The following is a 546,981-nucleotide window of genomic DNA, read 5'->3' as shown; positions in this document are numbered from 1 at the left end:
CCAACTTTGCATCTGGGGGCGGGGTGGGGCAAGACACCAGGCCACCAACGGCTCCCCCTCAACCCCTAAGCCCCATAATACTCAGCCCATGAAGTGCCCAGAATGTTTTCTATGCTGAAGTTATTATAAAATTTATGATGATTTGTTACTTCTTTCTGCAAAATAGTTCCTGTAATTTGGAAGTCCATGATCTTGTTTTCATTTCTGGTCAAAAATAAAGCAGTGTAAGTTGCATGATATATTGTTTTCTTTATCTTTTCATGGGATGTGGGTGTTGGTAGCAAGGCCAGCATGTGTTGCCCATTCCTAATTGCCCATAAACTGGTTGGCTTGCTGGGCCATTTTAGAGAGCTGTTAAGAGTCAACCACATTGCTGTGGGCCTGAAGTCACATGTAGACCAGACCAGGTAAGGACAGCTGATTTCCTCCCCTGAAGGACATTAGTGAACCAGATGGGTTTTTATGACAATCAATGATAGTGTCATGGTCACTATTACTGAGACTAGTTTTATATTCCAGTTTATTAACTGAATTCAAATTCTACCAGCTGCCATGGTGGGATTTGAACTCATGCCCCCAGAGCATTAGTCTGAGTCTCTGGATTACAAGCCCAGGGACATTACCACTATGCCACCAACTCCTTTCTTCCAAAGAGTTAAGTTGAAAATTTGCAGCAGTTAAAATCACAAGGTGGTTACGATCAAGGAGCATGATCAAATCCTCTCATCATGTGCTTTGTTTCTGTCATGTTCTAAATTTTTTTAAAATTTATGAACACTTAAGCACCTAATTCTGCCTCCATTGCTATTTTACATATGGCAGGGGAAGAGGAGGCAAGGCAGGTAATCCGGCAGCTTGCACTTTGCGGGTTGCTGTCAAGCAGAAAGGTGGGGGGGTGGTCTCCTGTGCCCATTGGAAGCATCCCCTTAAGATTATACCCCCTTTTAACCCTTCCCACTGGCCTCTGAAACCCGGTCCTCCATCCCCCCCATCCCTCCATTGCTGGAGTTTGCCAACTATTCCCGTCCAAATTCCCAGATTTACCTTTAAGTCCGGGATTCATCAGTCTTCTTCCTCAGGGGCTGACGTAGTCCCAGCAGTGGCCACCATCAATCCTGGCGCTGCTGGGACTACAGAGCTGCCAGCCAATCAGATTTACTCTGAAACAATTGCGGCTGACCCCAGTGCAATATTGCTGCAGGACAGCTGGGTTTCAGGTTGGCTGGTTGATATGGTGTCCCATAAAATCCAGCCCAATGTTGTTATTTTTCAACAAAATATTGAAAATGGCACCAAATTACCAAGTACCTCAAAGTTTTCTTCTAGTCACTTTCCAACAACAAATGAAAGTGTTGCTAGTTGGAAATGCCAGAAAACATTTTTTAAGAAACGCATGATGGCTGATAGTTGATTTGAAATTACTTTCGTTCAAACTATTATAATGAGAATGCCAAGTATAACAGATAACATTGAATCAAAAAATGTGATACATCATTCTTGGCAATTCTGTGATCTGAATTAGGCAAGTTTGATCTTTAGACTGTGAGGGATAACATGGGGACCTTCCTTGAGGTTGTGGAGTTGTTGATCATAAAATAAATAAATTCCATGACTCCAACACTTATGGGAGGCACAAGGATATATGTGACTGTAATAATGTGCGGGAAACCCAGAGAGCCCAGAGACGTCAAGGTCCTGCCAAATTTCATGGCAGGCTCACTAGCATTTTTTCTTCCATTTTGCACTCAGCAGCTGGCTTAACTGATAGTCTGGCTGACAACCAGTTGGGAAAACCAGAGGGAGGATGCCCTTGTGGACAGCCCTTAGTAATCAGGGCATGAGGACTTGCTGGTTAGGGAGGAAAGACAGCAACAATCGAGAAAGAGTAATCAGAATTGGAGGAGGATTTTGTTGACCAGAGTAGGGAAGAAAAGGAGGCTGTAGTTGGCAGAGGGGGAGGCCAATGGCTTCTTTAAAAGTCCTTGGTGGGCACTCATGCTTCTTCCAGGCCGTAAGCAGTGCTGTAAAAGGCAGTTACTTTCCGAAGACTGCGGCACCCACCTTCATTTTGCTTCTGGATTTCCCGGGTCCTGGAAAACCTGGTTGGCAACAATTTAAATATGTTAATGAAGTGTTCCACCTCTCCACAGGAGAACACTCATACAACTCACCCCCATCCTCACTGATGGCAGAGCCCAGCATGTCAGTGCAAAAGACAAAGCTAAATCATTTGCAGCTATCCTCAGTCAGATGTGTTGAGTTGGTGATCCGCCTTGGCCTCCTCCTGAGGTCCCCAGCATCACAGGTGCCAGTCTTCAGCCAATTTGATTCTGTGATATCAAGGAAAGACTGAAGGCACTGGATACAGTGAAAGGTAGGAGCCCTGACAATTTCCAGCCTATAGTGCTACAGACTTATGCTCCAGTACTTGCTGCACCCCTAGCCAAGTTGCTCCAGTACAGCTACAATAATGGCATCTGCCCAGCAAAGTGGAAAATTGCCCAGATATGTCCTGTCCACAAATAGAAGGACAAATCTGATCCAATCAATTACCACCCTATTAGTCTCCTCCCAATCGTCAGCAAAGTGATGCAATGTTTAATTGACAATACTATCAAACAGCACTTGCTCAACAGTAGCCAGCTCACTGAAGCTCAGTTTTGGTTCCAGGATCACTTACTCCAGACTGAATTTCAGGCAGAAGTGACTGTCCTTGATTTCAAGGCAGCATTTGACTGAATGTGGCATCAAGGACCCTTGGTGAAAGTAACGTCAGTAGGAGGTAAAGGAGAAGTTGTTCAGTGTTCATTCTCTTCATGTCTCCATCCTCCCACCAGGACAGTATGAGGGCTCTCCAATTCTTCCTTGAACGGAGGCTCAACTAGTCTCTATTCACCACCACCCTCCTCTGCTTGACTGAACTTGTTCTCACATTGAACAATTTTGCCCTTTACTGCTCACTTCTTCCAAATGAAAGGTGTTGCTATGGACACCTGCATGGGTTATACCTGCCTTTCTGTGGGAAATGTGGGATATTCCTTGTTCCAGTCCTATTCAGGGTCCTACCTCCCTTTTTTTTCTGTAACATTGGGCCGTAACTTCCGAACTCCCCAGCGCTGCACTGGAGGGTACCCCAAAGATGCATTGGGGAATCCCCTTCGGAAGTTCCCAGGTAAGGGTTTGCACAGCAAATGCCCAGAATCACAAACTTCTTCTGAGCAATTGCCCTTCACAGGAACAATCCGAAAACATGATTTAAGTTGCAACTTCGGATGGTTCCAACTCTGTTGCATCAGTAGTTACCCAGAAAAAAATTGAAGAATTGAAACCTCTTTAACTTCTGGGTAACTATTGTAAAAACCCAGACAGACCCATGAGAACCCCTCCAACACCCTGACTCCCCAGGGGACTCACCCCAGCCCCCATGAGGTTCACCCCACCCACACAGAAGTCCTCCTCCTTCATGGGCCTAACTCACAACCCCAAGCCCTCACAAGGCCTGAACACCACCCGCACCACAGGCCAGACCCAACCCGACCCACCTCTTGATCTGACCCTGCTGACACGACCTGACCCACACTGACATGACCCAACCATCCCCAACCCAAACCCAAGCCGCTCTCTTGACCCGAACCCCCCCCCCATCTGACCCAACCTCCCAACATGATCAGATCCAAACTGCCCCCCACCCCCGATCTGACCCAATCCCCCGACCTGACCCTCACAAGACCCAAACCCACATCAACCCAGCCCAATAGTCCCGATCCAACCCAACTTGCCCAACCCAACCCAACCCTCCTCCCCACCCAACCCAAATCCCCTGATCTGACCCAACCCACCCCTGATATGACCCCCCCCCCACCAAACCAACCGAACCCTCCTCCCAACTCAACTCGAATCCCCTGATCTGATCCAACCCCCCAATAACCCGATCCACCCCCTCCCCCCCACCCTGATCCAACCCGACCACCCCACCGTCCAGAGATTAGACCTCCCCTCTGAGGTACGATCCCCAACAACATCCCCCGAGGCCCTACCACCCCAAACCCCCAAGGTCCGACACACCCCCTACCAAGGCTCAACTGCCCTCCCCGAGACCTGAACCCAACCCCCACCCACATCTGACCCCCAACCCACCTACTCCCCCTCAAAGCCTGACCTGCCACCCCCACACCCACCCCTCTAATTTCACCCCCCCAACACTGATACCCCTTACCCCCCCAAATCCTTTCCATTTACCTTAGACATTTACCTTCTTCCTGGCCTGTCAAGGACCTTTAAATTTCGTGGGACCTTTAACTTACCTGTTTTACGGCAGCTAGTGCCATAAAAAAGGGGGCGCGTCCTCCTTCACTTTGACGGAGCTGGACTTCGATACTAGGGCTCGGGGACGAGCTGCACTGCTTGAATCTCACCTGGCTTGAGTCGGAAGTTCAGGCGAGACAGGATTGGAAGAAAGGTTGTGTAAATAATTGGGCACGGAGTGCCAACCTGATGCCAATTGCCACTCCAAGGAAGTTACAGCTCATTATGACTATACGGGCGACATTTCCCGTCCACATCCTGAATTGGAAAATTTTACAAGGAATATTCCACATACCCCATAAAGAGACAGGCATAATTGGGGCCCATGCCTCACTCTTTTCAAATGAAGCAGCATTTCACTTGCACTTCCCTCAATTTAGTCTACTGCACTTGCTGCTACCAATGCGGTTTCCTCAACATTGGAGAGACGAAACTCAGACTGGGTGACCGCTTTGTGGAACACCTTCGGTCTGTCCGCAAGCATGACCCAGACCTCCCTGTCTCTTGCCATTTCAACACTTCACCCTGCTCTCATGCCCACACGTCCGTCCTTGGCCTGCTGCATTGTTCCAGTGAAGCTCAACGCAAACTGGAGGGACAGCACCTCATCTTCCGACTAGGCACTTTACAACATTCTGGACTGAATATTGAGTTCAACAATTTTAGATCATGAACTCTCTCTTCCATCCCCACCCCCTTTCCCATCCCTATTTTTCCAATAATTTATATACATTTTTCTTTTCCCACCTATTTCCATTATTTTTGAATGTATTTCCATCCATTGTTTTATCTCTACCTTTTAGCCTATTTTGATTCCTTCACCCCACCCCACCCCCACTAGGGCTATCTGTACCTTGCTCATCCTGCTTTCTACCCTTAATTAGCACATTCCTTAGATAATTTCACCACCTTCAACACCTCTTTGTCCTTTTATCTATGACTTATGGCTCTCTCCACCTATCACTGGCCCTCTATCCAGCTCTACATGTCTCACCGCCCCCTCTTAAACCAGCTTATATTTCACCTCTTTTCTATTTTTCCTTAGTTCTGTTGAAGAATCATACAGACTTGAAACATTAACTGTGCTCCTCTCCGCAGATGCTGTCAGACCTGCTGAGTTTTTCCAGGTATTTTTATTTTTGTTTTGGATTTCCAGCATCCACAGTTTTTTGCTTTTCTCTCATCTTTACATTGACCATCTTCAACTCTCCCTTCCTTCCCTCCACTTCTCTGTTGCCATTTCTTGGGATAGGCTATCAATAAATATTCACTGCAGGTCCATGGTCTCCCACAGCATGCTTTGCTTCCTGTAAGGACCTTATTTCATTCTTCCAGATTCTCCATCTCCATTGCATCTGCTCTGTTGATGTAACTTTCCATACCAGCACTTTTGATGTGTCTTCCCTTTTCTTCAACCAAGGATCCCCCTCCCCCCATTGTGGTTGACAGGGTGCTCAACCATTTCCAACCCATGTCCTCCACCTCTGCTCTCACCCCTTCCTCTCCCTCCCAGAACCATAATAGGTCACCTTTCACCACACCAACATCTATATTCAACAGATTATCCTCTGCCAGCTCTGCCATCACCAGCATAATGCCACCATCAAGCATATCTTCCCCTCCCCTCACCTGTTAGCATTTTGAAGAGACCATTCCCTTCGTGACACCCTGGTCCACTCCTCTATCACCCCCAGTACCTTCTCCTCTTCTCATAGCACCTTTCCATGCAAGTGCTGGAAATGCAACATCTCTCCTCACAGTCCAAGTCCCCAGACACTGTTTCGAGCTAAAAATCAATTTATGTGTACCGCTTCCTATTTAATATACTGTGCTGGCTGCTCACAACGTGATCAGCTCTACACTGGGGAGGTCAAACATAGAATGGTTGACCTCTTCGTGGAACACTTCCATTCAGTCTCCCAATCATGACCCTGAGCTGTCTGCCATTTTATTTCTCCACCTTGATCTCACTCTGACTTCTCTGTCCTCAGCCTCTAGCATGTTCCAACGAAGCTCGACGTAAGCTGAAGGAACAATACCTCATCTTTTAATTAGACACTTCACAGCCCTCTGTACAAAACATTGAGTCCAAATTCAGGCCACAACCTCTGCACCCATTTTGTTTTTGTTTTGATTTTAATTCATTTTTCTCTTGTTTCTGCTTTTGGATGACAACTGCTCATCTTTTTGCCATTCATACCTCTCTAGACAGATCTCTTGTTTCTTTACTTGACCTATTACCATTTGCTTTGACCTTGCACCAACAACACTTTTGTCATTTAATCTTCCCTGTCCTCCATCCTGTTACAGATCTTCCCTTTTGTTTTTTTCTCCACCTTCTCCCCTTCACTTGCTTAAAACCTATTATATTTCTAATTTCCCCTGGTTCTGATGAAAGATCAATGAACTGAAACATTAATGCGGTTTCCCCCTCCACAGTTGCTGCCTGACCTGCTTAGTATTTCCTTTCTGTTTCTTTGAGGACTCATCGGCCCTCCCACTCCAGCTCCTCCATTACCCTTGAAGGCCCTGTGAGAATTGAAAGCCATGAGTTGGAACTGACTTGGGAAAAGAATTCGAAGTTTACATTATCAAAAATTGACATTTCAGGTAGTGATTACATCAATTCAACATGAGTTATTATGTGCCAAAGGCAAATGTGATATCTAATTCTGTCACTAGGTATTTGGGGGACACTCACCTCTCCATCCTCAATGCCCACAAACTCTACCATCCTCTTGATCTCCAATGCCCTGCCATCATTCACTTGGGAACCATCACTGGTTCTTGGTCTTTCCCTGCTGTTGTGTGCTATCTTCTCCTGCAAAAAGAGCAATCAGAGAAGTGGAGTGTATGGAGAAGGTGGAATGAGAACACTCATGCAGGGTGGCTGCGGGGATGAGTGCAAGATGGCACTAAGTGAGGATGAGTGTGAGTTGTTGGTTGTTCAGATAATGTTGTAAAGAGGTGCCCCTGGAGGGAGGAATGAGTATAGCTGCAAGGGATGCTGTCCTGAGGACCACTATAAAGGAGTATGCTATGGAAATCTGAGGGACAGGGTTGGCATGTAAAAGTGGTATGCCAGTCACCTTTCCTGCCCTTATGAGATTATTGAACCTCTCGCAGCATTAAATCCAGTTGTGAGAGACATCAGGCCTGCTGCTGACTGTTTCTGCCACTCTCAGCTACGCCTGTTTAGTTTGTGCAGCTGGCCTCTTCCTCACATCCACAGGAAATAATACTGCTCTTTGAGCCCTCACCAGCTGTACTATCACCTCCAATGGAGAATCAAAGTTTTCCCATGTCTCTTTGCAATTGCTTTGTTTCCAAAACCGTCCAATGCAGGATGAAGCAATTCTAATCACTGCCATAGTCCCTTTAAATAGAGATCCTCCCATTGACAGATAAGGGTCACTATCAAGCCCACACTTATGAATGCTCGGGAAACCTGGAAGTGTTAAACAGCCAAAGTCCAAATAAAAACAAAAAAACTGCAGATGCTGGAAATCCAAAACAAAAACAGAATTACCTGGAAAAACTCAGCAGGTCTGGCAGCATCGGCGGAGAAGAAAAGAGTTGACGTTTCGAGTCCTCATGACCCTTCGACAGAACTAGTTCTGTCGAAGGGTCATGAGGACTCGAAACGTCAACTCTTTTCTTCTCTGCTGATGCTGCCAGACCTGCTGAGTGAAGACAAAGTCCACTTCAGCAACGGTCAGGATCCTGACCCACTGTCAGACCCCAAGTTGTGAGTGGGTGTGTTCTGTGAAGATTCTGTCACAGATAACGACCATGCCTGATTAAAGTATTAACATAGATAAGCATAACTTTGACTTTTCTTTCAAGTTCTTTGAAGAAAATAGTGTTCAAGGTCTTTTTTTTGAAATGTTCTTGGCAATACTCTGCTTCTGTTCTTTGGTAAAACAGGACCTTGGCTTTCAATCAACACAGGAGCAATTTATTACTTCATACACAGGGGATAACTGAAAGGAATCACTGAATTTAATATGCATCAGGCAAGCCATAACTGGTTTACTTTTCACTCAAAGTGTGAAACTGGATCATATAGTTGATGTATACCATACTTACTAGAATACATACTTTTGCATTCAACAATGTTCAGTATAAATGCTTATTTATGGCTACACCACTTGATCCACCTTTCAGGCAGGTGACCATTTTTTGTTGTACAAAAGATGAACCATCAATTGCTTTCACCAACTGCAAACTATAATAAACAAACCACTTCTAGCTTAATAACATGTTTCATATACAAGAATTACCTTTGTATAAGAGTTTGGAGCATTACTTGCTCCACAGGAGCTGGTGATTATTGTCTAATGGGCAGGAAGGTGTTAATTTAAACAGCACTAATTTCTCCTCTCACCACTCATCCATAAACAGGAAGGTGTTTTAGTTTGTTTCCCTCTTTATGAACTGTGGAGGATTTCCCAACCCCTCGGTTTTGGGGAGATCGAATTTTCTATTAATAACCCTCATAGCAAACTCGAGATAGGATGAACTCAAAGGGTTAGTTTACTTGCACACACTCAAAATGCGAAAAGAGAGGGTTCACAAAGTCCTCCTCACCTCCAGATAGTAAAGGGAGGAATAGAGAAAAGAAAGACCTACAGTGACGCAACCACAGAAGAAAGAAATATTGTTTCACAGAATCAAAGTCCAATGAGGTATTCCTTCACAGAGATTGGTGGTCTGAAAACCGGTGTTATAGAATTCACTTTTCTGATGGTGTTGACTTCACATGATAAGATACGCACGCAGAGATGAATCAGTCTGGTAGGCGATGGCATATAACTTGCAACACAAGCAGGTTATATGGGGCCATTTGTCCTACGGTGTGGCCTGCTAGTCAGATGTTAAACAGCAGACTGAGCTATGCCGTTCAGCAGGGCAATATTACTTGCTCCAGTAACCTGAGACCCATGTCACATGACTCCCACATCTCCACCAACTTTGAAAGGATGGATCCATTGTCTGGATTCCAAAGTGTCTTAGCCATTAGGAATTAGAAGGAAGGTTTCAGGGTCTTTGTTTTAGCAGACAATCCATCTCCTTCTGGCCAGCCTGGGTTATTAAATGCAGATGACTTTTGTAGAGCTCTCTTTGAAGTTGGACTCTATAGTCCTCAGGGGTCATTAGTGGTTCTTCAGAGGTAACAAGGTGTGAGTTTTCCTAAAACTGCCAAGTGGCTTCTTTTGTTCAGGGGTCACAGACAGACACAGGTTCAACCATTTTAAAGGGCTTCAGTTTTTAAAAATTTAGAAATAGCAATGAACATATCCGTACACACACACATATATATATATATATATATATATCATATAAAAAATATACAGTATGAGGTCTTAGGCCCTCACAATTGACAGAAATACATCACATAGCAAGGCTACTTAAACTAGTTTCTGCTCTTTTCTGCAAGAATTTGAGTTCCTTTTTCCAGGATTAACTTCACCTTGCTTACATAGCACTAAGTTGTTGTATCAGAAAGTTAAAAAGGTGGGTCTGGATATTTCACTGGGTGATTGTCCTCCTGCCCGTTTTGCCTCCATCAGGAATAAACTTGTAATGTTTGGCATTTAGAATATAGTTCAACTTGAGATTAGATTGCAGATGAAAGAAAATCACTCTTATCATTGCCATTCAATTTATTACATATTTAAAGGCTTCACCTACACAGCTGGAATACAGATATTAGTGGGATAGAAATTCAGCTCCAATTTTCTATGACAATTTGGCCATCAATCCATTTTATAGTTTTTATATTTGGCCTGCATTTAGCCACTAGACCAATATTAATTCCCTCCCCATTTACACAGGGATTCCGTTGTTACAGTGGGAAGAATTTCTGCCCGTTGGGTGGGCCGATAGGGAGCGGGCACAGGCTGGCACAGAACCGATTGCTGCCTGCAATCAGCTTTGCCTCACCATTTTACGTGGGAAGGCCAATTAAGGCCCGCCCAGTGTGAAACGCAGCTCCTGAGGACAGCGAGAGTGGGCGGGCAGTGGCAGGACTGCAATGACCGCCGGGTCCAATGGTGACCCGGCGGCCTGATTAAAGAGTACTCCTGCAGCCTTGCAAAGGCTGTGAACCATGGCCAGCAGAAGGGTTCCCAGAGCGTTGCTGGTGAGCAGGCCAGGCAGGAGGGCAGGTCAGCGGGGCACTGTGCCCCTCATTTTTCTGATGAGTGCCTTGCTGCCCTCCGTGGGGAGATGGCAGCACAGCATGAGGTCCTTGTACCCCAGGATGGGAAGAGGAGGCCCTTCCACATGACCAAATGTGCCTGGGAGGAGGCAGCAGAGATAGTGAGTTCCCACGACGTGGAGCGACGCACCTGAGTGTCACAAGCACTTCAACGGCCTCTTGCACTCGGGAAGGGTAAGTACCATGCTGGCATTGGTCACTTAACCCAGCAGATAGGCTTTCCCCCATCCCCCCTACCCCTGGCAACTCTGAGTGTGGTTATTGCATTGAATCATTCATGGCATATGTCCCTCGCTTGTGGGCCAGCAGATATTGCCGATGCCTAGTTCACCCTGAGAGGTTTGTTCTGGGCTGGGTTTTGCACCTGCTGCATGCGGTAGACTGATACCCACAGTACTGTTTTGGGGACTACCTCAAGGATCTGCACCTAGGTGCAGTGCTGCAACTCCAAAACATGTCAAAGTCAGGCTGCTGACATGCTGGAAGAGGAACTTCCAGTTGGCAGGGCACCCATCTATCTGCTGCCCTTGATGTTCCACATGCTTGTACATCCTTTTACTTTACAAGGTGAAACTGTGTGGGTGGCAAATGTGATGGAGGCAGCATGTGGGCAAGGGCTGCCTGCTTGGTGTGAGTGTGCGGCAGCTGCAGGGTCACGATTCACTGGAGCCCTGCAATGTTTCACTCAGGTTGGGATGGCAGGGATGCAATGGCAATCCAAGTACAGGGTGGACTAATCAATGCTCCTCTTTCCTTTCAAGGAGAAGACCACAAACAACAGCGCAGAGTGGATGCAGACTGGGGGAGGCCAGGCCCAGTTGGCCATAATAACCAGATATGAGCAGGAGGCGATGGAGCTGGAGAGGTGCCATGCGCCCAGGTCCACCAGTGGCAGTAGGGCTTGGGTGCCAGAGGGAGGTAAGAACGCCATGTACTGAGGTCACCATGTCTGTCCCAGCAGACATTCCACTGTTGAGTGATTTAAGCTTCCAACATGGGTTGACCATTGATTATGGAAGGAGGAGCGCACACTGATCCAGGGGCCAGGCATGCCTATTGACATTATCTCGACTTGAACTACCAAATTTCCTTGTTCTTCCTTTCAACATCACTGGAGCAGGGCTGGGAGGAGGAAGCAGAGGGGCCACCTCTAACACCTGAGGGCCCAGATGAATTAGAAGTACCAGCATCACACCATCTCTGCCAGGCAGGCACCAGCACAGATACCAGCACCTCAGTGGGAATTAGATCGTCAGCTAATGTCTCGGGGCACAGCAGTGAGAGCACTTCACACTCGCTTGAGGTGCAGGCAGAGACAGAGAGTGCCCATGGCGCCAGCAGTCAGAGGACTGCTGGGGACCAGAAACATGCTCAGTCAGTGACTGATAAGTGCATCTGGAGTCATCCCTGAGGCAGCAGATGCTGGAAGTCCAGCAGGGTGTGCGGAGAGGGTTTGGCGGAGATACATGAGGGAATGCATGGCATGGTCTCTGTGCTGGAGGAGTCCATGTGGACCATTAGCAATGCAATGACCCTCATGGCTGAGCGCCATGCTTCCTCCATGGAGAAAGTGGCAACTCTCATGGAGAAGCTCCTCCAGGAGAACAATCAGGGTCTCACGGGGTTGCGCTCGGACCTGCAAGCCCTCACAGCGGCATTGACCTCAGCTGGTCAGTGCCAGTGTGGGAGATGGATTGGCACCAAATATTCCAGCTAGGTCAGTGCACTGTCAACTCTGCGGGCTCCTCTCAGGGCGCAATGAATGAGGGTAGCAGCTCCTCCACCCCTCTGCCAGTGACCATAGGATCCAATGAGGCTGTGGCAACTGGGGAGATGCAAGCTGTGGAACTGGCCACTCCCTCCCAGGCGGGGCCATCAAAGGCTCCACCGGCTAGAGGACACCCACCAAGGTCATCAAGGCCACAGGACAGCACAGTGAGCAGACTGCTTTGAATACCAGTGCCAGCTAAGGGTAGCACCTAGACGTAGCACCCAAAAACATAAACTTAAGGCACATTAGGCACACCACGGGCTTCTCACTGGTGGTTTTATGTTCCCCCGCTATCAGTTGATTATTATTTGGTGTGATGCTGAACACGTTTGAATTAAGTTTCTTTTCTGTTTTATTTTGTGAATTCATTAAATGCTTCATATGTGAACATGGCTCAGGGTGATTCCTTACTTCTGCAGGTGGATGGGAACCCATGATGTTATGAGAGACTTGTTTGTCATTGAGCTTTATTGACAAGACACATAGTTAATGTTCCTAAACAGGCAAATGTTGCTTTCAGGAATCGAATATGGAGCCTGCAGCCCTGGCGTGTGTTGGAGGTTCATCTGTGGTGGGCTAGCTGAAGGAGCATTGCATCAAAGCCTCTCGGGTGTCCCTGCCTCCCTGGAGGATGCCTGGTCAGCGTCTATCCCCTCAATGTTCTCCTGTGTGTGCTCATCCTCAGACTCACTACTGGACTCATTGTGTGTAGCTGCAGCCACTGCGTCTACATCTTCTTCCTCCACTGCTTCCCTCTTTTCCAGCACCAGATTGTGGAGAGCGCAGCATGCAACCACTATCAGTGACACACGATCTGGGGGATACTGGAGTGCGCCCCTGAACGGTCCAGGCATCGGAAGTGCATCTTGAGAAGACTGATGGTTCTCTCCACCACAGCCCTTGTGGAGATGTGGCTCCTATTGTACCACTGCTCGGCCTTTGTTCTTGGATGATGGAGAGGCGTCATGAGCCACCTTTTGAGGGGACAGCCCTTGTCACCCAGCAGCCACCCATCCAGTCGGGCTGGAGCACTGAAGAGCCCTGGCACTTGGGAGTGTCTCAGGATGTAAGTCATGGGAGCTGCCTGGGTACCTTGCACAGACTTGTAGAATCTGCATTCTATGGTCATACACTATCTGCACGTTCAAGGAGTGGAAGCCCTACCTGTTGACAAAGGCACCAGGCTCACCCGCTGGTGTCTTGATGGCCACGTGTGCAGTCGATTACACCCTGGATGTGGGGGAATCCAGCGATGGTAGTGAAGCCTCTGGCTCGCTCTGTCTGGCTGGCCTCGTCCCAGCAGTAGTGGATGGAAGTCAATGCACACCTGAACAGAGCATCTGTCACCTGCTTGACAAAAGTGTGGACAGCTGATTGGGAGACTCTGCAAAGATCATCCACCGACCCCTGGAAAGAGCTGGAGGCACAGAGATTAAGGGCAGCCATCACCTTCAGTGCCACTGGCATGGGGTGTCCACCCACACAGTTTGCACAGATCTCAGGGCCAATCATCTGACAGATGGAGGCCATTGTCTCCCTTGAGAGATGGAGCCTCCTTCGGCACTGCACCTCAGACATATTGAGGTAGCTTCTTCATTGCCTGTATAGTCCGGCAGAATGATAGTGGCGTCTTCTGCTGCCCCTTCCGCCTTGGACTACCGCTTGGCCCTGCGCCCCTTGTGCCTACACCTGTCCTCTCAAAGGTAGCTCTCCTGGAGGCTGAATAGGGACTCCTGGTCTCCTCCCCCTTCTGGCCCTCCCTTCCTCAGAGGAGGAGGTGCTTCCAGTGGAGAGCACAACTCCTATTCCGAAGGTAAGGGAAGGCTTTCTGAAACCAGCAAGGCCCCAAAAATGATGTTTACTCCAAAGCCCTGACTTGAAGCCTGTTATTCCTGTCCAAGCAGCTGTGCAAAGAGTTGAAGTATTCCTGCTCACACTGGCAAGTAGCAGTAAGTTTAAACATCAAATGTCTGCCAAAGATCACTTGTGACTCCAGTCAGCCCTCTTATCCTGCCCGTGGATGAGGTTTATAAAAATGTGGCCTACCCGCCTGTCCATTGTGCCCGTGCGACGATCTGAAGATCGCAAGACCCCCAAGAAATCAGCATCAGTTACTGGTTCAAGGTTCTTAACTGGCCCATTAATTAATGGCGGGCACGCATCGGAGATCATCGCGCACCCGCCTGGCGCAAAATGACGTCGGGACGTATGCCTGATGTCGCCGCCTGTCATTTTATGTGTTGCCATGTGGGGCCCGCCCCCACACGCCGACGAGAAAATTCTGCCCAGTGAAAACAGAAAGAAGCTGGAAATGTACTGCTAAAGATCACTTGCAAACCAGTCACCCCTCTTATCCCATCGTGGATGAGGTTTATAAAAATGTGGCCTGTCCGCCTGCCCATTGCACCCATGCGACGATCTGAAGATCACACGAGCCCCAAAAAAATCAGTATCAATTACTGGCTCAAGGGCCTTAACTGACCCGTTAATTAGTGGTGGGTGCACGTCGGAGATCATCGTGCGCCCACCCACCGGAATATTGCAATGGCGCACAGTGACATTGGGACACACACCCAGCTTCACTGCGTGGCATTTTACGCATCCGCATGTTGGGCCCACCCCTGCACGCCAACGAGAACATTCTCCCTAGTGAAAACAAAAAGAAGCTGGAAATATACTGTCAATATCTAAAAGTGATGAGGAGGTTAATGCTTTGAGTATGACCCTTCATTGCAGTCTTGTCCAAACCATTAAGCTTTCCTTCATTTTTAGATGTTAATCGATGTGTTGTGCATTTCCGCCATTTCTACTGGAAGTTTCCTTTGGAAGTCCCATTCACGCATATAACTGTGGATTTCTGCCAATCTTCTGCTGAAGTTACAGAGGTGATCCCTCTGGGGGAATTCCAGCATTCTTTCATTTCTTATTTCTTTGAATCTCAATCTTATGATCTTAACTTTGAAGTTCTGTACTGGGAGTATAAGGTTTCAAGTTAGCAATCATGCTATCTGATCAAACATAGAATCACACAGCAGGGAAGACCATTCAACCTATTGTGCTTTTGTCAGCTCTTTGAAGATTCAATTAGCCCCACTTCCCCGTTCTTTACACATAACACTACATTTTATTTATTTTCAACTATATACCCAATTCTATTTTGGAGGTAATTGTTTATTCTGTTTCCACCACATCTTTAGGCAGTGCATTCTAGATCACACGAACTCAATGCATAAAATAAATTCTCCTCATTTCTGCTCTGGTTCTTTTGTCAATTACCTTAATATGATATTTTTTGACTCCTGGCTCTCCTGCCAAGAGAAACCGTTTCTTGTAATTCAGTCTATCAGAGGCTCTCATGTGAACATATGAATTAGGAGCAGGGTTAGGCCATTTGGCCACTCAAGCCTGCTCTGCCATTCAATAAGATCATGGCTGATCTGATTGTGGCCTCAACTCCACATACTGCCTATTCCCTATAACCTTTGATTCCCTTGTTAGTCAAGAATCTATCTACATCTGCCTCAAAAATATCCATTGACCCTGCCTCCACCGCTCTCTGGGGAAGAGAGTTCCAAAGATTCACGACCCCCTGAGAGAAAGAAATTCCTCTCCACTCCATCTTAAATGGGAGACCTCTTATTTTTAAACTGTGCCCCCTAATTCTAATCTCTCTCACAAGAGGAAACAGCATTCACCCTGTCAAGTCCCCTCAGGTTTTAATGTTTCAACAAGATCACCTCTCATTCTTCTAAGCTCCAGTGGATACAGGTCCAGCTCATCCAAACTGCCCTTGTAAGATAACCCCCCCCATCCCAAGTATCAGTTGAGTGAACTTTCTCTGAACAGCTCCTAATGCTTTTAAATCCTTCCTTAAATAAGGAGACCAAAAACTGTACACAGTACTCTAGATGAGGTATCACCAATGCCCTGTACAACTATCGGAAAACATCCCTACTTTTATAATCCATTCCCCTTGCAATAAATGAAAACATTCCATTTGTCTTTCTAATCACTTGCTGTACCTGCATACTAACTTTTCCTGATTCACATAACAGGACACCCAGATCCCTCTGTACCTCAAGACTTCTGCAATCCCTCTCCATTTAAATAATATGCTCCTTTTCTATTCTTCCTGCCAAAGTGGACAAGATCACATTTTTCCACACTATATTCCATCTGCCAAATTTTTGCCCACTCACTTAACCTATCTATGTCGTTTTGCAAACTCTTTATGTCCCCTTCACAACTCACTTTCCTAACTATCTTTGTGTCATCAGCAAATTTAGCAATCATACATTTACTCCCTTCATCCAAGTCACTGTTTAAAAATAAGGGGTCACCCATTTAAAACAGAGATGAGACAAAAAAAAATTCACCCAGAGAGTCGTGAGCCTTTGGAACTCTTTTCCTGAAAAGGTGGTGGAAGCAGAGTCTTTGAATATTTTTAAGGCAGAGGTGGATAGATTCTTGGTAAGCAAGGGGTTGATAGGTTATCGGGGGTAGGTGAGATGCAAGTTTCAGGTTACTATCAGATCAGCCATGATCTTATTAAATGGCAGGGCAGGCTCGAGGGGCTGAATGGCCTACTCCTGCTCCTTGTTCGTATACTTGTATAAATTATACATAGTTGAGGCCCTCACAATGATCCCTGTGGCATTCCACTCATCACATCTTGCCGACTCGAAAAAGACCTATTTATTCCTACTCTCTGTTTCCTGTTAGCTAACCAATCCACTATCCATCCTAATATATTACCCACTACACCATGAACTCTTATTTTGTATAGTACAAATCTAAGTACAGCACATTCACATGTTCTCCTTTATCTACATTGTTTGTTCCTTCTTCAAAGAACTCCACATATTAGTCAAACGTGATTTCACTTTCACAAAACCATGTTGACTCTTCTTGATTGCACTGAGATTTGCCAAGTGTCCTACTATAGCCTCCTTAATAACACATTCCAGCAGTGTTCTACAATAGATGTTAAGCTAACTGGCCTATAGCTTCCTGCTTTTGTCTCCATCCCTTCTTCCTTTCTTCCTTTCGTATCTAAGTAACTCAAAAGATGTTCGCTTCTCAAAGGGAATGGTCAACAGCATCATTACTACAAAAATATTGCAGTGATAGCTTTGCAGAACATAATGACAGAAAATATTTGAGAAAAAATGCATTCAAGACTGTCAAAAATTGTTTTTTGTTAACAAATGCAGCATGATTTCTAGGCTACCTTACAAAAGAATTATTATGCTTCTGGTGAAAATCAATTTCTTTCTGTTGAATTTTTAAAGCTCACCAACTTCATGTGGATGGAGCTCCAACACTAAATGTAATCATGAGTGTTGTGGTTTCAGCGTTTTTGATCAGACTTAAATGCTGGAAGTCTAGTCATACTTCCTTCAATGGCCCAGTGGATAATGACACTGCTCAGTCCAGCAATTAGACAAATTCAAAATGTTGTGTATTTGATTCCTGTCCTGAGGCAGCTGATCTTAACTCTGTCACCAGCAGATTCATCACAGTTGTCCTTATTGCCCACAAGCTAGAGGGAATTTTAAAAATCTTCATTCTTGAGCCTAGTGAATTCTGTTGGAGAATATGTGTAGGTACACAGAAAATGGACAGGCGTAGACGTCAGAAGAGTACAATGGGCAGAATCATCCCAGGTGGCGGGTTTTCACGCAGTATCATCCCAAACCCACCACATTATTTATACATTCCTGGGAAACATGCCATTTCCATGGCAGGTGGACTCTCATTCACCACCCGCTATTACCTCACTGCTTCATCACGCCTGGCACCATATTTAAAGCACAGTGCTTCCAGGCCACGACTGCTGCAGGGAAGGGGTCCATGAATGGCAAGAAGGCTGCAGTCCCCAAGTTTAGCGACACATCACTGGAACGCGTTTTGGATGCCGCAGTGGCCTACCGCATTGGCCTCTGCCCCTGCTCTGGCTGCAAGATGGGCAGCAGCGTGACCAACCAGGCTTGGGAGCAGTGGCAGCCGTGTCAGCACCAATGCCCTTTAAAAGAGGACGGCCACCCACCCAGTGCTGCAAGAGGATGAATGGTCTCCTCCATTGTGCCAGGGTAAGTCACTTTTCTCACACTGCCAACTCAAACACTCACAAACCCATCACACATCCACAGCAAATCTCATTCACTGTTCAAGGGACATCACCATTCACTCTCTCACACACACTTTCATTGTCCTCATCTTAGAACAGATAAGGCTGAGGGAGGACCTGATTGAGGTGTACAAAATGATGAGGGGCATAGATTGGGTAGATAGGAAGAAGCTTTTCCCCTTAGTGAGGGATCAATAACCAGGGAACATGGATTTAAGTGAAGGGGCAAAAGGTTTAGAAGGGATTTGAGGAAAGATTTTTTCACCCAGAGGGTGGGACATATCTGGAACTCACTGCCTGAAAAGATGGTAGAGGCAGAAAACCTCACAACATTTTAGAAGTATTTAGATGAATACTTGAAATGTCATAGCATACAAGGTTTTGGGCCAAGTGCTGGAAAATGGGACTACAGTAGATTGGGGCTTGATGACCAGCACAGATTGAGACCAAAGGGCCTCTTTCCATACTGTAAAACCCTATGACTCTATCCTGTCCATGGGACCACTCACCACCCACACATGCCAGGCATACTTATCATCTGGCCTGACAGGCATCCTGCTTCCACTCTGTCCATCGCTATTCATGCAGGACAAGCTGGCACACAACAAGAGGGAGAAGTCATAGACCAGAGGAGGAATGCCTGAAATCTCGGACTTTGAAAGCAGAGCCATCCAGCTGGCCAGCGACAATCTGGATGGTCCTGTGCTGATGCTGAGGTTGGCGCTGCTCTACCAAGTGAGGATCCAGCAATGCAATATCCATCAGGCGACCATGTTGTGAGTGATGTGTCCAGTTTCACAGGCCACTGCCATGCACTAATCACCTCTCCTTGCTTTGGCAGGCACATCTGGGAAACAGCTGATGGAGCCCATGACCCAGGGCCTCAATTCACACCCTGAAGAAATCTCTGAAGAGGAATCTGAAGACACGCTCCATGAAGTCCCATCAGAACATCACCCACACCCTCCACCAGCGCAGACACACACCTCGGTGGGACCTAGCTTTAGAGTAGCCTCAGGATCACAATCTGGTGGGCACATCACACTCTCTGATCCACAGCAGGTGGAGGCAGGGACTTCCCAGGTTTCTGGCACTCGGAGGACTGCTGGAGGCCAGAAATCTGCTAGGTCTGAGTCAGATGGTGAGCCTCTGGACTAGGTCATGTCAAAACTGCTGGACCTGCAAAGGCAAGCTCAGGAACATTAGGAAGGGATGTCTCCTGCACTCCTCAGATTGCAAGGCACGATGGACGAGTCTGTCCATCTTCAGGTTGAGCTGAAAGTGCCAGCATGCCAATACACTGAGGTTAACACTGGCAGGATGGCAGCCGCCTTGGAGACCTTGGTCCAGGATGTGGCTCCTGCACTGCTGCATGGGCTCAACTACATCGCTGATGCCATAGTTGGCCTCCAACATTGTGTACATGAGAGGGATGCAGGGCAGCTCGTTCTCACTGCAACTACCCCTTCCACTCAGGGAGTCAGCCAGGGGCCTTGGGCAGCCAAAGGAAGGAGGATCAGCAGGTGTCCTTCCCCTGGAGCCATCCACCCAGGTGGCTCCGGGAGTGCCTGGCCCATCCAAATCCCCTCTGCCTGTGACCACAGCAGCTGCAGCTCTACAGGCCGAGGAGGGTGCCACTGCCACACAGCAGGACCCCAAAAGCAGGCTGGGGCCTTCCAAATCTTAGCCCTCCGGAGGGCATCTGTCAAGATCATCACAGACAGGGTGTAGCAGTCAGCAGGCTGCCTCCACTTCCGCTGTAGATGTCCGGGAAGCACCAAGGCATAGCAGCAGGGTTAGAAAAGTTAAGATGTAGTTGCACAGCCTGGGCACGGGTGTTAATCATTTGTTAATCACATACTGTTCACTATTGTCAATAAACTTCCAAGAATGTTTCCCTGTTTATGGTTCCTTGTTCTGATGAGCAGTATTCATATCACTCACATGTGAAACCTTTCTACGCAAGATAAAGGCAGGTATCTCAGTCCAGAGTCTCTTTCCTGTGCTTTGTGCAGCCTGCAGACCAAAGTAATGTTCCGGCCTCATGCTCATTGGGCACATTAGTGATGCCTATACCTCAATAGTGTTTGTCATTGCATGATAGAATGCCGTGGGCAGGAGTCACAGAGTTCCGCCAATCTCTGTGTTCTCTCAGCACCTTTAAGGTGGGGTCAGCTCCCATCTCATCAGCATCTGTGATCAGTGATGCTGTGCTCCTGAAGGGGTCACTGCTGTAGACAGCCAAAGGATCAGATGCTTTTAGAGTTTCATGGCTGTGTCTCTATGATATGATCCTGATCACAGAGCGCAAGTCAGCGGGTATGTGAAGATCTATGGAGTGCCCTCACTACATGTCATGTCATCATCATCCTCCTGCAATTGAGCAGCTATTAGGGCCTCCACTGCATTTCCATGACAGGAGCCTTCTCACAGAGGGTATGTGCACTGCCATAAGCCAGACTGGAGTCAAATGTTCACAAATGCAATGTGAGGATCTATGGGGTCACCCCACTGCATGTCATCATCATCCTCCACAAATCTAACAGCTATGATGACCTCCTGAGTGTGTCTGCCTCATCTGGCCAGTGCAACGGCCTCATCCCTGTCATCGCTGCCTTCGAGGAACCTCCTCACCCTCCTCCCTGTTGGTGTCCTTATCATTGGAGGAGACCTCCAGCTCCTCCTCAGCCAGCTCCTTTCCCCGTTGCAGCACCAGGTTGAAAAGGGCATAGCAGATGAAGACGATGCATTGCACCCTCTGTGGACTGTTTTGCAGGACTCCACCAGACCGGTCCAGGCACCAGAACCTCATTTTCAGCATCCCAATGGTCTGCTCCACCAAGGTGCGAGTTACAGCATGAGCCTCATTATACCTTCGCTCTGCTGCAGTCTGAGGCCGCCGCACAGGTGTCATCAGCCACATCCTCTGCGGGTAGACCTTGTCCCTGAGGAACCAATCCTGCAGCCTCTGTGGACCCTGGAAGACATCGGGGATCTATGACCGACTGAGAACATAGGAGTCATGCACACTCCCTGAAAACCATGCACAGACCTGCAGGATGCATTTGTGGTGGTTGCACACAAGCTGCACATTCAGCGAGTGGGATCCCTTGCAGTTGATGTAGTTGACCGTGTATTGTGACTGAGACCTGAGCGCCACGTGAGTGCAGTCGATGACATCCTGCACCTGTGGGAAACCTGAGATCTGGGAAAATCCTAGCTTTTGCATCCTGGCTGTCCCGGAAATGCATAAAGTTGTGTGGCCCTTGTGAAGATGACATCCGTGACCTCATGGATGCATTTGTGGGTGAAGGCTTGTGATATCCCACAGAAATCACCTTTGAAGCCCTGAAAGGAACCACTAACATAGAAATTGAGCGCATGGTCACTTTCACGGCCACTGGCAGTGAATGCCCTCCACGTTCCTGGGGTGCCAAATCCTGCAGCAGGTGGCATATGTGACTGACCAGTTCTCTAGACATGCACAGTCTTCAGCGACACTGGTTCTCGGTCATCTGCAGGAATGAAAGGCGGCATCTATAGACCGTGGGTGTCGCTAAGCCCGACCAGTAGTGGCTCACTGTAGCTGTTCGGCAGCATGTGCGGGAGCCCCAGCCGCCCCTTCTCCCTAAGGATGCTGCTCCGCCCTCTGAGCAACCAGGCACCTCAGTCACTCTCTTCTCCATCATCTTCTTTCTTTGTAAGCCACAAGGCATACAGCTAGGTCACCAGGCTCCATAATCCTGATATACTCCTCCTGCAGGATGAAAGAGAGAGACACGTGGATTAGCATGTGCATCTAAGAACTCATTCTGGTTAAGTGTGAAGACCTCTTAACACTTCCCGGAGAGTGCTGGCCACCACTTGGATGGCCAGAGTTTGGTGCGCTGCATGATTGCCCAAAACCCCACCCACCTCCGCCACACCCCCCCTGATCGATTGGCAGCAGCTTTGCCCACTGGACTGCATGCTGTCCTCTCAGCTCAGGCGCAGGCATTCTCCTAACCCACAGTGCAAGACTCTTCCTAACACGTTCATCCTTTCTCAGCATTAAATTTGCATCATTATACCTCTGTGTGTGTGGCTGTTTTTCTACGGTAAAGGCACTATATAAATATAAGTTGTCACTGTTGTTAAAAATGACCTGTTGTGATTTTTTAAATGTTTTATACAAAATGTTTAAATAATATGTAACACTGGAGTTCAACAAAATCATAAAAGAATCTTAGAATGGTTACAATATAGAAGAAGGCCATTTGGCCCATTAAGTACATACCAGCTCTCTGCAAGAGCAATATATCTAGTCCTACTTCCCTGCCCTTTCCCCGTTGCCCTGCAAATTTCTTGCTCTTCAGGTGCCTTTCCAATTCCCTTTTGAAGGGCATGGTTAAATCTGTCTCTAATCTCGCTTCAGGCATATCACAGTATATCACAGGTCCTAACCACTCGCTGCATAAAAATGTTGTACCGTTGAGTCTTCTGCCAATCACTTTAGATCTGTATCTTCTGGCTCTTCACCCTTCTGCCAATGCAAACAGTTTCTCTCTATCTATTCTGCCCACATCCCTCATAACCTTGAACACCTTTATCAAATCTCCACTCAACTTCCCCTTCTCTATGAATGACAACCCCAGCTTCTTCAATTTATCCATTTAGCTGAAGTCCCTCATTCCTGTAACCACCCTCGTAAATCTTTTCTGCACCTTCCTAAAGTGTATGGCCCAGAATTGAACATAATGGTCCAGTTGAGGTCAAACCAATGTTTTATAAAGATTCATCATAAATGCCCTTGCTATTGTACTGCATGTCTCTACTTATAAAGCAGAGAATCCCATTTGCCTTTTAACCGCTCTCTCACTGCCATGCTACCTTCAACAATGCATATGTACCCCAAGGTTTCTCTGTTCCTGCACCCCCTTTAGAATTGCATCCTTTATTTTGTATTGCTTCTCCTCATTCTTCCTACCAAAATGTATCACTTGACACTTCTCTGCATTAAATTTCATCTGCCATGCGTCCACATATTCCAGCAGCAATACTATGCCCTCTTGAAATCTATCACTATACTTTGCATGGAGCACAATGCTTCCAAGGGTTGTGTCATCTTCAAATTTTGAAATTGTGCCCTGTACACCCAAGCCTAGGCCATTAATATAGATCAAGAAAAGCTGCACAGTTAACATAGAGTTACAGCACACAAGAAGGTTATGTGGCCCAACATGACTCTTTGAGAGAGTTATTCAATTATTGCTGCTCCCCTCTGGTCCTTTTGCCAATTATCTTAACTTTGTGTCCTCTAGTTAACTATCAGCCTGCGAGTGGAAACAGTCTCTCCATATTTAGTGTATCAAAAGCTTTAGGAATTTCAGAGGGAATTTTAGAACTGAAAAGCGTAATCATTTTTTTGAACTTCTCCAGCTTATGCTTTTTTTTCTGAAATCAAATGCCATCTTGCTATTTTTGTCAGAAGCAATTGTTCTGAAGAGAAAGAATTGTACTTCTATGGCACCCTTGATGACCACCAGACATCTCAAAGCACTTTAAAATCAATGAAGTACTTTTGAAGTGTAGTTACTATTGTGATGGAGGAAACACAGCAGCCAGCTTGTGCAGAGCAAACTCCCGCACACTGCAGTGTGATAATGACCAGTTCAGATCATCTGTTTTTGTGATGTTGGTTGAAGGATAAATATTACCCAGGACACCAAGAATAACTTTCCTGCTCACCTTCATAATAGCATCGCAGAATCTTTTACACCCACCTGAGAGGGCAGACTGGGCCTTTTGTTTAACATTTCATCTGAAAGATAGCAACTTCAAAAATGTAGCACAACCCCACTGCTGAAGTCGTCCGTCTTTATTTGTGTGCCCAAAGGGGATTTAAACCTTCTGAGACAGAGGGAAGATTGCTATGAACAGGACCACAGCTGACACACCAAGTTAAAAGAACCTACCCGGTCGTTGTTGAGTAGACTGCACATGGAGTTGGAGAGATGCATGTTAAAGGCAGGTTGTTACCTCCCTCTATTCACCAAATCATACCTTCATGGCATTTATCCTCTTGTGCATGTTGCAACTTTAAATAATGGCACTTCCTTATGTGTACTATTCGGATGCTCAGAAAGAGAAAGTGCACTCAGCACTGCCTGCAATTTATCCTTATCTTCTTATCTTAACAAGCAAAATGAAGTCAGTTTGTTTTTAATAATTGGATTGTCACTAGAAATAGAGAAAAGCATGGCATGACAGTATCACAGTATCTTTATAGTGCAGAAAGAGGTTATTCGGCCCATCGAGACTGCACTGGCTCTCTGAAGGAGCACACCACCTCGTCTCACTCCCCTGCTTTATTCCTGTTACCTTGCACATTCTCTCTTTTCAGGTAGCAAGCCAATTCCCTTTTGAATATCTCAATCAAACCTGCTTCCACCACCCTCTCAGGAAGTTTGTTCCAGACACCAACCACCTGCTGGGTGAAAAATGTATTCCTCATATCACTTTTACTCCTTTTTGGCAATTATTTCAAATCTGTGTCCTCTAGTTCTTGAAGTTCTCTTCCAAGGGAGCAGTTTCTCACTATTTACCCTGTCTGTACCCCTCCAGATTTTGAATACCTCTATCAAGTCTCCTCTTGGACTTCTTTTCTCCAAGGAAAACAGTCTCAACCTCTCGAATCTATCCTCACAGGTACAGTTCTTCATCTCGGGAAGCGTTCTTGTGAATCTCCTCTGTACTCTCTCCAAAGCCTTCACATCCATCCTCAAGTATGGCAGCCAGAACTGGACGCCATACTCCAGCTGAGGCCTAACTAGTGTCTTGCACAAGTTCAACATGACCTCCTTACTCTTGTACTCAATGCCCCTATTAATGAAGTCTAATATACTATATACTTTATAAACTGCTCTCTCACCATGCCTTGCCATCTTCAATGACCTAAGTATACGCCTCTGCTCCTGCCCCTCCTTTAGGGGCTCTACCTTTATTTTATACTGTCTCACCATAACTTTCCTGCCAAAATGAATCACCTCACACTTCTCTGCATTGAACTTCATCTGCCACTTGTCTGCCTGTTGAAGTTTAATACTATGTCCATCATAGTTGACAATATTTCCAATCATCATATCATCTGCAAATTTTGAAATCATGACCTGCACACAACAGTCTAGGTCATTAATATATATCAGGAAGAGCAAGGGTCCCAACACTGACTCCTGGGAAACTTTATTACAAACCTTCCTCCAATCTGAAAAACACTACTCTCTGTTTCCTGTCACTCAGCCAATTTTTATCCAAGTGCCGACTTTCACTTTTATTCCACGACCTAGAATTTTGCTCACAAGTCTGTTGTATGGCACTGTATCAAATGCCTTTTGAAAATACATCACATCAACAGCTTTTCCTTTATCGACCTTCTCTGTAACCTCCTAAAAAACTCCAACAAGTTAGTTGAATGTGATTTTCCCTCGATGAACCCATGCTGGTTTTACTTAATTATCCTACACTTACCTCAGTGATTATTGATCTTATCCCTTACTATAGTTTCCAGATGTTTCTCTACCGTTGAGGTCAAAATGACTGGCCTGTAGTTGCCAGCTTTATCCTTGCACCCCTTTTTGAACAAGGGCGTAACATTCACAATTCTCCAATCCTCTGGCACCTCCCCTGTGGTAATCCGGTATATTGGGAGAAAGAATTAGATGCACTTAAAGTGGATATAATCTTTGGTTGGATGTGATAATAATTGCCTTTTGTGGTGCAAAATCTCTTGAAACAAATTTAAAATGATTGTGTCTTCAATTTCTAGGTTCCGACTGGATGAACGATCCATTGGTGCTGGAGGGTGCCTGGCAGTCATAGAATCATACCTCAGCAAGAAGACAAGGGAAAAACATTAAGACGATAAATGGTTCTTATTCCTACTTCCACTGCGAGAGGTTTGGTGCTTGTGTAAACCGCGGTGTTTTTAATATGATGCAGCTGTTCTTTGGCACTTTATCAAACACTTTTGTAAGCCCATATTCACCACATAAACTGCATGCTTCTAAGCTGAAGAAAGGGTTATGAAGGTGAAAGCCCATTCTGCCACTAAAGGTATAAGACATGGTCAAATCACCTGGCTATACAAGAACCATTTTATTCTATTCATTTCTTATTTTCTATGTCTTGATCCATTCTTCATTTCTAACTTTTTGTGATTTTGTTTTATTCAGAATGTAATTCTGGGACTGACTCTATGGTTTCCAAAATTTCCTACATTCTTTTTGTTTTGATTCAAACTCAGGAAATTCGAAGGTGGGTTTTGAAATTCAACAGTTTCACTTGAAGTTATTAAAAGCAAAGAGTTTTTCCAGGTATTTCTGCTTCTGTTTTCACTTGAAGTTATTGTTTGGTCTTATTAAAGAAGTGACACAAACCCAGATAGGAACCAGGTCCAATTCCACACCTTATTGAATTACCTGACCTCGGCTAAGGCAGTAGCAGTACCATTATAATTGTCCTCAGTGCCTTTATTGCTTTTGAAGGGGAAATTAGTCAGGAATTCTTGCTCCTCTGTGGTGTACGCTGCCCCCTGCTGGAAAGTGGGCATTTTTGGTTGTTAGCTGTGGGGTGAGTTAGCTTCTGCTGTGATTTTCCCTCCAATAAAAGCAGTCAGTTATGCCAGATGCAGGAGGGCAATCAGTACCCATTGAACTTTATCCTAATAAGGCATGCCTTTGAGGGGGGAGGAGAGGGAAAACATTGGCAGAAAAAGAGCAAGAAAAGATTTAACAAAAGAGAGAGAGCTACGCATTTACGAAAGTCACTTTTATTGGAAAAAGCTGTTTTTGAGCCAGCTCAGTGGTTTGGAACATGCTAGACATGCATACTTTGTTTCGCTATAATTTTATTGCTTTGATTTTCTTAAACTTTAAAAATATGGTTTGTTCACTTCAATATTGCATTGTTGATTAAAACTGTACATTTAATTTAAAAGTATGTGTAAATTTGTGTGTATGCGAATGTGTGTGTGTCTGTATGTATCTGCATGTGCACACACAACCTGGCAGATAGCCTGCAACATTGCTCACTGTATGTCAGGTGATGTACTGTTTTATGAAAGCAGAAGCATTATATCTTGTAATGTATTATTTATTATTCCATTACTAAGGCATCATACTGTTTAACTTGAGATATTCCATTAAGGCCACAATGTCCAATTGTGCAAATATTCTTAGTTCAGTTATCAGCTAATTGCTGTTGATCAGGGAGGTTTAAATATTGGTAACTGTTAGTAAACTTCAGACTGAGTCTGAAAAAACCATCATAAGTTGTTTGTCTTTCTCTTCTTTATACTTTTGAAGTGTGGCAAATGCACAACAGACACAGCGGCCAGAATTTTCAGGGAGACAGAAGAGCTACGCACCTTAGCCAAGATGGCGCTGGAGCCCTGAATCCTGAAGACCTGTCTCTGTATCCAGCACCGATCATTTTTGTCAGGGGCAATGGGGAAAGGACACGTCCATATCACACATTTCACGCATCCATAGTTCATGGAGGCAGCAGCACATTTAAAAGTGCATCTACCTTCACTCAGAAGCAATTATTGCCATCCAAGTTTCTGAAACATGATATTTATTTATTTATTTTTTAATATTTATTCACGGATATGGGCTTCACAGGCTGGGCCAGCATTTATTGTCCATCCGTAGTTGCCCTTGAAAAGGTGGTGGTGAGCTGCCTTCTTGAACTGCTGCAGTCCATGTGGTGTAGGTACACCCACAGTGCTGTTAGGAACAGAGTTCCAGGATTTTGACCCAGCGACAGTGAAGGAATGGCGATATATTTCCAAGTCAGGATGGTGATTAACTTGGAGGGGAACCTCTAGGTGGTGGTAATCCCATCTATCTGCTGCCCTTGTCCTTCTAGATGGTAGTGGTCGTGAGTTTGGAAGGTGCTATCTACAGAGCCTTGGTGAATTCCTGCAGTGCATCTTGTAGATGGTACACACTGCTGCTACTATGCGTCAGTGGTGGAGGGAATAAATGTTTGTGGATGGCGTGCCAATCAAGTGGACTGCTTTGTCCTCGATGGTGTCAAGCTTCTTGAGTGTTGTGGGAGCTGCATTCATCCAGGCAAGTGGGGAATATTCCATAACACTCCTGACTTGTGCCTTGTAAATGGTGGACAGGCTTTAGGGAGTCAGGAGGTGAGTTACTCATCGCATGATTCCTAGCCTCTGACCTGCTCTTGGAGCACTATAGTAAAAAAACAGCTCTCATTGATAAAAGTCCATTCAATATATTTAATATATTTAAGCTTTTCAAATACTTAATCCCTTAAAACAACAAACATTTGTATTCATAGCCCCACATTAAAGACAGCGAATCCCTTTATAAACACTTGGAGCTGTGAGTTCTGTTGAATGGTCATGAGGACTCAAAACATCAACTGTGCTCTTCTCCACTGATGCTGCCAGACCTGCTGAGTTTTTCCAGGTATTTCTGTTTTGTTTTTGTTGTGAATTCACAGGCCCTCACTGTGATGACTATAGGTTGTAAAAGCAATCAACCAGTGCTAGTACTATAATGATACCCCTCAGGCATATGTCAACAAAAATCTATTGAAATTGCAAGCACCATTATTTTTTTCAACTGAGAGACACAGAAGACTTTCTTTTTTAAAATTTAGAGGACAGGAAATTTAGTTCACTTGGCAGTTTGACAGTTCAGCAGACCGTATCCACCTTTTATGCGCATTCATGCCTATGCTTCACAATCCAAAAAGGGTACCTGACTGCTCCAAAAGGATACTTCGCCTCTACAAAAGGATACCAGGCCTCTCCAGAGGGTACCTCACCTCTCCAAAGAACTCCTGTAGGTTTAGACCTTCCCTCAAATTCATAAAGCCCAAGTGGTATTGTCGCTGGATGAGTAATCCAGAGACCTAGGATAATGCTCTGGGGACCACGGTTCAAATCCACCATGGCAGATGGTGAAATTTGAATTTAGGTCTCAGAATGAAACCTTAGTTTCCATCCATTTCCATCAGGAGCTGATTTGCAATACCCTTCCAATGACATGTAGAAGATACTAAAGCTATTTTGAGGTACTAAATGTCATCACGCACACCCTGCTCTTTGGAACCAGGCATTGGCGTTCCTTAAAGGGATCTTTGACGGCCCCTCAGGCACAGATAAATACTTGGGATTTTTGTGTGGCAGCTGCTGCTGACTCATCCACAATATGCTGCACAATAGGAAGTTAGTAGCCCTTCACCATCTGCTGCTACTTGACATTCCTGCTAACAAGCTTGATATGCCAAAGGCCAACATGCCCAGAATGATAGAATAATATGGAAATAGCCTCCTATTTTTCAGCAAGGGATCAGCTCATTTGTATGCAAGTGGCACTACTACATAAAGATCAGCTACCCCAACACCCTTCCCCATGTTTGGCATTAGTATCAGCATCACACTCAGGCACCATAATCATGCAAATCTTTGTATCAGGTTATATTGGATCGGATGAAATGTCATATTTACAAAACAGTGGGAAAAACATCATTCAATAAATTGCAATCAGAAAAAAATACAGTCAGCAATTTCCAAAAAGAAATCAATGTAAAATGAGCAGTCAGCAAACAGCAATCAAAATCAAGGTGGCAAAGAAGAATTAGCTAACATCGTGAAGGTCTTTTCTGCTGCAATTTTGTTTCTTCACCCAGATGATTAATTAGGAATTTAAAAATGTATTTTATAATATAATAAACTTATGGAACCTTGAATTATTTAAATATTGCAACCTGTCCATGAAATTGTCCAACACCGCTTGATAATGTTACCATTACGTGTTGTGCCCTGAAACAGAAACTCTGTGGGTTGCCAACTCTGATTGGAGGCATTCTTGACCATATGTAATAGCTGTTCATGTGACATCAGATCACATGACACCTGCAAATGTCACTGACCTTTACCTTATGATGGTTGAGTCCTCTGTGGTTGAGTATTTTTGCTCGTAGCAAGCAACTGTTTTGTGAAAATTCTGAGAACCCGTAGACCCGTGCCCCGCCACCCACACCACCACCCCCCCCCCCACCCCAGCCAAGAACAGGTAACGAGAATATTTATCCTTAACCAGCATCTAAAAATATGCATACCCAATAATGGGTACGCACATAAAAACAGATTACCTGGTCATTATCTCACTGTTGTTTGTGGGATCTCATTGTGTGCAAATTGGCTGCTGCATTTCCTTTAAAGGTACTTCATTGACTGTAAAGTGCTTCCATGTGTCCTGATGTCATAATGGATGCTGGGCTGATGCAAGCCCTTCATTCCTTTAAAACTCAGATTCCCCTTATGATCAACAATAATTTAATAACGGCATGTAACGTCTTAGAGGCCCTGAGGGAGAAGGAGAGGGTGGATCCTGTGGGATGGTTCCCCAAGCAGACTATCAAAGTCATTTGGCAGAATGCCTCATCGCCAGGACTTTCCAACAAGCACCAAGATGTAGCTTGGCTGGTGGTGAGAAAGACCCTCCCCGTCAGATCCTTCCTACACGCCAGGAGTCTCACCCCCTCGGCACGTTGCCCTCAAGGTGGCTGTGGTGGGGACGAGACAGTTGTTCACCTCCTTGTGGATTGTGCCTTTGCAAAGAAGGTCTAGAGAGAGATGCAGTAGTGTCTGTCAAAGTTCATCCCGAGCAGTTCTGTGACACAGGACTCTGTGCTCTACGGGCTGTTCCCAGGGACACACACCAAGACAAACATCAACTGCAGCTGGAGGATCATCAACTCGGTGAAAGACGCTCTTTGGTCTGCCTGAAACCTGTTGGTCTTCCAGTGTAAAGAGTTGTCCCCGACCAAGTGTTGCAGACTGGCACAATCCAAAGTCCAGGACTACGCGCTGAGGGACGCACTAAAGCTTGGGGCAGCTGCCGCAAAGGCGCAATGGGGAAAAGCCGCCGCCTAAGACCTTTCTACCACAGTGCACCGAGGGGCTGGGAAATGTTTAGAGTCCCTCGGGCTGTACAGCTCAAAATGAATGTCTGCAAATGATTGTAATATTCACTTATTGTATTGATGCATTTCGTAATGCATGTTGTAAAAGTTGAACCTGATTGTACTTTTATGATGGTGATTTTGAAATGGTTTGGTATGTTCTTCCAGATATTTTATGAATAAAGTATATTTTTCCAAAAAAAAATCAACAATAATTTAATAACTCACTCTATATGCAACTGGTAGTAATAGATTCATATGCCTCATTATCCTACTTGTAACTTGTAGTAATTCACTGATAATTCATATTGAAATGCTGCCAGAATGTAGCTGTGCTGCACAAGGCCTGGTCAGCCCACAGGGTTCACTCACTACTGTCCATCATAGCACATTGCTGCTGCTCCTGGCTCTGCAGAAAGCCTTGATTCCTGCATCCAGACCAATCTCCGATCTCCAACCTCCCCCCCACCCCCACACTATTCCCATTCAGCTCCTCTAAACTCTCAGTTCCCACTTGCCCTCCCTTCCTCTCCACCACCACCATTCCTCAACACCCAGTCTTCCTCTGCTGGAATCCCAAATCCTGAGTTCCCCCACACTCCCAAGGCCCCTAATTCCTGACACCCAATTCCTGGAACAAATATAACCCAATGCACTGCATTTCGTGAGCAAAAAAATCATCATGCAGCACCTTTTATCAGAGTAATTGTCACATTACAAGCAGAAAATGTAAATTTAATTTGAAACCCTGGCAAATGATACCCTGAAAATGACCTGCTACATGGGGCTGTGGTTTACTCTCAGCAGCATACTCTTGCACTTGCCCATTGACTTTATCTGGGCTTTTGCACTGGAAATCCCTGTCAGCCAAACACTCAAATAGCATTGCACCCTCTACAGAGCATTTGGGATTTGTGTGAACAGGGTAAGCAACTCTGTGGGCAGGATCTTCCAGTCAGCAAGCGGGGGCGGGGCCTGCTCGCCAACGCATAAAATGATGTGGGACAATGTCGGGCAGAACTCCCGACGTCCCCCCGCGTCATTGCAATTTTCAGGTTGGCGAGGACACAGCCGAGTCAGCTGTGCACCCGCCAACCTGTCAACGGCCTATTGAGGCCATTGAAAAATTAATTAAAGTCATTAATGGACCTGCCCGTCCAACCTTAAGGTTGGTGAGCAGGCCGGGAGCCCTGGCGGGCATTGGGAAAAGCATGAAACTTCATCCGTGGGCGTGATGAGGTTTCATGAGGGTATTTAAATTTTTATTAAAGGTTTCAATAAAAGTTTTGGACATGTCCCAACTCACGTGACAGTGTCACTTGAGGGGCATGTCAGGGAAATTTTTTTATCGTTTGCATTACAAATTTCAATTCCGAGCCAATCTCCCTGAGGCAGCGCTTGGCCTCAGGGAGATTTATGCTCTCTTTCATTTGCATGCGCAAAAGAGCGCATTCCTGGCTAAGGGAATCACTCCCCACCCGCTCAGAGAGCGCATAGCACTTACAGGTGGACGTCACGCTGGGTGGGCCTTAATTGGCCCACCCAAGTAAAATGGCGGCGTGGCCCTGGCTGGGGGCGCCGATCGGAGACACGCCTGCCAGCGCCTGCTCCCGCACATCCCCCCCCCCACCCCCCCACAACGAGGGGGAAATTTTTCCCTGTGTCTCTTTAATCAATCAGATTGATTAATCAATAATGAGCAGCACAGAGCCTGAACTAGGAAGTGGCAGTTACGATCATGAGTTCAATGTCAAAATCAGGTACAGAAAGAGAAATAAAGAGAGCCAATAATAATAATGTGAAGGAGCCTGCTGTTCAGGCCCAATCTATTGCAATCAGCTGCTTCAACAATGACCTTCCCTCCATCATAGGTCAGAAGTGGGGATGTTCACTGATAATTGCACAATGTTCAGCACCTTTCATGACTCCTCAAATACTGAAGCTGTCCATGTCCCCAAACAGCAAAACTCAGGCTGGGTTGTTAAGTGGCAGCTAACATTCGTGCCACACAAAAGCCAGACAATGACCACCTACAACATGAGAGAATCTAATAATCTTCCCTTGATGATCAACAGCATTACCACTACAGAACCCCACACCATTAGCAGCCTAGGTTACCATTTGCCAGAGACTTAACTGGACCAGACTTCAAGAGCAGGTCAGAGGCTGGGAATTCTGTGGTGAATACCTTACCCCTGAGTCCCCAAAGCCCATTCACCATTGACAAGGCACAAGTCAGGAGTGTGATGGAATACTCTCCACCTGCCTAGATGAGTACAGATCCAACAACACGCAAGAATCTCAATAGCATCCAAGACAAAGCAGCCCGCTTGATCAGCACCCTAACCATGACCTTAATCATTCACTTCCTTCACCATCAGTGTATAGTGGCAGCAGTGTGTTCTACAAGATTAACTGTAGCAATTCACCAAGCCTCCTTCAACAGTACCTTTCAAACTGTAACCTCGACCACCTCAAAGGACAAGGGCAGCAGATGCTCGGGAACACCACCACCTCCAAGTTCCCTCCAAGCCACACAACAACCTGACTTGGAACTATGGATGGGATTTTCCAGTCCCGTGATGATACCCACCACTAGAGAGACAGGAAAACCCTGGCCTATGTCATCGGTCCTTCACTATCACTGCGTTAAAAACCCAGAACTCCCTTCCTAACAAAACAATGGGTGTACCTACACCAGTTAGACAGCAGCAGTTCAAGAAGGTGACTCACCACCATCTTCTCAAGGACATTGCAGGCTGGGCCAATAAATGCTGGCCCAGCCTGCAAAGCCCACATCCCATGAATAAGTTAAAAAATTACAAAACACCCAGGCGCCAATTGATCCATCAGTCTTACATAATTGGTAGATAAAAAAATAGGATTGAATTTTAATAGTAAATTTGATGATTCCCTGTATCATAAGAGTCTAGTAAACAGCAGAACAATGGTAAAATGCAGTGAGAAGAGGAAGATCTTGCCTAACCATCCTTTTTGACGTTTTTTGAGAAAGTGATGTCACAAGAGGGTTAGGGAAAGCCAAATGCCGTGTAATATCTTGACATTCAAAGCTACACATCATAAAACAATTGGATATTGAGTAAAAGATGGGAATGAATTGTCTGAAGGGTAGGAAGCTTTAGGTATTTGTTACAGGAATTATGTCAAACAGAAGAAAAGCTAAGGGGCTGACCCACTGATAAAAACAAAAAACTGCGGATGCTGGAAATCCAAAACAAAAACTGAATTACCTGGAAAAACTCAGCAGGTCTGGCAGCATCGGCAGAGAAGAAAAGAGTTCATATTTTGAGGGTCAAGAGGACTCGAAATGTCAACGCATTTCTTCTCCGCCAATGCTGCCAGACCTGCTGAGTTTTTCCAGGTAATTCTGTTTTTGTTTTGGGCTGACCCACTGATTGACTTTCGGGCTCTTACTGATTTTAATTTACATGAATGGCTTAGATTCCAAAAGTCATCGAAGACTATCAAATATGTAGACTACACCAAATGAGAGTGTTCCAAATCCAAGTCTGCCATAGATACCGTCTCGGGTTTGTTGGCATCTGTTGCTCCTGTAAGTGGATGCCATGTGCTTTATGTTCCAAGGTAAACTTACACTACCAAATATCCATGTATATGATAGAACGATACAAAGGATGTAACAATGCACTCCTCTTGGTACACATTGGATATTGTGAATTTTGCCGATGACTATTCAGTGAGGCATGGCCAGAATGAAATATTGAGCAATTTTCTTTCACAGACATGCAGACCAACAGTTATAATCAGAGATAAAAACAAAAAACTGCAGATGCTGGAAATCCAAAACAAAAACAGAATTACCTGGAAAAACTCAGCAGGTCTGGCAGCATCGACGGAGAAGAAAAGAGTTAACGTTTCGAGTCCTCATGACCCTTCAATAGAACTGATCTTTCTTTACAAGGAGAGGGAAATATAAAACAAAAACAAAATTACCTGGAAAAGCTCAGCAGGTCTGGCAGCATCGGTGGAGAAGAAAAGAGTTGACGTTTCGAGTCCTCATGACCCTTCGACAGAACTACAAGTTCTGTCGAAGGGTCATGAGGACTCGAAACGTCAACTCTTTTCTTCTCCGCCGATGCTGCCAGACCTGCTGAGTTTTTCCAGGTAATTCTGTTTTTGTTTTGGATTTCCAGCATCCGCAGTTTTTTTGTTTTTATCTCTGAGGGAAATATAAGATGGTTTAAGGTGGAGGGGGGGGAGAAGTGGAGGGGGGGCTGTTAGGATCGGAGCAGATCATCAAAAGATGTCACAAACAAAAGAACAAAAGAACACAGAGGTGTTGAAGTTGGTGATATTATCTAAACGAATGTGCTAATTAAGAATGGATAGTACGGCACTCAAGGTATAGCTCTAGTGAGGGTGGGGGAGCATAAAAGATTTAAAAATAATGGAAATAGGTGCGAAAAGAAAAATCTATATAAATTATTGGGAAAAAAAACAAAAGGAAGGGGAAAGAAACAGAAAGGGGGTGGGGATGGAGGAAGGAGCTCAAGATCTAAAGTTGTTGAATTCAATATTCAATCCGGAAGGCTGTAAAGTGCCTAGTCGGAAGATGAGGTGCTGTTCCTCCAGTTTGCGTTGGGCTTCACTGCAACAATGCAGCAAGCCAAGGACAGACATGTGGGCAAGAGAGCAAGGTGGAGTGTTAAAATGGTAAGCGACAGGGAGGTTTGGGTCATTCTTGTGGACAGACCGCAGGTGTTCTGCAAAGCAGTTGCCCAGTTTATGTTTGGTCTCTCCAATGTAGAAGAGACAGCATTGGGAGCAACGAATACAGTAGACTAAGTTGGGGGAAATGCAAGTGAAATGCTGCTTCACTTGAAAGGAGTGTTTGGGCCCTTAGACAGTGAGGAGAGAGGAAGTGAAGGGGCAGGTGTTACATCTTTTGCGTGGGCATGGGGAGGTGCCATAGGTAGGGGTTGAGGAGTAGGGGGTGATGGAGGAGTGGACCAGGGTGTCCTGGAGGGAATGATCCCTACGGAATGCCGACAGGGGGAGTGAAGGGAAGATGTGCTTGGTGGTGGCATCATGCTGGACTTGGCAGAAATGGCGGAGGATGATCCTTTGAATGTGGAGGCTGGTGGGGTGATAAGTGAGGACAAGGGGGACCCTATCATGTTTCTGGGAGGGAGGAGAAGGCATGAGGGCAGATGAGCGGGAGATGGGCTGGACACGGTTGAGGGCCCTGTCAACGACCGTGGGTGGAAAACCTCGGTTAAGGAAGAAGGAGGATATGTCAGAGGAACTGGTTTTGAAGGTAGCATCATCGGAACAGATGCGACGGAGGCGAAGGAACTGAGAGAATGGGATGGAGTCCTTACAGGAAGTGGGGTGTGAGGAGCTGTAGTCAAGGTAGCTGTGGGAGTCAGTAGGCTTGTAATGGATATTGGTGGACAGTCTATCACCAGAGATTGAGACAGAGAGGTCAAGGAAGGAAAGGGAAGTTTCAGAGAAGGACCACATGAAAATGATGGAGCGGTGGAGATTGGAAGCAAAATTAATACATTTTTCCAAGTCCCGACAAGAGCATGAAGCAGCACCGAAGTAATCATCGATGTACCGGAGAAAGAGTTGTGGAAGGGGGCTGGAGTAGGACTGGAACAAGGAATGTTCCACATACCCCATAAAGAGACAGGCATAGCTGGGGCCCATGCGGGTACCCATAGCCACACCTTTTATTTGAAGGAAGTGAGAGGAGTTGAAGGAGAAATTGTTCAGTGTGAGAACAAGATCAGCCAGACGGAGGAGAGTAGTGGTGGAAAGGGATTGTTCGGTCCTCTGTTCGAGGAAGAAGCTAAGGGCCCTCAGACCATCCTGGTGGGGGATGGAGGTGTAGAGGGATTGGACATCCATGGTGAAGAGGAAGCGGTTGGGGCCAGGGAACTGGAAATTATTGATGTGAGGTAAGGTGTCAGAGGAATCACGGATGTAGGTGGGAAGGGATTGGACAAGGGGAGAGAGAAGGGAGTCAAGATAACGAGAAATGAGTTCTGTGGGGCAGGAGCAAGCTGACACGATCGGTCTACCAGGACAGTCCTGTTTGTGGATTTTGGGTAGGTGGTAGAAGCGGGCCGTCCGAGGTTGGGCGACTATCGGGTTGGAAGCTGTGGGAGGAAGATCCCCAGAGGAGATGAGGTCAGTGACAGTCCTGGAAACAATGGCTTGATGTTCAGTAGTGGGGTCATGGTCCAGGGAGAGGTAGGAGGAAGTGTCTGCGAGTTGACGCTCAGCCTCCGCGATGTAGAGGTCAGTGCGCCAGACAACAACAGCACCACCCTTGTCAGTGGGTTTGATGACAATGTCAGGGTTGGACCTGAGAGAACGGAGTGCAGTAAGCTCAGAGAGAGAGAGATTAGAATGGGTGAGAGGAGCAGAGAAATTGAGACGACTAATGTCGCGCCGACAGTTCTCAATGAAAAGATCAAGAGAAGGTAAGAATCCGAGGGAGGGGTCCAGGTGGAGGAAGAATATTGGAGGTGGGTAAAAGGATCTGTTGAACAGGGAGAGGACTCCTGCCCAAAGAAGTGAGCCCGGAGACGAAGACGGCGGAAGAAGAGTTCAGCATCGTGCCGAGCCCGAAATTCATTGAGACGAGGACGTAAGTGTATGAAACCAAGTCCTTTGCTAAGCACTGAACGTTCAGCGTCGGAGAGGGGAAGGTCAGGGGGTATAGTGAATACACGGCTGGGGCTGGGATTGGAAGACGGGGTGGGGACGGAGGGACAGGCAGGGGTTGAGTTATAATCAGGCTTAATTCAATTCATAGAGCTTGACTTTGCAATACTACAAAATAATACATAGCTATGTTCCCCAGATCAGTGCATAATCTTTTTTGACCAACAAAATAATTTCTAAGTAGCATCCTGTATCCTAACTTTGCTTTTGTTATGTATCTCAAACTTTCCAATCTAGGAACAGCCTGTTCTAATTCCTTGCTGTTTGAAAGCCAAACTGTTGATTTGTTTTTCTGTCTCTATTTTATCTGCTTGTTCAGAATCAAAAGGAAAGGCTTATTCCAGACAACCTTTCCGGAGTGCCCAGCATCAGCGACTTGCTGACACAATGGTTGTGAGGCATTTATCAAATTACTGGGACAGGTTAATGAGTTGTTTATTGCTTTCAGTTTTCACACTAACACTTAGCACATTCTCAGGACAATACTTGATCTGTTATTCCAGCACAGTTGCAAGCCCACTTAAACTGTGTTAAAGTAGCAAAAAGGAAAGTGTTATGCAAAAGGGTGAAATGTATACCTGCTGAAATTGTCAACAATAACTTGTAGGCTACAAGGAACATATCATCACTGGTTCCCTGTATCAATGTAAGGATAAGCATAAAATCAGGTACTCGTAAAACCAGTTTAGAGTTTTATAATAATTAATCAACATTCAGTAGTATTGGACCAGGCCCAGATTTTCACTCCCAGCTCAGGTGCACTCAGAGAGGAGAAGTTCCAGCTCCACAAAACCGACCGTTAAAAACTGGCTGCCCAGATGTCCGAAATTTGGTCCAGCGGGGCTGGGGGTGGGGGAAGGGCTAGATTAGAAGTCGGGGCAGATGTCTCGGGAAGAACTGATGGAGATGCTGGATGCTGAGGAGGGCTGGATGGAAGGGCTGCTTCAGGGAGCCAGTACTGTGTCCAAAGTTTAAAAATAAAAATGAAAACATGAAACAGCCCTCCAAAGCTCACACCCCCAAACCCAACATACACCCCATGCTCTATCCATGTCAACACCTGCCCCCCACCTACCCCCATAACCGCTCATACTCTTCATGCCAAAACATGCCCTTCCACCTACCCCTCAAAGATACGTACATTTGAACATGCAAACATACAAATTAGGAGCAGGAATAGGCACCCAACCACTCGAGCCTGCTCCGCCATTCAATAAGATCATGGCTGATATGAATGTAACCTCAATCCCATATTCCTGCCTCCCCCCGATAACCTTTTACCCCCTAGTGAACCAAGAATCTATTTAACTCTGCCTTAAAAGCATTCGAAGAATCTTTTTCTCAAAAGGCTGTGGAAGCAGAGTTCCAAAGACTCACAACCCTCAGAGAAAAAAATTCTTCTCATTGCTGCCTTAAATCGGTGGCCCCTCATTTTTATAGAGTGACCTCTAGTTCTAGATTCTCCCACAAGAGGAAACATCCTCTCCACATTCACCCTGTCAAGACCCCTCAAGAACTTAAAGGTTTCAATCAAGTCACCTCTTACTCTTCTAAACTCCAGTGGATACAACCTGTCCAACTTTTCCTCATAAGACAACCCTCCCATTCCTGGTATTGTTCCAGTAAACCTTCTCTGAACTGCTTCCAACGTATTTATATCATTCCTTAAATAAGGAGACCAGTACTGTACACAATACTCCAGATGTAGTCTCACAAGCATCCTGTACAACTGAAGCATAATTTCCATACATTTGTGATCAATTCCCCTCACAATAAATGATAACATTCTGTTAGCTGTTCTAATTGCTTCCATAATAACCCTTTTTGATTCATGCACTAGGACACCCAGATCCTTCTGAATCTCAGAGCTCTGTAATCTCTCACCATTTAGATAATAAGCTTCTTTTTTATTCTTCCTGCCAAAATGAACAATTTCACATTTGCCCACATTATACTCCATTTGCCAGATCTTTGCCCACTCAATTAACCTATCTATGTCTTTTTGTAGTCTCCGTATGTCCTCTTAAAAATTTACTTTCCTATCTATCTTTGTGTAATCAGCAAATTTAGCAACCATACTTTCGGTTCCTTTGTCCAAGTCATTTAGATAAACTGTGAACAGTTGATACCCCAGAACTGATCCCTGTGGCACACCACTTGTCACACCCTGCCAAACAGTAAAAGACCCATTTATGCCAACTCTCTGCTTCCTGTTAGCTAGCAATTTTTTATCCATGCTAATATGTCACCTCCTACACCATAAGCTTTTATTTTCTGCAATAACCTTTGATGTGGCACCTTACCAAATGCCTTTTGAAAACGTAAGTACAGTACATTCACCTTTATCCACAGCACATGTGACTCCTCCAAAGAACTCCAATACATTTATTAAACATTCCCTTTCACAAAACCATGTTGACTCTGCCTGATTGCCTTGAATTTTTCTAAGTGCCCTGCTATAACCTCTTTAATAGTAGCTTCTAACATTTCCCCTACGACAGATATTAGGCTAATTTGCCTGTAGTTTCCTATTTTCTATCTCCCTCTGTTTTTGAATAAAGGAGTTACATTTGCTATTTTCTATCCTAATGGAACCTTCCCCGAATCTAGGGAATTTTGGAAAATTAAAACCAATGCATCAACTGTCTCACGAGCCACTTCTTTCAAGACCTTAGGGTGAAGTCCATCCGGATCTGAGGATTTGTCAGCCCGCAGCCCCAACAATTTGCTCAATACCACTTTGCTGGTGATCATAACTTTCTGAGTTCCTCCCTCCCTTCCATTTTCTGATTTACAGCCATTTCCAAGATGCTACTTGTGCCCTTTATAGTAAAGACTGAAGCAAAATACTCGATTAATTCATCCATCATCTCCTTATTTTCCATAATCAATTCCCCAGACGCACTTCCTATAGGACCAACACTCACTTGGTTAACTATTTTTTTAAAATTTAAATATCTATGATATGTCTTTATATTACTAGCTGGCTTTCTCTTGTACTCTAATTTTTCCCTCCTTATTAATCTTTTTGTCATCCTTTGCTGTTCTTTATATTTTCAATCTTCTGACCTGCCACCTGTCTTTGCGTAGCTATATGCTTTTTCTTTAAGTGTGATACTGTCTTTAACTTTTTTAGTTAACCACGGATGGTTAACCACGGATGGGCCCTCCCCTTGGAATTTTTCTTTCTCATTGGAATGTATATATTCTGTGTATTCTGAAATGTCCCTTTAAATGTCTGCCATTGAACATATATTAACCTAATTTGCCAGTTCACTTTAGCTACTTCTGCTTTCATGCCCTCATAATTGCCCTTATTTAAGTTAGTCTTGGTTAGTTATATTAGTCTTGGACGCAGTAATTTCTCCCTCAAAATGAATGTAAAATTCAATCATATTATTATCACTGCTACCTAGGGTTGCCTTCATTATGAAGTTAACAATTAATCCTATCTCATTGCACAATACCAGGTCTAGTATAGCCTGCTGTCTGGGAGCTCCAGAACTTGCTGTTCTAAGAAACTATCCCGAAAACGTCCTATGAACTCCCCATCTACAATACCTTTGCCCACCTGATTTTTCCAGTCTATATGCAGATTCAAATCCCCTAGAATTATTGCTGTACCTTTCTGACAAGGTCCCATTATCTCTTCTTTTATGTTCTGTCCTACCATGTAGTTACAATTATGGAGCCTGTACATCACTCCCACAAGTGACTTCTTGCCTTTATCTTTTCTCATCTCAACCCAAACGCTTCTACATCCTGGTTTTCTGAACTTAGGTCATCCCTTTCTAATATGCCAATACCATCATTAATTAACAAAGCCACTCCTCCACCTTTTTCTGACTTCCTCGCCTTCCTAAATATCATGTACCTCTCACCATTCAGGTCCCAATCTATGTCATCCTGTAGCCAAGTCTCTGTATTGGCTATCAGATTAAACCTGTTTATTTCTATTTACGCTATCAGTTCATCTGTTTTGTTTTGAATTCTATGTGTGTTTAGATACAAAACCTTTAGTTTTGTCCTTTCATTATTTTCGTAATGTCTAGCCTTACCTGCTGATTCACTCTTAACTTTGTACTCTTTGTCCCTTCCTGTTGCAGTCTGTTTATCATTTCCCATATTAATATCTATCTCTCTTGCCTTGTCTATAGTTTTGGTTTACCACATCTTCCCAAATTTGACCCCTTGCCCTTACTATTCAGTTTAAAACCCTCTCTACTTCCCTAGTTAGGCGGCTCGCGAGGACACCAGCCCCAGCACGGTTCAGTTGTAGACTGTCCCAACTGTACAGATCCCACTTCCCCCAATAGTGGTGCCAGTACCCCACAAACCTGAACCCACAAACCTGAACCCACTTCTCCCAGACCAGTCTTTGACCCACGCATTCATTTCTCTAATCTTATTTGTCCTGTGCCAATTTGCACGTGGCTCAGGTAATAATGCAGAAATTATTATCTTTGAGGCTCTGCTTCTTAATTGGATGCCTAGCCTCCTCCCTCATCCTGCCTATGTCATTGGTATCTACATGGACTACAACTACTGGACCTTTCCCCTCCCTTTGCAAGTTCTTTTCTAGTCCTGAGCAGATGTCCTAAATTCTGGCACTGGGCAGGCAACACAGCTGCCTGGACTCTCGCTCTTTGCTACAGAGAACAATGTCAATCCCCCTCACTATACTGTCCCCTACTAAGAAACATAGAAACAAATAAAATAGAAGCAGCAGTAGGTCATTCAGGCCTTCGAGCTTGTTTCGCCATTCAATATGATCATGACTGATCCTTTATCTCAACGCCATACTCCCATTCTCTCCTCGTGCCACTGTTCCTCTTTGCTCCCCCAACTTGAATGGCTTCCTGTACTACAGTGCCATGGGCAGTTTGCTCTCCATCCTGTAGCCCCTACTCTCATCCAAACAAGCTGAGAGAACCTTAAAGCTGTTGGACAATTGCAAAAGCTCACACTCCTGCACTCCTGCCCTCTGGGTGCCCTTACCTGCCTCACTCGCAGTCATACCCTCCTGTCCCTGACCATTGAACAAATCAGTAGACTAAGTGGCGTCACTGCCTCCTGGTATAAAGCATCCAGGTAACTTGCCCCCTCCCTGATGTGTCGCAGAGACTGCGGCTCAACCTCCAGCTCACTGACTGAGCTGAAATTCCTCAAGCTACAAACATGTACTGCAGACGTGTTTGCCCTGGATCACAATGTTATCCAGGAGCTCCTGTATGCCGCAGCCTTGACACATCACCTGTTCTGCCATCCTTAATGTGTTTTAAATAATTACTTAATTATATTATCCACTTATTTATGTTGTTTTCTTATATATTTTATTAACTTTATCACCAATTTGTGTATTATTTTAAACCTTAGGGATAGAATAGAACTTACCAACTTACCAGATACTCACCAAACAACTAGCTGCTTTCCCTGTAGGAGAGCAATAACCATTTCCTATGGGTTGAGAAAGATAGAAAAAGGAAACAAACACCTCCTTCCCCGAACTCCCCTCTCACCAAACTCCAAGGGCAGAATATTCCGCTTGTCGGGCGGGCGGGCCTGACCCAACCTCCAGCGGGCAGGGAGGCGATCCCCACCAGCGAAGCGGGCCGCATCGCCATTTTACGTCGGCAGGCCAATTAAGGCCCGGCCCAGTGTGATGTCCGGCAAGAAGCACTATGCGCTTCCTGTGCGGGCGGGGGGGATTCACTAAAAGCTAAGTGCAGCCTCAGGGAGATCGCTTCCACTTTGAAAAATATAAAAATAGAAAAAAAAATTCCTTAACATGTCCCCCTCGTGACAATGTCACATGAGATGGAACATGTTCATAATTTACATTTTAACTTTGTTAAAACTTTTGCAACCCTGCATGAAACCTCATCCCGCCAGTGGATGAGGTTTCATGTTTTTCTCTGTTTGCCACCAGGGCTCCTGGCCTGCCCGCCAACCTTAAGGTTGGACGGGCAGGTCCATTAATTATTTAAATGATCCTGTCAATGGCCTCAATTGGCCATTGACAAGTCTGCGGGCCCATAGCTGATTTTGCTGCGCCCCCGCCTTCCTGAAAATTTAAGTGGGGAGGGATGATGTTGGGGGTTCCACCCGACATCATCCCGTGTCATTTTATGCATCGGCGAGCGGGCCCCACCTCCTCCTTGCCGACAGCAAGTCTTCACTCAGTCAGTTGCATTCCATTTGCCTTGGCTGCACTAAAGAGCCCTGAATTTATAGTAAACTGAACTAGGGCTACAGTAACTAGTTTCAATCAGTTAGCTTATTAACTACTCAGCTCCTACAGCTGAGAGTGTGTATACCCTGCCTAATCTGCAAGAGCAAAAGAACTTAGCCTGCTTACATAGTACTTGCCAGTTACTGCTAATTTCAGACTAGATGCGATTTTAGGAGCAAAATTTAAGAACAAAATTAAACACTTAAAACTCCCCCTAGTCTTCACTCAGTTAGCTCAGCCATATGGTTGTGAAATCAATCATGCAGCACTAATCCAGTAATGGAAGCCCTTAGGCTAATGTCAACAGGCAGAGTGAAATAGCAAGCACTAATTTTTTTAACACTCCAGACATCTTTTCTAATTTAAAGGGCAGGACTTTTAAATTCCTTGATATCTCAACAGCTGCCTTTTACATGTCCCTTTGATAGGTACTTCTAACAGTTTTGATAGCTCCTTTTTACAGCTTCCTTTCAGGGAATTAAGGGATACGGGCAGCAGGCTGGATTGTGTTGAATGGCGGGCAGCTTCGATGTGCCATACTGCTGGTCCTATTTTTTATGTTCTTATGTTCACTGACAGGTGCTTTGACAAGTGTTTCTGACAGTTTTGACAGGTTCCTTTGCCAGCTCCTTTGCCAGTTGCTTTGACAGGTACTTCTGACAGTTGATTTTGACAGGCCTGTTGACAGTTCCAATGAGTTTGACAATACTAAGTTTATGCACTCTTTATGTACATATATGTCTAATTTTAGCAATTTTAAACAATTCCTGACCTCCACCAAAGGGACCCTTACCTCCCCAAGGTGTCCTTGGACCAGATCCATGCCTATCCAAACTAATCCACAAAGTTCAAACATGGTCTAATCTGCACACTTCAGTTTTCACACTCTGGGCCTACCAAAATCCCACTTCAGTGAAGGCAGCTGATGATTTAAATGACCAGCTACCTCCATAAGCTGTGCATACACAAAAGACGCCCTGCCCCCAATCGCGTCCCCACGATTATGGGAAGTGCCTTGTTCATGGGCAAAACTTAGGATTTTTGGGCATTTCCGCTATTTTCGCCACGATGGAGAGGCTCTCTGTGCTGGTGAAAATCTGGGCCTAGATTTTGCTGTATGAATGGCAGTGAGGTTAGTGGTGCTGTTGTTATTTATGAGTAAATATACTGCAGCTTCAAGCAAGGTGCAGGTGCATGGTTAAATGTCAATACCCAGAACCTGCTGTTCGAGTTGCACAATTAGTTTGTGAAGACAACATTTCACTACCTGGCCCATCATGCCATGAAGCTATTGTAGTTGCATGTTAGATACAAACTTAACTCAGCACTGAGTCTTGTATGTTTTTTATTTATTCTTTCACAGGATGTGGGCATCACTGGCAAGGCCAACATTTGTTGCCCATCCCTAACTGCCCTTGAATGGAGTGGCTTACTAGGACATTTCAGAGGGCAGTTAAGAGTCAACCACATGTGGATCTGAGTCACATGATGGCCAGACCAGGTAAAGGTGGGTATGGGAAAGAGTATTAGTAAACCAGATAGGTTTTTGTGACTATTGATGATAGTTTCATGGCCACTGTTGTTAAGACCAGCTTTATATTCCAGACTTAATGAATTGAATTTAAATTCCACCAGCTGCCATAGTGGGGTTTGAACCTGTGTCCCCAGAGCATTAGTCTAGGCCTCTGGATTACTAGTTCAGTGACATTACCAGTATGCCACCATCTCCCCATTTTAAACATTTCACTTTAACAGTGTTAAAATTGTTAATTATTGATAACCAATCTCTCTGGAACTGAAAATTAACTATCACAAGTGTGGAATTCATTTCTTCAGCTATTAACTGTAGTAAGGGATTTTTTTAATGTCAGATTTAAACTTTTCCTTTCAGCCTCTCTTTATCTCTTGCTCATTTTAATCTTTCTTTTCTTCCTTTATTTTTCTTCTGTATCTGATTTGACATTGAATTTGTTATTTTAAATGACACTTCCTGGTTCTGACTCTGCACTGATCATTCTTCAATTTGATTGGTTAAGGAGACCCAAGTTGCTTGCCCTGTAGGGGCTACTTTGCTTTTTGGCTCTGTAATTTATAGAAAATCCAAGTGCAAAACCCAATAAAATGTTAATGAGCAAGTGTAAATGCCACAAACAGTTGAAGCCATTTGTTTGATGCTGACCCAACATGTCATCTTGTATACTTCTGGCATAGTTTGGATGCAGTAGACTGTACACGACATTGAGAGAACTGACGCTAATTTTACATTGGAAATTACACCAGGAAATCAAGCGGTCGTGAATTGAATTTCTCCCCCATTGGGAAGTTGCAATTTGGAGGCACCAGGAAGGCCCAAGGTCTATGTTGGTAAATCATCTCAGCTAGGTTTTTGACATGGGCCAGCTGAAATGGCCTGGGTGTTTCCTGATGTGAGAAGGTTAAATAGCCTGATGAGTTTTACTTTTAGGATCACACATTAAAAATGGTCACTTTTATGAGCATGCTCCAACATAAACAACTGCCCATCAGAAAAGGAAGGGAAAAAGATTTGAAAAATGAATTCTATATCTGCTTGGAAGACTTCAATGATTATGCTATATTAATCATTTGAAGAGAGTGTACCTTATGTTGTGTAGTAGCAATTTTAACCCAACTAATATTTCCTGGATATAATATTTTCTACTTGCGCCTCCCCCATTGTCATATAAACATTTATCCCATGATTCAATAAAAATTTACAATCCAATGTGGAGTATTTAGATGAGAAACATCATTACATAATAAAATATTCGCTGCTTGTTAATTTACATCCAGAGGTTCAGCAAGAAAAATGAAAATTGAAGGCATGGCACAAGATGGTTTTGGTTTTCTGATTTCTAATCACCTAGCAGAAAAAACAAGCACATATGCATGAAAGGAAGTATTAGATTTTCAGTGATATGCTTGATTTTGCGGTTATGCTAGTAAAGTGACAGAAAACCACAAGATGGAGCCACAGTTTGTTCCTGAGACGTCTGACAGTTTCTGATGAATTATGCCGTTTTGGCTGCAACCAAAAAAAAAACACTGCATCATTGCAGTGCTGACCAGCCGACAGAGTCAGGCACAATTTTGTGCGTCAGTAAGAACAGGCCTTCATCAGTTTAGCCAAGGGAATCAGAGCCAGATTTTTAGTCACATGTTTTTTAAACTTCTGTTCATAATTAAATGTGAGTAGTTATGATGAGCGATTGTTTTGATCTGGACTGAACCAGCAGTACATTATACTGATACACCACTTTTCATCAGTTGAAAATCAGTAATGAAGACACATCAGTCAGAGATAATATTCAGCCTAAAATAAAAATAAAATACTGCAGATGCTGGAGACCTGAACTAAAACACAGAAAGTGCTGGAAGAACTCAGCAGGTCTGACAGCATCTGTGAAGAGAGAAACAGAATTGATGGCTATAAATTGAGAGAGGGGAATGTGCAACGAGACCTTGGTGTCCTTGTACACCAGTCACTGAAGGTAAGCATACAGGTGCAGCAGGCGGTAAAGAAGGCAAATGGTATGTTGGCCTTCATAGCCAGAGGATTCGAGTACAGGAGCAGGCTTGACTTGCTGCAATTATACAAGACCTTGGTGAGACCACAGCTGGAATATTGTGTGCAGTTTTGGCCTCCTTATCTGAGGAAGGATGTTCTTGTGATAGAGGGAGTGCAGCGAAGGTTTACCAGACTGATTCCTGGGATGGTAGGAGACTGACATGTGAGGAGAGATTGAGTCAGTTAGGATTATATTCGCTGGAGTTCAGAAGAATGAGGGGAAAATCTCGCAGAAACCTAGTTATACCAGTTTACATTTTCCAGTGTTTATCCACAGTTAATCATTTTGCTGCCATTGAAATATTAATTCAACTATGTTTTTCTTTTGGCAGGAGACAATGGAACCAATTAACAATAGCAATGTTGCAAATTCTGAAAAGCTGTGTGATACATGCAACAGCCAGTACTGATGAGAAATGGATAAGACCAGGGCAAAGGCTTGAATTTCCATCCCCTTTGGTATCTGAAGCATTGCATCATTAAATCTATCATATGTTTAAGTAAATTATAACAACAAGGAGGTGGAATTGGACGATAGGACACAAAGGAGTCAGTATTGCATCAATTTCCTGTTTTACATCCCATCTGAAATCAGTTTTGTTGGTTTCAATACAACTGGATATGAGGTGTGAATTCAATGAGTGGCAGATCCAATTCAGCCTGTTTAGTGTTTCGTACATGTGCAACTTAGCCATCAAAATTTTAGAAGGTAATTTGTCTCTTCCTGAGCTCCATTTTGTGCTTTCTTTTGTCATTTATGTCACATTTATTTGCATTTGTTAGCTTTGTTAGATATGTGGGAGAATGTATGAATTGCATACTTAAAATCTAGGTGTGAATAATGTGATAAACATCACCTAACTTCTGATTTATTTTTCAATTTTATTGTTTTATTGTCCCACCCGCTATTACTGAGGAAAGATTTTCTCTGTGCACTAAATGTGGCCAAAACACAAATGTGTGATTACACATAATGCACAGTGGAATACTTTCCCTATCATGAGCCTAAATGGTCAGCATATTTATCAATCATTACACATTAACTATATGAGTTGGTTTAATTTGACACTACTTTAGGACTACTTAAACTTAAGATGCTGTTTAATTAGAATTTGCAGTCTTCTTACTTGGTAGCAAGTGAATAGATTTTTCACCTTGTAAGTACCTGTAATTTAAATATCACTCCTATATTTTTCTGATCCCAATAATAATCTCAAATTGTTAGCATAAAATCAATCTTACTTTGCTAAAATGCTTTTTATTTCATTTAAATGGTGGTCAGATCTCAAAAGCTCCTTATTAGTTGAATCAAGATGATTATAATATACTGGGCACTTTGCATGGTAGTGCACACATGAAGGAAATACCAAGTGCTGTCCTCAGATGAAGTGAGGTTAGAGGACAGGAGATAAGAATAAGGAACAGAAGTAGGCCTCACAATCCATCAAGCCTCCTCCACCATTCAATAAGATGATCATGAATGATTTTCTATCTCATGGCCATTTTCCTACCCATTCCCTGGAATAATTGATTCCCTTACTATTCAAAAATCAACCAGTCTCAGTCTTGAATATACTTGGCAACCGAGCATCCAAAGCAATCTAGAGTAATGAATTCCAAAGAGTTACAATCCTGAGTGAAGAAATTTCTCCAAATCTCAGTCCAAAACAGTCAAACGCTTATCATAAGACGATGATCCCTTCTTCTAGACTCTCCAGCAGAGAAGCAGCCTCTCAGTACCTACCATGTCAATCCTTCTAAGGCTTTTACATGTTTCAATGCGATCACCTCTCATTCTTCCATACTTCAGGAAGCGTAGGCGAATTCTGTTCAATCTCTCCCTCACAGGCAGCGCTCTGATCCCAGGAATCAATGTATTACTCTCGGTTACTTCCCTCACTTACTTGGATCAGGACACACATATAATTACGTCAACATTTTAAAAGCGCTATGTGCTCCCTGTGTGGGCAGGGGGTGGGATTCCCTGAGCCGAAAATGTGCACTTTCACGCATGCATGCGAAAGACCTCACTCACCTCCCTGAGGCTAAGTGTAGCCTCAAGGAGATCGGCTTCACATTAAAAAAATCTTAAAACAGAGAACAAAAAAATCCCTGACATGTCCCCTCACTGTCACATGAGTTGGAACATGTCCATTAATTTTAAATACACTTTTATTACATTTTAAAAAACCTACATGAAACCTTATCCGTCCATGGATGAGGTTTCATGCTTTTCCCAATGCCCGCCAGGGCTCCCAGCCTGCCCACCAACCAAAAAGTGAGACGGGCATGTCCACTAATTACTTTAATGACTTTCTCAATGGTGCACAGCTGATTCCACTGAGTCCCTGTCGAACTGAAAATTGAAATGACGCGGGGTGACATTGGGAATTCCGCCCGACGTCATCCTGCGTCATTTTATGCGTCAGTGAGCGGGCCCATCCCCGCTCGCCAACCGGGAAACCCTGGCCCAGAAGTTCCTGTCAGCTTCACAGAGTATGGCAGCAAACACTGTCATTACAACTGCAAGTCTGGGCCATTACTTTGATTTTATCTTATGACCTATAAAGAAAGAAAACTTGCATTTCTATAGTGCCTTTCACAATCATAAGGTTTCCCAATACACTTTACAGCCATTGAAGTACTTTTAATATGAAGTCACTGTTGTAATGTAGGAAATGCATCAGCAAATTTACCCACAACAAGGCCACAAACAGCAATGTGATAAATGACCAGATCATATGTATTGGTGTTGTTGGCTGAGGAATAAATATTGGCTGACCAGAACATTAGGGAGAAGCCCCTGCTCTTCTTTGAAATAGTGCAGTGAGATCTTTTCTATTCACCTGAGGAGGCAGATATGGTCTCTGTCTATTATCTCATCTGAAGAATGTATTTTTTTTAGTAGAAGGATGTATAGCAATTTGGAACAGCATAAAGTTTCTCAGTGCTATAGACTGAGGAGATACAAAAGAGAAGCATCTGGGATCATCATTAGTTGGAGGGTATAATTACAGCATGACAACTTTACATAGGCAATTTCTATTATAAATCTGAATATAGGAATCTATAATGGAAAGTGCTGACAGGAGTTGCATGACAACGTAAGACTTCATGGCCTCTAAATTCCGAGCTTCCAGGAGACCTAACTGTGGGGTACCTCAAGATGCACTGGGGAACACCCTCCAGAAGTTCCCTGGTAAGGATTGCCTGACAATTGTCCAGGAAATAAAACGCCCATTGGCAACTGCCCTGCAATCAGAGCCATCCAAAAGTATGATTTAAGTCACAAACTTCAGATGATTCCGACTGTCTCACAGTAATAGTTACTCAGGAAAAGTTAGAAATAAAACCATCTCTAACTCCTGGGTAACTATAGTGCTGACCCCCCACAGGACTACCCCCAACTTCCTGACCTCCCACTGGATCCCCCTGAGCCCTTGACCGACCCCCCCCCCCACAGACCACTCCCCCTACTGACCACCTCCCCACCAGCCACCAGACCCCCCCAACTGACCATCTGACACCCCCGACCACCCAACACTCCCAGTGACCACTCAAATCCCCCCCTCACTGACCATCTTATCCCCGATACCCATGACTAACCACCCCCACCAACTGAGCCCCCCCCAATCAAATGAGCCCCCACGGCCAACCCCACCAACCGGCCTCCTGCTACTGACCACCCAACCTCCACCCCCCACTGAATACCTGACACCCCCACCCCTCCGCTCAACTGACAATTCCTCCTGACCAACACATCCCCCCAACCGACCCCCTTCCTTCCCACTTAACATACCACCCCTCCCCTCCATCCTACCCACTTACCTTACAAGCCTACTTTCTTCCTGGCTTCTGAAAGCGGCTAGACCTTTAAACTTACTTGCTTTATGACATCTAGTGCCATAAAAAGTGGGCGTGTCTTCCTTCCCTCCGACTCTCTAGCCCTTGACTGAAGGGCTCTGCCCTATAAAGTTCTCGCCCAGCCTGAGTCGGCAGGTTGGACGAGAAAGGTGTGGCTGGATTTCCAGGCAAGTAACTAGGAGCGGAGCAGCACTCCAACTCTGATTACAACTCCGCATAAGTTCTGGCCCAATATTTCAACCCTTCCTGGGATTCACCTAGTTCTGTCGAAGGGTCATGAGGACTCGCAACGTCAACTCTTTTCTTCTCCGCCGATGCTGCTAGACCTGCTGAGTTTTTCCAGGTAATTCTGTTTTTGTTTTGGATTTCCAGCATCCGCAGTTTTTTGTTTTTACCAATATTTTATAGACGGTTATGCTTTATGTAGAATTCTTTTGTAATTCAATGGAAAATGACCAGCTAACTGCAACATGTTCTTGCCATCCGGTAAACCTTATGAAAGCTCTGCAACTTCCCTGAAACGTATGGAAAACAGGGAAAATTCCACCAAAAAAGTACATAATGTGAGTGAAAGCTTGGTAAATATGTTTGTGAAGGTTTCCTCTGTTCAATATTTCTAACTGTAAACCTTTTGAATGTGTTGATGATTCCAGCAGAAATTTCACACAGAGAAAATCTTCACAAACTTGGTGGATATCTTACCACAGAATGAGCTAAAAACTATAATCAACTCTTCAGGTCTTGGACACATTTCATAAACTGCTTAACCTTGACTCTTAGCTTATGTCACCATTTGACCTCCAATGTTACAGTCCCATTGTTAATCATTTTGCTAATATTTTATATGTTTTATTATATTTAGAACCCTGATACATAACCACCAAAAGTTAATTTTATTCTTCTATTGTGAGATGTGCTAATAAGATTTCCTCTGTGTATGAGCTGTGGCAAAATTGTGTCTCATTACACCGAATGCATAGGGGAAGTCTTTCCCTATAATGAGCATCGACTCTCAGTATATTTACCTGTTATTTCAGATTAACCAAATGAATAAGTTTAATTTTCCATTATTTTATCAATACTTAAGCTTGGTTATTTTAAACCTGTAATGCAATATCCGTTTTGTGTCCTAGAATTTAGAGGCTGAACACAGGAAACATTATTCTGAAATGAACAACTGGGACATGCAGAAAGAAATGTCCTACTTATTCACCTCATGAGTTCAGTAATAAGACGGATAGAGATAAATCATTGCGTCACCCGTGACCACTCAGGAGTGACCTTCACTTCTTGGATTGCCGATGCTGCTTCAGCTGGGAGTTGCAACTACAATTAAAAAAGTCACTTTGGGAAAGGATTTTTTTTCTGGAATAAAGCAGGCAAAAGATCACTACCTTGTGTTACAATGTTTACTTTAAAAGAATTAATTCTAGTACAATCTCTGAAGTATTTATTCAATAGTTCTCAGGTCTCTGTGTGTAACTTCCTCCCTGTCTAGCATCTACAGCAAGATGAGCAATATTTTGCTATTTAAATGCATGCCTGCTCTTCAGTAATATTCTGCAGATTTTTGATTCTCTCCATTGATGAGCTAGTATCTTCAACCAACTTTGCTGCATGCATTAAGAGACCATGGCCTTCTCTGAGGGAAACAATAAGGCACCAGAAGGCAAAGAACCCAGCACCTGTGAATGGTCTGCAGCCCATTTAGGGAACAAAGCAAGTCCACATTCTGCTGCCAAACTGAATCCCCATCATTTGATGCTAAATATTCCATGTAGCATGCACAATAGTACCTTATACGTTCACATTGACAAACTAAAGACACATATGTCACATGAGATAAATGCCAACATTCTGACTCCCTCCTTCTAAAATTGCAGTGTTTTGCAGAGCAGAGTTGATGCCAGTCTGGCTACACTCAATTGCAAACTGAAATATTTTGCCTGCATAGCATTTAACAATTGAGCTTGGGCAGTCAATTTGCTTATCATATTCATGCATGGCCAGTAACTCTTCTGTAAATCATGCAGAGCATATAAGAAGAATTTCCATGAAGGGCACCTATGGCCGAGATGCCCCATTTTCCAAAACACAATCTTCTTAAAGATGGGTCTTCACAATGACTGACAGTCATTATTCTTTTTTAAGTCAAAAATTAAAATGAAAAGTAATGTTCTGGCTTAAAAAGTCAACCATGGCTCAGTTGGTGACTCTATTGCCTTTGCATCATAAGATTGTGTGTCCAAATCCTATTCCAGGGGCTTGACAAAAGCCTAGGCTGACACTCCAGTCCATTATTGAGGCAGTACTGCACTGTGGGAGGTCCTGTCTATTAGATGAAATGCTAAATGAAGACCCTGGCTGTTCTCTTAGATGGATGCATGGCACAATTTTGAAGAAGATTTGGGGGGAGGGGGGTGGGGGTGATTCATTGTTGATGTTTATATTTATTCATCCTTGGGATGTGAGCATCACTGGGAAAGTCAGCATTTATTGCTGAATGCCCTTGAGTCAGTGGTGGTCAACTGAATGGCTTACTATATGGATTCAGTTAAGAATGAATCACATTGGTATGTGTGTGGTGTCACATGTAGGCCAGACCAAGTATGGACAGCTGTTTTCCTTCACTAAAGGGCATTAGTGAACCAGACAACAAACACCCAATAGTTCCATGATCATTATTAATGTGACTAGCATTTTATTCCAAACACACTAATGTATTGAATTTAAATTCATCCAGGTGCCATAGTGAGACTTGAACTCACATCTCCAGAGAACGAACCCCGGGCTCTGAATTACTAGCCCAGTAACTTTACCATCCTGGCCAACATTTATCCTGCAATCAACATCACTAAAAAAAACAGATTATCTGCTCATTATTATATGGCAGTTTGTGGGAGCTTTCTATCTGTAAATTGGCCACATTTCCTACATTGTAATAGTGACTATGCTTCAAAAGTACTTCATTGGTTGTAAAGTGCTTTGGGGTGTACTGAGGCATGGAAGGTGCAATATAAATGTGTGTCTTTCTTTTTTATTTCTTTAATTATGCAAATGTATTATATAAAAATATTAATGTTTGATTAAAAGTTTGGATTAAAAATTCATTATAGCCCATTTTCAGGCATGGGGATCACAGTTTGCAATCTGCCCACACCAGTTACCACTGAGGCAGGCAGCACACAAACTTGGTACTGTCTCTACATTTACCTGCTGGTCTGAGAGGGGGCTCTATGCTGCTGGCTGCCTCATTGCTCACAGGAGCACCATGCACTGATGTCCTGTGGTAAAACCAACTTACTTGTTTTAAAGATAGTCTGCCTAACCTCAAGGTGAGCTGCACTCAGTGAGAGTGAGCTGCTGCTGTTGGCTGCATTGGACTGGCATTGGTTGCATAGAAGAGCTGCAGAATGGAGCAACAGGGAAGAGAAAGAGATCCTAGCGTCATGGAGGCTTTAGTAATGGAGCTGGATAGTGCAGGGATCACTTTCCCACAGGAGGCCAGGTGGCTCTCAAGGACCAGAGTCCAAAGGAAATAGGATCAAGCGGCCAGGGATGTCAATGCAAGGAGTCCAGCTCCAAGGATCTGGCAGCATATGAACATGTGAACAAGGAGCAGGAGTAAGCCATTTGCCCCCTTGAGCCTGCTCCGCCATTTAATAAGATCATGGCTGATCTGATAGTATCCCACCAACCCCCGATAACCTATCACCCCCTTGCTTACCAAGAATCTATCCACCTCTGCCTTAAAAACATACAAAGACTCTGCTTCCACCACATTTCCAGGAAGAGAATTCCAAAGACTCCTGACCCTCTGAGAGAAAAAATTTTGCCTCATCTCTGTTTTAAATGGGCAGCCCCTTATTTTTAAACAATGGCCCCTAGTTCTAGATTCTCTCACAAGCGGAAACATGCTCTCCACATCCGCCCTGTCAAGAGCCCTCAGGATCTTTAAGGTTTTAATCAAGTGCCACAAGAATTTCCATGAACTCACCAGGGTGGTCAAGGTCAGTGAATGCATCTTCAAAGGACTTCATATGCACCCCACCACCAATCTCTCATGCTCAACCCACCACACCCTCATCACTCATCCAGCAGTACTCCAGTCTAGCATCCAGATACTCCACCTCAACCATACATATCTACCAATGCTGCCAGCCTCACACACAGACCCCACTTCTTTCACAAATCCAGCTATGGCAAGCATATCATCCAAACACAGTAAGACGCAATCACTGACATCTTTGTTGCAAGGCAAAGTCACCCATAATCACCCAAAGCAGAGCAGAACAAATTGGGGACAAGAGCACCTGTAACTCTTGAGTGCTATGGAGGAGATGGTTCATTGCATCATGGGGCCAGCTGTGATAGAGAGCAACTGCACAGCACTGATCTGACCCTCTCAGCACCAGCTCAGTTACTGGCACTGCATAAACCTTAGGAGGTAGAATAAAGATGGAAACAGCAAAGTGATGAGTCACCAACATGACTGGGCTGCAGGCAGGTCAGGGGAAAGGACAGTTTGTGTACGAGCTCGCCAGAGGATGAGGTCATAGTTGAGTTCTGCTCAGTGTCCTGTCCAGGAGACAGGAGGTAAAGAAAACACACATATATATATAATATATATATGGTTTCTGGAAGATTCTAAACTGTCCCAATGGACAAAGTTTACTTTGTCATCCTGGAATGTGACTTGTATTGTATAAACATTCCAGCCAAGCCAGACAAATGATTCATAGATGATAAGTCTGCACCAGCCAGTTATGGACAACGGTAGACCTATTTGTGATGACTAATCTCCAATGTTGTGCTGTTAACCCCACTGTTACCTGTTCCAGAACATAATGGGCTTCAACTAGGCACCTCATTAGCTGAATAGCTCGACCTGAAACCACCCTGTCACATGACCAAGACTTGAGCTGTTTAAATTCCTTGAATTATACAGCTCTTGAATTTTATCTTCAGTCCCTGTTTGACGTCAGAAGAGAAGCAGGACTCCAGGCAAGCCGCCTGCCTCTGTCTGCCATTTTACCATCCAGCAGGTAACAGCAGAAAGATCTCTGCCAATGGCCTGGCCCTTCTCTACATTGTGAACTATTGGAACCTTGGAATGTCTGTATCTGTGCCTTCAAGATTAATTCAAGACTATGTCCCTTTTTCCATTATGGAAGTCCTCACTTCTGGAAAGTCAGAACACCCTGCAACTGTTTCAGCCTGTTGACCTCTGGCAGAAAATGCCACTGGATTTCTGATCCTGGACTCTGGACTCATATGAACTCAGAATTATTATTTTTATCATGGTCTTGCCCTGTATCCCTTTCTTTCCCTTATCCCTCTTTTATTGCATGAGCGCTAAAAGGGGTGGACGTTGCAAAGCCCCTTTCCCGCATTTTGTGTGTGTATAAATAAACCAACTGTAATAAACTCAGTGTACCGGACAGGTTTCTTACTTGAAACAGTTAGTTTTATTTACAGAGCTCATGAAGAAGCTACATGCTTGAAGTAGGTCCACAACTAGAAAGCTTCATCTCTAAGATTACACATGCTTAGGCTGATTTGTTAGTACAATCACATGACTCCTCAAACAATAGGAACAGTTTTACCCACAATCACTATATTCCACCATCTTTAATTTTTTTTTACATTTCTTATTTACAAGAATATCTTAACCCACAACATATACATATATTCACAGGTCATGTGATTATAGATTAAGTTCCTGAGGTGGTTTTCTAATTCAGTTAAAGCGATGTAGCTCTACAACTTGAGATTCTCCCATTAGATCAACATGATCAGGAACTGCAGCATCAGGGACATCCTTAGACAATGGCAGTTCAGAGTTATTTAATTCAACAGAGACATCAGATTTGTCTATTCTAGGTCGATCTGGCACCTCAGGGATTAAAGATTTGAAATCAATTACAGGTGGAATAACTGGTTGTTTGAATGGCTCTCTACTCCTTACATGATCCACATGTTTTCGAATAATCCAGTCTTCCACTTCCACTTGGAAAGACAAGGATCCAGTTTGAGACAATTATACCAGGAACTCAATTAGGCCCATTTTCAAAATTCCACACAAAAACTGTCTTTCCCACAGTAAATCTTTGAGCTTTGCTATGAATATCATGATTCATTTTCTGACCACTCTGGTTCATCTCTATTTCCCCTTTAAGCTTGGGAACATTAGGCTTAACCTTTACGAAGGCGGCATTTCATCAGTAATTCAGACGATGTTGAACCCGTAGTTGCATGAGGAGTCACATGATAATTGAGAAGTAAACGTGAAATTCGAGTTTCTAACATTTCTTTGGATAACATCTTCATTCCTGATTTGAAAGTTTGCACTGCTCTTTCTGCTAACTCATTGGATAAGGGATGATATGATGCTGTTTTAATACGTTCAACTCCATTCAAACTCATGAATCTCTGGAATTGAGTATGAGCAAAGACTATACCATTATCCAAAACAATGACTTCTAGTAGTTCATGTATACTAAAACATTGGTGCAGCTTTTCAATAGTTGCACACAGTGTCGGTGATCTAACTTCATACATATCCATCCACTTAGAATGCACATAGATAATCAATAAATGGCACCTAAAACTGACATACATAGACTATACAAAAACAAAAATAGCTGGAAAAACTCAGCAGGCCTGACAGCATCTGCGGAGAGGAATATTTTGCTTTTATATTATACATAGTCTATATGTAGTCTAACCTAGGGTCGACCAGACCACTCCCACGGATGCAGTGGAGCTGAAACAGGCAACTTCTGCTGTTGCTGACACTGAGGACTATTTTTTCTATATCACTGTCTATACCTGGCCACCAGGCATAGCTTTGTGCAATAATCTTCATCTTCAAAATGCTTGGATGCACAGTGTGAAGCACTGTCAAAAGCAGTTCACAATTCTTGGGTCAACAATTCTTGATCCCCACAAGATTCCATCTTGACAACTTAACTCAGTTTTACGGGCATAGAATGGTCTTATCTCTTCAGAGACTGGTGCATTCGACCATCCTTGCAATACCTGGTCTCAGACTTTTGACAATATTGGGTCCCAGTTTGTCCAATTCCTTATTTGCTTCGCACAGACCAGTGAAGAGTCCAGGAAATTCAACACAAATATTACTTCTTGAGGCACTGGGGCATGTACAATGCTATCTGGTAACTGAAGATGACTAAGGGCATCTGCAATTGCCATATGCACACCCGGACAGTGCATAAAGTTGAACTCATATGCTGACAAAATCAAAGCCCATTGTTGAATTCTGGCAGAGGCTATTAGCGGAATTGCTTTATCTTCACTAAATAAACTCATTGGTGGCTTACGGTCTGACACTATGGTGAAATGTTGACCATGCAGATATTGATGGAATTTCTTTACTCCAAATATTACTGATAATCCTTCTTTTTAAAGTTGTGAGGAACTCTTCTCGTCTGCAGAGAGGGTTCTGGAGACACAGCCTATTGGCCTTTCAGAACAATCTTCCACCCTGTGTTATATACCGCTCCCACACTGTAGGGAGATGCATCACAGGTTAATACTAATTCTTTTGATGGGTCATAATATATGAGTAGACATGAGGAGTGTAATAGCTTCTTGACTTTAAGAAGGCTTCTTCCTGTTGAGCCTTCTATGAATATCAATGGTTCTTTTTCAATAATAAGTGTAAAGGGGCTAACACTGTTGACAAGTTTGGCAAGAAGCAACTATAATAATTTATCATGCCCAAAAAAGACTTAAGTTCAGTGATACTGGCTGGCAGAGGGCATCTCCTTGATTGCCCTGACTTGCTCCTCTACTGGATGCCACCCCTGGGCATCCACTTGATAACCCAAGTAAGTGACTTCAGTCACATGGAAAGTACACCTCTTTCTTCAATCATACACCAGCTTCCAAAAATCTCCTTAAAACCTCTTTTAGGTTGGCCAAATGTTCAGCTTTCATTGGTCCTGTGATCAGGACCTCATCCAAGTACACTACTACTCAGGGATGTCCTTTCAATAGGCTTTCCATGGTCCTTTGGAAGATTGCACAGGCAGCTGGTACACCAAAATGTAGGTGTGTATATTGGTACAGGATCTTGTGTGCGTTGATGGTTACATACCCTCTGGATGTGCTGTTCAGCTCTACCTGTTGGTATGCATGGCTCATGTCCAGTTTTGTGTGGAATTTTCCTCCAGTAATATATAATTACCAATGGCTTTGGCTGAAAATGTGTTTTCACGAGGACTACCAGCTCATTAAAAGCGTACAAATCTTCAATCTTCGGGAGAGGATATTTATCTAATTTAGCAGCCTTGTTCACAATTAATTTGTAATCTCCGCAGATGCGAATAGTTTGACCTGGTTCCATCACAGGGACAATGGACGTTGCCCATTCTGAAAATTGGACTAGTTGGATTATGCTCAGCTTCTCTAAGTGGCACGATTCAGCTTCCACCTTCTCCTTTAGGACGTAAGGCACAGGTCTGGCCTTAAAGAGCCAGGGTGTTGCCTCTGAGTCTACATATATTTTTGCTTGTAGGCCTTTTATCTTTTCCAATTTGTCACAAAATATGCTGTCATACTTGCTTTTCAGCTCAAGAATTCCTCCTGTTCTAACTTGAAAAATTTCTGACTAGTTGAGCTTAATGTTTTGTAACCAATCTTGGCCCAGAGGACTAGACTCTTCACCTGTTACAATGATCACTAGACGCTGGGCTGTCTGTTGCCTGTAGGACACAGGTACTGTGGCGATGTCCTTTACCTGTATTGACTCTCCAGTGTACGTCTTCAGCTGAGTTGTGGTTTGTTCCAGATTCAGTGGCTGAGTACCGTCGCTTAGGTCTTTAAATGTGTGTTCTCCCACCACTGTGGTCGATGATCCCGCATCCACCTCTATGACGAGCATCTTCCCAATTCACTTGAAGGGTGAAGGTTTACTGGGTCAGTTTTTACTGCTTTGACATTCCATAGGGAATAGATATCAGTATCAGCAGCTTCTGGTTCAGCTATTTTGTGCATTTCAATCATCTTAGTCTGCTATCTGATTGGCTGTCTCGATTTCACCCTGCACTGATTTATTACTGTCCTTTTTTGTGGCAGTAGTTGCATTCTGCCTCCTTAAATCTGCAGGTGCTCACATCTGTAACAGGTTAATTTCTGAATCATTGGTGAGATGCTTCCAGTGTACCTTTTTATTTCTCGATGCTTCGCGGCTGTCTCTCTGGTTTTTGACCCATGCCCGGCGGTGGGTTCCTGCCCCAACTGCAGAACGGCGCCATGTTTCACACTCTGCAAAGTCCCTCTCAGCACTCTCCATTGCTAGCGCTATCTCCATGGCAGACTTCAGATCAAAGTAAATTCTGCAAGTAAACAGTTCTGAAAGGCATTGTTGTGTATGCCACAAACTAAATGATCTCACAACGTCATTGAGAGTATCTCCTAAGTTACAGTGCTCAGTCAACTGTTTCAACTTCCCTTTATAAGTTGTGTTTGACTCACCCGGGGCCCTTATTCTAGAGATGAACTTAAATCTCTACATAATTACCAATGGTTTTGGCTGAAAATGTGTCTTCACGAGGACTACCAGCTCATTAAAAGATTTAGAATTGGGCGCGTTTGGGGCCATCAGACTGTGGATGAGATTATATACCTTGCTCCCACAGACACTTAAAAGAATTGCTTCCTGCTTCTCCTCCATTGTTATTTCATTCACTACCAAATAAAAAAACCTAGATGCTCCTTGTACTGGCTCCATTCTTCCATGGACAAGTCATAAGGGTCGATTCTGCCAAAGAGCAACATGATTGATGGGTATACTTTTCTTTCTTTCCTTAATAATTGATGCACAAACATTCACAAGACAAGGTGCAGCATCAGAGCTATTTATCTTCTTGGTCAATTGTATTAAACTTTGTGTGCCAGACAGGTTTCTTACTTGAAACAGTTAACTTTATTTACAGAGCTCATGTAGAAGCTACATGCTTGAAGTAGGTCCACGACTAGAAAGCTTCATCTCTAAGATTATACATGCTTAGGGCTGATTCATCAATACAATCACATGACCCCTAAAACAGTAGGAAAGGTTTTACCCACAATCACTTTACCAACCCTCTTATTTTACCTTACCTCAAATTTGCTGTGGTATTATTAATAGAGGATTGGATAACTCCAAAACTGAAAGGTTAGGGGAAATACGCCACCATTTATAAAGGGGGAAATCAAAAATCAAAAACTCCTTTCTGTTTACGGAGGGGTAGTGAGACAAGAAATCAAGGCTGTTTAAATTAAACCTCCCCCTCCAGACTGTAACATCAGATTAGGTCCTCTATGGTGTAGTATACAGGAGAACACTGGCAGTGATGCACACCAAGATGCTTGGTACTTTGCCTGGCCTACCAAATAGCCTCCTGGCTCTGTAAAGGAGCATGGAGGAGTCTGACTCCAACTTGGCAGAGGGTATCACGTATGACTTCCCAACTCCACAACCACTGCTCCAGCTCTCTGTCGTGATGTACACCCCGAATCATTGCAACTGCTGCTCCCTGTACCTCGATAACCTCCTCCAGCTCTGCAACTCTCCGAGACATCTGAACTCCTCCACGGCCACTTCCTCAACCATGGTTTTAACCGCTTCACCATTGGTGGCTGTGCCTTTAGGTGCAAAGGCCTTAAGCTCTGGAATTCCTTCCCTGATCCTCTCATCTTCTCTTTCCTTCTTTAAGACATCCGATCTCTTTGCCCAAACTTTTGGTCATCTGCCTGAATGACTCCTCAGGTGGTTCAGTGTCCAATTGTATTTGATATTATTCCTGTTGAGCAGCTTGGGATATTTTATTACATCAAAGGCACTATATAAATCTGAGCTGTGTTCTTGTGCTCAATAATATGTTCCTTGTTCATCTGTATTGATCCATGATACTCAATAGATTTTAATGTAGCAGGACCTCTCATTTTCAGTACCTCGTTCTATATGAGAAATTATTATTCATCAAAGTAACCATTTACCATCATGGGCAAGGCAAGGTCCAAGGGTGACTTATAAATCCTCTACGTACTTGAGTAGCAGTTGCAGCACTAATAAGCTTAATTGCAACCATGCATTCATTAAACCAACAATTGGCTTCATTGCTATTTTTAGTCCACTGGTGCACAATAAAAAAAATACAAATGACGTTAGGCAGATGTTGCAAATTGGCTTTACTACCACACAAATGCAATTTTGTGCTTGGCCAGCCATTATCCATATGGTGTTAAGTAGGTATAAAAATTTATGGCGGGCAGATTTTCTCTTGTTTTATAGAGGAAGATATATTCTGCATTCTGCACCTTGTGCAAACCTAGAAATGTTTGTAGTTCACACATTGCCTGTGCCAGTTAAGGTCAATGCAAGCAGAATGCAAGAATTGTGCTGTGTGCTAGTTATAATTATCCATGTGTGCAACCATGCTATTCACTGGCTGTCTACTTATTGGCACAGGAGTTGAGGGGATGACATTGTGCATCCATGATGCTACTTAAAGGCAGCCAACACCCTCTAAAAAGAAGGCAAGTTCTGGCTGGAGACACCAGAGAACAGCTTCAGAAACTAATAGCCAAAGGAGGGAATGAGCAGACACCAAGGTTCACTGGTGTCACACAAAAGACCTTGATGTGGAGAGGAGCAGAGGGAATCATTTTTCTGTCCCTGAGGGCAAGAGGCTCTTCAAGCACTAACTGAGGAGTGTTAGAGCCAGGTGAGGAGGAGTCAAAAGGCTCCCCCTTTATTCCCTCTCCTCATTTGACTGCAATAGATTTTTTGCTTTGGAAAAGAATATAATTGCCAATTTAGTGTGTACTTGCTGTTTACGTGCTGTGATAATAGAGTAATCAATTGGACATGTTTTCTTGAGTTTAGCAAAGAAAGAGGTTAATGTTATTACACTTAAATTGATCTGGGCAAAATGATAAAATAAACTCTGACTTCCGCACATGCTCACGTGCCGCCACACATCCAAAGGCCACATACATGATTACAGAGTAAAGGAGGATAGATTGGCCATAAGAAAGAGAAGGTCACGGTTTGTAGCTTCGAGATTCTACTGGCTGCAGACAGAATCTGCTAGACTTGATTTCAATGTTGAGACAGTTTGAAGCTATAGCTGAACTTTCTGTACTTCTGGAGATGCTGCTGTGGAACTGAATTCTTTCTTTAAAAAAAAACTGTCTACTTCAGAATGGAGATAAAGTCCAATTAGTAGACATGGTCCAAGCTTGTTAGTTGCATGGAGAGAGAGTATAGCTCAAATCCAATTCTTCTGAGATACCCATGTGTTTAAACTGTAAAAAAGAATTGGGCTGGTCAAGTGATCTCTCTCTAACTGCCAGTAATCCAAACATTCCAATATATTGCAATTATAACTCAATTAACTCTCTGAAGAGGTATCTTGAAAATCAAGGACTTTTGGTCAAAGCAATTGACCTTTGAATGGTTTATCTTCGGTATTTGAATAGGTAGGTGGCTTCCATAGATGTCTTGTTGATGGGGCAGGAAGGAAGGTGGTTCACAAGCCCCAGGGGATGCCATTGTCTGCAATGCGTTTCACAGACTTTGCTCTCTCCTTTCTACAGAGCTAGAATGTGGAATATTTGGTAATGTGAATTAGTGTCATCCATCTTGATGTAGGTTGAAATCACTTTAGCTTGTGTCAAAAATTCTGTCTTTTTAAATGTCTAATTCCTATTTCTATCTGATGAATTACAAATTAATATTCAACATAAGTGCAGTTGATGTGGTTTATATGGATTTCAGCAAAGCCTTTGACAAGGACCCACATGGGAGACTTATAAAGAAGGCAAAGGCACATGAGATACAGGGTAATTTGATAAGGTGGCTTCAAAATTGGCTTAGCTTAGGAGGCAGAGGGTGATGACAGAAGGATGCTTTAGTGACTGGAAGTCAGTGTCCAGTGGCATATCACAGGGAACTGTGCTGCATCCCCTTTTATTTGTCATTTATATAAACAGAATAGACGACTATTTGGGGGGTAGGATTAGTAAATTTGCGGATGAATTGGTAGGATTAGTAAATTGGCCGCGTGGTTAACAGTGAGGTTGAGTGTCTTGGGCTACAGGAAGATAGAGATGGGATGGTCAAATGGGCATATGGCTGATGGAATTTAACCCTGTAAAGTATGAGGTGATACACTTTTAAAGGAGTAATTTGACAAGGAAGTTTTCAATAAATGGCATGACACTAGGAAGTTTTGTGGAACAAAGGGACCTTGGCGTGCATATCCATAGATCTCTGAAGACGAAGGGATATGTTAGTGGGGTGGTGAAAAAGGCATATGGGACACTTGCCTTTATTAATCGAGGCATAGATTACAAAAGTAGGGAGGTCATGTTGGAGTTGTATAGAACCTTAGTGAGGCCACAGCTGGAGTACTGTGTGCAGTTCTGGTCGCCACATTATAGGAAGGATGTGATTGCACTGGAGGGGTTGCAGAGAAGATTTACCAGGATGCTGTCTGGGATGAAATATTTAAGTTATGAAGAGAGGTTAGATAAACTTGGGTTGTTTTTGTTAGAGCAGAGAACTTTGAGGGGCGACCTGATCGAGGTGTACAAGATTATGAGGGGCATGGACAGGGTGGATAGGGAGCAGCTGTTCCCCTTAGTTGAAGGGTCAGTCACAAGGGGGCATAAGTTCAAGGTGAGGGGCAGGAGGTTTAGGGGGAATGTGAAAAGGGTGGTGATGGTCTGTAATGCACTGCTGGGAGGGTAGTGGAGGTGGGTTGCCTCACATCCTTTAAAAAGTACCTGGATGAGCACTTGGCATGTCATAACATTCAAGGCTATGGGCCAAGTGCTGGTAAATGGGATTAGGTAAGTAGGTCAGGTGTTTCTCATGTGTCTGTGCAGTCTCGATGGGCTGAAGGGCCTCTTCTGCACTGTGATTCTGATTCTGTGATAAGCATACCTTCATGACAGTGGAAAGGGATTGCTGATGTCAATGCTGGGAAAACATCCATGATCTAACCAGGGTTGGTAGATAAGAAGACTTCTCATATATTTTCTGATTACAGGCTCCAACATTTACAACACAACATATTCCCACTAACCTTCATTCTTCCAAAATCACTGGACTATATTTCACTAAACCATTACTCTTCATGCTCATACACTCTCCACTATCACAATTTACACTTCACAACTTCACACCTGACTATCAGCTATGCCACCATTATAGCTATTTCTCCCTACATCCCTGGCAAAGTCCCTTATTGCAGGAAATGGTTGCACAGAACAGAAAGCAACAGGTTGCCACCCAAAGAGCTTGCCTGCACACCCTCTCCCAACCTCCTCTCCCACCCTACCACTGGAAAAGGCAGAGTATAAACCCAATGGCATTGCTGATGGAGTTGTCATACACAGTTTCTTTATACCAAACCTTTTTTGTCTCTTCTGACTTCCCCCACTTCACATCCCTTGCATGACAAGCTGTAGATGCTTTCAAAACCCACTTCCTTTTTTCTCCTGTTCTTCACGCCAGTAACTAACCCTTCTACCTCGCAATGATTTCAGCTGCTAAGAAGGTCAATCACCCTCAGCCAATGGAAGAAGAGGGGCCCAATATTCCTCAAGATGCACATAACTTGATGTGATAATCATAAGCACCAACGCAGATATTGGCACCTTTAGAGACTTGGATAAAGAAGGTGCTGACACACCAGGAACACTTGTGAAGTAGCTAGGGCAAGGGGATTGGACAGCACAGAATCTTGACAGAGTGTGTAGTGCATCCTATTTTGGCTGCAGAGGATTTGTATGTTGACTTTGTGAGACCAGGCAACCAAAGAGGGGTCAGAGGCGTACACTGGGAAATATTTGGTGTATTGGACAGAGCGCCAGATATCTAGCATATAATAGTGCAAAGCATGGAGGAGTCTACCTCCAATTTATTACAAGGATTTGCGCATGGCATTGAGACTATGCTGTCCACCATGAACTGATTGGTGAGCTTCATCAACACCACAATGGAAACCACTATGTTGGAGCATCGTAGGACAAACTGCCGCCTTGGAAGGTCACAGAGCTGCTACTAAAGCAGCTCCCACTGTTGGCATGGTAGCTCAGCTAGCTGCCTCAAGTAGACAGGTTGGACAGGGCAACAAGATGGGGGTGGAGGAGGGGAAATGCAGGGGAAGGGAAATACCTTGGGGGAGGGCCTCCGATTGGCACATGGAGTCCAAAAAGAAGGCACCTCCACTTTGCCCAGCCACTAGTCTGCCAGGTTTCACAGGGAAGACTGGACATTAGGCACCAGCCTCCCCTGATGCATAAAATCGCACGTACAGCAGGAGGACACCATTATCTGGCTATTGATTGGCCATTTATGGGCCTTAATTGGCCCATGGGTGAGTCAGCCTCCCAAAACTTCCTTTGTGCTGGTAAAATTGCAGTGGGGATGTGTGGGCGGGTAGGTTCCGAGGACAGTGCGCTGGCATAGCACCTTATTTTATGCCCCACCTCCCCCCCCCTCCACCCCCCCACTCCACGTCTCACCAACTTATACCTGTGTGGGCCATAAAATTCAGTCCATGACCTCTTTCCTGGCCTTAACTTCTTGACACTGTCTCCAGGCCAGTATCACTAAATCACCACTGAGTTAGCAAAAATACATGAGTATGAGCACTTCCCCCAGGTGTACCATAGCCTGTCCTTAAATGGCAAAGAACCATTATCCAGCAGCCTGCTGTGTGCATTGCTGCAACCTCCTGTTTATGGGGAAAGTATCTTTAAAAAGTACATGGCTTCTTCCCAAACCACTTGGCTCCCCACTTAGGATACCTGGGCAGAAATGAGGGAAGTAGGTGAACTTTATGCCTCAGCAAACTTGTTTCCAACAGGCAGCAAATCATGACACCACCTCCACCAACACCCGCCCGCCCACACCCCCACCCACCCCACCACAGCCCTCCCAAGAAATGGAGTGAATAAATTTTGTGCCCTCACAGCTTAAACACAATTTCCCTTTCATAAATGTGTTGATTCTGTCCAATCGTATTATGATTTTCTGAGTGCTACCATGAACACATAATATATTAATATCTGTTACTCAGACTAAGGACTTGCACAAGGGTCATTAGTTACTTTATTTTCACAGCTTATATGGCTTGTTTGGTAAATTTGTTCTTTTTTTCTGGATTTGGTGTTAGTATTTGCTTTGAAGCGAACTGACAGAAAAATGCCATAAGTCTAGAATGAAGGAAGGCAATTCCTTCCAAAGGGATCTGTGCTCGGTCCCCTATTATTCATCATTTATATAAATGACATAGATGACTATGTGGGGGGTAGGATTAGTAAGTTTGCAGATGACACAAAGATTGGCCGGGTGGTTAATAGTGAGGTTGAGTGTCCTGGGCTACAGGAAGATATAAACGGGATGATCAAATGGGCAGATAAGTGGCAGATGGATTTAACCCTGAAAAGTTGAGGTGATACACTTTGGAAGGAGTAATTTGATAAGGAAGTATTCGATGAACGGCATGACACTAGGAAGCTCTGAGGAACAAAGGGACCTTGGCGTCTGTGCCCATGGATCTCTGAAGACGGTGGGGCATGTTAATGGGATGGTGAAAAAGGCATATGGAACACTTGCCTTTATTAATCGAGGCATAGATTACAAAAGTAGGGAGGTCATGTTGGAGTTGGATAGAACCTTGGTGAGGCCACAGCTGGAGTACTGTGTGCAGTTCTGGTCGCCACATTATAGGAAGGATGTGATTGCACTGGAGGGGGTGCAGAGGAGATTTACCAGGATCTTGCCTGGGAGAGACATTTAAGTTATGAAGCGAGGTTTTCGTTGGAGCAGAGAAGACTGGGGGGCGACCTGATCGAGGTGTACAAGATTATGAGGGGCATGGACAGGGTGGATAGGGAGTAGCTGTTCCCCTTAGTTGAAGGGTCAGTCACAAGTTAAAGGTGAGGGGCAGGAAGTTTTGGGGGGATGTGAGGAAAAACATTTTTACCCAGAGGGTGGTGACGGTCTGGAATGCGCTGCCTGGGAGGGTGGTGGAGGCGGGTTGCCTCATATCCTTTAAAAAGTACTTGGATGAACACTTGGTATGTCATAACTTTCAAGTGCTGGTAAATGGGATTAAGTAGGTAGGTCAGATGTTTCTCGTGTGTCGATGCAGACTCGATGGACCGAAGGGCCTCTTCTGCACTGTGTGATTCTGTGATTCTGTGAATTCAATATAAAGGCAAAATACTGCGGATGCTGGAAATCTGAAACAAAAACAAAAATGCTGGAAAAACTCAGCAGGTCTCACAGCATCTGTGGAGAGAAAGACAAAGTTAATGTTTTGAGTCCGTATGACTCTTCTTCAGGCAATTCAATGGTGGTTACAGAAAAATGCTAAGGATTGTGGGACATTGGGAATAGGAGGGCTGATTTAGATGAAGCAGTCACTTGTCTCTGAGAGTTCTGGCAGATAGAAGTTCTGGTGATTGCTGTCTCTCATCTTCCTCTTCGTTCACTACCTCTTCCTCCATCTCTTCCTCTCCCTACTCCACCTTCTGTATTTTTGTTGCCTAGCTGGAGGGAATGGCTGGCCCCACAGGATGGCAAAGTTGTGCAACATAGTGATAAATCTAGATACCCATTCAGGGATATACTGCAAAACTTTGTCAGAAATGATGCAAACAATGGAAGCATTGCTTGAGCAAGCCAATTATTTTCTTGATGGTATTCTTTGTGGTAGCACAGCTTCCATTGTAGGGCAGCTCTGCAGACTTATGAAGGATCCTGATGGAGCTTTGGGCCATGACTGGATGGGATATCCCTTGTCACCCAATGGGAAGCCTATAACTTGGTGGCCTGATTGGAATAAAGGTGACACAGGGGACTGGCACAGGATGAATGAATCAAGACTGTTTCCAGGATAGCAGGCACAGACGTGCATGATGCACTATGTGTGGTCATTTATGGAGGGAGTGGAATCCTTTCAGATTAATAAAGGCGACACTCTGCTGTTAGGGAACATGCACGGATGAATTTTCGACACTGAGGAGGGAAGCAGGAGCCAGGCCTGTTTATGGGTCTGAAACCCATCTCCGGTGGAAAACTGAATAAAGTTCAGATTTTCATATGGGTGAACCCTTAATGGTTTCCTGTCCACTTAGAACCTATCCCAATGCAGCTTTCACTGAGGTTGGTAGTTGTCTGAGAGAGGGATATGCAGTTTTTTTCCAAAGCCGTCCACTGCACCTGAGGGAAGCTAGGTATCACAGGGGAGCCGGAGGTCTGACATTCAAAGCATGGTGGACTCTAGCTTCATCTGTACTGACCTAGGCCTAATGCTGCAGATCATGAGGGAGAGGAGGGAGGTCCTTTCCCTGGAGTAGAGGGGGTGGCTACAGGAGGCCAGCAGGGGAAGCTATCTGTTCAGCCTCATCTCCTCAGCCTCCAGTTCTCCTCCTCTCTTACCTTCTGCCCCTTAATGAGCTTCTCCTTGTAGGGCCTCACCATCCTCCAGGTTTACACCTCTCTGAAGGACCATGTTATAGAGAGCATAACAGATCCCCACAATGACTGAGATCCTTGCAGGAAGGTACTGCAGGACACCACCCAGCCAATCCAGGCACTAGAATCGCTGAGCAAGTGGCATTGCTTGAACCACATTTGTGCCTCTGCCTGGGCTTCCCATAGAGTGGGTCAGTAACCACCTCTTCAAGGGATATCCCTTGTCTTCTAGGATTCATCCATGCACTTTGGAGGCTGAAGTGAAAATCTGAAGCAGCCTGGACTGGCAGCTACCAAGTGAGTGAGTGCACATGAGGTCTTGTTATGTTTGTAGACCAGGAGCAATTTGAGGAATTGGAAACTTTATCTTTGTTGGTAGATCCTGTGTTACATTCCTGTCCTTCCTGATGCCCAGTGTTCTGCCCTTCCTGCAAAAGATGTTGCTCATCATCACCACTGGGCTCAAAATCTGACATTTGTGTCCCATTGCCAGCTGCAGCCTTCCTTCTAGGAAGGTGACCACCCCCTTGGCAATCTTACCTCTGGCACTCTGCTGCCTCAATGCCAGATCTTGACGACCCTGTTCAAAGACTGGGCATTGTGTGTCTACTCTCCCTGTCACCTGTGCAGCACCAAGAGGACCTCCTTACCGAGAGCCCATTACACTTTTGTCCCACTGACCCTTTTATGGGACCAGTGTGATTCCTTGAGGCAGCCATGACTGGCTTCCCACAGTGTGCCTCCACCACCAACACCACCAACCACCCCCCACCCACCCCCACCCCCCACCATACCCCCCACCCCTGCCCTCAGCTGGCCAGAATCTGACAGCTTGTAAAACCTGTCCACTCGTTTAAGTATCCCACTGCCACTTTCAAGAAGCTCCAAACGAGCTTTTTAACAGTATGATAAAAGCAAAATACTGCGGATGCTGGAAACCTGAATCAAAAATAGAAAATGCTGGAAAAACTCAGCAGGTCTAACAGCATCTGTGGAGAGTTAAACAGAGTTAACATTCTGAGTCTGTATGAAGAAGAGTCACCTGGACTCGAAACGTTAACTCTGTTTTTCTCTCCACAGATGCTGTTAGACCTGCTGAGCTTTTTAACATTCTTAATTGGCCTCACCATGGAGGAGACCGGGACATTTGTCCTACCCAGCCCCCAACCTGGCAATGGGATCTATGCCTTGGAATTGACATGCCGATTGAGTGCTTCCGAAAATCCAGCCCAATGTGTGTGCAGTCAATGGCATCTTGCATCTTCGAGAACATCCCAAGTATGCAAAACTTAATGCTCGCTTATTCAGCTTTACTTGGGCACTAGGGCAGGAGATGTAGGTATTTCTCCTGACGTAGAGAGCTTCAATAACATTCATGATACATTTGGGTATTGCAGACTGTGAGATTTTGCTGATGTTACCTGTTGCTGCCTGAAAGGCACCCATAGCTTAATACTTGAGGGTGATAGAGGCTGAGAGCACCACAAGACAGTGCTGTCCATGCTCTGATATCAGGCTCGAGTTGTGTCTGCCACAGGTGTCATACCTCACTGGCACCTGCCTGTGACACAAAGGTGCCTCTTAGGTTTCTCCTCAGAAAAGTTGATGTTGGAGAAGTGCTCCCTGACCACCCTCTGTGGATGTGACCACCTGTTCAGTTCCCTCTTCCTCTTCTTCACTCTTGTGGCAGCTTCTTCTGCTCTATAGGTCTTCCATGCTGCTCCTCCTAGTTCTCTAGTCCCAAAATCAGCACTATGAGATTGCCCCTGACTAAGACAAAGAACAGTGCAGGACCAGCCATAATTTCTCTGTGCAAGCACACGAACTTTCCAGAATAAAACATCATGACAGAGAACACCTGGCAACAAGAAATGGCTACTACCCTCTATGTTCAGCATGGTGCCTTTAAATAGTGCTGGTGTAGATGGAAACCTTCATGCTGGTCAGCACCGTGTTACATTGTTGAGATCAGTATATGGTGAGTTAAATGCTGTGACCCCAGCAGCTCCAGCTCCACAGGTCGAAGAGGGTGCCACTGTCACACAGCAGGACACCAAAAGCAGGCCAGGGCCCTCCAGGTCTCAGCCCTCCAGAGGACGCCCGCCAAGGTCATCATAGGCAGCGCGTAGCAAACAGCAGGCTGCCTCCACCTCTGCTGTGGAGGTCTGGGAGAACAAAGATGTAACTCTTTCGAGTACAAACATGTTTTTATCTGTTTATACAGATGAGGTTATATTGTTTCATAGTTTTGCCATTGTGAGATTTGAACTCTTGATCTTGGGGTTACAAACCCAGTACCATAACCACTTGGCTATTCAGGCCAAGCCAGCACCAAGCTGTAACTCTTTTGAGTACAAACCCATTTCCATCTGTTTCAGATGAAGTTACATTGTTTCATGGTTTGCCATTGTGAGATTTTAACTCTTGATCATCTTGAAATTCATCCTTTCAGCAGAGTCAAGACACAATTAACTTTGTGCCCAGACTAAAGCTTCAGGTACAGTGAAGAGCCGTGAGCCTGACGTGATTTGAACATGCAACCTTATGACCTGGAGTCAGACGCGCTGCCGTTGCACCACAAGCCCAACTAAAGTGGAGTACCACAAGGAGCAGTGCTGGAGTTACATTGTTTCATAGTTTGCCATTGTGAGATTTGAACTCTTGATCTTGGGGTTACAAACCCAGTACCATAACCACTTGGCTATTTAGGCCAAGCTTTCATAGTTTTGCTATTGTGAGATTTGAACTCTTGATCTGGGGGTTACAAACCCAGTACCATAACCACTTGGCTATTTAGGCCAAGCCAGCACCAAGATGTAACTCTTTTGAGTAAACATGTTTGTTTATGGCACTGGGCTTGTAACCCCAAGATCAAGAGTTCAAATCTCACAATGGCAAACTATGAAACAATGTAACTTCATCTGAAAAAACAGATGGAAATGTGTTTGTACTCAAAAGAGTTACAGACTTTCAGCCACCAGTTAGTGGGGCTTGGCCTAAATAGCCAAGTGGTTATGGTACTGGGTTTGTAAACCCAAGATCAAGAGTTCAAATCTCACAATGGCAAACTATGAAACATTGTCCCTAACATCAAAGGCTTGGCCTAAATAGCCAAGTGGTTATGGTACTGGGTTTATAACCCCAAGATCAAGAGTTCAAGTCTCACAATGGCAAACTATGGAACAATGTAACTTCATCTGAAATGGATGGAAACGGGTTTGTACTCAAAAGAGTTACATCATTTCATAGTTTGTCATTGTGAGATTTGAACTCTTGATCTTGGGTTTACAAGCCCAGTACCATAACCACTTGGCTAATTAGGCCAAGCCAGCGCCAAGATGTAGTGGCACGACCTGGGCCCGGGTGTTAATCACTTGTACATACTGTTCACTATTGTCAATAAACTTTCAACAATGTCTTCCTGACTATGGCTCCTTGTTCTGATGAGCAGTGTTCTTGTCATTCAGTTATGAAACTTTGCTGCACAAAATAAAGGCAGGCGTCTCAGTCCAGGGCCTCTTCCCTGTGCTTTGTGCAGACTTCAGACCAAAGTGATAGTCCAGCCTCAGACTCCCTGGAAACATTACTGATGCCTGCACCTCGATCGTGCTTGTCATTGTTGTCAGAATGTTGTGGGCAGACATCATAGAGTTCCATCATTCTCTCTGTGTGCTCTCAGCACCTTTAAGGTGGGGCTGGTTCCCATCTCTTCAGCTTCGGTGACCAGTGACGCTGTGCTCCTGAAGGAGTCAGATGCTTAAGGTGGACACATGATCAGATGTTTTTAAAGTTTCATGGATGCGTCTCTATGATATGACGCTGATCACAGAGCACAAGCAAACTTCCCTCGACCAGACAGGAGTCAGACATTCTCAGAGGCTATGTGAAGATCAATGGACTGTCCTCATCGCATGTCGTCATCATCATCCTCCTGCAATCAAGTGACTATTGGGCCTCCACTGCATCTCCATGACAGGAACATTATCACAGAGGGTATGTGCGCTGCTGTAAACCAGACTGGAGTCAAACATTCGTAGATGCAATGTGAGGATCTATGGTGTCTCCTCACTGCATCTCATCATCATCCTCCACAAATCTAGCAACAATGAGGGCCTCCCGAGTGTGCCTGCCTCATCTGGCCAGTGCAAGGGCCTCATCGTCATCATTGTCGCCTTCTAGAACCTCCGCGCCCTCATTACTGTCGACGTGCTCCCCATTGGAGGAGGCCTCCAGCTCCTCCATGTCCTCCTAGCCAGCTCCTCTCCCCATTGCAGCACCAGATTTTAAAGGGCGCAGCAGGCAACAACGATGCATGACACCCTCTGTGGACTATATTGCAGGGCTCCACCAGACCGGTCCAAGCACTGGAACCACATTTTCAGCATCCCAATTGTTTGCTCCACCAAGGTGCAAGTTGCAGCATCAGCATGAGCCGCATTATACCTTCGCTCTGCTGCAGTCTGAGGCCACTGCACGAGTGTCATCAGCCACGTCCTCTGCAGGTAGCCCTTGCCCCCTGGGAGTCATCCCTGCAGCTTCTGTGGACCCTGGAAGATGTCAGGGATCTATGACTATCTGTGAGCGTTGGAGTTGTGGCCACTTTCTGGAAATGGTGCGCAGACCTGCAGGATGTGTTTGTGGTGGTCGCACAGCAGCTGCACATTCAGCGAATGGCATCCCTTGCGGTTGACATAGTTGACCACCTGTTGTGATGGAGATCTGAGTGCTTTGTGAGTGCAGTCGATGGCACCCTGCACCTGCGGGAAATCCGAGATCTGGGCAAATCCAATTGCTCTTCCATCCTGGCCCTCCTGGATCTGGGTGAAATACACAAAGTTGTATGCCATCGCAAAATGGCATCCATGACCTCATATTTGCATTTGTGGGTGGAGGCTTGTGATATCCCACAGAGGTCACCTGTGGAGCCCTGAAAGGAGCCACTGACATAAAAATTGAGCACCGCAGTCACTTGCACAGCCACTGGCAGTGGATGCTCCCCATGTCCCCGTGGCGCCAAATCCTGCAGCAGATGGCAGATGTGACCGACAAATTCTCTAGACATGCGTAGTCTGCAGCAACACTGGTTGTCAGTCATCTGCAGGAACGAAGGGCGGCATCTATAAACCCTGAGTCTAGTTAGGCGCTGACCAGCAACAGCTTGCGGTGGCTGTTTGACAGATTGTGCAGGAGCCCCAGCAGCCCCTTCTTCCAGAGGGTGCTGCTCCTCCCTCTGTGCAGCCAGGCACCTCTGTCACTCTCTTCTCCGTCATCTTCTTTCTCTGTACACCACGAGGCATACAGCTAGGTCACCAGGCTCCATGATCCTGATGTACTCCTCCTGCAGGATGAAAGAGAGAGATACGTGGGTTAGCATGGGTGTATCAAGAAACTCTCTTGATTAAGTCTGAAGGCCCCTTAATACATCCTGGGGAGTGCTGGCCACCAGTTGGATGGCCAGAGTTTAGTGTGCTGCATGGCTGCCCAAAACCCCACCCACCTCCACCCCACTCCACTTGCTGACTGGTGGCAGCTTTGCCCATTGCACTGCATTCTGTGCTCTCAGCTCAGGTACAGGCATTCTCCTAACCCACACTGCAAGGCTGCACTGTTAGCTTGAACCATGGGTGTGACTGGTTCAAACCGGGATGATGACATTGCAAGGGGCTGTGAGCACCTCCACCAGTGACTGCTCCAAGACCAGCTTTAGCAAGGAGATTGTACAATGCTCCCAGTCACCCAACTGCTATGCAGGCCACTGAAATGCTCATTCTTTTGCAGTCTGTGTTCAAGGGGTGAAAAGCTCTGGAGCACTTGGTGGCACTTTCATGCCTCTGTATTGCTTGGGTGGGCAGATTGGCGTAGCAATCTGATGTGTAAATACCTCTAAGACAAGTGTAGTAATGTAAAATCACATGATCTTGATACCCAATAGCAGAGTAGCACATCTGTCGAGTAGTCTTGAGTTAGAGTCCGAAGAGAAAAGACAGAGTTTTGAGTTGTAAGCACACAATTGTAGCTGCTGAGTTCCTTCTGTAAATAAACAGAATGTGTTTCTTCTAAGAACAGTCTACTGGTCTTCTCTGTCTTGGTACATACTCGGTCACTACAAAACAAGTGTACAAACCAGATCCTTTAGCCCCAACAAACCAGGGCTCTGGATTCAACAATCAGCTAGGGACCCAACTCCAAGCATGTCAATGTGGCTGCACCTGAATTCTTTTGGCTGCAGAGGAATGGTCACTTTATACAAGGTTTCCCTCATGCATGGCCACTTCTCTCTCCCCCACCCCACACATGCTTGTGCACTACCTTCGACCGCAGGACAACTCCCCCCCAAGTTGCCTCAAACATAAGGCATCCCTTGCCCCCCGACCCCCAATATCACCTCAACCTTGAAGTCCAACAACCTTCTCGAGCACTGCAAAACGTAATTGTGCTCTCATCTCCGAGTTCCCCTCAAAGTGCAGGCCACCAAGTGAACGTCTTTTATATGCTGTTGTGAAACATATCCACGTGTTTTCCTACTGACGTGGTGGGCGATCCATTGGGGCGGGATGATTCTGGCCTTAAAATGATATGCAGATGTATTACAATGAGGCTCCTGACTTCCGATGGCAGGCAACACAGCCCGCCATCAACAGTCTGAGCGGACGATTCAGCTCACGCCACCTGATGCCAACGGGCTTGGAAAATTCTGCCCAGAATATTATCAAAATGCTATTAGGAATTACATTTGTGGTGTTATGCTAGTAGTTTAAAGCTAAATTGTATCATAGTGCCCTACTAAATAAAACCTGTAAAAAGGTTACACGAGTTCAACAGGAATACAAGGCACAATGCTCCAGTTGGTTGCTCTGCTTAGAATATTTTTATTGTGCTATAATAAAACTGTGCCATTTGAATTTAAATTTTCTTTCTAAGCAGCAGGCTTGCAGTATTTATTTTATTAACAGGACAACAGTTTATATTTCAATTGACAAAGAGATATGTTCTATGCTTTTTTCTTAAAATTATGATAAATCAGTCATGGAAATGACTCAAGACCTTGAAAGGTAAACATGAACAGATGCAAGCTGCAGATTTGTTAGAGTAATGTGATATTCCTTTATGTCTGTAGCTTAGTGATTTTTTTATTCTTCCACAAGATTTATATAGAAAAAGAAAAGAAATGTTAAGGGCCATTCAGGTCTAGGAAATACTACTTGCTAAGTAGCCTGAGGCAAATTACTTTCTGTCTTGATTAAATTCAAAAATAGCTTTTGAGTAGGGTTAGGGTTAAGATTAAGATCACATCAGTGTGCTTCCTTCTCCAACTCAAATCCTTTCTTTCCCTTGCAGTCATTAGAACAATTCAACATTGAACCAAATGTAGCTGCGAATTTAACATATATTAATGCAATATTTTCTATCAGTCCCAAAGTGATAATCTCACTGGCAATAAATTAAGCCAGCCAATCAAAGTAAATCTAAAATCATGCAAATGCATCAAATTAATTTCTTGTTAATGCATCACTTTCTCTTGTCAATGAGTGTGACATTATTTCCAATAGTAGAAAAGACATTAAAGGCAAAAGAAACAGAGCAGGGTACAAGTCATTCATCAGAAGCACAGAAGTGGAAATTTTTGGTAAAGAGGTCGGTAAAAGACATCAAGCAATCCAGATTTTGGAAAAATGCCCCACACCTGTACAGCACATGCTGCTTGAACAGAAATAGCCTAGAAAATGAATGCAGTCCCCTAAATGGGAAGGGACAAGAAAACTGCAGCAAATGCCTTAATAATGCAGAAAGGACTGTCAGGGAGTGTTATCCTATAACAAGTAAGTAGGACAACGTGTACGTAAAAGAAAAATCATCCAATTTATTGGTGCTGTCCAAAGCTGAGAACAGTGCGATTGAGCTCTCAAACATGGAACAAGAGCAGGGGAACTGTTGCAGTAACCTAAATGATTCTCTACATTTCTCAATTTAAAGGTATATTTCTCAGCTTTAAGTTGGTCAACAACGAATGCATTTGAAAACATATAATTTGTCCAATATGACAAGAAAGACTTGTTTAAGTAGAATGAAACAAATGAACATTCAAATTAACAGTAGGAGTAGGCCCACTCGGCATCTCAGGCCTGCTCTGCCATTCAATAAGATCATGGCTGACCTGACTGTAACCTCCCACCTACCCCCAATAATCTTTCACCCACTTGTTTATCAAGAATCTATCTACCTCTGCCTTTAAAATATTCAAAGGCTCTGCTTCCACTGCCTTTTGAGGAAGAGAGTTCCAAAGACTCTCAACCCTCTGAGAGAAAAAAAAATTCTCCTCATCTCTGTCTTAAATGGGCAACCCCTTATTGTTAAACAGTGACCCCTAGTTTTAGATTCTCCCACAAGGGGAAACATCCTCTACACATGCATTCTGTCAAGACCCCTCAGGATCTTAAAGGTTTCAATCAAGTCACCTCTCACTCTTCTAAACTCCAGTGGATACAAGTCTAACCTGTCCAACCTTTCCTCCTAAGACAATTTGCCCATTCCTGAAATTAGTCCAGCAAACCTTCTCTGAAATGGTTACAACCTCCCTTAAATAAGGAGACCAATACTGTACACAGTGCTCCAGGTGTGGTCTCACAAGCGTCCTGTACAGCCGAGCATAACCTCCTTACTTTTATATTTAATTACCCTCACAACAAATGATAACATTCTATTAGCTTTCCTAATTACTTGCTGTACTTGCATACTTGCCTTTTGTGATTCATGCACTAGGACACCCAGATCCCTCTGAATCTCAGAGCTCTGAAATCTCTCACCAGTGAGATGATATGCTTCTTTTTTATTCTTCCTGCCAAAAATGGAAAAGCTCACATTTGCCTACATTATACTCCATTTGCCAGATCTTTGCCCACTCACTTAATCTATCTATGTCCCTTTGTAGCCTCCTTAGATCCTCTTCACAACGTATTTTCCTGCCTACCTTTGTGTTATCAGCAAATTTAGCAACCATACCTTTAGTTCTTTCATCCAACTCATTTATATAAATCATAAAAAGTTGCAGCCCCAGCATTGATCCTTGTGGCACACCACTCATCATATCCTGCCAACCAGAAAAAGATCCATTTATGCCTGCTCTCTGCTTTCTGTTAACCAGCCGATCACCTATCCATGCCAATATGTTACCCCCTACACCATGAGCTTTTATTTTCATTAATAACCTTTGATGTGGCACTTTATCAAATGTTTTCTGGAAATCTAAGCACAGTACATCCACCAGTACCCCTTTATTCACAGCACATTTGACTCCTTTAAAGAACTCCAATAAATTGGTTAAACGTGATTCGCTATTCACAAAACCATGTTGACTCTGCCTGGTTGTTTTGAATTTTTCTAAGTGCCCTGCTATAACATCTTTAATAATAGCTTCTAACATTCTTGCTATGACAGGTGTTAAGCTAACTGGTCTGTAGTTTCCTGCTTTCTGTCTCTCTCCGTTTTTGAATAAAGGAGTTACATTTTCTATTTTCAAATCTAATAGAACCTCCCCCATATCTAGGGAATTTTGAAAAATTAAAACCAATGCATGAGCTATCTCATTAGCTACTTCTTTTAAGACCCTAGGATGAAGTCCAGCCGGACCCAAGGATTTGTCAGCCCACAGCTCCAACAATTTACTCAACACCACTTCTCTGGTGATTGTAATTTTGAGTTCCTCCGTCCCTTCCAATTCCTGATTTACAGCTATTTCTGGGATATTACTCGTATCCTCTATCATGAAGACCAATGCAAAATATCTTCAATTCATCTGCCATCTCCATATTCTCCATTATTAGCTCCCCAGGCTCACTTTCTATAGGAGCAACACTCATTTTGTTAGCTCTTTTCTTATTTAAGTATCTATAGAAACTCTTACTATCTGTTTTTATATTTCTAGCTATCTTTCTCTCATACTCTAATTTTCCCCTTCTTATTAAACTTGTAGTCTATCTTTGTTGTTCTTTACTTTCTGTCCAGTTTCCTGACCTGCCACCCATCCTTGCGCAATTATATGCTTTTTCTTTAAGTTTGAAACATGAAATGAGTAATTTCAGTCAGATGGAGAATAGGCCCCTGATGTTTTCATAGATTCATGGAATAATAGAATGGTTGCACAGAAGGAGGCCATTCAGCCATTTGTGCCCATGCTGGCTTTCTGCAAGAGCAACTTAGCTGAATTTAATGCTCCCATGGTCAAGATGCGAGCTGATATACTGTAAGAACTCATATTACCATTTACCTCTTGGTGAGGTACGAGAAGATAACCATGGTAAAGTACCAATCAAGGCATTAATAAATGCCTTTCTTGCAAACTGCCCTCACAAGGAGCCCTGCCAAATATTTCCAATTGAGCTTCTATCCAGCTCACAGGATGAAATGTCTGGTTTCCTCTGCATGGCATAGTATGAATGGCACAGTACGATCAGACAAAGTCAGCGTGGTTTTATGAAAGGAAATTTGTGTTTGACAAATTTTTTAGAATTTTTGAGGATGTAACTCATCGGTTATACAAAGGGGAACCAATAGATGTAGTGTACTTTGATTTCCAAAAGGAATTCAATAAGGTGTCACATAAAAGGGTAATACTCAAGATGAGTCTTGTGTTAGCATAGATAGAGGATTGGCTAATGGACAGGAAGCAAAACTTTGGGATAAATGGGGCATTTTCAAGTTGGCAGGCTGTAACTAATGGAGTGCCACAGGGAACAGTAAATAGCCTTAGCTGTTTACAATCTACATTATTTTTAAAATTCATTCTTTCACAGGACGTGGGCATCATTGGCTAGGTCAGCATTTGTTGCCCATTCTTAACTGCCCTTAAGGAGGTGGTGATGAACTGCCTTCGTGAACTGCAGTCCATGTGGTATAGGCACACCCACCATGCTGTTAGGAAGGGAGCTCCAGGATTTTAACCTGGGAGTGACAGGGAGGGAACAGTGATATATTTGCAAATCAGGATGATGTATAGTTTGGACCAGAACTTGTAGGTGATGGTTTTTCCATGCATCTTCTACCCTTGACCTTCTGGATGGTGGAGGTTGTGGGTTTGGTAGGTACTGTCAAAGGAGACGTGGCGAGTAGTGCATTTTGTAGATGGCACACACTGCTGCCAATGTGCATTAGTCAGGGTGGGGAAAGAGTTATTTAAAATTAAGATATAATTGTAGGGGAAACATTTTATCAACATCTACTAACAGATATATTAAAAGTCAATCAAGAATGCTGCTTTGTCCTGTATGGTTACAAGATTACTGAGTGTTGTTGGAGCTGCACTCATCCAGGCAAGTGGAGGATATTTCACCATACTCCTGACTTGTGACTTGTGGATGGTGAACAGGCTTTTGGAAGTTAGGAGGTGAGGTTGCTCGCCACAGAATTCCCAGCCTCTGACCTGATCCTGTAGCCACAGTATTTATATGGCTGGTCCAATTTAGTTCCTGGTCAATGTTAATGCTCCAGGGTGTTGATAGTGCAGGATTCAGCGATGGTAATGCATTGAATGCCAAGGGAAGATTGTTAGATTCTCTCATGTTGGTCATTACCCCCCTGGCACCTGTGGAGCGTGAATATCACTTGCCACTAATTAGTCCAAGTCTGAATATTATCCAGGTTTTGTTGCATATGGGCATGGACTGTTTCAACATCTGAGAAGTCGAGAACGGTGCTGAACATTGGGCAATCACCAGTGAACATCCCCAATTCTGACCTTTTGATGGACAGCAAGTCATTGATGAAGCAGCTGAAGATGGTTGGGCTAGGACGCTACCCTGAGAAGCTCCTGTGCAATGTTCTCAGACTGAGATGATTGAGCTCCAACAATTACAACCATCTTCCTTCGTGCTAGATATGACTCCAACTGGTGGAAAGATTTCCCCCTGATTCACATTGAATCCAGTTTTCCTAGGACTACTTGATACCACTCTTAGTCAAATGCCTCCTAGATGTCAAGGGCAGTCTCCCTCATCTCACTTGTCAATTTCAGCTCTTTTGCTAATGTTTGAACCAGCCTGAAATGAGGTTGGGAGCCGAGTGGTCCTGGGGGAACCCAAAATGAGCATCAGTGAGCTGTGTAAGCAACACCTTCCATCACTTTGTTGAAGATGAGAGTATACTGATGGGATGGTAATTGGTCGGATTGGAGTTGTCCTGCTTTTTGTGGACAGGACATACCTGAGCTATTTTCCGCATTGTTGGGTAGATGTTGTAGCTATACTGGAACAACTTGGCCAGGGGGACAGCTATTTCTGTAGCGTAAGTCTTCAGTACTATTGCCGGAATGTTGTCAGGGCCCATAGCCTTTGCAGTATCCAATGCCTTCAGCCGTTTCTTGATATGACGTGGAGCGAATAGAACTGGCTAAAGACTGGCATCTATGATACTGGGGTCCTCAGTAGGAGGCCAAGATGGTTCATTCAATCAGCACTTCTGGCTTAAAATGGTTGCAAATGCTTCAGCTTTGTTTGTTATGCACTGATTTGCTGGGCTCCTCCATCATTGAAGATGGGAATATCTGTGGAGCCTCTGCCTCTGCTTAGTTGTTAAATTATCTACCATCATTCATGACTGGATATGGCAGGATTTCTGAGCTTAGATCTGATCCATTGGATTTTTGATCGTTTCGCTCTGCTTATCGCATGCAGCTTCTTCTTTTTGGCATGTAAGTAATCCTCTGTTGTTGACACTTCATTATTACGTATGCCTGGTATTGATCCTGGCTTGCCCTCCTGCACTCTTCATTGAACCAGGGTTGAACCCTGGCTTGGTGGTAATGATAGAATTGGAGACATGCTGGGCCATGAAGTTACAGATGGTGGTTCAATGCAATTCTGCTGCTGCCGATGGCCTACTGTGCCTCATCAATGCCCAGTTTTGAGTTACTAGGTCTGTTCAAAATCTATCCCATTTCGCACAGAGGTAGTGCCACATAACGCAATGGAAAGTACCCTCAATGTGAAGAGGGAGCTTTATCTCCACAAGGACTGTGCAGTGGTCACTCCTACCAATACTGTCATAGACAGATATATCTGGGACAGGTAGATAGATGAGGATGACATCATGTACATTATTTTCTCTTGTTTGTTCACTCACCACCTGCCACAGACCCAGTCTAGTAGCTATGCCCTTCAGGACTCAGCCAGCTCAGTCAGTAGTGGTGCTACCGAGCTACTCTTGGTGCTGAACAGTGAAGTGCCCCTTCCAGAGTATATTCTGTGCCCTTGCCACCCTCAGTGCTTCTTCCAAATGGTGTTCATCATGGAGGAATACTGATTCAGTTGAGGGAGTGAGTTAGGGGTGGTAAGTGGTGATCAACAGGAGGTTTCCTTACCCATGTTTGACTTGATGCAATTAGACCTAATGGGATCCAGAGTCAATGTTGAGGATTCTAAGGGCAAATCCCTCCTGACTGTAAACCACTGTGTCACCATCTCTGGTGGGTCTATCCTGTCAATTGGACAGGATGTAGACTAGGCTTGTGATGGTGGTGTCTGGGACATTGGCTGTAAGTGTGGTAAGTTTTCCATCCTAATCATCGAAGCAGTCCCCTCACAGAATGCCGCAATATGAAAGAATTTTATCCTTTCGATCCAGCTACAGACGATTGGTCTCATTTTTTTGAATGCCTCACATTCTTTTTCCAAGTGAACAACATTGCAGTGGAAGAGAAGAGGCGAGCGATTCTCTTATCGACATGTGGGAGTAGAGCCTATAGATTGATTCAAAGTCCCGATCCTTAAACACTACCAAAGTGTTCAAATTTGTGGAGATTACAAATTGACAGTTAATAAAATGGCTAAGTTGAACAGACATCCTAAACCAAAAATTGAAGACCTACATGCTAAGCTGGCAGGTGGAACCATTTACATAATTCTTGACATGAATCATACTTATCAACAATTAGAGTTAGAGAAGGCCTCCTGGAAATTTATCTCAATTAATGCACACAAAGGGTTGTACCAATATACCCTTTTGCCTTTCAGAGTCTCCTCAGCTTGTGCCATATTCCAGAGAACAATGAAAAGTTTTCTGCAGGGACACCCCCATACTGTAGTTAATTTAGATGATGTCCTAGTGACAAGACTCACTGAAAAGGAGCATTTGGCAAACTTATAAGAAGTCTTAAAACATTTCCTACAGGCTGGAGTGCATTTAAAAAAAGAAAAGTACACATTCCAAGCAAGGGAAGTAATCTATTTGGATCACTAGGTAAATTCACAGGGCCTCCACCCAGTTGAGGAAAAAGTGAGAGCCATAAGAGAGACACCTGTGTCAAAGAACACCTCCAAGCTCAAATCATTCTTTGGAATGATCAATTATTATGGGTATTTCTTACCCAATTTGTCTACAGAACGGGCACCCCTGTATTATCTACTCAAGAAGAACCAATATTGGCCTTGGGAGACACCATAGAAGGAAGCTTTCATAAAGGTAAAAACATTGTTGCACTCGCCCAACCTTTTGGTACATTATGACCAGAGGAAAGAACTGGTGTTGACATGTGATGCATCTCTCTATGGAGTGGGAGCAGTGCTCTCCCATCGAATGGACGATGGCAGGGAACGGCCTATAGGATATGTTTCAAGAATGCTCAACACAGCAGAAAAGGGATACTCACAGATTGGAAAAAGGCCTGTCAATCAACATTGGTGTCAAGAAATTTCACCAGTACGTACACGGCCTTCATTTTATTATCATTTCAGGCCACAAGCCATTGCTATGATTATTCAGTGAGGACAAGGCTATACCACCCATAGCCTCAGCAAGAATACAATGATGGGCATTGACCCTGGCAGCCTACGAGTGTACTTTCATTCATAGGCTTGGAAATCAAATTTCAAACGTTGATTCACTGAGTTGTTTGCCCTTACAAGAAAATGATGAGAATGTTCCACTTCCACAAAAACTAATTTTGTTGTCGAATTTCTTAGATTCACCTCCAGTATGTGCTAGACAGATCAGAGACTGGACAAGTCGAGACCCAGTCTTATCCAAAGTACGAGAACAAGTGCTTCATCGTTGGCCACAAGAGCATGTGTCTGATGAAATTAAATCATACCTTAACAGAAGACATGAAATAAACAGCCAGGGTGGCATCATATTGTGGGGAGCACCAAGTGATTGTTCCGCCAAAGGGAAGAAAGCCATTGCTAACTGAACTGCAGTGCACATCCAGGAATTTCCCGAATGAAGACCATAGCACGCAGCTATCTATGGTAGCCTGGGATGGATGGAGAAATTGAAAACTTAGTGAAGAATTGTGTGCAGTGTCAGCAATTGCAAAAGTTACCTTCAACAGCTCCATTACACCCTTAGGATTGGCCAGGAAGACAATGGATACAATTATACATTGATTATGTGGAACCTTTCACAGGAACAATGTTTCTGCTCATTGTTAAAGCCTGCTGAAAATGGATGGACATATGAGGTGAAATCACCAACGCCTTCTGCTACAATTGAGAAGCAGTCAAAGTTTTGCCACTCGTGGACTACCAGAAGCGGTCGTACCTGATACAGCATGGCATTTACGAGTGCTGAGTTTCAATGGTTTATCGGCTTCAACGGCATCAGTCATGTAAAAACTTCACCGTACCACCCTTCCTCAAATGAACTGACTGAAAGTTCGGTTCAAACATTCAAGGCTGACATGAAGGAATTACCTGGAGATTCCATAGCAACCAAGCTAGCACGCTTTCTTTTCCATTATAGGACTACCCCTCACACATCAACTGGTGTCACACCTGCAGAATTATTGATGAAATGCCATCTCAGGGTGGGATTGAGCTTAATAATGCTGAATTTAGGGGGGAAGGTGGAAGGGAGTCAAGGAAGTCAGAAAACTAGACACAACTGGCATAGTCGTGACAGGAAATTTACCATAGGAGAGACGGTATCCATGAAGAACTTTGGAGAATGACCAAAGTGGTTACCGGGTGAAATAAGTGCAGTGACTGGGCCTCTATCTTACCATGTGAAGGTGGAAGGCCGAGTCATATGGAGACATGTGGATCATCTAAGGAAGAAAGAAACAAATTTCCAAGAAATGATTCCACCATTGTTCACGACCAAGTTACTGTTCCATGCTGAGAGAACTCAACCTAGTACAGATGTGTCAGATGTGTCTGTTGAACCTGCAAGAGTTGAGGAATCAAACTTGCAGGTACCCACTGAAGGATTTGTACCTGTACAAGGAAAGTAGAAAGCATGAAGGTACAGCATGCAATTAGGAAGTCAAATGTCATGTTGGCCTTTATTGCAAGAGGATTGGAGTATAAGAATAGAGAAGACTTGATACAATTGAACAGAGCTTTGATGAAGCCACAGCTGGAGTACAGTGTGCAGCTTTGCTCTCCATATTTAATGATAGTTACACTTGTATTAGAAAGTACAGCAAAGGTCCACTTTTTTGGTCCCTGGGATAAGAGGCATGTCTTGTAATGAAAGGCTGAGTAAATTGGGTTTTTATTCTCTGGAGTTCAGAAGAATGAGAGGTAGTCTCATTGAAACATATTAAATCCTGAAGGGATCTCACAAGGTAGACATTGAGAGGCTGTTTCCCCTGGCTGGAGAATCTAAAATGGGGACAGGGTTTCAGGATAAGGAGCCAATCATTTAGAACTGAGATGAGGAGAAATTCCTGCACTCAAACGATTGTGAATCTTGGGAATTCTCTACCCTAGAGGGTTGTAGTTGTGCCAACGTTGAATATATTTATGGCTAAGATAGACAAATTTTTGGTTTCTCAGGGAATGGCGGGATATGGGGAGAAAGTGCTAAAGTTAAGTTGAAGCTGAAGATCAGCCATGAATATATGGAATGATGGAGCAGGCTCAAAGAGCTGTGTGGTCTGCTTGGGTTCCTATTTCTTATGTTCTTATGTTCAATGGGCAGAATTTTCCTGGCCCCATGGAGACAAGGTTGGAGGCAGAGGAAGCTTGGGAAATAGTAGGGAACCGTGACACAACAACTCCCCGATGTGCTCCCATCATCAGGGAAGCTCCCGAAGGGTGAGCCAGGACACAGGTCGGCTGCCTGATTCATGAATTGCAGGCAGTCAATTTAAGGCTGTAATTAGGGGCAATTTTTCAGGCTCAGTGGTGGTTTGAAGCAGCGGAGCAGACCCCTACCCAGCATGTGGAGGCCAATAGCTCAATGGAGGCTGCAGGCTGGGGAAGGGACAACAGAGCTGGAGTCTCCATGCCCCATTGATAGGGCTGCAGGAAGGAAATGTCATCCCTGTGGACCCAAAAATCCCACCAAGGGTTTTCTCCTCCATTCTGTGGGACCTTCCGCCTTCCCTGCTCTGCATTATTAATTTAGTTTTATACCTCTGAGGCAGCATTGAGAGTGAAGGATAGCAGATGTTGAGGCAGCAATTCAGATGCCAACTCCAGGATTACTGTAATGCCAGACCTGTCTCCAGCAAGTGTGTGCACAGGACACCCATCTGGTCTTGAAGTTGAGGTCCTGAAGCCTGTGGGAAAATTCTGCCCAATGTTTCTCAACCACAGTGGAGCTGAAATAATTACCTCAGGCATTTTAAGCCTGAAACTGCACCCAGTACTCCAAGAAACCATATATTGGTGCACCAAATACCTCAGCATTGTGTCATTATGAGCACTTTAATTTGGATTCTCAACTATTCACAATAGGGGTGAATCATTGGATAAGCAATCCCAGCATGGAATGGAACATCAGGGACTGCAGACTAGAAAATTGTAAGTGCACAGTCCCTGATTTTCTAACTCCAATTTTCTAATTTAAAAGATAGAAAATTAGCTGGTGTTTGCCCATCTTTTCCACAACCCCATGTATGAATCTTTCTAACAAGGTCCATGCCCTTAAAGTATCGTGCCACAGTCGATGGTAAAGGCTGAGTTGCTCAAATCCCACAGCGAAACTTGAAACAACTGTCATAACTCATTCTTGCAACTTGTATGTTTTGAGATGCAGGTTTTGAATTCAGTAGTAATAAGATCACTGATTCTCAAGAGGTTTCTTATAAAAATAAATGAAACATTTATTAATACAAGAAAAATTGTAAGCACATACATACATCTACAAAATTACTACCATAATAACTACAAAAATCCCCTAATTAACCTGACTCTCAGTTACACCCCCATTAAGGCAATAAAAATCATGGATTTAAAGAGAGACCTGGCAGAGCACACCCTGGACAGTCACATTCAAAATGAGTTTCTTTCAGCTCTGGGTCCTTGGAGGCTTCTCACACTTGATGGATCTTAAAGCGCCCTTGCCTTACACACAATCTCCTTTCTCCTTTATACATATCTTTCTCTTTGAATGTAAATTTTATCTTTTATTACTAGGTTTTTAATTTTACCTCTTCTAACAATAACATCCTTTTATTCCATCAATTTTATTAATAAGCTAAAAAAACCCACATTGCTTGGCACCTTCCAGCTAGGTGCAAGATTTCACTAATTCCTTTGAATGGTTTATTTAAAAATGCAAATTTCTCTCTTGATAAACCCATGTCTATCTAATTATCATTTCAAACCTACTTCTTTCTATATATCAAAGCCTCAAGACCAACTGGCTTTAATCCAGTTAAGACACACACAGACGCACACATAGACACAGATCCCACTAGAACTCTATTTAAGAATAATAATTTCCAATAACATTATGGACATTAATTTCTTCATGACAAATGCCACAGCACTGAAGTATCCCTAATAAAAGACACCAATTACATCCTCTTTGACTGACTGTGGTGCACTACCCCTTCTTGTCTCTCTGCACTTCCCTACAGTCTTTGACGTGGTGACCACATCACACTACTTGCCTCTTCTATGTTGTGCAGATCTGTGCGACATCCCTCTCTTGATTTTACTCTTAACTGTACAGTTGTAGCTAAGCCATCTTTGGGACTATCCACTGTGTTCTCTGATTGCATGTCAAACATTGAGTCCTTGATGAGCTGCAATTTCCTCCAGTTATGGGTATTTGCTCAGACTGTTGAAAGCAGGAAGTGATGTTTCACTGAGATGGGTACTGGGACCATTGTTGTTCACTAATTACAGAAACAGATTGCATGCAGGAATTGGAAGCACAATTTCATAATTTGCATATGACACCAAATTAGGGTATAGTTATTACTGATGAAGACTGTGGAAAAATACAAAAAGATGTTAACAAACTTGCAGCATAATGTAAATGGCCAATTAATTTCAATATAAATAAGTGCAAGGTGCTGCATTTTGGTAGGAGGAATAAGGAGGCCACAAACTCCTTGGAGAATAAGAGTCTAAGTGGGGTAGAGGAGGAAAGTAATCTAAGAGTACAGGTTCACAAATCTTTGAAAGTAGTGCCACACATTAATAAGGTCATAAAGAATGCAAACAAAGCACTGAAGTTTATTTCTGGAGGTTTCGAATTCAAAATCAGAGAAGCTATCTTAAATTTATACAGAATCTTGCTTAGACCACATGCAGTGTACTGTGCACAGTTCTGGTCTTCATACCTACTAACAGGATATAGAGGCACTGGAGATATATATGGATAATACCAGAACTGAGAGGTTTTAATGGGCTTTACCCTCAAGTAAAGAAAAGGCTGAGAGATTATCTGATGGAAGTGTTTAAAATTATGAAGGGGTTGAACTGGAAAGAAGCAGAGAAGATTTTTTCCACTTCTGGAGAGTCATTAATAAATTCAGGAGAAATTTATTTTCTTAGAAAGCAGTTAGAATATGAAACTTGCTACCACATGCAGTTTTTGAGGTAAATAACACAGATGCATTTAAAGGGAAGTTAGATAAGGCTATGAGGGGAAAAGAAATAGAAGGTTATTCCAAAATAAAAGCAAAATGCTGCAGATGCTAGAGATCTGAAATAAAAACAAAATACTGGAAAAACTCAGCAGGTCTGGCAGCATCTGCAAAGAGTGAAACAGGGTTAACGTTTTGAGTCCAACATGACTTTTCTTTGGAACTGAAGAGATGTATCTAATCCTCGATAGAAGGATATACCGATGGGATTAGATACAGTGGAGTGGGAGGAGGCTCGCACGCAGCATAAACACCAACTTGGAACTGTTGAGCTGAATGGCCTGCTTCTGTGTGTATCTGTTATAAAAGATTAATGTATACATATTACAATCGGGCATCCATACACATCACCACTCATGAACACACCATCACTCACCACTACTCCACTTAACATCACCACATAACTTCCAATTGTAATAATATAATAACTATGCCATCATTGACAATCATTCCACACAACCTCTCAAACACAATTCAAAACAAAACTTCTGTTCCATCACATGTGCAGTTAAACCAAAAATTGTTGGTGTACTATCAACAGTACAATCTCCCACAATGGCCAACACTTTCCTTTAAGATGAAACATCTCCATTACATTGTGTAATATTGTTAAAAACGCCTAAAGGTACACTTTAATGAACCTTTTTTAACAGCGTACTTATGTAAACAACTCTAAAACTCTACACCTTATATAACAATTTTTTCTACACTTATGAATCTTAAATTCTTCCATTACTGATAAAATGTTAATATTTCTATATATAATAAAAAAGCTTGTTCATTATAATTAACACATACAATAAGAGTATTATCAAAAAGCATGTATCAATGTTATTTTAGCAGATTATTAATCTGTCAGCATGTCACATCATTGTTCTCATTTCCTCATGCCTAGCAGTGAATTCTAATCAGCATGAATCATCTACCAGGCCTAGCATAGAAGTGAAGTCTAATAACTCTGCACTCCAGCTCAAAAGCTTAGAAGTTTAGCAGTAATTCATTGATTTCATGTTTTAATGCTTCACAGTGCTTATAATTCATGTTAAATTAATTTTTAAGTAAAAAACTTTTTAAAACTTTAAAACTTTATAATGCCTTAAAACTTGAAAAATTCTTCAAAACTTCTAACTACTTATAGAAACTTCAAAAAATCTTTTAAAATTTTTAAATGCTTTTATCAGTAGCAGTGATATGAAGTGAAAGTTAATCTAGCTATTGGTGTGTTGCAGAGAATCAACTGACATGAAACTGACATGTCCATGAGCTTCATGGCACTGTATACCCATTCATCATTAGGCCCTCTGTGGATCGCTACCTTTGCATGGTGGAGAGGCTTGTGTGCTCCAAATATCCCTTCAGTGGTGCTGTCAGGAGCTTTTGGCTCCAGGTAGGGCCAATGTTGCCAGCAAGTTTGGGGAGAGGTGCCAGACAACATGTGGTCTAAAAAGTTCTCAGCGGCCCCCCAGGTGAAGGAAGACTATACATCTCACCAGCTGCAAAGGCAGAAGAAGGCTACTGGGCAAAGTGGCCTTGGTCATTGTGGTCTGATACATCACCAAAATCTGACAGCCAAAACATTAAGATCATGTGAACAATGAAGGTGCTCCAAAATCCCCATGTTAAACAAAATCATTTGCAGGCTTCTGCCAGGGTCCATTTGTCAAGTCTGGTGGCGATGGACAATTGGCAATGGGGACTGGGTTTGAAGCTGGGAGTCCCTAGTCAAGAATCTGCAAACAAGTGACAGATGGATGAAGGTTGTTGGATACCTGTATTGGGACAAAGGTGTCTTTGCCAGCAGCATCTGTGACTGAGCAGCCCCTTCAGGATACCCTCTGCTCACCCAAAATGAGGAGGGACCTAGGAAAGGTGCCCTTAAAATAGCCTATCCCACTTTCTCCTGGCTGAGAAACCACACCGTGCAGAATCACCATCTTTGTGGTCAAAGAATGAAAACTTTAAATGTTGCAATTTGGAATGTTATAACACTCTTGGATAACCTCAAGAGTGACTGTCCGGAAAAAAGAACTATAATCATATTATGGTGAACTATCAAGACTCCAAACTGACATCACTGCCCTCAGTGAGACCCACATTTCTGGGTAAGGACAGCTCAAGGAACAAGCTGGGGACACACCTTCAAATGAAAAAGCTGACAGCAACCCTCATGTCCTCAAAATTGGTTTTGCCATTCAGAACAGGATCCTGGATGCGCTGCCAGAATTCCCCAGTTGTGTAAATGAAAGTCCCATGACACTTCACCAATAGCGCAGCTGTAAACAATGTGCCACAGTCATCAGCACTTATACCACAGCCCTTGACTCTGATGAAGATATGAAGGAAAAGTTCTATCCTGACCTTGATGAAATCCTTACTACCATCCCAAAAGAAGAAAAGACCATTGTTCTGGGGAACTCTAATGCCAGGGTTGGCTGTGATTCCAATGTCTGGACCAAAACCACTGGAAAAAAATGGGGTGAGAAAAGTCAATGCAAATGGTATCCTCCTGCTGACAAAGTATGCTCAGCATGGCCACATTATAACAAACACCCTCTTCTGCCAGTGTGGAGGCATCCTAGATCAAAGCATTGGTACCTCTTGGATTATGACATTGCTCCGGTCAAAGATCTAAATGATGTCTGTATCACTTGATCCATGCTGGAGCTGATGCCTGCTAGACAGGTCATAGACTTGTTCAATCAGTGATGAATGGAAAAACAACCATTGATAGGAGAGCTGTAACTAGCAATCAACAGATGAAAAACAACAAAGCCTTTGGCCCCAATGGTATTCTAGCCGATTATTTCAAAACTGGTGGATTTTTGCTTAATCAAGACTCCATGCACAATTCCTATGGATTTGGGAGGAAAGAGAACTGACCTCACCCCCATCCTTCGACTTCAGGAATGTGACAATTGTTAACTATCTACAAGAAGGGAGCTAAATGATGCTGTGGAAACTATCGAGGTATTTCCTCTTGTTGAAAGCAGGGAAAATCCTAACATGCAATTTCCCGAATTGTCTACTTCCTGTAGCTGAGGAAATCCTCCCAGAGAAACGGTGTGGCTTGCGACCTCCCAGAGGAACCTCCGACATGGTCTTTGTTGCCAGACAAATCCAAGAAAATTTTGAGAACAACACCAGGAACACTTTGTTGCATTCATCATTCTGATCTGGAAATCAGTGTTTCTTTACACAAAGGGCTAGGTTGCTGTCACATGATGTTCCTTCACAAACTAGCCAGTTGCCAAGCATAGTCACAACATTACAGGTCTATTGTTTAAAGTGCTTAGATTAAAATGGTGGGTGGGGTTCTCTTCTCAGCTGGAGTCCATTGCCCAAAGTGTTTCAGTTTAAGGACTCATTCCTCACCTTTTTCAGTGGTTCAGCATTAGCAATTCACACTCATTCAATCTTATTGTCCTTGCTGGGTTACATCCAGACAGCCCGACTCCAGATTGGTTTGTAAATTGCAAGGTATAGTTATATAGATGCTCGGCCATTTTGAGACCTGCTATTTAGGTCACTAGATGTGTTCTTAAAACTTTTCCTGTGGCTTCAGCCCACTCAATAAACAAAGTCATTTTTTGCTATAAAACAGCAGGATTTTATAACAGCACAGAGAGGAGTGTTTTCAATTCCTTGAATTTGGTGATTTCTATTGTAATTCTTTAAACATGTCCCATGGGCTTCATATAGTTGGATGGCCCATGAAAATAAAATGATTGTACACAGATGATGCAAAAAACTTGTTTTAAAATAATGTTTGGGAAACATCATCCTAGCAGTATTTATTTACAGAATTACCTTCCCCTCAAAGCAGAGATCTTTGGCAAAGAGGATGCAAGCTCAGCCTCCAGAGATCACATTGTGCTATTTAGTAATTTCATACTGAAGTGTGAAACTAGAGCTGGTGAACTGCAGTTGCAGATATGAAAAACCAAGTATTAAATGTAGGTCAGTCCCTGAGCATTGATCTCTCCCCTCATAATTCACAAAGCCTTGAACCTTTGTTGATACTCACACAATAGAGAGAAGCAAGGGCTTAACCAGCAATTTATTTTCAATTTTGAATCAACCCCTTTCAGTTTTCTACTTCAAATGAAATTATTAAACAGACCAGTTTAATTTGATAGCTGTTTTAAAGCATAGTGTTCACATAAACATTCTATGAATTTTGTGGTGACTCGCTTGTTGAATTTTGAACACAATTCTTTTGTAAGTTCATTATTTTACAGTTTTAACTGGAAAATGGGTATAATTATGGATACGGTTCCCAAAACACTGATCTAAATCCTGGAATCCCAAGTAATTATAAAAGAATTTGCCATCTTCCATCACCATCAATCAGTGACTCAAAGTATAAATAGATGGAATAGTGAAATTATATTCCCAAATCGTCAGCAAAAAATTCCAGAATCTCAAGACATTAAAATGAAGCTATTCAGTCACTATATTTGGCCCTGATAATTTGTGTTGTGACCTTGGAGATATGCTTTCAGTTTACCTATAGGCTGCTGATGTCTGTAGTCCCAAATTTAATAGGCTTTGACATAGAGCGAGGCCACAGATGGGGTTGAGGCAAGCCAGGAGTGCCCCACAATATTGGTGTGGAGTCAGGAGAGGCACAGTGTCACCAGTGTTATTATGGGTTCTCAGGTATGTACTCAGTTATCTATCACCACCCCTTTTCTGATTGCAAAGTTGTAAAGCACACACACACTACCACATGGTGCATCTTGCATGCTAACCTAAGTACTGAAACATTGCTTTGAGCATCCCAGTGGCTCATTCAAATTTTTTTCTTCATATCTATATCATTGTGTTACTACTTTGCAGCACTACTGGTCCTTTAATGAGGCATCAGGAGTCCTGGCAGTAATGAGTTTTCCTGATCACACCATTATCTTGGTCCTTGACCACCCCACCGCCCCCCCATCCCCAATCCCCTTCCACCCGTACTGAAGTAGAACTGAGACACTGAACCGATGATACATAAATATAATATACATCTCAGCGTCTCATGAATTCATGTGCAAGAAGCTGTATTTGTCAGTATGAGGAAGGTGTGGAACAAGAATGTCTGCAGTTCATATAACTATGGATCTATATTGGGTCACACAATGTTTACATGTGTGCAATGTAAAGCCCAAACAGCTATGGAGAATCCCGCAATTCTAAACAAAAATGGGTGACCTTCTCAGTCATATGTTTGGGAGCACTGTCACACCTTGTTCAAATTAAGATTACCTGGCAAAGAGGGCTTTGGTGGCTTGCCTATTTAGGGGAGTGCACAACAAATCAGCTAATGTGCCAAAAAAATTCCTGTGGCTATCTGGGGTGAACCTAAGGCACAGAAGTGAAGAGCCATGGTCATTTTTTGTGCCATCGTGAGAGCTGTCTTTACCATACACCTTGGTTGAAGATCTGGCTATAGCTGTGAACAGAAGTTCTTCAAAGATTCATGATGAAGCACAGTCTCCTGTGACAGAGCTCCTGGAAAAAGTCTCAGAAACTGTGCTACTGTGTGTAGATCCAATGGATGGGAGGTGCTGGGATGGTCTGGCTTACCTCTGGTACGCCTGATTAATGTGGTTTCCATTACAGCCTCCTGCTGCTCCTCTTCCTCCAGCATATACATCATGTAAAGTGGGATTCCTACTGGAAAATCCATTGTGCAACTCTTTAGATCCTTTCTCTGTAATTATCCTTAAATATAATACTTTGCATGGTTAATGCAGAATGTAAGTTAACGCTTCCTGACATCTCAAATTATGGAATCTAAGAGTTCCCACAGCACAGGTTAGACTAACTGCCCTAATACTTCCATTTTCCAATAGCTGCAGTATGACCTTTAGTCTACACAACTACTTTAGTGAATAGTGTTCTTTCAATTATATATTTTTGCCTTGATGAATTGGTCATTGCAAACTGGGTCTTTTAAACAGTGGCTGGCATACATTCTCAAGGGCAAATGAGCAGGTAGAAGACTCAGAATTAGGAAGTGATGTCATTATGTCCTATTTCCATCTGCATGTGGCTGTCACTGGGATGATTGGTGATTCTTGAACCTACCCTGAAACTGAGTAAGATATCTGTGGGGTACATTTCCAATGGAACTCCAGCATAAGTTGGCCCTGTCAGAAATTCTTGGCCCAACAAACGTGCAAATCCTGATTTATGCCCTGCCTAATGCAGGAATTTCAAGAACCACGTATCCAAGGTTAGATAACATAGATCTTTTAGTACTATGGTCAAGCCATTTTTCTCCAATGACATTTTATCAAATCCCTTCCAAAAGTCCATGTACACCACACCATCTGTATGCCCTTTATCTATTCAATCAATCCCTTCTTTAAAAACGCAAATAAAGTTGTCAAACATAATGTTGCCTTTAACAATTCGGTGCTTGCTGTCCTTTGTTAACCTACGCATTTCGAAATACTTTATCATTTTTATCTCAGACTATGGAATGCAAAACTGCACAGCAAAGATTAGACTAACATGTCTATTGTGGCCTTTTTTTTATTCTTCTGTCCTTTATTGAACTATCATGTTACATTGACCATGTCCAGTCCCACGTAAAATTTGCATATTTAAGGTGGATTTTAAAAATGATAGCCAGACCCTCTGCTATCTTCTCTTTGACTTGGGTGCATGTTGTTAGAAAGCAATGATTTGCACACCTTCAGTTCTGCAATGTCTTTTAAAGTCAGTTTTGTTTCTACAGCTAATTGTTTCATATTCGCTTCTCATGTACACTTACACCAGCACTTGTAAAAACCAATGAAAAATATTTGCTTAATATTTACATTCTTCATTCTACTCTCCATGTGACCGTTCTTTTATTTTCTATATGCTTATAAAAGCCCTTTAATACACTTTTATCTGTTAGCACTTTTAGTATTTTATTTTAACCCATCTAATCCATTTTCCTTCCCCCAAGACATTTTCTGTTATTTATGATATTCTTTAGCAGTGTTAGCATTAATTTTATTAAATACCACCCTTTTAAGTTTTAAATTAGTATTAATCTATTAATTTATCCATAGAACTTGATGCTTTGATGCACCCTTTTGTCCTTTATAGCAAAATATGTCTATTTTTACTCTGTTCCATTTCATATGTGATGATCTCTCACTATTGATCCATTCTCCTGTTCGCTAATTGCCCTTTGAAGTTAATTTGGTCAAATTCTTTCTTTTCTCAAAAACAACAACTTTATTTATATACCACCTTTAACATAGTGAAACAGCTGAAGGTGCCTCAGAGGGGCATTGTGAAAAGAAATGTGCCACTGACCCACAAAGGAGATATTAAGACAGCTGAAGAAAAGCTAGGCCCAAGTTTTAAGGAGTACCTTAAAGGAGGACAAAGCATTACAGATGAGTACAATTTTAGGGAGGGAATTCTCAGAGCTCAGACCCTCAGCAGATGAAATGCATGGTTGCCAATGGTAAAGTGATTAAAATCAGGGACACGCAATCCATCAGGAGAGTGGAGGGCTGGCAGAGGTTACAGGGAGACAGGAAGGCTGAGGCCACGGGCAGATTTGAAAATAAGATTAAGAATTTTAAAAGTGAGGCACTGCAAAATCAGGAGTAGGTCAGTGAGCACAAGGGTGCTGAGTGAATGGGGCTTGGTGCAAGTTAGAACAAAGACAGCAGAGCTTTGGATGTGCTCAAGTTAACAAAGGGTGCAAGATGGGAGGCTGACTAGTCAACTAGCCTTGAATAGTCAAGTCTGCAAGTAACAAAAGCATGGATAAGTGTTTCAGCAGCAGATGAGCTAAGGTGAAAGGGTGGGAGATGGGTGATGATACAGAGGTAAAGCAAGGTGGTCTCGGTCATGGAGTGAATATGGGGTCAGATGTTTATCTCAGGGTCATTTAGGACATTAAGGTTATGAATAATCTGGTTCAGCTTCAGCCAAAGGCCAAGGAGAGGGATGGAGTTGTTGACAAGGGAATAGTTTTTTGGGGGCAGACCAAAGAGGGTGGCTATGATTTTCCCAATATTTTGTTAGAGGAAATTTCTGCTCATCCAATAGTGGATGTTGGACAAGAAATTCAGAGGCAGTCGAGGGGTACAGAGAGATGGTGCTGAGGTAAAGCTGAGTGTTGATAGCATACATTTGAATCCTAATTATGTGTTTTCAAATGATATCACTAATAGACAGTGCATATGTGGGAAATAGATGGGAACCAATTATAGATTCCTGGGGGACTCAAGAAGTAATGATGCCTGAGCTGGAAGAGATCTCACTGAACTCTTAGGCATAATTTTAAACTGGTGGTCCCTGATTAAACAGTGCAACCAGTAGTGGGTCAGGAACCTATCGGAATTTCCACCAGCCTTTGCTGTGGCTCTTTAATTGAACCACACCATTGGTATCCCATGTCCGAGTTCCCTGATGAAACAGGTAGGGTAGGCAGAATGACAAACTGGCTGGAATTTTCTGGCCCTGTTGACATTGGGCATCATGACATGTCGGGGGTGGGGGGGAACCAATGTGGTGAGAAGGCAAAAAATTAGTTTCACACCATTATGAAGCCATGTTGTGATCACCCACTCCACCCATCAATGGCGGGCTGTGTTTCCCACTGCCAAACGTCGGGAACATCATTTTAATACACTTCTATCTCATTATAAGCCCTGCTCGCCAGAATCATAGCCCCCACATCAAATTTATCGCTCTCGTCGACTTCAGAATGGCGTGCTTCACAACTGCCTTTAAAAGGCATACATCTAGCGACCTCAACTTCAAGGGGAACTCGGAGCTAAGTGCACACAACCTTGTGCACCACTGCCTGTAAGACATCAAGGAGGAGGCGCCATTCATTTGGGAAGGAGCCTGGTACAGCACAGGCAAGTCGCTTTTTCTTGGCTGCCTTTCAGTGTGGTGCTGAGGCAAGGGCTCCAGTGCAAGTCAGACTGGGAGGGTGGGGGGAGCGGGGGGTTGCGGGATTGTTGGGAGGCAAGACAGCACAGACTGAAGGAAAGACTCAAGCACGTGCCAGAGGGTTGGGGGGATTGGGATTGGGGAAATCGGCCATGCACTTGGAACAGCTTCTCAAAGGGGAGCATTATTTCACAACTGAGACCGTTCAGCAGCAGCTCCATTGACATGCTTGGATTCGGGCCTCTGAAGCTTTTCTGTCCACTCAAGCAACGCAAAAGCATGAAAGTGCCATCAAATGCTCCAGAACTTTTCACCCCTTGGGCGCAAACTGCAAATTAATGTGCATTTTAGGGGGCAGTAGAATAATTAGATGACTGGGGAAGTTGTGCAATCTCCTTGTGAAACGAGGCCATAGTGCAGTGACTGGTGGAGGTGCCCACAGCCCCTTGCAATGTCTTTATTAAGATGTGGACCAGTATCCATTATGGTTCAAGCTAACAGCGCAGCCTTGCAGTGCGGGTTAGGAGAAGGCCTGCACCTGAGCTGACAGCACAGCATGCAGTGCAATGGACAAAGCTGCCGCCAATCAGTCAAGTGGAGTGGGTGGAGGTGAATGGGGCTTTGGACAGCCAATGAGTGCACTATACACTGGCCATTCAAGTGGTGGCCAACGCTCTCCTGCATGCATGAAGGGGCCTTCAGACTTAACCAAGAGACGTTCTTAGGATACATATGCTAACTCATGCATCTGTCTCTTTGATCCTGCAGGAGGAGAACATCTGGATCATGGAGGCTGGTGATTTAGCGGTATGCCCCATGGCTCACAGAGTCCAGAGAAGAAGAAGAGAGTAGCAAAGGGAAAATCACCTCCTTCAGGTGAGGGGGCGGCAGCCCCTGCTGCACACACGGCTGAATATCCACAGACTGCCAACGCTCGTAAGCACCTCTCTAGACCCAGGGTCTATAGACAACACTTGTCAGTCCTGCAGGTGACCGAGAACCAATGTCACTGAAGACTGCACATGTCTAGGGAACTGGTCAGTCACATATGTCATCTGCTGCAGGATTTGGTGCCACGGGGACATGGAGGGCATCCTCTGCCAGTGGCCGTGAAAGTGTCTGCGGCACTCAATTTTTATGTCAGCAGTTTCTTCCTGGGCTCCACAGGGGACCTCTATGGGATTTTACAAGCCTTCATGCACAACTGCATCCAGGAGGCCACCGACACCATCTTCGCGAAGGCATAGAACTTTGTGCATTTGGATTGGTATCAGGAAAGACACAATGCAAGAGCACTGGAATTTGCGCAGATCTCAGGTTTCCCACAGGTGCGGGGTGCCAACAACTGCACTCATGTGGCACTTGGATCTCCATGGCAACAAGCAGTCAACTATGTCAACCACAAGGGCTCCCACTTGCTGAATGTCCAGCGACCAACACAAACACCTCTTGCAGTTCTGAGCATGATTCCCGGGAAGTGTCCACAAATCCTACATCGTTAGCAGATCTCAGGTCGCTGACATCTTCCAGGGTCCAGAGAGGTTGCAGGTCAGTTCCTTGGGGACAAGGGCTACCCACAGAGGACATGGCTGATGATGCCCACGTGGCTGCCTCAGACTGCAGTAAAGCAACGGTACAACATGGCTCATGCTACGATCTGGACTTTGGTGGATCAAACTGTAAGCATTTTAAATATGAAGTTCTGGTGCCTCAACAGGTCTGGTGGAGCACTGCAATATAGTCCCCAGAGGGTGTTGCATATCATCATCACTTGTTGTGCACTCCACAACCTGGCGCTGCAACAGGGGAAAGACCTGGCTGAGAAGGAGATGGAAGTGGTGCACATATCCACCAATGCAGAAGACATCAAAGGGGATGACGGTGATGAGGTCCTCGAAGGCGGTGACATTCTTGGGAGTTTATTGGCAAAATTGAACATTATGTACAAGTGATTAACACCCATGCCCAGGCTGTGCAACTGCATCTTCTTGACCTTCCTAACCCTGTGTTGGAACTCCCCCAAAATCCACAGTGGAGGTGGAGGCAGCCTGCTGTCTGCTATGCCCTACCTATGATGACCTTGACGGGCGTCTTCTGGAGGGCCGAGACATGGAGGGCCTCAGCCTGCTTTCAGGGTCTTGCTATGTGGCCATGGCACCCTCCTTGGCCTGTGGAGCTGGAGCTGCTGAGGTCACAGGAAGAGGGGATTCAGATGAGCTGGACATTCTTGCAGTCACCTGGTTGGATTGCTCCAAGGTGTGCACCTGCTGATTCTCCTCCTTTTGGGTGCCCAAAGGCCCATGGCTGATTCCTCGAGGAGAAGGGGAAGTTGGAATGAGATCAAGCTGCCGCGCACTCCTCCCATGTTGGCACTGTTGGAGGCCAACTATGGTATCAGCGATGGAGTTCTGCCCACACAGCAGTGCAGAAGCGACGTCCTGGACCAAGGTCTCCATGGTAGCTGCCATCCTACCAGTGTTGACCTCAGTGCATTGGCATGCCAACGCTATCACCTCAGACTGAAGGCAGATGGACTCCTCCATCGTGCCTTGTAATCTGAGGAGTGCGGCAGACATCTCTTCCTCATTTTCCCGAGTTTGCCTTTGCAGCTCCAACAACTGAGGTGTGACCGAGACCAAAGGCTCCTCATCTGACTCAGACTGAGCAAATTTCTGGCCTCCAGCAATCCCCCAAGTACCGGGAAGTCTCAGCTGCCGCCTGCTGTGGATCAGACAGTGCAATGTGCTCACCAGATTGTGATTCAGAGGTTACTCTAGAATGAGGTCCCACCGAGGTGTGTGTCTGTGCACTGGTGGAGGCTGTGGGTGAGCGCTGTGACGTGTCTTCAATTAGGGTGTCATCAGCTTCTTCTTCTAAGGCGCCTTCAGGGCTAAAGTTAAGGACCTGGCTCGTGGACCCCTTCGGCTGCTTCCCAGATGTGCCTGTAAAAGCAAGGAGAGATAATTAGTGCATGGCAGGGGACTGCAGAACAGGGGAACTCACTCACAGCATGGTTGTCTGATGGATGTTGCGCTGCTGGATTCTCACTTGGTTGTGCACCGCCAATCTCACCATCAGGTCAGGAATGATCCAGATTGTCATCGGCCAGCTGGATGATTCTATTTTCAAATTCTGTGAGGACCCTGATGTCCAGCATTCCTCCACCAATCTGAGCATGATTCCCAGGGAGTGTCCACAAATCCTATATCGTTAGCGGCTCTCAGATCACTGGCATTTTCCAGGGTCCAGAGAGGTTGGAGATCGGTTCCTTGGGGACAAGGGCTACCCAGAGAGGACATGGCTGATGATGCCCATGCGGCAGCCTCAGACTGCAGTAGAGCAATGGTACAACATGGCTCATGCTACGACCCGGGCTTTGGTGGAGCAAACTATAAGCATTTTGAAAATGAGGTTCTGTAGCCTCAACAGGTCTGGTGGAGCACTGCAATACAATCCCAGAGGCCGTCACATATCATCATCGCTTGTTGCTCTTTCCACAACGTGCTGCTGCAACAGCGGGAGGACCTGGCTCAGGAGGAGATGGAAGAGGTGCACGTTTCCTCCAATCAGGAAAATGTTGAAGGGGATGACGGTGATGAGGTCATCGAAGGCGTTGTGTACCAGCTTTTCCTGCATGAATGCATAAAGCCTAAGCAGGACGCCTGCCAGGCCAGATGATAAGGATACCTGGCATGTGTGGGTGGTAAGTGGTGCCATGGACAGGATGAAGACATGATCCACAGGGCAGATGAAGGTATATCTAAGAGAGTGAATGTGGTGTCCCTTGAACTCGCAGTCAGTGAGATCCCCATGGATGTGTGATGAGTTTGTGCATGTGGCAGAACAGAGATCATTCATCCTCTTTTGGCACTGATTAGCTGTCCTCTTTTGCAGGTCATTGGTGCTGACAACCACTGCCACTGCCTCCCATGCTGGATTGGTGACCTTGCTTGCTGGTCTTCGCCCAGAGCAGGGGTAGAGGACTCCACAGCATCCAGTAGGTGCCTGGGGGAGGCGTCACGAAATTTGGGGGCAGTATGTTTCCTCCCTTTGCAGCAGCTTCCGATGCCTTAGAGAATGCTAGCTCTGTGTAGGGGCACTCATTAAACATGGCGCCTGGATTACTGATGACCCGAGGGTGACAGCAGGACAGGTGAGTCAGAGGCCACGCTGCCAGTGAGCTGGCATGTTTCCCAGGAATGCATTATTAATGAGGCAGTACACACTGGGAATAGGACAATACAGTGCGAAAAGCCGCCATTGCAGCCGGTGGGTAAAACGTTTTTCTCACCCACCACTGCACTTTGTGTAAATCTGGGATGATTCCACCCTCTGGATTAGTCAAAGGAAGGATTTCGAACATGCTGGGACCCCAGCATGAATCACAAGGGCTCAAATGCATATGGATTTTTGAGACCAAAAGAGCCACAGGAATGGAGAGGAAACCTAAGAAGACTGCATTGCACCTCAGGACCCCAGGAAAGGTTTTTTTTAATTTGTTCATGGGATGTGGGCATCGCTGGCCAAGCCAGCATTTATTGACCATCCCTAATTGCCCTTGAAGAGGTGGTGATGAGTTCCCCTCTTGAACAACTGCAGTCAGTGTTGTAGAGTTCTGCCGGGGCCACTCAGCTCCTGCTCTCATTACAGCCTTTGTTCAAACATGGACAAAAGAGCTGAACTCCCAAGGTGAGAGGGACTGTACTTGACTGCATCAAAGCTGCATTTGACCAAGTGTGGCGTCAAGGAGCCCTGGCAAAAGTGGAGTCAGTGGGAATTGGAGGAAACTCTCTGCTGGTTGGAGTCATACCTTGCAGAAAGGAAGATGGTTGTGGTTGTTGGAGGTCAGTTATCTCAGTGCTAGGACATCACTGCAGAGGTTCCTCAGGATAGTGTCCTCAGTGGTGGAGGCAGTGAATGTTGAAGGTAATGGACGGGGTGCCAATCAAGCGGGCTGCTTTGTCTTGGATGGTGTCCAGCTTATTGACTGTTGAAGCTGCACTCATTCAGACAAGTTGGGAGTATTCCATCACACTGCTGACTTGTGCCTTGTAGATGGTGGGCCGGCTTTGGGGAGATAGGGGGTGAGTTATTCGCCACAGGATTCCTAGCTTCTAGCCTGCTCTTGTAGCCACAGTATTTATCTGGCTAATCCAGTTCAGGTTCTGATCAATGGTAACTCCTAGGGTGTTGGTAATGGGGGATTCACCGAAGATAATGCCATTGAATGTCAAGGGAAGATGGTTAGATTCTCTCCTGTTGGAGATGGTCATTGCCTGGCACTTGTGAGGCATGAATATTACTTGCCACTTATCAGCCCAAGCCTGAATATTGTCCAGATCTTGCTGCACATGAACACAGACTGCTTCAGTAGCTGAGGAGCCATGAATGGTGCCGAACATTGTGCAATCATCAGCATATATCTCCACTTCTGAGCTTCTGATGGAGGCCAGGTCTTTGATAAAGCAGCTGAAGATGGTTGGGTCTAGGAAACTACCCTGAAGCATTCCTGCAGCAATGTCCCAGCCATAGATGATTGACTTCCAATAACACAGCGATCTTTCTTTGTGCTTGGTATGATTCCAACCAGTGGAGGGTTTTCCCCCTGATTCTCATTGACTTCAGTTTTACTCAGGCCCTTTGATGTCACACTCAGTCAAATGCGGCCTCAATGTCAAGGGCAGTCACTCTCACCTAACCTCTTAAGTTCAGCTCTTTTGTCAATGTTTGGACCTAGGCTGTAATGAGGTCTGTAGCTGAGTGGCCCTGGTGGAATCAGTAGTGGAGTATTTTGGAGATAGTGACAATAACTCAGTTAAATTTAGGAGTGTTATGGAAAAGGAAAAGGTTGGACCAGGAATAAAAGTTCCAAACTGGGGAAAAGTTCATTTTACTAAGATGAGAAACAATTTGGCCCAGGTGGACTGGGAGCAGCTATTTACAGATAAAGCTGTGTCAGAGCAATGGGCGGAATTCAAGGAGGTAATAGCGAGGGTACAGGGCAAATAGTTCCCGTAAAGACAAAATGGGGGACCAAGTCTGGAGATCTCTGGATATCAAAGGATATGAAGGTTAGGATTAAGGAAAAAAGAGAAGCTTATGGCAGATACTGAGGGCTCAATACGGCAGGGTCTATAGAGGAGTATAAAAAGTGCAGGGGGAAACTTAAGAAGGAAATTAGGAAAGCTAAGAGAGTGCATGAGAAAGCACTGGTGGGTTTTTTAAAATATATAAAGAGCAAGAAAATAACTAGGGAAAGAGTAGGGCCAGTTAGGGACCATAGAGGTAATCTGTGTGTGGACCCAGAAGACACGGGTACAGTCCTCAATCGCAGCCTTAAAAGTGGGTAAATCCATAGGCCCGGATGAGATGTATCCCATGCTGTTGAGGAAGACAAGGGAAGAGATATCAGGAGCCCTTGGCAGTAATTTTCAAATCCTCTTTGGCCACAGGTGAGCTGCCAGAGGACTGCTAACATTGTCCCAAAAAAGGAAGGAAGGGATAGGCCAGGAAATTACAGGCCAGTCAGTCTAGCCTCAGTGGTGGGGAAGTTACTAGAAAGAATTCTGAGGGACAAAATATATCTGCACTTGGAGAGACACGGATTAATCAGGGATAGTCAACATGGATTTGTTAAGGGAAGGTCGTGTTTGACAAATTTGATCGAATTTTTTGAGGAGGTTAGCAGGAGTGTTGATGAGGGTAATGCATTTTGATGTGGTCTACATGGACTTTAGCAAGGCTTTTGATCAGGTCCTTCATGGCAGACTGGTCAAGAAAGTAAGAGCCCATGGGATCCAAGGCAAAGTGGCACATTGTCCAAAATTGGCTGAGAGGCAGGAAGCAGAGGGTGTTGGTAGTAGGATGTTTCTGTCAATGGAAGTCTGTTTCCAGTGGGATTCTGCAGGGCTCGGTGCTGGGGCCCTTGCTGTTTGTGTTGTACATAAATGATTTGGACTTAAATGTAGAGGGTATGATCAAGAAGTTTGCGGATGACACAAAAATTGGTAGGGTGGTCAATAGTGAGGAGGATAGCCATAAACTGCAGGAGGATATCAATGGACTGGTCAGGTGGGCACAGCAGTGGCAAATGGAATTCAACCCAGAAAAATGTGAGGTAATGCACTTGGGGAGGGCTAACAAGGCAAAGGATTACACTATGAATGGTAGGACCCTGGAAAGTACTGAAGATCAGAGGGACCTTAGTGTGCATATCCATAGATCCCTGAGGGTAGCAGGGCAGGTAGATATGGTGGTTAAGAAGGCATATGAGATACTTGCCTTTATTAGCTGAGGCATATAATACAAGAGCAGGGAGGTTATGCTGGAACTGTATAAAACGCTGGTTAGACCACAACTGGAGTACTGCATGCAGTTCTGGTCGTCACATTATAGGAAGGATGTGATTGTACTGGAGAGGGTGCAGAGGAGAGTTACCAGGATGCTGCCTGGGCTGGAGGGCTTGAGCTATGAGAAAAAATTGGATAGGCTAGGGCTATTTTCCTTGGAGTAACGAAGGTTGAGAGGGGACCTGATAGAGGTGTATAAGATTATGAGGGGCATAGATAGGGTGGAGAGGAAGGCACTTTTTCCATTAGTAGAGGGCTCAATAACGAAGGGTATAGATTTAAGGTAAGAGGTAGAAGGCTAAGAGAGGAGTTGAGGAGAAATGTTTTCACCCACAGGGTGGTGGGAGTCTGGAACTCATTGTTTGAAAGGGTGGTTGAGTCAGAAACTCTTGTAACATTTAAGAAGCATTTAGATATTCACTTGCGTTGCCATAACCTCCAGGGCTATTTATGGGCCAAGTGCTGGAAAATGGGTCTAGTGTTGTCAGATCTTTGTTGACTGGTATGGACACAATGGGCCGAGTGCCCTCCTTCTGTGCTGTAAATGTCTATGAGTCTATGAGAACTCAAACTGAGTGACAGTGAGCAGGTTAATGCTGAATAAGTGCTGCCTGATAGCACTGTCAACAACATCTTCCATCACTTTGCTGCGGATCATGAGTAGACAGATGGGGTGGTAATTGGCTGGGTTGAATTTGTCCTGCTTTTTGTTTACATTACCTACCTGGGCAATTTTCCACATTGCTGGGTAGATGCCAGTGTTGTTGCTACACTGGAACAGTTTGGTTAAGAACATGGCTAGTTTTGGAGAACAAGCCTATTGCCAGAATGTTGTCAGGGTCCATAGCCTTTGCAGTATCCAGGCTTGAAGTCATTTTTTGATATCATGTGGAGTGAATTGAATTGGCTGAAGACTGGCATTTGTGATGCTGGGGACTTTCGGAGGAGGCCGAGATGGACCATTCACCCAGCAATTCTGGCTGAAGGTGGTTGCAAATGCCTTGTCCTTTGCAATGATGTGCTGGGCTCTCCCATCATTGAGAATGTGGATATTTGTGGAACCTCCTCCTTCTCTTAGTTGTTTCATTGTCCATCATCATTCATGACTCGAAATGGCAGGACTGCAGAGCTTAGATCTTGATCCGTTGGTGGTGGGATCACTTAGCTCTGTCTCTTGCATGCTGCTTCCACTGTTTGGCACACATTTTGAAATGAGTGGCGCAACACTTTCAGATGCCAAGCCCTCGATTCTGATATTCCCAGGATTTCTCCTGCGCAGCACTTCGCAGAACAACACACCTTGCAGCACCACTCATTTCTCTCAATCCAGGTACCACCTCACATCCCCATCCAAGCAACCAACGCTCACATACACTTTCATCCTATTGTACTCTTGTATCCATGCCTCACAATCACCCTCTGCAAATGTTGCCCTTCCCTGCTCTGCACACAGGTCATTAAGAACATCATAAATCTCTGTTTTCTCTCCTGGCAGGAGAAGAGAGATCACAACTTTGGAGAGTGGCCTTCCAAAGACAGGCAACTTGACAACCACTGGCAATATGAGCCAGGTTTTGGCCAGGTGGGAAGGTCTTGTTGTTCCAGGAGGCTGCAGTTGTTAGCAACTATTAATAGTATATTAATTGTGTTTAATTGTATGCAGGTAGTGGGCATTAACTGGAGATCTATTTGTGTTCCTAGAAATAAACACAGACTTTTTATCTCTGAAACAGGAGTTGTTGAGGCTAGGAGGCAAATGTTTGTAATATGTACTTCTATAAATAAACAAATATATCAGTGCTTAAAGGCTTGGTCGAGTTCTATCCTTTACCACCTGGATTTCCGAAATAGAACATGGTAAGAGAGGATAGTTGCCCAAAGGTGAAGGTTGAAAACTGGAAAAAACTTTTCAGACAAAAAAATTTAAGTCCAAGTGACCAAAGTGGAAAATGGCAGAAAGCAAGTGTAAGTTGTCCTCCAATGTTCTTGGAGTCTGAACCATGTGACCAATGGAAGCATGAAGTAGAACACGGATTACATCTCTACCAAAGAGAAAACAGGGTATGCCCTTGGCATTGTGACTTCCTACAAGAAGTAAACACTGAAGTAAAGTATTTTGTGAGATGAATGCTCATCAGTTAGATAATGATGAAAAGTTTGAATCTTCTATTAGAGTTCTTGGATGAAATCTACAAGAAAAATGATCTGTTAAATGCCTATGAACCATAGCCAGAATTTGATAGATTTTGGAAAACAAATGATCATTCCATAGAAGGATATATCATGGACTTTAACAGATTGTAAAAAGGATTGACAGAATTCAATTTGTGTCCCGGGATCAGTACTAGCATTGTGCTAAGGTGTCTCATAGAATCAGGCAATTAGTTCTAATTGGTTTTCAGTTCTCGGAGGAGACTCTGTTGGATCAGATGTCTGTTGCATTAAAAAAAAACTTGGGAAACAATCATTTCTTTTGTTCCTCATGGAACAAATCAGATATTCAGTGGTGACACCAGCAATAGAAGACTCCATGATTTCCATATTTTGAAATAGTCCAAATACCAAACACAGACATCAATAAAGTGGAAAGATTGAAGTCAGGCAGAATAAGGATGAAAGTGCCTTTAGGAGAAGATAAATTTGAAACAAAAATAATAGGTGAATGAATCCCAGCAATATCCAGGGAGCAGTTAATAGGTGCTTCAGGTGTGATTCAAATATCATTATGTGACAAATTGTCCGAAGCAAAGAGGCAGGGTCCTTGAAATGACACTTAACAAAAAAAAATTCTGAGGGACAGGGTGAAGATAATGATGAATCCAAACAAATTAAACTGATCACAAGGAGTTTTAGTTTTGTGATCCATGTTAGTCACAAACTCCTTTAACTGTGCAGCAACTCACCAATATTTTTTCAACAACACCTTCCAAACTCTCAACCTCCACTGAGAAGGACAAGGGCAGCAGACACATGGGAGCACTGTTAATTGTATTAAATTAAAGTTAAGGGCAGGATTTTTCACTGAGCAGGCGGGCGAGCGCCTGACCCGCTCGAGCATAAAACGATGCACGATATTTCGGTTGGCAGGAGTGCATGGGAGTCGGCAGCGCGCCCACCAACAATTAAAAGGCCTAGTAAGGCCATTAAAAGATTTAATTAAATGTTATATTTTGCTGCCCGTCCAACCTCATGGTTGGCAGGTAGGTGAAAAGGCCAAGCGGCCTTTGCACTTTTTAGGAAACTTCATTCACAGGCAGAATGAGGTTTCCAACAGCAATTAAAAATAAAATAAAGATTTTAACATTCCATTAAGGAAATGTCCAAGCTCATGTGACAGAGTCAAGTGAGGGGACATGTTTTTTAACACCTTAAAATTCTTTATTTTTAATTTTCAAAACTGCTCATCTCCCTGAGGCTGCACTGTGCCTCAGGGAGCTTTTCCAGTGCACACCTGCCCACGTGCACTAAATTCCCCACTCGCCCTCCTCCCCCCCACACACACAGGCAGTGACAAACATGGCAGCACACGTTTCACGCGGCGTAGGTGTTAATTGGCTCACTAGCGTGAAATCGGGGTCCAGCCCCGATCGCAAGCAACAGTCAACTTCCCGACCGCTCCCACCTGCCCCCACCAAGCCTGCCCAATGATGGAAAAATCCTGGCATTAAGTGTCTACGGGTGGAGGGGGGAAGAGGGGTGGGGGCACTGGTTGGATAATTACTTTGTGCACATAAACCAAACCAGCGACCATGGCATTGGGAATGGTATGGAAATGAATTTGGCTTCATCATCAGCATTTGTTAATTACAGCACTGTACATGTTAGAGTCATGGGAAAGGATCATTTTCAACTCCCTATTGATATCTATTGTTGGGATGGTTGTATACATTGGGTATGTGTTTATGCCTCAGCATATTATGGCAATATAAAGAGACATTAAGTGTCAGCCATGTCTCAGTTGCTAGCACTCTTGCCTCTAAGTCACTCTAAGTCACAAAGTTGCAGGTTTAAGTCCCACTCCAGTGCAGTGTTGAGAGGATGCTGCAATAGAAAAGAGGCATTCATATGACCAGGAGGCACTGCAGAGGCTAAAGTTTATTATCTCACCACAAAATAAAATTTTAATTTAAATTTGCTAAGTTTCCTTTAATGTTTAATTTTTGTTACAGTTCCTGTCTAAGGGGCAGTTCGTTAGTTACAGCTACAGCTCCTCACACCCTACTTCCTGTAAGGACTCCATCCCATTCTCTCAGTTCCTTCGCCTCCGTCACATCTGTTCTGATGATGCCACTTTCAAAAACAGTTCATCTGACAAGTCTTCCTTCTTCCTTAACCGAGGTTTTCCACCCACATTGGTTGACAGGGCCCTCAACCATGTCCGGCCCATCTCCCGTGCATCTGCCCTCGCACCTTCCTCTCCCTCCCAGAACCATGACAGGGTCCCCCTTGTCCTCACTTATCACCCCATCAGCTTCCACCATTTCCGCCAACTCCAGCATGATGCCATCACCAAACATGTTCCCTTCACCCCCCCCCGGCGGCATTCCACAGGGATCATTCCCTCTGGGACACCCTGGTCCATTCCTCCATCACCCCCTACACCTCAATCCTCTCCCATAGCACCTTCCCTTGCAACCGCAGATGGTGCAACACCTGGCCTTTTACTTCCCCCCTCCTCACTGTCCAAAGGCCCAAACACTCCTTTCAAGTGAAGCAGCATTTGACTTGCACTTCCCTCAATTTGGTCTGCTGCACTCGCTGCTCCCAATGCGGTTTCCTCAACATTAAAGAGACCAAACGCAGACTACACTGGGTGACTGCTTTGCGGAACACCTTTAGTCTGTCTGCAAGCATGACCCACACCTCCCTGTCGCTTGCCATTTCAACACACCACCCTGCTCTCATGTCCGTCCTTGGCCTACTGCAATGTTCCAGTGAAGCTCAATGCAAACTGGAGGAACAGGACTTCATCTTCTGACTAGGTACTTTACAGCCTTCCAGACTGAATATTGAGTTCAACAACTTTAGACCATGAACTCTCTCCTCCATCCCCACCCCCTTTCCGAGCTCTCTTTTTCCAATAATTTATATAGATTTTTCTTTTCCCACCTATTTCCATTATTTTTAAATGTATTTCCATCCATTGTTTTATCTCTACCTTTTAGCCTATTTTGATTCCTTCACCCCACCCCACCCCTACTATGGCTATCTGTCGCTTGCTCATCCTGCTTTCTACCCTTAATGTCACCATTAGCACATTTCTTAGATAATATCACCACCTTCAACACCTCTTTGTCCTTTTGCCTATGAAATCTTTTGGCTATCTCCACCTATCACTGGCCCTCTATCCAGCTCTACCTGTCTCACCCCCATTTAAACCTGCTTATATTTCACCCCTCGTCTATATTTTCTTAGTTCTGGTGAAGAGTCATATGGACTCGAAACGTTAACTGTATTCCTCTCCGCAGATACTATCAGGCCTGCTGAGTTTTTCCAGGTATTTTTGTTTTTGTTTTGGATTTCCAGCATCCACAGTTTTTTTGCTTTTATCATTAGTTAACTAGTTTATTTATTTATTTGTTTTCTACTCAAAAGAGTATAAGGAGACTTTTATTGACACTGGTGGTGGGTTGTTGCCATTTGTAATTTCTCACTTTGTGAATAAATCTGAAAGTAAGTAAAAATTGACTTCTCGGCTCCTCCTTTACCAATTGGCTATCAGAAGTTTAAAATGGTAGCAGAGTATGGTTGCCTTAAGGTGAAGATTGTAAAATAAGAAAAACAATTTTAAGGAAGAAGATTACAATTTGAGTAGCTTTTGTGAAGAATGGCTGAAAGCAAATATCAATTGTCAGGGTATGATTACCTGTTGATATTCGCAGAGTCTGAACCTTATGACCAGTGGAAGAATGAAATGGATATGTGGGCACGGGTTATGTTCTTACCAAAGAGGAAACAAGATATGGCCTTGTCACTATCTAACAAAAGTAAAATCAGAAGCAAAATATTTTGTGAGCTGGAAGTCCATCAGTTCGATACTGAGGAATGTTTGACTCTTCTCTTAGGTTTCATAAATGAAATATAGCAACAACATAATCTATTGGATGCCTACGAGGCATGGTCATTCCATATAGAAATATATCACGGACTTTAGCAGAGTGAATAAAAGATTACAGAAGTTCAATTTGGAGATTCCTTGTTTAGTTCTCACATTTAAATTAGTGGATTACCCTAAGGTGTCACATATGGATTGGCTTGTGGTCTTAACTGGGGTTCAGTTCTTGGAGCGGATATCTGCTGCCTTGAAAAAGTTCCTGGGGAAGCAATCATTTCCAGCAGCCTTGATGACAAAAATGGGACATTCCACAGTGCCTCAAAAGATGGAAAACTCAATAATTGAGATATTTTGAGATCTGGACACAGGTGCCAGTACAAAGGAAGGGCTTGTGACAGAAGGAATAAGCATGAAGTACTTTTAGCAGATTTGGATACCAAAGCAGGATTGAAGCAGCAATAGTAGTTGAATGAATCTCAGGAATGCCCAGGGAACAGATACCAAACATTTCAGGTGTGATTCAAAATATCATTCTGCAATGAACTGCCCAAAACCGAACAGTAGGGTTCTTGATGTGATGTATGACACTGAGAGTTTGGACGCTGAACATGATGCAAATGATCAGTCAGAGGAAAGTATGTTAGTCACAAGAAGCTTTAGTCCAGTGAGGAGTATATTAGTCACAGATTTATTTAACTCTGTGGTATTAGGTAATGTGTAGAACAAAGTGGCTAAAATGTTAGTTAGGTTCACTCAGTAGTGAGGATCACTGTAAGGTCAGGGAGTACGATAGTTCTTGTTTTAGGATCAGGAATGACAATACATTGAGGTCACTAAAAAAAAGTGGTGATTCCAAATTAAACAGCTGGTTTGAGCCATTGTATTAGTACTGATGTAGTACCTAATGGGATATCTTTGCTGTTAAAAAGGCTTTCTATAAAAAAAGGCACAAACGAACTAGATATGGAGCATGAAAAAGCAATTGTTTTTGGAAAATCAATGGATCTGTAGCTTACCCAATCCAGATATTATTATATCGCTTTCCAAAAATGATATTTTTAATCAGAATGTTAGAGAAGTATTATTAGCTTCAGGTGATAAGAAACAGAGGATAAGAAAGTAAGTTGTCTTAAAGCTGCCTAGACAATTTAGTCATCTTCTTGACAAAGATTAAAATTCCTGCTAAAGAATGCAGATTAGTGCAAAATGTGAAATATGTAAGAAGTAACAGAGGACATCACCACGTCCTACTGTGCTCCTTCCATTGGTATGTGACTTGAATGCAGTAATTGCCATTGATCCAAAGGTATGGGACAAAGATAGAAATGTTTACTATTTTTTTTCATTCATGGGATGTGGGCATTGTTTGCTGTGCCAGCATTTATTGCCCATCCCTAGTTCCCCTTGAGAAGGAGGTGGTGAGCTGCCTTCTTGAACCACTGCAGTCCATTTGGTGTAGGTACACCCACAGTGCTGTTAGGAAGGGAGTTCCAGGATTTTGACTCAGCGACAGTGAAGGATCAGTGATATATTTCCAAGTCAAGATGGTGAGTTACTTGGAGGTGAACTTCCAGATGGTGGTGTTCCCATCTGTCTGCTGCCCATGTCCTTCTAGATGATAGTGGTTGTGGATTTGGAAGGTACTGTCTAAGAAACCTTGATGAATTCCTGCAGTGCATCTTGTAGATAGTACACACTGCTACTAGTGTGCGTTGGTTGCGGAGGGAGTGAATGTTTGTGGATGCGGTGCCAATCAAGTGGGCTGCTTTGTCCTGGATGGTGTCAAGCTTCTTGAGTGTTGTGGGAGCTGTACTCATCCAGGCACCTGGATAGCATTCCATCATACTCCTGACTTGTGCCTTGTGTATGGTGGAATTGAGTCAGGATTTGAGTTACTTTCCACAGTATCCCTAGCCTCTGACGTGCTCTTGTAGCCACAGTATTTATATGGCTAGTCCAGTTCAGTTTCTGGTCAATGGTAACCCACAGTATGTTGATAGTGGGGGACTCAATGATGGTAATTCCATTCAACATGAAGGGGCGATGGTTAGATTCTCTCTTGTTGAAGATGGTCATTGTGTGGTGCGAATGTTACTTGCCACTTGTCAGCCCAAGTCTGGATATTTTCCAGGTCTTGCTGCACTTGGACATGGATGGCTTCAGTATCTGAGGAGTAGCGAATGGTGTTGAACATTAAAGGGACAAGGATGGGCCAAAAATCAGAGTTCTAAATTGGGAGAAGGACGATTTTAATAAGGTCAAATATGATTTGGCCAGAGTGCACTGGGAGCAGCTACTTTTAGGTAAATTTGTGTCACAGCAGTAGGACCCATTCAAGAAGGAAATAGGGAAAGTACAGGGCCAACATATTCCAGTAAAGATATAGGGTGGGACAAACAAACCCAGGGAACCCTGGATATCGAGGGATATACAGGATTGGATAAAGAAAAAAGGGGAGGCTTATGGCAGATACCGAGGCCTCAAAACAGAGAAGCAGGAGTTTAGAATGTGTAGGGGGGAACTTAAAAAAGGAAATTAGGAGAGCAAAAAGGGGACATGAACAAACATTGGCAGGTAAAATAAAGGAAAATCCAAAGTTATTTTACGAGTACACTAAGAGTAAGTGAATAACTACAGAAAGAGTAGGGCCCATTAAAGACCATAGTGGTAATTTGGAGCCGGAAGACTAGGTAGGGTTCTAAATGAATACTTTGTGTCAGTGTTCACAAGTGAGAGGGACAATGTGGGTATGGAAATCAGGCAGAAGGACTGCGATATAATTAAATAAATTAGCATAGAAAGGGAGGAGATTCTAAGTGGTCTGGCAGGCTTAAAAGTAGGTAAATCTCCAGGCACGAATGAAATGTATCCCAGGCTGTTGAGTGAGGCAAGGGAGGAGATAGCAGGGGCACTGGCAATAATTTTCAATATCTCTCTGATCACAGGAGAGGTGCCAGAGGACTGGAGAACAGCCAATGTGGTAGTGTTATTCAAGAAGGGAGAAAGGGATAAACCAGGGAACTAAAGGCCAGTCAGTCTAACGTCAGTGGTGGGGAAACTATTGGAAGCAATTCTGAGGGACAGAATTAATTTACACTTTGAGAGGCAGGGATTAATCAAGGACAGTCAGCATGGTTTTAAGAAGGGGAGGTCATATCTGACTAATTTGACTGAATTTTTCGAAGAGGTGACCAGGTGTATAGATGAGAGCAATGCATTTGACGTAGTCTACTTGGACCTCAGCAAGGCTTTTGATAAGGTCCTGCGTGGGAGACTGATAACAATGCTAAGAGCCCATGGGATCCAAGACAATTAGGCCATCTGGATCCAGAGTTGGGTGAGTGGCAGGAAGCAGAGGGTAATGGTCGAGGGATGTTTTTGTGACTGGATGCATGTGTCCACTGGGGTTCCACAGGGATCGGGTGTTGGGTCCCTTGCTGTTTGTGGTGTTATATAAACAATTTAGGCTTGAATGTAGGAGGGTTGATCAGTAAGTTCACGGATGACACGGAAATTGGTGGGATGGTAAATAGTGAGGAGGATAGCCTTAGATTACAGGATGATATAGACGGACTGGTCAGATGGGCTGATCAGTGGCAAATGGGATTTAATCCGGATAAATGTGAGGTGATGCACTTGGGCAGGACAAACAAGGCATGGGAATACATGATGAATAGTAGGACCCTGGGAAGTACCAAGGATCAGAGGGACCTTGGTGTACATGTCCACCTGTCCCTTAAGATAGTGGGACAGGTAGATAAGGTGGTTAAGAAGGCATATGGGATACTTGCCTTTATTAGCCGAGTCATAGAATATAAAGGCAAGGAGGTTATGTTGGAACTGTATAAAAGGCTGATTAGGCCACAGCTAGAGTATTGAGCGCAGTTCTGGAATCCGCATTATAGGAAGGATGTGTTTGCCCTAGAGAGAGTGCAGAGGAGATTTACCAGGATGTTGCCTGGGCTGGAGAGTTTTAGTTATGAGGAGAGATTAGATAGACTGGGGTTATTTTCCCTGGAGCAGAGGAGATTGAGGAGGGACATGACTGAGGTATATAAAATTATGAAGGGCATAGATAGGGTAGACAGGAAGGAACTTTTCGCCTTGGTGGAGGGATCAATAACCGGGGGCATAGATTTAACGTAAGGGGCAGGAGGTTTAGAGGGGATGGGAAGAAGACATTTTTCATCCAGAGCGTGGTGGGAATCTCCAATTCACTGCCTGAAAGGGTGGTAGAGGCAGAAACCCACATAACACTTAAGAAGTATTTGGATGGATATGCACTTGCAATGCCATGGCATACAAGGCTATGGGCCTAGTGCTGGAAAATTGAATTAGAATATTTAGATATTTGTTTGACTGGTTTAGACTCAATGGGTTGAAGGGCCTTTTTCTGTGCTGTGGACCTCTGTGACTCTATGACTCTATTGCGCAATCATTTGCAAACATCCCCACTTCTGACCTTATGATGGTAGGTAGGTCATTGATATAGCAACTGAAGATGGTTGGGCCGAGGACACTACCCTGAGGAATTCCTGCAGTGATGTCCTGGAGCTGAGATGACTAAACTCCAACAACCACAACCATCTTCCTTTGTGCTAGGTATGACTCCAACCGGTGGAGAGCTTTCCCCCTGATTCTCATTGAATTTAATTTTGCTAAGGCTCCTTGATGCCACACTCGGTCAAATGCTGCCTTGATGTCAAGGGCATCACTCTCACCTCACCACCTGGAGTTCAGCTCTTTTGTCCATGTTTGAACCAAGGCTGTAATGAGGTCAGGAGCTGATTGGCCCTGGCGGAACCCATTTTATACTTTTTTGACATAACAACCTGTTATGTTCATTCTGTTGAGTCGCTTTGCTCGTGAGTATAGTTGCACACCTACCTACCGGTGGGTGAGCTGGCAAACAATATACTGCAGACACAAAGACCAATAAAAGATGAAGCACATGCTGTTTATTCACACAAGTAACAGAGCACTAACACAATGTCTGCTTCCAACCAGACCCTACTCTAAACTACTGATTAACATTGCAGCCCACGCTACACAGCCATTGGGTAACAGTCAGGTGGTCAATCTGCTCACATTCTCTTAAAGGTGCATTGAACCTCAGATTACCACATCCCTCCCCCTTTACTCAAAAGTACAATTTACAATCTTTACAATTGTAAAGAACATAGCTTTTTTATTTGTCTCTTTCTTTCAGGTGCTAAGGAAAGCAAGCTCCAACAACTCATTGATACCAATGCTCATCCAGGACCCTCCACCCCTTCCCATCCTTCTGACCCCATCCCGTCTTCTAATCCCAGACCTTGCTGTGTATTCACCATACCCCCGACCTTCTCTTCTCTGATGCTGAACATCCAGTACTCAGCAAAGGTCTCAGCTTCATACCCTTATATCCTCACCTCAATGAATTCTGGGCTCAGCACAAGACTGAGCTCTTCTTCCAGTGCTTCTGACACGTCTTCCTTCTTCTTTAACCAAGGTTTCCTATCCACTGTGGTTGACAGGGCCCTCAGCCGTGTTCAACCCATCTCCCGCGCCTCTGCCCTCACACCTTCCTCTCCTTCCCAGTACCATGATAGGGTCCCCCTTGTCCTCACTTTTCACTCCGCCAGTCTCTGCATTCAAAGGACAAAGAACAAAGAGAAGTACAGCACAGGAACAGGCCCTTCGACCCTCCAAGCCTGAGCCGATCATATTGCCTGTCAACTAAAACATGCGCTTCTCAGGTCCATATCCCTCTATTCCCATTCTATTCATGTATTTGTCAAGCTGTCTCTTAAACACCACTATCGAACCTGCTTCCACCACCTCCTCTGGCAGCGAATTCCACACACTCACTACCCTCTCCGTAAAAAACTTGCCCCACACATCTCCTCTATAGTTTTCTCCTCTCACTTTAAATCTATGTCCCCTAGTAATTGACTCTTCCACCCCGGGAAAAAGCTTCTGACTATCTACTCTGTCCATGCCACTCATAATTTTGTAAACTTCTATCAAGTCGCACCTCAATCTCCATCGCTCTAGGGAGAACAATCCGAGTTTCTCCAACCTCTCCTCATAGCTAATAACCTCCAGACCAGGCAGCATCCTGGTAAACCTCCTCTGCACCCTCTCCAATGCCTCCATATCCTTCTGGTAATGTGGCGACCAGAATTGCACGCAATATTCCAAGTGTGGCCTAACCAAGGTTCTATACAGCAGCAGCATTACTTCCCAGCTTTTATACTCAATACCCCTGCCAATGAAGGCAAGCATGCCATATGCCTTCCTGACTACCTTATCCACCTGCATTGCCACTCTCAGTGACCTGTGGACCTGTACACCCAGATCCCTCTGCCCGTCAATGCACTTAAGGGTTCTGCCGTTTACTGTATAATTCCTGACTGTATTAGACCTTCCAAAATGCATTACCTCGCATTTGTCCAGAGTAAACTCCATCTGCCATTTCTCCGCCCAAGTCTCCAACCGATCTATATCCCGTTGTATCCTTTGACAGTCCTCTTCACTATCTGCAATTCCTCCAACCTTAGTGTCGTCTGCAAACTTACTAATTAGCCCAGTTACATTTTCCTCCAAATCATTTACGTATACTACAAACAGCAAAGGTCCCAGCACTGATCCCTGTGGAACTCCACTAGTCACAGCTCTCCATTCAGAAAAGCACCCTTGCACTGCTACCCTCTGTCTTCTATGACCAAGCCAATTCTGTATACATCTTGCCAGCTCACCTCTGATCCCGTGTGACTTTACCTTCTGTACCAGTCTGCCATGAGGGACCTTGTCAAAGGCCTTACTGAAATTCATGTATATACCATCCACTGCCCTTCCATCGTCGATCATCTTTGTCACTTCCTCGAAAAACTCGATCAAGTTAGTAAGACACGACCTCCCCTTCACAAAACCATGCTGTCTCTCACTAATACGCCCATTTGCTTCCAAATGGTAGTAAATCCTGACATGAAGAATTTTCTCCAATAATTTCCCTACCACTGACGTAAGGCTCACCGGCCTGTAATTTCCTGGATTATCCCTGTTACCCTTGTTAAACAGTGGAACAACATTGGCCATTCTCCAGTCCTCTGGGACCTCACCCGTAGCCAGTGAGGATACGAAAATTTCTGTCAAGGCCCTAGCAATCTCCTCCCTTGCCTCCCTCAGTACTCTGGGGTAGATCCCATCTGGCCCTGGGGACTTATCCACCTTAATATTCTTCAAGACACCTAACACCTCTTTTTTTATCTCAATATAATCCAGGCTATCTACACACTCTTCCCTAGACAAATCGACCGCTAAGGCCGCTAAGGCCTTCTCTTTGGTAAATACTGATCAGAAGTATTCATTTAGTATCTCTCCCATTTCTTCTGGCTCCACACACAGATTCCCACCTCTGTCTCTTTCCCTGGCCACCTCTTGCTTTTTACATATGCATAAAAGGCATTGGGATTTTCCTTAATCCTGGTTGCCAGTGACGTTTCATGACCCCTTTTAGCCCTCCTGACTCCTTGCTTAAACTTCCTCCTACTTTCTTTATATTCTCCACAGGCTTCATCTGTTCCCAGCCTTCTAGCCCTTACGAATGCTTCCCTTTTCTTTTTGACTAATCTCACAATATCCTTCGTTATCCAAGGTTCCTGAAACTTGCCACGCTTATCCTTCATCCTCGCAGGAACATGCCAGTCCTGAATTCTTATCAATTGATGTTTGAAAGCCCCCCACATGTGAGTTGTTGATTCGCCCTCAAACATCCGCCTCCAGTCTAGATTCCTCAGTTCCTGCCTAATATTGTTATAATTAGCCTTCCCCCAATTAAGCACCTTAACCCGAGGACTCCTGTTTTCCTTATCCACCAGTACTTTGAAACTTACTGAATTATGGTCACTTTTCCCGAAATACTCCCCTACTGAAACTTCAACCACCTGGCTGGGTTCATTCCCTAATACCAGGTCCAGTATTGCCCCTTCCCTAGTTGGACTATCTACATATTGTTTCAGGAAGCTCTCCTGGATGCACCTTACAAATTGTACACCATCCAAACCCCTAGCACTAAGTGATTCCCAGTTAATATAGGGAAAGTTGAAATCACCCACCACAACAACCCCACTGTTTTTACATCTTTCCAAAATCTGCCTACATAACTGTTCCTCAATCTCCCGCCGGCAATTGGGAGGCCTATAGTAAACCCTCAACATTGTGACTACACCCTTCCTATTCTGAAGCTCAACCCATATTGCCTCGCTGCATGAGACCAACGAGGTGTCCTCCTGACATACAGCTGTGATATTCCCCTTAACCAGCAGTGCAACTCCCCCATCTCTTCTATATCCCTCTATTTCCTGCCTGAAACGTCTAAATCCTGGCATGTTTATCTGCCAATCCTGTCCATCCTTCAACCAAGTCTCTGTTATAGCAATAACATCATAGTGCCAAGTACTAATCCAAGCTCTAAGCTCATCTGCCTTGCCTGTTATACTTCTCGCATTGAAACAAATGCATTTCAGACCCCGGTCCCCCTATGTTCAGTAATTTCTCCCTGCCTGCCCTTCCTCTTAGTCCTTCTGGCCATATTCACTGGTTCCCAGTCATTTATTTCATCTGCTGACCTATTGCTCTAGTTCCGACCCCCCTGCCATACTAGTTTAAACCCCCCTGAGTGACACTAGCAAACCTCGGAGCCAGGATACTGATGCCCCTCCGGTTTAGATGTAACCCATCCTTCTTGTACAGGTCCCACCTGCCCCAGAAGAGATCCCAATGATCCAGATATTGGAAACCCTCCCTCCTACACCATCTATTCAGCCACATGTTTAGCTGCACTATCTCCCTATTTCTAGCCTCACTGGCAGGTGGCAGAGAGAGTAATCCTGAGATTACAACCCTAGAGGTCCTGTTTTTTAACTTTCTGCCTAATTTCCTGAACTCCTGCTGCAGGACCTCATCACTCTTCCTGCCTATGTCGTTAGTACCAATGTGTACCACAACCTCTGGCTGTTCTCCCTCCCCCTTCAGAATATCCTGTACCCGATCAGAGACATCCTGGACCCTGGCACCAGGGAGGCAACATACCATCCTGGTGTCTCTTTCATGACCACATAAGCACCTATCTGAGCCCCTGAACCATAGAGTCCTCTATGACAATTGCTGTTCTGTGCTTTGATCCCCCCCCGCTAAACAACAGAGACAGCCGTGGTGCCACTGCTCTGGCTACTGCTGTTGTTTTCCCCTGATAGGTCATCCCCCCCCAATAGTATCCAAAATGGTATACCTGTTAGAGAGGGGGACAGCCACAGGGCATTTCTGTACTGACTGCCTGCCCCTTCTAGCAGTCACCCCTCTATCTGTCTGTACTTGGGTGTGACCACGTCTCCAAAACTCCTGTCAATGACGCTTTCCGCCACCTGAATGCTCCTAAGTGCATCCAACTACTGCTCCAACCGATCCATGCGGTCTGTGAGGAGCTTCAATTGGGTACACTTCCTGCAGATGTAGTTGTCCGGGACACTTGAAGCATCACAGATTTCCCACATCCCACAGGTGAAGCACTTCACCCCAGCAACTGCCATTTCTAGAATTATTTCATAAATTAATTTAAATCTAATAACTACTTATTGACTGCTTATTAACTATATGTCCCTAGGGCTAGATTTCTACTATAAATGCTAAATTCTAAGAACAGTAATCTCCTGATTCTGGCCTAGATACCCTCTACTTATTAATTAAGTGATTAATTTATTTGGTTTAATTAGTTTAACAATGCTTTAGTTTCAAATTCAGTGTAGATTCTCTACCAGCCAATCAGGTCACAAATTTACCATGACGCCACTTTTAATTTTTTTTTAAGACCCGAGGTCCGCGAATCCCTGAGGTAAGGTTTTTATACTTACCTCTCTGGAACTCCGCCCTCCGACTCTACTCCCTGGAACTCTCCTCGCACTCTTTTATCCTGTGTCTCCGCCGCTCTCCTCGCGCTCTTTTATCCTCCACCATTTTGGCCAACTCCAGCATGATGCCACCACCAAACACATCTTCCCTTCACCACCCCTCTAGCCGGCATTCCACAGGGATTGTTCCCTCCGGGACACCCTGGTCCACTCTTCCATCACCCCCAACACCTCACCACCCTCCCACGGCACCGTCCCATGCTATCGCAGAAGGCACAACACCTGCCCTTTTACTTCCTCCCTCCTTGCCATCCAAGGGCCCAAACGCTCGTTTCAAGTGAAGCAGCATTTCACTTGCACTTCCCTCAATTTTACTGCTCCCAAAGCAGTCTCCTCTACATTGGAGAGACCAAACGCAGACTGGATGAACGCTTTGTGGAACACCTTCGGTCTGTCCGCAAGCATGACCCAGTCCTTCCTGTCACTTGCCATTTCAACACACCATCCTGCTCTCATGTCCACATGTCTGTCCTTAGCCTGCTGCAATGATCCAGTGAAGCTCAACACAAACTGGAGGAACAGCACTTCATCTTCCGACTAGGCACTTTACAGCCTTCTGGACTTAACATTGAGTTCAACAACATCAGATCATGAACTCTTTCCTCCATTCCCACCCCTTTTTGATCCCCCCCTTTTTTATATTCATTTTTATTTTTAAATTTTTATTTATTTTTCCACTTATTATCATTATTATTATTTTTTAAATTTATTTCCTTTTTTATTCATTGTTTTATCCTCACCTTTTAGCCTATTTTCAATCTTTTTTCCCACCACCGTCCCCTCCCCTGAGACTACCCCCACTAGGGCCATCTGTCTCCTTCCAGAGTGCTTACTCTGGTCATTATCACATTCTGCTTTCCACTCTTAAGGCTACCATTATTACTTCCTTTAGCCAATACCACCAATATTAACAACCCTTTGACCTTTGTTTATGACATCTTTTGCAATCTCTCCTTTGCCTCCAACTATAGCTGGCCTTCTATCCAGCTTCTCCTGTTCCACCCCCCTTAAACAGTTCACCACATTTCTACTTCCCTTTAGCTCTGAAGAAGAATCATATGGACTCGAAATGTTAACTCTGTCATTCTCTCCACAGGTGCCACCTGTCCCTCGTGGAAAAATTTATGCAGAAAAACACCTTTAAACACAAGTCCATCAGGCAGTGGTCAGCTCTTAACGTCTTAGAGGCCCTGAGGGAAAAGGAGAGGGTGGATCCTGTCGGATGGTTCCCCGAGCAGACTGTCAAAGTTATTTGGCAGAATGCCTCATCGCCAGAACTTTCCAACAAGCACCAAGATGTAGCTTGGCTGGTGGTGAGAAAGACCCTCCCGTCAAATCCTTCCAACATGCCAGGAGTCTCACCCCCTCTGCACGTTGCCCTCGAGTTGGCTGTGGTGTGGATGTTGTTCACCTCCTTGTGGATTGTGCCTTTGCAAAGAAGGTCCGGAGAGAGTTGCAGTGTTTTTTGTCGAGGTTCATCCCGAGCAGTTCTGTGACACAGGACACTGTGCTCTACGGGCTGTTCCCAGGGACACACACTGAGACAAACATCAACTGCAGCTGGAGGATCATCAACTTAGTGAAAGACGCTTTTTGGTCTGCTCGAAACTTGTTGGTCTTCCAGTGCAAAGAGTTGTCCCCAACTGAGTGTTGCAGACTGGCACATTCCAAGGTCCAGGACTACGTGCTGAGGGACAGCCGCCGCAAAGGCACAATGGGGAAAGTTCACTGTCTAAGATCTTTCTGCCATAGTGCACCAAGGGGCTGAGAATTGTCTAGACACCTCGAGCTATACAGCTCACAATGAATGTATGCATTGAATACTAATTGTATTATAATTGTATTGAAGTACCTCAGAGTGCAACATGATGTATGTTGATAACTCCAATACCATTGCACTGTCTGACTGTAATGACCACATTGAAATGATTCATGGATTGCACCTCGTGGTCCATGTGTAAAAGTTGCATCTGATTGCACTTCTTGTGATGGCGATTTAGAAATGTTTTGTAATGTTCTTCCAGATATTTTATGAATAAAGTATATTTTTCGAAAAGAAAACTCTGTCGTTCTCTCCACAGGTGCTGTCAGACCTGCTGAGTTTTTCCAGCACTTTTTGTTTTTGTTTCAGGTTTCCAGCATCCACAGTACTTTGCCTTTACCTTTTTTATTTCTGTTGGACTGTGGATTGAAGTTACAATGGCTGCAGTTTGAAGGGTATGTCTACTGGAACAGTGTGAGGGATATATACAATGTTGCTGTCCTGGAACAGAGCATGCCATGAAATACAGGATGGTGCCAAGGAGGAGTCTGGTCTAATGGGGAACTGCCTGGCAACAACATTTTAATTGGCTCCTAACCAGGTGACCAGCGTTTCTGTGAGTCTAGTGCAACAGAATAGCTCCTAAACTGAAAGGAAAAAGACCTAAAACCTCTCTCTCCTGTGCGTGTAAAATTCCAGTAATTCTACAATAATAGCCAGCTGGCTTTTTCACCTCATCTCTATAACCAGCTCTCTCTCTGAAAATCCCTTTCAAGAGGCAAAGGGGAAAATCACTGTTAGAGACATTGAAAGGCAAGTGCTGAACCAATGAACTAAAGACTGAAAATGCTGGAAGACCACTTCATGTCATCAACAAAGAACTGAAAGGAATTTGGAAGACATTGATCAAAATCAACCGATCAAATTCTGTACTCCAAATTGGTGCTATTGAACTATTTTATCCCACCCTTAAAATCCATGTTTTTGCATGTCTTATGTGTCTTGTATGTGTGTGTATAGGGATTTAAGAAGAGGTAGAGTTTTGGTTATAGAGTTAGAAATTAGCAGTTCGCATTTCTTTCTTTTGCCACTGGTTAAAGACAATTTGTTCAATAAATAGTTATTTACTTGTAGGTCAGAATTTTCACATCAGCATCCAGGGGCAGGCCCTCACACCAATGTATAACATAATGCGCGGTGATGTTGGGCGTGCGTCCCAATGTCACTGTGCATCATTCTGATCTTTCGTTCGGCAGGCACACACCCAAGGCAGCTGCGCACCCACCCAACTGTCAAAGGCCTGTTAAGGCCATTAGGAGACTAATTGAGACAATTGACAGGGCTGCCCATCCAACCTTAAGGTTGGTGGGCAGGCAAAGAGCCCAAGCAGCCTTCACGTTTTTACACATTTCATAAGCATATCCCAGCTCAAGTGACACTGTCACATGAGGGGACAAGTCTGAATAACTTTAATCTTTCTTTATTTTAAACTTTATTTTTCAACTTAATCCCCATGAGGCAACTCCGTGCCTCAGGGAGATTTTTGCGATCTTTCACTCGCATTCACAAAAGAGCGAAGGCCCTGACTCTCCCTCCTCCCACCACTCACACAGGTAGCGAGCGCTAATTGGCCTAACATTAATTGGCCCGTCCACGTACAATGGCGGCGCACAGCCAATCACAGGCAGCAATTGGCTCTGCGCCTGCCCGCACCCACTCCCGACCGGCCCGCCCGACCGGCAGAAGATTCTGCCCATAAAGTTTACAAACCTGGTGCTTGTATTCTGCTAACTTAAATTAAACAGTTAGGTGGGTTGATCAAACTTTTTCACATTTGCCATGGCTGGGGGAGCAGTGGGGCTTGATATTGCAGTGCACTATCCCCAGTGAGTCATGACACAATATATTAACTATTTACATAAATAATACCTGGCTAAAGGAGGGATAAAACTGGCAGCTTATTATCCCTGGTTATAGAGTCTTCAGACACAATAGAGTAGGAGACAAAAAGGAGGGGGGGGGGTAGCATTAATGGTTAAAATATCAATTCCAGTTGTGAGGAGGGATGATTTACTAAATGGATAAACAAATGAGGCTTTATGGATTGAGCTTAGAAATAAAAAAGGGGCAGTCACACTACTGGGAGTATACTACAGACGCCCAAATAGTGAAAGAGAAATAGAAGAACAAATATGTAGGCAAATTTCTGCTTGTCTGAACAAGAGGGCAATAATAGTCAGAGACTTCAACATTCCTAATATCAACTGGGATTCAAACAATATAAGGGGCACTGAGAGAGAAAAATTCATGCAGTGTGTCCAGGAAAAGTTTTTCAACCAATTATTGACAAACCCAATGAGAGGAGATGCAATTCTAGACCTTGTCTTGGGAAACGAAGAAGGGCAAGTGGGTGAAGTGACAGTTGGCAACGATATCAGGGACAGTGATCACAATTCAGTTAGATTTAGCATTATCATGGAAAAGGACAGAGATAAGGCAGGAGTAAAAGTCTTAAACTCGGGGAAGGAACATTTTGCAGAAATGAGAAGGGATTTGGCTGAGATGGACTGGACAGCACTGCTGGAGGATAAAACAGTGGAAAACCAGTGGGAAGCACTAAAAAGCGAGATCCTAATTGTACAAAGTAGACATGTCCCCTGCAAAAATAAGAGTGGTACAGACAAACCTAGACCCCGCTGGTTGTCAAGAGGAATACAGGGGAAGATCAAACAGAAAAAGAAAGTGTACGATAGGCACAAAGAACTAAGCACTGCAGATAGCCTAGATGAATATATGAAGTGCAAAGACGAAGTAAAAAAGGAAATAAGGAAATCAAAGAGAGGGCATGATAAAAGGTTAGCAAGTAAAGTTAAAGATAACCCAAAGATGTTTTACCAATACATTGATGTTAAAAGGTTAGTTAAGGAAAAAGTGGGACTCATCAGAGATGAAGATAGAAACTTGTGTGTAGATTCAGAGGCTGTGGGAAGGGTTTTGAATTAATATTTTGTCTCTGTGTTTCCAAAGGAAAGGGAGGAACGCTGCGAGACATTGGGTGGGATAGTCATAAAGAGAGAGGAAGTACTCGAAGGGCTGAAATCCTTGAAAGTTGATAAGTCACCAGGACCAGATGTATTGTTTCCAATGCTGCTGAAGGAAGTCAGGGAGGAGATAGCAGATGCTCTGAGGATGATTTTCCAATCTTCACTAGATACAGGGGAGGTACCGGAGGACTGGAGAAATGCAAATGTAGTTCCATTGCTCAAAAAGGGATCAAAGGAAATGCCAAATAATTATAGGTCAGTTAGTCTTACATCGGTGGTGAGCAAATTACTAGAATCAATCCTGAGAGATAGGATTAACTGTCATGTGGAAAGGCATGGACTAGTCAGGGATGGTCAGCACGGATTTGTTAAAGGAAGGTCTTGCCTCACAAATTTGATTGAATTCTTTGAGGAAGTGACAAGAAGGGTTGATGAAGGTAGCGCAGTGGATGTTGTGTACGTGGATTTTAGCAAGGCATTTGACAAGGTCCAACATGGCAGATTGGTCAGGAAAGTAAAAACCCATGGGATTCAGGGTAATGTGGCAAACTGGATAAAAGGTTGGCTTTGTAACAGGAAATAAAGGCTAATGGTCGATGGATGCCCTTGCGAATGGAAAGTTGTCTCAAGTGGTGTTCCACAGGGCTCAGTGTTGGGACCCTTGCTGTTTGTGTTATGTATTAACGATTTGGACGTGAACGTGGGGGGCACGATTGGGGCATTTGCAGATGACACAAAGATTGGCCGAGTAGTGGACAGTGTAGAGGATAGCCATAATCTCCAAAACGATATAGATGGGTTGGTGGAGTGGGCGGTAAAGTGGAAGATGGATTTTAATAAAGAGAAGTGTGAGGTCATACATTTAGGGAGGTCAAACAGTTACAGGGATTGCACAATAAATGGCAATATACTAAAAAGGGGTAAATGAAGTGAGAGATCTTGGCATACAAGTACACAGGTCCCTGAAGGCAGCAGTTCAAGTAGACAAGGTTGTAAAGAAGGCATATGGAATGCTCTCCTTCATTGGCAGAGGTATAGAATATAAAAGTAAGGATATAATGTTGGAATTATATAAAATACTGGTAAGGCCACAACTGGAGTATTGTGTGCAGTTCTGGTCACCACATTACAGGAAGGACGTAATAGCTCTGGAGAGAGTGCAGAGGAGGTTTACAAAAATGTTGCCAGGGTTAGAAAAGTATAGCTACGAGGAGAGATTGGTTAGGTTGGGGTTATTTTCCTTAGAACAAAGAAGACTGAGGTGACTTGATTGAAGTGTACAAAATTATGAGGGGAATAGATAGAGTGGACAGGATAAATTTGTTTCCCTTGATGGAGAATTCTAGAACCAGGGGACATAGATTCAAGATAAGTGGCAGAAGGGGGGACATGAAGGAGAACTTTTTTACGCAGAGGGTAGGGGGCGTCTGGAATTCACTGCCCAAGTTGGTGGTAGAGGCAGAAACTCTAAACTCTTTTAAAAAGTACCTGGATCTGCACCTTAAGTGCTGTAAACTGCAGGGCTATGGGCCAGTTGCAGGAAGGTGGGATTAGGAAGGGCACCTGGGTGTCCTCAGGCTGGCATGGACAAGATGGGCCAAATGACCTCCTTCTGTGCTGTAACCTTTCTATGGTTCTATAAACTATTTACAAACTCAGTCTCTCTGGGGTCTTCTTCAAATGTGTTGAACATGGTAGTTCTATGACTTTGGATGGTTTATCCGAGGCCTCCATCTCAGGAGTCATCTGTCCACTAGGCTCTCCAGTGGGAACCTGTAAGTTTGCCTCTTCGATTCTCTCAAGTTCAACGGATCCTGCAGGTACTTTCAAACCAAGGGGAGTTCCATCTACATGTGGTGTAGATTCCAACGGGAATGCTTGTACCCGCTTTCGGGCCCAATCGCATGCACTCCTGCTGCCCCTCCCTTCTAGTTCAACAATATGAATGTCAACTTCCAGGAAGATTCTCAAAATCACGATGTTGGGCACGGCTAAATTCAACACAGTATGATCAGCTTCTTGTGTAAAAATGGAAAAAAAAATTTGGGGCCTCTTTTTAATTCTGCTTTTTCTTGCTACTTGTCTTCTTTTGATGGGTTTTCTTCTTGGCAGTGCTGACTTTAATCTTGGCCTTCCTTTCAATTATCCTATTGGCTGGACTAGGCTCAGGTATGAGCTCAACTTGAGTGAACTCAGTGGTTGAGTCTTCCAGCATTTCCTCATCTGTCAGCTCCTTTGAAAACTCAGGGATCTCTATTTTTAAAATTTCTTGGCTTTCACGTAGCTGATTCTTCAGTTCTTCCATTTCTATTTTATATTTGTTCATTGTTTCCTGGAAAATTAAGTATTGCTGTGTTTTCTTGACTAATTTATTCTTCATCTCGGCAAGAGATACGCTGAATTCTTTCTGTTCTTCCTCACATCCTTTTAGTGGTACAAATGGGATCTGAGAGAATCTTCCAATCTGCGAAAGCCCTTCAGCAGATTTTCTTTTTGTTCTTGGAGATTACTGACTTCAATTCAAACTCTATCCTGAAGCAGCAGCTCTACAAGTTCCTTTTGTTGAGTCTTTATATGCTCCTTTTTCCAAACAGCAACATTTCCTGCTTCTGATTGAGATCTCAGTAATCTCACAAGATTGATCTCTCTTAACCAGTTTCTTCTGAGGAGAACAAAAACAGAATTAACTGGAAAAACTCAGCAGGTCTGGCAGCATCAGCAGAGAAGAAAAGAGTTGACGTTTCGAGTCCTCATGACCCTTCGACAGAACTAGGTAAATCACAGGAAGGGGTGAAATATAAGCTGGTTTAAGGTGGTGGGGGGGGTGGGGGGAGGTTGGGTTGGGGGAGAGAAGTGGAGGGGGGTGGTGTGGTTGTAGGCAAAAGCAGTGATAGAAGCAGATCATCAAAAGATGTCACAGACAGCAGAACAAAAGAACACATAGGTGTCGAAGTTGGTGATATTATCTAAATGAAGGTGCTAATTAAGAATGGATGGTAGGGCACTCAAGGTATAGCTCTAGTGGGGGTGGGGGGAGCATAAAAGATTTAAAAATATTTAAAAATAATGGAAATAGGTGGGAAAAAGAAAAATCTATATAATTTATTGGAAAAAAAACAAAAGTAAAGGGGAAGAAACAGAAAGGGGGTGGGGATGGAGGAGGGAGGTCAAGACCTAAAGTTGTTGAATTCAATATTCAGTGCGGAAGGCTGTAAAGTGCCTAGTCGGAAGATGAGGTGTTGTTCCTCCAGTTTGCGTTGGGCTTCACTGGAACAATGCAGCAAGCCAAGGACAGACATGTGGGCAAGAGAGTAGGTTGGAGTGTTGAAATGGCAAGCGACAGGGAGGTTTGGGTCATTCTTACAGATAGACCGCAGGTGTTCTGCAAAGCGGTCTCCCAGTTTGCGTTTGGTCTCTCCAATGTAGAGGAGAACGCATTGGGAAAGCGGGTTTTAGTAAACACCTGTCAAGCACCAGCAGAGAAATGGAAAGCAATGAAGGTGAACAAGGCAAAAGAGAGATACGGAAATCTTGTCGCAGAGACGAACAGAACTTCTTCAAGGAGGTAGGCATTTCTTGAAGAGTAGTGGCAGTCAATTAAACACAGAGATAAAAACAAAGAACTGCGGAAGCTCGAAATCAAAACCAAAACAGAATTACCTGGAAAAACTCAGCAGGTCTGGCAGCATGGGCGGAGAAGAAAAGAGTTGACGTTTCGAGTCCTCATGACTCTTCGACAGAACTAGGTAAATCCCAGGAAGGGATCTTGCCCACATGTCTGTCCTTGGTTTGCTGCATTGTTCCAGTGAAGCCCAACGCACACTGGAGGAACAACACCTCATCTTTCGACTAGGCACTTTACAGCCTTCCGCACTGAATATTGAATTCAACAACTTTAGGTCTTGACCTCCCTCCTCCATCCCCACCCCCTTTCTGGTTCTTCCCCTGTCCTTTTGTTTTTTTTCCAATAAATTATATAGATTTTTCTTTTTCCCACCTATTTCCATTATTTTTAAATATTTTTAAATCTTTTATGCTCCCCCCCACCCCCACTAGAGCTATACCTTGTGTGCCCTCCCATCCATTCTTAATTAGCACAATCGTTTAGATAATATCACCAACTTCGACACCTATGTGTTCTTTTGTTCTGCTGTCTGTGACATCTTTTGATGATCTGCTTCTATCACTGCTTTTGCCTACAACCACACCGCCCCCCTCCACTTCTCTACCCCCCATCCAACTGGCCCCCCCCCCCCCACCCCCCCCACCACCTTAAACCAGCTTATATTTCACCCCTTCCTGGGATTTACCTAGTTCTGTCGAAGGGTCATGAGGACTCGAAACGTCAACTCATTTCTTCTCCGCCGATGCTGCCAGACCTGCTGAGTTTTTCCAGGTTATTCTGTTTTTGTTTTGGATATCCAGCATCCGCAGTTTTTTGTTTTTATTTTTTTTCTGCTGAGGAGACTCGGTTCTCTGCCAGCTATCACCATTAGGGGTAGATTAACAGACTGATTTTCAAACTGTGCTGGAACCTTGTATATGCTTCTTACTCGTATGTCTTTGCCAGTATACGTAACTGAATTTTCCAGATTTAATGAGTGGTCTCCTCCATTCCAACATTTGAACATTTATTCCCCTATAACTATCATGGATGCCATTGTATCCACATTCATTCAGATGGATTTTCCGTTGACTTCCACTGTCACATAGATTGGCTCTGTTTTACCCATTTTTAAGTTATGTAGTGAGTAACTATCTGACTGTTGCTTCTGTTTCCTCTATTATGTGGATTTCATGATTTCTACCTTTTTTGTTTAAAATTTTGTCTCAATCTGTCTTTACAATATCGCATTATGTGCCCATTACGATGGCAGTAGAAAACACTCAGTTCTTTTAAATTGTCCTTCATTTCCAGGTTGTCTGATACCATTTCTACCATAACTAATGCGGGTTTTCTCTGTTAACCCATTGCTTTTTGCTGGTCTGTTAATGAAGGTTGTTTCCCACTTTTCCACAGAGCCCAGTGTTCTCATACAATTTCTAACCTCTGGTTCCCTCCTGACACAAAGGACGGCACCATTTTGTGCTCCCTTGATTGCTTCTGAGTCCCCGACTGTGCTCCCCAGTGCGAGCACCAGCTCCAGCGCCTTGCTGAAGTCTAAATTAGTTTCTGATAACAACCTTTTTTGAATGGCGTCTTCATTAATCTCACATGAGATAAAGCAAATATGAGATGAAGCACATGCTGTTGATCTACACAAATAACAGAGCACTAACACAATGTCTGCTTCCAACCAGATCCTACTCTAAACTACTGATTAACATTGCAGCCCACGCTACACAGCCATTGGGTAAAACAATTACGTGGTCAAACTGGTCACATTCTTTTAAAGGTGTATTGCACCTCAGGTCACCACACAAGGCCAAAAGGGTGATTTTAGATAAAGTCATGGATGACTGTATAGATAATGGACTTGGGGCACTGGCTACATTCCTGACCGATAATAGAGTGGAATTGCTTGTGATAAGTTTAGAGACATGAGTGAAAACATGAACATTGTGGTTCTGAATACTGCAGCTGAAATCCCTTTCAGCAATGGACTCTGTGAATGGAGTCAAGTGGTAATAGATGAAATCTTAGCAGATCAACCAAACTGCAAGTGGACAACTGCACTAGCATGGGTGGTCCATTCAAGGAATTTGCTTCAGATCGTTAGAGAGTATAGTACCTATCAATTGGTCTATGGGAGAGAACCCAAATTACTTTCTATGCTGGATGTTGGTTCCCCTGCCCTAGAGGAGATTTCAATTAGTTCCTTTTTTTCTACACATTTGAATGATTTACATGCAAGAAGAAGGGTTTTCATCAAGGCTGAGGTCTTGGAGAAAATTGGGAGAGTGCTAAAAAATTGTATAAGACCATGTAAGATAAACTTTAACTCTGGAGATATGGTGTATTACAAAAGAGAAGGCCATAAGGAATGGGAAGGTCCTTATAAGATAATAAGTTATGGTGGTAAGACAGTGGTTATCCAACATGGTAATCAAACTATTCAGCTTCACTCCTCATGATTAATCAGGATTGATTACAAACTGTCAGAATTTGAGAAGTGAATAGAAGGTGACGAAGTACCCTGTATCTCAAATACTCGTGTTTTGCGATGACAGTCCCAAGGAACAGAATGCACAGATCAGAGGCTGAATGTAGAGGCTAAGTGTTAGAAAGCCATGCGTTTTTATTAAAAATGACTTTATTTATTTATTGGGCTGAAACGACTTGTTGAATTTCTAAAAAAACTGATTGGCAGCATTTTTTTTTTAAATTGACAAACAGGAGCTTGGCCAAATATTTGCATAATTGTACTCTACAAATTCCAAAGCCATTAAAATGGAGTCAGGCTGTCTTGAAGAACCCATCAGAGACAATCACAATTGAGGAATGTGAATACCCTTCTCCTGACCCATTCACAAAACATCCAGACAGTGCATGTGTGTTCAGCTGGGTGTGGGACAAATCATTAGACGCAATCACTTTGGACAATGAACCCTGGCTGGGAAGAGAGGTCTTCCAGCCATAATATAATCATGCCTAAACCATGGACCTGGAATCAACTTGCAGTGACCATGATTGCATAACTAAGTCAGTTGGTGAGAGGGGATCATGTGATGAGCCCTCTTTGTGTTTTTAGGAAACTGCTTTTCTTCAGGCCAATGGGAACAGAAGAAGAAAATACATAGAAGAAGGACCTGAATGTACTCTCTCTCTCTCTTGCTCACTCTCTCTATCCATCTTGCAAGCTGGAGCGCTGCCTGTCATTTGACCAGCCATACAATGCAGGCAGCATCCAAAAGTATACCCAGCAGCTGCTGACTCCAGGAGAACAGATAGAAATCGTCCATCAACATCTTTAAATCGTCTGGATACAGGATTTGGAAACTCCATTAAGCCCAGTCTGAAACCATCCAAGTCATCAATCCACTGGAACTGTTGGTGGAGTTGTCCCAGATTTGCAGGGAGTTTGGTAGCTGGTGGGAAAAAGTAATTTTATCCACCAGCTGCAAAGGTAGGTTTTCACACCATATCATCCCATTCCCAGCAAGTCCTGCATCATTAATAAGGCATTCACGGGAAACATGCTGGATCGCTAGCAGGCAGGCATGGATTTGCCTGCCCCGCCATCACCTCAGCGCTTCCTCACTCTGGGCTCCATATTTAAAGTGCACCAGAGCTCATGCCTACTTCATGTCTACAGATCAGGACTGCTCCAGGCGACAGATAGTCCTGAAAGCAAAGGAGGCAAGAGCCCCCAAATTTAGCAAAACCTCTCTGGGATGCCTGCTGGATGCAGTGGAAGGCTGTCACAATGTTCTCTATCCCTGCTTTGGTGCAGGAGGTCCACCAGAGTCACCAATCCAACTTGGAAGATGATGGCAGCAGCAGTCAGCGCCACTGGAACACAGAGGCAGTCAGCCATGAATTGCAGGATGAGGATGAATGTTCCCATCCATTCCACCAGGGTAAGTCAACCACCACATCACTCTTAACTCACACACTCACAAACCCAATACACATCCACAGGGATCTCACACCTCAAGGGGCAACATCACTAACTCTCACACACACCCTCACATCTCCATCGCCTCATATCCACTGGAGCTTCCATCGTCATCCTGTCCACAACTCCACTTACCACACAAACATTCCATGCAGTGCCATGTGTCCTGCTCACACTCTCTCTATCTGTTTTCATGCAGGAGAAGCTGGCTCACATCAGCAGGAAAAGGTCCCAGGTGGAGTGGCCCACATTAGATCTCTCATTCACTTTGAGGAGCATGCCATCGTGTTGATTGATGAGAATGTGGACCGTGTCTGCGGCAACAGTGAAATCAGCAGCGAACACTCACGTGAGGATCCTGCACCACATCATCCCTCTCTCAACACAACTGTGAATGCTCTCTCTCCTGATTTTGACTCTGCTGCCATGCACTAATTATCTCTACTTTAGTTCACAGGGAGCTCTGCCAAACGACTCAGCCAGCCAGTCCCTCAGCTCCATTCAGGTCATCACATCCAGCCAAGAGGACACCTGCTCCATTGAAGAGCTGGAAATAAGCAGCACTTACCCACACCCTGCACCAGCGCAGAGACAAGCATCTCAGTGGGACCTGGATCTAGAGCAGGCTCGGGTTCACAATTTGGTGGTCACTGCACCAACACGTGTCCACAGCAGCAGGAGGCAGTTTCAACCTAGTTCCCCGGCACTCGGAGGGCTGCCAGGGAAGAAGCATCTGTGAGGTCCGAGTCAGATGATGAGAATCTGGATTCAGCCTTCCAACTCATCGTGGAGAGTCAGCAGAAGGTGTGGGAACATCACACAGAGCTGTTGGAAGTCCTCAACAGAGTGGCACACGAGTAGGAGGAGTGCATCCACCTGCTCTTTGATAAAGTGGTGCCCACATGTGCACTTATGGAGGTCTCCATTGTAAGGATGGCAGACACCATGGAGACCCTGGTCCAGCAGAATGAGGAGATGTGCGCAGACCTGCACTCCATCACAGTAAACATGGGCAAATTCCTGCAGTGGCAACGCAAGAGGGAAATTGGGCACCTCGACATCCCTCCAGGGGTTGCTTCCTCTCAAGGAGTCAGCCCGGGAACCTCTGGCACCCAAAGGGAGAAGGAATGGCAGCTGGACATCCTGAATCATCCGCTCTGGAATCTCAGATGCTGTCCACTCCCTCCGAGTCCCCTTTGCCTGCAACCCCCTCAACCTCGACCTCTGTCACCATAGAGGAAGCAGCTGGCCCACAAGAGGACAGCCAAAGCAAGCCGGGTCCCTCAAGGCCTCAGCTGCCCAGATATGCACACTGAAGTCATCAGAGGCAACAGGGCCAACCATTGCACAGGCTGTCTCCAGACCTCCTGCAGATGTCAGGCAGCACCTAGAAGAAGTGGTTGGCCTAGAAAAGTTAAGAAATTCTGATAAGAAGTGGCTACATGGGTGAACACATTTTGTCACTTTACATTCTGAAAATATATTCACTTTCACTGAATAACGTGTAATGGTGTCTTTCAGCTTCATTGACAGGTTTTGCGAATCCTCACACTACATCACCCTTGCCCCAACCAACTAGCAGTTCATCTGCATGCAGCCAAGACAAAGAGTGATTCTGGAGGGCAAGTGTTTTGCAGGGCCTTTCAGGGCCTCATGCAAGTATTCTCCCACACATGCAGAGCATCACATTCATCTCACAGTCCTGAGCATTTTCAATACTGCCTGCTGGGGTTCTCTTTCAGTTGTCTATCTGATCTGACCTGCAACTCTACCCACCCATTGCACTTCCATGCAGCACCTGTGCCTATCCAACACAAGGCTCCGCCCACTTTTGATTTTGACAACGATGGTCACAGTAAGATTTTTGCTCAACTTCCTGTCCTTTTCCCTCCCCAAGTCACCCATGTCCTTTCCCCCATCACTGTCAATCCTCCTGTCCCCATCATCACCCACCAACCCAAACTCTTGTCTTCCCAGGATGCCCAGTTGTTTTATTTGTTCATGGGATGTCGGCTGGCTAGGCCAGCATTTATTGCCCTGTTCAGAGAGCATTTTGAAGAGTCAACCACATTGCTGTGGGTCTGGAGTCACATGTAGACCAGACCAGCAGATTTCCTTCCCTAAAGGACATTAGCAAACCAGATGGGTTTTTACAACAATTGACAATGGTTTCACAGCTATCATTAGACTTTTAATTCCAGATTTTAATTGAATTCAAATTCTACCATCTGTCGTGGTGGGATTCGAACCTGGGTCCCCAGCACATTACCCTGGGTCTCTGGATTGCCAGTTCAGTGACAATAGCACTATACCACTGCCTCCCCCAGTTGAACGTACACGTCCCTTACCTCCCTGAGACATTTTGTCACTTTACATTCTGAAAATATATTCACTTTCACTGAATAACGTGTAATGGTGTCTTTCATATTGACCTCCCCGACCTCTCCTTCTCACCCCCAGGGACGGTGCCTGCCACCATGTCCTCACCAACCACCCTCACTGTCCTTTCTACTGCTACCGATGTGCCCTCACCCTCCCAATCTTCTGAATCCCTCTGCCCCCTCTCATACTCAGCATTCCCTCCTACCATGCACACCCAGTTCGCTCCCCAGGAGTTAGTCATTGACTCCACAGACTCCTGCCTTGCACGTTCCACTGGATATCCTCACCCTTACTCCCTCCTCCAGCCTTACTCCTTCCTCCAGCCTTACTCCCTCCTCCGACCTTATTCTCTTCTCCAACCTTATTCCCTCCTGTCCCTGGACACCTTCCTCCCCCAGGACTCCTTCCCCCCTCTGAACTCCTTCCTTCCTCTGAACTCCCTTACCCCTCCTAACTCCTTCCCTTACACCTTCCTCCCCCCTTACATCTACCTACCTCCCCACTTGTTGCATTTTCCCTGTTACACCCTCCACCCACATACTCCTTCCTACCCCCATCCAACTTCACCCACCCCACCCCGACACCTTCAGCCCCTACTCCCAACCTCACCACCCCCACCCCCAACCCCACTACCCCAGTACATTTTCCCCTCCCAGTCAAACCTAGACCTTTCTCTCCCATTCTCTGGTACGCCTACCTCTCCTACTCACAGCTGGACATTCCTCTACCCATCGCCCTTCACCAATCATCTGTAGCAGTCCTTGGCCAAGGATGTGACATTCCGAAGCAGACCCAAGACAACAATGGCGACCTCACCCCTTACGAGAGATGCTTCATGGCAGAGCTCTGTCCATCAGAATCCACCCAGCATGCAATGCACGTGTTCCTCCAGGGTCCAGTAGCTGTAGGACTCCAGCATCTTCTGCTCCTCGGATGTGCACAATGTGAGCAAGGCCCTAATGGTAAGTCTTGACTTCTGCACGTCACACTTGTCCAGACATGTTCTGAACCAGCGTGTTTTCCTACTGGCGTAACGGTAAATCTGATGTGGGGGTAGCGATTCTGGTCAGGCCTGACTTTGCAACCCAGTAGTGGAATAAAGCAAGTTCACACCAGCCTCCACCTGGATTGGTGGGCACCATCAGATGATCCTGTTGTGCTTGAACGCTGGCGTGAAACTAATTTTTGGGCTTCTTGCCATTATCCTCCCCTCACCCACTGTTTGCACTGATACCTGATGCCAGCGAGACCGGAAAATTGTGGCCTGGACTGCCAGAATGGGACTTCTGTTGGACTCAAACTATTTAACCTACCCTCCCAATTTATAAGTTATTTGTGTATACACGCGTGAACTCTTGAATGCACGTGTGCGTGTGAGAATTGGAGTGTTTTATCATTTCTATTGAGATCAGGTGTTAAGTAGAATAAACACTATTGTCTTTTCTTTTTAAAAACTTATTAGAAAGCTTGTCTGTTTGTGTCTTTTACAGTCACAGCACTTAAACAGTTAAGCACTCGCTGAATTGGCAAGCGCATTCTTTTTTTAAAAAAAAACCTGTTGCAATGAACAAGGTGTGTAAAGAAAGGGGAGCCAGTCTAGAATTTGTCACCTGACCTAACACTGAGTGATCATGACGTGCAAGTAAGGCTATCACACCCAAAGGCCAATTTCCAAGCTGGGTACTCAGCTGACATATGTTCCAGAAGGGTCAGGTGAATGGAGTTATGCAATTATTGCGGGATGTACAGGAAGAGTTACTGACAAGGTTAAATATTGATTGAATGTTCAAGATGAGGTCCATGGACCGCCACAATGGGGTAAAAGAAAGAAAAGCAATAAAGTGTGTTACGAGTTCCAATAGTGGGCCTGAGAGTGGCTGTTGCGTTCGGAAATGATCACATTCTGGAAAATGATCACATTCCGGAAGAAGAGTATCCAACCATGCGAGAGAGAGATATCAGAGCAGTAGTCCCGAAAGAAATCAAAATTCAAGTTGAGGCTGCAGCTTGAATAGATTACACAATGAAAGGAAGGATACAGAACAGTCTTGAGATAGGACTAGAATCAGAAGTCATCATGACTGTGAAGTTTTGGTAGCTGCCAATAAACTAAAGAGTAAACTAATAGGAGGCAAAAAGAAAGGCATTTGATAGTTGGAAGGAATCTGGAATTCATTCCAAAGTGCCAGATAGGACACAGCCAGCCTTGTTACATAGGTGGATTTGTACAGCAAAATTTCTTGCAGGTGGAAGTCATAAGGCTAAAATGAGGCTAGTTGCTCTGGGTTTTGAAGAGTGACTAGGAGATGCAGATGTTGGAGTGGATTTTCCAACAGCAGAAAAAGTAACACTGAAAGTCTTTTAGCTCTTTTGGCCACATATTCGTAGGAGTGTAGATCAGTTGATATAAAAATCTGCATTTCTATACTGTAAAAAATTTCAGAGAAGTGTTCCAGAAACCGCTTAAAAGAGACAAGCAATGCAGAAGGGAAACTATGATAACTAAACAAATGCATTTATGGCCTGAATGATACCTCAAGGGTGTAGTATTTTTCAGTGAGACCTATTTTGCTGAAAGTGGGCTGGGTTCAACTAAAAGCAGGTGCTCCAATGTTTTATTGGTATTAAAAAGGCATCTTCACTGGTAAGTTCATATAGGGTGGTGCTGTGCAATTTGAGAAGTGTGTTGTTAATAAGATTAAAGGACAATGTAAGATTGGAAGTCAGGCTTCAAAGGCTTTTAAGTATATTGGTTTAGATATTAAACGGAATTGTTCTGGAGTAACTTTGAATCAACAATCCTCTAACTGGGATAGAAGTAATACTCTCTAATCATGTTAGGTCAACACGGAAAGATGATGTCACGTCTAAAGAAGAAAAAGAGCAGTTGCAAAGTTTGGTCATTTGAAATGGTTATGCATATAGACAAGACTGGATGCTAGTTTTAAAGATTTGCACTCAAGTACTATATTGATGCACACTAAGGTTGAGGATATTTTAAGGACAAATAAAGCATTAAAATTAAATATGGAGGCATGTGTACTTAAGTTTCCATTCTTGGGTGACTCAAGGAACATGAAATTAATTATTCTTGGTGTTGCTCCTCATACTAGTCTTCCTGATAGGTATTCAAGTGCAACAGGTTTCATGATATTTTTGGTTGTGAAAAATGGAAAATGTTACCCTTTAGCCTGGGAAGTTAAGAAAATTAGAAGTATTTTAGGTATAGAAACACTGCCTCTTATATGAGCAATAGACATGGAATTTTATTTGTCAAATGTTTTAGGGGAAATTCTAGAAAAGAGGGGTCCTGAAAACAGATCATTTCATGTTCCATGTGCAATAATGTTCATTCAACAAAAAGTGTAAGTGAAAAATGATTTAGGATTAACATTGCTAGCGTAAAACGAATGCTAGTTTAAAAAAGGGAAATCTCCAAGATGAAATGAGCTGATGCAAGTCATCAATTATCTGATTGTTCCATGAGAAGGAGTGCTTGTACCAAAAGAGTACTGAGGGTCCTGTAAGAAGGGCATTTTATAGAGAATAAGGAAAATCCTTTGTTTTCTTCTTTGATTTGTTTTCAAATTTTGTTTGTAAATATTATTTGTTAACTTTAATTTAAAGAAAGAGAAAAAAGGGAATCTGTTAATTCTATAAAGTAATGCAAAGTGTCTATAGGTAAGGGGCATACATTGGATAGTTACCTGTTCACATGTAAAGAAACACTCACACCATGCCATTCCATCCTGCTGTCCAGAGGTGGTGGGGGCCCCCAGTGGAAGGCTTTTTCCATTGGAGTCGTCCCCTTTTCCATTGGGAATTTGGTGTGGAGGGTGTTGCATGCAGCAGTCACATGAAATAGAAGACTAAGCTGGTTCATGGACTCCCAGGCTGCTTATATTTTCTATGGCCTTGGAGAGTCCATGTTTCACATATATATAGTCTGCTGAAGGTTGTAGACATCACTTGGTTATCTGAATAAGGTTCTCAAGTTTGTTTGCACTTCAGCTCTGTGCTCCTGATCTTTGGCCTCCAGATGTGGGGGTATGCCAGAAAGGTGGAGGATCTTCTTGTTAGCCTGCTGTGGGCCTACAAACTAGCCATTAACAGGTCCAGGTAGCAGGTAGTTGAGGGGGGTCATTCGCTCTGATTATTTGCCCCTCTTCTGCAGCTATGTTCATGTTCAGGTGTCCCTGGAGAGAGAGCATGCAGTGTTTGCCAGTATGCTTGAGGCCTTCCACAACTGGTGAGTGCCGCAGGGGCTGGAGTGCATCGTCAGCCTCAGGAACATTATTTTAATTTGTTTTGATAAAGTTTCCATTGAAGTTTTGTTTTTGTACAGTGCCTCTTTAAGGGGTGGTTCTTTAGTTTTCCTCAGTTAATTAGTTATTTAGTTTCATTTCTCAAAGAGTATAAAGAAACACTTGCCCCTCTTTGATTATGAGAGGGGCTGCTCCTCAATCTTTGGCTGCTGTTCAGCCCCACACTCCTGGGGCAGAATTTTCCTCCCACTGGGGGAGAAGTTTAGGAGCAGGCACGTGGAAGTGCACCTCGGATCGGTGCCCCCAATCGCGGGTGCGCCGCTATTTTACGTGGATGGGCCAATTAAGGCCTGTCCAGCATGATGTCCACAAGGAAGTGCTGCCTCAGGGAGATCGGCTCCTATCTGAAAAAATTTTAAGAACAGAAGAAATAAATTTCCCTGACATGTCTTCTCATGTGACACTGTCCATCAGTTTCATTGGCAATTTTATTAAAAACATTAAAACCTACATGAAACCTCATCCCGCCTGTGGATGAGGTTTCATGCTTTTTCTGAAGCCCACCAGGCTCCCGGCCTGCCCGCCAATCTTAAGGTTGGACGGGCAGGTCCATTAATTAATTTAATGACTATGTCAATGGCCTCAATTGGCCGTTGTAGGTTGGCAGGCCCACAGCTGATTCTGCTGAGTCTCCACCGACTTGAAAATTGAAATGAGGCGGGGTGGTGTTGAGAGTTCTGCCTGGTCATCTATCATCATTTTACGCGTCAGCGAGCAGGCCCCGCCCTCCCTCCCTCCCCCCCCCACCCCCGATCGCCAACTGGGAAATCCTGGCCCTGATCTTTGGCCAACCAGTGTGGAGAGGGGCAGGCATTTAGGAAGACCTCATGTTGCAGAACACGGACTCCTCAAGACTGCAGAAAATATAAGCAGCTTGGGAGTCCATAAAACAGCTTAGCCTTTGATTTCATGTGACTGCTGCGTGCAACACCCTCCAATAACAAGTCCAAGCAGCGGGCAGTTGACAGGGTCATTCAACCTGTCTTTCTCCCTCTTTTTCATGATTACATCTGTGCCCTGGAGAGGGAGCATGCAGTGTCCACGGGTACGCTTGAGACCTTCCACAATTTTGCACATTGTAATGCGTCGGCATATCATTGTACTGCCAGCCCGCAGGACTCATTTCCCCCTTCGCCACCACAGCCCCCACCCCACTGGACCGTCTGCCCACATTGGGTTTCCAAGCGGGGAGGGGGGAAGGGGTACAGATTTGGGGGGGTGGCGGGGGGGATGTCCAGGTGAACGTGCAAGGGAGGGGTCTGATGTGTCCATGACTGCCTCCTGGGGAGTGAACTGAAGGTGGGCATGGTATGAAGGAATGGTGAGAATGACCGAGGACAGAGTGAGGCTGTAGGGTGGGATGATGAGGGCTCGACAGGAGAGGTAGAAGGGATGGCAAGGGCGGTTAGCGGGAACTCGGATGCAGACACTGACCCTGGTGGGAAGGAGGGGGTCGTGGAAGTGAATACGGATGGGGGTGGGATTTTCAGGAAGGAAAGGACCACCCGGAGATCCCCGGAGGGAAAGGGCTGTGGCTGGTAGGTCATGGAAGGGAGGCGGAAGGTGATCCCTGGGGAGTCAACTGTGATGGGGAATAGGAAATGGGTGAATGGGGGAAGGGAAAAAGATGGGGCAGCTTACAAAAAAGCAAATCAAGACCAGACTGTCTAAATCGAAATTGAAATGAGTCATGGTGGGTGAGATCAGGTGCTGCATGGGAGTATGATCATTGGGTGTGTGGAGATGCAGCTCAGCTCAGAGGGACAACTAAAAGTGAACCCCAGCAGGCAGCATTCAAAATGCTCAGGACATTGAGGTGAGTGTGAGATGGGAAGGATCCGCGTGTTGGGAGAATGTTTGCACAAGGCTCCGAAAGGCCCTGCCACACGCACACTTCTCCCTCCAGAATCACTCGTTGGCCAGCTACTCCCTCTGTGCTGACAGAGGATGAGGCTGAGGGGCTCACAGGCAAAGGGGACTTGGAGGGAGAGGACAGCCTCTGAGATTCCTGAGTGGATGATCCAGAGGTGAACAGCTCCTGTTCCTACTCCCTTCAGGTGCCTGTGGCTCCCAGCCTGACTCCTTGAGGGGAAGGAGCACCTGGAGGGATGTCGATGTGCCCCTTTCCCTCTTGCTTTGCCACTGCAGGAACTAACCCAGGGTTCCCGCGATGGAGTGGAGGTCTGCATGAGTCTCCATGTTCTGCTGGACCAGTGACTCCATGGCACCTGCCATCCTCCCCATGGAGACCTCCATACACATACATGTGGGCACCATTTCATCAGAGAGCAGGTGAACACACTCCTCCGACTCATGTGCCACTCTGCTGAGGGCTTCCAACAGCTCTGCACGATGTTCCCAAGCCTCCTCCAAGATGAGTTGAAAGGCCAAATCTAGAGGCTCATTATCTGACTCAGACCTCACAGATGCCTGAACCCCAGCAGTCCTCCGGATGCCAGGGAGCTTGGCTGAACCTGCCTCCTCCTGCTGTGTACATGTGTCCATGCAGTGATCATCAGATTGTGAACCTGAGCCTGCTCTAGATCCAGGTCCCACTGAGATGTGTGTCTCTGCAATGGTGAAGGGTTTGGTAAGTGCTGTGATGGGTCCTCCAGGCTGCTTATTTCCAGCTCTTCAATGGAGGAGGTGTCCCCTTGGTTGGAGGTGAGGACATGGATGGAGCTGAGGGACTGGTTGGCTGAGGGTGTCAGTTGCTTGGCAGAGCTCCCTGTGAACCAAAGTAGAGATAATTAGTGCATGGCAGCAGGGTCAAAAAAAGGAGAGAGCGTACTCACAGTTCTGTTGAGAGAGGGAAGATGTGGTGCAGGATCCTCACATGGTGTTTGCCACCAACCTCAACATCACCGCAGACATGGTCCATGTCCTCACCAGTCAGCGTGATGGCACACTCCTCAAAGTGAGCGAGTGGCCTAATGTGGGCCACTCCCTGTCTGGGACCTCTCCCTGAATGTTAGCAGGTTTCTCCTGCATGGAAACAGATGGAGAGAGTGTGAGCAGGACACATGGCACTGCATGGAATGCTTGTGTGGTGAGTGGAGCCATGGACAGGATGGGGACCCAAGCTCCAGAGGATATGAGCCTGATGGAGATGTGAGGGTGTGTGTGAGAGTTAGCGGTGTTGTCCCTTGAGGTGTGAGATACCTGTGGATGTGTGATGGGTTTGTGAGTGTGTGAATTGAGAGAGATGAGAAGAGTGAGTTACCCTGGCGGAACGGATGAGACCATTCATCCTGTAGGTGGCTGTCCTCTTTTGCAGGGCATTGGCGCTGACCATCGCTGCCACTGCCTCCCATGCTGGATTAGTAAGGCCGCTGTCCCTCCTGTGGCCAAAGCAGGGGTTGAGGACATCCTGGTAGGCCTCCATGGTGGCCAAAAGGTGCTTGAGGGGTGCACCACTAAACTTGGGGGGCTGCAGTCTTTTTGGCTTTTGGGACATCCTGTCTTCCATGCAGCAGTGGTGAGCTGGAAGCACTGAGAGGTGTGTGGCTGGACTTTAAATATGGCACCCGGTGTGATGAATCAAATGAGAGCCCTTCCATAATAGAACCAGCATGTTTACTGGGAATTCATAATCAATGCAATGGGTCTGGGACGATACTGTGTAAAAAGCCGCCATTGTGGCCAGCGGATAAAACGTTGTGAGAAAAAGTTTCATTGTAAAACGCCAAAGGAAGTGCTACAGGGACAAGTAAAGAAACAAAAGATGTGACTAGAGGAGGTGTGAATGTCAGGATAGCAGCCATCCAAACACAAAGTAAAGAAATGACAAAAGAATCAAGAGAAAACACAAAACCTGCAAAAAAAGACACAAAACAAAATGGGGCAGAGGTACTTTAAACTTATTGAGCTCAGTGTTGAGTCCAGAAGGCTGTAAAATGCCCATTCAAACGGTGAGTTTCTGTTCCTTAAACTTGCATTGAGCTTCATTGGAACACTGCAGCAGGGCAAGGCCAGAAACTTCCGAATGGGAGCAAGGGAGAGAACTAAGATGACAGATGACTGGGAGCTCGGGGTCATGCTTGCAGAGTGAACGGAGATGTTTGACAAAGCGATTAGTGTCTCCAGTGCAGAGGTGACCACATTGTGAGCAATGAGTACATTATATTAAATTGAAAGAAGTACATATAAATCTTTCACTTGCAAGAAGTGTTTGGGGCCTTTGACAATGAAAAAGGAGATAAAAAAGCAGGGGTTGGATCTCCTGCGCTTGCCTGGAAAAGTGCATTGAAAAAGGAAGCGGTGTTGAGAGTGCCTGAGAAGCAGACCAAAGTATTGCAGAGGGAATGCTTCAGAATGCAGATTCTGCAATGTTTTATTAATGTCTGAAAGAAAAACATGCATGCATCATTATGTTGCCTGGGTGGTACTACAAAGTTTGAGAAATGTGTTATTAATAAGATTAGAGTAGAATTTAAAATAGTGAGTCAGGCTTGTGGGGATTTTTAAAATATATTGATTTAGATATTAGGTAATGTAGGCCTGGATTAATTTTAAATCAACAATCCTGTTTAGAGAGTTTTACTCCCACCCCAATTAATCATACTAGATCATCACAGAAAGATGATGTTGTATCTAGAGAAGAAATAGAACAATTGCAAAGTTTGATTGGTTAGTTAAACAGCTTGTACACTCAAACTAGATCAGGTGCTAGTTTTGATGTACTACAATTAAGTACTACTATGAAACACCCGAAAGTGAAGAATGTTTCCAGGGAAAGTAAAACATTAAGAGAGTTAAATCTGGATAAATGCATACTTAAGTTCCCATTCTTAGTAATCCAGAAATATGAAGCTTGTCATTTTTAATGATGTTTCACATGTTAATCTTCCTGATGGGTATTTTACTGCAGCTAGTTCCACAACGTTTCTGATGGGTGAGAATGGGAAATGCTGTGCTTTAGTTTAGGAAGCTAAGAAAATAAAAAGGCTTGTTAAAAATATTCTGGCTGCTAAAACACTGGCATGGGTATAGGCAGTAGATAAGGGATTCTATCTGTCAAAAATGTTATACAATTGTATAATGGCAAATTGAACAAAGTATACCCATTGAATGCTATGTAGATGGTCATTCATTGTGGGGTAATGGGCATGCTATGAAAAGTATGAGTGAGAAAAAGTTACCGTTTGTTCTTGTTGACTTAAAAATTATACAGGTGAGAATAAAATCTCTAAGATTAAATGGGTGGGTGTTAGTCATCAATTGTTGGATTGTTTCACAAAAAAATTGTGTAAAAACTTTTTAGAGGCCTGAGAAGAGAGGCATCTTGCAATGTAATGCTTTGTGCAGAATATGGAAGTCTTTGAATTTGTTTTTGAAATTTTGGTTGTACATATAAGCCTGGATTTTCATCCTTGAGGTGGGTAGAGGGAATTGGGAAAATTCATGATTTTGCCTGCCTGCCTCAGGAGAAATGCCCAATGTTTAGTACTCTAATGGATGTCTGGGCTCTCAGCTAAGAATACATAATGAGGCTTGGCTGACAGCACAGAAATACATTAGCCTGCTGAAACACTCAAGCCCCAAAAAAGGCATTGCTTGATTTACAGCTCTGGCTCTCTGATCACGCCCAAAGTCACCCCGCTTCATTTTATGCCTCGGTGATCGGGCCCCACCCCGCTCACCGAGCCAAAGATTCAGCCCTATGAGTTATTTGCTCAATTTCATTTTACAGATATTTCACAGCAAGTCAAGCGAAGTTTGATGTTGCTTCTTCAATGCAAAAGTCCAAACCATAGAACAGTCCCAGCAGAATGGAGGGTGGCAAGTGTAATCCCAGCACTTAAAAAAGGAGGGAGATAGAAAACAGGAAATTACAGACCAGTTAGCCCAACATCAGTTGAAGGGAAAATGCTAGAGTCTATTATACAGGATGTGATAACAGGATACTTAGAAAATATCAACAGGATCGTCAGAAAACTTTTGATAAAGTCCTGCATAAGAGGTTAATGTGCAAATTTAAAGCAAATGAGATTGGGGGTAATATATTGGCATGGATTGAGAATTGGTTAGCAGACAAGAAACAGAGAGTAGGAATAAATGGGTCTTTTTTGAAGTGTTAGGTAGTGACCAGTGGGGTACTGCAGGGATCAGTGCTTGGGTCCCAGCTATTCACAATATAGCAATGATTTGGATGAGGGAACTAAATGTAATTTTTCCAAGTTTGCTGACAACACCAAACTTAGTGGGAATGTGAATGGTGAGAGGGAAATGTTAAGAGGCTTCAAGACGACTTAGATAAGTTGAATGAATGGGCAAATACATCGCAGATGCAGTATAATGTGGATAAGTGTGAAATTATCCACTTTGGTAGGAAAAACGGAAAGGCAGAGTATTGTTTAAATGGTGATAGATTGGGAAAAGTTGGTGTACAAAGGGACCTGGGTGTCCTTGTACACCAGTCACTGAAAGTAAGCATACACGTGCAGCAAGCAGTTTAGAAGGCAGATGGCACATTGGTGAGACCACACCTGGAGTGCTGTGTGCAGTTTTGGTCTCCTTACCTAAGAAAGGATATACTTTCCATAAAGGGAGTGCAGTAAAGGTTTACCAGACTGATTCCTGGCATGACAAGATTGTCATATGACTAGAGATTGGGTTGACTAGGCCTATATTCACTGGAGTTTAGAAGAATGGGAGAAGATCTTATTGAAATGTATAAAATTCTGACATGGCTGGACAGACTAGATGCAGGGATGATGTTTCCTCTGGCTGGGTGGATCTAGAACAAGGGGTCACAGTCTCAAGATATGGGTTAGGCCATTTAGGACTGAGATGAGGAGAAACTTCTCCACTCAGAGGGTGGTGAACCTGTGGAATTCTCTACCATAGATAGATTCCTAGACTCTAATGGTGTCAAAGAGTATGGGAGAGAACAGGAGTATGGCATTGAGATAGAGGGTCAGCCATGATCATATTGAATGGCGGAGCAAGCTCAAAGGGCCAAATGACCTACTCCTGCTCCTATTTTCTATGTTTCAATGCATCTATCATATAGGAACTCCCAACACAAACCTACATGGAGCAACACTCAAAACATCTGTCCATATTGATAAAACCTTACTTTATCACATCCTCTTGGTTTTCTAACCCCAACCATCTCTCTACCTATGTGGTCACATTTACCTTAATTCTGTGTGCTATTATTTTTGCCATACATGCAACTTGACAAATGTCCTTTGAAAATCCATATTAAGTGCAGATTTCACGCTAATTCTTATGTGAAATCTCCCAGGAAAAATCCTTTCCCTTCACATCCATTACAACATTGGTCTAAGATTCCAACGCTTCACACCTTTCATAGGTTCAACAACTAGAGACCCAGCTCAGGGTTAAATAAATTCCCATTGATAGATGAACTTGAAAAAAGAACAGCAATTTTATGATGGAAAACAATTGTTGTGCCCAACGTGTTTTTGTATGACTACACTGCATCTTAAAGACGTTCTAACATATATATGTGTACAAAGTTTAGAAGTTATTACATTGAACAAATAACTTTAAAATTAAAACTACCCTTTATAAACAAAAGGGTTGAAATTGATCTTGAGCAGCAGCATAAAATGGACAATAGTGAATCAGTACCCTGTTTTACACCATGCCTAATTTCCTTTTCCATCAAGTTCTAGTGAAAGGAACAATTAAGAAATCATTTGAATGCTCGTTTCCTTATAAAAGTTACCAAGCTATCAAGCTTCCTAATTATTATCAATGAAATTGTTAAACGTTCAAGGGAAACTGAATTAATTAAGTGGAAAGATATTGAATTCTGATCATTATAACACTATGTTTTTGGAATTCAGGCAGAGCAGAAAAATCCGGCAGATGGTACAGCCTCTGCACTTGATTTCCTGATAGACCCTCCTGTTGAGCCAAGCACTGCTCCAGAAGCTCTTAGAGTAAAATCTATATTGTTGAGGCTCTTGAAATGCATCCTACCCTGTACTGGGATGTATCCTGATGGCATTGACTATAAGTCAAAACAGGTTCTTTTAAACTTTACACAAATCATCACTCGCATTTGTAATTATGGGCACCATGGCGTCCTAATAGCAAGGGGATATCAGAGGGTTATAGAAAGTTCAGACATGGGTGACAAAAAAAGCTCTGAGACTTAGGTCCTGATTTGAACTAACACCCAATGAGAATGGGGCATATGGAGAGTGAAATGCCTGCAACAGCCTACTCACCTGACCCACGCTGACCTTGTTCTGTACATCATTGTAACAGGTGTGTTTTGGCCAGTCATTAAGGCCCACATACCAGGCACGCAAGGGCCTCATCAAAATTCTAAAGTAAGGTTCTGATTACATAATTCCGATTCCAACAGTATCTTAACCCCTGGCATTTGCATTCAACACCCAGTATCAGCCTCACCAGGAATACCAGATGCAAAGGAGCAGCTCACCCTTCCCACCCCTCCACTGGTTTATGGATACTTGAACCAAACTCCAATGTAAAGCATTTAATGCAACATTGCTTAACAACTTTAAAACAGCTGGATGAATATCTGATTCAGAATGTGATTCAGGGTAGTAAGGATAGAGATCAATTTATTATTATTATTATTATATAGTTTATTTTTATGAAGTAGATTACACTATGTTATGATGTAACAGTAGGTTATCTTTTGAAGCAAATGTGATAGGCAGTTTGGGAATAGCAAGATCAAAAACAACAGCTGAATGTTTTTCCAGATAATTACCTTGATTTTCCAATAGTATCGTCGACTAGAACCCATGAATTGTAAATGGGGGCATTTTAATATTACAATCAGAAAACCTAGACCAATCTGTTCTTGGTAATTTTGTTTCAGGGAAGAATGTTATCTAGGACATAAGGTGAATTCCTAACATTCTTTGAACAGTGCTATGTTTTGTTTTCTATGCACTTGAGCAGTATTTACTTTAATACCAAATCTGAAATACTGTACCACAGGCAGTGCGGAGTTTGTGAAAACTGCACTGAAGAGTCAACCTAGGTTATGTGGTTTAATTGTTGAAGTGGGGTATGAAGCCTCAGCTATAAAAGACCTTTATGCAGTTTCTCAAGGGGTTCTACAGATCTTTTGCTGAAGTGACGGCAGGAGATTGAGCCATTATGTCAAAGCAAGGTTTAGGATGTATAATATTGTAGAGATTGCAGCTAGACATTCTGGTGTTTGTGTTGAGAGGGCAGCATCTAAAATTACAGATTATTTTCCTCACGTGGTTAAAAAAGTTGGATAGAATCCATAATAGGTGGTGGAAGGAATGACAAGATGGATCAAATGACTTGCTCTTGTTTATCATTACTTATGATTTGCAACTTTAAACATGGTAACATTTGCATTATTTTTATATTCCTTTCAGAGGTTGGCCACTAATCATTGAATCCCTAAGGCACTGCCTTTTAGCCTTTCAGTTTTCCTGTCTTCACTATCATCAGCAAAATCCAATCTTTTTAATCTGCAGCTCTTGCTCCATGAATTATTTCAATTGTTTGCACCTCTATAAAATTATTTTTCTTGTGCTCTGGTGATTTAAACTTCAATCTGGACGTATATGCACGTGGTCTTTGTGATAAAAGAAATGTGGGACATGGAAGCACAGTCTGAGTTTAAATAGGATTCTGAAGTTGCAAACAATCATCTTCAATGTCAGACAGTGGTAGGGAAGAGGGATAGGGTCAATTATAAGGTTTAGAACTTTGTGGCAGGTGCTAAAGACAATGGCTTTGATCTTCTCAATGTTTGCAGGGGGAAATTGCAGCTCATCCAAGAACAGGTGTAGGAAAATCAAACTGACAATACAGGAACATTCGAAAGAGAATGGTGGAGCAATTGAGCTGAGAGACATCACATTATATGTGTAAAATGTTCCATGTCTTTGGATGATGTCAACAAGATAAGGAATAGATGGAGACAGGGGATAGATCCTTGGGAATCTCCAGAGATAAATATATGGGTGCAGGAGAAGAAGCCATTGCTGGAGATGCTCTGCCTGTGATTAGTGAGTATGATTGCAGGCACATGAGTGTCACGTTGCTCAGCTGGACAACAGGGGATACATGGGAACAGAATAATGGAATAGACTGCTAGAAATATCACAGAGAGGTTGAGAAGGAGGAGGAATGGTTCAGTATTGGTGGGATGAGGGGTGGGGGTAGGTGGGGAGGGGTGGAATCATAGTCACTTAAGTTGTAATTTATGACTTCGATTATCAGTTTCAGTGCTCTGTCAGGGATTGAAGATTGATTGGACAGAAACAAACAGGAGGTGTAAGGAAAATTAGGCATGGGTTTGGGACATGACAAGTTATCATATTCAAGGACATTGAAGGAAAGGGAAGGCAGAAATGGGATTGTAGTGCTTTAAGGATAGAGGGATCAAGTGTGTTTTTGAGAATGAGAGAAAGTTGCAGGTTTAGAGTTAGGCCGGTGCACCAATGGGACAGAGTAATCTGGGAAAAGTAGGATGTGGCAGAGGATGTTGATCAAACAGTCTCAATCTTCATGAGTTCCTCACACTTAGAGGAGACGGTTGAGGAGCAGGTTAGTGTCATTTAAGAAGTAGATATTGGAGATGAGAAGCCAAGGGTTATCTTTACACTCCAAGATGGTCCTGAAGTAAATTATTTTGGCGGTATGTTTTTCCTTTCATTCATATTTTGAATCCCAATAGTCACTGAAGATAACAATGCCATTGGAGGCTACCTTTTCACATTAATGCATTTTTCTTGTAGAGAAGTTAGCACACAATGCTAGACATCTGCACATTAATCCAGAAGCAGTGACTACATTGGTGAGTAACTCTTCCCAAGCAGTAAGGGTGAGAAAACTTGGAAGTCCTGTGCCTACTGTTGGTGCATGGTTAACAAGTGCATATCTTTATACACTATTTTTATTATCATGACTCACTGGGGACAGTGCACCATAATATCAAGCCCCACTGTTCCCCGAGCCACAACAAATGTGAAAAGTTTAATCAAACCACCAGATTGCCCCAATTCTAACTAACTGTTTAATCTAGATTAACAGAATACATGCACAAGGTTTGTAAACTTAATAAGTAAATAACTGTTTATTAAACACATTGGGCTGAAATTTTGCCCTGTCGAGGGCGAAGTTGAAGGGTGGGCGTGCACAGGCTCGCTTCCAATCGGTGCCCCCAATTGGGGGCGTGGTGCCATTTTACGTGAGTGGCCATTTAAGGCCCACCCAGCATGACGTCCGCACAGAAGCGCTATGCGCTCCCTGTGTGGGCAGGGGGGGGAACCCCAAAATCAAGAGTGCGCTCTTTCGTGCATGCACACGAAAGAGCGCACTCATCTCCCTGAGGCTAAGTGCAGCCTGAGGGAGATCAGCTCAAAATGTAAAAAACCTAAAAATAGAAAAGTAAAATTTCCCTAACATGTCCCCTCAAATGACAATGTCACATGAGTTGGGACACGTCCATAATTTTCACAAGAACTTTATTAAAGTTTTTAAAAACCTACATGAAACCTCATCCAGCCCATGGGTGAGGCTTCCTGCTTTTTCTAATTTGTGCCAGGGCTCCTGGCCTGCCTGCCAACCTTAAGGTTGGACGGGCAGGTCCTTTAATTACTTAATTGACTCTGTCAATGGCCTTAAATGGCCATTGACAGGTCGGCAGGCGTGCAGCTGATTTCACTGCGCCCCCGCCTACCTGAAAATTTAAATGGGGCGTGGTGATGTCGGGAGTTCCCCCTGATGTCACCGCGCGTCATTTTATGTGATGGCGAGCGGGCCCGCTCGCCAATGCATAAAATCCTGCCCATTGTCTTTAACTAGTGGCAAAAGAAAAAAATATGAACTGCTAACTTCTAACTCTATTATTTAAACTCTACCGCTTATTAAACCCCTACACATAAACACACACACACACACACACACACACACACACACACACAAACACACAAACATAAGACACACAAAACATGGAATTTAAGGGTGAGATAAAACAGTTCAATAGCACCAATCTGGAGTACAGGATTAGATGGGTTGATATTGACTGACATCTTCCAAATTCCTTGCAGTTTGTTGTTGATGACACAAGGTGGTCTCCCTTTCAATCTGTGGATCACTGGTTGAAAAACTTGCTTTTCAATGTCTCTACTGGTTACTTTTCCTCTTGACAGGGGTTTTCAGAGAAAGCAGGTTACAGAGATGTGAGGAATAGCCAGCTAGCTAGCTATGGCAGAATTACTGGAATCTCACGAGGAGAAAGAGGTTTTAGGTCTTCCCTCTTTGCAGGCTAGGAGCAGTACTGTCTGCTCTGTCACTACACAAAACCCAGGTCACCTGGTCAGTAGCCAATTAAAATGCTGTCATCAGGCAGCTCCCCCTTTGTCCAGGACTCCTTTCTGGTACCATCCTGTTCTTTTATGACACGATCTGTTCCAGAGCTGCAACATTATATATATCTCTTTCATCCTGTTCCAGTGAACATGTCCTTTAAACTATAGCCATTGTAATTTTAATCCACAGTATAACAGAAAATAAAAAGATATGTTCTTTACAACATTCCAACAGAAATAAACAGATAGGTTTCTTACATTATGGAACCAGACAGAGCAAAAAAAAAACATTTGTCTGAAACTTCAAATTAAGATGATGATGGCAATCTAATTTAGTAACAGCAGACCTCAATAATCCACGTCTACCTTTGTAACCTCGAAAGCAGCAAGCAAAGAGGAATCACAGAATGCAGAATGCAGCTGAAGCTGAGATATCGGGCACTGGTTAAGAAGAGCTACCTACACTGTCACTTTGTCTCTCTCTCTCTCTCTCTCGCTCTTTTCAACACTTTGATTCATCATTTGAAACAGGGCAGCAATGTATGAATGTAAAACTATGAAAGCATCATAGCCCTCACCAACATCCTTTATAGCAATATGAAAGAACCGCTGCCTAAAATTAAACAAAAGCTGAATACTGAGGGAGTGAAATCTCTTTCTAGCAACAAAATGAAGAAGATTGTTAGTTGAGGAAGATAAAGCTTACGCATTCAGTCAATTATGGCAGAAGCCCAGGGAAAACTTGCAACTCTAGAAATTGACAACATAGTCATCTGTGCACCTTTAGGCAAACTTGATAAAGTGTGCATTCCCAGCAAGTGCATAATGATTTGCTTCATACTGGTACGAACTGAAAATCTGGCAAAAGTTACCAGTTGCACATTGGAATATGCCAGTCTTTAAAAAAATTAAGCATTGAATTCATTTTCTATGGAAAATTAGCATGACCCTCATTCTGTATCCAATATAGGTCGGAGAATGAGATGAGCTACTCTAGAGCTTCTCAACTGAAGCCTCATATAATATGACTCCCAAGAGAGATTTAAGAAGGGGTACGCACCTAAGTCCATATATCCTGTTAGTAGGCTTCTTCCTTGATGCTGCCTCATTACACATGTTTGACCTGCAGCCAAATCCTCCATCCCCTCTTCCACCTCTATGTATTATAGATAAGATAAAGAAATCACAATTGCAAACTACATTTTACAGGTTCCATGGCTTTCATCCTCTCTACGAGGAATTGAATTTGAAGCTGAAGGATTCACAGAAGCAGAACAAACAAGTACTTGAAAGATATGCAGGTAAGATGAAGTTATTGCCAAATATATTTTCCAACAGAAAAAAAGTTCTGCAATCTATGATTGGCTCTAAAGCACTATAGGAAATCCTGAGGTTTTAAGAAGTGCTGTATATAAATGCAATATTTTTCCTTCAGGATTACACTTCTGTCTTTGTCAGTGCTTCCTGATAAGCTTGTTTGCTTTGAAAGAAGAGTGGAGTTCATGGTTTAAAAAAAATGGATTTCATGATGGGTGATGTCATCCCACTCTAATTTGATCAGTTGTATGATTGCACTTTATAGAATGAACACATCTTTCTCCCAATCTGACTTCTCGTGGAACTTGGGATCCATTATAAATGGGGTGGAAAGCCAATGAATTTGGATTCTACTCCAAATTCTTGCCCCATAAAGCAGCATCAACTCACGATTTGTGGAATTTGAGTCCCGCAGTGTTCAAGGGGAAATCAGGATTGCCACCTTCGTATTAACATTACAAATATACACAAGTTACCAATTTGACATCAACACCTACTTTTAAGGCAGTGTGAGCGGACAGTAGAGTTATGCTTCCTTCTTCACATTGCTCACTCTGCAAATTTAGAAAAAAACTGTGTGTATTTAAACGCATATGCAGAGTTTTGCTCAGCTGCCTTTGACTTGACTGCCTGAACATTTCTAATGTTAGAAAGGAATCAACAGCACAGTTGGACCTATTCCAGCGATAGTGATTTAAAGATGGTTCACCAAGTAGCCCCTGAGCTCATGCTAATTCTAAACTTTAAATATTAAAAGTTGAATTTGTGTTTATTGTATTGATAATGCAACAAGGAAAAAACCCAAACAGTTGGAGACTATATCCTCCAGGTAGTCTCACACCCAACATTTAGTGTCAACTTGACAACAGTTGGATTGCAGTTAAATAGCAGCATCACAGCAATACAAGATGTGCAATGTAAGAAGAGAGCTCAAGAGAGTTGAGATTTCTGAAAAGCTGTTGCATTGCTTAATAGGAGGTATATTTTTCAGCTTGCAAGAGACTGAACATTGTAAATAGGTGATTTAGAGAGCTGCTTGATGGCTGCAGACCTCAGTTCAAGGTGCCTGAAGAGGTAAGGCAAGAAATTGATCTGCACCATTTTTTGGTCACCATGGAGAAAGGCTGCATGCAAAATTTGTGCTGCCTTCTCATGTATCTGATTGTAACTTTGGTCTGAGAGGGCACCCATGGTGCTGGCTGCCTGCACATTCAGCAGGGAGAGAAGCTGCATTCACTGACATGTGCTGCAGTCAGTCTTCTCTTCTCTAAGGCAGCCTGTTTACTCCTACCGTCCTTGAAATGAAACCAGGAGGCTGCTGCTGAATACTGCTGCAATTGTGAAGTAGCAGAAAGAGGCCTCCTAGGTTTACGATATAGAGCTGAAGCCTTAATCATGGAGGTGGACAAAAGGAAAGATGTCATGGTTCCATGGCGAACCAGTAGCCCTCAAGAAGGTATTGGGAGCAGATGGCCAGAGAAGTAAATTCCCAAAGTCTGGCCCTATGACCTGGCAGCAGTGCCACAAAAAGTTTAATGACCTCAAAAGGGTGGACAAGGTCAGTGAATGCATCTTCACATGACATGTCCGATCCACCACACCACCGAACTCTCATGCTGCTCAATCCACTACATCCCTATCACTCACCCATTAGCAGCCCCTGGCATTCAGGCCTCACACTTCACATCCAGAGACTTCACCTCACACTCTCATGTATTCCAATGCATTCACACTCAGCTCCTACATATCTTCAGTTGTGGTACATCATCCAAACACAGCGTAACACCACCACTGACATTTTGCCCTCTCACTTGCAGGGCAAGTTGGAACACAATGGAAGGGAGCAGAGCAAAACCAATGGGTGACAAGGACACCTGTATCTCTTAAGCCCTAAGAAGAAGATTGTTCTCCACATCATGGCGCCAGCAATGACAGAGCCAGTGGCATCTGGCATCACTGAGAGTATTGAGGATAATGGTATGTTTGTGCATTATGCGCCTTTTCATCTTCCAGGTCACCCTTGTCCTGCTATCTGGCACGATGATGGTGATGGTGTGACCATGGACCTCTTACTTGTCATCCCAACCTCTCTCCCCTCACACTAACCTTACCTTTTCTCATTGACTGCTTTCAGATACTCAAGAATTGCTGCCTTCCCAGGCACAGCAGCTCTAGGAGGTGAAGAGTGCGCATACCACAACATTATCAAGTGGCCTTGTCACTTAATCTGACACTCGGAGCCACCAGCACAGATACCAACGCTCCACGTACGTTGGAGGCAAGTATAGAGTTGGGTTCTGCATGTGATGAGTCACCAAGCGTGAGGGTGCTGCCGTCAGGCCAGGGGAAAAGGGTAGTGTATGTGTCAAGTGAGCAGAGGGGACTCCGCTGAGGGCTTCAATTATGGGGCAAACAGGAAAACGCTGATGTGCAGGCACATCAAGATGCTGGCTGCATTGGCTGGCCTTCCAGACAGCCTCCTGCCATTGTCATAAAGTGTGGAGGAATCTGACTCCAACTTGGCAGAGGGAATTATACAGAGCTTGCCCTCTCTGCGTGCCAGGGAAACATGCAAATTACTCATAGATACATTTCTTCTAAGCCTTCCTTAAATTCTCACATAAATGGCTCAGTCTTCTCCTGTAGCGTTAGTAACCTTTCCTTAAAACCCTTACCATCTCAGTGGGTCCATCATGACATTAAGCTAAGGCATACATTGACCATTACCCTCAAGCAGTGCAGACCTTTTCATGACTTCCTTCTCAATAGCTCACCAGCTGGTAACGGCCCACTAGTGCAGAAATGAGCATTTGACACATTATCAAAGACAAAACCTTTCATTTGATACACTAATCCAAATTTTAAACATTCCACAACAAACTATCACCCAGTGAGATCCAAGAGCAATTAGATGGATTTAGATGAGGAGATCTATAACATTTTTGGTCTCGGTGTGCTAACAAAATATTTACAGAGTCTGCTGAGGTAAGGGAAACATTGGCCAGAATTTTCTGGCTGACGTACGGATGGCGTGGCCCACACGTCAGTGAGTAAAATGGTGCGCACTGACATCAGCGTGCACCATCACGATATTTCGGTGGGCGGGCACGATCAGCTCACCCACCATTAATTGAAAGGCTCATTAAGCCCCTTAACTAGCCAATTTTGTACGATTTTGAGGGGCCTGTGTGAACTTCGGGTTGGCGAAAACTTTTGCAATGTCGGGATATGTGGACACAGAGGGGTTGTTCATGTTTTTGACGAAGTTATAATTGATGACAGGGCTTAAAAGTTGCCTGTGTGATTATTGCAGTTCTTATCGATTTCCAAGAGCTTCTTGTGTACTTTGAAACCAGTCTGCAGACAGTAGTCTTTTTCGGGCCTGCAGCTTTCTGGAGGCCTCCATTTAGTCTGGGGATATGGGTTCTGACCTCTCGACTGGAGGCAGCTCCCCTGAGGTGGAAGGGGGGGCTAGAATAAGGAGGAGGCCAGGAGTGGACAATCAGCCTCCAGGGGAGCCACCTTTGGGAGGCCAGGCGCAGGCACAAGGGGCGCAGAGCCAAGAGGTTGTCCAAGGTGGAAGAGGCTGCAGAAGACGCCACTAGCCTGCTGCCAGGATATACAGGCAGCGAAGCAGCTACCTCAATATGACTGAGGTGCAGTGCCGAAGGACGATCCAACTCTCAAGGGAGACAGTCACCTATATCTGTCGGATGATTGGCCCTGATATCTCCCCTAACTGTGTGGGTGGACACCCCATGCCAGCGACTCTGAAGCTCACAGTTGCCCTCCACTTCTATGCCTCTGGCTCCTTCCAGGGCTCGGTGGGTGATCTTTGCAGTGTCTCCCAATCAGCTGCCACACTTGTGTCAAGCAGGTTACAGATGTTCTGTATTGACCTTCATCCACTTCCACTGCGACCAGGCAAGTCAGACACAGCGAGCCAGAGGCTTCGCGGCCATTGCTGGCTTCCCCCGCGTCCAGGATGCTATAGACTGCACACATGTGGCCATCAAGGCGCCAGCAGGTGAGCCCGGTGCCTTCGGCAACAGGAAGGGCTTCCACTCCATGAACATGCAGATAGCGTGTGATCACAGGATGCTGATTCTACAAGTTTGTGCAAGGTAGCCAGGCAGCTCCCACGATGCCTACATCATCAGACACTCCCAGGTGCCAGGGCTCTTCAATGCTCCAGCTCAGCTGGATGGTTGGCTGCTGGGTGACGAGGGCTATCCCTCAGAAGGTGGCTCATGATGCCTCTCCGCCATCCAAGAACAGAAGCTGAGGAGCGCTACAATAGGAGCTAGAGAACCACAAGGGTTGTGGTGGCAAGAGCCATCGGTCTTCTCAAGATGCGCTTCCATTGCCTGGACCTCTCAGGGGGCGCACTCCAGTACCCTCCAGATCGCGTCTCTCTGATAGTGGTAGCATGCTGCGCTCTGCACAATCTTGCGCTGGAAAGGGGGGATGCAGTTGACGGTGAAGACCTTGACGCCCTGGATGAGGCTGCACATGATGAATCCAGCAGTGCCTCAGAGGATGAGGAAGCACAGGGCGATGATGAGGGGCAGTGCGATCACCCGCATTTGCACCAAAGAGGCATGGACAGCCGCGACAATTTAATCCAAAGAACCTTCAGCTAACTCTACACACATGGATCAGCAGGAACAGCATTGCCTGGAACTTCCACACGTGGCACTTTAGGTGCTACATCTTTCACCTGTTCAGCTGCAAATAAGGGCTTATTACAGAAACATCAATGTCCACTCAAACACTCATGATAAATATGTGAAAAAGAAAAATGCACCACAAACAAAAGACCCTCAGCCATGATTACAAAGGTGGACTTTATTTTGTCCAAAACAAAAACACACAGCACTTGTTAGCAATCACAAAAATATGGGTCCCTATTCTAAGGCCAACACAAAATCATCAGTGACATACCCATGGAATGCCTAAGGTGTCTTATACTTACGTTTTCAAGTGCTATGTCTAGGTGCCGCCCCATCATTCAGAGTGGCTTGAGAGACAGCCTGCTGACTCTGCTGTCCTGTTGGGCTCGATGACCTTGGCGAGTGTCCTCTGGCCCGTGGAGCCTGTGATAGCACCACTTGGGAGGAAGTGGCCAGTTCCAGAACTGGCACCTCCCCAGTTGTCACAGCCTCAATGGAAGAAATGTTGACTGGCAGAGGGATAGAGGAACAGCTACCCTCATCCGGAGCGCCCTGAGAGGAGTTCGCAGACGACAGGCAGCTGCTGCGCCGACGTGAGGTCCAAATCTACCTCCCTGCTCACCACAGACGCATAGGCACTGAGTGCCAGCGCTTGGTGTCCACAACATCTCCCACAATAGAAAACACCACCGGTGGCCAGAACCGCTGTGAAGGCTTGCAAGTCAGAGTGTAACACAATCATATTTTGATCCATTTGGTGGAAGCCCCTCTCCATGAGAGTTGCCAATCTCTCATTGAAGGAATCCTGATGGTGCGCACTCTGCCTTGACTCCTCCGTCGCAGAGAGCAACTGCACCACTCCCTCATGCAACCCTGCCAGATGCAAACGCACTTCCCGCCACCTTTCCTGCAGCTGGTGCAATGGGGACAACTCCAGAGGCACATCATCAGTGCCGGACTCAGCATGTGCCTCGTCACCTGCAGCCCTTTGGCTGCTGGAGCCATCGGCACTCTCTGCCCCTACCATCTCCTCCAGCGATCGTGATGTGCCATCTCCACTGTGACCCGGGACACTAGCCGATAGTAAAGTCCCCACCGAAGTGTGTGTGTCTGCGCTGGTGCCTGGCTGGCTGAAATGATGTGCCGCAAGTTGCACATGTTGGCCCTCAGGTGTGGAGGGGGGGCTGCGGGGTCGAGGTGTGGGTCGCTCTGGTGGTGATGCTGAAATTAACAACAAGGACAGTGCATCAGTCAGCGTACATTCAGTTCAACCTTTCATCCCTTTCCCCCCCAGCCTCATAAGTCGCTCACCCTTCAAGACCCTCAGGAGACGAACATTGGTGAGGTGAAAAAGAGTCAAGGCGAGCCCCAAACATTAAACGCACAGGCAGACAGGCTGGTCAGATGGCCTCAGGAATGCCACATGGCATGTTATGAACCATAGGAGTGGGGAGAGTGCAGAGGTACCTGACCTGGATGCATTGTGGCCTGGATAGTTGCGAGGCTGAGGAAACATCGCAAACAGTAGCGACATTTGCCATTGATCACAGGAGATTGAAAGGTCACATTATTGGCCTTCATTCCGTAAGGAGGGGCATAGATCAGGTGGGCAGAAGGCTACATTTCCCCTTGGCGCAGGGATGAGTAACGTGGTGGCATTCATCTAGGTTGAGTGCCATGATGTTGGCAGGTGAGGTGCTGAGGACCTTTTGGACAGAGTAATGTGGGGCGCACTGGCTGAAAGGGTGCAGGAGATCCCAAACCCCTGAAAATGGAATAAGTCTTTGGCTGTGCAGCAGCGATCCAATGGCATGTTAGGCCATGGTGATAGTGGTCACAAACGGGATAAGGTGACTTTGGAAGGTGGTGGAGACGCGATTCCTCAAGGGGACGAGGGTCCTTTCTGTTTGACCCACACGTCAGAGTGTATCAATCTGTGAATGAGCAGTGTTGCAGCATTAACGATTGCAGCAACCATCAGTGGTTTGGATGGTGGGCACACAGAGTGGATGGGACTGTGGATCTCAAATACTTGCCCGCTGGACCCCAGCCTCACCGCCCCTGGCCTCCATGGCCTCCTGCCTCCTGCCCAGCTCCATGGCCTGCTCTTCAAAAGACGTGAGGCGCTGCAGGAGGGCACACCCACCTCCAGTCCTCTGGCGCTCCTGGGCATTGTGGTGAGTTTTTGCCTACAAAACAGAGAAGAGGATTTATTGGGGTTGATTGCTCATGTACTCTGCACGTGCATGCTGCACCCCAACCACAGTGGCCCATTTGAGGCTTCCAGTGGCTCCTGTCCACACTACTGGTGATCAGTCCCCAGAAGATAGTACGGCTGCTCCCAACCCCCTCCTCCAACGGCCACCTTGGACACATTCGGCGTCCATCACTTTGAATATCACATGGCTCTTAGCGCCCATGGCTAGGAGGCGCAACTAGGTGTGGCGCCGATGCCAGCAGATGGGACTTGCCCAAAACACCTTGAGGCACCCCTTGCACCATCCCATTACCACCAATATGACATGTGTTGGAGTTCTGAGTATGTGTCGTACGGCCTCCCCTGCAGGTTGCCCCCAGACTACTCAAATGCCACAAAGATCAACATATGCTGCGGGGAGAACCCTTCTTCTCCTCAACCACTAAGGCTGGTGTAAACATGGTCAGTACCCATTTGCCCACTCAGCGTGCGACAGATGCCCTATGCAGTAATTACAGGAAAACATGGTTTGGGGGGGGGAGGGCGCGGGGAGTCAAAGGCTAAGGCTGCCTTCTGGGTCAAATGGCCAAGACAGACATGGTACTCACCCTTCCAGAGTGCAGCAAATCATTGAATCGTTTCCTGCACTCTGTGCCAGTGCACCGCACATCATCATAGGTGCTTACAGTGTCACCCACCTCCTCCCATGCCTGGCTGGTGACATGGGGGGGCCCTTCTCCTCCCATCCTCCGGATACAGAAGGTGCCGACAGATGCCCACCTCTTGCAGGAGGACAGCAAGGCATACATCGGAAAATCTGGGGGCACAGTGGCCCCCCACTGGCCTCTCCTGCAGCCTGCCCCCCTCCTCTTGCTCATGCTGCTTTCCACTCGGACCTCCCTCCCTCTCTCCCCGAGTGGCCACAGCGCACTGCCTCATGCAGGCTGCCTGGCCACTCTTTATATAGGCTGCCGGCTCCCCATTGGAGCCAGCAGTCTGAACACGCCCGCGTCCGTGACTATTTTCCCATTCTCCACGGGAGTCGCAAAGCCATGGTGCGGGCCTTATTGGCCTACCCATGGAAAATGGCGGTGCGGCCTGTTTCTTCGTGGCAATCGGCCGCCCGCCCGACTGACGAACGTAAAATTCTGCCCAGTGACTTTATTGAGAAACAACTTACTGTGGTTTCCTTGACATAAGGTACATAAGAGAGAGCAGGACAATGAGACATTGCATCATCTTCCTGTATACCATATCTCATTAGCATATCACAGTTTACAACTTCTAGATGCTCTGACATTGGGCTCTTTTGGTTCATGCAGCTGAAATGGAAGCAGGCTGCTGGCTTTTCTCCTCCTGTGCCATGGATGACCACAGTGTACATCCTCTGGGTGCCTAAGGCCCAGAGAGCCCCACTACATGAAGGGGCCACTGGCATTTGTGCAGAAGCCGCCTCTGTCATTCATCAAGCATTTGTCTTTTTTTATTTGTTCGTGGTATGTGGGCATCGCTGGCTAGGCCAGCTTTTATTGCCTATCCCTAATTGCCCTTGTTCAGAGGGCACTTAGGAATCAGCCATATTGCTGTGGGTCTGGAGTCACATGTAGGCCAGACCAGTAAGAATGGCAGATTTCTTCCCCTAAAGGACATTAGCGAACCAGATGGGTTTTTACGACAATCAGCAATGGCCTCTTGGTCATCATTAGACTTTTAATTCCAGATTTTTATTGCATTCAAACCTCACCATTTGGTGAGCATTACTTTGAGTCTCTGGAATACCAGCCCAGTGACAATATCACTATGCCACTGCCTCCCTGTGCCATCAAAGGAATCGAGAAACCGTAGTCTACACCAGGAGCAAGCTGCTTCTCCACCCTTTCAAAGGCCCACTTGTCCTTCCCTGCACTCCTGGTGGGCTTGAGCCTTTGTTAAGGGATTCAGGCCTCTCAGGTCCATCTCGCCCACACAGCACTCCACAGAGCTCACGGATGAAGCACTAGTGTCCAGGTCAGTGCATACCTACTGCATCCACTGAGTGGAAAGCTGAATGTAGCTCCCCATGAGAGTTGCATTCTCTCAATGGAGGAAGCCATGCCTTCACACGTCAGACATGGCACCACTCATGGCATGGATGGACTCTCCCATGTTGGAAATCTGATCAAAGTCCACACATTTTATGCTGCTGCTCCAGCATTTGCCACTTTGCTGATGACTCCCAAGGCTTGCCATCTGCATGAAGCTGAGCATCACTGAGCCCTTCCTCTGTCCTCCAATTGGGAGTGGCCACAGCTGTCACTGCCTCCGTTAGCTGCTTGCACACTTCTGTGCTGTGCTCACCAGCTGGTGGCATCTTTTTTAACCATGCATCACCAACATGAGAGTATCTGCGGTGGTGGTGGATATGCTAGAATGGTGTGATGTTGTCTCTTCAGACAGGGGCTTCATCTCTGATGTCTCATCTGCTACTTGACTTGTGGGAGAGACAAGAGTGGTATTAAGTGCAGCCACTTTCCACCACCTTCTTCTGGCTGTCCTTCATCTGGAGCTCCTTGTGTTCATCATTGGCCACAGGTGCACCATAGTTAGTGCTCATCCAAAGGTTTCATGGCCGCTTTCATAAAATTATTCACTCTTTATGGGCTCCACATCTGCCTCAGTATCAGTGACAGGCTACCCTGCTGCAATTCCTCCAAGTTCCATTGCTTCCTCCTCTATCAGCAATGGAGCAAACAGTGGCAGTCTGCCTCTAGCTCACTTCTCCAAAAACACAGACATTCACAGTGCCTTTGCTCTCTCATAGCCCAGCTTTGCTCATCAGTTTCAATGTCCAGCACTGCACCACTGGAAAGCCTGCTGCATGCAGTCATTCAGTGTTGGCAATACTATGATCAACTTTGTCTGATCGTTGATGCCTGGTATGCCTGATGCATGGGTTGCCAATCTCTTCTCACATTTCCTTGGCACCTTTTTGTCCAGGGCTGTGAGCTTACTATCATGTATTTCACTTGCCTTGCCAGATCACACCAGGTCATTGAATTGTTTGTGGCATAGCAACCATCTTCCATCCCACAGCTACTGACTTCCTAAGCCACCTCCAGCCTTGCCTTCTTGGTGAGGCTTGCTGGCCTCCTCCTTTAATTGACAGGGAGGAGCAACTCTTTCTGTGCCCTCACCACCTGCAGGAAGATATGCAGTGAGGTATCAGTAACCTTGGTGCAAGCCTTCCTCTAATTCTGGCCATTCCTTCACAACCACCCTTGCATAACCTCCCTTCAAGTTGCTTCTATGTGTGATGCCTTTGTTACAAGTGCTGTCTTCCCTTTAGATATGGCACCTGTGCTTCAGCTGCCAGCCCTATCTCTCATCCTCCACTTGGTAATAGCCAGCTCCCAAGCTTGTTGGACACTAATTAGTGGCAATATTCACTATTATGTCCCACTACCCAGCTATGTGGCCATGCAATCCGAACTGGACCCCTATGTTGGGACTTCCATCCTTTCCTTAAAATTCAGCCTGTAATTTCTGTAAGAATGGGATCACTCCTAATGGGTACAAACTAGTTGTACAAAACGCTCCACAGATGGGATCATGGTAGTGGGGCTAAAATTCCAGGGAGATTCCATTGGCCTCCCATTGTATCTCCAGCTTAAGGCCAGTAAAAGCCCTGCAGAATTTCAGCCCCTGTAGAGATCATAACTTGGAAACACCTTGGTCACACAACCATAATAACAATACAAGCTTTGGGATTTCTTTGTTAAACATATGCAATATATGATCAATCTATGTGTTGTTTGCAGATCTTTGCAGTTCCTGAGGTTGTGAATCCCAGCTCCTCTTGTTGTATTGCTGTGTTATATTTGTTAGATTTCATTTTGACCATTGCCTCTTTGAATTATAGGAGGTTTGTAAACAGGTGTCTTCCCATTGTGGACAGTGGTTTATTTCTTATGCAAGGCTTATGTAAAATATTGATGTTATGTTCCCCATGAGGGGTAGAATTTTGCCGTTGTTGGGCGGGCTCGGTGGGGGTGGTCAGGAAGCTGACCGCCACCCGCAATCGGGGCCGGACCGCTGACTGTGCAGGCATGGGAGGAGGGCGAGCGCGAACTTCACGCATGCATGCACAGAGCTGTCTCAGCGAGATAAAGAGTTTTCAAAAAACATAATAAAGATTTTACAAATGTTATAAAACATGTCCCCTCATGTGACTCTATCACAAGAGCAGGGACACGTTATAAATGAAATGTAAGATGTTTTATCTTATTTTTATTTGCTGTTGGAAACCTCATCCCACCTGTGGATGAGGTTTCCTAAAAAGGCCTCATGGCCTTTTTGCCTGCCCGCCAATCGTAAGGTTGGACGAGCAGTGAAAAATTTAAGTCAGTTATCTTTTTAATGGCCTTGATAGGCCTTTTAATTGTCAGCAGGTGCACTGCCGATTCCGAGGTGCACCCGCCGGCTGAAATATCACGTGACTGTGCATTGATGTCGGGACGCTCACCCCACGTCAACGCGCATCATTTTACACTTGAGTGGGTCGGGTGTGCGCCCGCCCGCCAAGGTAAAAATTCTGCCCATGAGGATGAACATATGAATTAGGAGGAGGAGTCGGCCATTTGGCCCTTCGAGTCTGCTCCACCATGGCTAATTTGATTGTGGCCCCAACTCCACATTCCCACCTACCCCCGATAACCTTTGACTCCCTTGTTAGCCAAGAATCTAACCTTAAAACGTTCAATGACCCTGACTCCAGCGCTTACCGGAGGAGAGAGTTCCAAAGATTCACGACCCTCTGAAAGAAAAAAGTGTCTCCTCATCTCGATCTTAAATGGGAGACCCCATATTTTGAAAGTGTGTCCCTTAGTTCTAGCTTGTCCCACAAGGGGAAACATCCTTTCAGCATCCACCCTGTCAAGTCCCCTCAGGATCTTATATGCTTCAACAAGATCACCTCTCATTCTCTTTTAAACTCCAATGGAGACAGGTCCAGCCTGTCCAAGATTTTCTCATAAGATAACGCTCCTATTCCAGGTATTAGTTGAGTGAGCCTTCTCTGAACTGCTTCTAATACATTTAAATAAGGAGACCAAAACTGTACACAGTACTTCAGATGTGAACTACACACAGTACTCCAGAAATGTGCTTTTATAGGAATAAATTATTTGCTGTCACTTTTGAACAATATGAACGTAAGTGAGCTATACTTTTGACAACATTATTTTTTCTTTAAAAATCTCTACAGTAACTAATTTAAATTGTGTTTACTTTTATGTTAAATTGGGGAAAGCTCCCTTCTATGGATTAACCAAAACGTTCTAGATGATGTCATGCAAAGTTGCCTAAATTCAATGAAAAGTTAAGAAAAAAAACAGAAAAGGTTTTATAAAGAATTTTACAAGTCACCCAAAGAGTCAGTTGGTTAAGGCATTGAGTAGCTGCGAGAATGAAAAGGTCCTAGGTTTGATCAAAACCTTAAGCAATTTCAGTCAGGGTAACATTAGTCACATTACAATTGGAAAACCATCAATGTTTTCTGGTCCTCTTTGGTATCCCATCACCACTTTTAGAAGTGCTTGATTAAGGATGAGGAGTGCTAACAGGATTGGTTTTACAGTTGTCACACTCCTGCAGTCAAACTGTGTGCCAACACTCATGGTCTTGGCTCCGGCATGAAAATTGACAACTTGAGTGAGAAACCTGAGGCCTACCTGCACCAACAGAACTTTATCCCACCAATTGCATAATAATTTCAGGAGATACAATCGTGGGATGTGAATGCTAAAGAAAGAAATACTTTACAATAAACTGATCATGTCTCAGGTGAGTGGTTCATAAAAAATTCTCTTTTGATCTCTGCATCTCTCCTCTTAAACTTTGATGACGATGATTTGAAAGCTAAGTATCAAAAGTAAAGCAATGAACATAAATCATTGAACGACACATTACATAAGTTGTATACATAAAGCTATCATCCAATCAACTATGTTTGCAATGTTTTATCTGCTCTCACGCAGGGGACAGTGATTCATTTTATTACAGAATTAAATAGAATACCCAAATAAATACTGCTTTAGGAGAACAACATATAAAATCAACACAAAAACAAAACTACCTGGAAAAACTCAGCAGGTCTGAGAGCATTTGTGGAGAAGAATACAGTTCACGTTTCGAGTCCAAATGACTCTTCATCAGAACTAAGAAAAAATAGAAAAGAGGTGAAATATAAGCTGGTTTAAGGCTGGGGGTGGGGGGGGGGGGACAGGTAGAGCTGGATAGAGGGCCAGTGATAGGTGGAGATTGCCAAAAGATGTCATAGACAAAGGGACAAAGAGTTAAAAACAAAAAAACTGCGGATGCTGGAAATCCAAAACAAAAACAGAATTACCTGGAAAAACTCAGCACGTCTGGCAGCATCGGCGGAGAAGAAAAGAGTTGACGTTTCGAGTCCTCATGACCCTTCGACAGAACTTGAGTTCGAGTCCAAGAAAGAGTTGAAATATAAGCTGGTTTAAGGTGTGTGTGTGGGGGGCGGAGAGATAGAGAGACAGAGAGGTGGAGGGGGGGGCGGTGTGGTTGTAGGGACAAACAAGCAGTGATAGAAGCAGATCATCAAAAGATGTCAACGACAATAGTACAATAGAACACATAGGTGTTAAAGTTAAAGTTGGTGATATTATCTAAACGAATGTGCTAATTAAGAATGGATGGTAGGGCACTCAAGGTATAGCTCTAATGGGTTTTTTTTTTAATATTGGAAATAGGTGGGAAAAGGAAAATCTTTATAATTTATTGGAAAAAAAAGGAAGGGGGAAACAGAAAGGGGGTGGGGATGGGGGAGGGAGCTCACGACCTAGAGTTGTTGAATTCAATATTCAGTCCGGAAGGCTGTAAAGTCCCTAGTCGGAAGATGAGGTGTTGTTCCTCCAGTTTGCGTTGGGCTTCACTGGAACAATGCAGCAAGCCAAGGACAGACATGTGGGCAAGAGAGCAGGGTGGAGTGTTAAAATGGCAAGCGACAGGGAGGTTTGGGTCATTCTTGCGGACAGACCGCAGGTGTTCTGCAAAGCGGTCGCCCAGTTTACGTTTGGTCTCTCCAATGTAGAAGAGACCACATTGGGAGCAACGAATGCAGTAGAGTAAGTTGGGGGAAATGCAAGTGAAATGCTGCTTCACTTGAAAGGAGTGTTTGGGTCCTTGGACGGTGAGGAGAGAGGAAGTGAAGGGGCAGGTGTTGCATCTTTTGCGTGGGCAAGGGGTGGTGCCATAGGAGGGGGTTGAGGAGTAGGGGGTGATGGAGGAGTGGACCAGGGTGTCCCGGAGGGAGCGATCCCTACGGAATGCTGATAAGGGGGGTGAAGGGAAGATGTGTTTGGTGGTGGCATCATGCTGGAGTTGGCGGAAATGGCGGAGGATGATCCTTTGAATGCGGAGGCTGGTGGGGTGATAAGTGAGGACAAGGGGGACCCTATCATATTTCTGGGAGGGAGGAGAAGGCGTGAGGGCGGATGCGCGGGAGACGGGCCGGACACGGTTGAGGGCCCTGTCAACGACCGTGGGTGGAAAACCTCGGTTAAGGAAGAAGGAGGACATGTCAGAGGAACTGTTTTTGAATGTAGCATCATCGGAACAGATGCGACGGAGGCGAAGGAACTGAGAGAATGGGATGGAGTCTTTACAGGAAGCGGGGTGTGAGGAGCTGTAGTCGAGATAGCTGTGGGAGTCGGTGGGTTTGTAATGGATATTGGTGGACAGTCTATCACCAGAGATTGAGACAGAGAGGTCAAGGAAGGGAAGGGAAGTGTCAGAGATGGACCACGTGAAAATGATGGAGGGGTGGAGATTGGAAGCAAAATTAATAAATTTTTCCAAGTCCCGACGAGAGCATGAAGCGGCACCGAAGTAATCATCGATGTACCGGCGAAAGAATTGTGGAAGGGAGCCGGAGTAGGACTGCAACAAGGAATGTTCCACATACCCCATAAAGACAAAGAGTTGTTGACTGTGGTGATATTAGCTAAGATATGTGCTAATGGTGACATTAAGGGTAGAAAGCAGGACAAGCAAGGTACAGATAGCCCTAGTGGGGGTGGGGTGGGAGGAAGGAATCAAAATAGGCTAAAAGGTAGACATAAAACAATAGATGGAAATACATTTAAAAATAATGGAAATAGGTGGGAAAAGAAAAATATATATAAATTATTGGAAAAAGGGGGATCAGAAAGGGGGTGGGAATGGAGGAGAGAGTTCATGATCTAAGGTTGTTGAACTCAATATTCAGTCCGGAAGGCTGTAAAGTGCCTAGTCGGAAGATGAGGTGCTGTTCCTCCAGTTTGTGTGGAGCTTCACTGGAACAATGCAGCATGCCAAGGATGGACATGTGGGCATGAGAGCAGGGTGTTGAAATGGCAAGCATCAGGGAGGTCTGGGTCATGCTTGCGGACAGACCGAAGGTGTTCTGCAAAGCGGTCACCCAGTCTGCGTTTGGTCTCTCCGATGTAGAGGAAACCGCATTGGGAGCAGCACATGCAGTAGACTAAATTGAGGGAAGTGCAAGTGAAATGCTGCTTAGGTCCTTGGATAGTGAGGAAGGGGAAAGTAAAGGGGCAGGTGTTGCACCTTCTGCGTTTGCATGGGAAGGTGCCATGGGAGGGGGTTGAGGTGTAGGGGGTGATGGAAGAGTGGACCAGGGTGTCCCGGAGGGAACGATCCCTGTGGAATGCCGCTGGGGGGATGAAGGGAAGATGTGTTTGGTGCTGGCATCATGCTGGAGTTGGCAGAAATGGCAGAGGATGATCCTTTGAATGCGGAGGCTGGTGGGGTGATAAATGAGGACAAGCGGGACCCTATCATGGTTCTGGGAGGGAGAGGAAGGTGTGAGGGCAGGTGCACGGGAGATGGGCCGGACATGGTTGAGGGCCCTGTCAACCACTGTGGGTGCAAAACCTCAGTTAAGGAAGAAGGAAGACATATCAGAGGAACTGTTTTTGAAAGTGGCATCATCAGAACAGATGCGACGAAGGCGAAGAAACTGAGAGAATGGGATGGACCTCTTACAGGAAGCAGGGCGTGAGGAGCTGTAGTCGAGGTAGCTGTGGGAGTCGGTAGGCTTGTAATGAATATTGGCGTATAGTCTATCACCAGAATTTGAGACAGAGAGATCAAGGAAGGGAAGGGAAGGGTCAGAGATGGACCATGTGAAAATCATGGAGGGGTGGAAATTAGAAGCAAAATTAATAAATTTTTCCAGGTCCAGACGAAAGCATGAAGCAGCACCGAAGTAATCATTGATGTACCGGAGAAAGAGTTGTGGGAGGGGGCCGGAGTAGGACTGGAACAAGGAATGTTCCACATACCCCATAAAGAGACAGACATAACTGGGGCCCATGCGGGTACCCATAGCAACACATTTTATTTGGAGGAAGTGAGAGGAGTTTAAGGAGAAATTGTTCAGTGTGAGAACAAGTTCAGCCAGACGGAGGAGAGGAGTGGTGGATGGGGATTGTTCGTGCCTCTGTTCAAGGAATAAGCGGAGAGCCATCAGACCATCCTGGTGGGGGATGGAGGTGTAGAGGGATTGGACATCCATGGTGAAGAGGAAGCAGTAAGGGCCAGGGAACTGAAAATTATTAATATGATGTAGGGTGTCGGAGGGATCGCGGATGTGGGTGGGAAGAGACTATAGGATCAACAAACACCAACTGTAGCACATTATTTTAACAGAGGGCTCAGCACATACAAGGAAAGTGATTGATCAGCTTGCAGGCACATCAAGCATTGAGGAAATTTCACACTAGGCACCAGGATCCATAAATTAGAAAATAAACCAGTTTTTGGCTGCTGTGGTGGCAAACCATGTGATGCCAGTGGTAAGATGTGGAATTTGACCATGATCAACCAGGTCAGTTTGTGACAACAACAATGCTATTTGTTGGAGGCGCTGACCAAAATGATAGCACATTCTTGACAAAGAAAGATTCCCAGTTTGCTGAGTAGTACCAAACAGAGTTGCCTATAGGAGCGAGTCAGGGGGCAGAGGAAAGTATGGTAGCCATTACCAAGAAAAAGGTGCTAGGAAAACTGAAATGTCTGAAGGTGGATAAATCACCTGGACCAGATGGATTACATCCCAGAGTTCTGAAGGAGATAGTGAAGGCATTAGTGGTGATCTTTCAGGAATCAGTTGAGTCAGGAAGGGTCCCAGAGGTTTGGAAAATTGCTAATGTAACCTCCCTGTTTAAGAAGGGAGTGAGGCAAGAGATGGGAAATTACAGGCCGATTAGCCTGACCTCGGTTGTTGGTAAGATTTTATTAAGGATGAGATTTCAGAATACTTGGAAGTGCATGGTAAAATAGGGCAAAGTCAGCATGGTTTCATCAAGGGGAGGTCATGCCTGACAAACCTGTTAGAATTCTTTGAGGAGGTAATGAGTAGGTTAGACAAAGGAGAGCCAATGGATGTTATCTACTTGGACTTCCAGAAGGCCTTTGACAAGGTGCCACACAGGAGGCTGCTCAGTAAGATGAGCCCATGGTGTTAGAGGCAAGGTACTAGCATGGATAGAAGATTGGCTGTCTGGCAGGAGGCAGAGAGTGGGGATAAGGGGATCCTTCTCAGGATGGCGGCCGGTGACTTATGGAGTTCCACAGGGGTCAATGTTGGGACCACAACTTTTCACTTTATACATTAATGATCTAGATGAAGGAACTGAGGGCATCCTGGCTAAGTTTGCAGATGATATGAAGATAGGTGGAGGGACAGGTAGTATTGAGGAGGCAGCAAGGCTGCAGAAGGATTTGGATAGGTTAGGAGAATGGGCAAAGAAGTGGCAGATGGAATACAACATGGGGAAGTGTGAGGTCATGCACTTTGGTAGGAAGAATAGAGGCATAGACTATTTTCTAAATGGAGAGAGAATTCATAAATTTGGAGTGCAAAGGGACTTGGGAGTCCTAGTCCAGGATTCTCTTAAGGTTAACTTGCAGGTTGAGTTGGTAGCTAGGAAGGCAAATGCAATGTTGGCATTTATTTCGAGAGGACTAGAATATAAAAGCTGGGATGTGCTGCTGAGGCTTTATAAGGCTCTGGTCAGACCACATTTAGAATATTGTGAGCAATTTTGGGCGCCGTATCTCAGGAAGGATGTTCTGGCCCTGGAGAGGGTCCAGAGGAGGTTCACGAGAATTATCCCAGGAATGAAAGGCTTAACATATGAGGAACGTTTGTGGACTCTGGGTCTATACTTGATGGAGTTTAGAAGGATGAGGGGGGATCTGAGTGAAACTTACAGAATACTGAAAGGCCTGGATAGAGTGGACGTGGGGAAGATGTTTCCACTAGTAGGAGAGACTCGGACCTGAGGGCACAGCCTCAGATTAAAGGGAAGACATTTTAGAACAGAGATGAAGAGAAACTTCTTTAGCCAGAGAGTGGTGAATCTATGGAATTCATTGCCTCGGAGGGCTGTGGAGGCCAGGTCATAGATTGTATTTAAGACCGAGATAGATAGGTTCTTGATTGGTAAGGGGATCAAAGGTTATGGGGAGAAGGTGGGAGAACGGGGTTGAGAAACTTATCAGCCATGGGCCGAATGGCCTAACTTCTGCTCCTATGTCTTATGGTCATTTGCTTTTCTGTTCTCCTGATATGGGAATAAAATTGAAAAGGTGAAGAGATGAAGCAAAAATAAAATAATTGTTATAACTAAAGGAAGAGGATCCAAATTGGACAAAATTATGGTATCTGGCTTATTCCCCTTTAACCTGATATAATTTATAAACTTCTTTCTGTTTAAAAAAAACTGCTTCAGATTCCATCATTAGAATATTTTTCATTTTATTTAACATAATTGGTGCTCAGCCAAAATCAGCATTAATGGCTGACATGGTCATCAGTGTCACAGCCGGAATTGATCAAACCTGGGAACTCTGTTCTCTATAGCTCACCTACTCACTGTTTTAACTGTCAGACTTGCTTTGGTCTGCCAGAATTCAAATATTATAAAACACAATGGTGTTGCTCACAGCAAATTTAAGGATGTGCAGTTTGATAGTGACATTATCAGGAATAGTTGAACTACTGTGATATCACACATTGTGATAAGAAACCAAGGCCGGGATTTTCCAACCCCGTTCTGGGGGGGACCCGCTGCGAACAGGACCTACCGCGGGTGAGGCGGCGCCCCAGCCTGAAGTCCATTGACTTGTGGCGGGGCTGGAAGAATGTAGCGGCGGGCAGGTGCGGAAAATCCCGCACTAAATATCGTCTTCAGGGAAAGTAGGGTTAAGGCAGAGAACAAATTGACCACAGAGTATAATTGGAATCATTAGCCATTTTAAAATGATATGCTTTGTCTTCATTTTCATATTTCCAGTTAAAAATTATGGACACATTTATAATATAAATAACCTATGTAAATTTGTCACAATGTATTCACACCTTCTTGCAAGTGGAGGAACTGTTGGGGGGGGGTTGTGATTACAACATGGCAAGATAACAGAGGTAATTTTCATTATAAATTATACATAAGAATTTATAATGGAAAGTTGACAGGAACAGTGCATTAATGTAAGATTACTTAATATATACTTAATGTATAGACCCTTCATGGTGTTGCTTACAGTGCTGAAGATTACATTTTACCTTACTTATTTCCTTGTTTCTGTTTATCTCTTTTTCTCTACTGATTTTCTCTTGCTGCTTCTCTCATCTTGTCTCTCTTTCATCCCTCTTGTACCAGTCTCTTTCTCACCTATTATTTCTCCATCCCTTTTCTGCTTTTCTGTTTTGCTTTTATTTCTCTTGTGTCCTTTAGGGATGGGGAGTCACTGGGGGCCTCAGGCCACATTTTCTACAGCAGATTTAGAGTGCATGAAACATCGTTGTTAAGTGTCACTTTTTTCAGTGGAGAGTAAGAGAGGTTCCAGATGGGGGTAGGCATTACACAATGTGGCAGGTCAATTTTGGGGTGCTGGATCAAAAATTGGTTTTTGGGCCACGTAAGTTGGGAGAGGTAAGGAATATTCCCACGGTTGCAGGCAGGATTTGGATTGTGAATGGGGAAAGGATTGAGACAGGGCTGCAGCCTGGTTTTGAACCAACAGGTTGCAGGACTAGAGTATCAGCGGAAAGCACTACCGCTCCCCCTTGTCCTACATCTGCTATCACATGCCAAAAGACATTTCCTTCCCTTCCCCCATCATCTTGTGTTCCCCTTCTCTCTCAATGCTTCATCCCTATCACTTTCTACTCCCTTATACATTTCTCCTCAGAGCTTGGTCCTGCTGAAGAGAAAGAGGATTGGTCATAGGGAAGTTGAGGCTCAAAACTGGCCAAGCAGGATGGGTTTGGATGAGCAAACCCTGATGGACAAAGAAGGAAAGGTGACAGTGATGTGGATACAAATGAGTGTGCAGGGTATGAGAACCAGGTTAGGGTAAGCTGAGAATGGTTGGAGCTGAGTAGAAAATGAACGGAGCTGGTTAGATTTGTAAAGCAGGTGACTGTGTAATGTAGTACCATATGCCACCCAGTTTTGGGAGGACTGAAAGATAAGCATGATATGTAAGCATGTCTTAGATACACAGCTTAAAACTAGCTTACAGGCCTTGTGAAAATAGCACAGGAAGTTTGTGTTTTTTTCATTATTGCAACATTTTCTTCTCCTTTCCTCTCCTGAGGGCTGTAATCCATGTGATTCCACAGGTGCCAATCTTTCAATCTTTCCAGTATCTGACCCATTCTTAACAAGTGGCATGTACAGTGACTTTTGACAGATTATTTGACTTAGGAAATATCACAATCAAACTTTCTATTCCCCTCACATGATGTGTACAGATAACACATTTTTTGGTGGGAACACTAACTGAAATTTTCTCTCTCTGGTCCAGGGATACAGATACTAATTTTAGTATTTCCAAAGACATGTTGGTTGGGATCAGTTAATTCAAGGTAGATCGAAGACAAAGAGCTTCCTGAGTCTATATGGCTTATTTCCATACTTGGTAGTGAATTTACCAATGAAGCAATCAAGGGAAAAACTCAGTTTAAAAAAGTCAAAGCTAGTTTTAACCTCTGCATTCTGCTCGGATACCTATGGAACAACTAACCATAATATTCCCTGGAATGCTGTCCTTTTCTTTTCATTTCACCAAAAATATCATTTTAATTTTGTTGTCAGTATGTTAAAGTGGATAGATATTTGTGATGTTTTAAATTTTAAAACCATTTGGATATATATTATAAGCTGATGGTGGACACTGTTACTTAGTACAGTTAGCACAGTGATTCATGTTGATCAAAGATAAAGAACCAGGGCAAATTCCACAAAAACTTGAGGCACCCAGGTATTACAAGGCTGTTGCCAAGTGCATGTCCATTATACTGTTTTTTATTATTGACCTTGCTGCAGCATTTTGGCTGCCTAACCATGCAATAAATAACGGTGGAACCTATTGCTCTGTGTACTTCATTATTGGACTGTCGCTAAGCGTTGGTTTTCTGACAGGTTCAGCAAGTGAGAAATTCTAAGCACTGTTGGACTGATGTTGCATATTTTATAAGGAGGCTATAGTTATACTAGACCTTTTGGGGAGTGTAAAAAGGCTCATACAAATTCTGGCCTGATACACATATTCGGGACAAATAACAGAAATTTGAAATCTTGATTCATATTATTGGATGCCATGGTGGAGGATTTATTGTCAACTACTGGAAATGAAACCAGATACAGGAACAAAGATAAAGTGGTAGATTAACAAAATTTACAATTAATTTACAATTTGATGTTTATGGTTGCTAAATTATGTTGCTAGAATCTCATCCTTACAGATTGCTGGTAACTTCCCCCTGTTTATGCACCTTTATTACACAAAGTCCAATTATGTATTCCTTTGCATTACTCTTACAAAACCTTAGTAATTTGACATATTTTCATAGAAAATGATGGCTTGGATAATCCACAGAACGACAATCATTGACGGAATGCTGCTCCACTCCTATTTTTGTCTGCCCTGATGATGCTCCGCATTTCTGTACTGGTCTTCCGAGCCTGGCTTCTTCAGAAATGTGGAGCACAGCTTCCATCCAAGAACTCTGCCGGAGTGCTGCGCCTTTGGAGGAACACAAACCATGCCCCCATTTTACAGCACCAGCTGCCGTAAGTTTAAATGTCAAGTGTGAATGTTAGTGAATGAGTGAATGGATGTATGTAAATGAATGGGTGAGAGGATGAATTAGTGAATGGGTAGGCTGGGCAGGTAGGTGAGGTGAGTGGGTAGAGTGGCAGGTGGGTAGGTGGTGAGGGAGGTAGGGTCTAACATCCCTGGGTAACTATCCAGGTAAATATGCGGAACTACCCAGAGTCTCCAACACTAATTGAGAATGACTTTTGCAGAGGGCACTGGGGAGCAGGGAAATTATCCGTCGGAAGTTCAAACTTCCCAGGTAATTCCCACAGACTTCTGCAGTGTCCCATTGTGCATCTTGAGTTGTACATCCGGTATCCAGTGATCCAGAGACTGGAAGATCTGGGGAAATTTATTTTGCGCAGCTTTTAAATACTTTAACGGCAGAGTTTTTACCTCATCGGGCAGGTGCAGCAGGCGGGCCCAGGAGCGGCCACGCAACAGATCGCCATCTGCGATTGGGCCCCGACCACGATTTCTCGCTGGCTGGCTGTTAATTCTGGAATATGGATAACCTCAGCGCTGCCGGGGTGGGAGGATTGTGAGCCCTGAAGTTTGCTCAGTGAAAGATTTCTAACTTTAAAAATAAGGAGTTTAAAAATAAGCAAAACATGTACCCTCATGTGACTCTGTCACATGGGCAAGGCCATGTTAAAAATTAGTTTTAAGGTTTAGCAAAAATGCAAAGGTCGCTTGATCTATTCACCTGCCCGCCAACAGGCAGGGATAATCTCACTTTAATTAATTAACTCATTAATCGGCTTAAGAGCCCTCTTAATTGGTGGCGGGCACACAACTGACACCCGCACATGCCTGCAGACCAAAATATTGCGTGAGTTCACAATGACGTCAAGATGTTCACCTGACATCATCGTGTGCTATTTCATGCTCATGCGTGTCAGGCATGCACTCGCATGCCAAGTTAAAGATCCTGGCGTAAGTGTATTGTGTCTTTTTTTTGCTCATTTAAATTATAGTCATAAAATTACAGTATGCTAGATCTTCAGATGTCATTGTTTCAGCAAGCACTTGGCTGCTTTTTCCTAAGAACAATTGCTTTTCAATCTATTGATTATTTATATCAAAATTAACAACAATCTATTTAAATGGAAATGAGTTTTTACAACCATTTACAATTCATGTTGGCTGCGTTTCAGTTGGAAACACTCTCAGCTGTGAATTAGAAGGTTGTGGGTTCATAATCCTACACCAGAGACTTGAGCACAAAATCTAAGATGATGGTCCAGAGCAGTACTGAGCAAACGCTAAACTGTCAGAGGTGCGGTGTTCTGAATAAAGCAACAAAGAAGGCTCTATCTTCACTCTCAGGCGGATGTAAAAGATTCTATCGTACTATTTCAAAACAGCAGGGAATTCTCCATGGTATCGAATGAAACAGGTTATCTGATCATTGTCGCTTTTTTGTTTGTAGGGCCATGCAATGTGCAAATTGGCTGCTAAATTTCCTACATTACTATACCACAAAGTATGTAAAGCGCATTGCAATATCCTGGAAATCTATATAAACACAAGCTTTTCTTTCTTATGTAGTTCTTTTCACATTATAAAAGTCTCAAGGGATTTTACAAAAGTGATTTATATTGAACAGAAGTGGGAGATGACTAAAGCCTTATTCAAAGAGGTAGGCTTTCGGCAGGCTTTTCAAGAAGGTGATAAAGGTAGCAAGTCACATCTAACCTTAGTAAAGACCTTTCCCCAGTTGAAAACTTTTACTCTTAGTCTACCTTTATCCTTTACTATAACTACTTTAAATCTAACTGAATTCTGATCATTACTACTAAATGCTCTCCTGATGATACATCTTCCACCTGGTCCAGATTCATTCTTTAAAACAAAACCTGCAACTGCCCTTTTTCTAGTTGGGCTTGCTAAGTACTAGCTGACAAAGTTCTCCTGAAAACATTTTAGAAATTCAGCACCCTTGATATCTTTTATACTTGAAATCCCATATTTTACCCTTTTGTTTCTGCACTTGTCAGCAATTTGCCTACATATTTGCTCCTCCACCTTCCTCTAATTGTTTGGGGGTCTATTGTATTCTTGCAGCAGTGTGCTTCTTCCATTTTTGTTCTTCAGCTCAACCTATGTGGCTTTATTTGACGATCCTTCTAGCATATCATCTCTCCTCACAGCTGTAATTGTTTCTTTAATAAATATTGCACCATCCCCTCCTTTTTATCCCCCTCTCTATCCTATATGAAAACCCTATAAACAGGAATGTGGAGCTGCTATTCATGCCCTTTGTGAAGCCACGTTTCAGTAATAGCAAGAGCATCCTACTTCCCATCTATGCCCTCAGCTCACCTGCCTTTCTCATTAGACACTCTGCATTGAAATGTATACAATGAATCAATGAACAACTTCTTTGTTTCCAAGACCTTCCCTACTCACTTACTGATTTTTTTGCCTTCTTTCCAGTTTGCTTCTCTCTTTTCTAAATCTACGCTCAGGTTCCCTTTCCTTTGCCAAGCTAGTTTAAACCCTCCTCAACAGCACTACCAAACCTCCCTGCCAAGATATTGGTCCTCACCTAGTTGAGCTGGAAGCTTTGAACAAGCTTGTAGTCCCTACTTCTTCCATTCCTTTTGCACAGAGTTATTTTGAAAAAATAAGTTTGGTTGACACATTATGGAGCTAAATGTCAGTTTTTAGCCATATGAAAAGAAAAAAAGTCTAAAGACCGACATGATCATCCTACAAACAGGAGGGTGGAAACTAAAAGCTCTGAAGAAGGGTCATACAGACTCGAAATGTTAGCTCTGTTTCTCTCTCCACAGATGCTGCTAGACCTGCTGAGTTTTTCCAGCATTTTTCGTTTTTGTGTTGTGAATATTGGCAACTTCCATGTGAAGACAAGTAAACTTAGCTGTGTATGCTAGGGGTTAAAATGGAGACATGACCCCAGGTTAGTCACGTTGGTCCTCTAGAGAGTGACAGTGGGAAGTTAATAGTAGATAATAAGGAAAGGGCGGAAGAAATGAACAAATATTTTGCTTCTGTGTTCACTATAGAGGATACAAAAACATTCCAGTAACAGCTGCAAATCAGGAGGTGAAGGGGAGAAAGGAACTTGGTGAAATTGAAATCACTCAGAAATGGTACTGGGCAAATTGGTGGAGCTGTGGACTGGCAAGTCTCCGGGTCCCAATGAATTACATCATAGGGTCTTAAAAGAGGTGGCTAATTAGGTAGTCGATGCGCTGCTGTTAATTTTCCAAAATTCACTAGCTTCTGGAAAGGTTGTATCAGATTGGAAAGTAGCAAATACAACCCCTCTATTCAATAAGGGAGCGAGGCAGAAAATGGGAAACTATCGGCCAGTTAGCTTGACGTCTGTCATGGGGAAGTTATTCGAATCTATCATTAAAGAAGTTACAGCTGGGCACTTAGAAGAGCTCAAGGCAATCGGGAAGAGTCAGCACGATTTTATGAAAGGAAATTCATGTTTAACCAATGTTTTGGAGTTTTTTGAAAGAGTAACATGCGTAGTGGATAAAGGGGAGCCAGTAGATGTACTGTACTTGAATTTCCAGGAGGCCTTTGAAAAGGAGCCACATAAAAGATTATTACAGAAAATAAAAACGCATGGTGTAGGGAGTAACACATTAGCATGAATAGAAGATTAGCTGGCTGGCAGGAAGCAGAGAGTATGCATAAATGTGTCTTTTTCTGATTAGCGGGATGTGAAGAGTGGAGTCCCACAGGGGTCTATACTGGGGCCTCAACTTTTTACGATTTACATCAATGACTTAGATGAGGGGAATGAAGACATGGTAGCTAAATTTGCAGATGGCACAAGGAGAGGTAGGAAAGTGTGTCATGAGGAGTACATAAGGAGGTTGCAGATGGATATAGATAGGTTGGGTGAGTGGCCAAAGATCTGGCAAATGGAGTTTAATGTGGGAAAATATGAAGTTGTTCACTTTGGCAGGAAGATCAAAAAAGCAGAGTATTACTTAAATGGAGAATGACTGCATAATTCTGAGGTGCAGAGGGATCTAGTTGTTCTAGTACATGAGAAACAAAAAGTTAGTATGCAGGTACAGCAAGTAATTAAGAAGGCTAATGGAATACTATCCTTTAATCCAAGAGGAATTGAACATAAAAGTAAGGATGTTAAGCTTCAGTTATACAGGTCATTGTTGAGACCGCACCTCGAATACTGTGTGCTGTTTTGGTCTCCTTATTTAAGGAAGGGTGTGAGTGCATTGCAGGTGGTTCAAAGGAGGTTTACAAGATTGATACCTGGAATGAGTGGAATGTCTTACGAGGAAAGGTTGGACAGACTAGGCTTGTTTCCACTGGAGTTTAGAAGAGTGAGGGGTGATTTAATTGAAGCATACAAGATCCTAACTGGCCTTGACAAGATAGATATTGAAAGGATGTTTCATCTTGTGGGTGAGTCCACAACTAGGAGGCAATGTTTTAAAATTAGGGGTCGTCATTTTAGGACAGAGATGAGGAGAATTTTTTTCTCTCAGAGGGTTGTGCAACTTTGGAATTCTCTGCCTCAGAAAGTGGCAGAGGCAGGGTCATTGAATATTTTTAAGGCAGAGGTAGATAGACTCTTGTTAGGCAAGGGAATCAAAGATTATCAGGGTTAGATGGGAATGTGGAAATCGAAACACAAGAAGATCAGCCATGATCTTATTGAATGGTGGAGCAGACTCGAGGGGCTGAATGGTCTACTCCTGTTTCTATTTCTTATGTTCTTTTGTTCTGAGTACACAATAAATTGCTAGAATAAAGGCAAATGATTGAGATACAACTTTTAAAAATGGACTTACCACAAAGGAATATAGCTTTCATTTTTCTAAGTTCTGAGAGGAGAGGACCAAATTCATATCATGACCTGATTTTAGTAAGTTAATTTAGAATTTTATTTTACTCACTGTATATAGGAAATATGTGTGATGTCAGGAAACTCAATATGGATAGCAAATCACATTTTCAAGTATTCTTTTACATGCTTCTAATATTCATAATTATTTCATATTGGCATTCTGCAAATTTCAATACTGATATAAATGGTTAATTCAAGATAGTCTTTAATAACATTAGCTACTTAGAAGATGATCACGTAATGGTTTCCATAATCTTATCTGCTCCAAAAACATGCAACTTCTAATTATGTGTCTTTTGTAGAACTTTGTCTAACAAAGACCTTTCAATTTTGTCTTGATTACTTGGGATGCCACATTTGGGAAATTCTCTATGTTTCTGAGAACACAGCCTTCAGAAAGACATCAACAACTTGCAGAGGGTCCAAAGAACTGGAATGAGTATTCTGGGACTTTGACTCTGAAGTTTGAGGAGAGAGGGATAAAGCTGAACTTTTTTCACCGAAGAATGGAAAAATGAGGAGAGACATGATCTAATATTTTGTTTAAACACTGAGAGACGGCCACACTGGAGTGCTGTTTTGGGCTCCATTAGAGCGCTTCATTTGTAGTTTGGTGAGAAAGGGACTATCAAGGGTTAATTTCTACCTAAAGTCTAATCTTTCTTTAATTTAGCAACTAACTAGAAGTTGCTCTTTGGGTTGGGAGAAGGTGAGTTTTAGTCCAGTTTTAGAACAGGGGTTATACAGGCTCTGCTTGCAGCTGCAGCTAGTTAATTAGTTAACTGGCTTAACAGGTTTTCAGAAGCTAGATTCAGACAGCATAAAAGCAAGCCATCTACAGTGCTGCTTTTGTCTGCACTGGAGTGATGCTTTGGGCTGCATTAGAGTACTTAAGTTGGCGTTTGGTGAGAGAGGGAGTTTGTTGAAGAGGGAAGGAATTGATCCTTTCATTTTCAACCTTTCCTCAGTAAGAAGAGCAGCAGCTTTGGTAAGTAGGGCCTGGTAAGTATTTCTTCTGTCCTTAATATTCTTTAAACTAGAGGAATTAAAAGTAAAGGGAGTAACTTAAAGGTAAGTCATGGCAGGGCACCTCAGCCTAGTGGAATGCTCCCCTTCGATGGGCCGATTGGCCTACTTCTGCTCCTACGTCTTATGGTCCTATGGTCCTCTGCGATGTGGGAAGCAAGGGACTCTTCCAGTGTCTAGGTAGACCATGTGTGCAGGAAGTGTTTCCAGTTGCAGCTACTTGAAATCCACGTTTTGGAGCTGCAGCTGCGGCTGGAGTCACTCTAGAGCATCCGCAAGGATGAGATCTTCATGGATAGCACATACAGTGCGGTGGGCACACCGCAGGTAATGAGCACATAGGCAGAATGGGAATGGGTGACCACCACACAGAGTAAAAGCACTAGGCAAGTGGTGCAGGAGTCCCCTCAGTCCATCTCCCTCTCCAATAGATTTTCCATTTTGTATACTGCTGGGGGAAAAGGTTTCAGAGGGGAAGGCAGCAAGAGCCAAGTCCATGACACCATGAGTGGCTCAGCTGCACGGGGGGGGGGGGTGGATGGAGGATGAGTGGGAGAGCAATAGTGATAGAGGATTCTGTGGTAAGGGGAACAAATAGATGTTTCTGCAGCCGAAGATATGACACCAGGATGGTATGTTGCCTCCCTGGTGCCAGGTGCAAGGATGTCACTGTGCAGCTGCAGGACATTCTGAAGGGAAAGGGTGAACAGCCAGAGGTTGTGGTCCATACCAGTACCAATGAGATTGGTGAAAGGAGGCGTGAAGTCCTGAAAGCAGAGTATAGGGAGCTAGGAAATAAATGAAAAAGCAGGACCTCAAAAGTATTAATCTCAGGATTACTCCCAGTGTCACATGCTAGCAAGATCAGGAATAGGAAAATAGACCAGATGAACGCGTGGCTGGAGAGATGGTGGAGGAGGGAGGGATTTATATTCTTGAGGCATTGGAACTGATTCTGGGGATGATGGGACCTGCACAAGTTGGACAGGTTGCACCCCAGCAGGACTAGGATTAATATCCTCATAGGGGTATTTGCTAATAATGTGGGGGAGGGTTTAAACTAGATTTGGGGTGGGGTGGGGGGGGGGGCTGAAAGGGGAGATGCAAGAGAGGGAAACAAAGATAGGAATGAAAGACGGAAAAGTAGAAAGCAAAAGTGGAAGGCAGAGGAAACAAGGACTAACAGCAAATAGGGTCAGAGTACAAAAAAGTTGTGTAAAAAAAGTTAAAGACAAATCTAAAGCCACTATCTGAATGGATGGAACATTCACAATAAGAACTAACAGCACAAATAGATGTAAAAGGGTACAATATGATTGTGATTACGTAGACATGGCTGCAGGGTGACCAAGGCTGGGAACGGAATATCCAAGGGCACTTGATATTTAGGAGGGACAGGCAAAAAGGAAAAGGAGGTGGCGTAGCGTTGTTAGTTAAGGATGAAATCAATATGATAGTGAGAGTGGATATTGGCTCAGGAAATCTAGATGTAGAATCAGTCTGGGTGGAGCTAAGAAGCAACATGGGGCAGAAAACATTAGTGGGAGCTGTCTATAAGCCTCCAAACAGTAGTGATAAGTTAGGGGATGGCATTAAACTGGAAATTAGAGATGCATGTACAAGTCTGCTACAGTAATTATGGGTGACTTTAATTTCCATAGAGACTGGGCAAAACAAATTAAGAATAATGCAGTGGTGGATGAATTCCTAGAGCGTGTATGAGATTTTTTTTAGACCAGTATGTTGAGGAACTGACTAGGGAACAGGCTATCCTACATTTAGTATTGTGCAATGAGAAGGGGTTAATCTTGTTGTGCGGGGTCCTTTAGGGAACAGTGACCATAATATGATAGAACTCTTCATTTGGATGGAAAGTGAAGTAGTCCAGTCTGAAACTAGTGTCCTAAATCTAAACAAAGGAAACTACGAAAGTATGAGGCCTGAGTTGGTGAAGATAGATTGGGAAACTTCATTAAAAGGCATGGTGGTGGATAGGCAGTGAATAACATTTAAGGAATGGATATATGCATTGCAATAGTTATACATTCCTTTCTGGTGCAAAAACACAACAGGAAAAGTGGCCCAGCCATAGCTAACAGAAGAAATTAAGAATAGTATTAGATCCAAAGAGGCATTATATAAAGTTGCTAGAAAAAGTAGCAAACCTGAGGATTGGGAGCAGTTTAGAATTCAGCAAAGGAGGACCAAAAAATTGATTAAGAGGAGAAACATTGAGTATGTGGGTAAGTTTGCAAGGAACATAAAAGCGGACTGTAAAAGCTTCTATAAGTATAAAAAAAGAAAAAGATTAGTGAAAACAAATATGGGTCCATTACAGTCTGAAACGGGAGAATTTATAATAGAAAACAAGGAAATAGCAGAGCAATTAAGCAACTACTTTAGTTCTGTCTTCACGGAGGAAGACACAAATAACTTCCCAAGGGTCTAGTGAGAAAGAAATTGAAGGAAATTAGTATTACTAAAACAGTAGTGCTGGAGAAATTAATGGAACTGAAAGCCGATAAATGCCCAGGGCCCGATAATCTACATGCCAGGGTACTAAAGGAGGTGGCCATGGAAATAGTAGATGCGTGTTTGTCATCTTCCCAAATTCTGTAGATTCTGAAACAGTCCCGTAGATTGGAGGGTGGTAAATGTAACCCCACTATTTAAAAAAGGGAGGGAGAAAACAGCAAATTACAGACCGGCTAGCCTAACAGCAATTGTAAGGAAAATGCTAGAGTTAATTATAAAGGATCTCATCTCAGGACACTTAAAAAATATCAATGGGATTAGACAAAGTCAACATGGCTCAGAATTTTATGTCCCAAGGGCGGGCATGTGCCCGACCTGAACGGGCATGAAATCGCACGAGGTGACGAAGGGCGACTATCTCGATGTCATTGCGCATTCGCATGATATTTCGCTCGGCAGGCACGCTCGAAAGTCAAAGCGCCCGTCGACAATTGAGAGGGCAAGTAAGCCCATTAATGTCCCAATTGTCAGCGATTTTTCGTGGCTGGTACAACCTAACAGTTGGCAGACAGGCCAAATGTCCAGGCGGGCTTCACATTTTTGATGAAACCTCATCCAAGGGCAGGATGAAATCTCCGCTAGGATTTAAAATAAAAGTATCTGGAGACTTTTTTTTATGAGGTCTGTTTTCAGCTGCTTGATTGTGCTGCATGGACATTTTTTGCAGCATATTGGGCTTTCTTTTATTATTGGGAGCTCTGCAGCTCCCTGAGGCAGCTGTCTGCTTTTAGGGAACTTACTGGAAGCACTCAACAGCACCCATGGTGACGTCAGCGCCTGCCCTCTTCCCGCCCACCAGTGGCAGTGCTGAGCCTTTCTCCGGGTGTGTTTCACGCAGGCTGGCCGTTAATTGGCCAGCCAACGTAAGATCACGGTCGGGGGCCAATCGCAGGCGGCAATGCATTTCGTGTCTGCTTCCAGGCCCGTCCAATTAGGGATAAAGGGAAATCATTTTTGACAAAGCTACTGATGTGTTTTGAGGATGTAATCAGCAAAATAAATAAGGGAGAACCAGTGGAATAATTAGTGAGGGTAGGAATAAATGGGTCTTTTTCAGAGTGTTAGGTGGTGACAAGTTGGGTACCGCAGGGATCAGTGCTTGGGTTTCAGCTATCCACAGTATATCAATAATTTGGATGAGGGAACCAAATGTAATATTTCCAAGTTTGCTGACGACACAAAACGTGGTGGGAATGTGAGCAGCGAGGGGAATGTAAAGAGGCTTCATGGCAATTTAGACAAGTTGAGTGTTAAGTTATCCACTTTGGTAGGAAAAACAGAATGGCAGAGTATCATTTAAATGGTGATAGACTGGAAATGTTGATGTAAAAAGGTCCTGGGTTGTCCTTGTACACCAATCACTGAAAGCAAGCATGCAGGTGCAGCAATCAGTTAAGAAGGGAAATGGTATGCTGACCTCCATAGTGAGAAGACCAGAGTATAGGAGCAAGAATGTCTTTCTGCAGCTGTACAGGGCCTTGGTGAGACCTCACCTGGAGTAGTGTGTGCAGTTTTTGTCTCCTTACCTAAGTAAGGATACACTTGCCACTGAGGGAGGGCAGCAAAGGTTTACCAGACTGATTCCTGGGAAGGCAGGATTGTCATATGAGGAGAGATTGGGCTGATTAGGCCTGTATTTACTGGAGTTTAAAAGAATGAGAGGAGATCTCATTGAAACATAACATTCTAACAGGGATGAACAGACTGGATGAAGGGACGATATTTCCTCTGGCTGGAGGTCTAGAACAAGGGGTCACAGTCTCAGGATATGGGGTAGACCATTTAGGATTGAGGTGAGGAGAAACTTCTTCACTCAGAGGGTGGTGAACCTGTGTAATTCTCTACCACACAAGGCTGCCGTGGCCACGTCACTGAATATATTTAAGAAAGAAATAGATTTCTGGTAAAAGCAAAATACTGTGGATACTGGAAATTTGAAATAGGTTTCTGGGCTGTAAAGGTGTCAAGGGGTATGGGGAGAGAGCGGGAGTGTGGCGTTGAGATAGAGCACCAGCCATGATCATATTGAATGGTGAAGCAGGCTCGAAGGGCTGAATGATCTACTTCTGCTTCTATTTTCTATGTTTCTATGACATATTGATATAAACATGATGTTTGCACGTAGATTGTAAGTCACAATTAGAGTCTTTAAATGCATTGAGAAATCAGGTTTTAGAACAAACCTTTTTACTACTTGAGAGTGTATATGTAGGTCAAACTTTCAACAAAAACAGTTGAGGCTAAGATAATTAACTTGTATAAAGAGGAGTTGGTTAAATATATGATTAGGGATGATGATTACAGTAGTAGATACAGAGTGCAGTGATGAAATAATCCCCAGAAAACAATAGTTCTTATGTTGCTTGGGTGAAGGATGCTGTCAGGAACACATCATGTTCTGCAGCATGTTCATTTTAACTACATGTTTAAGGCCTATATGCAGGACTTTATTGGGTTGTCAGTTTTTGGAAGGTTGAATGGTGAAGATATCAAGATGGATGACCAGTATATCACACATGGTATTAGGAGAACTTGATGTAATGAGTGTTTCTTGTTTCATGCTTTTTCATTTACTTATGATTTTTCCAACAGTACCAGCACTGCCTATCTTATTTATTTTAAACTTTGTTTGAATGTACATTGTTGGAATCATACACTCCCTTAGCAAGGCAGAGCTTCTTGTATTTTCTTTTAAATCTGGACTGTGCTTTATCACAGGACATGATGCCCCTTTGTTTCCTTTGTTATACATGCTAACCTAGAAAACCCATAAACTCAAATGACAAGCTACAAAAAAACTGACGCTGCCTTCCACAAAACTGACAAGCCAAAAACAGCCCCGAACATAGGCCTGAGTATGCAGTTACACTGAAAGTGTAGCGGAGCACAAATTAATCACAAATGAATTGCAGGTATGTCTCATATTCTATTATTTGTATAATGGAAGATTATGCAAGATGGTTCCTTATCTGGTTAAAAAAGATGTGGACAATTGTGTATATGTATTGGTACTCAGTTGCAATATCTGTTAGATTGTTTTAAGACTTTGGGCTAGAATTTACTGCAGGCTTTGAGTCCCTGATGTTGCAACTGAGTGGGAGTTGCAAACCCATGTTTGCCAAGGCCAATGGTGCAATATTTCCAGAGATGGCCTCCAAAATAATCAGAGGGCTGGAAGTTCTGAAGCCTTGAAAGCCCCACAGGGAGAGGTGGGCACTGTTGAGTCTATTCAAAGACCTCAAAGTAGAGGCATCCTTGAAGGCGCAATTTGAAATTTAAAATTATGATGGGCAAAGCTGTTAAGCCCCTTGAACCAGAGGGAAAACCCTTGTGGGTGAATTTTTCAGGCCGCCTTTCCTGCCCTCTATTAAGCTGGCAGCCTTTGCACAGGATGGGTATGGGGGTGGGTGGGCACTCCACTGGTGGAAAAACGCTGGTGAGGCTGCAAAGTTGCACTTAATTTGGGCCTTAAGCATCTCTATGGAGCGGGTAGTTGATCCTACTCCCAGCCCATTCCTGGGAAAGTTCCTTGACAACAGGAAGGCTACTACCCCCCCAGCTCTCCCTCCACTGCCTTCAAGCCTGTTACCATGTGGCCAGAAAAATGCAGCCCTCTGTTTGTACAGTTGTCACAGTGACATGCAGATACTTTCCTCCCTTCCCCTCTACTCCTCAGACCCCCCCACCCCCCAAGGCATGGAGACACTCTTTTTCACCCTCCTCTCACTTTGTGATGGCAGTCTTGTTCTTACCTCTTCGTTCTGGTACTCTTTTTTTTGAAGTAATGTTCTCTACTGCTCTTGACTCCTACTTAATGTTCCCAATGCATTGCTCCACTCAGTGAACTCCATTCCATGCCTTGGATGGGCATACTTGACCTTCCAAAACTACCATAACATCAGGTATCCCCATCATACTGAACAGCAGTTTGATCTCTGAAGCAAAGCAGAACATCATCACTCCAGCTAGAAGCTACTAACGCTTAGGAGCAACAAGGCGTGGTGTGACACCACACATTACAACCAAGTAATTTTAAAGAGTTAGTTGGGAAACACAACAGCAAATTTGTGCAGTCAAGGCCTATAAACAACAATCAGATAATCTGTTTTGATGACATCGTTGAGAGATTGATATTGGCCAGGACACTGGGAGAACTGACCTAATCTCCTTTGACGTAGCATTATTTAATCATTTACCTGATGGGGTAGACAGGGCCTTGGTATAACATCTCTTCTGAGAGATGCACCTCTGACAGTGCAGCATTTCCTCAGTGCTACTCTGGACCATCACCATAGATTTTGAACTCAAGTCTTTGGAGTGGGACTTGAACCTTTTGACTCCGATGCATTTGTGCTACCACACATGCGACCCACCTGACACCAGAGTGTTATCTCCAAGGTACATGGAAGGTTTGAAGCACCAGTTTTTGATATCTTCAAAAGTAAACAAATAGATTTGATTTGCAGAACATTGGCTGACAGCATAAAACATCCAGCATGTATAATTAGTAACCTAATTTCCTTCCATATTGGCAACCATCTACATGACTTTTGATACCATTTGCTTACATGTTGTGAAACAACATTCTCCTGTGAACTATTAATACCGATTGAACTATTAAAAAAGCATGTTACCTGTCCAGCCTGGTCCCCGCTGTAAAATACTAGCAATTGGTTCTGGCTGCTGCATTAAAAGGCCCAAGACTGCGGCAGCGGTGACCAATAACAGCGATGGAGCAGGCGTTAATTCGAGGGAACTGGGAGAGGGACCCAGTTTATTGCCCAGTGTGGACACACGCTGGTTTACAGTCCCTCAAACTGGCGGCTGCTCAACGAGGGGCGAATGAGAGCTGCCCAGCCGGGTGGCGCTGAACAAACACAATCTGGGCTCGGCTCTGATCTCAGGTCAGCGGGCAAAGTTTCTCCTTGGCAAGAGGAAGCTGCATTGAAAAATATGAGCAGCAATAAATACAACATTATTTTCATGTGCCAGTACCAACCCATCAAAAAAAAGCTAAAATAATAGATTGATTGAGCAATTAATGAACAGACGAGCAAAGAAAGGCTTTCTGTGCCCAGCAGTCCTTCATTAGCCCGCTCATAATCCATCTCTGCGACACGAGGCTGCAAACCAGCTCAATATTTACCTCACTAAAATAAATGAAAGTTTTCGCATTAATAAACTAAGGGTATCGCTTTAACATTTCGAATTAAAGGCTGCAGTTTTAACAGAACTTTCGGCATCGCCTTCAAGCGACGTTTCTTTAATTCATGAGTATTTGTCTTTTGAAATGTAAAATCCAAGTTTTCCCCGGCTTGCCACTTGACGTCAGCCTTTCCCCTCCCCCAGCCCCAGCCAGTAGTAATCCGCTCTGGCTGTTTTTGTAAAATATATCGCGAGATGTTGAGAGAGTCCGGAGCTGGGTTTTTATTTTCTCATTTCCCTGTAGTGGTAGGGCTGAGGAGGGTTCAGCAAGCGGGCGAGAGACTGATGTTTCCTATCTTGAGGAGATAGAGAGGGAGTGGAGAGGTCAGGGAGGAGAAACTGACTATCAGACTGGCTGACTGACAGACTGAGTGTAGGCTGCACCACGATGTTATGAGGAGAAAGAGGGAGTGTTAGTTTAAAGTGACACGGACTCCCGGGAAGCTGCTGCAGGTTTTAGTGACACACATAGGCAGGAGCGTGCAGTCACTCTGACTGGGTCCCACACACATTGTCGTGCACACATCCACACAGCCCCTCCGACACCCGCCCCGGGACCAGGAGAAGCAGCAGCTCGAACCCCGCCTTCTGCTTACCCCCACCCTCCTCGGGTTAGGGAGCAGACGGGCGGCTCTGAGGTGCGCACCTTGAGTCAGCCAGCCAGCCAGGTTTTGTCCCAGCCAGGTTGCGGTCCATCGAAGGGGGAAATCGGCGAGCAGCCTGAAACACCGGAGACAACAAGCTACAGTCGCCCGCCCTCACCATGGCTTCGACTACAACGTGTACCAGGTTCACGGACGAATACCAGCTCTTCGAGGAACTTGGAAAGTACGGTGGCAAATCTTGTCATCCGACTGATGTTTTTTTAAAAAAAATTGACATAGTTGTATTTCCAACGTATTTTCTTTACTTGCGATATGCATTAGTATTCTGGCGGAGGTTCGCGTTAATGTTTTTTATGGAGCGCAGTCTTATCGTGCATGGTTACGTTTTCTTAAATGTAAATGCCCAGGCATGCTATAAGGATACTGCCCGACTCGAGGCATAAAATTCAGCAAAATATGTGGTGTCGTTTTCTGGAGGAAAGTGTCTCATGCCCGGATTCTGCACCGATTATCCTGACATGTTTTCTTATTTATGTTGTGTTGGCAAAACCACACGATGTGTTTTGGAAAACACAAATTTCAGTGCATTTCGATACTTCGGTGCGCTTAATTTGTTTTGCTATTTTTGTTCATTTAATGCGGAGTTTGCGCGCCACTGATTTGAGACAGTGTTGTAATGTGGTGAGGGTTAAGTTGTCTACCTGTACCATTTTTGTTTGAACGATATATATCTGTATATATGTGATCGATTGTTTTCAGGGGAGCATTCTCGGTGGTGAGGCGATGCATGAAAATCTCGACAGGACAGGAATACGCTGCCAAAATCATCAACACCAAAAAATTATCTGCCAGGGGTAGGTGTATGAAAAGAAATTCGCATCTTATTATTAATAATCTGGATGCATTGCAGGAATAATCAGCATGCACACGTCTGAATGTCTATCTCGTGGAATGAATAGATAGAACGGGTTTTAAAACGTTATAATCCTTGAAAAATTCCATCATTTCACTTAAGATCTTATCATGGATGATGCAGAAATCGTGAAGTACTATTTTCTACAGATTTAGTTGTGAAAAGCAGAGTGGGTTGAAATCGTCTAAGCGGAGGACACTGATTAAATTAACATTGGCTTCACAAAATTCGCGAACAGCAAATCCAGTTGACAGGTTAGATCGAGTCTATACTTGAATATTTATATTTATTGTACAGTATTTGGTGGAGGGAAGCATTCCAATCAATTTGTAAACGCCCTTTTTCGAAGATATCTATAAAACCACGGAACAGAATTTTCTTATGCATGTAGCTGCAAGCTTCAGTGGCATCAGTCACTGCGAAACATTTGATTTATGTCAACAATGTACGATTTAATAAATTTCCAAGCATATTTTATATTTAAAGTGTTCTGAAAGTTTGCGCCTGTAAGGCATCCTGATGGCCTTTAATACTAGTGAAAGGATGAATCATGGATGTCTGTGGTCAGTTATCTTTTTGTGGACGTTTCCTTATCTGCTGCTTCCGCTAACCTCTAGCTTTCCAAGAGATGAAAACAAAAAATTGCGGATGCTGGAAATCCAAAACCAAAACAGAATTACCTGGAAAAACTCAGCAGGTCTGGCAGCATCGGCGGAGAAGAAGAGTTGACGTTTCGAGTCCTCATGACCCTTCAACAAAACCGAGTTCTGTTCACCAGTTCTTTTGAAGGGTCATGAGGACTCGAAACGTCAACTCTTTTCTTCTCCGCCGATGCTGCCAGACCTGCTGAGTTTTTCCAGGTAATTCTGTTTTTGTTCTAGCTTTCCAATGTTGCTTTCCCTCTCGACTTAGTTGGCTCTGTGATTGGCTGACGGCAGTCGTCGTTCTGCAGGTCCTGTCAGTTCCAGTAACCAAGAAAGTGCTTGCGAACCTTCGTGCACATGAGTTCGATCTTTGAACCCTTTTAGAGTAATTAGGTTTTATAGCCATAGAAGGAGCCCACACCCTGTCAGATTGTGAATCCTTAAACTAGTTAATACTTTCCAAGGGAAATTGTATGAAGAGAACAACAAGCTATGAGGCTCACCTCTGAATTACTGTGCTTGAACTTCATACAGTGGTTATAGCACAGGAGACCATTTGTACCGTCATGTTTGTGCTGGCCCTTCATAGGAACAATTCATCTTGTGTTATTCTCCTGCCTTTTCCTTGTTTGCCCTGCATATTTTTCTTTATTGATAATGCAATTTCCTTTTGAATGCCGCCGTTGAACCTGCCTCCACCATACTGTCAGGCAGTACATCCCCAATTCTAACCACTCGCTGTGTAAGAATGTTTTCCTTCATGTCACCATTGCTGTTTTTGCATTAAATCTTTGCCCTCTTGTTCTTAATCATTCCAACAGTGGGAACAGTTACTTGCTATCTACTTTGTCCAGACCCCTTATGATTTTGAATACTTTTATCAACTCCCTTCTCCACCTTCACTTATCTAAGTAGAAGAGTTCCAGCTTCTCCAGTCAGTCTGCTTAACTGAAATTCCTCATTCCTGGAGCTATTCTCATGAATCATTTCTGCATCTTTATAATGTCTTCAAATCTTTCCTAAAGTGTGGTTCCAAGAACTGGATACCAAACTCCAGTTGAGGCCAGATCAGTGTTTTATCCAAGTTTAACATAACTTCCTTGCTTTGTATTTTACGCATCTACTGATAAATCCCAGGATGCTGTATACTTTATTGACTGCTCTCTCAACTTGTCCTGCCACCTTCAATGATTTGTGCATATGTAAACTCGGGTCCCTCTGCTCCTGCTTCCCCTTTAGAATTGTACCCTTTCTACCAAAGTGAATTATTTCACATGCCCTTGCCTTAAATTTTATCTGCCTCTTTCTGCCTATTCCACCAACCTGTCTATTTCCTTTTGAAGTTCTACACTATCTTCCTCACATTTCAAAATACTCCAAAGTTTCGTGCCATCTTCAGATTTTGAAAATATGCACTTTACATCAGGGTCGTTAAAATATATCAGGAAGAACAAGGGTCCTAACACTGACCCCTGGGGAACCCCACTAAAAGCTTCTTCCAGTCTGAAAAACAACCTTTTACCACTATGCTGTTTCCTGTTACTCAGCCAATTTTGTATCCATATTCAACCAATTTACAGGAAAATGCAAAGTTAAGACTGTTTCTGTCAAGTTGTGAATAAGATATATGCCTACATTTAATTAAAAGATCTCTTCAAGTGAGTTAGCTGGCTTCCTGCTTCTGTCATCTTTGACATCGCTGAAGATAGTGTGCAGAATCATAACGCTAAGTCATTAAGACCAAGTTCCAAGAACCTGCTGATGTAGAAGTGCACAGTGGGGTGTGACAGCATCATTGGCAAAATGTCATGTGTCAATTTCCTTGAAGCCTTGAAGATGTGTCTCCATCTGAACTTTGAAGTTGGAACTTTGTCAGTGTTAAATGTGGGATGTATTTTGCAAACATATGCAAATTCAATTGTCTGGCAAATTAACTTTGTGCATTAGTATGAATGTATCATTGGCATTTTTAAATTATTGAATCCCATAAATCATGAATACTTGGATGTTTAAGTAGGGTAGACATAATCCTCTGCATGAAAGAAGAAACAACCCATTGTCTATTGATTTGGCTTATTTTAACTATATTCTGGAAGAAACCTTAATGCTAAAGCTCAGAAATGTGATAACTATTAGCAACTAAGATATTTATATTACAAGTCCACAGAGAGCATTGGAGGCAGGGTCATTGAAAATTTTTAAAACTACATTAGATAAATTCTTGATTGACAAGGAAGTCAAAAGCAGACAGGAAAGTAGTGTTGAAAGTAAAGGTCACAGTAAGATCAGCTATGATCAGAGGCCAAATGCCCTACTTCTGCTCCAGATGTGTATGTTCATTTAATGTATTGCTTTCCCTTTTATCTAATGTCTAAACTAATTAGGAAGATCCTTTCAAACTAGAGAAAGGGCAGTAAGAATATAATGTTATTAATCTATGATATATGCAATCAATAATGTGTATCACAAGAGAGGAACATTTTAATAGGTGTTCATTGTATGCTTCAGCTTATTTAATTTTTTAGCTTAAAGGCACAGTATTTTACTGCATTGTGTAATGGAGAGGTAGAAGGTAGTTGTTCCTTCCTTGCAGTCTAGTCCTTGAACATCTCCCCACATGAACATACAGTGAGGAGTTAGTTGGTTTAAAAGTATTAAGTCTCAAAGTGCATTAGTTACATTGTATTAACAAATAGGTTGGGATGGCTTTGATGCTGAAGACTCTTGAGTTTTGTAAAAAGTGGATGTCTACAATGCTCTGTATTTTGCAGATGTAAGTTACAATACTAAATTGAACTTTTATTACGCTTTGAAAAATAAGAATGATAACATAGTATTTGCTCATGAATTTTGAAAATAAAAGCTGTTATCTGATAAATTGTTTCAATATTTAGTAATTCCAGTATTTATCTTACCATCATACACATTCTTTTTGAGCCAGTTGGATAACTGATTCAGTTCAAAATTGGAGTTCTATATTCCTGAACTAGATATTCAAGTGGCTTCTGTTGAAACTGCAATTAAAAATTCATAACCTGCTTTGGGCATATTTATTCAACCAAAGTGGTTGTTTTGTAAATATTATGTAGCATTGTTTTTAAATTGCTCTCAGTAAAGAACGGTTAAAGCAGTATATTGTTTCAGTGATTCGCAGTAACTTGCTTTTGAGATACCGAACATTCATTATTGGAGGTACCTACAGTAAAATAATACGATTGTCATTGTAAAAAGAGATACTCCAATTCACCTATTGCAACTGTATAGTTTCAGCATTGAATTCCATTGCTGGACCCCAGTTTTTATATTTCAGTGCCCTCTCCATTGTTGAATTATAGCTTTTTCATGCTTTTTTTGGGGTTCCCACTGGGAAGTCCCATTTTGGTTATCTAGACAGTGTGTCTCCTGATATGAAGGCAAGATAGGAAAATTAGCTGAATTAGTCTATAGAGACTTATATATTCTTGTGTTGGCAATCCCTTTTGAGAACAAACATACGCAAGTTGTTTAGACAATATTCATAGCCCAGTCTTTCTAAGCAGAGTTTCTAAGCAAGAAATGCTAGAATCGTTGCACTGTAATTAGTTAACACTGGCATTTTTTGGCACCATGTCATGTCCTCAGATCACAGTACCAACTGACAACAGTTTCAGAAGTAATGTAGGCAGATGTAGCAGATAATTTGCATACAGCAAGGCCCAATTTAAAAAAAAATCACTTATGAGATTTGGGCATCATTAGCTATTATTTGCCCATCCCTAATTCCCCTTGTTCAAACTGCAAGTCAATCACATTGCTGTGTGTCTGGAGTCACATGTAGACCAGACCAGGAAAGGAAAGCAGTTTTCCTTCCCTAAAGGACATTAATAAACCAGATGGGTTTTTATGACAATCGGCAATGGTTTCATGATGATCATTAGATTTTTAATTCCAGATTTTTATTGGATTCAAGTTCTACCATCTGCCATGGGGGGACTTGATCCTGGGTCTTTGGATTACTAGTTCAGCGACAATACCACTACACCATCGCCTTACCCAGCAATTAAAGGTGCATGAATGAGAAAGTATTTTCTTTTGGTGGACTTTGACCTGGGTACCTGGAGAAATCACTGCTCTTCTTTGAATGGTGCCATGAAAACATTAGCATTCACCTGAGAAGGGTCTTTGGTGTAATATCTTGTTTGTGAGATGGCACCTCTCGCACTTCAGTGTCATCCTGTCACCCTAGATCATGTGCTTAGTTCCATTTGTGGGGCTTGAGCCTACAGCATTTTGATTTTGATACAATAAGTACTCAGTAAAGAAAGAAAGACTTGCATTTAATAAGCACCTTTCATGACCACTTGAATTCTCGAAGCCCTTAGAAAATACTTTTTAAGTGTAGTTGCTGTTGCAATGTAGGAAACATGGCAGCCAATTTTGCACACAGCAAGCTCCCACAAACTGCAATGTGACAACAACCAGATAATCTGTTTTTGTAAGTTTGATTGAGGAATAAATATTGGCCAGGACACTGGGGATAACCCCCATGCTCTTTTAAATAGTGCTATGGGGTCTTTTTATGCCCATTGAGAGGGCAATTGGGAGTCTCAGTTTAACATTTCATCTGACGGAGTCACCTCTGTACAGCACTGGAGTGTCAACCTTCATTTTTATGCTGAAGTCCTGGAGTGATCTAAAACCCGTAAACTTCTTATTCCGGTGAGAATGCTACCAACTTACTCATAGCTGATACCTGCTACTCACGATTTCTTACCTGTTCCTTTGAAAGAGTTTGTTTGCAGTACTTGTGCTCAGAGGTTACTTTACACATTTTGGAGGTGTCACCTTTAGTCTGGGGGTGTTATCTGAGTTTTTTGATCTGATCTATCAGAGTTGTGCAAGTTTTACTTGTGTTTGGAGCTGAGATAAGACCATAAGACATAGGAGCAGAAGTAGGCCATTCAGTCCATCGAGTCTGCTCTGCCATTCAATGAGATCATGGCTGATCTGATAATTCTCAACCCAGCTTTCCTGCCTTTTCCCCATAACCCTTGATTCTCTTATTGATTAAAAATCTGGCTATCTCAATCTTGAATATACTTAACTACCCGGCCTCTTAAGCCCTCTGTGGTAAAGGATTCCACAGATTGACTACCCTCTGAGAGAAGAAATTTCTCCTCATCTCTGTTTAAGTGGGCGCCCCCTTACTCTGAGATTATGCCCTTTGGTCCTAGACTCTCCCACAAGGGGAAACAACCTCTCAGCATCTACTCTATCAACCCCCTTAAGAATCTTATATGTTTCAATAAGGTTGCCTCTCATTCTTCTAAACTCCATTGAGTACAGGCCCAACCTACTCAATCTTTCCTCATAAGAAAATCCCACCATCCCCAGGATCAACCTAGCGAACCTTCTCTGGACTGCTTCCAATGCCTGTGTATCTTTCTTTAGATAATAGGACCAAAACTGTTCACAGTATTCTAGGTGTGGTCTAATTAAAATTGTGTAGTTTACCAAGACTTCCCTATTTTTGTACTCCATATGCTTTGAAATAAAGGCCAACATGCCATTTGCCTTCCCTATTACCTGTTGAACTTGTATGTTAGCTTCTTGGGATTCATGCACGAGGACCCCCAAATCCCTCTGTGCTGCAGCTTTCTTCAGTCTTTCTCCATTTACGTAATATTCAGTTCCTCTATTCTTCCTGCCAAAGTGTATAACCTCAAACTTTCCCACATTCTATCTGCCACGTTTTTGCCCACTCACTTAACCTGTCTGTATCCCTCTGTAAACTCTTTATGTCATCCTCACCACTTGCCTTCCCATCTATTTTTGTCATCTGCAAACTTGGCGATAGTACATTCATTTCTCTCATCCAAGTCATTAATATATATTGTAAATAATTGTAGCCCCAGCATTGATCCCTGTGGCACTTCGCTTGTTATAAGTTGCCATCCTGAAAATGCCTCCCCCTTTGCCCCCCCCCATACCTCAACTCTGTCTGCTATTAGTTAGCCAGTCCCCTATCCATGCTAATATATTACTCCCAGCACCATGGGCTCTTATCTTATTTAGTAGCTTTATGTGTGGTACCTTATCGAACGCCTTTTGGAAATCCAAATATGTTATATCTACTGGTTCCCATTTATCTTACTTGTTACCCCAAAGAATTCTAGTAAATTAGTCAGGCATGATTTCCCCTTCATGAAGCCATGTTGACTCTGCTTGGTTATATTATGCACTTCTAAATACTCTGCTATTATATCCTATATAATAGACTCTAACATTTTCCCAATGATGGATGTTACGATAACTGGCCTATAGTTAACTTTTTTTTTTCAACTTCCTTTTTGTATAAGCGTGTTACATTGGCAGTTTTCCAGTCCTTTGGGACTTTGCCAGAATTTAAGGATTCTTGGTAGATTACCAGTGCATCCACTATCTCTGCAGCTATTTCCTTTAATATCCTAGGATGCAACCCATCAAGTTCTGGTGACTTATCGGCCTTTAGCCCCATTAATTTCCCTAGTACTTTTTCTCTAGTGATAGTTATTGTATTTATTTCCTCCCCCCATGCCACACCTCTCCTCCACCACCACCACCACCACCACCACACACACACACACACACACACACACACACACACACCCCCCCCCCGGCTTTCCTTTTGGCCCAAGATTATTTCGTATTTTTTGGAATGCTATCAGTATCTTCCACCATGAAGACTGATGCAAAGTATTTATTCAACTCCTCTGCCATTTCCTGGTTCCTCATTATTATTTCCCCAGCCTTATCCTCCAAGGGGCCTATGTTGTTTTTGTCCTCTCTCTTTTTATATATTTAAAGAAGCTCTTACTCTCCATTTTTATATTACTTGTTAGTTTACCCTCAAAGTTTATTTTCTCCATCTTTATTGAAATGAGATCCAAGATGTGCAGCAGCAGCCTAGAAAGCAGCGTCTGAACCAGAGTCCCAGATCTGCAGCTCCTCAGGAGAGAGGGGATTTTCAGAGAATTGCAAATCACAGATGACCATACCCAGCACACTGTTGAAAGATAAGTTTCCTCAACATGTTGGAACACCAGTGACTGAAGAAGCTCATGATGTTGCACAAGTTGGTGGCAGCTTGCTGGTGTAGGCCTGCTGCCAGTTGGACCTGGTGGTCACTCTTTACCAGTGGCTGTCAAAGTCACCACCTTCCAGAGTTCTACATTAGACATTTGCAGAATCTTACAGTTGGGCTGACAGATGCATAAGACAAGTGACTGCAGGGCTGGCAATTATGTCAACTTCTGTAATGCCAGTTAGAATGAGTAGGTGCTCAGATTTGGCTGACTTCTCACAGGAGCAGGATATAATCAACTAAACACATGTTGGAATTAAGGCAGCTGTAGATTGCCCAGTAGTGTTTGTCAACTGCAAGGCTGATGTGACATCAGCCAAATCACCGGCATGCTGGAGATGTGCATCAGGTACCTGGAGGTACCCTTTAGTCACAGCAGGCAGTAAGTCCATAGTGCTCATGGAGTACTGTGTTCTGCCCAACATTGTGCAGCAGCGAGGTTTGGAGCTACAGGTGGAACAGGGTGTAGAGCACAGAGTGTCTTTGGATGATTGCAAGGGCAAAGATAAGGAGAAGGAGGTGGTGAATGCTGATGTGGACAGTACAATATGCTACCTGGGATGACCTCATTATTGCAGAGTTGACTTAGATGGGTGCATTGGTGGAACCTGACCCATGTTAAAAAGCCACTTTTACAGCCCTCTTCCCCTCCCTTGCCCATGTCACAAACACAAAATATTCCTGCAAATAACCAAGCCTAGTATTTTTACAGGTCTCCCTGACTAACCCTCCCCGATTCATCCATTGCTTGGTGTCAATTGAATCCTTCCCATTCATCATTATTAAACTGAAAAGGCCACTATTCAACCAGCAACTAACAAAGGGCAAGATGAGAAAATGGTGCAAAAGAATAATACCTATGTGGCTCCAAATGTCAAACTGAAGTTCAGATTGGTATGCACAAGGCTGTGATATGCACTGTCCATCTATGAACCTTTACTTTTCCTTTACCTAGAACTTTTATATGGTGCAACTCCTACCAGAGTTGGAGGTAGGCTGCTCAGATCCCTGCTTGTTGCTGAAATGTTGCTAGCCAACATGCTCTGAGTTTTGGAGCTCCTGAAGGCTCTGGTGGAGACTGCCCCACCTGCAACTATGCAGAAGCAGACTCATTCATCATGATACGAGGTATCATGTTGGGCGCTGAGTGGGGTGGGTGGGTGGTGGTGGGCAGCGGTGGGTGATAAGTGGAAATGCTTTGAGGTGAGTCTCCACTTTCATGTTCCCTTTATTCTTCATGTGGCCCAACTACACTTAATACTAGCAGGTAATGTGCTGGAGAGCACTTGGCTGCAGATCAGTGGGGTGATAAATGGCCAAGGCTAGGGTATCATTCATCTAGTTGAGATGGCATTCATACTGTGTAAGCCATAAGTGAAGACCTACATGCAGTCGTGTGATTTCTAGTTTGCTGTTCGATGCAGAAGGCCATGGTTGGGCACATAATTGCAAACACCTGTGACGTTGTGCCACTCATTCTTGAGACAGACTCGTCCAATCTCTATGCAATAGTGCAAGGTTCAGCTGGAACACTTGCCAGTACATCAGCTATCATCTGCTACTGAAGAAGATCCTGTTCTTTGATGGCTCCTGAAGCACAGCATCTGTGTCCAGCTGAGCAGAGCCCTGCATCCTCCAATGCAGACTCTCCACTGCCATCCCTGTCTCCACCATCTGCTATTATTCACTCATGATCGGTGAGTCACCATGTGAAAAGCAACTATCTCTCTAGCTAGTCCCACCAAAGTATCTGAGCTGGTGCATGGTCTGCATGACTCCTGTGACGTTGAACCCTCAGAGTGGGTGACCTCCTCCTCTGTGGAGTCATCAGTGGCAGTGACCTGGACCTCCTGTGAGTAATGAGACATGACTGAGTACTGTCAAGCTAAACATGTTTGAAGTTTTCATTTTGTACATGATCATATTTTGCTTGCTGACATCAAGTCAGTATGACTGAGTGTTCTATATGGTGTGGCTATCTGATAGCTAATTCTGTTACCAAGTAGCTGGAGGCCCTATTCTCTGGCCAGGCTTGCTGAAACTCTGCTCATCTCCACTGCCACTTCCTCTGCAGCTGTCAGTGACAAGATGACTGGAGGGCCACTTCTTGTTTTCCCTTGAGTTCTGTGCTCTCTACTGCAAGGAAGGAAAGAAGAGACCACTGAAGTGAGAATAATGGCATGTGTTGAACAGATGGATCAAGAGCATTTGTTGAGGGTGATGGTGAAGGACAGGTGCAACATGGCATTAGGTTCAGTGTTGGTGGTGGATGGTCAGATGGGGATGTAAGGAAGTGCATAAACAAAAAGAGATGAATGTTTCTGCAGGGTAAGTTGGTGTGAGCATTCATGTGCTGGGGTAGGCTTGAGGAGGCAGAGTTAGGGGTAATGGTGATTTATACATTACGATGTAGATGAATGTGACACTAATCCCCTTTTCTGCCCAGCTTAAGTCATTACATTTCTCTTTGTGCTGAATTCAGAAGCTTAGCACCACAATCCTGCTGAGACTTCCTGTCACCTCCAACCATGCCTTCTTGGTGTTCCCAACTAGCATTATTATGGAACAGTGTATCCTTTTCAGGAGTGCACCCCCCCCCGCCGCCGCCCAAAACAACACACAATCACTCACACACACACACACACACACACACACACACACACACTGGCATTGCTAAAGCAGGGCAAAGCCTTTGACCTCCTACCCTCCATAGCAACTTTTCTTTCCTCTCCCCACCTCCAACTGTTTCATTGTGTGCATTTGGAGTGTCCCATTAACATTAGGTCGGTTGTCACCACACCTGCTGATAATAATTGGCCAAGAAACACAGAAATCTTATGTTAATGTAGCTGTTGCATTGTGTGTCCATCAGTGGCTTTTTAATGTACTTCTGGTTTTCCAACATATTCTTGGGCCCCTCTATGTCACTATTGTCAGCACATTAATGCTGTCTGAGTTAAACTCCAGGCCATAGCTTCACTGATTAAATAATTATCACAAATCAATGGCTCTGATTTATATTATTCATAATGTCATGAATTATCTGATTCTTACTCTCCATGAGAAATTTTACAGTGTTCTTGAAAGGTTACATCAAGTACACATTTCCTGTCTGTTACACTTCAAAGAGCAGAATAAAGAGACAATGTAGGAATATACAAAACTGGAGCTAGGATATCTGCAACCTTTTAATTGACATCTGTATGAACTTGCTGTGTTTATTTAATAATAGAATTTTGTATACCTTCACTTAAGTATTTTACATAGTGTATCGATCCTCTACTTGTAAACCCTGACTTGCCATGAACAGTGCCTTGGGAGTGTCTTGCTATTAATGTTATGAAAGATTTATGTTTGCATGCACTTCCTCTTCACCTTAGGATATTACACCATGTATAATGCAGATTTTCGTATCGTGCTTTTCTTAAAATTATAGGTTAAAAGCAATGTCGAGATTAATTCTGTCAGAATAGGAAGTGCAAGGGACCATATGCATGTGCTTTTAAAGATAATCTATGAATAAGGTCCCAAATTTGATCTCCCAGCAATTAACATTTGAATTCATCCAGAGTTTACTTAACAGCATTGTAATCCTAAAGAAACACATCTACGTCTTTACCAGTGGAGTGTTTTATATGTTCTTGTCTTTATAAAATAATATCGCCTGACTTACGGTAGATAACATCTTGAGGGATCTTAATATGTTTAAGATGAACATGTTATTTTGTACACAAGAAATGAGAGAATGTCTAACAAAATCCACCCCACTCACCAATATGTTGAACTGTTGTGTGTATGGAATATTAAACATGTACCTAATAAATACGCTTTTACATAAAATTGCTTCAAAAGCATATGAAAGACTTGGTTTTATTTTGCTGTTTGAAATGAATGCTGAATTCTAATGACACCAATTTGAATTAGAAAGAAACCTTTTCACTGAACAAAGGTTGAACAGATGAATTGAAAGTCTTTTCTTTCCAATTTTTTCTCTCTTCTTGGGAGACTGTTGCAGAGATACTAGCTAACCCCCACTGCCTTATGCAGCTCACCATTGTTAGTGTATTCTCAAACCAGGAGTCAAAATGTGAACCTTTCTGCTCTGTATTCTGAAATGAACATAATTGTGTTCAGCAACAAGTTTGAAAAATGGGAACTAACATCTGCAACATAGCCTTCATAAAGAGTGCACTGAATTCATTTATGGTTACTATGTCTGGTGTGAATTTGGAGAAGTCTTATTCTATATTATTCTATAGATATTTGGGAAACTTGTGAAGTATTATCTCACTGTGATCCTACTGAGTTCTAAGTCCTTTTGTGATCTTATCACTTGTTTATTTCAGAACTGGGTGTTGTGTACTTGGGTTTGGTATAATTCTCAGAAATGGGGGGAAAAAAAAGTTTGATGTACATTTGGCCAGCTGCCTGTTTTCCTAGGGTCAAGCATCTCCAGATATTTCTCTAATTTGGCACTGGTTCTGCCACTCCTTCAATCATTGGAGTGTGCAGCATCATTTGACTGATCTAACAGAGTAAAAACCCAACATCATTTTCAAGTTAATCGGCAGGATTTTCCGCACCCGCCCACCGCCGCCGCGATCTTCTGGACCCACCACAAGTCAGTGGACTTCTGGCTGGAGCACCGCCTCGCCCGCGGCGCGTCCCACCCGCGACAGTGCCAGAAAATCCTGGCCAATATTAGAAACCAATTTGGTTATCGTGGAAACGTATTTTGATATGTTTTTCAAAAAAAAAATCATGTCATTGTATTCTGGTATAGTAGATATAGTTTATATAGTATATAGTTTACCTTGTAATTCACAGAAAACACCAGATGCTGTGAAGGCCGTTTCTACTCTGTTCCATGCATTCTGCAGCTATGCCCAAGAGGCATCTATGTATGAGATTCTCACATATCTTATACTGCTGTTGATTCAGCCCCAAATGTGTGCTGCCTTGATCTAGTGAAAGCTTTCTCTTTCGCTTTCCCACCCATCTCACTACCCTTTCCAGCCAATGTATTTCAGAGTGGCACCGTGTGTGTAAAGTCACATCCCACCATCCATTGTGCTTCCCATTAAAATGTCCTTGTGATGAATTATTTTAGAAATTATTTTGGAATTGTTACACACAAAAGCTTATTCTCAGATTTAATTGTGATGTCTTTGGTTTTAAGGCCAAATAAGTGTTCAAGTTGTTTGAAAAAAATTGGTTTGAATTTTGTGGTTCCCTGAATCAGTTTCTCCAGGTGGGCTATGTCTCCGTGATAGGATGGAAGTAACCTAAATGGCTCATTACACTGCACTTGTGTTCAATGTACAGTTTTCAAATTTCCTATCATGTAACTGAGAATGAATGTTTGGTCAGCTGACTCTGAAATATCCAGGAATATGATGATTATTTTGCAGCTGACTTATTTTAATATATTTTCTTAAATAAATGCATAATATGCAAAATATCTGTTTAGTGTGTGCAATTTATTTTGCACTAGATAATCTGGTCTCAGTTGATTTTAGTTCAACATCTTATTTAGTGCAGTTTCCTATATATTATTAAATGAAGATTGGTTTGTTGCCAATGTACTTCTTTTATACCATAATAGTGGTATTGGCCCATGTTGATTAATACTTCGAGAAGTTTATTAGATCACTCACAGACTAAGCTTGCAAACTTTCAGGATTTCTATAGTGATTTGTTGTAGTAAGCAAATTCAGTTAGATTTGTCAGGAAGAAAGGTCAATTGTGCTCTTTTTTACCCCACTTGCTTTAAGGGTGTTTTACTTGATATTTTTATTAATGGTGCTGTTTGCTATGATCTCTGCAAAAACAAAAATAGATAAAAGGTGCAGTTGGAATCTAGTTCTGTTTCGAGCAATATCTGAAAGTCAGTACATGGTAATCCTGTTCTGTAATTGCTATAGAGCATGGGTTTCTGTGTTTCTTTCTGTACACAAATATCTATTTTGGAACTTGACTTTATTTTTAGCTAGTATAGCACGATAACTTTGAGTCTATGATTTCTTGATTGAGAATAGACCCAAATGTATTTTGGCTTCTCAGATGCCATTGGGATTCAAACTCAAGATCTTCTCAAAATGTGAAATTTGCAGCAGTGACTATGTGGTAAAATTGTGCACACTTTATGTAGAAAGATATGCTTTGTTTCCGTATGATTCAAAATGGAATACAATGTTACGGGGACCGGGAGAAACAAAATAGCCTTTTCATCAGCTTTGCATGCCAGTCATGACATTTCACCAGATTCCAGTAGATAAATTGCTTATCTAAAAACCAGACAGCAGTGATGTAAATTTTGAATAAAGTTAGACCAAAATGCATCTCACAATGATCTCAATAGTTCACAAAATTAACTTGAATTGCCACATTTAGAGTTCCTCCTGTGTTAGCCAGTTGTTGTTCCCCACAGTCTTGATGATATGTTCAGGAATGTTTGTCTTATTTTTAAGCAGATTTTGAAGCCAAAGTGCTTGGAGCAAAATGAAACTTCCCATATGAAATTAGAAGCTGCTTTTATACTGGGCCTTTTTAAAATCAGATTCTGGGATACTGGTGTTGATGAACCCAGATGAACTGGCTAATATTATGGCAACAAAATTGTAGACCTACAAAAAACTAGGTCTACAACTTGGAGCAAAAGATTTAGGCATGTAAATAATGGGAGATGATTCACAGATATTAATCTTTAGAATCTGACACAGGAAACACTTTTTTATACTGGCAGTTGTTTGAGGCTGCTGCCTTAGAAATAGCTTTTGTTGAGTTTGAATTTGCAAACAATATTTAATAAACTTTGAAGAATCATGCTTTTGAAAATTTCCATCTCCTCATGTCTGTACAAGAATATGGAAATTTTATTGCTATGAAAATTACATTTAAGTCTGCATTAAGTATAGCCAACACTTGAATATCTTTCATATCTTCAGAATATTTGATTCATCTTTCATCTCATGGAATAATTGAAGTTTGAAATTACAGTTCTGTATAAACCCAAAGCTTTTAAACTTGTTATGCACCTAATTTCACCTTTAAAAAGGAGCTAGAAATTTAAGTTTTATAGGAGCATTTTTTTCTCAGTCTGAAATACGCCCTAGTATTAATTGTTAATAACGGGAGTATGCTACTTAAATTGCTTTCCACACATGCTTCTTCCTCTCATACTCAGCAACAAAGGCTGACTAAAGTCTGCTGGTACCAGTAGCTCAATAATGTCACATGCAAGAGGCTGTTATTTATGGAGATTCAACTTTATCATTGGGCTGTTCAATCATTGGGGGTGGGACAATTCCAGCTGACCCTAGTTGTAATGATCACACATGGACGCAGGAGTCACTGGATTTCGATCATGAACTCTGTCTGACTATTTTCTCTTCCTGTTTTTTGAGGTGTTGGTGCCCACTGTGCATTTCCCATTCCACCATCTCCAATCCTAGGGTATAAAGCCTCTAGATTTACTTCCTCACCCAGTGGATTACTAACTAGGGAGCGATACAGTGTGTGGTTGCAAATGTCAAGAAGCTAAATATCTTTAATAAATAAGTTTCAGTTATGGGTTCACTATTAACTGCTTCATTTTGTGTTAAGGAATGGTCATGGTAGTGGTGGCTTTTACTTCATTTTTTATTCAATGTTGCATCAGTGTTTGTGCTTTGAAACCAATGAAAATTTAACAAATGACTTCTAACGGTAATTTCTGAAATGGTGCAGGTTTTGGAGAAATATGGGGAACAATAGGCATTGCTAATATAAAATAAAGTGGCAATACTCAGCAGATCTGGCAGCATCTGTGGAGGGAGAAACCAAGCTAACATTTCAAATCTGTGACCTTTCATCAGTTCACAGGCCTGAAATACAAACACTATTCCTCTCCCCAGAAATGCATTTTCTGCTTTTGTTTCAGATTTCCATCATTGCAATATTTTGCTTTTGTATTGTGTACTCATGAATCCTTGGACAGGCTTTTATGAGGTGCTGCATTATATCATTGATAAATTTACAGAATAAGTTGAAGTCCATGTAAGGATACTGTTTATCAAATTTGTGTTTTAAGCAACTTCACAGCCTTCTTCTGAAGTGAAAAATTGACGGATTGTGATTCGGTAATGTGATTTCAGGGTAAATACAGGTTCAAATGCACCTGTAGAAAAAGAGGTCCACGGCTCTTTTTATCTTAGACGACTGAACGTATTTCCTGTTGAAATATTCAGTATAGTCATTTCCAATAAAACTGTTTCTTCCTCTTGCCTACAAAGATTATTTCACTGTAGAACATAGTGCTCTTGTGTGACATGAATTTGCATCACAGCAGCATTAGAGGTAAAACAGAATGGCAAATGTTCAAATTGCCAGTGGCATTCATGTCACACAAGTGTCATGCAAAGACTGTCTCCACCAACAGAATCTAAAGATCTCTTCATGATGTTCAAAGGCATTATGTTCACTGAATCCCCCACCATCAATATCCCAGGGTTACCACTGACCAGAAACTGAACTGGACCAGCCATATAAATACTGCAACTGAAAGAGCAGTTCAGGGCTGGGAATTATGCATAAGTTACCCACCTCCTCACTCCCCGATGTATCTCCTTTAAAATTGATAAGGAGGAAGAATTGGATGGACTGTTGGTACTTAAAGTTGACGAGGCACTGGGACCGGATGAGATGCATCCAAGGATATTGAAGGAGGTGAGAGTAGAAATTGCAGGGGCACTAGCCATAATCTTTCAGTCTTCCCTAGACTCTGGTGGTGCATTGGACTGGAGTATTGCAAACATTATGCCCTTGTTCATAAAAGGTTGTAAGGATAAGCTCAGCAGTTGCAGACCGGTCAGTTTAACTTCAGTGGTGGGCAAGATTCTAGAAACAATTATTTGAGATAGAATTAGTAGTCACATGGAAAAATATGGGTTGATAAGGAAGAGCCAATATGATTTTCTGAAGAGAAAATTGTGTCTAGCTAACTTGCTGGAGTTTTTTAAAGAGGTAACGGCAAAGGTCAGTGAGGGTAATACTGTTGATGTGGTGTACATGGACTGTAAAAGGCATTTGACACAGTGCCACACAACCAACTTGAGTAACGTTATTGTTCATGGAATAAAAGGGACAGTAGCAACATGGATACAAAATTGGCTGAAAAATATGATGCAGAGAGTAATAGTCAATGGATATTTTTTCGGGGCTGGAGGAAAGTTTGTAGTGGAGTTCCCCATGGGTAGGTATTGGGATCCTTGCTTTTCCTGATATATATTAACGATCTAGATTTTGGTGTACAGGGGACAATTTCAAAGTTTGCGGATAATATGAAGCTTGCGAGTGTTGTGAACTGTGAGGAGGTTGGTGTGGAACTTCAAGAGGACATAGACAAGTTGGTGGAGTGGGCAAATAGATGGCAGATGAAGTTCAATGTGGAGAAGTGTGAGGCTGATGCATTTTGGTGGGAAGAGCATGGACAGACAACATAAAATAAGGGGTGAAATTTTGAAGGAGGTGCAGGAGCAGAAAGACTTGGGTGTATAGATCATTGAAGGTGGCAGGTCAGATGGAGAGAGCAGTTAATAAAGCATTTTGTATCCTGGGCTTTATTAATAGGGGCATGGAGTACAAGAGCAGGGGGAGGTTATGCTGAATTTATAAAAGACACTTGTTAGACCTCAGCTGGAATATTGTGTACAGTTTTGGGCCCCATATTATAGGAAGGATGTGAACACATTGGAGAGAGTGCAGAAGAGGCTTACAAGATTGGTTCCAGGGATGAGAAACTTGAGCTGTGAGGATAGATTGGAAAGGTTGGGACTGTACTCCTCGGAGAGGGGAAAGCTGAGAGAAGATTTGACTGAGTTGTTCAAAATATGAGGGGCTGGACAGAATAGATAGGGAGAAGCTGTTCCCACTGGTAAAAAGATCAAGAATGGGAGGGCACAGGTTTAAAGTGATTTGCAAAAGAAGCAAGCGTGATGTGAGAAAAACTTTTTCATGCAATGAGTGGTTCGGGTCTGGAATGCACTGCCTGGAAGTGTGGTGGAGGCAGGTTCAATTGAGGCATTCAAAAGGACATTAAATGATTATTTGAATAGAAACAACATGCAAAGGCATGGGGAAAAGGCAGGGCAATAGCACTAGGTCATAATGCTCTTTTGGAGAGCTGTTGCAGATACAATGGGCCAAATGGCCTCCTGTGCTGTTAAGATTCTGTGATCTCCAAGGCACAAGTCAGGAGTGTGATGGCATACACTCCACAGCATTTAGGACAAGAAACCCCTTGACTGGCAACCATCCACCACCTTCACTCACTCCACCATGGCGCACAGTGACAGCAATCTGTACATCTTCAAGATGCACTGCAGCAGCTCACCACGACCCCTTCAACAGCACCTTCCAAGCCTATGACCTCCACCACCTAGAAGAACAAGGGCAGCAGATGCGTGGGAACTCCACCACATGCACGCCTTCCTCCACAGCATCCTGACTTGAACTATATTGCTGTTCGTTCACTGTCCCTGAGTCAAAAACCTGGAACCCCCTTCCTAACAGCACTGTGGCGTTACCTACACCACATGGTTTGCAGTGGTTCAAGAAGATGGCTGACCACCACCTTCTCAAGGGCAAATTAGGAGTAAGCAATAAATGTTGGCCTTGCCAATGTTGTTCACATCCCATGAAGGAATAAAACAGTTTGCATTTCCCTGAGGTGCTGATTCATTTGATTTTGTATGATTTAAAATCCCCTTAACTAAGTTACAACTCAGTATCCTGCTTTTGTTTGATTTTTAAAAAATTCTCTACCGTGTATATATTTTTCAGTAAGCATCATCTTCCTGTTTCATAGTTAACTTTTCAACTCTTGTAAGACTCCTGTTACATGAGCAAATTAATGCTTCAAAACAAGTTGCGTTGAAGAAAATCTGCATTATGAATGAGCTATCTGGGCTGAAAGCGTAACTACTAAGGAGTTATATGTAGGACTGAAATTTCCTTCGTCTTGTGTAGGTATCTATTATGTTGAAGAACATCATGGAATTCCAAAGACAGCAAGGAAATTGTTTGAATAAAAACAGAAAATGCTGGAAAAACTCAGCAGGAGTTAGGAGTTTAGAAGAGTCCTGTTGGACTTGAAAGGTTAACTCTGTTTCTCTCTCCTCAGGTACTGCCAAACCAGCTGAATATTTCTAACATTTTCTGTTTTATTTTAGATTTATAGCATCCGCAGTATTATGCTTTTACTTTAAGGAAATTGTTCGTCCTATCACAGCATATTTTGACACTAATTGATCAAATTTCTCATTGTGATCCTAGCCCTATATATTATCCCATATGTAGCACAGTTGCGGTCATCTATATTTCTCATATTGAGATGGGTTATTATGCCAGATTACTTATTCCCAACAGTCTGTTCTACATGGATCTATAAATTGATCCCGTTACATGGATAAATTTCTGTTAATTACTTTTATTTTGGAGGGCAAGTGAGGCTAAAGTTTTAATTTGGAGGAGCAAAAAGACATCTGAAATCTCATAGCTTCAATTTGAAGAAATGTTCCTTCTTGAATTCAACCAGAAAAGTAGGTTTTAATGTAGTTCTGAAACACTGTTGTCCAAAATGTAAGCTGATAACAGGATTTGGTTAATGGGAATCCAGATATGGCTAATTGCATTTTTGGTCAATTACTAGATACTGTCATCAAGCAATCAAGCATGCAATGTCAATACTCGTATTCTGTTAAAGTATGCGGTGTACTTCAACCTTTTGATGCATTAGTTGGTAAGATGTGAAAATATAGGACAGAATGTGTGCCAAGCTTTATTAGATTCTTGTGTGTGCGTTACTTCTTTGGTTACTGCTTATTGGTCATGTGCAAAAATGGCAGTTAATGGAGGAAAATGGTGAACTTCATTATGGAAGCACTAGCAACGTTGTATGGAGCAGGGAGCTATCAAGGTCAGTTCGAGCAATAACTGCTGCAGACCGATACAACTGAGCAGCTTTGAAAGGGCACACTACGTGAAGAGCAAGTAGTGTACAGTAACATTCTGATCAGGTGGCAGGGGCAGTTCTCATTGTGCGATTCAATCTTCTCAGCAATCACTCTGAAATCACGGCCTGAATTTTCGGCTCAGCGAGCAGTTGAAGGGCATACTCCCCGAGGTGTAAAATGACGCGCGGTGACATCCCGGCGTTACCGCGCATCATTTAGATCTTCAGTTTGGTGGGTGCGCAGCGAACTCGGCTGCATGCCCGCCAAACTGTCAAAGGCCTATTAGGGCCACTTAAATATTAATTAAACTAATAAACTGAGCAGTCCGTCCAACCTTAAGGTTGGAGAGCAGGTGCAGAGCCCATGCGGCCTTTGCATTTTTCATGGAACCTCATCCACGGGCGGGCTGAGGTTTCATGAAGGGTTTATAAATTAAATAAATGTTTTCATTACTGTTCATTGGCATGTCCCAGCTCGGAACATGTCTTAAAATTTTTTCTTTAGTTTAAGTTCCCAAAATTTTAATAATCTCCCTGAGGAAAATTCTCCCCCACATGTATCACTTGCTGTTGCTGGATAAGAGCTGAGAAGAGGTGTGCTGTCTGATAAATTCATGCAACTCTTTCAAATTTTAGTGCAAGAAGAAGACTAAAATTTTACACTGTATGGTGGTAGAAGTTCATTACGTAACTTTACACTAAAAGTACATTTATCTGTAATGTGTGTAAAACATCTTCTAGTAATATTAGTGCACTTGTTGCTGCATGTCTAGTGTTTGCTATTTGACAACACTGTTTTGAATAATTTGTGCTGGGTTTTAATTTTTTGACAAAGAATAAACCAGTAGTTTAGATTTCTTCTCATTCTCTTCCTTCCCACCCTTCCACTCCCCCAACACCAACAAAAAACACTAATGGGGGATGTCACCTTTTACATAGATCCAAGTTTTGGAGTAATCCTGCAATATAATCTAGCACTCATGTTCTATGATGAACAGATATTTGCTAAAGCTTCTTTGGTTGCTCCAGATTGTGGATTACTGCGGGGGTTTGCCTCTTTGTCTGGTGAGTTGGAACATCAATCTGAACGGATGGTTTGATGTAGCTTTGACTTATCCCATCTTAACCTCAGTTTGACTTTTTCCATCATGTATGTCAGCCATAATGACCTACCTCTGATGCTGTTAAATTAGCATTGAAGTTTGGTTAGCTTTACATTGTGGGACAGCATCCACTAAAAATGGTACTGAGATGGACCATAAATATTTCATTAAACTCCTATAGGTGGTTAATAGTGAGACTCCTGATCATTAATTCTGAGTTGCGTTCACATGCAGTTCAATGTTAAACCACTGCCTTACCTTGCCTCTTAACACCAAGTGTGAAAAGCCCATAGGTTGCTTCTGAAGGATTGAAGTCAACTGTGCAGTTGCCTCAGGTGCCACATCTCAACTTAACCATGCAGCCCCCCTCTCCAGTCTGCAAATTCATCTTTTTTTCGTGCAACTCTTGCTTCCTTGATCTCAACCTCGCATGACCACTCAACCTCCTTTCCTGCCACTAGTGTCTGCCAACATAGTCTGCTGAAACATTGTCCCTCTTCCTTTAAAACCAATATTGTCATTCACTCCTCAAAATGCCAACTTCGACCAGTCTGTCCCTTCCAACTCTGCCAGCGTCTGAGCTTCTCCTCCTGCCTTTCCAAGAGTATCCAGTGCACTTCAGGCAAAGACTTCTCTGGTTTATTCAAGGCCACCTCCTGAGTTCCTCCAGGATCCATCTTTTTGCACACCTACATGCTGTCGCAATGTCTGTAGACACAGGGTGGTATTTAATCCTGACAAGAAGTGTCTTGTCAGAGAGCCCCATGTTGCCTCCTTTGGGGAAGGCCTGCTGTATTATGTGCCACTCAGGCACTTAAGTGGCCAGTGGTGAGTTTTTCCAAGGATCAAAGACCCAAAGGTGGAAATCCTGCCCACTGAGAGCTGCCGGTCAACCAGAGACCAGTGGCTCTTCATTGCAGGCAGCTCCACTCAGGGAATGGTGAAAGCTGCCAGCAACGCACCCACCAGTGGCCCAGAATCAGCGAGGGACCCAGGCCACAGGTGAGTGAGGACAGGGTGTGCCTTGTAGGAGAAGGGCAGTGGAGGGGTTGGAGGCTCTCAAAGCTCCTCCTCCTTCCCAATGCTGGGGCACTCGATCAGGCGCTGAGTGCCTGACAATAAAGGGCACCACCCTCCCTCTCTCTGCAAACGAACCTAAGGGCCTCAATTGGAGGAGGGGTGGGAAAGCCATCTACAAGCCTTCTTGCCTTGGTCTTGACTGGGACAAATGCAGGAAGGTGGCAGGGTCCCACCTAATGAAATACTCCACCGAACTCCAAACCTGCCTCAGGGAAGGGCATTAAATTCTATCCAAATGCTGATGGCACCCAACTTGACCATACCATGTTGTGAGACATTCTTACAATTGGAAGTTTGGGATGCCCTAATCAATTTTTCTGTTTGACTCAGAGCTGAGCTTCAAACTTAATATCCATTCTGTTATATCCAGTTTCACCAATGACCTTGCCCATCTTTGTCACAATTAGACACTGACAGCTCCTTCCTGATCTGCACTCTCCATAATCTTCATATTGTCCAGAACTCCTCATTCCATCCGGCAGTAAGCCGGTCTGACTTCCAGCCTCATTTTAGCTAAGCTAAATTGGCTCCCTATCCCCATGGCTTAAATTTGAAATCCTTACTTTTGCAGATCCACAGTCCTGCAAGCTTACACCACCTTCTGCAACGTCTGCTCCATTCCTCTAGTGTCCAGTGTGTGTCTCCCCTCCATGCTGCCTTCAGTAACAAAGCTTTCATCTATATTCTCTGCATTCCGCTTCCCGAACCTTCCACTTCTCTATATCCTTCCACACTTTAACTGGATGCACTTTGAGAAGGCTTTTTAATCAGCTTCCTAGTGCTCCCACAATGAGATGACCCTTGATCCCTTTCTCCTCTATGGGATACAATAGCATTATGGTTATGTTGTTGGAGTAGTAATCCAGAGGCCTGATCTAATAATTCAGAGACCCAAGTTCAAATTACATCATAGGTGTTGGGAAATTTAAAATTCAGTTAAGTAAATAAATATGGAATGTACAGATAATACCAATCGTGATAACTAAGAAACTACTGTTAGAAAAATCCATCTGGTTCACTCATTTCCTTTTAAGGAAGGCAACCTGCTGCCTGTATGTGGCCTGGCCTATCTGTGATTCAAGACCCACAGCAATATGGATAGCTTTTAACTGACCCCTGAAATGGCCTAACAAGCACTCAGTTGTCATCACCACCTTCTGAAGAGCAATTAGAGGTGGGTGATAAATGTTGATCTTTCCTACAATGTCCACGTGTTGTGAATGAATAGAGAAGCAAGCAGCCTGGAATGTTGATCTACACTAAAGGCACTCTAAATGCAAGTTTTCATGTAATCAAATTCCTTTGGGGAACCATTGTTTGCAGAATTCAATGTGGTTGTTACTGAATTTGAAGAATACTGTTCAGTCCCCTGTAGCATTGTATTGAAGTATTCAAGATCCATTGTAGTCTTGAGTTGAAGTGAAGGATATGAGATAAGTAGACAGCGTACAGTCAAAGTTTTACCCCTTTTGGAGTTGTATTCTGTCATTTTAAAAATGTATTTCCTTTTATAAATGTGGACATAGGCAGTTTGCATTACAAATTCAAATGTAAACTTGTTATTCTGTAATTACACACTTCTGCTAGTGATGGTGTTGACGGGAGTGTGTGGTTACAATGTTCAACAGTCAGTTTCCATTTTAATGTGACAACAAGAATTTACAATGTAATTGTTGACAAGTGTGTGTAGATATATGTATTATATATGTGTACAAACAAGTATGTATGACTGGTACAGAAACTAAGTGACCATTGTTTTGAAGGTTTGGCTTGTATTCTGAATTTTTAAAATATTGACTTTTTTCTTTCTAAAATTAGTGTGTTGTGACTTCTATAATAATATGTTTGAGTTTTGAAGTGAAAATTCAGTTTGATTGCAAACAGAAGTAGAAGCTTGATCCCTGCATTTTGTTGGTATCTGTCTTCAATTTTGATTGATTGTATTTTTGACAAATTAAACAGCATCTGAAAGAATTAATTTAATGTAGAGCGGGTGTGTGCTATAATTTTAAATAGTTGACTATGCAGTTTGTCCAGGCACAAAAAACACTGTGAATTTGTTCAGAAGTGGCTATTTGTGAGCATGAAGTGGGAAAACAAAAAAAAAAATCAAAAACTTGCCAGTTAAATTGGGTACCATCTGTTCCTAAGGAATTGGTGTATAGTTCAGCAAGAGCTGGAGTAACTTTTCTGATACAAAGAGCCTTAACCCGACCAATTACCAGGGAGAGCATGGAATGTTGAAATCTAATTCCAACAAGCCTGCTATCAAGGTTGAACTCCTGTGCAGAAAGATGAACAAAATTTCATTTGTATGCATTAGCAAGCATGTGTTATACACTTTTAACGTAGTAAAACATCCCAAGGCACTTCATAGGAGTGATTATTAAACAAAATTTGACACCAAGCCACATAAGGAGACAAAATGCAGATGACCAAAAGCTTGGTCATCAGGTAGGTTTGGAGTGTTTTAAAGGAAGAAAGAGAGGTGGAGAAGTTTAGTGAGGGAATCCCAGAGCTTAGGGCTTCAGCAGCTGATGGTGTGGTCACCAGTGGTGCAGCAATTAAAGTTAGGGTATCACAAAAGACCAGAATAGGTGGATCGTGGATACCTCTGAGGGCTGTAGGGCTGGATGAGATTACAGAACTAGGGAGGAGGGAAGGCCATGGAGGTATTTGAAAACAAGGATAAGAATTTTGAAACTGAGGTATTACTTAACTCGAGCCAATATAGGTCAGTGAACATAGGGATGATGGATGAATGGGACAGGGCACAAGTTAGGAATGGGCAGCAGAGCTTTGGATTACCTCAAAGTTGTGGAGGGTAGAAGATGGGATTCCATTCACCAGTGCTTTAGAATAATCAAGTCCACAGATAACAAGGCATGGATGAGAGTTTCAGCAGAAGGTACACTGAGGCAAGGAGGGGCTTGGGCGATGTTATGGAAGTGAAAATAGGTGGCCTTTGAGATGGCACCAATATGAGATTGAAAACTCTTCTTTGGGACAGATTTAATGCCAAAGTTGTAAACCGTTTCTTTCAGCTCAGACAGTTGCCAGGGAGTGGCATAGAGTTGGAGGCTAGGGGACAGCATTTGTGGTGGGGGCCTGAAACAATGGCTTTGGTCCTTTTCGTATTCAGCTGTATAAAATTTCTGCTCATTCAGTACTGGATGTAAGACAAACAGACAATTTAGGGATGGTGAGAGTAGAGTTGGGGGAGGGTGTCAAGAGAGATGGCGGTGAGGGAGAGCTGGGTTTCATCACCATACAAGTAGAAAGTGGCATTGTGTTTTTGAATGATGGTGCCAAGGAGCAGCATGCAGATGAGAAATAGGAGGAGGCCAAAGATGTAACAATGCAGGAGTGGGAATAGAAGCCATTGCAGGCGACTCTGTCTATAATAAGGATAAGAATGGCATCAGGTGAAAGCAGTCATACCTATCTGGATGACTTCGGAGAGGCTTTGGAGAAGGATGGTGTGGTCAATCATATCAAAGACCACAGACGGGGAGGAGAAGGAGTACTTACACTGTCACAGTCTCAAAGGATGTCATTTGTGAAATTGATGCAATAATAACATTTGGAATGTATCATGGCATGAGAAAATAAATAATTTTTATGCTCAATAAAGAAGGTGAAGGAAATGGATTATCGAGTTGGTGAAATTTATTTTGATTACTGTTATATTTAATGGATTATCCTTGCCACTTTGTGGATAAATGTTTTCATTTGCTTAACCTCCCACAGCACTATTTCTTTATCCTAGGTTGGTTGAACATTGCATCTGACCCCTAGAGCAGAATTTTCTGCTGGGTGGGCGGGCCGGACCCAATCTCTGGAGGGCGGGAAGACGATCCCTACTGGAGAACCGGCCCCGCCACCATTTTACGAGGGTGGGCCAATTAAGGCTCGCCCAGCATGATGTCCGGCAGGAAGCGCTATGTACTTCCTGTGCGGGCGGGGCGGTGATTCCCCAAAAGCGAGAATGCTCTCTTTTGCACATGCGCACGTCTCCCTGAGGCTAAGTGCAGCCTCAGGGAGATCGCTGACACTTTTAAAAATAGAAAAAAAAATTCCCTAACATGTCCCCCTCGTGACAATGTCACATGAGATTGTACACCCGGTGGTTGAGGTTTCATGTTTTCTCTATTTGCCACTGGGGCTCCTGGATTGCCCGCCAACCTTAAGGTTGGACGGGCAGGTCCTTTAAATTATTTGAATGATCCTGTCAATGGCCTCAATTCGCCATTGACAGGTCGGCGGGCCTGCAGGTGATTTTGCTGCGCCCCCGCCTTCCTGAAAATTTAAACGGGGCGGATGACATCGGGGGTTCCGCACGACATCATCCCGCGTTATCTTACGCGTCGGTGAGCGGGCCCTGCCCCCTGCTTGCTGACGGCAGAATTCTGCCCCTCGTTTTTAATTGTCCAAATGAATGAATAAAAGAAAATTCATTCCTGGGATGTAGTTGCCCCTGCCAAGGCCAGCATTTATAGCCTCTTTCTAACAGCCCTTGAGAAGATGGTGGTGAGTTGCTTTCATGAATCGCTGCAGTCTATATGGTGAAGATACACCCATTGTGTTGTTAGGTAGGGAGTTCTTTGGCCCAGTGCAGGTAAAGGAATGGTGATTATAGCTCCAGGTCGAGATGAATCGTGGATTGGAGGGAACTTGCAAATCACGGTGTCCCATGTGCCTGCTGCCCTTGTTCAGGGAGAAAGAGGTTGTAGTTTGGTGGGCACTGTTGAAGAAGCCTTTGCAGTTGCATCTTCTAGATTATTAGTTGTTTTGTGCTACAATCCATTCCATTTTAAGAATTTGGAACTTGAGTCCTCTTTCAAGTTTTGGAAGATTCCTCTGAAACGATGAGTTGGACAATTCTAGTCAAAGCAATATTTGACAGTCTGAGAGAAGAAGCCTGAGCATTGGACTGTGTTTGGCTTCTCCGAAATTGAGAGCTTAGAAGACTATATTTTCAGAGTTTGTAATAATCACATCTGTACTTGTACATATATTTTAGCTGCCTTTTAAATAGTTTATTAAATGTAGACAGAGGGGGTCGCAAATATGTGGTTGGATTCTGTGAATATAATGGGCAGAATTTTATACTCTGCTGCTGGTGGTTTGTAGGCAGGGGGGTGAGTGTAAAATTCCTCAGTTGGGCTTCCCATCTACCCTAACTTCTCAGCAGGTGGGGTGGTGTGGGGTGGTGGGTGCTGGGGTGGGGGGTGATGGGGGTTGCACCTCCATCACCTGCCCCATTTTAACTTTGGGCATGCCTCCTTAAGGTCCATTGATTGCAGGACCTCCCTGCCCACCCACCCCGGCTTCTCTGCTGACACCCCATCCTCCCCCAACAGGCCTCCCCTACCCACCTGCCCTGAGTCCCCCAAAACTTACATCTTCCCAGAATCCTAGGACTTTAGGTTCCAGGGACTGCATGCAGTCCCAGTTCAGTCCACTGCAGTTGCTGGCCAATCAGGTTGTCTGGCAGCTCCCTGAGGTGGGGCTTCCTCCCAAATGAGGGGCAGAAGTCCCAGCTCCAGCCAATTAACCACAGAGATAAAAACTAAAAACAGCGGATGCTGAAAATCCAAAACAAAAACAGAATTTCCGCCATTTCCGCCAACTCCAGCATGATGCCACCACCAAACACATCTTCCCTTCACCCTCCCTGTCGGCATTCTGTAGGGATCGTTCCCTCCGGGACACCCTGTTCCACTCCTCCATCCTCAACCCCCACCTATGGCACCTCCCCATGCCCACTCAAAAGATGTAACACCTGCCCCTTCACTTCCTCTCTCCTCACCGTCCAAGGGCCCAAACACTCCTTTCAAGTGAAGCAGCATTTCACTTGCATTTCCCCCAACTTAGTCTACTGTATTCATTGCTCCCAATGCGGTCTCCTCTACATTGGAGAGACCAAACGTAAACTGGGCGACCGCTTTGCAGAACATCTGAGTCTGTCCGCAAGAATGACCCAAACCTCCCTGTCGCTTGCCATTTTAACACTCCACCCTGCTCTGTTGCCCACATGTCTGTCCTTGGCCTGCTGCATTGTTCCAGTGAAGCCCAACGCAAACTGGAGGAAGAGCACCTCATCTTCCGACTAGGCACTTTACAGCCTTCCAGACTGAATATTGAGTTCAACAACTTTAGGTCTTGAGCTCCCTCCCCCATCCCCACCCCCTTTCTGTTTCTTCCCCCTTCCTTTTTTTTTCCAATAATTTATATAGATTTTTCTCTTCCCACCTATTTCCATTATTTTAAAATCTTTTATGCCCCCCCACCCCCACTAGAGCTATACCTTGAGTGCCCTACCATCCATTCTCAATTAGCACATTCGTTTAGATAATATCACCAACTTCAACACCTCTGTGTTCTTTTGTTCCTTTGCCTGTGACGCCTTTTGATGATCCGCTCCTATTACTGCTTGCTTGTCCCTACAACAACACCCCCCTCCACTTCTCTCTCTCTCTCTCTCTCTCTCTCTCTCTCTCTCTCTCTCTCTCTCTCTCTCTCTCTCTCCCCCCCCCCCCCCCCACCACCTTAAACCAGCTTATATTTCACCCCTCTCATTGTAAAGAAAAATCAGTTCTATTGAAGGGTCATGAGGACTCGAAATGTCAACTCTTTTCTTCTCCGCCGATGCTGCCAGACCTGCTGAGTTTTTCCAGGTAATTCTGTTTTTGTTCCAGCCAATTAACGCTTGTTGGGAGCGTGAAATCGCTGCGGTTCAGACAGTGTTGGCGGGGATGTATTCTCCGCTGGCTCTTCGGATGGCGGGAAGGGAAACCCTACCACCCAAAAAATTCTGGGCAGAGTTGTTGCTTCAAGCTTGTTTGACTGAGGTACAGTGGGTAATAAGTGGAGTATTATGTTTATTTGTCAGTATATGTGATTTTTGTCCTAGTTAAATAATTGATCAATGTAGCTTCTGTCTTTCAAATGGATACAACTGACACAATCTTACACTGTATATTAAATCTAACTAGCATAAAATGTTTTTAAAACCTTGTGCTTACAGTTAAATTGTAGAGGGAGCACTCGGTAAATTCATACTTAGCAAGCAACTTACCCATTGTTATGAACTTCTCTAAGTATTGCATCATGTAAAGGATAACAAAGCCGTGTAAGTGGTCGTATTATTTGAAACAAAATCAGAATATGTTGGGAATCACTCAACAGTCAAGCAGTATCTGCATTAGAGTGAAACAGTTGATGTTTCAGGTCAGTGACCTTTCACCAGAAGTAAAATTATTTGTTATCAATATGAACTGTTCAAAATATTTCAATAGCAAAGTGTTAACAAAAGTTAGAATTTAATATGACGAAATCATGTAACAAAGTGTGAACAGATGGCTATTTATGACAGCATGGAATACAGGTTTAAGTGAAGGCAATGGAAGCGTGAAAGTTATAATTTGTTACGGGTGTGAAAAGGTATTCTTCAGCATGGTGTAAAGACCAAGGTTCCTCAGTGAGTGTTGCGTGTACTAAATTTAGCTTTTCTGAACATTGTTTAAATTTAGTTTGGCTTACAATTATCAAAATACACTGTATGTCCCCCTTGATCTAGATTCATGCAGGTAAGATACATTTACGGTTTTCAAACATTCCCCTTTTTAAATTGAGATGACAACACATGTAAACTGCCAGAATTTAGAAAATTTTAATTTAAATGCTGGGAGTTGGCTCATGGATACTGGGTTCCCAAATTTCAAATGAAAATAATTTAAAAGTGGCTATGGCTTTGAAGTTGTTTATATTTTATATTAATGATGGTGAGACCGTGTTAGCCTGGCTCAGTGGTAGCAAGTTTGGCTCTGAGTCAGAAGGTTGTGGGTTCAGAACCTCACTTCAGAGACTTGAGCAGCTGGCACTTCTCTGTAGTATGGACAGAGTGCTAGTTTTTCAGAGGTGCCATTTTTTAATGAGACATGGATCAACATCCCACTTGTCGACGTAAATAATTCCATGGCATTTTTTTTTCAAAGAAGGGAAGAGCTGTCTCTGTGACTTGGTCAATTTCTTCACTGATAAATTAACTGGTCATTTTCTTGTTTGTGGGATTTTGCTGTGACCAAATTGACTGCTCTATTCACCTACAAACTGGCAGTGATTACACTTCAAACCTAATTAATTGTGCAGTTTTTTGGCATGTCTGCTGAAGGTGAAAGGGACCAGATGAGTACCAGTGTTTTTATCTTAATAAAAGTATAAATTTTGAATATTGAACATCATCATATTACACAAGTATGTTACATAAAATCTACAGCACAAAAACAGGCTATGCTATCCAACCTGTTTATTCCAGTGCTTACATTCCACAAACACCATTTGCACCCTACCTCCTTTTCTACTATTCCCATCTTCAAGAATACATCATGTCTTCCCTAAAATGTGTCAATGCTGTCTGTTTGAACCGTACAATGTTCTGCATCATCACCATTCTATGTAAATTTATTCATCCTAAATGCTTGATCTTTTGGTGACTACTTTATATTTATGCCCCCATCCCCCTACCTCACTGGATTCATCCTCAAGAGGAATCAATTTCTCCGTATACAACCTATTGAACCCTTTCAAAATTGCAGAGAGCTTTTTTTAGATCTCCTGCTTAGATTTTACTTTTCCAGATAAATGAGCTCAAGCCTGCTTAATCTTTCTAGCAGGTTGCATCTTCTCAATATCCTTTTTACAGACCAGAACTGCAAATAGTGCTCTGAGTCTGTTCTAACCAATATTCTAAATACATTTATCATCATCTTTCTATTTTTGTATTCTATATCTCTATAAATGAGCCACACAATTTTATGTTTATGCATTTTTCTGGCCATATGAATTTGTGTTACCATATTTAATGATATATGTATTTGAATTCCAAGACCCCCCCCCCCCCACCCACCAATCCCATTTAGTTTCTTATCTTCCAAGGAATAAGTGACTTCCTATTCTTCAAAATATGAATCACCTTATAACACTATATTGAATTTCATTTGTCCATTGTGCAAGCTGTTTGTCTTCCTATAATTGGGGCTGTCTTCTACACTATTAGCTATACGCTTCAACCATGATTTTTTTCCCCAAAAATGTATAGTTATGTTGCTGTTATATATACTACAAATAAAAAGGAAATCAAAAATTAGTTCTCTTTACTGTAGCATTTTAGCTACAAAATAGCTTTTGGTTTTCTAATACACCTCGGCATCTTTCTAAAAGGATTTTTTTTTGGGTTTGTTTAAGAACTGCCATCTATGCATGTCCCAAATTGCAAACATATTTCTCCAATGATCAGTGCAGGTCTTCACACTCTTGAGGGCACTGTGGATATGATCAGATGTTTGAATGTTATATTAGATCTACAGATCAGTTTTTTAAAAATATAAAAACAAAATCATGGAATATGGCGATGCTGCAAAATACATCCGATGGATAAAGTGGGAATTATACTGGCTGCTAGTCAGAATTGTGGTACAGTCTAATACAAGATCAAGGGATTTATCTGTATTCGATAAGATTCTTATTAAGCACTGTGTGCCCTTTCCTTTCCTGCCTGTTGTGGAGGATATTTATAGAAGTGATGGCTTGAGCGAGTATTGCTTTGGGGCTGGCATTATCTCAATGGTGCTATTTAAAGGTTCAGAATATATTATGATTTCAGGCTTTTAGACTACCTGTTACAAAAAGCCTATCAGTTACAAGGGACCAAACTCTCTCGGTGCACTAAATTAATTGGGTTTAATGGGCCGGTTGAATCTCATTAATTTCCAAGGCTTGAATAAGCAATACATCACTCCATTCTTTTAAATCCTTTGTGTGCTGAATGCTCTTTGCAGATTTTGGAAATGTGTTCTTTGTAGTTTGTGGTACCAATTTGTTTGAGCTTTCAGCTGAATAGGTACTGATGTTTTGGCCATGAATTGGACAGTGCCAACTTAATATAACTTTGCTTTTGCCTCAAAGAAGACAAGTACTTGGTGACTAAAATTGGATATTTTTGTCAACTTTTGATTTGAGAAATGTTCTTTTTAAATCCAGTCACTGAACATCGTCAATTTTAAGAAAAAAATGTTCTTCTGATTCCTGTACCAAATTTTGCCAGGCTGGTGTGAAATAATTTAAACTTAAAACAGACTGTGCAATTTGTTCAGTTTGTATATAATGCTTTCTTTTTTAAAATCAAAGTGGTAAAACATGCAAGAACCAGGAGATCCCAGAATCGATATAAAAGAAAAGGACTATTCTGTTCAAATCAAAGTGCATGTTTTGAGTCCATTTGAAAAAGACAATTATCCTGAAAATTTTGAGATAAAAATCTGTTTATATATCCACCAAACCACTTAAATTAATTTGATTTCCTCCATGATGAGAAATTCAAAAGCAAAAGATATTTAAAAGTTTAGTTTTTCTTTTTTGGGTACAAATAGTTTATTTTTGATTGCACATTTCTTATTCTTCAGTTTAAATAATTATTCGGTTACCTTTAGCTGTTATGCAACTAACTCTGGCTCCGGGCTGAACTTTAGTTTTTGGTTTGTGACCCCAACATCAGGAGTATTTCCAGGTCTCAGCCCTGCATTTTGTTGGCGTCTGATACAATTTTCAAGAAGGTGGCCAATTAGTGGCCGGATGGTGCGTTCAGCAATCAATCAAGAATGGAACATGGGCTGCTGAGGCTGGAAGGAGGCCTTCTGGTACTGAACAATTGGAAGCCCCACTATTAGAGTTGGTGGTTGCTAATGTAGGAGAAGAAGGAGAGGGTGCCTCATGACTGAGGTGCCCTTTGATGAGTTTTCAAACTTTAAAAATACAAAGAGGCCACAACTGCCAAGCTATCATTGTTGAGGGGGAGGAAGCCTCTCCAAAGGACGGCTTATGTGGCCCTATGGCAAGTGTGGCTTCAGAGTTTTGGGGAGTGTGGATTGCATGATGGAGCACTGGCGCCCCGGTCTGCCGGTGGGAGGCTGCTTCCATCCATAGGGGTTTGTCCTGCGCAAAAGCTCCGCATTCCAATTGGAAAATTCCAGTTGGTGTCAGCAGAGTGGCCTAATTGTGTGGGTGGGTAGACATCATCCCTGCCTCCCCCCACCTTGCACCAACCGCTAACAGGATGGCTCCAAGGCAGGAACATTTTGGCAAACTGGCATGCCATTCTCCAATGCCAAAAGCCTGTCTCCCATTTAAGATTGGGATGAGAATTTTTTTCTGAGGATTGTTAGTCTTGGAATTCTCTTCTCCAATGAGCAGTGGAGGCAGTTCACTCTTAAGGCTGAGTGAGATTTTTGATTGACAAGGGACTCAAAAGTTATAGTGGGGGTAGACAGGAAAGTAGGGTCAAGGCCACAATCAGATCAGCCATGATCTTATCAAATGGTGGAGTAAGCTCGAGGGACTGAATGGCCTTCTCCTGCTCTTAAAATATATGTTCATCAGCCCAAAGAAAATACAACCCTAATTCTTCTTTTAAAAAATTAAAAACAAGATTTCAAACATAAAAATTATTACTTAGTTTTAGTTTATAGTGTTTGAGCTCTATGAATCCCACTGAAGCTATTACTTTACCCTTTTAGCCTTTTTAAGTATTCTTATCCTGAAGTATCCTGCTCTTGTACTTTAATTTACTCACTTGAACTGTCTTACCTGCTTATATCTTTTAAAGAGATCTAGTGAACCTTCAGTTGGATAGGCTGAAATGTTTAAGGAGGGAAATCTGGAGCTTCAGGGCTGGGTGACTGCAGGAACAGATGCCAATGATGGACAAAGGGTAGGGGGCTGCGGGGGAGTTTGAGGCCAGAATTAGGTAATGCAGAATTCTCAGTGGTTGAAAAGCTGAAGTAGGCTACAGAGATGGGGAAGGGCGAGGCACAGCAGGTTTCGAACATAGGATGTTAATTTTAAAAATGAGGGTATTGATGGACCTGCAGTCAACATAGGCCAGTGAGAACAGGGATGTTGGTGAGTGAGACTTAATGCCAGTTAGCATATGGTCAGCCAAATGTTGGATGTGCTCAAGTTTCAGAGAGTGGAAAATGACAGTGCAGCCAGGAGAGCTTTCTTCTGGAGTCAGCAAAAACATGGTTGAGGGTTTTGCATAATCAGCTGAGGCAGGGTGGTGACGGGCAATGTTAAGGACATGGGAGCAAGTCTTTATGATAGACTGTGGGTCAGAAGCTCATTTGGGGTCAAATAGGATGCCGAGCTTGAAAACCTTTGGGTTCACCTTGAGACCATGGCTAGGAAGGGGGATGGAATCAGTTGCGAGGGAATGGGGTTTGTGGCGGGATCCAAAGATAATTACTTTGGTTCCCTCATTGTTTAACTGGAGGAAATTGCAGCTCATCCAGAACTGGATGTTGAATAATAAATAGACTGAAAATGCAGAGGCACTGGAGAGGGTCAGGGGATTAATGGTGAGGTGGAACTGGCGTTGTCATCTTCCATTTGCCTAAAAACTCTGCTAAGCCAGTTCAATTCAACAGGCCAACTGAAGAGAATGGCATGGTTAAAACGTCAAAGACAGCAGAGAAATTGGAGATGTTTAAACATGGAATTGTGGGAAAGAGGAGCATGGGGTTTTAGAAGTGACAGCACCTGCAAGGAATTTGCAGACAATCTTTCACCTAACTGCTCAAGAGAGCAATTATCTTAAAAACCAATCACAACTAGAAGAACTAAGCAAACATTTTGTTAGTACCTTTTAAATACTGTGGTTCTTTTCCTTAAATTCCTTTACATTGTGGGCATTGATTTGCTGGAAGTCCAAACCAGTTTTTCTGTCTCAGGAGTTTCAAACTGGTTGGCTATTTTCAAAATACCTCCCACACAGTCCCCAGATTAAATAGAGCTTTCTCTTCTGTCGCCTGGCAATGTGACACATGGACTTGCTGAAATTTGCGTATCCCATCACTTGGATTTGAAAAGGAACTGTCAGTTCTATATAAACTGAACCAATGGTCTCAATTTGAAGTTATTTGTCTCTCTGTAGCATGTAATGATGCAATTTGCAATATCCTGTTAAGATTATTTCAGTATAGCAATTTAAACTGCAGTCACTTTGTTTATTCAACTGCTTATGTTTGATGATTGGATTTAACAGATAATAAACCAAAATTAGACAAAATATTGTATTCTTGTCACATCCAGTTTATATTTTAGAACTTCCAATTCTGTACCAGAAAACCAGTATCATTATGCCAAATTCGCCCTGTTTTCCACTGTGATCAGATTTAGCAACAGCATAATAAGTGCACATATGTTAGGTGTACATTTACTATCAAATTGCCTTCACAGCTTATTCCATGCCTTTCCTATTATAGAAAATGGCACTACTAGCCCATGGCCAGAATATTATTGTGGACTTAATGGCAAGGGCTAGAATGACAGTCATTTAGGCTCTGCCACCAACAGCAGTGTATTCTTAAGGTGAGCATTGAATCCATCTCTTGAACTGGCTCTTGTCACTTGTGAGAATGTAATGATGTCTCTGAACAATAAACATGTAGGCATTTGAGAGATGAAAGTAGGAAATGCACAAAGTTGAGTCAGGAATGGCTCTAAATGTAAAGGGTAAACAATGCATAACAGAGTGTGAATGATTGTTGATGCCTATGTTCAGATGACAAGGCTGAAGAGTTCCTAGTGGGGTGATGGATGAGCAAACAAGGGCATTATCAGCAGTCCATCTGGAAAGCTAGGAGGGGAAAGATTAATTTATATTATATCTGTAATGCTAATTTCCTAAATTCCAGAAGGTAATCTGATAGTAGAACAGAGGGTGAGGACACGGGATGCAATCATTGTAAATGAGGAGGAGTGACAAATGGGACAAATATAATGAAGGGCTTAACCCATGTCTGAGGGAAAAATCTTCATGTTGGACAGAGGGCTTTCCAAAAGCCTTGGTGTAGAAATTGATGTGATTAGAGTAGATTTGAAAGAGAAATGTAGAAAGATGAACCTTATAATCTAAGCAACTGTGGACGACTTGGGCTTATCATTGATATAATTACATCCAAGGTCAAGCAGTCTTTTAGGTGATTTTTCACACTTTACCACATTCTTGGTTGGAATCTATTTCCCTCCAATATGAAATGATAATTCATTAATAAGGGTTGAGGCTGATTTAGATTGTCTCTGAAAATAGGTACAAGCATAATGATGTTTGATTAACCTGCGCCCATTGATTGCAATGCAGGCAATATGGCAACTTTGTTAACTACATTTGTTATTAGGTGGACTCATCAGCAAGGACCTAAATCATGAATGGCTAGCACCACTTAAATCTAGTCTGCACCTCTTAAAGGGAAGGTACAGTGAGAGGTGAGCAGCTGCGGGGAGAGTACAGACTCTAATATTTTCAAATGCAGCACTAGAAGTCTTGGAGACAGAGGTGGAAAGGAGATGTTTCGCACTGAGGGGTCAGAGGCCCTCCAGGCATATGGTCAAAAGGCAGTGGAAGTAGATATTCTTTAGAGGTCAATGATGGGAGTCAAGTCCTGAGGATCTGGATGGAGTGCTGCAAGAAGCTCAGTGATCTCACGATTAGTGAATATATCTTCCAATCCCAAAACCTACCAAATACACAGGTAACCTCTGATACTGCTGAAATCACCACACCCCCATCACTCAACCACCAGCAATCTCAATCAGTCAGGACTCATACCTAACATTTAATCCACTTTTGTGTGTTTAGGACAGATGCAGTACTCACACTCACACCTCACAGGTTGCATACAATGCAAGCTATTCAACCATGACATTTACATTAACCAAACCAATTGCACAGCACTTGCTGATGCATTTCTCCCTCACTTGCACTTTCAGACACAACAGGAACTAACCAGAGGGTAACTAGTGTACCTGGATGAGACTGTGCTGGCCATTGTTGTAACACCAATTGCAGAGACGTGGCCAATGATGGGACTGAAACACCAAAGATGACAGTGGGCAGCATTTTCCCCCCGTCATGGGGGATGTTTAAGAGCGGGTACATGGAGGCGCGTCTCCAATCGGCGCCCCTGTTTCATGTAGCTGGGCCCTGTGCGGGCAGGGGGGCTCCCTGAGCCCAGAGTGCACTTTTTCATGCATGTGCACGAAGGAGCGCATTCATCTCCCTGAGGCTCTACAGTAAAAAAAAATCTGAGAAATAGGAAAAAAAATTTCCCTGACATGTCCCTTCATGTGACACTGTCACATGAGTTGGGACATGTCCATCACTTTTAAATACAGTTTAATTTCATTTTTAAAAACCTACATGAAACCTCATCCTGCGTGTGGATGAGGTTTTATGCTTTTTTAATGCCTGCCAGGGCTCCCGGCCTGCCCACCAACCTTAAGGTTGGACGGGCAGGTCCATTAATTACCTTAATGGCTCTGTCAACGGCCTCAATTGGCCATTAACAGGTTGGCGGGCGCACAGCTAATTCTGCTGAGCCCCGCTGACCTGAAAATTTAAATGGAGCGGGGCGACATCCGGAGTTCTGCCCGATGTCATCCCACGTCATTTTACACGTCAGTGAGCGGGCCCCGCCCCCCGCTCGCCGAACAGGAAATCCTGGCCAGTACCCTTATATATATATATATATATATATATCAATCCTTTTCACATGCCATTTCTTCCTGATGCCTCAGTCTCTTCTGATTTACAAGCTGCAGATGAAGACACAGCAGCGTCGCTTGAGTTCACACTCAGCCACCAGCTTAGGCACTGATACTGCGCATATCTCAGAGGATAGATCAGAGGTCGGATCTGCATGTGGTAAGACACTGGGCATGAGTGACTTGCAGGCAAAATGGGACAAGGATAGTGTGGGTGCCACTTTGCCAGAGAGGGATTGCACATGGGTTCAGCTGCAGGGTCTCAGATGAGGAGGTTGACGGGGAAACCTTCAGAAGAAAGCTGATGGGCAATGCACAACAAAATGTTTGATGCATTTGCTAGCCTGCCAGAAAGCCTATGATAAATTTTGAGCATGGAAGAGCTCAGCACACAGCTTCATGCAAAGCTTGGAACTCATCCCTTCCTGCATGGAAGTGGCAGCGAACTCCACTCATGCTGTGAACACAACTGTGATGTAGTGCTGATGGTTGATGTTTCAGTTTCCATTGTAGCATGAGCAGCAGTTACCTGATGCCTGAAAGCTCAGATTGTTGCCATCATGGTTGTGGATTGAATTGCACAAAGGGGGCTTCCAGGCTTTTTGAGAGTCCAGAAATCTGTCCACCCAACAGATTACTAGGATTGCTGAGACACCGTTTCAATGACGTTGCAGTGACTCCATGGAGCACATACTTGCTGCTGTCTTTCAGGATGATAGCACTAGTGCCTTTGCTGTTTGCCAGCTTGCCAGCCCAGATTGCTGCTGCTCATGCCATGGTGGTGCAGTCCACAGCGAAGTCTTCTAGGCACAGAATAACTCGAGGTTGTCCCCTAAGCCATCTGCAGTCAGCAGCCTTCTAGTAGCCATGCTGCAGCCACTGCATAGGAGCACATAGAGGAGAGGCACTCAGGGAATACACAAGGATGATTAGTTGACCTTTGTGTGCAATGAGGCATAATTTCATTTATAAATTTGGTTTGGAGTGTTTATTTTATGTTGGCTTTTATTTTAGCATTGTGATAAAGTAGATGCTGTGATGATTGGTGACAGAGGGAAGGAAAAATGTGCGACTCTTGGTGAATTGTGAACTGGGATTACGGCTACTGGTATTTCATTCAAGTAAGTTTTCCACAGAAAGCCTAGGCAGAACAGTACTATCTTGGTTACCTCCTCCCTTCGTGCTCCTGCTCCTCTGCAGTGGTGGGAAAATAATTGGAAATCATTCTGAAGGGCAAGATGAATCCTCATTTAGAAAGACAGGTTAATCAAAGCACGGATTTGTTAAGAGATCATGTCTGACTAACATTGAATTTTTTAAGCAGGTTACAAGTAGGGTTGATGAGGATAGTGCATTTGATGTAGCCTGTATGGATTTAAGCAAGGCCCTTGATAAGCTTCTATATGGCAGACTGGCCACAAAAGTAAAAACTCATGGGATCCCAAGGAAAGTGGTAAGTTGGGTCCAAATTGGCTCAATGAAAGGAAGCAAAGAGTAATGTGTTTTTGTGATTAGAAGGCTATTTCCTGTGGGGGTTGGCAGGGCTCAGTGCTAGGTCCCTGCTTTTTGTACTGCCTGTCAGTGATTTAGTCGTTAGTGTATGGGGTATAATCAAGAAGCTTGCAAATGATACGGAAATTTTCTGTGTAGGTAACAATGAAGAAGAAAGCTGTAAACTGCAGGAAGCTCTCAATGGACTGGTAAAATGGAAACCTATTGGCATGTACAAGTCTAACAAATGGCTGCTGCTGTTAATAGCAAAATGCAGCCCCATATGCTCTTGTTGCATTCTTCAGCCTGGCGCTTTCCTGTAAATACAGGGTATGAAATTGGATTCCCTGGTGTCCATTTTTGGGCACTACCAATACCCTTAGAGCTCCAAAATGGCATTCATGGCACATGGACACGCGAGATAAATTGAGCTGAATGCTATATTATCCTAGGGGTGAGTGACTGTTCAATAAGAATCCACCGGAGGTATGACAAGAGAGAGGCAAATTTTGATGCCACTCACTTGCAGTGCTGATTTGACAACGGTGGTACTATTTTGGAGTTCAGTGCTTCAGCAAGCACATTCTATTAACTTCATACAACTGGACAGTGGGTAGCTGACCTTGAGGGTAATTAGGGATGGGCAGTAAATGTTGGCCTAGCCAGCGATGCCCACACCCTGTAAATGAATAAAAATGAATAAAAAAGTAATGTGACCGCAGCAGCCAATTGCCTCTCCTCCCACTCCCCCGCCACAAAACATCTCTATTTAAAGGAATTATCAAATATTTCCAGATTAGTTACTGGTTTGAGTTTTTTTTTTCTGGCTTTTCCTTGGAATTTATGTGTTTGGTGCTTTCTATAATTTCAAGTAGCAAAGCTTTTACAGCTTGGTCTGGCAAATGCTGAAGGACTTTTTATTGATTTCAAAGCTTCTGCATAAACAGTTGCTCCAAGATGTAGATGCGCTAGTAGGTATTCCACTTGGAATACAGCACTAATTCACAAATTGGTGACGGTACTCTGATCTTGCTTGGCAGCAGCCTGAGCTTTCACTGCAGCACCCACGACACTGGTTGGCTGTGGCTTGTTCTGCAATGGAAAACGCAAAATCAGCCATTAGATTGGATCCACAAGTGAGTGAAAGCAGTTGGCCACCCAGTTCCATGCTGGACAGAATGGGCTGCAACCTCTGCATGAAGTCTTGTACCAAGTTATTGCTGGTCTGCTCCATGCTCCTTGATATTGACTGCTAGCTTTCTGGCAGGCTTCTTTGTGCATGCCTATTAGTGTTTTTATAAGCAGCCCATAACTTCATATTTCTCTGCATTAAATTTAATCTGCCATATTTTTGATCATTCCACCAGCCTGCCTGTTCTTTTGAAGTTTATCACTATCCTTTAAGTTCACGATACTTCCAAGTTTTGTGTCATCTGTAAATTTTCAAATTGTGCCCTGCATGCCCAAGTCTAGGCCATCAAGATATATCAAGGAAAAGCAGTGCTGACAAGTCTTTGCCAAACACCTTTCAGAAGTCCATATACACCACATCAACTACAGTAAACCATTTCTACCAATTCACCAAAAAGCTCAATCAAGTTATTGATTGCTCTAGAAGCTGTTGTTTCCAGACTTGAGTGTTAAAAGAGCTGACAGAGTGACTTGCATCAGTTCTTTTCTGCTCTTCAAAACTTTAAAAACTTGAGGTTTGCTGTTTGCACATAACTTTTCTGAAACTGATCGATGCCAGCCTGCTGAGGCCAGAAGGAATTACAAAATGTACTTTTTTTTTACAAATTGCAATAGGTTGTCAGGGTGGAATTCTCCTGAAAATGTAATTTAGGTACTGCTAAAATTGCAATATATGTGTTTACTCTTAACATTTCAGTCTGTTTTAAAGAATTACAGATGGAATCTAAAACATACTGAAATATAAATGTACGCTTTGTAACCTTTCTACACTATCTGATCGATCTTTTTGACTGCTGACAATTGCTTATACATAATGTAGGTGTACAGCTTGTACTCTTGTGAAGTAAAGTACATTCTGTAAGTAATTATAATCAATTGATGACAGTCCAATTTATTTGTGCACAACTGAGGTCATAATTACAGCGCGTTCCTATTGGGAATAATTAAAATTCCAGGTTGGGTTAATGATAGATTGTGAAAGTGGAACAAAGTAGTTGAGCATTTTGGTGGTACAGCAGTTACTGCCATTTGACAAACACTTAGAAGTTGAGTTTTTTGTGGAGCTGTTTGGTGAGTTATTGACCAAGTTAACTTCTAAATCCTGGAATAAGAGCTGCTCATATGGCACTAATGTGACATGAATGAATAATTGATGTTCTTTGTTGAATATGGTCTTTTTAAGCAGCTTTTGACGCACAGTTGAAATTTTATATACAATATCTTTCTATTTAGTGAAAGAATGCTACTGGTAATTTATTGTAGAGCGAGATGACATATTTGTATCCTGATTGATATGCAGAATGTGGCCTTTTCCTCTTGCTGTTGATGTGCAATTAACTGAAATTACGCAGGAGTTTGAATCATTTTGAAGTGAGGTTATTGCTTGAAAAATTGGAACATATATTTAACATGTTTGTTTATGAATGTAGAATTGTAACACCCTACAAGTCAACTGCACAAATCTATTGTGATTTACTAATCCCTGTTGTATTAGCAAATTTTAAAATAACTGCAGAACATTTTAACTTCATTTATGAAGCTAAAAATAAAAAAAAGTGATGCACTTTATGGGTGCTGGATCTACTGTTTGGTCACATTTCAGTTAGATTTTGTAAAGTTGGCATGGAATAAATTGTGAGAGTTTTAATTTTATATTATCCTTGGCACTGATTTTATGTAGTGAAATGTTTTTTATTAATGAAAGTAGTGGTGGTCCTCAAGTGCAAGTTGTGTTTTGCCCACATTTTTTGGTAGAGATTATAAATAGATTGCCATGCGTTATTTAGCTATGAACTCGATTTTATGTCCTGGCCCTTTTTTTCGAAAAAGAAAGGGATGCAAATGAACATGTTAGGAAGGAGATTCTAGTTGGCAGTTTCTAGATGGCAGTAGGGTATGTGGTAGTATTACCAGGGCAGGTTGTGTGCTTTTGTAATGTGGATTAAGTGGCTTGTGCATGCAGGCGGAGTGGAAGGTATACGACTGAGGAAAAATGAAGGAAACTATAGAACTTGGAAGTATTGGGACTGATATTTTCGAAGTTTGACAGTGGTGCAAGGCTATAGGCCCTGTGGCTGGGGTATAGAAAATCGGGGATTTGTGTGTCAGTATCTGGAAGCACCAGGAGGTTGGTAGTTAGGTTTGGGATCAGTACCTTTGGAAGTGAGTGGCTGGCTACGTGAGACTACTGGGATGAGATGCTACTGTCCCGACTCATTGCTGGGGGCATCATGAGATGTGAGAAGTGATGGCTGTGTGTTGCCAAAATACAGGGGAGCGTTTGTGAGGTTCTGGAATGATTGGGGATATACAATATGGTTTTGAGGCTCCGGGCGGATTGAGTCTGAAATTATCGGATGCAGGAATGAGAATTGATATTTTTAAGGGAGCAGTGAAGCAAAAGGCTGCAAGCCTTACTGAATTACTCCCGGCCCAGAAATCTACCAAGATGCTTTCCTAGCATTAAGTGGGGATGTTTGTTTGACTAAGTTTCTTTGGTCAGTGGTGAACTAGCATGAGGCTATGCACAAAGTTTTCACAGGTTTTAGAGCAGTGACTTACTCTCATAGGATACCTATTTCAGCATTGCATCCTCTGCAGGAATATATGTTTTCTTTTGACTACTTGAGGTAATGAGGTTCTTCAAACAATCAGATCGAAGAATCTTCATTAAGACACAAGTCCAAATTAGAAATATAAAGCAGGAAGTATAAATTAAATTTAAATTACATAAAGAAAGTGAAATTAAGACTGGGAGCTACAAATTGTTTTGTCTTTGTCCCTTAAACCTGATGGAAAAAAATGCAAAGAATTTTTTTAAAATCTCCAAACTAATTTTCTTCTGAGTTAATGAGACTCTATACTTGGAAAATAAAAATTTCAGGGCCAGAGGGGTTGTTCAACAATTGTTATTACTGATCACACTGCTTAAAAATTCCCTTGTTTCTGAATGCATGAGTCACAACTACTTAACCATTTTTAATGTAGAACTAGTAGACAAGTACACCAAGTTTGTGTCATTGGATTGATTTTGTTGCCAAGTCCATCTGTGAGGGCTGCAATACCACTTACTATAGTAGCATGATATTACTGACAGGAAATTCTGGGTTTGGGCATTTAACTGTGCATGTACGTACTCCAGAAGCTGCTGTCAGATTTACCTGTTACAAGGGTGAGCACTAATAGCCTTACTGTTACTTTTATCACAAAATACAGTCCAATGCTATTGCAAGTATTTGGTGCTTTTACATATAATTGATTGTTTATTCATTCATTTTAACCTGATTAAGACCCTTGTTAAGATAGCAAAATATTTTCAGATTAATGTGTTTGGTGTTCCTTTTGTTTTCCTGTAACATTTGGGTAAGAAAGCAGCAGACAAATTAAGAGATGCTGCTTACAAGGAAAATAAATTGCAATGAGAGATCAACCAATTTATTGTGAAACCTGGAATGATTTGGCACTGAACGAAGAAATAACTTTGAGTTATGTTAATCTTTGACATTATATTTTATTCCCTACATTTAATGTTCTGGGGTCATCTTGTGGGAAGGGACAAAGGATCAGGGGGGAGAGAGTTCAAGGAAGTGGAGGTCAGTCTGGGCGAGTTGCTCATTTGCTTATCTGAAGCGCCCATTAAAGCGTAATGGGGTGGGAGAGATCTAGGTATGTTTTTGGTGGGCATTTAACTGCCCGACCACTGACCATGTAGGGTTAAAATACCACCACCCTCCCACCTGCTGCAACAGATTTAAGAAAACTATTTATTTGTATTGACAACCGTTTTGTTTTGTATTCATGATGCTCACTTCCACAAACCCACCAAAAAGACAGTGGTGATGGTACAAATTATCATTGGCAGATGGAAACTGAATATTGATTCCATTTGGCTTCAGCTTGCTTCTGTGAGCTGGGTGTTAAATACGTTCTAAATTCTAAGTATAAAAAGATTTGGGCCTCAGTGTTAAACTCCCACTTCTCACTTCAAAGAGCAGGAAAGAGTTGGGCAAGGAGTAAAATCTTGAAATTCAAAATTCTGCCTGATTTCAGCCCTGAATTTTAAAAAGGGGTGTCTCCTAGGGCTAAATTTTTCACCCCGTGGGCGGGAGTGCACCCCACCCGAATGGGAGTAAAATACTGCGTGTTGATGTCGGGCGAGCATCCCCACGTGAGAGTTGGCAGCGTGCCCACCAACAATTAAGAGGGCTCTTAAACCCATTAATCAGTTAATTGAAGTGAATTGTTTTCCCTGCCTGGCCAACCTTACAGTTGGTGGGCGAGCGAATAAGCCAAGCGGCCTTTGGATTTTTGAGGAAACCTCATCCACGGGTGGGAAGAAGTTTCTGATTGTTAATTTAAAAAAAAAAGGTTTGTGCAGCATTTTTGTTATCCACTTGATAGGGTGATTGCGTCCGCTGTGTGGACATTTTTTTCAGGATTTTTAAAAACTCTATTGATTGATTTAAAATATTTCAGCCCCCTGAGGCAGCCCTGTACCTTCAGGGAGCTTTCACTGAGCATACCAGCGGGCATGCACACACTTCAACGCTCACACTCCTCCAGTCTCCACCATGGTAGTGCTGAGGCTCTCAGCGCAGGTTTCACCCTGGCGGTCTTAATTTGGCCAACCAGCGTGAAATCGTGGTCGGAGCCCGATCACGGGCGGCAGCCGGTTGTGTGGCCACTCCCAGGCCTGTTCGCCTGACAAGGTAAAAATTCTGCCCCTAAGACCATAAGATGTAGGGGCAGAAGTAGACCATTCGGCCCATTAAGCCTGCTCTGCCATTCAGTGAGATCATGGCTGACCTGATAATCCTCAACTTCAAAGTGTTCATTATTATTGTAGATACAGATTTATCTGAGTTTTAACATTGGTTGAACTGCAGGTCTCCTTTTCTAGTCTCCTTAATGTGTGGAATTGGTTTGGTGCATCTGACCAAACTCTCCCAAGTTAGCTAATCATGTTTCCAACTTGATAAAAGCAAAATACTGCTGATGTTGGAAATCTCAAATAAAAACAGAAAATGCTGGGAAAAACTCAGCAGGGCTGACAGCATCTGTGGAGACAGAAACAGAGTTAACGTTTCGAATCTATATGTCTGAAGAAGGGTCATACAGACTGAGTTTTTCCAGCATTTTCTGTTTTTTTTCATGTTTCCAACTTGTCTGCTCCTGTTTTTAAAACCCTTCTTGGCTTAATGTCTTTGTGCTATTGGAAGCATTTTCTTCTTTGCAAGTGTGTAGGCTACAGCTTTGTGGTGTAGGCCTGAATTTTCATGGAGTTTGGGGAGACTCCATGGAGTGATAAAAATGGCAGCTGGGACCCAACTCTGGGATTCACGACCCAGTTCCTGAGGATTACAAGTTTCACCAGGGTCTTTTAAGGGTTCGGGCTGGTTTGGATCATGAGCCTGCACCCGCACTCCTGATCTGGCAGTTCCATAGCGGGGATTGGCATGTCCTAGTCCTCTGCAATTTTCATGGAGTTGGGCCAGCTAGCGACCTCCTCAAAAATAAAATCAACTAGATCAGTGAGCCATTTTTTGATCACTTTATACTTGCCCAAGCACTCAATCCCGTACCTTTAATTATAGATTCCAGTAACTTTTCCAGAATTGATGTTAAACTGCCATTTCTCTAGTTGCATGGCCCCAACGCCCTCTCAGAAAGTTTGCTGCAGACCCTAACCACCCTCTGGGTGAAAAAACGTTTCCTCACATCACTTTTACTCCTTTTGCCAATTATTTCAAATCTGTGCCCTCCAGTTCTTGATGCGCTCTTGAGTGGGAACAGGTTTCTCACTATTTACCCTGTCCATACCCCTCAGGATCCTCAGTACCTCTATCAAGTCTCCTCTCAGCCTTCTTTTCTCCAAGGCAAACAGACCCAGCCTCTCCAATCTATCCTCGTAGAGTTCTTTATCCCTGGGATCATTCTTGTGAATCTCCTCTGTACTCTCTCCAATGCCTTCATATCATTCCTCAAGTATGGTGCCCAGAACTGGATGCAGTACTCCAGATGAGGTCTAACTAGTATTTTCTACAAGTTCAACATGATTTCCTTGCTAATAAAAACAAAAAACTGCGGATGCTGGAAATCCAAAACAAAAACAGGATTACCTGGAAAAACTCAGCAGGTCTGGCAGCATCGGCGGAGAAGAAAAGAGTTGACGTTTCGAGTCCTCATGACCCTTCAACAGAACAGATTTCCTTGCTTTTGTACTCAATGCCCCTATTAGCAAAGCCTCAGATACGATAAGCTTTATTAACTGCACTCTCAACCTGCAATGACTTATTTGTATATACACCGAGGCCCCTCTGTTCCTGCACCTCCTTTAGAGTTTCTCCCTTTATTTTATATTGTGTCTCCATATTGTTCCTGCCAGAATGAATCAACTCACACTTCTCTGCATTGAACTTCATCTACCATTTGTCTGCCCAATCCACCAACATGTCTGTGTCCTTTTGAAGTTCGAGATTGCTTATCATAGTTGACAATGTTAGTTTTTCCAAGTATTTTTATTTTTGTTTTGGATTTCCAGCATCCGCAGTTTTTTGCTTTTATCTTAGTTAAGCATGAGTTTCCCTTCTTAATGTGTCCACGCCGGCTTTCCTTAATTATCTCGCACTTGTCGAAATGACTATTGATTTTGTCCGGAGCTATAGTTTCCAGAAGTTTCCCTACCACTGAAGTCAAACTGACTGGTTTGTAGTTGTCAGTTTTATTCTTGCTCCCCTTTTTGAACAGGAATGTAACATTCACAATTCTCCAGTCCTCTGGCACTGCCCCTGTGCCTCAGGAATACTGGAAGATTATCACTAGTGCCTCTGCAATTTCCACTCTCACCTCCCTCAGTATCCTTGAATACATCTCATCCGGTCCTGGTACCTTATCAATTTTAAGTAAAAATAGTTTTTCTAACACCTCCTTCTCAATTGTGATTTCTTCTAGTGTACTAATTACCCATCCACAAACATTCACTTACTTGACCACCAACACACAGTAGCAGCAGTGTGTGCCATCTACAAGCTGCATTGCAGAAACTCACCAAGGCTCCTTAGGCAGCACCTTCGAAACCCATGACCACTACCATATAGCAGGACAAGGGCAGCAGATATATGGGAACCCCACCACCTGGCAGTCCCTCTCCAAGCCACTCACCATCCTGAGTTGGAATTATATCATCGTTCCTTCACAGTTGCTGGGTCAAAATCCTTGAACTCCCTCGATAACAGCACTGTGGGTATGCCTACACCACATGGAGTGCAGCGGTTAAGAAGGCAGCTCACCACCACCTTTTCAAGGGTAATTAGGGATAGGCAATAAATGCTGGCCTAGCCAGCAACACCCAAATCCCAGGAATGAGTAAATAAAAACCTCCTCTCTCACCTCAGCTAGGGTAACAACTTCTTCCTTTGTACAGACAGATGCTTGCCTAAAGTACTTGCCTAATACCACTGCTTTTTCTCCTGTCTCCACGTGCAAGTTCCTTTTTTTAACCCTAATTGGCCCTACTTTTTCTTTTACCACCCCTTGATTATTTGTATGCTTATTGAAGACCTTGGGATTCCCTTTTATATTTGATGGCAGTTTATTTTCATGTTCACTCCATGCTTCTCTTAATAGTTTTTTTACTTCCCCTCTGGTCCTTCTATATTCAGCCCGATTCTCCATTGTATTTTCTATCTGATGTCTTTCGTACGCACACTTCTCCTGTTTCATCTTTACCTCTATCTCTCTCATCATCCAGGGCACTCTGGATTTATTTGTCCTACCTTTGCCCTTCGTGGGAATATACCTTGACATTGTCTGCAATACTTTTTCTTTGTTCATTGTTTGGCCCATTGTTCAGCTACCGTCTTTCCTGCCAACGTTTGTTTCCAACTCGCTCGACTCGGATGCGTTGTCATCCCATCGAAGCTGGCTTTTCCCAAATTAATTCTACCTGCTCTGGATTGTTCCATGTCCTTTCCCATGGCCAACCTAAACCTTATGATACATTGGTCACTGTCCCCTAAATGCTCTCCCACAGATATTTGGTCCACTTGGACCAACTCATTCCCCAGAACCAGGTCCAACAGTGCCTGATTCCTCTTTGAACCGGAAACATCCTGTTGCAGAAAATTAGCTTGAACACAGTCCAGGAACTTTTGCCCCTCTTGTCCCTTTGAGTTATTCCTATCCCAATCTATGTTTGGATAATTGAAGTCCCCCCATGTATAGTTCTTGCACCTCTCTGTAATTTCTTTGCAAATTTGTTTCTCTACATGCCTTCCACTAGTTGGTGGTCTGCATACGATACCAATCAATGTTATTACACCTTTTTCATTCCTTACCTCTAGCCAGAGAGATCCCGTCTTTGACCCCTGTGGAATATCCTCTCTCTCCAGCACTGTAATGCCATCTTCAATCAATACTGCCACTCCCCACCCCCGCAATCCCATTCTTTTCTTAAACAAAAATAAAAATACCTGGAAAAACTCAGCAGGTCTGGCAGCATCTGCAGAGAGGAACACAGTTAATGTTTCGAGTCCATATGACTCTTCAACAGAACTAAGTAAAAATAGAAAAGAGGTGAAATATAAACTGGTTTAAGGGGGTGTGGACATGTAGATCTGGATAGAGGGCCAGTGATAGGTGGAGATAGCCAAAAGGTGTCATAGACAAAAGGACGAAGAGGTGTTGAAGGTGGTATTATCTAAAGAATATGCTAATTAAGGGTAGAAAGCAGGACGAGCAAGGTACATATAGCTCTAGTGGGGGTGGGTAGGGGTGAAGGGATCGAAATAGGCTAAAAGGTAGAGATAAAACAATGGCTGGAAATACATTTAAAAATAATGGAAATAGGTGGGAAAAGAAAATTCTATATAAATTATTGGGGAAAAAAAGGGGATCGGAAAGGGGTTGGGGATGGAGGAGAGAGTTCATGATCTAAAATTATTGAACTCAATGTTCATTTCTTTTCTTCCTTTCCTGTCCCTCATAAACATCTTGTAACCAGGAATATTAAACGTCCCATTCTGCCATTCCTTGAGTCAGGCCTCTGTTATAGCAATAATATCATGGCCAGGATATTGAGGTCGGCAAGCGGGGGGGCGGGGCCTGCTCACCAATGCGTAAAATGATGCGGGATGATGCCGGGCGGAACTCCCGATGTCATCCCGCGTCATTTCAGTTTTCAAGCCAGCAGAGGCGCAGCTGAATCAGCTATGTGCCCACTGACCTGTCAACGTCCTATTGAGGCCATTTAAAAAGTAATTCAAGTAATTAATGGACCTGCCCATCCAACCTTAGGGTTAGTGGGCAGGCTGGGAGCCCTGGTGGGTTCAGAAAAAGCATGAAACCTCATACACGGGCGGGATGAGGTTTCCTGAAGGTTTTTAAAAATTTAATAAAAGTTTGAATAAAAGTGATGGACATGTCCCACTCATGTGACAGTGTCACATGAGGGGACACGTCAGGGAAATTTTATGTTTGTGCATTGACCATTTTTGAATTTGGCGCTGACCTCCCTGAGGCAGCATTAGCCTCAGGGAAATGAGCGCACTCTTTTGCGCGTGTGACTTAGGGAATTCCCCCCCACCTGCACAGGGAGCGCATAGCACTTCCTGGTGGGCTTTAATTGGCCAATCGGAGGTGCACCTGCATGTGCCCGTTCCTGCACCCCCCCCCAAAAAAAACAGAGGGAAAATGCTTTGTCAAAATTCCATTTGTCAACCTGTGCCTATAGTTCACCAATCTTATTAACCACATTCCTTGCATTCATTTTTGTGCTCCTTAGCCCTGATTTAGGCTTTTTTACTTTTCTCCCTTACTCTGACCCCATCTAATGACTTACTGTTGCCTACTCTAATTTTATCAAATTCTCCAAGTATTCTATCTAATTTGATGCTACTCACTGATATATCCTCCTTATCAGTGAATACTTCTCGATTTGAGCAGTGTTGAAAAGCTTTTCATCTTTCACTCACCAGGACACTCGCAAGAATACCAATATATGGGGGAAAACAACAATTTATACTAAATGTGAAGCGAGTACTGATTGATTGCAAATAGTGTTGCTGTGGAGAGTGCACCATTGATGGTGACTGACAGTTAACTGCCAAGCATTATTTGAAATTTAAACTAGGCAGCTTGACTCTGATTGGTAAAGGAAATGCCCTGAGGAATGTGTCAGCAAATATATATCACTTACATTGTTCCTGTTTCAGCTAAACAAAATATGTTTTCAGTCTGTCTGTAAGCATGACCCAGACCTCCCTGTCTCTTGCCATTTCAACACTCCATCCCGCTCTCGTGCCCACATGTCCGTCCTTGGCCTGCTGCATTGTTTCACTGAAACTCAACACAAACTGGAGGAACAGCACCTCATCTTCCGACTAGGCACTTTACAGCCTTCCGGACAGAATATTGAGTTTAACAACTTTAGATCATGAACTCTCTCCTCCATCCCCACCCCCTTTCTGATCCCCCTTTTTTCCAATAATTTATATAGAATTTTCTTTTCCCACCTATTTCCATTATTTTTAAATGTATTTCCATCCATTGTTTTATATCTACCTTTTAGCCTATTTCAATTCCTTCCCCCCATCCCACCCCCACCAGGGCTATCTGTACCTTGCTCATCCTGCTTTCTACCCTTAATGTCACCTATTAGCATATTTCTTAGCTAATATCACGGCGGTCAACACCTCTTTGTCCTTTTGTCTATGACATCTTTTGGCTATCTCCACCTATCACTGGCCCTCTATCCAGCTCTACTTGTCCCACCCCTCCTTAAACCAGCTTATATTTCACCTCTCTTCTATTTTTCCTTAGTTCTGTTGAAGAGTCATATGGACTCGAAACGTTAACTGTGTTCCTCTCCGCAGATGCTGTCAGACCTGCTGAGTTTTTCCAGGTATTTTTACTTTTGTTTATGTTTACCTTCTGTCTGTAAAGAACAGGGCCCTGTGTATTAATATATGTAGCATCCAGTACATGCAAATGCACCATATTGCAAAACTGACTGACAATCTTAAATTGGTTGTCAGCGTAATTCTTAGCATGTTGAGGATTCTTTAGCAAATGTTGTCCAATCACAGAATCGCATCTAACATTGGACACTGTTTTGAATTTTGCAAGCACAGGCTGGTTGGCTGCATCTGTACCCTGCCCGTTGTGAACAGCGGCTGGGACATGCTGTTTGATACAGTCTGCCAGTCTTTGGGATGTATGGCTTACATGCCTAGCATCACACCGGCACTGAAATCCATATACTGTATTACTCAGTTGTGTGACAGGCAGAACGTCTTTTTGGCTTGACGGCAGCATCCTGTTAATGGCAAATACCACTCGTGTCACTACTGCATCGTTGCTGGGTGAAACTGCTAGCTTCACCTGTTCCTCAAATTTTTGAGATACCTTGTCCTTCCAGGGTAATGTGAGGTAGACTGGGCACTTTTCAGAGCTGAAAGTAATGGCCTTAGGCCCATTCATGACCTTGTGTGATGTACAGTGCGATAATGATCTGCTCAGGATAGCCGTTATCCCACAGGATGTCTTTGATGCCCCCTATTTCAGCATCAAGCTTGCATGGTGAGCAAATGGCTTAGGCCCTATTTACGAGGTTGCTGATAAGACAATCTTATAGTGTGTGAAACTGTAAGAATCCCAATGCCTATATTGTCCGGTGAAAGTAGGCTTGCAGTAGACCATAGTAGAGAATCCCTTGGCAGATTTCCCAATGACCAGCTCTCTCAACGTGCTATCCATGTAACCCCCACCCTTGTGAATGCATCAGTGACCCCAGCTGCTGCTTTTCTTCCACAACCTGGAGCTGAAGCTTCTGTAGCTTGTGACATTTCCTGCTATGTAGTCATCAAGGGCCCTTTGTGTCTGCACAACTTCCCACATTCCACAGGATGCACATTCCACATGAGCAAGCTGCACTGACATACCTTAAACTTTGTTTACTACAGTATGGTGTGATACAATAACCCACATGCCCCTCACCATTCATCTCCTCTGTGCCTAGTCCACAGTAAAAGATCTAATGGCAAATAGTGACCATAATACCATTCAATTTCATGTTAAGTTCGAATGCGATGTATTCCAATTGCAACAAAAATCTTAAACTTAAACAAAGCCAATTACGTAGGTATGAGGGGAGAACTGGCTAAGGTTAATTGGGTAAATAGACTAAAAGGTATGGAGGTAAATGAACATCTTTAAAGAAACAGTTCAAAATGTTCAACAATAATACATTCCATTGAAGAACAAAAACTCAGCAAGAAGGATTCATCTGTGGCTCACTCGGAAGTTCAGGATAGAATTAGATTAAATTAAGAGTCTTACAATGTTACAGAAAACAGCAGCAAGTCTGAGGATTGGGAGAGTTTTAGAAACCAGCAAAGGGCCACCAAACAGTTGATAAAAAGGGAAATTTATAATATGATAGTAAACTAGCCAAGAATATAAAAACAGATTTTAAGAGCTTTTATACGTGTATAAAAGAGAACAGCTAAAGTAAACTTTCTTCTCTTAGAAGCAGAGGCAGGAGAAAGTATCATAGGGAATGAGGAAATGATGGAGGCATTAAACATTAAACAAATATTTGTTTGTTTAAATATGTTTTATGTTTTAAATAAACAAATATCTGTCTGGCTTCATAGTTGGAAGACACACGTTTCATTATAGGGATAGATGATAACCTAGGGGCTAAAATGAGTGTGGAAATTAGGTAAATTGATATCAGCAGATATAAATTATTGGAGAAACTTTAGGGACTAAATTCCGACAAATCCCCAGGACCACATGGCCTACAGCCTCTGGTTTTAAAACAGATTGCTGCAGAGATAGTGGATGTGCTGACTATGATTTTCCAAAATTCCTTAGATTTGAGAACAGCCCACTGGACTGGAAGTTGGCAAATATTACACTGCTTTTCAAAAAAGGAGGGAGTGAGAAAACAGTGAATGACAGGCCAATTAGTATAACATCAGTTGTTGGGAAAATGCTGGGATTTATTATTAAGGAAGCCTTAACAATGCACTTAGAAAAGCATAGTATGATTAGAACAAGCCAACGTGTTTTTACTAAATGGAAATCCTGTTTGACAAATTTATTAGAGTTTTTGAGCATGTAACTAGTAAAGTAGATAAAGAGAAATCAGTAGATGTTGTATACTTGGATTTCCAAAGTCATTCGATAAGTTGCCATACAAAAAGTTAATAGGTAAGATGAAGACTCATGGAGTTATGGGTAATATATTTGTATGGATAGAGGATAGAAAACAGTGTGTGCATAAACGGGGCTTTTCAAATTGTCAGGCAGTGGATAGTAGAGTGCCGCGAGGATCAGTGCTGGGATCTCAGCTAATCTATATTAATGACTTGGATGAAGAGGCAGAGAGTAATGTATCTAAATTTGCTGATGATACCAAGCTAGGTGGAAAGGTAAATTGGAGGGAGGAGACAGAGAAGCTGAAAAGAGAAAGAGACAGGTTAAGTGAATGGGCAACAAGATGGCAGATGGAGTACAATAGAGAGAAGTGTGAAGTTATTCACCTTGATCGTAAGAATAGAAGAGCAGAATATTTCTTAAACGGTGAGAAACTTGTAAGTATTGTTCAAAAAAGTCTTGGGCATGCTTATACAAAGAGCACAGAAAGTTAACGTGCAGGTGCAGCAAGCAATTAGGATGGCAAGTGGCATATTGGCCTTTATTGGAAGAAGATTGGAGTAAAGAAATGAAGAAGTCTTTCTACAGTTGTACATGGTTTTTGTGAGGCTGCATCTGGAGTACTGTGTGCACTTTTGGTCTCCATGTTTAAGAAAGGATATACTTGCATACAGCGAAGGTTCTCTAAGTTGGTACCTGGGATGAGGGGGTTGTCCTATGATGAGAGACTGAGTAAATTGGGCTTATATTCTCATGAGTTTAGAAGAATGAGGCCATCTCATTGAAACCTACAAAATTCTGAAGGGGCTTGATAGGGTGGATGCTGAGAGATTGTGTCCATTAGTTAGGGAATCTAAAACATGGGGGCACAGTCTCAGGCTGATGGGCCAATCATTTAGGGCTGAAGCGGAGGGATTGCTTCACTCAGGATTGTGGATGTTTGGAATTCTCCACCCCAAAGAGTCGTGGATGCTCTATCATTGAATACATTTAAGACTGGGATAGGCTAATTAAGGGATTTCTTTTATCCAATTCTGGGATGTAGGCTTCGCTGGCTGGGCCAGCATTTATTGCCCATCCCTAGTTGCCCTTGAGAAGGTGGTGGTGAGCTGCATTCTTGAACTGCGGCAGTCCATGTGGTGCCGGTACACCCACAATGCTGTTAGGAAGAGAGTTCCAGGATTTTGACCCAGTGGCAGTAAAGGAATTGTGATATATTTCTAAGTCAGGAAGCTGGGTGACTTGGAGGGGAATTTCCAGGTGTTCCCATCTATCTGCTGCCCTTGCCCTCTTAGATGGTAGTGCTCGTGGGTTTGGAAGGTGGTGTCTAAGGAGCCTTGGTGAATTCCTGCAGTGCATCTTGTAGACAGTACACACTGCTGCCACTGTGCATTGATGTTGGAGGGGAGTAAATGTTCATGAATGTGGTGCAAATCAGTGGGCTGCTTTGTCCTGGGTGGTGTCAAGCTTCTTGAGTGTTGTGGGAGCTGCATTCAATCAGACAAGTGGGATTATTCCACTACACTCTTGACTTGTGCCATGTAGATGGTGGACAGGCTTTGTGGAATCAGGAGATGAGTTACTCATCGCAGGATTCCTAGCCTCTGACCTGCTCTTGCAGCCACAATATTTATATGGCTAGTCCAGTTCAGTTTCTGGTCAATGGTAACCCCCAGGATGTTGATAGTGGGGCATTCAGTGATGGTAATACAATTGAATGTCAAGGGGTAATGGTTTGATTCTCTTTTATTGGGGATGGTCATTGCCTGGCACTTGTGTGGCACATAAGTACTTGCCACTTGTCAGCCCAAGCCTGGATATTGTCCAGGTCTTGCTGCATTTGGACATGGACTATTTCAGTATCTGAGGAGTTGCGAATGGTGCTGAACATCGTTCAATCATCAGCGGACATCCTCACTCCTGACCTTATGATGGATGGAAGGAGGGTCGTTGATGAAGCAGCTGAAGATGGTTGGGCCGAGGAGACTACCCCAAGGAACTCCTGCAGTGATGTCCTAGGAACTGAGTTGACTGATCTCCAACAACAACAAAAACCATCTTCATATATGGGGAGTGGGCAGGAAAATGGAGTTGAAGCCCAAGATCAGCCATGATCGTATTGAATGGCAGAACAGGCTCGATGGGTCATGTTGTCTACTCCTGCTCCTATTCCTTATGTCCTATCAAAACTTGCTCATAAAGCAGCTGTTAATTAAATGTTAAGAGATGAATTCAAACCTGGCCACACTAATATGTGGATTTCAGTGATGTAGCCCTATTGGAGTCACTGTGTTGGTCTGTATCTTCTATTGTGCACTCTCTTTGACAAAATTTTAAATATTTAACTCAAAACAGTCAAATTTTTTTAAAAATGAGGGGATTTTCCCTCAAAAGCCCAAGGAAGTCCTGTTCTGGAGCCTTGTGATGGCTATATCCACTCAACAGTGTTGTCCTCTGATCCTGACTAACTAATGCTGTTGATCACCCACTTGACAAGCAACATTTTAGAACAGCCTCTGTACAAGCATGTAAAGCCTGTGTATAAATAACTATTTAAATGCAAGTAGTTGTTGTAGCTGACAGCATTCATTTTGTCAAGAACAAATATGAAAGGCAGAATACACAATATTAAGCTACAGTTCTTTTGATGACTCAGTAAATAGCAGATGGTTCTCATTTCTTTGACTGGGGTGTAGTAGGGATCTTAAAGTTGGTTTTTGCCTTTTGGGCTCACGGGAGAAATCAGCCAGGGTTCCTGCTTTTGAACACTACAGACAAACCTTTGGAAATGAACGTAAGCGACTGTAGAATAAAGCCAGGATTATCCTCAACTATGACCTCGAAGGTCGAAATAGGCTACTATTATTAACTGCAATACTCACTGATAAATAGTGGTCACTTGCACAAGGCATTAGGGCAATACCTTTGCAATGGGGCAACAATTTAAAGAGAGGAGAGGAAGGAAGAAAGCAGGTGAGAAAAGGTAGGGGAGGGCAGGAAACGATCTATAGTGGTTTATGTGAGAACTGATAGAAATGTTTGTCAAAAGTTGAGAAAATCCAATGCTACTGAAGGGTATGCAAGTAACGATGAGAGTTAGCTACTATATTCTGCTAATAGCTTAAGCTATTAATTGGATTGGTTTCTCCAGGATGGCTTTCGTTAGGGTGACACAAACCATTTTTCTTAAGTGGATCAAATATCCCAAGCGCTCGTCATTTTTGCATAAACAATTTGTATCCATCTTTTTATATCCTGACACATAGTAGTGCCCGTTAATGGACATTATCTGAAACACAGTGTATAAATTGTTTATAGTTACTTTCAGATCCAGCTTATTGCACTATCTTCGATGAACACCACTGTATTAATTTGCATAATGCTATTTTTAATAGATTAGTGGCTTTTGGTATCTACACTTCATAACCTGGTTTACAAAACAGAATGGGCAAACTGTGCTGCCATGTTGGCCAAGTGACAGTGTTCACTGGTGTCATCTTTTCTGTTGAGTGTAACTTTCAAAACCAAACTGAAATCTCGATGAGAGAAAGTTGAAGTGAGCCCTCCTAAAATTCTGTAGGTCATTGTGAAGACTGAGAGCACTGTTTCTATGCAACATGCCCCTGTGCTTTACCACAAACTAAAACAAATGCTCATTATTCATGGTTTACTTGGGTCTATTGTGTATTTATTTATTAAACCAAGTCCTGCTTCCTGGGGTATTGTCAGTGATGGAAATAACCTTATCTCAGTAAAATTTGTTTTAGTGGAATAATAAAGCACCTTATTGTTAGATATAATAAGTGGGGAAAATCCAGACCAAGAAGACCTGACTGCAGAATGTGATTGGCTACTTCTGGCTGGCTTCTCCTCACTGCAATGCTTTTCCCTTGCTAGTGTTACCTTTGTGTCTTCAATTTCTATGTGCATTGCTGAGCAACATAACCTGAACATAATTTGAAGGCTTTCACTCAGGTCACTGTGCTCCTCTTCAGATAATCCATTTTAAAAATAGGCCAGCTTAGGAGTAGCAGGTTTATAACAAACTTTAATTCCCTTAGAAATCCTGTAGACTAATATATTGTCAGATTTGTAAAATATGTATTTGGGCTGCTCGTGTAGTTGTTTGGTAGTACATAACTTGATTATTGCTGAATTGAGGCATTTTGACAAAGCTTTTTGTCTTGCACTCATCAGGACAATCGCAAGAATACCAGTGTAAGGGGAAGCAGCAATTTTAAAATGTATGAGAAGGTACTGCTTGGTTAGCAAGTAGAATCTGATTGGTAGAGGTGTTGCCATGAGAATGCACCAATTAAAGGTGACTGACAGTTAACTACCAAGCATTGTGTGAAATTTAAATCAGGCAGCTTGACTCTGGTCAAGGCATTGTTCTGAGGAAAGAACCAGTGAATGGTTATCACTTATTTTGTTTTGCTGAAACAGGTGCAATGTTCTTTCTGTCTGCAAAGAACAGGGCCCTGTGTATTAATATATGTAGCTTACAGTACACGCAAATGTGCCACACTGTGGTGAGCCTGACTGACAATCTTAAATTGTCAATGTAATTTTTAGAACACTGAGGATTATTTAGCAAATGTTGTCCAATAGCGGAGTCACATCTAATGTCGGACACTTTTGAGATTTGCAAGCACAGGCTGGTTGGGACGGGCTGTATCTTGCCAGTTGTGAACAGCTGCGGGGGCACGCTGTTTGATACAATCGCCAGTCTTTGTGACGTACGGCCTACATACCTAGCATCATGCTGGCACTGAAGTTCATATACCACATTACTCATTTGTGCAATAGGCGGAATGTCTTTTTGGCTTGACAGAGCATCCTGTTAGTGGCGAACACCATTTGTATTGCTACTGCACATTAGCAGCGTAAAACAGCTAGCTTCACCTGTTGCTCAAATTTTTGAGATACCTTGCCCTTCTAGGGTAATATAAGGTAGGCTGGATACTTTTCAGGGCCAAAGTGACAGCATTAAGCCCATTCATGAGTTTGCGTGATATACAGTGCAAAATGATCTGATCAGCTTTGCTATTATCCAGCAGGATGTCTTTGCGCCCTATTTCAGCATAAAGCTTGTATGGTGAGCAAATGGCTTGGGCCCTGTTTACACAGTTGTCAATAAGGCCAATTTAATAGCATGTAGAACTGAAAGAATCCCAACACTTATATTGACCACAGAGATAAAAACAAAAAAACTGCGGATGCTGGAAATCCAAAACAAAAACAGAATTACCTGGAAAAACTCAGCAGGTCTGGCAGCATCGGCGGAGAAGAAAAGAGTTGACGTTTCGAGTCCTCATGACCCTTCGACAGAACGGTTCTGTCGAAGGGTCATGAGGACTCGAAACGTCAACTCTTTTCTTCTCCGCCGATGCTGCCAGACCTGCTGAGTTTTTCGAGGTAATTCTGTTTTTGACTTATATTGACCATTGAAGGTAGGCTTGCAGTAGACTATGGTAGATAATTCATAGCATATTTTTCAACTAGTACAGCAAGGAAAGGGAGTTCATTTGACTGCTCCACTTCAAATGTAAATTTGAGCGCAAGATGGAGCCTATTAAGCCATGCAATTAAATTATTGCATGCAGCTGTAGATTTAAGTATAGCAAACGCATCACCCAGAATGAACCCATATACACATTACGCCTCTTTCAGCTAAACAAAATAAGTGATAGCCATTCGCTGGTTCTTTCCTCATTTCAGTGCCTTGACCATCAGAGTCAAACTGCCTGCTTTAAATTTTAAACAATGCTTAGCAGTTAACTATCAGTCATCATCAACTGGTGCATTCTCCATGGCAATGCCTCTACCAGCCAGAGTCCACTTGCCAACCATACAGCACTCTCTTCACATACAATATAAAGTTGTTGCTTCACCTGACATTGGTATTCTTGCGATTGTCCTGATGAGTGCAAGATGAAAAGCTTCGGCAAAATGTTTTCTTTCAGCAATAATGTAGTTTTGATTCTGGCTGCCTCATAAAATTTCTACAACAATGTTCCACTGAAGCAAATAGTAAAATGCAGTCAGTGAGGGAAATCTAAAATAAAAGCAGGAATGTTGGAGACATTCAACAGGTCGGACAGCATCTGTGGAGAAATGAAGCTAAGTTAACACTTCAAATCCAGGACCCTCAATCTGATCTCAAAAATTTAGTGCAGCTAGCACTACCAATATTCTTCTTGAAAGAGTATTTTCTTTTGTGTCCCTGAGTAATGGGTGCTGATAGTAGTAGATGCAAACAGTTACCTCCAACACTACTTGTCAGTTCTAACTGTGCGCTGTTGTCTTCTTGATATGCTTGTACAGGCAGTGTACAATGTAGGCCCATAAGGACCTCCCTGTGAAAGTGGGGAATATCTGTGATTACTAACATATAATATATATTCTAACATTCTTGCTAAATACATGTCATTATTTAAGTGGGAAGTTGCTTGGAGTAGAAGTGAGGTGCAAGACTGACTTCTGACATGTTAGGCTTTTGTGACATATAAGTTTAGAAAGATTTTCACATCATGTTACTTGGTGTAAACCTGATGTACGTGAACATTTTAAAGATGAAAAATCAAGAATTGAGCAGAAGAATTGCTTGCGAGTTTGTGGTCGAGTAGAAGTGATTCTGTAATATCTTGTAGCTTGCATCCCACAACAAGCTCTGTGTGTTGAGTGTAAACTCTACTACTTTGGCAGCAAGAAATAAAAGAATAAGCATTGTATTAATTTTACTTCTGGATGCCAAAACTTCCCAGAAGTCTAAAGAAGGTCTGTATGGGCTGGTGATTGGGATACCAGCTGGCCTGCTTGTGGACAAAAACGGTAATCTCTATAGGTGTTGCTGCTTCTGTACATAACAAGGAAGTGATCTCCTGAGGTTTTCTCTGTATCCCTGGAAGCAGCATTGTCACCTCATTTACCCTGCAGCTGGCAGAACCATCATTGTAGTGGAAGTGGGTTCCAAGTGACTCTCCAGAGGGGTGAGTTGAGGCCGCTATTCTGTTGATTGTTGAGCTGAGGACTGTTTTCCTTGGAGGAAAGAAGGCTGAGAGGAGATTTGATAAAGGTATCTAAAATCATGAGGGGTTCAAACAGAATATATAGGGAGAAACTGTTCCCACTCGTGAAAAGGTTGAGGATGAGAGGGCACACGTTTAAAGTCATTTGCAAAAGAAGCAAAAGGCATATGAGAAAAACTTTTTCACACAGCGAGTGGTTAGGGTCCAGAATGCAATGCCTGAGAGTGTGGTGAAGGCAAGTTCAATCGAAGCATTCAAAAGGGAATTAGTCTGTTATCTGAAAAGGAAGAATGTGCAGGCTTACGGGGAGAAGGCAGGAGAATGGCACAAAGTGAATTGCTCATTCGGAGAGCTGGTGCAGACATGATGGGCAAAATGGCCTCTTTCTGTACTGTGACGATTCTGTGCAACAGGTGGTTGGTTGCCAAAAATAGCATTTTGTGTTTAATGAATAAAATTCATAAGAGTGCAAGGGTAAAGAGATTATAAAAATGAATTTGTACAGGGAAACAGGCCACTGTTAAAGTACTGTATGCAATTTTGGGAGCCTCATTATGAAAGGCCATTAAAGTTAGAGGATATACAACAGACATTTATTAAGATTATATTAGACATAAGATACTGTGGTTGAGAGACTTGAGATCTGGGGATATTTCAATTAAAGTAGAGAAGCTGAAGAAGATCTTCAGCATAGGTTTTTGAAGTTGTAAGATATGGGAATGAATAGAGTTCACTTCCTGTAGTTAGGGAATTATTGATGAGGTGTCTCACTTTAACATAGTAACTGAGAGTGAGGATAGAGATAAGAAATTTCTTTAAACAGAGAGTTGTTGGAGCATGAAATGCTTTGCACAGGGAGTGGTCAAGACTGAGACCATTATATCCTTTAAAAGATGATTTGATAAATATTTTAAGCAGAGGGAGATAGCAGATTATGGTGGGAGTCTAAGCAGTGGGATTAATTTTGAGCTGCTGTAGCAAAGAGCAGGCACAGAAATTGCTTCCTTCTAGCTTTTGTGGAGAAAATGTTTTTTTAGAATATTACATATGGATCAGGCAGAATTTTATTTCTGAATGCATTTTAAGTGACTTGGATCTCCAAGATCTGTTATGATGCATATATATTAATGCACTATGGAATTTCTATATTTAAGGATCTAAAACACTCAATTTCTTTATACAGCTTGGGAAACTGAAACATTTCAGAAAACTACTTAACCAAATGTGGTTTATGACCACAATAATAAACTTGTTGCAATGCAACGTGATGAAAGTTGCTTGACGTATCACGTAAATTTGGTTTTTAGGTCTCCATATCAGCTACTTCACTTGTATCAGTTTTACAGCTTTTGCTAAACTGAATTTTGATCATCTGAAAATGTGCAAGAATCTAAGTCAAGTGATAATTAATTACTGGAAATGGACAACAGCAGTAAACCAGCAACATTACTTTCAGCTGAGGCAACAAAGTGGCTCCCATATTAACTCTGAGGTGCCCTGGCAGAGTGGAAGGGAGGGTATGAGATACTGGATGGGAAACAGAGAAGGAATTTCTGTTTTCCTGACTGGCTTTTAACATAACCATCTCATTATCATTTTACTTCTGGGTTTGACAGTAATTTTACATCAAAGGGTGCGATGAAAACCCGTATGATGCAGTCTGAACTGCAGAATTCAAAGGGCCAATCCAATGATGGAATTGGAGAAGGTAGGAGTTTGATCAAGGAGAGGGAGAAGTTTCATGATGAATGCAGGATGGTCAAGACCTGTGCCTCGATTTAACAATGGACCGCTTGATGGACTGCTGGGATGAGTGAGGAGTCGGAGAGAGATACTCTTCTCAGCAGTGAGATGGAAAAACCTGCTGCTGCTACAAAAAAAGCATGGCTGGAGAGGGCACAGAAGGTCAGCAGCAGTGCTAGTATGCTACCCGCCTGACTTCAGTACAGAAATTACTTTAATGACTTCACCAGATCATGAAAGTTGAGTACACTTGCACATTTACTTACACCCTGCTGTACATACCACCCCACATCTCACTGTATTTTGTCAAGCCTGCTCCATCACATCAATTCTCACATCCTCTTAACTTGCAAATACACCTATCCTCTCTGTGTACTCCCTCACATCCCCATCTGTCAATTAATCACTGCCACTTACCCTTATCCAATTTCATGCCCCTCCCTGATTGTCATCCTCACCAACTGCATTGTGTCTGGCAGGAGAGCATACACCATTGTAGTTTTATAGGTTTGTTCTTTGTGGCAGGAGAAGAGAAAATAGAACATGAGAGAGCCAACCAGAGATGGGCCTCCATAGATTTTACAGTTAACAATTATGTGAATGGCTGAGGAAACATGAGGAAATGCTGGAGATCAGTATTGTATTGTTTCGGTGTCCCTGGCCATTGGAGATTGGGACCTCCCAGCTACCTGGTGACATAATTAAATATCAGCAATCTACATGTCATCCAACACTCAGTCATGTTGACTTAATTTCAACAGCAAGTGAAATATGATATTCATAACAAGTTGCAACATTCTTACCTTACCAGTATTATTGTAGATCACGGCGTATAAGTCAACCTTTGAAGCATCCAAAAATCCTTCCAAAAGCAGGGGTTGACTTATACACCAAATATACAATGTGAACTGCTAGTGTGGGTGGTCACATTTTGAAATGTGAAGGAAAAACATAACACTGGTAATTCACATTGTTAATATGGCACGGTTTATTGAATGAATTGATTGTACAAAGATACATTTAACCACAATCAAAACGTTTTAAAACCATCAAATTCATTGTCATTGGCATCCAACATAAAGAGTTCATCAAATTAATTTTGAGTCACTTTGGCTGTGGCATCATCATAAGGATCCCGCTCTGGATCAGATTTGGCACTTTCAATTTTAGAATCATCTCTCTACAACAAATCATCTTCCTCTCCAACCATTGAATTCGATATTTTGCAGTTTTTGATTGATCTGGTGACACTTTTTACACTAATAGCATCCCACAATTTGAAAAATTGCACAAAAAATCAAACAGGGCAGTGCACACATTTCCACCCTGTGTGAAGGTTTTTTCTCCTCCACTTATTCCATTCATCATGAACATGATCCTTGAATGTCTTGTTGAGGCTTGCATGCAAAGGTTAAACTATGGATATTAGACCTCCTGGTATAATTGCATTTTGGGTGTTAATTCTTTGCAAGCACCTCTTGATCTCATCGATTATATGGGCTCTGAACATGTCCCACACCAATAAGCTGCATTCTTTATGTAAGCCTATTCCACACATTATTGATCCATAACTTCACCTCATCCTCATCCATCCAACCGTTGTCATGGACATGCACAAAACCTTGTGGAAACTCGAGGTTTGGCATGGTTTTACATTTAGAAAATTACCACAGACTTTAATTTCATTCCGTCAGCCATGTGGGCTAGTACCACCATGAATCTTGTCTTATGTTCTGTGGTTTTCACTGGAACTGTTTTCGAATCTTTCCACTCTACAGTTTGGATGCTGGGCATATCGAAATTCATAGGCATTTCATCCATGTTGCTGAAGTGACTTAATGGGTACTCATGCTTTATTTTGCTGCTGCCTGATGATGAATTGTTGGAAACTGGTCGTTTTGGCATCAAGGTCTCTTGGTAATCTCTGAGTGATCTTGGGCCTTCAATTACAACATCAAGACTGTTTCATTCCATAAATAGCTACACCAACAAGCTGTTGTTCTGAAATCTTTGCTGGACTCTAGGTTTGATTTGGACCACTTTGCATTGCATTTCTGGTGACAATGTCACTATTCTGGCAATTTTTAAGGACCCATTCCAATACATGCTTCTCAAGATCAGGCCAGTGGCTGATCCCTGTTTTCATGGCGCATTTGGTCTTGGACATCTTCTTCAAGGTGAATTCTTCTTCCTTCCATTCTCAACAGTTTTTCACTAACACCCAGTTCCCTTGCTGCAGCACAGTTATTTGATAAGTTAGCAAATGTTATGACTTTTAGCTTGAAACTAGCTTCATACTGCTTTCACTTTGCTGGAAGACCCATTTCTGTTAGTTACTTGCCATATTATGTGCAGTCTTTTCTGTGTTGACTTACCTTAAACTCCCACGTATCATTTTCGTAACAGTCGGTAATGCTGCCATACAGTATAAGGTAAGTAAAACATACATTTTTGGTTGAAAAGTTGAAGCTGAATACTAATGGGAGTATACCATTTTGTAGCTGAAAAGAGGAATGACTTATACACGGAGTATATGCGAAAGCATGATTTTTGGTGCGGAGAAAAGTGAGGTCATCTTGTACACTGGACCAACTTGTAAGCTGCGACCTACAATAATTCATATATTTTCTTTCTACCAAGGCACAGACATGAAGAACAGAAGTCTAAGGAACTAGTGGATGCAAAATCCTCAAGAGTAGCTATTTATTTCTGTGGCTACACCTTCATAGGACTCATGCTTGCCATGCACACCTCAGATACTCGGTGGAACCAGTAAGATAGGTTCTTTGGTTTCCACCTGATGGGTGTCACTTCACTAGTGAGCAAGAGCATATTTTGGTGGCAGAAGACAACTGTGGAGAATCTGTGATTGAGGGTGTTCCCTCCAAGCTCTTCTCAGCTGGACACTGTGCTGTACCCCAAGGACCTTGAAATCATGTTGTATACATAGAGTGTCCAACTCCCTGGAATAACAAATGTTGCAATCAAATGATGTAAATTTTGACCACAGCCACTTACACTCTGGAGGCCGATATGTCTGCCAATTTCATTAAGATGACGGATACTTTGGCTTTGTCCTTAGAGCACCGCACTGATTTGCACCCAAGTGCTCTCCATTACAGTGGTAACAATGAAGTATGTCTGGCGCTCATGAGGGATGATGGCAAAAGAGGACTTGGAAGTGGGAACTGCACTCCAGGCACTTTCATGTCTCACTTGCCCCCACTACTCCCCGCCCCAGTCAGAATCTGACATGCTGTCTGGTGATCTGATGGACAAGCCTGCCCCTGCACAGGTGCAGGTTGGCAGTCTTTTCTGGGACCCTCTTGTGCTCCAAAACTGAGTGGATGCCGGCCAAGAGCATCTCAGCAGTCAGAGCAGGGATCTTAGCAGTCTGGCTCTACCTCAGCTGAAGCCACAGGGTTTACAATGTGACAGAGTGGCTAGGAAAGGAAGAATAAAGTTCTGTAATTGTACAACAGTGTATGCACATGGACGTATAAGAGAAGACTGAGTTGTGAAGTTTCTGTTCTTTAGTAAAATCACACAAATGTTATTAATTCACTCCTCTTGCCAGTTTTGCACATTCATGGTTTCTGGGGTCACCTCGGCTTTTAACTTGCTTGATGGTGATGGGGACATGGAAGAGGTGGTTGGTTGTTTATAGGGCTGCATTGTGTCAGTAGCAGTGGGGGTGGGGTGGTAGAGGGGTGTGGAAGAGTGGCCATTGCATGTTCTTGACACTAATCCACTGGTGCAACCTAAGTGAACTTGAATTAATAAGGGCATCCTAGGCAACGATATAAGCAACAGATGGTGGATTTCTGTCATCATCTTTCTCCATCTTTTCTTCCTCCTCATTGTCCTTTGATTTGTCCACAGAGGGTCTGAACTCTGCTACTTGTTCCTCCCACAGTTGGACCTTGCAGTTGTATAATTTGCAGAGTGCAGCACACTACAGAAATTCTGGACACCCAGGCTCTTAAGGGCGCCTCCAGGCCTTTCGAGACACTAGACACCTGTTAGTCATTTGGCATTTATTGTAAAGCTGTTGGACTTCATTGGTTGATTTTCAGACACGTGTCATCCATCAAATTTGAAGTGGGTATTCCTTGTCCCCTCACAGTCATCCTTCAAATCTGTTTGCAGATGCAAAGATGTCAGAGTTTGGACTGCCAGTGGACTAAAGCATCATAACCACTCCCCAGGAATCCTGGACACACCTGCATGATGATCTTTTTGTGGATAAACATCAGCTGTACATTGATTAAGTAGAAACGTTTGCGGTTCACCAATATTCCTGATTGATCTGTGGGTGCATGGATTACTATATATATGTGGACCGCTGCCTGTTGGGAGTCGGCCAGAGATGCAAACCCGAGTGCCTGCCCATTCTCACTGGCATCATTGCCGGCTAAGCTCACATAATTGTTGGTTCTGGCAAACAGCTTACTAGTCACCTGTCTTATGCATTTATGGGTTGCCTGGAGGATATTGGATATGTTTATGACAGAGCCCTGGTGAAATATAGTGGCATTTTTGCTGCTTTTTGAGCCTCCCATCCACACCCAAACCTGTACGTCTCCAACGCACTTGCATATGTGTACACGCAAACACACACATGCGGGTGCACAAACACGCAAACACACATACATGCACACATTGTGGTTTTCTATCTCCCTTCACTGAGCGTGACTGAATTGTGGTTTGTATCTGGTTTACCCAGTAGGCAATTTACAGATCAGATTAGTGTAAGCTGATGCAAGATACTTCCCACTAGGAAGGAAAAATTACATTTCAAACCATAGTCAGGCAGTCTTGTAATCTGCCATAGAAGCAGGTGGCTGCTTAAGACATAGAAAATGCTGGAAATACTCAGCAGGTCAGGCGGGATCTGCAGTGAGAGAGACAGAGTTCTGATGAAAGGTTGTTGACCTCAAATGTTAACTCTGCTTCTGTCTCCACAAATTCTGCCTGGCCTGAGTATTTTTAGCATTTTCTCTTTTAATTCCAATTTCCATCTTCTGCAGTATTTTGCTTTTGTAGTTGTTTAAAGACAGGTATTCAGCAATGTGGTATGAAGGGTTTAAAAATAGATCAGGTTTTTTTTTAAAGTGATGTTTGCAAAGATTTGCTACTGCAAAGCTCTTGTAACAATGCTAGGTAACTAGATAAATAATTGAGGATAGTTTTATTCCTTGCTGCATGTCATGCTAGTGATTTTTTTTCAGTTTGACCTTGTAGTTGGGAAGATGAATTGAAAATTAGTGCATAGCCTGTCAGCATTCTGACATTGCAATGGTTAGTGTATATAATGTATGCACAGTAAGGGCTTTCATCTTGTGCTGAAGCAAGGAGGTAGCAAACTGTCAATCTCTCAGTCATGATAAAACTCATTACAGCACGGGAATAGCTCATAGAGTGATGGATGTTCTGATAAATTCCATTAATCTATGTGGTTACACCTGGGCTTAGTTATTGGAAATGAGCTCTTTTGTAATTCCTGTAATAGAGAGTGGCTTTCAGATATCAAGTATTGGTGTAAAATGGAAAAATGCATTGCATTCTTGGTTATTTTGTGGTAATCTTTGTTTTTGATTAATTTTGAATTTGTGTGTCTTCTAAGTCTAATGCAGTAAGAAATTTAAGGCCCACCTACTGCCCATTCTTCTACCGACTGGGGTGCAAACTTCAAACATCTATTGGTTAGGACAGTTAATTCAGTGATGGAGAAGTTGAAGCTGTCAGTTTTTGTTCTCTTCCCCTTAATGACAGTATATTTTATCAGCCAGTCTGCTCGATGCAGAGCCAACTGATATTAGTAACTCTGAAATCTGGCAGGTGGCCTCAAGTGATATCCCAGGGGCCGTCTGTCTAGTTTTTCTTTTGGTGTTGAATGTTTGGCTTCTAAAATAACATTTTAACCAAGTTAAATATTGGAGCCAAGCCAGATGAAGTGTCAAGTGCCTGAATAATGCAGCTGAATGTAGCTAAATGAGAATTGTTTCACCCCAAGTTTAAGAATAAAAGTGGTAACAGCCAAAATAATAAATTGGAGCCTGTTATATTTTTATGTAGGAGTGTTTACTTTGTAACTGTAAAAGTATAAATATGTAGGGTTGTTTATTTTACATGTTTGGATAGAGTTCTGGCTTTTTATGTATATTGTGCATTTATGTAGTGTTTTCTCACATCTTGGGGTTGTCTCCAAGGACTTCATATTATTTAGACTTGCAGAGATACAACACAGGCAGAACCAGCAGCAGTTTTACATATGGTCAGATGATTGAGTTTTTTTTATAAGGGAGAGCAGTTCAGCAAGTTTTGTTAAGCTCGCTAGTGATCACTGAAACACTCAGCACGTGACTGTGATGTGCTGCTCAGAGTAGAAGGATCAAGTGCAATGCCAAATCTGAATCATGGAGGAACAGATTTTTGTTGCTGATGTGATTCAAATTATAGCAATTCTGGAAAGAAACATTTTCATTAAGTGATTTTAATGTGTGATAGGTATAACTTAGTGTTTTGTGAATAAACATCAAATTTGATGATCTCAAGCAGTCAGCAACCAGTAGATAATTTGTTTTTGTGCATTTTTAGATGAAAATAAATGAAAGATAAAACTTGCCTATATATATATGCACCTATCAGGCCCTTGGGATATTTCAAAATGCTTCACAACCAATGAATATCTTGCAAAGTATAGTTATCATTGTGCAACACTATCTACATGACAATTTGCACATTTGCTGCATTCTTTTTGTATATGGGTACAAATCAGAACTAATTTTTTATCCAGTTTAAGTAATAACTGTGAAGCAAACATGGCCCTGAAATTACAGCGTGCATTACGTATTTTGTTAGAAAATTTACTGCATTGATTTGAAGTTCCTCTCAGCTATTTGGTTGAAGGAACTAACCTATTGACTTGAAATGAGTTAGTGTCTCTGTTAAAATGGAGGAAGGGATTTCAGATGACAAAACACTGATCAAAATATTACTATAAGGACCCGTTTTGGGGTAAGTGTTGCCAATATTACAGATGCTGCCCTGTATAATCTGACAATTCTCCTCATAGCGTCTTTGTAGTACCATGTTTGGAGCAATCTACTGCTGCGAAAGCTGCTTTTTGCAGGAACCTTCATTTCTGCTAAACCAGATGTTGGCTACATATTTTTGTGCAGCAGCTGGGAGAATTCTGTGGCAGCTTCTCTCCTCAAACTCACTTTTCACCATCTCCATTATAGTCGATGGCACTATAGTTAGAAACAAAGGAGACACTTAAGAGCTGCAAAGAAATGGTTGAATCAAAACGTGCAAAATTCAGTCTTCAAGTATTTTTTCAGCAGAACTGGTTAATATTTAACAGACTTCTCAAAGAATACAATTATATTTGAATTAGATTTGATGCTGATTTGTTTCCACATGGTATGTAGCTAATATTAGATCTACTCATTTGGTGCACTTAAACATTTGCACAGTATGATAGTTCTACTGTGAGATTAGGTCAAGTTGCCATTTTGATTAGAATCAACAATGTTTTTAAGTAGAAACTGACAAGCTGCTTATATCATTCTCACTTCCTTCTGAGAAAGCTGTAGTTCAGTACTTTGCATTGGAACAGTTCAGCTTTATGACTGCTAATTTGTTTGATTTTATTGTGTATGTCTAACACTGGAAGTTTTCTTGGTGCTTTACAATAAGGCAATCAATAATAAGGTAATTGGAAGACATTCTTGATTATTTTCTTTGTTGTTGGTGTAGGAAGGCAGTAGTGTCTCACTGATCAGAAATCATCAAGTGGTAATAAAACAATAGAAATATTTAAGTAGAACTACACGCTCATTCCAAGTTGGCTATCCTGTGTTTATTTTTGTTGGTGAAAAAGCATGACAGAAATATTTCAGTTGGGAGTAGGTCTTTTGGACCAAAATCTAGAAGAGAATTTCTATTCAACTTAGTTGTTCCTCTTCATTTTTGTAAATAAGCTTTTTGTCCCCCATTCATCTTTTAAGATAAAGTAAGAAAACAGGTCATGATTGTGCAGTTCTGTGCAGAAATGAAGTTTGTAGTAACTTCAGCTGCACCATTTAGTGCAAATTGACACATAAAAAAGAATCAAGTCAATGCAAATTATCCCCAAATAGATATGATCATTTCATTTATGTTAAATTGGATCAGTTGCTTTGCCACGTTAGAGTTCTAGTGTATAAGCAAATGCCCATTTTTTTTGTAATATAAATAATTAAAATATTTTTGTACCTAGGATATGAATGGTCCTGGCAAGGCTCCATTAATTGTCCATCCCTTGGTTGCCCTGAGATGTTGTTGATGAGCTGCCTTTTTAAACTGCAGTCTTTATGGTGATCGTACTCCCAGTATTGTATTAAGTAGGAAATTCCAGGATTTGACCCAATGACTGCAAATGAACTATATATATATCCAAAGTGGCAATGACTTGGGACTTTCAAGGAAACAGAAGATGATGAAGTCCCATGATATTCCTTCTTGGTATGTTGTAGGGCCTAGGGGGGTACATTCAAGGTCAACTTGTTACAGTGTGTTCTGCAGATAATACGTACAGCAGCCATGCCAGAGGGAGTTGATATTGAGTTTGATTACAGGGGCACCAGTTAAATGGACTGCTCTTGTCCTGTGTCAAGTTTCTCAAGTGTAGTTGCTTCTGCTATCATCCAGCGTGAAATGGGTATTCTTTTGCACCCACTTGTCAGAGCCACTTTTTAAAAAAACAATGGGCAATTGTGGAGCCTCTTTTTAACAGGATCCAGATGAATAGAGTTTGTAGAGTGGAATACTGGTATTGATGTTAACAGGTGGAAGACTATTCTTGATCTGTTGCGAAGATTTAGAAAATGCTTTTTTTTTATTTACAGGATTTTAGGTCATTCAATTTGCCTCAAATTTCTATCCTCCCTTTCTTGTATGTGGTCCACTTCGGCATCATGCCACATTTCTGGAATTCTCTATCTCTGTGAATGGGCTGTTCATAGGCTTTTATTAAAAGCCAACTGCCTACACTACACTTCAGTCCATCCTCCATCCTGTAAAGACTCCATTCCTTTCTCCCCATTTTTCTACGCCTGTCACTTCTGCTTTGAGGTTGCCTTTCAGGACGATGATGCATCCATGGTTAACTAAAGAAGTTAAGGATGGTATCAAATTGAAAGAAGATGTTACAAAGATCACTGGTGGGCTAGAAGATTGGATACTGTCATGAAAATATGATAATCTTCATAATATTGTGATTTATTGTAAAGATAGGTTAATAGTGGGGTTTTGATTAGTTTTTCAATGTGGATGTGTGTATGGAGGGATTTAATTGAATTGGAGACAGCTGGTCTGGAGTTTTTGAACTATCAAAAGGGAAGTTGGGTTGGAAATGCTAAATATGTAAATATGGCTGAAGTTTTAGAATGTGAGGTATGAGCAAAATTTTAATTTTTGGATAAACCAGAGTAGTTTGAATTTCAAAGAGATGGTAAGATGTTACATCTAACCATAAGAAGCTAAGCCAAACTGTGTTTATTTTTCCAAAAGGTTACTGATAAAATTAGTACTATGAAAGATTTATATTACGAGAAAAGTAAAGTTGTAAAAAGATATGGGAACAATGGAATTTCCATTAAAAGAGAACAACATGTATCAAGGAGATTAGGTTATGTGTAAGGGAAGAAGACATTCTAAGATCTAACACAAGTGTGAGAAGCGACCAGCCTTTATGCATCAAGCTGCTGTCTACAGGACTGAAGCTAAGAAAATTCACTATGAATATCAGTGTCCAGGATATTATGTGCTTCGCCTGGGTCTGTTGAAACCTGTTCTGTTTTACCGTTGCCTTAACGGAGGTGTAACTGGGAGCCAGAATAATTAGGGGTTTTAGGAGTTATTATTGCAGAAATTTGTAGAGCAATATATATGCTTAAATTTTTTTCTTTTTTAATAAATGTTTAATTTAGTTTTGTAAAAAGCTCTAAGTTTTGGTGGAATTACTAATATTAATTCAAGGCACACATCTCAAAATAAAATACAAATTGCAAAATAGTTATGGCAGCTGTTTCAAGTTTTCCTCTGGAATTGGAACAGCTTGGCATTTACCATCTGATGTGCCATAACAGTACATTTCAGAAACCCGTAAAGGATGACTAAAAGAATAGAGGGAGAAAATAGATTGAGGGTAAACTTGCAAAATATATAAAAACCAACAGTAAGACATTTTGCAAGTGCGGGAAAAGGAAGAGAAGTAGCTAAAGTAAATTTTGGTCCCTTAAAGGATGAGAATGGGGAATTAATAATGGGAAAGAAAGAACTGGAGGTGACTTTGAACAAATATTTTTATATTTGTCTTCACAGTTCGAGATACAAAGCATCCTAATAATCATAGAAAATCATGGCAAAAAATAGAGAGTAACATAATGTAATCATTATTACTGGAGAAAAAGTACGAGGCAAGCTAATGGTCTGTAAGGCTGACAAGTCCCCTGGCCTAATGGCCTGCAGCTTAAGTCTTAAAGAAATGGCTGTAAAGATAATTGGGATGAATTTAATGGCTGCAACTGTAGCCTGACCATAGGTCAGAAAACAGGGGGTAACCCCTCCGCAGCCATTTCCAGAAGCCGCAGTGCGATTCCTTGCCGGTCAGGCATTTAACTGCCTGGTTTCAAGATTTCTATCCGTTTAAGGGTGAAGATCCCACTCCAAGAGCTGCTGGCCAATCAGAGATCCAGCAGCTGTTCAGTCCCAATTGCACCATCAGGAACAGAGGCTGCTGCTGGTACTGCAGCCAGCCAGGACCGGCAACTATTGTGGAGACCCTGGAACTCGGGTAATTTGGTGTGGGGTGGGAGGTGCGGGCTGTCTGAGAGGTGGTCTTACATGGGTACAGGATACCCGATCAGGAAGCCTACCTACCGCCAACGCTGCCCCCCCACCCCAAGCCCAAAATAAGGTTGCCAGGTCTTACTGTATGGCCTTCCAAATGCCCTCATGGCACAGGGACCAGTGTGGTGGGAAGTGGGCATTAAATGATCACTTAAGGACCTCAGTGGCCTGTCAGTGGGAAGGCCCATCCATTACCTTCCCTACCGCTGACTGAATTTCAGGGAGTCAGGAAGGTAACGGACACTTCATACCCCCATCTTTCCATGCCCATTCCCAAGGAAGCAATTTAATTCTGCCTAGTGAATGCATTGGTTGTAATATTCCAAAATTCCCTGGATTCTGGCAAATCCCAGTGATTCAAAAACTGCAGAAGTAACTTCGATGAAAAAATGTGAAGTTATCCACTTTGGTATGAAGATTAGGAAAGCAAAATATTATTCCAATAGAGAGAGATTAAAGAGTTCTACACCGAGGTCCGAATGTCCTTGAACATGAGTCTCAAAAAGTTAGCAGGCAGGTACAGCAAGTAATTAGGAAGTCAAATGGACTGTTGGCTTTTATTGCAAAGGAGATGGAATATAAAAGTAGGGAAGTCTTGGTGCAATACCATATGGCATTGTTGAGAGTGCACCTACAGTACTACATACAGTTTTATTCTCCTTTATTTAAGGATGAAATATACTCGATTGGAGATAATTCCTAGAAAGTTCATGGGATTGATTCCAGGAAGAAGGGGTTGTCTTATAAGGAAGTTGAATTATTGACTAGCTTGGGCTTATACTCATCGGAGCTTAGAAGAATGACAGGTGACCTTATTGAAACATAGAAGATTCTCAAGAGGCTTGACAGGATAGATGTCGAAAGGATGTGTCTGAGAATAAGATGTTGTCCATTTAAGATGGAGATAAGGGATTTCATCCCCCAGACGATGGTGAATCTTTGGAATTCTGTACTCCAGAAAGCAGTAGAGGTTGAGTTATTGAATACATTCAAGGCTGAGACAAACAGATTTTTGAACAAAAGGAAGCTGACGGTTATTGGGAACAGGCAGGAAAGTGGAGCTGAGGTCAAGATCAGATCAACTATGATCTTATTGAATGGCAAAACAAGGTCTATGGCTTATTCTTGCTAATATTTTGTATGCTCCTATATGGCCACATATCACACCAGTGCTGTCTTCCTTCTTCAACTGAGGATTCCTCTGCACTTTGGTTACAAGACCCTTAACCCAGTCTGTCACATTCCCTGTCCTTCTGCCCTAACTCATTTTTTTGCCACCTTGGATCCGTGATGGGGTCCCCATGTCATCACCTTCCACCTCACTGGTTCCTCATTTGAAATCGTCTTCTGTCATGTTCACTGACTCCAAAGCCAAGGTTGCCTTCTGCACTCCTTCCCTCACAATATTCTGAAGTACTCTTTCTATCCATGACACTCTGGTTCACTCTTCTGCCCTAATCAACCATGTTCCTGGTATTTTCCAATGCAAATGCAAGAGATACTGTTTTGCTGAGCATCTCCTTTTCTGACTGCAAAAGTGACTCTGAGCATTCTGATACTTGGCATTTTAGCTCTTTATCACACTCCCACTCTGTCCTCTGTTTTGTGACTTTCTCCACTGTTTGATTAAAGATCAACATAAGCTCAGTGAACACTACCTCATCTTTCTAATCAGTACTTTGCACCCCTCTGGCTTCAACGGTGACTGCAACCACTTCAGACTGGGGCTCCTATCTTCTCTAATGCTGACCTGTGGGGCAGGTATGTCTCTCTGGAGTTAGAGATGAGGAAGAACTTTAGTGGGGTGAGTGAGGGAAAGAGAGCAGCAAATGGGAGGTAGGGAGTCAAAGAGCGGGAATTGGTGTGGATACAAGAAAGGATAGCAACTGGAAGGGAAGGGAGCAAGAGATCGGGGCTTGCTGGGGAAGGAAGAGTGTGCCAATCGGGAGGAAGTTATCAATGCTTTATAGGTTGGTGAACAGGAGAGGAAGAGAGCAGCAATAGGGAAGAAAGGTGTCAGAGTTCGAGGTGGAAGTAGAGTGAGGTCACCCATTGTGGGAAGAGTGAGAGAGAGAGGGGCTCCAACTGAAAGAGGATTGCTGAACCACAAGGAGTGCTGTGAAAGACACCACCTTTTTGAGCCGGTAACCCCTGCTTCTCTTTCACGCTCTGGTTTCCTTTGTCCTGGGAAACCCAGCCACCTCTTCAAGTTGGAACACATGCGCATGGCAATACCTGCTGATTTAAAATGCCAGCAAATGGGGGAGTCTTCCGCTTATTACAATTTTAAACCCATGTCATACTCCAGCCTTTTGTGATGAGTTAATATTGAGGCCTCTGTGGCTCATTATTTTTATTTCTTGTTATGTTTCCATGATATATTGTTATGCCTCTTTTTGCCTCCTGCTGGTCGCGCTCCTCTGACTTAACCATCTGCTGTTCTCCACAGCACTTCACAGGTCATTCTGCTTTTTTTTTCACTCCCTTTTTCTTGATCTGGTACTCTTTAAATGTTGCTCATCTATAATATCCCTCTTATCTTCACGATAAGAGGGGCCTTATGGCCTTAAATATTGAGTAACTGACTGATTTCTGTTTCTCTGCAGCTTTTGCCTAATCTGCTGAGTATTGCCAGCTTTTTGTGTTTTTAGTTCCAGCATTGGCATTGATAGTTCTGTCAAAAATACTTGGGCCAGGATTTTTCAGTTGGCATGCGGGGCTGGCCTTACACATCTGCACGTAAAATGACATGCAATGACGTTGGGTGTGCAGGTGCGCGCCAGAGTCAGCTGCGCACCCGCCAATAATTGATAGGCCTATTAAGGCCATTAATGAATTAATTAATGTCAAGTTAACGCTGCCCGTCCAACCTTACAGTTGGCGGGCAGGCAAAATGGCCAAGCGGCCTTTACGTTTTTTAGGAAATCTCATCCAGAAGCAGGATGAGGTTTCCTATTGCTTTAATGAACTAAATAAAAAGTTTTCCTGAAAAATGAAAACACGTCCCATTTCATGTGACACAGTCACATGAGGGGGCAGGTTTCATTAAATTTTTATTGATTTTATTTATTCTTTTCAAAAGCACTTCAATCTCTGGGAGATTTAAGTGCTCTTTCGCGCGCATGTGAGAAAGAGCGCTGGCCCCGAATCTTCCTCCACCTCTCCCATCCACGCACCCCCCCCCTCCCGGCACAGGTAGTGCTGAGTGCTATTGATCATGTAATACACTGGGCAGGCCTTAATTAGCGCATAAAATGGCGGCGCGGGGCTGATCACAGTCAGCTCTGTGACCGCCCCCACCTATTCTTGCGAGCCCACCCAACGCGGGAAAAATTCAGGCCCTAGTTCCGGTAATTAGACTGTTTCACCTTAAGCGCCCACTGCAAACTAAACGCTTTGTTGATGTTCCCATAGTATTTGATTCACTTCATTGACTGCTGGCTGATTTATTGGCTTTATGTAATTTTGGCATTTAAGCTACTTTATTGGATTTTTGATCCAAATCTGCACGAGCCAGTATATGTATCCATGTATTTTATGAATTTTTATACAGTATAACTTCCTTTTTTTTTGGTTTGCGCAAAAAGGTACTTTTAGATGTTGTCTTGCTACTGCCTATGGGCTTATTACAAATCTTTATGTAGCTTACCCTTGTCTATGTAGCAAAATACAAAATAATAAAAATGTTTTCATCAGCTGTGTAGGAATGCCCTTGCAAACATCAGTAAATTTACATTAGGAGCACGCAGTAACAAATACGTAAGACCTATATAGCAGGGTGGAAGTTACTTAGAATTCACTTCTTTATAAATGCATCTTGAGCATTGATACTTGTGTATTTGAAATTCAAGTCATAACATTTGTTTATAAATAGCAACTTAATATAAATTGGTGCGGGAGCATGTGATTTCAAAATTCACTTTGGCCAATTACAAAATTTGATTTTTGTGCTAGTAAATTAATTATCCTACATATATTATGTGCCTGAAATTGTTTATGGTTGCATGGCAGCAGCATAATAGGATTTCCAATAACCTAATTGATTGCAAAACAAAATCTAAGCAGCTTGAAACCTGGATTTGTTCATGCTGTTAATATCTCCTAAGATTTGTTCTCTATTGTTATGTCTGTACTTTTGTATATAAACCTGACTTTGTCTTCCATTTTACTCATGCTTTTGTGTAAATCTTTCCCATTGCATATTGCTGTAGCCACATCAAGGTTTTTCTGTATTTACAGGCTCTGTCAATAAGACAGTGCTGTATTTTTAACCACAAGTCACTTAATACTTTTTGAGAAAATATGCCTTTTCAGTAACTTAAATTTTTAATGTTCAAAATAATACTTAAAACCAAATAGAAGCACATTTCATAGTAAAATGATTAAATTTAATCACTTAAATTAGTTGTTTACTTTGTCCTTTAATGTCATCACATAAGTTTTTATGTAAAGTCAGGCCTCTGTTCTTCCAAAAGCCTGGGCATAGACTTGATATCTTTTTTCTCAGAGTGTGACATAACTGAATGCAGTCTGAGCAAATTCAGTGCATTCAGTTACCCATAATACATTTCTAATTGTTAAAGCTTTATCTAAATGCAATTTACAATTGTATATCAACCTATATATTCAGCTGAATTTAAAAAAAATTCAACTTGGTTGCTTTTCAAATTTTCAGAAATTTTATTCAGGGTAAATGTTTTAAATTTATTTTGAGTTTGAGTTAACTTCAAAGTAAAAATAACAAAGACTCTACCAGCATTTATGAAATTATAAATGTCTGAAATAATAGCACCTGTGAGGTTGGCACAGCCACGAACAGTACATTTCCTCAATTCAATTTTGAAAACTAACTAATTAAATGTTTGCATTTTCTTATAGCTGTATGTGTGAGCGAACAAGGGAGATGAAGGGAGATAGATGCATGCCTAGAAAACAATCCATTAGAAAGTGATAAACCAGCACTGCCAGCCAATTTGCTTTGCCCCACCTGACTTTTGTCAGACATCAGGAACCTACCAGTGAGCCAAATCTTGCATTCCATTTCCAGTTATGGCAAATTTCATGTTCTGTCAACCTCCTGTTTCCCCCTCCACACTGAGGCCTAATCAAAGGGCCTTCCATGCATGAACCCTAGCAGCCCCACTACAGGACTTCACCATAGTTTCGCCATGGACAGGGTTGCACCCACATGATACCAAAGCACAGTGTTACTCCCAAGTGCAACTAATGTAAGTTAGCTGATCTCAGGTGGTTCAGAAGAATTTAAGTTGATCTCATGGTTTATGGAAATGGGAAAGTCAAGTTTGATTCCAGTTACTGATCGCTATGGAGTGTCTCCTGCTGAGAAGGTCATTTAAAAAAAAATCAATTTGGGCCATGGTCTTCCTTTATTGTTTAGTCTTTGCCACTCCTTGAGACTGCCAGCAGTGATGGTCTAGGCCAGAGATGGCCAGCTTTTTGAAGAGCTGGTGAAGAAAAATTATATCTGACCAAGAACAGCAAATGTACAAAGCCGTAAAGTAATTGCTTGGGCCCACAGAGGCCAATGTCAAATTGGGTGTTCACCAGTCATTTATGTTCAGGATACAGCCAGCAGTGAGAGAAACAAACACCTGCATGGTACTCCATTCCATTGAATAGCTTCTAAGTTAAAATCTACTGATAGGAATATGCTCAGTGTGACCTAGCAATTTTGTTTTGCAACATTATGTTACAACTAAAATTAAAATTACGTTCTTTAAATAGAAGTTTGTTAATATCCAGAAACTGCAATAATTCAGCAACAAATGATCATGGTTTTTAATTCCTGATGATAAACTAGTGATGGAAGCAGATTCAATGGTAACTTTCAAAAAGGAATTAGGTATATACTCGCAAAGCAGAAATTTGCTGGGATATGAGGAGATAGGTGAGTGCAACTAATTGGATAACTCTCTCAAGGAACCAGGATAGACAAGATGGGCTGAATGTCCTTTTTTGTGTGGTTCCATGAAACCATATTCTTGCTAGTAGTGTTATCAGTATGATCTGTGATGTTTTCACTAGCTAGAATACACTGGCATTGCCCAAAAAAGACAGGCATAGTAATGAATGTAACTTGTGATAGTCTTTACTTTTTTGCTGTTTTCTTCAAATCTGCCTCTTGGCCCCATACCCAAAAGTAACAGCTCTGAGCTGTGCATCAATCAGACCAGATCTGCATGGAAACATAGGAACAAAATGAGATATCAGCTGAGCAGAAGTAGCCACATGGCACACACACCTCCATGAAGTTCAAGCATTTTGCACTGAGAAGTTGCATCATCTGTAACAACAGGGAACTTCAGTTTTTCTCAACATTGTAAAGGTTGACTGGAAATCTTACCTAAAGCTTTTTTTTTTCATCTTTAGTGTCCATTTACATCTTTGAAATGAATCCTGAGCAACAATTATACAATGCTTGTTGTGGCTCTCTGAATTTATTGCCACATTGGTATTTTTGTGAGACTTCACTTCCCATCCATGATTAAGTGTAAAGTTCAACCAAACTCAAACTTGTTTATAGGGCATGCACACTGAATATTTTCGGATAATATAACCTGTTCTTCAATTGGAGATTTAATTTTTCCAGATGCAGTAACATATCTCTAGAAAGGACAAATCCAAAATTGAGAGGCTCTGTCAATTCAGAGCTATTTTTCTTTCATGAGAGCTTTCACATTTCAAAAACAGTGTGATCACTTTTCTGTAAGATGGCCAGAGTATTACACAATGGGGTGTAAGATCTAAGAATATTTTCATCATTGAACTCGTTAATCTGATTTTTGAGTTTCCTTTGTTTCAGTTTGAGTTTCATTTGAGGTTAGCAATCTCTAAAAATGTGTTTATAATGTGTTTATAACTGACTGTTCATCATAAACAATGCAGTGGCAGAGAATTGAAGACATTTAACATCAGCTTTATAAGTATTCACTAACCCACATTCTGATCCTGACAACTGGCATGCCACATGTAACAAGCATACCTAGCTAAGGTGTCATGGCTTTCTGAATAATTGACATCAGGGAATTTGATATTTATACCCTGGGTTTAATATTTTAGCCAACAAGCAGTTCTTCCAATATAGTGCAGTCATCAGGCAATGTACCACTGAATGAGACTTGTCCTGAGCATCACAAGACATGTCTAGGTGAAGAATAAATATGCACACCTCTGGATATCTGGACATAGCTGTGATTCAGCATCACTTTTTGGATCTGAGATTCAGCATTCCGACTGTGTGTTGGAGCTGATATAGAGCTGAAAATGGTTCTGTAGTGTATTATTATTCTGGTATAGAATTGCTGTAATATCACTGACTCTCATTTTCAGAGTCACGCTTAACCATTTTTTGCTTGCTGCTTTTCTCTGTGGACATGTTTTCTTCGTGTTTTTACTGCTGCAGTTTCCAATTGTTCAAAACAACAGTCCCATTTTTGAGCCCAGCCTTAATCCCACCTGTTCAAAACTCCAAGTCCACTCTAGGGAAAATTGACCCTGCTCTGCTGAAAATAGCACCTCGCACTAAATACAATAATTGTTACTGTTGTAGCTAACCAGAGAACTGTACTGCTTTACATAGTTAAAAAGGAAGATCATTCGTTGATGAATGCAAGAGCCATATTGAACTAATGTTGGTCAGTGCTGGTCTAGGCTCAGCCTATGAAATGGCCACTTGGACAAGGTACCAGAGACTACCAGATGGCCATGGAAGCAAACTCTCAGTACGAGGTGGTGCCTAGAGAAGAGGAAAAAATAAGTAATAAAAAATCACATTGTAGTTACCATAAATTATGTTGTGTAAAAAATCTCAAATCTTTCTTGCATAAGGGTGGCACATTAGCCACTCTCCAATCATCTGGCACTTCCCTTGTAATTAGGGAAGATTATGGTAAACCCTTCCAGTATTTCCACCCTCACTTCCTTTAGTAAACTGGCATGCAAACCATCTGGACCAGGTGACTTATCCACTCTAAGTATAGCCAGCCTTTCCAGTAACTCCTGCCTCTCAACTTTCATCCCATCCATCACTTCTACCAATATTTTGTCAGATTCCTCTTCCTAAGTAAACACCGATTCAAAGTACTCATCAACTATTTAAACCTTAGCCTATCCCTCTAAGCATATATCACCCTCTTCGTTCCTGTTAGGATCCATTCACCCTCTTGCTACCCACTTACTATTTAGATGCTGAGAGAAGATTTTTGAGCTTTTTGTTTCTGATGGAAGTATGGAATTTATTACAGATTTTGATGCTTACATGGAATACACTTTGAAAATGCTTTTTAAAACTTATTCCTGCATGGGAAGTGGGCATCGCTGGTAACACCGGTGTTTGTTGCTCATCCTTAAATGCCCTTTGAGGGTGGGTAAGAGTCAACCACATTGCTGTGGGTTTGGGGTCACATGTAGGTCAGACCAGGTAAGGATGGCAGATTCACTCCTTAAAAGTCACTGGCGAACCAAATCATATTGAATCATAGACCTGAATTTCCTCTTTGGCACGTGTGCCAAGTTGACAGAAGCAGATGTGGAATCCGATTCCAGCCGCAGTCGCGTTGCAAACATGATTTCACGCTGGATGGCAATTGAGGTCCGCCCTGCGTGAAATGCAACTTCTCAATGGTTGGGAAGGGCAGGACAAGGGAGACTGTTGGGCGCCGGCTTGATTGACTACTTGGCAGGTGCTTTAAAACCGGAAGAGGCAGATTCCTGAAGGTTGTCGGGAGAATCTTTGGAGTCTGTCCAGGAAACCATTTCATTCAAACAATGGCCTCACCAGCAGCTGGAGACATCAGAGGGGAAGTCGGACACGCACTCAGTGCCCCGTTTCTCGGAAGAGCGCCTCGTGGTCCTTGTGGAGGAGGTCGGTGTCTCAAGATCCTCTTCTTCTGGTGGCTCCCCTCTTGTCAGTGCCAGATTGTGGAGAGCGCAGAATGCAATCATTATCAGTGACACCTGCTCTGGGGGTATTGTAGTGCTCCCCCTGAAAGGTCCAGGCATTGGAAGCAGATCTTCAGAAGACTTATGGTCCTCTCCATCACCACCCTTGTGGAGACATGACTCCACCATACCGCTGCTCTGCCTCTGTTCTTGGGTGACAGAGAGGCGTCATAAGCCACCTTTTCAACGGATAGCCCTTGTCACCCAGCAGCCACCCATCCAGTCGATCTGGAGCAGTGAACAGCCTTGGCATCTGTGAGTGTCTAAGGATGTAAGCATCATGAGAGGTACCTTGCACAGGCTTGCAGAATCTGCATCTTGTGGTCACAAACTATCTGGACGTTCATTGAGTGGAATCTCTTCCTGTTGTCATAGGCACTCGGCTGACCAGCTGGCACCTTGATGGCTGCATGTGTGCAGTCAAATGCACCCTATTTGTGGGGGAACCCAGCAATCGCTGCAAAGCCTCTGGCTCGCTCAGTCTGGCTAGCATCGTGCATATGGAAATCAATAAATGTCATTATCCACCTGAACGGACCATCAGTCACCAGCTTGAAGCAACTGTGAACAGCTGATTGGGACACTCCACAAAGATCCCTCACTGACCTCTGGAAAGAGCCGAAGGCATAGAAGTTGAGGGCCACTGTGACCTTCATGGGGTGTTCACCCATACTTTTGGAGGGGATCTGAGGCCCATTCATCTGACAAATGGAGGTCACGGGCTCTCTGGAGAGGCAGATCCTCCTTCGGTGCTGCTTCTCGGACATGTTGAGGTAGCTGCATTGCTGCCTGTAAACCCTGGCAACAGGATAGTGGCATTTTCTGCGGCCTCTTCCACCTTGGACTACCTGCTGGCCCTCCGCCCCTTGTGCCCGTGCCTCTCCTCCCACAAGTCCCCCCCTTAGAAGCTGCATAAGGACACTTGACCTTCCCTTCTGCCCCCCTCTTGCCCCTCACAGGAGGTGCCATCAGCAGAGGCACAATCCCCATTACCAGGGTCATTACAAGAAGGCTGTCTTGTGCCTGGAAGGGTCCACATGATCAAAACCCCCGGGGTCCTTGGAGACACTAATGAGTCCTGAAATGAAGCCTAGAAATGCTAAGACTGAAGCTCAGAATGGGGATGAAGCTGTTAAGTTCAAATAAACAACCAGCAACAAACTACCTCTTAAACTCCTCAATATTCACAATGGCAATGCTGCAGGTCCTTTTTATCCTGCCCTTGGATGAGGTTTCATGAAAAGTGGGCTGCCCGTTTTGCCCTTGTGATGAACGCAAAATTGCACAGGCAAGATAAAATCAGGATCAGTTGCCTTTTAATGGCCTTAAGTGGCCCTTTAATTTTTGGCAGCTGTGGCTCCAACACCCGCGCATGCCTGCCGACATGAAGATTGCTCGCATGCGGGATGATGTCGTGACGCTTGCCTATTGTTGTCTTGCGCTATTTCATGTTTTTAGGTCGGGCACGTGCCCGCCAGCGGGACGTAAAATTCTGGCCATAATATTTCCTACATCATCAATTAATCTAGTTTGTGCAATATTTTTAAGAAATGAGATTGGATAATCTTGGTGTGCAAAAGGAATTAAAATGGAAGAGTCGAGTATCTTGCTGTAGTTCCATTGATAGTACAGAATAACGAGGTGCTGAAATTCTGACCCACATGAAGTTAATTATTGATATTTACGTATGCATTTTGATGCCCTAAAGTGACAAAAAGGAGTACTGCATCCTGATCTACCTCTCTGCACCAATACAGCAGCAACAGGACATGCTGTGGGCAGGAATTTTATAATGGTAACTTTGAGAGATCAGATTACCTGAATTCAAAACTAGAATCATCGAATGGTTCCAGCATAGAAGGAGGCCATTCATCTCTTCAAGTCCATGCTGGCTCTCTGCAAGAACAATTTAGCTCATCTCTCTTCCGCCCTTTTGTTATAACCCTGCAATTTTTTTTTCTTTTTGGATGCTTATCCAATTAATTCCCTTTTGAAAGCTGTGATTGAATCTGCCTCCATCACTCTCTCAGGTGGTGCATTCCAGATCCTACCCACACACTGTGTAAAATAGTTTTTCCTCTTGCCTTTGGCCCTTTTGCCAATCACATTGAATCTGTGCCATCTAGTTCTTGACTCTTCAGTCAATGGGAACTATATCTCTTTATTAACTCTCTCTAGATCTCTCATAATTTCTAAACCTTTTTCGACTCTTCTCTCAGCCTTCCTCTGAGGAAAACATCCCGGGCTTCACCAATCCATCATTATAACGGAAGTCCCTATCCCTGGAACCATTCTTGTAAATCTTATTTGCATCCTCTCTAAAGCCTTCAGATCATTCCTAAAGTAAGGTGCCCTGAATTGGACTCAATGGCCCAGATTTTCCAGATGCGGCGGGCCACCCAAAAGTCCATTGACTTTCAGAGCACCGGAAAATCCCAGCCAATATTCCAGTTTAGGTTGAACCAGAATTTTATGAAGGTTCACCATAGCTACTTTGCTTTTGTACTCTATGGGCCAGCTTTTCATCTTGGAGGTGGGAATGTAGAAGCAGTACTTATCCCATCATTGCGATCCTAACTCTTCCACTAGACTGTCTACAGACAGGATCTTTCAGGAGTCCAGGCCCTAAGTGGCAGGCCTGAGATTGCAGTGAAAGCAAGCCAAGTCCTCAGCGGGCAGGTTAAAAAGCCCACCACCATTCTCAAAAAGCCTTGGCCTGGTGCTCCCAAAGCAGTCAGTGGCTCACCTATATCCAGTTGAACCTTAGTTCCCCCTCAACCACCCTCCTCCCACCTATTATCCACTTTATGAACAGAACTCTCAAACCCTATTATAACAGTTGGAAGAGGTTGAATAGGCCACAAAATACCCCAAATAAACAAACCAGCTGTACAAACAATGCAGAGCACTTTTAGAAGGATTAGACCATTGGATTGCTGCCAAGAGCCCATAGAACTCCCCGAGTAAACAAACTTCAGAATTGCCATCTCAACAGATGTCTCGAATGAATACATAAAAGCAATCGTAAAAGATTAAATATTCACACTTGGTTATCATACTAAGCTACCCTTTCAATAGAGTGAAATTTACTCTACCTTTTTATCCATTAGATGAAATTTTTAATTCATTTGAAGACTTTTCCATAATGTTGATGTTTTTTACTTGACAGCTTGCCAGTTAACAGCATTTTGTGATGATCTATAAAGAAGGCAAAACCATGTTACTTGCTTTTTAAACTCCTCTGCCTCCAGTCTATGGTTCACACTTCCATGCAGCTGGTGTAAAACCTGACAGCTGCTAAAGTCTGACCACCTCAATGAAAATTGAAATAAAACTTACCTGGGACAACTCACCTCAATCAGCTCATAAAACTCCAGTTTTATCATTCATAGGTGCAGGCAGGGCTCTGGGGCCCATCCCCTCCCTGTCCTCATGAAATGGCCAATGGTGGGCATTTTAGTCAGCCTGCCTGACAGCCAGATTTTTGTTTCTACCTCCATTTTGTGCCCATCAGGACAATGAAAATCCAATCCAATGCCTCTATTTATGAAGTCCAGGAATCCGGTATACCTTTTAAACCACTTTCTCAACCTGCCCTTCCACATTCAATGATTTTTGCTCATGTACCACCAGGCGTCACTGCACCCCCTTTGGAATTGTACCCTTTATTTTACCTCCTGCATCTTCTAGTTCTTCCTATTGCTTTGCACTTCTCTGCGTTAAATTTCACCTGCCATGTGTCTGTCCATTATAACACTTGTACATGCCCTCCTTGATGTCCATCACTATCATCCTCACAGTTTACTATATTTACAAGTTTTGTCACCTGAAAATTACACCTAAGTTCAAGTCGTTTGTGTGCGTGTGTGTGTATATATATATATATATATATATATCCAAAAACGCAGTGGTCCCTGTACCCACCTCAGGGAGCACTGCTATATCCAGTTCGAAAAACACTGTTCACTGCTATTCTCTGTGTCCTATCACTCAGCCAATTTTGTATCCAGGTTGCCACTGTCCATTTTATTCCATGGATTCAACTGTGCTGGCAAGCTTGTGATGTGGCACTTTATCAAACACCTTTTGGAAGTCCATACAGACGACAATAACTATTGACAGAATTTCTGTCCACTTTTGCATTTTGTCCATAGGAGGGAAAGTGAGGATTAGCCTTGTGGGGGCAGAGTGAGTGAAGAAAGGGGGCAGTGCCTATCAGAACGAAGAAGACAAATAAGCACTTGAAAGCAAGTATGTACAATTCTGCATTTCTGGCCTGTGTTTTCCTGTGTTGAGGAGATTGGCCATTCAGTACATTTTGTAATTCAGTTGTTTTTGATGAATTCTAAAGGTTAGACTATTTAAATTGACCCTATTTTGGTATTTTCTTTTACACTGTTGACCTAATAGCTTTAAAAAAGAAATCTTAGTTCTGGAATGAACCAATATATCTTTAAACACTACATGTCGAAGACCTATGCCTTTAGAAATTCAGCTTGGTTCCTTTGCAGCTTGTAGAGCATGGCTGATGCTATTATGCCATACCAGATATGTGTTAAAGCTGTCCTATTTCTTTTCTTTAGTATGAGAAAGACTCGTTGCATTTGCTTAATGTAATGAAGTTTGGATTGATAGCTGGGTGAGAATTTTTAAGTGGAATTGTAGCAGAGAGAGTGGAGCTAAGGCAGCATCTATTTGTGGTGTATTGTTGCAGCTTTGCTGTCTGCTTAGAATGTATTAAGTTTCATGGCTTCACATTATGAGGAAAAATGGCTATCTGGCAAAAGAAATATAGCTTTGCTATTCTGGTTAATAAACAGCAGTTAACTTTGAGTTCCTGTGATGTTTAAAAAAAAATAGATTTGGTACTCTGTGAAACTATATCCTTCGGTCTTAGAATTATCCTCCCAGGACAGACTGTTTGATAATGGGCACCACTGGTTAAAGATGTAACAAAACAAATGTTTCAGTAATATAGATATCCAATATATTTACATGGTTCTAAATCATAAATTTGCCTTTCCCTCTTAATAGTGGAATTTTCTGCTCCAAAGTGCTATGGATGCTGGACCAGTTAAAATTTTCAAGGCTAATTTATCAGGTAAATGTATGCCAATCAAAGGTGGATAAATGGAGATGAGGTAGTTCTGTTTGAATGACAGAACAAGCTTGAGGCTTCCTAACTTATGCTTACTCCTTTAACATTGCGTACATGGCAAGGTACATAAATGCCAAGGTTTTGTTTTTGGACTAAGAAGAATAAGATCTTCTTGAGAGTTGAATACTTAACTTATTTCACTTCTAAATGTACAAATGCAATTCAGTGAGGGAAAAATCCAAGGTTTCACATGAGTTACATTATTAGATGGTAAAGACAAGTGGTAGTTGCCATTTTACATCTGCTTTGACTTAGTGTTATGATGTGGCAGGTGATACGTGCTAAGCAGACCAAATCCACAAGGGAAACTTGACCACGCTATCACAACAGTTTTGTAATTTGTATTTATTACGAGGAGATTTGTGCACTGAATTCAGAAGTAATAAGTCCACCAACATCTTTTGTGATTTAAAAAATTAAAATAAGACATTTATTAACAAAAGAAAATAATTCAAACACATAAGTAATATTACAATTATTTCATGTAACAAATTCCAAAATTCCTAATTAACCTGACTCCCAACTACACACCCCCTTTAAGGCAATAGTCCGAAATAGATCTTAAATTTAAATAATCAATCCAGCAAGGTTACCACAGCACCCACTCGACAGTGGAATTCCAAAGGTTTTTAACGCTACTTTAGTCACTGGAGCAGCATTTCTTCAGAGTGGCTAAGGCTTCTTGTAAGCCTGTGTCACATGATGTGCTTTTCAAGATTTTACACGACCACCCCCACATAGCCTTCCATCCATCTTTACATATGTTTCTCTCTGTTTAATGTGTAAAATCCCATTGTTCTACATGTCTTTGGAAGTTTACTTTTCCCATATTTGAAATTTTTTTATGTTATCAACATAGCCTTTTTTCTTTTGGGAAAAATAAACATAATGGCCTTGCCCTATTTATCTTGTTAGTTGTAAACATTACATCATCCTTATGAAAATTAAACAACCCTTTTGCTTATCTAAAAATGCAAATTTCCTTCACACCCTATCTGTGGAGCCTTCATCCTAGCTTACCTATCTCAATTTCAAAAGTCTGTTTTACACTTTTTTTGAGGATTACAGACCTATAGTCCAAGCATTTCTAGTTTAATTAAATCAGTTACACAGACAAAACCATCCACATTCACACCCATAAGACTATAATAATATTATGAAAAATATGATAGTTTTGTGACAGTGAAGTATTGAAGATACAGATATAGTTAAAATCCATGGCAAGTTGTCATTTGAATGGGGCTTAATGTCAGTTCCACAAGTCCTGAGAAGTTTGTTGTATTGCTACTTTTAGTAATATTCATTTATTTCTTAAATACACAATTAAAAGCAGTATGTCCAAGAAGCTGAGCATGTTTTGGGAGAATTTGCCGAATTGAGAGTTTTGGCAGATATTTGGAGAGTTGTTATTTCATTGGAAATGTAGGGAAATTTTCTACTTATGCATTTCCAATGTGTGCTGGAAACTCATATCCAAAAGAAATACTCTTAGTAGTCTGTTAAATTTCTTACTAAAATTATTAGAAAATTGTGGATAGGTGGTGTACTATTTCCCAAATACGTGCTCCTGCCAAATACAGGAACAGGTGAGCATAAAATTCAATGCACTGTTTGATCTTATAATGCTCGATTTTGTCAGATGGGAATAGGAATAATAGATTTGACAAGCACTTGGAGCAATTAGCACACATTTCAATTTCTTTTTAAAAAATGCTTTTTTGTGAAACAAATTTACAGCTACATTAGCTCAGCAAACGTTTTTTACATTTTCCATCCTCTTAATTCCTAAATTATCTAAATATCTTTGGTATTCTTGAGAAAGCTATCCTAGCGCAGCTTGCATCTAGTTGGAGCCTGATAAAGATTTGACTGGAGTGAAGATGAAAACTCAGTACCTACAGTAAGTGGTCTCCATGTTTCAAACACTGATGCCAAAAAATAAATGTTCGATTCCAAACCTCAACATTCATTTTGTCTTAAAGTGACGATGACTTCATGAATAATACGAACTTGCTTTTGTTTTTGAGGAAAAGAGAAGGTATGATACATGTCTTAAAATCTTATCATGGTGTTATGATCCCGGTAGAGACAGATAACTTTTTAAAAAGATATCTGAATTCTCAGTGACTGACTGACTGAAATAAAAATAAAACCAACATTGACTAAACATTACCTAACCGGCAACGCGTACTCTAAACTGTGTCCTTTTTAATGCGACTGAAAATGCCATGCCATAGTTATACTTCACTATCCGCTCCCTGCAGAATTGCAGTTTTTACAAGACCCAGTCCAACACCACTCCCAGCTTCCAATGGTTTGCTTCTTTGCCTAGTTGTAATGTCAATTAAACGTCAAAATGTGCTTCTGTTAGTTTCCAGAGAAGTCCAGAACCATCTACCTGCTATAGGGCCTGCTCTGGTGATTCTTTCCACTCCTGGCTGCATCAGGACGAATCTTCTGGATTCCGTAGGTTGCCATGGGATGTGTCTCTTTGCCTAGGGACCGTCTTCCCTCCTGCATTCTACCTGGTCGTCCACAGAAAAGACACATCTCTTCTCTGCTGAGCACACTAGCTGCAGCCTTTTGACTCTGTGAGACCACCCTCATTTTTTGCCTTAAATTTCAGCTGCTCTTGCCTTTGTTCCTGGTGTGAAAATGTTTTATCTTGCTCGAAATAATATTACAACCAGTCACCGGGCGAGGTCCCCCATCTGGTTAAATTCCTGAAAGTGAGCCAAATTTTGTATGTTCTCGGGTGAGGAGGAGTGAGCTGCCTCCCCTTTTTTATTCAACCCCCTTGGTTGGTTGCAACAAGGTTAATTTAAAAGGAATCCCTTCCCCTTATGGATATCTTTTCCCAGTCCAAATGTGGTTATGTCTTAGAAAGAGCCAATTTAACCAAGCTTTCTTGAGTCAAAGAAACGGTAAGCTTATTAGTTACTAAAAACCAAAGAAAAAATAATAAAAGCACAACACACATACACAGGTCAGAAAAGAGAAGTTGAGTCTGAATAAAAGTTATAACAGATATATGAATCAGTCTTTGGCTTGTCTCTGAGGTGTTGATGGCAAAATGTTGTGGCCGTTAGTTGGGTGATTCCAGTAAAGCTGACTTTGGCAGTTTAGCAGTTGGTTTGGAGACACTTGGTTCTGCCAGCTGGCTGAAGAAGCTAGTCTGTTTCATTTGTGATTGTGGCTTTGCTGACTTGCCTCCAGCAACAGAAAGAGAGAGCCTTTTCCTGCAACCTGCAGGGGTGGCTAGTTGATCATCTTCTGCTGTGACTCTCACAGCACAGTAGCACACACAGATCAGGTCTGCAGTTACCTTTCTAACCCATTCCCTTGTATATTTCTGGAAGGAAAAAATAACATGTCTTTCATCCAGTGTCTGTTTTCTTTCAACACTGGTCATTTCCGTATTCTGAGATATAACTCAACAGGAGATGATTTTGGGTGGTTTGCTGAGATATGATAATTAGTCTCCATTGTCTCTGCCACCAAAGGAGATTAAAGTTCAGTCTTTTGCATTTCATCTCCTCCTTTTCAGTGTGTCTGTCTGAAGCAGGCCTCGACACCTTTTTAGGTGCAACGTTCCATGTTCTTTCAGGACTAGTCGGTCAAGTATAGCCCATATAGGAATTTTCCAGAAAGTGGCTACCTTACATTCTCAGCCATCTTTTCCTCAGTGTCTTTGCTTGTATGTCTTTTTAAAAAATATCATGTCTCCCTTAAAAAGTTCAATATACCCTAAGTAATTCAGGGCTGTGATCCACTCTTGTGACAGTAATTCTTGACTTGGTATACCCTTCCCCATGATTACCAAGCCACTCAGGCTTTGTTGTCAGACAGAATTCAGAACAAATCAGATGACCATCTTCACTCCCTCATTTTATCTTGAATTAGAGATAATCCCAAACCATATCCTTCTTTTAAAACCTCACATTCATAGTGATGCATAAATAGGCAGAAGCAAACCATCAACATAGAGAATGTGAATGAAAAATAATGAGCTTCACATAAATTCAATGATCAGCAAAGAAATTCGCACACCTACAGAATAGTGGTCCTATGGAAATTAATCCCTGGAAATGTTCATTAGTTTCTTCCAAAAAAAAGTTTAGTAATATCGTGGTGATATAGATGGACTGCTATTTTCTAAATCTGTATTCATTGAACTTATGAAGTTAGCAATTCACAGTGGAATTCAGTTTTAATGACATGGGGCGGAACCTTACGGCCCCATCATGGTGGGGGCGAAGCCATAAAATGTGGCGAGTCGTTCGAAAGTCCAATGACTTTGGCAGGACGGGAAAATTCTGTCAGTGGGAGGGGCTGTAAACTTCAGCCCCAAGTATGCCCAAATAAATGGTGTCAATCAGTAATGTGGGTTATAACTACTGATATGGATTTTTGCTTGAGTAACTTAGCAAGAAGAAACTTTACAAACCTTTCCATCGGTAGTTAAATTGGCTGGAGTCAAAACCGTGACACTTCAAAAATATTTTGTTTTTACTTTGTTTGCTTAACAGAGGCCTTTAGGATAGTTTTACGACTGCGCAACTGATGAAGGGTCTTGTTCATCAAGAGCCCATATTGAAAAATCATGAGCTGCACATGATTTTCCAGCAGCTTAAAATATTGGTTGCAAAATTACACACAGCACATGCCTAAATCTTTGCTATGAGCTCTCAGTGGCCAAGGTTCCCTGCCTGAAGTAGGAAATCAAAAAATTACACTTTCGTTTCTTGAAGCTTTCCTCGTTTTCTCTGCTTTGCTACATACAATTTAATTGAGCAGCTTGTCTAAACTATGTCAATAAGACTAAGTCAGAAAATCAGTTTCTGCTGCCTGAAATATTCTACATTTACATCTACATTCAATAAATACTTTTGAAATACAATCACTGAAACACAGCCGCCAAATTTCTATTCCAGAGCCTATTTGAGCTTTCACATAAATTGCCTAGGGGTCATTAATAGAGCTGGAAAAGCTCAAATAGTTCCAGCCAGGCTGAGGGTTTTGCTGGCTGCGTTTCTGTGTACGTCAGACTTCCATTTGTTGAATTTTTCATGGATCAGCCGCAATTGAAGCCTGACCTGTTTTATGAAATTTTAGCTCATGGGCAATATGTTTGTATTTTTTTTATTTCAGTAGGTAGTTTTTAAGAATGTAGGGATCCTGCAACTGAGGAGAATGATGAGTACCGGACTTTGCTGCTTTTACATTATGTTTATGTTCTGGTTTCGTGTTTTGTGGAAATACCCTGGGAATGAAAGCATGGTAGTTATGTTACTGGATGAGTAATCCAGTGGCCTGAACTAATGATCCAGAGATGTGAGTTCAGATCCCAACACAGCAGCTAGGAATTTAAATTTAGTTCATTAAGTAAGCCTGGAATAAAAAAGGCAAGTATCAGTAATAATTACTGGATTGTCATGAAACCCACCTGGTTCACAATTGTTCTCTATGAAAGGAAATCTGTGCTCCTTACCCAGTCTGAGGCTTGGCCTAAATGGCCAAGTGATTATGGTACTGGGTTTGTAACCCCAAGATCAGAGTTCAAATCTCACAATGGCAAACTATGAAACAATGTAACTTCATCTGAAACAGATGGAAACGGGTTTGTACTCGAAAGAGTTACGCACCTTTGTAGGGAAGGAAATCTGCCCTCCTTACCTGGTCTGAGCTACATCTGACTCTGGCCCCACCCCCCATCTCATCAAAGAATAAAAAAAAACATTCGATATTTGCCTGGCCAGGTTGGCCATTAACAGGTCCAGGCAGCGGGCGATCGACGGGGGAGTCCCGCCCGATTGTTTGTCCCTCTTCCGTGGCTACGTTCGCTGCCGGATGTCCCTGGAGAAGGAGCACGCGGTGTCTGCTGGCACTCTCGAGGCCTTCCGTGCTCGGTGGGCACCGCGGGGACTGGGGTGTTTTGTTGACCCCTTTAATCACATTTTGATTTAAAGTTTGTAAGTTTCCTTTAAACTTTGTTCTTGGTTTTACAGCTGACCTGAATTAGGGGCTGTGCCTGATTTATCCCAATTTTGTTGATTTGGTTTTCATTTAAAAGATTATCAAGAGTTCAAATCTCACAATGGCAAAACTATGAAACAATGTAACTTCATCTGAAACAGATGGAAATGGGTTTGTACTCGAAAGAGTTGCCCAGTCTGATCTGTACGTGACTGCAGGCCTCCAATAACATAGTTGACTTTTAATTGCCTTCTGAACTGGCCTAGCAAGCCATTCAGTTGTCAAGTGCAACTTTGGGATGGGCAATAAGTACTTACTTGTCAATGAAATCCACATCCCGTGAATGAATAAAAACAAACCTGGAGAAATAGAACCTTACCAACCACTACTGTTTGGCGCCAGTAGCATATATTTCTGTAAGTTTGTACAGTCACAACAATTTGTGTAGTTTAGCACATAATGCTATCATTAAGACTGCCTATTCTACCTCCATAACATCTCCTAACTCCGCCGTTACTCTCGATTTATTTTTCCAAGCTTTATTATCTCTAGACTTGAACATTCTAACCGATTCCTGACTGATCACCCACGTTCTACCCATGTAAACTTAAGGCCAACCAAACTCTGCTACCCATGTTCTAACTCACACCAAGTATCTGTCATCCACTCCCCCTGTGCTTGCTGATCTGTATTGGCTCCCAGTTGAAATGCGTCTTTTTAAAAAAAAATCTCATTGTTTACAAATCCCTCATGGCCTTGTCCCTGCTTATCTCTGTAACCTCCTGCAGCCCTGCAACTCTAATTCTGGCCTTTTGAGCATTCCTGATTTTAATTGCTTCGCCATTGATGCCCATGTCTTCACCTGCCAAGACCCTAAGCTCTAAAATTTGCTCCATAAACCTTTCCCTCTCTACCTCTTTTCCTCTACAAAGACACTCCTTAAAACCTACCTCGTCAACCAAGCTTTCCCTAATATCTTTTCATGTGGTATAATCAAAGTTTTAAGATGCTCCTGTGAAGTACCTTGGGACATTTTATTATGTTAGAAGTGCTGTATTAGTGCAACTCTTTATAATTAGAAGGTCTTATTTTCTTTAGAAGTGCTTAGTGTTTTAAAATATTGTATTGTTCTGTGTAACTAAGAACGACTTATGATGTCGGTATTTTTGTTAACACCGTGGGACACTTAGAGGGGGTGCAATATATGTGTGCAGGAAGTTGGTTTAGTATTTCAAATATAGCTGTGGTGCTTTTGTTTTTGCATAATGCAAATTGAGCAAACTTGATATTCTATGGTTGGTGAGGTAAGCAAGTTTGAAGGCTATATACTTGCAAAACAATACCACAAAACTCAGCATTTTTTCTGGACAGATTTTTTTTTTCTTAATAGAACAAATTCATTGTGTTTTCTTTTTCTTTTAAACTCCTTGCTCACAAGGTTACCTTGGCCTAGCAATAGAATGCCCCAAATTCTTGGTGCAATCCTTAAGTTGCACATTTTCAAAATTAGGGTGTAAATGTAGCTGCACAAACTCGCTTATAGTACAGTTGTTGTACAGTGTTTCCAATCTTCACACTTGTCCGGTGTGTTTTGCATATACACAAATATTTGCTAGTCATGATAATAGGAAGTGTTCACGTGGCTGTACGTGCTTCGTAGCTCAGATATCGCGGAAGATTTCCTTTTCCTATGGTGAACTTCTACATTGCAGATACCTTTCTGGTAAAGTAAGACATTTGTTTACAGCTACAAGGCAGCTGTAATGTCCAGCATTTTAAATATGGGAGCTAAAAATCAGTTGATATATTGCACCGAATTTTACTTCAAAAATAATATGGGTATTAGCACTCTTGGCTATAAATAATGTAAATCAGCTAGCAATTTTTGGTAGGTACCCGTGTAAGTACAAAAATCTGAAAGTTGCTGTCCAAGATGTGTTGCCCCTCTCTAACTTCACAAAAACAACAGTGTCCTATTCATATGAATGGAACAACATTAAGGGCAGAATTTTCTGCCTGTCGGGCGGGCCAGCCAGGAGCAGGTGCGGAGTTGATCGCTGCCCGCGACCGGCTGTGTGCCACCATTTTACGTGGGCGGGCCAATTAAGGAGCTGCCTCAGGGAGATTAAGTTCACGTTGAAAGTTTGAAATAAAGAAAGATAAAAATTATTCAGACATGTCCCCTCATGTGATAGTGTTGCAGGAGCTGGGACATGTTTATGAATTGTGTTAAAAATATTTATTTATTTAATAAAACCTTCAGGAAACATCATCCCACCCTTGGATGAGGTTTCCTGAAAAACGCAAAGGCCACTTGGGCTCTCTGCCTGCCCTCCAACCTTAAGGTTGGATGGGCAGTGTTGAGAATTACTTTAATTGGTTTATTAATGGCCTTAACAGGCCTTTGACAGTTCAGCGGGCGCACGGCTGCCTCCGGCACGCGCTCTCCGAGCAAAAGACCTGAATGACGCGTAGTGATGTGAGGATGCACGGCCGATGTTACTGCTCATCATTTTATGCGTTGGCGTGTTGGGCCTGCCCCTGCACGCCACATGAAAATTCTGGCCTAAGCTTCTGTATTGCTGTATTGCATAATAATGCGCAAAGCATTTGCAAAAAAATATTTGAAATGGTAGCACAGAAATTACTAGATCTGATCTAATACCCATTATTGTGAAATGGTTGCAAAGTGACCAAGGTTGGGAGCTAAATATTCCCTGATAACTTTCAGAAGGAATAAGCATTATGGAAAAGGAGTAAGAATAGCCTGATTATAAATGATGGGCTAAAGAGAGTGCAGAGAAAGGATTTTAGCTCAGAAAATCAGAATCAGTTTGGGTGGAACTGGGAAACAAAGAGACAGAAAACATTGATGGGAATTGTTTATAGGTCCCCTCCAGTAGTTGTAATGCAGGGCAGAGTATAAGTCAGGAAATTGGAGGCACATATAATAAGGATAATACAAGAATCATAGAATTTCTTTTCATATAGACTGGGTAAACCAAATTTGCACTGATAATGTTGAGGACAAGTTCACTGAATGTATACAAGATAGTTTTCTAGATCAGCATGTCAAGGAACCAACCAGAGAATAGGTATTTTCTATCTAGTATTGTGTGTTGAGAAAGGGTTAATTAACACCATTGTAAGAAACAAGTCTTTCAGGAAGCATGACCATAACATGATAGAATTTTATATTGAGATTGAAAGTGATTTGGTTAAATCCAGAACTAGGGTCTTAAATCTAAACAGCATTAAAAGATATGATAGTAGTCAAGCAATGGCTAGCATTTAGAGAAACAATACCTCATCTGCAACAGGTAAACATTCGTTTAAGGCACAAAACCTCCACAAAAATGTGGCCCACTGTGTTAAGCGAAAGGGGTTAAGGATTGCATTAAATCAAAGAAAGGGGCCTTTAATGTTACCAGCTGGAGTAGTAAGCTTAAGGGTTGGAAGGACTTTAGAATTCAGCAAAGGAGGACTAAAAAATTAGGAAGTAAAGCAATAAAAGAATGAGAACTGACAAGTAGGAGATATAAAAACAGTTCATAAATATTCTTATAGTTACGTAAATAGGAAGAGATCAGTGAAAATAAATGTTGTCCCATTAGAGGCTGAGACAGTTGAAATATAATGAGGAATAAGGAAATTGTAGAGATATTAGCCAAATAGGGAAGAATTTTCCAGTCGGCGAGTGGGGGCATGGCCCGCTCGCCAATGCATAAAATGATGTGCGGTGTTGTTGGGCAGGCATCTCGACGTCACCGCGCATCATTTAGAATTTCAATTCTGAGTTGGCTGCGTGCCCGCCGAACTGTCAAAGGCCTATTATAAGGCCTGTTAAAACTAATTAAATCAGTTAAATGAGCTGCCCATCCAACTTTAAGGTTGGTGGGCAGGCGAAGAGCCCAGGCAGCCTTTGCAATTTTCATGAAACCTCATCCAATAGTGGGATGAGGTTTCATGAAGTGTTTTAAAATTCTATAAAAATTATTTTAAAAATTCATTGACATGTCCCAGCTCATGTGACACTGTAATGAGGGGACATGTTTTAAAAGCTTTTCTTTCCTTTATTTAAATTTTAAAACCTTAAACTGATCATGGAGCGCTTCCGGGCAAGCGTCACGCTGGGCAAGCCTTAATTGGCCCACGTAAAATGGTGGCGTGGACCCGATCAGGGCGCTGATCGGGTTTGCGCCCGCCCCCGCACAACCCTCCCGATAGTTACCAAAGATTGGAAGGTAACAAGCGTTTAAGAAAGTAGAAAGAGAAAAAATTGAAAACCATAGATCAGTTAGCCTATTGTAAGCAGTAGGCAAAATGCTAGAATCTATTTTTAGCAATATGGCAAGTGGGTAGTTAGAAACTCATAAAATAATTAAGCAGAGTTAACATAGATTTATGAAAGGGAAATCATGTTTGATAAATCTGTTAGGTTTTTGAGGATGTAGGTAGTAGGGTGAATAATGGGAAGCCAGTGAATGTAGTGAATTTGGATCTTCCAAAAAGCACTGGTTAGGTGCCACACAAGTGGTTATTACACAAAATTATAATTCATGGGATTAGAGATAATATTCTAGCGTGGGTTTAAGATGTTTAAGATTGGTTAAAGAACAGAAATGGAGAGTAGGAACAGACAGGACAATTTGGGCTTGGCAGACTGTAACTAGTGGGGTACCACAAGACTCAGTTCTTGAGTCCTAAGTATTTAGTCAGTATTAATTACTTAGATGAGGGGACTGAGGGCAATGTTTCCAAGTTTGCTGACAATACCAGGTTAAGTGGTAAAGTAAATAGCAAGGAGGATATAAAGAGGCTGCAGAAGGATATTTACAAGTTGGATGAGTGGGAAGAACGTAGCAGGTAGAATATTATGTGATGAAGTGTGAAGTTATCCACTTTGGTCGGCAAAATAGAAAAACAGAATATTTTTTGAATGGTGAGAGACTGGGAAATGTTTACATTTAGAGGGACCTGGATGTTCTGGTACATCAATTATAAAGTTAACATGGAGGTACAGCAAACAATTAGAAAGGCAAAAGGTATATTTGCTTTTGACACAAAGGCATTAAGATCTATGAGTAAAGAAGACTTATTGCAATTATACAGGGCATTTCTGAGGCTACACTACTGTACTGCATGCAGCTTTGGTTTCCTTACCTGAGGAAGGACATTGAGTGCAATGAAGGTTCCTTAGACTGGCTTCTGAAATAAGGAGATTGACGTCTGAGACTGGATTGAATAGACCAGGCCTACATTTTATGAGAGGTGATTCTAATTGAGGCAGAAAATTCTTGAGGTTTGCAAGGATAAATGCTGAAAAAATGTTTTGCCTGGCTGGTGAATCTAGAACATGGGGTCACAGTCTCAGAATTAGGGGTCAGCAATTTAGGATTGTGATGAAAATATCTGCACTCAAAAGATTGTATATCTTTGAAATTCTCTACTTTGGAGAGTTATGGATGCATAGTCATCGAGTATATTCAAGACATAAGATAGATGAATTTTGGGGTATTAAAGGATGTGGGCATCGAGCAGGAGGTTGGGGTTGAGATCAAAGCCCAACATATTGAATGGAGGAGCAGGCTCAAAGGGCCAAATGGCCTAATCCAACTTCTGTTTCTTACATTCTTTGTTATGTGCTGATATCAAAGATATGGATTAAATGCACCATTAGCATTATGGCATGTCCACTCCCGTCTAAGCCCCCTTTAGTAGTGTGGTAAGTCTTAATTACTACCAAACAATTTCTCTGGTACTGAAAATTATTTTCTTATATGTGTGGTGCCTGATTCCTGCAGCTTTTATTTATTGTTGAAGATTTACATTTCTGTCTCTTGTGTCTCTCTCTCTTAACCCAATCTTTATTTTACTCTTTATATAATTTTTCTATACCAGGTTTGATATTGAGTTCACTATACTAATTTACATTTTGTGATTTTGAGTTTGTATGAATGACTCTTCAATTTGATTGGTTCAGGTCAAACACAGTTGCTTGCTCTTTTCTGCAGGTCCCAGATCCCTGTAGAGGGTGCTGTGCTGTTTGGATTCCCAATAATCAGCAACTTGCTGGACTGAATCCTGCAGAAAGTCAATGAGCAAGTGCCAGCCTAATTTAGAGCAAAATCCAGACTTTTGAATTTTTGTAAGAAGATTTGAGACAATCATATGGAACTGTATTTTGTATTCCTTTACTGACCTCCACTTCAAAGGAAAATGACCAAATCAGAATACAGAGACAAAGTGAAAAAGTTTTTATTATCACCGCATGAGTAAAATATGGGAATGAACATTGTGCCTTTACTTGCTTAATTGTCACTGGTTTCATAATGGGAATGTATCAAAAAGCAAAAACAGTATATATTTTTTAAATTGTTTGTCAATTCCAATCTCTGAAGCCATTGCTCAACATTGCCCATCAGCCAGAGTGTCCCTGAACTTCAATATTAAACAACCTTTTTGTCTACATTAGTTGCAATATTATTAATTAAAGATCACTTGAAAAAGATGAATTAAAGATGAGTTGCTCCAAAATGGGCAGTTAGATCGCATTCATCCAATTATGTACAACCAAACAGTCAACCCAAACAGTCGTAGATGCTTTAATTTCACTCTCAGGCATGAACTGTGAACTGGTATGGAGGCATGCAGACCTGAAAATTTAGCTTTTCTAGTCTGTGCATCTTGTTGACAGTTTTTTCAATTATAAAGGGGATAGGCAGGTACTGCAACTGGTTATGAGCTGTTTGTCTTGCCAATCATGGATATTTTGGGGTAGATTTTAACTATTGGGTGGCTTACTGGCAGAGTGCTATTGTTTGCCTAATAGTGCTTTTGGGAGGTCTGGTCTCTTTTGAGGCCTTAATGTTATAGGCTGCAAGCGGCAAAGGAGTGTCCTGATGTATTGCCAGCCCAGAGTCAAAAACTACAGCAGGTGTTGATCTGGCCAAGGTAAGGGTGGTTCTTAGAGAGGGGTGAAGCATATTATTGTTGTGCAGTCCATAGGAATATGCACCTGTTTATCAAGCATCCAAAAAAAATGATTGTAACACTTGCACTTCTGGCCCTCTTCTGTACCCTCAGGTTCCACTGGGCAGAGAGTCCATAACAATAAAATGGCATCAGTGTACATGCATGCTGCAGGCTCACAATTTGCATAGGTTAACAAGGCTCCTGTTTGATTCAACAATGGCAGACTGGGAACAGGGCAGTAGCTTCATCACTTCTATGTTACCTCCATTTCTACAAGACCTGTTTTATTCATCAGTGACTTAATTTGACTATATTAATGTTTTCTTTTAAACAAACTTTAGAGGTAATTTTTTAACACAGGTGACTAAGGTGGACATTCTGGTGACTAAGGCAACCATGCAGTTCAAAATTGAGCAGTATTCTCTCAGCACCCATGCTATTCCTGGTAACATACCGATATGTAGCCTGAAACTACATTCGGTGTATGCTAATTGACCTGTGAACAAATTACTGTAAATTTTGCCTTCCGGCATCCCTTGCTCTCCTTTAATTTGGACCTACACACCTTGAGCTAATTTTATGTTGAAAAGTTCAGCTTGTAACACCACAAGCAGAATTTCAGTTCTATTCATTGTTACACATTTTTGTGTAGGCTAGTGGTTAGCTTTTTATCCATCTTCTACCTGGATTGAATCAAAAGCAGATGGAGTGATATCATTCACATGACTGCTATTATTTGACTTTGCTCATTTATGTGCTACGCAGTCAGCCTGAATTCAGCAATATTTCAGTTGTTGTACACAGTAGTCTCTGTTTTATTTGGTATTCCCTGATCTGTGAGTGCTGCAAGTTGTAGGATGGGGAAGAAAATATGATGCAACAATCCCCATGGGGATCCACAAACCAAAATAACAAAATTTACCAAACAACTCTCAAATAAAGAAATTACCGGGCAAGATTTAATTTTTGTAACTTTAACAGGAGTCATAATCAATGTAAATTAAACATAAGGTAACAGGCAAATATAGTCAGTATGAACTATAAATTGCATATGGAAGAACAGAGACTGTCTCATGGAGATAGGAGGGAATCCATTCTACCTGTATGGCCCCAATTTCAGCCATATTGTTTTTCCAAGCAGAATTTGTTCAAGGACTTAGCTGACACTCTGCTGGCAGCAACTTCTGTGTAAATATGGTTCTGCCAGTGCTGTCTTCCCTATAGACACAGTGCTTTCTGGAGCCTTCTCAACTATCATGTCATAGTAACACGAACACCAAAACATCCTTTACTGTCACACAGTTTGGCTAATTCTGGGCATTTAATCTTCAGAAGTGAAGGAAACAGCAGCAGCAGCCCTAAATGTGATTTTGGACTGCTCAGGAATCCAGCTCTCCAGTTTGGGTTTCTTGACTGCCTCTTCTCTCTCCAGCTTTTCCCTTTCATCTTTTTTGTCTGCCTCTGTATTTTAACATCCTTTCTATTATTACTGTTTCCAGGTCAAGGGTCACAAGGTCACATTGACCAGTGTTTCTTATCATCCAAAAATAATAAGTAGTTCCTTTACAAGTGGTAAAGTCCTTTTTCAAACATTTTTAAGAGCAATTACAGACGTACCCCAAACACTTTAAAGTAATTGCAGTGTTTCCTTACTGTTACAACTTCCGGTTAAAAGGCCATCATACTTCAGTGGGTTTCAGTTAGAGCTTGTCTCCCCATGGCAACCGGATCACATGGGCATGTTTCTGAGCTGATGTGTTTATCCAGATTTCTCTGTTTTATTTTGAGTTAAAAGTACATTCAAAACATAACTACCTTGTTAAGTTTGGTGTTCGTGGCAGTCAAAATAATGAAGGTTGCCCAAATTTCATTTTAATTTTGATTTTATCAAAATTCTGTTTGGATTGTACTGATTCATTGACATTAGTATATATTACTATTACTATATTTAGGTTTATACTGAAGTTGAATCAGTACTGTCTCGTAGAAACTGGTCACAAAATCATAAAACACAACTATTTTTGGTCTTCAATATATATGCATTGAATGAATTAGAGAAAGGGCAGACTGGACTGGGAGATTTTACTATTTTATAGGTGCTATATAAATATAATTTGTTGTTGCCATAGCATATCTGAATATATTGTTTCTGCTCCACTGTATCACAATAAAAGATTTTGAGTACCTCTTGGAAGGTTCCCTGTATCATGTCCCTTTGTTGAGATTGAAGAGCTCTAGTTTATCAAGCCAATTCCATAACAATTCCCTCAGATACCAATACAATTGATCAAGTATATTCCTCTCCTTTGGATTGCCTGTAGGGCCTGGATGCTTGTGCTGTCGTTACTAAAGCTATGCATAAAGGTATTCATTGTACAATCTGACCAGTACACAGCTACAGCATAGCTTTTAAGAAGTCAAAGGACTTGCAGAGTGGTGAGGAAAGTGGAATTCAAGCTGAAGATAAGCCCTGATTGTATTAAATGGCCGAGCAGGCTCAAATGGCTGTATGATCTCCCCCTGCTCACATTTCTTAATGTTCTTAGGTTCTAATGCATGGTACATTAAGTGGACAAAATAACCATGCATCTTACTTGATTTGCTTCTTGTTTTAGACTATATTGAGATATGAGTCATCTAACATTCCTATGTCTCCTTCAGATGCCCCTTTTGTACATTTCATTCCCCCCCAGGGCAACATTATCCCCCCATCGGAGGGGGAAGTGCGGGAGCGGGCACGGGCAGGCAGGTTTCCGATTGGCACCCCTGGTTGGGGGCAAGCTGCCATTTTACGTGGGCAGCTAATTAAGGCCCGCCCAGTGTGACATCTGCCAGGAAGCGCTATGCGCTCCCTGTGCAGGCGGGGGGTGGGGGGTGGCATTCCCGCAGTGAGAGTGCACTGTTTTGTGCATGCGCACAAAAGAGGCCCAGATTTCCCTGAGGCAAAGTGCTGTCACATGAGTTGGGACATGTCCATAACTTTTATTTAAACATTTAATGAAAATTTAAAAACCCTCATGAAACCTCAACCCACCTGTGGATGAGGTATTATGTATTTTCCGAAGCCCGCCTGGGCTCCCGGCCTGCCTGTCAACCTTAAGGTTGGATGGGCAGGTCCATCAATCATGTTAATTAGTTTTTTAATGGCCTCAATAGGCCGTTGACAGTTCGGCGGGTGCTCTGCCAATTCGGCTGCACGCCTGCCGAACTGAAAATCTAAATGACGCGGGGTGATGCGGCCCTGCCCCTGCTTACCGACCAGAAGATGCTGCCCCTAGAGTGCATGAGATTCCTATTTTTAAATACGAAAGATCCTAGCTTGAAATTGCCTGTGTTTGACTGATAAGCCCACACACTTTTTCAGGAAGAAGATAGGATTACCTATTTTTCGGAATTCTAATTCTTGAGTCGTTCATATTCTGCTTCACTCCTACCATCGCTTTTAGTGTTTGATGATGTGAGTATTATAACCTACAGTCCATACCACCAAAGTTAAATACTGCAGACTGGATGATACACAATACCTGTATTTAGTGTGTGCTGGTGAGAATTGACTGAAGCATTCTGGGAGAAGTCAACACAGCCACCGCGACTCAGGAGGGAATTGAGGAGGACCCACTGTCAAAGAACAGAACAGCCCCAAACATTACATTGCTGTAGTGTTTCCATCCCTCCTTCCTCCTCAAACCTAAAAAAAAGAGAGGAAGCGGCAGTGCCTTAAGGAGTGCACCAGACCTGTGAGGGACACTCTTCTGAAAGTGGATTTTAAAGAAAAAGCAGCTGATTGGTGAGTAATCCAGGGAGCAGACTCGGAGGGAGAAGCACCGGTGTGGTGAGTATAAATCTAGTTTACCTCGGGGATTCGCGGCCTTGTCTCCAGGGAGGAGCACCGGAGCGGTGAGTATAAATCTAGCTTACCTTGGGGATTCGCAGCCTTGTCTCTAGGGAGCAGACTCGGAGGGAGGAGCACTGGAGCGGTAACCTCGGGGCACAGAGTAACTGAAGCCAAAACTGAAAAAGTGATGTCACAGGAAAGCAGTGACCTGATTGGTTGGTAGGAAATCTGCACCAGATTTGAAAAAAAAACACTGCAAAGCTAATTAATAAATTAGTTATCTAAGTAGAGATGGCTAGGCAGTGATGTGCTGTAGCTGTATGATGTGGGAGTTGGCAGATCCCATTGCGAGCCACAGAGACCACATCTGCAGCAAGTGTTGGTTGCTGGAGGGACTCCGGCTCAGAATTGATGAGCTGGAGTCCGAGCTCCAGACGCTGCGGCTCATCCGGGAGGGGGAGAGTTACCTGGACGCTTTGTATCAGGAGGCGGTCACACCTATTAGATTAAGTACCTCAAGTCCGGTCAGTGGTCAGGGTCAGCAGGGTGTGACTGCAAGTGAAGCAGGTAGAGGGATCCTGTGTTCAGGAACAGAGGAGCCTCAGCTCTTGACTTTGTCCAACAGGTACGAGGTACTTGTTCCCTGTGTGGATGAGGAAGAAGGCTGTAGGGACGATGAGCCAGCTGACCATGGCATCATGGCACAGGAGGCCATTCAAGAGGGGGGAGCAAAAAGACAAGTTGTAGTTGTAGGGGATTCTATAATTAGGGGAATTGATAGCTTCCTTTGTAAGCAGGATCGAGAGTCCCGCGTGGTATGTTGCCTGCTGGGTGCCAGGGTGAGGGACATCTCTGACTGGCTTCAAAGGATATTGGAGAGGGAGGGGGAGGATCCGTTTGTTGTGGTCCACTTCGGAACAAATAACATAGGTAAGACTAGGAAAGAGGACCTGTTTGGGGATTATCTGGAACTAGGAACTAAATTAAAGAACAGGTCCTCAAGGGTTATAATCTCCGGATTACTACCCGAGCCACGTGCAAATTGGCATAGGGTGCGAGAATAAGGGAAGTAAACACGTGGTTAAAGGAGCGGTGTGGTAAAGAGGGGTTCCATTTTGTGGAGCACTGGCATCTGTATTGGAACAAAAAGGATCTGTACCGTTGGGACGGTTTCCATCTGAACCGATCTGGGACCAATGTTCTAGCAGAAAGGGTAAATAGGGTGGTCAACTTTAAACTAGAAAGTGGATGGTGGGGAGGGAAGGGTAAAACTCCAAGAAATATGACTAATGGGAAACAAAGCAACAGGTTAGCATGTGGGGGGGATGGATTCAACTTCATGGAAAATTATGAAAAGCTGAAAAGAAAGGAGAGCCCCGGAGAGGCTATTAAAGTCTCCAGAACACAAAATAGGACAGAGTGTTTGGAAAGGGCTAGGAATCTAACTTCAAGCACATCAGATAAAGGGATGACAATGAGAAAGGGGACAGGAAATACAGGACTGAAGGTGTTGTATCTGAATGCACGTGGTATACAAAATAAGGTAAATGAGCTTGTGGCGCAGATTGAAATTGGCAGGTATGATGTGGTGGGCATTACGGAGACATGGCTGCAAGGGGATCAGGACTGGGAGCTAAATATCCAAGGATATACATCCTATTGAAAAGATAGGCAGGTTGGCAGAGGGGGTGGGGTTGCTTTGTTCGTAAGAAATGAAATTAAATCGATAGCAAGAAATGATGTAGGGTCAGATGATGTAGAATCTGTGTGGGTAGAGTTGAGGAACCGCAAAGGTAAAAAAAACCATAATGAGAGTTATGTACAGGCCTCCGAACAGTAGTCAGGATGTGGGGCACAAGATACACCAGGAGATAGAAAAGATGTGTAAGAAAGGCAAGGTTACAGTGATCATGGGGGATTTCAATATGCAGGTAGACTGGGAAAATCAGGTTGGTAGTGGATCCCAAGAAAAGGAATTTGTGGAATGTCTACGAGATGGCTTTTTGGAGCAGCTTGTGGTGGAGCCCACTAGGGAACAGGCAATTTTAGATTTAGTGATGTGTAATGAGGCAGATTTGATAAGGGAGCTTAAGGTGAAGGAACCCTTAGGAGGAAGTGACCATAATATGATAGAATTTACCCTGCAATTTGAGAGGAAAAGCTGGAATCAGATATAATGGTATTACAGTTGAATAAAGGCAACTACAGAGGCAAGAGGGAGGAGCTGGCCAGAATTGACTGGGAGATGAGCCTAGCAGGAAAGACAGTGAAACAACAATGGCAGGAGTTTCTGGGAGTAATTTGGGAGACACAGCAAAAATTCATCCCTAGGAAGAAAAGCATACTAAAGGGAGGACGAGGCAACCATGGCTGACAAGGGAAGTCAGGGACAGCATAAAAGCTAAAGAGAAAGCAGACAATGCGGTGAAGAGCAGTGGGAAACCATGGGTTTGGGAAGCCTACAAAGACCAACAGAGGACAACTAAAAAAGAAATGAGGGAGAAGATTAAATATGAGGGTAAACTAGCCAGTAATATAAAAGAAGATTGCAAGAGTTTTTTTTAGATATATAAAGAGTAAGAGAGAGGCAAAAGTGGACATTGGGCCGCTGGAAAATGACGCTGGAGAAGTAGTAGTGGGGAACAAAGAAATGGCGGAGGAAGTGAATAGGTACTTTGCGTCAGTCTTCACAGTGGAAGACACGAGTGACATCCTCAAAGTTCAAGAGATCGGGGGGCAGAGGTGAGTATGGCAGCCATTACCAAGGAGAACGTTCTAGGAAAACTGAAAGGTCTAAAGGTGGCTAAATCACCTGGACCAGATGGATTACACCCCAAAGTTCTGAAGGAGATAGCTGAAGAGATAGTGGAGGCGTTAGTGGTGATCTTTCAGGAATCACTGGAGTCAGGGAGGGTCCCAGAGGGCTGAAAAATCGCTAATATAACCCTCCTGTTTAAGAAGGGAGTGAGGCAAAAGATGGGAAATTACAGGCCGATTAGCCTGACCTCGGTCGTTGGTAAGATTTTAGAGTCCATTATTAAGGATGAGATTTCAGAATACTTGGAAGTGCATGGTAAAATCGGGCAAAGTCAGCATGATTTCATCAAGGGGAGGTCATGCCTGACAAATCTGTTAGAATTCTTTGAGGAGATAACAAATAGGTTAGACAAAGGAGAGCCAATGGATGTTATCTGCTTGGACTTCCAGAAGGCCTTTGACAAGGTGCTGCACAGGAGGCTGCTCAGTAAGATAAGAGCTCATGGTGTTAGAGGCAAGGTACTAGCATGGATAGAAGATTGGCTGTCAGGCAGGAGGCAGAGAGTAGGGATAAGGGGGTCCTTCTCAGGATGGTGGCCAGTGACTAGTGGTGTTCTGCAGGGGTCAGTGTTGGGACCACAACTTTTCACTTTATACATTAATGATCTAGATGAAGGAACTGAGGGCATCCTGGCTAAGTTTGCAGATGATTCAAAGATAGATGGAGGGACAGGTAGTATTGAGGAGGCAGGGAGGCTGCAAAAGGATTTGGACATGTTAGAAGAATGGGCAAAGAAGTGGCAGATGGAATAAAACATGGGGAAATGTGAGGTCATGCACTTTGGTAGGAAGAATAGAGGCATGGACTATTTTCTAAATGGGGAGAGAATTCAGAAATCTGGAGTGCAAAGGGACTTTGCAGACCTAGTCTTAAGGTTAACTTGCAGGTTGAGTCAGTAGTTAGGAAGGCAAATACAATGTTGCCATTTATTTCAAGAGGACTAGAACATAAAAGCAGGGATGTGCTGCTGAGGCTTTATAAGGCTTTGGTCAGACCACATTTAGAATATTATGAGCAATTTTGGGCGCCGTATCTCAGGAAGGATGTTCTGACCCTGGAGAGGGTCCAGAGGAGGTTCACGAGAATGATCCCAGGAATGAAAGGCTTAACATATGAAGAATGTTCGAGGACTCTGGGTCTATACTTGATGGAGTTTAGAAGGATGAGGAGGGATCTGACTAAAACTTACAGAATACTGAAAGGCCTGGATAGAGTGGACATGGGGAAGATGTTTCCATTAGTAGGAGAGACTAGGACCCGAGGGCACAGCCTCAGAGTAAAGGGAAGACCTTTTAGAACAGAGATGAAGAGAAACTTCTTTATCCAGAGAGTGGTGAATCTATGGAATTCATTGCCACAGAAGGGTGTGGAGGCCAGGTCATTGAGTGTATTTAAGACCGAGATAGATAGGTTCTTGATTGGTAAGGGGATCAAAGGTTATGGGGAGAAGGCGGGAGAATGGGGTTGAGAAACTTATCAGCCATGATTGAATGGCGGAGCAGACTCGATGGGCTGATTGGCCTAATTTCTGCTCCTATGTCTTATGGAAAGATTGAATGACTGATTTCAGGTTTTCTGTTTAATTCTGGATGCAGGACAAACTACTTTGAGTTTTACTTGCTGACTGTAGAATTTCCACAAACATAGCACAAAAGGAATTACAGAATTATAGAATGATGCAGCTCAGAAGGCCTTTTGGCCCATCCTGCGTCTGTCAGCTCTTTCAAAGAACTGTACACTTCCTTGCTTTTTCCCTATAATCTTGCAAATTTTCCCCTTCAAGTCGAACCATTGGAATACGAGTAAGCCATTCTGTTTCACAAGCCTGTTCTGCTATTCAATGAGAACATGGCTGACCTGTGACCTAATTTCATACGAGTCCTTTGCCCCATATTCCTTAATAAATTTGGTTGATGAAAATCTCTGAATTTCATATTTAAAATTAACAGTTGATCCAGAATCAACTGAAATTTGTGGCAGGGTGTTCCAAACTTCCAATCTTTCATGTGTAGAAGTGTTTCCTAACTTTACTCCTGAAAAGTGTGGCTCGCCATTTTGTTTTTGAAAAGGGCTGTAATGTCAGCAATTCTCTAGTCCTCTGGAGCCACTCCCATATCTAAGGAGAATTGGAAGTCTGTGGGCCAGCACTTTCACAGTTTCTAACCTTACTTCCTTCAGCAACCTAGTGTGCATTCATCCATTTTATGTGTTGCCAACTTTTCGAGTACCTTTGTTTTATGATTATTTAATTCAGTATCCTGGCAATTTCCTTGTTTACTATAGCTTTGGCAAAGTCCTCTCCCCACCAACACTGATGCAAGATACTCATTTAGTACCTCAGCAATGATTTCTGCCTCAACCAAAGGTCTACGTTTTGATCCTTAGTCAGTCCCACTGTTCCTCTGATAATCCTAGGCTATGGAAGGCATTTGGATTTCCATTATATTGGCATCCAGTCTATTCTTGCACTGTCTCTTTGTCCCTCTTATTTTATTTCTCACTTGTCCTCCGTACTTATAATATTCAGCCTGATTCTCCCTTGTATTAGCAAACTGACTTCTGTCTTATGCTGTTTTTTTTTGCTCCTAACACATCTAGAAAGCTATCAGCAGGATTTTTCAGTCAGCGTGCGGGGGTGGGCCTGACACACTGATGCGTAAAATGACACGCGATGACCCGACGTCATTGCGCTGTCTTGATTTCTTTCTTTCGGCGGGCATGCGCTAGAGCCAGCTGCGTGCCTGCCGATATTGAAACGGCCTATTAAGGCCATTAAGGAAGTAATTAATGTAATTGTTAACACTGCCCATCAACCTTAAGGTTGGTAGGCAGGCGAAAAGGCTAATCGGCATTTACCTTTTTTAGGAAACCTCATCCATGAGCAGGATGAGGTTTCCTAAAGCTTTTGCTAATTAAATAAAAACAATTACCTCCATGCCTCGGAGTTTGAAGTGCTCTTTTGCTTGCATGCGCAAAAAAGCGCTGGCCCCGACTCTCCCTCCTCCTCCCACCCGCACAGGTAGCGCTGAGCACTATGGCTTACGTCTTACACTAGGCGGGCCTTAATTGACCTGCCCGCATAAAATGGCAGCATGGAGCCGATTGTGAGCGGCGATCAAATCCGCAACTGCTCCTGCCCACCAACTGAAAAATTCAGACCTATGATTTTGGTTGCCCTACCTTTCCTGGCGGGAAGGTACCTAGTCTCTACCTGAACCAATTCCTCTTTAAGGACTACCTATTGTTTTGTTACATTTCTCCCTACCTGTTATTGATTCCGGTTTACTTGGCCCAGATCCCTCCTCAACGTGGACATGGGCAGCAGAGCTGCAGATGATCTCAACTTTACAGAGGGTAGAATGTGGAGACTAGCCAGCTTTTTCTATTAAGAGTGGATTTAGCTCAATCAGCCTCATTCCTACTTCAGTTTTATCACAACCATGTCTGTCTGGTTTTGTCAGCGTTTCATGACATATTTATCAATTTTGTTCTGTAGGTTCACCCGGATGTATTGGTTCAGTTTTTGTGGTCAGTGGCGAAGCAAGAGTGTTCATCAATGACCTCAAAGAAAGTTGTGCACAAAAATCTAGCAAACAATGTGGTGTGGATTTCCCCTTGCCCAGCGTGACTTTGATTCTTGCGTCAGCTCAAGAGAATCTCTGCCATCCAGCAACAGTAATGCTAAACAGCCAATCATATTGAAGAATTCTCAGGCAGTAAACCAGAAAGTAATTTTCTTCACTTTGTAATGGTTTTTATAGAATATGAAATAAAGATTGGGACATACACATGGGACTAAGGTAGAAGCTAAATATCATAAAGTTTAAAAAAAACTGATTTTTTTTTTTGGTCATGATGAAGAATTGCAATATTCCCCCAATATGAAATTAGATTTTTGGAACCAGGAAAGGTTGATCATCAGTAATTATGAAGTTAGCACACGGTTAAAAACCCAGTTTCACTTCATTAAACAAGGTATAACTTCTTCAGGGGATTGTACAGCAAAAGTAATAGTCTAAAAGTGGAAGATCACACCAATTCTAGTGATTTCAGCAGGTTTCAATCTTGAACAGTCCACCCTGTAGAGGAGCAATGATACACCAACAGTCACTTCTTGATTTCCATTTTTAACTGCCCGTGCATGGATGTCAGAAGTGCTGTCAGTTTTGCAGTGGTAATGATGGTAACTGTTGACTGTTGTGGCCAAAGAATTAGTGCATTGTGTTAATACTGAAATTGAGTCTCTTATTTTCATCTATAATGTCTATCATCATTCAGGATATATTGACCATTTTTCAATGGAAATCATTTGGAAAATAAGGGCCACAATTTTATCCCTTTTTCCCAGTCCATAACTGGCCTGAGGTCGCTCCTTTCCCTCCTGGCACCATTTCAACATCATTGCCTTTGGAGCGGCCGTGGCTCTCGCTACAGTCAGGGAGGGGCCTAACATAAATTGAAAGGCCATGGCTAATGATGACATTGCTGCCTCACTGTGATTTTGATGATGTCAGAGGCAGTGTACCCAGTGTAAAATCCAATAAACAAACCACGGCAGGACGTGCCTACTGATCAGAAGAGGCCAAGATAAGTTTTGAAAAATTACATTTGTGTAAAGTCCTTATGGATCAGGAAAAGCAGGAGTTCTCCATCCAGGCTCTGTAAGGATGTTGGGCCTCCCAGCCCCAGACTTGCCTCTCCATCTTCCCACTGTTATTCTGACAAATATACTTGCTAAGTGCTGACATTATGCTGAGGGTCTTTGGGTCCTTGACATCTTACCAGTCTTGACATCAGTCCTGCTAATTTTGGAAGGGAGACGCTCCTGGATTATCTAAACAAGACCCAGACATCAAAACAGCCCGTTCCTCCCATTGAGATCTCTGTGGAGTTTACCCACCTGCTCTCCCATCCATATCACAACCCAATAGGAATGCATGCTGCATCCCAGGAAAAATCGAGGCCAATATGTATCAACAAAGACTTGAGGGAAAATATAGGCTAGATAAGTTGTCAATATGTTTTCTACAGAGAATATAGAACGAACAGCTTAGTTTGTCTACGCAATCGAGAAAACACATCAATCATTATGTTGTGTTCATTCTGTGTTTGCAAAGAAAGAGAGCAAAGGTGAAAGCTTTTGCAGGTGAAAAGTCTTTGAGGCAGAGAGGTTGCAGAAAATGCAGGCTCCAGAGTAGACAGGTGACTACCGGAAGTGGCTGTTCTGTTCAAGACTGCAGGAAATTAGTTTCCAAACACTTGATCAAATCATCTGAAATTTCCCTTTCCTTCATTTTAGTGAAGGCATTAATGAGTTGAAGTCTCTGCTCAAATATGAATTGCAGATGAACATGCTAACCTTTCATATGCTATTATCCTGTGGCATTATTTCAGACCATGGGCAGAATTTTGCCTTGGCGAGCAGGGGGCGGGGCCCGCTCACCAACACATAAAATGATGCGCAGTGAGTTCGGGCGGACCCCCCGATGTCATCCCGCCCCATTTAAATTTTCAGGAAGGCAGGGGTGCAGCGAAATCGGCTGCGGGCCCGCCGACCTGTCAATGGCCAATTGGGGCCCTTGACAGGATCATTTAAACAATTAAAGGACCTGCCCGTCCAACCTTAACATTGGTGGGCAGGCCAGGAGCCCCGGCAGGAAAGAGAAAAAACATGAAACCTCATCCACCAGCAGGATGAGGTTTCATGCAGCGTTTTAAAAAGTTTAATAAAGTTAAAGTGTAAATTATGAACATGTCCCATCACATGAGGGGGACATGTTAGGGAATTTTTTTTTCTATTTTTAATCTTTTACGAAGTGGAAGCGATTACCCTGAGGCTGCACATGCACGAAAGAGCGCACTCTCACTTTTGGGGAATTCCCCCCCCCCCCACCTGTGCAGGGAGCACATAGCACTTCCGCCGGACGTCACACTGGGTGGGCCTTAATTGGCCCGCCCACATAAAATGGCGGTGCGGCCCACTTCTCAGACGGGGATCAGCTCAGAAAATTCTGCCCCATAAGTTCAGGCTACCTTAGTTTTAATTTATTTCCCCAAATTGATCTTGATCCAGTATATTGTTACATACAGGAAAGAGGCAAAGTTGAACTACTTTATCCTTTGAAGAGTCATACAGACTCGAAACGTTAACTGTATTCCTCTCCGCAGATGCTGCCAGACCTGCTGAGTTTTTCCAGGTATTTTTAGTTTTGTTTTGGATTTCCAGCATCCGCAGTTTTTTGCTTTTATCATTTCACTGTCTGTCTGTAAGCAGATGTGTTTTTAATTCTCTAAAAATAGGCTGTGGCGTGTTTCCCTAAACCCTCAGTTTGTGAAGTTCAATTCTTAAAGTGACTCACTGCAAACTCTCTTTATGATTAAATCAGAAGGTTAGTTTAGTCACACAATCAAACACAGGGGAGGGATGCTCGCAACTTAATATGCACACAACATGCGTGCAAATATCCAGTAAAGGAGGGTAGAAAAGTGGAGTTTTACAACTATGAATATCTTAACAGTAAAAGAACCACAGAAATGAATATCATTTCACATGATTTCCAGAGTCCACAAAGTCAAAGAGGGACATGTTTCTTCACGGAGAAGTTCAAGTTCCAGTAGGTTCCTGGGAGAAGACAGCAGTGTAGAATCCCTTTAAAGTGAATAGCGATGCAGCAAGATGAGATTGCCATACATAGACTTGGTCTGCTTGGCAGGCAATGGTCAGGGGCTTCCAGATAAACAGGCTTTGAGGAGCTGAGACTTGTTGCAGGTTGCTTGGTCAACCTGGAGTCCTGCTGTTGGTCTTGCAGGTTGAAGTTAAATCAGCAGACTGCTTGTTTGAATTCTCAACTGAATATAGAAATTTCAAAATGATCGCTTGAGTCATGTGGCCTCTTTCCTCTAAAATGATTTCATAAAGGATGTTTATCTGGTGTCAGAACCTGGCTTTTGCTTTATAGCTTATAATGTCCCAGTCATTGGCCTCTGTAAGAGTCATTATTCATATTACTGACCCTGCTCTGGGTAGCTATCATCTCGGTAGATCCATGGACTCTACTAGAGGGATAAACTTATAAAGATGCAAATGATGTTCATTTCCCTTCCATAGTTCCTTTTTGCAATTGATCTGACAATCTGAGATGTGAGATGGTGGCTGTTAGCGCCTCTGCAGATATAACGCGTTTCAATGTTTCTCTCTTTGTTATAGTCCTCTGGTTTCGTGGATTACAATGTGTCCTCACGGAGAGGTGTGCGATTCTACAAGGCTGAGGGTGGAACTCTTTTGTTCTTGTAACTGCTATTGGAAATTTCCAGAAACTATGATCAATCTTGTGAGTCGTGTAGAAGCCATTCTTTGGGTCAGCAAAGTCCATTTCTAAATAAGCATAAAGAATAAAATTGTGATTTACACAGCTAATGATTTCTTTCATGTCTTACTGACATGTCAATATTGAGATAAAATAGAGCTCAGAGTTCAAATTGCTCATTAATCATAACATAAAAAGCTTAGAAAGATAAAGCTAGGCACAATAAATAACTCAGCTTATCAGAAGGCTGGAGCTGGGCATCTATCAGTAAGTGTCTAAACTTGATGTTCAAATAAAGAAAGATTTATGCAGTTCTGTTAAAGAGGTCTACACATTGTTTTGTGCAGTCCTTTGCAAAAATCATTGGCCTGGATTTTGTGAAGGAAGCTGCACAGAACGATCTGGGAATCTCTGTCGAGAGAACTATAAGTGTTAAAATGCAATTGTTGTAGTATTGTTTAATGAGGTTTCCCAGCACCAAGCTGCAGTGATGTCATCAAGCTGTCAAAGCTGCCAATCCCATTGTAGAATTCCATCAGAGAGCCAACCAGAAAATAAAAAACACAAATAATCAAATCACATTTAAAAAAATTACAAGAGACTGAAATAAATATTAGAACATAGACATATGGTTATGGTAGAAGCTGAAATGACATGAGCAATTTTTTAAAAATTAGATTTTTGAAACTAGACTTTTTAAATAATTAATCATAATGGAGACATTTAAAAACATTCCACCAATATAAAATTATTTTTTTAGGGTCTGATCAATTGTTCATTATTACTCAGATCACCATTAAAAACCTAGTTTTACAACATTGAAAAAGGCATAACTTTTTACGGAGTATCTAACTGTTATATGAGGACAGAAAAGGAGAAGTTCTTGCCAGAGCAGTTGGATTTCGCTGATTGCCAGTTCTGGTGGTGGGGAATCCACACTGCAGCCCATGGTGAAGCAGTAAATGACAAACCACAGCTTCAGGATTTCAATGTTAATTTGCACTAAATTCTGAAGGTGCAGTCAGGTTCAGAAGGTGGATGGCGTGAATGTCAAAAACTCCGTAAATTCCAGGCCTTTGTTGCTTTTATCATAAAGCTATATGGTATGTTATTCAGCTTCTTTAACCTTGGGATGAAACAAGTTTTTAATTAGGAAAAATAAAATTGTATCTCTCCTTGAAGGCAATAGTACTTTTAGCCTTGCTGTTGAAAGACCAGTTAATCCTTGAAATCAGTAATGGGCAATCAGGTTTTGCTAATTCCCTGTACACTTTAAAAAAAAATTGACCTCCTTTTAATGCACGTACAGAATTAGGTCTTACATTCATTTGTGTTAGACGTTGATCAGAGTGATACCTTGGGCTGAATTATCATACTCGGAAAGCTTGAGTCAGGCCATTTCCTGACGCTGCATTTCTGACTTGGAAAGTCAGCCCATTTGCCCTGAATTTTGGTTTCGGAGTCAGGTGCTGCCTGGAGTCTCAGCTGCCACTTCTGGAGACATGCCCAAGGTGGCAGTGGAGGCAACAAGGCTGGTGAGGCTGAAAGATTAAAAGGCCCGCCTCCGTTTAGTGGGACGTTAGCCCATTGTATTCATGGTTGTTGGGCCCTCACCCCATCAACTAATCCCAGTGACACCTCCATGCCCCCCATGTCCCCTCCATAACACCTCATTTCTTCCATGCTCCCTCCATGCCCCACAAGCATCCTACATGCCTACTTACCCAGTATTACCAAATATAGAACTCATGAGCCACATAATATAAAACTGGTAAGTCTTTAAAATGCTCATGAAATTAAAAAGAACAATCAGCCATTCAAAGTTCCCTTTAGGGAAAAATGCCCCTCTTAAAAGCTCAAAAAATTGTCAATCAAATTCAAACCTTCATATTGTCATTGGAAAAGCTATCAACAAAGCTGGCTGAAGAGATAGCCAGACATCTGTTTTGCCAGATGGCCTCATTATGCATGCCTGACTGAGTTCTAATTATCACTAAGGGATTCAGCTCTGTGTCTCCCTCTTTGTTATAGTCCTCTGGTTTTGTGGATTACAATGTGTTCTTGGCTTGGCGTAAATAGCCAAGTGGTTATGGTACTGGGTTTGTAACCCCAAGATCAAGAGTTCAAATCTCACAATGGCAAACTATGAAACAATGTAACTTCATCTGAAACAGATGGAAACGGGTTTGTACTCCAAAGAGTTACAATGTGTTCTTACAGAGGTGTTGTTTACACAGCTGCAAAGAGGACTACTTGCTTTGTTTGACTGATCTTGTTATACGTTTATCTTCCTTTTGAAGTGATTTTTTAATGCCTATTTGGACAAGATTAGGAGATGTTAAGTGGATTAAAGTTTTTTTTCAAGAGATTTTGAAAGGCTATTTTTTTAAATCTCATGAGCATTTCAAAAACTTGCCACTATTATTATATTGTTCATTGGTTTTGTACCTAGTAGATACTAGAAGAATACTTCAAAGGCTCAGATGATGCCAGGACATTAAATCAATGTGAAGATCAAACCACAGGGTCCCCTACATACATTAATATCTGATTCTACATACTGTTGAATGTAGAAGAGGATTTTATCAATTAGATAGAATACTCCAGTGCATCTGAACCCTTACATAGTACACTGTGGGTGTACCTACACCACATGGACTACTGCAGCTCAAGAAGACAGCTCACCATCAGCTTGTCAAGGGCAACTAGGGATGGGCAATAAATGCTGGCCCAGGCAGCAAAGCCCACATCCCGTGAATGAAAACAAAACATATTTAACATCTTGCACAGCATCTAATTGTGACAGTTGAAGTTGGCAAGAGCTTTTATACTTACCTGTCAAAAGGCTCCCAACTCCACAGCAAGCTTCCCAAATCGATTTGTTTACAAACAGACTTAACCTGGCATGGTTCCCACAGCCTTCAGCAACCCACTTGCCTCAATGGAAATAGCAACCTAAGGGAAAATTATTTTTGGAGCAGGCATTTAAAAAGCAAACTTGATGTTGTTTTACATGAGCGTTGGGTCATGACCCACCATGTCCCCTGACCCAAGGAAAGTGGCGGGTGGTGGGAATGGCTTGGTAAGTGTAAAATTGTGACCCCACACACCTCTCTTTTGGTCCTCCTGATACGAGCTTGCTCAGTGTTAGGAGGGGAAAAATGAGCCCCTTGTTTCTGTTTCCAGCAATTCAAGTTTTTGTCATCTTCATTGAAATTGGAAGCTTTGTGCCAGTTCATCGCTGGTGCTCAGGGCAGCATCAAACGGCCAACTATCTCCAGTTGCTTCATCAATGACTTTCTCTTAATCATAAGATCAGTTTGGTGATGATTGAAATGAGCTTCATTCATAATTTCTCAAGATAGGGCAGGACCTTCGGGTCAGAGAGCGGGGGCAGGGCCCACTCCCTGACGTGTAAAATGATGCGGAATTACATCAGCGGAACTCCCGACATCACCCCGCATCATTTCCATTTTCAGATCAGCGGTGGCGCAGCCGAATCAGCTGTGTACCCACCGACCTGTCAACGGCCAACTGAGGCCATTTAAAAAGTACTTAACATAATTAATGGACCTGCCCGACCAACCTTAGGGTCAGCAGGCAGGCCGGGAGCCCTGGCGGGCTTAAGAAAAAACATGAAACCTCATCCACAGGTGGGATGTGGTTTCATGAGGGTTTTTAAATATTTAATAAATGTTTCACTAAAAGCGATGAACATGTCCCAACTCATGACAGTGTCCCATGAGGGAAAATGTCAGGGAAATGTCGTTTTCCTCTCTTTAACAATTTTAAATTTGGAGCCCATCTTCCTGAGGCAGCACTTAGCTTCAGGGAGATCAGTGCAATCTTTTGCGCGCATGCACGAAAGAGCGCACTACCGGCTGAGGAATTCCATTCCGGCCTGCGCAGGGATCGCATAGCGCTTCCTGGTGGATGTCATGCTGGGCGGGCCTTAATTGGCCCACCCATGTAAAATGGTGGCATGTCCCCAATTGGGGGCACTGATTGGAGGCACACCTGCCTGCACCCACTCTCCCCTCCCCACTCCCCGATGGGGGAAGATTTTTCCCATAATTAAACAGTCTCGGCCTACATGAAGCAAGACATGAACAAGATACAGACTTGAGCTTATAAATGTCAAGTACATTCATAATGCACAAGTGTCAAGCAATGACCATCTCCAATAATGGAGTCTAATCAACTCCCTTTGGCATTCAGTGACAATGTAATCATTATTGGCAAAAGAAGCATTGGGGACATGAGACTTTTTTCACGCAGTAAGTGGTTAAGATCTGGAATGCACTGCCTGAGATGGTGAAGGCAGGTTCAATCGAGGAATTCAAAAGGGAATTGGATTATTATCTGAAAAGGAACAATGTGCAGGGTTACAGGGAGAAGGTGGGGTGGGGGGGAGGGTGGGGTGGCATTACTTGAATTGTTAATATAGAAATCTGGCACAGGCACAATGGGCTGAATGGCCTCCTTTCATGCTGCAAGAATCATGTGAATCATCCTGAATTAACATTTGACCAGAAAGTTAACTGGACTAGCCACATAATTGCCATGGCTACAAGAGGGTGGCTCACCTGCTGACTCCCCAAAGTCTGTCCATCACCTTTAAGGCACAAGTCCGGAGTGTGATGGAATACTCTCCACTTGCCTGGATGGTGCAACACAACAGAAGCTCCACACCATCCAGAATAAAGCAGCCCTCTTGATTGGCAGACCTTAACTGTGCACTTTCTTTATTATATACTATCCACTATTTACAAGACGCATTGTAGCATTTTGCCAAGGCATCTTCAACAGCACCTCACAAACAAAATACTGCAACTGTTGGAAATCTGAAATAAAAAACTGGAAAAGCTCAGGTCAAGCAGCATCTGTGGAGGGAGAAACAGAATTCATCATTCAGATCAACGAACTTTCATCAGACCAGGAAGATATTTGTGATGACCAGTTTTTAAACTGATTCATAGACAGCAAAAAAGAGTGCATGGAAGGAACAAAAGGGGAAGTTCTTTGATAGTGTGGAGGGCAGGAGTGATTAAATGACAAATGATGATGGTGCCAGGCACAAGGAGGGATGATAATTGGACAAGAAAAGAATCAAAAGTTTGGTTTCAGAGGAGGTTTAAAAAGTTATAGCAGAACAGCAGAGTGAGAAAGAAGCATAGATAACCTGACAAAGTGGAGAGGATTTCTGTCCTCCAGGACTGTGCAGGAAGAGGAAAGACAGTGCAGACCACCCCACTGGCCATGTGCTAATAGGGGATCACCAACCCAATTAGCAACTCCACCTCCTTCGCTCCCACTTCCAGCATTTGCTTCCCCAAAAAATGGGACTGGTGGCTAAGTTGCATAAAGTTGTTAAATGAGGCTGGAAGACCATGAAGTGTCTAGCTTGCAGGAACCTTCACTGGAGCAGTATATAAAACCAAGAATCGAGTGTGTAGATGGAGTCTGTGATGCACGTTTGTCAGAAAGGAATGGTTGTTGACTGCAGATAGACTTAATGGGCTTTTCCCCCTTTCCTTCCTCTGCTTTGCTTTGACTTTTTGAAGATTGATCCCTTAGAGGGCTACATCCATGTATGAATCCAATACATGGATTGAAGACAAACAACAGACTTCCTCGCCACATGTAAACTTGGCCTTTGATTTTACATCACTGAGCATTGTTCTTCATATTCCAGTTTAAATTAGATCTGTCTTTCTTTTTAATACAGATCACCAGAAGTTGGAAAGAGAGGCTCGGATTTGTCGACTTCTAAAGCATCCCAATATTGGTAAGTGTATTTTTTTCATATCTTTCTAAAACTATAGTTACAAATAAAATGACAACATTGCTTTAATTTTAAAATAATTTACTTTCCACAAAAATTCCAATGAAACTTATGTCTTGACATTGTCAGTACAGAAATCCCTGTGGGTCTACGTTTTGGGAAAAAGATGAATGGTGCTTGGCTTTCTTTTTCTCTCCAATAATTTGTTTAAGCTTCCTTCATGATCAGTGGATAAATGCTGTGCCTGGAGGATTCTAAGCTCGCTTTTTAGCCTCTATTTAGTCAACTGGACTTGGCCAGGATGGGATCCTGAAGCAGGTGAACAAAGACAAATCAGCAAGGCAAATTTTGTTGTTAGCAGTACGTTGACCATATTAATGAGCTGGATTTGGGCATACAGGGCTTCATTTTCAAAGCTTGCAGATGATACAAAACTTGGAAATGTAGTAAAGAATCAGGGGAATAGTGACAAACTTCAGGAGAACATAGACAGGGCGGAATTTAATCATAACCTTGAGGAAGTTCTGTATAGCCTCCATTGGCGATGGCCTGACGGAATTAAGTGACTGTTGGGTTTGTATCTGGTCAGCGAGGGCTTTCCCCTGGATTTAGGATCCCGGGGGTCTAAATCTCGCCTGCCAAGAGCTGCTGGTCAGTCAGAGGCTAGCAGCTGTGTATTGTTGGCCGTGCCACTAGGAGCATTGACTTGGTGCTGGTAAAGCACCCAGGGAGAGGCCAGGGTTCACCGAGGGACCCAGGCAAGAGGTGAGCCAGGGTGGGTGGAAGTTGTAGGAAGGGGGTCACCAGATGTTGGAGAGAGAGGGGTCAGAAGAAAGGGCGGGGAGCTGGCTCTCAGCAGGCCTCCCGCCTCGCTTCCTGATGACGGGCCCTTTGATTAGTAAAAAGGATCCCTCCCTCTCCCTGGAAGGCTGTAAGCAAACCTGGCAGGGTTTGCTTCTCAGTCTCCCTGGTCCTTAAGAGGGTTGGGAAGGCCATCCTTACGCTTTCCCGCCCCGGACTTAATCAGGTGCAGATGGTGGGGAACCTACCCTGTTCCCTCGCACCTGATTAATGCTCCACCCACCCAACCACCCTTGCCTCCAAGCCTGCCTCGTGGGCAACATTAAATTCTGCCTTGTGTGTGTGAAGTGATTCATTTTGGTAGGATGAATGAGGGAGAGGCAATATGAATTAAATTATACAATTTTAAAGGGGCAACAGGAATACAGAGGCTTGTGGGTGAATGTACACAAATCTTTGAAGGCGGTGGAACCAGTTGCGAAGGTTCTTAAATCCAAAGGTCCCATATTTTCTTTTAGTAATAAAGGAGCAAGAATATAAAAGCATGGAAGTTAGCTAAACCTATAAGACACTGGTTAGGCCTCAGAGGAATATTATGTTGAATTGTGGCCATTACAATTTAGGAAGGATGCCAAGGCCTTGGAGAAGATGCTGGACAGATTTATAAGAATAGTATCCAAAATGAGGGACTTCAGTTATGGGTACAGAATGGAGAAGTTGGGGTTATTCTCCATAGAGCAGAGAAGATCAAGAGGAAATTTGATAGAGATGTTCAAAATTATGAATGGTTTGATAGAATTTGATAAATAAAGTGAAATTGTGGCCACAGGATCGGTAACCAGAGGGAACAGATATGAAATGATTGGGAGAAGAACCAGAGGTGACATTAACCATTTTTTAAATAGCAAGTTGAGATTTGAACTCCACTGCCTGAAAATGTGGTGGAAACAGATTCAGCAGTAACTTTTGAAAGGGAATTGGAGAAATACTTGAAGTAAAAACATTATAGGACTATGAAGAAGGAGCAGGGCAGTGGGAATAGTTAGATAGCTCTACCAAAACTGGGCTGAATAGCCTCCTTTTATGCTGTATCATCCTGTAATTTTAATGTGGTTTTGTATGCAATTGTCTTTGAAAAACCAGGTTTGTTATTCAAAGGGAAGTCACAGTATTATGGAAAATCTTTTATCAGCAACAGCAAAATGTGCTAATGGGTCAACAATTAGGGGAAAAGAGTGCAGAGCTCTCAAGAAACTTAGGGTGTGTGGTATCACTGGCCCAGACAGAAATAGTAAAGCCTCATGGACCCACTGGGCCAAATTAGGAATTCTTAGGACTCATGGATTCCAGTTTGAAAGATTATATTTCAGGTAGGTTTCTCTAATGGTGTTAGGTTTAAACTGTTATTGGAACTTTGATGTGTATTAATAGCTGATTCCCATCCCTTTTTAAAAAAAAAATCCAGTTTTATTTAGGTGGTGTCTGGGGATTCTCTTTCTGGAAAGAGATTAGAACCTAATAATTTATAAATCTCAATGCATCCCAGGTGGTGGCATGGAACCATTTTAAATGTTGAGAAATGTTAGCCTGATGGAACCCATGCTTATTCTGTAATTACTATAATCAGCATGGCTTTTTCACAGAAATGTTAACATTGCTGTTTATATCCTTAAGTTATGGGGTATTGAGACAGTTTCATGTGCTAGTGTAACAATACTATTTATCTGTATTTCTAGCTATGTATACATTAGAACTATATTTGGCCTGTATATTTTTGTGAGGTATATAGTACTTTTCCTGCCATTAATGGGCACATGGATTTGAATAGTATCTTTCAAGTTAACCTTTCCTATGGGACTTAAGAAGTGTTGTTTAAATTTATCTTCCGTTTAGATCATTTTTAACTGGATTATGTTTATCAGAACTGCATTACATTTATTCTACTTTGTTGCAATGCATTCGATACTGCGCATGACTCATGGGATGCTCCTCAAGTATTTTCTTGGGTCGATGAAATGTGTTTAGAATTGCAATTCATCGCTTCAACCGAAGGTTCACCTAGGCTAACAGCTCTGCAGCTGAGAGGCAGGGGGCCAGCTCCCAGAACTCTGCTGGATGCCATAATCCCACCTGATCTGTTGCTTCTTCCTGCCCAGGGAAATGTTGCAGCCTCTGTTTAGTGAGACTAACATCTAAAACTGAGTAGAGTGGAATATGGAATCCCTACCCTCCATTCTGTGGTGCTGATTGCTAATGTTATAATTTAGCAGCACCATGCTGATTCTCCATTTAGGCCCAATTTGTACAAACAAAGGTTGCTTCAATCAGAGGTCTCTTGGGCACACTGACACAATTTTTCTTTTAATTTGAAAAGGTTTTTGCTAAAGTGCATTGTTGGCACACATTATTTTCCGATTAGATGCCAAGGAATTTAAACCATGATATTACTGCTCTTACTTCCCACCCCTGGGCACTGCATTCATCTTGGATTCATTTGAATGTATCAGAACCCAAATTATTCCTTATATTGTGGCAAGAATAACATTTAACAATTGATTTATTCTTTAAAAAATCCATCTCACCTGCTTATCACTGGTACTTCAACAGTTTGAAATGTATATATTTTAATGACTCAGTGGTGGGAAATAGAGCCCAATCTTCAACTTCTATTTGAAATAAGTATGAAATTGGTTGAATGCCACTTGCTTTAAGTTGGTGTTATGAGGCCTGAACCACATTTCCCATCCTTGCCCTCCTCTCCCCCTGCCCCTGCTACTCCTACTGATTTTCAAATGCCGTTCAACCACTTTGCAGATAATTAGTTGGTGACTGGCAGTTGAATATGGCATCACTGCCTTTTTTTAAAAATTGATTATTTTCTCCAATAAGAAGAAAATGATCTGAATTTTGAAAGCTTTAAATCCCATTCATGTTTCGTTGCTCGTAATGGAAATGTTGACATTTACATATAGCTGAGAGTGCGTGCATATGAGACAGGTACATCTAGGAACCAATCACAAAATACTCAATTTTGTGTTTTCAGAAAGCTTTTAGAAAGTCATAAATGACTGCTGCCAGATCCGTCTGCTCTGTCCCCTCTAAGGTCTAATGTCAGGTCCATACATTGCCTCACCTTTCACTGCTGACATACACTGAAATCCACTCATTAAACCAAATCTCACAACCAGCCCCAGTTCTTCCAAGTCTTCAGAAGTGATAAATTAGAGGACCACCTGCACTGCTAAATTCCAGAAATCCAACTGTAGCACCATCAAAGTCTAGGACTTTTCCCCATGTGAACAAAGCCAAAGACTATCTTCCAGTTCTGCCTAAGGCAGAGAATTTCCCCAACTTCTATAAAAGGGCAAAAATGTTTCAAGTGTGCTAAAGCACTTATTCCTGCCCCAACTTATTCGTGCTAAATACCTGATATTTGCCTTCATTTGGATACCACCTCGCTGTAATTCTGAACTTTGAAACTTAAATGGATAGAGAAAGGAATATACAAGATCTTGTATCTCTCTTCTATTTTTTCATGCATTCCCACCACTTCAATGTATTGTCCCCTATTCCATCCAACTGTCACTTATCAAACTTTACCTGTTAGAAATTTAGGAGCCCTTTTTTTTAGCATCCCTGTAGAGCTGGGTAATGCCAGTGTACATGTGAAGGCTGAGTTGTGCTTTCAGATGAAGTTGCAGCATGTAGATGAGAAATAGAGAGGATGGATGCTTGGGGAAACATTGCAGGAGCAAGAAAATAAGCTATTGCAAATGATACTATGGCTATGATTAGATGGCTAAGAATGAAACCAGGTGAGTGCAGTCCCATCCAGCTGGATGACAATGGCGAGGAATGATGATGGCAGATTTGAGGGAGAGAACAACAGTACCTGAGAGCAAGAACAATATCAGCTAACATGAGAAGCAGGAGTAGAAGTTGGTTGATCAGCATTTTAGTGAGTTCAGGATGCAGAAGGTGGATCTCCTAGATAAAATGAGCTGAGAGCGGCCATAAGGGGTGATAGAAGGGAAGTTAGTGAATAGGGTTGTTCTATTACAATCAACCGCATCTGAAGCCCGCATCGCCTTGTGGAAAGACCGGCTCGCCAGTCTCAAACAAACCCCAGCGATGGAAATACTACCGGATGAAAGCCTTCCCCCAGGAGCTAATTGCAACTGGGCAACCTGCAAGTGCCTTAACAGACTTAGGACTGGTGTAGGTCATTCAAAGGTGTCACTAAGCAAATGGAGATTATACAACCAGCCCGACAATTTGTGAATTTGGAACTGAGCCACAGACTATGCAACATCTCCTGCAATGCCTATTGCTAGAGGAACCCTGCACTATTGCAGATCTTGCCGAATTTAACAAGGCGCAAAAATGTGTCCATTTCTGGCTGGGCCATGTATAGACTGTCCATGGACACGATAAGAAGAAGAGAGAATAGTACAAGTTCAGGTTTAGAGCAAAGGTCAAGGAAGTTTGGCCTGATAAGCTAGGAAAACGAAAGAAAGTAGGACAGCCAGCTGATCACAAGTCCACTAGTTCCCTGCACTTCTTGTTGAAGATGAGGGTGGGAAGGAGACAGGGGAGAGGAGTTAAAGAAGGTGGTTTACTGTAGGTAAAACAAGCCACATGAAATGTGGAAAATGGACCTTCTGTAAATTATACACTAGACTTCCTATCTTTTTATAAATGAGTTTGGTGACTTCAGATTGCATCATGAAAATATTATATCATTCTATGATTTTATTAATGGGTGTCAGGGCTTTTGTAACTATGTATTCCACTTTCATGTGACACAGAAAAATAGTCTTTCATATTCCAAGCCAGCTCTTGTGCTTCTGACTCTGCATCAACATTAAATAACTTCAAATGCATAATTGGCATTGAAAAGATTGTTTGTATTGAGCAGTTTAGTATGCATTGTGAGTGGGTGAAAACACTAGTCTACAGTTCTTAAAGAGTAACAAAAGGGGGAGCACTTCAAACTGTGAAGTGAGCTTTCAGATCGGTGCTATTGCCATGGATACCGTGGCAGCTGGTGCTCCGGAAGTGCTTTTAATCAGCCCACAAAATGTGAAACGAATACCTTCTGTTAATTATACACCAAAGTCTATGCTTTTGTAAAGCAGTTTGGTGACTTCAGATTGTATCATAAATTCATTGTGTGGGTGGAAAGACAGCCTGGGGGATTTCCTCATAATCTGAAGACCTGGAATGACCATTCCATAATGCAGAATTGCTTATTTAACAGTTTGTAACAACAGTGACTGCACCATTTAAAATAAAAGACAACAAAACCAGGCAACTAACAATATTTTGCAACAAATTGAATTTTTCATCTTTTGAATCGAAATTCTTTCTGTGCTGTCATGCATTTGTTACTCAGGAGACATACGACACTTACACAGATACTACATAAGGAGCGCCATTAATAAATTTTGGATTTGCATTACAAATGCTTTTGAGGTTTTGTTTTCCAGTTTAAAACATATGATATTCCCCAATTCTTTCAGACGAAATAGATTCTTTTCACGTTGCTGCTGGATTTATTTTTAGACATTGGGGATTATGGTCAGTTGGGATTGTCACAAGGCTGAAAACGAGATAAAGTTTGTGACAGTCTTGTAAACCAGTTACCAAATCCCTGACAGTCTTAATTGAATCACAGAATGATGAAGTTAGAAGGAGGTCAATCAGCCCACCATACTTGTGCAGGCTCTTTGGGAACAGCAATATCTGTTTATATGCTGTATGTAACAGAGTAAAGTGTCCTAAGGTGCTTCCCAGGAGTGTTATCAAACATAAATTATTATGAACCACAGGAGCCAGATGACCAAATCCTTGGTCAAAAATGTAGGTTTTAAGGATGGGATTAATGGAAGAAAGAGAGCTGAAGAGACAGAGAGATTAGAGAGGGAATTCCAAACCTTGGGGCTTAGCTGCTGAAGGCACGATTAAGATTGGGGGTGACCAAGGGGCTAGAATTGGACGAACACAGATATCTGAGGGTTTAGGATTGGAGGTGGTTACAGAGAGACAGAGGGCGAGGCTGTTGGTGGACTTGAAAATAAGGATGAGAATTTCAAAATCCAGGCATTGCTCAGCCAGGAGCCTGTGAAGGTCAATGAGCATAACAATGATGGGTGAATGGGTGTGAGTTAGGATAAAGAGCAAAGTTTTTGATTACTTTAAGTTTCTGGAGGGTGGAAGAGAGAGGCCTGCTGTGTGCTGGAATCATAAAGATAAGGGATAACAAACCATGGATGAGGTGCAGCTATTCAACTATTCCCATTCTTTCCTCATAGCCCTGTAGTTTTTCCCCTATCAAGTGTTTGCCAACTTTAAAAGGAAATTGGATCTTGAATCAGCTTCCAGTGCTCTTTCAGGCAGTGTATTCCAGATCACAACAACTCACTGTGTAAAACAAAACAATTGCTTCATTTCACCTGGTTCTTTTTCAAATCATCTTAATTCTGCGTCTTCTAATTACCACCCTATCTGCTCCTCGAAATAGTTTCTCAATATTTGCTCTAGCAAAACATTTTATGGTTTTGAAAACCTCGATCACACCTCTTAATCTTCCCCGCTCTAAGGAAAAAAAACCCAGCTTCTCTTGTGTTCCTCCACATAAACGAACCCTCCCATTGGCACTCTTCTGGGAAATCTCTTCAGCATCCTCTCTTGGGTCTCGATATTCTTCCTAAAGTGTGGTGCCCAGATTGGACACATTACTCCAGTTGAAGCCTAACCAGTGTTTAATAACTTAAGTGCTTTTGAACTCAATTCCTCTATTAATAAAACAAGCTCCCATCTGCTTTTTAAACAATCTTCTCAACTTGTTCTGTCTTTCTTCAAAGATATGTGTATGTTCACCTGTGGGTCTCTCCGTTCCTGTACCCCTTTAAAATTGTACCATTTAGTTCATATCATCTTTCCTCATTCTACTACCAAAATGTATCACCTCTCATCTCTGTCATAGATTTCATCTGGCATGTGTCCTCCCATTTCTCCAAACTGGAGCAATGTCCTCCTGAAGTCTCTTACTATCCTCATTGTTTGCTACATTTCCAAGTCTTGTATCATCTGCAGATTTTGAAATTAAGCTCTGTATATCCAAGTCCAGGTCATTAGTATGTATGAAAAAGAACCCTAATATCAACCCCTGGGAAGCACCATTGCATACATCCGCCTAGTTTGGAAAGCAATCATTCACTACAACTCTCTGCCTTTTGTGCCATAGTCAATTTTGTATTCATACTGACACTGTCCCTTTAATCCCATGGGCTTTAATTTTGTTACAAATATTTTATGTGGTGCTTTGTATATATGGACTTTCAAAGATATTTGACAATGTCAACTGTATTGCCATCATCAACCATACCCTTTACTTCATCCAAAAACTCAATTAAATTAGTTAAACACAGTTTGCCTTTAACAGACCTGTGCTGACATTCATTTATTAGCCTATACTTTTACAAATGTCAATTAATTTTGTCCCAGATTTTTGTCTCTCCTGCACCATCGATATTAGGTGGACTGACCATTTATCACTGGATTTATCCCTCTACCCTGTTTTAAACAGGGTTATAACATTTGTAGTCTTCTGGTCCAATCCCACATCCAAGAAGGATTAGAAGTTTTAGCCAGACCCTGTGTATTTACCAGTCTTATTTACCTTAGCAACCTAGGATGCGTCCTGTATGGATCAGGTGACATTTCTACTTTGAGACTGCAACCCATTTCAGCACCTCCTTTTACAACCTATTTAATATCACTATTATCCCCTCCTTCCTGCTACTTCTGGAAACATCCACTTCTCTAGTGAAGACAAATGCAATGTATTCATTTCATATCTCAGCCATGCCCACTACCTCAATAAGATCTCCTTTTTGTTCCCAATTGGCCCCAACCTTTGTCTTAAAATGTGTTTTTATGCTAGTCATTAATCTATACTGCTACTCTTTCTTTGCCCCTCTTAATCCATTTTTATAGCTCTCTGTACTTTCTACATTCAATTTGCTTCCCTACTGTATATTGAGATTACAATTGTCAGAAGCCTTTTTCTGCCTAATTTTAACTTCTGTATCTTTAGACATCCAGGGAGCTCTTGCTCTTCCTTTCTGCCTAATGGAAATGTGTTTATGTTGCTGCTGAACCATTTGTCAATTTGAAAGCCTCCCATTGTTCAATTAATGTTCTGCTGAGAAACTTTTGTTCCAATCCATCTAGGCCTTTTCAACTCACTAAATTAGCCCTCCTCCAGTAATGTGTTTACATGTGATTGTTCACAACGGCTGTAAGACTGATGATATCATGATCACAGTTCCCCATTGTTGTCCCACTGAAACTCCTCTAGCTTCATTCCACGGCACTAGATCTAGCTATTGCTTTCTTCCTTGTTTGGCTGGAAACACAGTGATCAAGGAGAAAGTTCCCTTGAGCACGTTTTAGCAATTCCACATCCTGTTTGCCCTTTACACTGTTTACTATCCCAATTTATATTAGGATAATTAAAGCCCCCTATTATCACTATTCTGTAGTTGTTGCATCTTTCTGAAATTTGCTCCTCTATCTCCATCCCACTATTTGGTAGCCGTAGTTTACATCCTGTAGTATAATGGTTCCTTTAATGTTTCTTAATTCTAACCAAATAGAACCTGTCTTTGACCCCTCAACTACATTGTTCTTCTCCAGGGCTATAATAGTTTCTTTGATCAATACTGGCGGCACCCCTCCTTCCTTTATTCCAGGGCTCTCCCGAACACTTGGAGGGAGGAATATTAAGTTCCTAATCGTCTTCCTCTTTGACTTAGGTCTCTGTTATTGCCACTGCTTGATTGGCCCCCCATCCGCAAACATTCACTCCCTCCACCACTGACACACTGTAGCAGCAGTATGTACCATCTACAAGATGCACTGCAGAAACTCACCAAGGCTCCTTAGACAGCAGCTTCCAAACCCACAACCACTACCATCTAGAAGGACAAGGACAGCAGACACATGGTAACACCACCACCTGGAAGTTCCCCTTCAAGCCACTCACTATCCTGACTTGGAAATATATCGCCGTTCCTTCACTATCGCTGGGTCAAAATCCTGGAACTCCCTCCCTAATAGCACTGTGGGTGTACCTACACCACATGGACTGCAGCGGTTCAAGAAGGCAGCTCACCACCACCTTCTCAAGGGCAACTAGGGGTGGGTAATAAATGGTCGACTAGCCACATCCTGTGAATGGATCAAAAAAGATCATAGTCCAGTCAGTCTTCTGCTCAAGTTCTAAAATACTTTCAAGTGAATTGAACCAAGGAGTTGGAGAGGGCAGTTGTGGAAACATATTTGGGCTTCAGAAGTTTGGCAGTGTTGTTGTTGTGGAAGAAATAAACTTAAGATGGTTGCATTTAATGAGGCAAATATAAATGCTTAAATCATGAGTCTTTTCCCTCTTTGGAAGTCTGGTGGTGTATTAAGGCTCTCAAGATTTAATTAGAATTTAACATGAGCTGTTTTCAATGCTGCTCAGCTGTTCAGAGCTACTCACTGGCGATTTAAACAGCTGATCACAGTGCTTTGCTTTGTGTCTTTTTTGTTTAACAGCTGCCTCCAAGAGCATTTTAAGACTGCCACCATATTTCCTTAAAGTTGCAGCTTCTGAGCTCAGTTTTCACCACAAACTGATCAATATAACTGATGAAAAGTGAAAATTTAATGTAAATTGATAATGGTAAATCAGAAGGTGGGCAATCCCAAAATTGCACAAATAGATTTTTAAAGCAGCTCTTTTTTTAAAAAAAACACTATTGTAAACTTTCTAATGGATTTGTAATAAACACAAAAATAATTCTTATTTTCAGCAGCATAGATTTCATTTACAACTAAAACCTTGAGGTGTTCTCATATCTTCAAGCAGTGTCATCAAGTGACATCCTTTGGTACATTCTTGGAAGATTTTTCTGCCCATCTTCGATTCTTCATTTTTCATTATTTTGTTTTCACGCAGGCTTAGTAGTTCCTCACTCATAACCTTATTGCTATCCTTATTCTTAATTTGTTTATTCCTTACCAATTCAGTTTTAATTTTCCTCTCATAAATAATCAGCAGATTTGTTTTTTGATAAACATACTCTCGGGGCAGAATTTTCCCGTTGGCGTGCGAGGATGGGCCCCCGCATGTCTGCGTGCAAAATGACACGTGGTGACGTTGGGCGAGTGTCCCGACGTCACTGTGCGTCATGGTGATATTTCGCTGGGCAGGCGCGCGATGATGCCCATTGCGCGCCCACCATTAATTATAAGGCCACTTAAGGCCCTTGACTCCTCCAATCATTTGCCGATTTTTCGGCGCCCGTGCAATCTTCGGGTCAGAGCATTGGTGCAACGGGCAGGCAGGTAGGACACATTTGTATTAACCTCATCCATGGGTGGAATAAGAGGGCTCACTGGGGCCCCGAGTGTGCACAGTCAAGTATTTATTTATGCAAGTTTTTGAAACTTGCTGGTGTGATCTGCAGTGCTTGAAAATGCATACCGGCTGCTTTTTCGGGACTCTTAACCTTCAGGTCAGCACTCTGCAGTGAGTAATCTTTTCTGGGCCTGCAGGTTTCAGGAAGTCTTCCCATAGCCTGGGAATGGGAGCTGAATTGTCCACTGGAGGCAGCTCCTCTGAGGAGGGAATGAGGGCTAGAAGGGAGAGGAGGCCAGGGTTGCACATTCAGCCTCCAGGGGAGCCACCTTTGGGAGGACAGGCACAGGCACAAAGGGCGCAGGGCTAAGAGGAAGTCCAAGGTGGAAGGGGCTGCAGAAGAGGCCACTATCCCGCTGCCAGGGTATACAGGCAGCGAAGCAGCTATCTCAATATGACTGAGGTGCAGTGACGAAGGAGGCTCCATTGCTCAAGGGAGACAGTCAACTATATCTGTCAGATTATTGGCACTGAGATCTCCGCAAGCAGTGTGGGTGGACACCTCATGCCAGTGGCTCTAAAGGTCACAGTTGCCCTCAACTTCTATGCCTCTGGCTCCTTCCAGGGGCCAGTGGGTGATCTTTGCGGTGTCTCCCAATCAGCTGTCCACGCTTGTGTCAAGCAGGTTACAGTCGCTCTGTTCAGATGGGCATTGACCATTGGGACCAGGCAAGCCAGACAGAGCCAGCTGGAGGCTTTGTGGCAATTGCTGGCTTCCCCTGTGTCCAGGATGCTATAGACTGCACACATGTGGCCATTAAGGCGCCAGCAGGTGAGCCCGGTGCCTTCGTCAACAGGAAGGGCTTCCACTCCATGAACGTGCAGAAAGCGTGTGACCACAGGATGCTGATTCTACAAGTCTGTGCAAGGTACCCAGGCAGCTCCCACGATGCCTACATCCTCAGACACGCCCAGGTGCTGGGGCTCTTCAGTGCTCCAGCCCGGCTGGATGGATGGCTGCTGAGTGATAAGGACTATCCCCTCAGAAGATGGCTCATGACCCCTCTCCGCTATCTAAGAGCCGAAGCTGAGCAGTGGTACAGTAGGAGCCACGCCTCCACAAGGGCTGTGGCGGAGAGAACAATCACTCCAGTACCCTCAGATCATCTGTTGGTGATAGTGGTTGCATGCTGCGCCCTCCACAATCTGGCGCTGGAAAGGGGGGGATGCAGTGAACGAAGAAGATGTAGACGCAGTGGCTGCAGCTGCACATGATGAGTCCAGCAGTGAGTCCGAGGATGAGCACGCACAGAGAAATGCTGAGGGGGTAGACGCTGACCCGGGCATACTCCAGGGAGGCAGGGACACCCAGGAGGCTTTAATCCAATGAACCATCAGCTAGAACACCACAGATGGATCACCAGGACAAGCCTGGGCTGTTGGCCCAATACTCGACACCTAAGTGCAAAATCTGCCAGGTTAGGAACAGTCACTAAGAGCCTTGTTAATAAAGCTGAATGTCCAACAAAGCACTCATTACAGTTTTGGAAAACATACACATGCAGAAGAAAAGAGGCACCCTCAGTCATGGTGACATATCTGAATTTAATATGTGAAGCAAGCCAACTTATTCCAAAAAAAAGAGAATAGTGTTACAAAACAAAACAAATCATAAGGACCTCATCTCGGACCAACACAAAAGCACTAGTGAAAAACTCTTGGTGTGCCTAAGATGCCTTACGTTTACGTTTCCGGGTGCTATGTCTTGGTGCTGCCCCATCGCTCAGAGTGGCATCTGAGATAGCCTGCTGACTCTGCTGTCCTGTTGACCTTGATGACCTTGGCGGTCATCCCCTGGCCCATGGAGCCAGTGCTGGGCCTGCCTGGGAGGGAGCTGTCAGTTCCACAGCTGGCATCTCCCCAGTCGTCGCAGCCTCTCCAGATGGTACGGTCACTGGGAGAGGGGCGGAGGAGCTGCCGCCCTCATCCGGAGCACCCTGAGAGGTGCCCGCAGAGACGACAAGCAGCTGCTGCGCCAACACGAGGTTGCTTCGGACCTCCCTGCTCACCGTGGATGCATAGGCACCGAGCTGGGAAAGTTGATGCCCAAACCATCTCCCACACTGGCACTGACCTGCTGAGGTCATTGCCGATGTGAGGGCTTGCTGGTCAGAGTGCATCCCCAGGAAGCCCTGATTGGTCTGCTGGTGGAGCCTCTCCATGAGAGTCGCCACTCTCTCCATGGAGGACGCATGACGCTCGGACATGTGGTTCATTGATCCGGCGATCGCCCGCATAGGCTCCTCCACCACGGAGACCAAGCCAGCATAGCCTCATGTATCTCCCCCAGATGTTCCCGCACACGTCACAGACGACTCCTGAGGCACATCGTCAGGCACCGACTGAGCATGTGCCTGGTCCCCTGCAATCCTCCGACTGCGGCAGCAAAGGCACACTTTGTCCCTGCCAGCTTCTCCAGTGACTGTGAAGTGCCCTCACCACTTTGCCCTGGGACACTAGCCGATGATCTAATTCCCACCGAGGTGCTAGTATCTGCGCTGGTGCCTGACTCGCAGAAATGGTGTGATGCTGGTGAGACTTCAGGCCCCTCAGATGTGAGAGGGGGCCTCTGCTGCACCAACTTCTGGCCCTGCTCCGCTGATACTGAAAGGAAGAACAAGGACAGTGGATCAGTTAACATGGAGACAATGTCAAAATGAATATCTGTCCCCCGGATCATTATGCACTCATCATTCCATAACCAATGGTCAAGCCATGTTGCAAAATTAAATCAGTTAACATTCAGCACTTCTATGGCTGTTGGGAGAACAATGCTGACCTCACTGTTGGGCATAAATATCTGGCCATGGCACCCTAGCCTCACCGACGCCAGTGAACCTGGGTGCATAGCACCTCTCCAGATCCAGGGCCTCCAGTCTAAAGCGGCTAAGAATGGCGATCTGCGCCTGGCCAGCGCCAGTCCTCACACGCTCTGCAGCATTGTGAGCATTCTTCTCCTGAAAATGAGAGACGAGCAAATTACACATGGAGTCTCTTCGTGCACAGCCCACCCCAGCCAGAGTGGGACATATCAGGGCTCCAGTGCCTCCTCACCCCGCTGCTGCCAAACACTCACACAAAGGTGCTAGGCCCGTTCCCCACCCTCCCACATCCTCCTTGGACACATACTGCCTACATCATATTAGGCACCACACAGTATATCCTTTCATTGTAAGGAGACGCAAGCACGTGGAGCGCAGAGGGCAGCAGATGGTTCATTGCCACGCCATCTTGAAGCTCCCCTCCCAGCATGTCATCCCCCGACTTGGACATGTCCTGCAGCTCAAGCACAGCACCTAGGGGCAACTCCTCCAGGTTGCCCTACACCAGTCATGTGCAACTCAAATGTAACACATGCTGTGGGGGCAAAACAAATCTCTTCTTCACCCTCTCAGGCTGACCTTAGCATGGGCAGTATCTGCTGGCCCACCCAGCAAAGCACAAAAAAGTGCTTCAGGTAAACAGGCCGCCGAGTCGCCATTGGACCCGTTGGACAATGCACTCTCGCCGCCGCCCACCCACTCCTGCTGTCCTCTGGAATCGTGCATTACACTCGGCGGGCCTTAATTGGCCCGCCCATGTAAAATGGCAGCACAGACCTGACCGCGGATGGCGATCCGGTCCGCTCCTGCTCCCACTCAGCGCCACCCCCCCATCAACCAGAAATTTTAGCCCTAGGTTATTTTCATTTTGCCAGGAATGCTTTGGTATTACTCACAAGTGAGGCAGAGATTATTTTGTTCCAAGAGATAAACACTGGAATTTGGAAAGGGTAACTTTAAAAGGAAAGATAATCCACCAAGATTCAAAGAGTTGATTTGGATGCAGCTAGAGCAGGTTACTGACATGGACGTATTGAGGAAAGCTTGCGTGTTTGAGAACAAATTTGTTTTTTGTCAGTAGTGGGCAAGGAAAGCTCTGTACCCAATTTGTATTGTGTGTGATCTTTGAGTCTTGCCACAGGAGTTCCATACTTAAATTTACATTCTGTCTAGCGCATGTTGGTTGTACGTCTCGGCCAAAAAAAGCATTATTCAGCCCAAATTTCCCAGGAACTAATTGGAGTGCAATTGTAGAATTATGGATTTGAGCTCTAAGTGAGGTTGGATAGGAGAGAGAGCTGCAAATCTGGACCACTGATTCTCCGGACTGCTCCCTTGAGCCTGGATCCCTGCTGGAAGTGCAGCCATTGGTGTGTTACTTCACATCAATCTCAAGTTTCTTTTCAAATATTTTCAGCAACCATCTAGTCACTCCTACTCCAACCTAGATTTCAAGCAGGATTATCATCCCTGATGCGCCGTGAGCATCTTTGTCTATTTAGCTTTCAGACCTACCGGCCACACTTTGTGTTGCACTTAATTTCTTTATTAATTTCTGTCAAGTTATCCTTAAAAACAAACCCATTGCTGCTAATTTGAGGGAAATTTCCTCAGCAGCAAATCTACCACCTAAGTCATTCTGAGGAGTCTCAGGATGTGCTTTAGACTATGCTTATTTATAGACCTTGTGAATTGAAAAATCAGGCCAGATAACTTACAGGATCTCCTTAGCAGTAGAATAATATAGATCCATAGAATCATACAACAGAAGTATACCATTTGGCCCATCTGGCCTGTACCGGCTTTTTAAAAGAGCTGCGCAATTAACCCTGCCCTTCTCTTTCCTCATAGTCCTGTAAACATTTTGTAAACATGTCCTTTCGATGGATGCTTTTTGCTTTAAAATACCTCTTCTCCTTTCTGGTTCCTTTGGCAATAGTCTTAACTCTGCGTCCTCCGGTTACCGATCCCCCTACCAGTGAAAACAGTTTCTCTTCATTTATTCTGCTGAATGTTGAACACCTGTTAAATCTCTCCTTAACCTTTTCTGCTCTAAGGAGAAAAATTGAAAGACTTTCTTAATGACATTGACCTCAAAATTCCGAGACTGGCGAGTATGTTGCCTTGGCTGAGGGTTAGGGAAAGATTGTAAATTTGGCTGCACTATTTTCTTCCCATTACCAAATATTCCAGTTGGGAATGGGTTGGAGCTGCTTATGTCTTCCCCACTTGAGTTAAATCAAGTATGTGCACCTGGCAGAATCCTCCAACTGCAATCTATTGGTTCTGCCTTCCTTCTGCATGTTTCACACAGACTTAATCTGTAGTTGCAGAAGTGGGGCCTGATGTAAGAAAGTAGTTACGGAGAAATTGTTCATTTTATAAAAGAAAACTGTTCCTCCAGTGTTCCTGACAGAGTGGCAAGGTGCTGCCTCAATTTTCCTGGCATCTTCTCCCTTCCCTCTCCTGAAGGACCATAAATAAATGAATATTGTGGAGAAAGGCTTGCTGCATTTAAATGACTCCATTTGGCTTTTTGGGAAAGAGCCAGTGTTAAGGCAGATTGGAGGCCAGAAGTCCTGCTCTGCTGCATTTCCCATTAGCAGTGTGGAACTTCTGGGGCCATTGTCAATAAAATCACTACACTATGTAGTGCATACAGACTAAAACATTCAAGATTTGATTGCTATTCTGTACTGAAATAGTTGATCACGGTTGGCTCAACAATTAGTTGTTACAATTAGCTCCTGTGTCTCATGTTGGATAGAAGAAAATATGTAACCATGTTGAGAATAGCATGGTTGAGAATGTATATGCATGGACGTTGGATTAAAATAGCTCGTAACTGTTACAGCCTTGCTCATAAAAGGGTGTACTGATAAGCCCACAAACTACAGGCCAATCAGTTTAGCTTTGGTAGTGGGAAAACTTTTGATTAGGTCAAAATTAACAGTCACTTGGATAAATGTGGATTAATTAAGGAATGTCAGCAGGGATTGTTAAGAGCAATCATGTTTAACTAACTTGTTTGAGTTCTTGGATGTGTAGCAGAGAGGGTTGATGAGGGGAATGCAGTTGATGCGGTGTAACTCTTTTGAGTCAAAACAATTAAACTAAATTAACAAAATTAGGATAAATCAAGCACAGCCCTAATTCAGGTCAGCTGTAAAACTAAGGACAAAGTTTTGATGCGGTGTACATGGACTTCCAAAAGCATTTTATAAAGTGCCACATAATAAAACATTGTGAGAAACATTAGAACTTATGGAATAAAAGGGAAAGTGACAAGACAGATACAAAATTGGCTGAATGACAGGAAACAGGAAGTAGTGGTTTTCAGACTGGAGGAAAGTGGGGCTCTCGATGGATCAATGTGAGGATCCCTGCTTTTCTTGATGTATATTAATGACCTAGGGCAGGATCTTGCCTGGGTCAGGCGGGAAGCCAACCGCCACCCGTGATCAGAGCCGGAAGGCAATTTCACACTGGCAGGCCAATTAAGGCCCGTCCAGCGTGAAAAGCGAATGGCAGGCAGCACTCAGCGCTGCCTGTGCAGGTGGGGGCGGGAGTGTGAGCAGGGTGAGCACAAGCTTCACGCATGCGTGCGAGTGCACGCTTGACAATCTCCCTGAGGCACAGAGCTACCTCAGGGAAATGAAGATTTACATTAAAAGAAACTTAAATCACATGAGCAGGGACATGTTATAAATGAAGCTTTAAAATTTTTATTTTATTGTTAGGAAACTTCATCTCGCCTGTGGATGAGGTTTATTAAAAAGTGCAAAGGTCGCTTGGCCTTTTCGCCTGCCTGCCAACCATAAGGTTGGACGGACAGCGAAAAATGTAACTTAATTGATAATTTAATAGCCTTAACAGGTCTTTTAATTGATGGCGGGCATGCTGCCGATTCCGGTGCATGCCCGCCAAACGAAGTATTGTGAGATTGCGAGTTGATGTCTGGATGCTTGCCCGATGTCACCGCGTGTCATTTTACGCTGGAGCTGGTCGGGCATGTTCCTGCCAGCTGAGCTAAAAATTTTGCCTCTAGTCTTGGGGGTGCAGGGAACAATTTTAAAAGTTATGGATGACACAAACTTAGAGTATTGTGAACTGTGAGGAGGATAGTTTTAGATTTCAAGAGAACATAGACAGGGTCGTGGAAAGGGCAAACAAGGGACAGGTGAAATTTAGTGAAATGATTTATTCTGGTGAGAATAATGAGGAGAGGCAATATAAAATAAAGCATAAAGGGGGTGCAGGAGCAGAGGGGTGTGAGTGTTTATGTGCAAAAATCATTGAAGGTGGTCTTCACCCAAGAGAATGAGGATGAAGGTATCGAACTCGGGGTAAGTAAGTTTGCGGATGACACAAAAATTGGCCGGGTGGTTAACAGTGAGGTTGAGTGTCTTGGGCTTCAGGAAGATATAGACGGGATGGTCAAATGGGCATGTAAGTGGCAGATTGAATTTAACCCTGAAAAGTGTGAGGTGATACACTTTGGAAGGAGTAATTTGACAAGGAAGTATTCAATGAATGGCATGGCACTAGGAAGTTCTGAGGAACAAAGAGACCTTGGTGTGTGTGTCCATAGATCTCTGAAGGCGGAGGGGCATGTTAGTGAGGTGGTGAAAAAGGCATATGGGACACTTGCCTTTATCAATCGAGGCATAGATTACAAAAGTAGAGAGGTCATGTTGGAGTTGTATAGAACCTTGGTGAGGCCACAGCTGGAGTACAGTGTGCAGTTCTGGTCGCCAAATTATAGGAAGGATGTGATTGCACTGGAGGGGGTGCAGAGGAGATTCACCAGGATATTGCCTGGGATGAAACATTTAAGTTATGAAGAGAGGTTGGCTAAACTTAGGTTGTTTTCGTTGGAGCAGAGAAGACTGAGGGGCGACCTGATTGAGGTGTACAAGATTATGAGGGGCATGGACAGGGTGGATAGGGAGCAGATGTTCCCCTTCATTGAAGGGTCATTCAAAAGGGGACATAAGTTCAAGGTGAGGGGCAGGAGGTTTAGGGGGGATGTGAGAAAAATTTGTTTACCTAGAGGGTGGTGACGGTCTGGAATGCGCTGCATTGGGGGGTGGTGGAGGCAGGTTGCCTCACATCCTTTAAAAAGTACCTGGATGAGCACTTGGCGTGTCATAAATTCAAGGCTATGAGCCAAGTGCTGCTAAATGGGCTTATGTAGGTAGGTCAGGTATTTCTCACATATCGGTGCAGACTCGCAGACTCAATGGGCCGAAGGACCACTTCTGCTCTGTGATTCTGATTTGTGATTCTGTGATAGCTTGAGAAAGTGTATAATGAAGCACATGAGATTCTAGGCTTTATAAATATGGGTATAGAGTGCAAAAGCAAAGAGGCTATGATAAACCTGTAGAAAACACTGATTTTCCCTCAACTGGAGTGTTATTTGCAATTCTCGGCACCACATTTAAGGAAGGATGTGAAGGCATTAGAGAGGGTGCAGTAGAGATTCTCAAGAATTGTTCCAAGGATGAGGAGTTTTAGCTACATGAATGGAGTAGAGAAACTTGGGCTGTTCTCGGAGAAGAGAAGATTAAGAGGAGATTTGATAGAGGCGTTCAAAATCATGAGGGGTAAGATAGGGAGAAACTGTTCCCATTGGCGGAAGTGTCGAGAACCAGAGGACACTGATTTATGGTGATTGGCAAAAGAAGCAATGACGTGGAAGCAAAAATGTGGAAAAGCATTTACACGGTGAGTGGTTAGAATCTGTAATGCAGTCCCTGAGGGTCTGTTTGAGGCAGATTCAACTGAGACTTTCAGAAGAAAATCAGATTATTATCTGAAGGGAAAAATATTGCAGGGCTACAGAGAAATGGAGGGGGACTGGGCTTAGCTGATATAAAAGCAAAAAACTGCAGATGCTGGAAATCCAAAACAAAAACAAAAATACCTGGAAAACTCAGCAGGTCTGGCAGCATCTGCAGAGAGGAACACGGTTAACGTTTCAAATCCAAATGACCCTTCAACAGAACTAAGTAAAAATAGAAGAGAGGTGAAATAGAAGCTGGTTTAAGAGGGAGTGGGACAAGTAGAGCTGGATAGAGGGCCAGTGATAGGTGGAGATAACCAAAAGATGTCATAGACAAAAGGACGAAGAGGTGTTGGAGGTGGTGATATTATCTAAGGAATGTGCTAATTAAGGGTAGAAAGCAGGACAAGCAAGGTACAGATAGCCCTATTGGGGGTGAGGTGGGATGAAGGAATCAAAAAAGGCTAAAAGGTAGAGATAAAACAATGGATGGAAATATATTTAAAAATAATGGAAATAGGTGGGAAAAGAAAATTCTATATAAATTATTGGAAAAAAAGGGGGGGATGGGAAAGGGGGTGGGGATGGAGGAGAGAGTTCATGATCTAAAATTGTTGAACTCAATATTTAGTCCGGAAGGCTGTAAAGTGCCTAGTCGGAAGATGAGATGCTGTTTCCTCCAATTTGCGTTGAGCTTCACTCGAACAATGCAGCAAGCCAAGGACGGACGTGTGGGCATGAGAGCAGGATGGAGTGTTGAAATGGCAAGCGACAGGGAGGTCTGGGTCATGCTTGTGGACAGACCGAAGGTGTTCTGCAAAGCAGTCACCCAGTCTGCGTTTGTTGCTCTTGCAGAGAGCTGGCACAGGCATGTTGGGCTGAGTGGCCTCCTGTTTTGTAACCATACTATGATTCTAATATTTCTTCTCAGCTATCACTCTTGATGCTCAAGTATGAAGAGTGGCTGTTTAGATGAGACATCAGAGGATGAAATTTAGTGCTGTGTTTATATTGCAGTTAAAGTCTCTACGTTTAGGAGGAAAGGAAATCAAAATGGAGAACTAGGAATGTTGGGTGGCAAATATGTTGTTTGTTTTCTGCACTTGATGTTTCAGTTGTTTTTCTGGAAAGACTAAAAATTATTCCTCTGTCAGCAGCTCCTACATATTTTACTCTGAAAATTCTTGAACAATTCAGAATCACAGTGGTTAAAATTACAGGAGGAGGCCATTTGTCCTGTCATGTCTGTGCTGGCTCTCCAAAAGAGCAGTGCACCTAGTATCATCCCCCTGCCTTCTCCCTTTAACCCTGAACAGTCTTCCTTTTCAGTTAATAATCCAATTCTCTTTTGAATGCCTCGATTGAACCTGCCTCCACTACGTTCTCAGGCAGTGCATTCCAGATCTTACCCACCCGCTGCGTGAAAAAAGTTTCTTCTCATGGCTCCATTGCTTCTTTTACCTCTGAACTTAAATCTGTGCTGTCGTGCTCTCGATCCTGCCACACTGGGAACAATTTCTCCCTATACACTCTGTCCAGATCCATGATTTTGAACACTTCGATCAAATCCTCTCTCTTCTCCAAGGAAAACAGTCCCAACTTCTCCAATCTATCTGTGTAACTTAAATAACTCCACGTGTTCTGTAAAATTGAAATAAACTTGGCAATTATACGTTAATTAGTATGATAAAATTTTGCCTTAAATTATTGATGGGTAAAATATTTAGATTTTTGCTTAAATTTTCTCCATTTAATTTAACACCACTTTGCAAAATGAGATGATGCTTGTCTGAACTTGATCGTTGCTTGTTTTCTTATTCTTCCTCAGAGCTCATTTAAGATGCCACCCATTTTTTTTCCCCCTGAGTATCCTATTTACATAAACTCATTCTGATTCGAGTAGGTGGCAGCTGCTTATGCAAGATGAGCATTTTTGCTTGGTTGCAATACAAACGGCAAGCCATAAGGGACATTTTTCTTCATCTCCTTCAGGAACATGGTTAAATGATACCACAATCATAGAGTCATTGTCAAGCACAGAAGGAAGCCATTCGGCCCATCAAGTCTATGTCAAGCATTCCAGCCAGTCCTATTCCCTGGTCTAAGCCCATAGCCCTGCAAGTTTATTTTCTGCACATGTCCATCCAATTTATTTTTGAAATCATTGATTGTCTCTGCTTCCACCACACTCGTGGGCTTTTTGATTGATACATAATACTTATTTGTTCCTTTTGAAGATGATAGTGTCTTATAAACATCAAAATCATATAACCAAGTTTGTACAAACTTGTTTAATACAGAAGAGCTATAAACGTTGTAATCACAACCAAGCATGTTGTTAAATTTCCTCCAACTAAAGATTGGGAAGACTGAAACTATTTTTTTCAGTCTGTGCCATACTCTCAGTCCCATAGCCACCGATTCCATCCCTCTCCCTGGCAACAGTCTGAGATCGAACTCTATTCGCAAAATTTGAGTTCTGTTGAAGGGTCATGAGGACTCGAAACGTCAACTCTTTTCTTCTCCGCCGATGCTGCCAGACCTGCTGAGTTTTTCCAGGTAATTCTGTTTTTGTTTTGGATTTCCAGCATCCGCAGTTTTTTGTTTTTATCTCTGAAATATCTATACTTCCTAATTCTGGCATCTTGCGCATCCCTGATTTCAGTCACTCCAGTATTGACAGCCATATCTTCAGCTGCTGAAGCCCAGTGTTTTGGAATTCCCTCTGTCTTACTCTCTGCCTCTTTATCTCTCTTCCTTCTCAACTTACTTTCCTCATTTAAGACATTCCTTAAAACCTACCTCTATGAAAATGCTTTTGGTCATTTGCCTTAATATCACCTTATGTGGCTTGGTGTCAAATTTTCTTTAATAATGCTTACGTAAAGTTCCTTAGGATGTTTTACTATGTTATGAATGTAATGTTACAAGTTCTAAATTTTAAATTTACATAAATGTAAAGTGGTAACCTACACAGTTGTGTAAGCTCAATCATCGTTTTCAATTATTAGTTATATTTCAGTCTAATTGTTTAACTTCCATTTCCATTCTAAGGTAATATACAAAATGAAAGCTAGCCAAGGAAATATTTAAACACTTTTACTATGGGAATAAAGCATGGGAATGGGACTGACTAGATTGCTCTCCAAAAAGCTGGCATTGATTCAGTGGGAATGACCTCCTCCTGTGCTGTAACAACTGTGCAAGTTGAGGTGCACTTTTTTCTAATGTTTGAAGTTGTGTAGATATTTCCTTACATGATATGCAGTAATGCACGATTTAGAGTTGGAGTCTATTCAGCGGAACTATCAATGTCATATATCAGGCTGTACTAAATTAATATTTAAAATTTCATGTGAAACCATCTCTCAATCGGTAACAGCTGATGAATGGACATTGTCTCCTTTGAACAATTTTTTTCTACCTGTATTTTAGGCTTCAGTAGTGATTGTGATAGGTGCCACCGACACACAAATATTTCACTAATTTTTAAAAGCTGCCTTTTTTTATCTACCGAGTTTGAAGTTTTGAATGCTAGGTACACTGGCCCTCAATTTGATTTGGGTCAAAGTCTATACTGATCTTTCCATCTGTAACTTGCTCAAAAATTTCCTGCAGGTCTCATTTGCATGTGCTAGAATGCAAAGAAAAGCTAGCATAAAAGAAGTATACAGTGTAGAACTGGCATAAATTCAGCATAACCATGTTTGAAGAAACTTTTGCAACATATGTCATCTTCCTTCTTTAAGTCTCTCTTTATTTTATTTATTTGAGAATTAGTTACAGCCACCAGACCATTATTTGTATAAATTAAATACTTCCACATGTTTTAGCAGAAGTAATTGTGGAAAGTTTTACTTTAAATGTTAATAGATTCTGATTCCATAATAAAACATTCAGGGATATATAAGATGCAATTAAAGTCCTACTGGGAAAAATAATTTAAAAAAAAACATGTCCAGAAGATTGTCATCAAACTCTAGAAATGAATTTTGAGGCCTGGCTCAAGGCTGACATTCTGCAGTTATGTCTATTTCCGGTTCAATAGGGATGTGCTGCACCTAGATTTATGGAGTAAATACGTTTACACGATATGCCTATTTAGAACTGATGTAAATCAGGAAATGTGTATTCTCTGGTGTTTTGTGTGAGGTGCATGGTTATGTTAATGAGCTTACATAGGGTTTCAACAGACATCGCGAGAGCAGCATAAATGAGTGAAGAAATTTGTGAACTACAAGGTTCCAACAGAACATTAGCATAAGTCACTGATAACACAAATTTCATTGGAAAGTAATGGCACAGCACAACTCTTACATTATTGTTTTGTTGGAAATTATGAGGAAATTCTAAGCCATTTTTATATATGTATACTAACAATTGCAGTTCAAACCTTGTAAATATTGTCACATTTATTGTATTGATATAAAGGATGAGTTAACTTTGAGTGTTTAAGATCTGAGTTAGTTTGTTATTTCTGAGGAATGGCTTGTGGCAGATTAAGAATCTGGCTTCTTCATATTTATAGAACTTCACACTTTTTTATATCTCTAAGATCTTGGAAAATAGTGTGTCTTAGGACAACATGATGTGCCTACTTCAAGCCACCAAGTTCACAGTTGACCATCAATAAAAGGAAACCATCCATAAATTTGTTGGAGACAGACTGCTTGCTTTGTTCTGAAATTAAAATATTTTTCATCAAATAAGCAAAGTCCATGCCCATTAAGTGTTAAAACAGTTAAATCTAGAAAAAATGAATAGTGCTCTGGGTTCAAACCCAAACCCAAACAGGTGCATCGAGAGTCTCCTCTGGTACCTGAACAATATACACTAAGCACAGTGCTCTGTTTTCACTTCTGGACAATGTTGCACCACATATACAATGAAAAAAAATGCATAACTGGTGTTAACTATTTACAAGGAAAAGCTATCATCTGTTGACAATTGAACTAGTTTTGTTTAAAAGTTTAATCAGTTATAGGCTTGTGTTGAATTTTACTTATGTAACCTAATCCATTTCTGATAGGACAATCCTCAAAAGCAGTAAATACAATGTGATTATTACCTTCAGAATGGAGCTGGATTACTATTTACATAAGATTTGGTTGCTACAGCAATAAATAAGTAAGAGCATATGATCAAATACAGTGAACATTACGATTCTAGCCTTAATCAGCCAATGAGAATGTAACCCAAGAAATCCACTTTGATGATTGTATTTGTCACATTAGACCAACATCTTGGATGTTTAAAAACAAAAAAACTGCAGATGCTGGAAATTCAAAACAAAAACAGAATTAACTGTAAAAACTCAGCAGGTTTGGCAGCATCGGTGGAGAAGAAAAGAGTTGACGTTTCGAGTCCTCATGACCCTTCAACAGAACTGATTGAATGTTAGAAGAGGGCTGAAATATAAGCTGGTTTAAGGTGGGTTGGGGGTGGGGGTTGGGGGGGTGGGGGTGTTAGGGGAGAGAAGTGGTGGGGGGGGTGGTGTGGTTGTAGGGACAAGCAAGCAGTGATAGGAGCAGATAATCAAAAGATGTCACAGACAAAGGAACAAAGAAGTGTTGAAGGTGGTGATATTATCTAAACGAATGTGCTAATTAAGAATGGATGGCAGGGCACTCAAGGTACAGCTCTAGTGGGGGTGGGGTGGAAAGACTAGCAGGGCAAACAAGATTTAAAAATAATGGAAATAGGTGGGATACTTCGCTGGCCAACGCAAACTGGAGGAACAGCACCTCATCTTCCGACTAGGCACTTTACAGCCTTCCGGACTGAATATTGAAATCTACAACTTTAGATCTTGAACTTCCTCCTCCATCCCCATCCCCTTTCCGTTTCTTCCCTCTTCCTTTTGTTTTTTCCAATAATTTATATAGATTTTTCTTTTCCCACCTTATTTCCATTATTTTTAAATCCTGTATACCCTGCTAGTCTTTCCACTCCACCCCCACTAGAGCTGTGCCTTTAGTGCCCTGCCAACCATTCTTAATTAGCACATTCGTTTAGATAATATCACCACCTTCAACACTTCTTTGTTCCTTTGTCTGTGACATCTTTTGATTATCTGCTCCTATCACTGCTTGTTTGTCCCTACAACCACACCCCCCCCCACTTCTCTCCCCCAACCCCCCCAACCTACCTTAAACCAGCTTATATTTCACTCCTCTTCTAACTTTTAATCAGTTCTTTTGAAGGGTCATGAGGACTCGAAACGCCAACTCTTTTCTTCTCCGCTGATGCTGCCAGACCTGCTGAGTTTTTCCAGGTAATTCTGTTTTTATCGTGGATGTTTGCTTGATTATTTCCAACTCTAGCACAGTATTCAATTTGTTGCTTTGTGGTACAGAACTTGATGAAAAAAGAGACATGATGTTAAAGCTTTTTTCCCTGCACTCATCAGGACAGGCACAGGAATGCCAAATTTCAAAGGAAGCAACAATTTATACTGCATGAGAAAAGGGTGTTGATTGGTTGGCAAGTCAGCTTTGGTCTAGGCATTGCAATGGAGAATGCACCAGGGAACTATTGTCCCTCAGGCTTTTGTTTAATTTAAAAAAGCTGCAATGCCTGGACATGTTCCTTCTGCCTGCAGAGGACAGTTCCCTGCACATGAACATATGTAGCTTCCAGCTGGTATAAGTGAGCCACATTGTGAGCCGATTGATCATTTTAAATTGGTTGTCAGTGTAATTCTTAGTATACTCAGGATTGTTCAGCAACTGCTGTCCAGTCATGGACTGACATCTAACATTAGACATTTATGTTCTGAGCAAGCATAGGCTGGTTGATTACAGTCAGTTCTCTGCCGAAGGGCTGTGCTGCTTGATACGATCGGTCAGTTGTGGGAACTTGCGGCCAACCTGGCATGGCATTGGCACTGAATTTCATGTACCATATTATTCATTTGTGTGGTAAGCAGAACGTCTTTTTGGCTTGATGGCAGCATCTTGTTAGTGAAAAATACCACTCGTTGCTACTGCATTGTAGCAGCGTGAAATGGCTAGCTTCACCTGTAGCTCAAAATTTTCTATGTTCGTTCACAGGTCCAGTGAGATAGGAGAAAAACAGAGATTTCAAGGATCATGGCTACTATTCATGGAACAGACTAGAAGTTCAGCTAAAAACACCTGGGGCAGAAATTTTCACTCAGCGGACGGGCGCGCGCCCAACCCGCTCGAGCGTGAAATGACGCATGTTGATGCTGACTGAGTGTGCCAACGTTACTGTGCAGCCGCGTGATAGTTTAGTTGGTAGGCGCGCTGCCAACAATTAAAAGACCATGAAATAATCAATTAAGGTAAATTTTTGCTGCCTATACAACCTAATGGTTGATGGGCAGTCAAAAAGGCCAAGCGGCCTTTGCATTTTTTTGGAAACCCCATCCATGGGAGGGATGAGATTTCCAAAAGCAAATAAAAATAAAATAAAAATTTTACAATTGCATTAATAAGATGTCCCTTTTCATGTGACAGAATCGCACGAAGGGACAGGTTTCATTATATTTTAATTTTTAAAGTTTTCTTTAACAGCGCTTCATCTCCCTGAGGCAGCTCTGTGCCTCAGGGAGATTATGAAATGCGCACTCACGTGGATGTACGAAGTTCGCACTCGGCCCGCTCGCCCCAGCCCCGCCCGGCACAGGCAGCACTGAGCACTACCGCTTGCATTTCACGCTGGGCGGGCCTCAATTGGCCTGTCAGTGTGAAATCACCGTCCATCCCAACCAAGCCTGCCCGTCAAGGGCAAAATTCTGCCCCGGGATTAACACAACCTGAGGTCATGTTTGAGTAAATTTACCCCAAGATAGAAGGAGTGAATACATAATTGTCACTGACCTGAATCACCTTTTATAATCACTTCTTCAATACTGACAGTAATGATCTTGTTACCAATTTCCAGAGAACTGGAAGGGAACAGTGAAAACTAGGAGGTTGGAACCTGTCTTGTGTCTTATGCAGTCAATACCCAAAAAAGCCACTCCGCCACTGAGTAATTTTTGAAATGGAGTCATTAGCGTTATCTAAGCAAATGTGCCAATTTTTACACTGCAAGGTGCCATAAACAGCGAAGAGATGATCACTAGGAGAGCTCGCTGCCGCTTTAATAAGAATGCCATGGGCTATTTTATTTGCACAGCATTTTACAATTGGATCCTTATCCTGAACTTAGTGTGACTTTTAGAGGAATAAGGCACTGCAGTAGGTTGTGTGCAGTAGTGGTTTCTTGCCATATCATGGTCCAATACAATTGGACTAAGGGAAAAATCTGCAAGTGTGAGCCTCCCTTTCTTGTGCTGATCTGTAATCCTGGGACAGCAACTACTCTGACATGTGGTAAGCATGATATAAGTGGAGTCAACTTTTGTGTGGAAAGAAAAAACATTGATAAAATTGGAAATACTATACATGTTTTATCATTAGCTTGCCATACCTTTAGGTGCCTAATTGGATGCAAGATAACCGAAACCAATCCTGGTCAGTTAGAAACAGAAACTTCTGACTCTGAAAGGTTGTGTAGCTTGTTAAATATCTATGATATTGGTCCAGTAAAAGGTGTTTTGTTATCTGTGTTATGCCTTAGTTATTAAATAAAACTTGGGGCAGGATTTTCCAGTCGTTGGGCAGACTCTCGTGATTGGCCCCCGACTGCAATTTCATGCTGGCTGGCTATGGCCAGAAAGTGTGACAGGCGTGCTGAGGAGCTCAGCGCTGCCGGGGTGGGGGCGGGAGGAATATGAGTGCAAAAGTCTGCGCATGCGCAGGGGAGCGTGCACTGAAAGCTCCCTGAAGGCAGGGAGTTGAAGAATTGTACAATCAAAAAGAAAGATTTAAAAAATGTTAAGACATGTCGTTACATAGAACTCAGTAACAGTAGCAGAAACATAATAAAAATTATGTCTCAAAATATTTATTTTTTAAAATTACTGTTGGAAACCTCATCCCGCCTGTGAATGAGGTTTCCTAAAAAATCCAAAGGCCATCTGGCCGATTTGCACACCCACCAACCATAAGGTTGGACGGGCAGTGAAAAACTGCTTTTAGTTAATTGGTTAAGGGCCTTGATAGGCCTCCTTAATTGTCGGCAGGCACGCTGCTGACTTTCGCGCACACACACCAACCGAAATATCGTGCTACTGTGCAATGACGTCGGGATGCTTGTAAAATTCTGCCCCTAGTTTGCTCAGAAAGTGAATTCCATTTAGTGATATTTTGGCAGTTTAGGTTAAATTTCTTCAACTATTTTAACCATGCACAGGGGTGAATGAGTGGAAGGGTGGAATGGTTGATAAAAGTCTATGTTTGACTAATTTATCAGTTATCTATGAAACTGATTATCAGAGAGATCTGCAGGCTACTGAGTATCTGAATGCCATGACTCAGTAACTTTTATTGGAGATTTGATTAAGCAAATTCATATATAAATAATGCACCAGTGCCATAGGAATCTGCCTAGGAAAAAGATATATTTTAAAGGTTTTCACCTGGAACATCATGACTATCCCTTTCCCCATTGTTCATTAATAACTTCCAGCAGTCACATTAATTTATTTTGTTTCCCATTTGCAGTAGCCAATCATATTAATGTCCCAGAGAATCATTTTCTCAACTAGGCTTGTGTAGCCCAGATTAGTTTTTGCATGTCATTGGTATTTAAATACTGCACCTAGTTTCAATGCTAAGTTTCAAATTCAGCACCAGTTTTAAAAATATAAAATCAGCAGCTTTAAAAATAAAGTATGGCATACAAGGTTTCAAGTGAGTCCTTTGAATTCTTAAATTAATACTGAGCATGCAGCCAAAATATTCATCCTCATTTTTCCCACACGTTAATTAGATACATGCATAATTCAATTTTGGAAGCATAATTTTTTTTCAATTGAATTTCTTAAAATGTGAAGAAACAAAAGGGTATTTGGTCAGTCATGGCAAAGCTTTCCACAGACCATATGCAATTGGCTCTACCCTAAACTCCATTCCACCTGTTGAATTTCTTGAGGAGAGGGTTTACTAAGTTTCTCCTTTCCTACCTTCTCTAATCACTCTTTTTCACCAGGTTCAGTTGAACATTCCTAGTGAATCTTGTAATCTGATCCAGCTGTTCTTTCTAATATAACCTATTCATGGTACCAGCAACTCAGGAGCCATGCTGTTCTTATCATTTTACTCACCTTTGTCCTGCAGCTAAATAAATTCCTATCTTAAGTGGATGTGCGTCATGCTGCATGTAAAATGGCGGCGTGCAATCGGGGGCACTGATCAGGTCCTTGCCAGCCCCCGCACAACACCCCTGATGGGGGAAAATTCTACCCCACTATTTTTAATGTTCACTATAGAGCTTGGTTGACTATATGTGCTTTTATGCAAATTGACTAAAAATCACATTTTGTAGCAGTACAACGAGGTATTTCTTGAGGAAAATAATTAAATTAAATCAAATCCATATTTCATACATGAAAAAGCAATGGCAGATGGACTTAAATATTGTTTTGGTTAATATTAGAATAGTATATGATATATCAATAAGATATGATATTTGAATGTCATTATTTACAATTTACTGAAATTTTGTAATCATCCTGAAGCTATATGGACAAAACTATTTTAAAAGATCAATCTATTACGTAGGTAGCTGACTACAACTTAAAATGATTGGCCCAACAGCAAGTGGGGGACTAATGGGTAATAACCCCAAGTTAACGTCTTTGCAGTGATTTTACTTCTGAATCTATAGACAAACATTGCAGCAGCACACACTGTCAAGGAGCATGGTTTAACTGCAGCAGCTTCTGAATTTTTGCACATGTGCAAACGTTAGAAGTTGCTGTTAGGCTTATCTTATAATAATGATGAGTGCTGATAGCTTCGCCATTATTATTACAGCAAACTCTGGGCCATTATTTTTAACGCTGTATGAATCAAACATTGGCGGGAGGTCTGTGCAGAACAAGAGGGTTAGGGTGGAAAGCAGAGGTATATAATTAGTTGGAGCTTTTTTAAATTGCCTTTGGCAAGGTAATATCAGGAAATTAATTGAGTGAGAGAAGGTAGATTATGGAACATGTAGGGTTAATGAATCAATGACCTTTTCTAATTCAGTGCTACCTTGATCATTTCCAACTCTTGCCTAAGTTTGGTTCAAATTTTGATACTTGAAGCAAACAGTGCTGAATTTTGGTCTATTTCTGAAAATGATTCAGCTGCAAACAACACTCCATCTGCTCCATCAGCTTTGTGATACCATTAGTTGGAGAAAGAGGTGGACAGTCTGCTGTGTTTTATGAATAGTGATAATTATAGAACAATGCAATTCAGAATGCGCAAATACCTATTTTGTTCCTTCACCATTTTGGGGTGATAGTGAAACAGTAAAGCCAACATTATTTTCTCTAGATATGTTGTTTCAATGTTGGTAAATTTATTAATGCAGTTTGAAATAGATAAAAGAGGAACAATCATTCATGTCGTTATCAACAAGCTTTTTTTTTAGAAACATATAAAATTTATGGTATTAAAGGAAGCTATTTGGCACGCTGTCTATGCTGGCTGAAAAAGGAGCTAACTAAACTAATCCCACTTTCCAATTCTTAGCCCGTAGCTTTTTACGTTACAGCATTTCAAGTGCATATCCAAGTATTTTTAAATGTAATTCACGGGATTTGGATGTCACTGGCGAGGTCAGCATTTATTGCCCATCCCTAATTGTCTTGAGGGGATAGCGAGTGCCTTCTTGAATCTCTGCAGTCTGTGTGGGGAAGATACTCTCACAGTGGTGTTAGATAAGGAGTTGCAGGATTTTTTCCCAGCAGTGATGAAAGAACAGTGTTATATTTCCAAGTCAGAATGGCATATCACTTAAGAGGCAATGGTGACCCTATATGACTGCTGCCCTTTTCCTGTTTGGTGGTAGAGATCATGGGCTTTGGAAGTGCTGTTAAAGGAGCCTTGTTGAGTTACTGCAGTGCACCTTGTACATGATATGTACTGTCTCCACAATGTACTCATCATTGATGGAAGAATTGAGTGGCAAGATATCCACCACCTTAAACAATCAAATGGGCTGCTAACTCCTGGTATTGATCTTCCTGAGTTGGAGGTACTTTCATCCAGGCAAGTGGAGTGTATTTCATTACACTCCTTACATGTGCCTTGTATATGGTGCAGAAGCCTTTCTGGAGTCAGGAGGTTCACCTTTGTTGTGGGATTTGGATACAGGATTCCATTGTACCATTTTCTTGTATCCTATGCTGAATGATTCTGATGGATTATGTTGATCACTGGTATCTAGTTTATTGGTTTGCATTTTCAGGTGTAGTAACTTTATTTGATGTTGATGATTTTCCTATTTAAATGAGATAACATGTAGGTTATTGATGAAAGGATAAAGGATAATCCTTTGATATTCCTGGTAGTGGAAATATTGCTTAATAGAAGAACTAGATCACACAATTAGACAATATTAACAATGTGTAAGAGATGCAGTATTTGTTCCTTTAAACTCAACTTTGAGCTAATTTAACCATTGGGTTGCTTAAAAATTGGAGAACACCAAACACATTATGGATGGACTTTGGGCAAATACCTAATTTTGAAAAGTCATCTGCTTAATTTGTCCAGCACTGTCTTTTTTTTTCATATTCCAAATTTCCTTCATTGCTGCCCATACGGAAAAAGCGGCTCAGTGGAGGCGAGATTTTCAACTGTTTACCTTACCATACATATACCAAAAGTAGTTTAGTTGAAATTAAACACTTTTCTTCCATGCAAACTTAATGAGTTTGGATGAAAAATGTAATGTGGCTACCTGTCATGATTTTCCCACCCAAGGATACTTGAAGGATATCAAAGTAAATCTGAACTATTTTTAATGACCAGAAACTGACCACTTGCTCATTTGCTGTTTGCATAATCATTGGCCCTGCTCATGTATAAAATTAGTTCACCACTCTAGTGCCTTGTCCCATTGGCCTGTTTATTGACACAGGGTTCAGCTGCACCTGCTTATGAGTTGGCATGACATTCCACAATGTATGTAAGTGTGCGCAGATGCAATAAGCCTGTTTTGGAGGTTTAGGACTAAAACAAAGGTAGTGGATTGGTATTCTGGGGTCTGATTGAAAAGTACTCTGAGTTTTGAACTTCAGTAATACCATGTCATTTTTTGAAAGGGATATTAAATTAAGGCCTCATCTCCACCAATGCATGTGCAGATAAACGATCCCTTGGTGGTATTTGAACAAGAGTGAGAATTCTTCTGATATTCTGATCAACATTCGTTCCCTCAACCAACTGCAGTAAATCAGATTAATAGGTCCCTTGTCTCATTTGCCATTTTGTGTGAACTTGCAGTGTGCAAATTCTCTCTGCGTTTCCCTTTGTAACAAATTACTCCACTTCAAAAATTAAGTAATTAATTGGCACTGAACCGCTTTGGGACATCAAAAAGATGGTACTATCTGCAAGTTGGTGCTTTTTCACTTGCTAACAATTAATATGTCTGAATCTCTCAATTTTCCTGTGGGTTTATGAATGTGTATGCTCAGTTTTACTAATTGGAATACCGGAAAAAAAATTTACCCACTGTAATTTTACCACAACCACAATGTGCTCTGTTAAGAAAAATCCCAAGCAGGGAAGGAAAGGCAAAACAAAAAAAAACTGTTGAATTGGAGATGCCAACCAGTTGGGCTTGAGGTCTAACCTGACACACTGAAAATTTAGAAAAACAGGCAGGTAGTTGGGCCGATAGGTTGGCATGTGAGGCCTCTAAGAAGAAAAGATTGGCAACCTGCAACAAGTTGTATTTATATAGCATCTCTAACGTAGTAAAATGTCCCGAGGCACATCACTGGAGCAATTGTGAAACAAAATTTGACACAATGACATAAGGAGATAATAGTACAGGAAAAAGGTAGGTTTTACGGATGCCTTAAAGGGGGAGAGAGAAGCAGAGATGCTCAAGGACTGAATTCCAGAGATTAGGGTCTAGGCAGCTGGAGGCATGCTTGCCAGTAATGAGGTGGAGAATATCAGTGATGCACGAGAGGCTAGAATTGGAGAAGTGTATAAAACTTTGAGCACGGTAGAGCTGAAGAAAATTATAGAAATAGCAAAAGTCAGGACCACGGAAGGATTTGAAAACAGCGATGGAAATTTTAAAATTGAGGTGTTGCTCATCCAGGAGTAAATGTAGGTTATGGATAATGGGTGAATGAATCTTGGTGCAAGTTAACATATGGGCAGCAAAGTTTTGGATAAGCTCAAGTTTATGCAGAGTGCAAGGTGAGAGGCCAGCCTAGAGAACCTCAATAGTCAAACCTAGAGGTAACAGAGGTATGGATAAGGGTTTCCGCAGCAGATGAATTGAGGTGGGGTGAATATGGGTGATTCATTGAGTTGTAAATGGACGGTCATAGCAATGGCATGGATGTGTGATTGAAAACTTATCTCAGGGTCAAATTTGACGCAAACTATGCAAATGTTCTGGTTCAGCTTCCAACAGTTACCAGGGAAAGGGATGAAATTGCTGTTTAGGGAGCGCAGTTTATGACTGGAACTGAAGACAACAGTTTCGATTTTCCCAATAGATGCAGAACCCAGGTTTCCTAAACAAAAACATGAGTGGGGGTAGGTTATCGGGTAGGGGAGAAAGAAACGTAAAATCCCTGATTTGGGTGGATCCTGTGTCTGTAAAAAAAAAAGCTAACAGAAAAATGTCAGTTGTTCTCTGGGAAGTACATTTCTAGAGCACTGTCCTGTGGCAAATGTTAAGTACTGTAGTTAGAATCAATATAATTGGCTTCATCAGCCACTAAAGGTAACAAATTCCATTTGATAACCCTGTAGGTACATAACATTCTTACCAGCCATGCTTTTCACACTAGCTTAATTTTTTGCACTGTTATTATTGACTCTCAGGCCACTGATTCTCAATTCTTTCAAACATTTAAATACTTATCAAAAACAGAATTACCTGGAAAAACTCAGCAGGTCTGGCAGCATCGGCGGAGAAGAAAAGAGTTGACGTTTCGAGTCCTCATGACCCTTTGACAGAACTAGAGTTCGAGTCCAGGAAAGAGCTGAAATATAAGCTGGTTTAAGGTGTGTGTGTGGGGGGTGGAGAGATAGAGAGACAGAGAGGTGGAGGGGGGGTGGTGTGGTTGTAGGGACAAACAAGCAGTGATAGAAGCAGATCATCAAAAGATGTCAACAACAATAGTACAATAGAACACATAGGTGTTAAAGTTGGTGATATTATCTAAACGAATGTGTTTAAATACTTATATTAAATTCCCCTTAGCTCCTACTGGAAAAAATCCTATTTTCTCATTAAAGCTAGCCAACTTATCCATGATATTGTCTCAGTAAATCAGCATTTCACATTTTCTTGGCTTCACAGCGCAGTCTATAATGGGTGTTCGAGAGTATTCAGTGCTCCAGTCAATTGCTTGTGTGGTACTAAGTATAAACTAGTGAAAATCAACTGTAAAGGAGCTTCACATAGAAGTCGATAAATATCAGTAATAACAGTAGGCTATTCAAAATGCAAATTTAACAGCTGTTCAAAATGCAGTTGGATTCTGGGTTAGAAGGAATAGAATGCTGGAGCAAGGAGTTTTAATTTGCTAAAATGTTTTTTCTTATCCTTGATTTTTTTCTGACGTTATATCCTGTCAGTTCATAAAACTGACTTACTGGAGTGGACTAATAAGTATTAATTTAAATCTGCAGCTACACTAAAACACATCACTTGCGTCATAATGAGCTGCCCTGTAACAAGGAGGTGCTGTGCTGATAGATGTCTGCAGTCTGAGGTTGAGAAGCCATGATTATGTGTGATCACCAAGGGTAGAAATGAGGTTCCTTTGTTCAAATAATGACTAATGCTGACATTATGTGGCACTTATTCATTTCATTCAAACTCACTTAGGGATAAGACAACAGTAATCTTTTTCATTCAATGGCTCATTCATTCTTGGAAGTTTAGGGTACATATTTCAAATTATCATTGATAAATGCAGTCTATGAAACGGTGACCTTCAATTCTGAACCTATAAGCATTTAGAATATACATTTGCATTTCTCAGTTCAAGTATAGGCTGGGAGGGGGTAGGAGCAATTCAGATTTTGGAATAGAGTGAGGAGCTTCACCACTTGCATGGTAAGGAATGGACTGTAACAGTGGATTTAATTTGCCCTCTTCTCCCATCACCAGAAGAAAACAGCCCATTTAGTGCGATAGAAGCACTTTTCAGTCTAGGCTAAGCAATGAAACTGAAGATAGTTGAAGGCACGATTAAACAAAGTTTTGAAGGAGGTTATTGCAGGCTACGAGAGGCAGCATTTGAAGGGGTTACAGAGAGTGTTCCATATTTGGGGGCCAAGGCCCTTGAAGTCTATGTGATCAAAAGTAGATTGGAGATGGACAGTGGATGCAAAGGGTAAAGTGGGAGAGGAGAGCATGTAAGGTTGGGGTTTGCGTAAGTGAGGTGGAACAAGTTATGAAATGACTTGTAAATGATACCATGCATTTTAAATCAAAAGGTTTGATGGTTGAGAAGCCAGCAGAGGCTGGTGACCACTGAAATAGGAATATGGCTGTGGAGTTTTAAATGAGTTGCAGTTTAAGGATAAAATTAAGCCTAGAATTGGTTAGGTATCTCAGTAGCTGTGGGAGTAAGCTGGGGTTGAGACGAGCAATGTTGTGAAGGTGGAAGTAGACATATCAGTAGCAAAAGTGTAGTTGTTACGACCAGGATGGAAGGACTGTCGAATTATCAAGTCCCACTACTCAGCAGGCCATACCATTAATTTAAATGTTTAATTTTCTCACTGAAGTGGCCAATTGTGTACCTATACTTCTCGTACTCAGAAGAAGAGACTCTGACCAGGCCTCTATCAAAAATTTAGCATTATTAATTTATTTCAAAACAAAACTGCTTTTAACAAGTTGCAAGTACTGGTTATCACACAATTGTAATTGAGAAGTATAACTTTCTATCTCCTAAAGAATTCCCCCAGCACACACACACGACAACAAAGGATAAATGGATAGAATTTCTCTGCAGAGATGGCTTTGGAGGATGGGCATTATAAAATAAAGGATAGGGTCTGCAGGCAGGGTCTCGACACTGTCGACCTGGAGTTCTCTCATGTGAAGACAGGCTGTTGGTCCCAGTGAATGTCTGGGAGCTCTCACCAACTCCTAGCTTTGGGGTCCAAATGCAGACTGGTTACACCCAGATGAGAGTTCTCTGGCTGCATGTTGATAGCCACACACAATTTTAGTCAAGGTAGCCTTCCTTTATCAGCTTGGTCTCCAACAAAACTGCCTTCAAAACAAGCAGGTTCACAACTCAAGTTTTTTTCCCTCCCTTCCATGTGATTGCCTTTTGTCTCCCAGCTATTCATTAATTAAAGTGCTTTGCAGTTCAAACAAACAAATAATTCCGTCTCAAGTACCATATAGGTCAGGTGATTTCTTGGAAGATACCTGCTTGTTGACAGTTCCAAGGTGAACTTATGACCTCTTAAAAAAATCCCAGCTTCGCATCCACATATCCAGGTCACGCCATGTTTTTCCATTTTGTAAAAGAAAACCTGAGTCTTGAGAGATATGAATCTAATATAGTTAATTAAATAGTTTGAAGCTCGGCTCGGGACACGGAGTTTATATGCTTGGGTTCAGCCTGTTTGAGAATGAAATCCAGGCTTAAGGTGTGGCGTTTTGGCTTGGAGCCAAACAGAATGGTTTTGGTCTTGCTGATGTTAAGCTAAAGATCCTGCTTGTGCACAGCTTGATGTTGGATATACAGTGATGGATTTCACAACTCTTACGGACTGAATATATTTACTTGCACCTGCTGCAAATTTTTATTCAGAAGTGTGATACAGGATTTTACACTTGAATGTGCTTATGTCTAAATGGTATTTTAAACATCTTTCAATTTCAAAACCATTAATTCTACTGCAGCACTTGCAAGAAAGCCTCTCTGCATATAATCATGTGAATACCCCAACCCTTCACTCCTACCCCTCTATTCTTTCTCCCACTGTCATCACAAGGACTGAGGCAGGTCAAGAGGAAGGCTCACTATCTCATTTTCAAGACAACCAGAGTTGGAGGGCCTTGCCAGCATCACCACATCCCAAGGTTTATTTTTAAGCAACTGTAAAAGTGTGAATAACTTCTCTGCTGTCAGAATGATGTAGAATGTGTCAGCTCATCTCCATACTGATCCTCGGCAACTGTCACACAATCACATCACAGTACAACTTTCAGTCACAACTGGAAAAAAAGCAAATTGGTTGTCCCAATTTTTTTTCAAAACTGACAAATTGTGAAGTCTGTAATTTCGTAGCAGGAATAAAGATGGAAAATTAACTTGATTGGCTTATGGAAAACTAAGCCACCTTTAAGTTAGTTGTGTGGGTTGATTTGGTTGATAACCTTAAATTGCAATAGTGATTACACTTCAAAAAGTATCATTGGCTGTAAAGCACCCTGAGATTGTGAACAACACTATATAAATGCACGTTTATTCTTTCTTAAAACCACTGTGAATCCAGTTTGATATGGGACAGGTATAGAATGAGATTTTATTCTCCAATTGAAAGCCTGGAATGAAAGAACTGAAATATATTTTGGTACATGCTGGATGAGTTATTTGTTTACAGTGGCAGGGAGGAAACATTCTATATCAAAGACTTGCTTGTTCTTGTTCCTGATTAACAATAGTGAAATCAGAAACAAAGAGCTGCTTGTAGAATCTAACTATATTAAAGGTTGTGTCAGCAAGTTTGTCACATAGTGAAGAGTCTATAATTGTACAATAAAAATTTCCTCATGCTCCACAGCCCCTGCACTGAACAATGTCTCATCCTCAAGTGATTTCAACCTTCATCTCAACTCTGCATGCTTTCCCTCCTCTGAGTTCCCTGATCTCTTATCTTCCCTAAATCTCTCTCCATATAAACTCCCCAACCCATATTCACAGCCTCTCCCTTGTCCTTGCCAACTCACACGGTCTTGCTAGTCCAATCATACCAATCAAAGATAAGACCATCTCTGATCACTTCCTTGTACTGCTTCCCCCTTCCATGCCCAAGCCAACTCCTTCTTTGTCCACTCCTTGGAGAAACCATTCCCTGATTCGATTACAGCTATATTTTTGAAATCCCAAATGCTTAGCCTTCAGGCCTCCATTCATCATAATATTTCTGCTGTATTTATTTGCTCAATCGCACCCTCATCACACCTTTGAGTCCCTAGTCCCCAATAAACTCATCTACTCTCAATCATTAGCAAAGTGACAAAGGTGCCGTTGACAGTGCTATCAAGCAGCACTTACTCACCAATAAACCTGTTCAGTTTGGGTTCTGGGCTACTCAGCTGCTGATCTCATTACAGCTTTGGTCCAAAGAAGGACCAAAGAGCTACATTCCACAGGTGAGGCTAGAGTGACTGCCCTTGACACCAAAGTAGTATTTGACAAAGTGTGGCATCAAAGAGCCCTGGCAAAAATTGAAATTGGGGGCAAACCTATCACTGGTTGGTGTCATACCAAGCAGAAAGGAAAATGATTGTGGTTGTTCAAGGCCTATCATCTAAGCTCCAGGACATCACTGTAGCAGCTCCTCAGGATGATGGTTCTCTGCCAACCTTCTTTAATTGCTTCATCATGTGACCTGCCCTCCATAGCGATGTTTGCTGATGACTGCAGTGCTCACAACCATTCGGCGCTCCTCAGGTTTGGAAGCACTCCTCGCCCACATGCAGCGAGACCTGGACAACATTCAGGCTTGGGTTGATAAGTGGCAAGTTATATTTGGCTTCACACAGGTGCCAGGCAGTGACCATTTCCAACAAGAACAAATTTAACCATTTCCCCTTGACATTCAGCAGCATTACCATTGCTGAATTCCCAACTATCAATAACCTGGAGGATAGTTAAGATTGATCAAAAACTTAACTGAAGCAGCCTTTTAATATGGATATGGATACAAGAGCTGGGAATTCTGCAATGAGTAGCTCACCTCCTGACTCCTCAAAGCCTGTCCACAAGGCACAGATCAGGAGTGTGATAGAATACTTTCCACTTGCCTGGATGAGTGGAGCTCCAACTACACTGAAAAAGCTCTACAGTTCAAGACAGCAGCTTGATTGACACCTCATCCACCATGTTAAACATCCTCTACCCCCTGCACTGATGCACAGTGGCAGCAGTGTGTACCATCTACAAGATGCATTGCAGCAATTTGCCAAGTCTGCTTTGACAACACCTTCCAAACCCGTAACCTGTACCATCAAGAAGGTCAAGGACAGCAGACGCACCAGCATCTGCAAGTTGCCCTGCGAGCCACTCACCACCCTGACTTGGAATTATATTACCATTCTTTCATTGTCACTGGGTCAGAATCCAGGAACTCCCTCCCTTACGGCACTGTGGATTTACCTATCCCACATGGACTGCAGTGGTTCAGGAAAGCGGCTCACCATTACCTTCTCAAGGGCAGTTAGAGATGGGCTGTAAATACTGGTGTTATCAATGGCATTGACATCCCATGAACAATTATAAAACATAATTATTCTCTCACCCTGGCTGCTCTTCTGGTGCAGCCCTCATCTCTCCTTCCTTAAGACCAAGGGATGTGTACTTGAAAGGATATGGCATACAACTATTTTCGGCAACCAGCACCATATCTGGTCGGACCACATAAAGCACTATTGGATCCTGCTGCTGTGTGCTGAAACTGCTTACTATTCCAGCATCATCCTGGAATGCAAAGGTAACCCTGGCTTCCTTTCTTTACTGCAATCCACATTCTTAAACCCCTCTCCCGTTGCCTCCACTTCCACCTTCAACAATAATGTGAGGAGTTCAGGGACTTTTTTGTCACATAGATGAGACTATTCAATCAGCATCTCCTGCTGCGTCCCTCCCTTCTACTAGCCCACCGGGCCAAACTGCCTCTAAAGTCCCCTCTACCCTATCCCTTACCTCATATCTTTTTTGATGTTCTCTCCTTTCTCTTCCCATGCCCTCTCTGAGCTCACCTTATCCACAAGACTCACCTTATTTTCCCTTGACCTTATTCCCACTAATCTGCCCACCACCCAACTTCCCCTCCTGGTCCCCATGTTCGCTGATATTGTTAATGGAGTTCACCCTTCAGGTGTTGTCCCTCACATCTCTAAATCTGCTGTCATCACCCCCTCCTCAAAAAGACAGTCCTGAACCCTACCATCCTCGCAAAATACCATCCCGTCTACAACTTCCCTTTTGTCTCCATGAAAGTGTTGTTGCCTCCCAAATCTGTGCCCATCTTTCTCAGAAATCCATGTTTAAATCCCTCCAATCAATTTTCTGCCCCTGCCAGAATTTTGACCCATTGACTTTTGCTGGCCTTGTTCTAGGTTGGGACCTACTGTGACACCACAGACAATTAGGTAGCTTTAACCCTCCAGAATGACTGGAACAGTGGGAGGAGCTGGGAGTTAAATTGTAAACAAGAAATAGAAAACGTGCCATAAATATGCCAACTAATAGTTTAAATGGGACAGGATGGGACTGGGCCGATAACACACACTCACAAAATGGGTTGATAATTATAATATGTTAATTAAGCTGTGTGCCTCAGATTTTGGTGGCCATTTTGATTTACAGCTGTGGGTTGGGTTTCCCAGGGCTTGGAACACACAGCAGGTAACAGAGGTGAGCATTGACAAATCCAGCAGCCAATTTCTTTTCCAGCACTGCTTTTGGACAGGGAGGAACAGGAGTGCTTCCTCCTATCCTTGCAAGATAACCTTCAGGGTTCTACTTCTCTCCCTGTGGTCTCCAGACTCCTCCCAGCAACCTATAAATGCATTGTCCTTGTAATAAAATCTCCCATGGCTTTACTCCTACCCTACTATAACTGCCTCAAAGCCTCATAATCTCCTTCCTCCACCATTCCCTCTTCTTCTGACTCCATCTTCTTGTGTACCCCTCTTCCATTTTCCCCATCATGGCAGCTGTCCCTTCAGTGGCCCAGTTCCTACTCTTAAAGCCCTCTACCTCACCATGTCCCTTTCCCTCTTTAAGACCCCCCTTAAAACTGATCACTTTTATCAAATCTTTGGCCATTTCTCCTAATCTCTACTCCTTTGGTTCAATATCTATTTTCTTTGTATTTTTTTCTATGATAATGTGCTGTATAAATGCAAGTTATGGGTGTGCACCGATAGCGACAAGTTTGTGGAATGAATGTAGTGAGAGAAGAATGATAGACAAACCAGACAGGGAGCGAAAGACTGAAAAAAGTGAATACAACATAGTTGAGAGAGATAAATTAGAATACAGATGTCTATGTGTAATACAACTATTAGTGTATACATCCACCTGAGTCATAGGAAAAAGGTTAGAAATAGAATTGAGACATTTATGTTTTTTTAATAGTGCTTTGATTTGATAGATTTCAAATGTCTTTGTTTCATACTATTTTATGTCTAGCTTGTTCAGAAGGTACTGTTCAATATGGCTCATAATTGTATCCATGAATTAGTTATAACTCTTTGGAGTAAATTAGGAACACTGCAATTTAAAACAGTTAGAAAACATCTGTACCTTTGGGCTAAGTAGACAGCTGTATATTGACTAGATCCTGTAGCAAAAGAATACATTGAGGATGTAACGGAGAAGTTTCTAATGAATAAAATAATCCCAATAGTCAGTGCACTTGTGTTGGCTGTGTCTACAAAATAAGGGCAGGAGGCTGAGCTTTGTTATATCCTGGTCTGAAGGAAAGTTTTATAATATGCTCCAATACAGATTACATAACTTTTTAATCTGAGATAGCAGAAAATTAAATTGCTTTTCCTGAACCAATAATGGGTGACAAGCTGGAGGAACTCAAAGCCTTTCTTTGACCGCGGATTTAATAAAAATGCTAATGTCAGAAGCTGGGTGTTAGCCAATATGAGCTTAATGTCGACATGATGTGACTTCTAGCAAACACATCATGTTGGTCTGTGTTTTTTGGGACCCTGATTTGGAAAGGGTTGCCTCCATGTGCTGGTCTCCTGCTTTTACATGTAGGTATACCGGGCTTTGCTGTGCACTGTGGTGAATTGGCTGCAAATGTGTGCAGAGTAGTAGACTTGCCTTCACTGAAATTGGGTCCCTTGCCCTAACAGTGCAGCTGCAGACCACAATCCCATGGATCAATTGTATTGTTGGCTCAGTGAAGCTCAGCTCACTTAGACTTGGGTGCAGCAAATGGAATGGGAACCTCACATCTTCCACTTGCTCTAGTTCAGGGTAGTGTAAAAATGAGTTTTATGTTTTACTGTGCTGATCAGTGGTTGTATCTTTTAACATTTAGGTGTAGAATAAAAAAACAAATAAATGGTACAAAGCTAAAATTTTGTGCCACACTGTCAGGAAGATATAATAATTTTCATAATGTTATTGGAATTTATTATACAGGAGAGTAATAGTGGGGCTATTAGTCTGTGTGTGTGTGTGTGTGTGTGTGTGTGTGTGTGTGTGTGTGTGTGTGTGTGTGTGTGTGTGTGTGTGACTTAATTGAATTAAAGGCAACTGGTCTGAAGGTTTTGATGTAACAGAAGATAAGCTAGGTTTGAAATGTTGGGCTGAATTTCCCCTGTGTCAGGAGGGAAGTTGATGGACGGGCGCATACAGGCGCGCTTCCGATCGGCGCCCCCGATCAGAGGTGCGGCGCCATTTTACGTGGACCAATTAAGGCCCGCCCAGCGTGATGTTCTCACAGAAGCACTGTGCACTCCCTGTGCGGGCAGGGGGAATCCCAAAATCGAGAGTGTGCTCTTTCACGCATGCGCAAAAAAGAGTGCACTCATCTCCCTGAGGCTAAGTGCTGACTCAGGGAGATCGGCTGCACATATAAAAAAGATAAAAATAGAAAAATAAAATTTCCCTTACATGTCCCCTCATGAGACAATGTCCATAATTTTAACAAAATCTTTATTAAAATTTTTTAAAGCCTACATGAAACCTCATCCCGCCGGTGGATGAAATTTCATGTTTTTTCTAGTTCCCGCCGGGGCTCCTTGCCTGCCCGCCAACCTTAGATTGGACGGGCAGGTCCTTTAGTTACTTAATTGACCCTGTCAATGGCCTCAATTGGCCATTGACAGGTCGACGGGCGTGCAGCTGATTTCACTGCGCTCCCACCTTCCTGAAAATTTAAATAGGGCGCAGTGACATTGGGAGTTCCCCCAACGTCACCGCGCATGATTTTATGCATTGATGAGCAGGCCCGGCCCCCGCTCGCCGACGTGTAAAATTCTGCCCGTTAAGTCAGTAAACATAGGTGTAAAGGGAACATTTACATTTTTAAATAAAGCAGACTAGAGTGATTTCAAAAGAGGGGTGACATGTTTCATCTAGCCAGGAGGAGTAAAGAAACAGCGTGTTTATTTTTCCCAAAGATTATGGTAAAGTTGGTACTATGAGAGATTTTTATTGTTAGAAAGGTAAAGTCCAGGGACATAGTGAAACAATGGGAATTTGCATTCAAAGGGGAAAATATGTATAAAGGAACGAAGGTTGTGTGTAAGGGCAGGCATTCTGAAACCTGACAAGTGTGAAAAGCCTTCAGCATCTACACCTGAAGCTGCTGTCAACAAAGAACTGAAGTTAAGAAAACTCACTTAGGTTTTAAAAGACCCAGGCAATGAAACAAGATAACCTGAACAATCCAATTCATTGTGTCTTACTGTTGCCTTAACAAAAGTGTAACTGGGAGTTAGATTAACTCGGGGATTTAGAAGTTATCATAGTAGTAATTTGTGGATCTATGTGTGTACTTAAAATAATTTCTTCTATTAATAAAGGTTTAATTTAATTTTGTAAGAAACATATAAGACTTGGTGGTCTTGTTACTACTGAACTCAAGGCACACATCATGAAATTTATACAAATTGCAAAATAGTTGTGGCAGTTGTTTCAAGTTTCTCTTTGGGATTTGAGCAGCTTATCATTTGCCATTGGCTGTGCCATAACACATACCTTGAATAACATTTGTGGATTTCGATAATCAGATGAATTTGCTATGGAAATAATTATTATGTAGATCATGGGAAATGACTTTAAGATTATTGTGGAAATCCACATTGAAAATATTCAGTTCACAAGGAGGGCAATGATTGAGGAAGGTCACCATCGCAATCAGGGTAACTGGATAATAAATGTGACCTTGTCCATGTTGTGCACATTCCATGATTTGGAAATTGAAGATAAACATTCTTGATATTAAGCATCTAAACTCAGGAGTACTGTAATATAGGTTAGCAGCTAAACCCCTTGAGAAAGGGCTTTGATTATGTTCTAAACTTGTCAACACAGATTGGCAAGTAGCACAGAATATTTGGAGAAAGTAAATTAATCCCTTTGATTTCAGTATTATTTAATCAATGTGCTCAGTGGTAGCTGCCTACATTTTTGGTTTGGTGTGCATTATTGGGGTAAATGTTCAGTTTCGTGTCCTTGCCATAGAGTATCTGCACAGACATACATCAGTAATTGGAGCACATTCTGCACACAGTTTTCATTCATTAATCTGAAAACTTAAGCTGCGGGTATCAAAGGTGAAAGTTGATCCTATTATATTCCATTTAATGGCAAATACTTAAGGCATTGTGATTAACCAAGAATGGGAGCAATGATGATCTGTATTCTGAATTAACTTTAAGGTTGGGGAGAGGGTGCCTAGCATCCTAGGAGGAGGTCATCCAAATCTTTTCAGGCTTGGAGCAAGTGATTGATGCATTCTCCTTTATCGGAACCATTGGTTTTCTATCTAAGGCTCTTCCTTTTTGTGATGTTGGAAGTACCAATTGTGTGTCCCACCACTGTAGCCAACACATGGGTCCAGTTGACCTTGGATGAAAATTGCTCCTTTTTTCCATTTACTCAGTAGAAATGCCTACGAATCCTTCCATAAATACACGGATAATTTGGAAGCTTGGCACTGCTTTTGAAGAAAAATTTGATTCAGCCATCTGTTATAAGCATTTATGTTGACATTTGACAAGATTTCCGCAGTCCAAAGACAAAATAGCATCAAGATGGGAATGTGTGTAGTGAGGAAGATGCAAAGCAGCTTCAAGAGGATTTGGACAGACTTAATGAGTGGGTAAGAACATGGCAGATGGAATATAATGTGGAAAAAGTGAAGTTATTCCCTTTGGCAGGTGGAACAGATGTGCAGAGTATTTCTTAAATGGTAAGAGATTAGAAAGTGTAGATGTACAAAGGGATAAAGGCAAAATATTGTGGATGCTGGAAATCTGAATCAAAAAACAAAATCAAAAAATGCTGGAGAAACTCAGCAGGTCTGACAGCAGCTGTGGAGAGAAAGACAGAGTTAACATTTTGAGTCCGTATGACACTTCTTAAGATGTACAAAGGGACCTGGGTGTCCTCATCAATAAGTCACTGAAGGCAACCATCCAGGTGCAGAAGCGATTAGGAAGGCTAATGGTACGTTAGCCTTTATCGCAAGAGGACTTGAGTACAGGAGTAGCGAAGTTTTGCTTCAATTGTATAGAACCTTGGTTAGACTGACCTGGAGTACTGTGTGCAGTTTTGGTCACCTTAGGAACGATTTTATTGCCATGGAGCAGGGGTAGGGAACCTTTTTCTTATCAAGGGCCACTCACACAGACAAAATCAGTCATGGGTCACACATACACACACACAAACCAACTTGCTTAATTTTTTTCTAAGAGAGAATATAGAAACATTCAATTCACCCACTGATTTTTTGTGATTGCTGAGATTGCTTTTCCTTAATGAATAGCACAGCTTCTTTATCTCAATCACAGCACTCCTGAATTCAACTCAATTTTTTGCTTGCTTTCCTTTCCCATTCTCTTTCTCTGTCTTTCTGTCTCTCTCCTTTCCCATTTTGTCTGTATGTCTCTGTCCCTCCCCTTTCCCACTCTGTCCCAGGTGTCCTGCTCCATTTCTCCCCCGCCCTGGGTTACTCACAATTCACCACCTGATCGGCAGCCGGCAGCTTCCTGTCCCTGCCCTGTGCTCCTGCTTCCAGATCTCGAGCCTCACTCTCTCTGCACAGCCTGGGCCTTGGGTGACTGCAGCCAAGGCTTGGGCATCAGAACATGGCAGCGGCTGGCCCAGAGCGCAGCACACGGGGGAAGCAGGGGGGCTGGATTTTGAAATCCCCCTGCGGGCCGGATGAAAAAGTTCAACGGGCCAGATGTTCCCAACCCCTGCCATAGAGGGAGTGCAGTGAAGGTTCACCGGGATGGTGGGTCTGTCCTATGAAGAGAGAATAGGGAAACTGGGCCTGTATTCGCTAGAGTTTTGAAGAATGAAAGATGATCTCATTGAAACCTAGAAAATATTCAAAAGGATAGACAGGGTAGATATAGATAAGATATTTCCCCGGCTGGTGAGTCTAGAACCAGGGGATACAATTTCAAAATAAGGGGGAGGCAACTTATGACTGAGATGAGGAGAAATTTTTCTACTCAGAGGTTTGTGGATCTTTGGAATTCGCTACCCTAGAGGACTGGGAAAGCTCAGTCACTGAGTATAATTAAAGCAGAGATTGGCAGATTTCTAAACACCAGTGACACAAAGGGATAAGGGGATGGTGTGGGAAAAAGGTGCTGAAGTGGTTGATCAGCCATGATCGTATCAAGTGGCCGAGCAGTCTCGATGGGCTGAATGGCTCCCTGTTCCTGCTAAGAACAATTTTACTGGATCTGATTGCAGCTTCCAGCTTTCGGTTTATCCTGGGTCCTAATCACATTTCTTATGTTAGCTAACACCTACAGACCTTCTGATTTGCATGTTTTAAACCAATTAATTCTGCAACTGTGCCATAGTAGTCTTCCTACTTAACCTGATTTTTCAGGTTTTACTCTTTTAACAATGTAGGGAAGATGCTGCAATTGAAGTCCATTTACTTACACAATAGCCAAGCTATAAATATTGTACAGACTCCTAGCAGTGACATTCCATTATCATAGAGAAAAAATGTAAAAATCTGGATTACAGGAGTTAGGTAACTCTATACAATCTGTTTTTTGAATGAGAATTATGTTTGATTAGCACATTATTGGTCTAAAATTATTGACAGAACAGCAGAAATTAACACAACTGTTAACTACAACCCCTTTGTGGAGGTGGACCGTTCTCTGCCCCATGCATGGCACTAGACATCAAACTTCAAAATGCCGCAGCAATCCACCTTCATTGTCCCAGAAAAACATGTGAACTGTAGCCCTTGGAATTCAGGTTTGCAAACATACCTGACATTGAAGGTTAGAAATCCGGCTGGCCAAGTTTTTGGGTTTCAAGATAGTGGACTCTTCTCTTAACAGCTAGTTTGTTTCCATCAATGAGTTACCCCAAAATATATTTTGAAAGGTAAGTTCAAAAGGCCTTACCCATGCCAACCAATGCCCCTCTAACCCATCCTCATTGCCCCTCATAACCTCCATGCCAAGCCTTGCCCCTCCACCCCTCTCCCCAACCAAGGCCCCTCATACCCTCCATGGCAATCTATGGCACTCCAATGTCCATTCACCCAGTATACACATTGTACAGAACCACTGAACACTATAGTATCAATAGCATGTGTGGAAAAGCTTTAAAAAACAGCTACTCAGTCATAAAGATTACTTTTACTACAGCCCTATAAAAGTGTCAGTCATCCAGGCCCTTTTAAAGTATCAATAGCAGAAACTGCAAATAGTTGAAACCCCTATCTTATGTAAATAAAAATTGTACAATTGTCAGAATAAGAGCTGTCAATCAAGATGTGTTTTCTCTGGGGCACAGCTGTTTCAACAGACTAATGGATGTCTGGGCTTTCCGCCAAGAATGACCTGAACTCTTAACCTATGAATAGAAAGGCAGGAATCCATACACCTTTTGAAGGAGTGGAATATTACACTAGGAAGAGAGAACAAGGCAGTGTGATTAGATTTAGAATGATATAGCAATGAATCAGCACAAGTAGGACAGGCCAAAAGGTCTGCTATGATTCTGTGGTACAGTGATGTCATTCATATACTGATACTAATGTAGAAGCCTGATATAAAATACATTATGTTAAGTCTGCTGCCTGTTTAGGCATAAATATTACTTTTAGAATATAAACAACAAGTGTTCCCTGGAATGCTACCTGTAATAACAGCACTAAAAGCACTTCCCATAAATTGTTGATGGGCACAATTTGTGGCAGTTAAGTTTGACTTGTTAAAATGTAAGATTTAACACCCTAACAACAGATTGGGCATGGGAGGGAAGTGATCCTACAGGAGGAAAATGCAAAACTAGGGTTGAAAGATGAGAATTTCCTGAATTAGGATGGCACTCTGTGCTACTTTCATATGCACCTTTACTGATGTGCCAATATTCCTTACTTATGTTGAAAGCCAGAAGAGGAAGGTGGAAAATGGAAAATATCAGGTTTCCGTTTGGTATATGAAGAACGATTAAAGCAGTGCTGCAACATGAGCAATTGAGGAGAAATGTGGGAATTAAGGATAAATGAAGACAGTCTAGAATGGGGACTATGCCTGAGAGGAAACAGGGGGTTGGTGTTGGAATTTAGGAGGGTCTCAAAACTAGTGTTAGTGGCTGCTCGGAGATAATGAGGTGTGGGTTTCCCCAAAACTGCATCGAGGCTTCTTTTGTTCAGAGGGTCACAGACAGACATAGGTTCAGCCATTTTAAGGATCTTTGTTTAGTTTAAAAAATTTTAGAAATAGCAATGAGGAAATCTAAGTATCTTTTATAAAAATATACAGGGTGAGGTCTTGGTCCCTCATAATACAGAAGAAAGAGACAAAGTAAGACAGCAACAATGTCAGAAGGAATGTGAGAGTGGTAAAGGAACTGTTGCTGGAAGATTTTTTCGATGAGTGAGCAATGTTGTAGCAAATGAGCTGTATTGTACACTCCTAACACTGTAAAATAGCGTATCCTCTAATTCACGTGACTACCCTTATGGGTGATCATCCAGTAATAGCAAGCAACTCATGCATTCTATAGGAAAGGGAATTTACAGAGATTCGGAGGTGGGGGAAAGCATAGCTAAAGCTATAATAAATCTTGAGTACTTTAACAGTATGAAGGTAGTTATAAAATACATGAGAACCTTGAAAAAAGAAGAGGGTTGAAACAGAGGATGAGCACAAGTTAGTTAGTATTCTGAATGATTTTTTTCCTGTAAGAATTCACAAGGGAAATCATAGGCATAAGTAGTGATAATCTACATAGAATTGCTTACTTTGATAATGAAATGAAAGACCCCCACAGATTTAGAGAACTCAAAGCATGCAGATAATATTTATCAAGCAGTACTAGGAGAAAAAAAAGGAGAGAATCACAGAATGATAAGCACAAGTAGTGCATTCCAGATTTTTTTAAAAATTCTTTCATGGGACGTGGGCGTCACTGGCTGAGCCAGCATTTTTAATGCCCATTCCAAATTGTGCTTGAGAAGGTGGTGGTGATGAGCCACTTTGGTCCATGTGATGTAGTTTGGGAGGGAGCTCCAAGATTTTGACCCTGTAACAGTGATATAGTTCCAAGTCAAGATGGTGTGTGGCTTGGAGGGGAACTTGCAGGTGGTAGTGTTCCCATGCATCTGTTGCCCTAGGTGGTAGATGTTACAGGTTTGGCAAGGAGCCATGGTGATCTGCTACAGTGCATCTTGTAGATGATATCCACTGCTGCCATTGTGCATTGGTAGTCAAGAGTGTGGGTCTTGAAGTGGTGGATGGGGTGGCATGAAACTTGTCCTGGATGGTGTCAAGCTTCTTGAGTGTTGTTGGAGCTGCACTCATCCAGACAAGTGGCGAGTATTTGAGCACACTCCTGACTTGTGCCTTGTAGTTGGTGACAGGCTTTGGGGAGTCAGGAGGTGCGTTATTCTCTGCAGAATACCTATTCCTGTTCTTGTACCCACAGTATTTAAATATGGCTGGTCCAATTCAGTTTCTGGTCAATGGTAACCCTCAGGATGTTGATAGTGTGGGATTCAGCAATGGTCATACCGTTGAATGTCAAGGGAAGGAAGTTGAATTCGCTCTTGTTGGAGATGGTCATTGTCTGGCAATTGTGTGCCGTGAATGTTTTTTGCCACTTGTCAGCCCAAGCCTGAATGTCATATGGGCCTTGCTGCTTATGGGCATGGTCTGCTTCATGTCTGTGGAGTTGCGAATGGTGCTGAACATTCTGCAATCATCCACGAACATCCTCACTTCTGACCTTATAATGGACGGAAGGCCATTGATGAAGCAGGTGAAGATGGTTGGGCCTAGGATACTACCCTGAGGAACTCCTGCAGTGATGTCCTGGGATTGAGATGATTGACCTCTAACAACCATCTTCCTTTGTGCTAGGTGTGATCCCAACCAGCGGAGAGTTTTCCCCTGATTCCCATCGACTCCAGTTTTGCTAGTGCTCCTTGATGCTACACTCGGTAAAATGCCGCCTTAATATCAAGGGCAGTCACTCTCACCTTACCTCTGGAGTTCAGCTCTTTTGTCCATGTTTGGGCCAAGGCTGTAACAAGGTCAGGTGAGTGGCCCTGGCAGAACCCAACCTGAGTGCCAGTGTGCAGGTTATTGCTGAGTAGGTGCCTCTTGATAACATTGTCGATGACCCCTTCCATCACTGACTGCTTAAAAATTCTTCTTCTCATGTTTTCTCTGCTTTTGTTAATGAACTTAACTCTGTGTCTTCTGATTATTGATCCTTCTGTCTCTGAAAACAATTTATCTATACTATCAAAACCCATCATGATTTTGAACATCTCGATAACATCTCCTCTTAACTCTGCTCTAGCTTCTTCAGCCCCTCTATGTATAAACTTGGTTATCATTCTCATAAATCTCCTGCACTCTCTTCAAGGCCTTGTTATCCTTCCTAAAGTGTGGTGCCTAGAATTAGCCATTATACTCTACCTTGTGCCTAACCAGTGATTTATAAATGTTTAACAGAACTTCCATGCTTTTATGCTCTATCCTTCTATTTGTAAAGTCAACGATCCCATATGTTATGTTAACAGCTTTCTCAAATTGACCAGCCACGTTCAAATATTTGTGTATGTAAACTCCAGGTCTCTCTGCTCCTTCATCCCCTTTAAAAGTGTACTAATTAGTTCATATGACATGCCCTCATTCTCTCTACTTCAATAAATCACCACACTTTACTGCATTAAATTGCATCTGCTTTATATGAAATTAGTGGTCTCAGCACAAACCCCAGGGGAACACCCTGTATTTTCCCTCCAGTCTGAAAAACGACCGTTCATTATTGCTTCCCCTTTCTGTTCCGTATCCAATTTTGTGTCCACATTGCCACTTCTCTTCAACCCTGTGAGCATCAATTTTGCTCCTAAAAATTATGTTGTAGTTTATCAAATGTCTTTTGAAAGTCCATACGCACGTTAACCATACACTTCAACCTTCTACATTACTTCATCAAAGACCTCAGTCAAGTTAGTCAAGCACATTTTGCCTTTAATTACTACTGTGATTTAAGTGACAATTTTTGTCTCGAATTATTGTCTCTAAACATTTCCCACCACCGTTAGGCTGACTGGCATTGAGTTACTGGGAAAACAACAGATACAAAAAGGAATTATGTTGAGGTCAGGAGATGAAATTGTTGAGTTGGGGTGCCTCCAGCAAGCAACACTAAAGTTTCTAATCTACCTAAGTGATTTGGAGTCAGAGACTCAATGCAATTGTTTAAATTTGTAAATGATATCAAACTAGGAGGACTGATTTGATTCTGAGTAGGTAACTTGAGTTGCACAGAATATGTAAATGAAAAAACTCTAGCAGACATATTTAATGTAGATAGTTATAAATTACTGCGCGTGAGAAAAAATTGGCAATGTGCATACCTGTGAATAACATTGAAATGTTTAAAGTATTACTATGTGAGATCTGGAAGTGTATCTAAGTATAACATGTCAAACCACTGCAGAGTGGTAATCAAGAAAACAAGTAATATGTTTGAGTATAGAGCCAGAATAGTAGAGTGCAAGTTGCAGGATATGGTGCTTTAACTGTACAGGTCTGAGTTCTGTATCCAGGACTGGTCACCAGGTTCATTTGCTGGAAACACTTCAAGAGTCACAGGCCTGAGTTATGAGGAAACATTAGAGAAAGTTTGGCTTTTTGACCTTAAACAAAGGTGAGAGGTATTTTTTAGTGAGATTCAAGATAGTGAACAGTATGGAAAACTACTTTGTACCAAATTGAGAGAGCAAGACAGGGGAACACATTGACCCTATTAAAAGAAACACATTTAGGATTGATGTCAAGGCATTCTTTAGTGTTCAAAGAGACCCTAAAGTATCTGGTATCCAATCATTTTTTTTAAATGACTCTTTGGCATTTATCTCCCTTACTCAATTTGGGGTGTGGAGGGGGACTAAATGTTTTTGGTGCTCATGTGAAATCAGCAGCATCAATTTCCCAATTCATAACTGAACTCAACAAAAGGCTGTATAAAGGTTGGCCAATCTGTTATCGCCCATTTTACACTTGCTGAAAGTAAGATTTTGCCCCTGAATAGAGTTTTACTTAGACTTATTTAGCTCCTCCAGCCCTTTGCGGGACAATGGGCAGCAAGACTCCCCCACTGGCCCCAGTCCATCGCAATTTCTTTCACTCCAGCTCAGGTGCTATCACACTCTTGAAGAACCTCCTTAAATGTACTTCACCAAATCCTCTTTGGCCAGCCCTGTCTTCTTTTTCCATTTGATGGTGTCCGTTCTAGTGCCCCTCTGGCAGGGAAAATGTGGGGGAGGTGAAATTTGTGTCCTGCCAGTCTCAGTTCTCTGTCTGTCATGATGTCCTGCAGGCGCTTTTGACCAGTTCTCTGTAGGAATATAGTGGAGGCAAAAACCACTTGATCATTTAACAAACAATTGGATGGTACAATGTGGAGTCTGCCAATAGTTATTCTGAATTGAATAACTAAAATGAGCTAAATTATTTTCCTCACCTGTATTTATCTTGTGATCTGCCAGTTTTTCAAATTTGGATAACTTTTTAATCATTGCTTTTCTAGTTTGTTTTTATTGACAAATGTGGCTTAATGACCATTAGTACTCTTAGGAGAGTAGTGCATTATTCAATTTTATGTCAGGCAATGCTGTCATGGCTAGTATGGTAATTACCAGTAATAAAATTTCATCACCATTTGTTTATCCACTAGGTGGAATGCTAACCTGGCTTGTTCAGAATTTGGAGTCATAACCTTTCTAGTTATTTTTGTGTTTGGTTTTGTCCAAGCTCTGTTTTTCTCCAACTGATCTGACTGAAATTCATTGTATTATCAAAACTGAATGTGTGCTTTTCCCACTTAGTGGATAAATACTCAGCAGTATAATTCTAGATTTTGCTCTCCAACACTTGGCTTTTGTTTGTTTTTTGTTGCCTTCTATTTGTCTTTTGATTGAGTGTTGAGAATTTTCCAAACCTGTTAAGAATGATTACACAGTGCCTCAGATGCTTTCAGAATTTCCAGAGTTGAAAAATTTTTGTCTTAATACTTTGTGATTCCCTCCCATGGTAAGAGAACTGCCTATTTCGTCAGGTACAGTAATGCAATCTAACCCTGTTTATATAGTGGTAATCACATGGTACAACAGTAGTGGGGAGGGGAGAGCACGGGCTGTGTTCTCACTTGGAAAAGCATTAGTTGTAAACAGTGGAAGCTTCAGCCATACACTCTCAATTTAACACAGAACATATATACACTGAATGTTTTCTTCCTTAAATAAGGGGCAATATATGAAATATGAGATGAAGTGTTTTGGCAGACTGGATTGTAAATTCAAACAACAAGTTGTTGCCCAGAATTAGAATGCCTCCAAATGACTTGCCTAAATTTTGCATTATTAACAATGGTTGGGCTAACAGCGCTCACTGTTAAAAAGGAGTAAATTGAACAGCAGCTTCTGGCATGCAAAGTTCTGCACAAAACTCAGAAGCTGTTATCAGAGTTGGCACAGTCTTTGCAGGAGCAAGCTACAACAGTCCTCTACAATAGACTTGGCTCAGAAATCAATGCAGTTATGTAATGTTAGGGCTCTTGGCCACTAGTTTCCCTGTAAAGACACCAGAAAAAGTTATGGCTGGTGCGTTAAGGAGAGTGAGTGAACTTTTAATGCAGAACAAGTGCTAATTACTTTTAAACAACTTTTCTGGCATTGAAAATTAAATTTTATTTGTGTGGTGCCTCATTTCTTCAGCTATTTACTCTTAGAGACTTAAAACAATAAAATAATTTTCTGTTTTTCTTTGTCTGCCTTTTCATCTGTCTTACATAATTCCATTAGTTTTTTTTCCCAATCTTTATTTGGCTTTCTATACAGCAAAGAAATGAACATAGAAACAGGAATAGGCCATTCAGCCCCTTGAAACTGTTGCAGCATTGCTGAGTATTTCCAGCATTTTCTCTTTATTACAGTTCATAATTGGCTTTTTGTAAATAATAAACATGTCTCATTACAAGTATTTGATGGTTAAAGTGGAAATGTGTTACTTGCTGTGTATAATGTCTACATACTTAACACCTCAAAGGACATGGGACTGCAGCTATCAAAACAAACTGGCCTTGAGCGCGCAAGCATATTTGTATACACAGTAATTTAGTTCAATCACATGTTAATAGTATAGACCTTTGTTAGGATTACACTTGAAAATGCTACTTTTTGCTTTATATATACTCATATCTAAATTTGTATACAATATTTTTATATTGGTACACACGTAGTTTCAAATATCAACGAATAGATATTTTAGAATATTTTTTCTCTTTCAGTTCGGCTCCATGACAGCATATCAGAGGAAGGGTTCCATTATCTAGTGTTTGATCTGTAAGTATTTTTTCATCTTTGATCATTATTTCATGGTTACAGCAAAGTAAAATCAACTTGTTTGTGTTGAGGGATTTTTACAGCACCAGGTGCTCGTGATGTTGGATCTTTTTTGAACAGTGGTTTTCAGCAGGCAATTTTAAGCATTGTAGTGTTACTTGATGTTGATAAAAGTTGGTGTGGAAGGGCTCACCATTAAAGTTATGGTGCATTTCAAAAACCGGTCCATTTTCTTTTACAATAGCACACAAGGTTGTACGCAGATATCAAGCAAACTGATGCTCAGTTTGCCTGTAAATGTGCATAGTATAAAATACATATGATTGATCCACTAAGTACATAGTGTGGCATTGAATTTTATTAAATTACACGAAAGACAATTTAATAGATAAATCTAATTATTTTAAAATATGTAACTTTTGAATTACTATTTTGTTGGCACCTTTATTTGGGGTGTTAGAAATGTTTAATATGTTGGATAAAATGGCTCGTGAAAACAGTGTTCAGTAAAATTATTTTGAGCAAACTGTAGGAACCCAGTTGTTAGATTGCACAGCAAAAGTGAGATACAGAAAAGCCCAAATAAAAGTAAACTTAGGAATTTATAATAAAGACCTACATTTATGCAGCACCTTGTATGGCTTCAGGGTGTCCCAAAGCGTTTTACAAACTGAGAGCTACTTTAATATGAAGTATAAACACCGTTGTAATGTAGGAGCCAATTTGTGCGCAAGAAAGTCCTGCAAATAACAATGAGGTAATGATCAAACAATCTGTTCTGGTGATGTTGGATGAAAGATGAACATTGGCCAGGACAGCAGGAAGAACTTCCCTGGGAGAAAATGATACAAATTCAACGCATAAAAATGTGACAACAGGAAGTCAAGTGGTGCAGAAAGGAAATGTGTAAGAGCCTTTTCCAAGGACACAAGTCAAGCCTCAAGACTGATTTGCACTATATTGGTTTAGCAGTATTGTAAAACTAAAATCACTTCACCGTTGAGCTGAACTTGTAGTGCAATTGCACCGGTAGTGCCCTGGCCTAATTACAAATCCCTTTACTGTGACCAAGCTGGCATTGCATTTCAATTCTATCAATATTGTTACTTGAAACATATTGCATCTGCCCAGGCATTTGCCTTTATTATCAGAATGTATCCCATATCACCAGGTTGATTCCCAGCAAGTAGTGGACATTGCATAGCAACCCAGGCACATGCTGATGCATTGGCATCATACTACTAAAATACAAGTCTTCATGCTACCATGCATTGAATGTTTTGCCTTTTTTTAGTAGGTAAATTGGCATTAATTTTCTTTGGCGATACTACGCAGAGAAAGTCCAAACCCTCACAGAACACTGCATGATTTACCATCTGACATTTTGCAGTCTGTCACTATTGTGTAGAACAATATATAACAACATCCAGAAAGACTCTTAAATTGATATCCAGCTGGAGTTCGGCTTCTTAGCAACAGGGAAACTTGTGCTCTCTGCTGGTGGCACCTCCTCTGAGGAGGAAGAGAGGGGAAGGAGGCCAAGTGTCTCAATGCAGCTTCCAGGGGAGCGACCTGTGGGAGGAGAGGCGCAGGCACAAGGGGTTCAGGGCAGCAGGAAATGCAAGGTGGAAAGGACTGCATAAGATGCCACTATCCTGCTGCTACGGTTTACAGGCGGCGATGCAGCTACCTCAATGTCTGAGGTGCAATGCCGAAGGAGGCTCCGCCTCTCAAGGGAGACCGTGACCTCCATCTGTCAGATGATTGGCCCTGAGATCAGCTCCGACTGTGTGGTTGGACACCCCATGCCAGTGTCTCTGAAGGTCACAGCGGCCCTCAACTTCTATGCCTCCGGCTCTTTCCAGGGCTCAGTGGGGGATCTTTGCGGAGCCTCTCAATCCGAAGTCCACAGTTGCGTCAACCTGGTGACAGAAGCTCGGTTCAGGCGGTTACTGACCTTAATTCTTTACCGTACGGATGAGGCCAGCTGGGCTGAGCACCACAGTGGCTTTGCAGCGATTGCTGGGATCACCCGCATCCAGAGTGCCATCGACTGTACACATGTGACCATCAAGACGCCAACGGGTGAGCCCGATGCCTTCGTCAACAGGAAGGGCTTCCACTCCATGAACGTGCAAATAGTGTGATCACAGGATGCAGATTCTGCAAGTCTGTGCAAGGTACCCAGGCAGTTCCCATGATGCCTACATCCTCAGACACTCCCAGGTGCTGGCGCTTTTCAGTGCTCCAGCCCAATTGGATGGATGGCTGCTGGGTGACAAGGACTATCCATTCCAAAAGGTGGCTTAAGACCACACTGCGCCACCCAAGAACAGAGGCAGAGCAGCGTTATAATAGGAATCATGCCTCCACAAGGGCGGTGATAGAGAGGACCATAGGTCTTCTGAAGACGCTCTTCCGATGCATGGACCGTTCAGGGAGAGAACTACAATACTCCCCAGAGCGGGTGTCACTGATGCATGCTGCATTCTCCACAATCTGGCACTGACAAGGGGGGTGGGGGGGGACCCACTGGAGGAAGAGGATTTTGAGGCAATTCACAGGCCACAGGTGATGAGTATGGTGAGGAGAATGCTGAGGGTGTGGAGGCAGACCATGGTAACCTCCAGGGAGGCAGGGACACCAGGGATGCCTTGATCCAACACTCCCCCAGCTCAGCTGCCAAAGATCTGCTTCCACCTCATGCCAGGGCTGCTACCTCCATCACGGATGTCTGAAATGACAATTTCATTTGAACCCAAAGTCCACTCAATGCCTGTGCAATAAAGTTTAGAGCCACTCATGTCCAGCATTACATACTGGCGTGCCCTGCACAAAAAAAAAATGAACCATTCTCACACCATCAGAACAAAAGCAAACCTAGTGTTATATTGAATGCATAATGATATTACCATCATTGGTGTTGATGTCTACACCAGCAGATATATAAACCAAATGTAAGTGAACAGAAAATCACCCGTGAATTGTCCATCTGGTGCTCATGGTGCCTTTAACATGCATTTCAGAGTACGGATTGTGCGCGCCCCCCCGCCACTCTGGCATTGGAGATAACCTGCTGATTCTTGATGTCTTGTTGGCCTTGATGACCTTGGCGCTCGTCCTGTGACCAATTGAGTCTGTGCTAGCCCCACATGGGAGGGAGCTGCCATTGCCATAGCTGGCATATTCCCAGTTATTGTAGCCTCATCAGATGCCATGGTTACTGGCAGAGGGGAGAATCTGCTGCCGTCATCCAGAGCTCCCTGAGAGGAGCTCGCAGAGTTGACAAACAGCTCAGGTGCGAATGTGAGGTCGCTGTAGACCTCACTACTCATCATTGATGGACAGGCACCTAGCTGGGATACTGGGTACCTTATCCATCTCCCACACTGACACTGACCACCTGAGGTCATTACCTGGCCACCTGAGGCTTGCAGGTCTGAGCACAACCCAGGGACCCCTCATTCTGCCCCTGGAGCTGCTTCTCCATGAGAGTCGCCGCTCTCTAAATGGAAGAGGCAGTGCCTTGGCTATGAGGGTCAACGCAGTACTCATGCTCCGCATGGGCTCCTCCACAACGGAGACCATGCCACGCAAACCCTCATGGATCTCTGCCTGACCTTCCCGCACATCTCGCTGGACATCCGGCATCTGCCGCCTAATGGATGACTCCAGAGGCTTATCATCAGCTTTCAACTGAGCATAGCTCTGGTCCCCCAGCCTTCCGATGGCTGGCGTCCTGTGCTCTTTCTGCCCCCGTCTGCACCTCAGGTGAGTGGGAATTGCCCTTCCCAATGTGCACCGACATTCTAGCCTCTGATCTATTGACCACCGAGGTGCTGGTATCTGTGCTGGTGCCTGGTTCAGAAAGCGGATGTGACGTAGGTGCAAATGAAGCCCCGTCATCCTCCGGCATCAGGGGTGGCCCTTTTGGGGTCCAGAGAGCAAGTGCGTGCTGGCAAATCTAAAAGGAAGAACAAGGAGACACCATTAGTTAAAGTCATCACTCTGCCACTGTGCATGCCAGGCACCCTGTTGAGACAGTAAAGACCTGCAACATGGTGCCATCGTCTTCCCATGATCAATGGGGATGCCAGGTTTGAAGCGCCCTTCAATGAAGAGACTACACTAGAATGGTTGCAAAATCCGAAACTCTCACCTCAGTACACTGCAGTCTTACCATCGCCTGGCACCCCCGCTTCTCCACACCCTGTTGCACATGGAGCATGCTGGCTCTCTAGCTCTAGAGTATCTCGCTTGAATCTGGTGAGCAGCAACAGTTTTGACGGGCCTCTACTTGTACGCGACCTCTCTGGTTATGGCTCCTCTTCCCCTGAAAGGACAGAGGAGCATTGATTAGTCCATTCTCTACCTGCAGCGCCATTGCAGCCTGGCCAACCCCAGCTGAGGAACATCTGAGTCACGGCCCTCGAGCCACATGGCGCTCTGTCCAAGCAGTCAGGGCTCACCCCTTTGGCCAGCTCTGGCATCATTAACAGTTGGCACTCAGACTCTAGCACCCTTTGAGGTCCATGGGGGGACAGCTACACCTTAACACTTCTGCACACTGAAAAAGCAACACCCTCAAAAAAAAACACCACCACTTCAAAATCACCATCTCCTCGAGAAAACCGCCACGCCTTCAAAGAAAACACAGTGGTGATGAAAAACACCACCCCCCTGAAAAAGCACCCCTCAAAAAAAAAAAATAGCACCCTCAAGGAAAATATACATGAACTAGCTATGATTGAAACTGGATAATAAATTATTAGGATGATACCCTTCTGAATACTCCATGTGGGTGAATGCCAGTTTTTTAAAATTATTTTTGGTTCCTTCTGTAAAAGATCATGTCATTTTGCACTGTAATCAAGATTAGAACACCCTTTTCTATATTTTTTTTCATTTGATGGTTGTGTTGTTTGAGCAGAGTTTGGAATGAGTTGAGTGAAATGAATTTTAGACATTCCTATTTGGCATTGAGATCCAGTGCTTTGTATGGGCTCGCAGACATTGCAATCCATGAGGATGAACACTGTCATATATATCACACGGTCGTTCATCACTCTTACACAAGCCCAGCAAGTGTTTTTTAGCTTACTTTTGAGCAAGAAAGCTTGAGCTGTTGAGCGTCAGGTCCAATGGATACAAATTTGGATCTGTCATTAAGAATGTTGTGCCTTTTGTTGATATAGTCATGCCAGTTAAGGATGATTATTCCTGTCTCTCTGTTAGGTTTGTCGCTTTACACCCTATCTTAACTATGACCGGTTCTGCACAGCATAAATTGGCCAAATGGTTGGGTGAATTGTTACAACCAGTTTTGGGCAAGTTTTCCACATACACAGCGAAGGACTCCTCCACATTTGCGAAGGCCATACAGGACTTGCATATCGATAGCAATGCTGTGTCCATGTGCTCCTTTGACATTGCTAGCCTATTCACCAATGTTCCACTTAACGAATCCATAGATATTTGTGCTGCAGCATTATATCATGGTGATCTAGACCTACCACCATTGCATGAATCAGTATTCATTGAACTTATGAACTCGGCAACTCAGTGTTGTCATGGGATACCCTCTAGGCCCAGCTCTTGCAAACATTTTTTGGGTTCCATGAGAAATGTGTCTTTGATGGAGTGACACCTAGCCTCCTACCCCTTACATGTTTGTGATATGTGGATGATACATTTGCTATATTTATATCCACAGCTGCGTGTAGTAATTTCCCGCATGTCTTAATGGGCTCATTCCTGTGCTCAAATTCGCCTTTGAAATGGAGCAGTCAAATGAACTCCCCTTCCTTGACATACTAGTTGAGAAATCTCTCAGGGTATTCTCTGCCATGGTCCACTGCAAGCCTACCTTCACTGGTCAGTATACATCTTGGCATTCTTACAGTTCCACATGCTATAAGATTGTCTAATCGGCAACCTCGTAAATAGGGCCTGAGCCATTTTCTCACCATGCAAGGTTGATGCTGAAATAAAGGGCATCAAAGACATCCTGCAGGATAATGGCTGCCCTGATCAGATCATTTCACACTGTATATCACGCAAACTCATGAATGGTCCTAAAGCTGTCACTTTCAGCCCTGAAAAGTGCCCAGTCTACCTCAGAATACTCTGGAAGGGCAAGGTATCTCAAAACTTTGAGCAACAGGTGAAGCTAGCTATTTCAAGCTGCTATAATGCAGTAGCAACATGAGTGGTATTCACCACTAACAGGGTGCTGCCGTTGAGTCAAAAAGACAGTCTGCCTATCACACAAATGAGTAACGCAGTATATGAATTTCAGTGCCGGTGTGATGCTAGTTATGTAAGCCATACAACCCAAAGACTGGTGGATCGTATCAAACAACATGTCCCAACTGTTGTTCACAAAAAGGTACAGACTGCACCTACCCATCCCATGCTTGCAAATTTCAAAACACAGTGTCCAACATGAGATGTGATTTTGTAATTGGACAACATTTGCTAAATAATCCTCAGTGTACTATAAATACGCTGACAACCAATTTAAGATTGTCAGTCAGGCTCGCAGTGTGGCACATTTGTGTGCACTGGAAGCTACATATGTTAATATAAGGGGTCCTGTTCTTTTGCAGATAGAAAGAACATGTACACGTATTGCGCCTGTTTGAGCTAAACAAAATAAGTGACAGCCATTCACTGGTTCATTCCTTAGGGCAATTCCTTGACCAATCAGGGTCAAGCTGCCTGGTTTAAATTTTGAACAATGCTTGGTAGTTAACTGTCAGTCACCATTACTGGTACATTCACCTTGGCAATGCCTCTACAATCAGAGTCCACTTGCCAACTAATCGCTGTCTTCACATACAGCATAAATTGTTTTCCCTTCATATTGCTTTTCTTGCGAAGTGTCCTGATGAGTGCAAGATGGAAAGCTTTGACATGTCTCTTTTTTCAGCAACACTCTTCTGTACTACTAAAAGACTATCTTGTTTGTTCCTGATCCACCACTGCCCTTAGAAAGAAGTGTAATGTGGAGCCTTTGGGCATGGTCTGGAAAATATATTTTATATTACTTAAAAATGTTTACTTCACCTTTGTTAATACTGAACTACTTGAAGAACCTAAAGATAGTCCTGCCTGTGTTTAGGAACTTGGCAACAGGTCATTTCTGACTCCACCCTAAAACCTGACACATTAACCCTCCCTATCAGTGCTTCCAGATCTCTGTACCCCCTTCCCATTAACTCCAGCAACTTGTAAATCTTCCTTCTAACCTCTCACTTAACCAGCACCTCATCCCTCATAATGCTGCACCCCTTAACACTGTGGTGAGATTTTGGACCACACTCCAGGTGGTCCCAAATCCAAATTCCACAATTATATCTCATGCTTGTCACTGGGAGCATTCAGAAAGGGAAATAGATAGGGTGGAAGGGGGGTTGGTGAAGTTACCCTACACCTTCTCCCACTTCAGAGACACCAAGCATGATGGGACCTTGTCAAAGTACTCCCACACAGCAGCATCCCCCTTCAAACCATTTCCAGTACTCCCTGATCGAAAGACTTCCATCCCCTGTGCTTTTTGACCCCATAAGTTCTTAAGAGCTCCAATAACCATTTCTACCCTACCAGTGTTGGCAGACCCCAGGACAACCTTCAAGTCCAATTTTCAGTATTACTTCATTCCTTAAACATAGTTAGAACATGTTCCATAACATTGTAGTTCCCTTTTTTCAAATGCAAGTAAGACATAAAAATGAAACAAACCAATAGCAATGAATGACAGTGATTTACAATTGCTACAAAAATAGGGATGAAAATTGTTACAATATTTGTATTTTATTCTATTTTGTGACATTTGCATATCCAAACTGAGCATTCCTTTTCTGTTATTGTAACAAGACAATTTTGCTTTGAATGAACAAATATGAATGTGAAAATTTGATTTGTACACGCTTTTGAATCACTCTTACTTCAGGTACTTTACATTTATTGCAAGCATTTTCAGGTATTCTAATTCACAAAGGTAGGGACAAGAAAAGACCGAAAGAGAAAGCAGGAAAATATCGGCCAGTTAACCTAAGATCAGTCATTGGGAAAATGCTAGAGTCCATTATTAAGGAAGTAGCAGGGCATTTAGAAAATCAAAATACAATCAGGCAAAATCAACATGGTTTTGTGAAAGGGAAATCGTGTTTGTCAAATTATAGTTCTGTGAGGATGTAACAAGCATGATAGATAAAGGGGTACCAGTAGATGTAGTGTTTTTGGATTTCCAAAAGGCATTTGATCAGATGCCACATAAAAGACTACTACACAAGATAAGAGTTCATGGTGTTGGGGTGATATATTAGCATTGATAGAGAATTGGCTAACCAACAGGAAGCGGAGAGTCAGGATAAATGGATCATTTTCAGGTTGGCAAACTGTAATAATGGAGTGCTGCATCTTGTTGCGGTTAGTTGAGACGTGGAGAAAGGCAGAATCACCCTACTATCTCTCCCTTGTCCATAATGACTGAGTGAAGTGACTGTTTCCCCAGGGGAGAGCCCATCTCAAAGATACTGTGTTCAAGGAAAAGTAATAGAGCCTTATTTCACCAGTAAGTTACCCTTGAATTTCCCAGGCCTCCCTTTGGGAGATGAGGCACGAATTTGAAGTAGGTACCGGCCCATTGCAGAGACGCAAGTGCAGCAGCAGAGAATTCCTAGCCTCCTGCCTCAAGAAACGAGATGTTAATGTTAACGCTTGGACCCCTGTGCAACTGGAGGTCTGTGGGCATCTTAGAAGTACCTCAAAGATCGCTGGTGACGAAAGGACTGTGAGAGCTTTTGCCACTATAAAGCAGTTTCTCAGGTTCTTTTGATGGAGCATGATTCAAAAGGCCTTGAGGCGAAATTCCCTTCTCCTTTTCCAAGCAGCTAGCCTTGCTTGGGAGTTAACCCAACACCAGGGTTTCTTCAAGACATGTTAATGCCCCAGGACTGGAAGTACCAGAGCCCCTAGACCTAAACAGGCACAGGTCTTTTATCTGTTGACCAAATTTGTTGCCCTGTTTGTGCTTAAACCTCTGTGGGTTCTATAGGAAGACATGAGCTATGTGGACAGCAACAGTGTTAGTTTAGATTGCACTGTTAGAGATCTGCAACAAACATGATGGACCAAAGAGCCCCCTTTTATACTTCAATACCCTCAACATTGAGGTGTGCGTGAAGTACTTGGGTCTAATAGCTAACCAAGTCTGAATAATTACAGTTGCAAACATAGTTTTGTACAATTATTGCTCAGTATTATCTGCTTTTGAGCTACAATCATCTGTGCAATAATTGTAATAGGTCCTAGCAAGGCTTCTCATTTATAGTTTGTATTCAAGTTATTGCTGGTGAACATCTAATCTTGATATTCAGATATTCCCTGTATTAAATGGGCACATCTGTCCTGTATATTAGCTGTTTTGCCTTTGTTGAATGCTCAAATTTACCTCAAGGGACATTGCAGCCAGCTACCTTCAGATGCCATTGTCACTTTTGTTCCCATAAACATACTTGCAGCCAAAAATATGGCCTTTATCAGGCAAGATGCTTCAAACAATGAATAGTTTCTATGAGTTTAAAATGCAGAATAAAAATTCTTTCTTATTCACAATTTTATTTCACGTGATTATAGAATTTTAAATGGATTATAAATCTTCATGTGAAATAGCTGAAGCAAAAGGGCATCAGCTGTGTAGAACAAAGGAACCATCTGTTTATGCTTGGCAGATGCAGCTGAAATGCATGCGTGGGTTCATTTCTTAAAATACATTGCTTGACGTACGAAACACTTAGTAACTTAATCGTTCTTATTTTACACTACTGTCATTGAGGAATGAAGTGTGTATTTGTGATGACTACACAACTCTATTTAGTTTTGAAAAAGAGACTATCTAGTGAAAAACTTCCGGTATGTTTTGCTCTCTTGAGAGTTGAGCATACCAAGCTTCAAAGCTTCCAAATTGAGGTGTAACCATAATATGAATCATTAACACTTTTTGAAATAATGCTGTTAATGAATTTAAATCAAGCTTGTACATCTGTAACATAACAGCGTGGGGAAATAATTTTGATTAAGATTGATGGTTTTGTCCAGAACAATGGCCCAGCTCAATGTAGAGTATAGTGTACAATTGTAGCCTCTATTGAAAGATAATAAACAAAGATATAGGAGAGGAGGTAGTGAAGGACAGCTAAATAGACAATTGGGATTAAACACCTCTGTTATCAGGAGAGGCTGCTAAAGCTAAGGGTGTTTACACTGAAGATGCCTGATTTATGCAAAATGCTGAAAGGCTTAAACAAGGTAAATGTCAATCTACAAACTTGAAAGATATTACACGGGTGGGGGCATGTGAGTGGTTGTGGTGGTGGTAGTAAATGTATGAAATGGATTGCCAAAAGAGGTAGCAGGGGTTGACAGTATCAGCAAACTTAAGTGCCTGGTGCAAAATATTTTAGGATGAGAGAGATAGTGTGGGATTTGATGGTTCCTAAATAATGGGACCAGTCAGATGGATCTCAAAGGTCTTTTCTGATATGTGAGTTAATTGTTGCTAAGATGCTGTAGCCAGGTTGTTTCTACTAGTGGTTACTATCCATTCTGGTACAGTTGTTTTGACAAAAGCTTTAAAAGTGATAGGCAACTATCATTACTATTCTAAAACAAACTAGAGGCTTAATGTCCAAGTCAGTTTTTTTGGTGGAGGAAGCGATCCAGTTCAGTCCACCTGTCACCTGTTTCCTGAACATAGAAAAGGAGGGAGACATTCAGCCATTCAAACCTGTTTTCCCTTTAGATAGGTCATGGCTAATCGTTTTCTTAATTCCATTTAACCGCCTGGTTCATTGATATCATTGAAGAAACCCACGAGAGCTGTGCAGATGGGGGTCCATGGTGCTGCCTACCCCTGGGGAATGGATGTGGTCTATGTAGCAAAGCCTTGAAGCAGTGCTTTGTGAGCAAATCTTTCTCCCCATATCTTTCAATAAGTTTACCTAAAAAAAATCTATCAGCCTCAGTTTTGAAATTTTTAATTGACCTAGCGCCACAGCTTTTGGTGGGGAAGAAATTTCCAGAATTCCACCATGTTTTGTGTGGAAAAAATGCTTCCTGATCACATCCAAACAGCCTAGCTACCTCGCTCCACGCTCCCCCATCAGAGGAAATGGTATCTCTCTATCCAGCCTACCAACCGCTTTGATAATTTTAAACATCTCAATTAGCTCACACCTGAGGAGAGCACAGATAGCGTGGCCGTTTGTTTCTAATAATTTTTAGGGGTCCATGGCTGATCAGATGGGCTGATCAGTGGCAAATGGAATTTAATCTGGATAAGTGTGAGGTGATGCACTTGGGGAGGACAAACAAGGCACGTGAATGCACGATGAATGGTAGGACCCTGGGAACTACTGAGGATCAGAGGGACCGTGGTGTGCATGTCCACTGGTCCCTTAAGCTAGCGGACAGGTAGATAAGGTGGCTAAGAAGGCATTTGGGATACTTGCCTTTATTATTCGAGGCATAGAATACAAGAGCGGGGAGCTTAAGCTGGAACTGTATAAAATGCTGGTTAGGCCACAGCTAGAATATTGTGTGCAGTTCTGGAATCCACAATATAGGAAGGATGTGATTGCACTAGAGAGAGTGCAGAGGAGATTTACCAGGATGTTGCCTGGGCTGGAGAGTTTTAGTTATGCGGAGAGATTGGATAGACTGGGGTTATTTTCCCTGGAGCAGAGGAGATTGAGGGGGGACATGATTTGAGGTGTATAAAATTATGAGGGTAGACAGGAAGGAACATTTCCCCTTGGTGGAAGGATCAATAACCAGGGGGCATAGATTTAAGGCAAGGGGCAAGGGTTTAGAGGTGATGTGAGGAAGAATTGTTTCACCCAGAGTGTGGTGGGAATCTGGAATTTACTGCCTGAAAGATTGGTAGAGGCAGAAACCCTCGTAACATTTAAGAAGTATTTGGATGTGCATTTGTGATACCATGGCATACAAGGCTATGGGCCTAGTGCTGGAAAATGGGATTGGAATAGTTAGGTATTTGTTTGGCAGGTGCAGATGCGATGGGCCAAAGGGCCTTTTCCTGTGCTGTAGACCTCTATGACTCCATAAGCTTTGAGTCTCTCTGTGCTGGCTCAGCCAGTGACAGAGGGTATGACATTGCTGCTGACTTTTACACCAAAGGAGATGATGTGGGGATTATCTGGGAGCAGTTATTGAAGAGTGCACCAGAAATCTGCTCGATCTGGAACTGATTGCCCGTATACGTTCTGAGGACTCATTCAAATCTGCATGTGTGTCTGGGGGCAGAGATCATTGTTGCCTGCAAACATGAAAACAAAAGAGGAAGTCAGGATGCATCCCCTGTCTCAAAAGGATCAGTACTGTTAAAAGGAGCAGGCACGGTTGAAGCTCTGTGGCACAGCCAGAAGAATTGGCTCTCCCAGGATTCCAGTATTAACCTTATGAACGAGTGTGTGCTGTTGTGCCGTGGCTGGGATGATAGCAACACCCCAAGCTGCAGTCCAGATGCTTTACAGCTTGCCTTGGCAGAACATGTACTTGGATGACACTGTTGCACCAACAAAGAGCTAGGACATTAATTACGGGTCCGATGAATGCTGCTGCAAGAATACGAGGAGGCTACTTTGCTGACTATGATGCTTCTCCCATTATTCTAGGTGAGAATTAACAGTTGTAAGGCTATGGAAAAGGGGATATCTACTGTGTGATAGGGCGACAGGTGTTTCCAGCTTGGGAGATGTTCAAAAAATAACCTCAGCAGCTGTTACAGAGCTTTATTGTTATTTCCATTCAAATAAATACCAAATAAACTATATGGCAAAATGAGGTGGGAAGGGGTGTTGGCAGGACACATTACTGAGCATTGCTTTCATCTTAAATGTAAAGGACTAACAGTATTGTGCAACAAACTGAAGCAGCAGTCATTTTATTTTTCAAGAAGTCGAAGTGAAAGGCCCAGAAATTGCTGGAGTGGCGCATCTCACAACAAACACCATAGATTACATTTTATGTCTCACCTTTTTGTGCTGCAAATGGAAGTGTGATTTCATAAGGCAAAGTGATGCCAACAGAGCATCTCAGACCTCCTGAATGTCAGATCCAGTGGTCTATCCTCTTAACCAATTAAATTCAAGGCTAAAGAAACAGAGGGAACAAAGGAGAAGGAAATGTGATGAATTAGAGTCAAATCAGATACAGAAAGAGAAAAAAGGAGCAAAAGAAGGAATGAATTCAGAGAGCACGAAAGAGAAAAGAAACAAAATAAAAGTAAATAAAACACCAGAAATAATTTACTACCTGCAGAAATGAGACTACATAGTTTCATTGTTCTCTTTCTGGGCCTCCAAGATTGAGTGACTTATCAAGACCATAAATTATGTCATTAACAAGCATCTTACAGCATGAGTTACCAGCCCTTAATGACTGATGCGAGATTAATTTGCATGAACTGTACAATTCTGGCAATTTTATGATACACAATGTGGAGACTTTCTAGCGAGGTTTTCAGCAGAATAGTGCAAATCATTCAGCAGCCCATGGCAAATTAGAACTTCTGGTGTAATTCTTCTTTGACACAAACGCTTGGTCTTTTACTGATTATTATTGGTAGGTGCTGTGAATGGCCCTTAATTTTATAGCAATATCTATGCAAAAGATCAATCTTGGCAATTACCAGACTGTCCCTTTAAGACAAATGATGTTTAAAGTGACTTCTCTGGAATTTTCAACGCCAGATTTTTCTGAGAGAACTTTACTCCTGAACTGCACCTGGTGCTATTGGGTGAGATTTGAGTACAGGTATCTTATGACATTTATTTGCATATAATTTACAATGTTGCGTCCTCTCAAGCATAGTCAGATGCAAACACCAAAAAGCCATAGAAGGAAATTTGCTTGCACAATTGTTCAGGACAAAGGGTTGCATCAATTCTACTTTGCACCTGTTTTTTTTGGGATGCTTTATGTGAACCAAGCAATGCAAAATGAGCCTGGTGATTGTTGAATATTGTTTTTCATTTTGAGTTGTCTTCTCAGGCCTGTCTTTTGTATCATGTGTGATTAAGTATGACCAAAACAGAAAACACAAACATCTGAAAATATAACTACATTTTGTTTTCAACAAGTGTATCCCAAAATTAAATGTTTTCTGTTACCCCTCCCACTGGAAGTCTTTTTTTGTATATAGCTTTGTTTCCCTAGATCTTTCCATTCATATTTTAGTTTGTGCTTTAAAATTTTAACTGTAATCTTGATTTGTATATTTTTGTTAATTTGTAGTTAAGCAATGTGGTAATTTTAAAATCTAAATGACTTTGATAGTTAAAAGGTAATTTTTTGCTTAATATTACTGTACATCAGAAACTTCTAATAACCCTGAATTGGTAAGTACATTTAGGTATGAAATACATGTCAGCACCAAGGTTTAAAATGATTTTATCCAACCCTAAGGGCTGAATTTAAAACTGAAAGGCTCTGGTGAAATGGTAGATCCTATATGGGTCAGGAACCTGGTTGCTGTTGGAATGGGCTTTGCCATTCCTTTTATGGTATTAGTATCCTGCTTCATGGTTTCCTGAAAATTGAGAGGGCAAACAGGATTATGTGCCAAATTTATGAAAGGAAGGATCTTTAGTTAGAGGGATCTGGCAGGGTTCAGGCTCAACTGAACATGGATTCCTGAGGCTCCAGCAACTACAGCCAACACTCACACTCAATTGGGCCATCTGACACCCATTCTTCACAGTTACCCTCCACAAATGCTATCCTTCCTCCCCTCCTCTCCACATAGTCCGATGCGAACACTCATAACTTCCTGCTTTCTCTCTTTGCAGGAGAACAGAGCACATAACTTTGGGGAAATGTGGGGGTGAGGCAGGGGGTGGTGTGCATGGCACAAAGAGTGAGGGGGGCTGTCCTCCAATGATAGTTACCTTGTTGGCCACTGGCACTTTACACCCACCTGGCCCCCTGTTCTTATTTGAGGAAGTTGCAGGTGTTGGCAACAACCTGCCATGAAATCCTGAGCCTCCTGAGGAATTGATGCTCAGACATATTGAGAGAGCTATTCCTGCAAACATATATGTGAATTAGGAGTAGGAATAGGCCACTCAGCCCCTCAAGCCAGCTCCGCCATTCAAAAGATCGGGGCTGATCTGATTTTAATCGCATATTCCTGCTTACCCCCGATAATCTTTCACCCCCTTGCTAATCAAGAATCTATCTACCTCTCCTTAAAGATATTCAAGGACTCTGCCTCAACCACCTTTTTGAATAAGAGAATTCCGAAGTCTCTCAACCCTCTGAGAGAAAAAAGTTTTCCTCATCTCTATCCCAAATGCGTGAACCCCTATTTTGAAACAGTGATACAAGTTCTAGATTCTCCTACAAGAAGAAATATCCTTTCCACATTCATCCTGCAAATTCCCCTCAGGATTTTATATGTTTCAATCAAGTTGCCTTTTATTTTTCTTAGCTCCAGTGGATACAAGGTCTAGCCTGTCCAGCCTTTTCCCATTAGATAACCCGCCCGTTGCAGGTATTAATCTAGTAAACCTTCTCTGAACTGCTTCTAATGCACTTATATCTTTCCTTAAATAAGGAGGCCAATACTGTACACAGTACTCCAGATGTAGTCTCACCAATTCCCTGTATAACTGAAGCGTAACCTCCCTACTCTTGTATTCAATTCCCCTTGCAATAATTTATAACATTATATTAGCTTTGCTAATTATTTGTTGCACCTGCATACTAACATTTAGCGATTCATGCACTAGGATGTCCAGATCCCTCTGCATCTTAGAACATTGCAAGTTCTCACCGTTTAGATATTATGCCTTTTTACTATTTGTGCTGCCAAAATGGACAACCTCACATTTTCCTACATTATACTCCATTTGCCAGGTCTTTGCACATTCACCTAAACTATCTATATCCTTTTGTAGCCTTTTTACGTCCTCTTCAAAACTTACTATTCTACCTACCTTGGTGCCATCAGCAAATTTAGCAACCATATCTTCGGTCCCTTCATCCAAATCTTTCATATAAATTGTAAAGATTGAGGCACTGAACTCTATGGCATACCACTTGTCACATCCTGCCAACCAAAATATGAGCCATTTATGCTTACTCTTTCCTGTTAGCTAGCCAATCTTCTATCCATGCCAATATGTACACCATGAGCTTTCATTCCACAATAATCTTTGTTGAGGCACCTTATCAAATTCCATCTGGAAATCTAAATACTGTAAATCCACTGGTTCCCTTTATCCACAGCATCTGTTACTTCTTCAAAAAACTCCAATAAATTGGTTAAACATGATTTCCCTTTCACAAAGCCATGTTAACTGCCCGATTGCCATGAATTTATCTAAATGCTCTGATGTAATGTCTTTAATAATAGCTTCTAATATCTTCCCAGTAACACATGTTACACTAACAGGCCTATAGATTCCTGTTTTCTCTCTCCCTCCCTTTTTGAATAAAGGAGTTACATTCGCTATTTTCCAATCCAACGGAACCTTCCTTGAATCAAGTGAATTTTGGAAAATTAAAACCATGAATGAACTATCTCACTAACCACTTCTTTTAAGACGCTAGGATGAAATCCAACAGGACCCGGGAACCTGTCAGCCCACAGTTCCAATAATTTGCTGAGTACCACTTCCCTGGTGATTGTAATGTTCTTGAGTTTCTCCCTCCATTCCAATTTGTGATTTACATCTATTTCTGGGGTGTTACTTGTATTCTCTATAGTGAAGACTGATGGAAAATGCCAGTTCAATTCATCCCCGCCATCTCTTTATTTTCCATTATTAATTCCCCGCACTTACTTTCTATAGGACCAATGCTCACTTTAACTCTTTTCAAAATATCTATAGAAACACTTACTGCCTGTGTTTTTATTTCTAGCCAGCTTTCTCTCGTACTCTTATTTTTCTCTCCTTATTAACCTTTTAGTCATTCTTGCTGTTTTTTATATTCTGTCCAATTTTCTGACCCGCCACCCATCTTTGCACAATTATATGCTTTTTCTTTAAGTTTGATACTATCTTTAACTTTTTTAGTTAACCATAGCTGGTGGAACCTTCCCTGGGGAATTTTTCTTTCTTATTGGAATGTATCTATTCTGCATATTCTGAAATATCATCTTAAATTACTGCCACCAGATCTCTATTGACCTATCCCTTAGCCTAAATTGCCAGTTCACTTTCGTTAGTTCTGCTTTCATGCCCTCGTAATTGCCTTATTTATGTTTAAAATACTAGTGTTAGACCCAGTCTTCTCTCCCTCCAAACTGAATGTAAAATTCAATCATATTATGATCACTGCTACTTAGGGGAGCCTTCACTATGAGATTGTTAATTAATCCTATCTCATTGAATGTAGACCTCTGCCTGTAGACTTTGTGTTATGGGACCCCTCCTTCGAGCTGTATCTGTGTCCATCCCTCAGCTCTGTGGAAGAGCAGGCAGGTGGTGCTGGTGTTGCTTCTGCTGCTGCTGATGTAGATGTTACTTCTCCTCTTGTACCTCACCTGAGATGCAAGCGGGATCAGCATAGCTGCTCCCATGCCATTGTGAAGGCTGACAGCAGGGAAGTGTAGTTGAAGGTGGGTTAAGGACAAGATAGGTGATATGGCTTCTAAGAAGTTGGCAGTCACCTGCAAAGCATTAAAAGCACTCTTTGAAAAGGTGTGCTTTGAGCAGCAGCCTCTCAGCTAGTCATGACTGCTACTCTTCGGTTTCATTGTTCAAAGCCTTGCCAGTCTGTCAGTTTTACTGAAGAAGAACTCACAATGGTGCACATGGCTGGTTGATGCTGGTGAGATGCTCAGGAAATAGGTGTGCTGGCTGTTAAATTCAGAATGTTTGGTTTAAACAGGAGTTAATGACCTGTTTGCATTTAGCAATTACTTAATCGGCAGCTTTAAGGGGGTTTCCTGTGACTCAAGGTTACTTTTAGAGAATTTAATTCCCCCACACACCCAAACTAGCCTTCCCTTGGCTGTTGAGATTCTGCCCTATACAGCTGAGCTCTAGTAGGGCTGCTGCATTGTGGTCAGAAAATATGTTTCTATGCTTGCTTTTGCTATCATCATCTCTGTCTTTGTCACTTCTTCTGTTCACTCTTTGTCAGATCCAGTTTGTTTCCCTTTCACTCTCAATAATTAAAATAAAAGATCATACCATGACTACTGCTACCAAGAATAAAAGTATCAAGGAATTTTAAACATGAAGGTTCACCAAATAAGAGGTTATTGAGGGCTCATTGGGTGGCATTCTCCGGCCTAGCCCGCCGCTGTCATCATCCAGTCCAACCGAAAGTCAGTGGGCTTTTGGCTGGGTCACCGAATCTCCCCCAGCGCATCCTGCCATGAAGGTGCTGGAAAATTCCGGCCATTGCATATGTGAGGTGCTGTGCCACGTTTTTCAAGAAAACATGTTTTAAATAATGCTAAATAGTCAACTAACATAGAATATGTAAATGCTGGTGAATTGGGAAGAGATCATAGAGTACTGTGCATTAAAACTGATTTAACAGTTACACAAGCTGATTCCTGCAAGGGACAACAATGTGCTGGAAGCTGATGGAACAGATTTGTGGAAAATGAGAAGTTGCCACTTCACAACACGCAGATGATAAAGTGAAACTCCAGAAATCTCGGGCACAAATACACTCTAAGCAATTAAATACCATCAGTTTCATGGAATAAATGGTTCAATTAAATGCCAACCGAATGACCTGAGCATATTGATGAGTTAGTGTATTGGCCGTTTCAGTAACTTCTACCATCTGTAAGAGACAAAATAAAAAAGAATTAATTGCTTTCAAAATTGAGGCAGATCCATCTGACCTTTTTAATCTTTATCTCTTGAGTGCTTGCTTACTCATTCCTTCATCCTTTAGGGTCTCTGTAGTCTGTTGATAGTCATTAGTATAATAAACACTGTCAGGCAGTACAACTTTAGTCTTAATTGGAAAAGAATAATTCAAAAATTCAGAGTTATTCAGAACATGAAAGCAGCAGGCTACAGGCTGTAAAATGATGGTGAAGCCAGTAGTTGTGGAGGGCTGTAACCAACTTCATGGGGAGAATTTTCTCCCTGTCGGGCGGGTGGTTCGGGAGCAGGCACACCGCCATTTTGCATGAACGGGACAATTAAGACCCGCCTAGCGTGACGCACACCCAGACGCACTGAGTGCTCCATGTGCGGGCGGGGGAGGAGGGAGAGTCAGGGCCTGCGCTTATTTGTGCACGCACGAAGCTGCCTCAGGGAGATTAATTTAATAATAAAACATTGCTAAAAATTTTTAAAAAGCACTCCAACATGTCCCCTCATGTAACATTGTCACATGAGCTGGGACATGTTTATGAAATTTCAGAACACATTTAATTTAATTAATAAACACTTCACGAAACCTCATCCCACTTGTGGATGAGGTTTCATGAAAAATGTGAAGGCCACCTGGGCTCATCACCTGCCTGCCAACCTTAAGGTTGGACAGGCAGCCCTGAGAATCAGTTTAATTGTTAATTAATGGCCTTAATAGACCTTTGACAGTTTGGCGGGCACGCAGCTGACTCCGCTGCGTGCCCGCCGAGGTGATGATCGGAATGACCGGAATGATGTTTCCTGCTTTTTTTGCCTAAAATGTTCTTCGTTCGCTGGGGAGTGTACCCCTACACTGCTCACTTTAGTTGTTGCTTTGGCATCCTTCAGAAACATGTCAAAATATACTAGAGAGACTAATCAACTTGTCAAAGCTGTTAAGAATAAGTTGTGTAGGGAATAGGATGTAGCTGCTGCTTATTTAATCAACACTGGTGTCAGTTGCAGTTGGTTATATTACAAAAGCTTCTCAGCTATTGCTCTCAGGACTACTACGCACATGGGGGCCATCTATTTTTCATCTTTGTTTTTCACTGACGATATGCCAGAGTAGAATTATTGTGAAAGTTCCTTCCATTGAACTGAGCAAAAAAGAGTCTGTTGAATTTGGTTCAAATGATGGAAATCAAGATAGAATTGTGGTATCATAAATAAGTGATCATAACTGAGATGCAATTACTCTATTGGTTTGTGTAGATTTTTATCAGGTTTTTCAAAAGTTTTGTTTTGCCTAATAAATATGTTTAGGGCTTTTCACAGGTTGTGATTAAGAATGATGGTTCCAAAATTTGGCTCAGTACTTCCAGCGCAGCTGCTATCTTTTGGTACCAAAATATCATCAGCACTATATGCACACACTTCAGCTATAAACTGCATCAGACACCATTTTGGTGAAGGCATCAGTGCATAAATCACAAGAGGTTGAGGGGTGAGAGGGAAGTGGAATGTGCAAAGGTGGATTAGATAGGAACAAACTTTAAGAGATGCAGGTTAGCTTTAAGTGGTGATAATCAGGTATGAACATGAGACCGCTGCTGAGGTGTGCAGCCGCTCAGCAGTATGCTTAGTGCTGAACTGCACACTTCTGTCAGTTAAATTAGCAGGCAGCACAAAGATTGCACGCTGCCTGCAATAATCAGGCACAGGTTAATTGTGTATTGAGATCCCCATGCCTGTTTCAGGCCTTATCCAATTTTTCCCCATGTATTTTTTTTCAGTTCATTTAGAATCACACTTTCAAGATCCCACCTGCCTGGCATTTGAGTGCTCCTTCATGTTGAACATCACTTGGAGGAAGCACTGAGGGAGGCAAGGTCACAGAATGTACTCTGGGTGGGGGCTTCAATGTCCATCACCAAGAGTGGCTCGGTAGCACCACTGGTGACCGAGCTGGCTGAGTCCTAAATGACAAAGCTGCTAAACTGGGTCTGCGGCAGGTGGTGAGGGAAACAACAAGAGGGAAAAACATACTTGCCCTCATCCTAACCACCCTGCCTGCCGCAGATGCATCTGGCTATGACAGTGTCAGTAGGAATGCGTCATGTTGTGTGGTACCACCACCATGTTAAATGGGATAGATTTTGAAACTATCTAGCAACTCAAGACTGGGCATCCATGAGGCACTGTGGACCATCAGCAGCAGCAGAATTGTACTCGAACACCATCTGTAAACTCATGAACTGACATACCCCCTACTCTACCATTGCCATCAATCCAAGAGTTCAGTGAAGAGTGCAGGAGGGCATGCCAGGAGCAACACCAGGCATACCTAAAAATGTTCCAGTAGAGCTACAACACCGGCATCTACTTAGTAATGTGGAAAATTGCCCGGGTATGTCGTGTACTGGTGAAGCTGCAACACAGGACTACTTGCGTGCCAAACAGCATAACCATCAAGTGACAGGGCTAAGTGCTCCCACAACTAGCGGATCAAATCTAAGTTCTGCAGTCCTACCACATCCAGTCGTGAATGGTGGTGGACAATTAGACAACTTTGGAGGAGGAGGCTTCACAAATATCCCCGTCCTCAATGGTGGAGGAGCCCAGCACAGCAGTGCAAAAGATAAGGCTGAAGCATTTGTTACAATCTTCAGCCGGAAGTGCCGAGTGGATGATGTATTTCGGCCTCCTCCGATGGACCCCGAAATCACAGATGCCAGCCTTCAGCCAATTCGATTCACTCCACGTGATATCAAGAAAGGGCTGAAGGCACTGGAGACACTAAAGGCGATGGGACCTGACACTATTCCGGCAATAGTAGTAAAGACTTGTGCTCCAGAACTTGTGTGCCCCTAGCCAAGCTGTTCCAGTAGAGCTACAACACTGGCATCTACCCAGTAATGTGGAAAATTGCCCAGGTATGTCATGTGCACAAAAAGGACAAATCCAATCCGACCATTTACCGCCCTATCAGTTTACCCTCGATCATCAGTAAAGTAATGGAAGGAGTCATCAACAGTGCTATCAAGCAACATTTCCTTAGCAATGACCTGCTCACTGACGCCCTGTTTGGGTTCTTCCAGGGCCACTCAGCTCCTGACCTCCTTAAAGCCTTGGTTCAAATATGGACAAAAGAGCTGAACTCCTGAGGCGATGTGACAGTGACTCCCTTGACATCAAGGTCATGTTTGACAGAGTGTGGCATCAAGGAGCCTAGCAAAACTGGAGTCCATGGGAATCGGGGAAAATTCTCTGCTGGTTGGAGTCATACCTGAACACAAAGGAAGATGGTTGTGGTTGTTTGAGGTCAGTCATCTCAGCTCCAGGACATCACTGCAGGAGTTCCTCTGTGTAGTGTCCTTGGCCCAATCATCTTCAGCTGCTTTATCAATGAGCTTCCTTCCATTGTAAGGTCAGAAGTGGGGATGTTTGCCGATGATTGCATGATGTTCAGCAATATTCACGATTCCTCAGATACTGAAGCAGTCCATGCCAAAAGCAGCAAGACCTGGACGATATCCAGGCTTGGGCTGACAAGTATCAAGCAGCGTTCACACCACACAAGTGTCAGGCAATGACCACCTCCAACAAGCGAGAATCCAAATATCACCCCCTGATGTTCAATGGCATCACCCTCACTGAGTCCCCCCACTATCAACATCCTGGGGATTACCATTGGCCAGAAACTGAACTGCACCAGCCATATAATTACTGTGGCTCTAAGAGCAGGTCAGAGGCTAGGAATTCTGCAATGAGTAACCCACCTCCTGACTCCCCAAAGCCTGTCCACCATCTACAAGGCACAAATCAGGAGTATGATGGAATATTTCACACTTGCCTGGATGAGTACAGCTCCCACAACATTCAAGAAACTTGACACAGTCCAGGACCAAGCTGCCCGTTTGATTGGCACCACATCCACAAACTTTCACCCTTCCACCACCAACACACAGTAGCAGCTGTGTGTGTACTATCTACAAGATGGTACCTTCATCAGCACCTTCCACACCCATGACCACTACCATCTAGAAGGACAAGGGCAGCAGGTAGATAGGAATGCCACCACCTGGAAGTTCTCTCCAAGTCACTCACCATCCTGACTTGGAAATACATCACTGTTCCTTCACTGTCACTGGGTCAAAATCCTGGCATTCCCTACCAGCACTGTGGGTGTACCTACACCACATGGACTACAGCATTTGAAGAAGGTGGCTCACCACCACCTTCTCGAGAAATTAGGGATGGGCAATAAATGTTGGCCCCGCCAGTGAAGCCCCCAACCTGTGAATGAATTTAAAAAAACAAGTGCAAGGAGCACATGGACTTCGTTGCCACTAAGATTGAGACCATCAGCAGAGAAAAGGTATTAGAAAATATTAAGAGACTGAAAGTTGACACGTCCCCAGGACTGATGACCTGTGACCTAAGGTTTTGAAAGTAGTAGGTGCAGATATAATGGGTGCACTGGTTATAATTTTCTAAAATTCTCTAGGCTTGAGAGCAATCCCAGTGAGTTGGATGTTATCAATTATAATACCGCTATTCAGGAAAGGGGGAAGAAAACAGGGTTAGCCTGAGATTAGTTGTCGAGAACATGCTAGAATCTATTGTTAAGGATGCACTTAGAAAATCATAGTATGATCAGGCAAAATCAACATAGTTTCATGAAAGGAAAACTGCATCTGACAATTTATTGGAGTTTTTTGAGGATGTAACTAGTGGAATAGATAAAGGGAATCCAGTAGATTTGGTATACTTAGATTTCCAAAAGGCATTCGATACGTATGGATTAACATGCAAGATAAGGGCTCATGAAATTGGCAGTAATAAATTAGCATGGATGGAGGATTGGTTAATGGACAGGAAGCAGAAAGTTGGGAATAAGGGGCATTCTCCATGTTTTCGGATGCTTTCCTGTATTCAATGCTTAAAGGTTAGTATCTGAAGGATGTTTGGATTCGGTATCTCAGATCTTCATCAGATGGATTAGCATTATTGAAAACGATATGGAATGGTGAATGAAGCTTCCTGAAGGAATTAACCTTCCACAACCCAAGATGAACTGCAGAATCCATAGTGTATATTCACCAACAATTTGACTGTTTGAGGTATAATTAAAATAACAAAATGTTCACTCCAAATTTGTATGAAGAATTGTGCAGTTTGTAAAATGCATTCTGGATTTTACCATCCAAACTGCAAATTATATTTTCAAATAGGATTTTTATCCCCAGCACCCAGTTTAATTGACTGTAGTACAATCCCAACTCATATTTTGAGTTAATTTGGAACAGGTGGGTCAAAATACATTCCCTGCTATGTCCTAAACTCTCTTATTATCCAAGAGTGATTGCCAGCAATCCAGAATAAATCTCTCCAGATATGCTGCAGCTGGGTATAAATTGATGCATTTGAGTGACTTGTGGCTACCCTTGTGTTTTCTACATTTAATTATTCTGAATGCTTGATGCAGAGTAGGCACAGAAATTAGGGGTAGAATCTTACCTATGGCAGGCAGGCTGAGCAGGAGTGGGTGGGGGCCGGCGCGGAGCCGATCACCGCACACGATCAGCTGCACGCTGCCATTTTAAGCGGGTGGGCCAATTAAGGCCTGCCCATCATAATGCGCAGCCAATAGCGCTCAGCACTACCTGTGCAGGCGGGGGGAGGAGGGAGAGCCGGGGCCTGCGCTCTTTCACGCATGCATGCATCAGAGCTAAGCAATCTCCCTGAGGCATGGAGGTGCCTCAGGGAGATTGAATAGGTGACAAAACTTCTAAATAAATAAAGTAAAAATTTATTTAGACATGTCCCCTCATGTGACCATGTCACATGAGCTGGGACATATTTGTGAAGTCAAGAAAATTTATTTATTTATTTTATACAAGCTTCAGGAAACCTCAACCGTCCTTGGATGAGGTTTCCTGAAAAACACAAACGCTACTTGGGCTCTTCGCCTGTCCGCCAACCTTAATGTTGGACAGGTAGCATTGGTAACAACTTTAATTGCTTTTGTAATGGCCTTAATAGGCCGTTGACAGTTCAACGGGCGTGCAGCCGCCTCCTGCACACACCCACTGAATGAAATATTGAAATGATGCGTGATGACGTCAGGACGCACACCCGATGTCATTGCACATCATTTTGCACGTCACCGTGTCGGGCTTGCCCCCACACGCCAACGGCTATATTCTGCCCTAGGTGTTCAAAGCTGGCAGAGGGACTTGTGTTAGCATCTTCAAACCACCATAAGTAGGCCACAATATCAAAATCTACCATTTTCAGGGGAAAAAAAATTTCTTTTGGCAGCTTGTTAGCCTCCTCCCCGCCTCCCCTCCTGCCCTCGTTGACAGCCATGAGGGCTGAGAAACATTTTTTCCCTTTTCTGACATGACTGGCTGGCAAAGGCTGGAGAGCCTGCTTCCTATCTGTAGATGACCTTGGAGCCATAAATATGGCCAGGGTTGGGGGCATGTTTGTGTAGGGCAGGAGTCCTGCCCCACCAGAGATGGGCTCAAACTAAGGAGGGCAAAAGCCTAGATGAATATATCCAATAAAATATTTGGGAAAAGTGATCCAAACTAGTCCAATGAACATCTTTTTCCAAACCACACTTATACCATTGCACAAAAAAAAGAGTTGTCAGTACACAAACGTCCTCCCAAAGGGCCTTCCTAATCTTGGAGATGAATGCCATTACTTTGTGCATCACTTTTTTTTCTGCATCAGTGCTCACTATAAAGTTGCCAAGTGAAATATGACCATACATGTTAAGTTCATAAAGTCATCTAGCAACAACTAGTGGCTGCACAGAGCTCAGAGTCATGCAACTAAAACTAATATTGATTATGTTGAGTGTGAAGCTGTTGACATTACAGTATAGATTTCATTGACTTATGTTTTTAGTTCAATTAAGTATTTCTTTTTAAATCCCAGAAAGCCACAACTTGCTAGCTAATGCCCTTCGGATTGCAAGGAATGACCTGTGTAACCGCCACCTTTCAATTTATCCAGCATGTAAGACTTAACTGTAAAATCACAGCTTGATTTGTTCTTAGCTCTGAAATACCCAAGTCTACCTCAGTACAAAAGCAATTGTTTAGGCATGGTGAATTCTTGGAAGGACTTTTGTTTAAATCCACCTGTAAACCCCTATTACTGGCAGCTGACATGGCCAGGGACAAGGTGAGGGAAGGGGAGGAAGAGAGGAATGCCAAGACCCCACTCAACCACCTCCAGCTTCAGTCATAAATCTGTACTCCTTTGAATCCTGGCTCATTACCAGTCAGCATCTAGTGCCCACATATCTAGGTTATTGACCAGTGTTCTTATTGCCTCCAACACCACAGCTTTTAATAGCCCTAAAAGCAGTTTCCTTGGCTGCAACAAGGAATCTTATTGATGGAGCTCTCATTTGATTCTCATGTCTGCGGCATAATCGGCCTTGTTTTCAGCCACAAAGCCTGCTGTTTCTCCTCACTGCATGGGTGATGAGGTCTAGTTACTCGTTGAATATTTATGGGGCTTAATTAACTGTGAATGAATGTCTTCTGTGTAAAATATATGTTTGTTGTATTGAGGTGTTCTCTTAATTGCATGAGGTTAAGTTATTGATGTAGTGAGAAACCTAGTTTGTAGAATCGCCATTAATTGAAGACAAATATATGAAAATTGTCTGTGGCTAACACTGAATTAATAAAACTGATGAGCTGCTCTGAATTCACCTTTTATGTTAATACACCCAGTCTAATTATGTTGAGAAATTATAATTTCATTCCTTGTGCTATGACTCAGCTCACCTAGCAGAGATTAGAACCATCGATTTTGGAAAAAAATATATTTTCCTGCACATCTTCTACCCTGAATCCAATTAAAATGGCATCAATTATATAAATTACCACTGGACTTTTCAAACCACAATTTAACTGCTACTTAGCACAACAAAACTTATAGTATTTTCTGTCATCCCGAACCTAAAACCCAGTAGTACTTCATTTTCAGTATGAGGGCCATGTTTTCCTGGTGGGATCTCATTGGAAAGGTTTGGTTTGGGATCCTTGCAATTTGCCAGATGATGATACGATATACTACCTACTTAATCTGGTGTCAAACCGGCATCAGCTTCTGAGAAGAGATGAAAATTCTTTGTGAGGGTGCTGACCCAAAATATTAGTCTAAGTTATGAAAGCTAAGATGATTATGTTTTAAACTGTCTCCTTTAATTTTTAATTTAAAATGGAGTAGTTTGGAGAGGGCGATAGGGCCTCCTACTAAATCTGCCCATAGACAAACCCATGTGACCTGCTTATTATGGAGACAGAAACTCAAACTGAAACTTATGCAAAGTCAGGTGCAAATTTTAATACATTGCCACAAAGGAGGGAGCAGCTTGTCATGCTGTCACAGACTCTGTGAGTCAGTCAGACCAAGGGATTTGGGAGAAGACAGAAAGCAGGTGTTGCTATGCCAGGCAGTAGAAAAGTACTGTTTTTGGGTTAATCACCAAGCAGGTTGTTGGTGAGGGCAGAACCCCTCTTTGAGTAAACAAGGATTTGGGAGACCTTAAGAAACAAGGAATCACCAGAGGGCATCTTGCTACTGGAAGTCCATTTGATTATGCTCAGAAGGTTGAGTGAAGGGAACTTTGTTTAAAAGGACATTGGAATATTTACTCTGTTGGGAAGACGGGGAGAAGAAATCCTGCTAAAGCGGTCAGGAGCTTGGGATTTTTAAATACGATTACATTTCTGCTGAGAGTGTGTTATAATGTATAAATACGGTGTACACACACACAGAGCTATCTGCTTCTGAATCCCAGCTTCCTGTGTAAAGAAAACAGAAGGTTCCTTTATTCCTTATTCTACACCAGAAGGCAATACATCCAGGATTTAGCACACCCAACTGTCAGGTTTTTTATATAACACTTCTTTTTAACTAAAGTGTTCTTTTACAAAAAAATATAAACGTTAGACACAAACATCACATCTCTTCCCCCTTTAGCCAGGAACAAATTGGTCAGGTGGTTTGCAGATTCGCTTTGGCCTAGAGAGGAATGTTGGTTTAGATATCTCAGTTTGTTTGCTTAGAAATGGAAGTTTCTGCTGTTCCACTTGTTTCTGTTCAGGTTCAACAGTTGCAGCTACAGGTGCTACAGATTTGTCAGTTGAATCAACTGGAGCAAATGTTTCCTAGAAATATTCCACTGTGACTGGAGATCTCTGGAAATTTGGATCCTTGGATTTGGCTTCTTTAATCTGGTCAATGTCTCTCTTCCAGATTTCACAGGAAGATTCAACATCATAGGTCAGTGGTCCTCCACGCTTGATGATTCTTCCCAGGAGCCATTTTGATGTTCCACAGTAATTTTGGACCCAGACAGACTGATCCAGATTAAACTCATGAGCTGGTTTACTTGTGTCATGTGACCATTTCTGATCAAGTTGCCTTGAACCAATCTTTCCTTTCAAATCCAGACACATAAATCCATTCTGGTACGCAGCCGTCTTCCAAATATCAGCTCAGCAGGAGAAACACCTGTTGTTGAATATGGAGTGTTATGATATACCATCAAAAGTTTCTTCAGCTTCAACTTTCAATTTGTTTGCATCCTCCCCTTCAATATGGCTGCTCTGAATGTCTGAACAAAGCACTTCACTTCACCATTTGAGGACGGGTGGTAAGGCGAGATGAAAACCTGCTTGATCCCATTATTTTTCAGGAACGTTTAAAATTCACATGATGTGAACTGTATGCCATTGTCAGACACAATCTGCTCTGGCAATCCAAAAGAAGTGAAACCATTCTGGAGAGCATCAGTGGTCTTTGCTGAAGTAGTCGACTTCATGGGAATAACATAAGGCCACTTTGTGGCATTCACCACAATGAGGAACGTATGTCTGAGAAGTGGTCTGGCAAAGACCAGATGAAGTCCCTGCCGCGGGTGGTCAGGCCATGGGACAGGTGCAGGAGAAGATTTCATTTCTTGGTCTAGAAGGCAATCACTGACCATGCCTTCAATGTTTTTATCCAGGTATGGCCACCATACATGTAGGCAAGCTAATGCTTTCAGTTTGACAATTCCCATGTGACTGAGGTGAAGTCCTTCTAACATACGTGTTTGGAATTTTGGAGGAATAACAACTCTGATTCCCCATAACAAACAACTGCCTTGCAGAGTCAGCTCAAATCTGCGCATGTAGTAAGGTTTAAGCTCAGTAGTCACTTCTTGGGGTACACACCAACCCTTCTGTGTGTACATGTAAGCTTTGGAAAGCACAGCATCTCTCTGTGTTTCAAGTCGAATTCTGATCATCTTTAACAGGTAACATGTCTATCGGGCTCACATTGAAAGCGATGACTTCATTCCGGGTTGTGGAGCTGTGGTGTAACGGAAGTCGGGGAAGTGCATCCGCATTTCCATGATTCTCAGTAGATTTTTTTAAAATTCATTTCATGGGATGTGGGCTTGGCTGGCTGGGCCAGCATTTATTGCCCATCCCTAGTTGCCCTTGAGAAGGTGGTGGTGAGCTGCCTTTTTGAACCACTGCAGTTTATGTGGTGTAGGTAAACTCACAGTGCTGTTAGAAAACGAGTTCCAGGATTGTGACCCAGCGACAGTGAAGGAATGGCAATATATTTCCAAGTCAGGATGGTGAGTGACTTGGAGGGGAACATCCAGGTGGTGGTGTTTCCATCTATCTGCTGCCCTCCTTCTTCTAGATGGTAGTGGTCATGGGTTTGGAAAGTGCTGTCGATGGAGCCTTGGTAAATTTCTGCAGTGCATGTTGTATATGGCACACACTGCAGCTACTATGTATCGGTGGTGGAGGGAGTGAATGTTTGTGGATGTGGTGCCAATCAAGCTTTGTCCGGGGTGGTGTCAAGCTTCTTGAATGTTGTGGGAGCTGCACTCATCCAGGCAAGTGGGAAGTATTCCCTTACGCTCCTGCCTTGTGCCTTGTAGATGGTGGACAGGCTTTGGGGAGTCAGAAGGTGGGTTACTCGTCATACAATTCCTAGCTTCTGACCTGCTCTTGTAGCCACAGTTTTATATGGCTAGTCCAGTTCAGTTTCTCAGTAGAGTGAAATATAATTTCGTACTGGTAAGCAGATAAGATCAGCACCCACCTTTGTTGCTTTGCAGCAGTATGTGTTGGGGTTTGTGATTTCAGGCTAAGGCTTGTGATCTGTAATTAATGTGAATTTACGCTCATACAAATATTAACGGAACTTCTTGACTCCATAGATTAGTCCAAGAGTTTCCTTCTCAATTTGGGCATAATTTTGCTCTACCTTGGACAATGTGCTTAAGGTGTATGCAATTGGCCTTCCACTGCCATCAGGTAATGTGTGGGAGATGACAGTTCCAACATCATATCCAGATGCATCACAAGCCAGGCTGACAGTTAACTTTTCATTGAAATGTGCCAGGACTTTAGCAGAAGTGAGCTCTTGCCTGAGTTCCTTGAAACTTTCCTGACAGGCTTGTGACCAATCCTATTTTGCATTCCTCTTCAGATTATCCAGTGGTGCTGCCTTGGTAGCCAAACTGGAAATGAACTTGCCGTAGTAATTCACAAGTTCCAATAATGAACAAAGTTCCTTAACATTTTTGGGCATTCACCACTGCCTCCACCTTTCTAGGTGAGGTTGAGAGGCCAATTTCATCTATCACATGTCCCAGGTAGTCCACTGAGGGCTTCGGGAACGAGCGTTTGGATTTCTTACAGCGGATGCCGTATTTTTCCAATCTACGCAAGAACCTGCCTAAGTTCTCTAAGTGAGTTGGGAGGTTTTTCCCTGTGATGAGCAGGGCGTCTTGGAAGCAGATTACACCAGGCAGGTCCTGCAGTATTTTATCCATGGCCTGCTGGAATAAGGCTGGTGATGACGTTATTCTGATTGGTTGTCATTTGTATTGATATAGACTTCTGTGCATGGTGATAATTGTGTACTTTCTGGAATCTTTCCTCAGCTGTATTTGCAAAAATATCTCTGATAGGTCAAGCTTTGTGAATAATTTAACTCCATTCAGAGCAGAGAACAGGTCCTCAGTTTTCAGTAGTGGGTACTGATGCACTTCCAAGAAAGGATTAATGGTGATTTTATAGTCGCCACATTTTCTGATAGACCCACTATCCTTCACCACTCATGCTATTGGAGCTTCTCACTCTGCATAATCAACTTACTCAATTATCTGAGAGTTTTCAAGCCGTTCTAGTTCCTGCTCGATTTTCCATTGCATTGAGTAAGAAGCTGAACATGCTTTGAAGAACCTTGGAGAAGCTTCAGCTTTCACAGCAAGTTTGGCTTCAATGTCTTTAATAACTCCAAGACCTTCTTTGAAGACATCGGTATGCTTGTCTAACAAGATTTGCCACATTGGGTTGCAGTGCATATTCCAGTCCTGCTGAATTTCTTTCAGCTAGTTTTTGCCCATAAGCAATGGACGATCCCCTTTCACAATGATAAGTGGCAACCTTGCTATTTGATCTCTATATTTAACTTGAGCAGATATTTTTCCAAGGCTCACCTGTGCAGGTGCTAAGCTAGAGGAGGGTTACCTCCAATGGGTATTTCTTGAAAATTTTCTCCCATGTCTTCTCTGAAGCAATAGAAACAGATGCCGCAGCACCAACCTCCATTTCAACCATTTTACCATTTAAGGCAATGTCAACTTTTAGTCCTTCATCTAGTTTCAGATCAAACTGAATGCAATGCAGTGACTCATCTGCATTGTTGCTGTTAGTTTCACTTTCTGACTCATCTGGACTTGCATTACTTTTGCATTTTGTTTCCAAGTAATGCGTCTTTTTAAACTGCCTGTTTATTTTCAAGCACAACTTGTCTGTGTGGTCCTCATGATGCCGTTTTCTTGGTGGTACTGCTTTACTGTCTTCAGTCTTTGATCTACGTGTACGCTGGATGTGTCCTTTTTTTCTACACTAGCGAGAATCAGCGGTTTTCCACTTATAGGCTTCTGCATTATGCCCTATTCCATTACAGTGGTAACATGTTTGAAAGCGAGTGTACCCTAACTTTACTATTTTAACTTCAGCATTGTTAGAATCTGCTTTCAAATCCCCAGCTTGTTTCTCTGTCATTTCTATGCTTTGCGCAAGCTCAAATACTTTCTTCAGTGTCAACTCTTGCTCTGCTAACAGTCTAAGCTGAATTCTTTGGTTTCTTAGTCTACAAACCAAGTGATCAAGCAGCGCTTCTTCCTGACTGACACTCGTGCTGTTCTCTTCAGTGAAACTTGAATCTCTCAGCAATAATTGCTGGCCTGGGATCGAAGTGCTTTCACAAAACTTCCACAATCCCTTTAAAGCTTTTATCTACTGACTTGTCAGGAGCAATGAGATTTCTCAGTAAAGTGAAATTTTTCATTCCGATGACTGTAAGAAACACTAAGGCCTGCTTTTCCTCTTCAATTTCATTTGCAATGAAAACTGTTCCATTTGTTCAACATAAACTACTAAGTCCATAATAGCTGGATCAAGAGCCTCTAAAGCCCCTAAAAATGATGATCCCATCCTCATCACCATTTGAAGTGTTTTGTCATTTCTTAACAATTAAGAATATACACACACACAGCTATCTGTATCTGAAACCCAGCTTCCTGTGTAAAAAACAAAAGGTTCTTTTGTCCCTTATTGTACACCAGAGGGCAATACATCCAGGGCTTAGCACACGTGACTGTCAGGTTTTTTATATAACACTTCTTAACGAAAATGTCCTTTTACAAAAAAGCATAAACATTAAACACAAACATCACAGTTTTCAATTCAGTTTCATTGATGGAGCAATTGAAGATGGTTGCGCCTAAGGTACTACCCTGAGGAACGACTGCAGTGATGCCCTCGAGCTGAGAAGATAGGCCTCCAACAACCGCAACCATTTTCTTTGTGCTAGGTATGACTCCAACCAGTGGAGATCTCCCCCTGATCCCCATTGACTTCAATTTTGCTAGGGCTCCTTGATGCCACACTGTCAAATGCTGTTTTGCTGCCAAAGGCAATGAGTCTCACTTCATATATGGAGTTCAGCTATTTTGTTCATGTCTGGGTCAAGGCTGTAATGAGGCCTGGAGTCGAGTTGCTCTGGTAGAACCTATACAGGGCATGAATGATCAAGTTATTAGTGAGTAAATTCCACTTCATAGCATGGTCAATGACATCTTCCATCATTTTACTGATGATTCAGAGTAGTCTGATAGAGTGGTAATTGGCTGGGTTGGATTTGTCCTTTTTTTGTGAACAGGAACATACCTGGGCAATTTTTCACACTTTTGGGCAGACGCCAGTGTTATAGCTGTACTGGAATAGCTTGGTTAGTGGTGCAGCACATTCTGGGCCACAAGTCTTCAGTATTATTGCCAGGATGTTGTCAGGACCCATAGTCTTCACAGTATCCAGTGCATTCACCTGTTTCTTGAGATCACATTGAATGAATTGAATTTGCTGAAGACTAGCATCTATTATGGTGGGGATCTTGGAAGAAGCACAGAAGGAGAGTGGGATGTACAGACTGAACCAGGAATGGAATGCTTTGTGAGCCAAATGCTAACTCAGGAATTTGGCGGAGAGGGAGAAGGAGATGTTGCTGTTTATTCTTTTTGTTTTCCTCCAATAGCTGCTGAGTGTTCTTCTTTTGTCCCTAAGCTTGGAGACTGTAACTTGCTATTTCTTTAACTAAATTAGTAACTAATTGGTTAGTTAAATAAGTAAGGTTAGATGGACATATGGACATGACAGGGATGGTGATGTGCCATGGCTGCAACATGTGGGAATCTGTGGAATGCATTGCAATGTCGGACACTCATACCTGTGGTAAGTGGCTGCAGCTTGAGCAACTTTGGCTCAGAGTTGCTGAGCTGGTGTCTGAGTTACAGATATTGTGGGCTTCAAGGAGGCATAGAGTTACCTGGAAACTTTATTCCTGGAGGCAGTCACACTCCTTGGGTAAGTGGAACTTGACAGCTGATCAATGGTCAGGGACAGGAGGTTGTGACTGCAAGTCAAACAGGATCTAACATGCAGTGGTGAAGGAGTCTCAGCCCTTGACTTTGACTAAGAGATACGAGGTACTTGTTACCAGTGTGGATGAGTTCAAGGACTGCAAACTGACAATGGCGCCATGGATGCCATTCAACTGGGAGGGAGCAAAAACGATTGTGGTGGCTATAGGTCCCGTATATTCAGGGAGATAAATACTGTTCTCTGTAGCAACAGCAAGGAGTTCAGAAGGTTGTATTGCCTGCCTGGAGCCAGGTTAAGGATAGCTCCTTGCGGCTGGAGATGAACCGGGAGGGTGAGGATCCAGTTGTTGGGGTCCATGTAGGAACCAATGAAACAAGTAAAACTAGGAATGATGTTCTGGTGAGAAAGTTTAAGCAATTGAGATTCAAGCTAAAGTGCAGAAACTCAAATGTAATCATCTCTGGATTATTAGCTGAGCCATGCGTCAATTGTAGGCAGGAGGGATTTTGACTCATGAGGTATTAGTAACAGTACTTGGGAGTGAGGAAGATGCTGGGGCTCCACATCAACCAGGCAAGATATCCAATTGCATTATTGCATCTTCGCACAGTTAGACACCAGATTGTCATCACCTGCTGAGATTCAGTTTGTTTGACCAGTGAGAACCACAATTCCATGCTATCATCTCACCGAGTCATCTTTGATCACAGACCAATTACATAAGAAACAAAATAAGTTGAAAGACAATGCGCCTTAAGAGACATGCTGGTGTAGAATTACCAGCAATATATTTTAGCCAGAAGGTGAGGTAGTATACCCTGGCAAGAATAGACATGGATCCCAGCAAAGGTGTTCGAAGTGTGCAAAGAACCACATTAGTATGAGATGACAACACCAAATGGTGCGATACTGTGAAGGAATTGATGTCACCACAGGGATCTCTCTGGTAGCCATGCACAAAGTGGCTAACAAGCATTGCCTAGCCTACCTGGGTACATTTAGCACACAAAGAGATAACAAGCAACATACCAACAACTGAGCACAATTGTTCCAAACACAATCTTCAGGAGGATTGGACAGATGGATTGAGAACATACCCACATGCTGTTGTCACAAGGTCTTATCAAGTCAGCTGACAAGTAGTATGGTATGATGGAGTCAGGCCCATCGCCTCAGGAGGCAGATCTGAGGTGGCATGGTGTGGGCAGTAGGCTAGGACGCCTGCCTGTTTACTGGGATGTCAGTCCAATTTTAATGATGCATGTCAAGCCCTCAAACTCTCACGTCTTATCACCCCCTGCCCAAACCCACCCATCTTGCATGCCGTGTCATATCCCCATTCCCCCTCTTATTCTCCATACCCCCTCATACCCGATGCCCACTTGATGCCCTTCATTGTATGCTCCATAGCTACCCATGCAGTATTCACTTTCAGCCGATCTCAGGAGATATGTCTTTGAAATGAGCATAAAAATAAATAACAATCTAGTCTTAATGAAAAATAACTCTGCTCCAAAAAAAGCCATTCCAAAAGAATTAAATCCCCCCAAGTGGTCAATCTGTCATATGTATGAACAAACATATATTTCACTAACCACATCAAAGGTAACTAACCTAATTTTCTTATTCATTTGCCGGATGTGGGCTTTGCTGGCTATGCAATCATTTATTGCCCTTCACTAATTGCCCTTGAGAAGGTAGTGTTGAACTGCCTTCTTGAACCTCTGTAATCCCTGTGGTGTACGTGGTGTTAGAGAGGGAGTTCCAGGATTTTTACCCAGCCACAGTGAAGGAATGGCAATATATTTCCAAGTCTGGATGGTGAGTGACTTGGAGGGGAAATTCCAGGTGGTGGTGTTCCCATTTATCTGCTGTCCCTGTCCTTCTAGATGGTAGCGGTCTTGGGTATGGAAGGTGCTGTCTAAGGAGCCGTGGTGAATTCCTGCAGTGCATCTTGTAGATGGTACATACTGCTGTTACTGTGCGTCGGTGGTGGAGGGTGTGAATGTTTGTGGAAGGGGAGCCAATCAACTGGGCTGCATTGTCCTGGACAGTGTCAAGCTTCTTGAGTGTTGTGGGAGCTGCACTCATCCAGGCAAGTGGAGAGTATTCCATCACACTTCTGACTTGAACCTTGTAGATGGTGGACAGGCTTTGGGAGTCAGGAAGTGAGTTATTTGCTGCATGATTCCTATCCTCTGACCTGCTGTTGTAGCCACAGTATTTTTTTGGCTGGTCCAGTTGAGTTTCTGGTCAATAGTAACCCCCAGGATATTGATAGTGGGGAATTCAATGATGGTAATGCCATTGAATGTCATGGGGCGATTGTTAGATTTCCTCTTGTTGGAGATGGTCATTGCCTGGCACTTGTATGGCATGTATGTTACTTGCCACTTATCAGCCCAAGCTTGGATATTGTCCAGGACCTGTTGCATTTGGACATGGACTGCTTCAGCATCTGAGGAGTCACGAATGGTGCTAAACATTGTGCAATCTTCAGCGAACATCCTGACATCTGACCTTATGATGGAAGGAAGGCCATTGATGAAGCAGCTGAAGATACCGAGGACACTCCCCTGAGGAACTCCTGCAATGATGTCCTGGAACTGAAATGATTGACCTCCAGCAACCACAACCATCTTCCTTTGTGCTAGGTATGACTCCAACCAGCAGAGAGTTTTCCCCCCTGATTCCCATTGACTCCAACTTTGCTAAGGCTCCTTGATGTCACACTTGGTCAAATGCTGCTTTGATGTCCTGGGCAGTCACTCTCACCTCACCTCTGGATTCAGCTCTTTTGTCCATGTTTGAACCAAGGCTGTAATGAGGCCAGAAGCGGAGCCCAAACTGAGCATCAGTGAGCATGTTGTCGCTAAGTAAGTGCCACTTGATAGCACTAATGTAGATTCAACCCCCTGCTAAGAAGTGGTTCTGGACCTTTTGAAAGTCAGCCGTGCATTCATAATGGGCTCAGTTATGATAATACACCCAGGAAACTGTAAACAATTGAATCTATTGAAATTGAAATACCAAATGTCCTTTTCTCCTAAGTTACGCACGATGTCCTGTCAATCAATCAGCCCTGGAACAGATGGGGTCTTTATTTTTCTCTAACTCCAAGCTGCTGAAGGTTTTTCTGTTCATTTTGAAAGGACTTTGGGAATCTAAATCACTTCAGATTAATGCACTAAAGATCCCAAGCAGTGTTTTCTTTAATTTTTAATGCATAGGAGCACTTTTTCCAATGTGTAAATGGAAAAATACTCTAATGCATCTCAGCACTTTTATTATGCTGATGAATATAATGGTCAACTTAGCTTTGCAGCACAGAGTTCTGTAATCAATCACTGCAGTAAAAACACATCTACCTTATAATACAACCACTAACTATTGAAACTGACAGAACAACTTTTTTTGTATTTCAAAGCCTATCAATGAAGGAGTTCCAGGAGCATGTGTCTTTTCTTTTGGTTCCCTACTTGCAGCAGTTACTTCCCTGTAGTTCAAGCCTCTTCTGGGAACCATGCCTTCTTACTGAAGGGGCCCCATTCTGCTATATTAGAGGGGTGGAGGCGGCAGTGGGGAGATGGCTTTAAGCTGCCCGCCCTCAAAATGGAGCCAGCAAGGGCTACAGTGCTCTGACGGGCTAACTGCCTGTAACCTTATCCCATGCCGGTGAAAATTAATGGAAATGGGGGTAGAACTCGCAGATCCCACCCTCCGTTTTGAAAGGGCTCCCAAGTTGTCCCAACTCAGTGAAAATCCGGGCCAATTTATCAAACTCTGTCTCCATTCTTTATTTTTACAACATCTCCCATATCTGGCCTTCTATAATATTTCTAATTTGACCCTTAACTGATTTACTGGTTCTCCATTTACTGTGTGCATGACTTGTAAAAAAAAAAGCTTTGGATCCCTTTTTTGCAATCTTCGGTCTTTCCTCGCATTGTCCTCTTACCTATGAAGCTGAAGAAAAAGTAGAATAGTGCAGGGGTTTGGAAACCAGACATAAAAACAGAAAACACCCTTGTGGAGAGGTTGGACAGGCTAATGTGTTTGGTGCACAGACCCTTCAGAATGGTCAGCAGACCTGAAACACTGACATATCTGTTCTCTACACAGAGGTTCACAGGTCTACTGGGTGTTAGCGGAATTTTCTACTTTTTTTTCCTTTTATTTTTCCTTAGCTCATTTCATCAGCATTCCACAATTTTTTTTTTACTTGGCATATTATAAATCACTACTGATTAACACAGTACTGATTAACTGTTCTTTTTAACAGTTCCTTTAAGTCAATAGCTTAGTATTGCTAGATGCTTGGTAATGCTAAATTTTACCCTCTAGAGCTATGCTTCTGCAACCCTCAGTACTGTCTTAAAAATATTTATTTTTCATCTATTTTGTAGATCCACTCCACTCCTTCCTGAAGATGCTCTAAAGTTATGCCTAATTATATTTCCTTTTACTTGTTCAGACTATTTGCCTTTGCAAATTATAAATCAAGCCTTCACAGACTTTGTTTCTAATCTAGGCAGGTTTTACTTTTGTAGTAAAGCTATCTCACCCATGTAGAATCAAGTAAATTATTAATGTAGCTGTCCATGCATGAATAATGATCCTTAAAAACTCTTTCCTGTAAGATTTGTGAAGAATCTTCTGTCCTTGACAATTAATGTGTGATATAATGGATAAACAAAACATTTCCAATTATAGCCTTTTAGAGTGATTAGTTTGCAAACCTTAATTTTCTGGCACAAAGCATTATTAATGTCAAAAAAATTCTATAGCAGCTGGCATTGACAACTTTTTTTTTGGCACTCCTCTCCCTCTCCTCTCTTGCGGCTGATACTGGTATACCTCCTACTGGAAATTGTTTAGGACACCCACTGTACATTAGGTCTAGCAGCATCTGTGGAGAGGGAAACCGAGTTAACATTTTAAGTTCATATGACATCTTACAGACTCAAAACATTAACTCTGTTTCTCTCTCCACAGATATTGCCAGACCCACTGGGTTTTTCCAGCATTCTCTGGGCAGGGTTTTCCGATCAGCGAGTGGGAGCGGGGCCCACTCATCGAGACGAAAGATGACATGGGGATATGTCGGGCGTGCATCCTGATATCACCCCACGTCATTTAGATTGTCAGTTCGGTGGGTGTGCAGCCAAATTGGCTGCGCGCCTGCCGAATTGTCAATGGCCTATTAAGGCCATTCAAAAACCAATTAACATGATTCATGGACCTGCCTGTCCAGCCTTCAGATTGGTGGGCAGGCTGGGAGCCCAGGCGGGCCTCGAACAAAGCATGAAACCTCATCTGCGGGCTGGATGAGGTTTCATGAGGGTCTTTAAATTTTTACAAAAGGTTTCAAAAATAGTTATGCACATGTCCCTAATCATGTGACACTGTCACATGAGGGGACATGGCAGGAAAATTTTTCAAACCTCTTTATTTCAAGTTTTACATCAGAGACAATCTCCCTGAAGCGGCACTTTACCTCAGGGCGATCTGTGCGCTCTTCTGCGCGCATGCGCGAAAGATCGCACTCCAGGCTGAGGGAATCTACCCCCCCACCCCCGCCCCACTGCTCACACATGGAGCGCATAGTGCTTCCTAGTGGACATCATGCTGGGCAGGCATTAATTGGCCCACCCACTTAAAATGGCTGCGCGCCCCCGACCGGTGGTGCCAATTGGAGGCCCACCCACCAGCACCCGCTCCCACTCTTCCTCCCACCAACGTGGGGAAAATCAAACAAAAACAGAATTACCTGGAAAAACTCAGCAGGTCTGGCAGCGCGGTGGAGAAGAAAAGAGTTGACGTTTCGAGTCCTCATGACCCTTCAGCAGAACTGAGTAATATTAGGAGAGGGGTGAAATATAAGCTGGTTTAAGGTGGGGTGGGGGGGGGGGGGGGAAGTTGGGGGTGGTTGTAGGGGCAAGCAAGCAGTGATAGGAGCAGTTAATCAAAAGATGTCACAGACAAAAGAACAAAGAGGTGTTGAAGGTCTTGATATTATCTAAGAGAATGTGATAATTGGCAGGACAAACAAGGTACAGCTCTAGTGGGGGTGGGGTGGAAAGACTAACAGGGCATAAAAGGTATAGATTTAAAAATAATGGAAATAGGTGGGAAAAGAAAAATCTATATAAATTATTGGAAAAAATAAAAGGAAGGGGGAAGAAACGGAAAGGGGGTGGGGATGGAGGAGGGAGTTCAAGATCTAAAGCTGTTGAATTCAATATTCAGTCCAGAAGGCTGTAAAGTGCCTAGTCGGAATATGAGGTGCTGTTCCTCCAGTTTGGGTTGGGCTTCACTGGCACAATGCAGCAAGCCAAGGACAGACATGTTGGCAAGAGAGCAGGGTGGAGTGTTAAAATGGCAAGTGACAGGGATGTTTGGGTCTTTCTTGCGGACAGACCGCAGGTGTTCTGCAAAGCGGTCGCCCAGTTTACGTTTGGTCTCTCCAATGTAGAGGAGACCGCATTGGGAGCAACGAATGCAGTAGACTAAGTTAGGGGAAATGCAAGTGAAATGCTGTTTCACTTGAAAGGAGTGTTTGGGCCTTGGATGGTGAGGAGAGAGGAAGTGAAGGGGCAGGTGTTGCATCTTTTGCATGGGCATGGGGAGGTGCCATAGGTGGGGGTTGAGGAGTAGGGGGTGATGGAGGAGTGGACCAGGGTGTCCCTACGGAATGCCGCCGGCGGGGTGAAGGGAAGATGTGTTTGGTGGTGGCATCATGCTGGAGTTGGTGGTTTCCTCTGCCATTTCTGCCAACTCCAGCATGATGCCACAACCAAACACATCTTCCCTTCACCCCCCCCCCCCCCCCCAGCGGCATTCCGTAAAGATCGTCCCCTCCGGGGCACCCTCGTTCACTCCTGCATCACCCCCTACTCCTCAACGTCCACCTATGGCACCTCTCCATGCCCACGCAAAAGATGCAACCACCTGCCCCTTCACTTCCTCTCTCCTCACCATCCAAGGCCCAAACACTCCTTTCAAGTGAAACAGCATTTCACTTGCATTTCCCCCAACTTAGTCTACTGCATTCGTTGCTCCCAATGCGGTCTCCTCTACATTGGAGAGACCAAACGTAAACTGGGTGACTGCTTTGCAGAACACCTGCGGTCTGTCCACAAGAATGACCCAAACCTCCCTGTCGCTTGCCATTTTAACACTCCACCCTGCTCTCTTGCCCACATGTCTGTCCTTGGCTTGCTGCATTGTTTCAGTGAAGCCCAACGCAAACTGGAGGAACAGCACCTCATCTTCCGACTAGGCACTTTACAGCCTTCCGGATTGAATATTGAATTCAACAACTTTAGATCTTGAACTCCCTCCTCCATCCCCACCCCCTTTCCATTTCTTCCCCCTTCCTTTTGTTTTTTCCAATAATTTATATAGATTTTTCTTTTCCCACCTATTTCCATTATTTTTAAATCCATACCTTTTATGCCCTGTTAGTCTTTCCACCCCACCCCGACTAGAGCTGTACCTTGGGTGTCCTTCCATCCATTCTTAATTAGCACATTCGTTTAGATAATATCAAGACCTTCAACACCTCTTTGTTCTTTTGTCTGTGACATCTTTTGATTATCTGCTTCTATCACTGCTTGCTTGTCCCACCTCCCCCCCCGCAACTTCTCTCCTCCTCCCCCCCCACCCCACCTTAAACCAGCTTATATTTCCTCCTAATATTACTCAGTTCTGCTGAAGGGTCATGAGGACTCAAAACGTCAACTCTTTTCTTCACCACCGATGCTGCCAGACCTGCTGAGTTTTTCCAGGTAATTCTGTTTTTGTTTTGGATTTCCAGCATCCGCAGTTTTTTTGTTTTTATATAGACGTGGGGAAAATGTTGGCCTCTGTTTTTATTTCAGAATTCCAGCATCCTCAGTATTTTGATTGTCTCCACTGTATACTGTTGAGTTATACAACTTGAGGAGAAACACCAAGATAGGCCATGTAGTTCAGGCTATTAACCGAGCCATTCAGAATTATTATAAGACACAAAATTATATTGAACCAAATACTTAAATAGCCTTGGTAGAACGTATTGCATATCTGCGATGAATTGAGTTTTACTGAAATAATGCAATGGCAGATACTTATTGGAATAAGCAGAATAAAACATTTGCTAGTACTTTCTCACTTGTGTTCCATCCTTAAGATCATTGTGCTGTAGGCTACAGAGAGAGGTTTTGAGAGGTATACATGTTTTGCAGGTTAATGCTGTTGGGTAATGGGTGACAAGCTATAAGGTATGTTGGTGCTTCTTCTTTTAGAAAGAATACTAATCACTAACATGCAATGTTTGTTGTCTTATTAGAGTGACTGGAGGAGAATTATTTGAAGATATTGTGGCCAGAGAGTACTATAGTGAAGCCGATGCCAGGTAAGTCTATTACTTTTATTGTGCGACTCTCTGACCTGGAAATTCCTCAGAGCTGTTCTGAGGAGTTTCCTGGCCTTAGTTACTATACCATGTTTTCTGAATTATTTGTACATCTTTCTCTTCGTGTAGTGCATATTCATTTTGAAGGCAAATTTAACACAACAAAAACGTCAATGTTTTAATTACACTTTACTGAAACCAATTCTTAAAAAAATATGCGATGATAGGCCTGTTTGTCATGATATAGCACCAAGCCTATTTATTTAGAGGCTCAAAATATTTTTTTTGCAAGATAGAGCTAATAATTATTTTATAAGTTTTTTAGTGAATACACCTATCGTTCCTCCTTTTAAAAAAAAATTGAACATTTTCCATTTCTGAAACATTTTTTTTACACTGTTGGGGGAAGCCAAAGTGTAGTACGCTGATTTGATGTAGAACTGGCTGCCACACTAATTTTTACAGTCTTATTTCAAGGATCAATAATTATAACGTATAATGTCAAAAAGAACTGATAAACAATTCATACTTGATAGGAAATTATAAGAATTAAAGGTTTGGGTAAACTGAATTATGTAGTATATATTATGTTGAACTTCAAGGGCAGAATTGTCCGGTTGTCAAGTGGGGACGGGGCCTGCTTGCCGGCGTTTAAGATGACACACAGTGACGTCGGGCATGTGTCCTGATGTCAACGTGCGTCACTTAGATTGTCGGTTCGGTGGGTACGCAGCCAAGTTGACTGCGCGTCCACCAGATGGTTAAAGGCCTATTAAGGCCATTTATATAATCATTAACTCAATGAGTTGCCCGCCACAGGCAGGATGAGGTTTCATGAAGTGTTTTAAAATGTAATAAAAATTTTTACATTAATTCTTTGGCATGTCCCAGTTCATGTGACAGTATCACATAAGGGAACATGTTTCAAAAGTTTTTTCCTTCCTTCATTTAAAATTAAACATGCCAAACAGATCTCCCTGAGGCACAGAGATGCCTCAGGGAGACCTCTGCGCTCTTTCACGCGCATGCGCGAGAGTGCAGGGAACCACTCAGGGAACCTTCCCCCGCCTGCACAGGGAGCGCTCAGCGCTTCCAGGTGCACGTCATGATGGGTCCACCCACGTAAAATGGAAGCATGTCCCCGATTGGGGGCACCAATCGGGTTCACGCCCGCCTCCACTCACCCCCACACAACCCCTCTAACGGGGGGGACAATTTTTCCCCAACTTGCTACTCAGCCCAAAAAACAAAAAAAAAGGAAGTACACGTTTCAACAATTTTTGTCACTAAACGCTGATCTAAAAATTAATGTAAATGCATAATGCTCTCCAAGTATGTCTGCAAATATCTGCAGTAGATATGGGGTAGAGCTTCTGCTTTGATCGCAGTCAGTGATCCGGGTGCAAATTGCACCCGTTTTGATAAGTGGTTCTTCTCCCACCCCAGTTTCCGCTAAAACTGATTTCTATGATGCTGGATGCAAAATTTGCCATGAACCAATGCAATCAGGCATTATGTTAAACATTTTTTTAAAAGGAATTGCTTTAATATCAAAACATGCCTGGATATATTTAACTGTGGAGACTTGGTGCAGTTTGGTTAATATAGCTGAAAATAGGTGCATCACAAAAAAATATGCATTTTTAATCATTGTCTATCCTCCATCTTTGAGTAAACTGATTTTACATGACTAAAAATGAGCTTTAAGAATGTACAAAACTAATTTCTAAGGCAGCATTTTCCCCCCATTGGGAGGGGGTTGTGTGTGAGCGGGGCCGCCATCTTACGTGGGCGGGCCAATTAAGGCCCGCCCAGTGTGAGCGCTCCAGACAAAACACTGCCTCAGGGAGATCAGTGTTATTTTTAAAAATATTATAAACAATGAGAAAAAATTTATTGACATGTCTCGTCATGTGACATGACACTGTCACATGAGCTGGGACATGTCAATTACTTTTATTAAAAATGTAACACAAATTTTAAATCCCTCATGAAACCTCATCCCGTCTTTGGATGCTCCTTTAACTGTTTTAATTACTTTTCAAAAGGCCTTTGACAGTTCGGCGGGTGCACAGCCGACTCAGCTGCGTGCCCACCAAATTGAAAATCCAAATAACGCATGGAGATGTCGGGACACCTGCCCAATGTCACCGCACATCATTTTATGCATTGGTGAGTGGGCCCCGCCCCCGTTCACTGAAGGGAGAATTCTGCCCCTAGTTACATTGGTGTACAGTCATCAGTTTCTTATATTAAGTTTAACAAAAAACATTTAAAATATTCTAAGAGGTAGCTGTTGGTGCCCTTGTGCCCAAAAGACACAGCTTAATTTTTAGCGCCTGCTGGATGGCCCACAAATGAATACAATTCGTGGAAATTTGAGAGCGTGTCAGGTTTTGTGTATGGGATTATCTTTTAGTTATTTGATAGTATAGAACTTCAGTATTGCTGAAAGAAAGAGTCATGCCATCAAAGCTTTTCATCATGCACTCACCAGGGCAGATGCACAATACCAAGAATAAAGAGAGCAACAATTAATACTGCATGAGAAGAGAGCGCTGATTGGTTGGCAAGCGGACCTTGATTGGTAGAGGTGTTGCTATGGAGAATGCACCAGGGGAGAGTTAACTGCCATGTTTTTGTATAAATTCAAACCAGGCAGGTTGCCTCTGATTGGTCAAGACAGTCCCATTGGGAATGAACCAAGGAATGGCTGTTGCCAAGCAATATTTCTGATACGTAGATGATACGTTTGCTATCTTTGAATCTGCAGCTGCATGAGAATTTCCTTACACACCTTAATGAGCTCCATCTTGCCCTCAAATTTACCTTTAAAATGGAGCAGTCAAATGAGCTCAATTTCTTCAACATGCTCGTTGAGAAATCTGCCAATGGGTTCTGTACTACTGCCTACCTTCACTGTACAGTTCCACACGCCTTATTGGCAACCTCGTAAATAAGGCACAAGCCATATCTTCACTGTGCAATCTTGATGCTGAAATAGGGTGCATCAAAGTCATCCTGTGGTATAATGGCTACCCTGATCAGATCATTGCTCGGTATACAACGCAAACTCATGAATGAGCTTAAGGCCACCACTTTCAGTCCTGAAAAGTGCCCAGCCTACCTCAGGTTACCCTAGAAGGGCAAGGTATCTCAAAAATGTGAGCAACAAGTGAAGCTAGCCATTTCACACTGCTTCCATATTGCAGCAAAGCAAGTGGTATTCTCCACCAACAGGATGTTGCCGGCAAACCCAAAAGATATTCTGCCTATCACACAAATGAGTAATGTTTTATATGAATTTCAGTGTTGGTGTGATGTCAAGTACATAGGCTGTACGTCATATCAACTGGCAGATTGTATAAAACAGCATGTTCTTTCTGCTGTTCACAACAGATTAAGTGACCGTACCCAACCAGCCTTTGCTTTCAAAACTAAAAAACACGGTGTCCAACATTTTATGTGATCCGTGATTGGACAGCACTTGCTTAACCATCCTGATTGCGCTCGGAATTACATTGGCAATCAGTTTAAGATTGTCAGTTGGGCTTGCAGTGTGGCTCATTTGCACATGCTAGAAAGTACATATGTTCACACACACAGCCCTGTTTTTTGCAGACAGAAGGAGCATGTTCACACATTGTACATTTTTCAACTAAACGAAAGGTTGGGGACAGCTATTCCCTGGTTCATTTTCCTCTTCCAATCAGAGTCCATTTGTCAACCAATCAGCAATCTCTTCTCATGCAGTATAAATTGTCGTTTCCTTTAGTATTAATATTCTTGCATATCTGCCCTGATGAGTACAAGACGAAAAGTTTCAACAGCATGTCTCTTTTTTTCAGTAATACTCCATTATCTTTTTGTGCAATAATTTTAAAACAAGCATAAAGTACTGCACAAACTCAAACTTGTGCTGAATGTAATTTGCCCTTAAAATTCTGCGATCATTTGCAGCAAAAGAAGCATAACCGATGTTCTAGACTCAAATGTTGTCAGTGTATTGAGTTTAGAAGCATGCTTTTTGATTTCTTTAAAGCAGTGATGGGCAACCTAGGCTAGTGAGTGGGCTGCCTGAGTGGCCTTCCTTCATCTCAGCAAGCCACAAGATTGAAATCGGGCATGCGCGATCCATTATATAATTAGGGGCAAATTAAATTACTGGCAAAAGTAACCTAAAAATGCACAACCTCCCACACCCACCAGTGTCGTAACTAAGACATTCTCCTGGGATAGGATCATTTTACTAACTGCACCTAGAATTTGCAGGGCATCCCAGTTGAACCATAACAGCACTTTGATTGGACACAGAGGGAGTGCAGAGATCTCACAATCAATGTTGTGTGCAATCAGCATGCACCTCATGTCATGTGTTCTTTGCATTGTGTGCATATTACTTTAGTAATACCAGTAGGAAAAAAAGCTATGTGAACGGAAACCCTGTGTGTGGGCAACAGTCAACAAAATATCTCGCTGGCCACGCTCAGAACCCTAATGGGCAGCATGTGTGGTTGCCCACCATTGCTTTAAAACATTTTTTTCATTTGTCACAATTGCATTAAATGTATTGGCATAAACTCAACAACTTGAAATAAAAATTCATGAATGGGATGCAAACTTCTATAGCACAGTGTAGTTTTTAATATTTCTGAAATCAGAAGGATCAATCAAGAGAATGAAAGGTATTAAAGTTCTACCTTGCCCAAAGGATATCATGCATTTGGCAGCATAATAATTGATCTTGCAATTTTAAAGAGCATAACACTATTAAATTATTTGCTAAGCGAAACACTTCACCAATCTTCAATTAGAATCTGTGATTGTGTTAATATTAGCAATCAAAACTTCAACTGTTTTCACATATTTGGCAATAAATTGTGGTAAACTATTTCAGAAATGGAAACTTCTTTAACATTCTTGAGAACTTAAATATTTGCATTCCTGCTGTTTAGTTATGCTTACAATTTATGGCTTTTATTTTTACAGCTAATTTTAAAATTATGAATAATGAAAATTGAAATTTGTTATAAACCAATGCAGTAATGCTTGATTTCTTCATACAGAATTAATTTTCCATTTCTTTAATCCTATTCCTAAACACCTAAATTCCAAGTATCTACTAAGGGGATATTCTTTACATAGTTGTTCCATAAGCTTACAGCTAGTTTATTAAAATTAACTAATTGCTCATTTTTTTAACCTTTACACAATGATGAAAAGGCCATCATCCCATTTGGGAAAACCTACCTGAACATTTCCTCCTTTAAAGATTGCTATAGGGAATATAGTGATTAGTTAGTCAGTCTCATGTGGCTTTACACACCAGGAGTCTGGATCAAGTGTGGTCCTCAGAGAAAGTGAGGTTAGTGGACAGGAACTAATTAGACCCAAGGAAGACATAAATCCAACTCACTTTTTGATGTCCTACGTGCTGTGCTTAGTTTTGCATTTAAATTCTAATGTGAACATCCACAATGGAGACTGTCCACGTAAATGTGTTAAAAATAATTATACCCCACCTCTGCCAGTAGTGGTACTGCAGCACCTCTACTGGAAGGAATGCGTATAGAGTATCAAGTTTATGCAGGGAGTTTCTATCATTACTGTTTATATTAGAATTTATAATGGAAAAGGTTAACAAGAACTGGTGATACATACAGGGGAGAGAGGCAAACGGAATTCCTTTATTTTTCTTGCTGTCTGTCCATAAGTAAATTACGGTGTGGCGCTGATCACAGGCGGCGGTCGGCTTCCCATCTGCCCCCGCCCGCCCCTGCCGAGGGGTAAAATCTTGCCCATGGTAATCAATTGTGCACAGAAAACTGCAACAAACAGCAAGGCCTGGACAACATTCGGGCTTGACCTTATTAGTGACAGGTAATATTTGTGGCACACAAGTGCCAGACAATCTTCAACAAAAGAAAGTCTGACCATTTTCCCTTAATATTCAATAGAATTACCATTGCTGAGTCCCCCACCATCAACCTCCTGGGAGTCACCATTCGCCAAAAACTTAAGTAGCCATATAAATACCATGATGCAAGAATAGGTCAGAGGTTGGGTATTCTGCAGTAAGTAACTCAACACCTAACACTCCAAAGTCTCCACTGTCTTTAAGGCACAAGTCAGCAGTGATTCTTTTTATTCTTTCACACTACTTCGGCAATGCTGGCTACATCAGTCTTTTTGTTGCCCATCCCAAATTGCCCTTGAGAAGGTGGTCCTGAGCCACCGCCTTGGATTCTGCAGCCCATGTGGTGTAGGACACCCACCGTGCTGTTAGGAAGGGAGTTCCAGGATTTTAACCCATCAACAGTGAAGGAATGGCAATACAGTTCCAAGTCAGAATGGTTAGTGGCTTGGAAGAGAACTTACAGGCGGTGGTGTTCCCATGTGTCTGCTGCCCTTGCCCTTCAGTCGTAGAAGTTGCAGGTTTGGAAGGTGCTGTTGAAGGAGCCTTGGTGAGTTGCTGCAGAGCATCTTGTAGATGGTACACGTTGCTATCACTGTGTCGGTGTTGGACGGAGTGGATGTTGGAAGTGGTGGATGTTAGAAGTGATGGATGGGGTGACAATCAAGTGGGTGGCATCATCCTGGATGGTGTTGAGATTCTTGAGTTGTTGAAGCTGCACTCATCCAGGCAAGTGGAGAATATTCTGGCACACTCCTGACCTCTGCCTTGTAGGTGGTGGACAGGCTTTGGGGAGTCAGGAGGTGAGTTACTCTCCACAGAATTCCCAGCCTCTGACCTGCTCTTGTGGCCACAGAATTTATATGGCTAGTCCAGTTCAGTTTCTAGTCAGTGGTAACCCCCGAATGTTGTTAGTGTGGGATTCAATGATGGTAATGCCATTGAATGTAAAGGGGAGATGTTTGGATTCACTCTAGTGTGATGCTCATTGCCTGGCACTTGTGTGAACGAATGTTACTTGCCACTCATCAGCCTGAGCCTGAATGTTGTCCAGGTCTTGCTGCTTATGGGCATGGATGCTTCAGTATCTGAGGAGTGGCGATTGGTGCTGAACATTGTGCAATCATCAGCAAACATGAAAGGCGCTTCCTAATGCACAATTTTCTTTTCTTTCTTTATTGTTTCCTAATAACAGTATTTCCAGTTAAATCCTTCTACTTCTCCATCCAAGCACTTCACTGGTCATTCATTTTTTTTCAAAAGGATTTATAAAAGTCTGTTTGTAAAGCTGATGTTCATAGAAGTAGATGGGTTAAGCATTGTCTATATACTAGTTCTATTTGAAAAGGTTTAATTATGCACAGATCTAAATATTAGCTAGAAACATTCAGCAGTTCGGGCAGCATCTGTGAAGAGGCTAGTTGAACTGTCGATGTTTCAGATCTAAAAACCCTTTCCTCAGGACTGGAAAATATTACAGATTAACAACGTTGTTAAAAGGAATAGAACAAAAGAAAGCGGGAAACTTTTGGAAAGAAGTATAATGAATGACCTGCAAAGTATATGGGTGGAGACCAAGAGATGGTTAAATGGCAGAAGACAAAAGGAGACATAATAGAAATCATTAAGCTGCACTAGACAGGGGAAGAGTGATGTATAGAAAAGGAAGCATGAAAAAAACAAGATGGAACTGGCTGCACTGGGTTCAGTGTCTTATGGAAGAAAGAAAGCAGGTTGACTTCAAGATCAAGCCATTAGAAGTTATTTGACAGGCAGTGGGTGGCTCTGCTCTTTGGTTTCCCCAGTGAACAGAAAACCATGCCATCAACAATGGTCAGAATATATCACTCGTCAGGTGGGAGCCCGATCTGACCGAGCATAAAATGACGCGCAAATGACGCGCAATGATGTCAGATGGGCTTCCCAGTGTTATCGTGTGATATTTAAGTCAGCAGCGTGCCCGCTGACAATTAAAAGATCTATTAAAGTTATAATTGAAAGAAATTTTTCGCTGCCTGTCCAACCTTACGGTTGGCAGACAGGCGAAAAGGCCAAGCGGCCTTTGTGTTTTTTAGGAAATCTCATCCATGGGCGGGATGAGGTTTACAACAGCAAATAAAAATAAAATAAAAGTTTTAACATTTTATTAATAACATGTCCCTATGTCACAGGAGGGGACATGTTTTATAACATTCTTAAAAGCTTTATTTTTAATGTCATGATCCCTTTCCAGCATGTGCCCGCGTGCATGCGTGAACTTGCGCTCTCGCCCTCCTCTCCCCACCCCAAACACAGGCAGCGCTTCCACGTGTGTTTCACACTGGGCGGACCTTAATTGGCCTGCTAGCATGAAATTGTAGTCCGGCCCTGATTGCGGTCAGCTTCCCGACCACTTCCCGTGCTGACCCTGCCCGACGAGGCAAAAATCCTCTCCAATGACTTTTTTTTAACTGCAATCATCTTTCTAGTCAGCATGTTTCAGCCCTCCAACTTTGAGGTTAACATTGGCAGTGGAAGATAGATGTACTGTTGCTTTGGGGAATGGAGTGCTAATTGGTGCTTTTGTGGGTCTCCCCACAATCTCAGATCACTACAACCTTTGTGTCAACCTACTTTTTGTCTTCTGCCAGACTGCTGGGGCATGGATCCTGCTCTGCCTTCCTGGTTTTTCACACATCCCTTCTTAGCTATCCCCTTTTTGCTATTCATTCACACACTGCATATGTTTCTTAAGTTTTGTATTTCCCTTGTTGTTCCCCCTTTATCTCCTGGCAATATCTGTGTTTCCGTTTAATCTTCTCCTGTTATCTACCTAAGCACTTCAAAAATTGTGACTTCTTTTTTGTGTTTTTACCTCCCTTGTCCCGCTTCTTTCAAAAATGCTATTCATCTTTAATATCTTCCAGTCACAAGGATGGGTGTTAAGACCTGAAATATCGACTGACTGACTTCTGTTTCTCCATTGATGCCTAGTGTAATGAATATTTCTGTTTTTTGCTATTTTGGTTCCCCAATTTCCAGTAACTACAGTATTTTGCTTTTTGACCAAATATTTAGTCATTGAATTAAAGTATTATAATTGCTGTGAATTTACCAAGTTTTAGATGAAATTGAGCTTGGCTCAGTGATAGAACTATTTTCCCTGAATTTGTGGGTTCAAATTCCACTCCACAGACTTGAACTCATAACCTAGGCTGATAATTCAGTGCAGTACTAAGTGAGTGCAGCAGTAGGAGGTGCTGCCTTTCAGATAAGAATGCCCATCTGCCGTCTTAACTGGAGCTAAAAGATTCCATGGCAGTATTCGAAGAACATGAGAAGTTCTCCCCAGTATCCTGGTCAATATTCATCCCTCAAACAAGATTAATTGAAACATTACTGATTTGCTGTTTGTGCAACCTTGCTGCATGCAGAATTGGCTGTGACGTCAACTACAGTAATACTGGATTTTCATGAAGCCAGGCAGACTCCGTGCAGGGGTGAAAATGGCGGCTGGGACTCAATTCTAGGACTCCCAACCCTATTCCCAGGATTTCCGTTTTTCAGTAGTGCCTTTTAAGGGTGCAGGCTGCTGCGGGTTGTGATCCGGCACCTACACTTCCAACCTAGCTGGCTGCATTATGGGGATAGGCATGTCCTAGTCCTCCACAATTTTCATGGAGTCGGGCCAGCTTTTCAAGGATTGGTGGTCTGCATAAGGGAACCTTTTGAAAGCTAAGTTCAAAAGGTCTTCCACATGTCCCTCATGCCAAGGTATGTCATGCATCCACTAACTATGCTCCTGCCATGCCAAGCTATGGTACTTTGATGCCCATTCACCCACTATACTGGATGGAAGCAGTGAACCTAAGAGTGACAATAGGATGTGTAAAAAGCTTTAAAACAAAAACAGCCATTCATTGATAACTTATCATTTCCTTTTTAAAAAAAAAACATTCTTTTCACGACAGGGTAATAAAAATGTCAATGATCCAGACCTTCTAAGGTATCAATAGCTGAAACTGCAAGCAATTGAACCTTCTTTATCTTATGTAAATACACATTTTGAAATTGACAGCATAGATCAGAGAGCTAGAGCTATAAATCAAGCAATGTTTTCCCTAGGGTTCAGGTGTTTCAATCTAATGGATGTTTGGGCTCTCAGCCAAGATTACAGAATGGGTCTTGGCTGAAAGCCCAGTACAGGTGGCATGAATGGGTCATGGGAGTGTGTGGAGCTGTGAGGGATAGAGGGCCTTACTTTTTTCATTATAAGTGGGGCAAAGTCCCACAGTGCTGAGGCGAGCCTTTTAAACAGCTCGCTTCGTTGTCCGGCAATCCCTGTGGTTGCCTCCAAACTATTTCCCACCCATCCCTCTCTGCACACAGTTAAAATCTCATCTTTCCTGCCACTTTCTCCTGAGGCAGGTGAGACGATTTTCTCTTCTCTTGCTACCCACTTTGGGGTTGAAAAGCCAGCCCGTTATCTTTGAAAAAGTATTTATTTACCTATAAAATGCTCTGGGGGTTCCTGAGATTCTAAAAGGCAGTATATAAATACAAGTAGTTTCTTTCTTCCTTATCATAGAACATCATAACACAAGAATTAGGAACAGGAATAGTCTATTTGGCCCCTCAAGCCTGCTCTGTCGTTTGATAAGTTCATGGGCTGATGCATTTGTGGCCTCAATTCCACTTTCCTGTCCGCCCCCAAACCCTTGACCTCTGTCGATCAAAAATTTATCTAACTCACCCTTGAATATATTCAATGACTCAGCCTCCACTGCTCTCTGGGGAAGAGAATTCCACAGACTCACGACTCTCTTGAGAGAAAAAACTCCTCATCTCAGTTTAAATGGGAAACACCTCATTTTTAAACAATGTCCCCAGTTCTAGATTCCCCAACAAGGGGGAACATCCTCTCAGCATTCATCCTGTTAAGTCCCACATGATCTTATATGTTTCAATAAGATCACTTCTCGTTCTTCTAAACTCTAATGGATATGGGCCCAATCTGCTCAACCTTTCCTCATAAAATAATCCCTTCATCCCAGGAGTCAGTTGAGTGAACCTTCTCTGAGCTGCTTCTAATGCAATTATATCCTTTCTTAAGTAAGGAGACCAAAACTGTATACAGTACTCCAGATGCAGTCTAACTAAGGCCCTGTACAGCTGTGGCAATGCTTCCCTACTTTTATACTTGCTTGCCCTTGCAATAAAGCCAATACTCCATTTGCCTTCCTAATCACTTGCTGCGCCTATGTAGCAACTTTTTGTTATTCATGTACCAGGACATTCAGATCCTGCTGAACTGTTGAGTTCCGCAGTCTCTCTCCAAATATTAAACTGACTTTTCATATTCTTCCTGCCAAAGTGGACAAGTTCACGTTTTCCCACATTATACTCCACCTGCAAATTTTTTTGCCCACTCACTTAAAATATTGAAATCCCTATGTATACTTTTTATATCCTCTTGACAACTTAACTCTTCTACCTACCTTTGTGTCATCAGTATATTTAGTTACTGTACATTTGGTCCCTTCATTCAAGCCATTGATATAGATTGTAAATAATTGAGACCTCAGCACTAATCCCACTAGCAACAGCTTGCCAACCCAAAAATGGTCCATTTATCCCTACTTTCTGCTTCCTATTAGCTAACCAACCCTTTATCCATGCTAATATTTACTGCCTATACAATGTGCTCTTATCTTGCATAGTAACCTTTGATTTGGCATTTTATCGAATGCCTTTTGGAAATCTAAGTACACCACATCTGCAGATTCCTCTTTATCTATGTTGTTTGTTATTTCCTCAAAGAGCTCTAATAAATTAGTCAAACACAATTTTCCTTTCACAAAACCATTTTGACTCTGTCTGATTCTATTATGATTTTCTAAATGTCCTGTTATTACCTCCTTAATAATGGATTCATCTGCAGATAGGGATGATGCTGCGTGGCAGGATTCTAGTCCAAAAATGGTTACTAGTGACTTTCTCATTTGTTCTAGAAACTTGTGTTTGCTTTTACATTTCAATCAAAGTGAAATTTTTCTCCCTGAAGACTCACTGGAGAAGGCACAATCCAATTCAATATTGAGAAGACCGAAGCCGTTGTCTTCAATCCCTGCCACTAATTCTGACCCCTAGCCACTGATTCTAAACACTGTCCTGATCTTTGAGGATGCATCAAACTGTTTTCAATCATGGTCCTATTTGATGATAAGCTTAGCTTCTGACCCCATATACTTTGCATCACCAAGATCACCTACTCCCACCTTTACCACCAATCTCCACCCCTTCCTCAGCCCATCTGCTGCTAAAATACTCATCCTTGTTTTTGTTACCTCTAGACTTAACTGTTCCAATGATCGACTGTCCAGCCTCCCATCATCCAAAGGCCTGCTACCCTTATCCTGACTTGTACCAATTCCCAATCATACATCACACCTCAGATTTAAAATTCTTATCTGTGATCTAATTGCTCCATAGCCTCACCTCCTCTATCTCTGTACCTTCTTGCAACCTTATTGCCTACCTGCTTTGGTACCTTGAGCACTCGATTTCTTTTGGCCTGGCCTCCCATTTTCCAGATCCAAGGCTCTGAAATTGTCTCAATAATGACTCCACTTCTCTCTCCTCCTTTAAGACACTCCTTAAAATCTATCCCTTTGTCCAAGCTCTTGATCACCTCGTTCTGATCCCTGTAGAGACCGATAACATTTAAAAAGAAATTCGAACTACCGGTTAAAAACTGAACGGATGACATGACAAGATTTCACATTAAGACATTTAATGTAGCAAACAGGCTAAAAGCTCCATTGACTAAACATTATTTTTATTGGATGCTGCCATTGTTTTCAGGTGTACACACCTTGCACCTTCTTCCTACTAAACCAGTCTGAGTTTCCTTTAATCAAACCATCCAGGCTTGCTGTCAGACAATGCCCACAGCAGGTCACATGGCTCACTTTATTTTACCTTAAATACACAGGCCAAAACAGCCTGTCCTAAAATGTCCTTCTGGATCTTTGTGTCAAATTTTGTCTGCCAATGCTCCTGTGAAGCACTGTCGGAGGTCTTGCTACAGTGAAGCTGCGATACGAGTGTGAGTTGTTATCATTGTAGTTGCTAGAGAAATTCATTAAAGAAAGTAGTAACTAGAAATTTTGTTTTATTTTCATTATCTGGTTGTTCCAACTTAAGAGTAGGCTTCCAGCTAATTATCAACTTTGCAAACAACTGAACACAAGTTTGTATTTGGGTAACCAAATATTGTAACAATGAATGCTGACCTAGGGCCAGACTCCACTCTGACCTTTTGCTGTCCAGCATTTTTGATCAATAAACATCTGGAGTGAACCCTCAAAGCTGAAATTATTACCTGGTTTGAATTTTGCAATCTGAAGAAACAACCATTATGGCTAATGATTTGTATCTGTAGACAGCTCTTTGAAGCAAGTTCATCAGTTGTGACTGTTATCAGAACCACATGGAATCTTGCATATTGTTTACAGAATTGATAGATTTGCAAGGATTCATTTTGACATAAGTTGCTGTTGAGTAGATGTCCAGTGATGCACATTGCTGTAATTAATTGTTTCCCAAAATGATGTACATTTATTCAGTCCTAAACTGCAATCGGACTTTGTGTAATAATTATACGAGTAGGTAATTTAAGATAATTTAAAGGGAGGTTAACAGAAAGAATTGCTTGTGTTAATCAGAGAATTTTATACGTTCGGCTGGACCTGATTCACTTATGGCCACAAATGTACAGCTTTTATTTTTTCCTCTTGGAGGTGTATGAATTTGCAGTACAAAACAATCTTGAAATGGAGAGTGGTAAATACCAGCAGAGTGAAAAGATAGTTGTAGCCAAAAAGGAGAAGTAGAATTGTCTCTCTCACATCCATACACAGATGACCAATCAGTTTGTGTTTTCATTGCTTTATGTTTATAGTTATTGTTGATCGGGTTTATAGATGCTCAGCTACAGTGTTAAGCATTGTTTCTTTCTTATATGCTCTGCTTCTACCTAGAAACTGAAAAAGTCCCTTTCCTTGAAAGATATTCGATTTGCACACATGAAATTACCTTTTTTTATTATTTGATGAAATGTTATTTGGAGCTGCTTTCATCATGTAGATTATTTTGTTTTTATTGTGCTTAGTTCTCGGTGCTGCCTTCTTTGATTGGAGAGTCTAAGGTTTCAATTCAGAGCAAATGCTTATACACCGAGTACAAGGCAATCATCAGCCTATTATAGCTGCATATAACATAGATATGAGGAAGGACAGTTATCCAAAGGGCCCTGTTCCCCACCCCTGTGCACCCCGCGATCCCCGGTCCCTACAATCTAGGATGATGGTATTTTCCACTTGTATGTCAAGGTTATATTTCTTTCATTGAAGAGCAAGGTGAATGCAGTGATAGTTAATCTAACACTCTTTTTTATTAAAAGATCTAATTGCAAATCTGACCTTATTTCAGAGCCACTAGTTCCTGTCCCATTTGCATCTAATTTGTTCTGCAATGATTTTATCTTTGACAGATGACATTTTTAAAACTGCTTGTTCTTAAAAGAAAATTGTTGATACCTTGGGATTTGTGAAGAATTATCACATATCTGTATATGTCAGTAAAAGGATAGCGTAATTGTAATAAGATATAATTTTCGCTGAGATTTACTTTGTCATACACAGTACTAGTTAATCATGGCTTTATTAAATTATGAAATGCAACTTGCTGTGTTTTGTCTGTCTGGAATGTTTAAAATAGTCATCTGCAATGTCCATACTTTTTATATATAAAGCTTTTGATCAAATTAGCTTTTTAGCTGATTAGATTTCTTTTAGAAATTGTTCTCAATGATGACTGTGGTGCTTTTCTTTTAAACTTCTAAGTGTGGCTTCATTCACTGTCACTGTTTTTATTCCTTTTTCAAGTTGCAGTTGATGAAGTTCTGTTCAGTACTGTGAACTTTCTATGTGTGTGCTGTGAATATGTACCCTAAATTTCTTCTCCCTTCCATTCTGCCCTTGTTTCTTCGCAGTCATTGTATACAGCAGATTCTAGAAAGTGTAAATCATTGTCACCTTAATGGCATAGTTCACAGGGACCTGAAGGTCAGTATTTACCCATGAACTGCAAGCAGAAGTACATTAATAGGGGTGGGAAAACTATCTTAAAGATCTCCCTTGCCTCAGCACAATCTGCATGGTGCCTTTTACCTTTTTGCAAGTCCACATGTCTGCTATGCATCATGGCTGAAAGCTTTTGAATGCAATTGGGGAAATCTTCAATTTTGAGGTTCAGGGCACTGAATGTTTATTAATAACTTGTTTGAGTTGTTATGGTGCAAAGTATGGGTGTGTGACTATGTAGTTTTTAAAAACAAAAATTGCTTATGATGCATTGCTGCGTGTGAATGAACACCACTTCTGTTCTGAGACTTGGACTGTGATAGCAACTATTTATACAACTGGTCACATGTTACTCCATTGGAATACGCATAGGCAGTAGGCAAAAAAGGAGGAAATATAAAATATTTAAAAATATGACAGCACTCTTAACCTAAATTAACAGCTATACATTGATTATAATGTTTGTAACCTACATGTTACATAACTAAAGTGTTGATGAAAGATGCAAAATTACTAAGAGCAACCAACTTTCATTTGAAAAACATTTGTTTTCCAAAGGCAGTGTCATGGTAACCATAATGTTGACCAAAATTAATATACAATTGTCGAAGTAGCTATCTGCTACTGTTTTCTCATTGGCCAATCATGACTTTATGGTTACTACCGAGTCTCCAACCAGTAGCTAAAAGAAGGATGACTATGTATCTAACTGAAGTAAATGAAGGGAAGCTGTGAACTCTTGGTTCATGTGCCAATGGTTATTCTGCTGGAGCACCTGTGTTTAGGTCCATTAAGAACAATTCCAAGAAACACCAGTTGTTTGCTATTGACCATGAAGCCAGTCTCTCCAACAGTACACAGAGAGTGAGTGTCAGCTTGGAACTAACACACGCCCCTGGTGTTTGCATGCAGTCATTGCATTCAGCAGATCCTGGAGGCTGTGCTACACTGCCATCAGATGGGTGTGGTCCATCGAGACCTGAAGGTGAGTGATATGAAGATGATAATTTGAATAGTTCAAACATGTCTACAGTCATGCATGAGGTAGAATCAAAGCTCCTTCCAACTTTCTTACATGAATAACAACTTGTATAAGGTGCCAGGGGGCTGTTACAGCTCCAAAACACAGTACCCCTAATATATGCCACTGCATTGGAGGGAAGCAGATTTGGGAAGAAAGGGCATATCATTTATTTTCTGAAAAAATAATTATAAATGAACAATTTTGGTTCTCCTTTCTCCCAGCCTTGAGTCATTCTTACCTGCAGTGTTGCAGCTGGTGACAGATTCTACATACTGCTACAAGGGCTGGCAGTCCCTTTGTGCTTATCCAAATGGCCATGCATCATGCTCAAGCCCATTGAGGTTTGGCAGGCAGTTTGAACATTTGGGGGTCATGGACCACAAACAGTCCAGCTTTTGCCTTGCTCGGTATCCTCTTGTCAGCAAAGGAAACTATGTAACCAGACCTTGATCTGATTTCTACAGAAGGCTATATTTCTACTTAACAAGGCTGCAGCTGAGCATATAGATAAATTTTCATTCTTTGTCTACTAGTAGTTTCTTGGACAAGAACAGAATTACCTGGAAAAACTCAGCAGGTCTGGCAGTATCGGCGGAGAAGAAAAGAGTTGACGTTTCGAGTCCTCATGACCCTTCGACAGAACTTCTTGGAACAGTTTTCATGTACTTTTAGGACCAGTAGTTACTTTCTTGATGGTTTTGTGAATAAATGCACCACATGGAGAGGAGCTTGTAAAGGACAAGGGGGAAATCCAGTAGTTGTGGTTCAAAAACAACACAGGTAGGAACAGTGAGGAGGTCCTAGTGAAAAGGTATTAGGAGTTAGGCTTTAAATTAAAAAGTAGGTCCTCAAGGTCTCTGGATTATTGCCTCAATCAGGTGCAAATTGGCATAGGAGCAATCAGATCAGGAGAATTAACACATGACTGATGGGCTAGTGTGAAAGAGGTTTCCATTTCATGGGACACTGACACCAAACAGGAAGGAGCTGTACCAATGGAAAGGGCTTCACCTGCAGGGGGATGGGACCAGTGTCCTCACAGGAAAGGTAAATAAGGGACATGACAAAAGTAAGAGAAGGCTGGATCTACAAGAAGCATAAGCAGCCTAAATGTAAACCGAATGGGGCAGGAGAACATATAAAAGAATAAAGTATGGGAGGACATTGAAGGCAGGGGAATAAATAGAGCGTCAGTCTTAAAAGATGATTATACCTGATATGGAGCCCAGATTTGTAATCAGCGCTCTAAATGCAATCTAACCAAAGTTCTATACAACTATAACATAACTTCTCTGCTTTTTAAATTTGTTCCTCTAGAAATTAACCCCAATATTATAATTTATCACTTGTACCTTTCATGATGAGATAATTAAAAATACAACTGGAAGATGAGCTAATTCAGAGCTAACAAAGCTTAGTTAAATTTACAATACCTATTCCCATTTAGGTACCTTATGTGCAGATTCACCTTATCAAAAAAAATTCATGAATGCCAATTTGAACCATTTTCAACCATGAGTTATTTCTCCTTTTCTCCCTTTTCCTATTTCAAAGCCTGGACAAGATTTGGTATTCAAATGTTGCTAATGAAGACAATTATGCTTAGAGTGATCTCAGAAATACAGCAAAATTGCTAAAAATTACCATTAAAAATCAAATCAATTTTTTAAAGTTTTTAAAACAAAGTTTATGTATGGTGCAGTTAAATGCCATCCTATCATGGAGTTTAAAACAAATTGATCAGTAGTAGTTCAAAAAAACGTATAATGTCATAATATATAATCAAAATATAAAGCATCCTAATAATCTAGGGGCAGAATTTTCTGCCTGTCGTACAGGCCCGACCCAATCTCTGGCGGGTGGGGAGCAGATCCTCACCAGCGATTGGGACGGCGCCGCCATTTTACGTGGGTGGGCCAATTAAGGCCCGCCCAGCGTTACGTCCAGCGGGGAGTGCTATGCGCTTCCTGTGCGGGAGGGGGGTGGGGGGGGCGATTCCCTAAAAGTAAGAGTGCGCTTTTTCGCATATGCGCACGAACCTTAAGGTTGGATGGGCAGGTCCTTTAATTGTTTGAATGATCCTGTCAATGGCCTCAATTGGCCATTGACAGGTCAGCGGGCCCGCAGATGATTTTGCTGCTCCCTCGCCTTCCTGAAAATTTAAATAGGGCAGGATGACAACGGGGGTTCCGCCCGATGTCATCCTGTGTCATTTTACACGTCGGCGAGTAGACCCCACCCCCTGCTCGCCAACGGCAAAATTCTGCCCTCGGTTTCTAGTCAGCTAGAAGACTCCACGGAGCATTAGTATCATGCCTGTCAAGAGCACAGCCACCCTGCACATAGATTTCTCACTGTGCTTCTCTGGATTGGCCATTAAAAGTTATGAGAGAAACAAACTAAGAATTAATTCAGCAGAAGTGCAATTGGAATAAAACTTAGCCCCAGATTTATATTCCTTCAAATTAATTTTAAGGTCTTAATCTCCATTCGGCTTTTAAAAATGTAATTAAGGTGATTGACCGTCTGACCCAATGTAGGATTTTTTTCTTTTTACAGCTCCTCACACCCCGCTTCCTGTAAGGACTCCATCCCATTCTCTCAGTTCCTTTGCCTCCGTAGCATCTGTTCTAATGATGCCACTTTCAAAAACAGTTCCTCTGACATGTCTTCCTTATCCGAGGTTTTCCACCCATGGTGGTTGACAGGGCCCTCAACCGTGTCCGGCCCATCTCCCACGCATTCGCCCTCACACATTCCTCTCCCTCCCTGAAACCTGATGGGTTCCCCTTGTCCTCACTTATCACCCCACCAGCCTCTGCATTCAAAGGATCATCCTCCGCCATTTCCACCAACTGCAGCGTGATGCCACCACCAAACACATCTTCCCTTCACCCCCCCGGCGGCATTCCGTAGGAATTGTTCCCTCCGGGACACCCTGATCCACTCCTCCATCACCCCCTACACCTCAACCCCCTCCCATGGCACTTTCCCATGCAACCGCAGAAGGTGTAACACCTGCCCCTTTACTTCCTCTCTCCTTACCATCCAAGGGCCCGAACACTCCTTTCAAGTGAAGACGCATTTCACTTCCCTCAATTTAGTCTACTGCATTCATTGCTCCCAATGTGGTTTCCTCTACATTGGAGAGATGAAACGCAAACTGGGTGACCACTTTGCAGATCACCTTCGGTCTGTCCGCAAACATTACCCAGACCTCCCTGTCGCTTGCCATTTCAACACTCCACCCTGCTCTCATGCCCACATGTCCGTCCTTGGCCTGCTGCATTGTTCCAGTGAAGCTCAATGCAAACTGGAGGAACAGCACCTCATCTTCCGACTAGGCACTTTACAGCCTTCCAGACTGAATATTGAGTTCAACAATTTTAGATCATGAGCTCTCTCCTCCATCCCCACCCCTACCCCCTTTCCGATCCCCCCGCCTTTTTTTTCAAATAAGTTATATAGATTTTTCTTTTCCCACCTATTTCCATTATTTTTAAATGTATTTCCATCCATTGTTTTATCTCTACCTTTTAGCCTTTTTCGATTCCTTCCCCGCACCCCACCCCCACTAGGGCTATCTGTACCTTGCTTGTCCTGCTTTCTACCCTTAATTAGCACATTCCTTAGATAATATCACCACCTTCAACACCTCTTTGTCCTTTTGTCTGTGACATTTTTTAGTTATCTCCACCTTTATCCAGCTCTACTTGTCCCACCCCCGCCCCCACCCCCACCCCCTTAAACCAGCTTATATTTCACCTCTCTTCTATTTTTACTTAGTTCTGTTGAGGGGTCATTTGGACTTGAAACGTTAACTGTGCTCCTCTCCGCAGATGCTGCCAGACCTGCTGAGTTTTTCCAGATGTTTTTGATTTTGTTTAGGATTTGTTTTAGTAAGTTCAACACAGAATCAAACAAGGAATTCTGGACAACCAAGGTAAATGTTGAAAAAAGCATGTTCACGTCTGTTGTAAAATTTGGTTTTGCTAAACTAATTATTTTGTCTTAAGGTATGACCTAAAGCCAGCAGTTAGATTGTGGAAAGCACTTTTCTAAATTATCTGCTACTCAACTCCTTCAGCCAGTGCTAAAAAATGCAAATCATCCCTATATCCTTCATTGAGACAGTATACTAATAGGGCTTATTTAACTTGGAGCAGGGAAATATATTGGCAACCTCAATAATTTTGGAGGGTACATCTAAGCCAGAGTAAACATTTGTAACCAGAAATATTTTGCCATGTTCCATGCATGACTGCAGATACTGGACTCTTCGCCCTGAGATACATGCCTTTTATTGCTGCTAAACAGTCAAGCCACTGACAGTTCTATGTGTTGCTCAATCTTAACATCCTTTTACAGCTGTGCTTATCTGATTAATTTTCAGTGGCTTTTGTATTGCATTTAACCAGCAACTGTATTATGTTTAGAGTGTTGCAATACGTTGCCTTAACATTGATTGTTGATCAGCTTAAATACTTTGATTTTGGTGTTTGATAAAATCAAAAATTAAGTTCTTGGATGGAGCAGAATTTGAAATGATTCCAGAATTGTAAAAGATGTAAAATATAGATTTTCATTTTAAAGTGTCTATTTTACACCCATGTGCACACACTTATAGCCGGCCCTTTCAACTGACCGGTCACTGCTGCCCATAATACTGTGGGGGAGAAATTTGTCTACATAACATCGCTTCAAGCGACACTATGCAGACTACATCAATTCCCTAGGGCCGACAGTGCCTTCAGCCGCTACCTGTGTGGCCCATGCCGCGATGATACCAATGACGAAACCCATGCCACTGCAAGGTTGAGGTATTGTCTGCACTTGTAGAATCAACGTAGTCTGTGTATTGCTGCTTTGAAGCAGCACTGCATGAACAAATTTCCCTACTGTTTGCCAAAGATTGGGATGAGTCAGGCTAGGCATGACTGGTTTCCCTTTTTCTTTCTCTTGCTGAGAAAATGGTTTGCTTCCATGTTAACTCAAATTGAGAACTAATTTAGGTAAATTATTTGAATTGCCACCTGTTCCTGAGGTTGAACCACTGGCCACTGAATTAGTAATTGAACACAATTTGTGCTTCAAAGCTTATGGTATATTAGTTTGATTTGTTTTTAAAGATTACGTGTAGTAATATGATTTATAGCTCAGTGAAAACCAATTTTAGAGTTGCTAGCTGTTATAGATATGATCTAAATAAAATAGTAACTGTACTTGACAACTTGCAATACTTTATAACATCAGCCTTTTTGATTTGAAGTAGGCATTATAGAACAATTGTCCCAGCAATCTTCAGTTTCTATTGGCTGAAATTAGTATGACAAGGTTTCACCAGAAGTCCCAATTTTTTTTGTAAATTTTCAGCTAAAATAGAAAACAAAACAAGCCCAGCCGATAATTCTGGTGGTACGCCTTATATATTTACTGAAATGTTAATTAACATACCTTTTAACCATTTTTGTGTATAAACCAAGGATTTACCGTTTATCTAGAGGATTCTATTTTATTAGATGCTTTTCAACATTCTATTTGATCTGGAATCATTTAAGACAAGTGTAATTGTATGACCTTTATGTATTTCAGATTTCTTTCTTTCTGAATGCTAAACGAGCAGGAAAAACTAAACAGTTGAGAAGCCTTTCAAAGCACTATAGAGTTATGAAACTGTAATAGATTGGATTTGGGCTAAAAATTAACCCTAGATAATTTGGATATAGTGCTGCAATTGGAAACTGCTCTAGTTGATAGTGATTTAAATTGACTGTCATTGAGCAATTGCAGAGGAATGATCTGTGCCCTTGCAACATTTGATTCTCTGCCCTCTGTAAATATTTGGCTAATTTATATATGTACAAGTGAGGTTGACCTGAAAATTGTAGAACAGATTTCATATGCCATTACTGATTATTTTTGATCAATGGTAGAAGTTGATTAATAAAAAAATTGTCTCTTGTATGGATTTGATTCTTTGGAGAATAAATGAGACTTCTGATCTATAATGCTTTGGTAATTATTTTGTAGAAACTTATTGAATTTGAACATTTCGCTTGTGAATAACAGATTAAGTAAGGAATAAGAAAAATGTAACTTGAAAGTTTACTAAATCATCTTTTTTCTCATCCACCTCTTTGAAAATGAAGCCAGAGAATCTGCTCCTAGCTAGTAAATTGAAGGGAGCAGCTGTGAAATTGGCAGATTTTGGTTTGGCAATTGAAGTCCAAGGAGACCAGCAAGCATGGTTTGGTGAGTACATTGTAAAATGAATTTTTGGTCTTCTGCAGCTTAATGCCAGTTAACAGATCACATCCACAGATTTTTCATAAGTCATCATTCAAAGAACTTCCATCTAGTGTTTTCCAAAAAAAATTCTTATGACTTTTGACAAAGTGAGTTGGGATGCCTGGGACAATCCCATTTTCCATCCAAGGACCATTTTATAAAATGCCCAGGTCAGCATTGACAGATCCCAAAGTCAGTGGCCTTACATCCACAAGTTCAGGACAATGGAATATTCTGCAGTGTGGCACCTGTGGAAAAGAAAGGTATACAGAACACTCTGACCAGTTTTAAGAATTGTACAAAGACTATAGGCAATAATTGTTGCCTTTGAACAATAGTGTGAAGTGGATAATATTGGCTTGGCTGCCCATTAAACAACTGCCCTGATTTTCAATTCCATTGAAAATAGAAACAAAGATCAAGAGCGGCATGTAATGGGTAACTGAAATGATATCACCCATTTTACATGATTATTACAAGGCAAAATTACCCCCCATGGTATCTGAATTGGAGCAACGTATTGAGGCTTGGGATCCAGTTATTAGTGTTCACTGTATGAATGCAGCAACTGCAGGCCTCTGTTATAAATATTAATAGAGGGAAGCAAATGAAACAATCTATTGTGACACCAATTTCTTTGCTCCTAGTGTTTTGCGTTTGTCACCAGGATATTAGCATTTTCAATTTTTATCTCCAGCTGAATAGGAAATGTGTTTTCCTTCTTTCTAACTTATTTTATAATTTGGTCAACACATGTTTGTGGACAGTAGGGACTACTGCAAAACTGCTGTGTAATGTAGATCAGGAAAACTTAGTTTAGATTATTTGTGGATGTCAGTTAAAGTTTGCCATCCACATAAAATTTGGATTAATAGTTTGAGATGAATACCTTCTCTTTTCTGCATCATACTAACCAGATATTAAAGGGAAAATGCAGCTGTATAAATACAAAGCTGTTTTACATTACTAAAACATTAAAATTTATTTAAAATCAACTTATTTTCTGAAAATGCTCTGATAATCCACAGGTTTTGCTGGTACGCCAGGGTACCTCTCTCCTGAAGTATTAAGGAAAGATCCATATGGAAAGCCAGTGGACATGTGGGCCTGTGGTAAGTAAATAGCATTGTTTATGATATATTCTATCAGACATGGAGGATTTCTTAGTCAATTTGTTTATGTCCTCATCAGACATAATGTTACTGATTTAATAAAAATAACTAAACATACACCTTTCTGGCAGAAATCCTTGGATAGAAATGCAAAATGGGAACCATGGTTCTTTTTCCTTTCCCTCACAAAAGAGCACTGAAGCCAATCATAACACTTCACCCGTGTTCTGGCTAAAATCAAGTAGCTCAGCACAGACTAGGAATTAAACCTGGGACATTTTAGTTTGTATTCTAATGTATTAACTGTTCTTGATTGGAGTCTGTTTCTAGTATTTTGGGACAGGAGGACAAAAATAGTTCTTCATGTATCCCCACAACGATCGCTAGTATTTATGGCAGAAACTTTGCCCCGATATCTCACTTCCAAAACTCTAGCACCTCCATTGCTCTCCATTTTTAAAAACTTAAAAAATTAGAGCTCATTTCCAGCTAGGCTTTAGTCACCTCTTCTAATCTTCCTCCATTTGCTGCCTTGTCTATTCCTTTTTTTAACTTTTATCACACTGCTATCCCTCTTCTTAAAGTACTACATGATGTGTTATGTATTAATTGTCTTTTTTTCTTGCTTGAGCCTTGTTAATCTTGTAGTGTCCTTCAAGTTAAACCTCATACTTGACAGAATCATAGAAGTAAGTCATTCAGCCTGTTGAGTGTGTGCCCCTCTGCAAAGGCAATACCCTAGCGCTGCTCCTCTACCCCTGTAGCCCTGCGAGTTTTTTCTTCAGATAAAGATCCGATTCTCTTGAAAGCCTCAACTGAATCTGCCTTCACTGCAGTCTCAGGCAATGCATTCCAGATCTCAATCACTCGCTGCATAAACAAGTTTTTCCTTGTGTCACCATTGCTTCTTTTGCCATTCACCTTAAATCAGTGTTCTTTGGTTGTTGATTCTATCACCAATGGGAACAGTTTCTCCCTATCTACTCTGTCCAGACCTCTCATGACTTTGAATACCTCTATCAAATCTCCTCTCAACCTTCTCTTCTCCAGGGAGAACAGCCCCAGCTTCCCCAACCTATCTGCATCACTGTCGTTCCAGGGATGAGGAACTTTTCCTGTGAATCTTTTCTGTACACTCTCTAATGTCTTCACATCCTACCTAAAGTATAGTGCCCAGTATGATACTTTCATTTTTTTAAACAAAACTCTCTCACATCTCTCTTATACCACCTATTCTGGAATCAAAGGCCACTGAATGTCTTTAGAATTTAGAGTCTTATATGTCTCTGTATTGATGCTCATTTCAATATCATTTTTGAAGGTAGGGATCTGAAAATTTCACAGTATACGAAATGTAGCTTTAATCATTTGACTACCATGAGCACTGATTAGGATATAACTTTCCAGGATGTTTGATTACTGCTTTCTTTGGCCAGACCTGTTAAAAGCCTCATGTTGGATAGTTAATTCAGTGCATAATTACAATCAAAATTCTTTAGCTCCTTAATTGGAAGATTTATGTAAAAGTTCTTAGATAGGAATCAGAATTGACAATTGTGGCTGTTACTGTTTCTTTTCCTAGATTGCACCCCAACTGCTGAACAACATGAGATTGTAGGAGATAAAAACAAAAAAACTGCGGATGCTGGAAATCCAAAACAAAAACTGAAATACCTGGAAAAACTCAGCAGGTCTGGCAGCATCGGTGGAGAAGAGCAAAGTTGACGTTTCAAGTCCTCATGACCCTTCAACAGAACTAAGTAGAAATAGGAAAGGGGTGAAATATAAGCTGGTTTAAGGGTGGGGGGGTGGTTTTTGGGACAAGCAAGCAGTGTTAGGAGGAGATAACCAAAAGATGTCACAGACAAAACAATAAAGAGGTGTTGAAAGTGGTGATATTATCTAAAAGAATGTGCTAATTAAGAGTGGAGAGCAGGACCAGCAAGGTAGCTCTAGAGGGGGAGGGTGAAATAACCGATGGGTGGAATACATTTAAAAATAATGGAAATAGGTGGGAAAAGAAAAATCTATATAAATTATTGGAAAAAACAAAAGGGAGGGGGAAGAAACGGAAAGGGGTTGGGGATGGAGAGGGAGTTCAAGATCTAAAGTTGTTGAACTCAATATTCACTGCAACAATGAAGCAAGCCAAGGGCAGACATGTGGGCAAGAGAGCAGGGTGGAGTGTTAAAATGGCAAGCGACAGGAAGGTCTGGGTAATGCTTGCGGACAGACCGAAGGTGTTCTGCAAAGCTATCACCCAGTTTGCGTTTGGTCTGTCCAATGTAGAGGAAACCGCATTGGGAGCAACGAATGCAATAGACTAAATTGAGGGAAGTGCAAGTGAAATGCGGCTTCGCTTGAAAGGGGTGTTTGGGCCCATAGGTCTGTCCACAAGCATTAGCCAGACCTCCCTGTCGCTTGACACTTTAACACTCCACCCTGCTCTCTTGCCCATATGTCTGTCCTTGGCTTGCTGCGTTGTTCCAGTGAAGCTCAACACAAACTGGAGGAACAGCACCTCATGTTCTGACTAGGCACTTTACAGCCTTCCGGACTGAATATTGAGTTCAACAACTTTAGATCTTGAACTCCCTCCTCCATCCCCACCCCCTTTCCGTTGCTTCCCCCTCCCTTTTGTTTTTTCCAATAATTTATATAGATTTTTCTTTTCCCAACTATTTCCATTATTTTTAAATGTATTCCACCCATCGTTTATTTCACCCCACCCCCACTGGTGCTACCTTGCTTGTCCTGCTCTCCACTCTTAATTAGCACATTCTTTTAGATAATATCACCACCTTCAACACCTCTTTGTTCGTTTGTCTGTGACATATTTTGGTTATCTCCTCCTATCACTGCTTGCTTATCCGAACAACGCCCCCCCTCCCCCCCTTAAACCAGCTTATATTTCATCCCTTTCCTATTTCTACTTAGTTCTGTTGAAGGGTTATGAGGACTCGAAACATCAACTTTGCTCTTCTCTGCCGATGCTGCCAGACCTGCTGAGTTTTTCCAGGTATTTCTGTTTTTGTATGAGATTGTAGGACCTCAGTTCACTCAGCACAGGCTCATTTTATATTTCTCTATCAGTCCACCTTAGGTTTGCTCATATTAAACTTTCATCTGTTATTCCTTCACCCAACGCATAAATTCATAATCAAAAGTTCTCCATTCATGTTGCCTTGCCACACCTCTTGGCATTCCCAACAAATATTGTTAAATCACCTGCTGATTAGTACAGATAATCTAAGGGCTGCAGTAATTGTATTTGCATTGGTGTAACCACTGTGTAAGGTTTATTGTGAAATGTTAATTTGGCTTTATTTTCCTAAAGCTCAGTAATTTCCCCAGCCACTTTACTCCTCCCTCTAATCAGCAGCACTAGAATGACAATTAATATAACAGGAATGCTCAAAATTTGATTAAGAAGATATTAGTATTAACTAAGAAATATTTTTAGGGGAATGCTAATTTATTATTTCCTGTTTTCAAAACTATTGAATTCATGCTGGAAACCCTAAAGCTGAAATGAAATTGTTTTATGCATTCTAGTAATGTATATGGGAACCATCAAGTAAATTGGTTTCCTTCTCCTGTTTCATAATCACAAGTTAGATCAAAGTGTGATAATTTAAACAAACAAGGCTCCTAAAGCAAAGTTAATGATAGAATTAATTTAATGCATAGCTTTGTTAAATGTTGCACTCCATTTATCCAGTGCATTATATCTCAAATCATTTTTAATTGCTTCTTTTGTAAAGGTTTCAATTCACTTCCAGTATTTGAGTTCACTGACTAGGTGGTATCCAAACTGGGTATTTCTATTCACCGGAACCCTGTTATAGTGCAGCATGCAATCATAGGAACAGGAGAAGGCCATTCAGCCCATCGAGTCTGCTCTGCCGTTCAGTATGATCATGGCTGATTGAACACTTCAATGCTTTTTACCCACACTATCCCCATAACCTTTAACGCTATTGTTAATCAGATATCTATCAATCTCTACCTTAAACATACTCAATTACTGAGCTGGCACAGCCCTCTAGGGTAGAGAATTACATAGGTTCACAACCCTCTGAGTAAAGAAATTTCTCCTCATCTTGGTTCTAAGTGGTTTTTCCCTTATTTTGAAATTGTGTCCCCTGGTTCTAGACTCCCCAACCAGGGGAAACATATTACCTGCATCTACCTTGCCCATTCCTTTAAATATTTTGTAGGTTTCAATAAGATCACCTCTCGTTCTTCAAAACTCTAGAGAATACAGGCCCTGTTCACCTTATCTTTCTTCCTAAGACAATCCTGCCATCCCTGGAACAAATCTGGTGAACCTTTGTCGCACTGCACAGAGTACTCCAGGTGTGGTCTAACCAAGCTTCTATACAAACTAAGCAAGACTTCACTACTCCTCTACTCAAATCGTCTTGCAATTAAGGCTAACATTCCATTAGCTTTCCTAATTGCCTGCTGCACCTGCATGCTTGCCTTCAGTGACTTATGGACAAAGACACCCAGGTCCCTTTATACATCTACACTTTCTAATCTCTTACCATTTAGGAAATACTCTGCACATCTGTTCCTTCTACCAAAGTGAACAACCTCACATTTTCCAAATTATGCTCCATCTACCATGTTCTTTCCCACTTAGTTAGTCTGTCCAAATCCCTCTGTAGCCGCTTTACATCTTCCTTACAACATATTCCTGCCAAGCTTTGTATCATCCTCAAACTTGGAAATATTATATTTGGTTCCCACATCCAAATCATTGATATATATTGTGAACAGCTGGGGCCCAAGTACTGAGCCTTGTGGTACCCCACTAGTCACAGCCTACCAACATGAAAATGACCTGTTTATCCCAACTCCCTGTTTTCTGCCTATTAGCCAATCCTTAATCCATGCCAGTATATTGTCTTCTATTCCATGTGCTTTTTTTTTGCTAATCAACCTCCCATAGGAGACTTTATCAAAAAGCTTTCCAAGTATACTACATCCATCAACTCTCCTTCATCAATTTTGTTAGTAACATCCTCAAAAAAACTCCAAGAAGTTCGTCAAACATGATTTCCCATTCGCAAATCCATGCTGACTATACCCAATCAGATCATGATTATCCAAGTATCCATTTATCGTATCCATTTATCACATCCTTTATAACAGATTCTAGCATTCTCCTTGCTGCTGATGTAAGGCTAACAAGGTCTGTAGTTCCTTGTTTTCACTCTCCCTCATTTCTTAAATAGTGGGGTGATGTTTGCTACTTTACAATCTTCAGGAACCATTCCAGATTTTATAGAATTTTGAAAAATGATCACGAATGCATCCACTATCTCCGCAGCAACCTCTTTCAACTCTCTGGGATGCAGAATATTAGGTCCCGGGGACTAAACAATTTTCAGTCCCATTAATTGCTCCAATCTACCACCTTAATTGTACTAATTTCCTTCAACTCCTCATTCTCCTTAGTCTCTTGGATCTTTAAATCTGGAAGATTTCCTGTATGAAAACAGACACAAATGATCATTTGACTTCTCTGCCATTTCTTTATTCCTCATTATGAATTCTCCTGACCTGAATGGGAGTAAAATAGTGTGTGTCAAGTGAGCATCCTGATGTCATTGTGCACTTGCGCAATATTTTTCACAGTGGACGCGCGCAGATACCAGAGTGGTGCCTGCCATTAATTAGCAGGCTACTTAAGGCCCTTAATAGTCCAATTAACTGTGATTTACCATGGCTGTGCAAGTTTCCGCTCATCATATGAGCAAAACGGGCAGGCAGCCAGCCGACATTTTCACAAACCTCATCCAAGGGCAGGATAAAAAGGGTCAGCAGCATTGCCAGTGTGAGTAGTGAACAGTTTTGGAAATAGTTTGCAGCTGGTTGCTTATTGCTACATGGCAGCTTCATCTCTATTTGGGGCTTCATTCTTAGCATTTCCAGGCTTCATTTCAGACTCATTGCCAGGCTCCCTGAGGATTCAGACCATGCGGACCCTTCCAGGTACCAGACAGCCTTCTGTAACCGTAGTAATGGGGCTTGTGATCTCTGCTGGAGACACCCACTTAAGAGAGGGACAGAAGGGAGGAGGCCAGGTGTCCCAATGCAGCTTTCAGAGGAGCAACCTTTGGGAGGAGAGGCACAGGCACAAGGGGCGCAGAACCAGCAGATAGTCCAAGGCAGAAAGGGCTGCAGAAGACGCCACTATCCTGCTGCCAGGCGGTGATGCAACTATCTCAATATATTTGAGGTGCAGTGCCAAAAGAGGCTGCGCCTCTCAAAGGAGACCGTGAACTCCACTTGCTAGATGATTGGGCCTGAGATCAGCTCCGACTGTATGGGTGGTCAGTGGCCCTCAACTTCTATGTCTCCGGCTCTTACCAGGGCTCAGTGGGGGATCTTTGTGGAGCCTCCCAATCAGCTGTCCACAGTTGCGTCAAGCTGGTGACAGAAGCTCTGTTCAGGTGGGTACTGCCCTTTATTCTTTACCGTACAGACGAGGCCAGCTTGACTGAGTGAGCCAGAGGCTTTGCAGCGATTGCTGGGTTCCCCTGCGGTCAGGGCGCCATTGACTGCACACATGTGGCCATCAAGGCTCTGGTGGGTCAAGCTGGGTGCCTTAGTCAACAGGGAGTGTCCAGTCCATGAACATGCAGATAGTGTGTGACCACAGGATGCAGATTCTATAAGCCTGTGCAAGGTACCCTGGCAGCTCCTATGACACCTACATCCTCAGACATTCCCAGGTGAAAAGGCTCTTCAGTGCTCCAGCCCGACTGGATGGATGGCTGCTGGGTGATGAGAGCTATCCGTTGAAAAGGTGGCTCATGGTGCCTCTCCGCCACCCAAGAATAGAAGCAGCAAAGCATTACAAAATGAGTCATGCCTCCACAAGGGCAATGGTAGAGAGAACCATAGGTCTTCTCATGAAGCACTTCCGATGCCTGGACCATTCAGGGGGAGTGCTACAATACCCCCCCCCCCCCCCCCCCCCCCCCCCCCCCCCCCCCCCCCCCCCCCCCCCTCCCAGAATGGGTGTCACTGATAGTGGTTGCATGCTGTGCTCTCCACAATCTGGCACTGGCAAGGGGGGACCCACTGGAGGAAGAGGATCTTGACGCAGATGCACAAGCCACAGATGATGAGTCCAATAGTGAGCCTAAAGATGAACAAGGTGAGGAGAACGCTGAGGGTGTGGAGCCACATCTCAGTAACCTGCAGGGAGGCAGGGACACCAAGAAAACCTTGATCCAACGTACCAAAGATCAGCTTCAAACGCATGCCAGAACTGCTTCCTCCATCCCGGTTGCCTGAAAGGACCCTTTCATTTGAACACAAAGAACACACAGTGCCTGTGCAATAAAGTTCAGAGCCACTTACGTCCAGCATTACATACTAGCATTCCCTGCACCAATAAAACAAAAAGATGAAGCATACCCAGGCCCTGACGACAAAAACAAAATACTGGATGCGGCCAGTGCCACGCCTGGCATCTCCCCAGTTGCCACAGCTTCATCAGACGCAACTATCACTGGCAGAGGGGCTGAGGAGCTGCTGCCATCATCTGGAGCGCCCTGAGAGGAGCCCACAGAGACGACAAGCAGCTCATGCGCCAACATGAGGTTGCTCTGGACCTCCCTGCTCACCATTGATGGACTGGTGCTTAGCTGGGATAGTGGGTGCCTCACATCCATCTCCCACACTGACACTGACCACCTGAGGTCGTTGCCTGTGTGAGGGCTTGCAGGTCTGAGCGCAACCCTAGGAACCCCTGATTCTGTCCCTGGAGCTGTCTCTCAATGGAGGAGGCAGTGCACTCACCCATGAGGGTCAATGAAATAATCACACTCCGCATAGACTCCTCCATCACGGAGAGCATGGCATGCAGACCCTCATGGACCCTCTGCCAGTTCCTCCTGCACATCTCTCTGGACACCCAGCATCTGCCACCTAATGGACGACTCCAGAGGCTCATCATCAGCCTTCAACTGAGCATCATCCTGGTCCCCAGCAGCCCTCCGACTGCCAGCGCCCTGGGCACTCTCTGCCTCCGCCTGCACTTTAAGCGACTGTAAAGTGCCTTCACCAAAGTGCACCAAGCTGTTAACTGCAGTCGCTCTAATGCCCACCAAGTTGTTGGATCTGCGCTGGTGCCTGCTTCAGAGAGCAGGTGTGACGCAGATGAAAATGACGCCCGGTTGTCCTCCGGTGTCAGGGGTGACCCTTCAGCTTCTGCAGATCGGATGCTTGCAGGTAAACCTAAAAGGGAGAAGAAGGACATTAGTTAAAGTCATCACACTGTCACTGTGCATGCCAGGCACCCCGATGAGACAATGGAGATCTGCATCACGATGCCAACGCCTTTCAATGACTAATGGGGACTCCAGGTTTGAGGCTGCCATCAATGAGGAGACTACACTAGAATGGTTGCACAATCGGAAGGTCTCACCTCTGCGCACTGCACTCTTACCTTCATCTGGCACCCCTACCTCTCCGCGCCTGGTTTCACGGGGAGCGTGTCAGCTCTCAAGCTGGTCCTGCTCGAACCAGGAGAGTAGCAGCAGGTTGGGCAGGCCCCTACCTTTAAAGGACCTCTTGGCTTGGTTTTGGCTTGTCTTCTCTTGAAAGGACAGAGGAGCATTGATTAGTCCACTCTCTATGTGCAGCACCATTGCAGCCTGGCCAACCCCATCTGAGGACCACCTCACAGGGCACATCCAAATCGCGGACCTCAAGCCACATGGCACTCAATCTAAGCAGCCAGGGTTCACCCTCTTGGCCAGCTCTGGCATCATTGACAGTTGCCACCCAGACTCTAGCACCCCTGAGGTCCATTGAGGGACAGCCACACCTTAACATTTCTGCACACTGACCCATGCCAACTTGGTACTCACCCTTCCTGAGTGCAGCAGGACATTGAAGCACTTCCAGCATTGCACCCATGTGCGCCGCAACACATCATGGCTGCTCACCATGGCTGCCACCTCCCCCATGCCCTCTTTGTGAGTTGTGGTGACCTCCTCCCATCTCTGAGTCAAGGGTGTCCCTCCTGGCAGCCCCCTCCTCCAGGAGGACAGCGAGGCACTCATCAGAAAAGCGGGGGGACCCCGAGTGCCCATCCAACCTGACCTCCTGCCTGACTTTTGCAGCTGCATTCGACTCCATCATTACAACGGCAGACAGATGTCCTTCCCTGGCAGCCTTTTTGGGGCTGCCTGGGCCATTTCTAAACCAGCCACTGTGTTGCTATTGGACCCGGCGGCTGATAGACCCCCACCCCGACTCAGCCCTTCCTGGCCAGGGCGGAGACACGTTTCACGCTGCATCTGTGTGAAATTGCAGTCGGGGCCCGATCGCGGGCGGCGGTCAGTTTCACGGTCGCTCCTGGGCCTGTCCACCATACCTGCCTGACTAGGGAAAAATTCTGCCCCAGGTTTACTACTACTTCTGGCAACTTTATAAGCCTTTTAATCTTATGCAATCCTTAACTTCCTTTGTCAGCCACGGTTGACTGACTTTTTTGGGGTTTTTGCACTAGAAGGAATGTATAGGTGCTGTCAGCTATGTAATAATTCTTTGAAGACTATCCATTGCCTATGTACAGTCATACCTTTTAATGTATTTTCCCAATCCACCTCAGCCAATTTATCCCTCATGTCTTCATAATTTCCTTTATTAAACTTTAACATCTCACTTCAGAGCCAACTATCTGACTTTCAAACATAATGTAAAATTCTATCATATTGTGGTCACTCATCTTTTACAACAAGATCAATTAGCCCTTTTTCATTACATAATACTGGATCTAAAATAGCCTGTCCTCTAGTTGGCTCCTCAACATACTACTCTAGAAAACCATCCCTAACACACTCCAGAAACTCGTCTTCCACAGCATTAGCGCTCAATTGGTTTACCCAGTCTATATGCAGATTGAAGTCATCCATGATTACTGCATTGCCCATGCCACATGTTTCTCTAATTTCCTGATTAATACCAGGCCCCACATTACCACTACTGTTTTGGTGGCCTATAAACAATTCCAGCCAATGTCTGCTGCCCTTTGCTATTCCTTTTCTCCACCCAAACAGACTCCACACATTGTTCTTCCGATCTGAGATCCTCAATTTCTAATGCACTGATCCCATCCCTTATTATCAGCGCAACTCCACGTTCTTTCCCTTCTTGTCTGTCTTGCCTAAATGCCGAATATCCTTGAATATTGAGTTCCCAGTCTTGGTCACCATGCAGCCATGTTTCCGTAATGGCAATTAAATCATACCATTTACCTCTATTTGTGCCTTTAGATCACCTACATTATTGTGAGAGCATTCAGGTAGAGTGCCCTTAACTTTGTCTTTTTGGGTCTCTGCTATCTTTTAGTTCAATCCTTATAGGCTACTGCACAGCTCTGCATAGAGAGTTTGGGTGCTTTGTCTTGGCTGCACTGATTTAGCCCTATCTTCCTCACAGATCAAGTATTGGGAAGCCTCCAGTCTAGTCTTGTTACCCTATCTTTCTTGAAAACTAAAGGCTGGGTCCCAGTAACCACAGTTTTTAGTGGGCAGTAGGGATGCTGGAAAGAACTGAAGATTAATGATAGAGTCTATGTACTTCCCAACCTCAAACATTTTGAGATGGTGACATTGTGCTGAAACATTTTTTTTGGAAAATTAAATATCAGTCTATATTTTTCAAAAATAATTTACTGGGGCCTGAACATATTTGACAACCTAGCTGTACATTAGCCACATGAATATAGTTTTGGCATTTAGTATTTCTTTAATTTTGGCAGGCGTTATTCTGTACATACTGTTGGTTGGTTACCCTCCATTCTGGGATGAAGATCAGCACAGGCTTTACCAGCAGATCAAGGCTGGCGCTTATGATGTAAGTAAATTGAATAGCTCCTGCTAACTTTTTCAAGCAGTTGAAAATGTTTTATTAACACATGTAGAGTTTGTTTTAACCCCCTGACTGTCGATAAGTCATTTGTTATTCAGCACTCAAAATTTTTTATTCCAAAGGTAAATATTGCAATGGATACCACCTAAATTAAAATTTTTCCTTTCTTTATGTTTTTTTCCCTTTTCCCCAAAGCACAAACCTAGTCCTGCAGTCAACAAACTTTTTAACTGACACTTTGACACCTAATCTGGTGGATAGGTCTATCAATACACTGACTCATAGAATGTTTTCTGACACATCCAAATTATCTATGCTCACGTTGCCTTTGAATGCGGCACAATCACATCTGGAGCAGTGTTATGATAACTGAGCAAGTGCATAATGCCTTTATTGATTTGACTTACAAGGTGTTCAAGAACTAAATCTGTTTTACTTTGATAGGCATTTGCCAAAATCTCTGGAAATCTGGCATTCAAGAAACAGCACATGGAATGGGGAAAAACAACAAAGGTTTCATCCTAAAAGTTGGATTATAAAGATACACAGCATTCAACTAATTGGATCCAATCTATTCTTTAATTTCAGTCTCTATAAGAAAAAGAGGTGGATTGATCTTATGTAAGATTAATTCTCATCATGAAGCTTCACACAAACATAGCCTTCAGACTATTAAGTTAGGAGACATTTAGGGCAGCACCTTACCAGCTGCACAGAGATAGGGTTGGGGGTGTGATATTTGCAGAGTAGTGCATTAGATCAGCCATCCATTGCATTATTGCCTCTGGGTGATCTTGCCGGAGGTGGTTGGGCAACGGAAGTGGCTCATCCACTTTAGCTGCAGAGATGGTGGGTGTGCTAGCTATGATTTTCCAAAGTTCCTTAGATTCGTGAATGGTCCCACTAGATTGGAAGTTGGAAAATGTTACACTGCCTTTCAAGAAAGGAGGGAGAGAGAAAACAGTGAACTAAAGGCCACTTAGTCTAATACCAGTTGTTAGTAAAGTGATGGGACCAAGCTAAGTGGAAAGGTAAATTGTGGGGAGGACACAGAGGCTGCAAAGAGATATAGACAGGTTAGGTGAATGGGCAACACTTGGTCATAAAAATAAAAAAGCAGCATATTTTTGAAAAGGTGAGAAACTTGTAAATGTAGATGTTAAAAGACTTGGGTGTGCTTGTACAAGAAACGCAGAAAGTTAGTCTGCAGGTGAACAAGCAATTAGGATGGCAAATGGCATATTCGGCTTTATTATAAGGGGTCTGGAGTACAAGATTAAAGAGCCTTACTATAGTTTCACAGGAATTTGATGACGCCACATCTGGAGTACTGTATGCAGTTTTGGTCCCCACATTTAAGAAAGAATATACTTGCATTGAAAGCGGTACAGCAAATGTTCACTAAATTGGTCCCTGGGATGAGGAGGTTGTCCTATGATTAGAGGCTGAGTAAATTGTGCTTATATTTTCTCGAGTTTAGAAGAATAAAAAGTAATCTCTTTGAAACCTACAAAACTCTGAAGGGACTTGATATGGTGAATGGTGAGAGATTGATTCTGCTAGTCGGGGAATCTAAAATATGGCATTACAGTCTCAGGATAAGGGCTGATCATTTAGGATTGAGATGAGAAGAAATTACTTCAGTAAAGGGTTGTGAACCCTTGGAATTCTTTACCTCAGGGGTTGTGGATGTCCCATCATTGAATACATTCAAGGCAAAGATTTTTGACCTCTCAGAGAACTAAGGGATATGGGGAGTGGGCGGGAAAATGGAATTGAAGCCCAAGATCAGCCATGATCATATTAAATGGTGGAGCAGGTTCAATGGGCCTTGGGACCTTTTGGTTCTTTTAGGAAATCTATTCTCTCTCTAGTTCCCCCTCTCACTGTCCACTCTCTCCTGGCAGCTGCCATCAAATCAACGTTAGCATGGGACTGGCTATCTGTACCTTCTAGGCTACTTCTACCTGGCAGCTGTCTTCAAAACTGAACTCAAAAACTGCTGTTTCTAGTTTCTTCTGTGTGTCTGTGGGAGGGACCTGCCTCTCTTGACCCCTGTTGCTAGGCAACAGCCCAATTTTTCTATTCTTGTGTTTGCTTAACTTCTCTTACAGTTGTAAACTCTCATTAGAAATGCAGGCTACTTTTGAAGTGAAACTAAAACTCAACTTGACCTTTTCTTAACACACATACAGAAATGCAAATCAAACTTAAACATAAAGCTAAAACTCATTCCTAACACCCACACATACCAATGTAACTCACTTAAACTGTATCTATTTCCTAACAGGCCATCCTGAACAGGGGGTCTCCCTCTACAATGACGGCCTGGCAGTTATGGCCACAAATATTTCTAAAAATTTCACATATCTTCATAGGGCGCCTCCATTTTGAAGCTCCCTGGCATTCTCCCACCTGCCACAGCAGCATCCTCCTTTCCCAGTGTGGCTGCCAGCAGGACAACACTGTGGGCCCTCTCATTGGGCCAGCTGTGTGCCTGATCTGCCCACCATCCTTAATTGGGTTATGCTCGCAGAGGTGGCCTCTTAATTGGCCGCCTGCAGTTAGATCACACAAGTGGTTAGCCAAGACATCACCAGCAGGGTCTGGACCTGGTTTTGGTCCCAATCTCAGATAATCCACAGAGGCAATACGATGCTGCTCTTTATGTCCATCTAATGAATGGATATTTTTCTTTGCTTCATCCTCCTATTATGTTTACATTGCTGAATTTATTTTGCTAAAGCCAGGCCTGTGATATGGAATCTGCATTCTGTTGCAGCAAACAGATGTGCAAGCTGGCTGCTGGACTTCTTCTGATTGGTGGAGCAATCTGAGCAGCAGCCTGTATAGGTGGCTCAAGAATGTTCCAGATCTGCACCCTCTGACACAGTTAATCACCCTGTCCTTCCCCCAGTCCTGTGCTCTGTCGTCCAGCTAGGTGGGACTACATTCGCCTGGTTCCATCCTTATTTATCCATTTGTAGCCAGAGAATCACCTGTACTGGTTTATCTTCCTTCTTCCACCTCATCTATCCTTGGAATTCTCCTGTTTCTCATCTACATGCTGCCTCTTGGTGAATTCATCTGAAATTGCCTGAGGTTCCACGTATGCTGACGATGCTCAACTCTACCTCACCATCACCTCCCTTGACCCCTCTGCTATTTCTAATTTGTCATACTGCTTGTTTAACATCCTGTACTGGATGAGCAAACTTTCCTCCAATTAAATAATGGGAGGACTGAAGCTGTTGCCTTCAGTCCCCACCTGAAACTCTATTGCCTGCCCATTGACTCTGTCCTTCTTCCTGTTGAATGCCTAAGATTGAACTAGACCATTCAAAACTTTGGCTAGAAACTTACCCATGTCGGGTAGGCTGAGCAGGTGGGGGCGGGCACAGAGCCGATTGTCACCCGCGATCAGCTGCACACCGCCATTTTATGTGGACAGGATAATTAAGGCCCTCCCAGTGTAAAATGCATGTGCGCGAAAGAGCACAGCAATCTCCCTGAGACAGCTCAGTGCCTCAGGGAGATTAAGTACATACTGAAATTTTTTAATAAAGAAAGAGAAAAATTATTCAGACGTCCTCTCGTGACAGTGTTCACTTGAGCTGGGACATGTTTGACAATGTAGCAAAATTTATTTATTGATTTCATTAAACCTTCAGAAAACCTCATCTCGCCCGTGGATGAGGTTTCCTGAAAAACACGAAGGCCGCTTGGGCTCTTTGCCTGTCCGCTAACCATAAGGTTGGACGGGTAGCGCTATTAATTAGCTCAATTACTTTCCTAATGGCCTTAATAGGCCTTTAACAGTTCGGTGGGTGCACACCCACTAAACAAAACATCTAAATGACGCGCAATGATGTCAGGACTCATCCTCGATGTCATCGCGCATCGGAGTGTCGGGCCCACCCCCTCACGCCAACAGCAATATTCTGGCCTTGGTGTAGTGTTTGACCCTGAGACAAGCTTCCAACCACATATCTGATCTATCATCAAAACCACCTACTTTCACTTCTGAACATGCCACAACTCGTGCTGCTGAACCTTTGTTTCTTGCAGACTTGACTATTTTAATGCTCTCCAGGCCAGCCTCCCATCTACCATTCTCCATAAACTTGAGCTCAAGTCGTCCATGTTCTAACTTGCATCAAGCCCGTTCACCTATCACCCCTTTGTTCACTGACCTACATCAGCTCCTGGTCTGGTAATGCCTCATTTTAAAAATTCTCATCCTTGTTTTCAAATCCCCCCATGGCCTCACCCCTCCCTATCTCTGCAACCTCCTCTAGCCTCATAATCCTTCAAGAATTTTGCGTCCCTCCAGTTCTGGCCTCTTGTGCATTCCCCATTTTAATCGCAGCACCATTGGCTCTGTGCCTTCAGCTGCGAAGGCCTTAAACACTAGAATTTCCTCCTTAAACCTTTCCATCGCTGTACTTCATTTCTCTTTCAAGACGCTCCTTAAAACTTGCCTCTTTCCCAAGTTTTGACTATCTGTCCTACCATCATATATTGTCAGTTTCAAATTTTGCTTGAGATTGTAAAACTTTGCAAGACACTTTACAGGAGCAGTGTTAAAGATGCTAGTAAAATGAACAATATTGTTGACTGCCCTGTGGTTTTTTTCTGTGGGAATTCTAATGGCAACACTTGAAACCAAACCATATAGGTACCCTAATGTTATGGGCACTGTGGGTGGTTCAGCTGCTCAGGACGGGAGGAAGAAGTGTGAAAGGGCAGCAGTGATATGGAATTTGTTAGTGAGGGGAGTAGACAGGCACTTCTGTGGCTTTAGACGTGACCCCAATATGGTATGTTGCCTCCCGGGTGCCAGAATCAAGGATGTTACAGAACGGCTGCAGGACATTCAGAAGGGGGAGTGTGAACAGCCAGAGGTTGTGGTCCATGTTAGGAGCAATGACATAGGAAGAAAGTGAAATGAGGTCCTGCAAGCAGACTTTAGGGAGTTAGGTAGGAAATTGAAAAGCAGGATTTTAAAGGTAATAATCTCCAGATTACTCCCGGTGCCACGCAGTAGTGAGTATAGGAACAGAAGGATAGAGCAGATAAATGCACGGCTGGTGAGATGGTGCAGGAGGGAGGGCTTTAGATTCCTGGGGCATTGGGGCTGTTTCTGGGGAAGGTGGGACCTGTACAAGTTGGATGGTTACACTTGAACAAGAACAGGACCAACATCCTTGCTAATGCTATTGGGGGGGGTTCAAACTAAATTGGCAGGGGGATGGGATCCTGAAAAGTAGTTCAGAGGGGAGCGGAGCTGAGATGGAATTAGAAGTTAAAACACTAGTAATTGAGTCTGGTAGGCAGAGGAAACATAGGCTAGATAAGAAATAAGTGATTTTAGCAAGGCTAACTGGAATATATTTTAATGCAAGGAGCCTGAGGATTAAGACAGATGAGCTGAGGGCAGAGATAAGCATGTCAGAGTACGGTATCATAGCAATGGCTGATTCTTGGCTAAAAAAAGGGCAGGATTGGCAGCTCAACATTCCTGGTTATAAGCTATTCAGAAGAGATAAGAGAGGGGTATAGAAGAGGTAGGGTGGGGCGGGGTGGGGGGTGGGGTGGTTGCAATGTTGATCAAGGAATCAATTATATCAGTGAATAGGGATGATATCTTGGAAGGATCATCAAATGAAGCCACATGGGTAGAAGCAAAAAACACAAAAGGGGCAAACACGTTGTTGGGTGTGTACTATAAGCCCCCAAACACTAAGAGAAAGATAGAGGATCAAATGTGTAATCTAATTTCAGAGAAGTGCAAGAAGAATAGGGCAGTAATAGTTGGAGATTTTAGCTACCCAAATATTAACTGGGATAGTTTTAGTGTGCAAGATATGGAGGGAGCAAAATTCTTAAGTTGCATCCAGGAGAACTTTTTTAGCTGTATGTAGAAAGCCCAACAAGGGAGGAGGCAGTTCCAGACCTAATATTCAGAAACAGCCTGGGTAGGTGGAAGGCCTATCACTAGGGGAGCATTTTGGAGATAGTGACCATAACTCAGTTAGATTTAGGATAGTTATGGAAAAGGATAAGTTTGGGTTAGGAATAAAAGTTCTAAACTGAGGAAAGGCTAAGATGAGATGTGATTTGGCCCAAGTGGACTTGGAACAGCTCCTTGCAGATAAAACTGTGTCAGAGCAGTGGGAGGCATTCAAGGAGGAAAAAACGAGAGTACAGGGCAAATATGTTCCGTAAAGACAAAATGGGGGACCAAGTCCAGATAACCCTGGATGTTAAGGGACATAAAGTTAGGATTAAAGATAAAAAGAGAAGTTTATGCAAGTTAGGATTAAGAATAAAAAGAGAAGCTTATGGCAGATACTGAGGGCTCAATATGGCAGAGTCCTTAGGGGAGTATAAAAAAGTGCAGAGGGGAACTTAAAAAGGAAATTAGGAATGCTAAGAGAGTGCATGAGAAAGCGTTGGTGGGTAGAATGAAGGAAGACCCAAAGGGGTTTTTTAAAATATATAAGGACCAAGAGAATAAGTAGGAACAGAGTAGGGCCAGTTAGGGGCCATAAAGGTCATCTGTGTGTGGACCCGGAAGACATCAGTGCACTCATCAGTAAATACTTTGCATCAGTCTTCACAATGGAAAAGGACGATATAGATATAGACATCAAGATTGAGGACTATGAAATATTAGAGGAAATTAACAGAGACAGAGATGAGGTACTAGCGGGTTTAGCGGCCTTAGAAGTGGATAACTCTGCAGGCCTGGATGAGTTGTATCCCAGATTGTTAAGGGAGGCAAAGGGAGAGATATCAGGGGTCCTGGCAGTAATTTTCAAAACCTCTCTGGCCACAGGTGAAGTGCTGGAGGACAGCTAACGTCCCATTATTTAAAAAGGGAGGAAGGATAGACCAGGAAATTACAAGCCAGTCAGTCCAACCTCGGTAGTTACTTCCTCCCCCAATTGCTAGGTAGTTACTAGGAAGAATTCTGAGGGACGGAATATATCTGCACTTGGAGAGACACGGATTATTCGGGGATAGCCAGCATGGATTTGTTAAGGGAAGGTCGTGTTTGACAAATTTGATCGAATTTTTTGAGATGGTAACCAGGAGTGTTATTGAGGGTAATGCATTTGATGTGGTCTACATAGACTTTAGCAAGGCATTTGATAAGGTCCCTCATGGCAGGCTGGTCAAGAAAGTAAGAGCCCATGGGATCCAAGGCAAAAAGGCACATTGGATCAAAAATTAGCTGAGAGGCAGGAAGCAGAGGGCGATGGTAGAGGGATGTTTCTGTGACCGGAAGTCTGTTTCCAATGGGGTTCCGCAGAGCTCAGTGCTGGGGCCCTTGCTGTTTGTGGTCTACAGAATGATTAGGGCTTAAATGTAGTGGGTATGATCAAGAAGTTCACGGATGACACGAAAATTGGTAGAGCAGTGAATGGTGAGGAGGATAGCTGTAAACTGCAGGAGGATATCAATGGATTGGTCAGGTGGGTAGAGCAATGGCAAATGAAATTCAAACCAGAAAAGTCTGAGGTAATGCACTTGGAGAGAGCTAACAGGACAAGGGATTACACTATGAATGGTAGGACCCTGGAAAGTACTGAAGATCAGAGTCACCATGGTGTGGATATCCATGGATCCCTGAAGGTAACAGGGCAGGTAGATAAAATGGTTAAGAAGGCATATGGGATACTTGCCTTTATTAGCCGAGGCATTGAATACAAGAGCAGGGTGGTTATGTGCTGGAACTGTATAAAATGCTGGTTAGGGCACAACTGGAGTACTGTGTGCAGTTCTGGTCACCACATTATAGGAAGGATGTAATTGCACTGGAGAGGGTGCAGAGGAGAGTTACCAGGATGCTGCCTGGGCTGGAGGGCTTGAGCTATGAGGAAAGATTGGATAGGCTGGGGTTGTTTTCCTTGGAGCAACAAAATTTGAGAGGGGACCTGATAGAAGTGTATAAGATTTTGAGGGGCATAGATAGGAAGGCACTTTTTCCATTAGTAGAGGGGTCAATAACCAGGGGGCATAGATTTAAGGTAACAGATAGAAGGCTAAGAGGGGAGTTGAGGAGAAATGTTTTCACCAGAGGGTGATGGGAGTCTGGAACTCATTGCCTGAAAGGGTGGTTGAGTCAGAAACTCTCATAACATTTAAGAAGTATTTAGATAGTCACTTGCACTGCCATAGCCTCCAGGGCTATGGACCAAGTGCTGGAAAATGGGATTAGTATAGTCGGATCTTTGAAGACCGACGTGGACACGCTGGGTCAAATGGCCTCCTGTGTCTGAGTCTAAAATGTTTCCGTAAGACAGCAGAATGTGTTAATAGAACAAAGGTCAGCACTCTGTGAAAAAACAACATAGAACAAGTGACGGATGGCCCTTTTGGGGAATGTGGGGGGGAGGAGCGGTGGTTGGGAGAAAAGGCTAGAAAAAGGGATTTTAAAAGGGGTTAAAAAAGGGATAAAACAATAAATAAAAATAAGTGAATAAAAAATACATTTTAAAAAAGGAATTAAAAAGGAGTGATGATAAAGGAGAGAGTTTTGATCCTTTTTTAAATTCATTTTTATTTTTCATTCATTTATTTTTATTAATTGTTTTATCCCTTTTTTAATCCCTTTTTCTATCCTTTCCCCAACCACCGCCTCCCCCCCCCGCCACCCCCATTCCCCAAAAGGGCCTTTTGTCACTTGTCCCATGTTGTTCTTTCACAGAGTGCTGACCCTTGATTTGCTATTCACACATTCAGCCTTTTTACCTTTACACAGCTTTATGCCTTTATGCACATTCTTTAGTCTTCACCACTACCATTAATTCTCCCTTTGTCTTGTGCCCATGATATCTTTGTCAATCTCTTCTTGGCCCCAACCTATTGCTGACCTCCTATCCTGCTTTACCTGCTCTGCCCCTGTTAAACAGTATAAATTCCATCACATTTCTATTTCTCCTTAGCTCTGAAGAAGAGTCATAAGGACTCGAAACATTAACTCTGATTCTCTCTCCACAGATGCTGTCTGACCTGAGTTGTTCCAGTATTTTCTGTTTTTATTTCAGATTTCCAGCATCCACAGTATTTTCCTTTTATGTTATGGGACACTGGAACTGAAATACATGAATGAATTTTTCAGACCTTTTCAATTCAGGAATGTTTTCAGTTCAGAGAGGAAGTCAATTACCCAGGTTCTTGTAGGTGATTTGGCAAGGGTTTAAGTATTTTGTTAAAATAACAATTTTCAATTAGAGATAAATATATACTGTTTCCTCCCAAACAAATTGCACATGCAGTTATTAAACAATTTAGCTGTCCCCATAATATGGTGCTAATGTGAATTGAAAAGGTTTTACACAGACAAATGTCAGGGTGCTGATAATTGTCTAGTCATCTCTGTTATTTTATCTGTTTTGTAGTTTCCATCACCAGAATGGGATACAGTGACTCCAGAAGCTAAGGATCTTATCAATAAAATGTTAACAATAAATCCTGCCAAACGGATCACTGCCTCAGAAGCCCTGAAGCATCCATGGATTTGTGTAAGTTGCTTCTTTTTTTTACATCAATATTTATATGCAGTGGTTCATTATTATTACTGGGTTCATACTTAGTAGTTATGGGGCTCTGGGATTATTAATTGGAAATACAGTCTTAAAAAGTGAGTATGTGGAGTTATCAGTTTTTAAAAAGTCTTTTCCTGTTAAATAATATCAAAACTTAAAGAACTTGCCTTCATGTAGTCTTCCATGTCTTCAGGATGCCCAAAGTATTTTAAATGCAATAAATTACTTTCCAAGTGCAGCCACTGTTGTAAATGAAAGAATAATAGCAAAGAGATGACTGACCAGTTAATCTGTTTTCAGTCGAGTTGGTTAAGGGATACATGTTGGTTTGGATGTCGAATGAACTCACTTGATCATCAAGTAGCACCATGCAGTCTTTCATGTCCACATGAAGGACAGGCACAGCTTCAGTTTATTGCCTCCAACAGTGCAGCATTCTCTCAGCACGTCAGTGAAGTTTCAGACGAGATGACATGTTGAAGTTTTGGAGAGAGAGGAAAGAATGTATTTCCACGAACATAGAATTTACGTGAAGAATGTGTGGTGACCAGGTGACCTCTATCTACTTTTCAGCTTTTGATCTGTAGGGTTCTTTCATGACTCACTATTCATTTCCCTATGGCTCCAACATTTTGGAGCAGAGGACCAAATTCACTTAATACAAACTTTGAATGGACCACTAAAATTTAACCCCTATACATAAAATTCAATCCCTTCATTCTGCAAATCCCAGGTCTCCCAGCTAGAGATCCAAGCCTTTCGTACTAAAAGTTAAAATCTCCATGCTAATACTCAAAACTCTTGTGCAAAAAATTCAAAACCCAGCTATGCAGCAAAGAACTCCTCCCCCCACCCCCCCCCCCCCACCCCCCACACCAAGAAGCCTTGTCACTTTTGCTGTTTCTAGTATGGTCTCCACTGTAAACCTTCCAGGTCTGAAAGTGCATCCTGTCTGGTGCAAAAATGCTACTCCTTCATTCATCTGAACGCAGCAATCTGGAAACAACTTTTCTGATCCTGAAGTTTCAAATGCTCAGTATGCAATCAAGAGTAAAAACTGGGTTGGATTGAAGGAGTTCACGGGCTGAATTTGACCCACCAGTAATGTTTGAACACCTAATCACTTATTACCCTGTATATGTCACAGACACTTCTTAAAAGAAAAATTGCTCTTCCAACCTTTGCATTTGAAAGATAGCTAAATGTATCTGCTCAAGTGAGGAGTTATTGGTTATTGTATACTGTCAGGGTTGCAAGACTGTGGGCTGAGCACTGGGAGGAGAATCTGGTGTTGGAGATACAAAATTAGTTTACAGGGATATAGTTTTCAGAAATTATCAAGAAATGAATGCTTTAAATTGCAATATATTTAACTCCAGCTAAATTGTGATAATAGGTATTTAATTTTATGACATTAACATTGTGATACACGTTCAGTTTTCGCTTTAATGGATTTCCTAGACATTTGGTAGGATGCTCTATATTTCCTAAATGCCTAAGAATTTGTAGAAGTCCTGTTTAGTTTGCTGATAAGATTTTTTTAGTACTAATAATAAAGTTAGGCAGAGCTTTGTAATTTGATGGGTTTTCTGCAATATTGGGCAGGATTTTCCCCTTGGCGATTTGGGGGCAGGGCCCACGCGCTGAGGGGTAAATGACGCGGGATGACATCGGGAGGAATCCCTGACGTCATCCCGGTCCCTTTAAATTTTTAGGAAGGCTGGCGAACAGCAAATCAGCTGTCCATCCGCCGACCTGTCAGTGGCCAACTGAGGCCATTGACAGGCTCATTAAGATAATTAAAGACATGCCCGACCAAGCTTAAGGCTGGCGGGCAAGCCAGGAGCCCCAGAGGGCTTCTGATTATTCATGAAACTTCATCCACTGGCGGGATGAAGTTTCATGTCCATTTTTTAAACATTTAATAAATTTTATGTGTTCATTATTAACATGTCACACTTTGTGTGACATTGTTACATGAGGAGGACATGTTAATAATTTCAATATTTATCTATTTTTAGACTTTACTTACGTGCCACGAATCTCCCTGAGACAGGAATTTGCCTCAGGGAGCAGTGCGCTCTTTCGCATGCATGCGTGAAAGATCGCATTTTGACAGATAGAGAATCCCTCCCCCACCTGCACAGGAAGTACATAGCACTTCCTGTCGGACAGGCCACTGGGCAGGCCTTAATTGGCCTGCCCACTCAAAATGGGGCGGGCCCCATTTTGGTGGCGGGTGTTGGCTGTCCGCCTGCCGCCAAGCTGGTGAGGCCCACACGCCATCCGAGGGCAAAATTCTGCCCATTGTGTCAGTAAGTGTTCTCCAACATGGAAAGACTGGAAGAGAAACCAAAACAAGACTAAGAGATCAAATCAATTTGGGTCTTGGCCAGCCATGTCAAAACTGATTGTCATGGACCTTTTTGAAAACTTTGTTGCAACCGTAAGTCTCTAAGAATTTTGCCTGAAATTGGCCACAGTTGTTTCTGTTTTCTTCTTCCAGGCATTACCATTACTAGCAATTGGGGGAGGTAGTGCTCCTGGCTTAGACAGGGTGAACATCAGTAAGCTCAATTATCCTTTTCGGTACTCACATGAGTTATTCAGTAGATTGAAGTACCTGAAGAGACATGATTGTATACAAATTGTTTTTTTTAACCAAATGTATAAAATGTTACTATAATGCAACACATCAGTACTTGTACAAACAATAATCCCTACCTTGCATTTTGTTTTTATTTTGCAGCAACGATCGACTGTTGCTTCTTGTATGCATAGACAGGAGACTGTGGAATGCCTGAAGAAATTCAATGCTCGAAGAAAACTGAAGGTCAGATGTCATGACACCCTCTTTCCTTGGCCTGAAGATATGATCTTCAATCTAATTTTAGATTTCCTTTGGTTTTCATATGAAATGTGTTATCTTATGCACAGTGCTCAAATAGGAAAACGTTGTTGCAAGTATCTTGTGACATCAAGACTTATGGGGATGGGCTGGTGTTGGGTAGCAGAGGGTATGGGGAAGTATTAGTTTACTGGTGAGTACATATGTTGTAGCAGAATAAGGTGCCCCATAAGCATGTATCAAGTACCCACCTGTAAAATAAAACCTACAGTTACTTCAGCAATTTACATACTTACTACAAAGTCTGGTTTCACAATCGAATCTGCTACTTTTACTGCTAGGCATGGACAAAAGGTATCTATATCTAGCCATAGTTGCCTAAACACGGTTGCTTATTACTTTAAATGGAAAACCAAGGCTGATGAGAAGATGGATTACATTTCCATGCAAAAATGTGGCTTCAGTCAGAAGGTTAACCATCTTGTTTTTTTTTTACCTTGCATATTTGAACATTACGGGCATTAAATTGGCTAATCACTGCAAATATGATTTACCGATATCTATTCATAATGTTGCAGGCTGGACATTAAATTCATTCTGCCTGATGTTCTCAATGGCTGCTTTGTGCTGCCAGTGCTACCTGTAACTGTTCACTGACTACATGCATCAACAGGTGGCCTGATGTTCTGTGTGGCTCCGGCTACTTAAAGCCAGCCTGCTCCTCTTAAAGGGGAGGTATATTGTGGCTGCAAGAAGTGGTGAGAGTCTTTTAAAAGGTGAATGGGGACAGTGCCACCTTGAGGAATGGCTGCTCACACAAGAGAAGAGAAAAAAGGTTTCTGATAATGCACTTGATGTCTCATTGCAAAATGTAGAAAGAAGCTTGTCACCGTCCAGGACAAAGCAGCTCACATCCACAAACATTCACTCTGTCCACCACCGACACACAGTAGCAGCAGTGTGTACCATCTTCAGGGTGCACTGCAGGAATTCACCAGGGCTCCTTCGACAGCACCTTCCAAACCCACGACCACTACCATCTAGAAGGACAAGGGCAGCAGATAGATGGGAACACCACCACCGGCAAATTCCCCTCCAAGTCACTCACAATCCTGACTTGGAAACATATTGCCGTTCCTTCACTGTCGCTGGGTCAAAGTCCTGGAACTCCCTTTTTAACAGCACTGTGGGTATACCTACACCACATGGACTGCAGCGGTTCAAGAAGGCAGCCCACCACCACCTTCTCAAAGGCAAATAGGGATGGGCAATAAATGTTGGCCCAGCCAGCAAAGCCCATATCCCATGAATGAATTTTTAAAAAAATTACAAGGTAGATAAATTAATGGCACAAATTGTGATAAATGGGTTTAATCTAATAGTCATTACAGAGATATGACTAAGGTATAGGACTAAATAGTCCAGAGTTCCTGATGTTTGAAAAGTCAGACTAAATGGAAAAGGAGGGAGAGTAGCCCTGATAATAAAGGATGATATAAGGGTAGTAATGAGGAAGGATCTTGGCTCAGAAGAGCAGGAAATGGAATCAGTATGGTTGAAGCTAAGAAATAACAGGAGGCAGAAAGTACCTGTGGGAGTAGATTATAGCCCCCTAACATTACTATTATTGGCTGTCCCTCACAAGCGAGAATGTTGTCTTCCATGAGTCTGAAGGCGGCTGATGAGGCCAATTTGGGACCTGCAGACTTTATGGCATGTAGGGCATTTGTTGTCATGTGAGATGTCTGGTCATGAGTTATTAATTCTCATTTCTCTAGTTTTTCCTCTTCATTTTGTCACTGTTGGGTCTCAAAGTGCTAGGATCCTTCTCACAGACTTTACTGCCATCTGGTTTGATCCTGGGCAATCGTCTCCCAGGTGTTGATGCCAATGTTGCATTTCTTCATGTTGGCTTTCAGCACATGCTTGAAGCATTTCTTCTGTCCTCTTCGGGTGTGTTTGCCCTGTCTGAGCTGAGCTGCTTTGGGAGCCTAATGCTGACATCTGAACTTTGTGACCAACCTGACGAAGCTGATGATGGATGACCATAGCCTTGATGTTTGATTTGCTTGTTTGTGAGAGGACACTGATGTTGTGGTGTGTGTTCTCCCACTTAATCTGTAAGGTCTTCCGCATGCAGTGTTGATGTTATGACTCCAGTGCCTTGAGATGCTTCCTGAATGTTCTCCATGTTTCAGCCCCATACATTAAGTAAGGGGTCATGACCTCATGGTAGACCATGAACCTGGTTTCAGTTTTGATGTTGCGATCTTCAAACTCTTGCTTCCTCAGGTGGCCAAAGTTGCACCTGCAGATTTCAAGCGATGCTGGATTTCTTTATCAATGTCAGTCTTCTGTGAAAGATAACTTCTAAGGTATTGGAAATGGTCCAAATTTTCCAGGGACTCATCATGAAACCTAATCAATGGGGCTGGGGCTTGTGCATTTGGAGCTGGCTGATAGAGGACTATGGTCCTCTGAATGTTGAGTGTAGGTACCATCTTCTCTTATATCTCAATAAATACATCGATGATTCCATGGAGATCTGTTTCCGACACAGCACTTACTGCAGCATCATCAGTGTATTGAAGCTCAGTGACTGAGGTTGGGGTGGTCTTAGTTTTTGATTGGAGCCATCTGAATTAAATTGTTTACTGTCCATTCATTAAATAAGCTGCACTCCAGCAGGGAGCATATCTCTAGTCAGGCAGAGCTTGGCAGCAAGGAAGATTGAAAAAAGATTTGGGGCAAGGATACAGCAAAGGGTCTGTAATGGATCCATTGCTAAGGATCACTGTTTGCATATCATCATGAAGCAGGCGACAGATGGTAATCAATTTTGGAGGACATCCATAGTTCAGCAGGTTCCAGGGTACCTCACGATTTACAGAGTCAAAGGCTTTTGTCAAGCCAAAGAACGGTTGTAGAGAGTTTGATATTGTTCACAACATTTTTCTTGTAGTTGACGAGCTATTAAAATCATATTGGCTGTGTGTCTTGATGTTCTAAACCCACATTGAGTTTCAGGGAGTAGATCTTCAGCTAATATAATAAGCCAGTTTAGAATGGTCTTTCCTGCAATAGAAATCAGGGAGATGCCTCTGTAATTTCAGATTTTGGGGAAGTCTACAAGCTCATGCTCACTCAGCCTGCTTGTCTTTGGCAAGGGGGAATGATAGTAAACTATTTCTCTGTCTGTAGAGAGCTTCAGTGATGTCCCTTACAGAGCAATGCACTGCAAAGTATGTGACGTTGCTTGTAACTTGAACAGCAGCTTGGCAGGAGCCAGACACACTCAAATTAATAGCCCTAGTCACAGTAACAGCCACAGGCAATGCTGTCCTTGCCCTGCTTTTAGGTGACATTTGTGGCTGCAACAGCTAGCAGATTACAGTCACAAACTTTTGAGAAGCAAAGATGCCTCATGCAGTGGTCCCCACTGAAGACTGAAGTTGAGGCATGAGGATTGCTCCCTAAAGATCCTCAAAGAATTTGGCCTCTTGCTGAGAGCCTTTTCCTGATTGGCTGCTCATACTTTTCTAAAGAGTCATGGGATTAAAATGGCTCTCCCTTTATGACAGCTTGTGCCTGGTTGAGAGCCTCTACTGACCACATCACTGGTGCAATTTTCTTCACCTCCAGTGATCCCTGACATGGTGCCAACTCCCATGATCAGAAACAACACTGTGGGTGTACCTACACAACATGGACTGCAACGATTCAAGAAGGCAATTCGCCATCATCTTCTCAGCAGTAATTAGGGATAGACAATAAATACTGGTCTGGCCTAGCCAGCAACGCCCATATCCACCTTCCCATGAAATCTATTCCATTTATCCCATAGTGTATGTGATGTTTCAAGCTGGGGACACCATGTCGAGTTGTCAGGCTCTTGTGGACCTAGTGCACCAAATTCTTCTGCATGAAGATTAAATAACTACAAGGAAATCTCTTAGTTGAATGCCTGCGAAGTGGCATGGGAGAATTGTTGAAAGAGATGTGAGGGTAACAGTCCGTTAAAGTGAACAAAAGGATTTTAAGTTTGTGCATGTGAGTAATTGCTGTTAAATCACAGAACTGGGTAACCATGGCATAAGATTCCCTGTTGGAGCCCCCTCTCAGAAGAAATGCATTGTGAAGAGTTGTTTTAAAATGGCACCAAAGGTGGGCAAGGAAGAAAAGGAGTTGTGTCATTGTGTTGCCTTACCTGCACTGGTATGCTCATTGAACTTCTTACAGCACTGTTCTGCAATCTTGTAGGTGAATGTTGGCATTCACTGCCAGCACCATCTCCAGATGTCATTTATTTCATTTCTGCCAAGGACACCCAGAAGTTGTGTCTCCCAGTGTTAAACTCCTTGGAGGATTTGCAAGCTTGACTTTGAAAATTGACATCTTCATCTGTGTCTGTGTGCCACACCAAGTTTCTTTGTTAGGATGCACACATCCATTACTCTCATGCTTGACATTCTCAAAGTATTAGAAAAAGATTAATTAGACATGCTAGTTAGCTGAGAAGTACATAAGTATAGCAAACACAGCTCCTCCTTATCTGATTATCCTCTAGTGTGCTGTTAATTTGTGCAGATTGAACTTTTTAAAGACTGCACTCTAATTTCTTTCCGCTTTTGCAGATTGTACCTGTTTTACATGAGTTTTATACTAATTACTGAATGAGTACGAAAATGAGACCTTTGAGTAAATACATCTTCTGATCCCAGCATGTACAAATGTTTTTCCATTGGTTTAAAATATACATAAGACGCAACATGTAAATTTACCCAAGGGTATTGTTGCAGGTTACTACAGTAAAATGTCGATGAGATGAATCCCAGTGGAACCGCCTCCAAATTTATGTTAAATGGAGCTTAGTAATAGCTGAGGAGGCCCCATACCCACATGAACGTATGTCTATGTAACCTGATTTGCCTACAGATGTGATCTATGTCCAAAAGAAACACACTTAAATACCAAATGAAAACAGTAAAGCAGTAAATGTGTGGAAAGGTCTTTATTCAATTTGTTCACACACACTACAATGACCTGACCTTGCAAAAGGTCAGGCTTTGCAATGAAAAAGGCTGACAGTTAGCTCTGGAAAAACTCCATACCTTTTTTCTACTTAATGTGCTGTTTTCAGATGTGCGCAATACAGTCCACCATGCCTTCAATGTAGTCAAACATGTTGTCGGTGTTTTCATGCTACAGTGCGAAATCCCGGAGCATCTCTATGGCCTTTGCAATATTGGCTAGGGAAATAATGTTGCGAGCAATTATCAGACTCTTCAGGGTCATCCAACTCCTCTGACTCCGTGGTTGAAGAACGTATTGCATCTATGATGGCATCATCTATCAGTTCCATTGTGCATTGAACACCTCTGCATAAGTTTCCATTGTTGTCTCGGCTGGAATTTCCATGCTGGCCTCCTGTAGCCAAGTGAAAAGTGTCTCATCAGCAGGTTGATTGGCCTGACCCTGCTCATTCTCATTCTCATTCTCATCATCCTTTCCAGTTCTAACCTGCTTGAACCCAGCATAGTGGAAGCAGTTGGCAATTGTGGCTTCTGTTACCATCTTCCATCCCTTTTTTATGATGAACGTGGCCTCCAGTAATGTTGCGATTGTACTTTTGCTTCTTATTGATGGCCTCGATAACCTGAGAGATCAGCTGCCATCGGTAGTGGATTTTCAGGTTCCGAATAACCCTCGGATCTATTGGCTGGAGCTTGCCCATGGTATTGGGAGGCAAAATCATCAGCTTGACACTCTTCAGGCTAGCAATGTCAGGGTTCACAGGGTGGTTATCCATAATGATGGCAATCTTCCTTTTTCTTTCATTGATGCATTTTATCCACTTCTCTGATTTGTGCCTCAAAAACGATGGAGGTCTTCCAGGCAGTTTTGTTAGCCACGTACTGTGTGGGTAGTGTCTTGACATTCACAAAGCAGCATGGTTTAGTAGACTTTCCTATCGTAAGAAGCGGCAGTTGGTCGGTGCCATCATGTTGGTGCAGACCACAGCAGTGATTTGTTCCTTGCTCTGTTTTGCACCATTTCATGTTTCACCTTTAAACATCAAAGAGTGGTCTGGCAAAACAGTCCAGTTTCAATCACATTAAAAATGTCTTGTGGTGCATACTCATTCAAGACGTGGGCAAGACCATTTTGGAGCCAATCATCTGTCTTTGTTGCCATAACCACCAGACCCTCACCACCTACTGCTCAGAAGACTATGCCCTGCCTTTTCTCGCATCAGTGCAGCCTTCAGTCGCTGTAGGTAAACTCCAAGTGGCCCAGCTCTTTTTTGCCCTTTTGAAAGGGTGACTCCCCTCTCCTGTAGGATTGGACCGGAGATGGGATTCTTCTCTCTCGGGTTGCTTTGAACCACATTAGCAGAGTTTCCTCAATGTGGGTAAAGGCAGCAGCTCTCATCCTCTTCCTTGCTGGAGAGAATGACCATATATTGAACTGTCCCAAGATGGTCACCTTTTGAGTCATAATGGTGGATAAATGATGGTGGAACCTCCCACTCCTTTGCAATGTCCGCTTTCTGCTTCATACCACAGCTTTCCACTTGCTGTATCAACTTCCCTTTCCCCCCTGATTGACCACACTTCTAAATTTCTCACAGGTTTCGTCATACTCACTTGTTTTGCACATCCTTTCACAGGAAGATCTCAGTGTCAAATGATGGCTTGTCCAGTGCTCCATGATTTGGCGCTCATGTAGTCTAACTCTGCTCTGAGTGGTCAGCATGATCATATGATAAGTTTGGACAAGTTTGGCTAATCTGGAGTTACCAGTGCAGAATTTCGGCTAATCACGGGCATTGTTCTATGGGATTTGCCATTCTGTCAGGAATGGTTAACGACTACAACATAACTGGAATTTCATGTTATCTGAGTTTGATTCATCACTGTATAAATATTGCATGATCAAAATTTTCACTTGACCAAATACACATACACAACGGCTAAAATGTCAGTTAGAATTAAAAAACATCTGCCTGTTAAGCTGTGTCCAAACATCGATGCATTGATATATTATTGTAGTTATACATAAAATCATCTTTGCCAGAAGTTGTTCCTCATTTTTTGTTCTCTTCAACTTTTCCAGGGGGCTATTCTCACAACAATGCTGGCCACAAGAAACTTCTCGGGTATGTGTGCAAATGATGCTATTTGTGCCTCCTCTGCCTATATATTAATGTACAGAAATTGTAAAAATCTATGTTCGCATTTAGACAACAAATGTGGTATAATGGGGCCAGCAATTTTAGAATTATTCGTGATAGACTGTTTGTTATGGTTACACAACAATTCTTTGTGGTAATTGGTGTGATTGTCAGATGCACAAATATCAATGTCAAATTGATCAATGTAGCAATTAGTAATTCATAACAGTCAATATTACTTGTAGAACACAAAGGCCTGGAATTTATGGTTATAATGAAGTTGAAACTGTCAGTACGTGCCATCACGACTGTGTGGAACTTGGGACAGAATCGCTTGGCGGGTGAGCGCACACCCAACCCGCTCAAGCATGAAATGCCACACGTTGACGTCGACGGAGCGAGCCAATGTCAACGCGCAATTGCACGATAATTCGGTCAGCAGGTGTGCGCTGGAGTCGGCAGCATGCCAATTAACTTAAATTTTTCACTGCCTGTCCAACCTAATGGTTGGTGGACAGGCGAAAAGGCCAAATGGCCTTTGCATTTTTTTGGAAACCTCATCCACGGACAGGATGATGTTTCCAAAAGCAGATAAAAATAAAATAAAAGTTTTAAAATTTAATTAATAACATGCCCCTATTCATGTGACACAGTCACATGAGGGGACATATTTTATAACATTTTTATTTTCTTCGTTTCCTTTTTTTAAAATGCTTCATGTCCCTGAGGTGGCTCTGTGCCTCAGGGGGACTTTCTAGCACCCACTTGCATGCATGTGCGAAGTTCGCACTCAGCCCACTCGCCCTCCTCCCCCCTTCCGCACAGGCAGCGCTGAGCGTTGCCGCTCATGTTTCACACTGGGTGGGCTTTAATTGGCCCACCAGCTTGAAATCGCAGTCCAGTCCTGATCGCAGGCGATAGTTAGCTTCCCCACCACCCCAGCCGAGCCTGCAAACTTCTGCCCTTGGTGTGTATTGCACTGAGTAAGACTAGCACATGCTCAACTGCAGGCAGCCATTATTGAGCTAATTTTAGTTGCATCTCCTGGAGAGGTCAATGTAAAAAATAGTCAGATTTTGCAATATACTATACTCCCTCCCCACTTATATGTTAAAATGTAAAATGATACATGTACATAATTTCCCAGAATATAGTATGACTAACCCAACATCAACAAAACCTGAAAATTTGACAGGTTTGGCTGCTTATTTTTTTCTACTGTAATCACAACCAAACCATATTTAACCAACACTGCCCAGAGTAATTTAGATGTTAAAAAAAATGTTTCTCCTTAACACCGGTAGGTCCAACAAAAATATCATCATTTTACAAGGAATAATGAAAAGGACCATTTCTTCACCCTTCCTTCCTTCCTACATAGTTTCAGTGAACCTATCTGGGTTCTTTCCCTTTCTGCCTGGCTATCTCCTTCCATTTCCAATAGCTTGACTCTGCTCTCTCAACTTTTCTGACTGTGTCAAACCTGAACTTTTGACTTTGACTACCAACTCCACTTAATGGTTCGGACTGTGACATTAATTGATTTGTCTTAATCAAAGACCATGGGCAGAATTTTCTGCCTGTCGGGCAGGCGGGCCGATAATCTCTGGCGGGCAGGGAGCCGATCCCCGCCGGAGAAGCGGGCCGCACCGCCATTTTACGTCAGCGGGCCAATTAAGGCCCACCCAGCGTGACGTGCGGCAGAAGTGTTATGCGCTTCCTGGGCGGGCGGGGGGGGTTTCCCCCAAAAGTGAGATTGCGCTCTCTTGCACATGCACATGAAAGACCACACATCTCCCTGAGGCCAAGTGCAGCCTTGGAGATCACTTGCACTTTGAAAAAGATTAAAAATACAAAAAAAATTCCCTGACATGTCCCCCTCATGTGACAATGTCGCATGAGATAGGACATGTTCATAATTTACACTGTAACTTTATTACATTTTTTTAAAACCCTGCATGAAACCTCATCCCGTTGGTGGATGAGGTGTCATGTTTCTTCTATTCCCCGCCAGGGCTCCTCGCCTGCCCACCAACCTTAAGGTTGGACGGGCAGGCCCTTTAATTGTTTAAATGATCCTGTCATTGGCCTCAATTGACCATTGACAGGCCGGCGGGCGCAAAGCTGATTTTGCTGCACCCCCGCCTTCCTGAAAATTTAAATGGGGTGGGATGACGTCTGGGGTTCCACCCGATGTCATCCTGCTTCATTTTACACATCGGCAAGCAGGCCCCGCCCCCTGCTCGCCGACGGCAAAATTCTGCCCCATGTCTCACTTTTCTTGACTGATAGATTCTGGAAATCCAGTAAACTTTCAGTTTCTTCCTGACTTTCACTTTGGGCTGTAAAAGGATTTTGAACTATAGAAGATTTCTCATGTTTTCCCTTTTCCTGCTTCAAGCAAATGATCTACATAACGGAGTCTCTCAAATCTTCACTGAAAATGTGAATGCACCTAATTTCTTTACAACAGTCCCAATCACATACTTCTCCTTATCAGCTCGATGGTTTTTCACCATCACATTCTGACCAGCACTGAACTCTTTAAGTTTCATGCCTTGTTTATCATGACTCATCTTCACTTGTTCTTGTTTACCTTACTTTGCTATTGACATCAGGCATAAGCAAACTAAACCTTTTCCTAGAAGTGTGTTTGAACACTAACTTGTAAGGTGAGCAACTGTCGGGTTATTCTGTAAGAGAACAGAATGTTGTCTAACCTGTTTCAAAGAGAAGCATGAAATTTATAACTTAGTTTGTCACCTGGCAGATACTTCTGCAAAGACCTCTTCCTAACCTGTAACTTCCTTCTACAACACCATTCAATGCTGGGTGATATGGTGTGTTTGACTCCATTCTTATTCAAATATTTCACACTCTTCTGATATAAACTGAAGATCATTATCTAACACCAACATCCCTGGCCACCCATAAATTGCCTCCCAACTTCTCAAAGCCACAGTAGTTTTGGCACTTATGGTATTGGGCATAGACTCAACATGTCTGCATTTGCTATAGCTATCGTCCAAAACAAAGTACTCTTTCCCTTCCACTTCAAAAAAATTGAAATGTACTCATTCCCACGGTTTTCTATTTTTGGCCATGTTCTTTCTAATTTTGCCAGCTCTCTACTTACCACTTCTTACTGTGCATAAGGCACTAGCCTAGCCTCCTAAAATGCCCTTTATCTTGACTTAGGCTTTGAGATGCCTAACTTTATCATTTGGTCTTTCTTGCCCAAAGCCCATTTTGTGCTCTCTTAGCAGTTTCTCAATGTCAGACATACTCTTACTGATCCCTAGCATAAATAACTCAGCTCAGTTTGACCATATTTGCTTAAGCCATTTCCTTCCCACCAGGACACTTTACCTCCAACTTTTAACAATGGCAAGTAATAGGATGTATTGTTATATTCTAGTGTTATACACTGAAACACTGTTATTGGAATAGCTAGTCAGTTTCATGCCAGCATTGTATAAGAGAATGTGATTTAGGGACTTCTTGTACTCCCCATCCAAGATAGCAGACATTGCTGCAGCTGTATCAACGATGAAAATAAGTTGTGAATCTCTGACTTTCATTTCCACTGTGGGTATTGGAACTATATATTCAGCTCTTTTACTCTGATATTCCATATGCTGTTTATGTTGCTCTCTGACTGAGTACAATTCTCAGTGTTACTGCTCGATAACAATAACTTCTGTTTCCACATCTATCAAATGCACATTTGAGTACTTCCAGACTTTAAATCTACCTGGTGCATGGCTGCAACCTGTTGTTTTAGCACAGTTAGGATATCCGTGGAGACTGATAGCAGTTTAAAGAGAAATTCTAACTTCCAGTTATTAGCTGAATTGAAACCCATTTTTCCACACCAATCCTTGGGCCACGCATTCAACTCATGAATCCTATTTACCTTACGCCAATTTGCTTGTGCCCCAGGTAATAATCCAGAGATTATTACCTTTAAAATTTTTAATTTAGTCCCTCCTCATACTCCCTAAGCTGAATTCCTTTCCTGGTCCTACCTATGTCACTGTTACCTACATGGACCATGATGACAGGATTCTTGTCCTCCGACTGCAAGTTCCTCTCCAGCCCAGAGCAGATACCCTGAGCCCTACCACTGGGCAGGCAACACAACCTTCTGGACTCTCGCTTTCAGCTACAAAGAACTGTGTCTGTTCCCATGACTATATTGTCCCCTACTACATTTGAATCGCTTCCTGTACCACAGTGCCATAGCCAATTTGCTCATCCACTCTGCGGCCCCTGTTCTAATCCATATAAACTGAAAGAATCTTCAACCTGTTGGTCAATTGCAAGTGCTGGGGCTCTTCCGCTTCTAGCTTCTGGGTCCACATACTTGCCACTTTTGCAATCACACCCTCATGTCCCTGACCATAAAGCCAGTTAGAAGACTATCTAAAGGAGTTTAACCACCTCCTGGAACAAAGTGTCTAGGGAACTTTACCCCTCCCTGATGTGTCGTAGTGTCTGCAGCTCGGCCTCCAGCTCAGTGACTCTGTGACAAAGTTCCTCAAGCCACAGACACTTACTGCAGATGTGTTTGCCTTGGGTCACACTGGTGTCCATGAGTTCCCACATTCTGCATTTGCCCTGCCATCTTTATAGCACTTTAATTAATTAATTTCCTGATTACATTTTAATTAATGTCCCTATTGTTTCAAAAAATGCTTTACTTAGCCTGATTGAAATTTCCTATTTAATAGAAATAAGAAATACTCACCAGCCAATCACCTATCTTCTTCCCTGTGATGTCAAGCCTCAGTTTTTCTTCCTGACCACAGGTTTTGACTGGTTCCTGCTTACAGGAGGTGGTGGCGGCCTCGCTAGTCACACTCCTTCTCGAAGTGAAGTCACGCGCTCTGCATCACCTCTTGAAGTTTCGCTGGTCTGCTCCTTCCCAAAGATTTCATGTTTTAAGAGAACTTTTACTTTCTCAATTGACGAAAGAAAAAACATGCTGATGTTTTCTTGTAGGGAACTTATATTTTAAACTCAAGAAGTATTTAACTTATCCCAAGAGAGCTGAATTCCTGAGGTAGGTGAGAGTGACTGCCCTTGACATCAAGGCCATATTTGACTTAGTGTGGCATCAAGGAGTCCTAGCAACAATGAAGTCATTGGGAATCGGGGGAAAACTCTCCACTGGTTGGAGTCATGCCTAGTACAAAGGAAGATGGTTGTCGTTGTTGGAGATCAGTCATCTGAGCTCCAGGACATCACTGCAGAGTTCCTCAGGATAGTGCCCTGGGCCCAACCATCTTCAGCTGCTTCATCAATGACCTTCCCTCCATAATAAGGTCAGAATTGGGGATGTTCGCTAAAGATTGCATAATGTGCAGCACCATTCATGACTCCTCAGATACTGAAGCAGTCCATGTCCAAATGCAGCAAGACCGGGACAATATCCAGGCTTGGGCTCACAAGTGGCAAGTAACATTCGCGCCACACTGGCCATCTCCAATAAAAGGGAATCTAACTATTGCCCCTTGACATTCAATGGCTTTACCATCACTGAATACCCCACTATCAACATACTGGGGATTATCATTGACTAGAAACTGAACTGGACTAGCCATATAAATACTGTGGTTACAAGAGCAGGTCAGAGGCTAAGAATCCTGTGGCGAGTAGCTCACCACCTGACCCCCCCCCCCCAATGCCTGTTCACCATCTACAAGGCATAAGTCAGGAGTGTGATGGAAAACTCTCCACTTGTCTAGATGAGAGCAGCTCCCACAACACTCAAAAAGTTTGACACTGTCCAGGACAAAGCAGCCCGCTTGATTGGCACCACATCCACAATCATTCATTCCACCACCGACACACAGCAGCAGTGTGTACCATCTACAAGATGCACTGCAGGAATTTACCAAGGCTTCTTAGACAGCACCTTCCAAACCCACGAGCACTACCATCTAGAAGGAAAAGGGCAGCAGATAGATGGGAACGCCACTTGGAGGTTCCCCTCCAAGTCAATTACCATCCTGACTCAGATGTATATCACCTTCCTTCACTGTTGCTGGGTCAAAACCCTGGAACTCCCTCCCTAACAGCACTGTGAGTGTACCTACACCAAATGGATTACAGCAGTTCAAGAAGGCAGTTCACCACCACCTTCTCAGGGGCAACTAGGGACGGGCAATAAATGCTGGCCCAGCCAGCGAAGTCCACATCCTGTGAATCAATAACAAAAATTGCACTCTCCTCAAAGTTAGACACACCTCAAAAGCATCTGGACCCATCTTGGTGAGGAAAAAAATTTACTTTATCCTCATTTCCTATTTTATTCACTTGCAGCTAATTGTGTAAACTTTGTTCGTAATTACACCAATCCTCTTTGTTAGGGTTGAATTCCCCCATTGACCCCAAATATGCCTTCAATACCATTTTTCAATTCCGTATAGTGCTGATTCACTGTGTACCTGAACATGATGTGCCTATGGAGCAATCTTTCAAATTGCTTAAACCTCCACAAAATTAACTTGAGGATTTCTAAAAAGGTGTCACAATCTTCTTCAGCCCTTAATTCCTGATATGAAGTGTAAAAAAGAATCATATCCCTGCCTCATTGCCATCTTTCTGTTGAGTATTGCATTGAATAAGACTAAGTAAGACATGTTCAACTGTAGGCAGCCATTATTGAACTAACTTTATTTACACCTGCGAGCAGAGAGGGCAGTATAACAATTCTGTGGAAGGGTGATGAGGACTTGAAATGTCAACTCTTTTCTTCTCTGCCGTTGCTGTCAGACCTGCTGAGTTTTTCCAGGGAATTCTGTTTTTATTTTGGATTTTCAGCATCCGCAGTTTTTTGTTTTTATCTCTATGGAAAGAGTCAAGCTCTGTTGAATAATGTAACTGAGTTTTAAATGACACGCTAAATCATAAATATGGCTCTTTGGCCTTGAAAAACTAATTTTAGAAGCCTGAAATGCCACTCCCTGAAGTGTCATTCCCTCTATTTCATGATTTCAATATTTTTTTCATATACTTAAACTTTTAAAAATCAAATAAAAATTATGATTTTTCAGCTTCTACCTTAATCCCATGTGTATGTCCCAATATTTATTTCACTTTCTGTAAAATCAGTAAAAAGTGATTGATAGTCAGTGCTTTTTACACCCTGCTTTGCATCTCTGAGAACCTTTGAACCTTGGCTGCTCAGCCTGCCTGATGAATTCACTGATCCTGGGTACCAGAGATCCTGTACGAATGACACTAGAATGAAATTAGTGTTATAGGGAAAATCAATGCCACAGAATCCATTAAATCTGTTCAGATAGCTTTCTTCGAGGTCAGTTGTGAGTGCCATCTCTTATAGCCCACTGCAAAACCAGGGTCATTTTATCAATTGCCATCTTTTTCTAGGTCCTGTTTATAAAATATTTTCACAGCTTTATCTGTATTTGTAACAATATTATTTATCAATCTTGGTGCATTTTGTGCTTAATTTATCTAAAGTTATTGAAACCCCTGTTTTTTTTACCAAATGATCCTTTAGGTGGTCTCACCATCTGATTAGTTCTGTATAAATGCAAAAAGAAAGGATAAATTGGACAATACAATATTTTAAAATTTGGGGGGAAAGTGTGATCTCTTGGTTCATTTTAAGAGCCAGGTGATACTCAGTAATAAAGATAATTAGGTTTTAAGTTTGTCACGAAAATAGGGAGAGTAGCGTATTGTAGAAGAAACTAGATCCAAAGAGGAGAAAACTAGAGTACGTGGTTAATGTGCAATTTTATGCATGGAGTGTACCGAGAAATGTAAAGTCAGTTGTAAATCTGAGGAAAATTTTAATGATACAACTATTTCAAATAAGATTTTTGATTAATTCAACCAACCAACTTTTAGACACCACAGCATGTTGCTGAGCTTCAGATGACTAAATACAGCCGTTAGCAGAATTGACACACTTTATGATGTTCCACTGGATGCTGAGCACAAGTGATTTGGGAAACCTAAGGTAATGGTGAATTGGGTGGAAGTTGAATATTAATAAATGAGGAATTAAGGTGTAATTATAGTTAATAAGTTAGAGGAGAAAATTGTGCTAGTTTTGTGATTAAAGGGAGACTGAATTGCAAGAAATAAAAAGTACAAATTCAGATGTGTAAAGGAGAACTTTAATTCAGAAAAATTCCAGATTGCTCCAGAATTGCATGGTTTATCTGAGCTTAAATTACATTTTTTTTAGGAATAAGATGAAGGTCTTTCCTTGGCAATCTCACTTGTTTACCTACCTTCTAGAACCTCTCAATGCCAACTCTCTTTAGAAATGCATTTATGGCCCCTCAAAACCATTTATAATTGCCATTCCTTTGGTAACACACTTTTAAATTGTGGGTGTATTTTAAAAACAAGTTCTGCCTCTTTTCCCATACTTTTAATGTTGATTTGAGTCCCTAGGTTTTTGAGCTCTTCACCAATGTGAACAATGTGTCTCGATCAATCTTAAAAAAAAAGCCTTCAGTTGGTCGGCTTCAAATCTGTCTTTCAAAGAAAATGAAACCAACTTCTTGGCCTTTCTTCAGAACTTAGTCCTGATACCCAGAACTTTTATCATTGCTCACTATTTATTTCATATCATCAGATAGCCAGAACTGAAAAATTAAGGTGATGGGGATTGAGATGGAGAAAAAGGAACCACACCAAAAGTAACAGAAGTTGTTTGAGGTAACAACAGTAAAATGTGCCTGCAGCAGATAATGCTGTTAACATGCAAATAGTACTGAATGAGGTAAGCATAGGCTATATGGAAACTAGACTCTGAAAATGATGAGAAGAGGGTGAGTCTTGTGCTGTGACTGAATTGGTATATTTTCGTGGAAGATGGGGCTAGACATATTATTTGGAGGATCAGGAGGAGATATGGAAAGTTGCTGTAACAAATAACCTTATTAAGGCAGTATGTGCTGTTCTACTGGAAAAGGTATGGGCACAATCATGAAAAATGTAAATGCTCACAGGATACAATGGTTCCTGTGCTGCTTGGACCAAAGTGAAGGACAGTCAGTGTTGCATTTGGACAGCAATGGTCAAAGCACCGTATTGTAAGTTTGGGAATGGATAAATATTCAGAAGATTTTTTTGGAAACTGTTTGAGGCTTCCACTTTTTCCTCGACAGATAGTAGAGGTGGGTAGAATCCCTGAAGTTGTAGAATGTACTTGGATTGTTAGATGAAATGACATTTTATGTTCTGTACTTTCTTGTGCTATTATGCTGTTCCATATATGTATATTATATCAGTTTAGGCCATAGATGTTAAGAGTAGAATAAAATTACCCCCTGATTTCTAGTTATGAGCACGACTTGAAAATGTGGATATGATCAATCAAAAAAAAATGTACTTATGATTCATTCTAACTTTATATGAGTACGATATACAAAGGTTAGAACAACATTATATCTAAATAATATCATAAGATCTTAAACTTTTGTTCTCAGTTGGACAGATTTGATGCATTCCAATCTGTTCATTGCGGTAAGGGTTTTTAGTATAAACCAAAAACATCAGAGGTAATTAATTTCATTTGTGGCAGTCCTGCTATTTTGCATCATCTGAATGCAATTCTCCCTTTCAGTAAGGCAGTGGAAGATATTGGAGGTCTGCTGAGCCTGTACAAATGAATATTGGAATTCTGAAAGAGCGTTTCATAATTTTGTTAACTAGTACACAGTGTTCTTGTTTTCTCTATATACAATCTACACCTATTAATTCAAAGTTACTATTTTGCTTGAAAAGCGATTTATTAACATGTAGTATAAATTAAGAAAATTCAAGAAAACACAGGTTTTTTTCTCATGGAAATAGTGCAAGCCGTACATGAATTCCTAAAAAATGTTGTACACCTTTAAAAAGATTGTAGTTTAATGTATGCCTGTAGTCAATTTAATTAGAGAGCATGACTTACAAAGTAATGACACTTTGTTGTTATTTTACCATTGTTAAGTGCGCCTGTTAACAACTGCTATCTTTGTGCCCAAAATTTCTATCATCTATATTGAAGTTCTCACTTCTTTAAATCCGTTTGGTTATCAGCTTGCACAATGGCCACATGCACTGGCTGAAGAATATAAATTATGGAAAATTATGTTTGCATGTTTTATTTACTAGCCAGATAATGAATTCTGCATAAAGGCTGACAGCATAAAAGGATGTAAATGCTCTCCCTCTATGTTCTTAGGTGTTCCTTGATAAATATTTTGATTTTATATTTTCCCTCACCAGCTCCTCCTATTAGCAAAATGCATATCGGACTTTATTGTTGGGTAATATTTAGCTGTATGATCTTTTCAGTTTTAGTGAGATTAGCTTCACAAAAAAGCCCAATAGATTAATTCACGAGTTATCTTCACAGAATCCTATACTCTCATTACTCTCTGTAGCTTCACATATTTGGAGGGGAAATGGAAATGACTAGTCACTTGGTCTATTACAACCTTGCAACTATTATTCTTTTCATCAAAAGAACTTAATATAGGTACCTTCTGCAAAGTTTAGAACAAATATTTTAATTGCTTAATAAATTCACAGTGAATTATTTAGAATAACACATTATCTTGAAATGTTATAAAATGCAGGATTTTTACATGCGATACATAACTTTGTGATTCTATGAATAACAGATCAGACATTTTTAGAGAATACGACTACTTTGGGTTGTAAACATAGTCAAATATTACATATGATTTCAAAGGCAATAATACTCACATGATCTTTTAATGCAGACAGGAATTGAAGATTGGAATATAAACTACGGAACAAGTATTACCATAGACCAAAAATAATTTGGTGACACTTTGCAAATATTTCTCAGTTATTCAACAGAGGAACCAGGTTACGACTGACCTGTCAGAATTACATCAGTTGTGGGTTTTTAGGGAAGTTACTGCAATCTATCAGCAGGGAGAGAGTGACTGAGCACTTAGACAGATATGAGCTGATCTCACAGCACAGATTTGTGATGAGTAGATCATGACTGAATAATCCAGCTGATTTTTTTAGGAGGCTGCCAGCATGGTGGATCTTGGAATAGACATATCTATATACATTGCCTGTATGGACTTCCAAAGGACAACTGTTGAGGGTTCACACAAGAGGTTTTTAACAAAAATCAAAACATTGATTTAGAACTTTTCTTGTGATCCGGGTTGGTAATTGGTTGGGACGTAGGAGTTCAAGAGAAGGGGCAAAGGCAAATGCATTCTGATTGACAAAGATGTGACAAGCGATGTCAGCCAGGGATCTATACTGGTTCCCCAATCTTTCAGCATATATAATCAACTTCACTGAATGAATGTAAAGTTTTGCATCTAACTTAGTGTCAGCAGCAAACTTAGAAGATATGATTATTGTGTACGTAGAAGCAGAAAGTTGCAAGGGATATGCTTAATGGAGTGGGGAAAACTTCGGAGTTCAATGTGAGAAGTAATCTATATTTTGAATGGGAGAAAGGCTGATCAATTTCTTTTTTAATGGTGAGAAGCTGGAAGTTGAGGTGCAGCAAAGGGGTTTAGCTGGCCTTGAACACAAATCACTAAAATGCATAAGTACAAAAAGTAATCAAAAAGCAAATGGAATTTTGGATTGGAATGCAAAGGTGAGGAAGTTGTACATAGCCTTGGTTGGACTCCTCTGGTGAACTATGTTCAATTGGGTGTTTACTAAAACCCGCTTTCACAGCCATATCTCCTTTCTCAGTGACTGTCTCCGTCTCCGACTTACCCCACGTGGATTTCAACTGAAATTCCATCCCTCATGTTTCGAACCCACCCAGGATTACAGGTATCTCCGGGACATAAAACGTTTCTCGGACTGCTGTTCCCGTCGCATTCTGAGATCCACACTCAGTGCCATGCGCCGCCATATAAACACACTCGACCTCTCCCTCCAGTAGCACCGCCGCACCCTTTTTCAAAGCTGCATGTGCCCCCAGTTTCATTTTATTCTTCATCTCATCCGATGCCTCAACAAGAAATTTTTTCTCTTTCTCTCAAGTGCTAAGTAACGCAAGCTCCAACAACTCATCGACACCAACACCCATCTAGGACCCACCACCCCTTCCCTGTCCCTCCGTCCCCACCCCATCTTCAAATCCCAGCCCCGGCTGTGTATTCACTATACCCCCTGACCTTCCCCTCTCCAACGCTGAACATTCAGTGCTCAGCAAAGGACTTAGTTTCATATCCTTATTCCCTCATCTCAATGCATTTCAGGTTCGGCACGATGCTGAACTCTTCTTCCGCCGCCTTCATCTCCGTGCTCACTTCTTTGGGCAGGAGTCCTCTCCCCATTCAACGGATCCTTTTACCCACCTCCAATATTCTCCCTCCACTTAGACCCCTCCCTCTGGATTCTTACCTTCTCTTGATCTTTTCATTGAGAACTGTCGGCGTGACATTAGTCGTCTCAATTTCTCTGCTCCTCTCACGCATTCTAACCTGTCTCTCTCTGAACTTACTGCACTCCGTTCTCTCAGGTCCAACCCTAACATTGTCATCAAACCTGCTGACAAGGGTGGTGCTGTTGTTGTCTGGCGCACTGACCTCTACCTCGCGGAGGCTGAGCGTCAACTTGCAGACACTTCGTCCTACCTCTTCCTGGACCATGACCCCACCACTGAACATCAAGCCATTGTTTCCAGGACTGTCACTGACCTCATCTCCTCTGGAGATCTTCCTCCCACAGCTTCCAACCTGATAGTCGCCCAACCTCGGATGGCCCGCTTCTACCTCCTACCCAAAATCCACAAACAGGACTGTCCCGGCAGACCGATCGTGTCAGCCTGTTCCTGCCCCACGGAACTTGACTCCCTTCTCTCTGCCCTTGTCCAGTCTCTTCCCACCTACATCTGTGATTCTTCTGACACCTTACGTCACATCAACAATTTCCAGTGCCCTGGTCCCAACTGCTTCCTCTTCACCATGGACGTCCAATCCCTCTCAGCTCCATCACCCAGCAGGATGGTCTGAGGGCCTTTAGTTTCTTCCTTGAACAGAGGCACGAACAATCCCCATCCACCACTACTCTCCTCCGTCTGGCTGAACTTGTTCTCACACTCTCCTTTAACTCCTCTCACTTTCTCCAAATAAAACGTGTGGCTATGGGTACTTGCATGGGCCCCAGCTATGCCTGTCTCTTTATGGGGTATGTGGAACATTTCTTGTTCCAGTCCTACTCCGGCCCTCTCCTACAACTCTTTCTCCGGTACATCGATGATTACTTCGGTGCTGCTTCATGCTCTCGTCGGGACCTGGAAAAATGTATTAATTTTGCTTCCAATCTCCACCCCTCCATCATTTTCACATGGTCCATCTCTGACACTTCCCTTCCCTTCCTTGACCTCTCTGTCTCAATTTCTGGTGATAGACCATCCACCAATATCCATTACAAGCCTACCGACTCCCACAGCTACCTCGACTTCAGTTCCTCACACCCCGCTTCCTGTAAGGACTCCATCCCATTCTCTCAGTTCCTTCGCCTCCGTCGCATCTGTTCTGATGATGCTACCTTCAAAAACAGTTCCTCTGACATGTCCTCCTTCTTCCTTAACTGAGGTTTTCCACCCACAGTGGTTGACAGGGCCTTCAACCATGTCCGGCCCATCTCCCGCGCATCCGCCCTCACGCCTTCGCTTCCCTCCCAGAAACATGATAAGGTCCCCCTTGTCCTCACTTATCACCCCACCAGCCTCCACATTCAAAAGATCATACTCCACCATTTCCGCCAACTACAGCATGATGCCACCACCAAACACGTCTTCCCTTCACCGCCCCGCATCCCGTAGGGATCGCTCCCTCTGGGACACCCTGGTCCACTCCTCCATCACCCCCTACTCCTCAACCCCCACCTATGGCACCTCCCCATGCATACGCAAAAGATGCAACACCTGCCCCTTCACTTCCTCTCTCCTCACCGTCCAAGGGCCCAAACACTCCTTTCAAGTGAAGCAGCATTTCACTTGCATTTCCCCCAACTTAGTCTACTGCATTCGTTGCTCCCAATGCAGTCTCCTCTACATTGGAGAGACCAAACGCAAACTGGGTGACCACTTTGCAGAACACCTTCGGTCTGTCCGCAAGAATGACCCAAACCTCCCTGTCACTTGCCATTTTAACACTCCACCCTGCTCTCTTGCCCACATGTCTGTCCTTGGCTTGCTGCATTGTTCCAGTAAAGCTCAACGCAAACTGGAGGAACAGCACCTCATCTTCCGACTAGGCACTTTACAGCCTTCCGTACTGAATATTGAGTTCAACAACTTTAGATCTTGAACTCCCTCCTCCATCCCCACCCCCTTTCCGTTTCTTCCCCCTCCCTTTTGTTTTTTCCAATAATTCATATAGATTTTTCTTTTCCCACCTATTTCCATTATTTTTAAATCTATACCTTTTATGCCCTTTTTGGTCATATTTCACCCCACCCCCTCTGGAGCTGTACCTTGCATGTCCTGCCATCCATTCTTAATTTGCACATTCTTTTAGATAATATCACCATCTTCAACACCTCTTTGTTCTTTTGTCTGTGACATATTTTGATTATCTGCTCCTATCGCTGCTTGCTTGTCCCTACAACCACCCCCCCCCCCACTTCTCTCCCCCCACCCCCCACCTTAAACCAGCTTACATTTCACCCCTCTACTATTTTTACTCAGTTCTGTTGAAGGGTCATGAGGACTCGAAACGTCAACTTTATTCTTCTCTGCCGATGCTGCCAGACCTGCTGAGTTTTTCCAGGTAATTCTGTTTTTGTTTTGGATTTTCAGCATCCGCAGTTTTTTGCTTTTATTTCATAGGGTAGATATCTGTACAGAGAAACTGCTCCCTCTGGTGGGGAGTCCAGAGATAAAGGCATAATCTTAAATTTAGAACTAGGCCAATTAGGAGTCGGGAAGGACTCCTTCACACGAAGGTTGGCGAAATTGTGGAACTTACCCCCACAAGACTCTGGAAGCTGGGTCAGTTGAAATCTGCAAAACTGGGGTTGAAAGATTTTTGTTAGGTATGGGTAGTAAGAGATTTAGATTAAAAGTAAATTAATGGATTTAAAATATAGATCAGCCATGATTTAATTGAATGATGGAACAGACTTGAGGGAATGAATGGTCTACTCTTGCTCTAATGGTCTAATATTTTGGCTATCAAAATAAATCAGATGAATAAATTGTAATTGTTTGATTTAACAACCTACACAGTAGATTTTGTGGATTAATCAGAGACATTTCTGAAGTAAAAGTTGCAAATATGTAGTGTATAATGGCCTTGAATTTGTGTGCAGGTTATCCCAATATTTTGCCATAGCTTAGGTGAAACATTGGCAGAATCCCTGGAAAAACGGCAAGGCCACTTTCAACCTTTTATGCTATTTCTCCAGAGGTTCTGCTCATCCTATGCTGAAGTTACAGCAGGAGAGTGGGAGAAATGTAGGCGCTATGCTCAGCTGCTGTGGAATATATGAAGTACAAATTAACAAAATCCGTCCCACTGATGATATATGGGGAAAGGTTGATTCTAATCCTAATTATGTTATTCTTTTTACTTCTAATTATAACACAGTGAAGAAGTGTTGCTAAATTTGACCTAAATGCAGTTTCCTTGTTTAAGTACATTTTACAAATCAATAAATTTCTGAAAGATCATGAATTGACTTTTTTAAGCTGACTTTTTATTTCTACTTGTCAAACAAAATCTGATACCAAGTTTGCACTTCTCTTTTACCTGCGCTCATTTAATCGACCAATTTTAAGCAGACGCAAACAGTTACACAAAAGGAATATTATGCAGGGTTTTTGTGTCATTCAATATGCAAATCGCAGCCTAAGAAAGTGCTACCTTTATTAATCCCCAGTTTTTAGTAATACCTTGTATGTTTTTTTGAAACTGTTATAAATCAGTTGCAGATAAAAGTCCCCATTTCTTTCTAAGGTATTACACATTTAATGTCTACTTGTATTGGGAAATGTTGAGAAAGAAGTGACCTAATCAAACACCTGTTTGTTTCTGTTCCTCCATTTTTTTTCCTTTTTCCACTTTATTTGGGACGTGTTCCCTGTAAGGTAAGACCCTAAGCCACTAATCGGGCATTTTTGCATCTCGAAGCAATTACTGCCTGATTGATTAATAATCTGTGCTTGCTATTGAATTTAAAATCAACTTTTGCCTGCTGTTTATAAATTTGCTTTGGGTTTTTTTCTGCCTAACGTTGATTGCTTTCAACTGCAGCAAAATTAGCTTTGGCCTGCAGCAGCTCTTTAACTATTACTGCTGTTGCTGCTGCAAGTTAAACAGTGCTGGCTTTGCCAAAAAAATTGCTTGTGGCTCTTAGAAGTTATGCGCCTAAGTATGACCTTTTTTTCAATTAATTTACAGCAGCAAAGAGTTTGATGAACAAGAAGACGGATGGAGTTAAGGTAAGTTTGAAGTCATAAGTACTGACGTCATTTTTTTATTCTTGTGATTCTGTATTTTTCTGCTCTGTTTTCCCTGTCTTTTTATCACTATTGACAACCATGCAGGCTCCTGTGGCTTTCACAAAAATAGCTTCCCAGTCTGCACACCATTGTGAGCTTATTTTTAACCAACTCTTGCTTCCAGACAGAAAGCCAGATAACACTAAGGGAAGCTATATACCCCCTTCTGCTAAGTGCAGAGATTAGCTTTAGAAACTCCTCTTCAGTAATAAAAAATAAACTTCTAGCTATAGCTGTAACTATAAATTTTCTTTGGTTGCTTTATGAAATAGCCAATGTAATTATATACCTCGGTTAAGTTAGTCATTCAGTTTTCCAATTACACCGACTGGCATTTTAAATTTATTTAAGTTGTATTGTGAAGACCTACCCTGGAATATTTGAATTAGCTTCGTTGTCTGTTTGCTCATTTGGCTTCTGCTATTTCTAATCTTAGAAAAATATACCAACTGTTAAAACTAGAACTGGCTAGTTATTTACAAAAATGTTATGACCTCAAGTATACATGATCTTTTGCAAAACCTAGAAAATCAGCAGGAGGACTGCAATGATTTTTTTTCAGATGGGACGATGTGATGCTGTGCATGTATTTAATCCCACACGAGCTTATTTTCGTCACATTGGAATCTTGCATGTTGGCCCTAGTTTTGCAAGTTTTGATTAATAGCAAATACTGGGTGTGAAAATTGTGCCCCCTTCAGAATGCACTTCTTTTATCAGATGGTCATGATCATTCATTTAAATTTTGAATTTTTTTAATGATTCTGAGGAAAATATAAAATATGATTCAATTATAATTCAGTTCATTCTGAATGACCCTAAGATTTTGCACATTCAGCCTCCAATATACTAGCTCTCTATATTTTTAGAGAGGCTATAAAATTTTGGAAGAATAAAGAAACCTCTAGATCACTCCTGATGTCCAAGTTGAAATAAGCTAGTGACATCATCAGAGAATCATTTCTCTCAGGCCATTTTCCATACATTGTTGAATTGGAATAGAGAAGTGGGGCAGGATGGTGGGAGTGGTGGTGAAATAGGTGATGAGGGAAGGGAGTTTTCAAGTCTGAGAAATCTGTTTCCTGATCCAAATCTGCCTCCAGCCCACCCATTTCCAGTTATATCTGAAGCAGCTTCATTGAGGTGAAGACTTGGTAGATTCAAGATGGAGTGTACTTACACCTGCTTCGAGGATCCAGCTGCCTACCTGTAGAGTTCCCATGATTGGGTAACCCCCAAAGGGATCTTCCCCCAAGACCTCCAATTTTATGACCTGATCCTAAGCCCAGCCCATCTAAGTCTGTAGTTTCCCCGTTACCATGCTTTCAAACTCCCCAGGATGATCTGCCCATCTTATTGACCACCCTCTACTATTTAATTCTCCCACTACTAATTATAACCCCCTACCCCCACACCCAGTGCAGAATCAGCTGCCGTTGTGGTCTTTATTGACTGACTCCCCATCTTAAAAGAGATCTGCATGGATACAGAGAATTTCACCTGGGGACACGGGTAGGTTATCAAAGAGAGACTGATAAATTGATGGAAGGAGAAGACACTGGCATGATACTGACCAATTTATTGAATTTGTTGCATAGGAGGCATGTTTGCAAAGTACTTGTGATACCTGTAGGCAAAAGGTGTCCAACATGGCCAACTAACCACGCTACAGGACAAATTTTGCAGATCCTTTCAGCTTGACATTGCAAATCAAATTCCTTCATAAAAGTGCCGAATTTTTAGGAGTAACATCCAGGGCTACAACATTTATTAAAGGATTTTTCAATTACCCATCATACGTTTGATACCACACATCTTCAACTGGGGAATTGTGCAAGTAAATGTAATGGGAGCAGCATCAACATTTATCTTGAGGGCATCATTTAAGTTTGAATTGCCACTTACCAGATATATTGATCAGACTTTACTGCTGTCATATAGACCAGCTGACATATCTAACAAGAGCTTACAAGCATTTAATGGATATGGCCTCACCATTCAGAATATTCTGCAAAACCATTTTGGAGGCTTACAATTTCTTTGAGACATGAAGTACAGATTAAACTGTTAGTCTAAAGGTAGTCCTGATGAAGATTCTAGATTCTTCCTCTTCCCTTTTCTTCACTTTGACCACCAAAAAAGCTCAGTTGATCTTTATTAAGCTGCTATTTGATAAATTCTTGGGCAAGTTTGGAAATATAAGGAAGCGAAAGAAGTCTGCTGCAAGGACTTTGTCCTGAAACAACCCTGTGAGGGAGATGGGCAAAGGCTACATGAATTTGAGTCATAGGCTAAGCTCCATTTTCTGTTGAGCCAACTTTTCTTTAAGGTTTCAAGATTATACAAAAAATTCCAAAGTGCCTTATGTTCAATGAGCCCTACAGATATGGTAGCATTATTGTCAATCAATATATTATAGATCAGTCAGTCAATATGAAGAATTATAGTACTGCAACTTTCAAAAAGTGACTCATTTTCAACTCTGGTGCTATTGATCCTTCTTAATCAAAATAAATTGAATTTCTTGTCTTTGTTGTCCCTGCCCTTGGTAGAGAAAAGCTAAGTTTGTTTGAAGTGAAAGAAATATTTTTCATGAAGTTGGGTAGTTGACCTTTGTTACATTTGCTAAATGCACCTGTTAATTTTTTCTAACGATACAATATATTTCGATGCTATTGAAGTAATATCACTTATATTTTCGTATAAAGTCTGTGCTCACTCCTATAACAAGTCCAAATACATTTAAGCAGTCTCTTTATGCAGTATGAGAATTAATTAATTATGTCTGTAAGTAATTGTTTACTCATTGAAAAACTGTACTCACCAGAATCCCTCTTTCATTTCATCTGCTTCAACTGGTCAAGCTTCTCCCTGCATTAGCCAATAATTGTTTATTTTACCATGATTTATGTAATATTTTTCACTTGTTTCTCTTCTCTATTTATGGAATAATTCTGCTAAAGTTTAAGACATAATTGTATTTTTTTGTTTTTACTAATTTGTGTTTTTTACAGATAAGTTGCTTAAATCTTGCCTTTGGTTCCTGTTATCTATGTTAGAGATTTAAGTTGCTTTGCTTTTAAACATCTAACTGGGAAAAAGTTTTTTATGATTGTAAGTTACTTATACACAATGGGATGATAGTGTCAAGATCTAAAAACATTTTTGAATTTGAAGCAAACAAAATAATAAATTGCATTGAGTTATCATTATTACTTCATTTTTATTATAAGCTGTTATTAGTAGAACTAAGTTCTAACTTGCTCAATTTATTCCTGTATTAATAGCTCAGGATCTACATTGCAGACTCCCTCCCTCAAATCTGGTGTATTAGTTTCTGATAGTGTTTTGAGTATGTCCTGTCAATTTAGTTTAATTATGCTTGTACAGAAATGACCTATACTTCAGTGGCAGAAATGTAATCAAATCAATACATGAATAGAATATTTCTTAATATATGAGGAACACACTTTAATCACTGATGTTGCTTTAACAATTCAGAATCGTTGAACTTTATAGCAAAGAAAGCCACTCATTCAGTTGCACCAATGCCAACTCTCTGAAAGAGCTTTCCACTCGATCCGATTCCTCTGCTGTTTCCTCCTACATTTAAACAATATTTTTAAATATTACATTTTAATGTAAAAAAATCTTTGAAAACATGTCTACAAAAATAGACATCAAGCCATGAAGACAGATATAAGGAAAAAATAACCTACAGCTTGATCAAAAAGGCATGGTTTGGAATATTTTTCAGGTTGGAGAGAAATTGGGTTTAGGGAGACAGCTCCACAGAGTAGGCTCTGACTCTGTCACAGGTGCTGGGAGGAGAGTATCCATAAAAAAGCTAAGAGTCAGAAGATCGGAGATAGGGATAGGCAAAGCTGTGAAGAGACTTACATATGAGGATCAAGATTTTAATTTTAATATATTGGTGTAGGCTAAGCCAATGTAGTCAACAAGAACAGGGCTTATGAAGGGAACGTGGCACATCACAGGAAATAACAGATTTCTGGACAAGTTTTATTATAATTAAGCAAGCAAAGGAAAGTGTTGAGTGAAATGATATTTAAAGTGGATGAGATAGGAAGGCAATGCTGCAAACATTGAAGTAGGAAATCTTATGCTATGGAATTTAAAACACAGTTTAGGGTTTGCAATTGGTCTGCATGAGAAAACGATTGGAGTTTTTAGTGTAGGTGCAAATGATGGTTTCCATTTCCCTTGTGTAGAACTGTAGGAAGTTGTGACTCATCCAAGATTTAATGGCGGACAAGTAGTCATACAGCAAAAAGGAAGTCAAGGAGTTCAGTGGAGTGTTGGAGCGACAGAAAAAGCTAACTCGGTGCTTGTGGATCATGTCACAAAGGGACAGCATGTAGATGAGGAAGAAAAGAGACTAAGGAGAGAGCTTTGTGGAACTCTGTAGGTGACTAAGTGCAAGAGGTAACAGATGCCATTGTTGAAAATGCACTGGCTATATTATGATAATTTAGGATAGAATCATGAAAGAGCAATGGTACAGAGTTGGACAGAGGAGGAACGGTAGAGGAAGATGGCATGGTCAGTTGAACACTTCAAGAGCGAGCAAGAGTCATGCAATATAGTTGCCCTCACACAGTATGTGTTTTGCAACTTTGCTTGAGTTGTTTTGGTGTTGCAAAGATGGACTGGATGAAATTAAAAGATGTGACCTATTAAATCTTATTTGCTGATTTTGTAACATTTATTATTCTCTCAAATATATGTTTTTATAAAATACATAAAACTAGACCTGAAGAAAACATAGACAGGTGAAATGGGCAGACATATGGAAGGTGAAATTTAATGCAGAGATGTGCGAAATAATACAATTTGGTTGGAAGAAAGAGGAGAGACAATATAAAATAGAGAGTACAATTTTTAAGGGACAGAAAGACCTGGGGCAGAATTTTCTGTTCGGTGTGCCGGGGTGGGGGTGGTGGCAGGCCCTGCACGCCGACACGTAAAATGATGCGCGGTGATGTCACCACACGTCATTCCTATCTTTCATTCAGCGTGTGTGTACCAGAGTCGGCTGCGCATCCGCCGAACTGTCAAAGGCCTGTTAAGGCCATTAATGAACCAATTAAAGATATTAACAGGCCTGCCCGCCCAACCTTAAGGCAGGCGAAGAGCCCAAACGGCCTTCGCATTTTTCATGAAACCTCATCCATGGGCGGGATGAGGCTCCATGAAGGATTTATTACATTAATAAATATTTTTCGACTATTTCAAAAACATGTCCTAGTTCATGTGACACTGTCACATGAGGGGACATGTGTAAATTATTTTTTTTAGCTTCTTTATTGAAAATTCACATTATAATATTATTCTCCCTGAGGCAGCTCTGTGCCTCGGAGATTTCTGCGCTCATTTGCATGCATGCGCAAAAGACCACAAGCCCCAACTCTTCCTCCTGCTCCCCCCACCCGCACAGGTAGTGCTGAGCATTTCTAAACACGTGTCATGCTGGGCGGGCCTTAATTGGCACACCCACGTAAAATTGCGGTGCACAGCCGATCGCGGGCGGCAATCGGCTCCACGCCCGCTCCCGACCAGCCCGCCCAATGGGGAGAAAATACGCACATATCTTTGAATTTAGCAAGGTAGCTTGAGAATGTGGTTAAAAAGGATATGGGATAATGGGCTTCATAAATAGGGCCAGATTTGGAAGCCTACCAGAGATGGGAATGGAGGTGGGCAGTCCGAGAATTTACCACAGCAGCAGTTTTTAATGAGGTAGGTCAAGCAGGGTGACAGCTGGGTGAGTAGCTTGTTAATGTAATCAACAGGGCTATTAAGACCAGTGATTAGAGGTTTAGATTTCCAGTCGACCTGCGGCCCTCAATGGCATCCGGAACAAATTCCTGGAGGCAGGCTCCTGTTGGCAGACCCAGAGGCCGGTGTGCCGCGATCAATGTGAGGGCTTCATCGACCCTCCTCCCCCCGCCCTTCCAATCCCCCAGCCCCCCTTTCCTCCCACAATTATCATAATTAGATGGCCAAGGCCCTGACCCCAAGTTAACAAGTTACACTATGGCGGGGGGTGGAGGGGGGGGGGGGGGGCGGTGTGGTCCACTCTCCAAAATGGTGCTGGTCCAGTAGCTCTGACCATTCTTACAAAGTTTGTAATAGGTGCTGAGAGGCTAATTTCTCCTTGATGTGCCTCCTCTTCTTACCTGCATCACAGCCTGCAACATCTTCAACACTGGAGGCCTCCCAATGGCCCACCAACTTCTAGAACCCACCCAGCATCCTTTTTGTATGGCCATTCCTTTGAAATTTGTGTAGGATGACTATTTCTGAAGGATGTGAAGGCTTTAGCGAAGGTGCAGAAAAGATTTACAAGAATGGTTGCGGGGATAAGGGCCTTCAGTTACATGTTTAGATTGGAGAAGCTGGGGTTGTTTCCTCAGAGAAACAAAGGTTGATGGGAAATTTGATAGAGATACTCATAATCATGAGGGGTCTCAGTAGATAGAGGTAAATTGTTCCTGTTGACAGAAGGATTGAGAACCCGAGGACATTGATTTACCGTGATTAGCAAAAGAATCAAAGGTGCATTGAGGAATTTTGTTTCATGCAGTGAGTGGTTACAATCTGGATTGCATTACGACAGGAGGCAGGTTCGTCCATTGCCTTCAAAAGGGAATTAGATAACCATCTAAAGGAGTAAAATTGCAGGGCAGTGGGCAAAGGTAAGTCGCTCTTGCAGGGAATTGGTGCAAGCTTAATGGGCTGAATGGCAGTCTCTGTGCTGTAACCATTCTATGATTCTATTTCCAGCTCTACCATCTTCATTGAGACATTGACAAGGTGGTGCTCTGACAGAGGAATGGTAGTGCGTCTGCTCCAGTCTGATATAAGGTTATGGTACACACATTCCAGGAACTATTGCACATGGATGTCAAGGCGCACATTCATGTCATCAGCCAGAAATCCACACACAACCCCCCCCCCCGCCCCCCGCCCCCCCCGGGGAGGGGGGGGGTGTTGGGCAGGCGCGAACCTGATCGACGCCGCCATTTTACATGGGCGGGCCATTTAAGGCCCGCCCATCATGACGCACTCCCAGAAGTGCTGAGCGCTCCCTATACGAACATCAGGGGGATCCTCTGAGTGGTTCCCTATGCTCTTTCATTGGTTACAGCACCGAGACCACCATTCAGCTTGTACCAGTTTTATGCAAGAGCGATTTAGCTTTGCCCACTCTTTCGATTTGTTTAAGTTATGGAAATTTGAATAAAGGTAGGAAAAAAAATTTACGGACATGTCCCCGCATGTGAAACTGTCACATGAGCTGGGACATGTCCATTATTTATTTCAAAAATTTTTAATTAAATAAACCCTTCATGAAACCTCATCCTGCCCGTGGATGAGGTTTCATGAAAACTGCAACGGCCGCCTGGGCTCTTCACCCACTCGCCAACCTGAAGGTTGGGCAGGGCGGCTCAGTTAATTATTTTCATTACCTTTTAATAGGCCTTTGGCAGTTCAGCAGGCGTGCAGCCGACTCAGCTGCCGAACTGAGAATCTGAATGACGTCGGGACGCCCACCCAAAGTCACCATGTGTTCGCGAGCGGGCCTTGCCCCCCTGTTCGCCAACGGGAAAATGCTGCCAATAGTTAACAACTCAGTCTAACTCTTTACAAGTATATGCACAGGAATGCCAGTCGAATGCAGTATGTCGAAGGCCACACTGTCAGCAAAATTGAGGCTAACTGAATAATGCTACATAGGAAGTTAGATAGGTACAGCTTGCTGGTTTCAATCAAAAGTTGATTTTAAATCCAGGTGACATTTTGTACTTCAAACCGAACAACAATTTTAAATGGTTATCTATGGAAAAATAGTTGCAGTTTCTCTATACAGAAGTGCTTTCTTGGTTTTGATGGCAAATAAAGTATATCAGGCATCCACAGGAAAACAGTGCATCCTAATCATATGGTAGTCCATTCATAATGACTCTGTACAAGATAGTAGTTTTCCTACATGTATTTTTACAAATTGTACAGTATCTATTGTGCGTTTCGAGTTAACAGGCAGAAAACATATTGTTTTCTTGACAAATTCTTGGTCATGAGTGTGGATTCAAATGAACAATTTCTTATTTAATTATTCCACTCTTTTAGCAATAGGGGGCATATCGGGGTGCAAGTTGAGACATGACAATTGACCCGTGTGGTTGTTTGGAGCAGAGAAATTTAGAACAGGTTATACTGTGATACCGATGTAATGTATACTTTCAATTAGGTCTGTTATAAACCTTTGAATAAAATGGATATAGCTCTTGTCAGAAAGCTCTATCTGCATGCTGCCACTGGTGTTTTGATCAGCCTCTGAAGTTATATAGAACATCGAGGTGCAGCAGCAGCAGTAATTCATTTCTTTGGCATAAATGTGAAGCTTGTCTTAAGTTGTGATTTATTATATGCTATTGCAATTAATTTTTCTGAAAGACCTGCAATATTTTGCACCTGCTTTGGATAGAAATAAGAGATGGATTTCTTTTCAACATTTCTTGAGGAATTGACTTAATCCCTTTGGCAATAAGGTGTAAAATAATCTCTGCATAGTATCTTTTCGGCTTGTGATGACTCATAATACATGCCTCCCGAATGTATAGTTAACAAAGAGAAAGGAACATTACTTTGAATGGCATCCACAAGATCATATGAGAGAAGAACAAACATCACTTCCTAAACAACCTCTCTGTCAGTATTAGGATGAGACAGACATGCATGAGTCAGTAGTTATGTCTTTTGAGAAAGTTGTATATCTAGTTCATTGGTCGTAAGAGGTTCGCTTCTCAACAAGTTCAATAAGTCACTCACTATGTGAACATGGTGATGGGCATTGCCAGAGCTTCTGCTTCTAGTTCATAAAGTTGACTGCCAGTCAATCATGAGTTGACCAAATGTTGGCAACTGTTGAATCAGATGTTGTCAGAATTTCTCATTTAATTGTTTAAATGAGCTTTGACACAATGGCCAGTAGGGATGAGCTCTTGGTGGTATAATTTTTTTCCTGTTTCTTTTTTTCAAATTATTCATTCATTAGATATGAATTTATTTCCAATCCCTAAGTGACCTGAGGAAGTGGTGGTGACTGCAACCTAAATAGTGATAGATAAGGAGTTCTAGAAATCTAACCTAGGGCAACATTTCCCCCCTGTCGGCAGGGGGATATGCAGGCGGGCGGGTTCCCAATCAGGAATTAAGGCCCGCCCAGCCTAACATCTGCCAGGAAATGCTATGCGCTCACTGTGTAGGTGGGGGAGCTTCCCTGTGCCAGGAGTGCGCGAAAGAGCGCACAGATCTCCTTGAGGCAAAGTGCTGCCTCAGGGAGATCGGCTCAGGTTTGAAATACTAACCAATGGGGAGAAAATACGCACATATCTTTGAATTTAGCAAGGTAGCTTGAGAATGTGGTTAAAAAGGATATGGGATAATGGGCTTCATAAATAGGGCCAGATTTGGAAGCCTACCAGAGATGGGAATGGAGGTGGGCAGTCCGAGAATTTACCACAGCAGCAGTTTTTAATGAGGTAGGTCAAGCAGGGTGACAGCTGGGTGAGTAGCTTGTTAATGTAATCAACAGGGCTATTAAGACCAGTGATTAGAGGTTTAGATTTCCAGTCGACCTGCGGCCCTCAATGGCATCCGGAACAAATTCCTGGAGGCAGGCTCCTGTTGGCAGACCCAGAGGCCGGTGTGCCGCGATCAATGTGAGGGCTTCATCGACCCTCCTCCCCCCGCCCTTCCAATCCCCCAGCCCCCCTTTCCTCCCACAATTATCATAATTAGATGGCCAAGGCCCTGACCCCAAGTTAACAAGTTACACTATGGCGGGGGGTGGAGGGGGGGGGGGGGGGGCGGTGTGGTCCACTCTCCAAAATGGTGCTGGTCCAGTAGCTCTGACCATTCTTACAAAGTTTGTAATAGGTGCTGAGAGGCTAATTTCTCCTTGATGTGCCTCCTCTTCTTACCTGCATCACAGCCTGCAACATCTTCAACACTGGAGGCCTCCCAATGGCCCACCAACTTCTAGAACCCACCCAGCATCCTTTTTGTATGGCCATTCCTTTGAAATTTGTGTAGGATGACTATTTCTGAAGGATGTGAAGGCTTTAGCGAAGGTGCAGAAAAGATTTACAAGAATGGTTGCGGGGATAAGGGCCTTCAGTTACATGTTTAGATTGGAGAAGCTGGGGTTGTTTTCCTCAGAGAAACAAAGGTTGATGGGAAATTTGATAGAGATACTCATAATCATGAGGGGTCTCAGTAGATAGAGGTAAATTGTTCCTGTTGACAGAAGGATTGAGAACCCGAGGACATTGATTTACCGTGATTAGCAAAAGAATCAAAGGTGCATTGAGGAATTTTGTTTCATGCAGTGAGTGGTTACAATCTGGATTGCATTACGACAGGAGGCAGGTTCGTCCATTGCCTTCAAAAGGGAATTAGATAACCATCTAAAGGAGTAAAATTGCAGGGCAGTGGGCAAAGGTAAGTCGCTCTTGCAGGGAATTGGTGCAAGCTTAATGGGCTGAATGGCAGTCTCTGTGCTGTAACCATTCTATGATTCTATTTCCAGCTCTACCATCTTCATTGAGACATTGACAAGGTGGTGCTCTGACAGAGGAATGGTAGTGCGTCTGCTCCAGTCTGATATAAGGTTATGGTACACACATTCCAGGAACTATTGCACATGGATGTCAAGGCGCACATTCATGTCATCAGCCAGAAATCCACACACAACCCCCCCCCCCCGCCCCCCGCCCCCCCCGGGGAGGGGGGGGGTGTTGGGCAGGCGCGAACCTGATCGACGCCGCCATTTTACATGGGCGGGCCATTTAAGGCCCGCCCATCATGACGCACTCCCAGAAGTGCTGAGCGCTCCCTATACGAACATCAGGGGGATCCTCTGAGTGGTTCCCTATGCTCTTTCATTGGTTACAGCACCGAGACCACCATTCAGCTTGTACCAGTTTTATGCAAGAGCGATTTAGCTTTGCCCACTCTTTCGATTTGTTTAAGTTATGGAAATTTGAATAAAGGTAGGAAAAAAAATTTACGGACATGTCCCCGCATGTGAAACTGTCACATGAGCTGGGACATGTCCATTATTTATTTCAAAAATTTTTAATTAAATAAACCCTTCATGAAACCTCATCCTGCCCGTGGATGAGGTTTCATGAAAACTGCAACGGCCGCCTGGGCTCTTCACCCACTCGCCAACCTGAAGGTTGGGCAGGGCGGCTCAGTTAATTATTTTCATTACCTTTTAATAGGCCTTTGGCAGTTCAGCAGGCGTGCAGCCGACTCAGCTGCCGAACTGAGAATCTGAATGACGTCGGGACGCCCACCCAAAGTCACCATGTGTTCGCGAGCGGGCCTTGCCCCCCTGTTCGCCAACGGGAAAATGCTGCCAATAGTTAACAACTCAGTCTAACTCTTTACAAGTATATGCACAGGAATGCCAGTCGAATGCAGTATGTCGAAGGCCACACTGTCAGCAAAATTGAGGCTAACTGAATAATGCTACATAGGAAGTTAGATAGGTACAGCTTGCTGGTTTCAATCAAAAGTTGATTTTAAATCCAGGTGACATTTTGTACTTCAAACCGAACAACAATTTTAAATGGTTATCTATGGAAAAATAGTTGCAGTTTCTCTATACAGAAGTGCTTTCTTAGTTTTGATGGCAAATAAAGTATATCAGGCATCCACAGGAAAACAGTGCATCCTAATCATATGGTAGTCCATTCATAATGACTCTGTACAAGATAGTAGTTTTCCTACATGTATTTTTACAAATTGTACAGTATCTATTGTGCGTTTCGAGTTAACAGGCAGAAAACATATTGTTTTCTTGACAAATTCTTGGTCATGAGTGTGGATTCAAATGAACAATTTCTTATTTAATTATTCCACTCTTTTAGCAATAGGGGGCATATCGGGGTGCAAGTTGAGACATGACAATTGACCCGTGTGGTTGTTTGGAGCAGAGAAATTTAGAACAGGTTATACTGTGATACCGATGTAATGTATACTTTCAATTAGGTCTGTTATAAACCTTTGAATAAAATGGATATAGCTCTTTGTCAGAAAGCTCTATCTGCATGCTGCCACTGGTGTTTTGATCAGCCTCTGAAGTTATATAGAACATCGAGGTGCAGCAGCAGCAGTAATTCATTTCTTTGGCATAAATGTGAAGCTTGTCTTAAGTTGTGATTTATTATATGCTATTGCAATTAATTTTTCTGAAAGACCTGCAATATTTTGCACCTGCTTTGGATAGAAATAAGAGATGGATTTCTTTTCAACATTTCTTGAGGAATTGACTTAATCCCTTTGGCAATAAGGTGTAAAATAATCTCTGCATAGTATCTTTTCGGCTTGTGATGACTCATAATACATGCCTCCCGAATGTATAGTTAACAAAGAGAAAGGAACATTACTTTGAATGGCATCCACAAGATCATATGAGAGAAGAACAAACATCACTTCCTAAACAACCTCTCTGTCAGTATTAGGATGAGACAGACATGCATGAGTCAGTAGTTATGTCTTTTGAGAAAGTTGTATATCTAGTTCATTGGTCGTAAGAGGTTCGCTTCTCAACAAGTTCAATAAGTCACTCACTATGTGAACATGGTGATGGGCATTGCCAGAGCTTCTGCTTCTAGTTCATAAAGTTGACTGCCAGTCAATCATGAGTTGACCAAATGTTGGCAACTGTTGAATCAGATGTTGTCAGAATTTCTCATTTAATTGTTTAAATGAGCTTTGACACAATGGCCAGTAGGGATGAGCTCTTGGTGGTATAATTTTTTTCCTGTTTCTTTTTTTCAAATTATTCATTCATTAGATATGAATTTATTTCCAATCCCTAAGTGACCTGAGGAAGTGGTGGTGACTGCAACCTAAATAGTGATAGATAAGGAGTTCTAGAAATCTAACCTAGGGCAACATTTCCCCCCTGTCGGCAGGGGGATATGCAGGCGGGCGGGTTCCCAATCAGGAATTAAGGCCCGCCCAGCCTAACATCTGCCAGGAAATGCTATGCGCTCACTGTGTAGGTGGGGGAGCTTCCCTGTGCCAGGAGTGCGCGAAAGAGCGCACAGATCTCCTTGAGGCAAAGTGCTGCCTCAGGGAGATCGGCTCAGGTTTGAAATACTAAAGATGAGAAAAAATTTCAGTTGCCTTGTTCCCTCGTGACAGTGTCACATGGTTGGGGCATGTCCATAACTTCTATTTTAAAATATTCTGAAATTTTTAAATCCCTCGTGGATGAGGTTTCATGTTTTTTCAGAAGCCCTCCAGGGCTCCTGGCCTGCCCACTAACCTTAAGGTTGGACGGGCAGGTCCATTAATGCTTTCAATTACTTCTTTAATGGCACTAATAGGCCATTGACAGGTCGGCGGGCACGCAGCCAACTCAGCTGCGCGCCCACCGATCTGAGAATGTAAATGATGCGGGGTGATGTCAGGATGCCCAACCGACGTCACCCTGCGTCATTTTACGTGCCGGCGAGCAGACCCCACCTGCCACTCGCCAACTGGAAGATGTAGCCCCTAATGATGATGAAGGGAAGACAATATAGATCCAAGTTAGGGTGGTGTGTGACTTGGTGAGAAATTTGGAGGTGGTGGCCCCATGCACCTGCTTTCCTTGTCCATCTAGGCAGTGGAGGTGCTGTCGAACATCCCTTAGGTGAATTGCTGCAGTACATTTTGTAGATGGTGCACACTGTACTCTCATTGCACCAATTTTAGAAGGGGTGAATGTTTAAGGTGATAAATTGGATGCCAATTACATAAGCTTTCTCCTGGATGGTGTTGAGTTTCTTGAGTGTTGTTGGAGTTGTACTCATCCAGGCAAGTGGAGAGTATTCCATCACACTCGTGACATTTGCCTTAGGTGGTAACTCTTATAGTTACAGTATTTATGTGGATGGTCTAGTTAACTTTCTAGTCAGTCTTGATAATGGTGAGGAGTTTGACAATGGTAATGTCATTGAATGAGAAGGGGAGTTGGTTACACTCTCTCTTGTTGAAGATTATCATTCCCTGTGTATATGCACAGAGCTTCCAATTTTATATTCACATGTGCTGATATATTTTACTGAGGCAGCTAAAATTGAGCTGGTTGCTCAGGTGTATTTTGAAATCACAGCTACTGATGTAATCAATGCCAATAAGTTTCAGATCAGGATGTTGTATTATCTTGTGATCTTCATCAAACTGATGGGATCGTAATCATACACCAAAAGTTTGAGTATCTGAGGCTAGGCTTTAGAGGATTTGCAAATGTTCAAAGTTTTTAGAGCTTATTTCAGAGTAATGCTGAAGAGTTGAGTCAATTTTGGTATTAGTGTCCTTGGTAAGTTAATGAAAAGATCTTGCATTTTGTCCTTGTCACAAATGGTGGTTACTGACCAAATATATCTTTTCAGCTGCCTTATCAAGTCATCAATTAACAAGACGTAGAAATTGCACTGGAGTCATAATCACCAAGGAATGCAGAGGACAAAAAGAAACATAATAGTGGCCATCTGGCTGGTCCCAGGATTTATAAATTATGCTATCTTTTTTAATGACATAAGGAAATGAAAGGCAGGAAAGGACCAGCTATGCCACTGAACCTACCCTGTGCTGTTATGGTGAAAATTAAGTGTGCCATGACTCATTTCCCCCACTCTTTCTTGAACCACTGCAGCTCATAGGGGAAAGCATTGCTTAAATGATGATAGGTAAAGACTTCTTAACCAAACCCCACCCCATCCACTAGCTAGGCAATCCCTAGGAAAAACAAAAAAAACTTAGGGTAGAATATTATGCCCGGCGTGTGGACACATGCCTGAGAGTAAAATGAAGCGTGAAGATGTCAGGCGAGCGCCCCAACATCATTGTGCTGTCTTGCGATATTTCGTTCGGTGGTCGTGCGCCAGAGTTGGCTGTGCACCTGCCAACAATTAAAAGGCCTATTAAGGCCATTAAAATGCTAATTAAATTCAAATTTATGCTGCCTGTCCAACATAACGGTTGGCGGGCAGGTGAAAAGGCTAAGCAGCCTTTACATTTTTAGGAAACCTAAATGGGTGGGATGAGGTTTCCTAAAGCAAACAAAATTTTATTTTTGAATTATAAAGATGTCCCAGCTCATGTGACAGAGTTACATGAGGAGACATATTTTATGACAACTTTATTTCCTTGTTAAACAGCGCTTCATCTCCCTGAGGCTCCGTGCCTCAGGGAGATTGAAATGTTCTTTCATGCGCGAAGATTGTGCTAGGCCCACTCACCCTCCTCCCCCGGCCCGCACAGGCAGCGCTGAGCACTGTCACTTGTGTTCCACGCTGAGCGGGCCTTAATTGGCCAGCGTGAAATCGCAGTGTAGAGTCAATCGCAGGCGGCTTCCCACCCATCCCCGCCAAGGGCAGAATCCTGCCCCAAGACCAGATAAGGGAAAAATGCTCTCTGATGCCCAAAGGCAATCAAACAAGTTCCAGGAAACTAAAATGCATCCCCAGTTGCCACTCCTGTATATAATTATGTTGGCATGTTTTTCACCAAAAAACTAGCCAGTTCCCTCTTGAATTTGCTGACTCAGTCCACCTTCACTATCACCTACGTCAATCTTGACCACATATTTATGCTTGACTATATGGGCCAGAATCTGCTGGTTGGCGTGCGGCAGTGGGCCCCGCTCAACAATGTGTAAAATGATGCGCAGTGATATCAGGCATGTGTCCTGACATCACCACGTATCATTCCGATTTTCAGTTTGGCGGAATCGGCTATGCGCTCGCCGAACTGTCAAAGGCCTATTAAGGCCATTTAAAAACTAACTAAGATAATTAACGTAGCTGCCGTCCAACCTTAAGGTTGGTGGGCAGGAGAAGCGCCTTTGCATTTATCATGAAACGTCATCCATGGGCAAGATGATGTTTCATGAAGTGTTTATAAATTCAATTAAAATTTTTGTTAAAGTTCATTGACATGCCCCAGCTCATGTGACACTGTCACATGAGGGGACATGTCTTAAATTTTTTTTTTCTCTTTACTGAAATTTTTGCTAATCAAACTAACCTCCCTGAGGCAGCTCTGTGCCTCGAATATTTCTGCACTCTTTCGGCCGCAGGCCCCGATTCAGCCTACTCCCCCCACCCGGACAGGGAGCGCTCAGCGCTTCCAGGTGCGCATCACGCTGGACGGGCCTTAAATGACCCGTCCACGTAAAATGGCGGCACGCAGCTGCGCACACAGCTGCGCCCACTCAGCCCCGCCAATGGGAAGAAAATTCTCTCCATGAAGTAGATAAATCTAAACTATCTCTTCAAAACTCTGTCCATGCTCCCTAATTCACAGTGTTATGATTATGTCAAACAATTTATTCGTGTTCAATTTATTTATACCCTTCAGAATCTTAGGAACTTTAATCAGGGCTCCTCTTTGTCTCTCATAACTCAAAGCCCTCTCCCCCTTTAGAAAACTGCTCTGTATCCATTTCAAAGCTAGAATACCCCACTATATTACGGTGATCAGCATTATTGGGGGCTCTCTTCTCAAGGCGTTGTCTTCTTGCGCTGCATTTATGGTCTTACCGACACCTTTAGATCCCGCTCCTATGTGTATCCTGTCCTCTCATTTATATTGTATTTTCAATATTATACTCCTCTTGTCCAATATCATTTGCTTGCAATGTATGATGGACCAAATTTCCAATCTATCTACATTTTCCTAGATTTAGTTCATTTGTTCCCTATTTCAGCCGCACGACAGCAAAATTCAGCCCCTCATTTTTGATCCACTCTAGAAGCTTCTCTCATCCCGTTTTGAGCCTTTTAACAATGGTCTGACTGCTCTATCCAAAGAGGCTTTTCTTTTAAATGGCAGTTTATTTGTTGTGGAGAATTTATCAGTAGAGTTTCTGGTGGGGTATGTCATTCGACCGGTCTCAGCTCTTTGATCTTTGATGTTAGGAAATTGCAAGTTGCAAGAAAGTGCACCCCCCCCCCCCTCCCCCGCCAACCCCTGCACCATGACTAATAACCCCAATCCCCAACTGGAATTTTGACTAGTGGGGAGAAAAACAGCAAATTGATTTGCACCCAAAATTCCAGCTCCCCATTGCCATCTTCTCTATTTCTCACCTGATCACTTTTTAATGTATAAAAATTAATAGCTTCTACTTACACTAGTTTGAAAGCCTACTCCAATTGATCATCCAGTTTGTACTTAAATAATTTTGAAATACATGTCATTCATAATAGTGTTACAAATGTACACAATTCATGTTTCTACTAGGTAAAAAAATAGTTAATAGTTCAAACATTTATCAAAAACTATAGCATACAGCTTGTTTTCAAAGTGCATCTCTGTTCATTCATTACCCTTGCTCTGTTTTGCTTACACATGCACTCATAGTTCCTTTTCTTTTAAAAGAAAGAAACATATGATTTAAAACTTTTCAAATAAAGCTATTTAATTCCTCCCTCTAATTTTTCGTCAGTTTGAAAAGAAAAATTAATCACAACATCAGTGGATGAATTTAATCACAATATCAAATATGCAATAATTTAAATCTTTTGTTAAAACGTTGTTTTGCCCATCAGATATTTCAATTTCTAAGATAGAAAATGATATTTTTCTAAAAAGAAGTTTTAAATAATTTATATCACAATGTTGCTTTGAACTGTCCAGTGCTTGATCAGTGGACTCACATCTAGGGTTCCAGATTAAAACTCTCGTTCTATCTGGTATTTACACCTGACTTTACTTGTGAAGGGCAAAATTTATTCAGCAATTTTTTGCTAGAAGGAAGGAGGACAGACCAGTGTGTGGGTCCTTTCTTGCATCAAAAAAGTGCATTTTCTATTGGAAAGGCCAAAGAGTGAAATGGCTGGATCTGGATTAGACTACCATGACTTATTAAGGTAGTCATAACTACATCATAACTTGTTACGTTAATTGCATCGTCATCAGTGAGACCAACCTGATACAACGTTACAATAATAATGATGACCAAACCCTGTGCATTAAGACTAGGTACCAAATCTATGCTTTGTCTATGACTCAGTGCATTAATTTAGTTAGTGCGTCATATGCTGCAAAACCTTTTTCAGAAAATTAACATCAGTTGCTTGCTTCTTCATATCTGTCCACAAAATTATGTATATATCTCTATGCTTAGGCATACATGGTTATGCCCATAAAAAATCTTTGTCCCAGCATTCAAAATGCACAAATTAATGTTTAGCGTTTCACTTTTCCAACTCTGTCATCCCGTTGTGCCATATGTAATCTCATACCATTGACATCTTCGAATATACATTTTTATAAAGACTTTTGCATTATTTGATAGCTACTATAACCTTTATATCTTGTTTATGTTGCCTTAATTTTAACTATTCTGGTTTCTGCCAAGTTAGTTCAGCTTTTTTTTTCTTCTCCACTACTAATTTGGGGAAAATCTATCTTTTCTTCGCATTTTATTTTTGCCCTCCATATGTGGAATTGTTTCTTTTTGTTTCCAGATATTTTTACTGCAGCACAAGACAGCTTCTGAAGAAATCCTTTCTTTAAACTATCAAAATTATCTTCTTTTTCTTTCTCTTTGATTGGTCAGAAAAGGAAGTCCAGTTCGAGTGTTCAGATGATGGTGAGGATTTTTGTCTGACAGACGTGTTTTTCTTGGGTTTTTTATACTACTTTGTGAAAATGGTATATTTTATATTTTTCATTTTCAATTGCATTTTAAGACACAAATACGCTTGGCATATGTCTGACTTGAATTTGTCCTACCTTGCTAAGACTGCAAACGAAAACGCATCTGATTTGAGAAATATATAACTCAGTAAAATCACCCCACATCCGAGAGGGAATTTATTTCATAACTGTGAAAGAATTTGATGCTGTAGAGGGTTTAAAAAGCATTCTTGATAGTTTTGTTCTTTTCTTACCCATCCCTTCCTTTGACAAACATTGAGATTCCAAGAGACACTTGATGCTTTGAAATAAGTGCTGCATTTCTTTTAATTGTGTTCTTAACCCTTGCAGTTAAACAAAGAGACGGCTTCCAGTTGATTGAGGCTCTGTTACAAAATAATTGTGGACCAAGCTGTCAATTCTGTGTTGGGGTGTACTAATAAATTACTAATAATACTTTATTAAAGTTATTATTTACCTATTGCATATAATTGCAAGGATGTTCATGTGGTGATAACTGTTAATAGCTTACTGTAAAATGTGGTTCATGTGTCACATCTTCATGTAATCTTGGAACTTCTAATCCTGAACATCAAGTACCAATATATAAAATGTATGAACCTGAAGAAGCTGACCTTCAATTCATGATTTGATCTCTTAAGGTTTCTGGAATTTTTGTGGACCAGGAAATACAATATGTTTTTTGATTTGTATCATAGAATTAGCCGCATTGTTGATTTCTAAATAAAGGAATTGTAAATCTGCAGGTGGCATAAAGAAATGGTAACTCCTCCAGTGATGCCCTAAAACTGATTTAAGAAGTAACAAGCTGCATGCAATTGCACGTATTAAAAAAGCTTAATTGTTTAATTAAAATTTTAATAGATGACTGAATTTATGTTGCTGAGACGTAGCATAAAGAATTCAATCAAACTGAAACATTTGCATGCAACATTAAAAAAAGGTAAATTGAATATCATCCCTCACTTTCACTATTAAGGTTTTTGAAGCTTACACTTCTATCAATGTCAATGGTTTTGAGGCAGGTCATAATAAATTTCTGTACAACAGCACATCTATCAAATGTTGTGAGGATGTATAAATAGATCAGAGCATGCCTGCAATCTTCAAGAACTGACTGCAAGATTAAATATACTGGTTCTTGTTGTAGCACAGTGTGTTGGGAATATCACATGCAGTGCAATAGAGTGGTAGGACATGGGTTCAGTCTACTACACTCACCGTTGTGTAAAGGTGAACGCTAGCCACATTTCTAAAGGTAAAATTAGAAGGAAAGCCAATCTTCTGCTACCAAAAAGCCTGGAACCTAAGAATGGAGGAACCAGAACAGATCCCATGACTACCCACTTGACTGCAGTCAGCACATGATCTGGAAAGAAGTGTAGAGGGATTTACACCCTCAAAAAATACCTTTAATGCAAAGATGCCACCTCAAAATGATGGAGAAACATGATTTCACTTTATATTTTAATCTTAATAAAACGTTGGATTTTATTGAAATGAAGTACTTTATATTACTGTTCCTAGGGACTTCATTTTCCTTTCCTATGCTACCACAGCAGGTAATTGTTTTTCATGCATAGCCTTTTGGTATTGTTATTACATTTTTCTCTGCTTGTTTCTTTTCTTAATCTAATACAGCAATTTGCTTTAGTTACTTAACTGTTTGGATTTTTATTTTGAGTATGTTTCTTTTTAACTGTTTATCTAAGAGATTAACCAACTAGATTTTTTTAAAAAACTATGCAAACCAAAAGCAAAAGAGCTTATAGGTGAATGAAGAATGAGATATTGTAGGTATTAACTTGAAGAATGCTGCAGACAGGTTATCTTGTTCAGTCACATTTGAGCTGTTTGCATCACAAATGAGAGTTGGTCCTAGAGGAGCAGTATTGGTTTGATGGTGTAAAAACATTCTGAAAGTTAAGCTGACCATCTGGTGGAATAGATATTTGTCACTCAGAATAGGTTCATCTTTAAAATGAATGGTGGGACAATGGAATGGTGGATTGCATATAAGAGACAATTTTTTTTAAGCTTAAAGCTGAAGAGTACTGAATAGGATAGAAATAAGGTAAGTGTAGTTAAAATAATAGAGAAAATCCTGGAAGGTCCATCTGAAGCTTTCAGCTCACCTCTCTCCAGCTCGTCAGCAGAGCATTTCCATGATCTTGGCTTCCCATTAATCGATACGCTTTACAAATGATTTAATCTATCTGTACATGTCCATTAAACTCTCAGCCTCATTCTTGCAAATAGTGCTCTCATTCTTTTATTAGCTACATGTGTGACATAGACAAATCCCCAACCAAAATACTGCAAATTCTACATGAGTTCCATTTGCTTGATGCAGTGTGCACAATCTCCATAGAAACACTCCCTGCTTACTGAAACACAGTGAACCTGATAAGAAACCAGGGGATAAATTTTCACCCTGTCGGGAGGGAAGTGCGGGAGCGGGCGCAGGTAGGTGTACCCCCTGATCAGGGGCGCACCGCCATTTTATGTGGGCAGGTCAATTAAGGCACGCCCAGCATAACGTCTGCTCAAAAGTGCTAAGCGCTCCCTGTGCGGGCAGGGAGGGGATTCCCTCAGCCGGGAGTGCACTCCTTCACGCATGCCCTGAGGCTAAGTGCTGCCCCAGGGAGATTGGCTCAGAATTAAAATTTTCAACACAAATGTTAGAAAAATTTCCCTGACGTCCCCTCATGTGACACTGTCACATGAGTTGGGATATGTCCATAACTTTAATTGAAACCTTTATTAAAAATTTAAATGCCCTCATGAAACGTCATCCCGCCCATGGATGAGGTTAAGTGCTTTTTCCAAAGCCCGCCAGAGCCCCTGGCCTGCCTGCCAACCTTGAGGTTGGATGGGCAGGTCCATTAATGACTTTAATTTGTTTCTCAATGACCTCGATGGGCTGTTGACAGGTTGGCAGGCACACAGCTGACTCGGCTGCGTCCCTGCCGACCTGACAATGGAAATGATGTGGGGTGGCATCAGGAGTTCCACCCAACCTCATCCCACATCATTTTACGCGTTGGCGAGCGGGCTGCGCCCCTGCTCACCAACTGGAAGATCCTGCCCAAGGTTTAGAGACCCTTCAGTGAAATTTAGCAATACCTGTTGCTGGTCAACCTAGCTATCTTATTCAGAATTATCTAGAGCTCATTGGTCCAGATCCCTTCTTTCTCCCCTCCCCCACCCCACCCCCCACTTTGGCAAACCACAACCCCCACTGCAAACCATCTCCAGACATCAAAAAGGTTAGCCAATAAACACCCAGCTTGGTGATTGTTTTTCCCTTCCTCTTTCTTTCCTCTTGTTTCCCATTTGCCCCAACTCTCCTTGACCTAAACTTGGGGCCATATTCTGGCTACCGAGGTGGGAAGCCTGAGTTGGAAAATTTGCCGATTTGTCAGACCCACCTCAGTAAAAGTGCCCTGGTGCACACAATCTTTGCTCGGGGGTGGGGTTGGGGTGGGGGGGGTGTGCAGTGCATACAGAATAGAGTCCAGCACCAGAAGCAGAGCATGGACAGCAAATGGGGCAGACAAGTACCAAGGCAGTTCAAAGGACTGCCTCAGTTCTCTGGGACTTTGCTCCAGTTGTTTTACAAATTGTTAGGCCCAATAGTCCTTAGTCCACATCATCATCCCCCCCCCCCCCCCCCCCCCCCCCCCCCCCCCCGTGGCCATCCATACCTCCATTCCTACTCATGCCTCCCACCCGCCCTTCATATCCTCCATGCCAACTCATGCCCCCAAACCCCCAGCCTCTCATACCCTCCATGCCAACCCATGACCTCCATAGCCCCTCATACTTTCCATGCCATGTCTATTCCCACTTGCCCAATATCCAACATGGGCAGGCCTCAGGAGTCACATGGAGATGAAAAAATACTTCTGGCAATCTAATACAGCTTTCACTCCACACTTGATACTGGAAAGACTCCCATTCATAGAACGCATTCAAAACTTCTAAATCTCAAGTGGTTAATCTCTTATAAAAACAAATTTATATTCAGACCCCACATCAAAGACAATTAATCCTTGAATAAACTCTTTAAACTGTCAACTAAACTGAACTCCGAACTCCTGCTGAAATATAAGCAGCTTTTTAAACTTACCCAGCCACTTATAATGATAGTCCTTGGAGAAATGTGAGCAAAGAGCACTATTCTAGCCTATGCCTGTCAATCAAAGCACTCCAGCAGAGAGTTGATTTTAACTCTCACTGACAGCTGCAGCATAGTTTTTAAAGTTTAAAGAGCAGGGAAATTAAAAAAAACTTCAGATCATGACCGTTAGACAGGCCTTGTCCATCCTTCAAGAGCATTTATATCTATTCCATCAATTCATGACTCCCACACTGCGGTTTAAAGCTCTTGCAGTCGCCAAAATGAGATCAATTTGAACTCAGGACTGAGAACAAATGGCCCTGCTGAGTTCAGGTTTCCCTCCTGTGTGAATCACACCCCCTTCCCCCGCCCGCCCCACAAAAATTGGATTTGTAGGAAAGGGGGGTGGGACTTCAGCATCCATTCCGCCCACCATTTTTTAAGGAATGTGGAGTCTTCCTGACTCCGCAAAAATCCAGCCCTTAGCCTTGACTCCTTGTATGCAGTGTCACAAGGTAACTAGTATGTTTAAATACTTCTGCTTTCCTTGTCTTCCCTTTCCTGATTTTATCCTATTGGTTCCATTTTAGCTAATGTTTTATTTTTACCTAGTCTAACTTAATTTATTTTACAATATTCATAAAACTACCTTTTAAATCTTCTGACTTTCAGCCTTCCTTTTAGAGGCAAGACAGAATTGAAAAAAACTTTATATTTTACTTGTCCAAAAATTGATTCCCAGGCCACTTTTCCAGTCAGTTGAAATCCATAAGAGTATAGATTGGCAATCACATCAATCTGATGTCAGAATATGACAGTAGACTTCCTTTGTGTCACAATCTCCTGAAGCTTAGCAAGGATTAAGATCCCTAATGCGCAATCTTGCTTTGTTGTCTACTGTTCTTCCATATTCTTGATCATTTTTGCCAGTGACCACCACTTCATTTCCTTTGTTGTATAAGTATCGAACTATATACTATCTTAACTCATAGTGCCCTCAAAGGGTGCACGTGCTTTTATAGCCTCAAATGGTTTCTGATTTTATTGGAAATTCTCATCCTTTCCACTGCAGTTTGAAATTTTTTAAGTTCACCTTAAATAATAATGTGATGTCAGTTTTGACAACCCCCACCCCCCTTTTACAGAAGCCTGATGCATTCCAACAGGATGTCATGGCCCTGGAGAGGGTGGAGAAGAGATTCAGTGGAATAATACCAGGGATAAAGATTTCAGTTTTGTGGAGATAGTGAAGAAACTGGAGTTGTTATCCTTTGAGCAGAAACACATGAATGATTTACAGAGAGTAAGTAAGTAGAAACAGATGGTTAGGTGATCAAAGGTCACTCATTTAAGGTAATTGGCATTACAACTGGAGGTGACATGAGTGGAAAATATTTGTGCAACAAGTTATGACAATCTGGAACGCATTGCCTAAAAGGGTGGTGGAAGTAGATTCAATAGTAACTTTCAAAAAGGAGATTGAATAAAAATTTGATCAGCCCACTGTAATATTCATTTCCTTCCCAAGCATTTATTTCTTAGCCAGTTTTCTTAAACTGATTAGGTTTCTACTGTTCTCCACTTCAATTTTATTCATTAACTCTCTAGTCAATTCTTTCTTAAACATCCAGGCCTCAGTAAGGATAGATTCCTTGGTGGATACTTAGCTGAAATGGCGCACAGAACAATATTAATAAATGATTTTGCACAATGGGTTGAATGGTTTCCTGTTTCATATCATTCTAAGAGTAGACCTGCACCACAAATGTTTTTGGCAGTTTCAGCCTTAAATTCCTTCCCACTTGTCTTATTTTGTCATGAATATATATTTTTTGGTATTTTAATTTTTGTCAGTGTCTCCATTGAAAGGGAAACTATTCAGTCTTTAAAATTTCAGAGATATTCAAACTGTTGATACAAACATCTTATTTAATATAAATCCTACAGGGCTAGAAGACACAACTGATAAACTAAATGCAAAGAGTAATTCAGTGTCCACTGGAGAGTAGATTGTGTTGTGGGAGTGGAATGAACTTGGTGGCCAAGTAGCTTTTTCTTCAGATTTTTGTGTAATTTTTAGAAGACCAGTACAGCATCATCTTTTGTAGAATTGAAGATGGTAAGGAAGAATTAGGTAGTCAAATATTCTGTAGAGTACTATAGTTTGAATCCTTCTAGGACAATCTCATTGACGGAATGCAACATTTTATGCTGAATAATTTAAGTTTGTAATATTGGTGAACTGTGATCCAGGAGTTTCCTACCAGTGCATTAACAAAGAGAGGAAATATTTAATTGCCTTACCATGAGAATGTTTATTTGTGCAAAATTCCACAGCTCTCTGGGGACTGAAATTGGGAAAAGTCCACAACCATGTAGATTGTCTATGGACCTCTGGAAAAAGTAGGCTTAATTTCCAAATGTCCTTTACACATTCCATACTTGTGCTTGTAGTGTATTGCACAGTCTGAAATGTGCTTTAAGCTGTTGTCAATTTATAGAGATCCAAAAATAGAAGCAATCTCTTCTTAATGATTTGCACCCTTCTATAGATAATTTAAATTGCTTCTTAAGGGAGTTTACCTCCAGAATAGAGGCCCTTCAAAGTAGAATAATTCAAAGAAGCAAAGTGATAAAAAAAACAATGATTTTTACATAGTTATGACACTGCATCTCCTTTTAATTAAATTGGGTAGTTGTATGGATTTTCAATTAGTTCAGTTATGAGCAGATGGAAGTATTTTCTGGGAATATTTGAAGAAGATTGTAGATACAAGTTAATATTTCATTTATCCGGCACATACTTGGAGGTCAAAAGAGAAGAATATATTCCAATCTGCCTCATTAATATTTGCTGTATGCTAGAGCAAAGGAAATTACTTTCAGTAATATTTGAAGTAATCCTCTGCATGCAGGCAATCCCTGCCAAAGCACTAAAACAATATGTGATCACTGAGTTCTAATTCTGTTCCTTGTATAGCAAGTAAATGCGTAATTTTCCTTCAGTGCGCAAAGCACATTTCAGACTGTGCATTGCAGTACAAGCACAAGTATGGAATGTGTAAAGGACATTTGGAAATTAAGCCTACTTTTTCCAAAAGTCCATAGACAATCTACATGGTTGTGGACTTTTCCCAATTTCAGTCCCTGGAGAGCAGCTTATTTTTTGAACAAATTGTAGTCCATTATCAATCCAAGCACAGTTAACAGGAAAAAATGATTTTTTTCAAATGTTGATAGTGCGCAAAAACATTGAACCTTGGTTTACACCAATAATTTATGCTTTTTATGCAATACCAGTTTGACATAATCTTTTTTTAACTATAAAAAATCAGACATATCTGCATTGCTGCTAACTGCTGAAATCGTGAACTTTATTTCAGTTATTTCCATTGTTGAGTGTAATTTCCTGAGTACCATTCAATCAACAAATTAATTTGATAAACATATCTAGTAAATGGATTTTAGAAAAAAAAACTAATTGTCACTTTTAGAATTTTTCTTCAGATATAAACTATGCAATTGGTATGATTTTCAACATTTTAAGCTAATGTCATGTTATTGAAATACATGTATTCATTTAGCCTGAACTGTAAAAGCCCATGTAAAAAATAATCTCTTGTATTTGATGCAAAATCCCTTTTCTGAAAAATACAGGAGAAAACCTGTGATCTCTTTATCCATCTCTCTAAAACATTATTTGATGATTGAGCAGTACATGTTTAAATTTAATGGAAATGTTTCAGAATGCCTTGTATCCTATTCACAAAATTGACTAAAGCTAGGCCGAATTAACATCAGACAGATTTTAAAAACCTTTTATCTGTGTGGTGGGTCCATTTTTAGATTTTCTTCGAGTTTCTCCAGTTCTTAAGTTGATAATTTTCCTTATTTTCCCACCATCCTCTCTCCCCCTTCCCTACCCTTTTAGTTTTTTTCTGATCTTACGGGTGGATTAAAATGCAAATTTTGAGCTTTTGGTTTTTTTCAATTAACAAGTTTCAGCACAGATACATTACTTTATTGATACTGCACCGGTGTTCTATGTGGATGCACACCTTTCAATTGGTAGCTGCTGAGTAATCGAACCTATTAAACCCTGGATTTACAAGAAAGAATTGCTAGAGAGTCGATGAGCAAAACTGAGTAGATGAGGGGTAGAATGTCAATAAAATTAAGGGCAGCATTTCTCCCCCCCCCCCCCCCCGTCAGGGCGATTGTGCGGGAGCAGGTGCAAGCGGGCAGGTTCTTATGTCGCCATTTTACGAGGGCAGGCCAACTAAGGCCCACCTGGTGTGACGTCCACCTGGAGGCACTATGCGCTCCATGTGCGGGCGGGCGGGGGGGATTCTCTGAACAAGTCTGTGCGCTCTTTCGCGCATGCGTGCAGAAGAGCGCACAGACCTCCCTGAGGCAAAGTGCTGCCTCAGGAAGATCAGTAGAACTTCTAAAAGTTTATTAAAGGTAAGAAAACAATTTTCCTGACATGTCCCCTCATGCGACACTGCCACATGAGCTGGGACATGTCCATAGCTTTTATTTAAACATTTTCCGAACATTTTAAATCCCTCATGAAACCTCATCCTCATGGATGAGGTTTCATGCTTTTTCTGAAGGCCGTCTGGGCTCTTCGCCTGCCCTCCAACCTTAAGGTTGGACGGGCAGGTCCATTAATCATTTTAATTACTGTTTTAATGGCCTTAATAGGCCTTTGACAGTTCAGTGGGCATGCAGCTGACTCAGCTGCGCACCCGCCGAACTGAAAATCTGAATGACGGGGTGACGTCGGGACGCACGCCTGACATATCCCCGCGTCATTTTACGCATCCGTAAGCGGGCCCTGCCCCCGCTCAGTGACCGGAAAATGCTGCCCTCAGAAAAGTTGTAAAGGTAATGGATATTTTGAAAGGAAATGGTGAGTGGCAGTGTGACCCACTCCCCCTCCCCTCACCCTCCTCCCCACCATCCAAGAGATCGCCAGGGCTTCCATTTAAGATGTTAAGTGCCTGGTTATGCATTTTCTCTTTTTTATTAAAGTGATGTTATTTCTCGCATATACTGTCAAGATATAGACAGTTTGTATATGTGGAAATGATCTGTTTTGTCCAAAAACTTAACTGTGGAGAGGCAATATTAATTTGAAAGGTTGTAAAACGTCAATGTTCTCTTCTCAGCACTATAACTTTATGCTACCACTAGGTTAGGAAGGGGAAAAGAATGCAGCATAAACATAAATATTCTTTAATATACTACAATGATGACCTGAGCTGAATTGGAATGACATGTATATATGTGATGTGTTTGGAATATCTGATCATTTTGTATTTGTGCTGCTATTACTTTTTGCATGTACAATGTCTTTGAAACTTAATGTAATATTCTTCCTAATTCTTGTACTCCTTGTCAACCGAATCAAATGTGTAACCAAATACATTTTTTCTTCTGTAATTTTATATAACTTCATTCAGTCAATGGAAGTTAGAAGTAAAATCTTAGGAAGATTGTAAACAGCCCACATTACTTTCCAACGGATGTTCGTTTGAAGTTGGTTTTAGGGTGGTCCAATATACAGTGGAAACGTTACTTTTGAGGCTTATATATTTTCTATTTTTAACTTATCTACAGATAAACAACAAAGCCAACGTAGTAACCAGCCCAAAAGAACCCATACTTACCCCAGCGCTGGTATACCTGATTCCTCTTCCTATTTTTTTTTTTCCATTTTTCTTTTGCTTTCTGAGGTACCATGTGATTATCAGTACATACCTCTGTTCTGTTATGTGGGAAAATCCAGTGTAAAACAGCATATTTACAGTCGTTTATTGTGACACTGAACATGGTTGTTACTGTTTGCATGTTGTAGTGGCAGGGCACTGCCTTCCCGCATGATGCTATTAGCTCCTCCACTGATGTCAGCTACAGTACCAAAAGAGAGGCTGCTCTAAATTTAACAGCACAAGTCGTTGACTTCAGGGAGCTAACAGAAATGATGCTAGACAATTTAAGAAACTGCATGCCGCTACTGTAGGTAATTAGGCCTTTCCTGCAGGATGCCCAGGCAGGAACTGCTGGTAGCAGTAGAAACCCATTCTTGTTTTTGTTTTTTAAATGTGTTTACGTTTTTTTTCCACATGGCCGTAATAATATTGCTTTAGCCTCACCATTCTTGTAGTTGGCTCTTGCAAATTTTGATGACTAAGATAACCTTGACCAATGAGAGTTTTCTTTTATCTTGCTCAGGAGCCCCAAACTACTGTAATCCACAATCCTGCTGATGGAAATAAGGTATTCCAAGATCTGCTCACTGGTTTAAGCATTGCAGAACTTGTTTCATAAACACACATAGCAAAAGATCTGTTACATTAGGGATTCAATCTATGACAGTTTTAGTTTTGAAACATAGAATATCCTTTGAAGAAAATAGAATATACAGCTGGAGCATTCGACATATTGGGTTTTGCAAAGCTGTTTAGCTTGTCCTTTTTTTTCTACTTGCAGTTTGATTTTCTGTTTTTGGTTGGGGACAGGAATGCATGGCTGTTCAGTAACCTTTTAGTCTACTGTGTGTGTCTTCTACTCACTTCATCTTGGTGAACCTGCAAGTGTACACAAGCATGCAGTATCTTCATCTGTGTTGTATGGTTGCATGGACTAAAGGACAGAGGTAACTTGTTGGTTGTTGGAAGGTTACAGTCATTTTGCCTGGGAGCTAATGGGTCCAAGCATTCAATGTCAGTGTGTGAAATGGCCTTATCCACAGGACATGTTGCATTGTATAAGTGCTGCTTGAAAACAATACCTTGCCGTTCTCCTATTCCAAAATCATGCCGATGCACTTTGTAATTTTTTAAATTTCTTTTTCATTGTTAAGAAGTCATTTAGTGGTTATTCACTTGAACTGAGTCGCAAAGTAATATGAATTGAACTGCACACTTAACTGAGGTCGCTTTCCTTTGCAATTAAGATTTTAATGTATTTTGCTGATGGAGAATGATGCAGAGGACAAAATCTGTATTTCAATTTTGCTGGTCCATTTGCTATGAATTAAACTAATTTTGAAGATAACTAATTTAAAAGGTATCAGGCACAATAATGAAGTGCCTATGTGCTGTTTTTTATTGTTTGTCTATAGTGCAAAACTATCTTAATTGTGACAGTTTTGACAACTATACCTGATTAACTGACATGATTCAAGAAAATTGTAAATAGCTTTAACCACCATTGTGGTACATCTACTCCGACAAAATGTTAGTTTTAAAAGCGTCCTCAATTTTATAATAGCCACTAAATGCCTGTTAATAGTTCATTTGGTACTGCTGAGTTACATTCGAGCTAAGGTGTTAAGTTATGACAACTCATGTTTATTACTTTCAGACAACAATCAGGAATTTGTTGATGTTTTCTTTTGTCAGTAATTGCATGTTTCATGGTTGTTGCACATTCTCTGGATGGTTTGTCATGTAATAGTGGAATAACATTTTTTGTCATGGAAATATAGATAGCTTCCCTTCTGCTTGTCAGTGTGTTGATGGGCCACAAGATGTAAACTGTACAGACAATAATTAACTGTGTGTATATGTTTTTTTTTAAGTGATTGCATGAAAAATGTGTCAGCTCTCATTTTGTTTCATTATGCAAACTCTCTCAGAAACTGCCATAGCCCTCTTGGAATGGGGCAGTACTATTGGAAGCAACTTGACGTTGTTTCACTATACCATACTGATTCCGGATCACTTTTGGGTATTGCTGTACCTGTTTCAGATCTGTAAACTGCTTCCTTATTTTAAAATTTTTAACCAGTTGTACTGTCACGGTCTGTAGTATCATAGGAGTAATTCATGAATCAGGTTTACTTTTAAAATGATAAAAACAAAAAAACTGCGGATGCTGGAAATCCAAAACAAAAACAGAATTACCTGGAAAAACTCAGCAGGTCTGGCAGCATCGGCGGAGAAGAAAAGAGTTGACGTTTCGAGTCCTCATGACCCTTCGACAGAACTTGAGTTCGAGTCTAACTCGAAACGTCAACACTTTTAAAATGAGTTTTCTTAATGAAAATCGTCTTTGTCTCAAAACAAACTGACCTTAGTTACCAGATTCATTTAAGAAAAGGGTTTAGGCTGTTTATTGTGGCAATCATCTGAAGAAATTTCTGAATGGAAATAAAACTGTTTTGAATAACAATCTGGCACTTGTAAAGCCATCGAATTCTATAAGGGAAGCTAAGTTTTAAATCTTACCTGCATCTTTTGCTTTTTGCATCTGTGTTCTCCACTTCAAGCTTTGCATTTGGTATGGGCTTATTCTTCAAAGCCTGCATGCACATAAACTCAGATTCTTCATTAAATGGTATCTTGTTTTCTTTTTAGGAATCCTCAGAAAGTACCAACACCACCATTGAAGATGAGGATGTGAAAGGTAAGCTGAATAAAGAAATGTAAATCAGTCTGATTGAGGGGCCTAAGCTTAGTCTTCAAATATTTTATTACCATATAAGTAACTATCATCGCCTTACACAATATTAGCAGAAAGGCTCCATCAAATTTGATAACATTATGAAACCTAATTCAGTGCTAAAAATCAATATAGTGATTTTGGCATTAAAAAATTTTATATCTTTGGATTATATTTTAAGGCAAGTTGTTGGCAAGTCTGAAATGGGTTGTGTTGGTTTTAAAAATAGGGCAGTCAAAAAAAAAGTTTCGGAAAGTTTTAACAAATCAGTTATAAATTAATCAAGGCAACAAAACCACATTTTTTTTCATATATATGTATATGTAACTTTTTAATTTTAATCTAATGTGCCTTTATTTACATAGCCATTTTGCCCATTCTGTTTGGTTATAAATTTGCTTCTTTGCTGTTCAGATGCCAGTCTTCCTTGTTTGAGCTCTCCTTTACACTTCTTATTTAAAAATTGAACACTTTTCCTACAACCATTAGTTCACTCATTTCCCCATTGGGAATATTGCAAGCACATTGCTTAGTTCCTGCATTTTAAAAATGCATGCCATCTATATGTTATAACTTATGTTAAAATATTATTTTAATTGTTGCTTTCACTAGCACTCTTCCTGCCTGGTGTTAAATGAGAAGTACAATTAGTATTTTTTTTAGTTCATTCTCGGGATATGGGTGTTAGTATCAAGACCAGCATTTATTGCTGCCCTTGAGATTTTTCCAAAAATTCATTGCAATAACTAAAATGAGTATTCCTCCATTGTCATTGGAACAGTAATCTGGAATTCCCTACCTAACACCAATTCGGGAGCATCATCACCAAAAGGTTACAGCAGTTCAAGAAAAATGCTGATCAACACCTTCTCAAGGCAGCTAGCAGTGGGTGGTGATGCAGTCTTGCCAGTGCCACGTACATCCTGAAAACATTCTTTTCAGAGTTACATAATTCTCACTATCAGGCACAATGAAATTGTAAAACATCATGCAGGTCTAATAGCTTAGTCTCCATTTGGCATTGATGTTGCATTCTTGTTTTTTTTCCCCAAATGGCACTGCTTAAATCCATTCAAAATAGAGCATTGACATACATAGCTAGGATCAATATATGGTAATTGAATATTGTGCTTTGGGCTCTGAAAATTAGATTTTTTTACTGAAGCCACAAGACTGGATTTCCGTATTGGTGTTATTTTAATAGCAGCGATAACCTCTTCCTTGGAAAATCTAGTGTCCAATGTCCATTTTAAAAGGAATTAAGCAACTAGAGCACGAAGATTCTTTTGTAATTTCCTTTTTGTTTTTTTTTTCATTTCTCCCTCCCAGCACCTTCCCAAATGTCTTCCTTAATTGTGAAGATGGTTTGGAGATCAACTCCCAAATTCAGCTAATATTCTATAGCTGGTGAACTTTTGTGGCTGAGGTCCCAGTTTCTCATTCTTTGTATGAAATCTGCTTTCTTGTGCTCTAAAACACTTAACTCCACAGTTCAGCCTGGAAACACAGAATGTGGGGAATTTCAAGTCTGAACCTATGGGTGGAAAATTTACCCAAATAAATAGGCGTGTATTGGTTGTGTTGGAATGGCACAATGGAGAGCGGTTAAAGTCAGAAAAAGCTGTTTCCTAACCAAACCTGCCTCTGGCCCGCTCACTTCTAGCTTTAACTGAGGCCAAAAGGTGGTCAGGCAGCCAAAGTGCTTCAAAGAGAGCAGATTGGAACTTCAAATATGATAAATGAAGTTTTAAACCTCATCTGTCATTCTATTTTTCAACTTAAGCTCTGGTCAGCTGGGTTTTCTGAGCATCAGGAAACCCAATAGATTCATAGAGGCAAGTACTTGGCAGAGGCAGGAGGTGAGTGCTTTCACACATAACTCCTGACCCAGGCAACCCCCAACTACTCTCTCCTGAGAGCATACCCCACCATGGAACTTCCAAACAATACCCCTCCCCACCAACCATGAGGACTTTGACCCTCTCCCATCAAGCCTCCCATGCCTCCCCCAGATCCCTGAACCTTCTCCTCTTCCAATGCTCCCAATCCGAGACCTTCGATTTATCTCACACCAAGGTCTCCAATCCCACCACCATCTCCTTCCCACATCCCACAGTCCAGACTCTGTTGCAACCCTCAATCCTACAATCTTTTCCCCCCAACTCCCTTATCCACCACGCAAACATGGCTAGTTGCTCAAATGAAAAAGACACAGCTTTCTAAGTCAGGGGTAGGGAGGATGTGGGTAGAATCCAGTTGGCTAAGTCTACACAAAGCTGTGGAGTTTAAACTGAAAAGCATATACAGGAATCCCCAATTCTGGGCTCCCATGACTTACTAACCCTCCCACTCCTAGCAAGTCACATGTTAAAAATTCGACCCTATCTTTTAGTTTCATGGGGCAGAATTTTGCCATCGGCGAGCAGGAGGTGGGGCCCGCTTGCCGACACGTAAAATGATGCGGGATGATGTTGGCGGTTCCACCCAACATCATCCCGCCCCATTTAAATATTCAGGAAGGCGGGTGCGCAGCAAAATCAGCTGCGGGCCCGCCGACCTGTCAGTGGGCAATTGAGGCCATTGACAGGATCAATTATAAAATTAAAGGACCTGCCCGTCCAACCTTAAGGTTGGCGACCAGGCCAGGAGCCCAGGTGGGGAATAGAAAAAACATGACACCTCATCTAGCAGCTGGATGAGGTTTCATGTAGGGTTTTAAAAAGTTTAATAAACTTATGATGTAAATTATGAACATGTCCCATCTCATGTGACAGGGGACATGTTAAGGAATTTTTTCTTTTCTATTTTTAACATTTTTAAAAGTGTCAGCGATCTCCCTGAGGCAGCACTTAGCCGCAGGGAGATGTGCATTCTTTCATGCGCGTGCGCGAAAAACGCACTCTCGCTTTTGGGGAATCCCCCCCCCCCCCGCACAGGGAGCGCTTAGCGCTTCCCACTGGATGTCACGCTGGGCAGGGCTTAATTGGCCTGCTCACGTAAAATGGCGGTGGGGCCCGCTTCTCCGGCAGGGATCGGCTCCCCGCCTGCCGGAGATTGGGTCAGGCCCGCCCACCCGACAGGCAGAAAATTCTGCCCATGGAAATCCAATGTATTTTGCCTCAGATGTCAATTTTTAGTTTTAATTTATTTTTCAATTCTCTAATTTCCAACCTCAAGTTGGCATTACACCCAACCCATCCCCTCAAAAGTGGAACAGTCCCACTTCTTGGTCAACTGAGCAGGAAGATTGAATTTGAAAAGGACATTTCTCTTACTCAAACTGCCTGATACTGATTAAAATGGAATTCATATGCCACTGTTATTCTGTGAAAACTGACCAGAGTTAACACTTTTACTTTTACACCTCCCAATGTGGGCCTTTAACTTGTTTTTTCAATTGTGGGATGGTTAAGAAAATTGAGTTTAGAATTCACAGACTGATTTAAAGGAGTCATTTAACATCTGATTTTTGATGTTTCTATCCTATTGACCCTTTAAAGGAGCTATCTAGTCATATGCCTTATAATTACTGCACACACGGGCCAGATTTTTGTCTGGGGTCAGGACCCTGAAGCCTGGAGAATTTCCAGGTCCCAACCTCCCATCGTGTTGACATCAGATGCCCAAAGCGATTTTTGAAGGGATCACCAATCGTGGCCAGGGTGCGCACTCGCTGTCCAATAAAGATCGGTAGGAGGGTACCTGAGGCTGGGGAACCAATGGGAGGCCCACCAGCACTAAGAGTGCAGCAGCTCCACCATTAGAAGTGCGCACTGCTGATGCAGATAGGAGAGAGGGCATCTCAAGATGGAGGTGCCTCTCAGAGCTTATAAAATGTCTGCAATTAAAAATTGGCCACAGCTGTCAGAGCACCTTTGTGGAGGGAGAGCCCCCTTCCCAGAGTGACCTAAGTCACAGCTGGAGCCATTCATAAGTTGCAACTGCAGAGAGATCTTTAAAAAGCAACTGGCAATTACATCTTTGAAATCCTTACTACTTTTACCTTGTTGCTGCAGGCCTCTTATTTTCTTGAGCAGTTCTCTCGCTGTTCTCCCTTGAGCTGGTGATTGATAGCAATTTTCAATTTACCTTTATTACTAATTTCTACCCAGATTAGTTTGCCTTTTTCCCCCTCCAAGGTCATATCTTCCCTGATCAATAAATATTGCCCCATTGCCTATTATTGTAGGTCAAATTTCTGAAATATTTTCTCCTCCTTTGACTCAGTCTTCCCTATATTCTATACATGACCAAGTTCTTTCAGCTTCAATAATTTCATACACCTTGGATTTTTGAATTCTAGAAGAAAGGGATCACATGGACTGAAGAAGAAGCTATCATGTCATCTCCAACTCTTAATGCTCCTTGCATTTTTATATTGATTTAAACTTTCAACACCTGATCCTTATTTAATCCTTTTGTCATATGTACACCTTTAAAATGCTTTCCTGAAAAACATGATCCCGTATCTCTCGATCAGCCGCAATCATTTGCTAGTCTGAGTCAGCCATCTGCAATCTCATTTGTAATTCTGAATTCTCATTTGTAATTCCTTAGCTTTGTCATAGGTCAGTTCTCTTTAGTGACAACCTAGCCTTCATATAGTACATTTTACATCTGAATGCAGTGTGTTAGCTTTAACTACATTAGTCTGACTCCTGGGGAAGAATTTTTAGCTTGGCAGGTGGATGCATGCCTGACCCAATTAGGCATGAAGTTGTGCGAGATGAGGTCGGGCAAGCATCCCAACGTCACCCCGTGCAATGTTTCAGCTGGCGGGCGTGCACAAAAGTCGGAAGTGCGCCTGCCGACAATTAAGAGGCCAGTTAAGATCATTAAAGGCACAATTGTCTTTAATTTTACGTTGCCCATCCAACCTTACGGTTGGCAGATGGGCAAATCGGCCAGGCGGACTTTGCATTTCTCATGAAACCTTATCCAAGGACGGGATGAGGTTTCTGTTATTAAATGAAAAAAAAATAAAAATCAATGGACAGCATTTTTATAATGTGGCTATTTGTGATACTTGGACATTTTTTTTTCCTGATTTTAAAAACTTTATTGAATGCTTCTCAGGTCTTCAGCTCCCTGAGGGAGCTCGCCTCCTTCAGGGAGCTTTCTGTCAGCGCCTGCCCGTGCCCGTGCTTACATCAGCGCCCACCCTCCTCCCACTCCCATCCTGGCAGGGCTGAGCTTCTCAGCATGCGCTTCACGCTGGCTGGCCGTCAATTGGCCAGCCAGCGTGAAATCACAGTTGGGGGCCAATCACAGGTGGCGGTCCATTCCCCAGCCGATCCCAGACCTGCCAATCGCACCTCAAATCATCCCATCTCCTCTTTGAAGGCCTCCCATTGTTAAATTGCTATTTTACTTGCCAGATTTCAATTCTAATCCACCTGATCCAGATCTTTTTTCAACTCACTAAAGTTAACCTTCCCCTAGTTGATGTTTGATTGATCCTTATCCTTTTCCATAACTGTGTAAGCCTGATACTGTGATTACACTTTCCAAAGGTAAGAACTGTTAGGAACTGTCTTTAAATTGCTGTAAAAGCACATTATTTTTTAAGATGTAGCTATAATTGGATTTAAGTGAGGAACACCAGGAATAAGGGAAAGTCAAGGCCAGTATAATGAAGTAATATAAGTAAACCAAAGTAAAATAAAGTTAAGACATGACAGAGCAGCTCAGTGGAGTGGAATGTGTGGCATGTAATATGTGGGAAGTCATGGACGCTGCCAGTGTCCTAGACAACCACATGTATAGGAAGTGCTGCCAGCTGCAAAACCTTGAGCTCCAGGTTTCAGAGCTCGAGCAGCGGCTGAAGTCACTGTGGCACATCCACGATGCTGAGAGCTATGTGGATAGCATGTGCAGAGAGGTGGTCACACTGCAGCTTAGGAGCCTGGAGGCAGAAGGGAAATGTGTGAAAGCCAGGCAGTCCAAGAGAACTAGGTAGGTAGTGCAGGAGCCCCCTGGGGTCCCGCTGATAAATCAGCTTTCCGTTTTGGAAGCTGGTGAGGGCGCAGGTTCCTCAGAGGAGTGCAGCCAGAGCCAAGCTTGTGGAACCATGAGCGGCTCGGCTGTACTGGAGGAAAGGAAGAGTAATAGTGATAGGGGATTCATTAATTAGGTGAACAGACAGGCATTTCTGTGGCCGTAGATGTGATTCCAGGATGGTTGTTGCCTTCCTGGTGCCAGGATCAAGGCTGTCACCGAGCAGCTGCAGGACATTCTTCTGAAGGAGGACGAATAGCCAGAGGTCGTGGTCCACATTGGTACCAATTACTTAGGTAGGAAGGAGGATGTGGTCCTGCAATCAGAATTTAGGGAGCTAGGTTGAAAATTACCAAGCAAGACCTCAAATGCAGTCATCACCTGATTACACCCAGTGCCATGTGCAAGTGAGTACAGAAAGAACTCTGCTGTACAGTAACGGCACTGTGGGAGTACCTAGACCACAGGACTGCAGTGATTCAAGAAGGTAGTTCACCATCACCTCCTCAAGGGCAAATAGGGAGGGCAATAAATGCTGGCCTAGCTAGCGACGCCCACATCCTGTAAAATGAATAAAGAGAAGGCAGGTGAATGCGTGACTGGAAAGATGGTGCAGGAGGGAGGGCTTTAGATTTCTGGGGCTGGCTCTGGGGGATTTGGCACCTGTTCAAGCCAGATAGGTTGCACCTGAACAGATCCAGGACTGAATTCCTTGTGAGCGTTTTGCTAGTGCTGTTGGGAGGGCTTTAAACTAACTCAGCAGGGGTGTGGGAAGCACAAGAGAATCTTGGAGAGAAATACCAGGGTGGACAAAATACTGGGAGAGACAGATAACACTAGTATAGAGAATAGTAAATTAATAGGTGGAGTCAGAGTGAGGGAGAAAGTCATGGGCCTGAATTTTTCGGCGTCAGGCACGCATGATTGGCAAGCCCGGGAATGGCCAGGAAGCGGAGCCCCAACTGCGTTCGGCCCTCAACCACGATTTTACACTGGCTGGCCAATTAACGGTCAGCCAGCGTGAAACGCGCGCTGGAAAGCTCAGCACTGCCGGGGTGGGGCCGGGAAGAGAGGAGCCGTGATGTCACCACGGGCACAGGTGAGCGCTGCGAGAGAGCGCCCTGAAGGCAGACAGCTGCCTCAGGGAACTGCTGACTTGCAAATAATGAAATAAAGCTGTAAAAATTTGCAAATGATAGTCAATGCATCATGAACAATCACCTGAAAGCATACCTCATAAAAATGCTGTCCTCCAGATTTTTATTTTTATTTTATTTCCTAATGGAAATTTCATCCCACCCTTGGATGAGGTTTGATGAAAAATGTAAAGGCCACCTGACCAATTCATCCGTCCACCAACCATAAGGCTGGATGGGCCACAAAAAGTCACGGACAATTGCGCCATTAATGGGCTTAATTGCCCGCATAATTGCCGGTGGCCGCGCTTCCGACTTGCACACGCCCCCGAGTGAAATATTGCGCAAGTGCAGGACGTCGTCAAGGTGCTTACCCGACATCACCCCATTGGGTCGGGTGCGTGCCCGCCCGCAGGACATAAAATTCTGCTCGTAAAGTCTAAATCAGGGCCACTGGGCATGTTTGTGAATGCACTGAGTACAGTAAATAAGACCTGGGGGGTGAGGGGGGTGGGTGGTTACAGGCACAGGTTGCCTTGTGGAAATATGATGTTGTGACAATAACAGAGACCTGGCCCAAGGAAGGGCAGGGCTGGGTGTTAAATATTCCCAGGTGCAAGGTGTTCAGAAAAGGTAGGAAAGGAAGAAAAGGAGAAGGGGTGGCGGTATTGATTAAGGAGAGCATTGCAATGCTGGAGAAAAAGGATGCCCCAGAGGGTTCAAGGACAGAATCAATTTGGCTAGAACTAAGGAACAAAAAGGGTAGAATTACATTGCTTGGTGTAGCCTATAGACCGCCAACAGTTGGAAGGATGTAGAGCAACAAATCTGCAGGGAAATTACAGGGAGTTGCAAACTTTATAGAGTAGTTATAATGAGGGATTTTAATTACCTGAATGTAGGCTGGGACAGTCTATGTAAAGGGCGGAGAGGGGCAAGCGTTCTGAGATTGTGTTCAGGAGAATTTTTTTACAGTAGCATGTGTCCAGTCCAACAAGAAAGAATTCACTGTTGGACCTGGTTCTTGGAAATGAGGTGTGCCAAATAGACCAGGCATCAGTGGGGGAACATTTAGGAGACAGTGATCATTGTATCGTAAGGTTTAGGATGATGGCAGAAAAGGACAATGGGAAATCCAGAGTAAGAATACTTAACTGGGAAAGAGCCAACTTCAAAGGAGCAAGAACGGAGCTGGGCTAAATAGACTGGAACCAAAGGTTGGCGGGAAAAACTGTAACTGAACAATGAGCTACCTTCAAAGAAGAAATGGTTCAAGCATAGTCAAGATATATTCCCTCAAAAGGGAGAGATGGGGCAAACAAATCCAGAGCACCGTGCATAGATCATTGAAGGTGCCAGGACAGGGCGGAAGAGCAGTTAATAAAGCACACCGTATCCTGGGCTTAATAATAGGGGCATACAGTGCAAGAGCAAGATACGATGCTGAGCTTTTATAAGACACCCATTAGACCTCAGCTGGAATATTCTTTAAGTTTGAGCATCACACTATAGAAAGGATATGAACGCATTGGAGAGAGTGCAGAAGAGGATTACAAGAATGGCTCCAGGGATGAGAAACTTCAGTTATGAAGTTAGATTGGAGAGGTTGGGACTGTTCTCCTTGGCAAGGAGACAACTAAGAGGAGATTTAATAGATCTGTTCAAAATCATGAGGGGTCTGGATACAGTAGGTAGGGAGACACTGTTCCCGCTCAGAGAAAGATCAAAAACGAGAGTGCACAGATTTAAAGTGATTTGCAAAAGAAGCAAATGTAACGTGAGAAAAAACTTTTTCACGAGGTCATAATGCACTTTTGGAGAGCTAGTGCAGACATGATGGGCCGAATGGCCCCCTTCTGCGCTGTAACAGTTCTGTGAAATGCTCTTGCATTGAAACATGCTCCACTTGACCCACTTCATTCCCCAGAACTAGGTGAAGCACTGGTTCCTTTCTTGTTGGACTGGAAAAACCTTGATCAACAAAGTTCTCTTGTACGCATTTCACAAATTCCTCCCCTTTGCTGTTTATGCTTCTGTTATCCCAGCCTATATGAGGATAATTGAACCCCCTGATTATCACTACTCTAGTTTTCATGTCTTTAAGTAATTTACTTATAAATTTGGTCCCCAATCTCATTATCACTATTTGGTGGCCTATAGTGTACACTCAGTACTGTAATAGTTCCTCTATTTTTCCTTAATTGTAACCAAATAGATACTGTCTTTGTCCCCTGACTACATCATCCCTCTTCAGTGCTGTAATAGCTTATTTGATCAATGCTGCCACAAGGTACCCCATCCCTCCTTTTTCACTTTCCGTATCTTCCCTGAAAACCTGTAGCCAGGGATATTACAGCCGGAATTTTACCTTCGGCGTGTGGGCGCGTGCCCAACATGCACAAATATAATACGAGGCACAATGATGTTGGGTGTGCATCCCGACATCATCGCGCACTTACACGATACTTCATTCAGCTGGCACACACCGGAATCAGCTGTGTGCCCGCCAATAATTGAAAGGCCTATTAAGGCCATTAACGAGCTCATTAAATTGAAATTTACGCTGCCCGTCCAACCTTATGATTGATGGGCAGGCGAAAAGGCTAAGCGGACTTTACATTTTTTAAGAAACCTCATCCACAAGTAGGATGAGGTTTCCTAAAGCTAATACAAATTAAATAAAAACATTATTTTGAAATTAAAAACATGTCCCATCTCATGTGACACAATCACATGAGGGGACGTGTTTCATTAAGTTTTTAATGTCTCTTTTTTTTAAAAGCACTTCAATCTCCCTGAGGCAGCTCCGTGCCTCAGGGAGATTGAAGCGCTCTTCCGTGCGCCTTAATTGGCCCGTCCACCTGAAATCGCAGTGCGGAGCCGATCGCGGGCGGGAAAGCCCACGTTTACAATCCTACTCTTTTTTTGAGCCTGACCTCTCTTATTGCTAATGTATAATAGCCCTATGTTGTTCCTGCAGCTCACTAACCTTATTTACCACACTATGCAATTAAGCATACACACTCCAAACCAAATTTGGACTACCTCACATTTGCCCCTTTCTGATCTCTACTTATTTGTGAGTTATTCTTGACTCTAGCATTATTTACCTCTCCCAGTCCTCTGTGCACTTTGTTTATCTGCTGTAAGGTTTCATCCTGATGCCTTTTCCCTTGCTGGATTAATAAAACCCTCCTCCACAGCACTAATTAACCTTCCTGTGAGGACATTGATCCCAACTCTGTTAAGGTGCAACCACTCCACCTAAAACTGGTCCCTTCTGCCCCTGAACTGGCTCCAATGCCTTAGAATCTGAAATCTGCCCTCCTGCACCATTTTTCCAGCCATGAATGCCCTACTCTTCCAATACACTCTAACACACAGCACTGAGAGTAATTACCAACTTTGGCCACCACCTTGGTCATCCAAATAATGTGGCCACAACAGCATGTCAGAGACTTGGGCAGAATCTTCCAGTTGGCAAGCGGGGGCGGGGCCTGCTCGCCAATGCATAAAATTACGTGGGGATATGTCAAGCGTGTGTCCCGACGTCACCCCGCGTCATTTAGATTTGCAGTTCGGCAGGCCCGCAGCCGAATTGGCTGTGCACCCGCTGAAATGTCACAGCCTATTAAGGCCATTAAAAAATGAATTAAGATGATTAATGGACCTGCCCGTCCAACCTTAAGGCTTTGGAAAAAGATTGAAACCTCATCCACAGGTGGGATGAGGTTTCATGAGGGTATTTAAATTTTTATGAAATGTTTCAATAAAAGTTATGGACATGTCCAAACTCAAGTGACAGTGTCACTTGAGGGGACATGGCAGGGAAATTTTTTTATCACCTTTATTTAAAGTTTTCAATTAGAGCCGATCTCCCTGAAGCAGCACTTTGCCTCAGGGAGATCCGTGCGGTGCGTGTGAAAGACCACACTCCCAACTGCAGGAACCCCCCCTGCCCGCACAGCACTCCCTGGTTGACATCACGCTGAGTGGGCCTTAATCCCCCCCCACCCCCCGCACTTGTCCACCCGCGTCCTCTTAACCACCCCCCCCCCGATGTGGGGGTGTGAGGATTTTGTCCCAGGGGTTCTGTGGTGAATGACTCACCTCCTGGCGCACCCCCCCCCCCCGCCCCCCCATAGCCTGTCCAACATCTACAGGGCACAAGTCAGGAATGTGATGGAATATTCCTCACTTACCTGGATGAGTGCAACTCTAAAAACACTGAAGAAGCTCAACACCTAACAGGGCAAAGCAGCCCACTTATTCAGCACCCCATCCACCACCTTAAACATTCACTCCCTCTATCACTGGTGCACAGTGGCAACAATGTGTACCACATACAAGATGTACTGCAGCAGCTCACCAAGGCTGCTATGATAGCACCTTCCAAGCCCACAATCTCTACCACGTAGAAGGACAAGGACACATGCAAATACTCACCACCTGCAAGTTGCCTTCCAAGCTGACTTAGAACTACATCACCATTCCTTCAGTGTCATTGCATCAAAAACTGGAGTTCCCTTCCTAACAGCACTGTGGGTGCACCTATATCAGATGGACTGCAGAGGCTCAAGAAGGCAGCTCACCACTACCAACTCAAGGGCAATTAGGGATGGGCGACAAATGCTGCCCCCGCCAGAAATGCTCACATCACATAAAGATTTTTTTTAAAATGGAGGTCAGGCTTTATAATTTCCTCCTAAACTCCTGGAACTCTGTGATTACAACCCTTCAAATCTTTTCCTTCCTTGGTATGGTTCCAACATCGATCAAAATTTCTGGTTGTTCCCCTTCACACCTCCCCACCTCAAATAATTCTGCATTCTGTCAGTGACCTACTTGATCTTGGCACCAGGAAGTAAACACACCATTCCGGACACAGCTGGGGTTTACAGAAGCACTTGTCTATCCCTCTGAGTATTGAAAACCCTTGCACCCTGCTTTTCTACACTTTGCACCCTTCTATGCAATCATTTTCCCTACAGCGCAGTGGTTGTGCTCTAGACTGCACTCTCCTAAGGTGTCTTAATTTTCACGGATAATAAGCAAGAAAAGCAAGTTTGAGTGTCACGCTCCAGACGACGTTTGCACGTCCTGCCTCTTCCCACTGGATGGCCACCCATCTCTATCGTGAACCCTGTAGTTGCCGGATGGTTGCCTTCTGGAATGTGCACTCCAGGAAATTCACAACCTTCCGTAGGCCTAGAAGTGACTAGAGCCACTACTCAAACCCTGAGCTTGAGCTCAGGTTTAAGAATTCGGAAGCCTTTCTAGCATCCGCGGTTTTCTGGAACATGGAAGTAATTTGGTCACATTGTGCCACTTCTGGCAGTGCTAAGCAGACTTGTATTGATTCCCCAGGAGCAGAAAGTGCTGCTGGCCACTACCTCTATGACTCGGACAGTAGTTTCCATTTATACCATTGAAGAATGTCACAAAGGTCATACAGGTAGCAACCCAGGAACTTGACATTAGCCTTTGTAGTGGCATTTCTCTCCCTCATAGTGTCCTGGAGTTCCCACATGGCAAAGGAATTGCAGGAAATGGGTCCTAACTATCCCAACATGATGCTGAATAGCCTATTTGCTGATGTATGTTCTTTGTTTTGTATAGCCTTACCCCTGTTGATCATTTAATTATTTATCTATGCCAGATTTTTATTTAAGCATATTCGGTTCCCTTTAATGTTGGTACCCTCTATTTAGTTTATCCCTTTAGATCATATTACTTACTGTTAATTTAAATAGTTAATATATAAATTGTTTTAAATTACTTATCACCTCCTTCCCCCTTTGCATTAAATTTCCACTTTCTTTGCCATGTTCCTTAGCAGATACTCCCAGCTCTGGGCATCAACATATATTTTTGAGTTTTTCAGGAATTTTTTATAAACTTAGCTTTTGTCCACATGTGACCCTGTTAACATCAGACTTTAGTCACTTTCTCAACTTGTGGTTTTCAGGTTCAAATAACCATGCTGAAATGGTTGCATAATTGCGACCATAAATGATTAAGGGTAACAGCTATAACTTATCTTCTGTAAAATTATCCAACTTGCTGATTAATTTTCTATCATTTTCTGCCAAAATACTTCATGGCTCAGCTGTTCAACTGTAACGATGCCCTAGAAACGCAACTAAAAACCCAAGGGCAGCATTTTCCCCTTGTGCGGGGACAGGCTCAAACCCAATCAGCGCCCCCGATCGGGCTCGCATCGCCATTTTATGTAGGCGGGCCAATTAAGGCCCACACATTGTGACGTGTGCCCGGAAGCGCTGAGCGCCTCCTGTGCGGGCAGGGGGGGATTCAAAATAATTTTTACTGAATTTTAAAACATTTCTTGAAACCTCATCCCGCCAGTGGATGAGATTTCATGAAAAGTGCGAAGGCCACCTGGCCTCTTTGCTTGCCCGCCAACCTTCAGCCAGGATGGGCAGCTCATTTAATTGTTTTAAGTAGGTTTTAAATGGCCTTAATAGGCCTTTGGCAGTTTGGCGGGTGCGCAGCTGACTCAGCTGCGCGCCCACTGAACTGAAAATCTAAATGACGTGCGGCAATGTCGGGATGCCGCCCAGCGTCACCGCGCGTCATTTTACGGGTCGGCGAGTAGGCCCTGCCTCCCTGCTCACCGACGGGAAATGCTGCCCCAAGAGATCAACCTGCTTTCAGCAAAGAAAAAAGTGGTTTAAAATTAAAACAATTTTCTTAAAAATGAATTACATTTAAAATGGATGGATGGCACTTTGGGGTGGTACTAATGTGATGTAGATTCTAATTTGTGACTTCCTCATTGGAGTTGGACCCTCTGGAGATATAATCAAGCAATCTTGGTATTTTCCTTATAAGTGGGAAGGGGCTTATCTTATAAATTTCCTCGCCACGGCACTTTTAGAGACCTTGAATCAGGCACCATGCTTATTCTCTTTTATAAATTTATGTGGAACTCTTGAAACTTGATTGACAGAAACTTTTATTTTATAGTTTCACATAATCGTGAAAATTAAATTATTTCAAAAAAATTGAATGCCAAACAATAGATCTTTTCAGTTTTATGAAACACCTTAAATAATGCAGGTAACTGTCAGCCACATTACTTTTTTTATAACTGGACAAACACTTTAATGAAACAGTTAGTATACTGTCTTTAATAATGCATTTATTCAGCTTCAGGGAGTTGTCATTCAATCTTTATTATTTGAATTCAACCTTTACTGCCAGTGTACTGATGAAAGGACATCCTTGCAGTGCTATTAATTGGGTGACTTTACTGACTTGCTAGGTTTGCTGTAATTCAAACATTCCTGTGGGAAATGATATCTATGTTCTAGTCCAAAATTAGCATCTCCTGTGGTCTCAGAAAAAGAGCTCGGAGGTGGCTATTTTTATAGCAAGTACTGATTCTGTCACTTAAATGTCTTGAAAATTAGTACAATCTTTAGTTATGCAGTAATGGGTGAACAGGCATATTTCTGTAGATGCATAAATGTTTTGCTCTCTATAGTCACTAACCACCAGAGTAAATTTTCTCGTCAGCCATGGTTCAGTGGTTGCACTCTCACCTCTGAGCAAAAGCTGTGGGTTCAAATATACCTCAGAGATTTGAGCACATAATCTAGGCTGACACTTCAGTACAGCACTGAGGGAGTGCTACACTGGCAGAGGTAAGGTCTTTCAGATAGAATGTTAAAGTGAGACCCCGCCCGCCCTCTATTTATGACACTATTTATGAAGAAGAGCAAGAGAGCTTTCCACAGTATCCTAGCCGATGTTTATCCATTGACCATCACCAAAAAAAGCAGATCATTATCATATTGCTGTTTATAGGATCTTGCTGTGTCCAGGTTATTTGCAGCATTCCCTAAATTACAAAAGTGACCTGACATCAAAAATGCTTAATTGGCTGTAAAGTTCTTTGGAATGTCTTAAACTAGTAGAAGGCACTCCATAAGTGCAAGTCTTTCTTTGTATGGAGGAGTTGGACAGAAGAGCACTCACTCTGCACTGGCAACTGAACAGGAAATACAACTTATGAAATCTTTCAATTATTGCTTTGAAAGCAATGTTAGCATTTTTAAAATAATTGATTTTATGATTTTTGCTTTGTTTTGTAATTTCATTTTTTGGCCTTTTTCTCCTTCTCAATCTTTGCATGTCCAAGTACAGCCTGCATAAAGGAGTGTAACACAGGGAGGTTGTATTCCATTCGTTCATCACTTTCTACCTCCTTCTCTACTTCATCATCTTGCTGGTCTCCGTCCTCGTTATGTCCCAGCAGTAACTCTTGCTGTCATTGTATCCTGAAGATTCTGGTCACACTCTACCTTTTCACTTTTATTTGCTCATATGTTGTGTTTCTTTCCATCAATTCAGTGACTCAGTGTTCAGAAAATGCAAATAATAATCAAAATGTACACTCAGAGAGTCAGTCGTGTGAGTCAGAGCCCTCACAGACCACACCTTCCTTTATTCAGTGTAAGTTAAGAAATCAACAGTCCCAAGTGGTCCTCAAGATGACTAATTTGGGGCATTTGACAACATTAAAGACCAGTATTATTTCACAAATCATTGACATTGCTTTGGCCATCGTAACAGCCATGCCCTAGGTGTCAGTTTTGCTTCCGGTCTCTTTGTTTACATTTATTTCTGTGATGGTGGCTTTTGTATAATCGTGTTAGCCATACATTAATGCTTCATCAGACTTTTGGTTTAATGTTTTGAAGCTGAGTGATGAAAATGCAGACGTACAATCCAAGTGTAATTTTTCATTGCCTCCTCAGGAAAATTTATAGAAGGAAGAGATATACTGTGTTTACTGTCCTCTGGACCTCTAATTATTTTAATCCCGTTAATCAGATCACCAGTTAAACTCATCTTCCAGAAATGTAACTTAAGTTTTCCTTGTCTCTTATTACAATGCAGTCCTTTCATCCAAGGTATCATTCTTGGCATTATCAAAGGCCAGTAAACCTTTCCTAAGCCTAACACAATACTGCTAATTAGGCCTTACTAGTGTTCTGTATAACTGCACAATACACTCCCCTTTCATGCAAGGCATTAATATAGATTGGGAATAATTGAGGCCTCAGCTGATTGCTGTGACACCCCACTTGTTCCAATTTGCCACCCCAAAAATTACCCATTAACTCCAATTCTTTGTTTGTAATGACATAAACTACTTAATATCTGATCTTTTAAGAGATTTTTAAAGGTGTCACCCTTTTCCTGTATCTATGGTAGATAAGCCTTAGGAGAATTTGGTATTAGTAAGTTTGAACTTGACTTATAGAGTAATTTATAAAGAGGTTTGAACCCTCTGAGAACCCCATTGCCCGTAATTGGACATCCACTGATACCAGACTTGTTGCAACAATTACCACATGAATGTAAAATATAGATATATTTCCATATACTATGGCCATTATTATAGGACATTTCACTAACAAATTACAGTACTTTGCATTAACAGGAGTGGCTGAGTGCAGTAAGTTATTATTTGATTTTGTGAGTGGCCCAGTGACAGGTTGCTAATAACCATTCTTAGATTTGTACGTTTGCACAAATGTCACCATGAGTTTGAGGAGGTTTCCTGTTGCTGTGCAGTTAGATGTGACTATGTATTTGTACAGCAATCCTAATACGAATGTGGCTTGAACAAAAAGACATGTTGCATATTGCTGGACTTTGAGCTTATTATTCGTGTATGAAGCAATTTTGTTCCTGAATGTACTTGACTTGAGACAAAAGGATTTAGTTGCATTTTTGAGAATTATTGAGGAAGTGATGAGCACGATAACAGGTAGGAAATTATCCATTAAGACTGATTGGAAGAAACTACAAATGAAGATGGCAGCAGTAATATTCAATAACTGATTTATATAAATTTAAGGCTCTAAAATATACATATATATATATTGCAAATTTTGTTAATGTTCTTCGGTGTATTTTGACAATGCACTTTTTGAAAGGGGTACTGTAGCCATGGAAAAGTGTTTTATGAGCTTAGTTTTTTGTTGATGAGCACATGTATTAATTGTTTTGTAGCACATCGTATATTGTGCAAATGTCATAACAAAGATGATACTTAGCATTTCTGGTTCAGTTCCTTCTACAAACACTTATGCATGAATAATGAGCACCTGTTTAAAAAAAGAGCACTATTAAAACATATACTATATTCCTTGGATTGTCATTTATTCAATTCCTGGCTTTTAAAATCAAAAATTTGGGGAGAAACTGCCAGGTTAATAAGAGTATTGAAGAGAAGAGACAGGATTGGGGAGGAAAGAGGAAATATTTGGCTTGTGATTTAATGATCTGACTGGAAAAAAATTCTGTGCTTTTCTCACAATCTTTATTACTTTTTTAAATAGCATTTACCTGTTTATTCTTAGCACGCAAACAAGAAATTATTAAAGTGACAGAGCAACTGATTGAAGCCATTAACAATGGAGATTTTGAAGCCTACACGTAAGCATTCATTTGTTTCCTTTGTCCATACTAAGTCAACTTATTCCATTTGGAACTGGTCAGGTCATGTATGGTCTGAATGTTACATAGCATTGATGTTCATTCATATGTTACTCAAGGTGATCTTTTGAGTTCGCATTCCCCACAAAGAGTCTAATCGACCAGATTGGATATAATAATAATTTGATTGCCAGGCTTTGCACATTTTTCTGTCACATTCCTTCAATAACTCATGTTCAAAAAATTATCATTTATGTTCAATTTGATCCAGAAATTGCAAAGAAATAACTGACTTATCAAGATTCAGTTCTGATTGAATTTATCAGCAACCCACAGTGTGGGTGAACATTTTTTTCACAGCAGGATGTTTACATTTAACAAGTGCTTTGAATACTATTGGTCATCTTGTTAAAAATTGGTCTTCATTTTTTTTTATTCGTCCCTGGGATGCGGGTGTCACTAGCTAGGCCAGCACAGTCCAGAGGGCAGTTAAGAGTCAACCACATTGCTGTGGGTCTGGAGCCACATGTAGGCCAGACCAGGTAAGGATGGCAGATTTCCTTCACTAAAAGACATTAATGAACCAGGTGGGTTTTTACAACAATTGGCAATGATTTTGTGGTCATCATCAGACTTTTAATTCCAGTTTTTTTATTGAATTCAAATGTCACCATCTGCTGTGGTGGGATTCAAACCCAGGTCCCCAGGGCATTACCCTGGGTCTCTGGAATACCAGTCCAGAGACAATACCACTACGCCATCGTTTCCCCATTATTTCCCATTGTACATCTCTATTACCCCAATTTTAAAACAGGGACCAGAAAAATGAATTGAAATTCCTGAAGCAGATAGTGATCCTAGAGAGCGCAGGGGGCAGAAGCCAGTGCTCATTTGAATACATTTTCCTAACATTCTAGTCAGTGGGCAGGGCATTCAATGGCAAGCGCTTATAGCTAGAGACCCACGAGAACAGCCCCTGGCAGTCATTGGAGTGGTGCAGGAATTCTGGAGGTGATTGTGGACTCAGGGTTGGTGAGGGGGTGCAGGTCTGGTTGGTTGCCTGGGGCAAAGGAGGCCCAAGGCTTTCTTGGGAGACCTGAAGGCTTAGACCACAAGGAAACTTCAGTAATATTTTTCAAACTTACTTAATGGCCCTCTCTGGCCCACAATCTGGTTCCTGGCCACAGCTCACTGGAAAGCCATCACTGTTCCCCTGTTCAGATCTCTAAAAATGCAGTTATGTTTTAATGCATCATCAGGCTCCAATCTGCCTATTCTTTGTTTTTAAAAGGAGCCTGTTTTCTTGCTGTGGATATCCCATTTGTTTGCTGAAAAGAGTAGGTAAAGTTAGGAACATGGCAGGGACGCAAATGGGTTCAGAGAAGGTGACTGGCCTTTTTTAACTGTCCAGTTTTCTGTTATCTTTCTGGCACTCTTGAGTGGCTGACCTGTGAAGTTCCTGCTAGTGATGAGAGAGTCTGATTTTGTTAACCCACCTTATATATCCTATCTGAATTTTTAAACTTGTATTGCTTCTCCCCACACCTCCTTTGTTGCACGCTTTGTTCAGTCAAATTAATAGCCTAATAATCTAGTTCCATCAAGTCCACACCAGGGGATACCTGATAATAGCTCTTGATGACCAGTCCTTCATTTTGATTGTTCTTGACATCCCTTACACATTGATCATAATGCAAACCTGCATCATGTGACAAGGGGCAGAACACTGCAATTTAGCATGCAGGTACAGCAGGTAATTAAGAAGGTAACTGGAGTGTTAGCCTTTATTGCAAGGGAGGTGGAGTATAAAAGTAAGGGAGGCTTGCTACAGTTGTACAGGGCATTGATGAGACTGCATCTGGAGCACTTTTGGTCTCCTTACTTTAGGAGGGATATACTTGCATTGGAGGTAGTTCAGAGGAGGTTCATTAAGTTGATTCCTGGGATGAAGGTATTGTCTTATGAGGAAAGGTTGAGCAGCTTGGGACTGTACCCATTGGAGTTTAAAAGAATGAGAGGTGATCTTATTCAAATGTTTAAGATTTTGAGGGGGCTTGACAAACTGCTGGCACAGTTTCAAATTAAGGGGTCTTCTATTTAGGACAGAGATGAAGAGGAGTTTTTCTCTCCTTTCTACAAGGGAGTAAAAGACAATGAAGGACAAACAGGAAATTGGAGTTAAAACCACAATCAGATCAGCCTTGATCTTATTGAAAGGTGACATAGGTTTGGGGGGCCAAATGGCCTACTCCTGCTCCTCTTTCTTATGTTATTATACTGGCACACCAAAATATACCAGGCTGTTACATTCAGATTACATTCTGGATTCAGAAACAAACTTGGCAGCATTGATTCTAAGGTAAAAAAAATTGGAAAACCTAACACATATCACGAGTAGATCTGTGGTATTGACAGATTGAGATGAATTGTTTTCAAATAGAACTGTATTTTATATAATGGGGAAAAATTCTGAAACATTCAAAAAGAGCAACTTTATGCCTGTTAAATCTTTATTGAGCTATTTTTCTAATTATATATACATCCATAACCATTCACTTGCATGTGTACACATATGGTCCAAGTATTCCGGTATCCAGATTGTCAGAGATTTGGATGTAAATTAGGAGGTCCGTGGTGCACACATGCGCTGAAATTGCTGACATTCCTGCTGCTGGGAACCTCCACAAATGTAAGCGATACTGAGTTCAATGTCAGAGACTTGGGCCAGTTATGCATGACTTGCCTACATACTTATCCTGGAAGTGTTACACTGGTTTATATCTTGTCTAACTCAGTGATTAGTCAATGTAACTGGACTAAGCACCATATCTGACCCGACAAACCCCCTCCACACATATTCCCCCGACCTGACAACACCCCCCCAACCCGACTTATCTGAGACAACCCCAACCTGAAGACTACCAACCTGACTAAGCATCCCCCAGACCTGATTACACCCCAACACCCACTCCGACTCAATGACAAACCTGCCTATGACCCAACAATCCCCTGTCTGACCCACGACAGCCCCTCCCCCTGACCCAACAATTCCTCCCTCCCCCCGATCTGATTGCATCAACTCTCCCCCCCCACCACCCCCTGACCGGACAACCCAGCCTCTGACACAACAACCACCCCTCCAACCTGACAACCCCCTCACCCGAACCAATTAAACCCACCACCTGACCCAATCACGCCCCCTCTGACCCATTCCCCTCCCTGACCTGACTACGCTCCTCCCCCGGACCATGCTATCCCCGAACCATCTAGGTCCCCACCAATCCAACTAGCACCCCCACAGACCCGACAGCGACCCCCAAACCCGACCATGCCCACCACTACCCGACTAGCCCCTCCGATCCGACAATTGCCCCCACCTGATTACTGCCCCAAACAACCAACACCACTCAACTATCCTCTGACCCAACCCACTTGCCTACCCGCCCACTCTCCACCTCCATCCACCCACCTAGCCACTCGCCCATTCACTGACAAATTTGAAACCTTTAAAAAAAAGTTACCTGAATATGGCAGGTACTGTTGTGAAATGAGGCATGCCCTGTCTTTACTAGTCTTTTCTTGCGCTCGATGATCTTCCCTGTGGATGATCTGCAATGACCCAGCAATGCTTCAACCGGATAAAAAAATCGGAAAAGGGTCAAGTCGCAGAAATCTTCAAGGGCAGAGACAGTATGCGCAGCATTGACATTCAGTGGAAGATCTGGGCCCATATTCTGTTCTCAGTGTATTGACTGGGTTAATAGAAACCAGGTTTAGTGTCACACACACCAAGTCATTTAGATCTGGACACCTTGATGCCTTGTGTAATAGATTGAAATTCTGTTGTCTCCAAATAGCAAGCTCCACTTGGTCACCAACTAAGGCTTAATGTGACTTTAAGTAAAGGTGTTTTTCTTTAAATAATCTAATTCAAAAATCTTTGTACACTGTTCCAAGCAGTGTTCCCAGAAGCACTGGGTAACTTGGTTGAAGGAATGGACTTCCACATATTTTACTTTGAAAATTATTTTAGCAGGGCAAAACTACTAAGTTTATACACAATTGTTTTAACCCTTCAAGCTTCTCCAGTACACCACATTTTGTAATAATTTAATTTGCGAGGCATCTAATTTAAAAACAACATACTGGTTCATAATGCCATTGTATCCTAATTTCCATCGATACAACTTTTATCTTTACAGGGACTGCTTACTTTTTGAGACCAATAGCACATGTGTGAAATGGTAGACATTTGTGACCACACCGCATGGGAAATGGCATCCCTTGGCATTAGCAACAATAACATGAATAAACTTGGCATGAATGTGGATTAAACCAGTAACACAAACCAATACTCAAAAGGCAGTGATGGAATATTTTCTGAATGGTGAAAAACTAGGAGCTGGATTTGGGTGTCCATTACAAAAATCACTAGAAGCTAGTGCATAATTCAAAAGGTGAATGTGATGTTAATTTTGAACAATATTCATATTTAATCTTTTTACAGAAAGATTTGTGACCCAGGCCTCACTGCATTTGAACCTGAAGCACTGGGTAACTTGGTTGAAGGAATGGACTTCCACAGATTTTACTTTGAAAATGGTACATAATGCGGGCATTATTTCTAGTTTTGTAAGGCATTCAGTTTTGGTGTGGTTTCATTATTAAATAAATGTACATTTATTTTTCTAGCTTTGTCTAAGAACCACAAGCCAATTCACACCATTATATTGAACCCTCACGTCCATCTGATTGGTGATGATGCAGCCTGCATAGCATACATCCGCCTCACACAATATATCGATGGCAGTAGCCTGCCAAAAACTATGCAGACCGAGGAAACCAGAGTCTGGCATCGCCGTGATGGGAAGTGGCAAAATGTTCACTTCCACCGCTCGGGAGCCCCATCTGTATCTGTCAAGTAAGGTGAATTTCTATATTGGTAACATACACAAAGAATTTGCAAGATTAACAACTAGCAATAAAATAAGAAATTCTCTTTTTACAGAAATACACATTTCTTTTTTTAATAAAATAAGACTCATATTGCATCATTATAACACAAGTGAATCGTAAGTTAAATGATAATTAATGAAACTGTGGACAGTCTAGAAAAATTGATTTTCATTTTAGAGAGTTAGTCTTATATTGTGTCTCCTTTATAGCGTGGCTTAAAAGTTTTATGAAGTTAGGCCTTCTGTTTCATCGTGAAGATTTATAATGAATTGAAGCACAGCATGTATTTGAAAATTTATAATGCTATTTCAGAATCAATACATAAAATCAAATGTAATTTAATTATTTTCTGTTTGAGAATCGATGTAATACCTGAGCAAAATGGTGCAGGATGTGGGAGGCGGGGAAGGATGCTCTGTGATATGTTACTGATCCATGTTGCAGCTGAAACAGAAATGCTTAATAGTCCATCCATATGATGTCCTCAGCTTGGCTTTTTTCAGGGACAATCACACACAATACCACCTGGTTTTATCTTCTAAAGAGGATCTCTGCTCTAACCCTTTAATCTTTGAAGTAGGACACATTAATGTTTAAGCTTTTCCCATTTTTGGCTTTATTACAACATTGATGCATTTTTCACACTTCAGAGAGTGCTGTATTATCAGACTTGCAGTCATCAAGAAAAGACATTACGCCAAGTCCCTTTCTGCCCTTAGGTGGATCTAAGCCATCCTTTGGCACTATTTAAAGAAGGGCTGGGTAGTTCTCCTTTGATGTCTTGGTAAAGGGTTATCCTTCAACCAACATCACTGATAACCAGTCATTTATCTCATTGCTGTTTGTGGGATCTTGCTGTGCACATATTGGCTGTTGTTTCCCCATGCTGCAGCAGTGATTGCACTTTGAAAGTAATTAATTGGCTCTGAAATACTTTTGGATGTCCTGAGGACATGAAAGGCATTTGAAAAATATACAACTGCAATTTCTTTTTACTTATAATTTGAAAAAATATTTACTTAACTCTATAATAAACCGATCAAAAGTCTTTTCCATTAAAAGAAGATAAAAGCCAAGTATATTGGCTTTTCAACAATCTGGGATGGAGAGAAAACACTTGACTCTAATATTTATGGGGAAGAGAAATAGCAATGAAAGGAAGAGAGCTGCCTGCCAAACCCAAACCTTAATGGCCTATTTAAAAGTATCCACTGTGAGGGAGCACAAGAGTACAGCGGGAGTTTCATGTATTGTCAGAAAAAACACTTGAGCTGTATGTCCCCTGATGGCGATCATGATCGAATTGCGACAAGAGGATTTTTTTATGTTTAGGATTTGTATAATTTTGTTTAGCCCAATTCTTGGCTGTGTTGTGGAGTAGAACTTGAATTTCATCTCTGTTCTTTGTTTTAGTTAAAAGAGCTGGTGCCACTGCTGGATTCTCAGCACTCATTGTGGACTGGAAGATCACAATCACATCCTACGCACTTCCAGTCTATTTTAAAGCATGTTTCTGAATGCATGAAGCTCTGACGGTGCACTTGTGACATGTCCTTTACTGTTTATTCCATCCGTAATTTTTTGTTTACACATCATGGGAAGAAATGTTACAAGAAGATCGAAACCAAAGGAAGGAAAAATGTTGAAAGTACTTATTAACCCTTCATTTATGCCAGGTTTCTTAACTTGTTATTATTGTAAACGTTTAAATAAAATTGTATTTTTTCTGGATTACAAATATTTTAAAAGCTACTGTACCCCCCTTAATCTGTATAAGAAAACATTGTAAGTGGCCCATTTTCATTTTCTGAGTATAGAAATACTTTTGTAATATATATATAGAGGAGGATGTCCTTAAGGTGGCAGGGCACTGTTCCATGCAGTTCCAAAACTTGTTTTACAAGCTGGAATTATCCAGTCAGGGCTGGCTGTATCAGCCTAGAAAGCAACAACTACTACAGTAGCTGAACAGCCTTTTTCATTCTTTTCTTTTTCCCGCTGAAACATATGGGAAAATATCTTTTTAAAACAAAAATAAATTTTGATGTGCTAGTGCTACTACTAGTCTTTTATTTGTTGTATTTCATATGTGTCATCTAGAATTAATTTTAAGTTGATACTTTATTCAGTTTGGGTGCAATACATTTCAGAAAATCAAGCTTGCTTTCATTATAGTGATGTGAAGATTGTGATTTGAGTCAATGCTTATTGCTTTGGTGGGAATAGAGCTTAGAATTTTGTGAACTATGTTAATCTGCTTGCTAGTAGCGATTCATAGTATCCAATTTAACAAAGAAACACAAGACTTTGGAATTTAAACACCGAATATAGTGGATCTCTGTGATGTACATGCATCATTTATATAAGAATTTCCTTGCCTAGGCAGCTGATCAAACAAACTCAAATCATTTTTAACTTGTTATTTTTCTCTTATGGACACGGGGATTGATGCTTTTGTCATCCGTGATAAATTGATTATTGATACTTGGTGAACTGGATGATTTTTGCTTCTGCTTCTGTATATTTGTGAGATGTTCTTGTAAAAGATTCAAGTTACCAGATATGTCCTTTTTCTTTTTGGAGGGATGATTCCTTCCTTTAAAATGCTTGTTTCTTCGCTGTTGTATACTTATACTGCAGTGCTGAATAGTGCATGGAATCTCGTTTAGTGTTTTCAGTGATTGTGGCAGCCATCAGACTCTCTTTCTGTGGTCAGTTCCTGGCAGAATTCATTTATTTATATTGTGTGTTTGTTAGTCACCCAAAAAATAATACAGTTAGCTGCTGTTACTGTTAAATAGATGGCAATAAAGTCTACCCATTACATGGATTCAGAAATTGTGTTTAAATAAGCATGTATATTTATGGGCCATATTAATCTGCCAATAAGATCTATGAAAAATAGAAATATCTTGATTTTTTTTTTGGTGATTGGCTGTAGTAACATAAGTGTATTGAAATCTATATATGTAATCTTGAAATTTTAATACCACAAATGGTGTTAAAGTAGTATTAAAGATCAAGTCTGTCTTCCATGCCCAATTCTGAAGAGCGGTGATTGGTTTTTCCACCACAATTGAAATGATGCTTAACTTCTGTTATTCTGCAAAGCTGCTGTTTATCATGGGACACAGTGTACAGAGTTCTTGCCATAATGGTAAATGATTGATATATTAAAACAAAATAAATTTGTGATTATTTCTCCTGATTGGCTATTCTCTGTAGTGTGTGTGTTTTTTTTAAGTTTTCGAAAATCTGAACGTTTGAATGAGAAATATGAGATAACTTAGAACCTGAGTTTCTGTTTCAGGTATTCAAGGTGGCTCTAAATGTTTTATGTACGTTACTGCATGCTGAGACATTTCTCTTTGAGGAAATACATTTTATTGAGCACAGAAATGATAGCAAAGCATTAGTTTTAATGTTTATTTGATAAAGATTTAGGCTTGGTCTACAGTAAATATTAAAATGAAAGTTAATGCCAGTCTTGGCTGAGTGGCAGCACTCTCGATTCTAAGTATGAAAATCAATGGGTTCAAGCCTCACTGCAGGGCAAGCACATAATGGCAATATGTTGCAGTATTGAGGGGATGCTGCATTGTTGGCAATGTAAAGTGCCTAATTGAAAGATGAGGTACTGTTCATTGAGCTAATGTTGAGCTTTATTGGAACAGTGTAGGAGGCCAAGGTCAGACAGGGAGCAGAGCAAAGAATTAAAACGAGCCGGCAAGCAGAAGTTCGGGGTTATGCTTGCAGATTGAACAGAGGCTTCCATTAAGTGGTCACTCAATCTACATTTCCCAATGTAGAGGAGACTGCATCGTGAACAGTGAATACACTATGTTAAATTGAAATTGTTCAAAAAGGAAATAGGGAAGGTACAGGCTCGACATGTTCCCTCTAGGGTGATATGAAGGAGTAACAAGCCCTGAGAATCATGGAATACCAGAGATATTCAGGCTACGATGAGAAGGAAAAGAAAGGCTTTTAGCAGGTACAAGGGAAGCAAATCAGCGTTAGTGAAGTACAGATAGTGCAGGGTGAAGCTTAAGAAAGCAATTAGGAGAGCAAAGAGGGGATATGAGAAAGCTCTGATGGGTAAAAGTAGGGAAAATCCCAAGATATTCTATAAGTATATCAATGGGAAGATAACCAGGGAAAGAGTAGGGCCCATAAGGGACCAAGGGGGCAATCTATGGGTGGTGCCAGAGGACATCGCTAGAGTATTGAACCAGTACTTCACATCCATCTACACCCAAGAGACTGAGGATGAAGGTATTGAACTCGGGGAAAGAGACTATGAGGTTCTTGAGCAAATTGATATAGGGAGTGACAAGGTATTGGAGGTGTTGGCAGGCTTAAAAGTGGACAAATCTCCAGGTCTGGATGATTTGAGTCCCAGACTGCTGAGGGAGGCAAGGGAGGAGATCGCAGGGGCTCTGACCCAAATTTTTGATTCCTCTCTGGCCACGGGGGAGGTGCCAGAGGACTGGAGAACAGCTAATGTGGTTCTGCTATTTAAGAAAGGTTGTAGAAATAAGCCAGGGAACTACAGGCCAGTGAGTCTCACATCAGTGGTAGGGAAACTATTGGAGAAATTCCTGAAGGAGAGTATCTATCTCCATTTGGAGAGGCAAGGTCTGATGAGGGATAGTCAGCATGGCTTTGTCAGAGGGAGGTCATGCCCAACAAATTTGATTGAATTTTTTGAGGAGGTGACCAGGTGTGTAGATGAGGGTAGTACAGTTGATGTAGTTTATAAGCATTTCAGCAAAGCCTTTGACAAGATCCCACATGGGAGACTTATAAAGAAAGCAAAGGCACATGGTAATTTGATAAGGTGGATTCAAAATTGGCTTAGTTGGAGGCAGGGGTTGATGACAGAAGGCTGCTTTAGTGACTGGAAGCCAGTGTCCAGTGGCGTACCACAGGGATCTGTGCTGGGTCCCCTATTATTTGTCATTTATATAAACTACATCAATGACTATGTGGGGGGTAGGATTAGTAAGTCTGTGGATGACACAAAGATTGGCCGGGTGGTTAACAGTGAGGTTGAGTGTCTTGGGCTACAGGAAGATATAGACAGGATGGTCAAATGGGCAGATAAGTGGCAGGTGGAATTTAACCCTGAAAAGTGTGAGGTGATACACTTTTGAAGGAGTAATTTGACAAGGAAGTATTCAAAGAACAGCATGGCACTAGGAAGTTCTGAGGAAGAAAGGGACCTTGGCATGTGTGTCCATAGATCTCTGAAGGCGGAGGGGCATGTTAGTGGGGTGGTGAAAAAGGCATATGGGAAACTTGCCATTATCAATCGAGGCATAGATTACAAAAGTAGGGAGGTCATGTTGGAGTTGTATAGGACCTTGGTGAGGCCACAGCTGGAGTACTGTGTGCAGTTCTGGTCGCCACATTATAGGAAGGATGTGATTGCACTGGAGGGGGTCCAGAGGAGATTCATCAGCATGTTGCCTGGGATGAAACATTTAAGTTATGAAGGGAGGTTGGATAGACTTGGGTTGTTTTCATTGGAGCAGAGAAGACTGAGGGGGGACCTGATCGAGGTGTACAAGATTATGAGGGACATGGACAGGGTGGATAGGGAGCAGCTGTTCCCCTTATTTGAAGGGTCATTCATGAGGGGACATAAGTTCAAGGTGAGGGGCAGGAGGTTTAAGGGGGATGTGAGGAAAAACCTTTTGACCCAGAGGGTGGTGACAGTCTGGAATGCACTGCCTGGGAGGGTGGTGGAGGCGGGTTGCCTCACATCCTTTAAAAAGTACCTGGATGAGCACTTGGCACATCATAACATTCAAGGCTATGGGCCAAGTGCTGGTAAATGGGGTTAGGTAGGTAGGTAGGTATTTCTCACGTGTCAGGTGCAGACTCGTTGGGCTGAAGGGCCTCTTCTGCACTGTGATTCTGTGAAAGAAGTACAGGTAAATTGCTATTTTGCCTGGAAGGAGTGTTTCAAGCCTTGAACAGTGGGAAGAGGTAAAAAAAGCAGATGTAGCATCTCCTGCACTTGCATAAGAAGAAGTGTTGTGATTGAAAAGTAGACCAAGGTATCATGGATGGAACTGTCTCTTCAGAATGCTAATAGAGAAAGGGAAGATGTGCTTGATGGTAGCATCATGCAAGAGGTGGCCAAAATGGCAGAGGATAATCCATAGAATGTGGAAGCTGGTGGGGTGAATGATGAGGTCAGGAGCAACCATATTGTGGTTCTGGGAGGGAAGGGGGAAGGGGTGAGAACAGAAATGCAGGAATGGAACAGACACAGTCAAGGGCCCTATTAACAAGGATTGGAGAGAGGGAGTCCTCACTTGACACAAAAAGGAAAATATAGCAGGAGCATTGGCCTGGAAGGTGGCAGTGACGAAACTGGAATGGTGTCTTTACAGGAAGTGGAGTGGGAGAAATCTGAATGAAGGTAGTTGTGGGAGTCAGTGAGCTAACGGTGGATATGGGTCAGTAGCTCATCCCCAGAAATGGAAACAAAGGGCAGAATTTGCCAGGTCCACTGGTGGCGTGCGTGATAGGTGATGTGAGCAGACAATATGATGTGATTGAGTTCAGGAAGGCAGGCCGCGTTTCCTGCCATTGGTCATCAGGAACCTCATTGTAGTACATCAGGCATTTCATTATCAGGCCACCCTGCCAGACTCTTGCACCCTTGCTGGATCATCTGTCCACATTGGCAGGAAAGCACACCGACGTTTTGCACGACAGCACAGAGGCGATGTGCACTTGGTGGCCTGCACTTTGAGTGAACTGGAGGTGAGTGCACAGCTACGTTCTGCAGAGCCCGCTAGGGCCACCAGTTGCTTTGTAGGCTTCAGGGGCACCGGGGTGGGGGAGGGGATTAGGGTTAAGTGCCACCTTGCCTTGGAGGTGACTAGTGAGGGGGAAGCGGAGGCAGGTGCAACCCTGCCTCTGAGGTGACTTGTGAAGGGGAGTGGAGGGCAGGTGCAGCCCTGTGTTAGGGGAAAATTAAAAATGCTAAATGAGAACACTAAGAATTTACTGAAGAACACTTTAAATATCCAGGCAGACATGGCTGCTGAGCATATTAAGAGTTGACGATTACCAGATGAACGTTGCACAGTCTTAAGAGTCAGGCTGAAGACACAAGGTGGGCATAAAATAGATTACGTGTGCTCCCCTCTCACATAGGGAAGGAGCAGATGGTTTTAGTTCAGATATGGGAAGACATGCAATGGACAAAGAGGGGGCTTTGATGAAACACAAGCAGTCTTGAGTTTTGAGAACCAAGGTCTTTGCATATGTGTTTTAATCTTGATTGGATAATATAGTTATGTATACATCCTTTAGAATAATTGGTTAGCAAAATCACATGTTTATGTGCTCAATAGGATAGTTTTAATATGGTACCTGTGTGTCAGTTACTGATTGGATATATTCAAATATACTCAAATGTATTATGAAAAGAAAAAGTACAAAAGTAATGAAATGGAATCAATCTGGGAGCTGGGTCTTCATTCTTAGGAATGATTGCGGCTCCCTTGAATATGCTTGAATAAAACCGGTTAAAGGAAGCCTGAGTCTCTGTGGTCACTATGTGATTGGGGATTGTAATTTCCCCTCTTCAACTGGCCTACGTGGTGTTGCTGGATTGGAGGGAGTACCCTCTTCAATTGGCGTAGTCAGCAGGATTCGCCCGGATTTCTGTGAAAGCGGAACAATGATCTGGTGAGTATTTTCTTTTTGAAAGATACTCTCCAGTTGTTCATGTCAGCCTATAATGGAGGTCTAATAGGGTGGATCCGAAAGTTTCGGCCAGAAAGACTCAGGACTCTGGGATTGTAATTTCTCCTCTTCAACTGGCTTATGTGGTAGTTGCTGGATTGGAGGGAGTACCCTCTTCACCTGCCTTGGAGGTGACTGGTGAGGGGGAGCAGCATTGCCATTGAGACGACTGTTGGCATTGGGGGCGTTGGTGGTTAAGGGCAGCCCTTCCTCTGAGGCAGCTGGGTTTTGGTGGGGGGGACAATGGCAACACTGCTGTTGAATGTAGCGCACAAGTATTTGGAGTGGGGGGTAGGGTGGGCGAGGGAACTGACCACACATTAGGGAAACCTGTATAAAATGACCATTTCTCTGCAACTGAGACAGTCAAGGTACAGCCACATTGATATGATTGTGGTTGGGCTTCTAGCTGATCTGCCTATTCAAGCAACACAGAGGCATCAAAGTGCCATCAAGTTTTCCAGAGTTAGCCCCCCACCCACCCCAGCCGGGACAGACTGCAAATTCATGAGCACTTAGTGGACTGCAGAGCAGTTGGATGACTGCACACGTTGTACATCTTCTCGCTAAAGCTTACCATGGAGCAGTCACCGCTGGAGGCGCTCACAGCCCCTTGCAGTGTCTTCATCCCAGTTTGGACCAGCCACCCCATGATTCAAGCTAACAGGGCAGCCATACAGTGCACTAATCTCTGGCCGTCCAAGTAGTGGCCAGCACTCTCCGGGAAGCATTAAGGAGCTGTCACACTTAACCGGGACAGGTTCTTAGTACACCCATGCTAACCACGTGTCTCTCTCTCTTTCATCCTGCAGGAGGAGTACATCAGAATCATGGAGCCTGGTGAACTAGCTGTATGCCTGATGGCCTACAGAGTGCGAAGACGATGGAGGAGGGAGCAACTGAGGCTTCTGGCTGCACAGAGGCAGGAGCAGCACTCTCAGGAAGAAGGGGCAGCTGGGGCTCCTGCTCAAGCCACCCAAGCTGGCGCCTAGCGATACCCAGGGTCTGTGGACACTGACTTTCATTCCTGCAGATGGCCGAGAACCAGTGCCGCCAAAGACTGCGCATGTCCAGGGAACTGGTCGGTCACATCTCCCACCTACTGCAGGATTTGGTGCCCCAGGGACATAAAGGGCATCCAATACCTGTGCCTGTGAAAGTGACCACGGCGCTCAATTTCTATGCCAGTGGCTCCTTTCAGGGCTCCACAGGTGATCTCTGGGATCTCTCAAGCCTCCACCCACAAATGCATCCATCAGGTCACGGATGCCATCTTCACAAGGGCACACAACTTTGTGCATTTTTCCTGGGACCAAAAGAGCCAGGATGCAAGAGCGATTCGATTTGCCCAGATCTCGGGTTTCCCACAGGTTCAGGGTGCGATCGACTGCATTTGTGGTGCTCAGATCTCCATTGCAACACATGGTGGAGTGCATCAACCGCAAGGATTTCCATTCGCTGAATGTCCAGTTGGTGTGCAACCACCAGAAAAGCATCCTGCAGGTGTGCGCATGGTTTCCAGGGAGTCTGCACGACGCCTACATCCTGAGTCGCTCACAGATCCCTGCAGCTTTCCAGGTCCAAAGAAGCTGCAGGGTTGGCTCCTCGGGAACAAGGGCTACCCATAGAGGATGTGACTGATGACACCCATGTGGCAGCCTCAGACTGCAGCAGAGCAATGATATAATGAGGCTCGTGCTGCAACTCACAACTTGAAGGAGCAGACCATTGGGATGCTGAAGATGAGGTTCCGATGTCTGGACTGGCTTGGTGGAGCCCTGCAATACAGTCTGCAGAGGGTGTCATGCATCGTTGCCATCTGCTGCACCCTTTACAATATGGCGCTCCAAAGGAGAGACCAGCGGGCTGAGGAGGAGCTGGAGGAGCTGCATAGCTCCTCGGGTGAGGAGGACACCAACAGGGATGAGGCTGAGGAGGTCCTTGGAGGCGATGATGACGGGGATGAGGCCCTCATACTGGCCAGAGGAGGCAGGTGCACTCGGGAGGCACTCATAGCTGCGGGATTTGTGAAGGATGATGATGACATGCAGTGAGATGACCCCGTAGTTCCTCACATCGCATTTGTAAAGGTTTGACTCCAGTGTGGCATATGGAAGTGCGAATATCCTCTGTGAGAATGCTTCTGTCATGGAGATGAGTGGAGGCCCTAATAGTCACTCAATTGCAGGAGGATGATGACATGCAGTGAGGATACTCCATAGATCTTCACATAGCCTCTGAGAATGTCTCACTCCTGTCTGGCCGAGGGAAGTTTGCTTGCGCTCCATGATCAGGGTCATCTCAGAGACGCAGCCATGAAACACTAGAAGTTCTAATGCTTTCTCCGCCTTCAGCACCCGAACCCTTCAGAGCTGGAGCACAGATTCAGTGGGGATAGCCCCTCCTTAAAGGTGCTGAGAGCTCACAGAGAGTATGAGAGAACTCTGTGGCCCCTGCCCACTACATTCTGGCAGCAATGACCAGCACCACCGAAGTGCAGGCATCAGTAATGTTTCCAGGGAGTGTGGGGCTGGACCATCACTTTGGGTCTGAAGGCTGCACACAGCACAGGGAAGAGGCCCTGGACTGAGACACCTGCCTTTATCTTGTGCAGAAAGGTTTCACATCTGAGTGACAAGAACACTGCTCATCAGAACAAGGAGCCACAGGCAGGGAGATATTCTTGGGGGGAGTTTATTGATAATAGGGAACAGTTTGTATAAGTGATTATCACCCGTGCCTTGACTGTGCCTTGACCTGTCCCTTAACATTCCTAACCCTGCCTCTACGTTTTGGTGCTCCCCAGGCATCCACAGTGGAAATGGATGCTGCCTGCTGATTGTGATGCCCTGTCCATGATGACTTTGGCCTCTGTAGGCCAAGACCTAGTGGGCCCCGGCCTGCTTTCAGGGTCCTGCTGTGTGGCAGTGGCACCCTCCTCAGCCTGTGGAGCTGGACCTGCTGAGGTCACAAGGAGAGGGGATTCAGATGCACTGGTCATTCCTGGAGTCACCTGGGTGGATGGCCCTGGAACGTGGAGTTGAGCCTGTGCAGGAGTGATATCCTGGACCAGAGTCTCCACGGTAGCCATCACAAGTGTTGACCTTGGTGCATTGACATGCCAGTGCTATCACCTCCACTGTGCCTCGCAATCTGAGGAGTGCAGTGGACAACCTTCCTGATGTTCCCGAGCTTGCATTTGCAGCTTCAGCAACTGAGGTGTGACTGAGTCCAGAGGCTTGTTATCTGACTCGGACTCAGCAAATTTCTGGCCTCCAGCAGTCCTCCATGTGACAGAAACCTGGGAAGTTGCTGAGGATCAGACAGTATGATGTGCTCACCAGATTGTGATCCCGTGTCTATCCTAGAGCTAAGTCCCATCGAGGTGTGTGTCTCTGGGCTGGTGGGGGGTGTGGGTGATGCTGTGACGGGACTTAGAGGAGGGTGCCTCCAGATTCCCCTTGGGAGGTTTCTTTGGGGCTTGATTGGAGGCTCTGGGTCATGGACTCCGTCAGCGATTTGCTAGATATGCCTGCGAAAGCAAGGGGAGATAATTAGTGCATGGCAGCAGCCTGTGAAAGAGGACACATCACTCACGGCATAGTTATCTGATGGATGTTGCACTGCTGGATCCTCCATTTGGTAGAGCAGCACCGACCTCACCATCAGCAAAGGACTGGCCATCCAGCTAGATGGCTCTGTTTTCAAAGTCCATGAGAGCCTTGATTTAGGGCTTTCTGCCACTGTTCTGTGGCCTCTCTCTCTTGTTGTGTGCCAGCCTGTCCTGCATGGATAGAGAGGGAAAAAGCGTAAGCAGGATGCCTGCCAGGCCAGCTGATAAATGTGCTTGTCCTGTGCGGGTGGTGAATGGTCCCATGGACGAGATGAGGACAGTGAAGGTGTATGTGAGAGAGTGAATGGTGATGTCCCTTGAACTGGCAGTGAGTGAGGGCCCTGTGGATGTGGGATGGGTTTGTGAGTTGAAAGTGATAAGAGGAGTGACTTACACTGACGGAACGGAGGAGATCATTCATCCTCTTGTAGCACTGGGTGGCTGTCCTCTTCTGAAGGGCATTGGCACCAACCACCACTGCCACCACCTCCCAATGCTGGATTGGTCACGTTGCTACCCATCCTGTGGCCAGAGCAGGGGTACAAGACATCCTGGCAGGCCTCCATGGCATCCAGCAGTCGCTTGAGGAACCCGTCATTAAACTGGGAGGCTGCAGCCTTCTTGCCTTTAAGGAACATGTCCCCCAAGCTGCATTCATGAGCTGGAAGCAATGAGCGCTGTGCTTGCAGCTGGCCTTTAAACATGGTGCCCGGTGTGATGCAACGGCGGGGTGATGGCGGGTGGGTGAATGAGGAACCCACCTACCATGGAAATGGCGTGCTTCCCGGGAGTGCATAAATAATGAGATAGGCTCGGGACAATCCTGCCCGCTACCACACTTAGTGCAAATCTGGGAAAATTCCACCCAAAGAGTTGAGGAAGGGAAGAGTCACAGAAAGACCATGTGAAGGCAAGAGAAGTGTGGAAGTTAAATTTTTCAGTTTGGGGCAAGAACCGGGGCAAAATTTTTAGCTCGGCAGTCGGGCGCGTGTCTGACCTGCTTGAGTGTGAATTGACGAACGTTGGGTGTGCGTCCTGACGTCAACTCATAGTC

General features: G+C 42.6%; 1 protein-coding gene across 7 annotated transcripts; it reads left to right on the top strand.

Annotated features, from left to right (window-relative positions):
* The first annotated feature begins 191,003 nt into the window (after positions 1-191,003).
* Positions 191,004-537,752, top strand: LOC121289434 (calcium/calmodulin-dependent protein kinase type II subunit delta). Of its 7 annotated transcripts, none has more exons than XM_041209007.1 (19): positions 191,004-191,602; positions 192,139-192,233; positions 312,091-312,150; positions 367,890-367,944; positions 410,133-410,198; positions 426,150-426,222; positions 432,411-432,513; positions 433,578-433,661; positions 444,454-444,548; positions 453,974-454,096; positions 456,870-456,953; positions 464,085-464,127; positions 480,546-480,586; positions 509,769-509,813; positions 511,898-511,946; positions 529,513-529,588; positions 534,096-534,190; positions 534,281-534,509; positions 535,958-537,752. In XM_041209007.1, the coding sequence occupies exons 1-19, from the start codon at positions 191,538-191,540 to the stop codon at positions 535,959-535,961; spliced, it is 1,485 nt and encodes a 494-aa protein (XP_041064941.1). In that variant the 5' UTR covers positions 191,004-191,537; the 3' UTR covers positions 535,962-537,752. The 7 variants fall into 7 exon arrangements, with proteins under 7 accessions (XP_041064941.1, XP_041065114.1, XP_041065265.1 ...); XM_041209180.1 differs by having other exon boundaries at positions 191,005-191,602; positions 480,549-480,586; XM_041209091.1 differs by lacking the exon at positions 426,150-426,222 and adding an exon at positions 425,147-425,219 and having other exon boundaries at positions 191,006-191,602; positions 480,549-480,586.
* Positions 537,753-546,981: the final 9,229 nt, after the last annotated feature.

Source organism: Carcharodon carcharias, chromosome 1 (genome assembly GCF_017639515.1).
Source record: "Carcharodon carcharias isolate sCarCar2 chromosome 1, sCarCar2.pri, whole genome shotgun sequence".
NCBI classification, from domain to species: Eukaryota; Metazoa; Chordata; class Chondrichthyes; order Lamniformes; family Lamnidae; genus Carcharodon; species Carcharodon carcharias.
This window is presented reverse-complemented; position numbering and strand designations above follow the sequence as displayed.

Coding starts and splice junctions, on each gene's coding strand:
- LOC121289434 (XM_041209007.1), top strand. CDS start 191,538: ATGGCTTCGACTACAACGTGTACCAGGTTCACGGACGAATACCAGCTC. Junction 410,199..426,149: donor TATAGTGAAGCCGATGCCAG/GTAAGTCTATTA, acceptor GTTTGCATGCAG/TCATTGCATTCAGCAGATCC. Junction 534,191..534,280: donor CAGATTTTACTTTGAAAATG/GTACATAATGCG, acceptor TTATTTTTCTAG/CTTTGTCTAAGAACCACAAG.